Source organism: Cyanistes caeruleus, chromosome 7 (genome assembly GCF_971803275.1).
Source record: "Cyanistes caeruleus chromosome 7, bCyaCae1.hap1.1, whole genome shotgun sequence".
Classification (NCBI taxonomy): Eukaryota; Metazoa; Chordata; class Aves; order Passeriformes; family Paridae; genus Cyanistes; species Cyanistes caeruleus.
This window is the reverse complement of record NC_141707.1, coordinates 11,257,102-11,748,328: the sequence shown is the minus strand read 5'-3', so window position 1 is coordinate 11,748,328 and position 491,227 is coordinate 11,257,102. Positions and strand designations below refer to the sequence as shown.

The 491,227-nt window shown below is 42.4% G+C and overlaps 9 protein-coding genes and 7 long non-coding RNA genes across 73 annotated transcripts; 8 read left to right on the top strand and 8 right to left on the bottom strand.

Annotated features, from left to right (window-relative positions):
* The first annotated feature begins 15,068 nt into the window (after positions 1 to 15,068).
* On the top strand, positions 15,069 to 25,608 carry CAVIN2 (caveolae associated protein 2). Its single transcript, XM_023930746.2, has 2 exons — positions 15,069 to 15,496; positions 23,023 to 25,608. The coding sequence occupies exons 1-2, from the start codon at positions 15,104 to 15,106 to the stop codon at positions 23,815 to 23,817; spliced, it is 1,188 nt and encodes a 395-aa protein (XP_023786514.2). The 5' UTR covers positions 15,069 to 15,103; the 3' UTR covers positions 23,818 to 25,608.
* A 5,573-nt stretch (positions 25,609 to 31,181) lies between these two features.
* Positions 31,182 to 60,107, bottom strand: LOC111931939 (uncharacterized). The gene is made up of 3 exons (XR_015289392.1): positions 59,761 to 60,107; positions 34,499 to 34,556; positions 31,182 to 33,812 (listed from the first exon to the last, which is right to left on the bottom strand). It is a non-coding gene; the product is annotated as an uncharacterized LOC111931939 (long non-coding RNA).
* Positions 60,108 to 61,083: 976 nt separating this feature from the next.
* On the bottom strand, positions 61,084 to 63,203 carry LOC147652185 (uncharacterized). The gene is made up of 2 exons (XR_015289395.1): positions 63,106 to 63,203; positions 61,084 to 62,681 (listed from the first exon to the last, which is right to left on the bottom strand). It is a non-coding gene; the product is annotated as an uncharacterized LOC147652185 (long non-coding RNA).
* LOC147652184 (uncharacterized) lies at positions 63,184 to 66,134 on the top strand. The gene is made up of 2 exons (XR_015289394.1): positions 63,184 to 63,394; positions 63,479 to 66,134. It is a non-coding gene; the product is annotated as an uncharacterized LOC147652184 (long non-coding RNA).
* Positions 66,135 to 67,624: 1,490 nt separating this feature from the next.
* On the bottom strand, positions 67,625 to 76,245 carry NABP1 (nucleic acid binding protein 1). The gene is made up of 6 exons (XM_086898256.1): positions 75,918 to 76,245; positions 75,673 to 75,811; positions 72,581 to 72,652; positions 71,166 to 71,238; positions 70,817 to 70,877; positions 67,625 to 69,977 (listed from the first exon to the last, which is right to left on the bottom strand). Exons 1-6 carry the CDS (start codon positions 76,006 to 76,008, stop codon positions 69,790 to 69,792), a joined length of 624 nt encoding a protein of 207 aa, XP_086754382.1. The 5' UTR covers positions 76,009 to 76,245; the 3' UTR covers positions 67,625 to 69,789.
* Positions 76,246 to 88,880: 12,635 nt separating this feature from the next.
* LOC111931936 (uncharacterized) lies at positions 88,881 to 96,904 on the top strand. Its single transcript, XR_002865834.2, has 2 exons — positions 88,881 to 88,963; positions 89,989 to 96,904. It is a non-coding gene; the product is annotated as an uncharacterized LOC111931936 (long non-coding RNA).
* A 14,055-nt stretch (positions 96,905 to 110,959) lies between these two features.
* On the top strand, positions 110,960 to 116,075 carry TSSK6 (testis specific serine kinase 6). Its single transcript, XM_023930745.2, has one exon. The coding sequence runs from the start codon at positions 115,099 to 115,101 to the stop codon at positions 116,005 to 116,007; it is 909 nt and encodes a 302-aa protein (XP_023786513.1). The 5' UTR covers positions 110,960 to 115,098; the 3' UTR covers positions 116,008 to 116,075.
* Positions 116,076 to 131,772: 15,697 nt separating this feature from the next.
* Positions 131,773 to 268,153, bottom strand: MYO1B (myosin IB). Of its 38 annotated transcripts, XM_086898477.1 has the most exons (40): positions 267,813 to 267,956; positions 265,357 to 265,525; positions 250,702 to 250,752; positions 249,979 to 250,140; positions 248,718 to 248,893; positions 246,488 to 246,641; positions 246,014 to 246,222; positions 238,811 to 238,961; positions 238,027 to 238,102; positions 237,244 to 237,323; positions 221,462 to 221,602; positions 208,201 to 208,316; positions 189,931 to 190,025; positions 186,859 to 186,963; positions 183,862 to 183,908; positions 181,156 to 181,219; positions 173,529 to 173,627; positions 173,060 to 173,163; positions 172,033 to 172,180; positions 171,242 to 171,360; positions 170,436 to 170,522; positions 170,036 to 170,101; positions 159,743 to 159,847; positions 158,184 to 158,246; positions 157,214 to 157,414; positions 154,711 to 154,937; positions 154,339 to 154,539; positions 153,236 to 153,329; positions 152,656 to 152,805; positions 150,530 to 150,598; positions 148,876 to 148,962; positions 148,484 to 148,570; positions 145,802 to 145,888; positions 142,574 to 142,648; positions 142,043 to 142,177; positions 141,092 to 141,198; positions 138,657 to 138,789; positions 136,995 to 137,147; positions 135,988 to 136,115; positions 132,149 to 133,411 (listed from the first exon to the last, which is right to left on the bottom strand). In XM_086898477.1, the coding sequence occupies exons 11-40, from the start codon at positions 221,594 to 221,596 to the stop codon at positions 133,288 to 133,290; spliced, it is 3,411 nt and encodes a 1,136-aa protein (XP_086754603.1). In that variant the 5' UTR covers positions 221,597 to 221,602; positions 237,244 to 237,323; positions 238,027 to 238,102; positions 238,811 to 238,961; positions 246,014 to 246,222; positions 246,488 to 246,641; positions 248,718 to 248,893; positions 249,979 to 250,140; positions 250,702 to 250,752; positions 265,357 to 265,525; positions 267,813 to 267,956; the 3' UTR covers positions 132,149 to 133,287. The 38 variants fall into 38 exon arrangements, with proteins under 38 accessions (XP_086754627.1, XP_086754626.1, XP_086754629.1 ...); XM_086898476.1 differs by lacking the exon at positions 238,027 to 238,102; XM_086898478.1 differs by lacking the exons at positions 238,027 to 238,102; positions 265,357 to 265,525 and having other exon boundaries at positions 267,813 to 268,153.
* Positions 267,918 to 309,668, top strand: STAT4 (signal transducer and activator of transcription 4). Of its 4 annotated transcripts, none has more exons than XM_086898514.1 (24): positions 267,918 to 268,045; positions 270,386 to 270,514; positions 272,064 to 272,208; positions 284,670 to 284,768; positions 285,605 to 285,697; positions 287,567 to 287,645; positions 289,215 to 289,300; positions 289,922 to 290,073; positions 291,246 to 291,404; positions 292,341 to 292,433; positions 293,272 to 293,331; positions 294,122 to 294,139; positions 294,220 to 294,313; positions 295,198 to 295,242; positions 297,739 to 297,822; positions 298,090 to 298,188; positions 299,437 to 299,572; positions 300,996 to 301,048; positions 301,840 to 301,934; positions 302,499 to 302,635; positions 303,048 to 303,239; positions 304,455 to 304,521; positions 305,020 to 305,128; positions 307,248 to 309,668. In XM_086898514.1, exons 2-24 carry the CDS (start codon positions 270,387 to 270,389, stop codon positions 307,272 to 307,274), a joined length of 2,250 nt encoding a protein of 749 aa, XP_086754640.1. In that variant the 5' UTR covers positions 267,918 to 268,045; position 270,386; the 3' UTR covers positions 307,275 to 309,668. The 4 variants fall into 4 exon arrangements, with proteins under 4 accessions (XP_086754640.1, XP_086754641.1, XP_023786500.1 ...); XM_023930732.2 differs by lacking the exon at positions 267,918 to 268,045 and adding an exon at positions 269,275 to 269,409; XM_086898515.1 differs by lacking the exon at positions 294,122 to 294,139.
* LOC147652183 (uncharacterized) lies at positions 288,944 to 329,470 on the bottom strand. The gene is made up of 2 exons (XR_015289518.1): positions 329,276 to 329,470; positions 288,944 to 291,087 (listed from the first exon to the last, which is right to left on the bottom strand). It is a non-coding gene; the product is annotated as an uncharacterized LOC147652183 (long non-coding RNA).
* On the top strand, positions 309,662 to 333,973 carry STAT1 (signal transducer and activator of transcription 1). Of its 5 annotated transcripts, none has more exons than XM_086898512.1 (26): positions 310,233 to 310,315; positions 310,438 to 310,496; positions 310,596 to 310,730; positions 312,899 to 313,027; positions 313,635 to 313,779; positions 314,456 to 314,554; positions 315,872 to 315,967; positions 316,614 to 316,692; positions 317,299 to 317,390; positions 317,614 to 317,765; positions 318,024 to 318,182; positions 319,054 to 319,146; positions 319,584 to 319,643; positions 320,802 to 320,831; positions 320,920 to 321,013; positions 321,903 to 321,944; positions 322,397 to 322,480; positions 323,041 to 323,139; positions 323,588 to 323,723; positions 325,506 to 325,561; positions 326,710 to 326,804; positions 328,838 to 328,977; positions 330,093 to 330,278; positions 330,814 to 330,889; positions 331,324 to 331,426; positions 331,964 to 333,973. In XM_086898512.1, exons 1-26 carry the CDS (start codon positions 310,250 to 310,252, stop codon positions 331,985 to 331,987), a joined length of 2,529 nt encoding a protein of 842 aa, XP_086754638.1. In that variant the 5' UTR covers positions 310,233 to 310,249; the 3' UTR covers positions 331,988 to 333,973. The 5 variants fall into 5 exon arrangements, with proteins under 5 accessions (XP_086754636.1, XP_086754638.1, XP_086754637.1 ...); XM_086898511.1 differs by having other exon boundaries at positions 310,575 to 310,730; XM_086898510.1 differs by lacking the exon at positions 310,438 to 310,496 and having other exon boundaries at positions 309,662 to 310,315.
* A 430-nt stretch (positions 333,974 to 334,403) lies between these two features.
* Positions 334,404 to 394,612, bottom strand: GLS (glutaminase). Of its 8 annotated transcripts, XM_086898520.1 has the most exons (19): positions 394,251 to 394,459; positions 386,477 to 386,573; positions 385,877 to 385,998; positions 381,672 to 381,801; positions 381,041 to 381,120; positions 379,281 to 379,444; positions 373,284 to 373,342; positions 367,333 to 367,382; positions 365,782 to 365,814; positions 365,468 to 365,526; positions 364,353 to 364,419; positions 363,747 to 363,797; positions 361,168 to 361,344; positions 359,943 to 360,074; positions 358,387 to 358,479; positions 339,222 to 339,283; positions 338,218 to 338,294; positions 338,004 to 338,067; positions 334,404 to 337,645 (listed from the first exon to the last, which is right to left on the bottom strand). In XM_086898520.1, exons 8-19 carry the CDS (start codon positions 367,369 to 367,371, stop codon positions 337,489 to 337,491), a joined length of 1,011 nt encoding a protein of 336 aa, XP_086754646.1. In that variant the 5' UTR covers positions 367,372 to 367,382; positions 373,284 to 373,342; positions 379,281 to 379,444; positions 381,041 to 381,120; positions 381,672 to 381,801; positions 385,877 to 385,998; positions 386,477 to 386,573; positions 394,251 to 394,459; the 3' UTR covers positions 334,404 to 337,488. The 8 variants fall into 8 exon arrangements, with proteins under 8 accessions (XP_086754646.1, XP_086754642.1, XP_086754644.1 ...); XM_086898516.1 differs by lacking the exon at positions 367,333 to 367,382 and having other exon boundaries at positions 394,251 to 394,612; XM_086898518.1 differs by lacking the exons at positions 367,333 to 367,382; positions 394,251 to 394,459 and adding an exon at positions 387,115 to 387,192.
* A 40,518-nt stretch (positions 394,613 to 435,130) lies between these two features.
* On the bottom strand, positions 435,131 to 441,032 carry LOC111931784 (uncharacterized). Its single transcript, XR_015289516.1, has 4 exons — positions 440,809 to 441,032; positions 440,642 to 440,711; positions 438,866 to 438,971; positions 435,131 to 437,307 (listed from the first exon to the last, which is right to left on the bottom strand). It is a non-coding gene; the product is annotated as an uncharacterized LOC111931784 (long non-coding RNA).
* A 1,988-nt stretch (positions 441,033 to 443,020) lies between these two features.
* On the bottom strand, positions 443,021 to 469,319 carry NAB1 (NGFI-A binding protein 1). Of its 7 annotated transcripts, XM_086898460.1 has the most exons (10): positions 468,908 to 469,173; positions 467,486 to 467,576; positions 466,386 to 466,559; positions 462,895 to 463,725; positions 457,304 to 457,437; positions 456,308 to 456,359; positions 450,661 to 450,771; positions 448,208 to 448,349; positions 446,825 to 446,974; positions 443,021 to 445,712 (listed from the first exon to the last, which is right to left on the bottom strand). In XM_086898460.1, the coding sequence occupies exons 4-10, from the start codon at positions 463,708 to 463,710 to the stop codon at positions 445,621 to 445,623; spliced, it is 1,497 nt and encodes a 498-aa protein (XP_086754586.1). In that variant the 5' UTR covers positions 463,711 to 463,725; positions 466,386 to 466,559; positions 467,486 to 467,576; positions 468,908 to 469,173; the 3' UTR covers positions 443,021 to 445,620. The 7 variants fall into 7 exon arrangements, with proteins under 7 accessions (XP_086754586.1, XP_086754587.1, XP_086754585.1 ...); XM_086898461.1 differs by lacking the exon at positions 467,486 to 467,576 and having other exon boundaries at positions 469,114 to 469,319; XM_086898459.1 differs by lacking the exon at positions 467,486 to 467,576 and having other exon boundaries at positions 468,908 to 469,297.
* LOC111931929 (uncharacterized) lies at positions 453,137 to 461,974 on the top strand. Its single transcript, XR_002865831.2, has 3 exons — positions 453,137 to 453,406; positions 459,642 to 459,878; positions 459,982 to 461,974. It is a non-coding gene; the product is annotated as an uncharacterized LOC111931929 (long non-coding RNA).
* On the top strand, positions 468,251 to 487,193 carry LOC147652182 (uncharacterized). The gene is made up of 4 exons (XM_086898019.1): positions 468,251 to 468,683; positions 469,304 to 469,685; positions 471,519 to 471,598; positions 483,720 to 487,193. The coding sequence occupies exons 1-4, from the start codon at positions 468,251 to 468,253 to the stop codon at positions 483,779 to 483,781; spliced, it is 957 nt and encodes a 318-aa protein (XP_086754145.1). The 3' UTR covers positions 483,782 to 487,193.
* The last annotated feature ends 4,034 nt before the right edge of the window (positions 487,194 to 491,227 follow it).

Sequence of the window (491,227 nt, the reverse complement as noted above, 5' to 3'; positions counted from 1 at the left end):
GCCACTTGCCTAATTAGCCCAATCATAGAACCATAGAATGGTCTGAGTTGGAGGGGACCTGTCAAAGTTGAACCCCCCTCCAATGAGCAGGAACATGCTCAAGTAGACCAGACTCCTCAGAAGCCAGTCCAGCCTGGCCTTGAATGTTTTCAGGGATTTCTGCTGGACCTTAGAAACCTTTCCTTCTAGCAAATAGAAAAACCAAAGGGTGAAGCCTAGGTGCTTTCTCCAAATCCCTTAAAAAAATACAACATTTTTAAGAAAGACTGTGCAGGAACACCTCCAGGGGCTAGCCCAAGACTCCTGCCCAGGCTGGATCCCTGCAAATGGTGATTTTGGAAAGAAAAACTCTATTCTATCAAAACTGCCCCGTTTTCCTCTGCACCAAAAATAGTCCCTCTTTCAGCAGAGCCAACTGAGGCAAAAATGTTTATTAGATAGGAGAACTATAAGAGAGAAGTGCCTGAATCAGAACAAAATGTAAAAGAGGGGAAACAAATGTAAAAAGCTCTATAAAAATTTTAATGGATCCTTTCAGATGTGGAGTGGCATTTTAATGTGATACTTAAAATTATTTCTCATTTTTTTTCTCTTCAGCTTTTAGGCAGACCATTAATCTGAGGGGCTTTTTCTGCCTGCAGAGGAGTAACTCTTCAAAGCAGGTACCTACCAGATGCTGGCTGGTGGGCAAAGCACAGATGGGGTGGAAAAAGTCAGGGCCCTGGGCTTTGCAGCATGGGGATGATGGTCTCCCACATGCCACACACCCAGTGAGAACTGAGCCCATGGGAGCTTTGCTGCAGGTTTGGTGTGGAGGGACAAACAGCCGGCAGAAAATGGGGTGGGAACGTCTCCTGCTGCTTACAAATGCACAGAGATACAGCAAGGCAACCCTTGCTAGAAGCTTCTTCTTTCATTATGCTTTTAGGATTTGGCTCCAGCCACTGCATTTCCAACACCCTAAAAGTCTCAAACTCTGTGCTTAAATATCTTTGGCCTATTGCTGACCTTTCCGAATCCCAGCAACAGCCATTTCTTCTTGCTGATGCAGATGCAGGAAATTCTTAACTAAATCCTAACTGGAAGCCAGAAAAGCAGATAAGCAGGCTAATCCCATCAGACCCCAGGCTCCCTGGGACTGTAGGTCGAGCCCTTGCTCTGCATCCCAGCTCAGCAGTTCCCTCACCCCTCTCCTGGCTGTGCCTCGTGTGCCTCTCCAGGGCTGGGAAGCAAAGCATCCCCACTTTCCAAGGCAGGAAATATTTTGCTGCCCTAAATTGATTTCCAGACATTTGTGGTGCATGAGGCCAGTCTCTGCCTACTGCTCCCTTCTCAACAGACCTTGCAGAAGTCTGTGGAAAATGTGTTCAGAGAAACCCTCGTGGTTCGGGTGGTGGGGTTTGTGTGCATGTTTCAGGTTCTGGGTCCATAACGCCCTCCTCTCCTCAAAATCTGAATTCTCACTAGAAACATGGGATAATACTGAATCAGGAACGGCCATGACTTTTAAAGATATGTTTATGTTAGTTCATAGGGGCAAATACTTTCAAATGCAGTAGCTCTGTATTCAAAAAGTATCCATTTTGATGCCTTCAGAGACTCTGCTCTGGCTTAAAGGAAATCCAAAAGAAAAAGATGGAAGTAATTTAATCTAGAAATCTGTCGCTTTTGCCTGAATTCAGTCTGCTTTCTCAAGAAGGGGTCTGGAAAGCCAGTGCAGGGGGAAAATGAAATCCCAGCCATTCACTCATTAATGGAACAGCAACAAACTCATTAAGAGCAGCGGCTGCTGCGGAGGGCGCCCGGTCTGTGCCAGCTGCTGCGAGCAGCAGAGCCCTGCCGGCAGCCCCAGCCCGGCTGGTGGGGCTGGCAGGGGCCAGCCTGCCCAGCAGTTTGGGGGGCTGGGCCCATGAGGAGCTGTCCCAAAGGCAGAGACCCCCCTGGTGTTAAATACAGCGCTGGCATTCAGGGCTGCTGCAGAGGACACCCTCACAGGGGAATGGACAGCGTGCCCTGTGCTTGTCTGCAGAGCTTCTGCAAAGCTCTCACACACCCAGCCCTGTCCCCTCCACCACCAAAGGCTGGAGGTCTCTCATCTCCTCTTTTTGCCTTTTTTTCATGCCCCCTCTGCTAATGCTTCCTGAGCAATTCTCCCTGAGCCTGCAAGCGGCAGCATTACAGTCACAGGCAGCGTGAAGAGGGTGAGAAAACAATGAAGCTGGTTGGAAATAGCATTAATAAACTAACTCCCCTGGAGGTTAGTTTTGTTCCCTTGCCTTTCAGGCTTCTGTAGCACCACTCTTACCGAGCCTGCTCACCAAGAAGAGACCTGTGGTCTCTGCAAGCCCCAGCCATCGCTTGGTTTGCCTGTGCTGCAGTTGCTGGAGCCCAGCCCTAACCCGAAGGACAGCCTGGCACGAGATCAGAAGACAAGTGGGCAGCCTTTCAGCCTGGAGTTGTCTACAGCCCATGTCCCAGGAGCTGACAAGTCTTGTACTGGAGGTGGAAGCCTGAAGGTCAAAAAACATTCCCATGCCTAAAAGTGAAAAAGTGATTTCAGAAGAGAGTGAGTGACATTGTGGATGTGCTGCGCAGAGAGCACAAGGGCTGGAGTCATGCCTGCAGGACAGCCTGGTGGTTGGCCCTGCTCTCCTCAAAGCTGGGTGAAAAATGATCCTTGGAGGACAAGAATGCAATATCTACAGCGCTGCTGTTTCAAAAATACTATTTTTTAAATGTATTTGCTCTACCGAGTGCCACTTGAAAGACTGGCTACAAGTGATCAATGTCATTTCTCCCTCAGGGAGCCGAATTTCTTCACCCCAACACACACCACCTCCTGAGGCAGTCACAGCTGTTGTGCCAGAGGCTACACAAGGAGCACAGGGCCCCCCACACCGGGGCATACCAAAGGTCCAGCCAGCCCAGCTCCTCACCCTTGGCCTCAGTCAGCAGCAGAGGAAGGTTGTGTCCCTCAGCACGCTGTGTCCCTCAGCAGGGCTGCCCTGATGAACACGAACTGCTGCTGCCTTCTAGCAGTCACCTGCAGGCCCTCTTCCATCAATGCCAATGGATCAACACTGGGGAAGGGCAGCCTGGGGACTTTGGGGTGGACAAACACTGCACTGGATGGCCCACCCTGCTTTGTGCAGTAATAGCAAGGGGGACCTCACCTTCCCTCTCTCTTCCTCCCAGGTCTTCACAAATGGTACATGTTTGCTTGGTATTAAAATTGGTGTGTACTGATTGTTGTCCTAATTAGTACTTGAATAAGGTAAGAAATAAAACAGAATACAAAGAAACATTAAGCTCAAAACCAGGAGTTCAGCAGCACAGCTGAAGTACTTCCAACCCTCTCCTATCAAAAATAGACAGAGAATGAAGGAACCTCTTGGCCGTGTCCTTATCTCACCCTTGTGACTCCAGGGACTGGAGGGCTGGGGGAAGAGTTGTGTGCTCCACACAGCAGATTATTAAAGGTTGGTCTAATAGATACAGAATGCATTTGTATATCACATATTACACAGGTACTCTGTGTTACACATCTCCCACATCTCCAGATTCACCCACGTCCTTCATGCAGTCCTTCCCTGAAGGGAGTGGCACAAAGGCAGCAGCTCAGAAGAGCAAACATGTCAGAAGGTCTTTTGTGACTGCAACGATGCTCTGGCCATCAGCCAGGGTTTGGTGTCCTGCCCCTAGCTGAGCACCTACTGACTGCACCACACCGCTCCCCTCTGCTCCTGGTACAAAGAAAATGAATAATCCTGACACTGCAGGGCAAGGATTTGCAGCAGAAGAACACATCACCGCCCCTGATTTTGCTGGACCATAGCCAGCAGAATTTGGGGATACCAAATAGCCTTTGGTGACACTTAAGATCTGGTCAACTGGCAACATCATGCTGAACTTGGTTAATACTTGTAATGAGGAAAGAAAACCCTGAATATGAAATAAATATTTTGAAAAAGGCCTTGACATTTTCTCAAACTTTGTTTTCTCACCTTGAATTTTTCTAGAAGGGCACACACAATAGATTGTAGACATTTTGTCCCTACCTCTCCCTACCCTACCTTTATAACTAAAGGAGAGATTTATTTAAGATGCTCTTAAAATTAGCTGCTAAAAAGCCTCTGCAGAACAACCATCTTCTTCCACAAAGAAAGTGTCAAGGGACACCAGCTAGCACTTCCAGACACTGCTGATGGTGAAACTTCTCCTCCCACTGTGTTTGGAAATTCCCACGTGTCTTAATGCACCTGGAAAGACTGCTGAAAAGTGTTGTTTGCCCTTTAAAAGCAAAAACCTTTCAAACCTAAGAAATAATTACATGGATTTCACATGAAGTGACACCGGTAATGCGCTGTTAAATAGAGATGTGCGAGGCAAGAGACAAAAATGTCAAGATCAGAAATGGACTAATCCTAAAAAGCCAGTCTTACAGGAGAGACAGAGGAAAGAGGGGGGAAGGGAACAGAACCATGGTCTGAATAATATTGGAGAGTAAGCACTGGAAGGCGCAGAATTAACCTTTTCCTAATTAATTACGAGTCTCAAAGCAAAGGAAATCAGCCATTTGAGGGGGAGATGGGGATTTCAGCCCTGGCAGTACTTTGGCTGTCCTTTGGAAGCAGCAGGAGAGGAGGGGAAGTGGCTCCTGTCAGGAGAGGGGGTGAGATGGAGCAGGCACAGCTCACCAGGCCTGGGAGCACCGCGAGGCAGCGGGAAGGGCCCACCGCAGGATGTGAGCCCGCGAGACAGCGGTGGGCAAACGCATCCTGAACGGGGTCCTTCGAGAGGCAGCCAAAGGTCTGTGAGAGGAAAAATTATCCGGGAAGTTGGACTCCAAAAGACTTCTTTAACCTCCCACAAACTTCCATTTCATATGCTCCTACCATCAACTCTTAATTCTTTAAATATTACCACATTTAGAACAGGAGAAGATGTGAAATTATTTGCTGAAGGTATAAAGTGAAGAAAATTTGATTATTATTATTTATTTTTTTTTTAGTCTGGATCTGCAGTTCTCAAATCATCCAACGACTCACTGCAAACCTCCTGCATCATTCCTGTGGCACATACCTTGAGTGCAACTTGGCCAGAAGCGGGGGTTTTTTTCCCTCTTTTTTTATTTTTAAACCACTTCATTTTTATTAACACCCACACTCTTACATCTCAAGATGGAGAGCTCTCATGGACACTGGACTCTCACAAATGAAGATCTGGCAAATGACATAGAGAGGATTCAGGTGGAGAGCGACACTCTGTTCTGTGTGCCTGGTCCTCTCAAAGCTCATTAGAGCAGCAGAAGGTGCAGACCTGCTGTCTGGCACAATAATGTTGAAACTGGGAAAATACACAGCTTTAAAGAATTCTGCTTGTTTCCTTGAATTATGTGCTGTCTCACTACACAAAGCCGTCGACTGATGTGATGATAAACAGGGGGAAAATATTTATCAGCATTAAAATGAAAGAGGAAGAGAGAGGATGGAAAGAATCCTTGTTTTAATGCAGCATTTAGCCTGCCTTTTTTTTTTTCCCTTGCACCTCCCATTCAGCTGGGTGTTGTCCAAGAGGACAAGATATTTTTCTGAATCCCTTAAATGGTATTTTTCAACTCAAGTCAGCTAAAGAAACCAGGACTTCCATTCATATTAGTCCTTGGATTTACATGGAGCTCATTTAGAGCAGCCAGCTTTTTTCTATCTGTGCATGAAGGTTAAAAGCACCTTGCTTGCCTTAACCCAGTGTGGTATCCTCAGATGCCTGGAAATCACTCAGAAACAAACAAACAAACCAACCCACTGCCGCACTGTACACTGCAGAACAGTTGCTATGATGTCTAGTGCTAAGAAACAGAGTTATTAGTGAAGCTCTGAAGTTGGGCAAATATGTTTAGCAGTGAAGAACCAGGCTTGTTTTGTTCTTCTGTACTTTTTAGGACAAACTTTACTAAAGCAAAATGCCAATGGAAAAAAAAAAAAATGTTTCTTTTTGGGGCCTATAGGTTTTATGAAAGGGAGTTTGTCTAAGGAAAAGAAAAAACCCAAAAGCAAAAACATGCTGCTCTATTTCTTCAATTACAACTTTCCCCTGCAATGGCCTTCCTTGCTCCCATTCAGTATTGGATTTTTGGTTACTGCTCCTGGTAAGCAATGAAATATCTGGAAAGGGTGATTCTGTGGAGAAAACATGCTGGGACAAAAAGCCCTTCCCAAATGAAGATTGATTTTCCCAACCCCCGTTTCAGCAATCTGCAATGCTGTCAGAAGATTCAGAGGGAAAAACACTTTGGTGTTTGTGTTGGATTGTGTTTTTTTGAGGGATGCGGTCCCTTTACGATAGGTCTGCACTACCAAAAATCAAAATCCTATACTGAGGAAATCTCTCAGGTGTGTGAGATGCCCATGTACTCCTCCTGTGCCCTAAATCCCTGAGCTCCCCCTGTCCTCCCCTCCTGAGCAATGAAGAGCAGAGAGATGAATCTCTGCTCTCAGGGGAAGCTGTGGGACCTGGAGACCTGCCTGCAGCTGGCATGGTGCAGACAGGGACAGGTACAGTTGCCACGGATTTATGCGTCACTTGTGAGAATTTTTAGTGAAACGATTCAAGCAGCACCACGTGAGTATGAGATCAGGGTGAGAGCCAGTTGAAAAAGCAATGGCCCAGCAGCTGCTTGGTTTGGAGGACTGATTATGGGACAGAGTCTTACACATCTGGGTCATGGCTTCACATCCATATCAGCTGCATACTAGCAACAAGGTCATTACTCTTTGGTAGCCCCTTGGTGGCCGACAGGAAATGCTCTGCAGGTCCAGAACGGGTTGTAGGGCACTGGGCTGCTCCTCAGGGCACCCCACATGGCAGGGACTAATTGATCTTTGCGTTGGCAGCCTAAACAGAGATCTCAAGGCTGATTTGATGCACAGCAAGAAGCCAGCCTGGAAGATTGGCCACCCTACCAGCTTCCCTGTCATCCAGAGAACAGAACGCTCTCCGCGAGCTTGCTCAAACACATTCGACACTGCCGAACAAAATGGACTTTGGCAAAGGATCAAGAGTAGCAGAGCACACCCAGTGCAAGCCCTTCACCATCCTTTCTCACAGCAGGAGTAACCTTTATGTGGCTGCAACCCTGAATAGTCTGAGAGATCCCAGGAAGCATGGCAAGACAGCCTGGAGCCTGCGGACAGAGTCGGGTTTTAGCAGTTAAAGATCCACGAGCTAAAATAAAACCAGGGTATGCATGGTGCACCCATGCAAGGGCAGCCCCTCGGTGCAGGCAATGGCAGAGTGTCTGGGATGGCAGAGGAGGAGGCTCAGGGCTCTAGGGTGGGTTACAGGCTGCTGCAGGGCACCAGCAAGCATCCATGTGAAACCCTGAGCGGCAGCACGGGTTCAGTCCTGCAGCCAGCACATGTAAATAACTCCTGGTGAACTGTGCTGGGGTTAAAAACCAAGTTCAGCTCGCTCATGGCTGTGATTTGAATGTGGGTTCACCACCTGTAACCCAGAGCACGACAGCACACAAGAGAGCAAGCCTGAAACCCTCAGTGCTTGCTGCATAAACAGACTAATTTGCAGCCTGACATTTTAGCCGTGTCCTATGTAGATTACTTTCTGCTTATTCAATACTTCTGAATAAAAATGCTTAATGCCTGTGAAGTAATAAATAAGCTATTAATACTGTGCACCATGGATGCTCAGTACCTGATTTAACCTTCTTTTTCTTCTTCTAACCTCAACAGGGGCTCTGAAAAATATGCAATTTTTTTATAACTAAGTTAATAAGTGTATTGAATCACTGAAAATAATTACTCTCAAGAACAGACAGCAGTATGCATAGGGCATATAAAAGCCAGCAAGGGGAGATTGCAGGTGAGAGACAGGGAAAATGAGAGAAAATACTGTCAAATACCCCAGGCTCTTCCAGCCTAGATTTCTGATTTTCACATATGAGAATAAACAGTTTCCAAAATATTCCTCTGTGAAGAGGAAATAACTCTGGAGGTCCAGGATGTACCCCACTTTTGGAGGCTCTCTGACACTGTCTCTCCTGGGGGCTGAGCTGGCTTCTCCCTGGAGCCCCGTCAGATTACACAGATGCAGTTTGCATGACAAACTAGCTGGGCAAGATTTACATCCAACTTTAGGTTTTAATAATTTGATTTCAGTTCCTCATTTAACCAGCTCACACAATTTTCCATATTTTTGGGGAGTCACTTTTTCTACTTTCACTGCCTTAATGCAGGCATGCTATTGGTGACCTCTGTGAAAGGATAAATTAAACCCTGAAGTGCTGTGGTGGGCAGCTGGCCTGTGACAGATCCTGTTTGACTATTTCTCACACTGTTGTCATGCCCAGCCCCATGAACCCAGCCCTGACCAGGTACTCAGCAATGAGCTCTGGGATGTGCACCCGGAGCCTGCTGCCCTTTCATCCTTTTCATGCCATCATGTCCCATCAGCGCTGCTCATCACAAACAGTAACTCAGGTTGACATCATTCCTACCAGAGATGGGAGCTATTGAATTATCTAAGGACAAACCTAAATACTAGCTTTTAAAGGATAACTGATCTACTAAAAGCAAGTATTGTTTTGGACGTGCCATGTCCTATTTATCACGCTTGGCTTTGCATTGCACTGTTATCTTCTGCCATGTCATCAGAACAACATGAAGTCGCATGGCACAACATGACAGATGCCTCAGCAATGAAGGAAAGACACTCTCTAGATTCCAAGTCCATTACAGCTCATCTCAAATGAAAGATTCAAAGGATATGAATGATGGTGTGTCTGCAGGCCAAAAGTGACTCAAGTCTCCTCAATTATCTGCAGAAAACAGATCTCAATTCACCTGCTTTTCACATAATTAATGCCCTACTTGCTTCCATTAAATGTTATTTCATTATCATCTTATTCCAAACAACCTGATTACAAAGTAGGAAAATCTCTTCTTTCAGCTTTGTAGCAACAATAAAAATTCTGGACAAAGGCACAATTCCTTTTAAGTACAATACTCAGCATAATCCCTTATTTACTGCTAGAAAAATCTCCCCTCTGTTATGAAGAGGCATCACCTCAAGTAATCTCCACAACAACACAAGAACACTCTGTCAGTCTCCACAGGAGCAGCCCATCCTTGGATTTTCCAAGAGGGTTGATTTCTTAAATGTTCCTCGAGAAAGTTCAGAAGACAATAAATCATTGAGAACGTTTTGCAATAAAAAGTATCCTAGAAGAAAGCATCCATGTGTATTCAGCTTCAAGTTACTAAAAGCTTTCTAATTTTTACTCTCTTTTATTGAAGAGGGAAAGAAAAAGCAGACAGGTTACCCTGCCTTTCACTGAAAATTACATCCTCTTTTTCCAGAAATACCCAAAAGTGAAAGGGAAAAGTAGCTCTGTTTCCATATATAGCTTCTGATCTGAAACTGGGAAAAACAAACAGCATTTTCTTCCTAAGAACACAGCACTTTTGAAGGAAGTTAAAACAGTGGTGAGCATATCAATCACACTTCCTAAAAGCCCAGCCTCCATTTGGAAAGGATTTTTACCAGAAACAACAAAACCCCCTCCTTGAAGCTCCAGCTGCCTGGTCCCTGTGACCTTGCAGATCCTCAGGGCCACCACAAAGGCTTGGCTGCGGGAGCAGGTGTCGAGGACGAAGCTGGTCCTCTGCTCCAAAGGCAGAGCTTGTTCCCTGTAGGTAATCATGGCCCAACCTGCAGATCCTGCCATTTCTCACGTCCTTTTAATATCACCTCTGTATCATTTTTGAATGGAGCTGCTCCTCCTGCTCCGTGCCCCACATATCTGCTAGAGGAATACAATGCACTGGCAGGTCCGGGCTGACCGGCCATATGCTGTTCAATTTGTAACTGCTGGTGTCCTGACCTCGCTTTTGTCCGAGCTGCAGAAAACTCCAACTGAGCAGCTGAAATATTCTCTTTTATCTGAAGCTAAGGAAACTATTTTTCCCTCTTCACAAAACTTAATTTGCTTTTCAATGGAAAAAAAAGGAGAAAAAAAAAAAAGCGCATAGTTTATTATTATGCTCCTCGAATGTCTGAGGAAATACACAGAAAATGCCTGGCACATATGGTATTTTTATGTGGCTTATTTTTTTTCCCTTGTCTGCAAGTCTGCACAGAATCATTACTATTTGGCACACAGCAAAAGGAAGTCTCCTGTGCACGACATGATTTAGTCTGGCCGATAAAGTGGAAGTGGATTTCTTCATTGCATATTAAGTTCTGCTGGATACCATTTGCACAAGAGAGTAAAATTGCAGTTTCATGTTCTTCTACGCTGATACATTTCCTGTCAGACAGTCACATCTCTCTCTTTTCCCAAATATTAAAATTTCTCCTAGCAGCCACTCTCCACATTTCCCATTCTCACGGATGGGCTCTCCAAATACAGTTACTCTTGTGAGCACAGAGGTGCCAGCTGGGAGCCAGGCACTGGGGTTCCCTCCTGCGGGGAGCAGGCTGGGTGGCTCTGGGACAAACACAGCCCTGGCAGGGAGGGCCCTGCTCCCCTGCACACCCCAGGACACGGTGCTGCAGGAGGAGTGGTGTCTTCCTGGAGCCTCTTCCAGCCACTGCCCCACCCACAGTCTCTCTCTGCTTCTCAAAGGATCACGCTGCCAGTGTGCTGAGGATGCTGCTGCATCCTCCTTCTACAGCCCCCATTCCACCAACCTACCTCTCCTCCAGGGGAAGCCCCAGAGCCCACATGCTGCCCAGATCCTGATCCACCTTGTGCATGGGTGCTGGGTTTTCCCCTTGCTCCCCTCATCCTAAATATTCCGTGGACCTGCCAGGCTGTGAGCAGCTTCCTGGGCTGAATCCCTCACCTCGGGAGTTGAGGAGCTGTAAGAGGTTTCCCCTCTCCAGCTCAAGCTCCTCTACACAAAACACTACATCACATCTGAGATACCGACACCTTCCCAAAATGTGAGGGCTAGTAACTACTGCTAGAGGAGAGCCAGTCCACAATCCACTGCAGTTACTGGCATCCATCAGCAGGCTTGGGTGGGTTGTACTGGTCCAGACTGGCTGCTCAGTGCCAAGGACAGCGCAGGAAATCAGTCTCTGCTTCTCTAACCCATCACATTTCTTCTCTAATGCTTTCAGAGCACAACAAACAGGGTGCTTCCAGTGAGACTGACTCTTTACAGACATACTGCTTTCTTTTAAAAAAACATCAAAAAGACAGAGTTAGGGGTTCATGGATTAATTTCTCTGGGCTGTGTCCCTGGAAGAAGCAACCTGTGCTGAGAGGAGAAATGCCTTCAACTGGAATAAGTCCGATCGGCATTGTTAGCCTCACTGCCTAATAACATAAACCTCACTCAATCATCACACGCTTAAGGAAGCAGCCAGTCCAGCCTCCGTTTCCCCAGAAGCTTCTGACCAGTGTCAAACAGCCCTGGCTGAGCGGCAGAGGTGCCAGCAGCATGACAAGCGTCACTGTGACAGATGGAGCAGGCTGACAGGAGGGAAATGGCACTGTGACCCAGCCCTCAGAGAAGCCCTTCAGCAGCAGGCAACCAGATTTCATGTCTTCAGCCCTTGCTGGGTGCAGACACTGCTGGCTCTGGTGCATGAGATGCAGCATCACTTCTTCCCAGCCCATGTCCCATCCATACCCCCTTTTCTCCCTTGTCCAAGCATAGCAGACATCAGCCCCTCAAGGCACCAGCCCTCCCATGCTGGGGTGTCCTGCCACACCTTCCACAGCTCTTGCCATCAGGCAGCCCTTCACCTCAGCAGTTAGATGGCCTCACACCATCTCTTTAAAGTCACTGGTAGCTTGGATGTGAAATTCAATACGATGACGATGACCTGTATGGTCCCTGCCATTCTTCCCTCCCCTACTTATTCCCTTCTCCATCCTTTCCTGTCATTTTGCTTTACCTATTACTCCACGCCTAATAAATTATCAGTAATGCTCAAGCATCAAACATTTATTATCCCGAGAACCACGTGAGTAATGAGTGAGTTAACCTCCAATTTTTGTCCGTATAATTCACACATATTGATTTTACATGAAAAGAACTCTTGACTTACATTGGATGACCCTGATAAATTTAATCTCTTTAATGCTTCTTCTTTCTAAATAAATGTAAAATGTTTTCCTCTAGAAAGTTTCTCACCAGTAAAATCTGTATTGAATCTTGGCATAAAACCTCCTCCACTACTCTGCCAAATTAATCGATACAATTAAAAACCCCAAACCTGCATAAAAATTGTCCAATTCCTCCAAGCACTGGCAGCCCAGCAGCCTGACAGTGTTGTTACAAAAGTGACAGGTAATCAGAGCTGACAGCTGGTGTCAGAACCCACAGCTGGAATTTAGCAGCAGGATGGGACAGGTACCAGTTTGGGGCCATCTTTTCTCCTGTTCTCATCACAGGTACCAGTTTGGGGCCGTCTTTTCTCCTGTTCTCCTTACCGCTCCTTTCCCCACAGCGTTGCCTCAGGGCTGGTGGCCCAAGCAGCATTCTGGGCAGGGAGCGTAGGGACAACACAGCACCTCTTCCCAAGCCATGGGGACCCTGAGGAATCCTCTGCCACGGGCATCCATGGCCCTTGTAGCTCCATCAGCGCTGCTGTCCCTGGCTCTGCTTTGCTGGGTCAGAAGACTGACCAGGAAACCAAACTTTGTGTTTTGTGCTGGTTCCCGTGGCGTGTCACAATTTTTTCATAGGATGCACACAGGGCTGGGAGTTTTAAACACTCAAAAACTTGCAGAGCCTTTCCAGAAGGCTCACAGCAGGAGTCAGGAGAGTATTTCTTTAGATTCTATAGACAGGGCAGCTCTCCCCTCCATCATCCATCTGTGCCAGGTACAGCAGAAGGTTGATGCAAAAAGGCTGGAGGAGACAGGCTCCAGAGACGGGCTGGGAAGCCAGCTTGGCCAGCAGCTGGGACCACAGCCAGGCCAGGGCTTTGCCACAGCCCAACAAAACTGAAGAAAAAAATTAATTTGGAAAATTAAAAAGATATTTTGCCACAGGAAAGATACGTGGCTGGGCAGAGACACACAGGCTGCTCCCTGCCAGAGCAAGGTAAGCTACTGCTCTCTGCAAAAATTCCTCCTCTTTGCCTCGGCTCCAGGTCCCAGCCAAAATGAAGGGAGGGAGGAGGAAGAGAGATGGGCAGGATCCTGTGCTGAGAGGGGCTGACACCAGCAGCCCTCTGGAGACACAAACACGTCCTTCCTAGGGAAGGGCGTATCAGGTAGTGCTGCCAGGCAGAGCTCGTGGAAACAGAAGAGTTTTGTTTAGGTTGTGCCTTTAAAATATGTCCACTCCCCTCTCAGCCTGCATATTTTACAGTCTCAGCATAGTTTCCCCTGTGGACAGCTCTGGCAGGCTCAGTGATTTTTTTTTTTCCAAAGTGCACTCACTCACAAATGCATTTTTCAAGCTCCCACAACTTGAAGAATAGAAGGTGAAGCCTGAGGAGGAAAAAAAAAGAAAAAAAAAGCAAGGCCCAAAGAAGGTACTGTTGCAGAACATTCAGGGGCTCAAGCACACAGTGTTTGAAATGGGTAACTCATTTGTATAGTTCTTCAGTCATTAGTTTCTATTCCTTTTCATTTTTTTTCTTCTGTGTACAAAGGAAAGGGCAGGGATCATAGTCATTTGGACTCCAAATAGATGTTACACCTGCAGGATGTAGGGAAGTCATGAAGTATATTTGGCCAAATATTAGAAAATTTTATATGTCAGCTACCCAAATATTAGAATCCTATATACCCAAGCACTGGAAACATCTGTGCTGCAGCAAGAAGTCCTGTTTCAAAGCAAATGTAAAAGGGAGAAGACAGATAAAGACTGCTTGAGAACATCAGTACAGGATGAGCCACCCGAGTCCATGGAATTTTGCAACATTTTCCCTGGTGATAACACCTTTGGGTTCATCCTGGGAAGAGTTATGCACTATTCTAAATAAACAGCTTGGTATTTCTTCATGCCAAATAGCTCCTTTTGGTGCTTGGGAACACAGTGCCTCTGCCACCACACCCAGTTTATCTCTATTCCCCCAAAACAGCCACACTGAACCTTATGATTCTTACTGAAGAAACCCTGAAGAATACAGGCAGGACAACCAGTGTGCCCAGCTAATCTCCACATCCCAAGCAGGGACTACAAGCTCCTGGCACTCCCTCCAACCAGTAAGCGCCCCATGCAACACCTCACTTTTTTGTTTTGGATTTTTGTACTAACAAGAATAGAATAGAATAGAATAGAATAGAATAGAATAGAATAGAATAGAATAGAATAGAATAGAATAGAATAGAATAGAATAGAATAGAATAGAATAGAATAGAATAGAATAGAATAGAATAGAATAGAATAGAATAGAATAGAATAGAATAGGTCATCACCTAAATTATTTTTCAAAGCCCTGTAATAATAACTATGAGGAGATAAAAATATTTCCATTATTATTTTTAAAAGCCTCAAAACCCAGTCTGGTGTTGCACAGGGTGGAAGGAATTATGTGAGATTTGACTCACCATGAGTGAATGCTTTATAAGTTTGTTAATTACTATGACAATTACTACACATGATCATTAGGATGCTGATATAAGAATAAATATAACGATACCATATTTTTTTTTGTATATTTCCAGAGCACATTAATATGTGATTAATGTAATGATTGATGCGTTTATTACAGTAGTGATTTACTTCTTTAAAAGCATGTCGATATACGATTATTGTAATAATTGCGATATTGACTAGAGCAATAATTTAAACACAAAGGAGAGGTTTGAACTCCTCTCTAGCCCTCAGTCTCTCCCCCGGACCATCACCAGCAGCACGTTTTCCGTGTTCCCCCGGGCCGGCGAGTGGCAGGGCTGCATTCCGCGGTATCTCCTGCCATCTACTGATGCTCGGAGGAGCGGCGGCCCGGGAGCGCAGCTCGGCCGGCCCGGGGGAGGCCCCGCGCTCCGGGGCGGTCACAGCCCGCTGCCCGGGGCGGGCCGGGGCCGGGCTCGGCCCCAAACCTCACCCGGGGGAGGGCGAAGGCGCTGCCCTTAATAGCGGCGGCGGTAGCGCGGTGCCGGGCCGGGGCAGCCATGGGGGAGGCGGCGGCGGGCAGCGCCGTGCCCCCGCTGCCGGCAGCCGAGGCGGGCGGCGGGCAGGTGAACGCGCTGACCGTGCTGGCCCTGCTGGAGAAGCTGGTCTCCATGCTGGAGGCGGTGGAAGGCCACCAGCGGCAGATGGAGCAGAGGCAGCGGGGCTTGGAAGGGGCGGTGCGGGGTATCCAGGGGGACCTGGTGAAGCTGTGCCGCAGCCACGGCGCCACGGGCGAGGCGGTGGAGAAGCTGCTGGAGAAGTCGCGGAAGGTGTGCGCTCACACCCGCGCCGTGCGGGAGCGCCTGGACAGGCAGTGCCACCAGGTGCGGCGCCTGGAGCAGCACCACGCCCAGCTGCTCCGCAGGGACCGCTTCAAAGTGCTCATCTTCCAGGTGAGAGCCCTGCTCCCGAGCGGGGAACAGCCCCGGCCACACGCATCACCGCCTGCTGACTCCTGGCCAGCTCGGAAACCAGAGCTGGCCTTGTGCTAGCCCGGCAAATCTGCACCAGAAACCTATTCGCCTTAGCAAACTCGGGGAAAGAGTAGCCTTTTGTTAAGTCTTAAACTTGGGGAAAAGCAAAACTTTCGCTCTTTTATTCTTAGCAAATTCAGGAGAAACGCCCGCTTTTCCTCTCTGTGGACTTGGGGAAGGAATGTTTTCCTCTCTTAGGAAACCTGGGAAAAGAGCTGTCTTTCTTTCTTACTCTAGCAAACTTGAGGGAAAAGCACTTTATTTATTTTTTCGTTTATTTTTTTTTTTTTTTTTTTTGTTAACTTTTAGCAAACTTTGGGAAAGAGCCCTCTTTAAAACTCTTGCAGTCTCGGAGAGAAAGTTGTCTTTTACTAACTCCTAGCAAACATGAGAAAAGAGACCTTGTTTCACTAACTCTCAGCATGTGTGAGAAATCCGCCACCTTCATTCTCTGCAAATGAAGGGAAAGAGCCATATTTTACTAACTCCAAGTGTATATGGGGAAAAGTTAAGTTTTATCCTGTGTTTTGGGGTTTAAGTAAACCTGAGAGGTCCTTACGTTTTTCCAAACTCTGGGCAAACTTGAGGAAAGAGCCCATTTTGCAAACCTGAGGTAGAAATGCCCCTAAAACTGCCTCTGTGTCTGCCCTGGGAAGCAGGAGAGGGGCAGGGCTGTATCTCCCTGTCTCCTCGTGCCCCGCTTCACTCTGCAGGACTGATCTGGCCCATTCAGGGATGAGGTAAAAATTCAGCTTAAAAACTCAGCTTCCTGGGAGTCCATCCAGTGATAGCAGCAGTTTGCATATTTTCCCCTTTTAAAGCAATGGTCTGGGTAGAAGACGCCGTGAGCTTTAACTAAACACGGGACGTGACTTTCACATATTCAAAAAAAAATAAAGACAGGCCTCCACAAATCACTGAGGGAGGGCAGGAGAGCAAATGCTGGGCTGAGAGCAAATGCTGGGCTGGGGTAGTCACAGCTTGGGCACTTCACCAGCACTTCATACCGAACCTGCCAGCTGGGCGTTACCTCTGCCGGCCACTGACTCTGCTCCTTGGGTTGTCGGGGTGTTTCTCTAAACAATCCCAAAATAAGAGAGCGGTGCTTGATTGTAAAAAGCTGGCAGGCCTGGTTAGTGCACAGGCAATTCCTCCAGAAAGGAAGCCCCCACCTCCCTGCTTTATTGTTCTCCCAAATTACAGTCCAGGCTTGTCAGGCCAGAGGAGGAGGAGCTGCGGCATGTTTCCACCCCAGAAGGAATGTGGAAATTATTCCAGAGACTGGGTAAATTAAATGACACATGTTCTCTGCAGTTCTGCAAGTAATTTAGGATCCATTACTGTATGTCAGAGCACTGCCATCTCCCAGGCCCCGTTAGCTAATGACTGGCTCCCACCTTCAGGTTCAGACCACGTCCTGTGTGGTGGGTGCATCAGCAGGGCCTGGGGGAAGGTCATTTCTAACATTTCTCATACCTCTGAGAGTGAGAGTTATGGCCTTGCTGTTGCAAGGAGTGTCTTCCTCCAGAGAAGTCAGTATTTACTGTTTTAAGATGACATAATGCAGAGAGGAAAGACAAACAGAGCTCTGTGTGTGCAGGACAGCTGACATTTCCTCGGGTGGGGATCTTCCACTGGCAGTGGTTTGCAGGGACTGGGTGAAGGGAACAGCACAAAGCACCAAGAAGGGTTTGAGGGGTAAAACAGTGTCCTGCTGGCTCGTTCCTGACACTGAATGATGTTAGAAAGCTAAGGCCTGTTTAAAACTCTGAACCTTTCCTTAATACTGCACAAACCTAAGGCAAACAAAACACAGGCCCATGTCCCAGTACAGCAGATAAAGAAAATCCCCTGCCTGTCTCTGGGCTGGTGCCTTTGGACAGCAGGTCTCTTCTCCACAGCTTTTACAGGGATTTAGGGGACTCTGTCTCCATCTCTCACCAGAAAACGTGTCACCACAGTGCAAGATGATGAATTTACCTAATCCCAAGCCAATGCAGATCAGGAACACAAGACTTAAAAACAGAAAAACTACACTTAAATTTACTGTTTTTAAAACAAAAAAAAATCAGCTGTGAGCTGGGAACTGTTCCTGGCAGTGGTCTGCAGTTAAATGGCAGCGTGGCTGCCTGGAAAGCTGGGGTGGTCAGCAGAGCTCCTCAGGGGCAGGAGAGGGTGACTGGGGTGGGCAGCATCCAGGGCTTTCTCCAGTGGAGTCTGGGAGGAGCTGGGATTTTCCTCTGAGAACTGGCTGCAGCCACAGGGGTGGCCAGGCCGTGCCCATACTGGCTGTGCCCAGGATGTAGCTGCATGCCCACCTCCCTGAAATCTCCCTGCAGGATCTCCTTTCAGGCTGGAGGAGGGACAGTCTGATAGTCAGCAGGGCCACTGCCTTGCTAGGATAATTGTACAGGGGAGAAAACAGCAGGCTGCCTGGGTTTCTGTCCTGCCTTGCACAGGAATCCATGGAAAAACAATTGCAGGAAGGAGAAGTCACAGTAATGAAGCCATATTGACGCCAGATTTCTGCGAAAACAAAGGGGAATCTGGATGTACGAGACTCCTCTTCAGCTGGGGGATCCTTCTTTTCCACCGAAAAAAACAATGCCAAACTTCACAGAGCATGCTTCTCATTAGAACCAGCTTCTCCAGCTTGGGGAGACAGCTCAATATCAAAATAATAATTCACATTTGCAATTCAGCTCTGCATTCACCATGTACCCTAAACTCCCTAATACTTGGTGGGAGCACTGAGCAGAGCCAAAACACACGACTGAGCTCCAGCTCTGCATTTTATGAAGTTGTGCTGCCATGCGCCAGCATCAGCTTTCCCTCTGCATATGCACTGAGAATGAACTGTGTTTAGAAAAGTTCACCTATTTACATATTTTCCATTAAAATGCTCTTAGTTTTCTCTCCCTAGAACGTCTGCATATATTTCTTTAATTGGTGGCATATTTTAAGGGAGCTCCATTCCAGGAATTTGAGGATGCAAATGTTATTATAAATGACACAGCAATTCAGAAAAACACTGAAGTGACTGTTTTAAAAATCCTTGTTAAGCTTTGGCATTGTTCCCCTCTATTTTGTTCTCGCCACATGACCAGCTTTTTGGTTCTGGTTTGGTGGGGGTTTTGTTTGCTTTTTTAGCTGCAAAAGCAAAATGGAAGATAAAAAAGGGCTCATGCTTAATTTTTCAATTAAATGTCATGTTTACTGGTTAAATGTCATGGAAATAGGACAGATAAGTCAAAATTGCAGCTTGGGGTCAAGCACACTAATATTCAAGTCCTTTCCAGATCCTGCTGTTGGTAAACCCTTCAGCCTAAAATGAAGCAAGAGAGGGGCACTACAAATTAGCCATTTTATTGAATCTTCTTGTACGGATCACTGCAATAATCTCTCACAGAGGCAACTTCAAACTCAAAAATGAGCAGGTGAGGGAACCAGAAGATTTACAAGCTGTATTTCCCTTGCAGGGCAAATACTCTTACATTGATTAATGGCAGAAATACCTCCCATGGCTCTTGGGGCTTGGCCCAGCTCTGCTGTGGGAGGACAGGGGGACAGGACGTGCAAATGGGCAGGTGGCACTTTCCTCCTGCCCTCCCTCCCCACCCTGACATCCAAGTCTGAAGAGCTCTATTTGTCCAGAGGAAAGTAGGTGGAGCCTGGAGCTGTTTTCAGGAGGATTTGTCATGTTTTGACCTATTTTGTGTAGCAAAACAAGTTTTAGGCTTGTGATCATCTGGGGATATAGCAGCAGCATACAGAGGAACCTGGACTGGGGAAGTGCCATCTCTCCTTCTTGTAGGTCATGGCCTCATACAGTAAATGTAACAAAAAAAAACCAACCAAAACACAACAAACCAAAGTAGAGCAGATTGATTTACCTCATGCAGCATCAGAGAATCAACACTTGTGAGTAAATTAACTCCCTGTTCACTCAGGCCTCCCAGCTTTGCAGTACACTGTTATGGATCTCATTCCTTTTCATAAAAGGTAGGGATGAAATTATGATTTGCAGGAAGTTCCCAAGGATTGCTGATCAAAGCCACAAGGAAGGCACTGGTTTTAACTATGCAAGTATTACTAGTGTTAGCAAGACTTGTTTTATGCAGAGAACTTCCACTATTCTATTCATCTCCTGCATGGAAAAACAAAATTCAGAGGAGCTAGCTACCTACAGTCAAGCCCATCTGAGGAAAAAATGCAAGGGCTGTTTTTGAACTCAGATGTGGAAAATACAAAGATGTATTGCTTTCTTAGAATTTTAGATTAGATCAAGAAGAAAAGATCAAAGTTCTACTTCTTTTGGCATGGAAAACAGTTATGCAGTTTGTAACAGCTGGCATTTTTCAGTGTATTGTTCTAGTCTTCCTAAATGAAATAGCAGACTGCTTAAAAAACGTATCAAAACAAAATATAGCTGTCACATAAACTTGTTAGACCAAACAGTTATCAATAGCCCGCTTACAACTTGTTATCAGTAACCATGTTTGAAATAGAAATGTCTGTTCCACCTCAGAGAGTTCCTGCTATACCACCCTTGTGTTTTCAAAGCATTTTACCTAATTTATTTTCATTTGCATTTTAATAGTTCCTGTAATCCTAAGGTCTTTCGGAAGCATGGCATAGGAAAGCGTGTCATTCCCGTTTTACAAGCACACAAATAGATGCCCAGAGGCTGATGTTTTCCAGAGCCATGCAAGAAGCTTAGACAGAGGGGTGATCACTTGAATTCCAGTACTGCCTGATAGCCAGAGACCACCTAGGATCTGCTTTTAGTTGAATCATTAGCTCATTATTATGTGGTATATTTTTGTTTGCTTTTTTATTTCCACTTTGTAAACAAGGGTAGTTTGACAGTCTCTCTTCTACTCTGAAATTGGATAAAAATGATAATCAAATTTGTGTCCATATTCTTCTAGAGACTGCATGCAGTACTTCAGTTTAACATGAATACTGTAGACAGAGTTAAACTGACCTTGAGAAGGACCTTACAGACCCATCTCTGGCTCAGGCTGCACTGTGATTAAACTCATATGACACCGCTTTCCTAGATAAAATACTTTAAAAGTACAACCCACCTCTCTACTCATTGAAATCAGAGTTTTCTATAAGATTCAGGCACTTACACCTGAATGTTCAGATGTCTAAAACTGCACATGATTACCTAGGTTTGGAAAGAATGCACTAGACATGAAAATTATGTTTTATACTGAGTTCTCGTGCTCTGGGGAATAATTCAACACTGCACCCACTCATGTAATCCACATTTCATTAACTGCAGTGGAGAGAAAATATAAATATTTGTACAGCAGTTAACAGCTGGTTTCACTTAAAGCTGGTGCAGGTTCCCTTTGTTTTGTTATTTTGGTCACTGTTGCTGATAGTTGCATCAACATAATAGGTGTCAGGAGAAGAGTGTGGCCTTCATTAGATGTTCCACTGCAGGCAGAGGGTTTGTAAAGCTGTGTGCCAGTGTGTGACTGAGGCCACTGGCCCAGAGAGGTGTGCAGGAGCTGTAGGAAAGGAGCATGTGCAAACTGTCAAACCAGCATCCATTTCTTTGATACCTTCCATTTTTATATCCACAAGGGATATTAACCAGCATACCTGAATCACTGTGCATATGTGTGTATATATATATATGGTATAAAATGATTCTGCCCATCTGCATTGCATATTCTTGAGTTCCAGAAGGGCTACAAAGTAGTCCTAGTTTTTAACAGAATCACAGAATAACAGAAACAGGTTGGAAATGAGATCATTGAGTCCAGCCTGTCACCTAACACCACCTTGTCAAACAGACCATGCTGTACAAGCTGTCACATCCAGTCTTCTCTTACACATCTCCAGGGACAGTGACTCCACCACCTTCCTGGGCAGCACATTCCAGTGTCTAATCACTCTTTCTGTGAAGAAATTCTTCCTAATGTCCAGCCTAACCCTCCCTGACACACAGTTTGAGTGTCCTCTTTTCCTAACACTGGTTGCCTGGGAGAAGAGCCTGACCCCCACCTGGCCACAGCCTCCTTTCAGGGAGTTGTAGAGAGCAATAAGGTCACTCCTGAGCCTCTTCTTCTCCAGACTAAACAACAGCCTGTACAACAGCCTTGACAGCAAATTTAACCCAAGACACTGTTGTCCGCAGTGATCACAACTGTATGCTCAGTCCTGAAATAATGAGCATGAACTTGGAAGTGTATGTGGCCTTTTTTCCCCTTAACTGTACACTCAGGCCCACTAGGGACAGATCTGAGACTATTACAACCATTTCACTCTGCACTTACTGCTTTTTTGTATCTAAAGATAAATGTGGAGGGAGGAGGGAAAAGAAAATCCCTCCAATGCATGTGAGGAAGTGAAATTGCATGCACTCTGAAAATGATAAAAAAGGTAATGAATAGAGACTATGCAAATCCAAGGCTCAAAGCACTGAGAGGAGAAGGGAGTGTGCAAGGAGCCTCATTTTCTTTGCATGGGTAGATGCTTGCAAAGCCCCCACAGAACAGAGTGTTCATTGTGCTGCCTGAACTGCTCGGGGTTTAGAGCTTCTGCACTGGGTGGGCACAGACATCCCTCGTCACGACCTGCAGCTTCTGCCCTTGCTCAGCCTGTTTTGTTTTTAGATTCTGTGTCTTTTCTTGGTTTTGTTTCTAAAAAGCAATACTTTTCTCGTTAGCTAGAAACTTCTGTTTTCTATGTGGTACAGCATCTTTTCATTTTTGTATACCGTATTTGTATCCTTACATTTCAAGGAGCTGTCCTGTCCACATTATCATATTTACCAACAAAATTTATTAGTTTGGGTTTTTTTGGGTTTTTTTTCTGTAAATAGCTATAAAATAGGATATACTCTAAACATCATGAACTTCATGGTTTCTCTGTATTAGCAATCCATTTTTTAACAGCACCATACATTTTCCAGAAATATGGCAAAAGTTTTAAGTGCATTTGCCGTTTGAGATATTTCCCAGATGCAACCAGCACCTCTGTAGGGATATTCTCAGTCTTTGGCTCAAGAAACTGAGAGCTCTGTGGGGTTATGTGACTTCTGGAGTTCTGCACAGGGGTCTGCAGGACAACCTCCCTCCCCACCATACCCTCCCATCTCCCCAGGGACAGGTGTACAACTTGACAGCTAAACTCTCATTAAAGGGTATCTAATATAAATTAAAAGAACAGGATTTCCATTCTGCATATGTTCCAAGTCACTTTGAAAGAGTACAGCTGACAGCTCATAAGTCTTAAACTTTACCAGACAGTGGTTCAGGGGGCTTTGAGTGGTTTGTTACTGGTTAAGTGTATTGAAAAAACCGATAAATGTTCAGCATTCGCCTCAACATCATGGTGGGGGGGGAAATTGTTCAGGGTTGTGCTTTCTTTATTAAATTTGTGTCCTGTGAACCATGAAACTCAAGTATTGTCAATTCTTTCAGGAGGAAAATGAGATCCCTGCCAGTGTTTTTGCCAAAGAGCCCATTCCTAGCATTACGGAAGGAAAAGAGGAGCCTGTTGATGAGAACAAAACACTGGAAGAAACACTGCACACAGTGGAGCTGGGTTCAGATGATGAAATGTTTCACGAGGGAGATGATTTGGATGACAGTGCAGAGGAGAAAACAGAAGAATCAAGAGCTGAGAAACTTAAAAGATCCAGCCTCAAGAAGGTGGACAGCCTCAAGAAAGCGTTCTCCCGCCAAAACATTGAGAAGAAGATGAACAAAATCAGCACAAAGATTGTGTCACCTGAACGGAGAGAAAAGATCAAGAAATCACTTACTGTGCATCACCAGAAATCCTCCTCTTCAAAGGGCTCCGGTTTCAAAGTGTCTCCCCTCACATTCAGCACCAAGAAAGGCCGTGAAGGAGAGAGCCCCACAGAAGCTGAGGACAGACCATCAGAAACCGCAAGCAACGAGCAGGCTGAGAACGAGGATGAAATGTCCTTCGCCGACATGCACTCGGATATGACACCCACCACCTCCCTGGCCGAGGAGGCCAAAGCAGCCGTCGACTCCCTGGAGAAGGAGGCCAGAGTGGAGGGGAAGGCTGCGATGAACAACAACATCGAGCTGTCCATTGTGGAAGATGATGAAGAGTACGGGGTGCCCCTAGAAGTTTCTAGCCAGAAACTGTTCGACGAGAGAAACAGCCCAGTTGGCGGGGAAATGGAACAATCTGATGAAGAAACCACCCAAGCAGCCGTCCTGCAGGTGGACCAAACAGCGTAAGCAGCCCAAGCCCCCTGTCGCCTGCCAGACACACACAGGTTTTCCCAGGTGAGGAACTGGTTTCAGCTGCACAGGCAGGAGAAGCAACTCTTCCATCCTTTTCTCTGCAGTGATAATTTATTGCTTTGTGTTGGAATGCAGAGTGGACAAGGTCAATGACTTAAGCCGCAACGTGCTCAGTTTGAGGCCGAGTCACTGGTGTTCATGAACTTAGAGATGCTGCCAACAGCTGGTGTCGGAGACCAGAAGGAAGAGAGGATGTCTGGTAGAAGCAAGCTGATCTGCTGGCTTTCTTAGAGTTAGGTCCGGGGAACGCGTGGAGTAGTCAAGACCCAAGCATTTCTGTTCTTTTTTCTTCCCCCAGTACTTCCCAGCACTGTGAGCAGTTTTGTATGTAAATGTAGGAATACCAATGAGAACATTTGATTTCAGTTGCCTTGCCATGCTCCACGAGTACTAACAGCCTCAGTAGCTGTGCATACACGTATAGTTTGTTTGGGGCTTTGCTCCACAGCACCGTGGGACTAAAAGAGCAGAGTATTTGGAGGGCAAAGCTGAAAACCGGTTCCATCCATTTCGTTGGGGGAAAGATTTTTGCCAGTAGTCACTCACTATTCATTTAGAAGAAATCACTGTTTAGGTGGGGGGAAAAAAAAGAAAAAAAAAGTATTTTTCAATCTAACAGAGTTATGGAAATACATTAACGACAAGCATGAATGTGTGACCAGTTACTGTACCTTTAAGGGTTCAGAAATTGAAAAGAAAGAAATAGGTGTTTGATATGAAGGTAGCCCGAAGAAAATATGAAGTGCTATGAAATGTAAAAAAAGCAAAAAAAACCCCCACAGTATTCAATCTATACTCCCAGCTTAAAGTATATATACTCAGATAACACTAATTAATTCATAGTCTTTCTAGTAATATACTATCAAACTTTGCACCTGCACCACTTTGTATCTCAGAGTATTTTGAAAATAGCATAATTTATCTTTTTACAGATTATTTCATATATAGAGCTATATCTACACAGGAGAGTTAGGTAATTACAGGGATGTAAGGACAATTTCTTCAAAAAGGTGAAGTACTCTTTCAGACATTGTCCAAAGGGAACAATGTGTTATGGATTGAACTTCATGGCAGGGATGAGTTTGTGTAAGTATGAGCCTGCACAGCCACAGGATTTGGTTCTCTGCTAGTAACTTTGATCAAAGTCACCCACCTGCTCTCAAAATTACTAGTCTAATTTTTCAAAATTGATTGAAAATGAAAGGCTACAAGGTAGTTTGTTCACTATGAATGTTCATTCCTGTCTTACTTAAAGGTAAGGGGCAAGGGAGGAAAGGGAAGCACAATACCCACAACTGTTCCCTTACATCCTTGGTCGTTTATGCAGTGGGTTATTTTTATTTTTTTATATACATAAAAAATTGTACTGGTAGTTAACATTGCACTAAAAGGTTGCTTCCTTTTGTGTTTAGAATTACAAATTACAGGGGAAATAAAAGCTACAGCAGAAGTACCATTATGAAATAATTAACAGGTATTACTCCACAGGGATAATACCTGTAACCAGTAAATCACACTGGAAGTTAGTTAGTCAGAGTAGGCGAGTACTATTAAGAGTTAAGCTCTTAAGTGCATGGTATCATATAGAAGGTTCTGTTTCTAAGAAAAATCATGGCATAACTCGTGCAGCTATATTTTTATTTTGTATTAACTACAATGGATTTCAATAATTTTTACTTGTAACTAACTATGAATATGACAAATAAAAGCATAATATAAAACACAGCCATGTCGGTCTTTGGGAGAAGCAGTCTGAGAAGGTGGCAAAGATGAAATTCAAAGGTCAAGTATTTATTACTTCAGTTCATGTTGCTCTTGTATCTATACCATTTTCTTTCTCATCCTATGCTGTTGTTTAGCAATGCAAACACCAGTGCTTTGCTTTCTAGACACTTGTCAGACTTTTAGCCCATGTAAACGTACTCAGGCACTTTCCAAAATCTCCTGGCTCAATCTGCATCTTTGTATTGGACTGCAGCATACTCTTAACACACTAAATAGTCTGAAAGCATATTTATATTGAAGCCTATGTTCCGTTTATGCACACAGATAAACTCTTGTCTTCTAGAGTGCCACATAGTCTTTAGCGGGCTTAATTTTACTGACAGACTAAAGAAAGCACTTTTAACCTTTATGCAGCAGCTGTCAACCTCCCACAGCCACCAAGTGCTAACCAGGAGCCCCAGCATCATGTTTACATTTTGCTTCCAGATATGCTGGTTTGTTTGTGCTGCTAAGCTTTAATTCAAACAATACCCCTGGCCATGCTTTATCCAGTTTTAGAGATGCTGAAATGAATCCCACACGCAGTGTTCTAAGAGCATTACAGTGCTGTCCAGTAAAGCCATTGGAAATGCAGATACTGAGCATCTGGGAGAATTAACTCAAATACATACCCACTTCAGAATACAGCACACACACAGCCATCAGTTGCAGGACTAGAATTAAATGTTTTCTCCATCACAATTACACATTTACAAGGACAGGTGGGTCTGTAATCTTAACAAACAAAAGAAAGCATGCTTTGCGAGAGAGAAAAATGTTTACTCAACCCGTGAATGTCTGCTTTCATGCTGTCATATAAACCAGAGGAAGCAAGCTCAGGCTCTCAAGATGTCCCCCAAGCTGTTTCTTCCCCTTGCCTTCCATTCTCAAGGCCTGACTGAAAACATCAGCCTGCAGAACGCGCAGTTTGAGGGAGGAGACAGACTGTGGGGCCAGCAGCAGTATTCTTTCGAGTATCTCAAGTATGTGCCTGGATCTTGTCAGGCTGGCAGGTGTCAGGCATGTGCACGAGTATTCCATGATTGTGCTGACAGGTTTGCCTACATAATTACTTACTTTAAAAAACTGCTTGTTTACGCTTCCTGACACCGTAACAGTGAGCTCCACTTGTATCATTATTCCTTGGAAGACCTGACCTGTGAGCTGCTGCACAGATTCAGAGCCTGACCTCCACCGGAATCGGCGGCAGCTTTGCACAAAGAAAAAAGGGTGTGATAAAGCCCTTATGGTATAAATATTTAAACTAGCAGCACTCAGCAGCTGCTGATACTTCCATTTTCAATGACACAAAACCAGCTGACATTTCTGTCCCCTTTTAGGGGAAAGAGCAAAGAGCATCCCGTTGGCCCCCACGTGCTAATCCACGAGCCAGCTCCTCTGTGAAAAGGCACAGATATGGGTTTTCTGGACCATTTCACTGTCAAATAAAAATGTGCAGTGAAAGCCATCATACAGGCCTGACAGAAGCATATTCTGTCTCTTCAACAGACAGAAGAAAGGGGAGAAGAAAAGGATCAGATGGTAAAATACACCTGGATAGCCCTTTACACCGATACAATGGAAATCCTTTGTTGTTGTAGGCTGTAATGCCAAACAGCTGCACAACTGATGACTGATAGTCACACACTTAAAAAAGAGGCAAGCTCAGAAGAATTAGTGAAGTAATGGCAACTTGTTCGAGGTCAAACTCTTCACCAGGGGCCAGTCCAGCCCTGAAAGTCAGTGCAAAGCCTTCAGCTGGCTCAAAAGATGCCATACAATGGTTTTGGGCTACACATACAGCTCCTGTGCGCGTCAAAAAGCTGTGTGCACAGACACAGGACACGAGATCCATGTGTCTCCCCAATCCAATCTGCTTAGCTCATCAGCCAAACAAAAAGTTTTCCTGCCATCAGCAGGGCAGATGCAGCGGTGTGGCAGAAAGGAAGGCTCTGCCCTGCTTTGCAGGGTGCACCGTGAGCAGAATTTCAAGCTATGCCCTGGCTGCAAGGTCTGTGGGGTCGGGAGCTGCCTGTGATGGAGCGAGCAACCCCTGAAAACAGCGTCAGCTAGGCAGGGGTCAAACTTTTACTGGGACCCACTGGGACACACACCCACTCAGGGTGTCAAGGGGAAGCTGTCAGGCAGTCTTTCCTGCGGGCAAAGAAAAAGGTTCACCCTTAGCAAAGCGAAGCCAGCAGGCAGCTGTTTGGGCACGGTCTTGGTCAAGGTTTTGCCTCGGCAATGAAAGAAGGGCAGGAAACAACTGGCAGAGCCCCGGAGGTGCTGACTCAGCACCCAGGAATCCACCGCTCCCTGACTCACGGCCCTGCCTTTCCCAAATAAATGGAAAAAGGCTGAGAGCCACTTTCCACCGCTGCAGACTGCCAGGGTTTTGGTTCAGGATTTGCACTGAACCAGCATCCACCCCGGGCTGAGTCTAACTGCATGAATAAAGAAATTTTAATCAGCATACTTGCAGCTGTCAGCGGTGGCTGATCTTTCCTGCCTTCCTTTTGATCCAGCTGCCTTTTTTCCCTTTCTCTCACTCCACCAAGCCATTTGTGGGAGTCTGAAGCGCACGCTAATTCAAATAAGGAGCTCTCCCTAATTGCATGTTGAGAACTGATAATCAATGTCATCTTTAATTTTTCTTACGTGGTTATCCCCTTTAATGGAGTGTGCTGCAGTAACTGAGAATAAATCTGCTTTGGGTTAAGCTAGAGATTGTTATTTATTTTTCTTTCAGATCAGAGATTAATATTGCTGTATGACCATTGGCACTAACCTCTTTTTCCATAGCAACACCAAAGAGAACATAAACTATGACTCATAATTTCTCTCTGGAGGACTTTTTTGTAATTATGATCATTCCACAGTTCCTAAAATACGTTAGCTGATATATAGCTCCAGTATAACAGCTTTGATTTTCCTTCATTTGAACACCCAGGCAGAAAGAAGAGACTTCCATTATTTTCTCTCTCTGAGTCTGAGCTGAACACTACACAAAGTATCATATATTCATTACTCACTGTAACTGTGTGGCTCCTAAAAACTCCACAGCAATGTTTTCTTCATAAAGGTGGAACAGGTTTACTCACATTCAATAACCTTAAATAATGCTGACCTTCTAAAAGAAAACTGGTGTCCTTCCCACCATGGTTAGTAAATTGGGGTCTGAGCTGGAATTAATCCAAACTGGGAACTGTGTTGTACTGGGTGGCAGCAAGGTTGCACACTAGCACTGCTCCTCTGCCAGTCAATGGCTTTAAACTCTCCCACATTTCCTCTCCCTCAGAGCACAGCTGCAAAATGCTGTCCGAATTCCATAATAATGGTGATGCTCTTTACTCCCTTCAGTGAAAATCTGGCCTTGGAACAACTTGTCCATACAGCTCCCTGGAATATCTCAGCAGATAATCACATTGGATCATCACAAGAGATTACATGACTTTATGTGTGTGTGTGCCTGTCCTACATTTCCCTCACAACACAGTCTGCTGTGTACTGCTGCAAAGTGCTCAGAAAACCTGTAGTGCCTCTTGCCAGAGAATAACTAGAAAAATGCAATTAGCAAATTCAAGGACGCACACGTTCAGCCAACAGCCATAATCCAAAACGGAGAGACAGAACAAGCTTGCATCTCGCTCTGCTCTGCAGGGTGATCCCCAGCAGCTTAACCAAGCCCAGATTGCTCCAACACAAGGGACACGTGGTTTGCTCTTGGCCTCTCCAGTATGGAGCTGCCCCTACAGGCTCAGGCTCGTGCAGGCACACTGTGAAAGAGCAGAACATGCACCAACATAGCATCAATCACACAACAGGCTTCTCTACTCCTCCCTGAAGGCTTGTGGAAAAACACCCTGAACCTTCAAATTCCTGAACGTAGGGAGCACGAAGTCACTGTAACCCCTGTGCCACTATCTGCAGTGAGGAGACTCTGGCTTTGCCTTCTTTACTCCCTCCCACGAGGCTTAAGCTGTGTAGAAGTGCAGGTGATGTGAACTGTGACGGATACTGGAAATGTGCAAGACTGTGTTAGGAACAAATAGCACACCAGGGATGACTACACTGCACACCACATACACATACTCATTTAGATCAAGTACCAGGCACAGCTTAACTACAGAAACACAACACTGTGCAGGAAAATTTATCTTATTCCTCAGCTTCTTAGCTCCTGATGTCCTACACTATCCATATTTAAAGGGAGTTTCAGCATCTTTTCAGTAGGCTGCCAGCTACAGTTATATATGCCCTTATTTTACTTGTTCCTTCTGACATGCCTGTAGGCAAACGAGCCCCGTGAGGGTGACAACATGAGCTGCATTAACCAGCTGCCTGGTCCCTGAATCACTGCAGCTCAACACTGCCCTGCCAGAGACACGGAAAAAGGGACACTGAAAACACCTGACTAGTGGTAAACAAATTATGAACACACACGGAAGTTGCCTGCGTTTGCAGAGTCAATTGCCACTTCCACATGGCCACAGTGAAAGCTGATTCCCTTAAATAAACTTTGTTTTTCTGCAAGGTTCACCATTCCACCATTGGCAATAGCTGGAGATCAGCGGTCAGAGAGCAGGTTGTGACTGAAAGCTGAAGGGTGACACGTCATGTAAGACCTGTGTAAATATGTCCTGAGAAAAACTGAAAAGAAGGAGGTTTCTCCTGGCATAAGCTCTTCAGAAGAATACCTGTGTCCTCTGCGTGCCACTGCACAGCCCTTCAAAGGAAAAGCAAGCTGCAGGACATGGAAATACACATCCCTGGGTTAGGCTCAACAGCACAGAGATCTCAGCTGAGAAACAAAATTGTGTCATGCTGTAGCTATTAAACACTATGTATGTCATAGATATGTAATGTATATACCATGCAGCTTCAAGTAAGGTGAGAACCTGGAAAGGTTTTAATGGATTTTGAAGTGGCTGTAAATTCTTTTGCCAAAAAGGAAATAGACTTTTAGGATCCTACAAATCTAGTCCTAAAAAACAATGCATTGGGGATATTTTTTTAAAAAAAATTAGTTCTCAGTACTTCTTAATGTGCAATAGTTGACATGCAGACAGAGGTGGAGGGAGGCATTAAACAAGAAGTGTGTAGGAGGAGAAAAAAGTAGGAAAATGTGGATAAGGAATGGAACAGTGGGGTGTGCATGAGAGAAGGGAATGTGTGAGGGAAGGAGTCACTAGGAAGGGTGGGGAACTGGAGGAAGGAGCTGAAAGGCTACTGGGAAACACCGGCAGAGTGCCCAGAACAAAGGCTGGGACAGAACCAAGAGGCACCAACAAAAATGGGAAAACGGAAAAACAAGGGTCAATAAGGTCTACAGTTCAAAAATATGGGAACAGGAGTAGAGAATCAGAAATTACTGTGGGACACCTGCCATGTAAGAGACCGCAACAGTGAGCAAAGAGCTCAATATTTATCATCTGTCTACCTGCCAAAATGTATTGCTGAAGCAATGCCCAGGATTAGGTCTAGAAGTGATTTTTACTGTGCAGTGTAGTCAATCATTTTTATTTTGCTTATAGTTTTTGTTTGTTTGTTTTGTATGAGAAAAGTTGGTCCAGAACAGGCAAAAGCAACATCTTACATCAAAGCAGCTCAGCCTGAGCCTGCAGAAACCCATGATGGTGACAGCACCTTGCCAGGTGTGCAGGGCAGACTCACAGATCACGTCTACCATGTCTGCTTGCTTCCAAGGCTTGGGGCAGAGAGGTCAGGGGGAAGAGGAGACGTGCTGTGAACAGCAGGATGGATTCTCCTCCTGTCCAGACATTCAGGTAATTATTCCCCACTGAGTACAGACCTCCTGCAGACAAGGGGCAGGCAGGATGTGCTGGGAGCACTGAGGAGTGCACCTCCAACAGCTGGATTTCACTGGCAGATCACTGAATGCTGTGCTTGGCAGTAACAGAGCCAGCAGGATTTCTTTCTATGGCAAACAGGTTTTGGGGAAAGCAAACCCAGCTCTCCTCCTCCACTGAGCCTCACTCCCTTGCTCTGCCAAGAAGCTGGGCTATATTAAGATATGAGGCAGCCATGCTGGCTGGGCCATTTCTCCTTCATGCTTGGCCTCCCGTGGGAGTTGCTCCATTCTCAAGTATCCGTTGAGAAACAGATTCTTGTTCTTTCTGGCTTTCCTCAGTCTCTTTATTTAGTGGTGCCACTTCACACAGTGGAAGCCAGGTTCTGCTGTAACTCCGGAACAGACCTGCCCAAGCCCCCTTCCCACCATTCATTCTTCAAAAAATAAAGCAGCAGCTCTCTCCTGCTCCACCCCTAACATCTCCTAGTTGTTGCCTGTCATTTTATTTACTTTTTCAGAAACTCTCTGTTAGCTACATAACGCTCTCATAAAGTGGAGGGCTGTACTATGAATTCTTGTTAATGACTTACAGGATGCAGGTTAATAGATACAGGGGTTTTCATAACTACCATACTTGGATCATTTCCTGTGCAGAAGACATGGGGAGAAAATGATGGCAAGCTTTAGAAATGACGGAAGGAAAAGAAGGAAAAACCTGGATTAAGGTTCTAATCTTTAAATGGAAAATGTCTCCTCACCTATTTTTTTGCTGCTTTGTTTGTCAGGGCCTGAAAAGAAAGTCTCCTTTTACAGAAGGGAGGAAGGGGAAGGTGCACTGAGAGGTAGAAATGTATCTCATATGTGTGTACATCTATATGCTGCTCACCTTCATATCCATCCTTGCTATTAAATATAAGGACTAACGTGCTAAACCCTAAAAAGAGAAATATTTGGCATCCAAGGCTCCTTGATTTTGAAGGCATCTGCACACTTATACCTCATTCTATAAACTGATAAAACAAAGTTCCTCCAAAGTTTTCCTCCTGGTATTTTTTACAGTGCCTATGTTATCACAGCATTCAGCATCCAGCCTGAAAACTAAACAATTTCAGACAGTTCCCTTTTGCAAGATGTGACACTAGTCAAAATCTATGCCAGCAGTGGGAGACTACAAAAATCAGTGTTTATAGAAAATCAGGGACAAGAGAACTTGAATTGGTGCTTCTTGATCATACATAACCTACTCAAGCTGCAGCTCTAATAGGGGTAATTTGATATTACTGAGAGTGTTTCACTTTATAACAATTTCACAAAATCACTTTGCAAGTCTTTCACGCACAGTTTTGCGCAATATCGTTCAGGCGGAGGCAATGTTCACACTGAGACAGACACCAGGCTCATTCTGCCCGTGCTTCAAGCCAACTGGAAGACATGGTAAATGTCAGATGTTGCCCCAAGCTGATATGCCACGTCTCTCACTAGGGCACAGCAGTAACTGCATCCATATGGTGCCTGGTCAGCTCAAAATGCAGACAGGGTGAGATCATCCCTGCCCCGACAATGCTCTCAGGCAATGCAGACAGGGAGGTTTGCCTGCATGGACAATTGCAGGGGATGTTAATCCATTGGTGCTCCATTAATGCCTAATCTACCCCAAGTATTGGACTAAAATAAATGCCTAGACTGTAATTTAAAACAGAACAAAAGTCTGGTGATCGTTTTACTTGTAGCAAGTACTGAAGCCAGAGGTAAAACGTCTAATCAGAACTCAGCTGATTTGCTTGTTGTAGCTGAAAGTGTGGCAAAAATCCTTTTCTGATGCCATCCTAGTGGAGCAACCTGAAAGATTATTTTGGTTCTGTGGCTCCTAACCATCACACTGCAATACAGAGCTTGGTGTCTGCTCTCATTTTCTTTGTACAAGGCTCAATATGAGAGTTAAGGAGGGATCAATTAAACTGGAGGGGTTTTCTTCTAGGCTAAATCCTCCAGGGAAGGTCACATGAAATATTGCCTGTGGACTCAGCAGCAAGGCATGTGCCTGCCCCTCCGTGGCACACAGCTCCACCCTCTGGGGCCCTGGGTAAAGCTCAAGTCACTTTTATCACCTCCTGCCATGGCTGTGCATCCACATGAACACAGAGGTCTGAGGTGGAAGAACGGGAAAGATGCTTTTCTGACATTCCCAAGAGCCACAAAATAATTACTTTATATAGGTAATGAAGAGACTTTAGCCAACTCCTGTGTCCCCACAGGGGTTGGAGACAATTTATTCTTGAAGGTCGTGTATTCAGTGTGTTCTGCCATCTTTCTCCAAATATTATTTTCACACAACAGTGCAGCTGGCCAAAAACTGAAAAAAAAATAAAAATTAAAAAGCAAAAAAAGCTGAAAAAGTTATTTGTCAGGAAACAAGGTTTCCCCTTCTCCACCTAATGCACTCCAGCAAGTTCCAGCTACATTGCTTCCTCCCAGCCTTTAGAGCTTGACAAAACATGTGGTGAACCTGGCAAGAATCTGAAAACCTCAAATGCTCATGATTATCAGCATTAACAGTCGCTATTGTTCATATCTCAATAGTTAAAGCTTGCCCTTAGCATGAAATGCTATTTTTCCTCATTACTACAGATTTATCTTTGCACAATAATCCTCTTTTTATAGCTTCATGATATTTTCAGGTTTTCCTGTTCAGCTCTGAATGCTACATGAATACTGCCTGGTGAGGAAAGACATACTACATATTATTTTAATACAGTGATCATCTGTTTTTGTTCCTTTCCCCAGTTGCATTGCTGTGACTCTGCCTTCTACGTTCCTTACCTTTTTTTCCCCCATGCACGTTTCACACTACCATTACCACCAGGATTTACAGTACCAGATTGTTTTTCACAGGCTTCTACAAAGCTGTGTTAAACTTTGCAGCCACCCAGCTGTACTGTTTTGGTTTTTTTTGAGGGGGTGGTGACGGGGAAGGTGGAGTCCTGACATGCATCAGCAATGGCATGCAGAAATCATTTCTTTTACCATCCATTTATTTACCTTTATCCTGACCAGTCAGCAAGAGTCCTCATGTTGCTGCTTGTCTTCCAATCTGTGTCTGTATGGGGGGAATAATTCTGCTTTCAGCAGTTTTGGGATGAGTGCACTGAAGCAAGGGGGCTGTGTAAGCTCTGCCTGTGCTGTGTAGCAGAGGAGATGGATGTGAACCACGCTCCACAGCCAGGCTGGGGTTGCAGAGCTCCTCTTTGCAGGAATGCAGAAGTCCTGTATGAGTTTCTTCAAAATACTGTCTCTTCACTACCTTCAGGACCAAAAGCTTGACCTGAAATGTGGTTGATGGATTCAAAGCAACTCCAGAATGCTTTGCATTTGATGAAAACCAAGATCTCCCTCTTTCCTATAACCTCCCCAAATGCTTTAACTACCTAAACTAGCTTTAAAGAGAGCGTGCTCTGAACAGAGTGAACACACAACCGCAAGACATTTCTTTGGATTCAAAGTACCCAGATACAGTTCTGAGGAGTATGATACACAATATCTTAATTCTCACTCAAACAGCTCCTGTTTACCTTTATAGAGGACTAACGCAAATATTAGCTTTGGGATTTGATAAGGGACACATTAAACAAACACTGCTGCCTGGATCATAAAAAACTGGCTCTCAGCCAGATAAGTGAAGCTCTGCCTACAAATTAAGTATTACTCTATTCAGGGTGTGCCTGCAGTGGTATATTCTTCCACTGCCTGCATTTTTTTTTCAGCAGTGCATAAGCATATCTAATAGAGTAGCTTGCAGGGAGATTTCAATCACCCCCAGCACACAAGAAATGAGACATTTCTGCTGCCAGCTCAGCTGCACACAGTACTCATCTCCCTCCCAAGAACTCTGCTAAGACCTGCGGGTCTGAGGCGCTGTTTTGTTGCTCCATTATCATGCAGTCGTGAAGGAAACAACACTTTAATTGTTTTCTATCCGCAAGATAATGAATTACTCCTCTCTCTAAAACAGAGAGGCAGCAAAAGAAGGAACATGAATACTCATTTCCTTTTCCAGTATACAATTACGACTCTTGTCAAAAAATATGACAGTTGGAAAAATCAATGTAAAATTTGGTAATAGCTTGGCACTTTCAATATTGCACAAACTCTCACCTAATAATCTCAACTAATAGCCTTACTAAAGCTGATTGGTTCCTTGAAATTAATGGTGATTCCTGTGGGCTCACTGCAGGAATTAGACAAGCAAAACACCCAATGTCTTACAAACAAATCCTGAAGATGATCTACAGTAATTCCCAGGGAGTTCTTTTGGTTAAAGAAGTAAAAAAGAAAAGCAAAACCAAGCTTAGCCAGCAAAATAAAAGAGAAAAAGGAGGGTAAGAGAAGGTCACACTTAACAGAAAACAATGAAAGTTTCCAGAGGTATTTACCAACTTTATCCTGCACCATGCAAATGTTTAAACACATTCTTACTAGATCTTCCAACACACAGCAAACAGTTTCCCCCTTGAAAATGACTTACACATCTTCTCAAGCTTGTTTTTTTACCTCAGATTTTCCTGAAAACACAGGAAACTGCCTAAAAATGCCAGAATTTGCCACCAAAATGTGCCACCCGAATTCAATACCACCTTTGGAACTTGGCTTACAAACTTGGCCTTTTGCCAGTCCTCAGCCTTCCACTGCTCACATTGTGAAGAAAAATGCTGAAAGGGGCTTTACTGCTCAGGTTGGCCATAAATACCACCAGCTCCAACACTCATTTAAGACCAAATTTATTTTTTTTCCATAAAACTTGAGAAAAATACCAAACCTCAGGCAGTCCCTGAGGAACTGTCACCTTTCATCCCAATCCTGCTCGTGATCAATTCCCTGCACAGGGGGGCTCTGATCCGTGCCTGTGGCTCTCAGATACAGCCACAATGAAGTGTAAGCAGAGGAAACACCACCAGCAGGTTTCCCCCGGGAGGATTGCATCCAGGCACTTGCCTTGCAGCAATAAATGAGCATCCAAACAATCAGAGGTGCAGATGGTGCTGCTCCCAGAGCAGTTCCTGTGTTCCCCAGTCTCATGAGAGGGAAAGGAGATTTTCCTCTCAGGAACCACTTCTAGGCCCACATACTTCCCCAGGCCCTGGCTCACCCCCGGCCCTCGTTGCTCAGTCTGCCCTGCCCTCAATCAATTCAAAGGAGAAAACACCAGAATAGGAAACAGCACAGCTCCCTCTGTGTGCACTGTTTGCCACAGATTTAATGTGCTTTCCTTCTCTCTAACCAGCCCCAGTTTCAGCAGTGTTGGCTGTACCTGGACACTGCTGTCTGCTCAGGGAGAAGGGCTGATACAGGCCCTTGCTGAGGAGGGGCCCCTCTCAGGGGCAAGCAAAACTCTGTTCCAGAGAAACTGGCTCTAACTGGAGAAGTTAGAGTTTCTTTTAGTTTCATTAAAGCAGTGAGAAAGCAAGGATGAGTACAGGCTTTTCCCCAGGCGGGCAAGATTCCTTTAGAAAGCTATTTCCAAAGGTTTAGGACAGACTGTGATACCTGCCAGGTGATGTAAAGCCCCGAGCATCCTCAGCAGATCTTGTTCCACAAGCAGGTAAATAAGCTTCCTGCAGCTGAAGCAACCCAGCTTTCGGCTCCCATCGAGCAGAATCACCCAGGAAGCAAGATCTATTTTGCTGAAGGGTACAGAAGGTCTGTTCCCACAGGAGAGCCTCCCTTCCCGCTCTGGGAAAACTAAATAGGTTGATTATGTCTGCTACAGGCTCATAAATCCACATCAGCTGCTGCCTCAGGGACAGCCATTACTCCTCTGGGTGATTTTCTCCCCCACTTAGAGAAGATGAACAGCTGGTTACGTATATCACAGCTCCAGCAACACACTTACCCATGGCCTTATGCCACTGAAGGAACAGGTTTCTGTCACTGAGACCACAGGAAAGCAGGAGGCAAAGCAGAGGCAGCTTATTTTCTTTTACACCAGCTTTTTCAGGTGAGAAGACAAAACAGTAGTCAGGGTGGGTGTTGGTAGCTGGCTTCCCAAATGGAGCTCGAAGCAGACCAAAGAACCCAAATTTTAAGCCTGCTTATATAACTTTAATTTGTAAAATTGTGATTCGTACACACAGTAAAATAAACTTAAGTACTAAAAACCAGCGTGAGCCTAGATCAGCCAGATTCTGGACTGTGGAGAGAGGGCTGGTGCAGAAGTGGGCCTCACAACACAGTAGTGAGTTACAGCTCCAGGAACTATGCAGCTCTGAATTTTTCTCTAAAAACACATACAGCTCCATTGATACCAACAGGGACACATCAGCTCATACCCACTGAAAATCAAGCACTAAATGAATTGGGGTAACACTGGCATTTAGTGGCTTGGTGCTCCCCGGAATTTTAAGACACGCTGCTCTGCATACATATGGCAAGTTTCCAAGGAACATAAAGTTCCTTTGTACCGGGGCAGAAGCATTATCACACGAGTTGTCAGCAGTCTGTTTTTCCTTTCATAGCTGGACGTGTCAAACAGACTACAGCCAGCAGATAAGAAATGCCTGCAGAATCAAAGAGCAGATTAGAGAGGCAGTGCCAGCAGCTGAGAGAACCATCTACCACAGCTGTGAGACAGATCAAGGGAGCCGAGAAGAGCTAAGTGCAGATTCAAACTTTACATGACATTCAATCTATTACATAAATAAATAGGCCATTACAAGGCTGTGAAAACACTGGTTTTTCTTTCCTGCTTGTTAGCTGTGCACTCTGTGACATCAGTTGTGGCCAGCACTGCTGATTGTGATGCCAAAAGGCACGAACACAAAGCAAAAGGGAATTGGCCCCTTTCCTCAGCTTAGAGGGGAGTTTTCAGGTATCAGTGTTTGTGAGGATATAGGCATCTGTTTTCAGCAAATTGTCACAGCAGTGGTAAAACCTGAAACTGTTAATGTTCTGTGCTGTTCTGGGGTGCTCTGTGACTGAAAGATATCTCTGATGTGTAAATCCCTCCCTGCAATATGCACATTACCCAGAACTAACACAAGTACGGAGTTTGCATACCCAGGAGCAACTTTATGTCATGAGTATCCATGCAGGGAATGCCATAAACAGTGCATGGACAAGGTGCAGTCCTTCCCAGTGCTTTAGAGTTCCCAGTAAGCTCCCATCAGGAATCCTGTCCTAGCACTTTGCCTAAAGGAAGCTATGCAGGATGGAAGGGGTCCCTAGCAGAGACCCAAGAAAGGCCAGGAGATCATGAATTTCCCTAGTTTGGACAAATGGGGGTCTGATCAGGCATCCTTTGCCCATGTTGGTGAGCACCTGAGGCAGCAGCATCTCCCACCAGATGAGGATCAGCATTTATGGGTAGCCTGGGGGCTTCAGGCAAGCAAAAATGCTGTATCTATGGGAAAACCAAAGACAAACATCTGCTGTCTGGGGTAATACAGGCAGAAAGCAGCACCAGCTAGGGGAGCTTAATTCCCTTTAATAATGTATTGCTAGTTAAGCCACTTAATGTTTGCAAGTGTGGAAAATTAACTTATTAGGCACCAGGTAGTTCAATTTAATTGTCCTGAATTTCCAGGTGGGAACTCCAACCAGCATTTAAAAACAAATTCCTCTCTATTTTAGCTGGGTCCATGCAGCTGGATGCCAGCCAAATTCTGACAGGTGCTTATCACATCTATGACAATGAGAAGATCACCTAACAACGCTCTGTAACCCCAGCTAACACTGAAGAAACTTGTGACAGCCATTGAGATTTCTTAGCTGCTCCCCAGAAGGCAGGGCACAGAACCTTGCTATTTTATCTTGGCTTTGTTCTGTTTAGGGACAAGAGCACCCTGAATACAAATGGAAGAAATCAGACTATGCAATTTTTTTACTTTAGTGTCAAAAAGAATGTTTAACCACAAAAAAAAAAATAAAAATTAAACCATCTTCCTCTTTTTCCACATCATTGTCCTTTGATCTACAACAATCCCACGCTCTGAAATTCTGAAATTCACCATTTCAAAAACACATCTTTTTTCTTGGTATGAGAATATGAATTCAAAATGAAAACATCACATGAATGCAACTGTGCCCCTGATGTCAAAACACGAACAGAATCCAAGAATAAACACACAAGACGTACATGTCATTTGTCCTTTCCTGGAAAAGAGTGGTATGATGCTCTGAAGTCCACAGTGTTCCTTTCAGCACAGCATCTTTTTGTATGGCTTGAACCACTCTCAAAGGCTATATTTACCCACTCTCAATAAACCAAATCAAATGGTTTGAAATGAAATTGCCAAACTTAACAAAAAACCCATTGTGGCAGCTTCAAACCTCCACCCTGTTTCCTGCTCCATCTCCATGTGGCCACAGATGCGTTTATGCTGTGATGATGAAATTCCTACAATGCACAGACAGTACAAGAGCTAAGACAAACATCCAGGGTGCTATTGAATTTCAATTGAAAATCTTACAGCACTTAAAGTATCCAGTTATTTTTACCTGGGGTTCTGGTGATTAACAAGCTGTGAATGTCAGATCCATCTAACTCACCCTGAAAGCACAGGAGAGGGAACCAAGGAGCAGGTCCTTAGCACCACTTACTGAAGCAATACAAAAGGAAGAATTATTATTATTGCTAGCTCCACTATTGCACTTCAATTCAGCTGAAAATCTCTCCTCCCAAAACACAAAGGTAACTCGGGTGCCTCAGGAGATGAAACAACCAGCATTTTCTCCAGCTTAGCTTATATCCTACCTCACAAGATGCAACTATGAGAAATCAACTTGCTCTGTATGCCTTACATACACAGGTGCTTTTAATTCACAGCTCTGTCTTCTCTTCCCCTCCCCACGAAAGTGTCAGTGTTATGAATATCAATTAAGAGATGACTGTGGTACTAAAGGCTTAACATGCCTCACTACCTAATATCTGCATGCCTGCGTGGCTAAGCATCAGGCCAAAGCAGGAGACGGTGCCTGCTTCAGGAAAAAGTGTGTAGCTGGGAATTACCTTCCAGTGGAAAATATTTAACCAGATGGGAATGCTATTTATCTGTGGTGCTTCCCATTAGCAGTGACTAACATTTATGCTATGAAATATCTCCTTATTACAGCACTAGAGTTATGACGTGCTTTTAATATTTAGCACTGGTTGGCTTTTTTTCCTTCCCCAGCCCATACTTTCAAGTCATCTATGCAAGAATCACTGAACTATTATGGTCTGGTGACCTGCTTAGCACAAAGCAAGGCAGCAGCCAGAAGATAAGGAAGGGAAGAGAGGTAGTGGCAGGGACTGGAGTTCGTCACTGAGTTATGATTCATCACTAATTTATGTGGGATGCTGCGTAGCACAGGCAAAATCCAAGGACACACAGACGCATTTTCTTTTCTGCATATAGGTGGGGCTCAGTTCACAGGATTTCCCCTTCCTCTGACATTATAGGTCTTCAAGGTTGCTTATCCAAGAGGGAACATGAGTTGGAAACGCTCTGGGAAAACTCCCAGTTCACCCCAGCTGAGGGCAGGTCAGCGCAATCTCCTCAGGACAGCTCAGGCTGCAAATGCCTCAGGACAGGAATTTTTTGGACCTGCGAAATTTTGCATGAGTCAGTGTGTGCTCATGTAAAGGCTGTATTTTCCTTCTACAAGATCTTGTGCTTAAAGTTACGGTATGTCCAGTGCATGTATATTTTAAAAGGATATTTATTGATTGTCCAGCTGAAGTGGTGCAGCCATTTTGCAGGTGGGCAGAGCCCAGCTCCTACACCTGGGACAGCCTGGGGGTTACCAAAGCCTGAGAAGAAGGCTGTTCCCTTGATAGGGCACACAAAGAAAGCAGAATTTACAGGCCACAAGGACATTTGGCAGAACCACCAAGGTAAGGATAAAACTAATAAAGCCACCACAGCAACTGTGCTGAATCAGCTCCAGCTGTGTAAAAAGTAGCTCTGCTTGGGACAGATCACAATCTCCAACTCATGGCAACCCACCCAAAAAATGCCTCAACCCAAAAGAAGAGAGTGACTGAGCAAATGAACTAATTAGCATGGGAAGAAAGAGATTCATTAACCAGTGGAAGATACAATACTAATTAATAAGACAGCTAGGTAACTTCTAGCCAATGAACATTGATACCTTTGTTTGCTGAAGTATATAAACAGTGAAAAGTTTTGGTAATCTTTGCGGTGGCTTTGGGGATTTGCCTCCCTGCTCTCCTTTCTGTGCAGAACTGTAAATTAATATCAAATATCTCAAATCTCTGTGTAGGTTTCTCACCAGGTGAAAGAACCTAATTTGGGACAACATCTCCGCAGCAGCAGGCTGCTTGCTCCCATTGCCCTCTCCAGCAACAGCTGCCCTACAGGCTGCACAGCCCCAGAGAGGGGCCAGGGCACATCACCTGGCTGCCTTCCACTCAGGATCTCTTCCTCAGCCCTCCCTGTGTCCCTCAGGCTGCAGGCTGGCAGGGCAGGAGCCCCTCTTACCATGGCAGGCACTAAAAGGGCAAAACCCCAGCTCTCTGAGAGCAGGATTGCACTGGAGGAACCCCGGGAATGGACTCCCTGACCGTGTATTCTTCTGTCTAAGCTTGGGTCATCCAAACCCCACAGAGCTCAGAGGAAAATAAATATGGAAAGGAAATTCCCCCATGCCCATTTCTTTCTCCTTGGCCTGTCCATCAAGTTTGTCCCTGTTTTAACAAGATCATATGATAGGACTGGACAAAACTTGCATGAGTATCCATGATCATCTTGTGCTTCCCTTCTTTTTAAAATAGGAGCCATGATACATGTTTTGCCTCCAGGAAGGCTTTTCTTGCAGACATAATCATTAAAAAAGGATACATGACCTAGACTACAGAAGAAACTGCTTTCAGAAAGAATTATCAGTGGTTCACTGTCAAATTGAAAGGATATTTTCCATGATGATCTGTCTTGGGTGACTTGAACACTTACATAAATAATCTGGATGATGGAAAAGAACATGCTTACTAATCCTGCAGATGACAAAAGCTTAAAGGAAGTTTGACAACAGAGCTAGAATGAACATGATTTTGATAAGGCAGAAGAACAAACTGTTTTAAAAACGTAACCCAGTGAAATAAAAATACAGTGGTCTACATTTAGTAAAGATAAGCACCTGTATGAAACAGGCACAGGCATGGCATGGCACAGGAAATCCTCTGGGATGTTTCTGAGGAATCTTAAAATTAATATGTGTCAGTCATATTGATGCAAAAAGACTTAGATCATAAAATGTAGTACCTGTAAGAAATCCCTGTGGAGCAAAACTAACAGAAGAGCCAAGAGTCCTTAGACCTTGGCTGAAATACTGCCCTCACAGCTACAGGCCAGCGTGAGAGAGCCAGGAGTGTCAAAGGAACAGAAATTAGGACATGATGCATTTGTCATAATTCTTTCAACCATCCTGCAAAAAGCAAAGGTTGAATGAAAACATAAAGAACCGTCAGGTGCAAGGAGGACTTTACAAAACTAGGAAGGAATCCTCTAGGTATTACCTCCCTAAAGGAAGGGGAAAGGCAATGACTTAAGATGTCAGTAGCGAGGGTCAGAGTGAACTTGAGAAGGGGTGAGGGGATGGTCTTTAACAGCAGCCACCAGAGAGATTGCTCAGGTCGGCTGAGGAGCAGTCATCAGCCACTGGTTAAAGCAGGCTGGACAAACCTCTGCCAGGAATGACACACTTGGAGGTGGTGGGAGCAGACCCTTACAGCACTGAGGCTCCAGGTCTGTTCACTGGCAAGGGGGGGAAGCGAGTGCGTTGCTGAGTCAGCCCTCCCCAAGTCACATCAAGCATCCTCTCAGCTTTTTGCTACCCTCTGCCTGCAGGAATGCAAACACCAGGCAGTTTTGTGAGACTGACCAGTCCTTCGAATAGCACTGCTCAAAATACCTCCCTCCCTCCTGGGAGTGCTGTAAACAATCTCAGCATATGAAATGCAAAACTGGAGTTAAGTCTCTGGCTGGCCACAGGAAATACAAAATTGTATACTCTGACTTGAAGGGTTTATGTGAATCCAGTCAGAACCTTCTGAAGTGGATGCCTCAGATCAGCCCATTAAGTCCCTCCACAGAAGCCTAAACCAGTGGCCTCATTTTCAAATACACAGCGAGCACTCAGCAGCTCCTGGCGTGTCTGAGAGGAGATGGTGATTGCTTGTCACATCTGAGAACTCGTGCCACTTTGGCTCTGAAATGTCTACCTGAAAGCAATTTCCTATGCAATTTTTCACACTCCTAATCTTGCTGTTTTGTGAACACCTTCCCTAGGCTTTTTTTCTTCCTAGGCCATTATTTTCTTTCTATTGTAAAAATAAATATTTCACATTAAAGCAACTCCAAAGCTCTAACTTTAGAAATCTTCAATAGGTGCAAAACTTCAGGCTGAGAACTACAGCACGCCAAAGATTTTACCATATCAAACAGAGTTTGCACTCCCACATCCCCTCCTGCATTCATAATTACATTCTGACTCACATTGTAATCACATTTGGGTCCCAGTCCTGCTTTGGAAATTCCACGGTTGCAGGCAGGGACGAATCCTCCGATGCACAGCACCCATCTCCAGGTAAGGCATGTGGAATCATTATTGCCACAGCCAAGGGACAGATTCCTGACCACTTGAATGTTCCTGCACCTGGGCTTCTGGCTGCAAAAGCCTGTGGTGCAGAATCCTCAACAGCCTCTTTAATAAATGGAGGTGCAAAAAGGAACGCTGTTCTAGCATCAAATGGAGAGATTTTGCTACTGTCCCTCTGAAAGAATGCTGGATTTTTCAGATCTTAGGGATGGAACAACTGTGCTCTAAGAGGGATAAGAATTGGTTACCTACTCTTCTAGCAAAACAGGAAAAATCAATTTCACTCCCAAACTCTAGATTTTTTTTTGATGCAAAATGCATCAAACATATGCTTCAAACTGGAATTCCCAATTTTTCCCAGAGTTTGTCCTCCACAAACTCTAAGAACACATTTCAGGAATTTAGCTGGGAAGACACACAGCCAATAAGAGATGCTTGGAACACTAATTAAGGCTCAAAAATAGGAGAAAGGAGAAATCCACTTAAAATGCTACACTTACTATGGAGCACATGTTGGGCCAGCTTACCCAGGGTAGCAGCATGTCCACAGCAGGGAAAGGAAGAGCTCCTGCTTGCTTTAATGACTGGTTTTCCTTGGATTATCAGCTGGCTTTCCTTAGTCTACTGCATTTATGTCAGGTGGTTTATTTTAGAGTGTTGCAATTCATACAGCATCAAGTTTGCTCTCCTTTCCTCCACTCCTCTTCAGAAACCTTACAAACAGTTAAGGGATTTACAGGAAACCACACACACACCAGAGAATGAGAACGCTTACCTGACCTAAACTCCTCAGATTTCAGCTATTTTAAATGGAGTACAAGACAATTACAAATCCATTTATAGTATACTAAGGACATATTTCTTAAGAAAGCTTTATTTTGTGTGTATATATGCTGTCCTCTCATTTCTCCACCTAGAAATCAAGATATCCATGAACCATGCTGGAACTGGAAACACAGCCAGCAAGTACCTGCTGAGCCCTCTTAGATCAGATGCAAACATGAACAGCTTCCCTTTTTTCAGTAATTTCCACTTCACAACTATTAAAATGTGACTTTTTCTTTTTTTTATCTTCACATTAAAAAACCCACCTGCCAATGAAAAAATCCCCTACCACTTCCAGTAAGTCACCCCAACATGCAGCTGCTATAAATCTGGAAGCCGTTTCCCACAGCCACACACCTCCAATTTCTGAGGATGAAGTGAAACACCACCCTGCAGCCCCAGCTGCCCCACCAGAGGCAGGAGATGGCCCCCCATGCCTGTGAAGACAGATGGGGCAGTCACATTCCAGCAGTGAGGGGGCCAGGTGAGGTTCCACACACCTGCCCAGGCCACCCTGACACAGCTTGCCCCTGCAGCATCCGAGAAGGCAAGAGCACAGAGCCAGGAAACATTTCCCCAGGCTTATCCCTCCCTATACATATTTTAGTACCTTCTGGAAACAAATGGACAGCTGGAAATCAGAGGAATCAACATCAACAGGCTGAAGCAGCCACAGATCTGAAGATGCAACAGTTCTGCAGGAGGCTAGCAATATGAACATTATTTTAAATTATTATTAATTATAGATTTTAAGGACTGATTTTAAATGCTTCATCTCTTAACAAAAAAAGTCTTTGTTACCATGAGTTATTTTGGGTGAAGTTATAATTATTTGGCTTCAGAGAAAGAAGAACCAGCAGTGGGCTTCTCCTCTTAAAAATTTGGTTATATTTCAGGGTGAATAAATAAATCCTGAATCAGTCATATCTATTAGCTGTTCCAGTCAGAGATGTTCAGAACAATATAGGCAATGATAAGACATTTGAGCTTGCACGTAAAAGCAAATCCTGAACACTGAGCACCATCACCAAGGAGCTGCTTTGAGCAGAAGGGCTGGGTTCGATGTCAGGGCTCAGTCTGGCCGGAGCAGGCACCTCTCCAACATCTGCTGTCAGCCACAGGAGGGCAAAGCGAGCCCAACCAAACTGCAGGGAGCGCAGGAAAGCAGCCAGCCCGGGGCAGGATCACACGGGGAAAAGGGGAGAAGGTGGCAGGACTGACTGAAGGAAACACAGGTTATTCCTACACATCCTCCAGACCAAAGGTTTTTTTTCCCCACTTCTCATTAGCAGCAAGGAAGGGCCATCAGACAGCCCAGAGAGGAGCAGCCAGTCACCAGCAAAGGGGTTTGGGGACCAGACTCCCTCTGTGCAGGCCCAGTCCCAATTGGCACACCACAAAAACAGGCCCAGAAACCTCAATAGCTGCAGAGCCATTTGGCAATCAGAGCCCCGAGCACTGATTTCCGAGTAAACTTATTTGGCTGTGGCACACACAGCGGCTATTCATAATTCAGCCCCAATCAAAACCAATTTTGTGATTTGAAAGAATACTGGTTTTTCATAAAGGCTGGCATCTCCCCAGCAATCAGTGAACTCCCTGGCAGCCAGCCAGGCACATCCACCGGTGGCAGCAGTAATTCCTCCTCATTACAATGTTTATATGTGCATAGATGTGAGCCAGGTGAAGTCACAATATGCATTAGAAAGACAAATGGATCACACACAGCCAAGGGTTGAGAAGGTGACTCTGAAGATTTTGTCACTAGATTAAAGCATGATCCAAATACATAGTTCTCAAGATTTTGGAGCTCCCAAATTTATTGCCAGAGTTCTCCTAGACCTTAGCCTTTTACTTTGGCCACAGATGTCCTTCAGTTTTCATTAAGTAGATGATAAAGGTAACCAGCATATGATTTGTTCTGTAACTTGGTCAATTCTTATTTTTTTCTTTTTAATTTAAACACTCAAGAAAGTTTTTAGAAGTAAATCTTATTTTTACCTTAGCAAGATAAAGCAGATCATTCCCATCTTTGCTGCATGACCTGAGGGAAATAAAGGGTGCTTATTCTATGCATTTTTCATCCTAGCTTAGAGCTGTTATATACAGGTTTATTTTTCCCCTCTTGGACACATTCTCTTCTCTCACTATCAAAAATCAAGTCTTGGGGGGACCCAACAAAGCACAAAGGATGCTGTTCCTTTAATTTGTTTAATTTGTTCCTTGTGTGCTTATATCATCCAAAGGAAAAATTATTTCAGCACAGACACATGACCAGAAAAACAAAAGGCTGCCTCCACCTGTGCTGGTACTGCACTTTAACCAAGGTGAACTTTTCTCAATGTGCACATCTCAACAGCCATGGCCAAAACAACTTGGCTAAAAATCCATATCTTCTAGTCTAAAAAAGCCTGGTATTTCAAATGTAAAAGTCATACAGAACAGAAAGACTTTTCAGAATGATCCTTTTTGCCCTGAGCTATATCTCGAAGAGGCAGATCCAGGGGAAAACATTCCTTCATGTGCTACCTTAAAAATAAAAGACAGCTGGGAATAGCTGCCAATAACACTCCAGTATTATCACCCTGGTTTCTTCCTAAGAAATCATGGCCTCTAAAGCCAAAAAGCTTTCTAATGAAAGGTTGTGTATCTTTGCTTTGTGGTTTTCAAGCCAGATGCACACACCTGCTGAACACCCCCATGCTTTCAGGCCAATTTTATTTGATGAAAGCAGTCTGATCACAAGACTGGAACCTTGAGGCCTTAGGAAAATACTGGCCATCATGAGACTGCCCTGCAATAGAACAAGGGTGAATTGTGGAGGGGAGAGGTCTTTAAACACAGAGACAGTGTTTCCTACCCTTGTATCCTGCTTGTGGAGGAAGCACATGCCTGGCTTCTCCCCTCAGGTGGCAGGCAGTTCAGCTTTCCATCCGAGAACTGAATTTGCAATTTCCAGGTGTATTTCAAAAGGAATTTGAAAGATCCTCTGCTTGTCTGCAGGTATTTCAGCCCCATCACTCAGACAGGAGCTGAACAGCTGCTACATTAAAGGGAAAGCCCCCGCACCAGAAGCAGAAAGGAGGAAGATGTTACAAGCAGACCTGAGCAAAAGGCAAGCTTATGATTTAGTCATGAGAAGGTAATTAGGGGTGTAAGAGCACTGGAATACCCTAACAGATACTTTCTTTGAGGCTTCCACCTTGGGAAGGGAAGAGGCTCTGCTGCAAGTGTGTGCAGGATCTATGTCAGCTCTTCTTGTCACAGATCCCTGCTATCTTCCAGGGCTCCCACACTGAGACAGGCTGAGGTAGGACCTCGTGAAGGAAACCGGTGCCTCCACACTTGTGTCAAACTGAATCTGAAGAACAGATAAAGTAATAGGGACAACTGGCTTTTACAACACCTGGGAAAAGGTATTGAGCTTGAGGTAGCCAGTCCTGCTGCATTCAGGCCTGCTATTAAATTGCCCCAGCTACATCTTCCTGGGTGAGGATTTTTAGCTCACAGTGCAATGGGGTTGCAGACAGGCAGGAGAAACGCCTCAGGCAAAAATGGAAAGGATGGATGAGGCAGCAGCTGAGGAACCAAGGAAGTACTACTGGACTGTGGGACGCAAGAACATGCACACAGGCAGAACAAAAGAGTATTATTTCAAAATGATGGGAGGGACAGGAACGTCTGAGCCAGAGATAACAGGAGTCAGCAGGGGAAGGAGCTCAGGTCAGACAGACACAGGAGGACTTCACCACTGGAAAGTTTAAGTGACAAAGAGAGATACTGGGGGTTAGCAAATACGGGAAAAGAAGGGAAAGTCAGAGTCTTTCTATACAAGGCTGCTTTGAGAAAGGTCAAGCTCCTTGCATTTGGTGGGCGGGGGGTAGTTAAGAAATACTTTTTAAATCCTTGAGCTGCTTTATGATCTTTTGAGTTACCTCGGGTTGAGTTTAATTCACTATTTGCATATAATTAGTTTTTGCTGCTAGGCGGTCATATTTGCCATTTTGAGTTTAATTAATCATTAAGGCACCTGGAGTCTTTGTGCTGACATTTGAGAGATTCAATATATAAAGGCAGGTTTGCTTTGGCTCTTTGGTTTGTGTCTTTGCTGAAAACAAAACCAGGGGCAGATCTAACGCCATCCTAACGCTGCATGCACATAACCTTCAAACCTTGACAATCAGATACCTTTATAAGCAGCTCATGTGGGCACTTCTAAGCCAAACTCTATACTCAGAATGTCTTTCACTGCAACCACTCATCTATTTGGTGCAGAAATAGATTTTAAAAAGCCAAATACACTACAAAGGATGTGAGGGAGTAAAAACACTTTCCTGTCTGTATACGCTTATTCAGGGAGCCTTCTCAGTCACTCACAGCCAGTGAGATGGGCCACTTCACACAGGGGTTCAGCATCATCAGGGTAAGTTTTCTGAACATCTAGGACAGCAAACACACTCTGGGAAATGGCACAGCTCAGAGACTGTGGATAGAAATCCTGGGCTGTGGGTTCAGTTCAGCCCAGTTTTACATGGAGCAGAATGTAGCGTCTGCTAAAACGAGGTGCTCCCAAGGGGACAGGATGCAGCTGGTACAAGGGGGAGGAGGAGAAGGAGCAGGAGTCTCAAACCCAGCTGGACTCAGCCCAGCAGAAACCTCGAGGCCATACCTTTCACAATCTTTAGGCAAGTCATTAAGTATTTTGAGTAAACATTTGTCGGCCATCTGAGCAGAAAACAGGAATTAAAAGGGAAAAAATTGTAACAGAAAGTCTATGAATATCAAAACTCACAAAAATTTCAGTTCTCCCTTAGTGAATCAGACAGAAGAAATAAGGCACATTCCTAACACTGATTTACTAGAGCTGCACTTTGCATTTTTGCCATTACCATTATAGTAATAGTTCTGATTGACAGAAGCTCATTTTTAATTAGCCAGATCAACCAAGGCACAACATCAGCATTTCTGAATTCATCTGAAAAAGAAGCCTACTTCTGCAAGAAAAGCTTATTTTCATTTGAAGATTAAAGGTTCTAGACAGCAGTAATATGTTTCTATCTGCCATTTCAAAAGGAAGACTTGAAAACATCAGGCAGTAGCATATAAGAGATTAAAAGATACAAGAAGATAACTCACAACCAATCCTGCTTCTCATAGGTCTTTCTTCCTTAATCCTGTCCAGCGACAGCCTTTAATAAGAACAGCATAACTGCATTAATCAAGGATTATTAACAAGAGATCCTAATGCAGTTTTCCCCCATCCATCTCGGATGCACTCTGTGTTTCACTGGGAAGTGCCATCATGCCCACAATCAGCAACAAGAGAATCCCACAATATGAAGTGAAGAGACCCCTCCTGTTTGGCAGAGCAGGTTGTGTGCTGGGCCAGAGCCAGCAGAGGAGCTGGGACCAGGCAAGGTCTGCTCCTTGGCTACAGGGACTGGAGACCACTTTTTTCTGTGGCTTGGCTACAGCACTGTGCTGTGCGAGGAGGGCAGCTAGAAAGGGAGAGAACAAATGGCAGAAATAACAGATCTACCTTAACTTTTCTCTTCCAACCTGTCTCAGGAAGGCCTTGATTAATCCACAAATGTGGCAAAGTGACAACAGAGTAGAAAGGCTATCCCAACCCCATTATCTCCACTGCCTCTATCTCAAGTAACGCTCTTGCTGTATGACCTGTTTAACCAAGTAACATATTCCTGAAGCACACTGCTTTTCCAGACAGCACTTCTGCTTGCAGGTATGGTGCTTTCAATTAAATCTGCTCAGGAGAGCAGGCATGGAGGCTGGGCAGGGGACACACAGGCACACATACACACACATATTGTGGCTTCAGCAAATCAGCACCACAGTGACCATGGGGGAAGAGAGGGGTTGCACCTGATGCTCTTGCAGAACAGGACAAGCAGAAGCAAAATGTGCTCTGCTTTGAGAACACGCCCAGCTATTTTTACACCCAAACCAGATGTTTCCACTTCGATGAAAGCAGTCCAAAAGATTTTTTTTTCTGTTTCAGTGTGAAACAGACATAGCTAAAAGCCTTGAAAGCTGCAGCAAAGGGAAATCGTCATTCCCCGGACAGCTGGGACAGGGTGAGTGCCAGCTACAGGGCATGAAAACAAACCTTGTAGAAAATATTCTTGCAGCCAGACTGAACCACTTCAGTGTCTCACTCCTCAGCTTCATAGTCTCCTTACACCGGAGTGTCCATGAACACTAATTTCTTCTGTTGAGGGGACCTGCTAAGAGCTGTTCATGGGGATCTCTTCTGAAGAAAAAGCTAAACCAAATATTTCCCTATAATAAGTTTAGACTCTATAACCCCATAGTTAACCACTGGAAACTCCAGAGTTCCTCTGGCAGTGGAAGTCCTGATGGCCTCGTGCTCCTGCACGCAGTTAACTCTGTCTCTGATTTAGACCAGATTTCCCTACTGGCAACACGACCATCTGCAAACCTTACAGGACACTTTTACAGCCTGATTGACAAACTATGCAATTGTACATTCAGCGTGAAAGGACTTGTTAGACACCCAGCTTTGCTTTAAATCCTCTTTTTCCTTTATTTTTAGCAGCCATAGCTGCTTTAGCTGAAACCGGGGGCTTTGTCACTTCTGCTCAGCATCAGCAAGGTTTTCACTTTCCATCGTAGCCATTTAATGGCACGCAGAACATGGAGACCGACAGTCTGATTGCTTTGCTGTCCTCCCGTTTTCTCCAGAGCTCATTTTGGGCGAGCACAGCTCACCCCTCCTGCAGCAAAGCCGGGGCTCTCACTGCCCTGGGCACTGCTCGGGGGTGTCCCTGTGCTGCACAGCCCAAGTGCCACCTCCTGGCATCGGGGAGTGGCACACACGACACGACACTGCCTCTGCTGTTGTGCTCCCGGATAGCTATTGAGAGGGGCTACATTTAAGAGTCAGCTTTTCCTTCTCCGATCCCTGTAGCCTAAACGCGTACTGCAATCTTCGAGCAGCTGCTCCAGCTTTCCAGAAGCCGTAGCCAACTTGCACCACCTATCGACACACGAGAGCCTGGTTTGGGGCCAGGGAGGCAGCACAGCAACGCGGGAGCGCTCGGCAGGACGGGAACTCATCACCTTGGAATGGGCTGCAAAGAGCAGCGCTCCACCCTAGCGGCTGCCTGCCACACACAGGGAGCTCCAGATGTGACTGCATCCCTGCCACCCATCCCAGGGCAGGGGCTGCTCTGGAGGCCAGGTGTGCTGCTGCCCCTTTGTCACCAGCCCTGCTTTGCAGAGGATGTCCTGTGCCTCCTCATCTCTGGCTCATGCATTTCTGGATTCATAGTCACAAACAGCCCTGGACTACCTCCACTTGAAATTAACCTTTTTTCCTCCTTCCCATCTATTCCATGAACTCGAAGGCAACATCTTCTCCAATTTAATTTATTTCTACCGTACAGCAAGCTCAGTTTACTGCACTGCCCCTGCAAGGAAGGGGTGCCCATCCCTTGTGCAGGTTGCAGGCATCCCTGGCACCTCCGCACCACTGAGCCTCTCCTGCACAGCAGACACTGACACATTGCTATTATCCGAAATACTACCTTATATAAATGTCTCTCTCGGCATCATCTCTCCTCTGTGCGCAGCAGGAAGCTACAGATACTTTGGGAGGCTGTCCCAGGTGATGACATCTGTGGTGACTTCTCTTAATACCAGTCACAGCTACGAGCACTGAACACAATAGCCACACAATACCTGCCAGCAACCAAAGGATGCTATTTCTTCCTCACCTTTGACCAGCACTCGGTGCCCTCAGGTCAGGGTCTCTGCAGAGGAGGGATCTCAGTGACCTGAGAACACAGCAGCCCCTCAAACAACAGAGCTGGCACGACCAAGAGGGACATCAGTCCTGCCCAGGGCGCAGGAGCTGGGAAGCTTTTCTTCTGCTGTTCCTTGGAGCCGGAAGGAGAAAGTCAAACACCCTCAGAACAAGAGCTCCACAGGAATACAGGGAGTCTGGCCAGGCTCTTCCCAGACAATTTAGCTGCTATTCAGCATGCCCCACATTTCGACCACAGAAATGGTACATTAATTCCACCATAATGCACTGAGCTTCCTACTGTGGATATTGTGGATTTGCTTCGTATTAGAATTTTAACTTGCAGGCTACAGCATTATCAGTGCACATTACACTTTTACTCTATCAAAGCCATGTACTTGCTGGGAAAAGCTGGTTTTATTTATCCCATTTTTCCCTGTGTGTTTGGCCCATGCTCGGCTTTTTACCTGCTCTGAATTCTTTTTGAAGAATCAAATCAAAGCAATGGGGTCAGCATTTTCAGATTAGGTCTTTAGATGGCATTAGATTTAGGTCATTAGATGTCTATGACCCTCAGGGATTAATTTCACCTTATTCATAATAGGAACATGGGGAAAACGTTACCATATGAATGCCAGGGATTTGATCAGCACGTCCACACCATCTCCCTCATAATAAATCCTTTTCTCAGACACAAATTAAGTCACATCAGTTCCTCTGGAGCTGAAGAAAGAAAGGCAATACCCATCAGATGAGAATTTGGTCAATAATGATAGAACAAAGCCCAGCTGCTGTTTGCTCCTTTTGGTGGTGACTCCACTCTCCACCCTCTGCAGTAATCGGGGGTTCCTGCAGCCCCTTCCAGGACTCTCCTTCTCTCCCACCCCTGCAGCATGGACCTGCTTTGATCTCCTTGCCAACGAGCCCTTTGGCTCCCAAGCCTTTTCCAGCCTCACTAACAACATCCTGAAGCACACATAGCTGATGGAGGATAAATGCCCGAGTGGCTCCTGTCAGCTCAGCCCACAGGCTCACAGCAGGCAGGATCCAAACCCCCAGCCCAGGAGGACAAAGCTCTGGCCACAGGTACCAAATCTGCAGCCAGCCCAAAAGTGATGAGGAAGATGAAAGGACAAGTCTTTTGTCTGAGTGCTGTACCAGAGTATTCACCTCTCCAAGAGCCACAAAACATGCACAGCAAACCTCAGAGATAGCCAGAGAGGGGTTCCAGGTGGCTTCAGAGTTGAGATGTGATTGGTGCCATCAGAGATCCTTCAGTGGCCTCGAGCTCAGAAATTCTATGTTTTAGGGCATTTGGGCACTTAATTAGGTGGAAAATTCATTTCTGACTGAAATAACACACAAATTCCAGGACAACCAACACCTGGGGAAAAAACACAAACATTGACTTGGGAAAGTTTGGGAGCTTGAGATTTCAAAGTTTAAGTTTGAAGTTTTTTAAGGTGTAAAACTGCTTCAAACCTGTATCAAGTAGGAGGCAGTTTGCTGAAGAAAGCCAGAAGTACAATCCAGTTCTACTCAACACAATGTTCAATTGCCTCTTTAATATAACCGAGACTATTTCAGTGTTTATGTTATACTGATTCATCACATTAAACTACGATACAAGAGATGCAAAATTTGGAAACTGCTTTTTCTGGCAGTCTTCAAAGACAGAAGGAGAAACCCCCTTTCAAAGGAGATTGTTTGAATTAATAAATGATTAAATAAAAAGCTATTTCGACCCTACTGGCCTGATCCATCAAATCTGTGAGACCCCAAGCACCTGATTTGTGTGTTTTATACACTTACACCCAGAGTATATCAGTCTTGGAAGAGGAACTGGTGGCATCCAGAAGCAAATTTATTTCTTTCTGCAAAAGACTCAGCTACATACCAGTTTTGATGCCCAGTTTTACATAGTGCAGCATCTGCCAAACGACAGCAGTCTCCAAGCAGAGGTAAGAACCTCATGCCAAGAAAATACAGCAGAAAATTTCATCAACAGTTCTGAACAAAGATGTCTTAGCTTTCCAACATATCTGCTTGTATTACCCAATCCACTACTCTGCATGAGCTCTACAGCTTGAAAGGTCTGTCAGATCTGAGGTATGTCAATCCATATTTTTCCAACTCTCTTTCTGATATTTGGAAAAAGTTACACTGTTGTCTTTCCTCATATATCACTAGTTAACTGCAGAATAGCCTACTGTAACCTAGAAAACATTATTATTAGTATTATTATTATGGACTCCTTCTCAAATGTTCCTTTCCCAGGTCACTCCCTTCACTAGGATAAAGCAAGCACCAAGAAGCTGCAGTGATCCAGAAAGTGCTCACCAACTCACATGAGGGCCAGATCCTCATCTTTATTATAATATTGTTTCTTTCCAGAAATTATGTATGAGACAAGTCTTTTGATATTCAATAACCTGTTTACGGGAAATGACTTTACACAAAACATCAAATGACTTGACAGCAGATTGAATTTAAAATATGATTTTTTAAAATGCTCATGAAATTCATATTGCTTTAAATATAAATTAGCAAGAGTGCCAGAAGGGATGAATGTATTTCACTTCTTGACTGCAAATAATTTAAATGTACAGTTTTACCTATATTACATCTATTCATTGTTCCTTCCTATTAAGGGATGAAGGAGCTTTCCTAGCTGCTTTGCTGCCTGGTCACATAGACTTCCTGGGCATGTCAAGAGGTGAAAGGATGAAAGGAGAAGCCTGTAGACAGGCCCACTGCCATAGCAGTGTCAGATCAAACATGGCTATCCTCGGGATCCCAGGAGGAAAACAACAGCTTCACAGCATGAGGGGTGGCATCACTTTGCTTTTCCAACCAAATTGTCACCTGGGTTCCCATAACATTACCTGCACTACTGTGATGTGCCACCCTTAAGGGGAAGGCAGCACCCAAGATTCACAGATGCTCATGGTTGGGAAGAAGGACAAAAATCAGAAGGTCAGCAAAAGCTTACGAAGTTTTATTAACAAATTACTCGACATTGTAGATGGAAATCGCTACAACAGTCCCTGAGCTGCTCTGTAGGTACACAGCAGTGGGGTTTGGATGAAGAGGGAAGGTGAAAGGGAAGAGAGAAAGAAAGGAAGAAAAGGAGAAAAAGAGATCACCAGCCCTGATTCCAGCATAGATGCAGCTGATGGAGTGCCCAGGGTCCTTGGGGTACCCATGCAGATGGGCTTGGTGGGGGTAAATTCTCATAAGCTTTCCCTGCCAAGGAAAGTTTCTCATTTTTTATGCAAATTAGTTATCACGCACAGCCCATTCTTTCAGACCTTTCTGGAAACAGGCCAGAGAGTTTTGGTGTTCTTGATCCCTCGACACCCATACCCACTTCTCAGCCTCATTCCTGTGTTTGTGCTGTGTTGTACTTTTCTCCAGGAGCCAGAACAGGGGTGTTTGTCCCAGTAAAGTGCTGTCCTACCCCATAAGGCTCCTTCTCCAGCCACATGCTATTCTTTCTCACAGTGTGTTATTACCAACAACCCTTGGCTGTTACTACCAACCATCTTTGATTTTGTGGAATTTCAGTGAATTGTGGAATCTTTGATTCCACAGCTATCTGGCTATCAGTGTTTGAGACATGCACATTGGCCTCTTATCTCTTGGGCTTCTGCAACTACTGAATGTGCATGCATCCAAATTAAAAGTGAAACCAGGCCCTTATATCCTCTGACCAGTGCTCACCCAATGGCAGCATCCCTCACCTAAAGCCGTATTGTGTTTCACAGGACAAAATCCAAATCTAATAATTATATTATTCTGATGTGAATTCTTCCCACAGCTTTAAATAGAGTCAATATTCTTTATTTTCTGCCCATAAATACTGTGTTTTAAAGATTTGCTGCCTACTACCCCCAAGTGAAGCTAATGGGATACATGCAAATTATTTTGAAAACCTCTGAGCTCCTAAGGGGAAATATGCTCAACTTCAAAATCTACAATCATTAACAAATTCATACAGGAAGTAACAATAATACACACTTGATGGTTCATACTACTTTCACAAAGACCTTAATTCTCACACTCACACAGATATACCGGATTGTATAAAAGCATATCCAAAATTTCACTTAATATTTGAATTCAACCTCATACATGAGAAATAACCATACCATTGGTTGCTTGCTTGCCATGCCCTCAACCAGACACCTCTGGAGTTCTATTTTTGCAGTGGAAGTAAAGCAGGAGGCAGCCAACATGATCAATCAAGAATAAACCTAATTGATCTCCACAGTCAGAATCCACACTTGAGACAGAGTCCTCAAAATCCCAGTACCTGCACAGCCGTGTGCTTTCTATACATTGGTTCCTGATTCACTCTAAGCACAAAGTATTTAGATACCTGGTAAAGTGTTCAAAGTTTAAGAGTGCTTCAACAGAGAGTGACAATTAAAATAAACCTTTCTGCATAAAATCAGCTCTGTGTATTTTTCCACCCTGTATCAAATTACAGCATCCCCAAATTATGTTAAGAGAAGCCCTGTCTAAAATGCGAGGTGCTTTATTTCATCAGCTATCTGAGATGACTCAGGATTACAAGTACTGAAATAAAATGGACATCCTGTTCCAGTTTCTGTAACTAAATTTTCTCCCTCCAATAGCATCAACAAGTGACTCAGTACAATGTCATAACAAACAGTACTTGTGCTGCAGCAATGTACTTGGCAAACAGCAACTCTCACAAATAAATCAGACACATTTTACTGTAGTCGCTAATCAAAAGATCTTCATTTTATCTTGGGGGGAAAAAAAAAATCATGTATAATAACCAGATGGCAAGTAAACAAATTATTTTCGTAACAGCGGGAAAACTATTTGCCTGCATTTGGATGAACCCATAAACAACAACCCATAAACAATGTCTAGGACTAAATTTGGCTCCAAATTGTGCCAGCAATTTTATAGTGAGAATGTACTGCTCTTCAGTCTCACTGAGACCAGCAAAAGGGACATACTTTTCTCTCTCACATTTTGGTTGGAGTATTCCAAGCACCAGTGCCAGCTAGGCCAGGGAGGAAATGGTTTATGGCACAGCAGGAGCAGCCTCAGAATCACTTGTACAGGGAATGAGCATCATTTGGGGCTGCCTACGAGCTGCACCTGTGCACTATTCTGGGGGGTCTCTGACGCACTAGAGAGACACAGTGTGTCTCTCCTGCTTGCCCAGCTTCCAAGCAGTGACTTTATTGCCATACCACTGCTATCAAAGCATCAATGTCTCTACACTAGTGTCTGCACTGCAAGTTTCTTACATTTGGGAATCCTGGTACAACACTGAAAGCCTCTTCTTAAACAGCATTCTTTACTCCTGAGCAGTCAGCCAAGTTACCACACGTTACATTTTGCATTATGTTTGGAAAAAATACCAAAAAACAACAAAACAAACCACCACCTACATCACTAGACTAACCAGTTCTCGGTAAAAAGTTCTGTATGTAAGCATATGACATTTGGAGAATCCACTCATTCCCATCAAACAAAAATCTCATTAAAAATAAACTTCTCACCTGTAGCTAGCTCAGTAATTAGGTGCAGCTATAGTCATTAGTTATAATTCAGAGATTACATGGGATAATAGTATGCTCTAATAAGGAAAAACAACACTTGGCTTATGAACATGCGGGTTTGTGTCAATTTCCTTAAAGAGGAGCCTTCTTTATTAAAAACCATGGATACAAAGTAGCAAATTTAATTGTTTACTGTGAGAAGTGAATTCTAAAACAGTTCTCAGAAGCCCAGGAAACCAATCTTGCTGTTTCTTCAGAACATCAAGTAGTCATTCTGAAGCTTGCTTTTTTTTATTATTATTATTATTATTTTTGAGCAATGGGAGCCCCAGGAGATCTGTGCTGCCCCAGCCCAGCCTGGAGAGAGGCTGCAGCCCCTGGAGAGAGAGCAGGGCACCTGCTGAGGCAGAGCCTCAATAGCACACAGGTGAGACCCGGGGCAGCCAGCTCTCTCTGGCAAATTGTGGGCTCCTTTTCTCATCAGAGGTGCTGCAGCCAAGCAACAGGGCTATGACTGGGTGAAGGTTTCTTCTCTTGCTGCAGACTAGATGAATCAAAACCCATTAGCTTGTGTTTGCCTTCTCTGCAGCCCTTAATAACCTCCCATTGACAGCCTTTAGCTGACCCTTGCCGGTCAGTTCATCTTCCTGATCTGCATGTTGGGGTCAGCCCAGTCACACACGCAAAATTCAAGCAATACACAAAGTCTCCCGTTATTGAACACTCTGTTCCACCCTGACAAACAAAAGCAACATCAGTACTGCTTCCCCAAGTCACCTGCCAGTTTTTTGGTACATTTTTCAGCATCAGTTTCACCCTCTGAGAAAGACTGCACAGCAGCCTTCCTCAAAAATTAAACAGGTAGCAGAGCTTTGGATTTCATCACAAAACATATAAGTGCTAGCAGTGAAAATCAAGCACAGATTTTGGGGAGGGTGAAGCCACATTTGAAGTGAATGGAGCTGCCTTTGTTATTTTAAGTAATAACCTATCCTTATGTGGCAGTGAAAAGCATATTGCCCCCTAGATTCAAAACACTTCTTTGTATCTAAAATCACATAATTCAGACAGTCTCATGGAGAACTAGGTAAGTTTCAACCCAAGAAACAAAGCTGTAGTCTTCCAAATAGTTCTACAGTGACATCATCTTTAACTTGCTGCCCAGCAGGTCAGAGAGATTTTGGTCACCCCTAATACACCTACTCATGTGGTGGAGATAAGACCATATAAAATATTAAAACAAAGGCAGCAATTGTAGAATACCTTCCTTAAGTCACATGAAAGTTAGGTTTTTTTATCTCAAAGGAAATATTTGTTCAAACCCTCACAAACTTTATGCTATGGAACTACACCAAACAATTTATTCTGCCACGATGCTACCAAAGTTAGGTGTTTTCTTAAGCAATTGTAGAAAGCCAAATGTGTAGGTAAAAAAACCCAAACAGGTCTTTGTCTTGTAGAATTAAACATTTTTCTGTTTGGAGAGAGAAAGAAATAACATTTAAAACATGGATCTGTTATGAAAACAACACAGCTGTTGCTCATTCACTTACCCCACTTCTGCCATTGTCTCCAACAGCTGCAAATCCAGACTGTCTTGGAACACTCAGATTTTGATTGTGACCCTTGACTGGGAACCCCCTTGAAGGGGGTACTGCTGCCAGTGCAGTTAGCAACACACTGAGATGCCACTATATTGCCTAAAACTTCCGCATCAAATGTGCAGCCCAACTTTTTGACAGTTCAGATGTTTCAAGCTACCCTAAAGTGGCATTTGAGGGCCTAAATGCTGCTGTCAGCCCAATGTGCTATTTCTGAGGTCTTACCCATGCCTGGGAGAACCCAGGAAAAATTCCCTGCTCCACTGTCTGCTGGAGTCATGCTTTTAATGAGTCTCTGCAATAGCTCCTTCTGCTGAGTAGATAAAAAAGATCACCTGAGATTAATTACAGCAATAATTAACAGCTGACCTTCTGGCAGTTAAGCCACCTTGCCTTCCTAACAGCCCATCTCACAGGTGCAGGATGATGGTAGAGCTCTTCAACGTAAATTACTCTTCACCTGTTTAGAGAGGTGCAATTTGCACATAGATCACAGCCTCAAAACAACCCAAACCACTCTCTTTTCCACTTTCAGGACTCAGTTCTTTTTCAGAAGTAGAAAAATATTCCTTACCACAGTCAAGGGAGAGCAGACTTTGTTTCCTCCAGTAAAAATGACTTCTGTCCTTGCAAAGAAAGATACAAATCTAGATGCTAGCAATAACGGCGAGAGGCAAAACTTACCCACTCTAGATTTAATTATTTTACAGCACAGATTAAAAAAAGATGCTGGAGTTGAAACAAGCCTGATATCTCCACTTCCCAGCAGAGATGCCTGGTGCCCTGGGCACGGTGAGAAGGAAGAAGAGCAGGTGACCTGACCTGCTGCCTCCTCTGCCCTGGCCACACACTACTTTCTTCACAGGGCCTCACATACCACATGAATATCTAAAAACCTTCTGAGTATCCAGGACCAGAGCACTACATGGATTTTGGGATGGCAAACAGCCACCAGCACAAGCCTCCCTATCCATCACTTCCCTCAAAAATGGCTGCAGGAATAGGTATTTCCAAACGCAGCTAGCCTGGTGAGGCAGACTCCAGCCTTTGGTATTTATTCAGAACAGCTCAGCCTCGGTTTAAGCAGATATTTTGTTGTTTGTTCAGCTCTTTTCCCCCATATCTTGGCACCTCATTGAAATGAGCTTTACTAGGCACTTACATAGCAGAGCTGTAAAGAAACCAGCTGGTTAATTTAAAAGAGTGCAGTCCTTACAGCTTTCCCCTCTGGGAATTTCTTGAAGCACACACACAAAAAAATTTATATTGTAACACTTTTTCTACCACATCATGAGTTTTATTTCCAAATCTGTACTCTGAGGGAAAGAAAAGTCGCACTATCATTCTATCACTCCTTTTGCAGGGGCAAAAGGAGATGCTAAATTAAAACTAAAAAACCATGTAAGAGCAGGATTATGGTCTCACCTCCCATCCAAAGCCACAAAGAAATGACTGTCTCTGCCAAGAGTACATTTTGTCACTAAAATAGCTGCTACTGCAGGCCAGCATTACCCTAGATCGACCACATATCAATAGAGACATCTGACATTTGGCTGTACGGGCCTAGGCTGCAGCCCCCTGCAAGGGACAGCTTATGTCCCCTTTATGACAAGGGACAAGCTTGGAGAGGGCAAGGCAGGGAGCTGATATGGGAGAGAACAGACAGACAGGCAGGGCCCTGAAAACTCTTGGAAGTGGCAGAGTAACAAACTGCTGAACTCCTGGAACCACAGGAGTTCAGACAAGCCACAGAGCAAGGCTGGAGGCAAAGGAAGGCAAAAATAATCCATAAACCTATTTAAGCTGAAGACACAGCAGCAAGAAGAATTTGAAGGAAGAAAGGGGAGTATTGCCCTGTGGGAAGGATGCATATTTAGGCATACAGCTATTTTAGTGTTGCCTTTTAGTAGGAGCAGATCTTGTTAGTTGGACAGCAAATCCTTCCAAGGCCATGAAGCCAACCAAGAAATCCTTACACAACCCTCACTCCCAGAAATTATCCATTAAAAAGCTACTCAGCAGTTCTCCCTGGCTGTTCTGCACCCCATTGCCCAGTGCAAGGCATGACGGTGACATTCCAAAGAAATCCAGCTCCACACAGGGCCAACCTGCCAGATGCCAGAGACACAGAGCTACCCCAGCAAGTCTGCAGAGTATTTACAAAGCAGTCTTCTAAATTATACAAAGGGAATAATTTGCAACGTAGTGGTGTGTTTGCATTCTGAATATCTGATTTCCTGTTCAACAAATAACCTAAACACTCCCAACCAAATGAAATGTAGACAAGACTTAAAATGTTTGAAGAAAAGCACTCATCCAGAAAATTAAGGTCAACACAAAACAGATGGTGCCTCTGAAAAATGTGGCTTCAACATTTATCTTTATGTAAAATAAAAATCTTTTTAAAACCTCCGGCTGTTTGGTGACAGTCCTACTTGAAATATTGGACCTCGTACTCCATGGATAATAAAGAAGCACTAAAAAATGACTTCAAAATACTAAATCTAAATAAAGTTCTCTCAACTAGTGTGCAATAAGATTTTTGTGGGCACGTAAATACATATCAATAAAATATAGATTCAAGCGCTTCTGTAACTGCCATAAATATTGCAACTGCTCTCCCCATTTCCATAAATATGACCCACAACTCCCAAGCGAGAAGCTTTTTCATTTGCAGCAGTCAGGGCAAAAAAAGGTCCTTTCTTCTTTATCAAAGTCTTCTGAAAGGCTGAATTTGAAGCCCAGCACATGGGGAGCTGTGAACAACCTGTTACAGTGATGCACAAAACGCCTTCGCCAGCCTCAGCGGATTCCATCGATGGGATTGCAGGAAGATCATGGTTGTTCTTGAGGGCAGGCAATGTCACACCCGGCTGGGGAGGGAAACAGGGGCTCTAATTGGGCAGGGCTGTAAATTACTTTGGTAATACAGAAAGGAGCTGGAAGAAGAAGAAATAATGAGACAGACCTGTCAAACACCTGAGGAGTAATAACACGTTAGAGACAAACGAGAACAGGCCAAGCACTGGCACATGCAGCAGTGCAAGTGCTCACAAGGCAAGGTAAGCAAGAGGCAGGGGAAAGCTCGGCAGGACACCAGGTGAGCACCTCCACTGAGAAGATTTTCTCAGGACAGGTAAAAGAAAAGGTAGTCAAAGAAACCACAGAGCTGCACAGCAGGCAGCTCTCAACTTTACAAGAAACAAACGGGGAAAAAAACAACCAAAAACAAACCCAAAGCCCTCCTATCCTAAGTGAACCAAGTATTTTTGGAAGATGAGGCAACACCTGCAGTACCTAAAAATACTGTCCTGTGGAGACCTCCTCCTGTGCATGACCCTGCTGACAGCTGGGGCCCTCTGACAGGCTGTTCCTTCTGATCACAGGCTGCACACAGCACCTGAAGCTAATCCCTTAAGCTAATTCCTCAGGGACCACCTGTGTGCCTGCACTGAAGAAGCCTCACCAGCTTTGGCCATCAAAGCAGCCACAGCCATGGAAGGAGCCATTTGCTCATACCAACCAAACTCAATCACAATTAGCCTGGTGACAACAGGCTGCTGAAGCAAATCCCCAAAACCACAAGGTAATTACAGATCTACTATCAGTTCTTGTTTCCCAGTCACCAGACATCCAACAGAAATATGACCAATGCACCTCTTTTTTTCAGTGTGGCTTCAGACATTTAAATCTACTGGAAAGACCCAGACTTTTCCAACTCATGCCTTCAGGTCCACCACTGATGAAGTTGCACAAAAAGCTTCTGCAAATCCACCTGGCTAAAAAAAAAACTACAGGAAGCTTATTGCAGCAATTTTCCTGAGCTGACCTATCCTTTTAACTGGCTTCATAATACTGACTTACTGATGTTTTAGGTCCCACTTCCTCTAGAAATTACCTCTGACTCCCCATACTACTGGGGAAAATAAGCTTAGCAAGAATATTTAGACTCACTGTCCCTAGCAGTGGGCCCTGCCATCAGTAAAGCACAGCCAAAATGAAACCACACTGGGCATTCCAGGGAAACACTTGCAAGAAGAGCTTTTGCACATAAGTTTCTTGTTCAAGGTCATCCCAACCCACATCACAGACAGTTCTGATAAGCACAACAGCTCACCAGAGACTTATAAATAGTAGAGTTTATTAAGTTCTCTTTCTCACCCTACCTAAGGCTTTTTTAAACTAAAATAGATATTTTGTTCTAAAAGAAGGTTGTGTTGATTTTGTTGGTCCTATTGCATAGCCAAGTGCTGCTGCTGCTCACAGAAATGTCTATCTGCATCAGGCCTCAACTCACTACTTCTAAAAATAAAGTAAGTAATATTAATTTGTTCCTCCAGCACCTGGTGCTTAAAGTTATTTCTTGGCAACTTCTGTTCTCGGCATTTAAACATTTTTCATATTCACCTTAAGTCTGGCAGCACTATTGGTTATCCTTCCCTGCCTCACTAATAATTTGGTTGATGGCATGCAGGTGGGTCTCTCATAATTAAAAAACCCATTTGCAAAGTTTGCATTAGGTGATCTGAAAAAATAGAGCACTCCTTTCAAAGGTTAAATACAAGTAGGCTGCAGAGCTCCATGAAAATATTGCATCATTTAAGGATAAAAATAGTTTTGCTTTATTCAAGCTAGGCTGGATAGGTAGATTTTTACTGCAATCAGCCTAAACCTCATCTCTTCAAGTTACATGCTCAAGTTGATTATAGAAAATTAAATTTAGTATTAATCAAGCTAGGAAGAAGGAAATTACAAAAATTAAGCCAATGCATAAATCATAGAAAAGAATGGTGGAGCCAGCTAGAGATCATTGAATGCATCTTCATGTTTGTCCTACACCAGAACCCATTCTCCCCCTCCCCAAGCCAGTCCTGACAGTTATTTGTCCAACCCTTTCAGAAAAAACAGCAAACACAATATATTTGGTTTTATAGAAAGCCCAATTACCTAACTATAAAGGATCCAGGCTTGGAAATATATATTTGTAAAAGTTTCCTGATTTATAAAGGAAGAACTCTACATACTGGCTGTGGCTTTCAGCTTGTCCATAACATCCACATGATAAATTATGAATTTAGCATCTGACAGATCTGCACTACCACTTTATCCCAGTTTTCAGATGAGAAAGTACTACCTGCACAGGACATGATCCAAATTATCCTTGAAGTCAGTAGGATCTCCCAATGAGCCCCATGGGACACAGGGTGGACAAACATGGTTCCAAATTTTCCAAATAGCTGTCCAGTACTTTGCAAAGCCATTTTATCCTCCGGACATGAACCCAAGAAAAGCTTGGTAGAAGGCTCTGCTGACACACTACAACCAACACACAACTATGATCCCATGGAGCCACAGTTGATGGTGTATAAGCCAATTTTCTCTTCTATATGCAAATTTATCAAACATGGAGCAGCCAGTCAGTCCGACAATCCACTCTACATAGCTGAAACCATTCCATTTAAACTTGGATAAGGAAACATTTGGCTTTGAAGGTACATTTAGAGCACCAGAGTTTTCTTCTCTGAGCTACATCCTGATGTTTTATTTCTTCCCTAATCTTACTTCCTAGAACATGAACAATTCCAGACAGTCTTTATCAGCTGGAGGTGTGGGAGGGCAGTTTTAGATGAAGCTCTTACAACTGCACTGTTTTATGAGAAAAAAAATATCAGCAACTTAGAGAAATTAAAAACCTCAGTGAAGTCCTTAAGAGCTCCCTTTAGTCACTTCCAAACTTTTTTCTTAATCCCTTTGAAGCCCAGTAGTTTAATCAACAGCTTGTTTAGCATTAATTTTCTCATCCCAGTTACTCCACACACACACACAAATGTCCGTCACAAAATAAATTAAAAAGCAAAATCCCCATAAAGAGCCATAACAATTTCACATTCTCTGCAAGCAAGAATAAAGGACTCAGAAGAATGATGAAGGCTGAAGACAGAAAGAGCACCTCTAAATGAATTCCTGGGATGCCTGGGGCCCCTGTGCTCCTCAGCAGGGAGGGCCAGGCTGACCCTGCAGCACTGCTCAGTCAGCAGAGCACTCGGCTGGGGCACAGCCAACTCATTAACAGAGCTCATCAAGTCCGAGCTGGGCAGTCCCAGCCCTGCACATCCTCAGGAGCATGCACAGGTGCTGCACTGCAGGGCAATTCCCCAAACTGACTGACTGCAGCTCCTAAGCCCGCTGCCAGCAAGGGCTGCAGAGACAGCAAAGCACCTCCCGGGATCCTGTGGGAAAGCGCCGCTGCACACCACACACGCAGTGCAAATAACTGCTTGGCTCAGGGGTTAAGGACAAACAGCATGTTTGATTGGGCAAATCTACAAGCATTTGAGAAACAAGGGAATAACCTGGCAGGTGAAAACATACAGGCCATGAAGGAGCCCAGGAGACTTCCCCAGAAGCACTCCAAACCCCATTGCTTTTACTACTTCCTAGTCCTGTAAAAGCACTGCAGGAGCTTCTGAAGAAAATTGCCTTCGAGCAGGGAAAAGATCCCTTGTTTTAGGAGTACGTACACAAGCTGCAGAAGATGGCCATAGCAGCCAGCTCATTACAAAACACAAGGTTCAGTGCCTGTGAAAAAACATAGGGGGTTTCAGGGAATAGCACCCATCTCCTGAGCACTGCCCTGTCCAGAGAACATGATGGACAGCCCATGAACACTAAGGGGGTCTTCTGTGCAGACACAGCACTGAGGTAGAAAAGGTGTTTTGTACCACCCCTCCAGCTTTGCAAGTAACACTCACTGCAGACACCCCTCCTGGGATTTGTGATGCTGAAGAGCAGCATTATTTGGAGAGCACAGGACTGCAACCTGCCAGTTTCAAGGTATTGGCCAAAGCTCATATAACAAGTTGTGAAGGCAGATTACATTTCAGGTCCTGCATTTTGGTCCAGTATTTGTATTTGTTCTTACAGTACTTTCCCATTTTCACTGTGGACATGGGGTGTTCTGACTTTCCCCTGTATCCAAAGTTAGGACAGTATTTCACAGTACAGGACTGCTTTGCCACTTTTAAATCAAGGTGACTCATGCAGAGGACAGACAGAAAAAGCAGATGGCAGCACTAACACAGCACAACTCTTTCCACTGCCATTCTGCCATCAGTCCTTGTGCTGGGCCAGTAGGAGAGGGGGAGCTGTTGTAAGGTGATGAGAACAGGGCATCTTGTGATTTAAGTGTATGGGGACTACTCAGCAGCACTTCAGCACCATGCAGCTTGTGTCTGGGTACATGAACACCTTCCAGTGTCTTTTTTCCTTTGGAAATCTGTATTATGAGGAATGAGACTACCCTAAGTGCAGCCTAACCATTAAGGAGGAAGGCATCTGTAAAGAGACTCCCTGACCCAACCACTGAGCACTGATGAAGTGCCTTAGCATGTCACAGCAATTCACTGCCTGTTTGCACAGAGAGATGTGTGTCTGTGTCTGTGAACTGAGGTGGTATGATCCCAACAGCTCTAAGGAAGGCTCCCAGATTCCTCTGCAAGCTGAGAGCTTACTATCTTGACACTGATAGCTCTGAGGGAAACAACTTTTCAGTGGAAGATCAGAGGACCTTGAAAAATTATACTGAAGTCCATGTCCATCTCAGGGCACAAGATTTCCCCTGCAAAGAAGTAAAAACTTATTAGTAAATTGCAATAGTTTCATGTAAGAAACAGGAAAGCAGGAATGCTACTAACCTTGAGAACATGAAGACCTGTCTCTTCCTTTTTTTCTCCCAACTGCACATCAATCACCCACTTGACGGCACGGTTTTAATCTTATGCCACTTAGCATTAATCATATCACTTTTTACTTGGAATATGTGAAGTATTGTCTGTTTATTAGCTTAATAAAGGCTCAGATGCAGAGCTACAAACATCAGGCACCTCAGCACACACTAACACAGGGTTGCCCTTGATTTTAACTTCTTTGTGCCACAGAGAAGATCCCCAGGACTTGAGATCCACACTGGAGGTAACTCCAATGAGTACAAAGTCCCCACCATGCCACCACCTGCACTGTTCACTAGCTGACTTTACAGCTACTACTGACTGTGCAGCACGGCTCTCACCATACTTACATCTTATGTACCTCTGGAACACAGCACAGGTACTTCCTGCCTTTAGAAGTCCTCCTGGCTTCCTTCTCACAAGCATATCAAATGTCTTAAAGCAACACTGCAGAAGAGGCTGTCCATTCATCTAGACTATACATCACATCTATTTAAACATGCGAGCAATTTGAAGTCCCTGAGTTACAGGTGGCCTCTTTACACCATTTCCCCAGGAATTACTGCTTTCTGCTTCACCAGTGAGCAGTATTCTTCCACAGCAGCACCCAGAGGGAATCTCCTGAGGCATGCCACCCTCTTGTGTCCAAAACAAGTTTCACTAGTTCCACCTGCAAGTACCAGGAAAGCACTTCACCAGAGTAGAAACAAACAGCCCTCAGGTGTCTGGGCACACAGGTCTCTCAACCTCCCTTCAGCGCTCTGTTCTTGCTGAAGCTTCCATTTCAAACGAGGTTCAGTATTTCACACCAAGCAGGGAACTTGCACCAATTAGAAGCAATTTTCAGCATATCATGAAAGAGTACCAAAAGCAAGAAGTATCAAATGTAAACAACTTGTAAACATTAGTAACACATCGGTAGATCCAAAGAACATGAATGACCACAGAGACAACTCACAATTCAGAAACAACCTTTTGTCATGAAGTCTTTATGGCTTGACAGAAAGAAAGTTAGATTTGTTTTTGATGTGGTTAGTGCAATTTTTTTTATTTGAGAGGTCAGTTAAGAAGAGTTAAACAGATGAATCCAGTATGACACCTCAGTTTCCGAGTTGTTTTTGAACCTGATCTGAAATATGGCACTGGACTCTGTTCTAGAGTCAAGGCATTTGTGATCTCAGAAATAAAACCAGCTATTTACCCCCCAGGATATGGAGGGGGCTCTTCATGGGATAATTCCTATTTCATATAAAACAGAGGAAGGAAAGCTTAACAGCATCAGAAGTGCCGCTGTGTGCTTGGCCAGTACCTCTGCAATCCACATATACAGCTTCATCTAATACATAATTTATTCGGAAAAGTGAATGAAGGAAGGGGGAGTAGGCAGACTCATTGAAGAGATGGGTAATGCAGCATTTGAGAACAGTCCACTCCTGGAAATTCAGGCTCCTGCAAAGTAACCTTGGGCTTTTACGCATGGGAAGGTTACAAAAAGCATATTCCCCAACACTGTCTGAATTTAGATCCTCCTGTTCTGCTATCTCATGCAAAGCAAGAACAAATATCCAAGCTTCTATCCAAAGCAAAAATCAGTGTCACTTTCCTTGACAGTGATAATGGTGCTTAGAGAGAATTTTTCAAGTAGTGCACACCTTTCTGGAATCAGAATCAAGCTTCAAGACACTCACCATAGCTTTGATCGGAGCTATCCACTCTCTGATTCCAGAGACACCACTAAGTCTGGCACCACCACTTCCTTCCACTTATTGCTTTCACAAGCCATGCTCATTCCCAGGACACCAAGCTCACCAGAGCATTTTTGCTCTTCCCCTTCATTTCTCTTCCAACTGGAAGAGCTCCCATTATCCCTAGCGGAAGTCAACGCATGCGTGCACAGGACAGAGTAGACCTATTAAGGCTACATGGTTGACCAACAGAAATACGTGTATGTAACCGAAATTTTCTTCTGGTTAGCAAAGGGCACAGAGTTTTCATTGAGACACTTCCACCTGTGACCCTTACTTCCTTGTATCCACCTTCTCCCCCTACCCCCTTTACATACGGGGAAGACTCACTGTGCTTCCCTGATGCAAAACAAGAAATAGATCACATCAAGTTTGCTCCATACACCAAAAGGTGAAAAAAAACAAAACCAAAGGACAAACTGGTTCACAGTTAACTATAAATAAAAGTGCAGTAAGTGTTCAAGTAGAGTGTAGAGTTTAAGCAAGCTGTACAACCACATTTGGCATAGTCATCTTTTAAAGGCCCTGCGTGGGTCCCTCCCGTTACTGACAGCAGGGGGAAGAGGCTGAACACTATTAGCTGGTGCTGGATTTACAGGTCCTCGTCCATTGCCTCTCCCACTACCTGCATAAATGTGGCCGTGGTTATACGTGAATGGAAATCCACTTGCTTCAGGTCCAGTTTGTAAACCATTTCCTAAGAAGACAAAAAACGTTATCACAAGTTCCATGGGTTGAAATCACTGATTCCTTACATAAATTTACCAACAAGGAATACATGGAGTTTGCAGTAACCACCAAATCCTGAAGACCAGAAGGAAAAGCCGCTCTGGCACTGCAAGACCCCAAATCACAGCTGACCTTTCCCCTCCCAAACTCCCTTCCCTCCATCCCTAACTCCCCTTTCTCAGCTAAAGCAAGAAAGGTCACAATAACAGCTTTATAACACCACCTACTGAGTATGGGCATTGTGTAGGCAGGCCAGAATTAAAGTTCCCTCTCAGCTTATACCTGCTCAAAGCCTTGAAGCATTTTCATGCTTCATTCTTAAATCATTCTTAAATCTGCATTTAAGAGTCTATGTTTAAATGCAGCACAAAATTATCTGGATAACTAAAGTACTGGAATTCAGATTACCACTACTTCCGTTTTCAGGAGCAAATCAGGGAGGAAAGTCATGGTGTCTAGCAAGACTGAAGTAATTTTTAAAGCCAATGTCTCAGGAAGTTTGAAAAAGCAGAATTTCAAGTGCTGCAACAACTTTTCAAAAGCACCACAACAATTTAAGATTAGTCAAGACCCCTTATGTGATATAAGCACCCCAAATATTCTGATCTCCTCTTCTACAGAAGAAACCCTGAAAACAGTTTCAGGAAATGTTCATGATTACATGCATGAGGTTCAGGCCCCAGTCTGAATGATTTTTTAGAGCCTAGTGCACTTTTTTATCACAAGAATGGAGAACCTTTGAAATAAATTTCTATTCCCATTAAGTGTTTCTCATGTCTTCACTTCTACAAACTGAAAAAAACTTACCCAGTGGCCCAAAAGTACAAGTACCCATACCACTTGGTGCAGAAATATTATTCTGTTCACCCTGTGTATTTAGAGAAAGGTTAAAAAAAAAAAAGGAAAAAAAAAAAGACATGGATCAGAGAAAGAACATTCACACTTTCACAGAAAGGGGCTGGTTTTTTTCCCCCCCATCTATGTTCTAACAGTGGGTCCACATGGAATTTATCTGCTACTTCAATTATTGGTTCATTTTTAGCTATATATCACTAAGTCCATTTTTCCAGAAGAGTCACATCTGATCACAGCCTAGTGTGAAATAGTCAGAACACAGAGCACTTTAGGCCAGAAGCCTCACACAAGTTTAACATACCAATTTGTTCTGCCCGATGTGTTCCGAGTTGGGTTCGCTGTAGTTTGGCACTTCAGAGTAAACCATGCAGAACCTGGGAAGAAATTAGGATTATTAGAAAGTTCTAAAGCCATTTTAACAGAGTTCTCAACTCCACAATTCACAGAGCATATGTTCTAGACACATCCCATCACCTAGAAGTAATTAATCCAGACCCCAGTGTTTAGAGAATATCCATAGGTACCAAAAGGCTCTTTGATCCCTTTATAGTCTTGTGGTGAGGCTGCCACATCTTCCTGGTGAGAGCATTTCAATTAAGCAGACTCAAGTATTCATTTACTCAAGGAGGTAAACTAGCCTAAATAAAACTAAAGGTGATGAAAGGGCTCCCTCTGTCTCTCTTCCAGTTGGGACAATCTCATCCAGCACCCACCCAAAAGGTCACTGAGTCACCCAGCCTGCTCCCAGACAGGGATTGCATTACGCCTCTAGAGAAAACTCACTCCCACCCACATGCTCCCATACTGTGCAGTGCCCCATTAACAGCACAGAGGAGCCCAAAACAGGCAATGAAATTCAAAGCATCCTTTTCCACTCAAGGGGACTGTGGCAGAATAGGCCCATCAACTCACTACATGGAAATTACAGCAGAGAGGGAAGATTTGGATCATTACACTGCCTGGAATGGTAAAACACAAGTGGAGCTCCCACCTGCTGCTGGGAGGCACAACCCAGTGAAGGGCTCTCATCACTCCAGCCTGCTGGAGACTAAGTCAGCTGGGTGACACTTCTGAGCTCATGGATTTTGTACAAGACAATCTGTACATTCTTTTCATGTAAATCCATCTGAACACCGGGCATTTTGGAACCATACAGGAAGATATGTGGCAACCCCAGAGCCCCACTTCCCTGATGACTGCAAGGTTTCCCACACCACTTTGTGCAATAGTGGAAAAATACTCTTCTGGTTAGAAAATGTTGCTGTTGTTTCTATTGGTCAATTATGTTACTCATGTTTGTTCTTAGGCAGGAGCTGTTGCCCCAGTCTGCGGGCAGTTTAAAGCAGGTTTAATGAGGTTTGCTTCTGCTTGGGTATGATTCACTGGAGTTACCTTCTCTGCATTGCCTGTCCTTCAAGGATGACACACATACAAAAGGCTTCCACCAAAACGAAGTGGTTAATCAAGGTAAGGCCTAGGTAAGCAATGCAGATTAAGGTCCCTTGTCATTTATACATTTTCTCCTCCTAGACCTGTGCCAGTGATGGAGGCTGATTTTCTTCAAATGACCTACAGCCCAGAAAGGGTCAGAGCTCATTACATCCATGACCAACTGAGAACACGCTTTTTGCTGCCCTAAATTCCATTTCCCAAGAGCTACCAGGTCTCATACTTACCATGACACTCTGCTGAGAAGTATGAATACACAATACTTACTCCCCAATTTTATGCAGCTCCCCTCCTCGTCCCGTGTAAAGTGTCAGGCATCCTTTCCACAGAGACGCGTACCTGGCCAAAGGAAGGAGAAGTGAAGCAGCTTCTTAGTGAATGAGCTGACAGAGAAAGCAGAAGCATGCTATCTTTCAGGAAGTTAACAAGTCTTACACACCAGCATGGACTAAAAAAATTCCCAGGGACCCCAGTGTCATCAACACCAATGGTTTATAGATCCCCATGTACCACTTCTAGCAAAAGGTACCGGAAGCTCAGCAGACTCCTTTGACAATCCCAGGAAAGCAGCCAATTATTTTGAGATTGGATGCTCTTTTGTTGACTGGAGCAACCCTTATGACTTATCCTGCAGAGAAAAAGGCATTTTGCCAAAAGCAGTATCTGTGTTTTATTTGGTGACAACTCTCAGTTCTGCTTTCAGCAGGAGCTAGGAAGAATCACCTTTGCATGCTGGAGAACAGCTACTGCTACTGAACATGCATGATCAAAAGTGCTTACATTCTTAATACAGGTCCTTACCAGACTGGATTTTTTAAAGGATTAAGTTTGGCCATCAAATTCTAAGTGATGTGTAGAAGCACACTGAAATATTTTTTTGATTGCAGGAACATTCCGTTACAAAGACAGTGTGAATGCATTCTATTCTTTATGGTGGCACTTGACTTCAAGCACTGAAATTTGAGCCATACAAAATTTTGTGTAACTGTTCCCTTCAGTGAGGGGCATCACATATGTGTAGAGAATGAGGAAAATGCAGACCAGAAACACAGGCACAGTGCAAGGGAGTTAAAAAGAATACGTGTATTTTCTAGCACAGGAACAGAGAGCCTCAGCAACTGCACTCACAGAGTCACCACTTGGGACAAGTCACCACGTCCTTACGTTCCAGGTATATCTCTGGAACAGAGATAACAAACCTTCCTCTTGCCCTTTGCCTTATCTGCTGAGACTGGGAGACATCCGGCCAAATGCAGGGCCCTGAAGAGGCACCAGGGAGGAGTCAGGTTGTCAGGAGAGGACAGCACTGCCAGTGATAACCTTCTCCATACATCAGCACCAGCAGGAAAGCACAGGCACTGTAACTGCACGTGCTAGCTTGGGAACTTTCCATCCAGAACAAGGATTAGTGTTCTTCACGTCATAGATTCACTTTAAAGATTGCCTCACTGCTTAACCTTTAATAAACAGCTAATCAGGCAGTCTTGTGGCAGAAAACAAAGGAGAAGAGCTACCAAACAACAAGTCTAAGTCAAACATACATTTACTGGGAAAAGACCCAGCAAATCATGGGATTAACAACCTCCAGTACTAAGTTATTCCACATAAGCAAGCATTTGTTTTGATCTCAAAAAGAGCTGACCATTAAGCACTAAACTCCAGCACTAATTTCAAATTTAGAAATATTAAGTGCAACAGCTTCCTGTAAATGGGTTCGCCACCCAGTGACAAAAGTAAGCAAAACAGTGTCTGCTTTTGCAGAGGAATGAATCTGCAGCTTGAAATTCAGCAAGGGGAAAAAAAGGCATGTTTACCCATGGTGCCTGTGTAAGCTTTTCTGCTTGTATCAGAGGGCATCCTGCACTATGAAGTCAGCTTACCCTACAGAGCTGAAATTTACCTGCCTTGCAATGGCAACATCACACACTCAGTTCTATTTAAATATGAAATTGTGTTTGGAGAACTCCATATGCCAGCATGAGACCAATTTTCTGAATATGAGAGACAAACCAGGATGGATTTTGCTTTTGCCATTTCACTCCCTCCACAGTCTTAAGGGAGCATCCAATTCACGTAAATGAAGGCATGACTTTGCCACCCACCAGAAACAGTGATGTCAGCTCATAAATTTAATACATACAAGCCAAGCTCAGTTTTTTTACATTCAAGGATGCCATGACTCTCCCATTTGTTGCACAGAAATACCAGAGCAGTTAAAGTAAGCCAGTCACAGAAGGGAGTGCAGTAAAGCTGCTGAACAGTATCGCTCTCAATTTATTTCAATGTCATCTACACACACAGGGCTTTGTGCTGGCCCAGAGCTCTGGTTTAGTTCTGCCCATCCCTGCGCTCCACGTGCTCTCCACGCAAGCAGCCTTCCCCAGAACCACCTCTGCTGAGGAGTCAGCCCATTTTGTGTAAAAGGATATTTGCATAGGAGGAAGCAGCTGTAGTTTTGGTGGCAAGGGTCATGCAATTTCAGTCCAGAACTGAGAATTACACTCAAATGAACTTAAGAACAGCTCAGTTAGCAGCCTGAGTCACCTTTCACCTATTTTTTCATAAAAACAAATTAACAGGACCTTACACACACTGCAGATCCTGGCCTGCCATAGGCCAAAGGATCACTGTAATGGATTTCTGAAAGTGTAACCTAACTGGCAGGAAGAATTAAAATGAAGCTTACTATGACTTCACTAGTGACAATTTAAGTGACACGTAAAAGGATTTTCATATTGACTCTAGCATTCTTTCTCACAGTAAGTTTGGGGGTTGGGTTTGTTTCTTTCTTTAATTAAACCACCTCTGAGAAATTATTCGCACCTAACCAAATTAACACATTCTACAGTGTAGCCCTACAATGAATTTTTACAGTGAAACTTAAAAGGTTCTCATCTGCCTGTCATTTTTGTTATATCATTCCCACGAAAAGCAACTTTTCTGCGTGACATGTAACCATCCCCTTCTTTCATTAAGGGGCTGACTGCCAGAGTAAAGAACTAGCTGTGAAAATAAGAACATGCTTTGGACTTCCCCTGCTTGATTTACAGACCAGGACTGACTGTTGCTTTCCCCCCTGCCCCAGAAGTATTTCCCTAGGGAGCTTTCTAAAGCCAACCCGAATCTCTTCACCACCACCTCCTTATTACAAACCCAAGCCCCTCCTAGCCTGTACACTCACGCTAGGCATGTTCTGGCCTGGGAAAGGTGGGTTTAATTTGGCAAGTGACCTTAGGGCGCTGGCTCGGTAACACGGAGCGGGTCGGAGGCGGCGGCCGTGTCCCCCGTGGCCCTGGAGGGGCCCCGCGGGTGACAAAGGGCTGCGCGGCCCGGCGGGCGCGGGGCGGCCCCGTACGCACCCTTTGGTCAGGCGGATGATGTCCCCCGGCTGGATGAGGCCGCCGATCTCGTCCCACACGCAGATGGTGATGCTGCCCGTCTTGTCCGCCACCTTGCAGGACCTCACCTCGTGCCCGTCCTTCGTCTTGGTGACTCGCCCTGCGGGGAGAAGCGCGGCTCAGGGGGGGCACGGCGCCGCCGGCCCCCCCGCCCGCCGTGACACGCGTGGGCGGCCCGGGGGTGGGGCGTGCCGGGCGCCACTTACCGATCTCCAGCACAATAAAGATGACATTTAAGTTTTTCAGTCCGGGTTTTATGTCTTTTATAAGGAAATACGTGTCGCTCGCCGCGCTCATGCTGCGGCCGGCGCGGGGGTGAGGGCTAGCGGGGCGGGCCGAGCCCGCATCCCGCGGGGGAGCAGAAGCAGCGCGGGGCCGGGCAGGGGGGCACCGGCGACCCTCACAGTGGACGGGGACACGAGCACCGAGGGGCTGTGCGGTGACTGTGCGGCACGCCCGACCCCCACCGCTCCCTCTCCACACCGACACCACCAGCACACCGCCCACCCCGCCTCCCTCTCCCGCCGGCACTGAGGAGCACACGTGCGCCGCGCTCCGCTTTATACCGGCCGGGCGCCACCAACCCGAGCACCGGGAGGGGGCGTTTGGGGCGAATGGAACCGTCCGGGGCACGCGGAGCGCCGGGACTGGGTAACGGGCGGGCGCGAGCCGGGGCCGCGCGCTGATTGGTCAATGCTGCCGCCGCCATCTTCTCCTTCTCGGGGCGCTGCCGCTGCTGGGTGCGGGTTGCTGTGTCGGGTGTCCTCCGTCAGCTCGCCCTGCCTCCCCTCACCCTTTCTGCCTCCCTTCACCCTTCCTGCCTCCCGACTCCCCTCCGGGCAACAGCCCTGCGGCGCCCCGAGAGCGGCTGGTGCGGCTGGTGCGGTACAGCGGAGTAAGGGAGCGGTTCGCTGCCCTTCCGCGCCATTTTAAGCTCCGGCTCTTAGGCTCAGAGGAGCGTTGGCACAGGTTTCCCAGAGGGCGATTTCCCGGCAGTTCCGGGCTCCTTCAATGGGAAAAAAGAAATAAAGATTTGTGAGTTAGGTGTGTTCTTTTTCGGGAGAGATTTGATGCTGGTCTCCACCAAGGAGAAAAGGCTGTTTTCGGGGCCGCGGACGCCTCAGGGCTTGGCAGGGCTACCCCACATCATTCTGCTCCTGGGACAGAATGCTCAGGGCATGTAGGGAAAGCCGGGGGTTGTGCAGTAACCTGCTTTGAGCCTTCCTCTGCTTAAAATGGGAGCCTAAATCCTGATGAGCACTAAAAAGGATCTCAAAGCATCTGAATTCTGCCAGCAGCTCCTTGAGGAGGTGCGTTACTGCCTTGAGCTTGGCTATAGACAGGGTGTAAAATACAAGAGAAGGGACGGCTTCACTGGGCAGAATGCCATCGAGGTGGTGGAGAAATCCTCACAAGCGTTGTGACATCCTTGGCCGGCTGGTCCCGAGGAAATAGCTGCATGCCATGGAACAGCCCAAAGACTTGCAGGTGGTCCTGTAATTGAGCTCTCCCCCTTAGGAAGGGCAGCAGAGCGGTGTATGTGCACCGCTGCTCCTTGTCAGAGCTAAACCCAGCTAGCTGGGCTTTCCCTTTCTATTTGTGTGAGCAGAAATCCATAGATGACAGCAGTTGTGAAGTGCCTGGCTGCACATTCTGCCTTGCAGGATCTCTGGCCCAAGGAATTTTGAGCAATATTTATGTGTAGGCAGCAGAGCAGCCTTGCTGGGTGCCACTCAGGGCTCGGAATGAAAGACACTGCCTGCAGGAATCTGAGAGTTTGCTTAAAGCCCCCCAAGAGCTTAATCCACTTCTGTCCTGAATCCTTCAGTGAGTGCAGATGAGGGAATTGACAGACTCCTCAAGGGCCTGTCTCCTGGTGGAATCTATAATACAGTAGCACTAAAACTTTCAGTCATCAATTGTATTTCAGTACATGAATGGCCTTAATTTAGTCACTTGGGAAGGATTTCAAGCCAAACTCCTGGAATGGCAGTGTCTTTGGCAAAAGCTGGACAAAAATACTTCTACTTTTATTTAGAACTGGCAATATTTTTTCATACATAGCTGGTTTTTCTTCATTTCTTCCTTTTGTCTGCCACATCTATTTAGAGACCTTGCAAAGAATGAATTTGTATCCTGTGTTTTCAGCCCCAAGTACAATAGATTTGAGGAGAACCCTTCTATTTTTCAAGGAAAAAAAACCAAACAAAATAACCGGTTAAGAAAGTTTCTTCACATTATGGCAAGCGTTGAGCAGAAAGGAAGTCACAAGTGCGGTTAGCTGAACAGCAGAAAGCACTGAAACGCTTCACCAAGAGCACTTGTGTGGTGTGTCACTGCTGAGATGGTTTCAGGTGAACATCTGTCCAGGAAGGCAAGTGCTGGTGCTCCAGAGCAGCTGGAGAGGTGCAGGGGACACCAGATGTGGGTTCCAAGCCACCTTGCAGCCAGTACACCTGGAAATGCTGCACCAGGCCTGCAGCAGGGAGCACAGGGACCAGCAGCGAGCATGGAGGGAGGTGGATTTATTTTATAGCAAGGTTTCTTTTGAAGCTGGTAGGAAGAGGTTTGAACTAGAAATGACAATGCGGAGGGAGAGGCCCAAGCAATCTAGGCAAGTTCAAGAGCACACTGACAGCTCCCTGGCGTGTCTGATAAAGGAACTAATAAGCAAGGGTGCTCTGCTGGACCTCAGAATCAAGGAAGCACTGCTTGGAAACGTGGAGGTGGATCAATATCCAGTGCAGTGCCTGTGAGACAGTGGAGTTCAACATCCTGAGAGGGGACAGTAGCACAAAAGGCAAGACCACTCTGATTTTGAAGAGCAGACTGGCCTCTTCAGGGATCTGCTTGTGAGATGGTCGTGGAGATCACAGCATCCAGAAAAGCTGCCTGGCTTTCAGACATCACCTGCAAGTGCTGCAAAGGTCCATCCCAAGCACACAGAACAAGAGGGAGGCAGACTGTTCTCTGTAGTGCTCATTGACAGGTTAAGAGACACAAGCTGAAACAGCAGATTCCACCTGAACACAAAATATTTTATTTTTTATTTTTTCTGTGAGAGTGCTCAAAAACAAGTCAGTTGTGCAGAAAGGTGGTGGAATCTCACTCCATGGAGATACCCAAAACCCAGCTGGACACAGTCCTGGGCAACCTACGCTAGCTTACCAGCCAATTTCATTGATTTTGTGATTCTGTGAAATATTTCCTGTTTTCTCAAATGCAAAAAGAGACTGCAGAAAGCTTGATGTGTGGGATTGAAAGGCAAGGTCAAACTCCTTCTATAAGGGACTGGGACTGTGCTGGAAAGACACAGCTGGTCATCTGCTCCCGTACAAGATCCTTCCAGATTCATTAAATACATTGTTTACAGTGTCTGTTTCACCACTGATGAACAATTTTGCTCTGTTTGTTTCTCAAAGAGACACTTAAAATCTTGCTCATATTTTTTTAATCATTCCAATTGCCAGCCTCTCAGAGTGCCCTTGGTATTATCCAGCAATGACTGAATGATTCCTGTTTGCTGTGAAGGTGACCTGCAAAGCAAAGCAGTTTCCCCCATCCTGCTTCTTTGTAATGTATAAAGAGACCAGAATTATTATTTTTATTTTTCTAGCACTTTTTTTTACTGTTTCATTTTTGTCCTCAGAACCACAACGTTATCAAGTCACAGCTGTGGGTGATGGAAGCACCAGCTCTCTGACCTTGCTGTAGCCTTGCATAAACAGGAATGCAAGGACTTTGATGCAGGTGTGTCTTCCTCCTCAAGAGCTTCCAGCAAATACTCTGGAACAATGGATAGGCCTGGAAGAGGAGCCAGGGTGCCATGACAACAATATACACTGTAAAGAGAAGAGATACATCATCAATATCTGGGGTTCCTAGACTTAAAAGTTGGTGAGCACTGACTGTGTGAATGAGTCACACTGAGAGCACCAAAGCTTTGCTCCTGCCATTCACAGGAGTAACAGGGAGCACGTCCAATAAAGTGTGACTGCAGCCAGAGCAGGAGCCCTTCCATCTCTGAGGGAGATGAGTGTCTCTGAGCCTCTCAGCGTCTTACCACACAACCCAAATTTAGTCTGCAGTGAATGTCTACAGCAGGGGTTCCACTGATGAAGTTTAAATCATTTCCAAGCTCATTTGCTTGCTGCAGAACATTTTTCTTCTGTGTGAAAGATGCAAGTGTTTCTAGGCTGAGATCCACTGGGAGGTTTCAGTCCAAAAGCAAAATCAAGGTTGAGTTGCTGAAAGAGTTCTCAGCAGTTGAAGCCTGGCACAAGTCCCGTGCATCCCAACAGGGCTGGGATTTCACCCTCTGGCTGCAATGGAGTTATGCCAGCAGAGACACTGCTCCAAACTCCCTATTTCTGTCAGTTGCTCAGTATTCAGTGCTACTGGAGTCCCAAAGTAGATCTTCCCACAAGAAATCTGCCAACAAGAGCAAAAGCTAATGTGTAATATTTTATTGTATAGAGATTAAAAATGTACAGATGCCTGCAAATGCCACCTTTCACCAAGCCTTACCAGCCCATTACCATATGTCAGACAAGCCCTTAAATTAAGCTACAGGTTCAGCTTTATAACACTGATGACACTTCAGCTCCCTAATGGCACATCAGTGTGTGTTTAACAAGCTGGCAGCCAGTCTGGCAGTCTGGAGACCCCAGCAAACAGCAGTTTAGTGTCTTCAGCATCTTGAACACACCATATTCTGCCATCAGGGTCAGTATTTCCCCAGGGAAATAGGAGTGATGCCTGGGAATGCCACACAGGTTTGAGAGGAACTTCACCAGAAGTCAGTGGGGCAGGTGCATTGGGGAATCCCTGCTCTGCTGGGGTCTTATTCCCAGCACAGGAACACATCCAAGCTGCCCTCCTGCAAGGTACTTGCAGGATGCCTGAAGCAGGAAGGTACCTGTTGTGTCTGATGCCAGGATTCCAGGCAGCTCCATCTACCTCCCTAGCTGTTAGCTAGGAAAGCTCAGTGAGTACCAGGGCACTGTAAATACCACAGGGGGAAAAAAAAAAATGAGCAAGCAAGCAAAGCAAACAATCAGAATTTGCAGCATTCTTATTCTTTCCAGAGGAGCCATGTGCTTGTGTGGCTGCACTAATGTAGCCTTTCCTTCCTGGGTTCCACACATTTTAGCGGACATTTTCATCTGAGAACCCAGTCCTGCAAGGTGTTTTTGGCAGTTACTCATTTCCCTCTTTTGGTGGATCCCTCACACATCAGTCTGGTGACTTACATGAAATCACTTACGTGGGGCAGTTCTAGATCAGCTTTCCTGCTCAGCTGTGAATCAGCTTGAACCAGAGGAATTTGGGTCTAACTTTGCCCTATACAGATGGAGAGCATAGGAGTTGTTGCCTCTTCATCTTTTCCAGTAGAGCTCCAAAGGACTAGTCTCAAAGCCCACTACCACTCACAACTGCTGTTTCTTGGGTCTCTGGTGAGTACTCTGGCAAAACCCTGACCTCTCAGCCTTGCACCTTCATCAAAGTGATCTTTAATTAAAAGATTTAACAAGTGCAGATGAGGGGATGAGCACTTTCCCACTGTAGCTGTGCCAGAAATAACCCACACTCTGTTCACAGGAACTCCAGTCACAGTCACCTAAACCAGTTCAGTAACTCCAGCTTACATAGGGAAAATAGATACCAGCTTTATGCCAACAAAAATGAGGAGTGTTCCCTTAAACTGCCCCACTGCTGAGGCTGATAGAAGAGACTAGCACTTCACATTGGAGGATGAGGGCAGTTCCAGTGGGACACCAGGCTCTGACAAACCTCTGCCTTCCTGACTGAGCCAAGTTCCTTGTTTCACACACACGAGGCTCACACGGGACAGTCGGCACTGGGGAGTGCCCTTCAGATAGCAGTAAGCTGAGCCCTTGCCTATCAGTTTTAGCCAGGGGAGGCAACATTTCAGAAGCCTTTGGAAATGCCTTCTCCTTTTGCCAGCCCAGTCTTCTAGGAGTGATTCCCACAGTCCATGAGCTCATCCCACGACACCCCTGTGGCAGAAGTGTGTTCCCTTGGAGATGAGAAGGGTCTTGTAACTCCTTCCACTTCAGGAAGGGTTTTGCATCTCACTTCTTCTCCAGTGCCTGGGGGAGGTATGCAGACACAGCACATCACCCTGTCTGCTGCCTGGCTCCACAGAGCCTAATGGGCTGGAAGTTCAGCCTTCTTCTTGCATCATCTAATGCTGACCTTCAAAGGAAAAATAGGGGATTTATATCCAGGAAAGAGGCTTTGAAATTTTAATTTGGTTTGGATTTACTTTTTGAGATAGGGATTTGTGTTTCTTTTCTATATTCTTGTTTCTTTTTTTTTCTTTTTTTTTCCCCAGTAGCAGTGTCAGCATCTTTCCAAAAATTTGGTGGTCTTAACAATATGGACTTCTACCTTTTTCAAATCTTAATAAGCAATAGGGTGTGTTAAAGATGGAAAAAAACCCCAGCCTTCCCACAGATGTGTTCCCTAGGCAGAGGAACCACTTTGTTCACACAGGTGCCATGACCCCCACCCTGCCCAAGGCTGTCACCAGTCCTCCCCCCAAGCCTGCCAGCAGTGCCCCGTGTGTGAGGGCTGGGTTCCTGTGCTGCAGATAGCGTGCCTGCCCTGTGCTGGCAAGGCAGAGGCAGCTCCAGCACCTGGTGGAGGAAGGGGGTGCGGTGCTGGGATGAGTAACTGGGAATATTAGCCCTCCCCTCGGTGCTGTGCAAACAAGGCAGCCGTGCTGCCGGGGATGTGGCTCACTGCTGACAGGCACCAGGCACGGAGCAAGCTCCTATCTGCAGAAGAGCATGTAGACACAGCCTCGCTTGTTTAGCTCTGTGTTAACAGCAAAAAACAAATCCTAAGTGGACTAAACAAATCTCATCGTGGCAAAGTGCTTCATCAATTACTAATTCAGCCTCTGGCAGACTAATAGGGAATAAAGCTGTTTACCTCAGAGTATGACACATTTTTCTTCCTTGTCTTCTCCCTGTGGCACCTGTAGATAGATTCTGCTGTGCAAAGCTTTGTGTCAGTGACTAATGAGCAACAATTGCTGCAGAATTCTATAGGCTGCATATCATCACTGCTATTAAAAACATTAAGAAAAGCCCTAAGAATCATCCACCTGGGCCAAAAAGTAAAAAAAAAATCTTCTTTCAGAGCCTCAAACCTGATGATGCAGCACATTTCAAGTGCCACTGGCAACAAGAAGAGGTTTTGTACCACAGCTTTTGTATTTTCACTTCCATTTTCTGGCAATATATAACAACAGCATTCAGATAACAAAAGAAATTGTTCCTTCTGAAAGCCATGAATCTATGTGAAGTAAAACGGGTACTCCAAGCAGTCCTCTGAAATAAGCACCCTGGGAAGGTACTGTTTGCAACCAAGTTATAGTTTGGGATCTTTTAAAAGAGGAATTAAAATGCCTTACAGTGATGTTTGCAAGAACCATTTGACTGCATCCTGTGTTGTTGCCCCATGTTGTGTGAGGTGTGGGAGGGAATGGAAAAATAAATGGAGTACAATGAAAGCTTCCTAGGGTTTCCCAGCTCTTGGGCTCGCTGATAGCAGACATTTCAGGAACACAGGTTCCCAGATATTCCTGAGTAATCCAGACAGGGCAGCACAGAATGGGACCGTGCAGACAGTGAGTTACTGGGAAACAGGCGTTGCACATGGCATTCAAACACAACTGCAAGGCATGGGCTCAGGAGGGGCAGCACAGCACAGTGGTGTGGGCATGGCACACCAGGGCCAGAGCTGCTGTGGGCATGGCACTCGCAGGAATACAGCCAGCCAGCTCTGTATGATCCCACAGCAACCCCAGGCACAAAAGCTGTGCAACAGGCTCTCGGGTTACCAGTGCACGTCATCAGCCTCGGACCAGCTGGGTGAACATTCCCTCCTAGCATCCTACGCCTACCCCCAGGTTAACCTTTAGAGGCCTCATTTAGGTCTCCAGGAAATCCTACAAGAAAACAGTGGAGTAGGCACCACGTACTCAAAGGGGATTTTACCCACAGGAATCAATCTGTATCCATTGTCTCGTTGAATGCAGCTTCATTTTAGGAAAGAGGAGCGTGGTTCCTCACTGGCACTGCTGGGGATATAGTTAATCCCAAGCCATCAGATGCCTTCACTGCTTTCATTTAAAGGGGTTTGCCAGCTGGGTGCATTTCCACTGTTGTAGAACTTGTACTACAGGAAATAATTATTGTTTCTGTTCCTCTGGGTCTCCTTGACCAACAAAAGGCTTTAGTAATAGTAAAATATAAGGTAATGTCTTCATGTAACAAGTCACTCCATTCCCTTCCAGTTATTATTAGACATGTACAAAGGAGAGCTAAAGATTTGGTTCTTGCATGGACTAATTTTTTGTGGTTTTAACCATTAATATACTGGTGCTGCCCAGAATACTTCTTGATGAGATTAAATTTAAAGCTTTTCTAAGGGTCTCATCTTTGCTGCAGAGTGGTATTAGAATATAGAATGTATTTTCTGAAAAAGAATGATTAATTATTGCAATTTAGCTTAATAAGCAAACACAAATGAAGTCTTATATAGCCAGAGGACCAAAAACTCCAGTTAATTCACTTGCACTATTGGTGCCATAGTTTCATTATGTTCTTCAGCCGAGCCAGATTAAAATACTGAAATCTTAGCACACAAGAAAGTTATTCTGTATTGCAGATATTTCATTACTGGTAAAATGAATAGTATCTTATACCCATTTAGCATCTTCCATAGATGCTTCCACAGGAGGCACATCATCTGTGTGTTGTCATTTAGTCATCCATCTCTTACGACAAAGCTTCAGCTGCTGTGATGCAGAATTGAGAGACATCAACACTTCGATAACACAGTTCAGTAACCCCCTAAGTTACATCCTGATTCATGTCAGATGCCATGTAAAAGATACATAGTGACACATATCATGAATATTTTTGTACAGATTTTCCATATTCAGGTTCATTTTTATCTTATGTTATATCAAGAGTTTTTAAAAAGTTTCTGTAAGCCAGGCTTTAACCAGATGTTAATTTCAGAAGTTTGATGGCACCATTCTGGTTTTGAAATCCAGCCCTATACTGGAACTAAGATGAAACTCTTGAGTGTATATGTTACGTTAAGAAACCTCCCCATGGCACTTGTCAGCCCAGGTACCAAGGAGAAGTCATGGCCAGAGGTGTGCATCTGACCATCCCTGTACATCTGCAATGCACAGGGACCATGGTGCAGTACCAAGATCCCATTGCTGACTGGACTTTGCTTGTTTATTCTGTCAGAGACCTTCTCAGCACAGCCTCTACCATGGATGCTCAGCCCCAGGAAACACATCTGAATTCCCAGCAGTGGGAGCCACCCCTGCAGTTCCCCTCAGCCTTCTCTGAAGCCTGCAGGGCAAGGGAGCTCCCTTCTGATGGCCTCCCTGCACGCCTGTGGAACCACAGCGTCATTTCCCTTCCTGCTATTTAATTTTCCAAAATGTGTCTGTGCCAACACAACTGGGTTTCTTTTCCAGCCAGATAAGAAGTGGCTTTTCCAATGTGTTCACTTCTCTTGAGTTAGGAATTGTGATCTTTCCATATATTTATTTATCCCAGCCATGTTGCTGTATTTCTGAACAGGAATGTCAGTAAATCCTGAAGAAGGTTAAAAAATCAAGCCAACCACTACTGTATTACCCATTCCAGGTTTCTCTCCCAAGTTTTTATCCTTCACCTCTGCAGTCACTGATTCTGGTGGTCACTACCCTAGAGAACTCATCTCAGCTTTGCAGCCTCCCTTAATTAGCAGGTAGCAGAGCAACACGTAATTAGCCATGAGTGTTGTCTGTTTTCAGCCAAATGATGCACCTGTGGAGGGTGCAGGGAATTCACGTGGAGCATATGTCACACAAGCCACTCCATGCTGGCATTACGACCATGCAGGCTCTTCCTGGGAGAGCCCACCAGGTTACCCAACACCTCAGCAGAGAGGTGTAAGACACTCAGAGCCCTCTAATTTCATGGGCTGGATCTGGCACGGAGGTGCCTGGGCTGCAAATCACAGACCAGGTGAAGGGCCATATCAGAACACTTAGGCTTTTTATCAACCATCACCTCCCTGAGCCCAGTAGCAACACTCATTGGCAAGAAACCCATTGCTAAGGGTTCATCCTGCAGCTGAAATCAGCAGTGGTGGCTGATACAAAACACTTGCTTTCTTTCATGACAAGACTGGGAAATATTAACTTTTACCACAGCTTGGGCAGAGATATGTCAAAACAAAACTGTTTCAGGTCCATGGTAATTTAATCATATTCCTTCAGTTTGTCAAATGGAATAAAAAAACTCCTCAAAACAGTTGATTTTGGTTCAGCCTGGAATGAGCAGGTACCTACCCAAGCTGCCAGAATACTTCATAGGAACTACATTTAAATTATTATTAAGTCCCTGTTCTCCTACATGTACCGTGTTCCCCCATTTAATTTTCCATCCCACTGTCCTCCCTCACCAGCTACAGGGCCTCCCATGGTTTCCTGGGCTGTGACACAGCACAGGAGTCACTGCCCTGCTGGAAGTCTCAGCCACAGAGGAAAATTGAGAACACAAGGTATCCAAGCCACCAGTTCCCATGGACACTGCCACTGCTCAGGCAGGGGACTTCTCTTCCTGGCTGACCTGGCAAACACAGCCTCAGCATTGCAGAGCCATGATCTTTTTCAGCAAGGAAAACACCTCACCTGGGGGAAAATAAGTGTCAGAGTACCATAGTTCTCCGTGGGACAAAATTTGTTGTTAGCAGCTCTCCTGCCAAAAGCCCACTCAGAGAAGGTCAGCAGGGAATGAAGGCTGCCCTACACGTGCCCTGTCAGCAGCAAAGGGGACAGGCATCAGCAGTGACCAGGAAAGCAAGGTAAAAACAAAACCCCTAAATACAGTTTGACATTGAATGCCATTACACCATCAGTGGAGCTTTCCTGGCCTTCCTGATCAGGCCTGACAGTTTTGCACAAGCGCTGTCAGTCTTTGCACTGCATGACAGTGTCCCCAGGACTGCCTGTCCCCCACTACAGCTCTGCTGGCCCAGCAACCAAAGGGTTCCTTCTGCTCACAGGGGTATCACTTGTTTGAAGAATCAGTCACTAGACACCAGGTAGTTTCCACAGCTGGTAATTAAACTGATTTGGACATCCAAAGGGCAGTTCTCTTGCCAAAGTGCAGCAGCTCCTGGCAGCCAGCCCTCCCAGCTCTCCTGCATCCTGCTGTTGCCATGGCAGCACGCAGGATGTGCACCTCAGTGCTTATTAGGCTCCAAGAAGCATTTCCCATGTGAGTTGGGCTGCACAATCACAGGCACAGAACTGTTAAGCCATCATGGTATGAAAATTAGCCACAGCCACAATTACACAAAACTTGAAAAGCTGGAAGAGCGCTCATCTTTGTGCATTGGCTGTCCTCATTTGAGGCTTTATATCTTGACTTGCAAAACACTCCAATAAGCAGTGTCTGCTGCAGGTAAACAGACATCCTTTATGTTTGACAAAGGAGCCCTCTCCTCTCCTCTCCTCTCCTCTCCTCTCCTCTCCTCTCCTCTCCTCTCCTCTCCTCTCCTCTCCTCTCCTCTCCTCTCCTCTCCTCTCCTCTCCTCTCCTCTCCTCTCCTCTCCTCTCCTCTCCTCTCCTCTCCTCTCCTCTCCTCTCCTCTCCTCTCCTCTCCTCTCCTCTCCTCTCCTCTCCTCTCCCTGTAATTCCTTTAATATTTACCCCACATGCAGTGTTTATTCTGCAGTTAGAAAGAAAATTCATCTGCTATGGCTGTTCTAGCAAACCCTTGGAATTTCCAGCAGCAAATGTAAACTCCAGTGTGACCTCCTGGGTCTGTAAAGCCTGTTGCCCTCAATTGTATTCTGCTGCTTTAGTGTTTTAGGATTCCACAGATGCCAAAAGTAATCTTAGTTTACATTATGTACAGGCAGGTCAAAGACACTGCTGAAGCCAAGAGCACTACTTGGACAAGTAGGGCCTACTTGCAGAGAAAGGATTACTGGTAGAAATAGGGATTAAAAGACTGAAGCTGTCTGACTGTAAGTCTCTCTTTTGCTGTGTCAGATCTTGATTATGTAAACTGGCCAGTGGAGCTGAAAGACTCCCAGGATGATCACAGCCCCATCTACATTCACCCGGGGTAACACTTGGGACTTTTAAAGTTTGTCATTTTGGAGGACACCCAAGCCTAATTAGAGTAGGGACTGGGTGCTGCCAAAAGCACAGAAGCAGCTCAAAATGTCTTCATACTGTAATATTGCAAAAATGGCCCACTGAAGCTGAGCAGTTGGTCCAGGCTCTGGCTCCCTGCAGAGGGGAGTATTAAGGAGTGAGGCAGTGACAGGCGGTGACAAAGCACATATGGCAGTGACCCTTTCAGGGCTGTCACAACACCTGCAGCAGGATAGAGTGTGCTGGCTGACACAAGGGTCCTCCAAAACACACAGGGGACAAGGTCACTAACAGATGCAGGGTGACCCAGGATGTTAATCTGAGACATTTGCAGCAGAGGGGGAACACTGCGATGTTGAGTCATGTCACACAGCAACTGCTTTGACCCAATGACTTGGCTACAGTGTGGGATGCTGCCCTGCCTCCTGCTTGCTAGCTGGGGCACAGGGAGTTTTGCCCAGATCACAGCCTGAGAGTGTGAGATAGAGTGGCTCTGACTTCTTTCTTTGTTTCTTTCTTTCCTAGTTTCAACTACAAGCAAGTCTGTCTTTTACAGTGCATCAGTCACCAGTGAACTCTGGTCTTCTGTGTAGTGGTGGACACCAGAGCCCTGATGTTTGTGCTGGATGGGGGCCACCTCTGGGTAGGACTGTCCTGCACACATTACCTCAGTCCTGGTTTCTCTCTGGCAGTGCACAATGCTCCTAGGGAGCACCTGCAGCCTGCTAAAAACTGCTGTGCTGGCAGGAGCCACAACCTGTGTGGGATGGGGAAAAGGTCCACACAGGGACAAAGCTGAGACCCTTTTCCTAGGAGCCTCCAGCAGCAGCAGCGTTTCTAACCCCCACATATGAAAGCCGATATTTCAATGCCTGCAGGTTGCTATGGACAACCAAAGATTTCTAAACTGCAGAGCCCTGACTCTCTGTACACTGCAGTAGCACTTGGCATTTCTGTTACCAAGAGCTCCATGCTGGAAGGGAAGGAATACTCTCATCACTTTTCAACTGAAGATGTGGAAGGTCTGATCACAATGAGGTGAGAGTGATCCCTCAGGTAACCCCCAGCCATTTAAATGCTCTAACACCTGAAGCCACCTCCTCAAATATGCAGCCCCTTCAGGCAGGGACAAACTGTGTGGAAGCAAGTCACTGGGAGAAGAGCATGTTCTAGAGAATGACAGGGGAGTTAATGCGGGGAAAGGTCCGTGGACTCAAGTTTCCCCAAGTATGTAATCCTGGCTGCAGAAATTGCATGTCTGAGCTGACTGCACACACAGAGTGCACAGCAGACCTGCAGGTGGGATCTCTCCTTTGCAAAGGGCCTGCCACAGCATGTCCCGAGGCTTGTGTTCCCTGGCCACCGTTCCCTTGGGAAGAGGAGTGTCCTTCCCAGCTGAACAGAGGCGTAACACAGCATACACAGCAAGGGCTGTTCACAGAGCCAAGGAAGCCAGGGACAGGATGCAGAGCCTCTAGGACCCCCCAGCCATGCAGCTGACATCCACCATGTGCAGCCCGTCCTCACACGGTTTCAGGGATGAAGAAAACACACCCCGATGTTTTTTCTTTGGATCTATCTCATGAACAATAACTTGGTGTTATTAAGGCTGTGCCTTCTGGATGCAGGGCTGCTGTTGCCTGCAGTAAGAGTAGGGGAAACAAGGCAGAGCAAAATGATCTGTCGACATCATGCAGGAGGTCTGTGGCAGAGCTATGGCAGACCTGGGTCTCCAGAGCCTGCTGACAGCATTGCAGTTTCTTCCAGGACCAAGATAACTATGAAATGTAGTTTTTCCCCCATTTTAAGAGGGTGAAAATGCCTGTATAGTCTGCAGTCACAGAAGCTCACCCCCTACAACTCCTTGGCATAAGCACAGAAATGAACCTTCATTTGGTCTGAAATGAAAACTGTGATACAGAAGTATGCAGAATAGTTAGTAAAAATACAACCTGAACCATTATTTGGCTTGGCACAGGGAAGATGTCAAGGAAGAAGATCTAGGAGTAGGTTTTGCTTATCCTGCTCCATCTATACTCACAGCATGTCCTCCTCTCTTTCAGCAGATCTGCAAAGTGCCACCTAATTTATTTTCCCACCGACACAGGCACAGAGAGCACACCTCCATGATTAATGGACTTTTGCACTCAAGGAGTTGGTTACACTGCAGCAGACAATGAGAAATCTGATTACCACTAATATGATATTGACACAAATGTCAATGCTCTAAGATACACAATATCATTTTGAATCAAGGATCCCTTTCATCACTGTTATTTTTGTTTGCTTCTTCCATTTTAATAAACTGTTGTTCTGTGTATTACCCAAATACTCCAGACTAAAACTACCTGGGGACAATTTAGTTTTTATGTAACACTTCATTAAGTAGAAGGCACCTTTAACAAAAAGGTGTTTGTGCTCACATAGCTGGGTTATCATTTAAATACACAATGCTTCAGCTGAAAACTGTGGTCAGCTGATGCCTTTACCTTAGTGATAACTAATCTGCTGTTTTATCAAAGTCAAATATAGCAGGAAGTGGGAATAATGGCTTTTTCTTTTTTGTCTCTGGAGAATTGTACTGATCAAATCAGCCAAATCTTGACCAGTCAAAAATTAAATTAAGCTTGGCAATTGTGTTCTGTAGCCAAACAACCGAGGCAGTCAGATCCACAGGTGGGATCTCTCCTTGCAAAAGGCCCACACAGCATGAGCAGAGGCTGCAGCTGGCCAAGGCCTCTGTTTCCCTGGCCACCTTCCTTCCCAGCTGGGCAGAGGCACAACAGCGCTACCCTGCTGGGTTGTCTGTGGGAGCAGTGGTTCTAAGAGAGGCTGAAGGGCTTTGGACTCATAAATGTCTTTACTGGTTCTGGATCTCCTTGGCCAGGCTTCTGGTTTTGGACTTTGGGGCCTGACCTGGGCCTTACCTCTTGGTTCTGGTTTGGCTGATGGAAGTGGATCCATGGAGAAACCCAGTTACCCCTCACAGAGCAGTTGTTAAATTTCTATGTCTTCAAGAAGGAATTAGCTTAGTTCCTGACACAAAATTTCAATAAAGACTGGAGAAATAGGCAGGGTGGGAGAAGAAGCAGTATTTCTGGAGATGAGAGCTCTTAGTAAAACCCATGCAACCAATTAAAGTCCTTAAATTCTGCATGAAGACTACATAAGAAGGTATACCAAGCCTTGAAGCAGATCTCACTTCTCTCCAGAACCTAGAGCAGAGGAAGAGGAGCAGGAGGCAGGGAAGAGTCAAACCTTATGACCAAGTGGCAAAGTTCACTCATCACTTTGAATTCTAAAGCTGTGCTTCAAGAAATGAAAGCCCGAGCAAAATAAACACAACAGAGCTTACCTGGGAAAAACCCAACTGGAAATTGACAAAACCAAAACACTTTAAGAGCTAAAGAAATTTAAAAGTAAACTCTTTGTACTTTTTATTAATACATTACAAGTTCAAAGTCTGCAAAACCATTTGTAACCACCTGAAAGGAGCAAAGTATGAGATAGAAATGTACTGTGAGGCTGCTAAATAATCTCCTTGTCTCTGTACTGCTGCAGGATGCAATAGGGTGGCGTCTGCATCCAGCCTCTCTGGAGCAATGGACTGAGGCACTGTCCAGAGGGAGTGCAAAGGAGGACACAGAAGCTCAAACTGATAAATGCAACAGAAAAAAACTTCCCACAGGACACTGAAATTATGTTTCTGCTGCTCATGCTGCTAGTATCAACCCCATTAAAAAAAACCCAGATATTTTCTTTTCTCCTTCATACATTATGGCCTCTGACTTGTTTCATCTGACCAACACATTACACCTTCTAGACATCAATTACTTACATGGCCATTTCTTTCTTCTTCAACACCTAGAAGTTCTCACAACCCAGTGTTATCATAGATTTACTATTTACTGGTAACAGCATATTTAAAATCCAAAAAGAAGGAACTGGGTCACAAAGAAGAGCAATTTGGTACTACCTTCAGGCTTGGGAGAGAGTCAATTCTATAAATCAGGAATACAGTGCAAAAGAATATAGAGGAAAAGGTTGATTCTGAGTCTGCCCAGCTGCTCTCTGGCCATGAAAAGTCACAGGACAGCTCTGCTCTTCACCACCTCCTAAGGATTCCCAGATCACATTCCAACTCCCAGAATATTAAAAGGGAGGCAACAAAGACCACTGCATGAATAGCTGGTCATCAGTTCAATCTATCAAACAACCAGAGACAAGAATTACAATTACAGCAGTGAATATAAAAACTATGGAAATACCATCCTTTTCACACCGCAGGCTATGAAACAGGCAACAGCTGTGACAAGGAAAAACATTCCCTTCCTGTTCACTGGAGATTTAAAACACAGAGTTAGACAAGAACCTGCCTGGTGAAGGCAAAGCAAGTCCTGCCCTGGGGCAAAAGGGTAGCCTGAATGACTTAGAAAATGTTATCCAAGCCCTGTTTGCTACAGTCATGCATGTGCAGCACTTCCCTGCTTCAGTCCTGACTGCCCAGCAGTCCGTGTCTGCTGGCAGATGAGATCACGGTTACTGCAGTAACCACAGTGGCTTTCTTTTCAAAGGGAGAGACAGAGGAGGGGTTTTTTCCCCAAACTGTAAGTATGTTCAACTCACATGTTGGCAAGCCTGCTGCTGCCAGGCTCTGCAGACTAGCCCTGAACCAGACAGTAACAGCAAAGTTTGGTCCTTGTGTGGGCACTGGTGGCATCCTCAGTACAGAGCTGAGCACTGCTCTCACAAGAGCTTTGGGGGGAAAATATATTTCAAAAATGCCCCCACAAATCTCCTCCCTCCAGATTTTAAGCCTCCAGGTTTTAAAAATAGCAAATCAACACCTAAGTGAAATAGGTACAGAGACAACCAGAATAACCAAGGGCATAAAGGGTTTTCCTTGGCAGGCTGGGAACAAGCTTGGTGTGAGACTGGGACTTGCTGTGCACTCTCTAAATCAGACTTGTGGACTGCCCTCTGCAGTGTGTGTTGGGCTGTGTGTGGGTGACACGTTCCTAAGTCACTGGGGCTGCTTTGCAATTCAAGCTGCACGTGTAACTAACCCTCCCACTTTGAATCTAAGTGTGAGAGCTTGATCTGACACACTTATCCTTATTTTCTTTAAACATTTCTCCCTTGCTTTACATTTGCTTTCTGTAACAGAGAAATAAATGTAATTTTTCCTTTGGTAACCTATGAGCCCTCCATTGGTACTCATGTTGGTGACAGGGATAGTCTCTAATGCTCCTAATCCTCCAGTCCTTATTTGGGGAGTCATTACTTGGGAAAAATTAATTTTGAATCATCAGACTTGGCCTGAAATTGAACTGATGGAGGATTTATTCACCCCAGATGAGCATTAAATGCTCACCAGTAAGAGCAAAGGCTTTGTAAACTGGCCCTTACTATGCAAGCGGGACTTCACACTTCCCATCCCAGTGCTGATCAGCTGCAGAGATCATCCCAAGGACATTTCTATTGCCAAGTCTGAATTTTTTATGAATTTATTGATGCCTGGTTTTATGCCTTGTATCCCATTTTCAATGCTATATGTAAAACTTGGGGATTTTCCCCCTCGCCCCCTCTGTGAGTCTTCCACAGGAATGTGCTTCTTAGTGCTGGGCACATCTAAAAGGAACACAGTCCCCTTTTCCCCAGCACATAGTTTCTCATCCTATTATATTTATGTCTTTTCTTGACTTTCTCTGCCAGCACATTTGTTGTGAGAATAACAGCCCTTGGGGGCAGATAGTTCTTATATTTTCATCATGCCTAAAATAATTGTACCTACTTATTAAAAACCTCACTGACAGTATGATACAATAACCTTTGTGATTTATTTATCTTTCAGTGAGCTTTAGAGAGAGCTACAGCCTCTTTTCCAACTTTGTGCTGTATAGTCCATCATCAAATGCAGTGCTGCACTCTGATGTTTGCAACATCCTACAACAAGAAATTGGTCTTTGAATTACATTTATTCTACCCTTATCTAGTTGATTTACTGGTTCCTCAAATATTTGCTTCCTTGTACTATCTTAATTGAAGATTCCTCCTGCCTATATTTCCTTTCACTGCTATTCTACAGAGGGCAACACTCTCCAAACAGCACGTTTATGCTGTCTTCCCCATCTTCTGTGTACACCACCATTCCTACTTTTTTTCCATCACTTTAGCCTTTTAAAAAAACTCCAAGCAAAAGATTTCAAGGGTACCAGCTGGGTTCTATGATGCATTTTTCCTTTTCCACAAGGAAGGCCTGCCTTCTGAAGGGACAAGCAAAGCATTTACAGGCAGTAAAGGAACCTCCTTAAGATGCCTTGTCCTTGCCTTGTTCTTGCCCAGTATTTTTCTGATAACTTGGCATGCAAGGCAGAAGAATTTGAATTCCAGACCTCTGCCCTGCAGGGTCTCAGCTCTCACAGAGCCTAGCTTGGAAAGCAGGAGGAGCCCCCACAGACTGGGACAGCAGAAATGAGGTTTTTCCAGAAAAACAATGAGGTTTTTGCTAGCTCAGCCCCGCTATCAGCTGGATCTGTACCTGCGAATGAAAAGCAGATGAGAAGATGTACAAATTTAATCTGTTGGCTGGTGTTTGTTTTTTCAGTCAGGTAACTGGAGTATGGGATCTCGCATCACAGAGCACACTAACAACCCAAGAGTGTAAGTAAGCAGTAGCAAAAAGCAAAACAGAAGAGGAACAGGTTCTTCCAGAAAAATACCAAACAGAAAAGGCAATTCTTAAATATATTAGAGGCAGACACACTTGGGGCTGGTACAACTCAAGGGCAATGACTAAGGACTTCATTTTATGATCTCTCCTGTGCCACACCAGCCTCTTACATAAAGTAGAATTTATTGGCAAGGATTTCCACAAATTAATTCTAGGCATTCCTTTGATTGGTTTAACCCTTCTAGGTTTTTTGATCTTTCACTGTCTTCTGTTTATCTGCAAAAGAGAGAAGGGCCATGGAGCACCTCATTATCTCCTCACAATATCACAGTGTGTGGCATGGCACATGATGGCACTCCTTATTCTTTTCTAGTATCTGTTAAAGTTTCCCAGGACTACTAACACATTTGCAGACAAATTTTGAAGCCTCCTTAAAAAAAAAAAATTTAAAAAATCAACCAGAACTATGTCTTGTTGGATTTTTTTTTTAATTATATCCAAAGAAGGCAACTAATAATGACCACAAATAAGAAAGATTTGCCTGAAGTTGCTAATAATATTCTATCATCTTATCTTTAAATTCTTTTTTGTGGATTAGAGATGCTAATAATTATGAATCCCCCCAGCTTCATTTTATCTAGTACAGTAACATAATCAAAATCATCCTGCTCTAAACTCTCTATAGCAAATCCTCTTTCTAAAGCCCTTGTTCAACGTTCTCCCTCATTTTAATTTCCTTTGGTGCTGCTTATTATGCTAAAGCCTGGCATCTGAAAACTGAACAGTAGCATTAACTATTTTTTCAGCACAGACCATACCTATTCTTTCTGGATACTATTGCTGTAAGTATATTTTTAAACACCAGGCTGCCTGCAGTGAAATACCTAGCATTCCCATTGTGTTACTGTAAATACCATTATTATGAAGAAATTATTGACTTTGTTTAACACACTGTTCAAATAGTCTGCAGAGATGTCTGTGGTGCCAGTGTCATTCTCTTGCTTTAATTATAATTTTAATCATCCGTGATCTTCCATTTGTTTGTGCAGTAAGATAATTATTTTTTTCTATCACAAAGCACTGAAACGATGTCTTAGTATTATTATTTTTTATTATTGATTTGCACTACACTCCTGCTCACTCATTCCACTAGATCCTCTGTTTCCAGCTCTGCTCCTAAAAACCCACCATCTAATGGTACATCCTAAAATGGCCTGCTGCATCCTAAACACCATCTATTTTCTTCTGCCTCCTGCCCTGTGCTCATTAGCAGGGTATTTGCTGTCTCATTTAGGCTTGGGCTTGCTATGCCCACCTGTAGGGCAGCAGAACAGTTCAGTACAACCACAGCTCTGGGACCTCTCAAAGCCCTTTCTGTGCCCTGTGGCAAATAACCTACATCAGCTGTCCTTCCCAGCTTGTGGCAGGCTACACACTTTCCTTTCAGGTCCACAAATTCCCACAAGAAGGGAGATGTAAGAGGGAGGAGCCCAATCCCATGTGACATGTCTGCCTTTAGCACTGTTCCATGCTATCTTTGGCAGGCAGATCCAGGGGAACTCGCTCTGCTCTGCCAGCCGGACACCCTGCGGTCCCACGGCGTGACACCAGTCCTGAGACAGCAGACTGCAGCACAGCACACAAAGCTCGGATGTGAAGGACCAACGTGAGGTCACTTCAAGCCCACTGGGAGCTCTGAGTCTCACCCTGCCCACAGGCACAGCAAGACATCAGTCACCCAGGTGACTGTCACTGCCTTGCAGCAGCTAGGGGGGCTGCCTTCTTAGGCAAGCGTCTTGGGTTGTCATGCAAGATGTAACCAAAGGTAAGTATTCTATTAGCAGCTGTTAAAACCAGGTGTGGTAGTGTTATTTATCTCTTCCACAACCCATCCCTCATAACTCCAGGGGATGGATGGGCCATTGGGTCTCACTGCATGACTGATAAAATCCATCATCCCAGTGTGAGATGCTCCACACAGGGGGAGGAGCCAAGCGTTCCCACCTGGATAGAATCTGAGATTTGGAACACCACAGTCAGCCTTTCTCCACTGGATTTCCGGAGGAAGACTGGATCCATCTACATCACTACTGGACCTTCAGAGGAAAACTACACCCTGCTACAGGATCATTGCTTCAACAGAACCACATCTGTCACTGCAGGAGGATTGCAGCCACCATTTAATCAGACTGCTACCAACAGGGTGTCAGGTTGTATTCTGACTCTCTTAGTGTTGTTTTTTTTTTTTTGTACTACTGCAATTTTATTTTAATTTTACTAGTAAAGAACCATTATTCCTATTCCCATATCTTTGCCTGAGACCACCTTGATTTCAAAATTATAATAATTTGGGGGGGAGGGATTTACATTTTTCCATTTCAAAGGAGGCTCCTGCCTTTCTTAGCAGACACCTGTCTTTCAAACCAAGACAGCAAGCCTATCCTAACACAGTGTATAGCTTTATTTCTAATTGAATACCCAGGCATGCAAGGGGAAGCACTGAAGCCCTATTAGCAGCTTCACAGCTCCTCTGTGAAGCAGAAGACCCTGTAGCAGCATATTGTCCGTAATTATAAGCCACTGAACTACGGAATGTCAGAAATAGCAGAAAACACGGGATTTGTAGGATTTGCTGTATTAGTTCCTCAGAAAGAGATTCACTGATAGGTTTTGACAAAAGCTGTCTTCCCCTGAATATAAATGTCAGGCTGCAGTCAGCAGGCCCCTGCTAGCGCAGACGTACGGGGGCAGGCAGACATCTGCCGAGGTTCACTGCAGAGGCACAGCAAAGGAGCCTGCAGCACCTCTGGGCTGGGGCTGGGGCTCCCAGTCTGCACGTGCCACACACAAACAGCTGTGTGCTCATCCCAGACTTTGAGAGCACCTTCGGGCAGGTTAAAAATCAGCCTGATAAGAACATGTCTCAAGTCTGAATGCAGAAAATCCGGAAAACCCCTTAAAACTCATGCTGGGCTGACTGAGCCTACTGCTCCCCACAGCCTTAACTCAAGAAGGGACATGAAGGACTCCCTGGCCATTTTCCAAATCTCTGCTGTAGCAGACTTCCTGGCAGGCTGCACCTGGGCAAGAGAAACATGACTGACTGTAGGGAGCAGTACCAGGGCTGCAGAACCTGACCCCTGTGTCTGCTCAGCCACCTGCAAGAAGTACCAGCTCACCTGCCTGTGTTCATCTGGGAAGTCAGGAAAAAATTTATCTGATTAGTTTTTGTATGCCTGTGAGCCTAGAGAGCCTGCAGGTCATCTCCAGGAGCCAGAAAAGAAATATTACTTAGAAACAATTAAAGAGAGATTTAGGCTATGATGCTGCATTCATTTTTTAAACAATCCTCAAGCATGGCAGGTATTTGAGTATTGATTGTTAGTTCATGACCACACCTGGAAATGCAGCAAATTTCTGACACTTTTCTGCTCCTGTAATTTCAATGAACAGGTGTTAAATGTCACTTGATATTCTGCTTTTCTGCTTTTATCTATGTGTTTCTTAGCTCAGTGTGAAGGGTTTCTCATCTTCCAGCGGGCTGCTGGCATCTGCCTGCCCTCTCCTGGCAGCCTGGGGCTGCAGAGAAGGGACTTGCCCATTGGGAGCCGGTTTCCTGCAGAGCCAGGGACCCAAAGCAGATCCACACAAAGGTTGTCACAGGCTGAGTGCGTGCTGGAGTTTTCCAGGGATGGATTAATCTCATGATGTGAACTGTACCAGAATACTGCGCTTTCAAATGTAACTGAAATAACATAAATATTACAGCAGCTGTAAAGCACAGAAAGGTAGAATCAGAGCAAAGGGAGAGGGGCTTTTCTGGTCAGTAGCTCTTGTACTTTACATCCAACAGCAAATAACACATCTATTTCCAGAGCAGCTGTACCACTGATGTAAATACAGCAAGTCAAATACAGCCACCAGAGGTAAATGTGCTCCCCAGGCAGCTACAAAGAAAGCATTAAGCTAGGGCTAAACACACTGAGCATGTCTTCACCTGTCTGGCATGAGGAGCAGGCACCAGAGCAAGCTGAAAAAAAGAAGAAGCTGGAGATGGAAGAAAGATCTCACCACCATCAAAACCTGGGGCAAGGTCATGGGGTGTGTGGAGCCTCAATCTGCCCTCTTTTAGTTTTGAGCCACAACCCCTTATCTTGTCACAACAGGCTCTGCTAAAATTTTTGTTCTCATTCTTGTTGCAGGCCCTCTTTATATACTGGAATGCTGCAACAAGGTCTCCCCAGAGTATTCTCTTCTCCATGCTGAACAATCCCAGCTCTCTTACCCTGTCCTCATTGGAGAGGTGCTCCATACTTCAGACTCCCTAAGTGTCTCTCTCTAGCTTTCAAGCTTTCCTTGGAAAGGAAATGCTGTTCTCTAGCATTCCTTCCAAGTGACAGCAAAGCTGAATCAGATGTGACTTAGAGAGATGACTATTAGCTTCCTAACAGTCCCTTTTAAAGGCCACCCAGAACAATCATCTCCTTTTCTTTGCCTAGGTGGAAGACTAATTAGCACCCAAACCACCAAGGCGTAGGCTGAGAGCAATGCTGTGGTTCTGAGAGCCACGCACTCCTCAGCTTCCATTTCACACTGCCTAGCCAAAGAGATGAAATCATTCTCACTGCATGCTGGAATTCACATATCATCCTCATCAGTTTGACTTCACATGGCTATTGCCAGCCTGTGCATCCTAACTCTGACATTAAGGCCACAGCAAAAAGAAGCTGATATAGAACAGCCCTTGTCTATCTTTTGCATTGTACAGTCTTTGTTTTGATGGCATGGCTTGGGTTGAGAGGGCCCTAAACATCACGTGGTTCCAACCTCCCTGTTATGGGCAGGACACCTTCCACTAGACCAGGTTGCTCAAAGCCCCATCCAACCTGACCTTGAACACTTTCAGGGATGGGGCAACCACAGCTTCTCTGGGCAGCCTGTGCCAGGGCCTCACCCTCACAGGAAAGAATTTCTTTCTGATATCTAAGTTAAACCTACTCCCTTTTCTGCAGAGGCTGTGCTTTTGCACAAATAAAAAGGAAGAAATGTCTTCCTTTTAACGTTGCTCAGCTGGATTTAGCACTATATAAAAATGATTATTGCTTTAAAAACAATTGTACAAAAAGCAGCAGCAGCCAGCGCTTAGGAGCGATACACCATCATCCTCTCTTGCCTCCTGCAAGACATGAATTAAAAGCCAATTCAGGCACAGGTAAAAGGTTAACCCAAATTCCCCAGCAGGGGGAGGAGGGAATGCTCACCTGGAACTAGGGGAGGACAGGGGCAGTTGTGGGGCTGGAGCAGAGCACCACTTACACACCCTCACTGCGCATTCTGCATTTTACCTACTTCAGCCCAACAGCGTCATCCCCTCACCCACTCCTGTTCTAGGGGCTGACACCTGAGGAAACAGTGATGATCAGCTCCTCCTACTGCTGCCAAGCCACTTGGCTTCACATGATCTCATTTACCAGCTCCCCACAGGGGTCCAGCACAGGCTGAGGGGCAGGCATGAATGTCTGGAGCCAGCACTGCCATTCCTGCAGCCCCACTCTGCTCTGAGCCTCCACACTCTCCAGGGAGCAGACTCAGCCTCAAGTCCCTGAGCGCTTTCTTTCATGTAAGACTGTCCACAGCCTCAGGAAACAAGAAACCTAAATGAAATATTATGCCTCAGAACCTGAATAAGGTTCAGCTGGCTGAGGACAAGCCTCAGTGCCTGACCCAAAGTCTGTGAAGCTGATGGCAATGCAGAGACTCTCCCTGACTCCAGGGAGATGAAGTCCCAAGGGAAGAGCAGGTTGATCACTGACCTGCTTGCTGTGCAGCACAGGCTGAGAAAGGGAGCTGTTGCATAAATCTCTTTGGTGCATCAAGTTACAGGTGAGTCCCCTGATGCTGCAGATGCTACAGGAAAGGTGCACATGAGGTCTGGGTCTCCCAGGGTTGTTTGTTGTTTGGGTTTTGCTGGAAGCTGATGTTACACAGAGACTTCTTTGCTGATCTGCTTTTGCCCAAGTGTTTGTGCTTCAGAGTCACTTAATTCAGTTAAAAAACAAATTCCAAACTCACACAAACTCTTGGCATTTCAGAGCATTCCCATGCTCATCTGTATCCTTGCTAATATTTGCCCATTTCTTTCCCTCTGTCCCCAGCCATTTCACTGCTATCAAAGCTTTCTCATCACATTCTTTCCTTAGGCTTTAGGCTCACAAACAAGCAGCATCCTTTCTTGTTGCCCCCACAGAATACCAAGACATAAAGGACAAACTGCAGTGCCGATACAAATATCAAATTAGCAACAACAAGCAGGAGCAGAACCCTTCATATAGAAGTTTTCATGGGAAGGCCCAGGGACAAAACACCACCGTGTGTTTCTCACCACACACAGCTCCCCAGGCTTTGTTAGCAGTCCCTGTTTTTCCAGTCCCTGACTGAAGAACCAGGCCATGAGCACTCTGATTCTCAGTTGTACATCGAGGGCAGAGAACAGCAAAGCAGATCACACAGCATCGAGACACAGGCTGGGCAGGGCAAGGATTTCCATTATCCAAATTTCAATAATTATGTAAGTGGAGGCTCTCCTCCACTGCTGGGGTGGGCTAAGGAGGTACACAAAATGAAAAACAACCCTGTTCACAGAATATTATTCGTACTAGCCTAACATCTGTTACTTTTTAAGTAGGTGCTTAAAGAAGGTTGTCAGGCCACACAGTTACTCTTTATTAAAATCCTGCAGGTCAATAGGGGAATAACTACCCTTTATTGAACAGATAAATTATACCTACTAACAAAAATTCATCATAACTGAAAAGTGAGGGGCTCTTTTCTCCAGCTCTTGCAGTATCTTTTAGCATACTGTGTAATACAGAATGCGTGTGGTTTCCATTATGGAAAAAATGGTTTGTTGACTGTGACAGGCTGCAATTAGACTCTAATACAAAGCAGGGCCAGTGTAACACTTGGTGTTCATGCACTGTGCATCACAATGGGATCTCAGTCTTGTTGCCTGTTCCTTCTGCCTCCCATAATGACCATCATTAAGAACAAGAGTGGGTAAAAGCCTTTTCTTTGCATGTAGTCAGCCTACGTATTCCACAGAAAGGAAGTGATGTTACACTGACCCTACCAAACATGAATGCAGCTAAGAAATGAGCTTCTCTCTCACATTGTATCTGATCATGACCTGGGCCATGCAGCAATTCAAAAGAGGGGAGAAATTACAAGGTCAGACTGGAGAAAACCCAGCCTGGCTGTGTATTTCCTGGGCTGGAGGGAGCTATTTGCATACTCGGGTGCAAGAGGCTGCAGCAGCCAACACAGAAGATGTTAAAAGCGACCTGCATGTGGAAGGAAGCACAGACACACTGGGTGTCATCTGAGCAGGGCTATTCTAATTTCTTCTGAAGATGTGGTGAGGAAGCTGGCAAGGAAGGGACTCTGAGGGGCTGTCACAGTGGCTGTGCTACTGAGTAGTCCTGGGTGACAGAGCCACGTGGCAGCAGGGTCAAAGCTCTGGAAGGTCGTTTCCCATCCCTGGCTTTCTTCGCTTTCCTCTGCAAGCAGCTCCCATTCAGATGCAGTGATAAAGCAGGTTTCTCATTTGCATTTTCCAAAACAGTCTGATGGTTTGTTTGCTTTTATAAAATTCTTTCCTATGACCTTGGCTGGAGAGATCTCTCAAACTACTTCTGCTATTTGACGTGAGCACTCTTAAGAGGACATTTTGGCAGTTCTCAGCCCTTGCCAGTCAGTGGCAGATACCCCATGGCTCCTGGATTTCAGGTCCAGGAACTCAGCCTTTCAAGCAAGCCAGTTTGATATAAAAAACCCCACAGCATAGGTAGGAAATAGAAGAGTGCATGTGTCTAATTACCATTCCTCTGCTGCCCCAACAATTAGGAGCAATGCTAAACAATCCCTGGGCTGTCACCCTCATGTCCTGACTGTGTGTTCTGAAGGGTTGATTTCACACTCAGGGGGGCACATGGCACAGGAAGAAACAAGGACCCCTATTTTTTTCCAAGGCAGTGACTGACTGCCTGTGAAAGCCTATGCAACAGCTTGTTACAGCCTCTGTCAGTGACAATGCCGCCAGACATCCAAAAGAGACAAGCAAACATCTGAAAGATCTGCAGAAAATAAAGCCAATCTCCAGGGCTACGATTTTCCAAGGGAGATTAAGTGGGACAACCTTACTGAAGAGTGGACCAAAAATACTGTGAATATTGCTGCCTTGCTGTGACCATATTAACTTAAATGTGACTTAGAACAGACCTGACAACCCCATATGTGATCCAGAATAGCTTTGTACAATGCAAGACGCTTTTATTCCCTTCCATTAAGAAGATTTCCTGCCTCACACAGCCTGACCTCAGGCAAGGTACAGTGTTAACTAGAGGGGGGCTTGAGTGAAGGGCAGCAGCTCCTGAGCACAAACGTCGGGAGAGAAGGAGCAGAGCTGGGTGTCACAGGTACAGAGCCTTGTAGGAGGACGTAGGAGATGCATTTTCTATTGAAAAACCTGCCCTCTTTGTTCGAGGAAATCTTAAGTGGTTTCATTTCTCTGCTGCAAACAATTCACTTCCTCCTCCTTCTAGCACAGGGGAGATGTGGGGATTTCAGGCAGAGCAGTAACCCCAGAGAGAGGCCACCTCTGAAACACCTACATACACCAGTCCTCCTGGCTGCCCCAGAAACGCTGGTTTGCTGCTTGACCTATTTCTGGCTTCAGCAAAGGAGAAGAAAAACAACCCAGCATTGATTCTGCAAGTAGTTGTTCTGCAAAATAAACCAGTCCAAACCCCATGTTTGTTTTGCTTCCTGGGCACATGTCAGAGAAGTCACTGGAGAAGTTACAGAGATTTTGAACAGGAGATAAAGAGAACTTGTTTTCAGTTCAAGAGGTTGATGCTCCCTAAAGCTACCTACCTGCCCCAGATTCCCACTTCCTACAAGAATTTGGTAGAAAAATAAAGCTTATAGATGCCAAACCCTGTGAATTACTAAGTGGCTCTGATTCCCCAAAGGAAGGGTGTAGAGCAGGCTCTTAAAGACAGATGATAAATGATAACCCTCCACACAGGCTGCCAGCATGAAACATGGCCACAATCATCCTTTCTCAACAGCCCCTTCCCCTGCCCTCGCTGCCACCCCAGCCCAGCCAGCTTTTCTCTCTGTGGCCAAGGAGGAGGGGTCCTCCCTTTGCCCATCCTGCAGCAGCTGGGATGTCCTCCACTGGAAAGCTGCTCTTTGCTAACTAGAGAAAAGCTGGGTCCCTGGGTAGGCAGTCTAATGGAAACCTGCAGCAGCAGCAGCTGTTTTGCCCACAGGTGACCCTGTGCAGGGAGAAATGCGGCACAGGAGGCGGGTGGGCGCCCTGACCTCTGCAGAGCCCCTCTGCAGACTCCCACCCACACTGCATGCAGGTCTCCAGCGAGGGCTCAGGCAGGGAGCAGACATCATTTCTGGCAGGTTTCAATCAAAGGCTCTAACTTTTGATGCTCAGGTTTGTGATGGGTAGAGACAGCAGAGCAGAGGCTGCCTAAGGTGCAGTTTCCCAGGCAGGGGCAGCGCTACAGGGGATTGCTTTTACAGTAAGTGTCACTTGTTGGGGTCTCAGGCATTAGCTGAGATCACAGCACTGGCAGCAGTCACCTTAGAAATTAAACAGAAATTAAACAGGTGACATCTGCCCACGCAGAGCAACGTGAAATGCGAAGCAGGAGGCAACACCATGACAACACCCAGCGGCTGATTTTTTTTCAGCGCAGCATGAACATGAGAATAAACAGGCTGGGAAAAAGATTTTTCCAGTGCCCTTCCCTGTCCTTTGCAGTAGCCTCATGGAATCACAGAATATCCTGAGCTGGAAGGGACCCACAGGGTTCATTAAGTCCAACTCCTGGTTCTCCACAGAGAGACAACTCCAAAAATCATGTCATGGGTCTCACAGACTGAGAGAGTATGCAGCAAAGTTTCCCCAGAACATTTTATCTGAGGGTTTGAGGAACTGAAGTCTCCTTCCAGCACTTATGGCAGAGGGCTGGAAATGCCAATGTGCCCACGCAAGTCCTGTGCTAGGAAGCATGGAAGTGAAATGCCCTTTGAGGCTGCTCCAAGAAGAAAATCTGGGGTTTGCAGCTACAAGGAAGCCTTGTGAAATGTCCCTGTGACAAGAAGTGCCTTTGGGAGGTGTGCAGGAGAGGCAGGCACCAGGATAAGGGTAATCTGCCCACCCAGAGCCCTGCCCTGCAAATCTCCTGGCTCAGCAGATGCAGATGAGAGGGTGTCTCAGGCAGGCACAGGAGTGGGAGCTGCAGGACGCACTGCTCCCGTTCCCACATCTGCCTCAGGAACCACCAGCCACCATCATCTGCCCACGGTGAACACAAAAAGCCTCGAAAGAAGCAGGAAAAAGCTGCTCAGTTTGTGATGAAGGAGGCTGTAAATCGTGCATGCAAGGGACATGGGGACAATCAGCTGTCGTTAATGAAGTCCTGAGAGATGAGGAAGCAAGACACTGCACTCTCACCTGGCTCCTGCAATTATGCACCCAGGAGAAGTAAGCATAATTAATTAAACAGAGACACCTATTTTTGGAGTCAGGAAGATACAGCAACAGTGCCTAAAAATCAGATGCTCCTCAAAGAGAGTGGGGAAAGGGGCTACAGAAAACAAATGCCCTGCCTGGAAAGCACCAGCAACAGCTTGCTATGCTCCCCTGACCACTACCAGGAGAACATCTCCTATCTGAGGGTCACAGCAGCACAGGGAGAATCAACAAACTCTGTCAGCAGAATAATTGAAGATTTCATAATCCAGGGCCTTTTCCCATGCCTGAGGACAAACTGCTTGATCAGCACCTTGCAGCCAAGCCTGAGTTATCAGATATGTTTGGTATTCTGAGAGGTGAGAAGGAATTTCAGAGGGGCTGGAGAAACAGCAGCTTCTCCCTTGCCAGAGGCTGTGTCTGCCAGTAAGGGACAAAAGAACATACAAACTGAAAACAAGGCAGCTAGGTGGGAAATTCTCCTCATTATAAGTATTAAGAGTCTTTTCCTAGTGGGAAAAGTCAGGAAAAGAGATACAAAAAGTCCTCATCTCCTAAACAGACTTTTTTCCCTTCAGCAATTCAGACCCTTCGAATATTCCTCATCAGAAACCGAGCCTGTAAAATCTGCAAAGGGATGCTTCACTGAGGAATGCAAAAAACCAACCACAAGGGATGCTAGAAGGAAAGAGAGCCACCACCAGGTGCCTGGTGCACATAATCCCAGCCTGGCCACATCCTCTGGGGAGGTTTTAGTCAGTGGTGGTGCTTCCTTGCTCAGTGGCCCTCAGGGGCTTTCTCAGCCGGTGTCACACCAATTTCTCACACATCTCACACAGAAAAGTAATCTGTCTGTGACAGCACTCCAGTTTTGTCATTGCTGCTGTGCAACATGCATGGGAAGCCACTTGAGGAACTGGTAAATGACAAAGACCTGAAGCATCTCTGGATGACTGCAGCCATATCTCCCTTGGGACCAGGCAGCTTGTGGGAGCACAGTCAGACCCAGAGGTGCCCCACAGGTGATGGGCTGTGCCCACAAGTGTGTAGGGTAATAGTGATTCCTCTGTTACCTGGGTGAAATGAAACAGGGGTACCTGGGGACCCCTCCTGCAGTGGGGGGAAGTTACCCCACATGCCAGCCCTGACAGACCCCAGACAGCTCTCAATCCACCCCTCCTTCCCCCATACAGCCTCATCCATCAGCCACATCTTACACAGTGAGTAAGACAAGCAGTTTCTCAAGCTGTGCCAGGCCAGTTGCTGCAGTTCCCATGTAGGGCAGGAGGACCCTAGAGACCCTTTCATGTCTGCATCCTATAGCAAAAAAAAAAATAAAAAAATAAAATCTGTGAAGTGATAAGATGAGAAAGTTGTTATCAGTCGTTTCTCTGGCTGCAGACACCGCCTGCCCAGGGCTGTGGTTGCTTTTCCTCTGGTGCTGACAAAGGCTCCAAGGCTACTTTTTTTTTCCTTAGGATTGGAAATAAATCACTCCAATCAGTTGCTTTTCTTGAGGCACTACAAAACAAACTACAGTGGAAATGTTATCACTGGTAACAGATTTAGCCTGCAGGACCGTGTGCTCATTTAAATTTTAACATTTGAAAATAGTTTCTGGTGGTACCATGTAAATACAAGGTATGGCCAACACAAGCAGATAGAAATTGAGTGACTGGACGTTATTTATTTCTGCCTCTGACAGTCACTGATGAAACCCTGCCTCATCAGTCCTGCTGAGCATTCAGGACACTGGAGTGGCTGGGAGAAGGAAGAGCACAGGAGACAATGCCACCTTAATGATCACTCAGCTGCCTCTCTCTATCACACCTACCTGTCAGACAGATATCTGGGAGAAACAAAACATTTTCTGTCTTGACAAACAGGCTGTGCCTGATTCCCACCACTGCCAGAATTCCAGCAGTGCCTAAGAGCCCAGAGGTGTCATCTTTGCACTTCTGCTTAGCTTGCTACCATTGCAACCTGGTGATACAGGCTTGGTGGGACAGCAAAGGAGGGGGGAAATGAGGGAAGGTGTTGAACACATTTCCTTCTCAAAAAGAAATTGAAAAAAAAAAAAAAAAGCAGTTGTTTTCTCTGAAATCTATATTAAGAAACCCACTGGGAGGTGGGAAGATAGACGCACAAGAGAGGTTTTTCTCTGCTCAAAATTCAAAGCCTGCTCCTGAGGCAGAGCCTGCATGCTGGAGGCAGAGGCAATGCTGTTTTTCTCTCCAAGTGCCCTGGCAGCAGCTGCAGGAGGAGACCCTGCCACGCTCACCCAGTGCCCGTGCCCAGACACATCGCCTGCAGGGCATGGCTCAGCTTTGCTCCCCACACACTCTCCAGGCTCACAGGCTGGCCAGAACCGAGCAGATTTAAGCCATGTCCCTAGCAGCAGCTATCCTTCCTCCAGGTGCCAAGACCTCGCCCTGAAAGACCACCACAGCCTCTCAAAACATAGGTTTTCTCTCCTCTTGTCCACAAAAGCGTTGCTTCTTTCCTAAAATACAGGTGCTTTTCTAAAATACTCAGCTGTAGTCCAGCTCAGGCCACACAGTTCAATCTTGCTGAATTTACAACAATCTGAGAGCAGGAGCCAGTAAGTGGCAATCAAACAACTTGTCCCCTTAAAACAGAGCCACTGAGCAGCAAAACGAAAGCAGGCAAAGCCTTTATACAGGCTGAGGCCAAGCAAGAGCCAAGGAAACAAAGGCAACACAGGAGAGATGCTGTGTCAGAGCTTACAAAAAAACGTGGGGATTTGGGGAAACCAGTTGTTTTTGCAAGCTAAAAGGTTTCAGCACACACAGCAAGGTGTGCTCAGAAATACAAGGTTTTCTCCCCCATCCCAGATAACTAAGAGTGCAGACCCAGGAAAACCGAAGGAGATCTGTCCCAGCATTTCCCAACTGCACCTAGTGGGACAAACATTGCTCACACCATGATGTTTTTGCCCCCTGCTCCATCTTCCCTGCTGCCTGTGCTGTCTGGTGTAGCTGGATGATGTCCAAGGGCTGCCCTGGGAAGCCTTGTCTTTAGGGACATAATGACGTGAGAAAAGCAGCAACATGAAAGACTGACTGGCAGAGCCCAGAACAAGATTTTAGGCCTGGCATTTAGGAAAACACTGTTTTTGATGTGAAGCCACCTAGATCTAGAAAGGAAAAAAAAAACAAAAGCTGAGGGAGCCCTCAGCATCAATCTTGGAGTCTGGCTTTTTTAGAAAACTCAGCTTTTAGGGTCATGGACTCATCTGCCAGGTGGCACATCTTTTTCAGTTGAATCCTCACCACAGACAGGCTTTTAGCCAAATTTTTTAAACAAAAGTCAAACAAAACAAACCAAAACCAACCCCCAAAACCACTCATGCAGGAAAACCTGTCACAAATGCAAAGGCTTGTCATTTCATATCTTTCTTAAAACAGAGGTCCTTTCATAACCCCACAAACATAAGGAATAAGAGAAATTATAGGTCTGTATTCCAAAAAACAAGTCAGTTTGTTCCATAGAATCATTAAGGTTGGAAAAGATCACTCCAAGAGCATCAGGCCCAACCTTTGACCAAATGCCACCATGCCCACTAAGCTGCATTGTGAGGTGCCACGTCTGCTCAGTGTTTGAACGCTCCCAGGGATGGTGGCTCCACCACTTCCCAAGGGAGCCTGTTCCAATACCTAGCCACTCTTGCAGTGAAGAAATTCTTGCTAACATCCAGCCTGAATTGAACTAAGTCAAGAGTGGCCACTATACAGGCAAAGTATTTGGACTTAAGAGTCCTGCACTGAGAGCATTAAGGACAACAGTAGGGCATCGAGAGCCAGCTGTGGTATAGCTACAGTTCCGTAGGATCATCCCAAATACTTGCTGGAAGTTCTGTTTTTATTCACATTTTATTTCTTTTTCATGTTTGACAAAAGATGGCACTGCAAAATCTGAAGAGGAAGAGAGACTGGCTGCAGTCTCCCCTCTCCAGGCTGTTCTGGCAGCCAGCAGGGAATTGCCACACTTATCCACGTCCTTATTTCACGCTTCACTCCTTCTTCACACTCCTGTCCACCAGATGCAAGGGCTTGCAGACAGGTCTAGCAGCAGGACTCGAGTGCTCTGTGAAGGAATACAAACACCAGCTAATTAAATCTATTGTTAAAACAATTTGATTCTTGCTGGGGCCGAGTGATCTGACGGTGTTTAAACAAGACAGGTTTCATTTCTGAGGGCAGACTGCCATCCTCACTCAGGAACTCCTCACCCCAGTCACTTTAGATTCAAAGCGCTGATCAGCCACAGAGAAATAGCAATAAAATAAAAACCCAAGGCCAAACTCTGAACTCTTCTCCAGGAGGAGTATGTGGGAGTACGCAGGACTTCAGTGGGAAATTCCATGATTTAGCCAAGCAGCAGGAGCTGCTAGAATCAACAACAGTGGCAATCAGTGAGATCTCCAGCATAGTAATCACAAAGGTCTATTTCCAAGGAACACCTGCCCCCAAGAGGGCACTGTGATATTGTGTATTCCTCCTGGCTTGGGCACTGGGAGATTACAAATATATATGTCATGTCATGGGAGCAAACAGTGGGGTGAAGGAATGCCATCCCTCCAGCCCAGCCCCACAGCCACTGCCCACAGCCAGGGGGAACACCTGGCTTCTTCCTTCGATGGATTCGCTTCCCTTTGAGGGAAATCCACAGGCAGGAAAGCAGCAAAAAGTCCCAGTGTGCTGGAAAGCAAAGCAGCCAGTGTAATGCAAGATCTGCTGGTGTGAGCAGAGCTGTGCTCTCTCCCCACCCAAACCACCCATCCCTTGGCAGCTGGGTGTGATAAGCCTCGGTTTCCTTGGCAGTTTTCCTCCCAGGGTCATGGATAGTTTCTTGCTTGATTTCTCAGGCAGTTTCAGCTTCAAGTACCGTAAAGGCCTGTGCAGTGAGATGCTGGATGGAGTAAACAGATGGTGTCTGCTCAGCAAACAGACCTCCAGACCCTGTCAGCTGCCACCAGCCTCGTTCCCAAAGTGCCTGCTTGTCTCCCTCCCTCTTTGATATGCGCACACCAACTACCTGGTCCAAGATCACCTCCTTCTGCCACTTAAGTGGGCCTTTAGAATCTGGCCTTGCTATCTTCAGATCTCAGTCTGAACTCTCTCATCACTCTTGACAGCTCTGAAGCTCTCTTCATGGTGAAGGTTTGCATGTCTAGTCTGTCCCCTCCTTCATTCCTCCCTGACTGGCTCATCCAGGGCTAACCAGACCTGTGGGAGAAGCCACTTCAGGGATTTGTGGAGCACCTTCCGGAATGGTTTTACCACAGGACTCCACAGTATCTCATTAAATCAGCCCCTGATAACATTCATACCACTTAAAAACATTTGAACATCTGCTTCAGAGCTCTAAAGCTTTGCCATCGGCTTTCCAACCCTGTGCACCATGGCTGCTGTAGCCAAATTCTGCAATCCCTAAGTGGCCACAAATTGCTTACAATAGGTGCCAGACAACTAAATCTCTTTCTGAGCACATCATGCTCTCCATAGGCAGGTAAGTAAATCAGTGTAAGGAGGAAAGTGTTGTTCTCTTGGGATAGTTAAACACAAAATGATTATCTGTTTTTCTAGATTATATTTGGATTTAACAGACATAAACTTGATGTGGTGAGAAAAGTTGGGAGCTGAGAAGTTTTCCTCTTGACCTTCATTGCCACCCACTTCCAACTCCATTTCCACTAACCCAAGAGGCCCTTGCTGTGGCTTTTGAAAGCTGTGCCTTACTTAAATCCTCACCTGAAGCCCTCTCCCTCCTGCTGGACAGCCAGCCATGAGGGAGCACGGGCTGACTCTGCCTGGGGACAGACAGCAGCACACAAACACAGATAAGCAAGTCACCAGCTGTGGGAGGCATTTAATCTTTCAGCTATGAAAGAGGTTTTTTGTGGATCCTGAAGCAAGAAGGAGAGCAGAGACATGTTCCTTGCCTTCAGGTGTGTGCAGTGTGGAGCCCCAGTTGGTGCCCACGGCTTTGTCACCAGCTGCCAGCCCCAAAGGGGACCTCAGCAGGCTGACTGAGCTCTCTCCCTGGCCTTGAAGAGGGGCAGGAAAAGCAGGCTTAGCGCTTCCCTTGACCCAGCAGGCTGTCGGTGCTGCACAGCCCTTCCCTTGGCCTGTGTTTGCAGGATCCCCTGGTAAGCGCTCAGGAATCGGCCACTTGAAGGCCGAGCCAAGTGTCTGCAGCAAGGGCCAAGAGAGCAGCAGCTTCCCAGCTTTTGGAAAGGAGGCACTGGGACCAGAGACACAGGGGGATCCACACCTCAGCCAGAAAGGGTGTGGGGAGCTCCGAGGCTGAGTACCCCATCTGCTCCCCTCTCTCTGCAGCCATGCCCACCCCTCCTGCAGGCATTCCAGCACTAACAAGGAAAGATTGCTTCCCCGTGCAGCTGGTTTTCCTTTGCTCTGACAAGCCAGGCATGACTTTCCACTTACTGCAAGGATGGAGGCATATGATCTCACTGTGCTTCCTCTTTCCATAAGAATTTTGGTTCAAAGCCTCCCAGAGACAGACTTGCCAAGAGAGTCTTCCTGCTCCTCCAGCAACTCACTTGTCACTGCCTGCTTAACCCATTGTGTCTCCCTCTCCGCTCAAGTTTTTTGCCTTCAGGTTTGAGACTCCTGGCAGGTGCAGCCTGATCATGCCAGCTGCAAAATCCTCTTTGCAGAGCAGCCCATTAGTCCTTCTATCTTTCATCTCCTTTGGCACCTACTGAGGCACTCACAAGTGTCTCTTCCCTCTGATGGCTTACAAACCTATTTAATTAACCTTTAACCTATTTAACTGTGTGTCCCTCACACAGTTTAAATTCTTATTTCCATGAAGAGATGTTTCTGGCCTAAGAGTGCGGCCTCAGGTGCATGAGGCCAGAGACCTTCAGCTGCTTTAGCTTCCCAGCAAGGCTGACTTACCCAGTGGTCCTTCAGGAGCTGATCTGCCCTTTGGAAGAGGGATGGTCCTTCAGGAGCTGATCAGCCCTTTGGAAGAGGGATGGTCCTTCAGGAGCTGATCAGCCTTTTGGAAGAGGGATGGTCCTTCAGGAGCTGATCAGCCCCTTGACAGAGGGACTAACTACATGCCAGACTGATGCACAAACGTGCCACCAGAGTCAGAAACATCCCATCACAAAATCCCTGACAGTGAGCTCCAGTAATTTATACCTCTGCAGACCAGCTCTTTCTGCTCACATGCCACACTTAACAAAACAGCAATTGCTGCCTGATTTCTGATTGCTCTCATTAATGAGAGCAATGGAACACATCAGTTCTACAAGCACAGCTTTGATGCAAAAAACGCTCTAGAGAGCACAGAAGGTGAGGGGTTTTTTTGTATATGTTGGTAGTGAGTAAACTACTAAAGTATATCAGTGTGACCTAAATATTTATACCACAAGTAGCAGTACTTGAGGTGCAGGGATTGAAAGCAAAAGAGATTTTTGGGTGCGTTTTTATACCAATAAATGTTGAGCCAGCGTACAGCCGAGCAAAAATCTGTTTCTCTGAGATCTCAGGACAGCACAGAAAGCTGAGCTCAGCTGTCATTCCTCCTCCTCTGCCTGGCAGTGCCCTGCCAAACCACAGCCTCTCATCCCAGCCTCCTGCTGCCTGCCTTTGGAGCTGTTAGCAGCGGTCGCAGGCCATGCTGCTGGCAGTGGGGCAGGAGCGCAGGGATGCACAGCAGTGATGCCTGCAGCCAAGGCAGCTCCAAGAGCTGCAGCCTGGAGCGTACAGGAGGGGGAGTGTTTGCTTCGACAGCTGATAGATAGCTGCTTCCTCCCTGGGAAACCAGGGCTTGCTTCCCTTTCTCCTTCCAGCCCTCCCACCCCCAGGATGCTCCAGCACCATCTGACTGCACAAGGCTTTTTCTGGGCTCCCAGGAGGGCTTACTGAGACTGAAACTGCCCATTTCAGCCAAATCTGCAGAAAACTTTCCCAAAGCAACCTGCTTCCTCAAGCAGATGAAGAATTATCAGCAGCACAGGACTCCTCCACATTACTCCTTACCACTGAAGTCTGATTTGGAGCTGCCACTTCGGTTTTTCCACACCAGAGTGGACACTCCCTCTTCTGGTTATGCTGTTGTAGGGGCTTCAAAGGGGCTTCCCATTAGTGAGGATTTACCTGTGGGCTTTGGGAAGGTGCCTGTGATGTGACAGCTCATTCCTGTTTTAAAATACATTCTGAGCATCAGCCAAGCCCCTGTAGATGTCTGCACATGTCCTTCTATTCCCAGGAGCAGCAGCAGTGTTTTACAGAGCTGCTCTGGTAGTAAGTGAGGGAGGGAAGCCTGGCCTAAGCACTTTCCCCTCATGAAAAGTGCCCATGTTGGTTCAGTTGTGTTTGGCCATCTCGAAGTTCCCAGCTCCTCTGAAAAGGCCAGCTCAGACCTCTGCTGAAGTCACTGTGGTTATGACTCAAGGGCTAAACTTGTCAGGAAATCGTGCATATCCAGCAAAATGGGTGTCTGCATCTGGCCTGCTGACTGCTAGGTGGGAATTTTTTGTGTTTAGTAACGCCAGTTTTGGAACAGGGACTTCTGGAAATGGCTTCTTGCTGATCCACTTCAGAAATAAGAAACCTGGGGGCATTTATTTGAAGGCCCAGACATGCCCCATGGCACTCCAGGTGGTATATGCCTGGCAGCCACTTTTCCGTGGCACGTTGAATTCCCATACTTCCAACTGGCCTGTAGAAATAATTTCTGAAGTGGGAAAGTGCCTTGGTTTGGACCCACAACCTCTAAGCAGATAAAACTCAACATGGTGACTGCTTTTCTTGCTCTTAGCTCAGAGTAAATCTCCCCTGCAGCACATACGTTTGCAGCTTTGAGCTATTTTAATTTCCTCAAAGGGACTTCACAATACTGACAAGATGGACTTACAAGAAATTTTTTTTTTTCATCTTCAGCTGATCACCATTTTCCTTTATAACTGACTTGCAAAATGAAACATGTATTCAAAAATTAAAAATAGCATTTGGGTTGGTGTTTTGGAAGATGGGGTTTTGTGGTCCTAGGCTTCTTTGTACAGCTGGAAAGGGAATGTGGGCTCCACAGGGAGGACAGGATACTCGAGCAGCTTAAAAAACCCAGCACAAATCAGAAACAACTGTTTGTGAAACCAAGGATGCAGCACCTGGAAGAAGGAGCCAACACTGACACAGTGTGTGATAGAAAGGATGCCTTGCTCTAGAGTGGGTGCTGTGGCCCAGCCCAGCTGCCCTCTGCTCAGTTTGACTGCCACATTATGGCAACTAAAACTGACTAAAACCTTTTAAAAGCCAAGTTTCAGAAGGTCTCTGAAGGATCTCAGACCTCACTTCTCTGTAAGTCTCCAAAATATCATTGTGATCAAAATGGATAAAGAGCAATTCCAAGCTCCAGAAACCAAAAAGCTGGGGTTTTTTCTGAAAGATGCATTTAAAGTTCCCCATCCACCCCACAAAAGGTCAGAAAGCCTCCCTAGTAATATAATATCTCTGTGCACCATCACCAAAGGAGTCAATATTTATAGCCAGCCAAGGTGGGTCACAGTGCCAGTAGAAGTCACTCCTGTGTAGTTTGGATTTTAATGTAACTAATACCCTGCAGAAAACTGGTATAGATCCCCAAATGGTCACCAAATTTCCCTGGCCCCAGAAAGCCGACATTTAAACTTCCATCCACACGGCGCTATGTTGAGAGCTCAAGTGAAGAGGCAGAAAGGGTAAAAATACTCCAAAATATCCAGCCCCAGCAGAGTTGTTCCCTGTGTGTGTGCAGGCATGCCAGGGGCACCCCTGAGCAGAGGGGTCCCCCCAGGTGCCCATGTCACATCCCGAAGGAGCCGTCACACACAACATTCCACCCATCACAATGCCCAGGTGGGGCGTAGAAGCAAAGGGTTGCCATAGATGAAGGAGAGCAGCAGCAGCCATGCACCAGACATTACAGTTTCCCGATCCTGGAGCGGAACATCAGCTCCAACCAAGCCCATCGGAATCACAGATCATGCCAAAATCTGATGGAGGAGAGAAGTTACTTAATGAGCTGGGATACAGGCTGGGTCAGACGCTGGGGGAGGGCAGCTTCTCCAAGGTGAAAGCGGCCACCTCCAGCAAGCACAAGGGGCCCCTGGCCGTCAAGGTGGTGGACCGGCAGCGAGCGTCCCGAGCCGTGGTGTTCAAGTTTCTGCCTCGGGAGCTCTCCATCGTGCGCAGGATCCAGCACCCCAACATCGTGCGCGTCTTCGAGCTCATCGAGGTCTGCAACAGGAAGCTCTACATCGTGATGGAGGCCATGGACACTACCCTGCTGCAGATGCTGGAGAACCTGGGAAAGCTGCCCTGTGCCCCCAACGCCCGGGACATCTTTGTGCAGGTGGTGAGGGCCGTGCGCTACCTGCACGACCGCAACCTGGTGCACCGGGACCTCAAGTGCGAGAACGTGCTGCTCTCTGCCGACGGCCGCCGCGCCAAGATCAGCGACTTCGGCTTCAGCAAGGAGCTCAAGGGGTATCCGGACCTGAGCACCACCTTCTGCGGGACCGCGGCCTTCGCTTCCCCGGAGGTGCTCATGGGCATCCCCTATGATGCCAAGAAGTACGACATATGGAGCCTGGGGGTGATGCTCTACATGATGGTGGTCGGCAACGTTCCCTTCGATGACACCAACGTCCAGAGCATGCCCCAGCTGCAGAAGAAGGGGGTGATGTACCCAGAGGGGCTGCCCCCGCTGCCGGAGCCCTGCCAAGCCCTCATCACCCAGCTGCTGCAGTACACCCCAGCCTCCCGGCCCGGCGCAGGGCAGATAGCCAAGAACCGCTGGCTGAATGGGGACATCTGAAGGAGACAGCCCTCCCTGAAGATTCTGGAAGAGCACTTTGGTGCAATAAACACTGTCATGAAAAAGCACTTCCGTGGCTTGTTGATTACTTTGAGGCCCAGGGGTGCCTGTGTGTGGAGCTGGTTGAACTTGAGGCACCAGCAAGGCCTCGTGTGTGCTCTCGGGAGGTGGTCAGATCCCAAAAGAGCAGCAGGAGCCTGCTGCAGGCCGTGTTTGGAGACACAACAGCCATGCAGAGCTGCCAGGGCAGGCTGGTGAGGTGCAGCAGCACAGCCCATCACGGTGCCTGCTCTCTAGAACACCAAAACTCCGTCACAGACACCCAGTCTGCTCCTCCCCACCCTCTGCTGCTGCATGCACAGGGACTGTGGGAGGAGAGCTGCTCTCACAGGGGTCTTGGTTTCCCCTCAGCCTTGTTCATCACCAAACTCTATTTGAGCAGGTGGCAGGGGTGAATCAGTGGTCCTACAAATCACTGCTGCACAGAAAATGTCACTTTTTTTGTATTTCAAGCTCACAGTGATACAGCCCAAAATCACACTAGGCTTTCTGCAGGCAGCTGGACAGCATTACCCAGCCAGAAGTTTTGGTGTGGCTTTGAGATCCACACCTGACATGGAACATCTTTCAGATACTTATTCTCAGCAATATATGAAATGTCTGCCAAAAGACACTTGAGAAATGCCACTGGCCAAGGAGAACCTGAAAGGGAAAAGTGATAAAGGTATAAAAGAGAATAGCTTTGCTAACTCCTGCTGACCAGCTTCAAGTGTGGAAAATTACCAATTACTCTTAATGCAACCCCCACAATCTTCTGTGGGTCCTTATGGGCAAATCCATTGGTTTAATTGAAGATAGGAGCTGTCATCTGAAATGTACTTTCATGAGACATTTCAACCCACTCTAAACAACCTGCAGCTTCCACTGGAACCGAAGTCTCAGCGGGAATGTCCAGTTGTGTGGTTTGATGGGGATGGTGCCTCGTGAGCTGACGCAGCACAGCCCCAGCAGCACGGCCCACGGCCAGGCCGTGTCTGACATAGCAAACCAGTGCACGTGGCTCTGCTGGAGGAGCTGGATGCACCTTTCCCAAAGCAAACATTTTGGGTCTATTAAAAGCAGTGGTTTAAGTAGAACAGGATGTGGCAGCAGAGACAGCCCAAGGCTTTTCAGCATGCAGGCTACAGGGAATTTTTCCACCCCCAGAATGATGTGTTTTGTTCTTCTCGCAGCTGCAAAATAAAACTTGCAGCAGCAAAGTCCAAAGTGGACAGAGTAATGGTATACAAAGGGTGTCTTGAGGCCATCCAGGGCTGTGGAAGCAGGCTTGGGAAGGGTCAGGAAGGGGATGGAAAAGAAGGGGAGAAGTCATAAGGACGTGGGATGTAAGGAGGTGGACTTCCAGGTAGTGAAATTTTCAGCAAGCCTCAATTCTTCTTTTTCTACTCCGGCCTCCCTGAGCCTTCTTGTCAGTCTCATCCCAAAATCCATGCCCCAGGACATCCAAGTGCCTGTCCATATCCATCTACTGCCTCCCTCCAGCCCTTGCTTGACCCCAGGTACCTCCCTACAACCTGGGAAGCACAAACCTGGTGCTGCTGTATGTATTGCCTCTCCTTTTGCTCTATCTTAATCTTCTTCCCTTAAAGACAAAGCTAACACAGTGGGAGTCGTTCTAAAACCAGACCCTATTAACCTCCCCTCAGCACCACATTCTCCTAAACGGTTGCATCTGTTGAGGATGCAAGCTGGGAGGGATGACTAATGTTTTTTGAGGCTGTACCCCCTTGGGTGGCTTGGGAAAGCAGCTGGGGTTCAAGTGGGGAGAGGTTTGAGCGAGCCACAGGAGGCTCGTCAGGCTGCCCGCGGCCCTCGCCCTCTGCAGACAGATGGTGATCTCCCAGGGCCAGCACTAACGACCTCAGAGCAGTCCCCAGGCTGCAAAAAATAGTCCATTACACGTCTAATTATGCAAATTAAAAATAAAAATCACAATTAAAGACCCTGAGCCAATTCTTATCTAATTTGCACCAGTGGGATATCAGTTTTGAAGGAGGGCAGGAGCAGAGGATGAGGCAGAGGCTCACGGCTCTGCCAGCACCCCTCCCCTCCAGAGGCCTCTGGTGTGCTAAGCCTGCTGCTTCCCTAAGTTTATTTCCTCCTCAGGAGGGTAGAAATTTTTAACATTTAACTTCTTTAACCTTCCTGGGAGGTGCACAGTCGATGGAAGTGCCCCTTCCCTGACTCCTGTCCTGGCCACGGAGCACAGTGCCCTGTATGTGTTGGAGGCACACTGGGTTCCCAATATCCTGATCAGTCCCACCAGACTCATCCTGCAGTGTGACTGTCCTCCCCAGGCTGTGTGGAACGTACTGGTGCAGTGCAATCTGGAAATGAAAGGTCCTGTGTCATACCAGCACCGAATAAATAACTTTCCACGGGGGACCTGACCACCAAGCAACCTACACAAATAACTATGTGCTTTTTAATCCTTCTCCAGGGGCAAGAAGGTAAGTGTTCAGGGCCTGCATGAGGCAGCTGAGTGCTGTGCCAGCCCCTGGCACACTGCATGGTGTGAGCACAGCCCCATCCCCAGCCCTCCTGCTGGCTGTCATGGTGCCCTGTGTCACCGACAGGCTCACTGGAAGATCTTTCAGATTTTTAGATGTGTGTCTTGAAATCAGTTAGAGGGACTCTTGACAGGACATTCAGCAGAACAGTGTTTAGCGTTTTCTTGAGATCATCTTGAAGCAATTTTACCCCATTTAATCTTAAAAGAGCATTATAAATTTCAAAGACGTCTTCCAGACCTTTAGTATAGCTCTCCTCCCGCTGCTCTTTTGTCCATATTCTGCCTCACTTTGCCTGAAATACAGCCTTTATTTCAGGCAAATGAAAGGAAGGGAGGTAATTCACTGCACACTGACATTAAAGCTCCCTTTTCAGCTATGCAAAATTTGCTTTCAAGATTTTAGGCCATGGCTGATGTGTCTGATAAGCTTCAGGACTCAGCTGCTTAAAAGTCCCCGCGTTACCAGACTCGGGAGATAAGTACATGCATGAGTTGTGGGAAAGCACTGCCAGGTAATCAAACACTGGTGTATTCCAGACTCAGGGCTGGCTCTGCCAGGGCTCTCCATCTCTGCCTGCAGCCAAGCCAGGCTCCTGGTGACCTGCCCCAGTTGCCCTGGGCCCAGGCAGCAGCCGCAGCTCGGGCGGGAGCTGTACCTGCATGACCCGGCCTCGCTGCAGAGGCAACGCTTCCAACAGGCCACTGAGCCAGTTCAGCCCTGCCTGAGTACATCAGCCTTTCCATAATTGCTGCCTTCGGTGCCAGAAGCCTTTTCTCCAGTGACCTGGAATCCTCCTGGCTCTTTTCTAGACCCCGCTGCACCACGTTAAGGGTCTCCGTGACTTTGTGTCAACTCTTCTTCAGCTGAAAATCTCCTCATCCTCTCTTCATCGTCTCTACAGGTCTCTACACTTAATTGTCTGCCTGAAGAGATATGGAGGAAGAATGGGGACAAACATTTTCCTGTCTTGAACCTTTTGGTTATATTGTGCATAATAAAAAAAAGCTAACAAGAGGTTCTCACCAAAGAACAGGATCCACACCTAACTTTCCTTGCAAGCTTTCTGTGAATAATATTTTCATTTTCACAGCACCTTGCTCTTGGCACCAAGTGGTAAATATTATTCTCCCTGTGTTAAAGTGCACAGGCTAAGGGGCTTACCTCTGGCCAAAGGGATTTCATTTTACATTACAGTTCAAAACTTCCCTGGCCACTCGTCCTCTGGCCAGATCACGGCTCTGTCTTCAAGCAATAGTAAACTCAATGATATTTGATGTTCTGGAAAGACATATGATTTTCTTCTCCAAAACTGCTTCCAGATCAACTTCGTTTTACCTTGTAAAAGAATGAAAGGAAATAGACTACAAACACAGATGGGTGGAGCTTCTTTTCCACATTCTGAATAAGGGATCCAAATTTCCTAACTGCATTTAACAGCTCTTTTTAAGAGCCCAGGTGGCACTCACAGCACAGGATGTGTCCCTGGTCTGATCTCAGGGCTGGCCCTGCCTTGAGCAGCACGCTGGGCTGGAGATCTCCAGCCTGCCCTCCTGCATGAATTACCCACAAACACAGTTTTTTGTGCTAGAAGGTGACAACTGTTCTTTGTTTCGGAGAGACACAGACTTCTCCATGAGTTTGACTGCAAGGCTGATAAATACCTATATTTTCTAGAACCATTAAAAAGTGTGACAGCAAGCAGTGCCTCCATCTGCCAATTACATTTTGGATATTATTGCTTACAGGAGGCAGCATGACATAGGGGCCCGAGCATGGCTGTTAGGTGTTTCTCTTTGAAGTTAAACAGCCATGCAAGGGTGGGTGGGGTGTCTGTGCTCCTTCATTCCTTTTCACACTTTTATCAGCCACAGCAGCAATCAGCATATTCCCTGAAAGACATTCGTGGTGTTATTTCTTCCTCTCAGCTGGCAGATGTTCATTATATTCAGGTGGCACCTAAACGTCACAGGTACCCTTTTGGGACAGATCCTGAGTACAGGTGTCATGCTTTTTATTGGTCATCTCTTCCTCAGAAGATCTCACTTCATAAATGAGAGGCACCTTGGTAACAGGAGGGAACCTTTTCTTGGACTGTGCAATCTGTAGGTGTCTGGTGTGCTCACAAAGAGCAGAGAGTGAGGCACCACTCTGAGGAATGTTTGCCTCATGTATTACCAAGAATCAGAGAAGCATTTCTCAGCAGCACAGCTCAGTGTGCTTTACAATACAAGTGATTCTTGAGGGGAAAAAGGAAAAAAAAATAAAAGGAAACGAATTAAATGCCTCTTAGCAGAGCCATTTAACACCAACCATGTGACAAGGTCAGTGGCCACAGCGTCAGCAGAGTCACCTGGCCAGCAGCAGGGTCACAGACCACCTTGTACCCTCATAGGAATATATTTACAGAGAAGCCAGATCTCACCAAACACTGAGAGTTCTCAAGTTCCACTAAACTATTTTAAAGTAAATAGTAGCTGAGGGAACAGAGCACCTCCAGACAAGCCCTTCAGAAATCCCTGACCATTCCTTCTTCATACAGTCACTTTGCTTACCCTCCCTGTACTGCAGCAAGCTGCTGGAATCATTTCATCAGAATACTCTGCACAGCTCTGTCATGTCATTACATTCTCTAGAGAAACATTTCCACTGAAACCTTCATTAAAAATACTCGTGGAGCATTCATGGCAGCTGGCTTGGCTTTAGTGCTACCTGGGACCTCGGCATGCCCAGCCTTCAGGCTGGTGAGATGTTGGAGTTCCTCCACAAGTACAAGGCAGGATTTGGTGGGTGGAGGCAAACTGGAGTTTCCCAGGAGGAGAGGCAGGATTTGTGCTACCTCCTTCTGGCAGAGCAACAGCCCAGGGGACACCAATAGACTAGACAACATTCTCATTAATTACAACCAAAAAAACCCCCAAAATATGCATTATTGTCTCAAAAATAATGATAATCCTTGGTTTCTTGTTTGCATGTTCATTAGCATGTTAATAGGATACCTGCTATGGAAGAGCTAAACCACGCAGTCATGCACATATGCACCCAGTCATTTATTACAACAATAATAGCTTCCCTTCTATTTGACATATTTCTCCCTGTCCAGAAAATGGTCCAAGCTGCACCAGCCAGGGCAAGCTGTAATTGATGAATAAATCTGGAGGAAAGCAATTTTGCTTTCTGTGCATTACACAGGCAATTATCTTTTCCAATGTCGAGAGTTCTATTTATTTGCTAGTGGTGGAGCCAGGGAATCACTGGAAGAAGGACCCACAGGAGGGTTGCACCTACAAGCAAGCTTCACATAAAACCACACCAGTCTTCAAATGAACACACAGGAGTTCGGATAAATAGGGGGAGAAATGTCAAAAGTGAATCCCAACGAACAACAGATCCACAAATCACTGTGTCCATGTGGAAGAAAACTACTGCTGGTGAAGGAAGCAGCCAGGGGTGGCCCAGAGCCAGGCCCAAGAAGGGAGGGTGGGGAATGATGGTGGGACAGCAGAGGGCATGCAGGGCTCAGCCAGCCTGGGAAAGCAGCACAGTCACTTCGGCACTTCTTGAGCTGATCACACCATCGTTTCTGACTTGGCAGCACGGTTAACTATGAAGATGTGAGTACAAGACTTAGGGCAGGTCACTATCTAGGAGGAAACTACAGTGGAGACTGTAGCCTTTCCTGCAGCCATCATCTTCTGCATTTCATCTTCACAGCATGAAAAGCACAGCCAGTTTTCTGTCTTTTGTCAGACTATTTCAGGCAGTGCCTGGTGGGAGACAGTCGTGGAGAGAGCTGTGCTGGTGGTTTTGGGACAGAGCACCAGTCTGTCAGCAGATTAAATCTTTTGCAAATGCTATTCTCAACACATCATGCAGGATCTAAACTTCAGACCAACAGCTCAGCACAAACTTAATTTCATTACAAAACTGGAGCCTTTCACATTTTGGCTATAACACTCCTAAAACATTTGTGTTTTTCATTGCACCCTGCTCCATTCCTTTGGTTTTATTCTACCCCTGAATTTTCTGCACGGCTCATATTTTTATGTGGGGGAGGAATAGTTGCACTGCTTCGCTTACAAAGCTCCACAGCCCCACAGCAGTCAGGGAGGACACAAAAATGAGCATCAGCTGGTGACCTGCCTGACAACAGGGGAGCAGCAGAGGTCTGGGTGAGCAGGTTGGTGGGTGAGTGGAATATTCCTTTGAGCAAAAAGTGTCAGAGAAGACTTTGGCACGTAGGGTCAGGACTTCTTAGAGTGCACGTGTTAAAACGTGGATGACCTCAGTTATGAGCTCTGCTGGAAGTCCAAACATTGCCAGTCTTCAGAATGAATGGTCAGATAAATCATTATGTTGAGCTGCGGTCAAAATCATCACCCAAAGGATCATCACAATGCATCACTTTGGTGAGCCCATATTTGCAAGACCTTCCCCTAAATCTATTGGCACAAAAATTTTAACTGTACGTGCCTGCAGATCTGCAATTCATGCCAGAACAGGACAGGATCTATAGCTAACTCCAGTATCAGAGAAATAAAGAAATCAGCACACAGAAGGGTAGTTTTTTTTTGATAGTGACATTTTTCCAGTAGTAGACAGACTTGGGTCACTTGTATGCATTTAGCATCCATCAGATGATAAGGACTGCTGTTGGCTAGCAAAGCACACCCTGAGCACTCCAAACATTTCCACATCTTGTCATTACCCATGGCTTTTACCACCTCTGCCACCAGGAATGGAATTCACTACTGCAGCGTAAGCAGCCTGTAGCCAATCTCCTCTCACCACCAAAAACACCGCTTCCACTAATGAAACTACAAAGTTCTCAGCAGGGACCTGCCCTCAGCAAGCACTCCTGGGGCTGACCTCAAGCCTTCTGCTGCAGGGGGAACACACAGAGCACCAAACCCCGGCATGGTGCACCAAATCCCTGCCTGCACTGAGGATGGACGGTCAGGATTGCGCCTCGCGGTGCCACAAATGGACTAATGGAAAAGGAATCAACGATGGCATAGGCCAGGCATGGCCAGGAGAGGACTGCTGCTGGCCAGGATGGGCTGTCGTGGTGAAGATTCCAGCAACTGGTGTCCTATGAGCTGCTGGCTTTCCCAGCAGCTTAAGAAAAACGCCTTACAAAGAGAAACCCACAACAACCTACAACACCAGGTAAACTATGAGGCTTGTGGAGAGCAGGACACTGCTCTTCACAGTGGAGGCTGGTGATGAGTTCAGCTGCTGCTGGGGAGGCTGGAAGCGTGGCTGCCTCAAGCTTGTAAGAAGAGGAAGGGTCATAAGGAAAAAGCCCGGAGACCCACGGAAGGTTGAAGAACATGCACACACAGAAAAAGAGCACATTGTGTCCAAAGAAAGTTCAACAACTTTCCCAGCTCATTGGATTGTGGGAACTTTGCTTTTCCAGGGAATAACTATGCTATTTTCAGCATTTTTATTATTCAATTTGTCACAGGCTGTCTCAGGAGACTATCAGCAATCAGTTTCAAGCAGCATCTGACCACAAACACTTCTCCACATGTGATTTAGAACATCTGGAACGAAGGAGTCAGCTTTCAAAGCATGCCAGCACTGCGCTGACTCTCCACATTTCTTCTCCGTCCTTCCATCTTCACACCATTGTCAGGCTGTGCCTGACAGGCTGGAGAAGCCGAGTTTGGAGCCCTGACGGTGCATCATTGCTTGTGTTTGCCATGAGCACCTGGGGAGAGCGGGCACCGCCTGCTTTGAAGAGGGGCACGGTCAGGGACTGCTGGTGGCACATTCCCCGCATTGCTGAGCCGCAGTGATTTAAACTCGCATTCCCTGGGGACAGGAGATGCGATCCTTGGCCTGGAGGCCGGCCAGCCTGAGCCTGTGCCAAAGCTTGCACACTGGATATTGCATCCAGGGAGCCAAAAAGGAGGCGCGTGCTTTGCTCCGTGCCAGCCGTACGCACCAGCTCTCTGATTAGCACAGTAATTTCCTCGGAAACCCAGAGCAACCTTTCCACCAGAGCTGTCTGGCAGGTAAATTGTAAATTAGCAAAGCAGCTCTTCAGCAAGCCTGAAGAGGGAATGGGAACATATGAAAAACCAATCCAGGCAAATAGCAGAGGAAATGACATTATGATCCCAGCTGGAAGCTCTGTAATGAACTGCTCGGTGTCTGCACAGAAAACCTACATGAGAACGGGGAGAGGTTCTGGCCCCCACAAAGCCGATGAGAATTTTGTCATCATCTGGGAGGGGGAAGGTTTCATACAGTCAATAATTTTGCATTCATCCCTAATTTCCCTGAGTGACCAGTGACACAGTAGGCTGTGTTCACACTGCCTGCTGCCCTGCACGTCTGGTTTCCCTGCGTGGCTGCCAAGTGCTGGGCTCATTAGCACATGTGCCGTGCTGCTCCAGCCCAGCGCTCTACAAACCCAGCTCTGGTTTGTAACACAGGCAGCACCAGGGCACAGAGAGACTTTGAAGATGGTGACATTGCAGCAGGATCTGTATCCTCTGCTTCCTCTCCTTTCCATGTTTCCAAAGAATGGCTGGAAAAATTCAGGGACGTGTGTCTGACTTAAGTTACAAGACCTGGGATTTTGACATGCAGTGTCTCCTAGGAGAGCTTATGAAGCCCCTGACACCTGCCATGGCTGCAGAAAGCACAGCTGCTATCCCAGTGCATGGCTGTGCATGATGCCCAAGCCAGAGTCACAGATCCCCATGTCCTGTCCCACCCTACGGGGCTGCACAAGGACCTGTGTCCCCCAGGGAGCTCCTGTCACAGGGTGACTTCTCAGCCCTTGGTCCTGGCTCACTGAAGGGTCCAGGAAGGACCAGACCATGGTGCTGCAGTGACAGGGAACGTGGCAGTTCAGCTCATGCTGAAATGTGAAACCACAGCCTCACTCTTTTACTTTTCCAGCCATTTCTAGGAAAGAAATAGCTGTAAATACAAGTCTTATTTCTAGTTGCTAGGATCCATTTTGTTTCTTCTTTTTCCCCAAGACTGAGAATGGTTTTCAATTCCATTAGTAGCTAGCTCAGAAAGAAACAAAAATGTGTAAAATTACCTTTTCTTCACGGGAAGAAAGATGCATCCTTAAAGCCACAGTGACCTTTATGCCATATTGCAAGTGCAACAAACCAAGAGAATAAGAACAAAGAAACTCAAAATATGGTTTCCACAAGAACCAAGGCACAATCTTCAAGGAACAAGATGACAATATCCCTTAGATGTTGAGAAGTTGCATCCAGTGGATGTGCCAGGTGGAAGATGTCCTCATTCCCTGCACACTTTCATTTCTTTGAAGCATGTATGTTCACACACTCCAGCTGAGGACACCAAAAGCAGTTTCCCAGGAACAGTAGGGACAGTGTTTCCTCGGTGCTGCCCTGCCATCAAACACCTTTCCCACTGACTCAGGATGCTGTTGGCATTGAGCTGAGCAGTGTCACACTCCAAAAGCTGCCTGTCAGAGCTCACGAGCTCCCTGTGAGGCACCACTAGGATGGCTGCTGTCCTGATACGTGGGTTTTGGAGCCCAGGTCTTCAAGATTGAAAAGCCAAAGCAACTAAACCCTGGTGGCTGCAGTTCAGCAGTCACTGAAAGCTCCTGATGCCTGGCAGCTCAGGCACCTTTTCCAAGTGCCTCTTACCCATACCCTGCTTTGGATTTGCATTTCTTTCTGAGAGAATTTCATGACCCTCCTTAGATTCCAGAAAATTCCATGCAAGTACGACCAGGACCCTGGAGAGACAGGCAGACATCTCGAGCACACTGGGGCAACGTGAGGGAAGGGAGTATCTGAGAGTGCACAATGTGAGGAGAAAGCCACAAAGACAAGGGAAGCCTCCAAATAGCACCATGAATCAGGACTAGCACAGCAGCCAAAGATAGGTCAAATCTGGTTTTGTTCTACCCTGGCTGGATGTAGCCCCCAGCCATGGCATCCCAGGGTCTGACAGCTGGAAAAGATGCACTCCTCTCTTTGAAAATGTTTTCCTTGCCCTCTCTGTGCAGAAAAACCTGAAGATGGTCACACTGGACAGGGCTCTGAGCAATCTCATGTAGTTCAAGTCCTGCTCATCAAAGGGGGATTGGAGTAGAGATGTTTAATGGTCCTTCCAAATCAGACTGCTCCATGACTCTGTGGGACTGAAACTTGAAGCATGGAATGGCTCACATTTTTCTTTTCCGGTTTGTTCTCTTGTTGGTTGGTTTGTTTTACCCTGAGAAATCCTGCCTCCTCACCAGCAGGAAGAAAAGGACCCAGGTAGGATCAAGCCCCACATCCCTGGAGGCAATCACATGCAGGAGAGCAGGTCACATCAACACAACAGCTTCTAAATGGTGTCCAAATAAAGGGTCAAGGAGAACATCTCTGTACCAGTAATGGGCTGGCTATGAGCTGGAAACATTCCTACACTTGTGTTGCTATAGGTGTGCTGTTTGTTCAGAACAAATGCCCTTTTTATTTATCAAAAATAGCTGTTTTGCCTTTTTAAAATCATCCCCAGAACAGTTCATGAAAGCTCAGGAACCTGCCATCACAAGGCCACAATCCCTATATGATATTACGAAGTTTGTGATGTAATGAAAATTTAGGTTCTTCCACTGAAAGCTCAGCCACAACTTTTGGACTTTATTTTTAATTTTTAATAACTATCAATAGCTTATGGGGAATTAAATCAGACAGAATCAGACCTCCAGTCTGAGTCTTCACATTTAAACTTTTGCCAAGATCCCTTCCCACAGCTATACAGCATATTGGCAAGTGAAGATATACCTGAGTGTATTCACAGCTATTTAATGCTCCTTTGCATCAGTTAAAAATGAGTTCCCTCCTTTTGGCATCACAGTTTGAAACTGCCTGTTTGATATTCTGATGGATTAATTTTTTCTGGCTGCGAGAAGCACGCACAGCAACCTTGAAGGCTTCGTGCAGTGAATCAAACCAGCAGAGACTCATCACAGCCTCACTTCGAGGAGATCTCTCCTTTAACAGGAAGAGACAGAGCACATAGCAACAGCAGCTTTTCATGTTTCAGGCTTCAGGTTTGCTTTTTGTCAAGAGCTTTGGGGAACATTGGCAATACCATACAGCTAACAAGGTAACTTGAAAGGGAACAAAGCATCTTTCATTAAAAACAGCTCTTGGTTAGAAAGGAAATAAAACATTTCCTGTATGTTCAACTGCAACCAAGGTGCCAAGATGCAGCGGTAGATAATGGAACAATCTGAAAGAATACATTGTTGCTGTATCCTGGAGATATTTGCCTCGCTTTATCACTGCAGGGAACAAAAAGGCAGGAGGGAACAGGGGCAGGAGGAAATCAGAATGTGATGTGAGCCAGAGCAGGAAACGTCATCCAGCAATTCCAAGACCACCCAATATCAAGATACTGGTGGAGAAAGAATTCATAATGTTCAGAAGGGACATTGCCAGGCCAGTAAAAATCCCATTCATTGTGGCAAAACCCACCATGTCCCACTTTGCAAGGGCAGCCTAAAGGCATTTGATGTTTCAGAGGGTAAATGTGAAAGCGGGCAGTGAAGTCCCAGGCCCCTACAGAAGGACTCACTGCAGATCCCCAGCACTTTGCCGTGTTTCCAAGGAAGAAGATTCCCTGGCCACAAGAATACTGAGTTTTTGGGGGGGTTTGGTTTTGTTTGACTTTTTTCATTTTTGTTTTGTTGTTTTTTGTTTTTTTTTTGGTTTTGGGTTTTTGTTTTGTTTTAATAATTGGATACGACAAACAGTAAAACGTGACACAGCAAACAGATCGTTTCATTGGGCTAAGTGCAGGGTGCAGCCTTGAAAAAACTGAATTATTAAGAGATTCAGATCTTTTTGGGTTTTCTTTTTTCACATATAAAGCGTTTTGTGCCTCACCCTTCATAATTTTGCCTAATCACTTCACAGCCAGATGTCAGTGGTTTAAAGGTTTAGAATGAAGGAGAGAGCCAATCTGTTTCTTAACAGTTTTAGCACTCAGTTTCATCAATTGCTTATAAGCAAAGTTAACTCCACAGTGCCACAGTGTCCTAACTCTCATTTTGAAAGTCTGAATACTCATCTCAAGGGAAGGGAACAGAAGCAGAGTGGATTCTAGCTGATAAGAAGCTGATATCAGAATCCCAATTCTTTAAATAGCACTAGTTTACTGTAGACAAACACAGCCAGACATAAAGCAGCGATGCACTTACTTAAAACCAACACAGGACTCATAGGAGAACTTTTTTCCTCTTTGCATTCCAGCTAACTTTTCAGGACTGCCCAACTCGAATCTGGCCCAACCTATGTGAACACACATTTCCACAATTACTAACAGCAACTGCAAATTCACCACAATCCTCTCTGCACTCTGCTTCAGAAGCACAGGGAAAGGGAGAGATCTGCTGGGAGTGCAGTGGGCAGAGCCACCCTGTGAGACAGAACGTGGCACTTCTGGCCAGGTCTGGACAGTCTGTGCTTAAAGCAGCCCCTGCTCACACCTACTGCTCAATATTTCAGCAGAAGCAAGTTCTGCTCTGCCAATTAACTTTTTTTTTCCGTGCACTAAACCTCCCTTTACCTCCAAATCCAGGAGGAAACACTCCAGTGAGTGAGAACATGGAAAGTCTCACTTTAAGTGGGACTGGCACATGAATGGTGTTCTCTTTCAGGAGGATGCCACTGCCTCAGTCAAATTTCCTGAAACTCCTGAGCAGATCACAGCACTGCAGACAGACAGGTCTGCAGTGCAAATCCCCAGAACTTGTGCTGCAATGGCTGCAAGATCACACTATGTGACAACAACCTTTAGCTACATTTCAGCTGGAAGGTCGTGGGACAGTGACACACCAAGCACATACTTTAAACCACTTGATAAAAAGCAGTATATCCAGAAAATTTTGATCACTTTGAGGGGTTTTGCAAAAATTGGCAAACAATTGTCCCTCCCACTAATAATCATATGTTTGTGTAAGCTAAAAAATAGTACAGTAAGGAGGGAAGTTAGACAGGAGGAGAGTCAGAACTTCTTTGTTGGTCATAGTAGAGATTCCCTCAAAGTCACACTGCTCTGTACTGGTGTAAGTTGTCAGCATCCCCAGAGCCCTCTCCAGTTCTGTCTTTGGAACATGTTTGTTGGGAAGTTCTAGTGCCCAAAGCAGCAGAGGTGTGTGCATCTACCATCACTATCACACTACAGAGCAATCTTTTAAAAATAACCACAACCATTTCATGTAGAATAAGGAAAATATGCTGTTCTTCAACATTAAGCATCTAAAAGCTTAAGAATGAACAGTGACATTTGCACAGACTGGGGAAAATTTTCTCATTTCATACAAAAATTTTGAATTTAGTCTTCATTTTTTTCCTCACAGAAATGTATATAAAAAAAAGGCTTTTATTTTGGCAAGGAAAAGAAACATGAATTAAAACTGAATATGCTTTTCCTGATTTTACATTTTAGTTTCTTTTCTTCCATAATTTGTAGGGTGAACAAAAATATATTAAAAAAAAATCAGGATATAATTGTTAAGCACAGAAAGAGAGAAACAGATCACAGGACATGTGGGATATGATAGCTTTGGGGCACAAAGCCTTTTTCAGAAATCAGCTTTAACTGGTATAACATTATTCTCATGCAATTGGTCTAAAACCTAATGTTAGAAAAGTTCAGTTTATAGAATTTTCAGCACAAATTATGACAAGGAGAGGACTGAAAAATGTTACCATGGATCACTGAGGATGCCTCTTAAAGAACCACATACAAAATAAAAATTTCTCCTTTCTTCAAGTCACACACCAGTGTAGTGTATAATTAAAAACCAGTCACCTGCTTGTTTTGCAGCAAGAAAGATACAGATATAGAGAAATTATAGGTCTAGGAACAGAATTTCATTTGATTCTAGAAAGCATCATGCATTAAATTTTTTTCTTAATGATCCTTGCAGCCAGCTTTGAGATGAAAGAATAGCATTAACAAAGTAAAAGGATGCAAAAGTAAGGTTAGCACCATAGAAGTAACTCTTCTCTTTACAACTCCATTTGATAGACAGTGATAAACGAGAACAGAGGAAAAGAAAAAAGAAATCTAGATGGCTAGGTGGCCTTGCATTTTTATTTTCAACATCCAAGATACTTAAATGTAAACATCAAGATACCATGGCTCTCCTAGTAATATCTAGTAATTCACGTTCAGCAAAACTTGCTCTGTACACTGAGAAAGTATTCAAAAGATAACTGTCACAAAGTACCAGCTAATGTGCAAGGTAGAAATTGTAGAAGTACAGAAAAAGAAAGGAAACAAGAGAAACCAAGGGCAGGAATTTGTTCCTCTTCCAGTCTTTTGCAGGTATGGCTCTTATGACTTGCTGCAAAGGTCAAAAAAATAGAAGGGATGTGTCCTGGAACTGGCTGGGATGGGACAAATATCTTAATATTAGCCTGTGATACCCTAGTTTCATGGGCCAAATATCCAGATGTTCTTAATCCAAACTCTCCCATTTCTTACCTGCAAGCAACTACAGAATTATATCAGATTTCAAATGTTCGCTTTCCTTATTTTTTTATTAATTTTCAAAATTTTCCCTGTGTGGTTCTCACTGTAAGGTTTCCAAGAGAGTGAAGAGTTTTATGAACTCTCCAATCTTCCCCAAGCAGAAATTCTAATGCAGGATTTAGGAGTTGTAAATGCCACACTGTCATTGTTATGTGCTGTCTCTTAAGGCAATGGAATAATTTCTTTCAAGTACCATAATTTTGCATCACAAATTGATTCTAAAATTTCCTGTGCAAGCATCTATAATTACAATACATGTAAAATTATTTAAATTTTATTAAACTATTAACCTGACTCTCTTATTAGAAGAAGGGTTTGAACTGCAATTATGAGGAAGAGGCAGCTTTTTGTCAGTTTGGTAAATACATCTTTTGATTATTCCCACCTTTCAAGGTCCCGTGTATGGACTTTTAACAGCAACATAGAAGCAGCCTGTTAAAACAACTGCTTTGCATCCAAATCACAGAAAAACCATTTAATCCCAAAGCAGAGTGTGGTGTAACCCAAACCAGTTGTATTTTTCAGACTAATAACCTTCAGCACTTGAACACCTATTGTAGTAAACACTGTTTTAACGTTGAGCTACCCAGGGCAGCCTTCACAGCTGCGAACGCTACATCACCACCGGGAGAGGAAGCAGACTCTCAACTTTTCTTTCTCTTTCTTTTATTTATGCTTGGACTTCCAGCACTGCACATCAGATAGCCAGGGTCTTAATCTGTCCTATATCAGACTGTAAAAATACAACGCGCTTTCTCCGCTGTCCTCGCGTCGACAAATCACAGTCACATCCCACAAACCCTTCACGTGAGCAGTTCCTTCCCTCTGGAAAAGCATCTCTCCTCTCAAGGATTTCAGCTAATGCTTCTGGCTTATAAAAGATTAAGTGCAATCAGTTACACTGAAGGTTTATAATGCGGCCCTTGATTGTGTTTTCTGTGCACGCATTTACATCAGGCACACGAGTTATATAAAATAGTTTGGAGTACAAAAATATGGTTATAACATAGGAGTACCAAACAGCACAGAATTAGAACAGTTTTATTACTGTGATACCAATTTATATACAGACCCCAAATTAAGGATTTTTTTTTTATTTTTTTAATTCTAAGTATTCTTCCCAAATTGACAACTGTAGTGTACACTCTAAAAATTGCAAATTAACAACACAGATCTATTTTAACCCCTACATTGTCTATGCAGTCTGCACCAATCCTCTCTCTTCCACACAAAAGTGTATTATAAATAATCTCACAAAATGTCACGTATGTTTTATTGCACATTGTACATGCCAATATTTAAAAGAAAGGCTCAAACCTTTCACTTGATTACTACCTGTTTAAATAACTAGCATTTACTTGTGTTATGAATATTATTGCATTTTTCAGGTTCTAATCTTAACTCATAATTTAAAAGCAGAACAGAAAATATGACTTGAACTTTATAGCTTCCATGAAAAAAAGAAAAAGCTTCTTTAATTCCTCTGATCTCTACTTTATAAAGTCATTAACAACATATGACCTAATTAACAACGCTGTTTCGAAATTTCTGCATGTTTTACTATAAAATTATGCATGTAGCTGCTTGTGCAATCATCTATTCCTTCTATTTTGCAGAATTAGATGTCTCTGTGCTGTACTGATGGGAAGGTTGAGTTACATAGGTCCTAGTGTGAGCTGCAGGAGTTGTTTTATCAGGCTCTGCTCTGCACAGGGGCAGGACAGGAGGAGCCTGTCAGACACCTTGGACAGCTTGGGATAAAAGGACACCGGGCACAAATGGCCACCCAGCATCAAGGCCGTGTATAATTCCTGTTAAGCAGATCTCTAGACTAAGGAATACGAGTAAGTTATCATTAATATGTGGGTTTATGATATGCTGCACTAAAATATGGCTGCTAAACAAAGAGGATGATTGGTTGTATGACAGATATGTGCCAGCTGGTAAAAATGCCTCACTGGATAAAAATCTGAAGTTTTGAAGGTTAAAACTCTGGCATGAACGAAAAGATGTCAAAGTCGATCGATCAAATGTTTTGCCAAGGGTTTCTAAAGCTATTAGCCATCAACAGCTCCAGAAAGGGATAAAAATAGCAAAACCAAACCACTAAAATTGCACAATTACAAAGAAACAAGTCCATGAAAGGGAGAGTCACCAGCTGCAGTTAAGGGACGGCCACTTCGAGAAGCCGATTGTTTTTTCGCTTGCAAGTTGGGATGTTGCCGTTTTTCTGGCTGCCTTGTATGAACTTCACACACACTTTGTCTTGTTTGAACTGGACCAGGAACCTAAGAGAGAGAGCAGTGAAAATTTTAGTTAAGTGTGGAGAGCAGGAAAAAAAGAAAAAGAAAAAAAAAAAAGAGACACATGAGAAGCAGAAGTCTTTTCCTGTTGGTTCTATGCATCATGCATCACTCCAAAAGATGTCATTTTTTAGCTCTCTATTAATAATAGAGAGTTGGGGAATAAATAAAAAAAGCCATAGGTTATGGTATGACTAGAATGTCCTTCAGGTTGTATCTCTTAATTATTGCTTTTTACCTATAACTGTGGACATTTTACAAGTTAGCTTGCTATCCCTTTAGGATAAAAAGCAGATTGAAACAGAATTTGTCATGTAGCAGAAATGCAGCAAAGACTATTTCCAACTACTTCACTGTCAGCTGAAAGGAGTTTTCTGGTTTCTTGGGAGTTCAATTCTTCTGTAGCAACATCAGGAGTTCTCTTCTTCTGATTTATGCTTAATTTAGTACATCTGGTATTTTAGCAGCTCTCATATGTCTAATCCTTAGTTAGCCTTTATAGCCCCCTGCTCGTCAACTGGGAAAATTCACTTCCTGCCCAGCAATCTCCAAATTTAGACATTTTCTACAGTTCAGGGTAAATGAATCTGGATTTGACTCTTTGCTTTTTACTGGAAGGGAAATTTCACTGTGGAGAATTGCTTTTAAAAAAAACAAACACCACAAGAAACCAACATGCTCCTGTGGAGCTTCAAACCTCTCACGGATCTGGATAGCGAGATTAAAAACAAAAAAAAAGGCAGTGCTGCCTCTTGGCTCACATGCAGTGGCTGCTGACCTAAAAAGTCCTTTGTAATACAGCCGATTTTCCCTTTTAGCATCCTTAAAAAGTCCTCCAGCAGAGGCCAAAAACTTCAAAGAATTTGCTCTGCAGCCGGAAACCACAAATCAAGCTGACGGCAGAGCTCAGGGGAGGAAGTGGCCTCTGCTGCGCCAAGCTGCCCTTCGGTCCTGCTTTCCTGCTGCACAGCCCAGGCTCTCAGAGCTTGCTCAGCACTCCCAGCCATGCAGGCACCCCAAAAATGTGTGCAGCTCCTACAGCCATTGTCTCAGCAACGCTGCATTTTCCTACAGCCACTGTTCCAGTATTATGCATGTGAACGGTGCTTCTCTTCCTAAACACAGCCCTTGAATGCGCCAACAGCATTCTTGTATCAGCTCTCTTCCCAAAAAACAGAGCAGTCAAAATAAGGCCACAGTTTCTCCTCAATCCCCAGTTGTGCTTGTGTCAAAACTCTAGCAGGGAGAAGACTCCTGCTGCTTCACCATCAACAGAGATGGGACTGCAAACAGCTTAAAATTATTTAGTCTGGATAAACTCAATAGCAATGCACACATGAATGTTTTTAATCTGCAAGAGAAGAAACAAAAACCACATCCCAAAAAGCAAGACTCCCTGAAAGCAGGCTGTTTTCCAGACCTAAGGCAAGCAGGCAGTCCAGACTAGTGCAATGCAAGCTTTAACTTTGTTTTAGTAGTTTATTCCTTTGTAGCCCCCCCCTGCCCCCTTAAACTAGAAACTTACTGGGGATAGCCACACTCTTTTAGAGACTAAAGAACACACACTCTTGAGCAAATTAAATGACATCTGGTAACAGAACAAAGGAATATGGCAGATTTTATTTTCAAGGGAAGAGCAAAATTAGCCTTTTAATAAATCCTCAAATCTGAACAGGTACAAACTGTACTAGCATGACTCTAGAACACATGCAGTATGGTACAGCCAGATTAAAAGGTTCAATTTTTTGCCTACGGGAAATTTACTTCACCATTGTTAAAGGGTTCCAAATTTTCTTCTTTATTCCAAGTGAATAAATCCCCCAAATCAACATTACTGAAAAGAGGGGCCACTTCACAGAACAAAAGTGACACATGACAATGGTGGACTAAGTGGGAGACTCTTGCCCAGCAAACTTTAGTTCTCACACACACACAAACACCTTTATTCCATAGCTAAAAACACCACAAGGGCAGTCCTTATTTAAGGCCAAAATATGAAACTGTACCAAGCAGAAAGAAATACTATTTTGAGATGCAAACTTTTTATCAAAGAAAGCTTTTTAACAACCAAAACCCCCCAAACAACAATAGGCGGTTACACCTTCCAAAAGAGAAGATACAGCTTCATAAAGCTACATTGGACTGGGGAGGGGTTTTGTATTCTTATTTTGGGTTGTTTTCAGAAGAACTTGGCACCTAGTGTCCACTCCAATCTATAAATATCTCATAGCAATCTGTGAACTTTTCAGTCACATGCAAAATTGTTCTCTCAAATGTAGTAGCTCTTGATTATTTCTACAGCAGCAATTCTGCTTCATAGCCCTTTTTTAAACTACTTTAACAAAAGCATATATTCTGTAATGATTTTCAGGGACATAAAAGCCAAAATTAATGTTTTAAATGAGTACACACTGAAAACTGGATCCTTTTTTGCAAGTATTCTGTCAAGAGAAAAGAAGCATTAGCTACACAACAGTGTTTTGTTATTCTGACACTAGATACTTGACTTTTTAGCATGCTGCATTGGAGCAAATGTACTCTTAAGCAAAAAAGAAACATACTCATCAGATATCTCAATGTTGAGCTTCTGTTTGGTCTGGCTGAGAGTAGTGCGGTAAAGTTTAGTGGCCATTTCAATAAGGTGATCACTGCTGAGCAGGAAATCTCCTTTACTGGCGGCTTCTGAACCCTGAAACAGGAAGGAAAGCAGTTAGGACTACCAAAACCTTGAGTATGATTAAATGGCAGCCAAGCAGGAGGGTTTACAAGGAGTCTTCTCTTCCCAGTTTCAGGAAACAACAATCTTTTGTCTTGTAAATTAAATAGGGATTCCAGTGCAGAGTATAGGATAAAAATAGCATTTGCACCCAAATAATCTACAAATCAGGTGAAAAAGGTGAAAGAAAATCCCTTCTGGCCCTAAAGGAGGGTCATCTTCATTTTCCTACAAATCTGTAGTGTTTCTGTATCCCTTGTCTGGATACACCACAGCAAGCTTCCAACACTCGCGGAAGGGAACGAAAGCAAATTACCAACACCAGGATTAGGATGATGGCAGTGAGTATGAAAAGACACTGTATATAACAGTCTTCAAATTCATTTAGGCTAGAGTACAGCTTAATGATTTTAGCAGAGCAATGGTTACAGTGCACTGAGGCTAATGTAGCACTAAGTTCTTTAGAACTGAGTGACAAATTAACTGTCTCAACGTGGACTTCTTGGTATCCCATAAAGGAGAGAGAAATATTCTACCAGTATATGTAAGGAGAACACTGGCACAAGATACCTGATCCATATTACAAGTGGAAAACTCTGATCCTGAAGAGAGTGCAGTGAAACATGAAGTCTGATTTTCACAGTTAAATGATCATTCATAATGCAATAAATGGTTCTCATTTGGCTTCAGTAGCTTTAAATCAAAGTTTTTTTCAGCTATGGCAAAGTTCAATAAATTTCCAAGCCTACAAGCTCACCCATATGGGTTAATGCTACGAGATAATTAACAAATAGGTTTTACATCACTGCACGTAAAACAGTCATATTATTGTGTGATGGAGTGGTAACCAACCTCCTTGAGGTGCACTGCAAAGAATCCATCATTCTGGGAGCTCATGGACACTTTGGTAACATCTCCCAGTGGAACCTCTGACTTGATAGTCCCAGACTTTTGATCCGCAAGAAGAACATTATTTTTGGTTAATAAGAAAATCCTGGATGCAGCCTGTGAAAATGCAAAAACGCAGATCATTGTCTACCTGAGGAGAGAGCTGGTTTCCATCAAGCACCTACTAAAAACTCCAGGGAGTTCACAGAGTTAAAAAGCTTGGCCCACATTAGCAAATTGATGTTCAGTAAGTAAAAGCTGCAGATCAGTTAAAATCAGGTCAAATTTATTTATGTGTCTAATTATAGACTGAGAAGCTTAGCTCATTTTGCCACATATGCTTAGGTATAAACAGCTCCTTTAATTACTGGCTTACAGCTGTAAAATTCAGAAAGTGAAACTCTGAAACTATGCAAATCAGGATAACCTCATTTCTCATGCTCTTTAAATCTGCAGGAAAATCGTCACACACTTAAGTTTCTATATAGATCATTATTCATCAAAACTATGATGCAGAGCAACACAAATCACATAAGTAGTTTTCAGAATTATGTTCTCCTCCCTTTATCTATTGGAATTACCCTTTAGGAGGATAGCATTCATATTTTCAAAAGACAAATATTTTTAAAGCATGAAATGGGTGTTCTTAAATTTGTCTTCAAAAATAGTAAGAAAGAGAAATGACAACTTAATCCACATACAGATTTTTTTTTTCTGTAAACTTTTAAAGAGTAAAATCTTTATTAGAATTCAGTAGTAGCTGCCTTAAAGCACATAAAACCATAGTTCATTAATTTTTTTATTTTTTTTTTAATCTTGAGAGCTGTAGTCTGTGCAAGTACAGGAAAGATATTGTCTTCATTTAATTAGTTTCTTCTAAACCAGAAAATTAACTTGGCATCAACAACGGGCAACCTAATTTCACTCCTACAAATGCATAAATGACATCTACATCTGAGAAGTTGAGATCTACTACTCCTAATATTTAGACAGATATGGTGAAAGCAATTAAATTTACTAAGGCAGAATAATACTTCCTGTTTTAATAAGTATAATTTAAATGCAAAATATGTTCTGTGTTGGCAGAATAAAGAGGTACCCACCATATTTAACGACTTTATTCAAATGATACAAGAAACTTGCCTCTTCATTCCAAAGAGCTTTGGAAGACAGGCAAAGCTAGCAGAGTATGCCACTCATAATTTTAAAAGATAATATAATGTGATAATCAGAAGCTTGACTGACAGTGTGAACTTTGAGAAGTTTTCTAAATACTTGAATAAAATATTCTCTAAATGTCTGTTTTCTTTAATTGGCAAATAGAAGATCTTAGCTGAGTACAGAGACTACATTTAGTTGTGACACAATACAGTCTGTTACCAGTTGATGAGATACCTTTTTTGTTTGGAAAAGTCACTGGAAACTACAAAACAAGATTTTAGTAATCTTTATGTAAACTTAAAAGAGGTGTTTAAAATCACCAAGTTATATAAAACCAACATTCCAGTCTTGACCCTAAAAATACGCATTATTTTAAAAGTCCTCAGACTATTACGAGCCCCACTTTCAATGTATTTATAACAAAAATGATCTACCCTTCTGGATAAATCAAATCCATGTGATTACCTTCCCATTGGCTCTATTGATCTTATTCACAACTTCTGCAATGATGATCTTTTCATCCACGGCATCTTTGAGTTTTTTGTACTTGGGGTTCTCGCTGATCTCCAAGTAAGCCCCTTGGAATGGCTGCCCAACACTGCCCCAAGGAAAGGCAAAGGAAACACCAGTTAAACATGAGCCTCAGGGAAGAAGCCAACCTGACACTGTCACAGGCTTCATGAGGAGATGCACCAAATATCATTTTTAGTGATGGTGAATGAAGATGAAGTTATCACCAAAGACAGAATAGGACGGGGTTTTTCCTTGCTCTGGAAGCATTTTCCAGTTAAAAGGGCCAAATTGCTTTGGATATCAGACACATGAACATCTTTGCACATGCAGTCAGCTGTGATTTGAAATCACCCAGTAAGAGTCTCTGTGAAAACAGAAAATAAGGCCTCAGTAGGACTGACATGCTAGGCATGACACCTCATGACAGACATGAACTTGCCTTCAAGATCTGCTGTTGTTTGTGAACTATGTAGAAGCTCCTTGTCAAGATCTGCTGCACTTGCAAATTCCCCCATCTTTACACACCTCAGGGTGTTAAAATAAGGGCTTCACTGCAGGCCAAGAACTGATGAACAGTCTCTGCTTGCTTTTTTGGAAGTCACTTTAAAAATGATTTAACTATAGTCAAAGCATTAATTCAAAGCTTTGCCAAGACTGGAGCCCAAGAGAAACCAACACATTTATGTGGAACAGCACTGCTTTTGCAATTGCATCTCTGGCACACAGAGAGATGGGAAAGAAGAGGAAGGGTACTGGGATTTTAATAACCACAAGTCCCTCTCTCTCCTTAAATAATTATACTACAGACAGAAAATTAGCCACATCCTATGAAGCATTATCATACTAATTAATCAGAAACTTTATACAGTAATTTTCTCTACCCTTAGGCCAATTAAAAAAAAAAAACAGCAAACAGAGCTAATCAGCTCTGAATACCAGACAAAAAGAGATGGAAATGTCTGTAAATGAATGCAGGGTAAGGAAAGCATTCCAACTTTCCACCATATCGAAGCTTTGGGGTTTTTATTAATTAGTATTATGAAACAATGGTCATCAAAACCCTGTGGATTTCATCCCTGGTCAAACAATGCCAAGTTACACCTAAAACTGAAATGAATCAACAGTTCCTCTCTCACATATACCACTTTAAGAATGTCTTGGATATAAATGACTCATATGTATATATGTGTATATATTTTTCTGTATGTTATTTCATTGTTCAGCCTTGGTGTAAAAAGTCCCAAACCAGGGATATAAGCAGAATTCCTTCCTTTCCAAGGAGCTCTAGGCTGAGCAGAAGCATACTGACTAAAACCTAAAAAAACCTGCTTGCTCATAGGAAAGTCCAAAGGCACCATCATTTTTTTTCCCCCCCAGCAGCATAAAAAGACATCCCAAATAAAATAAGGAACAAACCACAAGCCAGCATATATAGCCATTAAGTAAGTGATGTAGTGAAGGGAAAAAAAGAGAAATGTATACTGAGACCATTACAGGAAATGTCTCAATAAAAAAATGACACAAAGCAAAACCAAGGAAACACACAAACAACAGGCAGAGCTTTTCCATGCATGGAACTGTTCCCATAAACTCTTGCAGATTCCTGTTCTTCCCTCTGCTGAACCTTGCTTCTCATTCTGTTTGTTCCTGCTCAGCTCAAACTACAGCTTCTAAGAGAAAACTCTCTCGAGATGGACGAGATGGTTGTTTTCAAGAGAAAACACAATTTATAAGCTCACATTCACATAAAAAATGTAAGCCAATTTACTTCAAATCCATCATATCTCTCTTTTGTCAGTTTTATTGAATACCAGAAGTGTATTCCTTAAATAAAATTAGATACTACCACACTTTCTTGAATAATGCTGGCTCTATAGATAGCAATGACAAGAATCTGTCAGTTTTAAAGAACTCAATAATCTGAGCAATCTGAGAAACTGAAAAACTTATTTGCAGAGATTTCACATTATTAAAGGAAAAAAAAGAAACAAATATAACAAATATAAGAAATAGAAATTTCTATCAAGTATCTTTGCAGGAAACAGCCTGATGGGAATGAGGGGAAAGGGTGAAAGTTGTTCCCCTCTGCAAGCTCCCCAAACTTGTATGGGGTGGGCAGGCTGTGGAGGGTTAGAACAACAAACCACCATGGATTCTGGACAGAAGTTCTTGCTGTCACAGCACTGGAGGCTGTAGCAACATCTAGTTTGCTTCTAACTGAGGTCTATTTCCAGGACAGGAAAGGCAAATAATGGAGGGATGTTGTCAAACAAGAAAAATGGACTTTCCTGCTTAAGATAAAAAAGCAAAATCTTGCTTGTTTTCCCAAATCTATGTAAGGATATTGGATTTCTTGGAACACTAAAAGCAGCAGTATCAGTCATTACCTGGCTGGATATAAAGCCTTCTTGTCCTTGAAAAGTTCACTTGCTTCCAGTTTCTCTTCATATATAAGCTTCTGCTGATCTGTGAACTGATCTCTGTACTTTTTACACTACAAAACAGAGTATATTAAACAAACCATAAAATTATCTTTCCCAATCTCACAGCACCACAGACTAATGTTTGCTCATTGCTCAAGATGCACATTCTTTGTATGCTTCTGAAGTGATTCAGCTCCATCCTACGTGCCACTGATAACAAACAGGAGATGTGTTTTGCTCCTCACCCATTCTAGATACTTTTGAATTACACCAGAAACAATATATAAAACATCTCCTGTAAGCATGTTGCACTCAAAATGAGCTTAATCTATGAGATACCATTCATTGGAAGAGTGTGCTAAAAGGGTTGACAGAAACATAAATACACTTCCACAATTTTGGAAGTTAATGTAGGCAGAGAGAAAGAAAAAAACCGCAGCTGAGAGGGTGAGTTTTGCAGGCTCAGAAAGAAAAACTGTTCCTTGACAATCCCCAGAAAACACAGCCCACAAGATCAGTAAAATGTCCCATCAGCACTTGTACAGATTCTCGCCGTTCTCTCCGTCCAAAGATCCAAAACAAATTTCAGCTAACCACAGCTCATAAGTAAAAAATTCCACCCAGCACTTCCAGTGTTGTTCTGAGTCCTGGCCATGGACACAAGTATTACAAGCTATTAATTAACAGGCTGATGGCAAGAAGCAAACCTCTCTCCCTAGCCCCAGAAAGGAGTAGCCAGAATAGTTATATCCCTTGCAGGCCAAAGGCAATGATCGAAAAACATACTCCTTCCAAAGAAATAAAATTATCCTGGCTGGAATCAAAAGTAATACATCCTAAAAATAGACCCTTTGTGAACAAAACTGTTGAAAATCATGGGAAGTTCTGCACAGACTGGACCAGAATGTGTCCTACCCTCCACAAATGGAAAATCCTCTTTAGTTCCTTGTGAGTTGAATCCAAGAAAAGGTAAGGCCTCGCTGGCCAGTTTTTATCTATTGGTGATAAAGAAGGCATCTTATTCTTCATTTCCAAGAAGTATTTTTGCATCTGTGATAAAATTGAAGCAAGATGTTTTATTAATGTTCAAATATCAGAGTTATTGAAGTATGCAAGGAAAAGCAGATGCTCTGTGATTAAAAAGCACAGTTACCAAACTGCAACTCTCAGCTCTCATAAACCAGAATATGGATTTTTAAAGCCAGGTATATTGAGAAATGCAGATTTAGGTATCACAGAAATGTGCCCAATACCTCATACCATTCCTCTACCTTCAAACATTATCACTATCCTTTCTTTATAATATCAGAATATTAATTTGTCACTTCTCCGTGTGCTTGGACATTTCCTTACAAAGACTGTCATAACACAACTGTTACATTTGATAGAAAATAAAAACTTAAAACACAGAAAGTGTGCATGTGCTTTGGACAGATATATACATACGAGTCTCTGAAGGGTAAATTCATAAATTTTCCTTCCAGCATTGGCTCTGAAGAATTTCCTGTATTCTCTACGGACCTGGAAAGTTAAACAAACCCACAAAATGAATATAAAGAATGAATTTGTTTGCACAGGTATTTTTTTAACAAGCTCTGTGGTAGGAAACATTAAAACAAGCATATGTACATGCAAAGGGTTCCCTGAAACAGGAACATCACCTGGTCACACTTAAATTACGTGAAGCAGACCATGGACCACGATGTCTGAAAGATATCTCGGCTGACCTGAGTGCAGTTATTTGCAAACTTATCAAGGAGTTTGAAATACTTCCCTCCAAAAAATGCAAATTATTCAAATATTGTCAAATTCACAGCATGAATCTATTTTCAACAGGCTTTTGCATAAAGCTGGACTGGAAAAAGTGAGGCATCAGCAGTGATGATACAATTTTCTTGTGTCTGAAGTGACACTGATTTGATGTTAATTACAGAGTTAACTGGTGAAATTTTCAGATTTTTCTCCTTTAAAATTCTTAATACATGGAGTTTGATATAATAAAAAGGGGATTTTTTTTTTTTTCAGAGCAGTCTTCTGCATGAAAAAATTCTTTTCACACAGGCAGCCCTCATTCCAAAAGAAAAATAACATTTTGGTGCTTGGTAAGAATAGAGAATCAACACAAAGGTTGCTTAATATCAGCAAGCTTGATATTTGCTCCCAAAATTTATTTGAATCCCAGTAAAATAAAAAAATCAAGGAAGTGATCAAAACAATTTTTGCAGGTGATATTTTTAATACATACTTGGAAGTGCAAGTTCTAGAGTACTTGTTTTGCCTTTTGTATTTCTATCAGTGCTAATTAGCATAGATCAAAATTCAGAAAAGGCAATTAGGGAGACCACAACTGGTTTGCAGTTTTATGTGACACCCAGGCTCACCTCAAGTCAGCTGAAACATCCCCCAAATTTTTTTTGCAAACTCTGGCACAGCCTGCAACACACCTGTTATGGGTTTTGGGCAAAACCCAGGGAAAACATCGTGGCTTTGCATGATTTACCCCAGAGCAAAATTTAGTGGTTTTAGCTAATTCACTGTGTGTTGCTGGCTTCTCTGTAACCAGAATATGAAGGAAAATCCATAGAATAAAATCCCCTTCAACTTACAGAAAAAAAATTACCCTGGCACCACCTTCTGCCTCATAGTGATTCATGCATTTTAAGATAAACCAGCATTTGGGAAGCAAGAATCTGTCACCATTTGGGGACAAAAAACACCCCACAGGTAAACAGATTTTGCTTAATCACACATTAAGATGCATCAAGACAACTGTCAGCATTCAGCTGTTGTCATTCCATGCAAATTCAGCGCGCATTTTTTCCCTTCTCACTTAATAAGAAAAAAATATCAGTGTTCTTATTCACTCATTTTCTGCAAGGCTTAGTGCTCCATAATTAGAGTACATCCTTTATTAATTATTCAGAGATAGTAATTAACACACTCAAAGTCACTCCAACCACAATCATCCCAAAATCTCACCATAGACTCTCCTTAATGATCTTGCTTTATATTATTCTTTGCGAGCTGCAAGGTGTGCAAATTAATTTGGAAGGAAGGGACTAATAGGCACCCACGCATCCTATTGCTGCTGCAGGGAAGCTGCAAAGCAAGCACTGAGAAATGCAAGCTGCTCCAGAAAAGCCTAAATCCAGGAAGTACCACAAGTGCTATTAAAATCTACTTGGTATACAATTAAAATAAAACCTCAAAAACTAAACAACAAAATCCTCACAACTTAATGGTTTGATCTCCATCGTTTTTATCAGCTTTAATTTTTCAGCCTCACATGTCTTGGGTGAAAACACTTTGCCTTCAAACAACCTGTGGTAACGGTGAAATATTGGAATGGCAGACTATATTCTTATTCAGAAAAATCTGTGTATTTCAGGTGAGATGGAAATTGGAAGAGTAGCTTACACTATTTTATGAACTCACTGAAAACCACACCACAGACTGCAGAAATGTATTCCTGCTGTAATGTGCATTAAAGCTTTTGGAGTCATCAGCTTGCATTTAAATGCTGCTGTTTGATATAAAACGGCCTCTGAGTTCTCAGGAAGGACATATCCTTGTTTTAAAATCATAAAAACAGACCTACTTTGGCAGTAGTACCTAAAGTGTGATTCTGATCTGCAGAATGACTTCTTAAAATGGCTCCTTTGTATTTTCCAGCTCTGGTTTCCCTGTATGCATTGTAATGGATTTTTTTTTTTTTCTTTTTAATACAAATGAACATGTATTATATATAACTTTATGTTTTCTAACTGTTTTTCCCATTTCATCACTGTCAGGATAAGAACAAGAATAAGAGAGCTGAACTTTACTCTGCATTATCGAGTGAATTGTTCCTTTCATACCTCTGTATTCTACAATAATTACAACTATTAGCAGAAGTCACTCCCAGCCAAACCAAACAGATTCAGATTTCCGCAGTTATTCGGGACTGCGTCTGTAAAACTGTGTTGTGTAAATCGTTTGGGCACAGACCTGAAACATCTGAAGATGCCATTTTCATAGTCTATTTACAGAGCAGAACTCCATTTTTCCAGATTACAGATGTGTTTTCTTTTGCCAACCAGTCCTTGAAAGCAAGGGACGGAAAACAAAACACTTTTGCGCATCTCAATTTTTCTAGGAATTCTTGGCTGTCACGAGCCACAGGTAGCTGTGTGCAATGCCAGGCCCTAAAAAGGCTGCTGGATGCAACAGGACATGACCACTGGCTTGACACCGTGCCCTCCTCGACACTGGGATCAGGGGTCTACTGTGAGCAGCAGCGAGAGTCAGACACTTCCACCCTACTTCCCATTCTAACAAGCAGAGGTCACAACAAGAAAATACATCCTTGTAATCTTTCCAGATAGGACCTTTGCCAAGGTAGGTCAGTTTTTAAAGTCAACAACTGTAACAGAGACCCTTTAATCTGATTTTTGTCTTTCTCTTGAAAGCTGCAATTCCTGATATGACAAAAATCCCCCAATGCCTCAACATTGCTGTAAGCGAGGCAATTTCACCTTCTGACTTTTCCAGCCAAGCCCATGACAAAGTTAAACAATGTGTAAAAAAAACATCCCTTCCAGTGAGCCCACACAACTGCTTGTTTATTAAGTGTTAGTAAGGTGTGCCACGCTTTACTGAGGTCATGTTGACAGACGGGAGTGTTGGAGAAAGTACCTTCAGTCCAAGCCAGTAAGCCCAAATGACTGCCACAGCATGCTTACGCCTAGCCTCCTCCTTCAAGCGTTTCAACTCCCTCCGAGCCTAGAAGGTTCAGAGAGTGAACAAAAGAGACAGCCCGATGCAGACAGCACGATGATGAGCGGGGAAACGCCTGTCCCACACCGAACAGCCAGGAGGGAAAAGGGTGGAGGACCTTCGGCGCCCAGCGCGCCCTGTGAGCTGGTGTGAAGCCACACAGGAGGGCAAAAAAGCCCCCACTGCTGCTGGTGTGGCATGTACAGGTGGGAATTTTGTCAGCCCTTCCTCTTCCTCTGTTCACACATCCCATAATTTGGTTCTAATGGGAGAGCTTTGCTGGCAGTTTCACGATCAAAATGAAAATCACGTGAAAATCAAGGCTTGCTAAAATCTCACTATGTACTCACTTCTTCCACTGGCAACTGCCTGGGTAGGACAGAATCAACTCTTTTATTTTGATCTTTATGTATTTAAAAAAAAAAAATAACAAAATTCCCCAGCCTGTTAAAAGATGTCTGTCTGTGGAATTAAGAGGTAAAGCCATCAAACCTAGCACATTCCTCATGCACAAAGAGATAGGCACCTTCCTACCTTTCATCAATCATTCCATTTTAGGAAAGCAATTTGAGGCATGTGTGGGCAACTTAACAGAATGTCGCATTTTAGGAGATACCAGCACATTTTTTATTCAGTTATCTGACGACAACACTCAAGGAAGAATTCCAGTATTACAGGCTCAGTCAGAGCAGCTGTAGCCCTGTTCCTGCACTTGTCAAGCTGTAAGTTACCAGACTTGTGCAGCAGCAGTTCCAGCCTGTGCCAGTTGTGCTCTTCTGGTGCAGCTGGAAAGGTTAATGTGCAGTAGATGTCGACTCAGAGATTGTGTTTTCACTCATCTGCTTGGCAGAAAAGCTCCTACTGCACAGCAATGTAAAAGCAAGAATTATGCAAAGCTAAGTATTTGTCTATCTTGTGAAAAGGAAGGAAACTGAGTACTTGAGGCTCACTCTTGTTTAATTGTTTTTGTTAGCTTGTTCGTGGGTTTCTTTGATAAAGCAAGAAACTTTTGATGGTAACTTTTAAAAATTTTTGTTCTAAATATTTCCCCAGGAAAGATAAAAGATCACACCAATAACAAGTTGTCTCTCTTATCAGAGACTGTAATTATTTTTATAATCTTAATTCAATTTAGATTATTATCTTTATATACATATATATCATTATATTTAGATTATTTCTATTTAAGGAATAAGGAGACAATTTTTCACTAAATTCCTGTGAGCCAGTTCATAAAAATAACTACTAAACCATGTTAAAAAATATTCAAATCTACTAAATATTTAAATGAGGAGCTTCAACATGGTTAACACTATTGCATCCACTGGATGTACCTTTTAATTCAAAAGAACATCTTAAAACTATGAAAACAAATATCTCTTCTGCAATACTGAGCAATTTTTTGGTGAAAGGAACTCTGGTTAAAAATAAAATATATTCTCAATGTGTTGTGCTTAATCAAATGTAGAGAAAACAGTGTGTCTGTCAAATTAGAGCATTACCTAAATATCAAGCTAGAAATGAAAAGTTCCAAAGACTCTCTAGTATGAAGGAAATTCTGTACATGTTTGTTTGGATTCCCAGGGCTGCCATTTTGCTGGAAATCTAATAGATTTTTACCAAAATAGCAAAGGTCAAACACAGCATTATACTCCAAATGTAATTTGAGCACATTTCTCCATCCACTTGGCAAGGTGTTCTAACAACACACCCACTACATAAATAGCAACTGAAAAATGTTTTAAATCGACCATATTTATGGTTTTCAACTAAATTAGGAATTTATTAATTGAAACCAATATATTTTTGACCTCTAGTGAACAGCATTTCAAATGTTCACATATCCCACAACGACAGGCTGGGGATTAGCAAGAATCTTTCAGTGGGACTTTGCTTCTGAAAACAAACAGCTGATGCTGAAATTCCTGGGATTTTTCTAGAGCTGTAAGTTTAGAATTGCAAACTAACATCATTTTCTGCTAAAAGATCAGCTCATAAAATTTTGCTTTACTTGTACTTATTTAATTTATTTTTTTTTTTACTGTTTCAAATCACAGCCAGAAAATTAAACCAATCATAGCTAGAATTTAATGAAACTTAACAATGTTGGTTTGAACTTGTAGGTGAAGACTGTCCAGGGTACAGATTACAACATATGGTGAAAATCTCATCTGGATCACTAACCCAGTGTCACTGAAAGCACTTGTTGGGGGCATGGGGAGGAACACACCAAAAATCCCAGACCTTCTCTCCCCCCTCCACAAACCATGCTTTGCATATTTACATGTAGTTAAATGCATTTCCTAATTTGATATTACTGTAGTCCAGTCATTTTTAATCTAGTCTAATGCCTTGTTAGTGCAAATCTGTACTTGGTTGCCATGCAAAGAATTTCCTACTCTACAAAAAACTGGCACACACAGTGCCATCAGATTTATTAGGTGTGGCATGAATGGAAATGTAAGGAATTGATGATCATGCTATATTATTTAAGAGTGAATTGTATTAGTCATTAATTGTCACTATGAAATAGTGATTAAATGCTGATATTGTTGAGTAATGAAAGGGGGAGGGAGGGCATGTGATATGTGCATGAAGTACCTTATATCCAAGCCAGAAAGCCCAAATAACAGCAATAGCATGTTTATTTCTAGCCTCGTCTTTCAGTCGTCTCAGTTCCCTTCGTGCCTGTGATGCATTTGAAAAGGGGATATAGAAAAGCTTAGGAAAGAAAAGGTTACTGCAAGTTCCCATTGGTGCAAGAAAGAAAGCAAGGAACCAGTCACTTCAAACAGCAAATATTAAAGCGTGTCCCAGCTTCCCAGATTGCACCAGCTATGACATGTTAGCAGCAAAGAGAAACCAAAATAACAATTGAAGCAGTCAAAGCGGTTTAAGCCACTGACAATATTCCCAGATAACTATCCTGAGGGATATCCTTCTTCATTCTATGTAGGGACACACAGCTGCACAGTCTGCTGCCATTTTCTTACCTGGGTACCATGCCAATAAGCAGCAATTACTGTGGCAGCCTCATTACAACGCTTCAGATGCTTGAGTTCCCGAAGAACTTTCCGAGCCTGTAAAAAAATTTAATTTTTTTTTTTTAATAGCTAGCTTTTTTATATTTTTGAGGTAGGACACTGCAACTTGTAAATCTAGGCAAAACAAAAAGAACACCACCTCCAAATCCCCAAGCAAATACATTCACAAATTCTGCCCAGCCTAATATTTGCTGCTCCAGGGAGGATTCTGTGCTGCAAGACTTTGGGACTGGCAGGTTAGGGGATCTTAGTTCAATGCTCAGTTTTCTCCCAGATTTGTTGCATTACCTAAGATATCTATATGTCTGTTTGCACAATGGCAACAATATTTTTTTTCTCCATACAGTAAATGTATAATCCATTTAGAGTGTAATAGAGAATAAATCACAAGTAAATTGCCTGGCTTTAGGTCACACTAAAGGCTGCTGTCATAGCAGGCTTTCATGCACAGTAATGCTACTGCAAAAGAGCTTGTTCTCCAATGGCAAACAGAAAACCATAACTCAAGATGATGCTTTTAACCCAGTTTTCTTCAAATAATGCTCATGGGAAAAGACAGCACATCAATAGTTGGACTGAAAGGATATTTTTAACCCATTTAAACAAAATAATAAAGACAAAGTAAAAAGCCAGAGAAACAGCAAAATCTGATGATGTTACCTTATTGCTGGCAAACTTTAAAGCCTTCTGGGCAGGAGAGATTATTTATACCAGTAGCTGCTAACTGCAGCCCCTTCCTTCCCTGTCTGACAGAAAGGGAACTGACTCTGGAACGAAAGGCAGTTCTCTCTTCCCTAACTGGCAGGGAAAGACATCTTTAGCAGGATGAAGAAAGGTTAATAAGAAAACAGAGAAGCCCAGGTTTGTTTTTTCTGAAGCTGGACAGCAGTAGTTGCTTTAAGCATCATGCCTGCTTTCATACGAGCTGTTAATCTCATTTTTACCTTCTACTAAAGCATCTTTCCTTAAATATCTACTAGGATGCCTGATTATCCCTTCACAAAGTACAACCCTCTCATAAAAGAAGTTGTGGCAAACTGAGGCACAGCAATAAACTACTTTCTTAACACAAGTACACTTTCACTCCTCTGCTTAGCAGACAGAGGTGAATTGAGGATTTCACCCAAGTAACAAACTGCCCAGGCAACCCAAACTCTTTATTTTAATCCTGCTTTCAATTGGATTCATTCTTTGGGAATCCTGTAAAGCATAAAATAACTGTCAACCACAACTTGTTTTTTCCAAATCAGTCCAGCACTACATTTTTCCTAAGGTCAGTAGCAGAGCCCCAGAGCATCCTTCTCTGGAGCTGTTGGCCTTCTCAGTTCCTTGGCAGAAGATGCTTCAAGGATAACCCAGAGGTTTAGTGTGGTCCCAGCATCCCACCTGCACCGTTTGCAGGGATTTATAGCCCAGGCAGCACATGCAGATAGCCTGAACTCACCTCTTCTACAGCAAACACAAGTGTTTAATGATGGCTGTGGCACAGCCACAGCTCCAAGGAGAGGTGTGAAAGGCAGGAGGCTCAGGGCACTTGGAAAGCGTTGTCTGACCTGCTCCTTACCTCACCAAACAGAGACAGCCTCAGTAGCAGGAAACTCACCTTCCACCCTCTGATGTACGACTGTACTGTAATAGCCGAACTCTTTATCTTCTGGTATTTTTTTTGTTGCTGTATTGAAAATAAGTATGTGATGCTTAGAACAGAATATTATGTCTGTTAAACACTACATAATAAACCTTTCATTACTAACATTTGACAATATGCTTGAGGAGACAAGCACTAAATGTAAAAAATGAACAATTTCTGACTGAGCAGATTAGAGTGTAGATTCTGTGTTCAGCTCGAGGGGAAACAAAGCACATCAACAATGCTGCATGGACAATGTCACTCTGTTTACAGAAACACTAAGTTCATGGTCAGCAGCACAAATGCAGATTAAATGCTAACAGTAACAGCTTTATTTGTCTTTCCCACCACCAGAGTAGAACACAAGCTGTCACAAATGCTCAGGTTTGTTGGCTAAGCTTTTTACCTCCTTTTCATAAGACATGAGCTGTTCCTATTACCCACACTGCCTTTATTATGGCTGATGATAACTTAGGAAGAGGGAAAAAACCAAAAGCATGGATTCCTGAATGAGATGCTGGAGTACTATTTAAGTATGCCAGGTTGAAAAATAGATTTCCTGACAGCTGAGCACTTTCCTCCTGAAAAGCTCAGTTCTCCAGTAGCCCAGCATTTAGTGTAACACTAAATTGACAGACTTCACAACAGGGCTTTTAGGCTTGACATTCAGCCCACTCAGTGACAGTGAAAATCTCTGTGAGCAAGCTGGAGAGGGTCCCCTCTGGGCCACACTCGTGCCACGGCTGCTGTCTATCATGCCCTGCAAGGCAACAGACAGATAAGTGCCTGCAGATCCTTAAGTCAAGCCTCCAGCACAAGGAATTGCTCAATAAAAACTTTATTCATTCCAAGGACTTCCCATGAAACCTTCCAAAGCGCAGTGCCTACCAGTCATTGGGTTAGGAGAACACTGCCTTCCATCCACGTGAAGAGGCTGAGGAAACGTCTCTATCATCAGCAATAAAACAACTGCTGCCACATTTCACCAGCCACCCAATAAAGGTCTACAGTTAAGAAATCAGCAGTTCTTGGTGGAGTATTTGTTTTCATTTCTTTATATTTAAAGTTGTGCCAATGTAGCTGAAGTCCATTTTAAATTCATTAAGATTGCGTGAGATCGTAACGAAGCCTTATGGACACAATGATGCTGTTTGTAGGAACGGGGCTTCCAGTCACACAAAGTCAGAGAGAAGAGTTTTTACAGTAAAAAAGTATGCTTCAGTCATACTTTTTCCAAATGAGCTACACTTCCCTCTAATTACCCAAGAGAAGTGAACCAAACACTGATGGCTTTCAAGAGTCAACCGAAAAACAGGGATTTGTCAGCTCTATAGTTTAAGAAGACTTTCTTTCCATATTTTATCAAGGTTTCTGATATGCTTGTGCTATTCTCTAGCAATAACAAAATGCAGCTGAGAAGTTCAAGAGTGGTTTTAAAAACAAATAAATCTTTTTTTATCATGTAAGTCAGCATTGTTTACTAACTGCCAAGAAGATGTGAAAGAGTTGTGTAACAGTGCTGTTCTGTTCGTGGCACAGAACACCCAGTCCACACACAGAACTGAAATTGCTTTAGCATGAACTGGATCAATAATGATACCAAATTATGAGTCTTAAGAGTTACAATTAAAATAAACCCCTAGAGGCAGCATTCTTGAGTCTAAGGCAAATGTTCCAAATAAGGCAAAAACACAAAAAGGCTTAGGAATGACTGAATTCCACAGAAGCGCACATATGTGTATTACTGAACATTTTTTACACATTAACCATATGTTCTGAGAGCACTGTAAGCATTGGAAAGCACAGCATTTTAGCTGAATGAAAAAGACTCTTCCCAGCTGAGCCACAGAATCCTGCTCTCCCAGAGTGAAAGGACTCTGGTGAGGTTTTTAATTTTATAAAAACAAGCACAGTGTAAGCACTTAACAGTAGTCTATAGAAACTAAATCTTCTTTATTCCCGCTATTGGTACTTAAGTATTAACATAAAATTGAATTCTTTCAACAGCTCCCTGTACATATTGAGGAAAAATATTCCACAAAGGTTACATGTATTAAACAATGAAGAGAGCCCCCCATGTAGTGAGGATGGTATCTTACTGCATATCTCCTGTACGAGGAAGCGATCACAATCTGGCATTTTTTCATCAACAAGAAGCGAGTACGGCACTTCCAGCCTCTGTAAATCTTTTCAATTAGAGTAGCCAAGTCCTCCAAACGCTGCTTTCTCAGGTCTTCTAGTTTGAAGAGCTGGGTGTAGGGGTTTTTAGGGTTTTGTTTGACATTGGAAGAAAAACAGCAGGAGAGAAGAGACAATGAAAAAACCCATAAGCACAGCTCTTGTAAGAGAAATCTCTTCTTTACTCAAGTCCCTCTTCAGTCACACATTGTTTTATTCATCTCCAGAGCTACAGGCAGGTGCACCAACAAGATTTGTGGCAGATAAAATGTCACATGTCAGTGCTCAAAAATTTTATTATATTAAAGCTGACAACTGCTGTAGAATCTTGATTCACATTGATTTTAATGGGTCTAACATTAAAAAGTGGGTTTTTTTAATATTACATTCATGGCAATATATCAAAGCACAGCATGCAGAAAAATCTGTAGGAACCAGGTAGTGAATGATGCTGTCCTCATGAGAGAGGGCTTGATTTTGCAGAAGGCATTTTTCACTTACTGTTCTTGGGTTGCGGATGAATATCTTTGATCTACCGAATGAAAATTCATCTTCAGGGATTCCCAATTCATTAAACAGCACCTCTACTCCAGCCCTAAGAAGGAGTAAATGAGCATCACAAACATGACCCCCAGCTCTAAAACTTCTTAGTTTACATATTCACAGTTTAATTTATGGAAAGTATATGAAAGCCTATTTTAAACTTTTAAATAGTGCTTGGCATAAGATTGAAAATATAACTCGTTTACCCAGTGTTTTACTCAGCTAAAGGCAAGAATAATCACTGTAAAGATTCAGAATAATTTGATGAAAGAAAGAGCAAATTTTATTTTACAGCATCTGCAACAGCCTATTTTTTCCTCTTACATCTATAATTATTTTACTTAAAAACAGAAGAAAGGAAAAAAGAAGGGCTCACACTAATGTCAAAATGTGAAACAAAGACTGACGAGTTTGACAAATGTCCGTGTTCCACTCTATTCAAATACATTTTATGAACACCAACAGAAAAAAAGGAAAGTGGAACTGTGCAGATCTTTGTGAGGATTATTGTAATGCTATTGCTACCAATACTGCACTGCTACCATTATCTTGAAAACCTAAAGACTTAAATTGTAGCTAAACTATGTTAATCAATTATGAAAGATATTTAAATCATGCTTTTGGTGGCCACATGTAAAAAGAAATAATATAAGCTTATTTGCCCATCCCAGACATTATTTTCAAAAATACACATAAATACTATGCAATTTAAAAGTGTATTTAATATGATAGATTTGCAAGAGTCATTATCTCATAATCATTCCCCAATCATTATTTCAAGTTATTCCTGAAAGGACAGAGGAACATTATAAGACTGTCTCGAAAAAATTAGTGTTCTTACACTTTGAAAGTTGGTTTTTATAGATAAATGCCCTCCTGATCATTCCAGACCTCCCAGTTATTTTGAATCCACTGTAGAATCTCTCTCTTACACCCTTTCTTTCAGACTCAAATCAGTAAGGCCTGCACTATATTCCTTTTGCAATGTATGCACAACAACTAAAAACATGTGGAAATGGGAATTTCACTCAGGAGAGGTAGGAATATTGCTGTTTGCCTACCTGGCTGGCCCTCTCCAGTGGGGCCAGGTCTGCTTGCAGAGCATTTTGTACCTCTCCAGGCAGGGCTCGTAGGGCTGCCGGAAGGCGTAGCCCGCTCTCCTGACCCGCACGTTCTCCAGGAGCCCGAGGTACCGGATCTGGTGGCACACCAGGGCTTCGTTGAAAATGTGTGCAGCCTTTTTGTCATTGGGCTTGATACACCTGCAAAGGAAAACCAAAAGGGACATCTCTTTGCGCTGTGCACGCCAACAATTATTACGGTGAGTTTAAACCATACGTCTCAATAGTTCATCCTTGGACATCAAGATTTGTTTTGGTTTTTCATAACCTTGTCAAACAAATTCACCAAATCTTTGGTGCTGGGGAATTTACCTGATGTAGTTTGGATTTTTTGTCTGGAGATTTTTCATCAGGGTAGCAACTGAAGCCTTGAACTGTGAACCTGCCGTTGGTGGTCTCTTCAGATTGATCTTAGCAGGGTTTCCTTCTGGAAACAGTGCTTTGATAAGGGAGTGGTTGGCCTTCCACATGGCCTGGGAGAGGTCACGGTACAGAAGATCATTATTTTTGTCAACAAATCCTTCCACCTGGTACATAACCTGAACAACAGAGAAGAGTCTCATCAGTGCAGGTTTTGAACATAGACCAGTTCAAAACTGACCCAAGAAATTGATTTCTCCTTCTTATGCACTGTCCAAAAGAAACAAAACATACTTCAGCTTTGATTTTAAGTCTGACATTTGGACAACTTTTTGTTGGATAAAATGTCTGTGAACATGCTACCTGAGAAAGATGCATTTTCTCATACTGCCAACAGTTCCCTGTGTCAATCAATTCTGGCTTCTGAAGTGGAAGAAACCTTTTTTCCATGATAACTCTGACACACCACCACCTGCCAAGACTCCAAAACAATATATTTATTTTTGTCTGACGAGGTTTTTCTCCCTCTCTTTTGAGCCAAAACAACAAACATACCCTTTACTTTCAAAGTACTTATGCTTACATTATTTGCCTAACTAAAACAAGATATTCCATATCACCTCTTGCTATCGCAGTGCAAGCATCAAGCTGGGCAGCCCCCAGGGGACTGCTGTTTTAAAGGACTTTTACCAGGAAAGCAGTCCAATAACAACAAGGATGAGTACAAAGCTCTGACCTGCAGCTGGGTACCCAGGAGGCAGCCAGAGGAACCTCATGCAGATCTCAGATTGCTACTGGCTTCTTTAATATTTGAGGGTAGGAAATGTATTTGATTAATTGTGACAAGTCATCTGGCTGGTAATACAGATTCTTCTTCAGATCCATTATTTCTCAGCTCTGCATAGGTATGTACTATGTACACAGAATACTGAATGAAAATAATACTGACATGTATTTTACACAACAGCAAGTTACTGGGAGCTCAGGCAGCATTTTATTTTGGAGAACATGTTTCTGGTTCTGACAGGTGCAGTAAATGCCACTACTGGAAAAAAAACAAACCAAAACAACTTCACATGAAATTACTTATATTTCTTAAAAGGAGGGTCAAACTTTTGTTGACTAGCGACAAGATCAAAATGTTCTCAGCTGAAGATGGAAAAACAACATTCCTCCCAAAATAGGAGGAATTCACTCTGCTGGGTAAGTAAATGCCTGTAAAAATCAAAGACCCTCACTGCCTGCTAAGACACAATCTGTGCACAGCCCTTCTTAAAGTACTGGGGTGTTTTCAATTCACTTACATTTTTGACAACCAAAGAAAGGTATTAGGTAAAAGGTTACCTTTAGGTAAAAGGTAAAACCTTTAAGGCATTAACCCCTGACAGATTATATGCAGTTACAAACTCTTTTTGGCAAATAATGCTAATGAATGGCTGCCTGAAAGGCTGAAAGTCTGATATTTCCAGGATTTTGAGTGAGAAAATTATCGAGCTATTCAAAATTGTAAGATTGATAAAATTTCAGAAAGCATTAAGCAGTCCTAGGGAAATTAAACACTTTCCAAATATTCTTTACTGCATGACATTATCATTTCAGCAGATTCAGACAAGGTATAATTTACATTTACAACCTTACCTTTACTTTTAGTTTTGTTTTTTAATCAATTGTCATCAGTCTACAAATTTAATTATTTTGATTTTTCTTAATAAAAAGTCATAATGGATTACACCCTGAAAGCTGTTAGACCTGTATTTATTCATACTGCTTATACTGTAAAATGCAAATACATTTGCAAGCCCTCTGTATAGCTTTCTATTCCCTCTGTTTAAACACAGAGTATCATTTCCTTCACAGGTACAAAAACTGCATTTCCTCAACAATGTGACAAAGAACTGCAGCTAGCTCAGTGACAAAGAGCATGTTTTCCAAAATATGTCTCCAACAAATGTGCATGAATTTTTGTCACTGTGAGCAATGATTTATTTCCAGAGACCTAATGCAGCACCAAATGACAAGGGGCACCTTTCTCCTTTGATGGAAGGAGAACTGCTTTGAGTTCAGCCAGAGCAGCAGGACTTTATAAAAGGCCATGTAGTGACAGGATAAGGGGTAGGGGCTTCAGCCTGACAGAGGGCAGGTTTAGGTGAGATATTAGGAAGGAATTGTTCCCTGTGAGGGTGATGGGGCCCTGGCACAGGCTGCCCACAGAAGCTGTGGCTGCCCCATCCCTGGAAGTGTTCAAGACCAGGCTGGATGGGGCTGCAGTGAAAGGTGGTTTGGAACTAGGAGATATTTAAGATCCCTTTCAAGCAAAACCATTCCAAGATCTCTTAAAGCCTTCCAGCCCAAATCAGAGATTTTAGGCTTAAGACAGAAAAGATGAAGAGAGGTCTGGATTTTTTAATCAGCTACACCAGCCCCCCACACACGACGTGCTCCCTTCAGCAGGTACCTTGCCAGCGTAATGCTGAATCCTGAAGCAGCTGTGAGGCAGGGAGGTGTCATTGAGGAACCGGGAGCACTTGCTCATCCTGCTCTCAAAATGCTGGTGAGTGGCACAGACCTGGTTCAGTTTTTCTAAAAAGGTGTCATCGGTAACAGTTCCCGGTCTCAGGCATTCTTCATCCAGCATGGCCAGGATTCCAGTTTGGTTCTGAAGTTTCAAAACAAGAGCTCTAGTACTTGTTTCCATCACAGCACAAAAAAGAGGCCATTCACTTGTTTGATTTCTTCTACCCAGAAAAACATTCTTTGAGCCATCTCAAAGTTTGGATCTTTTTACCTCATGACCATTTCCAATTGATTTTTAGCACTTGCATTTTTGAAAGACTTTTTATGAGATCTGAATCCTGAAATTCACATTGAAACTTCTTGTCAGTTGTTCTGACAACAAAATTCTGACAAGCAACTCTGACTGGATACTGAAAGTATCCAGTGTATGGTAAAATCATCATGTATTTTATGTTAATGGTCAAAAACTGTTCTTTTCTGATTGTTAAGGAATTTTATCTTTCTTGCATTTGAAGTCTTCTCAGTATATACAAGTACTTTGAGTACCTCAAACACTCAATAACAAGTAATTGAGTTTTTTGATTTCCATATGAAAAGAAATATTAATTACAATGCAGCATGTGATATTTGCTATGGAAAACAGCCCTAAATGTAAACATTTAAGAGCTGTTTAATCTGGGTTTGTTGGGGGCTCTTTTGTGTAGGTACAGCTGAATATTTCTACAAAAGTAACATAGTTCATAAAAAAGAACCTTTGTAGTAAAATAAACTTCTACCACACAAAGTAAGATGAATAATACAATGAAGGGCATGTTTCACAAAATTTAGTGCATGAGGATGCATACAATGTTACAGCCAAATTAAATCCACGCATTAAAAATTATCCAGAGATGTTCTTGAATTCAACTTACGTTTTCTATTAGGTCACAAATGATAGCATTGTTGAAATATTCAATATGAGTCCATTCAATCCCCTATAAAAAATATAAATACATGTGTGAACAGCAAGACAATGAAGGGAGCTTTTCCTCTAGGCAATTAAAATACTATTCCAGTTAACCATGGTGCTACTTTCAAATTTAATCCTTCATGCTTACCAACAATTCATTTATTAAGGAAAAAATAAATGGCAATCATCTACTACTAACATTATCTGCACAAAATGAGTGTCCTTGAGCGGCTGCCAAAGTCGCTCTCCATTCCTTTCCCCCACCCATGTCAGCTTCCCATGCACTCCCTGGCTCCAGGCCAGGCTCCTCCCGTGCTGCCCACGCTTCCCACTGGCCAGAAGGAAATCAGCCCATGTCACTGCAAGCTCCTGAGATCAAAATTTCTAACTTCTTCGTTGTTGGGTTTTTTTTGTTTTGTTTTGTTTTCTTTTTTTTAATGGGAGGAAGAAAGAGGGCTAAATTTAGATAAGACCATTTGAAAAATCCAGAGTATGACTGTTGTTCAGATGTTCTTAATATCTCAATTTTTTTTCGAACATCAGTGATAACATTTACAGCATGAGATGCCAAGGCATCACGAGGTAGCACTGGTAGGGCAAAGGACTGAAAGAAGGAAAATATTAATTTCATTCTTAATTTGCACTCTGTGGTACTTCTTACAGTTTACTTTTCTCAGAGCATTTGAAATATCATTCAAGAACCAAATTGCAGTAATGATGGTTCACCACTGAATGCAAAATTAAAGAGATGCTGAAATTTCATGCTATCCTCATGATCATAAGGCAGAAACTTTATGTAATTTTTAAAAATGTTTATACAGCAAAGTGGTATCATCCAGTTTGAGCACAGACAGTGTGTGCCAGTTTTTACAGCTGGCAGCTGCTGTTTTGTCTGAGCTCTGTGTATCTGTGGAGTGTGGAGCACTGCTAAAACCTATTAAAACTTTAGGTTGATGATCACTCACAGAATAACATCAAAAACCAGAGGCTGGGCTCCACAGGACACCTTAAATTTATCCATGAAGCTCACAGGGCTCCCTTCAATACAAACCTGAAAGAACACTAGAACCAAAACCTCATTTGCAGTTTCTTTTGTGTGTTATTACCTTTGCCACCCAGTTCCCTCTGAGGAAGGACTGGCTGTGGCTATTCTTGGGGTGCATCCCAGACACTGCTGTATAATCCAAAACACAGGCTGCAGGGTAATGGCACTAGCACCAGAAAGTGGCATTAGTGCTCTAATAAACCAATTAGCCCTTGCTCAGAACTCCCAGTCATTGTTGCCAATGAATGAATCAGAGCTGGGTCTTGTTTTCTGGAGAACTCATAATGTGAAACAAATGCCAAACCAACATTTTTTGCTTGATGTAACTACCACACAGCCCCACACAAACATGCTCCATGTCAGTCCTGTGGTCAAAAATTGCCTCTGTTGCCTGAAAAATGGTTCCAGCCTGCATGTCTGTGTATCTTTACAGGGACAGTGGGAGGAGGATAAGGAAAGATCCAGTCAAGTATTACCTCTCGGATGTATTCCTCCTGCTCTTCTTTGAGGGTAAGTTCAATGAAGATCTGCTGCAACTTCTCATTACAGTAGTTGATAATGAATTGCTCAAAGCTGTTGTCCTGTCAGATGAAACATGTTTGAGTTTGCTTTGTGTAAACAGCCTGGAACCCAGCTGGAGTGAGTTACTGCAGCAGCTGCAGGTCGACAAGCTGCTGCATTAACTACTCCTTCCAGTTTTGTGATGTGATGGTTGGAGTAATATTTGATTGAGATCACAATTAGTTTAGAAATTTTAGACCAAATCCTTCCCTGAGGCTTTGTCCATTGGGAAGGACAAAAACCTCTGTAGGTTTTATTCATGATGCCTCCACACTGATTCCTTTTAACAAGTCATAAGGACACCTGTGGTGTCAGGGAATAAACAAACAAAGTTTTGCCTGCACTAATCTGTCCCCATATGTAAAATGTAGTCTCCTGCGGGGTCTGATAAATAAAATCATGACAGTAGCATTAGCTCTTTTCCACTCAGCAGCCAATAAAGCATCCTATTTCCCTACAGAACAAGGCTCAAGCTGCTATTCCAGTTGCAGCTGAGCCTGGGTTAAGAGATTATTGGCTCCAGAGGTCAACCCACCTCCTCCCTGCCAACAAACTGCCCCTTGAAATGATGGGAAACAAAAGAGCTTCATTGACTAAAATTCCTCTAACAGGCTAATTCATCTAAAACTGGGTTAGGGAGCAAGCAGATGTGTGACCCTTTGCAGAAGGGACCAGGGAGTGGAGCAAACCCCAGCAGGAGGGGTGGGCACAGGAAGGAGGCTTGGTGACTGCCCCATCACAGGCTGTGACGTGACACTGCCTTTTTAAACTACCAAATAATCTGCTGTACAGTACATCTGAAGCTTAAATTATGCTGATAGAATTTTTATCATTGAAGGGCAATCATTTGAATGTTTGAATTAAGGATCTGGTTGCTAAATGAGATTAAGAACACACAAGCAGATTAGAAAATATTGAGGTAGCACAGATTACTTTTATCATTTTAGTTTTAAATGAAGCAAAATCATAGCTGATCACCAAAATTCCTCAGCCACAAATTCTGCCCCTCTCACCAACTGCAATTATCACTCAGAGATTGCAAAACTTGCATAGCTCTAGATGAGAGTTAAAATTTGGCATGCAGCAAAATCAGCACTGCAAACAAGTCATACTTACTGCATTCTGTTGAAAAAGAAATTACATAAACTGCAGTCAGTACTTATTCTACTTCCATAACAACAAAGAATATATCTATTAGCATTTATTTAGCATAACAAGTAGATCAATCTCTGTATCACTGAAAATGCAAAGTACTACATAAATGTTATGTATCACATCTTGCTCATATATGTAGGTGAGTCTATCTTTAGGTACTGTCTAAATATTATAAAATAAACCAAGAGGTTGAGACACATCAGAGTCTAACACAGAACAGCATTTTTGCATTGCCCTGTCTCTAAATCACCAGTTAATTTTTCCTCTAAAAGTCATTTTTATAACCTTGGGCATACAAATGTCTGCAAAAGAAGAAGAGAATGTGGAAGGGAATAGAGAATACTGGAGGAAGAATGAGTGTAAATTTATTTGACACATCCAGATAAGGCCATCACTTCAGATATACTTGAGTGTGAAGGAAAAGGACCCCAACTGTCACATCACCCAGACAAAGAGAAAGGGTAAAACACACTCTGCATCCTCCTGCCAGGCATGTGCCACCCACCTCTGAGAGACTGCTTCTCCAAAAGACCAGGTTATTCTGATTAAAGGGGCTGCAGGACTATTCACTCACAAATTATACAGGCTTGGTCATCAAGAGAGGATGGAAACTGAACAGAAAATCTAGCTAAACCATCTAACTGAAAGGTCATTAACAATACATTAAAGTAATTGCTAGATGTTTTCCTGATTTGCTGTGTATCTGTGATATTTATGGCCTGCCAAAAAAAAAAAAAAAAGGCAAACCAAAATCCATAGAGTTCACAAATCGCTCACTTTGAGCTCTGAAATTCTATTTGACATTGCCAAGCCACTGAAAATTGCTATTCCAGGAAAAAAGTTATTGAAGAGCAGCAGCAATGTTGTTCTTTATGAATAACACAGAGCAAAAGGCAAAGACAGTTAATTTTGGCAAAGAAAATGAGGGAAAACGTATGAAATTACTGAACTTCTCAAAACACTTAACTCTGAGCAGACCAGAAGACATTTGGTAAATTAAATACGCTTCAGAAAAGTGTAAAAAACCCTGAATGAAACAAAACAGAGTGTTTGTCTCTAAGCAATTCTAAGGTAGGCAACAGAGGTTGTGCATTTATCCTCATTCATAATGATGAATATCTCTGATTTTTAATCATGTGAGGGCTCCACAAAGCATATACAAACATTCACAAGTGAGAATAACCTATATCATAGTGATAGCACATCACTAAACCCACTCAGGAGACAGGGGCTGGAGGGACCCAGACTCCTCATGTTGACCACTTGTATGAAGTGACACAGAGGGGCAGCCAGACCCAAAAATTGAGGAAAAGCTACCAAATATTCTTAGGAAATTTTAAGGTGGGAAAAGAATAAAAATTAAGACCATATCTTCTCAAGGTGTCAGCTTCTCTTCCAGGCTGTAATTCTGCTACTTTTAATGTCGAGGGCATCACTTCAATCCCTGCATTTTAATAGCAGCTTTCTAACTATGCCTTTGAAACAACTGTGGAATACAAAATAAAACCTTCAGGGAATGTAAAAGTACACAGTCTCTCAAATGAAATAAAGGTGCTGGGAAAACAGAATTTCACCTGAGATAGGCTTAAAGTCATGTTGAATTTATAGATTTACAGCTCAACCAACCACCCTCAGCTTATCCTCTGAATCTTTTATCAGATGCAACACTAAATTTAGAGGAGTAGAAAAATTCACTGACAAAAATCAAAGCATACTTCACCATGGTTCTCACTTCACAAATAACGGTGTCTTGCTCATCAGCTTAATTCTTTATCAACCTTCATGGTTGGGATTTCATGAATAACAAGTTTGGAACTCTAAAAAAATTATTCTCCATGCAAAAATAAAGTGATCATATATACTAGCTATAAAGTTCTATCTGTGAGCCACAGCTATTACATACAGGTGCTTGAAATTCCTACAGAAAATATTCTTTTGTCCTTAATATTTTACCTAACTTCTTCAAAGATTCCTGTGTACCATGGAATCATCTGAAAAAAACATACATGGTTTGTTGCTGACTTTATACATTTTTATACCACTAAAATACCAATGTGAAACAGACAAAAATATTTCTCTAGAAAAAAGAAAAAAAAAAAAAAAAAAAAGAAGCTAAAAATCTCTTACTGGTTTCAGGCAGAAATATCTACATTAGATTTATGAACACAAAATATCTAAAACAGGGCCTTTTCCTCTCAACATTAGATACTTTCTAACCTTCTCTCCCCACACAGAATTCAAATTCACTTTTAAGTGCCCAGCTTCCAACAATTTCCAAAGATAAGGCAACTAAGATACCTGCTTAAAACTGAAAACTGGGTACCTTACCATTAGGCAGAAATAAATTCTTTACTTCCACCTGCCTAATAAAGTCTAACTTTAAGCATTCCATTTTTTGTGTCTTCTCTACTGTTTTCCCCAAATTAAGCAGATGATGTTGATCCACACCTACAGACTCAGGTTTATCACACTTTCACAGGTGTTTCTCAATGTCTCCTCTTCCTTCTTAATCTTTCACCACACCATTCTTGTTCAGAGGCAGAGAAATCTTGTTCAGATTCAAAAATCTCTACATTGCTCAAGTCTGCAGCACACTGACAAAAAGGTGTCCAGCAACACTTTTTCAAATACATTATGTGAACACAATACAGCTAAAGTAATACATGAGATATATTTAATGGAAAAGCATCTTTTAAAAGAAAACACTAAACATTTCAAGCCATGAGACTGTTGAAGTACAGAGAACTGATGTCACTAAAATGAACTTTTACATCAGTGTGAGAGGGGAAAAAGACATACAGAGACTGGTACTTCTGCTCTATCACAAATAGCCCCAGAAAGTCAGGTTTTTAAAATATCAACACAGTTCCAGGCATCAGAAGTCTCTGACTGCCTCCTAACATAAGCAGGTGACCCCAAGTAGCTCCATCAAGCCCCTAGAGAAAATACCAGATGGCAAAAGTAATGATGATAAAAGACCAACATACTCACTTCACTGAGATGAATGGTGGAATGAAGAGTGAAACCAACCAGCAAATTCAATTTATATGCTACTGTGGTGTCTGGGGATAGGGGGTTTTATGTATGACCACACAAGCATACGAGTTTATGAGATGAAACTAAGGAATATAAATGCTCGGAAGTTAAAATCAGCAAAATGGGAAAATTGCATTTAAAGAAAATGAAAAAAGATTCTATTTTAATCTCAGAAAGCAATGACCCAGTTATAACATGACTCACTTATAATTTTTCAAAATTTTTTGCCAATTCAGTAAAGGCATGTTATCAATATTTATCCCTTTCTTTTCTGTTTACATATAAAAACATTTAAGCAATCAAGCTTATTTCCTGTAAACTAGACTGCTCTGGGCTTTTGTGTAAATATCTCTATAGGCAAAGAACCAGAGAGGCACATCTTCTAATTATAAATATTCCAGTATATGCAATCAAGCCACGTTTCAGTGTACCTCAGGGAAGCTGCAGGGATTATCCATTTTTCATATTTGTGTAGCTCAACCAACTTCAGCCCTCTTTGTGTGCCAGGTAGAGAACCAGGAGCTCTAAAATCCAGCTTGCTCCCAGCTGTGCTGTCCAGGCACACAGCTCTGAACCAAATTTGGACTTAAAAGGGCAAGAAACTACAGTGAATCCAGTGCAGGTGTGATTCGTGGGAAAATGCAGGTACTATCACTTCAACAAACTCAACCTGATAAATTAAAGTCCTGGAACAACAGGAATTACAAAAAGGAAAGAACCTCCTGCATAATCAGAACCACTCCTCTGCTGAGACAGAAATAGCTGCTGTAGGGCAAAACATTATTCTCACAACCTGAAGCAGAACATTTGTGTATTTTTTGCTCAGCATTTCAAGTATTTCCTTTGTTGCAAACAGCCAGCCAATGGGATTTACTTCATAAAATTGCATGTTGTGAAATAAGACTCTCTAAATACTTCTGGTATAATAAGATTAATTAAATGGTCGTTAACTTCCTGGGATGCACCTCTGTTTTGAGCATCCCATCACTTAAGGAAATTATTGCTTTACAGTATTTTAAAACCTCCCTGGCACCTAGGAGTCCAACCAAGGTGCTGCCAACCAAGGTCTCTGTAAAGCTCCTCTCTCACATAACACTTGCCAGCAGAGGTAATTGATCAATTATAGATTAAAAATTCAGTTCTCCTCTTTCCCACTAGACTGGGGTTGCCAGAAGAAGCAGAGGGCTGGGTACACACATTTTGGCAATGCCACTTGCCAGCATATGATAAACTCCTGGGCATCAGCAAAGGGTTGAACAACTTCAAAAAGAAAATCTGTTGCAAGGTAGAGTAGAAAAAGCAGCTGGAAATTATGGTCTGGAGAACAGGGCAACTAACAAAACAGATATCCATGGATGAGTTAAAGCCAAAGTCGAGACATGAAGAATGGGTTGCCAGATTCTTAAAAAAAAAGAAGGAAAAAAAAATACATCCTGATAAGTCTATTTCCTCCTTGGATTTATTTATTTATTTATATCTAATATGTCATCCTGCTAGCAAATAACTATATCCTTCTCCCATAAAATAATCCTTTGGGGTGTTAGAGGAAGACCCTGATCCAGGAGCACTCTCTCAGAGCTCAGTATGCTCTGAAACTGCAATGTCCTTCATGTAATCAACAGGACAGAAAAAGGCAAAGCAACCAGTCAGCAACTGGACCAAGTTGTTGAACAGGTTTAGGGTGAAGTTGGAAATATCTCCCCCATTTTTTCATGACTTAAACACCTCAGAAAGACATTTTCAATGATTACTTCTTATTTGGTTACCTCTCTCTAAAAACAGACAACACAATTATGAACTTGTTAATATGAAGAAAACATTCTTCATATTTCTAGCATATTCCCTCAATAGAGATACTATCATTTTCTTCTTGTCCAGATAACAGCTTACATAGTACATGCAGCAGGACCAATCTTTTTTCTGTCACCTCAAGGGACTTCTATGCACAAGAACCAAGCTAATTGCTTTAAATAAAAAGAAGTGCTATCAAAATGCACCACAGACTGTGAGAAATGGACCTGGTTTTACTGCTGGGTGGCTCGTTTGGCTGGCTTACTGGTGACATTTTTATTTACCGGTGGGTTTTACACAGAATGTGGTGGGTTCTGCCATGTCTTTGCATGTTCCTGTCTACCTGGAGCAAGAGGAGTTGGTCAGATGCTGTCCCAAAAGACAAGGCAGTCACATCACCTCTGGTCAACCAAATGGAACTGGTTGCTCTCTGCAACCCTATCACCAGTGCCTCTCAGGCTCCTGTCAGGCTGAAAAATGTGGAACAAACTGCTCCACCAAGGGACTGAGCAGAAAGTACTCACACTCTCAAACTGTCTTCTCAAGGCCTGGCAAATTTCAACAAGCCTTGTTTGGCAGCGTTAACTTCCATAAAACTGAACTCCAAATCATTAACTTCATCATATGGACCAGCTGCAGAGTGGCGCCTGGATATTCAGAACAAAGCCCTTCAGCCAACTAGCACAGACAGACATTTCTATCTCTGAAGGGCTGGGCGGGATGAAATGCTCACACTTGCTCCAGGACATTCATTTTTACATACCCTACTTCTTGTCTCCACAGGAAATGCACACAACAGGAAACTCAAGACCCAAAGCAACTGGAGAGAGCCTTCTGCTCATCTCTGCCGAGCGCTGCCAGGCCCCCATCATCTGCCTCCTACAGCCTTCGCTTCTTGATCACAAACCCACCCTTCCGCCCCACCCCCACACTCTGCAGAGATGCAGAAACAGCTTTCTGCCCAAAAACACACAATCAAACATGGAATAAAACAGGAACAGCCCCAAACAGACCCCAGGAAGCCTGGAACCAAACTGATTCTAAAACTCCCGGTGCCACCAGCCGTCATTCCTGCCCCATCTCAAATCACACTGACTACGCACGCAGCCGCTCAAAAATGTGGATAAACATACTTGGAGCAATTAGTGTCAGGCTTCAGGCCACTGCCCAAAACTCCAGCAGCACAGTTACACAACCAGCCCAGCCCTCCAGCCTGCATTTTCACGCTAATCCTAGTCCCTAAAGCCTTGCCCACAGACAATTCACACAGAGCCACCCAAAATTTCAGCCTTTCGTTTTGCAAACATTCAGTCCCAGCACTTGGCTTACCACAAAAGGCATGGCAGGATTCAAAAATAAACACAGCTTTACAGCACCTATTTTGTGGATTGCGTAGCCAAGCTTGCTGCTGACATCTGCCAAACCCACAGAGGCTGAGGATTATTGATAGATTTAAATTCCATAATCTGAATTTTTAGACAGCCAAGTCCTTATATCTACTTTCTTGGATGGCTTTTGTGTTTGTCTGAAAAATGGGGTTTGTGTTTGATAAATAATACTAGCAAAACCCAAATCCTAAAGAGTATGTGCCAGCGGAATCAATACTTTAGTTATTGTTTCTCTGCTAATTTCCAAGAAACCTCCAGTTACCCTTATAAATTAACTTCAGTTTAAATTGCAGAAAATTGCAGAAACCAGAGTGAACCGTAAATAAATGAATCTTTCAAAAATGGATGAAAAAAAATTTCTCATTTAAAGGCTTCAATTTGCATAAAATAGAACAAGACTGCTATTGTCATCAAGAAGGTGAAATGTATAATCTTTCAGAATGGAAAATCTGTATTTCTTTATTCACTCTTCTTACACAAGGAACTGTAGGATGATCCAAAGAATCATCCTGAACAGAAAAAAAGGCCAGAGAAATATTGTGCTCTGCCCATTAGGAAACAAAAACCTCAAAAACACAGGGGAAAAAAAATTTTATGTAAAAATCACCCTTCAGTAAGCATATTCCTTGTTGCTTATTCCAATGGTATTGAGCTTCCTGCGTAAATATTTTGCATATATATAAAACACTCCTGCTACACCTCCTGTGGGTTTTGATACATTCTGTCTCCAGGGTACAAGGCCATTTCAGGTCAAAGACCACGCACTAACAATAAACTTACCTGATTCCCCAGTAGAAACATGATTCATGTAGGCCTTTCTAGCCTCAGCACATCAAACAGCTTGCATGTTTAAAAGGCTCAAATTTAGAGATGAAGCCTTTCAAGTGCACCTTTGCCAACAAATATTCTTTGTAGAGCTGACACTAGTTCTAACTCTCAGGAAAAGATGTGAAAATCAAAATATGACTAAAGAATTGGGTTCAAGAGGGAACTGCACATTTTTAGTCATAGATTTTAACTGATTTATAATTAGATGGATATGTTACTGTCATTAGCTACACCTCAGCTAATATTCTTGAATGTTATAAATGTATCACACAGCAAAACACTCTAAATTCCACTGTATTTGTTATGCTATAAATCTTAATACAGTATTAAATTTTCCTTGCCTTATGTGGCTGCATAGTATCAAAATTTTATTTATTGATTAGTTGCTTTAATATAAATAAATTTAAACAATAATTCAATTATTTCTGTGATGCTGAACACCAAGCTGCTTGGCTACTATGCTTACCACAGGTCTTAACTCATGAGAGAGAGTCGCACCTTGTATGAATATACTGATGGATTTGGTCCTCAAGTCACAAGGCAAGACCCTCCCCACCTTTTCCAGGAAAACCAACACTTGGCATTTAAAGGAGTGAACAGTAACTACCCTCATTATTTTTAAGTTTTCAAGAAAGCCACGCTGTAATTCAATGTGACAGATAAGTGAAAAGAGCCCTGGGGTTTTTTTTCATTTTTCTCCTGCACTCAGCCACTTACTTATGACCTTCTAAGATGCTGAATGTAGAAAAGATGAAAATTACGTGTGAGAAACAGCCTGGTCTCTGGACAAACACAGCCCTTCAGCTGGCTCATGTGCTGGTGCAAGCTTCTGTCTCCCACCTCCCTGTGCATGTCGAACCTAACCAAACACAGGGCAGCCAGAATAAACAAGCCCTGCCTGAGGAGGATGCCAGCAGCACCATCCCAGTGCCAGCTTCCTACAAGCTGCTCCAAGGAGCGCCTCTCAACAGATGTGGCACCAAGATGCCCGCTCAGCCACCTGACCTCCTGCACGGTATTTTCATAAATATGCTCTTGTGTTTAATGCAAACAACACAAGGGCTCAGCAAGCCCTTGGGGCAACTCTCAGCCTTCCTTGTCCTCTTCACAGAGCTACTCTGATTTGCACATGGTTGGATGCTTTGCTTCTGCAATGAAACTTACACCACCCTCACATAAACAATTACTCTTTTCTGGATTATTCCCATTTTCCACACAGCTTAAACACCCTCCCCAGATTTCTAAGAGGGATGTAGGGAAGTGGGTCAGGACTGCATGTTTTCTACTGATTTTTTTTTTCTCCTCAGATGAGTTTCTAGTTTAAACACATACAGATTCCAACCAAGATCTATAAATCTCTTAACAAAAACTGTCAGAACAAGATTTATGAAAATGCTCTACCCCTGGTGCTCTCTAACCCAATTAAAAACTCCTCACAGATTGTTTTGTTTCAAGATACCACCAGTCTAAAAATACTATTGTAAACAAACAGCAGTGAGACACAGATCTTTAGCTAGGAATAGGTACAGAGTATTTATCTAAGTGAATTGAGATGAAATGCAATATAAGTCCTTGTTTAATTTCGACAGGAAAAAAAATGTATAGTTTTTGTTGGGTGGTTGATTTTTTCCTTCCCCTCTCAGGATACACAGCTTGTTCAAAGACATCCACAAAATGCCTCAGGGCAGAAATGACAGTGCCAGAGTTTCTCCTATGCTCAGAATGTATGTCACAACAAAATATATTTAGTTTATCCATCATAAATATTTATTTATCTATGGTGCAAAAGCACAAGTTTGACTTTCATAATTTTTTGTTTCAATTGCCAGACATGTTAAGCCATCTCTCTCTGGCTTACTCTTCTAGTGTGTTTTTTGTTTTGTTCTGTTTTTATCAGGCATGACACACTTGAGTCAAATCACATATATTCCGATTACAAATTTATGAACAACTCTGTTAAGCTTTAATAACAGTTCTCTCACTAAATGGTTGCCATTATAAAGGTCTTACCTCAAAAATTTCAAAGCCATAGATGTCCAACACCCCCATTACCTTCTTTCTCACTTTTGTTTGTGCCTTAAACAAAATTAAACATTGAATCATTCATCTGCACATTGCATACTTGGGATGCAAGAAAATGCATGTATCTCATAAGTAGACTGTCAAATACTGTAAAACTAAAATATCAAGTATGATTTCCCAAAATACACTTAATGTGAATATATTTATAAGCTTAAAGAGCAGAGAGCAATTTGTTGAGCTGTGATATGGTTATTTGTGTGTAACAGTGTACAGCCGGGAGAAATTAAATTTGCAAATACAGTTTTACTGTCCACTTTAATTTAAAGGATTTCTATAGATTTATTTTTTTTTTTTATGATTTTTTTTTCCAAGCACAAAACAACAATACCTTAATGCTCTCATTAATCCTGGTAACAAGCCAGGAGAACAGCCGACTGTATAAATTCTTAGCCAGAGCATCACGGGCATAATAAGCCTAAAGAGAAGAAAGAAGAAAAACGTTATAAACTTTTTATAAATGTTTTATAAAAAAACATTTTCCTGCTGCTGGCATGTCTTAAAGGTGCTATGAACTGAGTAAAACCAGCACAGGGAGCACTTGCTCTGCCGTCTTGGCCACAGGCTGGTTGGAAGAGCATCCACAACCAGGGCACTCCAGCTGGATTCCTGCTCTTCCAGCTGCCCACTGAAGACTCACATCCCCCCCATCCCAATCCCAGGCAAAGGGACAGGAGCAGCTGCAGCTGCAGAAGCCACGTTCCTGCTAGCCTGAGCTGATGAGACACAGGTGGCAACCAGCCTGGCTCTGCAGCATTACGGGGAGATGAATTCACACTGGCAGAAAAGGTTTTTCAGCAGCCCGGGGCCTACAACTCACATAGAATTACATTTCCTAAATGGAAACAGTCTGCCACAGCACTTGCAACGTGTGCTTTGTGCAGGACTGCTTGGTTTTTCATTCTCTGCAACATTTGCCTATCCCTCATCTTTTGGAGGTAATTCACACACAAAACCCAAGCACCCCGTATCTCTTAACATTTAGAAACCACAGAACAAAAAACACACTTATGCTTGTGATTTATTCAGTGCAGCCTTTTAGCTGTAGTTTTTATCAGGGTAGTTATGATTCAGTCATGCAGAATAAAATTGCTATTTAAAATTATTCTTGCCTTTTAAATCAGGACCTCTTTTTACCTGAGCCACATTTAGTGTTGTTGAAACTTTCTCTTGTTTGGCCTCAACTGTTCGGAAGCTGAAAGCTCTCTCCAGTACAGATTGGTCTATACCTGTCAACTCACAGATTTCCTTGAGTTCTAGCAAGAAAAAGCAAAGTGTAAATACAATGAACCCTTTCTTATTATTGCCTCTTCTTCCCCAAAACTACCAGCTTTTAAAAAGTGTGATATTCCCCCAAAATGCTCTGGAACAGAAGTGTTCCCCTTTCGCACTCTCTCCCCACCACCCCTGCCAAGCAAAGTTTTTAAAAATATGCAGAAAGCAAGGAAACAGAGCTACTGGTTTTGAAAGCACTTTATATCCACTTATTTTTGAGAAGAAACTTTCCCTCCATTTATGGCAGACTATTTTTCATAATGAAAATCTTTCAGATGAAAATGAACTTTCAAAATACATCAGCTGCAAAAATATCACCAAATGAATCTGACACTAAAGACAGAGATACTGCAAAAGAACAAAAATCCTACACTGCAGAAAAAAGAAGCAGCCACATAAAGGCACGGGACCATTTAACATTATAGAATAAAGTGCTAATAAAGTGGGGGAAAAAAAAAAATAATAATTTTTGGAATTTCAAACAGAATGATTGAAATTGCCCAGAATGCAGCCCATAGCTGCCTGAGGGTGAGCTCTGGAAACAAGCTAATTTAATTCATATGTAAGGATATTGTATGTCTGCAGAAACAACAAAATTAATAATGACTTCAGACAAATTAGTGGCTTTCCTCCCATCACTAATCTCATCTTACCATTTTTATCTTTGATTTTACTTTCATCTAGGCCATTTGCACGAGATTCAGGCTTAAATTCGATATTTCCCAATTTCAGAACGGCTGCCACTACTTCAAAAACCGACTGTGTTTCATGATCCATAAACCCAACAATCTGCATTGCATTCTGGAAAGGGGACAAATAAAATTATAAGATAAAAGCATCTACATTTAAACAGATCATACTTGAAAAATTCCCCATTTATCTGCCTTAATTACAAATGGTTTATGAACACTTCTGCTACTGAAAGTACATGCTATAATTAGTGTGCTAAGTAAGGTTTTTAATACACAGGAGGTGTGAAAATGGAGCTGGCATTCAGTCCAGTCCATTCCTAGGACTCATTCAATATTTGGGTTTCTGAAACGCTGTACTCTTTTTAGCCACTTAATTTCGTTTGTAACCCAGCCCAATTTTTCCCAGTCAAATGAACAGGTACTCCTGTCTTTTAAGAGCAGTCACTTTTAGAATCCATATTTGCATACACTGGGTAACAAGGTCCTGTATTCATCTTGTTCCTGAGTACAACCAAACAAAAACATGACAGCAAATCATCTTGAGAATCATCCCAGTCCTCTTTCTCTTTCCTCTTGGACAGCATCACCTAGTCCCTAGGGCTCAGTCACTGTTGTCCTAAGCCACTACAAAATATAACTTCTCCCAGGATCTGACCAAAGCATCTGGGCCTTTTTTTACCTCTTCTTTTGCTTTCTTTTTGCTTGTTTGTTTGAGGGAGGTTTTTTTGGGTTTTTTTTAATTCTTTTTTTTTTTTTTTTGTCCTTTTTGTATTCCTATAAGAATAAGAATTCCTACTCCAGAAACTTGACCCTATTTCCTAGCTGTATCTATGTTTCCCTGTGCAAACACACTCTATCCAAGCATAAAGAGTGCTAGCACTCAGAAAAGATGGCCCTCCCAGCCCAGCCCTGCATGAGCAGACAGACCAAGGGCCATAAGAATCTTGCAGTGCTGTTGAGTGCACAACCAGCCCCTGCTCCTTCTTACCCTGACTGTTCTGAAGTTTGAAGCATCATCCACTCCATTCACTCTGGCAGAATCAAGGCCCAGGTAGTTGTATCTGCTGAAGTCCCTCTCCAGCTTGAGTTTGCCTAACAAATCAAATAAAAATGTCATTAGTAATAGCACTCTTGTTGGTAGCAATTTTATCCCAGAATCAGTATTGTCAGGAATAGTTTGTTATTACTGGATGTTCTTCAAGGATCTTCTAATTGTTGGCCTTCTGAATCAGAACAGGTTTTTAAATTTGTTTAAAATACATTGCTAAGCCAATTCTGACTCAGGTATCTGGATAATATCAAAGCATATGTGGACTTCGCATATTACCAATGACATTACCATCAATAATTTGAAAAATGAGGCCATATCACACTTCCCACAAAAGATTATGTATGTGGAATAGTCATTAAATACAAAGAAAACTCATATCTGAACATGGCACAAGAGCAATACTTACAGAGAAACTCTTCTGATGCACCAGACAGGATCTGATAGAAAATGTGGAAGTTTCTTTCACCCCTTGGCTGCTTCACAACACGAGACTTCTCTAGCAGATCTAAACAAACAAATAAAAATCTCACAGGTCAGGGGCAGACTGCTGGAGCAGAACCCTTTAAAATGTATATAACCCTCCATCATTTCCTACTTCATTGCTTTATGTCACCATCAGCAAACCAGAAGATGGTTGGTATGAACCTTATCCTAGTATATCATGCACCTGAAGTATTTCTTTGAGCTAGGGGCAAGCCCAGTGCTCTGGTAAAGGCTGCAGTCTATGAGTGGCAAAGAGAATTCAGGTCAAGGAGGCAATGTGCTCCAAAAATGTTAACTGATTTACAGTACCACGACCAAATTAAGATTTGGAGAGGATAACTCTGTGGGTGAAAGTTTGAAGAGAGGCAAAATGTTACCAGGCTAAGTGCATGAATGATGGGTAAATGAAAAGGAGAGACCTAATAAAGAAAGCATTTAAACCAAACAATCTTGAAGCATTTTGTGATCCTCAGGTGTATCAGACTATGAAATAATTCCCAGTGGGGCTGACAGAAGCTGGTATACTTAAAGCAAAAAGGAAAAGCAGCACTTTGAAAAGCATCACTGCACTGATGGAGTAGCTTGACAGGAAGACTGCTCTCAGTGACAGACACATTCCTAAGCCTTGCCCACGAGGGCAGGAATCCAGGCAGGCAGCATAAGCAGACTGACTTGTAACACCTTTCAACCACTTCAGACTCAACATCATATTTACCACAGAGGTGATAATTCAAAGCTTGTTCAGCCTGCACTGCACTGGAAGGCTGTGGTTCACAGCACTCCAGAAGGAAGAGGAATGCAATAAGAGAACAATGTAGACAGGTATCAGTGTGACCTGCTGGTTTTGTACAAAACTTATGGGTTTTTTCTTCTTTTCTCACTAGCACAACTACATTTTTCCAGATAGCAAACACATAATTCCCATGTGCTTCTCTTAAGCTACATATATTCAGTGACATGGAGACAGGGACATTCAATGCCTCATTCCAAGCACACAGCAAAGGAGCTTGTGTAATTTTGTGGGTTGAAGTTACTTTAGAGCCTTCAGAAGGGTCTTTATTTCCTATTCCATGAGAAGGGAGGTAATTGCAGTGGGCAGCACAGGCACTGTATTTCTGCCTGTAGCCAGCAGAAATAGGAATGCATCTGCACTCCTCTGTTCATGGAGGGATCCCTGGGACAGATCCACCCTGCTCTGGCTAAGACCTACACAAGTCTTCCCAGTCCCTCCTCCTAAACCTCCCTTGCTAAACTGCAGCAAGTCAGGTTCAAAATTTACTTTCTGCTCCAATAATTAGCCAGTGACACCACTGACAAAATTCAGACAGTATTATTAATCTTGATTGGCTAATAGTAGGACAAGTTCCAAATATTTATAGGCTGAGAGAGGCTGATCCCCCCATCCAGGTGTTAATATTTGGGCTGGGAAAGGCAAGGTGAGCAGCAGGCAGTTCAGAGCTGTGCTGGCTGTGACGGTTCTCCAGGCAAGTGTTGGAACAGATCGCAGCCAAATTTAATCTCAAAAAAATAAACAACTTCAGCTCCCACAGTGGCTACACACACTCCAGGAAATGGCTGTATTCTCAAAGGATATTGAAGCAATGTGGTTTGGCTTATTTGGGTTTAAAAATATTCTACCTATAAATTTACTCAAATGCTGTCATAAAAGCCCAGCTACACATCCTGGCAAAATGTTGTATGTAAGCCTTCTAATTATATGCATGCCTTCAGCAGATTTAAAAAACAGGTTCCTGAATGTATGTAAAATTAGTTATGTTTAGGAGGATAATTGTTTTTTTCACCAGTTTTTCTTATTTATGTACTTTTAGAAGCAGCAAAGTTATGCAATTCACAGTTTTCAAAAGACCTAACTTTGCCTATTCTGTCAGCCTTCATAATGGAGGAAAAAAGCAGTCACTGTCAGAAAATCAGGTATTTTCCCTAACAAAGCAGCTGCTGCCAATTCTTTTTCAAATCTGTGTTCATTGGGGTTTTTTTCCCTTTTCTTTCTGTTCACATGCAGAGTGAAATCAGACTTGTAGGACAGATCCAGACCATCTGCCCACTTCTTCAGAAAATTTCTTCCCTCTGTTTGCCCTAATTAGCATTTTAATGAATCGACCACATATATTTTTCTTATTGCACCCACTCACTGCACTGCCAGTAGCTTTTGTGTTAACCCCAGCCCAATTGCCAGGTCTGTGGCTCCAGCACTCAGAAGAAAGACAAAGCTGCACCTCCAACTGCTGCACGTGGCCCCTCGGTGATGGTGTTGACAGTGGAATGTGTGCACAGATGGTGCTCATCTATGTGAAAATCCACAGAACCAAAGACCCCCAAACTCTCTCTGCATTGCATTTTGCTACATGGTCAATGTGAATTATGTATAGGGACTGCCCAGAATTGTCAGGAGAGCACATACAGAACTACGTATGGTGTGCTTATGGGTTAGGAATTGTTACTGCATTATCCAACAGTGCTTCTGCTGCAACGGGAGTGTTTCACTTGTTGCATGCACCAAAGCAACAGGAAAAATTAAATTGCCTTGGAAAAGTTCAACCTTGGAAACATTTCTGTCAGAACACCCATCAATTCAGATAACTCAAAATCTAGCTACAGGCCTCAGGTCCTGAAGATTTTTTTATTATTCCTAGATATCATGGTTTAAATACAAGAGATCTGTGTAAGCACTCTGCTAAACAATTTGACTTAACATAAAAGGAAGAAAAAATAAAAGATTCTGAATACTTCTGCAAAGTAACGCATAACTTTACACAATTTATTTTGGTTACTTGACCCATGAACTCGAGTGATGCAGAAAAATTTAGGATATTTGTATTTCTCTAAATATACTAGAAATGAAATCAACATTCAAGAAAGGAGTAAGTAACCAGTAAAACAAAAAAAAAATGGCACTACCTTGGTACATTCTAAATCATCCAGAAGTTTATTTTAGTCATACTCTCTTCAGCTGGCCATGACCAAGGAGCCTTTTAGCTGCTCAGCCAAAGTTACATGTTCTAGTCACATCAGCTTATTTCTACAGCCATGTTACATTTTCTCTTTTCCTACCTTGATTATCTAGCTCTCATCAAAAAAAAGTCACTGAATTAAAAAGTCACTGATTAAAAAGTTTCTCCTTAACTTTTCCCTATTATTCCCACCAAGTTCATAGTAATGTTCTCTTGGATAAACTGATCCATAATTGTGTCAGAAACTACTAAATGGGCAGTATGAGCATTGACAATGACTACATAATTTTAAGTGTTAAATCCTCATTGCTCAAGTGAAGAATGATGTTGAAAAATGAGCTAATCAAAATGTTTAATACAGTTTGTAGTTTGTTTTCTCAAACTCTTCCTAGTTTAGGCAAAACCATTGCCTAAATGGTAGCAAACGTGCTAAGAGGAACACCAAGGGAGATGTTGCAACAAGTGAAGATTTAAAACAGAAACAAAAAGAAAATCAACAAGAATGGGTATCTCTTCCCATAATGTCTAATTGTCCAGCTTGTGCAATATTTCCCTAAGCAAAGGAGCTTTCCAACAGCTCATAACATAACAACTCAGGCCGTAGATTTCTCAGTAAGTGAGTAATTACTTTTGATTTTTAAAATGAACAAACAAGCTGTAAAAAAGAATAAATTGCAAAGTTATCACTTTTCTAGCTTTAAAAAAAAATTGTTGCCTTAGATAAACATCATAGATTTCTTTCATACTGTTGTTGGAAAAGATGGCAAAACAGGGCCCTTTTTTAATCTCCTGTTATTTGGATTTTAAAGATACTTTGATGATTGAAAATGGCTTTTCCAGATCAGGCATTGCATATCCTTTACTTCCCAACCTGCACCAATGTTGTCTCCTAGTTAATCATTACATCACTGAAGGGCTTTGGCAGACTAGGAAAGATCATCTAATGCTAAAATCCAGGTACTTTTCAGCAGGAAATTCCAGGTGAAACATGAAAATTTAAGACTTACAGAAATTCTGGGAAAGATATTGGAAGATCCATGCTTTTCAAAAGGTCTAAATTATTTTAAGTGTGAAACATTTTGAGTGTGAAACATTTTGTACTGTGCAAAACCCCTTCAGCCATCAAATTTAGTGTACACAAAACTAATGAATCAAGTGTGCACACAAACACTGCCTTAAGTATGAAATAGATGCAACATCTGTGGACAAAGAGTCATATTTTAGAGCTGAAAAAAGCTGTTGCAATTAGCACCTATTACTTCAAAACCAAATGCACCTATTTTTATATATGTGTTAGTCTGTAATTACAGGTGGAAAAGAAACTACCATTCTCTTCTCTCTCACCCTCACTAAAAAAGTAGTTATAATAAATGGAAAACTAAGAAGAGTATTGACCTTTTCTGTAATTTATTTCCACAATATTACACCCAACTGAAAGCAACACTCCAACACTGACTTTACTCATAAGTGCTCTGGGAAAAAAAAGCCCTCTGAGTGCACAAGTGCTGACAGGACTGTCCACTGCAACAGAGCAAATATACCTCAGACCCGATTCAGAGAGAGAAAATGAAAATGCCATTTTCCTGTTTGCAGGTGCCCTGTAAAGCAGCAGCACACCTTTAAGCAGGGACTGATGTTTGCTGCTCAGCAGTGATGGGATGCCTACAGTCCCAGGTGCCAACACACCAAGGGTCTCAGGTTCAGCAATGCCCACAGGAGTAGTTTGGGTTTCCTAAGCCCAGGCACATGAAACAGGTCACCTGTGAATGGATGTGCTGGCTGGCAGCTGGCACCAGGACCCAGCACCTTACGTGGGCTCCAGCATCTCCCACCCATTAGGAAAACGAGCTGGGATCTTCACAGAAAGCTTACAAAAAGGCAGGACAAACAGCTCGGGCTTACAGCACACCTCAGCCAGCCTTCTTCACCCTCCTACTCACCCCCACACCTGCAACAAATGTTGCCTTGAACTCTAAGGGGAAAAAAAATCCTGACTGAAGAAAATACTTAAAGTTTGCATAAATCACAATCATTTCAAATTCTCTATTCCTAATTTCTTTTCATGACTGTTCATGATGATGTAGCAGTATATCAATTTCCTTGGAGACCAGCACAGTTGGAAGATCTGAGCTGCCATGCAATGTAGATGAAATGAGACTGCACAGATTTTACACTGTTCAAACACAACATTATCTTCACTTTGGGTACATAGCAGTTCTGAATTTATAGATGCCACAAATCCCTTCCAGTTCATTATTTCCATTTTGATTTTACTCAAAAGGTTTACCCTTCTGTTTATGGCACATTAAACATTTAGGATCTGTCAGCTGGACATTCCCACTGTCTGCAAACTGCACAGGCAGAAAAGCAGTGTGCTCTGTCATGATAATTTCACCCTCTAACTCCATCCTATGCCAGGTTCTCTCCTCGGTTAACCCCTCTCATTAAGAAGCAGGAGCTCACTGAAGGGCAGCAGGATGTTTGGAAATGTTTGGAAATCGAGCTTGTCAGAAAACTACTGACATTTAACTAAAGAATTATGATGTCATCCTCACATCACAGACAGTCAGAAATCAAAGAATATTTATTAACATTTTCATAATCATACCTTCCCTTTTAAGGATAGGAAACTTCAGCACTACTTGACTTCATGTTTGATGATTTAGGAAGACATATCCTGATTTTGATTTAAACCACAGTAAATTCTGAGGGGTGTAGAAGAATTTAGGCCCCCAATATCTTCAGAATGATGATGCCTCTCAGAAGAAGAAATGTTTGTGTTGCAATGCAATGCTGCAGATTTGTGGAAAAGATCTAAGGCAGCACAACCAAATTGCTTTGAAAATGCAGAGAACTTAAAATCTCTTTTAAAGAGAGATGGATGCACTACCAAATTTTGCAAACATTTAATCAAAGATGAGCTATATTAACGTGCTGCTACAGGAACTCAATATTTGCCTGTGACAGACCCTGCCAAGGATGAGGCATTTCATAGTTCAAAAAGTAACATCTTTTCCAGAACAGGGCTTACACATCAGGTCTTTATTCTTAAATTGACATTAATCTCCTTGCTATTAGATATTTATTACATGTGACAAGACAGAAAGAATGCCTAAAATAGGCATATTTTAGATAGGTCCAAAAATATGTCTGCCCTTTGATACATATGTCATCACATCATTACAATTACATGTAATGTTATAATTACACCATGCAGAGATTTATGGGGCAGATAAACTACAGAGCAACTATTTGGATCATCTTTTGATATGACACAATATTTTAATTACATGACTCAGTGCTGTACTTTCAAAGACAGACTGTTAAATGTCCACTCTCACAAAGGAGGGTTCATTTTTATGTATCTATTTTGAATGTGAAATAAAAAGAAACAAATAACAGCCATTTAGAACCTTTTTCTTCATATTTAATTATTATTAATATATTATGTTTGTCCTGTAATTTTGTCAACTGCCAAATGTCAAAGCTCATTGATAGCCATAAACACTTATATAAAGACTAATTTGAGTTTCAAGATCTACTCTGTCACAAAAATCGGGCTCTTCAGGCACAGTTCCAAAAGGTGACCTGGTCCAGAAAAAATGTCTGCCCTCTGAAAAAAGCCAAAACCTACATTTATGTGCAACATTCCTTACAGTGTTTTTAAAATGTTTATGTTATATATGGTGAGTACAATTCACCTTGGGTGAGTCTCAATATTTCACAACCAGTAAAATGCCAGTGGTGTCAAAAGTCACATCTTTAGAAGCAGCAATGAATTTGGCTGAGTGGAGAAGTCAAGGCTAGGTCAGTGACACCTAGTATAGTCACTCACTGCCCTCTTCCTCCCCTTTTAAAAATAAGAAAACCAAACAAATATGGCTTTATATAGCACTGAGGAGGAATTTATTTCAAAAGCTGCACTTAAACCCTCAAAAGAAAAGCAAGTCAAAGCATTCTGGGCTGCCATTCTGTTCCCAGCCTTTTCCTTCCCAACAGAGAGCTGGCCAGAATTCCTGAATTGCTACAGGTATCATAAAACAAGCTCCAAGGCCACCTTTGCCTCGCTAAGCTCAACAGCTGTTCATCCTCTCTCAGTATAAACCTTTTCCTACACTGTGAGGTGGATAAATTCATGCAGATGGCTTTGGTTCCAAGTAAACATACTCATCTCATGGTAATCTCCAGCACACCCTTGCCAATTACAGGACAGCATCTACCATAAATACATGACCCATCAAACCCAGTAACACAACAGATTCCAGGGATTCAAGAATCAAAAATACCCTCAGATATTCATATGCATCTGCCACCAGCCTCACACACACATCTCAGTGCCTTTGAAACAACACAGTAAATTCAATATTCACGCTTACTTCTTCAAGTCTGTTTTCACTTACTCTAAGGTACATTATTCAGCACCACAACAGCTATAAAATTAAAAAGCAGAATTTATCACACGATGGAGAGAGATTCTATTAAACTAACATAGCTGATCTTTTCAATAATTTAACCCTCTTCCTTTCTATACAAAACATTTTAATCTGTGAATATGCTGATACCAAAAGTAATACTCACAGTTGCTTATAACTCCCCCAAGTGGGTCACCCTTGAAATCAAACTCGATATCCATGTATTTTCCCTGTGAAAGCAATAGATTTTAAGATTAACACTTCTGTTTTAGAAAAACCGCTCAAGACATTAAGTTAGTTGGTTGGAAGGTTAGAAGAGTGTTCTGACAAACTCCTGACATATTTTTGAAAAACAGAAAATTATTCAAATCTTCTGAGACATTATCACAGCCAGGGATTTTTATGAAAACAGCTTTAATTGGGTCTGTAAAGCAGCCCAGTAACTTGCTCAGTTTCTGAGGTTCTATGAAGAAAACGCACATTATACAAACTTCCATCAGAGCGCCAGGAACACCAAACAATCCCTGTAGCCATTTAGGTATCGCCATGCTTATTTCCTGAAGGATGCAGGAAGAAATTATCTTGTAGGCAGCCTTCTTTTCTCACTGGGAGCTCTCAGAGCGCGAACCAAGGCAGCTGAAGGAGAGCCGCTCAGTCTGGCCCGAAGCAGCGGCTGGCAGCGAGCGCTGCTCGTAATCGCGGGACGTCTGTCCCTGAGCGCGTGCCTGCCTTGTAAAAGTGATGGATTCTTCCCGCTGAACTCTTTCCCTTGTAACTCAGGAGACCAGAGGCAACAATTAACGGGCAGCACAAGCGATTTCAATCCCAGCCGCGCTGGCGCACCGCGTTTCCTTGACTTCTGCTTGACTTTTCCACATCACAGGAGATCACTCCGGTCTTTGGATCGTTTTAATTTATTTGACAAGTGCTTAATGTAGTAACAGCTACATTTAACTGTGACAAAAAGGACAGACTGTGCAGGAAAGGCAAAAGCAGTGCTGCTCATACTGGCAAGGGAGTTAAGAAAGATAAAAGCTGCTGGTAGTAATTCAGCCAAATTCCACCCTCTGGCACAAACTTAACAGAGGACACTGCTCACCGTCAGGGAGGTGAGGCACTGCAACAGGCTACCCAGAGAAGCAGGGCAGGCTCAGGGCTCTGAGCAACCTGGTCCAGTGGAAGGTGTCCCTGCCCATGGCAGGGGTTGGAATGATATGGTCTTTAATGCCCTTTCAAACCCAAACCTAAGATTCTAAGACAAAAACAGCACCTTGAAAAGCCTTATATTTATACTTATTCACCACATTTAGGAAGAGATTGGGTTTTCTTTATTTTTCTATTTTACTTTTTATTACAGAACATAAAAACCAAGCACTTTACACTGACTCACTTTAAGATACTTTCTAATTTACTGTGTATTTTGTCAAGATTGGCTTGACTCTACCTAAACTCTATTTTCCTTCCTGTATTGCCTTGTTCATGGTTAATTCTGAGCAGATTCAAATTTCAGAAATAAAAAAATTAAATCAGATAATTAAATTTTCATTTCCCAAGGACTGGGACAGCTGAGGGTTTCCAAAAGTATTTTTAACTCAGTGTTTATAAGCAAGGACTTGAAAGGCAAAATAGCTGTTAGTTCTACTTTGGCCTGGAAAGACTTATGGGCTGTCTGCTCATCATTTCTGTAATGTCATGTCTGATAATTGCAGTCTTCCTATCCTTTCTATTAAAAAAATAAATTAAAAAAACCTCTACAGGTGTCCCAAATTTTGGTCTTGCCCTTGTGATGAAGATTTGCTCTGTTCACAATCAGAGGCAATGAGCTGCAGAAGGAACATTCACAGCCACGTGGAACATCATCAACTCTTGAGAATTAGAAGGGGAGGAAATCTCTCAAGTGGAAAAAAAAGCCGCTCTCCAGTCTCACAATGTCCAGCACTTCTACCCATTTGCCTGAACTCACAACACACCATTCTCCCACTGTATTGATTTCCCTACTCTTGTCAACTTCACACATCTCAGAAGAGTATTACTCTTCTGGACACAAGTGTGCAAACAACAGAGTTGTATTCAGCTTTCTGATTTTAGCAGGAGAAACTATGATAAGCACTCACACTTCTGAACCTCTCAACTCTAGCATCAACTTTTCTGGTTTTCCAGCTGTCAGTTCTGATAATTTCTCATTCAGATTCATGCCCAAAAAAAGGTTAAATTCAACCAGTTGATTATAAAGAATTTAAGCAAAAAAACCCACAAAACATTATAAATGTTCATATTAAAATTAAAATTGAAAACACATTTTGAAACATTACTGAAAGCAAATGGGAATCTAAAGTAGTAATCTTAACCAAAAAAAAATACATATGAATGGAAAACAAGATCACATGGAAAGCTCGACTTGCTAAGCAGACCAGTTGCTGGACACATGGTCTCTGACACTAAAGCCACCAGTGCCAGAAAATTAAAGAATCCAGCTGCACTGTAATTATGTTTTCATCCAATCACAGGCTGCCACATCCTAATTTTGTTTTTCTTTTTTAGCCTCTGCTTCAATATTCAATTGAACTCTATGCCCATATCAGAAACCAACAAGATTTCTGGCAAGGAGCTGAAATATCTTTTAAGAGGTATCTCTAATAGTGCCCCACTAAAATACTGGAGAGGGAGAACACGCTCCTGTGTACAAAATGAAATACTGATTGCTGCTGAAGCTGGTTACCTTCTTCAAGCACCACGGTCCTCAGACCGAGACAACAAAGCTCCCCAAATAATTCCTTCCCTCTTTATGGATGCCTTGATGGTTGACACATGGTAAAACAGAAAGAGCCAAGAGACAGCACACTCCTCAAAAACGACTGAAGAAAATACTTACAAATCTAGAGGAGTTGTCATTCCGCACAGTTTTGGCATTTCCAAAAGCTGGTGAAAGAGAAAAACAAATACAACAAGCAAATCTATCAGTAAAAAAAAAAATCTTTAAATGCTAAAATATCTAGGTCTGCTTATATATTTAAAGGAACTACAGACTTCTGAGAAACAATGCCCTGTTCATTGTATGGGCATCAGTCACTGGGGACAGAATGTGACAGACATGATCACAAATTACAAGAACCTACAGAAGTCCAAAGAAGTGTTTTCTCAATACTTGTCTTGTTTAAAAAAGCTAAAGAAAAACAAGAGGAAATGGTTCCACAACAAAACTGTACCCACATTAAGCATGTATCTTTGGGGTTTCAATCAACAAGTTCATAATTTTATTATCCAGATAATTTTAAATCTAGGAAATACTTCTTCCTCTTAATTTCAGAAAAATGAGTCCTAGTTCCCAGAATATGTTAAAAGCTGGAGGCCAGAAGTGAGGAAATTACAGAATGATACTTAAAAATTATCTGCATAGGACAGCCTAATCAATGCTTTGAAATTGATTTATTTACCCCATTTCAACTCATTAATCCTACCTCAAGCTGAATATCAATCAGCTGAAATCAGTCAGATTTACAGTGAAAGTCTGTCTTCAGCTTGACCTAAACTAGCTTTCTGAAAAGCTTGGTTCAAATTTCTTTAGCTCAAGTTCTATGACAATGAAAATTCTCTGAGAAAGGACTTCCCAGGGCTGCATTCAGATGGACAGACACCATCTTAGAGCATGGACAAGAACTTGGACTGGAGGATAATTCAAGCTCTAAAACTCACACATTGTCCAAGCACATGGAGTCAAACAGGAGTGTCCCCTCCATCATTAAGCACAGCACTTCTACTTCCAACAAGAGACTTTGTTTATCCCAGTATTTATTTAAATAGCATATATATATATATATATTCGAAGTTCAAGTCAAGTCAATGTTTTTTGGACAGAAATAAATACATGCCTTTAGGCTTCCACAAACTTGCATGAGTGGACTTATTCTTGACCAAAGAACTACAGCCAAAATGAAAAGTTTGTTGATCCTAAAGGCCAGGATAAGTGAAAGAATTGTTTTTAAAATCTTTATGCCCTGCAATAAATCATCTTTTCAACAACCAAATCTCTGAACTGCATTTTCTTAAACACAGTGCTGAACAGTAAAGTCATTTATAACTGCATGGAGTCAAGCACAAATGTTCCATTATAAAGCATGAGACACATTCCTTGGTTTTCCTAAAGTTCATTGTTTCTAAAAGTTAATTTACAGTAGCAACTGTAGTTTAATAAAAATAATCCCATAAAATAAATTATGCATATGTAACATTTATGTCATTTTCTTGCACTGCAATTTGACTGAAACAGAACTACATAACCAAAGAAAAATAAATCTAACCACAAATGCTTCATTTGTCTAAAACCTGTATAAGCAGCCACGCTTGCTCAGATTTTATTCCTTATGGAACAAGCCAGTGTCCAACCTTCCAAAAAAGCTAAACAGGCATTACCAGCAGATCAAGTAGAACAAACAGTACCTTAAAATGATAAGGCAACCTTCAGTAAGCTTAGCTGATTCCTCTTGCATTAAAACAAAGCTTCACAAACCAACAAGAAATCAAACCCATTTGGCAGCCCCTCAGGAACAATAGAGCTTTGGCAAGAAAAGCCTCCATACCCCCCATGCCATCTCTGTCTAGATCTGAAATCTGCTTCCAGAACAGTGATAAAACAGCACAGCTCTTCTCTGTGAACCCAAAACAATAGCAGGTTGCAATCCCCCCCATTCAGCTTTAAGGGGAACACACAGCTGACTGTCAAAGAAAGGCTTATCCAGCACTTCTATTATTCTTAAATGTCAACATTTCATCTCCTTTCTTTAAAGTCTTTGCTTACAATTTCTGTTTTGTGGACAAAGATCATGTTTTAACCATCCAGTTCCCCACTGCTCTCTGCTCAGTTTCTTGCATTTCCTGTCCTTTTTTTTTTTAAACTTTTCCCTCTGTCCTCACTTGCAGAGTCTTTGTCTCCTATAGGCTCCAATTCATCACATATAAGCAAGGCAATAAACATAATGTTGACACTCGACAGTCTTTGCAAACACCACATATGATCTGGCCATAATGCAAAATTGCCTTTTGACAACTGACTTTGTCTCAGCACCACAACAGCTTTGTAAATTCTGGGAAAGACTGAGCCAGGAGTCGACAAAATAGATCTAAATAAGTCAATGCTAACCAAGGAACTTGTGAAGGCAGTTATTAGATAATGGGACAGAACTGCGAGCTTTGAGGATCATCTATCCTATCTCCAGAAAAAAAAAAAAAAAAACCAACAAAAAGGGAAGATCCTGTTTCTGGCAATGAACATCTTTAAATTAAAATTACTAATTAAAAAAATAAAAGTCTTTAATGGGAGAGCAGGAATGGCAGCTGTCAGGAAGAACAGGCCAATAGTCACCAGACCCAAGAAACAATAAGTCTCAGGGAACAACAGGCATGCATACAGATTGGCTTCATTTTTTCTAAGATCATTTCTTCACCCTTTTTCTTTCCTAAAAGAGAAATAATGCCTTACAGAACTTGTTTGTTTACTTGAGACTATAACAATATGATTTGGAAGGAAATGAATCAGAGGGATTGAACTGAAGTCAAGTCTTTTGATACAGACAAGCATCATCAAGGCAGGGTTAAGAGAGGGTAAGCCCACTGAGAGCAGCAGGAGGAGGCTGGGAAGTGTGACCTAACTTCCTGAGCTCTTCCTTCATGAGGGAAACCATCTTCCTCCCGATGAAACCTACACACAACTGAAGAAAATCTTGCAGGTGTATTGACATGAAGCATCTCCTATTGTTTTGGACACCAAATAACAATGAAACATCATCAGACACAGTTTTCCAAACCAGCTCAGCTGGAACACCAGCACACCCACACAGCTAATATGCTGGCGCATACTCTGTGAGATTCTTACCTTCAAGGACTGGATTAGACTGCAAAAGTTGTTCTTTTACTTGATTAACCTCTGCCCCTTTTCCACACACAGCAGCTACATATGACATGACAAGTTTGCTTGCCTCTGTGGGGGAGAGACAAATAAAACAGTGATAAGCATTGGCAAAAAGACTGTAATATGATTTTACAGACTAAATCTCCATCACATTTTCTCAATGCCAGACAGGAACTGTGAGCACACTCATTTCAGTTTTCACCTCCATTGTTGTACCATCTGGAAATGCAGAAGGAGCATACCCTGCTCTGAGACCCATGCCACTACACCAGCTAATTCTCTTGATTTAAATACCGAGAGCCTCTACCCAAGCTACAAAAAAAACCACCACTGAAGATACAGCACATTACCTGCTCCTTTTCCATTTAGCCTCAGTAAGAAGTATTCTTCAAGGGAAGAACATTATCCCCTGCTGACACATTGGAAATGTTTTAATCTAGCCTGAAATTAAACAGGCTCAGGAAGTTTCAAGGCATAAAATTCAATCAGTTTATATCAGCAGATACACAGTAAGTGCAAACACACAACACTTTTACGTGTAATTACAACTCTAATCTACAAGCAACTGAGTAACTGCAACATCACATAATGTGCTGCAGTCTGGAAGTAAAGCCAACAGAGAAAGTGAAGCATTCATTTAAACAATAAAATTAATTTGGAGATGCTTTTAAGAAAGTCTGGAATAATTTTTGGACTCTTGAAGCTGGGTTTATATGAGTGACAATCACCCATGATAGAAACAAAAATTATGTAATCCATCCAAGCCTTAAGTTTTTGCTGGTCAGGAAAAAGCAGCTGGAAAACGATTTTGTTTATAAAGAGTCTGTGATGGCTACTATGATGCAAGACAGTGAAATTTGAGGCAATATCGGCTGATACACAGTGTAATTACTAACAGCTGGAAACCCTATCAATTCAAGACTGTGGTCATAAAACGAAATCATTATATTTGTAACAGATCTTCAGAGATCTGTTACAAATTTAAGGGGCTCATTTCGGAAAGAACTGACAAATGAGATGTTATCCCTTGGATTTTGATTTTTTCCTATTTAACCAAATTTGTTTGTTAGCATTATATCACTATCCCATGCTGTAGAGGAAACTGAGCAAACCTGCCACACAGGAAGCAAGCAAGGAGCAAAAACTATAGGTGTGTTCAGAAGGCTCCCATCTGCTTTATTTGTGTCTCAAACCCAGCTCTCATTTTTGACTCTGTTCCCTTCAGAGCTTGGAATTACCAAATTATTTGAAATATTTCCTAAAACAGTCAACATCTTTAAGCACAGGCACTCAATCACTGAGAGAAACATTTATCAAAGCAGAAAAAAAGCTATTATAATAGATTACACACAATGACTTCAATATAGGCTTTGAACATCAGTAAAAGAAAATAAAGGCCCTTTCTCTTATTAAGAACTCTGTTTGGCCCAAGAAAGACATCAGTAAGAGAGTTATCACCCTAATATTTCAAAACATTTAAATATTGTTCTGGTGATGTACCATGTTTTCTTATCCAATATTACTATCAGTTAACATTAAAAACACACAGAGAAACAAGGACAAAATTGGAAGTAAATAAAAAGAGCCAACTGATGACAGTTCAGTTTCAGTTCTTCCAGGACAAAAAAATGACAAATATTCTGGTTACCAAAAATTTAAAACACAGTTATATAGTGTATCTATACTAAGAAGCTTGTTTCCTTCACTCCAGAAACTTCCTACCCTCTCCTCCTCCTACTTTGTACTTACCTTTATAAAAAAGGAATAATCCATATTATTTCCCATATGGCTATAAAAATTACAGAACAGTCAAAATCTCTACACAAATTTAAATCTATTATTTACACATAGAGAAGTTCAACAGCTCAACCTCTGATTCACCTTTCAAATGAATAAATCAATAATAAGTGTACCCCAGTTGTATGAGGTACTTGATAATTCACAGTTTGTGAGGAAATCGAGACATTAAACACCAGCAGCACAGGACTCTTTGCTAAAGTCTGAACTTCTAGACAGACCCTCAAATAGTCATATTAATAAGAACTTGGGTTTTTCAATCTACACTTCTTCTGAATATATTTTCCTGTCATCAAACAGTAAATAAGGATTATATTAGACGACTTCCAGATCTCTCAATTGGATGCCACTAATCAAAGAGCACCAAAGATGATGCCTACACTTTATATGTACACAAAAGCCTTTGAAAGCAACTTCCTGTTACCTACTTTGAGTCTTGCCCAGAATAAGCACACAAAGCCCCACATATTCTGAGATGCAAAGGCAAAATCTCTCAAATTACTTGGAAACAGATGTACGCCTTCCTACCCGCTGTCTCTTTTGCAAGTCACCTCTGTTTTAAATTGCTGTCTTTGAAAATAACTGGCTTCTTTCTTTTTTAAGGTCTACCTAAAATGTACTGCAGTTACACAATCCTCACTTGGTTTCTAACCTTCCAGTTTAAAAACTAGCAGTCATTTTCAAGGAAATGTCAGCTTTGCCTCAGAAACTCAGTGTTCTGGCACACAAGCCAATCTTAGCGCTGCAGCTGAGCACAGTGTGCAAAAGGCTGATAAAATTTCCAAAGTAATCAGCTACAGTTATTTATTTTCCTTAGATAAATAGCATAATCCAGTTTTTAAAGGCATATATTTATTGAGAGACAAGTGGAAGCATCAAGTCTAGAAAACTCAAGAGCATTCAGTTTTCCATGTCTTCAAGTTTCCCACCAGGACAACCTAGATGTTTTTTGGCCCTTGCAATACTCTGGGACAAGTCAGCATTGCTTTGGTACAACTCTGGATACTGATGAGGACACTGTACTAACATGACGTGGGACTTCAATGTGGTGACAGTGTGGAAAAACACTATTTTACACGAGTCCATAGCTGCAGAAGCAAGTGTGGCAGCACTGACTTTCTGCAATGACCAGACACAAAGAGTTACTGACATCTCTAAACTCCTACCCACTCCAGCTTCCCTCTGCAAGACTCTGAACAACCCTGAATGGTTTTTAATCTGATCCTCATTGCTCCTTACCTGTTTTCCCAGCTCCACTCTCTCCTGTGATAAGGATGCATTGGTCTTTGTCTTGGTCCCTTAAAGACCTGTAAGCTTCATCAGCCAGAGCAAAGCTGCAAAGAAAGAAAGAGACAATTGAGAATTAGGAAAACAAAACAAAACAAAACCTTACCAAACACCGACAGTAATTAAAATCTGACCTTCACACACCTAGGAAGAAGGAAAAAAAACAACAAAAACCAAAGCTCTCCAAGTGTTAGTGTTCCATAAGTGGTGAAGCATTCACTTTTCTGAATATAAAGACCCTCTGAAGCAAGTGGATACTATTTCTCAGAGGCTTACTTAGACCTCCTTCAGAAACAAGCAAAGATAATCTTGAAGTTTTCCTAAAGACAGCCAAGTCAAAACAAAATAATAGAATTTAATGGAAGTGTAGCTATCCTTCTTCATTGAACAAAATGTCATATTCTCCACTGAAAAAAAAGTCAATGCAACATCAGGGCATGGCTTGTCTGAAGGTATCTCTAAGATAAAGGAAAGAGAACCCTGAGTAATAATTACACCATAAGCCACAATTTCTACTCAGTAAGAATAAATCTCACAACCTGAGCATTTTAAGCTTTTGGGTATAGCTGGACTTGTGCATGAATATGAAGAATTATTTCCTACTAACTGTGTTCTTAATCCAATAAGTGTGATGTCATGTAAGGAACCTAAAGAATATAATAAGAACCAACAGATTTCCTGTATCAAAAATGTATTTTCCTGGAGCTCAGGATATCATGACCCTGAAAGTCTTGGGCTGCAATTTGAATCCAGATGTGCTTAGCTGCCATGTAATAACATATACTTTGGAGAAATGCAGATGTTTTACTTATATTTAGCTTTCTTTAGTAGTAATTTTGAGACATAATAAAGATTTTCTTTCAACTGCACTTTTCAATTAATGGAATGAGGTACTCTGGAAACTAAGCATTTTCCCTTGGAAAAACTTAAACAAGCAGTATCTGAAAAAGGACATGAAAACAAAATCCAAATAAAAAGGCACACGTGCATAACCCAATTAAAGAAAAAATATGATATCCAAACACGGCATATTTTTACATGAAATAAACAGATGTTCAACAGACCAAGAGCTTTGTTAGATTACTGCATCTAGTCAGATATTTAGTGTTTATATATACATATCCAAAAGTGGATATTGTTTATTATTTACAACAAACAAACCACGTATAAAAAAAAGAAATGAACTCTCAGGTCAACATAAGATGCAGAATCATTGCAGGTTCAATGCACTTTTTAGAAACTTGATTCTTTATTTTATAACAGTTCAGGGGCTTTGCATTCAGCTGATAACAGCAAACAGATCACGTATTTGTTTGGGACAACATAGGTATATGGTGCTTTTTATTTTCCCACAGGCATCCACAGCTCCTTTACAAGCAAGAAAAGAGCAAGCTCTGTCATGACAGCAGTTATGGGGAGCAGGAACCTCGCAATGCAAGCAGTGGGAGACACACAGGCCCTCTTCTAGAGGCTCCTACTGCTGCCATTTGAAAGCTTCAAATATCAAACCTACAAATACTAAAATTAGTCCAAACTTAGAGCTACCATTGTCTCTTAGCTTCAGGCTTCTCTCCCCAAAGGGTTCATGAAGAGCATGACATGTCTCCAATTTATCACCAGATGCATGTGCAACACCATTTTTTCTACTTCCTCATCCCTCACCTGCATCAGACTCATCTCACATTTGCTTATTTGGGTTTTGGTTTTGTTTGCCTCTTTGGCTTTATGGTCACATCATGTTACCAGCCCAGCCACCCTGCAAGGGACCCAGGTAACCAAAGGAGGGGCATTCTGAAAGATTTGGAAAACAGGGAAATGAAATACCTTGCAGCTCCTTTGCTCCTAAGCAATAACACCCTCCCCTCCCTCTCCAGGGCCTGCCAAGGATGCTCTCGCCATGGTTTCCACCCTCTTTGTGTCACTCCCATCCTCTCTCCTGCTGCACACCTGCCTGCCCAGCACCATGAGCCGCCCAGGGCTCCACCTCTCTCACTGCTTTTCTCCAGCCTGCTTTGTCCAAGGCACTAAATTACAATTCTCCCCTCTGCACAGATGGCTGGACCATCCACTTAACACCCGTGATCAAAGGTCATTAACTCCTTTTGATACGCATCCCACCGAACCCGGAGCAAGGCTGATCTCTCAAACCCTAACACCGCTGCGCTGATTGAAGCACTTGAACTCAGTAGTTCAGCTGGAGGTGAAAATGTGTTTACGAGAGAGTAGCAGGCTGTAATGTTTTTAGCATTGCAACAAAGTCACATTGTGATGTGGCCAACATGCTGGAGAGCTAGCAAAAAAAATATAAAATATTCTGCTGCTGCTGCTGAGAGACCATGACACAATTTCTGGCACCCATTTTACTGTTTGGAATCCAAACTACAGTAGCAATAACACTTTACCAGACGCTGTTACGGGACACATTTAGGAAATTAATAATATTTGCTGAAAGTTGCTGCAGATATACTTGCAATTTGAAAAGTACAACAACACTCAGAAAAACTTATTCCAGCACAGATTACCTTCCTTTTTGCGAGGAAAAAAATTAAAAATTACAGGATGAAGATGAAAGAAATAAACTGCACTGAGTATTCATGGGCCACATGAGACAAACTTTAACAATAATGCTGTGATTTCCACATGTTTGACTGAGGGAAACTGTCTTTCAGCAAGAAGATAATACTCTGAGAACCCTTTCAAATTTACAGACTAGATGGCTCATTCTGTGCCTCTTGTCCTTCAAACAATCATGGCCATCAACTAGTTTTTCACTTTTGAAACAATTTTCTTGGCAGTAGTTTCACACTTGAAATCAGCATCAAGCACAGAGGAAGTATTCTCTGTTGATATACTGAGTTACGAGTTAATCAGCTTAGTACCCATTCATCTTTTCTAATACACTGAATTTAAGTTTCTCAACAGCCCCTGTCAAAATGTATTTAACTGTGTGATGTATTTATTAACTCTGCCTGCACTGCATAGTTAAAGACACAAATTCATGCTTTTTCTCCTTCCTCCACAGAAAAACTGAGAGCCTAACACTGAAAAGAGTTTTCTGAAGTTGGAGGAAAGAGGGGGATTTCATCCAGTTCTGGTTTAATCCAATCTAGTCAGAGATTTTGTGCCATTTTATCCAATCTACACAACCCACAAAGCCTAATATTCCACCAGGGTATCAAATATTATCTACTACAGACAAGAGAAAAAATAAGTCAACTCATTTCAAAAGCAGTTTTGCATAAGTACTTATCAAAAGTGACCCAGTAGAAGTGTTGCAAAATCTACCATTGATGTTTCAACCACAGTTCCAACAATCCAGTTGGAGAAGGAATAACCAAGAGTCCATTTAAACAACTAAGACCCATCTGTCTGGCACTGCGAAAGAGCAATAGCACATTTCTGTCAGTCTGAACAAAGATCTTTATCTCAAAGAAAAAGACAGATCTATTCAGATGCCATGCTGACTGTCATGGCTCAACATTACACCTCACAGTCCTTCCTATCTATTATCAACATCTATCTTTACAGTAACAGAAAACCCAAACAAAACCAAATTTGAGTCTTTTAGTTCAAATTCTGGTTAAAAAACCAGAATTTCATGCTCTTCCTTATTTGTTAAAAAAATAATTTCATTTAAGGTCATTTAAGTTGAACACATATTAATGGTCTATAGACCACAAGGAATCTTAGCCTTTTCCTTTTAGCAACATGAAGAGACATGGCTCTGTGCAGTCAACATTTGCAACCATGAATTTAAACCACATACCACTCTTCAAGCCACCTCACAATTACAGAGCCTAAGTAAAATTTTAGAATAGTTTAAAAAGCAGTTATAAACCATGTGTTTCGAATTAGCTGATGAGTGCGTCAGCAGCATCAGTTACCATACCTTATAATAAGCTCTCCTTTGATTTTTAGGTTTTCATGGAGGAAGATGACATTCTCTTACCACAACAAACACAGAAATATTTACTGGAGTTCTCTTTTAGCTAAGACTTAAGTATAGAAGCAATTTGAAATCGAAATGCCGCCCACACCTAGCTCAGTAAGAAGGCTCTGCCTCTTTATGGAAAGTTCAGCCACGGGCTCCAGATGGCCAGATCCCTCGCAAAGTCCTAACCCAAAAATTTAACCAAGGGAAGCAGCATAGCCCTCCAAGGGAGATTTCCAAAAGGCTCTGGCAATTTTCAGCATCTCAACAGCATCTCTGTGCTCAAACAGTACACTGGGGTCAGGAAGAGACAGGAGCAAGGTTCCCACCTGCTCATCCTGAAACAAGCAGTAAGTGCTGCATTTGAACACTCCAGATTGTACCCACAATTACAAAAGCCATAAAAATCTCACTCTTATAGTCAGAAATTCACTTCCCAGGAGCAGCTTTTCCACCATCTTTTTCCTATAAGCCAAACTCCCCAGGATCAGTATTTGCCAGATACTGGTACTCTGTGCTATCATTTTCATTCTCCCTTTCATTTTTCCTAGCATTCTCAATTAAAAGTAACTAGTAAACACTATTTTAAATTCTCTCTCTTTTAAATTCTCTCCAATTGCTCTTCTCATGCACTAATAGAGTGATTTCACTTCTTCACCAGCTGTTGCTTTGATTCAGAGATCCTTGGTTCCCATTTCAGAACATCTATTGCTTAATCTTGGCTATTGGCTGACAACTTGTTTGCTGCTTTCAAAGGAAATGAGGAAAATCTCTTTTCTTGACTGCTCCAATTCCTCATGAGGCAGAGTCCTGGTACCAGGTCTCAACTGCTCAGGTACCAGGGTTCATTTCTGCCCAAACATGTCTAAACACACTGGCAGGATGCTACAGGCCAGGATGCTTACCAAAAACTATAAACCATGCTAGACTAAAAAGAACAGCAGTAATACTTAAATTGTGCATGGACTATTAATATAAACTTTACATAAAATGTAATTTAATTATTTAAAGTTTACTTAGGATCATCATTTAATTTCCTTCCTTCTCTTTCTGAATGCACAAAAGTGCTCAGTAGCAGGGTAAAGGCAAAGAAATTATTTCTTTCTCTCATGACATGCAGTGGGAAAATATCAGAATGAGAGTTTGTTTCAGTATGAAAATCCTAACAACCTGAGTTAGGAAGAGTCTAAGCAGATTTTATAAAGTGCTTTGAGGCTTTACGTTGTAAATCATCACTATTTGCAATATATATTCCCCCACCCATTGAAGCTCAGTGGAAAATTCACCATTCAGGAAAAACAACTGTAAGAGATTATTTATAGTATTAGCTCATAGTGCAGAATCATTTAATTGCCCTAAGGATAAAAAAGTGTACTCCCATTTTCCATAATTACAAACTGTCTCATGTTCAGCACTTTGACACACTTGAAAAGAAAAGGTTGATTAGCCTGCCACTGGAGTGAATAAAGTAACAGCTGAATTGATGGAGCATCAGCTAGGATAGACCTTCACAGGCAAGCAGCTGCTCTTTCAGAAACACCAATTGGGGGAAAAAAATGCAACAAATTTAAACACCAGGATAAAGAGGTGTACTAAGACAGATGGAAAGCCTTTGCTCCTATTCATATATTCATTTTTATTTTCCTGGTGAGCACAGACACCTGTTTTATCAACAGACACTGTGTGGTAATACACACAGCAGAAGGGTACCTCCTGCACAGGCCTCCCCACTTGGTTATTCACGTGAGCCACTCTGACATTATTAAATGCAGAATAAAACCCAAAGCTGTGCAAATCAGCCCATTTGATTTGTAAGAAGCAGCCGTCATTTACAGAAGGGAAAGGACAGAGAAAAAGGAAGGGGGAAGAGGACAAAGCCACTCAATTTTCATGAGTAAAACACTTCAGTACACAGGCTATTATTAATAACATTAAGCCAGAAAGATTTATTTTCTAGTAGACTGGGAATATCATATAACCTCTGATACTCATACACACACTGCAGATTTAGCAGAAGACTTGTTTCAGACCAATAATCTAAGGTCTAGACAAAAAAAAGAAAGTTCTTGCTGAAAATCTTGTCTTTCTCAGACTGAAGCAGATTTAAGATGTGTTCAATGAACTTCAACTCCAAAACCTCCCTACAGAGAGGTTCAGACAATGATTCTTCCCAAAATACTGTGCCTGCAGAACCTCCCAGCTCACCAAGACTGGTCCTTTTCCCTCTTAAAGGATGGTACACATTTCCACTCTAAGGGATGCTTTATCAGTTTTGATAAATTTCCTTTCACTGTAAGTAAAAAAAAAAAAAAAAAAAAAATTTAAACAAAGAGTGATCTTTCCCCAGCACTGTAGAGAAAAGGCAAAAATGCAGCCATTGATTTTCTGCCTATTTCAACAACATCTAAGACATCTTGTTAGAGCTCACATTAATAGGATGGAAAACAAGAAGTGCCTTTTACCAAGAGCCTGTGACCCAGCTGTTGCCTTACTTTCCTTCAACCACTGCAAAAGAGGATCTCTGTAACCGAGGATGGCCATGTCACTTGCCAATCCAGACTACAAAATTAGGTCTCTCTCTGAGTTTTAGCAAGCCTGATACACATGGCCACATTCCAGCAGCTCAGCCCTGTCAGCTACAGTGAAATACACCCAGCAGACCGCGAGGAGAGCGCACTGGGCATGGGCCCAAGGTTGGGTCCCCCAAGGAATGCAGGCTGATGGCAGAGGGGAGCAGCAGGCAGAACCCTGCAGATCCCTGGTGCTGCAGATAGCCAAGGCAACAGGCCCATCCACTGTCCTCTGACACATTTCCATGGAACACCAGGCTGAGCTGGGCACACCAAACTGAGCTGTCATGGACCAAGCTGTACACACCACAAACACCTGCAGCTGCACACAAACATGACTCGTGACTTTGCCTAAAGAAGGGAACCAAAATAGCAAACTCCTGTTTGGAGCAGGTTCACACTGCCAGAATGAAGATACACATAATTCAAGGTGGGGCAGGGAAGCAAGTATCTCCTTGCTTTTCAGAAGAGCAGCTTGGCTTGGATTCCCTCTTGATTAGTCTCCTTTTCCTTGAAATTACACCAGCCAGCTGGATGGAACATAACCATCACTTCCTCACCCATACTAACACGCTGTGGGTTCAGTCCAGCAGGAACCAGTAAGTCCCAGTCCCACAGCATTAACCAGGTGAGTCTGTCACCCAAACACTCTCTCACCCCAAACACCAGGCTGTGTTAGCCAAGGCAGATGCCAGCTCCTACACAGTCACACAGGAGATACTGACAGGCCTCCCACACACCCACTCCAAGTCAGTCTGCTGTCACGTGCACTGCAAAGATGTCAGGTTTCTTGAGGGAAAAGGCATTCCTGTTTACAAAGTCAGTAGTTTTACTGGGCTAGGATATCCTTGAAGGGAAATACAGGAAGTGTTTTCTATTGTTTAATCAAAAATCAGATTTAATTACATGTTTATTTGCTAGGATGAATCAGCAATTGCATGCCTGATGTAATTACTGCCTAAACCAGCCAAGTCCTTACATTCTGTGTTCTTACTGCAAAACTATAGGCTGAAGCTTCCTGGTGCCCTATTCTGCATCAGAAGCTGCAGGTTTTTTCCCTGAACTGCCACCCTAAATGCACTACAGGAACCTGCAGACACCAGGGGAGAAGCAGCTTCATGGCACAGCAGAAACACTGATGGCAAGCTCCTCATTTTTATCCACAGACCTTTTGAAGCTTCCCAGTCCCTGAGGATGGGCTTGAAAACTTTGGGATTTATTCCACTTCCCTGGTTCAAATGCAGCAGCAAGGGGTCAGGCAGCTAACAGTAAGGGAAGAGAGAGGCAAACTGATTTGCCATGCTTGGCTTCTGACAGAGTTTACCTAGAGGGCACAAAATTATTTAAGATCCCAGTTTACTGTTTCATCTACACAGAAGCAGATTTAAATTGCATCTCTGAGCTTTTGCATATCTGTGGAAATGAATGGCTGGTGGGACAGAGAGGAGAAAAGGAGCAGGAGAAAAGTCATTCCCTTTCTGCATTGAAATGTAGAGATTCTCAATATTTTTACAGAAAACTGAATTAATTTCTGTACCTAATACAGCATGTGTCTGAAACACAGGGAAGTTCACTTGCCAAACACACGTGTTCACTTCAGCTTTGAACAAATTTTACATAAACAAAATCTTTTTCTGCAGAACAAGAAATGCTTTGGTTATGCTGCTACACCATGAGAATAGCATGCTATCAGTAAACTCCCTCCCAAAAAAAAGTAATTCATCTTGTCTTAGCTGGCTACAAAGAATAAAATTTCAATCAAAATAAAACAATGCAAACCAATTATTCCTCATTTTAAAAACACAGATAGTGCTTAAAAGGGGGAGTCCATAAAATTATTCACTCTCATATTCAGAAATAACAAGCCCAGACTACAGGTTAAGTAGGATACTTAGAAGACAAGACTCTATAATCCTATATAATCCTATAGATTATATAGGAACAATGATCATTATAACTTGTTTCTTCCTATATAGACAATGTATCACTTTTCTCCTTTCTTTTTAATTTACAAGTAGGATGTATCTTTGGGACTTACAGTGTGAACTGTTGCCAGACTGTGGCAGAGCACCGATTTGCTCTGTTCAAAAGTTCCAGTGACTTCTTCATCTCACAAATGAAACCGCAATAGGTTTTCACAGTTTCACTGCTTGTGGAGTTTTCCTGGGGCATTGAAGGGCAGAGCACTGCTCTTATGATTTCACATGAAAAAATGTTTAGCAAATAGTGTTCCACGTCTCTGCCTCAAAAAAAAACGTTCTCCTGCTTAGCAAATAGTAAACCCTGCTTTTCTCTCCTGCAGCCCCAGGAAGCATCCTAAAGCCAAAAGGCAGAAATAAGTAATTTCCTCCTGATGCAGTGACAGCAGAGATACAGCAAGTTTTGGAACCATGCAGGGTTTATAGATACCATGTGTTCATGCAGGGACTTCTCTCACTGCAAATAATTTTATTGCAGAACTATCAGTGCTTTCCAAACAAATTCGTTCTACTTTGCTAACTCAAGAGAGAAAAATAAATTTATTCCTTTATTCTAAATTAAAGAAACATATTTGTAAGCTAAACTAAGTTGCTAACCACCAGATTTGAAATCTAGGCTCTGTTATAAAGGCTAGAACGCAGCTGCCCACAAGTTTATCAGAGACAACAGTGACAGAACTGCAAATAAAAGTAATTCACTTATCTGGAAAACATCTGAAAGGCAATGTCAACACTATGTAATTACATAGTTATGCTGCTACTCTGCTCAGAGGTGTTACTGAATACTTTTTGATTTTGAAAGTAACTCCTAAGCTCTCTTAACAAACCAAGTAGTTTGTTAAGAAGTTAAGAAGCCTGACACAACTTAATTTCTGCCTCCTAGCTCTCTTTTCCAAATAAAGTCCCTGCCATGAACCCCTGGGCAAAGTAGGCACTAAAGCTTATCTGAGCTTCTGAGAGTTTGTTAGCTCAGGTACAACATTGAGCTAACATGTCTGTCTAGTCTATTAAATGGCATTTGCTCAAGTTTGTGAATGAGATTTGTGGACATATGTCCAAAATTATCTTTCTATGAATGGCCAAAGCAAGAAATGAAAAGCCTCCTTCAGACTGCTCACACACATCAATTCAGCCCATGTGGACTATTTCCAGCAACAATCTACTGCATCTACATCCTTGGCTGGAATGCTGGTGCTCAAAGAGGATGTCAACTGCGCATATTTGTTTTCATCCTCACTAAGAATCATCTTGGAGTAATTAAGACCAGTTGCAGCTTGAACTCCATAAGGTTTAGCAACTAAAAATCATTTCTTCATTATGTAAAGCGGAAACTATATGGAAGAAAAATGCAGATTTAAACTAATTTACTGAAATGACCACAATTAAACTGTCTTTGTAGTTCAGACCTTTGTTTGTAAACCTGAGTCCCAGCACTCTTATCTATTCAAAACATAAGTACAAGATTATTCAGCGTGCTAGACTGTAAATATTAAGACTGTATTTCCTGATTCCTAACATGAAAAAGTTTATCCTTAATAACCCAAACTACATTAACCATGCTGTACCCAGAGTTGAATAAAACAGTCTTTTGCATAATGGTGCCGACAAAAAGAGATTGAATGGGAAATGATCTGCTGTTAACAGTGGTACAATATCTGAAATTTGACTAGCATTTTTTTAAGGCTTTTAACATCAATCTTGTTTATGCTGCATCGAAAATCATGACAAAGGCTCCTAGCAGAGCAGATGGGCATTTTCTGGTGCACTCTAAATTGCTTAAAGGGAAAAAAAAAAAATAAGAAGAAGAAAAAAAGACAGCCATTAAACACAATGAGACACTTCCAATGAAAGAACAACAGCTGTTCTTACTTGCCATTTGAAATCCCAGATCTTAAAGAGAGTACCAGGCTGCCAGTGCAGGAAAGGCATAATGAGAAATCTGGTCCATGTACACAAAGTGCATAAAATGGGATTTTGTCTCCTTTCTGACAGGGTCTCTACCTGTCCTCACTTTTCAGACTGCATTTAAGAAAGGAAACACAGCAGTGTCTCCTTTTTAAGTACAATTCATTATTTTCAGTGTGCAAAAATTCCCACAATTCTAATGAAAGGAAAAATGAAGCCATTGAACATTCTACTTCATGTGACAATGTGAAGTAGTTTTAAAAAAAATCTCATTATTTTATGTCCTAAAAATATCAATGGCATAATATGAACGATAGACTGAACAATCCAGTTCCAAGAAAATGAGAGAAATGGGACCTGGCAAAAAAAGTTACCATTACTTTAAACTACTGAAGAATTTACACACATCCCCAACATATATTCAGGCACTTTTTTTTTTTTGCTTTTTTTCTTAATTATCTTCAGTCTAATAATCTAGCCAAGTTCCAAATTTTTCTGTGCTTACAAATAAACACAGACTATAACAAATACACTCATATGCAGAAAAAAAAAAAAAGAGAGAGAGAGATTGTCACAGATAACCAAAAACATTTGACTCTCCATCCCCAACATGACTGAAGTCAAATGTGAAATATGTTGTGTACAGGGGTATGAGTAAATATTTGAAAACAGTTCTGAAAACAAAGTTATTTTGTTGCGGCTCTAAGCCAGAAGTTAATTCATGAAGGATGCTCCAAGATTATTTTCCTTTGCACACCATGACAACAATTATAGAGTTACAGAAGCATCTGGAACAGATCTCAAGTTAAGTGCTTCCCTTACAAACTCACTATGTTTTAAAGGTACCCAAATCCTTGCATTCCTCTTCCTCTAGAAGCCCACTGGGCAGGTGAGTGTTGGCTAGGACCACACACAGCTCTCCAAAGGAGACACTGATGGATGAGCAGGCTCTCCTGCAGCCAAGCGAGTCCCGCCCAAAGAGGGGCCCTCTGGCAGTGGGACCTCAGGAGCTGTGACTGACAGCACTGCCAGCTGCTGTGGCTGTGGACACTCAAACAGTTTGTGAGCCAGCAGAACTGGTGCTTTTGAAAACTTTTGTCATGGCAGAATACACTGCTGCAGCTTCTGAGAGACCAAGAGATGGGGGAGGGTGGGACCAGAGGCAGTCAGCACTCTCCATTTTCTGGGGTATTTTGGGAGGCAGTTTTGCCTTGATGTTTTTTATATCCCCTGAGGTCTCTATATATACTCCTTCCTAGGCTAGGAAGTGTTTAAATGCCACAAGAGCACAGAAATCCAGCCTGGCTCCACACAGCCTGTGTGCAAGCAGTGCTGTCAGCCCCAGCCCACCTGTGCAAAGCTCTGCTGCTACCCGGCATCGACTGCTCTCATCTTGGACATCCCATGTCCTGGACAGCAGTGGCAGAATGACAGCACCAGCACCAGGCAAAAAGAATTTAAAGCTCCTTTTCATTTCTTAATTTAGGCTGAGCTACTTAGAGGACCAAGAGAAAGGCTCATTCCACCAAACTTTGGAATCCAGTCTAAATGTCACTCCAGAATGTTCTGAAAATTGAAATAAAGCACAACATTCATATGTACACTGCTTTCTCAGGCTGTTTATACTTTCTGGCCGTTGGATGCATTTTTGGAGCTTCCTTACAACCACACATCCTGCCGTAAATCAGGTCCTGTGTTATTCTGCATTATTAGAAAATTTCATGCAATCTAAAACCAGCAGCAGACAAGCAACTACTGTTCTTGTCAATAAGACTGTACCCAACTCTGGAGCACAGGGACGAGCTGGCTGTGTTATGTACTGTCCAAACCCACTAAAACAGCCCTGCTCAAACTTCAGGAAAAAGCTACATTTGTTGTTGTATTTGGGAGAAACCCTGCTTTATACCCTAAGCCCTCAAGATGGCAAAATGCTCTTCAGAGGTCATTCACTTCCATATGGCCACATCACAACTACCTTCCTCAAAACTCCTGAGGTCTCCAGCCAAGTGTAAAACGTAGGAAACTGTGCATGCCATGATTGGTGTGAGAGAACACGGCAATAGAAGAAGCTCTTCTCAGGCATGAAGTCCTTCTGGCTCTTGAAGCAAGTGCGATGCTTCATCCCCTTTTTGCCTCTATGCCTGAGGGACTTGCATTCATGGGCATGCCACACCCAGCTCTGCCTCTCTACAGAGGTTAAGAAAATAACAAGTCTGACCCCTACCAAAATAAGACTTCAAGGTTCTCTGTAGGGCTCCACCCCCCTCCTCTTTCAATTCACTCCAAGCATGGGTTTAACAATTAGGTACTGACACTTCTCCCTAGCTGCTATTTAAGATTTCCACCAGTCACAGATGTTCCCTCCCTGCCCAGTGGTCAATTCTGCCAGCTAACCTCTGAAGTGACCATCTTCCCTCAGCCATAAATCTCTTCTGAGAGCAGAACTCTGCTGAGCCACATGAACAAGTCCAAAGACCAAGTCCCTGGAGAAGTTGGGAATTATAAAGAATAAGAACAAAATGTCTGTAAAATCAGATACTGCAAGGTGAAGAAAGCCATAGAGGGTGGTAAAAAACAAAAAGAAAAAAAGAAAGAAAATTAAGATTAGGAAAGTACAAACTGAAAAGGAAATGTTAAGATAAACATACTGGGGCAACAAAAGATACTTAACTATGTCACAGGCTCTCATCCCACCATCATCTTCAGCAAATAAAGACAGCTACTATGCATCTTACCACTCTGCTACCTATGGATAAAAACTTAGTAAAACTTAGTTTTACATACAGGTAAAAACTATCCTTCACAGCTGGAAGGATATCACACCCTTCTGACAAAAATATTTGCTTCACATCATAGAGGAAAAAGAGCTACTGAAACCTTGGTGTTCCTGAAGAAATCCAATCCTTTAACACAAGCAAAAAAAAAAAAAAAAAAAAAAAAAGAAAAAGAGCCAGAAGCAAAAATAAAACTTCTATATTCAGCATTTACATTGGCTCAAAAGTTGAAAAGGAAACACCAAATTGTATCCATTGTCAGAGTAACTGCAGACATCCACAGGATAATGACTTATCCCAATAATTATCTACATGACAATACCTGAAATGAGGAACATTAATAAGTTCCTCATTATTGCATGTTAACAGGTATCACATTGATATATATGTGCTTGTATCCCCTATAAAGGCAAGCTAGTTTTCTGGAGTTGCCTGCATAAATTTAGGTCTAAATTTGAAAGTTTTACATGCAAAATTATTTGGAAAACTTCAGAAATGTCCATTTAAAATATTTAACAATACGTAAATAAAATATACTGCAAATTGCCTAAGTGGAATTCAATAAGCGTCTGATAAAAGTCACCTCCAGATTTCTAATTTCACCCTAAAAACTTCAGTGCATAGCCCAAAAAAATGCACAGACACTGAATTCTTACTTGAATGTAGCTGGCCATTAGCAGTACAGCTGCCAATTTGACTTTGTCCCTCAACTTAAAATAATCTGTAATTCTTCTAGAGCAGGCAGGTAGGGTATCTCAAACCATAAAGGGGAGCAAAAAGCCATGTGCCACCTTTCCTGCCAGGGACAGAGAGCTGCTAGTAGCCAGGAGACAAGGTTAAAACAGGAAATTCAAGAAAGCACCTACTCTCCAACCCCTCAATGCAAATCTGTTACTGGTAGGAAAGTGATACAGCTTGATGGTTTACAAATATGTGGGATGATAATCTACTTGATTTCCCATTGCATTCACTTCAAAGATGGCAGCAGCTGCCTTTGTCACCAGTGACAATCCACGTAAAACAGCAAGACAGACAGCTTGGTTCGCTCCCATGACTAGCTCAGCCACAAGGTAAGCAAAGCAGTAATTATATCAACTGAAAGAGTAATTACATTGACTGAGAGGGCAGAACAGAAGTGTAAGAGCTGCACAAATCAAGCAGCAAACTGAACACCGAAATGTCTCTGACTTGGCAGGGCAGAGTATGACAAGTTTGATCCTGCCTTGCAGATAACGACAAAACCAGCAAGATTACCAACATTAAAACAAAAACAAGCCAGCAATTAAAAAGCCTGGTAAACTTCCTATTACACCTATGCAAATAGCCACAGACTATAAAAACCTAGAAAAATAACACTTTTATTACACAGTGCCACAACAACAGTGGCGCAGTAGTGCACTCAGGGAGGAATGAACTATCAAAATAAAACCTCTTGGATCAAATTTTATCAGCTATAACGCTATCCAAAATCACGTGACCAGAAACTTTCCCTCAGCAATTCAGTTTGGCTGTCCATTCAAAGTGTGACTGTGGCCCTACTCTAGTTTCCAGAGATCATTAAAAAAAAAAAAAAAAAAAAAAGAAAGAAAGAAGAAACCAGAAAAACAAACCCTGTCCAAGCCCTGCAATTAAGTATTAACTGGCGTCACTGAAAGCATCAGTCACTCTCACAGACACTCTTGAGGAAACACAGAACAGAGGACGAGGTGTTCCCTCCCTCCTCTTTCAGATTAGGGCTAAGAAAACACCTGAACAGACTTCTCACTCCCTAAAGTGTTTTTCCTCCAGTGACCATACATGGCAGGAAATCCACAGGTACGGATTTCCTTCCTGTCATTATAAACTTCTCTCTCTTTTTCCTTCTGTTTTCCTGTGCTGGCCAAGCCTGCTCTTTAACTGGGACATCTGACATTCTCAAGCACAGCCTCCCTACCCATCACACTGAGGCACACACAAGTAGCTCCAGCCTAGACAGAGGCTCACATAAAACCTCTGGAAAATAAATAAAACGCGATTTTGGTTCTCCAGGAGCTCCTACCCAGAGCTGTATCTTTGGGAACATCCCATGGCAGATTGCTCTAGCGATGCTGACACTTAAATCCTGGGCTCCCCAAACCTGAATGTTCTCTCCAAAACTGCAGAGAACTTGAGCTGTTACACCAACAGGAGATGGAAGAGCTTTGGTGCCATACTGACCTGGTTTCTATAGCAATCTCTAATCAAACCACTGCCAGAAATTTTGTTTTAGTTAATTGCTTGCATTGTTCTAGCTAGCACTAGTACCAAAATTATATTATTTATACAAAAGAGATGTTGAAATAAGAAACACACTAGCTTACTTTATTTCTAGATACACTTTCTAGGTTGGATGCATTAGTTTCCTTCTAAACAGTCAAGAATTTTACTTTGCTCAGGATCACACAATGGGAGCCAAAAGTCTTTCCCGAGGCACACCTAAATGGTGCCGTGGACTTACCCACAATCAATTCCTCTGAAGAGCCCATGGCTCAACAGAGATTTGCACATCAAAGAGAAACAAGTATGTACATTTCCACAAATCAATGGGGGGTTTTACCCCCTTGGCAGAACAAACATCACAAATTGCAATTTGTCTCACAGCATCTCCTCATTAAAGTTCCTGAGCAGCTAAAAAAAAAACAACAGCTTGAAGATTGCAAGGTCTCTGTGGAAGTGCAACAATCTCCCTAGACATGCCTGAACCCTGCTTTTAGCAGTGGCCTACTGCTGCCAGAGCAGTCAACCCTAGAATTAGCTGCAAGCTCTAAGGACGGGATGATGCCAGCTCTACCCCAAAGTCTGTCAGTCCTCAGTCTGTCCTGACCAGCAGGGTAGGCAATCACAGCACTGGTGAAGAGCCCAGGCCTGGCCCCAAGCTCCCCTGCAAGCTCAACTCATGATCTATTAACCAGCATCCAAGGACCAGCTCCACATTTGCAGAGTGGACAACTGGACTGGCACAAATCCTTAGATACAGTATGAGGCATGCCACATTAGAGGGGCTGAAAAGTGTTTTAAGCTTGCCAGAGATGCCATAAGGCCTCCTACATAGCTCTTATTTTATACACCTACAGTACCATCCAAATATCTCTAAAAGATGGTGAGAAGTTTACCAATTTTAGCAGAGCCAAAAGTGACTCTCTTGATTCTGCAATTCTCATAAGCATCTAGAGACAGGTGGTAAGGGAAGCAAGGTCACCATAAATTTCCATTTTTTAATCACCATTTTATATTTCTACAGTTTGGAAATTATGTGTCTGTAATAGAAACCATGACAAAGATGATTTCCTAATCCTTTATTATTGAAGATATTTTGTCCACTTAGCACGTGTCAAAAGACAAAACTTTCACACAGAAGCAACACAAAATAAAGAAAATTTGTAAAGAGATTTTATCTGTCCAAAACAAATTAGGCTTACACTTTTCTTGACTTGGGACTCTATCCAAAATTGCAAGGAAAATCCATTATTATCAAGCAATTGAGATATCCTGACAAGAATTAAGTCAATATTTTCTCACTTCAGTCACCTGCTCTAAAAGTAGATTTCTAGTGTTTGGGCTCCAGAAGTCCTTGCTGTGAAGTAGGAACTTGACCAAACCATTAGTGTAATTAGTGATGAATGATGTTTATGAAATACTTTTCTACCAAGTTCAGACTCTCATAATACACACAAGAATGACTCTTGACCATTTCTATTCCAGAAAACCGTCTTCCAAGAAAGACAGAAAAATGCGGAGATCAATATATTACTACGAACTTGATTCAAGGTGGAAGCAAGTACACATACTGACTTCCAGAATGTCAGACAAACTTTAACTTACAAGTTTAATTTTTAAAATACTCCATCATTTGACAGCAAATTTTATGCAGCTGAACAAAATTAGCAGAGCAGAAAGTTCTTCAGCAAGGAACTGTGTCAATTTAGCAAGCTATTGGGCTTGCTAAACAAAACTGTCAAGAAAGAAAACCTGAATTTAGCCAGAGTTCAAAACCAAGAGGTCCAAGAATTACCAGAAGCTTATTTGATCTGATTATTGGTCTGATTGCATTTCAGACGATGCATCTGGGAGGATGACAGATAAGTGTTAAGGCAAAAAATTAATCAGAACCAAATAACTTCCAGAACACTTTCTACACATAATTTCCATTTAACCTAAAAGTTAACACTGAAGGATGATGCATAAATGTATGGCCCTGTTTAGACACTTATCCAGCCACTGATTGCTCAAGTCAGCCTCCTGAATTTGTGGCTGAAGAGTCAGGTGCAACCTCACAACCAGCTGGAAACACTTCTCCTTCCCAGTGTCACACTGAGGGGAGGAACAGCTGGCTTCAGCCTGACCCCTACTAAAGATAAAATGATTACTGCAACATGCTGACCTTGAAGACCTCGTACCTTACTCTCAGCCACACTACCCACACCTGCAAACAGCACCTTGTCCTATTATTCATCCTATTTTAGTCCTAAAGTTTGCATTATGCATTTATGGTGCTCTGGCTTTTCTTTATGAATGGGTTTATTTCCACTCAGCACAGAGAAGACCAAGCTTTAATTTTCCTACAGTTACCATTCAGACATATCCAACATGTTCCTGCATTCATCATTAGAGGGGTTTTGTTTTTTTTTTCTGTGTTGCACAAAGATAAATAAAGAGTTTCAGATATCAAAAGTAACACTATATGATTCAAATATATTTAACACCTCGAGGCTTCCAGGAAGCAGTCTGGACTTTGAAAGAAACAGATTTCCTTGAAAACAGATTGCTTACTTTACAGCGCTGTAATGCTGGCTACTGCTAACAGTTAGAGGGGTGGGAAATGTTCTGAAATGCACATACCAGGGCCTAAGTGCATGAAAGAAAAAGAGTAACTCATTTTAACTTCACTTTAAAATACGGCTGAGCTAATAAAAATTCATTTTGGGGGAGTGGTGGTGTGATTTTCATTTTGGTTGCTTTAATCAACAGATCCTTTGAGGAGAGAGACAGCTGGTACCATCTGTTCCCGGACAGAATGAAAACTAAAATTTCTTTGCTGTACTTACATGTGAGGACTGAGTTCATAAAAGTTTCGGTTTCTGTATTCTTCCACTTTCTCTGGATTATAAATGGGTAGAGATCTGTAGGGGTTTATTGATATCACCACGCTGCCAATGTATGTCTGTTGAAGGAAAAGAGAAAATTATTGCAGGTTTTTCTTTTTAACATACTTTTGCTGCTTATATATTAGTTGCCTATTTAATACTTTCATGGAAACAAACAAACAACAACAACAAAAAGGGCCTAATTGTAGCAATGAATAAATATTATTTTAAATTGTGAAACACCTTTTAGATATTCTCTCTGTTGGGTACCAAGTAGCTGCTACTGCATAACTGAAGGCCTCTTATGAACATTTTCTAAAAGTACTATATTTCTGTGACTAATTCGTTTGGGGGAGGTAAAGGCAAAAGGACACAGATGTTCACGAAGAACTGACTCCATCTGCATGGCAAATGTCACAGGAGCTCTGCTGCAGCCCTTGGGCACTCACACCAAACCCCATAAGGCAAGGCTGGCATCAGACTGGGCCCTTCCTCCCAAGGAGGAACTTTATGTCACCTTGTCAAAGCCTCAGGCACAGAAGAAACCTGAAGGGGAACAGCCTCGGACAGGTTTCTGCCAAAGGAGAGATTTGCTGTCAGGGCTCAAACCAGACAAAGTCCTGCCACGGTTCCTCAGCAGACATAAAGTGCAATTTTTATTTCCAGTTTCTAAATGTACTCACCACCACCCTTGGAAAGCAAAGGGAAAAATGTGTTGTTTCACTCTGTTAGATCCCATGCACTGCTGGCCTGAAGGAAGACCAGAGTTCTGTACACCATGACTCCCATGTCTGCTCATGACACAATTAACCTGAATCCTTAAACCTACTGTCAGATATCCCACAGCTTTCTGCGCCTCCCTCCAGCTCCAATCAAATACACTGAGTGGCAAAAAAATGCCAAAACTCCATTCCATCCTGCCTGCAGATACTGACCAAAGATTAATAAAACCCCAAGTGTTTGGTATCTCTTTCCACAACTGTGAAACAAATAAATAACACCTGATGAAACATGGTTTTCCAGTAACCAGTGCTCCCTGGGAGATGTATGTGCTCTACACAAAAGCCACAGGTTCCCACTGGATTATATTTGCAATAACTACAGAAGAAAGGAAAAACAAAACAATTGTTTTTCAAATGTGCTATGATTCTAAAGGGCTTTTGTGCAGTGGTATCTCAGCACCTGACAGTCACTATTTGGATTTTTCCCCATGCCATTTCTTAGAGAAAATACTGTATTCTGTACTTTTAAGTGGCAAGATCGGCATGAGGAGCCCAAGCTACTGATCAGCAGATTCAGTGGAGCCAAATTACAGACATGGCTGCAATGAAAAAATGAAAAATATTGTTGGAACCCTTCCAGATCTAACTTCCATGCCTAAAGCAATTTCCTGCTAAATGCTACTAAATCTGGTCCTGAGCAGAAAGCAAGGAGAAGAATATTTCCTATTTTCCATTGCACACATATGCACAGGCAAACTGTGAACTCACACGGCATTTTCTGTCCCAAACTGAATGGAATAAGCCAGCCTGCAGTGCTAAAACAAGTGGCCATGAGGCCCCCAGAGACTCTTGCAGCTCATCCTTGTAGTGTTTCCTACTCCTGGGATGGCTCAGAAACAACCAAATTGCTTTTGCTTCTGTCAAGCACACTCCGCAGTGTGTGCTTATGAAAATGTTCTTCAAATAAAGAAAAAAATTGTTCCAGTTTTGTGGTCATCCTCCCCCTATAGAGGAAATAATTTTCCAACTATGTCTAATCTCTTTGGCTGAACAAGATGGAAATGCTAAAATTGCCTTTCTACAATGTTTACTTTGCTCTGTCTCAACACATACGGCCTTGGCAATTTGGAAATCTACAGATTCCTGGCAAGAGTAACAAATGCCCAAGAGTAAGAAGCTTTCTGGTCTTCCCAAGTGCACGGATACCCCAATTAGGACTCTTCTTTGATAAAACATTAATAAATAAATTGTTTCCTCCTAAGTCTTAGGAATTTGTGAGCTTGGCCTGTTGTGAAACCAGTGTTGCAAAGTATCAAGCAGAAGAGAGATGAAGGCCAAATCTTGAACATTATCTTTTGAAACATGAATTCTTTGGAACACAAAGACTTGTCCCTATTCTGCTGCCATAATAGCATACAATTTAATTGCCAAACTCCTCAAAGTACCCTGGGACATCAAGACAAAGAAAGATGGCTGAAAGTGAAAACCTTGATTTTCAATTTTGAATAGAGGCATTTAAATGAGATTTATTTAGAACCATGTCTTCATAGCTAAGTGCTGCTTAGACAACATATTTTAAGAATTCAAGTCAGCTCTTTACTGCCAGATACGAACAAATTCGAGCCATTTCCTAAAATACTAATATTTCAAAAGGTCAAATGGATGTTTTGAAACAAAGACATACTCCAATCCATTTTAAACACCAAGCCAAAGTGTGCCAAGAAGTCATTTGGTTTGTTGCAAAGCTGCTTATAAGAACTAATACATTTCCTCTTCTGAAAATGCCAATCTCTCAAAGCTGATGCCTAATAGCTACTTGCTACTGGTGGTCTGTGAGATTCCACATAACAGGGATAAACAGATCCGGAAAATAGCTTTCCCACATAACATCTGTCTTCCCACCAGAACTCTATTATAAACAAACAAAATAAATGGTTTAAATCCTTGAGCGAGCGACAAGCACAGAAACATTCCAGTGCTGAAAGCAGAACGCCCAAGAGTAGTGGGAGACCATACCACAGCACCCCAGGGACAAAAGAGGTTCTTGAATTTCCCTGCTTAAGGACAAAACTGAAAGAAGAGTGGCCTCGTGATGATGGATGCACAGACTACAAGTCAGGAGATTTGATTTCTTTCTTGGTTTGACGTGGTCTCATTATGCAAGTTAGGATGAGATCTGCTGTATCCTCAGGTTTTGCTAACTAGACTCTTGATAATACTCCTTCCTCCCAACTTTACTTTACTTTATTGTAACTCACAAAGACAAATTCTGTGTGAGAAATTCAGTTTCTCTGTGCATCTCTCATGTGGCAACCCTGCAAGGGGCTAAAACATCAGCTTCAAAACAGAGCATTCAAATTTCTGTCAGCTTAAATGACAACACATTCTGCATTCTCCACCAAAACAACACGTATAACTCATTCCTGTTCAGATAAGGGGTTGACACCTTAAGCAGGAAGAAAATTCCGAATTCAAATTCAGCTGGAAAAGCTGTTAATGTTAATACTGGTCCAGATGCAATGACCAAGACTCTTTGATGCCCCACTTTCTCCCCCTGTGACTGGAAGCCAATGTAACCACTTGGGGCAAGATATTGGGGCGTCTTCAAGTTTACAGGCACCAGGCAAGGCCTTCTGAGCCTTTCTCACCCAATCAGACTGGCTTAAGAAAAAGCCTCAAATAGCAAGATGGTAACAAGGCTCTTGCTGCTTGTGAGGAACGTGCAGGCAGCAGCCTCTTCCCAGTCAAGGGCTAGGGAAAGTTATTGCTATAAACTGGACATTTCCAGCTGGAAGGCTGCAGAAACATTACAGTGAGCCCAGTGAAAGGCCCCCAGACACCTCTGCAGCCAGGCAGTGAAATCTGCACAAGCAGTGAAATCTGATAGACAGGATAGTGACAATGCAGGCCAACCCAAAAAGGGGATCCTTCAGAAGAGCACTAGTACAACTTTTTGGAGAATATTTCACACCCTGGGATACAGTATGTTAATAAAGCTATTTTTCCTCCTGTCAAGGTTAGACTTGCAATGCCTCAAGGGCCAGAAGAGAGGAGATTGCATCTGCAGAAGCCAGGGAACACTACTGACACCAGTTGAGGCTGTAGCACAGAAGTTGTACAGCTGGGGCTATTGTAAAAGCCCACTCCGTATCCTTAAAAGCTTTTCTGGATCTGCAGCAATCTCTGCAAATCAACCCTCTGCAGAGGTTAAAATCATTAAACACCTACATGGATTTGTTGCAAGCCTTTTGGAATTGTACCTTACATCCCTTTTGTCAGCTCTGCTAAAAAACAAACTCACTGCTTCTTACCTCTTGTAGCCTGTAACAGCCCAGAGAAATTGCTGCTGCACACAAGTCAGTCCTGCTGTAAAATGCCCCAAGTGCTAATGTACCTGGCAAGTGCACTAAATTCAGAGGGGGCAACAAGGTTTCTCTCTATTTATTTAATTTGTTAAACTTTGGAGCACAGAAATAGAAAACAAATTCTAGTAAAATAAGGTTGCTAGTTTAGATTCTTCCATTTATTCAGGCCAGTTTTAATACTCCATATGTATATAATGCACATTCCTTTAGTAATGGCTATAATCACTTGGTTCATACAACTTTGAAGAGTTTCAGATCATGCTATGAATTCATTGAAATAGGAGACAATAAAGAAGGATCAAAGAAAAATGTGACTAGGTTTTATTAGAATTAATCCAAAACCAAGACTTGCCCAGCACTGTTTTTATTGTGATAAACATGGCTGTGTTTTGGTTTTGTGGGTTTTTTTTTTTAATGTGACACATGAAAATTATATTTCTAATATAATACTCATTTTCCTTTGTATTTGCCTGACCTACTGCAGTTCTGGATCTTGCCAACTCATAAGCACATGTGCTGCTGCATGTTCAGAACAGCTGAGGCCAAGGAGATGGCAGAGGAAGCCTGTACTTACACGCCCTAAGTTTATTGAGCTGTCTCAATCTCAAACAGAGCCCAGCAAATTTAAAACTACTACTTTATAATGGAAGGTCCCATTTTACCAGCCAGATCAGTACTGTATTAAAATATCACCTATTACTTGAACAATCATGTTGTGAGATCAAATTTGTTTTACACTGTGGTTGGCCACAACAAAATAGTTAAATGCACTGTGCTTCTGGTCCATTGTGTTTTTTCAGGTTGGAAACACAAAGTTGCAAGAGACTATGTTTGAAAAGAGTAAGGAAAAGAGCAACATCAATGCTAAAAGCAAAACCAGCTGAGCCCATTGATGTTTCTGGGGCTTTGATTTACTGTATTCCTGTGTATGTCAGTGGAGGTGTTTGCATTGCTTGGTGGAGAGGGATGGGCTGGGTACTTGAAAAAGACAAACAAACAAACAGACATGGATTTCATCCTGTAACACTCCAGGGTTTGCCAGCACGGCTTCACAGCGGCACATACAAAATAAACTCTACCTGTGATCCAAGCTGAGCAGCTGTACTTCAGGCTGAGGCAATGCTGAGCTAACACTGCTTGTGCTTCAGTGAGCTGGGAGCTTGAGCAGAGAAATATATCACTGGATTTCTGAACAAACACAGACTATTCTCCTCTTGCTCAAGCCCACCTTCCCAGAAACAGCATTTTAGTACCAGAAGTATAGTGGACAAAGTCTGTATGTTGTAAGAGAAAAAACCCCAGTGCTGGTAAGCTACTCTATGTGCTCAATGCATTTATTAACCAGGACAGGCAGCCCTGTAAAACCTGGACAGGACAGTAAAGGCTGTAAAAAAAAACTACCCAGAAGAGCAGTGGATGAGGTCCTGAAGTGATGAGAAGGGAAAAACTATCAAGGAAAATAAGAAACTGAGGAGACAAAATAATAGTCCTGTACAAAGTACATTAATGGCTGATATAATGACTCAAGAAAGAAAGCTCAAAGAGGTCACACAAAGGCAGAAGCCTATATCTGTATCCCAGAGCAAACAATCACAACACAGGCAACCTAAGTCAAAAAGAATAACCACACTACTAAAATATTCTTCAATATGGGCTTGATCCTGCAAGCCACCGTGCAAGCAGCAGCAGCCTGGACAAGCTGTGGGCAGCCCACACTGGCCAGGACCAAGCCCTTAACCACACTGCAGCCTGTTTGAGATCCAAGCCCTGAAGTAAGAGCAGATCGTTTGCCAGGGAAAGACACCCACACTGCAAGTCGGAGCGAGTACGTGAAGTGGATGCATAAGCACAGATTATTGAGTTTCTCTTCTGAGCTTCTTGAGGGCACAGAAATCTCTGCCCTGCTCAGGGAACATTGCTGCCAACCTCAATATCGTTATGATGGACTTGAGTGTTGTTATTAATGAAACAGACTAATCCTCTCTGCTGGTCTCCTCTCTGGCTACATTGGGATGATTTATACAAACAGAAAGAGTTCCTACACAGGATACAAATATTGGTAAAACCTGAAAATAAGCAATGAAGAAGTCGACCCGAAGGTGACATGAGGAATTTTCAAGACTGTGTTCAAACACCCCCGAAAATCAGTGCTTGCCCACCTTTCAAAAGAGAAAGACTTGTTTTCACAAGCAAACAGTAGCTGTAGATTGGATTTGTTTGTGCCAAGAAACCACTGGTGAAAACATTAAGTGAGAGCATTCATTCCAAAATGTTCCATTATTTCTGTATGAGTGAAATGTGAGGGGAGAGAAGGGGAACCTTCTGTGATGTTGCAGCCAAGGCTACCCTATTCTCTTCAGGGTGAAATCCACATTTTTACAGTCCTTGGACACTCTTGCTTCTACTTTTCATTCGTCTATCTTCCATTAATCTTCCTTTAGTGTTTTGGTTTCATATAATGCACAGAAACCATCAATAAATGCCCCAAATGACATCATCACCTTAGTGAAGAAATATACAGTGTTTTGAGGCAAAGCTAACACTACCACTGGAGGCATTTCCTACACTTTTTCCTCTCTTTTTTCAAAGTATCACATCAGAGGCAAAAATAAAAGTGTGTAGGGGAGGAGACCCCTACACACAGCCCACCAAATGCATTCAGTTTTCTCTGATCCTTATTACTGTTTTGTTACTCCTTTATGCAAATACTGCATGGAGCCCTACAAACAGTGCCTCAAACACGAGGCTCAGAACCGTGGGAGCTGTACAAAAAGGAAAGGAAACAAAGCACTGCCTTGAGATAAATAACTCTCCTCCCACAAAGCACTTCAAGGTAGAAAGCAGCCAACCTGCTGTGAAAATCTTTACTCCTGACTCTGGGCAAGTTATACAGTTTGTTTTGCCGGAGCAGGCTGATGTGGAGGGCCAGAGGACCCACAGGATTTTTATCCAGATAACAAAGCAAAGCAAGATTTGCAGGGAGGCAGAATACTTAGGCCACAAGCTATCACAGCAAAAGATGTGCCTTGGGCACACAAGCCTTTCTTCACATATGAAGAAGCAGCAGGCTTCAAGGTCCTAGCCTGCGGCAGCTGCAACAATATTATTACTACAACTCAGTAGCTTCCCTCAAAGGGCAAAACTGTTGAGGCAGTGATGGGAAAATTGCTCAAATTGACACAGGCATTCCCCAAGGGAGGAAGAGAAGGAGATGGGAGGAAACTCAGGTCCCCTGGGCTCCCATCACAGGCGGATGGATGGCTGCTCCGATCCAGCTCTCAAACCCTCCTGCCTTTAAGAAACTGGTCAGCCACCACACCTGCCACTCCTCAAACTCCCAGAGGAAGGTCAGCAGCCCAGGCTCGACTCGCTGGATAAACACAAGTAAACACATGAAAGTACAAGAGAGCAGGGTCAGACGTGGCAGGAGGAAAGACTCCTGCAAAGCACAGTAATGCTACCAGCCAGCACACACGCAGATAGGATGTACCCAAAAACCACAGGGTATAGCAACCCTTGTCAAAACCCAACAAACGACCCCACCTGGCCTCAACAACAACATTCTGAAGGTGAACATGATCATGCTGGCATCAGAAGGAAATGAAACTGAGAATAAAATTGAACTTCAACAGTCACTTAGCTATTACTACAACACAGAACTTCCCAGTAAGCTGCATTTGTGTTTTCTAATACCAAAAGTCTCTCTTCTTCACAGCATCAACAGGATGGTCACACAAGGCTGATGCAGACCAGGACAATTGGTCTCATTCACATAATTCAGTTCCCTACCCTGTTCTTGCAAATGTAGCATCTGGAATACCAGGTACAAGTACAGCAGGAACAAAGCCACTGTGCTTGACAGCAATTCAGTGAAGTACTAAACAATCTAAGATAGCTGCAAATGGGATGAATCAATAGTATAGACAGACACAGAGTGGAGTAAAGGCAGGTTAAAAAAAAAAAAGTCTAACCCTAAAATATTAAAGCATATTAAAACAATTGAGATCAAGAGGAAACAGTTCAGTCTATGAAAAAAGCACACCACAACAGCCATGCCAGCAGAAGGCAGCCACAAGGATGGTACCTCAAACAGATAAAACAGAGTTATTACCCTGGAATGCCAAATATTTAATGTTTCAGTGATAAAACAACAAATGTTCAGTAACATAAGACTGCTGCTGCCCAAAGCAGCCCACAAACTCCACGTACCAGAAAATACAAATTTAACGCTGACATCAGAGAAAGATTCTGTTTTGTTGTAAGAACAAAAAGCAAACAAACATTTTCTTGTAAGGAACAAAATGTTGACCTCTGCAAATTTGGGAAGACTTCAAGAAACAACATAACTGTGGGGAAAAATGTGCAGGGCAGCAGAATAAAGCCATATCTGACCTCTAAAGTCTGACTCCTGTGAGCCTACACAGCTCCATCCCCCTCCAGACTCCTCACACCTCCCTTGACACTTACACATATCTCACAAACCAACAAACCCAACAACATAAAAATAAGTATCAGACCAATACAAATACTATATTTTATCCAAAATCTCTACCATTCATGAGTCACTGTAAATGCATATGCCCCCTCACATTTGTCAGCATGCCAAACTGCAAAGGAAAAGTAATTGCTGAACTGGATTGGGTGAGCACATTTCAGCCAACTTAAAAAAAAAAAACAACAAAAAAAACCTTAAGAGAGAGAGTTCAACAGAACAAGTCAAAAATTCATCAATCACACACAAACTGAACTTTATGAATGTATTTAAAGTTTTCCATGCGGTCTGCAGGTCACACATTTTAACCACACAAACTGCTCCCTGAAACCTTCAAATAATCAACATTGTGGATTCTTTCCTATGTGCTAATGCATTGCCCATGAGCCACATTTTACTTCGTAAAGTTAACGAAAGACTCCCACGGGCTTTTGTTACCAACAGTTACAGAAAAGAACTTTTGTGGAACAGCAATGCAAATTTTATCAATGTAAAGTTTAAGAGTTGCAAAAACAATATAATAAACAATTACAGCTTTCTAATGAGATTTTTCATGGTCAGACATACCTCAGACATTTCCAGACATGACTAAACTCTAAGATTCCCATTTCCAATTAACACATGCGTGTTACCCCAACAAACCCTTCCCCCTGCACAAAGCCACTCAGCATGAGATTACTGCAGAATCTGATGGTCTTTAGTAGAATATTTGGCTTAACTCCAGCTCCACCAGCCTTCATGCTTATTTTTATAGGCACAGCCTCCAGCTTTGCACTCTAGTATGTAACACAACACCCAAGTCTATTAAACTTTCCACCAAATACACATAAAATTGAACAACAGGTCAATGAAGCCACAGTCTGTTCCCTCCTCTTAGAAGGGAACTCATTGACCTGTTTGTACCATGGCATGAAACTTTGCCAATGTTTTTGAAGGGTTTACAGCAAACGTGCCTGGGATGATACAAAAGGAGCATCAGAGGCTGCAGATCTAAATGCTTTTGTAAAGGGAGCTCTTATGGAGTAGATCTAGAGTTTCAAAGGGGCAAATGGAGCTGGCACTGAGATCTCCAACATCAAACATAACAACTGTGAAAGAGACTAGAAAAGGCAAAAAATCTTCTAGTGGAATGAGCCCAACTATCTTGTCATCTTTGGCTGTGGGGAGGGCAGAGATTTGGCATTGTTCACTGATGGCTCAATCTGACTCTCACATTTCATAGAATCACAGAAGAGTTTGGGTTGGAATGAATATTTAAAGGTCTGTAGTCCAACCCCCTCTGCAGTGAGCAGGGACATCTAGCTCAACTAAATCAGGTTGCTCAGAGTCCATCTCCATGGTGACCTTGAATGTTTCCAGGGATGGGGCATCTCCCTGGACAGCCTGTTACTATGTTTTACTATCCACATCATAAAAACAAAAATAATCTTGCTTATTATCTAGTCTAAATCTACACTCTTTGAGCTTAAAACCAATATTCCTCACCCTGTCACAACAGGATTTACTGAAGAGCTTGTGCTCATCTCTCTACTGGGTGCCCTCTGTGCGTTTACCTACACCAAGACTGGCTGACACGACCGCACAGCATCTGGCCAACCTCACAGCCTATTCAAAGCTATCCACGTTACAGGTCTCATTCCTCACAACAAACCCTTCTGAAGGATACAACTGCAACTCCCTTTTAAAACTAACATATGCAGCACAGACAGAGCCTTCAGTCTGCAGGAAACAGTTTAGAAAACCATGTTGGGTAAGCCTGGTTTGCTGCAGTTTGACTTCGTTCTTTAAACTTGGACACAGCTTCTGGCAATGCCTGCAGTGGAACACTGACATGAGGGCTGAACTTAAGCCCACAGCTGAGCCACTGAAGGACAAATCCATTCCTACTGCCCTCTGAAAGGATCCTGAGAGGCCAATTTCTCTGTGTAGCTTGTTGGAGCAGCAGAAATCTGCAGTCTTGGTTAAGCACCAGCAGCAGCTCTTGAATAGCCCAATTTTGTTTCCCCAGGATGCAAACTACAGATTTTACATGGTAAAACAAGCCCTACTTCCAGGTGTAACAGAGGCTCCATTGTCCTCATCAGAGTCTAAAACCAGAAATGCAAAGTGTAGCTGCCATGAGTGGTGGCAACAAGGAGAAGGTAGAGAAGAGCTTGTACTTGAAAATTAACATGGTTGTTACAGTGAGCACTATTCCAACTGTTACTGTTTTACAAGTTTTCTAAAATATGCAACAGAGGCGTGAAAATTTGCAAGACAGCAAAACTCGGCTGATATGGAGAGAAGACAATATTCCTCAAGTGGTTTGGTAAATAATCACAAGATAAGTGCCTTGCATTCTTGGTAGCAGCATGTGGCACAGGCATGAACATCTCTTTTTCTCCACCACTGTATGTAGTGAAAGTTCTAATACTTGCAAAGATCTGCAACATTTGGCCTTCATACTGTGGATTCACACACAGAGCTTGTAAGACCTTGAAAAAACAGGTTTTCCCACCTGCAAGCCAAAGGATCCTACATTGCTAGGGTAATGTGCCACCTGGTATCAACTACCAAAGCACATAATACAGACAATTTCATTGCCCATCAGGTGCAGCATAATCAGAAACTGGTAGAAATACAAACTTCTCTGTCACCATCTCAAAGAACTGTGTGTTTGAACACACATTGCCAGCTAGCTCAGAGCAGCAGACAATTACAAAACAAAACACTCATTTGCCATTAAAACATCCCATTTTCTTTCCAGAAAAAACTATCCAGTCTGAATTAAGCAGAAAGATGTAGTTGACAGGAAGAAAAAAAAAAAAAAGAAACCAAAAAGCCCCCTTGAGAAATCCACTCCCATAAGATTTATGGCAATCCTTCATAAGAAGCTGCACAGTCCAGGGTGCCCTCACACAACAGGTTTGCATCCTTAATGCTTTAAATAAAACTTTCAAGTATGACCCAAAGATTGGGCTGGGTGCTACTGCCTCCTTTAATCTCCAGGCAAATAGCTCTCTTTCCTTTTCTTTCTCTTTATATTTTCTTAAGTTAAATGGAATGAGGTGATTCAGTATCACCCACTGTTACTGTAGGCATCAGGAATAGAATATTAACCCTAAAATTTATGTGGATCATGTTAAGTATACAAGCCACTGACTGGAAAAAAAAACCCTGAATCTCAGAAGAGGCAGCCACTGCAATTGTTGACAATGTCGGATTTACCAGAAGCAAGATGAAAGAGCAGAAAAGAGAAGTCTGATATCTACTTGCCTCTATCAACATCCAAGGGTTATCCATAGGGAACAGAACCCATCTTCAAGGAACGAGAAAAATTTAAGACACAAAGATTTGCAAATGTAACGCTCAAAGGTATAACAGAAGTTTAAAAACAACAACAAAAAACAAAAGAGTTAACTTTTTTAACCATTGAGGAAGAAATGTTTCCACAAATATACATTGTTTAGGTTTCATCTTCAACAAGGTTTTCATGGATACTGAGAGCCTTTTCTTAAACTAATTTTATTGTTTAATTTGTCAGTACAACCTGAAGGAACAAATTGATGGAGATGATACAATAGCAGTTAGGAGCAACAGTGTGTTACCTACATAATGTCTCCAGAAAAGGGAGCAAGCATGGATGAACGAGAAAATTGTTTGAGATGTGGCAGACAATAGATAGCAGAGGTACAAAAGCACAGACTATAACTAAGAGACAGAAGAAGCAAACAAAAATAGCACAGATCCTCCCATACCTTCTCCTTTCTGTTTAATGAAACCATGATGGTTCAAATGCTTAGCAAGAATGAAAAATAGAATGCTAAATTATAATTAAGTACAGAACACCTATTTGATTTTAGTAAGCTGCAGACACGATTGCTTGCAGATCATAGATATACTTTGGCTTAAATATTTAGGCTTGCCAGCAGCCTTGGAAAATCTCTACAAACCATTAAATTCACACAGCCTAAGCAGTATAACAGATACAATACCGTGCACATTTTAGCAAAAGTGGAACAAAGAGATGAAGCAGGAAATGAAAGGTTTAACTGGAATCACCATTTGCCTCTTCATTCCCTGCCTGTGTTTCAACTGCCAGTTCACAACATCTCTCCTACTGATCATCACTCAGAGATTAATATGCCTGAAGACTTGGATTGCTTCCACATATATCCAAGCTCACTGTATTTAGTTTAAAATCCAACCATTTAATAAACACAACCTTTTTGCAAATCAAAGATAGTAGACAATATTTAAGTTACCCTTAGCATATTCCAAGCATGCATTGTTTCTGCTTCAGCAGAAACATCCTGAAAGTGCCTCCCCTGTAACTGAATTATTTATAACTGCAATGCCCTCTAACAACAGGAGCATCAAAGTTACTGTCAGCAGCAGTTCTGGAACTGTTCTTTATGATAATCAGAGGTCCCCCATGTCGTGCAATGGGAAAAAAGAAAAAAGGAAAAATATCCCAGATGGGAAAGATCAAATGCAAAGAATGCAGTACAGGAAAGACTACAGCACAAGTAAGGTTTAAAACATCCCTAATACAATAGATAATGTTCAGGCACTGAGTCTGTGTGTATCCTTAAAAATAAACACATATCTTAAGAATGACAGCACAGCTCCCCATAGGATGTTATTACTTAACATATACTCACATAAACCTCATTGTGATCAAAGCGCTTCTTCAGGTTATTGATGAAGGAATCTTCATTAAGTGGCTCTAGGAGAACCATATCTCCCACCCCTATCATGTCGTCTAAAAGCGATGTCTTGACCTCCATTTTGGCCATTTTGTCCTGGGAAAAACAAAATAAACAAGATTATAACAAACACCAAAGGTTAGCCCAAGGTTTTTAGAATTATTCACAGGCATTATCTCGTAACACTACTTCAGGAATAAAAGTTAAAAGAACACCACATTAAAATTGTGTTTTCAAGGAACATTCTCAGTCATTGCATCTATCCAGGTAGTCCACATGATTCTGAAATTTAACTTAAAATAGTCAACAATGCCTTCTGGTCCACTATACATGAAACTCCTAGAAACAGGAACGAAGATTCCAGTGGGCATCCCAACCAGAGTATTTGGATAACTTCAACACAATGTTTGAGTGCATGCAAGTCTGTGTTTTATCAAAAGCCTCATCAGGATCTCCAAACTAGGGTTTAAATTTGTCAATAACCCTAATCTCAATTTCTTTTTCACCTTTACTTGCATTTTTTCAACTCCATTAATACTGAAATGGAAACCAACTTGTTGAACCCACTCAGAGACAAAAAACACAGTATTTGATCTTAGTTCATGAACCCTGGGCTCTGAAGTGCCTGTATTCCAGTACAGTGCTGGTATTGGCTACATGAAGCTACCAAATTTCTTCATTTACCTGTAATTTTGTTGCTTGAGAGAATATTTTCATGGGGCAGCAACAATCCAGCTGACAACTGGAGACACTGAATCAATATAACCAAAGTGGCAAAAGCCAGAAGCTGGGCTTGAACAGGGGATCAGGATCAAACAAAACGAAGTAAGCAAGTCTGATAAAGGAAGTCATTTAGACAAAGAAGCCAAGGTCAGGCTAAAACTTGGCACTTATTTGATCCTCCCAGCCTTTTGTCCCTCCAATTCAAACGCTGGAGATTACTGAGCTCCTCAAGAACTCTGGGCACACAGTTACTGCTTTCAGCTTTCGTGAGGAGGCTGAAAACTGGACAGACTCGCAGCGGCAGCCGGCAAATAGAGCCAGGAACCAGAGGTGAGAGAACGTCTTTGCTGACCACACAAACCAAGGACCAGCTACTGCACAGCTACACAAAGCACAGCTCAACTTCACCAGTCAGCTGTCACCTCCCAGCTACAGAATGCTATCAGGCTGTCCTTGGTCCCGCCTACCACTGCTGCACATTTTAGTTCTAAATACTTTTCCTTGTTTCCCAAAATGCCATTGAGCAGCTACTACTTATGTAATCAGTGCTACCTTGCCGTGGTACCTCTCCATCAGATGACTAATTTAAAACAAGCAAAGCCTTTTACCTCTCCCTTCTGCCTACTTTACAAAAATTTATTTGATGTTTTTCATCAGTGAGTGACGTTTGAGGGATTTCAGATCAAGACTTAAGACTGGCTTGATGTTTTTCCAAATTCAACGAAGAGAAGCACAGCTCCACAGGCAGCTAACAAAGCGATACAAAAAGATCCCCAAAACCTGAACCAAGCCTGGGAATTACTAGAAATTCACATGGAAATGCAAAAACAGTGCTGAACTATGGTAACCAACCAAAGCTGAGTCAACTCTGCTAAACAAACAAAAGCGCATTTATTTTAAACAGAAACACTGGACAAATATTTTTGTAGAGAAAGAGACTTTCATTCTTAAAAGTTCACCTCTCTGAATCACCAAAAAAATTTTAAACATTTGTAGAATCTTTTCAGAGGTATCACTTCAACTTCTGCATCCTATTAAGACAAATTCTTTAAACTACCAATCTTGTTTCAGTGACCTAATTACTTCCCATACATCAACTAATGCTCAAATAATGTTTGAAGGCTGAAAAAATAAAGCCTTTCTAAAGTATGGAACTTATTAAATAATGGGTTTGTGGCCAAATATATTAAAAAAGGCAACACAAAAATTCTAAAAAGGGCAATTTAAACCTAGAATTTAAGTTCTAAGTACAATACCTCATTTACCATTGTGAAATTACATACCACCTACCACACTTCATGCATCACTGCTTGGGAATTTTGAGAGCAAGAGCAGCCAAACCTATCAAAAACATCCATGTATTCCCAAAGTGGCATGTTTTGCAGAAGAGGGATAGGAAGACACTATACTTTTATAAGCTGGATCAAAGCGTTGTATACATATATTGACTTATAAATATATTGGAAAAGTTCAATTTTATGGTCAAAGGCAAATTTTCAGCTTGTTCTTTTCCACAAAAATTTACAGCATTCCATGACTGAAATATTTTTCATTAACTTGTGAGTTAGAAAATACTAGAAACCCTAGTTTTGGTGAAAAAATTGAACAGGCTGAGACAAATTATTTAACACTGATTGCTCAAAGCCATTTTCAATAGTCTAGCCTTTGCAACAATTCATCAAAGATCACCTCCTGCACTTACATACGATTCAAGATTATTCTGCCATACGAGCATTGTTAGCCTTTGCTTTGGTGGAATCCAATCATAATCCCTGCTCTGGTTTAGCTAACAAAGGAAAATCCAGCCTGTGGGAAAATTTGGTTGTCTATCTGAGGTAAAAAATGGAGGAAAAAAACACTGCTAAGAGAAAACAACCATGTTTAAACATAGAGTAATCAATTAAATAGGACTTAATAACTGAAATTAATCTACTAGAAGAATACAGTAGATGATCAATATATAGCACTTTCAAAATACCAAATGCTAATTTTAGAAGTAGCTTTATAAAAAATGTCAAAAATCAGCACACTACACAGGAAAAAAAAAATCAAACCCTTGCAACATTACATGGCTAAACATCAGAAAAAACCCAGAAACTCAATCCAAATCCATGTCCAAGTATTTACCATATACTCAGATGCCTTGCAGCTGTTAATATTTCCCATCAGCATTCCCATTCCCATGCTGACAGCGTGCTCACCACAGTTTGGAGAGCACTACATAAAAGCAAGTGGCTTCTACTTTAGCTGTATTTGTATACCTTTAAAAAGATGAATGATTCTCAAGAACCATTTTCAAGAACCAGATCTATGAGAAGGATGGGACCAGAACCTGCTCCCACTGCCCAAGGAATCAGGAGGATCAGATTCTTCCTTCAACATTCCTTGGTCTCATCCATACCCATTTACCACTTTAGGCTTCTCCTAAATTTACCCTCTTGTCCCTAAAGGAAAGATCAGCAGCACTTCAAAACACCTCCTTTTTCTGTAGGCAGTTGTCAAATCTGTTCTTCCTCCCTTTGGTCTTATATCTAAGCCTTAATTCAATGGAGTGAGAACATTTGCAACGTGTTTCAATACTCAGGAAAAAAATAATTTAAACGCCTATTCAGTAATCCTTCACAGTTTGATCTGTTTTATGTTGGACAACATGCTTGGGAGGAGAAGTGCTGGGCAGGCTATGTCTTTAAAATGCTTTTATCCACAAACTCCCACGCCACACAGAGCCTTTTAAAATACAGACTGTTGTATCCACTGCTTGCAGTGCCTGGGATTGCCATCCAGCCAGGCCAGTTGAATCTAAAACCCTCTTGCCCCTTTTGGGCACAAGGACGGCAAATTAAAAACCACAGTGTCCCACAGCCACAGCAACCCTATCACTGGCCATTCTGAAACAAGGGTTAATGACAGCTATAAATAGAAGAGAATGCAGAGAATAGGCAAAACCCCCAAAGCCTTGCACATTTAAATGCACACATTCTCTACGGGGGAAATGAAGTAATGCCCTGTTATTGGCATACAGCACGGTACGGAATTGTCCAAGGTTTTCCACATCACCCTCCAACAGCAGAACAGCAACAATTGTCAGCAGCTTCCTACAGCTGTGCAGTCCTTAGGTCACTCTTAAAGAGTTTGGTGCTCTGGAACTATCACTGTCTGCAGAGGTGGCTTGTTTTTTTCTTTCCAGGCATTGTAGCAAGAGGACAATTTCCCTACTATCAAAACAGACACGGATGTACTCATGTATGCTTCAAGCTCTGATAATTTAAAAATTAAAAACAAAATTTTAAAAAATTTAGAAAAAATAATTTAAAAAACACCAAGCCATTGGTTTCACGGCAACCACTGTAGATTTTTCTTTTATAAGTCTTAACAGGGAGAATGTGCAACATCAGTAATTCAGTAGTGGAGTTCAAACTGATTTCATGTGCCAGGTCTGATCCTGAGCCCCTGTCAGGCTGTAATTATGCCTGCCCACCCCTTCCCAGTTTTCTCTGTCCAGGAGCAATCATCAGCCCACACAGAGTGGGGACACTGACAGGCCACTGCAAAAAGCAGCCAGGGATACAATGTCATTACTCGAACAAAACAAAACCAAGAGGGGCCGCAACCATCATCTCCTGCTGCTGCTCATGACAAGCCTAAGCACTAATTTAGCAAGAGGCAGGATTTAAATTCATCCTGTTCTGCTGCCCAGCAAACCTTGTGACTCACCAGCCTCTGACTGATGCCCCAAAGGTGCAAGTTCATTGGAAACACCCTGTGCTGGCTCTCCAGGCAAACCCAAGCAGACTGCAGCTGAACTGTTACAATGCCCTTTTCACTCAGAGCTGCATTTCCCGACATCAGCATGTGTGAAAAAACGTTGAGATCATCCAGAGGAAACCCTTGCTTTCCCTCCAGACCCCTCCCATCTGCTGCCTGGCCACGGTCTGCCAGGAACACCTGCACCCTCCTTCCCAGCTGTGACTGCTCCCAGTTGTTGCTCTGACACATCCATGCCCTGTGGAAAGGCACATGCAGAAAACAGGTCCATGCTGCAGCCCACCACTTTGTCCTGCAAGAAGATGGACTTGAGGAATGTGATGGACAGATTGCAGGATTGGAATGTTAATAGATATTGCAACATCAGTAAAAGCATTCAGAGAACTAAAATGCTTCCTCTGACTATCTTTCCCTTTGGTTTTGCCAGTGTCTGAATAGCTTCTGAATTCCTTTCTTTCTCGCGGTCCTACTGAACAAATCAGTATTTTCCAAACTGAAAAAGTTTATCATTCAGACCTTTTGAGTTAGCTAATGTTTCTCTCATCTTACCTACCAAGCAAGAGCTGTTATTTGAAGCCTTGTGCAACATCTCTTAAATTTCCGTGGGCACTGAACATTACACACGTGTGCCGGATTCCTTGAGCACTTAACAAGAAACAGCTCTGGTGAATTACAAAAGTAAAATGCGGCATTACGGGGTGTATTTGTATTGGGACCACAAGAATGTTTGCATTCAGCATCAGCTAACAGGGAACAGCCCTTCAGCAACATCAGATTAGGGCAGTTTCGCACCACTGACTGCAATTTAGATGACAGAAGATCTGACCAGAGAATTCCATAGGAGAAACAAATGTTCCGCTGGCCTCTGCTACCAAACACCACGCATTTATCTAAAGATTGGGTAATTTTCAAGAAATAATAAGGCCAATTAAGGTACTGTTGAACAAACAGCTGAACCACGTGAGGCAATATCATCTTTTAATAGTTTAACAATGGAGACTTAACTGCAGCTTAGAAAAACTGATAGTGTGATAATCAGACTGCATTATGACATGTACAAAATGTTTGCTGGGACATTATCTCCTCGTGACCTTAACAGTGGATGAAACTTTCTTCATGACCAGGACTCAGGCTCCTCATAAATGCAGAACTGAGAGGTTTTGTTGTTGCTGAAGTTCTTTGGGGCTTCTTGGAAGGGTATTGGGGTTTTTGTTTTGGTGTGGGGGTGGGGTGTTTTTTATTTTTACATCAGCTTTACAACCCACACTAAGCAGTAATCTCCCCTAAAGTGAGAGAGATGCCTCTCTCATGATTCTGTTCATATTATGATGAGAGTATGAACAACACTGGTATCACTGAAAAGGTGCACAGTACCTTACCACAAAACCAAAATCAAATGAGCCATGTATGCAGAAGATACAGCTTTGCCGTCCTTCTCTTCCTTTAAAAAAAAATACTAATTCAGCAGCCTGAGGGGGCTGTGTTTGCATTTCTCTAAGGCTACTTTCTGTTATTTTTTTTTCCCAGTAGTTTGAATAACATTAGCATGGATATTACCTGCTCTACGAGACCGTGGGGTATATCTATTCTATTATTCCTCCTTTACAGTCCCAGCAGTACATGTCTTCAAATTACTTCTGATAATTATTTTGCAACCACAACACAATAACTGCCACCAGTAATCGCACTCTGGGGTTGATCTATTTCCTAAGTCAACTTTCTGCCTTGCTTTAACTCATCTGGGTCAGTCACACAGTCACACCAGGTTTTGGGAAAAACATTTGGGTCTTTCAACGTTGCTAAGGCACTCTTCTTTAGCAGCTGTGAAAATACAGTCAAAATATGTCTGCTACTCCATTTTTATCCTGCAAATGTTCCTTTACATCTTGGATTATATCGAGAGGCTTCAAAGATTATAGGTGTGAAGTGGCCTTTTCTGTAAATGGTTATTCTGGAGTCCTTTTTTTTTTTTTTTTTTTCTTTTAATGGGGAAAACACCTTGGGCATTTTCAATGCATCTAGGTCTTCATTTCCAAGGCTATTTACCATCCAAAATTCTGGTTAAATTCCCACTGAGTTCAGCAGAAACAGGATCCATGGCGGTTTCTTATATTTAGGCTTTTCTTAGTCATTGCCTAGCCACAGAGTTTTATAATCATTCCAGGTCCACATCTACAGAAAGGGATAAAGTACTCAGTAACAAAGGGGGTCCATTTTTGGCACATACACCTTACTAAGATTTCCTTAAGACTTTTTCAAAATAAGGAACAAAATGTGACTGCAAAGCCAAAAGTTGTCAAAGGTCCTGCCTTCTCCCCCTAAACCAAAGACCAGATTTCAGACTGGCAGTGTTCTTTGGACAGCACAACTTTCAAAAAATTGTCAGTACAGGATATGAGCACATAGAAAACACATTCTTTCAGAAAAAAAATAAATTAAAATCTTTTACTACTGGATAGCCAAACTCCACTAAGCAGTGGGTGCCCTTTTAAACTGATTATCTTAACCTTTCAAGCTGCCGCTTAAGGTTTTCTGCCAATTTTGGGGGATCCTGCCCAATACAAAGGTTACGTTTGCAGAACAGGGGCATGAAAACCAAGGTAACATTTATTTATATTAGGGGATCTTCTTTGTTTGCTGTATGTCACACACCAGTAGCTTGCCACCACACCACACCAGAGCTAGGATTCAAAAGAGCTCTCAGTGGCAGATCCCCACAAAACACTTTTGCAATCAATCAGCCCTCACAAAGTCAAATCACTTCTTTCAACTGAGGTTTCAGTGCCTTGGGAACAATCCAGCAATCAGCTGTAATCGAGATCTTTGACTAAAACAGGATTTTTACTTTCTATTCCACACAAGCACACAGGCAGAAAGCAAGCCTTGCTTTCCTGCAGTGAGCATGGGAACCACACATCCCTGATCCAGGCAAAAGGACTGCTCAGGGTGGAGCAACTGGAGTGAACACTAACGTACATCCTTGGTAAGGCAGGTACTAAGAGATGTCCTAATACTACAGGGTTAAAATACCAGAGCACTAATCTGCTGCTGAAATGCTTTGTTGCCTGTTAAGCAGTCGGTGATAAGCCCTGCAGATATGCAGAAAACGAAATAACAGGCCAGGTAACACCACAGCTTCACTCAGCTGCCAACAGCAGATGGAAAAGCAGCCACAGAAAGTCGTCACAACAGTCACTGAACCAGGCTTAAAACCGGTCACAGATGAACACAAACCTAATCAGGAGCTTCAGGAAATCCAGATCCCAGAAGAGGCATTGGTGCCTGTATCTACCCAGCATCAAGTCAGCCACAATAACTGAGCATACCCTAACTCCTAAAGCAGTCAGCACTCACAGTTTCCACAGCTTTCATGCACTCACATCGCCTTCCAAGCAGTAAAAGTCTGGGTAAAGCAAAAATTTCCCTGTCCTTTTCCATTTAAAACAGGAGGAAAAGAAGTTGCCCAAATACCACCCCATAGATGATCTTCTAGTGCACAGCAATTTCCCCTCCTGAAAACCTCACCATCAGGGTCCTTGGAATATTTGTAAATAAAGTTTGGAATGTTTTTAGCCTAGTATTTTATGAAAATAAGACAAATTATGCCAGCTGTACATCACTTGGTCTATGCATCTACTCTCTCAGACATGTTTAATGTTGAATTTTATTTGAAAATAAATTAAAGGACAACAGAACAGCTGATTTTCCACACAAAAGCAGGCAGGAGAGATTTGAGCACAAGCACTTCATCAGAGACATGGGTTGCAAGGAGAACAAACCCCTTATTAAGTACCACAGAGCAGAAAAATTGCTCTGCAAAATTCCCTAGCTGCAGAAAAAGCTTCAAGTGGAAATTATTACTTCTTTGCAAGTCAATCCATCACAAGAGAAAAACCTGCAGGAAGTCAGACCCGACTAGTCCCATTTCTCCCAGGAGTAGCTGCCAAGGTAAGACAGAAGTGCAAGGTTTTACCCTACCACTTGCCATCACTGTCTATTCTGCACATCAGTTTCTGTTCAGCAAGACACTGCTATTTTTTAATGAAGGAAGGGAACAAAGGAATTTGGATGCAAGTGTTGCAGGAACAGGAAACATTATTTGCCCTAAGATAAAAAAGAATCTAATTAAGGGAAGACGAGGCTTAAATAAATTACATGTTCTGTTTGTCTCAAGCAGTTGACCTATATCCACAATTTTGTCATTTTCATCCTCAACACTAATTTTCAGATAGACACCTGAAATCAGAGGATAAAAGTCATCAATTTCTAAATCAATGTATCTCCAGCTCTTCCTGTGTACTGTATCAAGAGATATTTCAGACAATGGGAGGTGTTCATGAAGTTGCATTTCAACACATGGTAATCACCCTTGCCCAGATGTCCATGAAGTTAACAAAGGGGTGTTTTCATTAACAACTAGCACAATAAACAGAGATTTTCCAAATAGAATATAACACTTCACAGACTTAGAGAGGGACACCTTCTTAAAACATCAATAGAAAGCAATTCCCTTCCACAGACAGAAAACAGCCGGTCCCACAGCAGGCAAACTCAGCACACACTCACAGCTAAGTCTCCCCTCGCTGTGTTTCAGTGAGAACTATCATCTGGCAGCTTCTGGGAAGCAAAAGGTTCTATTCACAGGAGATACACACAAGCTCCCCGTGTTCCAGAAACCTGTTACAAGGCACAACGAGGTCCAGCTCTAACCTTGCTTGCCAAAATATTTTCCAGGGTTTCTCCTGGCGTGAACTTTGTTTCAACAGAGCCCTGCACTCTTTGATCACTGAAGGTAATCTCCAGAGCCCTTTTAACTCGGGCAGCCTGACAGCCTGTGAGCTGAACAATGGCAATTGTAGCTGTATCTGTTCTGTTCAAACCCACCACATCCTACAGCCATGACTACTACATTGCACTGCTCCAGAGAGCCACTTTTCATTTCATTTCCATTTTTAATTTATAATTTAATTTTCATGCCTTCTCCATGAGAAATGCTTCTTATGGTGTGCCTTATTTCTAGACTAAATTTATTCCTGATCAGCTAATACCCACTTTTTGCTTTTGCTAATGCTGCTGAGGGTTGGTTTTGTTTTTAAATTTAAATGTGTTTTCTTCCTCACAGGGAAGTATTGATAGAGGTTCAATGGACTTCATTCCAAAGAATGCATAGCGAGTATTGCCTATTTCCCTCTCAGTGGCTTTTCCATCCCCCTTGACCATCCCAATCACCCTTTTCTGCTCCCTCTCCTATTTGAGCCCATCTTGGCTGAGCAGGGTTTAAACTAGGCTGTACAGAGGATTCCTGGTACATCATAACAGCAATATTTCCTCATCACTACAGGAATATTCCTTCATAGAGAAAGGGATTCATTTTCTCCCCCTCCACAAGTCTCTTTCCTTCTCCAAAGGTTCACAGGGAATTCCCTACTTACTCTGTACAACAAACTTGAAGTTCTCCATCAGTCACACTTACTCACACACATAAAAGTTAGCAAGGGTCTCCAGACACTCAAGCAACCACGTGTTTATCTTGTAGGCTTAATTATTCCCAAAAATAATCTGCCTTTCAACCTCTACCACCTTTCTGCTGCCCTGTCTCCAAGACTCTCTTGATGAAAAGGAAGAGCAGCTGCTATTTTGCTGGAAGTTAGATATGCCAGGTATCCCTTCTTTCACATCAGGTAAGCATGAGCTCTGCTAGGAGAAGCTTTTTTTCTCAGCCCTCAGACATGAAGATCTAGCCAAGCTATTAAGTGGACAGTGAACTGGTTCCTAGAGACCCAGAAAAAATGGCATTTCATCTCTTCATCAGTGTCTCTATGTTAAGTTGTTTATTTGCTTCCATAGAGGAACAGTGGAGAGGATTAATAGCAACTCACTCCCTTTAACAGCTCTCCTAAAAGCAGGGCTGACTTCCCATTGCAGTCCTTATGCAATAAGGACTTTAAGGATACCTCTTTGATCTGAAAGGATACCATTAATTGTGCTTCAAATTGTTTTAACACAAAGGCATTAAAACACAGAGAGTAAGTGTAACTTTCTTTGCTAGTGCTTTCCCCAAGATACAGAATTCAACACTTCATCACCCAGCAGTTTCCTCATTTCTGAGGTTGCTGGTGAGGATTTAAGCACAGTATCAGGACACTGCATAAGCTCCACTGTGCATAAAAACTGATGGTTACCTTAAGGCCCAATCTTTTTAAAGATCTTCAAACACCAGTACACACTTGTAGACAAAAGGAGAACAGACTCCATCAAGAAAATGCATATAAAAGAGTAGAAACTTCTCAGGGTGTGACAAAACATTTCAGGATGTCATGGGTTGCTATTTCTTTTTTCCCATTGTGGCAAAACCTACAGTTTAACTATTCTTATTTGTAATTTTATATTTGTACTCTTATTGCAATTCAAAGTACCCCCAGTAGCACTTTAGAGTGTACAAGCTATAAAAATTATAGAATATTACAGAAAAGGAAGCATAAAGCAAACAGCAATAGAGCTGACATACAACACATATTTGTGGGCCCAGGAAACTTGTACCAGTGTTGACCAGGCTGTGGTCACAGACTTTCAAAAACTGGTTTCTGCTTACAGTAGGAAAAAAGGAGTCTTTCCTTGCTGCCTCCATTTAGAAAATAAAGAAATCCACAACAAGCACTTCTGATAGGACAACACCCACCAACACTTCCGTTACTCAGCACCTATTCCTCACAACCTATTCCTCTTTTTCTCCTTGATATATGCTCTTACTTTTCTCCTGGAGTCTTCTGCTCTCATGGTCCCCCTGCCCAACAACATAAAGGCTTCTGCCAATATAAGACCCTTGGAAGGGCTGCTGCCTCTCCAAGACAGGGAGAACAAGGAAAAGTTTACTAGTACACCCACACCGAAGAAGCAATTCCAGGGCAGCACTTCACAAAGCCAGAGACAAGGCAGTTACCTAAGCCAAAGATACACCCACTCCCCACCCCTGCAAAGGAAAGAAAATCTTAGTGACAGTAAACATTTCTCACCCTCACTCCTTGGGACTCTGGATATTTGGATTCCTTATCTTGAGCCTTCAGCTTGTCTGCTGAAGTGTTAAATTTGGTCACTTAGGCTGGAGACCACCTCTTGATTGCTTACCTCTCAAAAGCTGGAGCACTGGAAAAAAGATGTTGTTCTGGCCTCTGGAGTCTGTAACTCCTGCTTTACAGTCTACATAGGAGAATTCCCCAACCAGTTTGCATCTGGAAAGAGGACTTGATAATTCTTCTTCGCCTCTGAAACTGTATTTTTAAGTATTAGTCTTTCTCACTGAAACTGTCTCAACCCCACAGTGACTTCACTATCAGACTTAAAATATATATATCAAGAAATGGATAGAAGCTTAATTGGTGATACCAAATGGGAAATTTCCAAGTAAAATGGAGTTGGGAGAGACAAAAATATTAACTTTCTGTACAGTCTTCTCTAAAAGTTATGCCGCTATCAGGAAACAAAAAATCAAAACAAACCAAACAAAAAAGATCCTGATTTCCACACTGTTTAGAACTGAAATCTAGAGTAATACACACCAAAAGACCCAAGCTTTCCCAAACCACAAGCAAACTGGGGCACAACTGCAAAGGATCAATGTTTTGAGACTAATGCTCAAATAGACCAGGAAAGATTCACAAAAAGACCCTTGTTGCAGTTCCAGTATCCTCTTTAACAGCTGCTTCACAGCATATGACAAAGAGTTGCAGAGATTTCCACTATCCCATCAGTGCAAAATCAAAATATTTAACTTTTGAACGCGTTGTGAGTTTGGGGGATTTTTTTTCATTCTGGGAACTGCAAAACAGAAGAAAAATAATGTTATTCTTTACTGTTTCTTTATGACAAAGCATGCCTTGATGTTAGCTTATACACCAGAAATCAAACTCTGGTTTCCTTCTTTTTTGGAGGATATGAATGGAGAGGTTACATAAGGGTGTAACAAGAGCTGTTACTTCCTTTCCCAGTTGAAGAGAAAAAGCTGTAGATCAAGTTACAGACTCCAGGGCTGGTCATTGCTACTTCAGCCTTCCTAAAATTTTTGCCAGTAGTCTCACAACAAACAGAAGAGGCTACTTAGAAGGCTCTGAGAATTTAATAGACTAAGTACATAGCTATAAGGGAGGGAAAAACCCTTTATTTTTGTCTTTAATCAAACTCAGGAAATTCCCCAAGCTTGATGCATACAGTCACTACTTTCCATTTCAGTTTGCTGTTCATTAGTACAGTAAAAAAAGATGAATGAAATATAAGATTTATAGGACAGTCTCATACATGGGCTGTGCTAAGTAAGCTCAGCAGTCTGAAAGGGCACTGAACTTCAGTGGATATGTCAGCATTTATCCCAGCTCTGACCACACAACGCAAATGAAAGGAGGAAACAGTGTCCAAGCTTGGCCTACACCAGAACTAAACTTTTCTCCAAACTGTCCCACTGGCACTTTCTTCACCTTCCTCTCCAATTCCCAAGCTGCTGCTACTACTGCTGCCGGAGGAAGATGAGATCAGACTCCAACATGAGGAATTTCTGTTCCCACAGAGCTCAGGGAAGCCAGATGATCTCAGAGAATCATGTGAAGCAAGTCCCTGACACTTCCATGAGGCAGAGTATCTCCAGTATGTTGCCAGCAGTTTCTTAAGACTGCACAGTGGGAAAAATTAATGGCTTATGTTTCCAATTGCTCTCTCCCACTTCCTCTCCTCATTCGCCAGACTTTTATTTTCCCTTCCCCCAGAAGCACTAGTAGGCTTGCAATGTACATTTGCCCTTCTAAATGCAAATTAGATCAAGTCTTGCACAATGTGTGAAAGGGCTAACACAACAGAGCTAAACTACTGGCCCCTGTCATCATTTCCACACAAGAGTTCCTCCCCACAGGTGTGATTTAACCAAGTGTATAACCAAAAAAAATTAAGGAAAAAAAAAAACAACCAAAACCAAAAACAATAAACCCCCAGGCAGATAAAAAGACAAGCTTCTGTGATTTAAGATACTTTCATGAGTCCTTTCACCTTCACATCAATCTGACTATGGTGCTCATAAGGAGCACCAGAAGCCTTTTAGATATCCAACACCACATATGTGTTTCAGAAACATCCTAAGGACATGGAGGAACTTGTGGCAACCTAACATGCCAGTAACTGCTACAAGCCAACATAAGCAGTGACCACTTTATTTTACTTTGGGAAGAATGGGAATGCTCCAACCCTTACACCTTCACACAAAATTAAGCCAGAGGCAGCACATTGCATTAAGCACTAAATTGAAGACATTCTTAAACTCAGGCCTGGGACAACTGGAAATAGAAGCACGTGATGAGAAGAATGTCATTACTTTTCATATGTTTAAAATCAGCCAGGGACTCAACTTTACTTTAACAGATGGGTTGGACTATTTCTGCTCTCTAACACTGCACACTTTTGGGGAATGCCTTGTTTTTGACACAGAGCTTGACAAAGTGATGATTCATCCAGGGAAGGATGGGCAGCTTGTTGCCAGCCTTAATTCACAATTAACAATAGGACAGACGGATATGGAAGGCTCATGATTCGACACAAAAATCGCAAAGTCAGGAGTTTTACCTGACCTTTAAGCCAGTGATCATTTCCAACTGGATATAGTTTAAATAGTTTCTCTGACATAAATTTCAAGAGTAGTTAGCTTTTTTTTCGTTACTGTTACATTTGTCCCCTAGAATAGCTGTCCTAAATACACAGCAAGTGATTCAATGACATGGTCTGAAATTTCAAAGCTTTAAATTACCGGCAAAAGCAAACAGCACGTGTGAGCACGGACGCGTGAGCACAGAGGTACCGTGGGCAAGGCAAGCACTGGACCACTTGGTAACTGCGCCGCCAGCCCCGCTCCCTGTGGCTCTGCTAAGGAAGGCCATTGTTTTCCAGCAGGGAGTCTGGCCACTTCGAGGAACAAAGGGATGCCCTTCCCAAAACACAGCGACAGCAGATGTCCCACACCGAATCCCAGCAGCCTCCATGGGCGCACACAGGCGATCTTCCTTGGGAGGCTCAACCATGCCGTCCTCTCAGGGAAGTTCTCTGGGACAATGACCCTGCCCTGGAGAGCCCTTCCTCAAGTCTCCTCTCCAAGTGTTACCCGACAGCAGAATCCATCATCCTGCTCCAAGTTACCAAGCACTCTTCCCACGGTTTCCCCTAGCCCCACAGCCGAGCCCGCTCTTTTGAATTCAGCAAAGCCGCGCACACAGGGTAATTATTTTAAACAAGAAGAAACAGATGCCACCCTCTCTTCCCAGAAAGAGCACGCATACATACACACACACACTCTCACATTTGAGGGAGCGAGCCCCGGACCATCCCTGCGTGTGTGCGCACCGTGTTCATGCCTCAGTGAAGCTGTCCCAAGCCCGCTGCCATCCGCCAGGCGCTTCTCGCAGCCTCACGCTCGCAGAGCGTCCCGAAGCCGCAGTTTAGAGCGGGGAAGGGGAGCGCAGGAGGCGCCGGGGCTGCCGCGCTCGGCACCCGCACCCAGCACCGCCCGCACCTCCTCACAGGAGAGCCGGCTCCGAGCCGCCACACCACCGCCCCAAGCCGCTGCAGCGCCCACTCCATCCCTTTCCCCATCCCCTTCCCCATCCCCGTGGCTGCCGGAGCCCCCGGTGCCGCGGAACAAAAGGAGCCGGGGAGTCTCTGGGGTAGCTGTACCTCTGCCACCGAAGGGCGCTGCCCGCCGTCCCGAGACCGCCCGCCGCCTCCCGCCCCGAGCCGCCGGCGGACGCTGCCCTGCCGAGGAGCCGGCGGAGCGGAGAGGAGCGGAGCGGAGCGAGCGGGGCTCAGCCCCGGCCCCTCCCCGCCCGCCCGACAGGGGCGGAGGCGCCGCCGCCCGCCCGCACCGGGCCCGCAGCGCCGCCCGGCGGGCACCGCTCCGTGCGGGGTCCGGGCTGCACCCGCTCCCGGGGCTGTATCGCACCCCGGCCCGCACCGAGACACCGGGCTGCTCCGGGACACCGGGCTGCTCCGGGACACCGGGCTGCTCCGGGACACCGCGCTGCTCCCGGACACCGGGCTGCTCCGGGACACCGCGCTGCTCCGGGACACCGGGCTGCTCCGGGACACCGGGCTGCTCCGGGACACCGCGCTGCTCCGGGACACCGGGCTGCTCCGGGACACCGCGCTGCTCCGGGACACCGCGCTGCTCCAGGACACCGCGCTGCACGGAGCCCCCGCGACCCCGGTGCCGCCGCCCTCCTCACCTGGTCTCCCGCGCTTCAGACTCGCCTGCTCTGCAGTTCTCCAGTTCATTTCTTCCACCCTCACCTTAAGCCGTCAAAAACTAAGCAGAAAGAGAAATTGGCCTGTTTTGGTGTGAAACCAAACATCTCCCACACGGTTTCTGCAATAATGTTTTCAGTATTTCCTCAGTTGAGTGTAAGCGCCCGAAAGTATTTACAGCAAGCTTTGACATAACATAGCTTATCTGCCCGGTCCTGCCACGATAAGCGCAGGAGCCATCAACAATGGAGAGCGACTGCCCCATCGTATGAAAAGAGAGGCGGGGGTGGGAAGAAAAAGCCCTAGAGGGGCTCATACTGTGTTTGAAGGGACCGAGGGCAAGGGACAGAGGTTTCTCCCCACCCCCGTGAAAACTCCCCATTCACAGATGATGCGGAGAGTGTAGGTTTGTGTATTACACTGACACACTTCCTGGCAAAATACTCCGTGTGAAAAGTTTCACTGCTGGTGCTTTTTTCCTAAGAAACCAATTAGCACATTTTGTTACTTTCTCATGTTTGCAAGCAGGCTTTTCCCAAGCTGGGCTGTTTTTAGACAGCAATAAGCTTCCATTCAACCCGAAGCTAAACCTACAGTGAGAAGACGACCCGAACTGCAGATACACAACCAGAACTCTTTAGCATGTGGAAGAAATCCAGCTTGTATCACCAGATTCAACGTGATTAGAACCAAACAGTGAAGATGTCATATGCATTCTAAAAGCCTTCCTCATTAAAACACTTCAGATATTTCAAAGTCGACACATTTTCAGATACACATCTCCTTGGTAGTCCTTCTGTTTATAGAGATTGTGTTCTCACATAATTTTCAAATCTGTAACTGTACAAGTGTTGGAGAGCTCTCAGGTGAATCCCAGGAACTAGAGCCTTGAAGCCCTGCTGATCTATAGACTCAGCACTATTTTATTATTTTCAGCACAGATGCTTAGCTCCTAAGTTTTGTCTTGCCATTAATTTTTTGTATCTGTGAAATTAATTACTGCTTTCATTAGAAGTGGTACAAAACTACTTCAACAAAATATTTTTCCTGATGAAGAGCTGAGGGTCTGGTCAAAAGTCAGTTGTATGTACAGCCCGATGCAGGTATTCTCAGGAGGATAATTTAGCTTTTAGCTTAATTTTTCTTTAGGAAAAAGGCACAGGCAAGAACCATTCCTGAGCAGCACCATGACCCTGTCTTTTCACCTCATTCTTGCTTCAGGTAAGTGGTTTGCTCATGACTCAACTTATTTTCTGGGAGATAGTTATTGCATTCTTTCCCAAATAACAAAGGGAAACAATATTAATATATTAAAAAAAAAAAAAGCAATTTCCTTTTACTCCAAAGCTAAATGAAAACTAAATTCAAGTTTATAAGGAAAGCAATTACTGCCCAGTCAACACTATTTATCTACAACACACACGGAACAAAAAGGAACATCATGAGACAGTGACTGCAAGCATTTCACTCAGAATGTACATATTTCAACTTTACACATTGAAATTATCATAAGTCATGGCGTTGGCATGAAAATGCAAAATTTTCTACCTCAGAGGTTAAAATTCTCTGTTTGATCCAAGGGTCACACAGGAATAAAGCAGTGCAGTTTTCCTTCCATGATCCTACCACTGTGCTCCAAAAGGGGTAACACTGGTTACTTCTCAGGTGCACTCTTCATATCCATTTGATGCTTAGATTCCTGTAAATAGAACTTCCATCCATGACAGCTGGTGATGTTTGCTAGCATTTGTAACACAGATAATATTAAGCACCTTTGTGAAGTTGCCTTGTCCTCCAGGAAACAAAACAAAAATTATCCAGAGTTTTCCCCAGCCTTCCAGCACTCCATTTCCCACCTTATTTCAGGTTTGCATGAAAGAAGATATTATCCATCTCTAAGCGCAGACAATTTTCCAATTTCAGTATAAAATGTGAATTAGCAGCCTATCAGTGTATCTCACATTCTTTGCTTTTTAGAGCAAGCAAAGGAAGAAACAGGTCCCAAAACCTGTGTTCTTTCCCTAAAGCAAATTAGTGCAATGCAAAGAGTATTCAATTCCATCTAGAATATTTTTCATTTTACTACATCTACTGGACTACATAATTACCACTGAAACAATCTGCAGTAAATAATTAAAAAAAAAAAAAAATCTAAAATAGACTATAAGACATGCCTGGTCACAGATGATCAGTTAGACCAAAAATTATTTTCTGTAAGATATGACTCATTTCTCATAGCCAGGTAGTAAATCCTGAGCCATGTAAGAGATCAGGAATAATCAGTATTCAGCACATATTCGGGTCTCTCTCAAATACAAGGTATAACCTGGAGGATATTTAAGGGGAATTTCCAACTACTGAATCATTAAATATGCTTTCTTTAGCACACAGATGTCACCCTGAAGGGGCAGAGGCAAAGGCTTTGTTCACCACCCGCCTACAGCCATGTCAGAGGGAAAATGGGAATGTGTTTTGCTTCCCTTTTTTGCAGGTCCTATATCACAATTTACCAAAAGCTGTGGCAGACATCCATGTACGTCAGAACAATTTAAGAGCTGCTTATTTACAATTTTTTTTTTTTTTTCTTTTCTTTTTCTGGTTGTCTCCACAGGATGATTACTTCTTGATTGCAGCCGTAAAGTCTACAGCTTCACAAGGCGAGAAGCTGGGTATAAAACCCACTGTGAAACTGCCTGATGCTGAGACTGAAAGGGCCAAACTGGAGATTTAAGGTATGGTTTAGCGTGACAAACCATGAACCAAACACACAACAGCCCTTGGAGTGGCTTCTGACAGTCCCTGGCAATCAGAAAAGCACTAGTCAGTGTCTGAAAGCACCTCCAAGCCAACCTTGACAGGAAGAGAGGCAAAGAACAGCTGACCCAGCCACCTCAGAGAACAAAATGACAGTGACCTGCAATTTGCACAGTCTGTCAGGATTTGCAGCAAGGCAGGAGGGGAACCTAGTCCCAGTTCATGGTGCTAGGATGAGGATAGCTCACCAGAAACACAGTGATGGTAATTAAAACTGGATGGGAGGTTTCTCAAATGCATTGAGTTGATTGAACTATGAATTTAAATACCAGAATTAACAAATCAGTACTTAAGATAGGTATTACTATTTATAAATCAAAATTAGTTTGCAATAGCTAAAAAGAAAAGAAAAATATATCAACCCTTGTTTTTCTTAATCTTTCTTTCATACAAAAGGATATTTACTGATTGACATGCTTTTATTATTTCATATTTCTTTGGATATACAATTTTCATATATGGAGAGATTAGGCAAGGTCAATTTTTTTCCTATTCATAAATGAAGAAATTGAGTCAGCAAGAATAACTCAACAAAAAAATAAAACATAAATACAGCAGTTTAGATATCCATGTTTCTAATCCCATTCTTAGCCACAAGAGCATGCTTAGCCATTTTTCCTATAGTCAGTGAAAAAAATTTTCATGTTCATAAAATGTATGGCATTTACATTACAGAGGCAGCTACACCTCTGTTCTAAGTGTACCAGGACTGGTGGGAATATACTTTACAGTAGTTAGAACACTTTTCTCCTTCAGGCAAAAAAAAAACCCGGTACTCATAAAACAACAGAAAATTTTACTCTAAGACTGAGCAGGAGATTTAACAACAGTCTCTGGCTTCTTTGTCATGGAAAATGGCCACAGGTTTGAGCTCTGCCTGTACACAAGTGAATGATTCAACAAACAAGCTGCCAGTGCTCCAGAGAATTCCAGGTTTTGGACTAAAAAACCGAGAAAGCACAGCTCATCCTTCACCCACCTTTGGCAAATTAAACTGCACACAATTAGGAGAACAAGCAGTGGACACTCACTGGAATGCTCCTCAGATGCTTTGGAAAACATCCATTCATTCAGAACTGAGGCAGATCATCTGCCTTCCCTGAGATGGATCTCATACAGGATTTGTATTTTCACCTGTCAAAACACTGTCAGCTTCCCATTTTGCCATAATATCTCCTCATTTTGCCAAGGAGGGACTTTGGCTTTTTGTCCACAGGCAGCAATATGCCTCCTATTAGCAGAGTATTTTTCTCCTTTGCAGCAAAGACCTGCATACAACAGTGTGAAGATCTAGAACTAAAATTTAAGAGAAGAGGTCACCCCAGGGATGATTTTACCTTGCGTGTTAGAATTAAGCACAGGATCCAAGAAGCAGTGTTCACTTAGTAATTCTGCTTCTCAGTTCAAGAGTAAGTACACCCAGTAAAATTATGAAAACTAAAAAAAATAAAGAATTACAAACATGAGAGCTGCAAGAACCTTCTGAACTGCCATCTTGCTAATTCTGCAAACTTGGAACATATTTCAAGAGTTCAAGGAAGAGTTTGATCAGAGGTAATTCTTGAAATTGCAGACTTCCTAAGTAATATTTCCCCACTCTCTCAAAGGATTTTATCATTGATGTTACAGAAGAGGAGAAAGTCCCATTTTTCCTAGTAGAACAAATTAATCTTTCCTCCCTCTGCAAAAGAAATATTTCTGAGACATAGTTGCATTCATCCATTCGCAAGTATCTCCTCAAGCAAGTCATAGAAACTGTAATTAGGAAAGGAAAAGACCCAGTGTCCTGTGAGATCCAAAAGTTCACAGCAGATCACTCAGCAAGTTAAGTGGCAAGAGAAAGATCTTCAGTTTGAATCCACAGAGCATCAGGGAAATGTCTCTTCTTGCAAACAAAATTACCCAACACAAAGACATTAAAATTGAACTGTAGGTATATGCAAACTTACTTTCAGAATAAACCCAAGTATATTTTATAATACTACATCTACCATGCCACATACTGAGGTGTAACAAGTTGCTAGTGTCTGGGAATGACCATCCCTGTGTGGTAGCGTGAAATGATGTGAAACTCTGTTGAGGAGTTACGCTTTATTATTATTTTTCCCACTATTTAAAACTGGTCTGCAATTTCCACTAGAAATTTTTAAATGCACACCCACTCCTTACATAAGTAATTGACAGAAGGGGGTGTTAGAAAAGGAGTTGCAGTACTTGAGCCAACAGAAGCTGAAAAGAGAATGACTTTTTAAGAGGTCTCATCCTAAATACTAATACTGAGTAGTGTCCAGGAAGTTTACAGACAAAGAATTATGATGCACGTGTTTTCTTTAATGCATGATTCCCTCACCTGTGTGATTTTCCTAAAGAAGGGTTTAAAAGGGAACTGACTGCAAGTTTTAAGCTGTGGATCCAAACCCTTTTGAGTCCAAGCAAAAGTGTAGACAGATGGACAATTCAGCCAGGCTCCTTGCTGGCTATGCACCAGTCTATAAATGGCAGCAATGATGGAAACAGTAGGAATAAGAAAGAGAATCACAGCATGGAAAAATCGACGGCTAAAGAACTTCAAAATTAGATGCTTCTGGAAGTCCCTGCTTACTAATTCTGTAAACCTGAGAGCCATCCACTTCCCCTGCCAGCTAAAGAAAAGAGATCAACTTATCTAGGACACGTAAGAACAATTATTTCTTCCAGTTTCATTGCAAGAAATGCCCATGAAAGGTAACTCAGCTGTGAAGGATGTGACTGCACATGCCAGGCAGATGTTGCCAGCAGCAGAGCTCCTCCTGTGCTCCCCAAATGTTAACTCCTCACTGGGGACTACGCATGTCTTATATGCGTCAAAGAGCAATTTCTTTGTTCTCCAGCTTTATTGCAACATGGTGAACTCTTTAGGAGTGCAAATTTTTGCCAAGAAGCAGCAAATTCATAACATATGTATGTGTTTCTGCTTCCATCACAGGTGAATGCAGTGCTTGTAAGAGAAGATATTTAGAGCTTTCTTGAAGCAAGGATCTTGAGCCCAGCCCAGTCAGGCCAGTGGGAACTAACTGCAGCTCTGCTGAAAGAAGCAAGACAACAGAGATGAAACTGCGTCCTCATCAATGCTGCTACTGAGCTGTTCCATAGCCTGCTTGATTCCAAGAATACACTTTATTAAATGTCACCAGATTAAACAGTCTCTCTCTGTAAAAAGTGTAATTTATAGGAACATTTCCATTGATTCACTGATTGTGTATGATTTAGCTATTCTGTGATTATTATTCTGTGAAATATATAGATTCTCATTCTCACATTATTATCAAATTCTATGTATTTATGGTGTTTAGTCCTATGCATGTCTTGTCCTTTAATATGTATTACAAACCATTTGTTTTCATAGATCACCTCAATATATTATTACAGCCTGTCTTTTCTTCAATACATTCACTTTATTTCATATTCACTTATTAAGAAACAACTTTATCGTGCGAATAATAAACCACATTTACTTCCAATACTGGTTTAACTAAAAAGGCCCTGCTACTTCTCCCTGTTGGAGAATTTCTTTCAGCCAGTGAAGATCCTAAACCATGTTCATGTTTAAGTGCTATTCCTAAATGCCTGCTCATTTGAAGAACAAAAATTGGCCTGAGCCAGGCTTTGAACTGAAAATACTCTCTGTAAAATCCATAACTGCTTAACACAGATTACTGTTTTTTTTTCCCTCAAACAGATGCACAGGTTCTGGGCTGACAGTCACACAAAAGCCCCAGGTATTGTGCCCACTTCCAATATGGGATAAAAAAGGTGAAGAGAGAACATAAATTAAAACCCCATGCCAACACATGTTGGGGGTATTACCCTGCAGACTACAACAGGTCTGAAGGTCACATTTCATGTGCATATATAGAGATATTTCTAACTAACCCCTACAAAACAATCAGACTGGCTACTTGCTTTAGACAGCCCTGAACGAGTATTAATTGAAACCATCTGTAGGACACACTATCTCTGAAGTAACTAGAGATGTTCAGCTGACTTTGGACTAAATTACCCAACAGCTTCCACACAGAAAAAGCTCACTCATGAGAGTGATTTACTGTTTTAATATAACACACACAACTATAAAGGGCTCAACCATGACCTTATGGTTTCTATGATTATTCTCTTTTGGAAAGCACAGATGAGAGGGAAGACAGCTAAAAGATGCTTGTTCTTCTGCATAATTTGTCCATGAGCTCTGAAGTGGCTGCTTAAGGGATGAATTAGTTTTTTGCCTTGAAAAAAATAATGGCAGTGGGGGTCCTGAGGGAATGAGAGAAAAAACCTCCCGCACATCACACATCCCAGTGAGAGTTAGATGATCTGTACAGAGAGCACAGAGATTGTTCCTGACATACATTTTATAAATATTGGGAAACTGATGAGGGAAACTGCCTTTTCCTCTTACCCAACCCATTTACTTAACACAAAAATAATAAGAGTCCAGACTAGTCAAAATTCTTTGCTGTACTGCTCCATATCTAGCAAGGAAGATTCTGTGATCTGGTGAAAGGATGGCTAAAACACATTTTCCTCATTGGAAGCATTAGGGTTGGTATCTATATCAAGACAGCATAGCAGAAAAGATATCAAAGTCTCTAAAAGGCTGGAATCTTTACTGCAAACAAAGCTGGTAGACTTCAGTAAAGCTACGTAGGCTATAATGAATGTTCTTGACTGCAGAGAGAAAAATGAATGGCTCGAGTCCAGGGACTGTCTCAGCCTACATACAGAACTAGGTCTGTAGGAGATCCTTATTCAGCACGTTTCCTACAAGACATTAATTTACATTTTCTTGTTTAAAGAGCAGATAACTTCTCCATGTGAGAAATTCCAGGAGACAGGGGCTCAGAGGAACAAATGAGCACTGCAGAGACCACTGCACATTTCATACAAACACTCACCAACTGTTGCCACTGTGAGATTTCAAAGCTCATAAAGAAAATGTTTTTTTTCCCCCAGAGCAGAAACTAGGATATCAGCCCTGATTACTTTACATTTGCTCACCCTTAGACAGTGCAGTGTGAGAGGCAAGAGGCCTTAATCAAGCTTAGACACAAGGAAGGATTTCTTTTAAAGGCTATCAATGTTAATGAACAACTCAGTCTTCTTTAAACATCCACACTGTGATATGGGCAAGCATCTGAGTTTATCATGTCCTCAATCTTTTGAACAGCCAGATTTTATTTGCTAAGCATTGATTAGGCCAGAAGGAATGAGCTTACCCTGAGTGGCAGTGGCTGGACTTGAATTCTGGACTTTTGATTGCAAAATGTTCAGGATTTGATGCAATTTTGCCTCAGCCAGCTATGCTGAGCTTTGTCATTGTAAACCCAGAGACTAAAGGAAGCTGTCCTCAACTCTTACTGGAAAACAGAAAGGCACATCCTCACTCTAAAAGGCTTGTATATTTAAAGATAAAAAGAGATGCTGAAGATTTGTGCCAAAGGTAACAAGTCAAACACAACTGGAGGTACTGATTTGCTATTGTTCATGCTAGGAGAGAGGATTCCAAATTAGAAGCCATACTGAAAGCCAGAATCAAATATCACATCAGTTTTAAAAACAAACCCTTCAGAAAATTAGTCCGCTCACCTCATTTATGAGGTGAATTTATACAGCTTCTTTTTATCCTTTGATTAGTTATTTTATTGTCTTTTGATTATGCCAGCTGCAATATTGTTACAAAAAGCATACAGGTGTTTAATTTAAAATAAAAAGACTTTTGTGCAATTTTTTAATGATGAAACTATTTCTACTAGCATTAGATTTTTATGAATCCTTTTGAGCTTATGCTTTTCATATCTACTGGTTTAGCTGATACAGTGAAATATCTCCTGTAAAATTATAATAGCCCTGAATAATTATCAGTCTGCTAAAGGAAGGCTATTCAAATGCTTACTCACTGACCTGTTCAGTGTCCTGTTGCACAACAGCCCCTCATGAACGAATTAATCGTGGACACATCGCTTGAAACATTCAATATGTTACACTGGAGCTCCCCACTCCTCCCCTCAGGGCAGAATCCTTTCTTACTGCACCGGCCCGCTCAGCATCTGTATTATTCACTTTTGCAGTAATACTACTGCAGTTTAATCTTTGAAGCTTTTCAAAAAGGGCTGCAACAGAAAAATGTGCGTGGAAAGGGGTATGAAATAGTAATTAATATGTTCAGCAATCTGCAGAAACAAAGCCTTATACTCTGCAAGCAAGATTCAACTAATTAGGGGGCAAGTGCACTCTTACTTGCCAGTGATACTCAAGCTGTTTCTGCAGCCTGTTATCCTGTTTGCTTCTTCAGTCTTCACTCAAAACAAACTTTTAGGAAATTTGGTAGAATTCCTACTCAGCAAATAAACTGCTTTCTGCAAATCATGCACTTACCCTGGGGCTTTGCAGGTATCAGGTGATGAAGGACACTGCCTTTTAGCTTGATCCTGTGGCTGATTTAACACTTCCTCAGGAAAGCCTGGGGATTTTTCTGATGCTCTTCTTATCTGCCATCACTCCAAATAAAACACATCACGAAGATTCCAAGCTGCTTACAGAAAGATGTGATGGAAACGATAATCATCCCTTTTACACATTACATGGATATTTTAAAGCAGACACACATTTCAGAGCATTCTGTTTAGAACTATTTTATCGCTGTACTTCAGGAGAAGCATATAGCAAGGCCAACTTCCTGAAGCCCAAGCCCAAGTGCAAGACCATGCCCCTGCTTCATACAGGATTAAATTCACCACCACACTGTTATCCAACAGAAGAACACCCAGGTATCACTGAAACAGCAAATTTTTCCTTTAGAACACACAGCTCAGCTGTCCTCTTTAGCAGAAGACCATGGCATGGCTGCGAAACCTGCTCTTCTCAACTTGTAGTTTCCTGTTTTATTCACAGAAAGGAAGGGGAAGGGGAAGGGGAAGGGGAAGGGGAAGGGGAAGGGGAAGGGGAAGGGGAAGGGGAAGGGGAAGGGGAAGGGGAAGGGGAAGGGGAAGGGGAAGGGGAAGGGGAAGGGGAAGGGGAAGGGGAAGGGGAAGGGGAAGGGGAAGGGGAAGGGCATCCCTTTTTCCAGATGCCAGCTAAACTTGTAAACTTGGAAGAATACCAGCTACAGCAGCTGGAACTCCGGCTGGGAGCCCAAGAATGACTCTTGAACCACCTTTGACATGGCCAAGACAAACCAGGGTAGAATGGAGCATAACAAGGACTCCTACTACAAGCTGAAATCATCTTTTAATGCTCACTTCAGGTGTTCCCTTAAGAGTTGGTGTTTTGAGACATAATCACCCATTTAATTTAACATTACAACAGTTGTAATTTAACTAGGGACACCATACATACCTACAGTCTTGCTCTTTGCTCTTTTTTTTTTTTTTTTTTAAGTAAAGCTGATGACTGATCTTAGATATCACATTTTTTCAGTTCAGGCTTTTAAAAAGTAAACCAAAAAACAAGCTTGTTTGGTTGGTTTCTTGTTTGTTTAAAAAATAAAAACCTTGCTCATTTGCTTGTTCTCTTCCAGTATCTGTGTTAAGAAATCCTGAGCAGCATTTCCTTCCTCTGCCCCTTCCCTTGTTAATCACTTATCTATAGCTGCTTTCTAACACAACACTAATGTATAGTAACTCATTTTATTGGCACAAAGGCTGTGCTATACATTGTCTTGTTCTCTTCCTTCAGTGTATGCTTCCTAGCAAATGAAAAAAGCATTACGTATTCCCACTCTGCAGGATGCCAAACACAGACATCTCCTGAGCAAACAGAATAAGTTATTCCACGTAATAACTACAAAGGCAAGAATGAGATTACAAGAAAACATCCTCTACAGCTGTAAACACTATCTGCAAGGCTTACTATTCACAACCATTACATTTCCATGCTGAGCCAATTCAAATCCCTTCTATTCTCATCACTAAAGCAAGCACTGTTTCTTTTTTTCCATTATTTTGGGTCTCTTCTGTACTATTTTTGCTTAGAGGAAGAAAGATGTGTTGATAAATGAGTCTGAAAGTCAATCAAAGCCAACACTGAATCATGCATCTCTTGTTTTAAGGTTTGATACCCCCCAAAATACTTTAAAAAAAAACCAGGAGTGAATAGCCTAGGGAATTTCTGCTTTGGCAGAACTAGAGTAAAGCAGTAGCCAAACACATTGCTACTGGCATTCAGTCTTGGGTATTTTAAGCCAGTAAAAGCTTGATTCAGTATAATTAAAAGAGATGCTCAAAGGGGGCACTGTAAGGCTAAGTGGAGAAATTATACAAAATGTATTTTAACAATCAAAATTACTTGGGCAATGAAATGGCTGGGGAAATGGTGTTTTCTATGCTTTGAAACTAAATCAGGAAAATTGAAAAAAAGATATGCATAGTAGTAATTAGATGTGAATTCTCCCCAGTTCCCTAAAACAGTTTGTTTGGAACAGTGCTATGTATTAAATTTTGCATGCTCCAGGCCTGCATTTTTACAAGCCCTGAATCTTTTGCAAACAGTCAAAGATTGTACAAAGAATTGCAATCCACTTACCAAGGTCTGCCTAAAGGCAGGTGTTGCCCTTTGCTTTAGAACAATGTTGAACATTTTGCTGTCATTGCAAAATGGACAAACTTACATGCACATGGGAAGTCTTTCCTGGAGTTATCCACTGCAGTGTTTCACTGCAGCTGCTTTATCTTGATTATGGTGGGGGGAAAAAGCCATTAACCAATTTGATGATTGGCTGAAGAAAGCTCGTGTCTAAAACTGTTAGTCTCATCTCAGCTATTCTTGTCAAGCTCCATATGGTCCCTATAACAAACAATTATCACTCTATAAGAAAATGTGAATTTCTGTCCAGTTTGCCCAGTTTCTAATGGAGTTTGGACACGTTCTGCTCATTCTGCTATTTTGAAGTCACTCTTCTCATTTTTTAATGACTTTGTAAACAGAGCAATGAACAGGGCTATTGTGCTTTGCTGCATCTGATTTACATCTGCATTAAATACTCCTTATGGCTCCCTCCACAGTGCAGAGCACTTTCAAGGAACCATATGAAACTCAGCCTGAGGCCCAGGGACAATGCCAGAATGAAATCAAAGGGTCTCATTACCAAGGAAGAAGCTGGGGTCTCATTACCAAGGAAGAAGTCAGGCTCCTTAGCACTTAAAGAGAGAAGAAAAGATAACTACAAGCTATACACACTGATTTTATTTTTTGCATGCACAACAGTGATCGATATGGTGACATTTCATCAATAAATTTATTAGCAACATTAAGTAACAGCTTTCTAGTCTTGTGTTCAGAACTGAAGCCCACTGTACTCAAAATGCTGTAGTGGACTTGTGGCAGGGAAGTTTTAAGAATCTTTTACTCCAAGCCTTCATCACTGGAAATTTAGTGGCAGAATAAAGCTAATTCAGACTGCAGCATTTTTATAATCAGGCTGTGTAAAGCCACATGGGTAAGATACAGGTATGGCATACAAGATACAGTTTCTTTTTCAAAAGAAACCCCTTTTTGTCCAGCCTACAACATAGTCCCGGTAACCCTCAAGATACATGGTAAAGGAAGCTTCCTACAGCTTCTCCTTAGAGAAATCTGATGTGGATCATAAATCAGGTCAGTATATTAAAGCTGTTAAAAGAATGACTAGAAATATTAACTTCTTTCCGATTCAGCTTAGTCTAAATTGCTTTACTGAAACACAGTGGCTGCAGAGGTCACAAACTGCTCATGGCCAAGACCATGCTCTGTCCTACCCTTCCAGCCATTTTTTACATCACCTTTCAGTGCACTGAGCAGTCTGGCTCCAGGCTTCACCCAGAGCAATTGTTCCACATGTTAAGAGATAACCTACATGTCACAGGCAGATGTAACTGGTCTTCTGACCTTACCTTCAAATAAACAGATGATTATTTTACTTTGATGGTGTTTCTTGAATGTATTTCTAGGCACATTTTTATCATCAGTTGGGAATGAATGTGAATCCAGAGAGTACATGCGGTGTGAAATGACATTTTAGAGTGGCTTCACTTTTTCAGAAAAAAGGATAGAATCTGTAATTAAATTTAAGATTAATTCTGCATTTGTCAAAGCTGTTTTGATTAGCCTTATCATGTATCTTATACAGTGTAACAAAAAAAAAAAAAAAAGGGGAACACAAAACCACCATTTATTTACCAGGTAATTTTTCAAATGCATGGAAAAACTTTACTCAATAAAATAGAGGACCACTTATATACCCAGCCTAAAAATCTGGTAGTCAGGCTATCCATAGTGATCTCATGGTTCTGCTATGATTCAGGAACACAGAAATCCATTAAAATGCTTTCATTAATCCCTGATGCTTTTACTGTATGCAAAAGGCACGCAGCTTAAATACGGAGTTGTACAACAGGTTTTAACCTTCTGCCATGACTCCTTTCTGAATCTCACTGGCTTGGGGAGGGAAACAAATTATGAATCTGAACTGCAACAATGAAAAATTTAGATACAAGTTAGGGCAGAATGTTTTGCAAGACATGACTACCATGACCAACACATTTGAGTGAATAAATGGTATTCTGAAGGCCATGGTTAATCACCTTCTACATGAACAGGAAAACATTCAGCTTTACCTTGCTGGAAATAAGTTGTGCAACTCCCATACAAACTGGTGCAGACAGGAGCTGAAAAATAAAAAGAAGTTAAGGGAGAGTAAGAGCCTTTTTTACTGAAAACAAGCAATTTGTCTGTATTTCACCTCAAAGTTCATTTATGCTCATTTACATGCAATGATACATGATTGCTTTTGGTGTTGCTTTGAAGACAGTAAGGTGGTGAAAAATTTGGTTCCATTCCTTGTGTTTTCATTAAGCTAACAGCCAAAAAAACCAGCAACAAAAATAAAAATAATTGATCATGATAATTATAATGATAATGATACAACAATAATAAAAATCTCATAAGCACATGCAAAAGGTACACACTAACTCATCAGCTCTATATTCCCACTGAAAAGAGGTGATGAACGCTGTCCTGCACAGCTGCTTCCAGAGCCATTGGAACTTATCCTACTCACAGGAATCAAAAGAAATAATAACTGTGGCCTTAACAAAATCAAGCACTTCCATGAACACAAGAATATGGCTTTTTATCTCTCAATCTTTCTGGCAGCTCCTTTTCACAGGGCAGCACTCAGGCGACGGCAGACAAAGGCAAGCTGCAGAGCCAGCCTTACCAGCCAGACAGCTGCCACCATCTTCAGGCTGTTTGAAGGATTTAGTTTAGTTTTAATTTAGATCTTGTAGCTCTTTGTCACTTCAACACTGTTAATTTTTTCCTGATGAATTGCACTGGTGCTGGGTCTCTGCCATTTTCCCCTCAGCCCCACACAAGCAGCATCCCTTTTAGCAGAGGTAAACGCCTCTGCTTTGTCTCCACTGCAATATTGAGGCACCGTGTCTGGGATTTTACAAGGAGTTGTCTCCCTGCGGACACCTCATGTGCCCAGCTCCCCTGTCTTGATCAAGTAACTTCAGTTTTGTTACCGATGCCTAGAAAACACCCACCACACCCATCTTTTAAAGTTCAATGCAGCAACTTTAAATTAGTCAGATCAAGGGGAAGAAAAAAAAAAAGCCAGAACTAAGGAAGCAGTATTTGCGTCAGTGGACATTTGCTTGCAAGCTTCTTTCAAATCTAAATCAGGACCCAACATCTTTTTGTCTGCCAATTTTTTTTCCAAGCTCTGCTAAAACTTTAAGCAGCACAATCACAATAGAAGGTCCTATAGCATTTAGTGATAAACATTTACCAGAGCAAAGACAACATAAATTTCTTAATTTAAAAAATCAACCAAGAAAAATAATTTTTCCTTTAGTAAGATAAAAATTAAAACTGTCTTTCTTTATTTCCTTTTTTTTTTTTAAGATAAATTTAAAATTAACTACTATGCTGGAAATACATCAGGGGAATTCATTTTTCTGTTTCAGATTTGAAGGATTAACTCTTCAATTATTAAGTTGTACCAACAGCTGATCACTTGCTGTGCAGTCTATTTTTAAAAGTCCATGAAAGATTAGTGTAACCAGAATACCTAGAATAAGAACATTTAGCAAGACCCTGCCATGCAGAAATCTGAAATTAGTGTTTGAGACCTGGTATATCAATTTACAGTTAATGCCAGGCTTGCTCTCAGGGGGGCTCAGGTCACTTTTTAATGGCCTTCAACAGCTGCACACACACACAACCCTCCTCCCTCCCCAAACCACCACCCAACATACAAGTATTGTTTCCAACTGTGGGGGCAATTCAAATCCTTACTGAAAACATTTGATGTCTGCTTTACATTCAAAATTACATATTGATTCACAAAAGGAAGGACATCACAATTTTCTCTTTTTTAAAAAAAAAAAAGGTTGGGATGGGAGTGGGCTATTTTAAACCGGGAATGATGCATTTCTCTAGAGCTGCCAGCACATCCCTTTGAGGTCCTGATAAAATCCTGGTGGCCATATTCCAGAGGATTTGTACTTCTCAGAGTTCCAGGGTGAGAAGAAGAGAGAGAGGAACCAAAAATCCCTCTAAAGCATCGTTCTCTGCTTACTGCTACTCTTTCCAAGTCCCTCTGACTGAGGTGTTGGTCCTCCAGGAACTGCAGGCAGGTTAAGAAACAGGTCACTGTCATGCAGGTCACTGTCTCCTGTGAGGGTCACCTGAATGAGGGTCACCCTGCCTATAAAATGCAGTGATTTCTCAGATAAGCTCCTCAGTATGCACCTCTCTGCATCTGTTTCCTTAAAATATTCAGCATGTCTAAACCCACCAGAGTGTATCTTTCTATTTAAAGGAACACCTCACTTTGCAAGAACTCACATTTTCAGGATCTGTCCCCAGACAGAAAGTCTAGTAAAAATTGTCCAAATGAATGATGTTTTTCAGCATATCCTTCTGAAAATTACACCCCATGAAGGGTTTACTGCTGTACAGTGACCTGCTAGCTCCAGGTTACAAGGACCTGGCAAGTACAGATATCAGACACAAGTTACCTTTAGAACTCCTTTAGCTTAAATAAAGTATTATCTCAGAACTCACTCCATAGATCTGAAGCTGAGACAAGAAGTGACATGAAATAAATGAAGTCTTAATAAATTTATGTGACCCCCTTGAGTACAAGCTTTATTTCTCCAGTAACTTCTGTACTATGCAAGCCAAAGCAGCAGAGAACTCAGGCACATCAGCAGCCAGATGAGAGGGTACACAGTGACTGATCAGCTTTGAAACAAGAATTACAACTCTAGCAGGCATTAGCAAAGCATCAGCACAGCAAGAGTTAAGAGTGTGGCCTGTACTTTACTGGTGGGAAGAGTTTGGGAAACAGAAATAGTAGGAATAGGATCCTTTAAAATTACTTCAGCTTTTATTAACATATTTTTACAGGACATCCCAGTTAAGCCAGGCAGCATGTTTACAATAGGGTCCTGTCTAAGGACAGCTTAAAACTATTACACAGTACATACAGAAGGACAATACAGTCCCAGTACAAGCTACCAACAGGCAGTAAATCACGTCAAAACCTCATGTTACACCTGATTAACTGCTTGGCTCCAGTACTGCAACCTGCTCCAAGAATGCTTGCTTCAGTGTAGTTAGGAGTTGTCAGAGAATTTATGTCATCTGATGGCAAGTTACATAAAATGGTGCCCCAGTGTCTCATTTAAGAAGCATTACTTGGCATGAGCTACAGGAGTGTGTGGCTTCACACCTGCAGTATCCTCTGGTGCTATGTGTTCCTTAAAAGTGGACTCCATTTAGATGTCTCATTTACTAGAAGAAATCACATCACCTCTGTCCCAGTGGGATCATATGAGCCTGGATTACAACTCTATATGAATTACAAACACATCCAAAATTTTATCACTCATGAGTCAGTCTACCCTCAACTCAGCAAAGCAATGAAATTAAATTTCCCAAAAAATTTTCCTTGATTCTAAGAATGGCTTAAAAATAGACACCTTTGCAAATATGAAGACCTTACATTTTTCACTAAATGTACAAACCCAAGAGTGAACCAAACAGTAAAATCTGTCCATCACCTCCACACAAAGGAAACCTTGTTTCTCCAAAGTCAACCCAAGTTACTAGAGAGACAAATTTTGAGAGAATCCCAAAGTCTGTAGATTAGATGTTTGTAAAACACACAAGGTACTATGAAAACCAAGCAATAATCCTTATGAAGTCTGTGTTTATCTGACAGTCAATCAGCAAGACATCTGGCATTATCTGAAATGCTGTGCATCTTGATCAAGAGTTAGAATCCTGTAAATCAGCAAAGGTGTTTAATTGTACAGTCTGCTAGCCCTGACTCTGTGCACAGCTTTTTTCCAGAGTTGTGAAGGAATTTAGCAGAAAGCTGAATGTCAATTTTAGCAGTAATATCATCTACACCACACACAATCAAATCAAATATTTCTATGGAGTTCCCCATGCTTGACCAGCAGGAGACTTGTTTGTATTCTTCTGTAAGATTAAGTAATCATAGCATATTTTTAAAGTGCAGTCTTATTATCTCTTTCCTCAGGCAAAGCAGTGATACTTCAGCTTTATCCTGGATAAACTGTTGAGGTAGTCTGTGGGACTCACCACTCACTTCAAGTGTCTGCAGGAAATGTAAACCCAGTAAAGAGGACAATTTCTTGCATTTAGCATGTTGCAATACACATGGGAGGCTAAGCCCCTGAATTCCTGCTCTTACTTATTGATTGAGGCAATTTTGTATTCTAACAATTAGATCACAGAAAACCATTTTCTTCTAAAATTAAACAAGGAGTTTAATTAAAGTCAGAACAAGTCTACTAAAATAACAGCAGAACAACAGAGCACAGATGTCTGGACTGCAAATGCATTTACCTACTTTTTTTGCTCAGTCATAACAGCATTTCCACAGCAATCACAAGAAGAGCTTTAATAAATGAAAAGCCTGATGTTAAATCACTTTTCCCTGGCAGAAGATGAAAAAAGTTCTTCTGGTTTTAGTAAGGGGTAAGACCCAAGCTAAATGCTGAGGCCATGGTGAAACAGATACAAAAAATCCATTAGAAATCCTGATATGGAAATGCAGATCAATGCATCCACCAGCTGTAGTGACATTTAAGGGAGGGGAGAGCATCTGAATGGTACCACCATGGTGGCCTTTAGACACAAGCACTTGAGTAATTGAGAAGAAAGAAAGAAACCAGCACCTGTTCCCTAACAAGGTGTGACATGAGATGTAAGCACCAAGCACCAGGAGCTTCAATCTGAAATGGAAATGCACACAACAGCATGGGGGGAAGGGTTTTGGTTAAGCAGTTAACACCGGGAAAAATAAAATGGTAAGATGCTCTCCTTTGGTGAGAGCTGCAGTTCAGATGACTTCTCTCTCTGAACCCAGAATGGCACAGGACTTGTCCTTACAGATGGCAAAGCTTCAAGAGACAGTAGCTGTGGCAGGAACACCAATAATGATGCCACATTTTCAGATTCAGAGCTTGTAGCTGGGAAAGGAGGAAATGTAGGTGGGAGGGAAGCAGCTCAGCCATCATGATCTCAGCAGTTGTAAGAGTCAGCAAGTACTCCCAGGATTTAGGGAATTGCTCTCCAAGCCTTTGGTGAGATGTGGCCATGGAGCTGTGCTGCTGTGACACAAGCCACTGGGCACAGTCCAGGACCTTTGTCACAACCAGTCACACTGCAGGGCACAGTGAGGTCCAGGAGGGTGCTCACCAGTTGTCACTGCCATCAAGTTGCCATTTACAGAGCTCAGCACACTGCACAGCCTTGACCTTTGCAGATCTGAGGTGACCACTTCAACTGGCTCTGGTTTGGAAAATACAAAATTAGTAAATTAGCCTTTACCCAGCTTCCTAATCTCCAGGTGCTTTTATTTAATGGCAAGAAAAATCAGAGGTTCAGTCTTAACCAAAGTTTCAGTGAACTTAACAGCTGAAAATGTGACAAAGGCTGGCTGTGCTCATTGCCTTGCTCAATCACCTGCAAATGCATGAAGTGGAAGCAGCGGTATCTGCCTATACAGACCCAATGACTAAGTGCAGGTACTTGTACGTGATTTTCTTTTCCTGGTCTTGCAATTCTTCACCTGGAGCATCAAATACCAGAGCTGTGATGTGTTAACACCACCTTTCCTGTGGGGCTGTGCTCTACTGCTCCACAGCAGACTTCCAAGAAGCCATGTGCCTCTGGAAATTCAGACTGCTAGAGACACCCATAAGGCAAAATGAATGGAAACTGCTGTATTCCTTCCAAATAGATCCATGCAATTTTTAAATCGACTTTCAAAAATGCACCAAACATACCCAGGGGAAATAAGCTAACAATGAGGATTGCTGCCTGAAATAATTATACAGATAGCTCAGGGCGTTTAGCATAGTGATGAAAGAAAAGAATCAAGAAAAAGCGATTACCAGGCTTCACAGCAATAATGTGATTTAGCAAATCCCGCACTTTCTGTTCCACAACAGAAACTTTGACATTGCCTAGATTTATAAATACCGTTCTGTATGTGGTGGTTTTCCCAGTTTAGGAGTCCCTGCTGAGAAGCTCAATATTATACTGGAAACACTCCCGTAGCAGAGGGCTACCACTCTCATTTTGACATGCTTGCAGATTTGTGACTTCATTGTTATTTCACTACACGGCTTTGTAAGAAGTGATTTTACTGCAAATAAAACTACCTGCTCATATAAAAGCTTGTACATTCAAGTGCAGTACTGAAAGACAAAGCTGTGCTTTGCCAGGGTACCAGGCTAGATCAATTCTTGCTGAGAAGAAGCACAAAGATGGGTAATGGACTTCAGGATGTCTCCAAGCCAGAGCTGTGAGCTGAGCTGTCTAAATACATTGCAAGCCTCAAAATCCTGACAAGCTTTCTCTTATTGAACTTCAAGAGAATTTAAAGGGAACTCAGGCACAATTTCTAGGTGAGTATAGTTTGGTGAAGATCAGAAAAATAAGCCTTTGGAGTTTTTTAATATTTCCTTTAAATTAAATAGTCATCTGATAGCAGTTAAACAATATAGTGGCAAGTTCTAACGTGTGCAATGAAATGGTATTTCACTACCTTCAAATAACCAGCAGGATGAGATATCAGAGACATTAGACCTGACTGTGTTATTCCTCCCTTGAAACTACACCTACAGTATTTCAGCATTACAACAATTTGCACTTGCATCATCTTTTCCCTTATTAAAAAACCCCCAACACAACACAACCAGTGTTTCTACAAGCAACTCTTGCTCAATTAAAATACTATATCCAAACAGATTTACGCTACACCCTGTTTTGTCATGAAAGTACTAAATTCCAGATGATGAGCATATGTGGGTGTCTGCTCCTGACTCTAAATCCTGTTTTAAATATATATTTCAAAGAAACCTTCCATATAGTCAAGGTCAGTGGGGAGGAAGCAGGAAAAACTGAATTGTTAAAATTGCACAGAAGGATTAAGAAAGTTACGCACAAGGAGTTTGTTTCTATGCTATTTTAGCAGGATTCAAATCTGTATTTTTTTTGGTATGTCTTAGTTTGTTGAGGCTTGAAATCTTGGAATACATGAGAGACAATCACTGAGTAGAAACTACAGTGTGAACACAAACAATAATAAAAAACCTAGTTTAAAAGAATGCCTGTAAACATTTCTAGTACTAAACCTGCCAAATTACACCTATAGTCAGTTGTTAATCTCATCTCACCAGTATTTCCTTGGTTTGTTAGATATCACATCCTAGAATGTGAACTTCAATAGAAACCCAGGCTTGGGATCCATGTGTCAGGGGCATAGCACACCTCCCCAAAATCCCAAAAAGAGTAACAGGGATACAAACAAAAAAAAAATAAAGAAGGAAAGAACACAAGTTAACAGATAAAGAAAGAGGTGTTCTTTAAAATTACCTATGCTGTACCCAAATATCCTTATTTATTTATATTAGGATGATTTTAATAACACAGTCTCCCTGGAAAAAAAAAAGTTGGGTGCGACAGTTCTAATCATACTATAAGCCCCTATTAACAAAAATAATGCCAGTGCCATCACAATGGCATTCTTATGCAAAACCAAGAACTTTGCAAGGAAACACACTTTCCAGATGGATACAGCTATATGCAATTTACAGATAGGGAAATAGAGCCACTGAAAGGCAAAAGCTCTTCCTTAAGGGGCTTTGCCTCAAAGTTTGGGATTCAGCTGAGCAACATGACTACTGCTTCAAATGCTGATCATTGCTCAGCTTTCACCTTCTACTCCCCTGTCTGCATTTCTAGTGTTTATTCAACTGCACACCCATTTACCTCTGAATAGTGCACACTTGGGTTGAGACATGCATACAACATTTAGCAAAATGCAGTCAGGGCCTCTAAGCATCATCACTACACACACATTATCAGAGTGGCGACAGTCCTAAAACTGGCTATAGGATGGATGGGAAAGAATGACTGCAAGAAGGAAGTTTTTATGGAATAAAGCTCATTACATATTAATCTAATACTTCTATTTTGCAAAACTTATGGACAACTTCTCTACTTTGAAGCACATGTGTTGTTGTGAACATGTTTTTTTTTCCTGCAGGTCAAACAAGAGTATTTACTAGAGATTAAGATATAAACGCTAAAAAAGAACAAAAAATGAGCTACAATTAGAAAATTCTCCTTTCAAACAATACCAAAATAGTAAGTCATGTACTAGAATGAGTGAAATATTTTATTACAGTGGAGAAGTGCTTACTTCATGCTATGGCATATACCATGACATAGACAAACCTGACTGCTGATGAAAGAAATGGGCTTCTACAATTTGAATCTTGCCTTTGCTCCTGGACTGCTTGAAAATCCTTTTCCAAACAGCTTTCTCTTTAACCAATTTTCCATATTCAGAAAGGCTACTTGCAACTGATGAAGAAATACTGATCTCATGTCTTCACGGATAACAACTCCTTGGACAGTCTGAATCTCAGTGCGAGACACAACTTGCTTTACAATGTGCTGGAATTAAACACACCTCCTAACACCCGCTACTTTGGCTTCATTTCAAGAGATCCTCCATGTCCTACCCACCTGGCAGAGGATAAAGTCAAGCCAAGCCAGTGTTTAGGCAAGTAGAAGTAGCTATGGGAGGAAAATCTGGTTTGGAAAAAAGCTATGTCAAATAGGTCCAGAGGAGTGCCTCGAAGATGATCAGGGGGCTGGAGCATTTTCTCTATGAGGACAGGCAGAGAGAGTTGGGGTTGTTTAGTCTAGAGAAGAAAAGGCTCCAGGCAGAGCCTATAGCAACCTGCCAGCACTTTTGGGGGGCCTACAGAATAGATGGGGAGGGATTCTTTATAGGGGAGTGTAGTTTTAGGATGAGGGGTAACAGTTTTAAACAGAAAGAGGGCAGATTTAGGTGAGATAGTAGGAAGAAATTCTTTACTGTGAGGGCAATGAGACACTGGAACAGGCTGCCCAGAGAAGCTGTGAATGCCCCATCCCTGGCAGAGTTCAAGGCCAGGTTGGCTGAAGCTCTGAGTTATTCTCTGAGGAATAATGCAAGTTGTCCCTGCCCATGGCAGGGTATTGGAACTAGATGGTCTTCAATGTCCCTTGCAATACAAACCATTCTGTGATTCAGTATCTCACTATTTTCTTTCCATAGCAGGAGGTAGAACCTAATTTTAGGTACTGTCTTTCTCAACATGATCTTTTTGAATGGCAACACAGTTCTTTTAATTTTGGTAATTATATTAGGATAACTCTTTACAGCTGCCTCCCTGCTAATTATTCCTTACCTTGCACAACACTAGGTTTTGGTAAAGAAAGCCACATGGAAAACATAGTGTTTATCTTGGTGAACTCAGCAAAATAACCACACTCCTTGAAAACAAATGCATTCATGAAAACGCTGCCACCTCTGAGTCACCACACAAGTCCCACATCAGCACACAACCTCCTGTAATTTCAGATCCTCATTAAACTTATCAGCACACATATCTTTTCAGACTGATGAAACAGGAAAACTTTCAAGACAGCAGCAGCAGGCTTTGCTGTCCTCTAGCTATAATCTGCTGAATTTGGGAATTCCCTTCAGAGTTGTTTCCCCTCTTAATGCTAATGGGCATGGCACAAAGACCATAGATTCTGCATTTATTCAGAAAAAATTATTCTCCTATTGAGAAAAAAACATGGAGTCCACAAAGCAATGTGAAGATACTTGTTCTCAGCAGAACTGCAAAACAACAAATCTTCAAATAAGCAAAAAAAACCTCTGATTTTTCAAAAAACCCACTTTAATTACTGTGTGGTTTGTTCAGTTTTCTTTTGAAGATGCCTAACATATGGTATGATTTACACAACTCTGGCAGTGAGCTTGAGACAGAAGATTCAAATCCAACTGCAGAAGTATGCAAAACTTAACACTATGCATCAAGATTGTCCTTCTCATCAGCTGACTATGGCCATTTAAGTTTGCATTGATAATTAATTCCTATTTCCAAATATTCTTTAAATACTTGGAAATGTCATTTTTAAATTTTTTGTATGTACAGCTTGTTCTCATAGCTGGTGACATCAGAGCCACCAAGGGGCAGAGATCACTGGCTTCCTTGAACAAGGCAGTCCCCTTGTTACTGGAGTGCACTGACAGTCTTGGCTTCAACAATCTCAATCTATAGAAAAAATATTTGTACACAAAGGAAACGGCACTTTATAAGACACAGCCTTCAAAGTGTGCAGCCCACAGACTCCAGCTGTGCCTCCCTCCCTCGAGGGTTTATGCAGGTCCCTTCTGAGCTGCCACCATAGCTGTGCCACGGAGCCACTAGGCAGCCACCTCTCCCAGCAATGGCAAGCAGGCTGGGAAAAACCCCTCAGCTGCCTGTTTTATTTCTAGGGTTTTATTACAAGGGAAGAAGCTGAAAGCAGGGCCATGTACTACAAAATATTTCAATAATATCTCTCCTTTTTTCCTCATTCAGTGCCCTGCACCTCCCAGCACTGTGACTGCACCATGTGTTCATATACAGCATTAGGTTATTTCCCTCACTGTAAAAGCACCTTAAAAAACAGCAACAGAAGGTTTGTAAAACAAAGCTTGAAAAAAACTACACCACAGGAGTTTAACCAAGAACCTCTTGCTCGTTTCTCAGGAGTTCAGAGAACCCAGTGGTTTCTTTTTTGGCAAAAGATAGTTTTTAGTGGTATAAGTTATCTGCACTGCTGTAGTGTTGGTGCAGCACTTCTCAGGCTCTGGGTCACAAGTGGGTCATAAACCTTCATGCAGCAGATTGCAAAACAACTCTGCTCAGAGTAAGATGCTTTTAGAAGATATCTGTACCTTCCTTGGTATGGAAAGAACTAAACAAAATCAGCACTGGAAAAAATGATAATAATTCAAAAGCTTTGCCTCATTATTTTGATTGCAAATGATAACTGCTGTGGCAGCACTCCACAATGCATTTGTGATTAATTTTTTCCACCAAGGTTAGGCAATTCTCACATTTTTTCCAACAAGTTTAGAAGGCCATAAAAAACCTTGAAAACCACTGGTCTAGATGGCTTCACCATCAAGGTCGTCTGTCTAAAAATCTCACTTGCAGATTCTCACCAGGTTAATGCCGGGGACCCTGAACTATAGGAGAGGAGGAAAATTGAGATCACAGATTTCCACTCATGTTGGTTTTGGAACCAATTATATAAATGATACAAAAAGGAATTCTTTATTCTGTGTTCAAAGTATTGAGAATTGTGATAAATACATGTCATTAAGTATTAGAAATGATAAAAGATTCAAAGGACATCGGGAAATAAGGGATTAATGGTTTCTATTTTAACATAGTAACTACATGGTACCACCACTTTCATGTTTTGGCTGTATTTACATTACTAGACACTTGGGGTGGAAGAGGAAAAGCCCTGTTCAATTCCTTTTAACCATTGGGAATCTAACACCAGACTGCTTGCTGGGATGCTCCCTTGCACACAAAGGCCTGACAAGGACAGATGCAGAAATACTTGAGCAGTTCCTTCCTGTGACCCATCTACCCAACACAGCCACATGCACAGAACAGCAGCAAGGCAGGATTTGGTTGTCTACCACAAGGCAGTATAGCAACACAAACCTCAGCCTCATTTTTAATTCAAGACAAGATCCCAAATGCACTTAAAACTAAACTGGGCAGTATTTAGGAGCTGAGTTGAGGAACGCATCCTCAGAATTTCTGTGCAGTCTTTTACATATCCAGAATTTGTGGGTGTCCAAGTGATGCCACTCAAGTTGTGCTGCCTGTCCCCAGCTTTGTTCAGAGCCTGCTGCCCACTTCAGCCCCAACCCCGTTCTGATTTGCAACTCCCCAGTTTGGGAGTCTCAGCATGCTCTAACCCAGTGCACATCTCAAACACATGACACTCTCCAGTCTCAGGGAGGATTTCTTGCTGCAAACGTCACCCTTCCCTCCAAATTCATGCACTGCATTGCAAATAAATCATTAAGTCAGTATATAAAGCACTCAGCAGGACTCAAAGGCCTGCTGTAATTTCCTAGGCTGACTGAGGGAACCCAGACATATTCTCTTTTCCTCTCCCTGCAGACTCCTGCAGCCCTGAAACTGGAGTCTGCTTCAGAGTCCTACAAAGGGAGGATGTGCTTCTCTACAGCTGAAGCTATGCCACTTCACCCAGACCAGGAATGAAAGTGTCATTATGCCCAAAGACAAAGACCCTCAGCTTTTCCTAGGATGATAACTGGGCTTTGATTCCTTCTGCTTGTATCAGACTTCATAACTTCTTCCAGTTAAGGACAAAATCCTTGGATTCTGACGCTGGACTGCCTGAGTGGCCAGACTGCAGTGAATAAGCAAATGGTCTCCCTGAATCTCAAACCTGTTTCTCCAGGGAAAATAGAACACCCATCCCACTCTGTGGGAGCATTGTGACCAGAGCAGTTTCAGGGACAGTGCAATACATCAACTTGATAACCCCACACTGACAAAAGAATTGAGAATTGACTCATGTCCTTTTGTGGCCACAAGCTGCTTTATGTACTGGCATTTTACCTCATGTTAGCCAGCCCTAGAAATCACTTTTCTTTCTCCTTGTGAAGACAAGAGAATGATATGAGTATTGTTTGCATCAATAGAACAACTTCCAACATTACATTTCTACACAGAGTCTCAGTAATTTTTGTCATCCTAATTGTCTCCCAGTGAAAACAAACCCATTTTTATTTCTGGTATGAAATAATTTTACTTTAAAATTGCTTCACCTGAAAATGTTGAAACATCCTATAAAAAGACACTAGGAAATTCAGAAATTTTCAATATCAGTAAAGAACGGCTACACACATCCATAATGCTCCTCCTTCCCTGCTGCCATGGGAATTGCACTGAACAGAGAATATGCCAGCTTGCAGCTAAATTTCCTACCACAAGGGTCCTTATCTACAGCATGCTGAGAGGCTGAGATCCAGAAAAAAAGCAGGTTTACAGAAATGAAATAAAATAAAATCTCATCTGACCTGCGTTTTTTTTATAGGAGGCTGGAAAAGAATAGAAGAATCCAATCAAATTGCACGTCTTGTGCAACCCAGAAGGAAGACAATGAGTCCATAACAGGTGTGGGATTGCCAGCCTGCTTGTGATATCCAAGAATACAATTACCATCAACTGTACAACTGCTTCAGATTTGTGGGTGTCTTATTGCTCAGCCAAGCAAAAAGCTGACATTACTTCTGAAGGTGTGTGCTTTGTTATACAAAGAATACCAGAATAAGGAGTTTCAGAGAATAACATAAATCAAGAAGTCCTCTTGGTGCCATCAGAGTTAAAACCTGTAACTTCAGTATATAGTATTTCAGGTGTTATCAAGCAGAGATGATCAGATTTCAGTTTAATTGCTCCCTTTGTGAAAATACTTTATTAAATTAATTAACCAAGTTATCTTCTCTGTCCACAATACATTACCAATTCTAAAATTATTGAACTTTGCATTTGGAAGTTACTGTTTGGCATCAAATTGGTTTTTGCAATTAGCATACGCTAGCAGGCTTAATAAAATTCAAGGACTCCTCTAAGAGACCCCAAAATGAAAATATCCCTAAGTATGCTCAGAAATTACCATTATGCATGGTCATCTTGACCCTGGGCAAGGAAGGCAGTAAGAACTCCAGCAACCATTGACAGCACAAATCCCAAGTGAGCTAACTATGAAATAATTCTCTTTTCTCTTGTCCAGCCAACACTGACCTATTTTCTAACCAAGTTGCACCTGCAAAGGTCTTCATTTTGTCCTCCAAGTTCTACCTCACAGCTACAGATATAAAAACCCACAACATTCACCAACTAACACTGATTGTGTATTCCTTTCTCACACTCTACTTTGGAAACCACTCATCTTAAAGTCTTCAAGATCTGCACAAACAAAAAGTGATCATTACCAATTGTTAGGGAAGCTGTTGTATAAGAGAAAAGCTTCCTGAGCTCCCACAGACTATACTGAGTGAAAAAGCCTGTTAAAATAACACTACTGCATTCCTAACAATTTACATAATCACAACCAAAAAAGGAAACCTGACTCTAGAGTAATTCAGGAAAAGTAAACCTCAAATTTGCATTATTTCATTCAGGAAGTGGACAGGTTAAATCAATCACGCATTTCAAGAGCTGAAAACTGCTGAAAAAATGATGACTGGGGCAGACATACAAGGCAAAGTTTATTTACAGTGGTGCTCTACATAGCAATTTTTCATTTATACTACATGGTAATTAATACAAGGCCCCCAGAATTTCTCTCCTTCTCCTGCCTCTTCTAAACTGCTCTCTTTACCCTCACTTCTTTCCATGCTTCCTTCATTTCTCTGCATGTGTCCTTTCCATAAACAATGACAGATTGGCACTCTGGTGGAACTGAGTCCTTTCATGTAATTTCTCCCTACCTTAATTTTGTCAGTGTAGAAGTTTGCATGGTGACTGTAGGACCCCATGGTCCCACAAAAAAGTGGCATTGGCCTTAACTTCTATAAGATGCACAGGCTTCCTTCTCCTTAAGGAAAAAAATCTCACCAGAACTATACAAATCTTTTCTTTAGAGAATAAAAACCTCCAAGTTTTCCCAGGATACACACTGAAGCACCCAGTGCAAAACTGCAAATAAGACATCAAGAGGTAAAGTGATGAAAAAGGCACACATCAAAACAACCCAGTTGTTGTTCAAAGATAATAGACAATAAAAGATGAAAATTCCTACTGTCCCAGCTCAACAGAACCTCTCACCTTGACTTTGCTGTGAACTGGTGTAGAAGATCTTTTCCCCCATAGTAAGGATGGGATCCCCATGGACTCTCCATTAGGGCCTGGGCAGCAAAAATGACAGAAGTCATCTATCTACAGGTCACTCATTCTGTCTTGCTCATGCACTGCCAAGTGGTCACTCTACCTGCACCTACAAAAAAAAGTAAAGCCAGAGACTGCAGTATCAAAAGGACAAACCACCTGAAAGCAGAGACCTGAATGCAAGTCAGCAGAAGAAAACTTTATTTTATATAATTCCTTATTTCTCATTATTCTCCATGTGGCAAGTTAATTTTTTTATTATTGATATCACGCTGAATTTGGGCAAGATATGTATCTTTATATGGATTTATATATCTGCATACATTTCACTCATTACTGGAAGGGGGAAAGCAGTAAGTATTTCAGCAGTTAAGAACCACCAAACAGCCAAAAACCTCTGTTTCTAGGCATAATGACCATTCTTTTGGCAACATACAAACACAGAAATAAGAGTTCTCTCCAACATTCATAAATAGATTATTATCACATGTAACTTTAGGTCAACATTGCTCTTCTTTTTTTCTTCAAACAGAGGACAGTAAGGGATGTGACCTGCACACAAAACTACTGATTTATGCTGTACGGCCTAGAAGGAACCACACTGTCAGCAAGAAAACTTCTCACAATTACAATGTTTGCTCGCCTCACTGAGACCAGAAGTCCATGTTCTGAATGCACAAAAAAACCCTATGAACAGTTCAGTTACAAGACATAACACATGTAGAGCATGTGCAAGCTGAATATCTCCTTTATGTAAAAGACAGATGACACATACTCTAATTAAAGGTTAGTCAAGGAGTATAATGACTAGAGGCCAAACATGAGAGATGGTAATCTTGATTACAGGTTGGTCAGAGAGATCAAAGTAATAAATTGGCTCAGTGTTCCTAGAAAAAATTTTGTGAACTTTTGATGAGAAGATTACTATGTCCTGAATTCCTTCTCCATCGCTTGAGACCTTTTATTCCCTTAAACAGCCCACACAATGCAGACACTTGCTTCTTGCTCTCCTGCTCTGACCAGTGCTGAAACAACGATGAAGTGGAATGAAGCGTTACACAGTGAAGATTAACTTTGACCCATCAAACCCAGTGGTGGTTTTAACCTTTCCTGGCCTGTCCTATCTTGCTGAACTCCACTGAACGTGAGCCACAACTCCTGGCTCCTAAACTTCTTTCAGCCCAGGCACTGTCTCCTTCGCAGCCTCCTCCTGTGCTAGACCGGCAGTACCCACCACTTGCCTTGAGCCATCTCTTTCTCAGTCCTACCCACACTGATCTCTAGAGCTTCCCTGAACTGACCCAGACCATCTCTTTCCAGTCCTGCTCCACTTTCCCTCACATCTCCAATCACCATCACATCCTTTGCAGTGTGCTAACACATAACTGATCTCCAAATCTCAGACAAAGAATGACCTCTGATTACCCTGGATTTTGAGATCACCTAGCTGAACTTCTGGCTTACGGCCTCCTGAAGCAAGCCTGAACAGATACTTCCATCAGATAATAGGAAGCATTGTGTTGTCTTAATATCAACCACTCCACCAATATAGATTTTTTTCTAGGTTTAGCAGAGAAACAGCAAGCAAAAGGGGGATTGAAAACCTGTTACTATCTTGTTTTGTTGCAATGGTATGAACTACCTGTCTTCTCATCATTACAGACAGCTGTTGCTTAAGGATGCTTAGAAAATGAGTGCTTAATGTAATAGAGAAAGAAATAGTTACCGATAGTTATTTAAAAGAAATACAGTGCAATAGTTCCCCCTACTGACAGCACAAAATCGCATTGCTAATCAATGTTATTTCCTGGGTGGTCCTGAAATTACTAATTCACTATCCTGATACGATCCACATAAGCTAACCAGGCTCTTATGCTTGCTGAAACCTAAAGGACAGAGGGTAGGTCTGAGCACACACTTAAGCTGAGCCAGGGGAAGTTCAGGTTGAACAAAAGGGAAAAAAAGGAAAAGGTGGGAGAAAAAAAGAAAAGAAAAGTGTGGAAATGGTGGCTAAGCATTCAAATGGACTGCCCAGGGAAGTGGTGGAGCCACCATTCCTGGAGGTGTCGAAAAAACAAATTGACTGTGGGTCTTATGTTGATATGGTGATGTTTAGTCAAATGTTAGACTCGATGTTCTTGGAGGGGCTGTCCACCCTCTATGATTCTAAGGCACAAGACGCTTTGTTCGCTGCCCAACTCCTCCTAGAAGTGCCCTTTGCCCTGATCATTTCCACTGGCCTTCACTGAGCAGAGCTCGGGCAGCGAGGACTCCGCTGCCTCCGCGGCTTTTGGGGGAACGGCGGAACCCTGAGCCCTCAGGGATGCCATCCATCCCCCAGCGCGGCGGGGCCCAGGCCTCTGCCCCCACAGCACGAATGGGAAAGATTTCTGTACTTCTCAGCGTCCTGAAGTCGATCAGCTCCCCCCGCGCTCTGAGCCTCACGCAGGTCGCTGTGGTGACGGCTGCTGCTGTGACAGTGGCAGGGCCGGGCCGGCAGGGCCGGGCCCCGCGGGGCTGACGCACAGGAAGGCGCTGCCGTGGGCCGGGGGCGGGCACGGCCGCTTAAACCCGCGGGGCGAGGGCAGCCGGCGGCAGCAGCGGCGGAGCTCGGCCGGGCCCGGCACAGGCGAGTGGGGCGGCGGGACGGGACGGGCCGGGATGGGCCAGGACGGGCCGGGCCGGGCCGGGCCGGGCCGGGGCGCGCACCGACCCCCGGCACAGGCGGGGCCGGTGGGAACGGGCTCCAGGCAGAGCCGGCAGCCGGGAGAGCAGCTGGGCAGCCGAAAAGCGGGGCTGGCTGCGCTGCCCCGAGTGAGGCCGGACACAGCTCCATTCCAGCGCAGCACCCGCTCCTTTGCCAGCCGCCTGACAATAAATAACAGGGTGGTTTGGGGTGGAAAGGACCCTAAAGATCATGTAATTGCACTAGAGACCAGGCTGCTCAGAGCCCCGTCCAACGTGGCCTCGAGCACCTCCTGAGATGGGGAGCCCACATCTCTGGGCAACCTGTTCCCACCCTCACAGTAAAGAAATTTCATGTCTAATCGCAACCTACTCTCTTTCAATTTGAGCCCGTTCCCCCTGTCCTCTCACTCCGTGCTCTTGTACACAGTGTTGCCGCATCTTTCCTGAAAACTTTATTTCAGTTTCCTTCAGGGGGCATTCAGAATGAGCTCCAAGTGCCCGACCTTCTCAGCTGTCCCTGCAAAACTTTTTGTGCAAGGGGAGCATGGGTTGTACCGAGCATGTCACAGAGATCTCGGGGACAAACCCTACCCGTGTGCTTTGAAAGTTTCTGCATGTGAGCATCCCTGCAATTTACACGGCAGGCTGGACAAAATCCTTCTTTTCTGGGGTTTTCTTGTTGTTGTTTTTGTTTTCTTGTGGGTTTGCTTTTTGGTTTTTGGGGTTTTTGGTGGTTTTTTTGTTTGTTTGTTTGTTTGGGTTTTTTTGTTTGGTTTGGTTTTTGTTTAGATAAAAATATTAACTTTTCTTGCTAAAATCTTGTTATGATGTCATGATCACCAGAATTCACTAGTATTTACAATAAACACTCCCACTGAAATTGAACAGACTTAAAAATCGGGGCGGGGGGGTTTCCTGAGTGTGAGTTCAGAAAAAAGTTACAGCCAGACTCAGTGATCCTGCAGATCCCTTCCAAAACTTAACAATTCTCTGATTTTATCCTATAAATTATTTATGCATTACTGTTTGATTCCTTGTATGTATCACCAGAAATAAGGTTTGAGATTCCTTGTAACTGTCAATACAGCAACACAGACAGTGAAACACTCCTGTGCCTAACTCCTCATCAGCAATTTCAAGAAACAAAGTAAATATTCTTTTTCCTCTCAGAATGGAAGTAATAAAGAGGAGAGAAATGTCACTATGCATATTTCCACTGATGTTATATACGGTGTCCTTGATACCACACACAGAATCATCCTATCAGCCTCTGTTGAGAAACTAAAACCTGTCACTTTTGCATGAGTAAGTGCTCAGGACTCTATTAAACCTTGAGATACTACATTTTATATTTTTCTTCTGACTTTAAAAAAATGCAAAATGAAAGACTACAGTATTAAAAATATGATGTCTTTATTTGAAACTGTTGACATTCTGAAACTACGATTCAGAACTGGAAATAGAAAAGCTGCATATAAAAAGGTCAACTTTCTACAAAAATGTCCATTTTGATGAAATCTTGTCTTTTTCTTCAGGAAAAGTTTCTATCAAAAATGTTCCAACAGATCCATAATTTGTTGGCCCACTTCATCTTTAAGCCCCTGAGCATATTTTGTGTCTTCTGTTAAGATGAAATGGAAGAACACCTCTAGTATGGGATCAGGGTGCTGGCAAAGCCCAGTGATCCCAGCCCTAGGTCTGAGATCCCAGGGCACATCAAATATAATTCTATGGCAATTTAAATTATACAAGATGTACTAGATTTAGGCTGCAAAGCAGTACTCTCCAAAGAGAAAATGTGGGGCTTTAGGAACAAGCACAGTAACACACAACCATGATGACTTTAGGAAAAATTTGGGTGGTATGAGTTCACTCATAGAAGAAGAGAACAAAATCATTGCTATCCACTCCTCTTCAATAATAATAGATCTACCTGGGTTTGAAGAGTACAATCCTAAACTTCTCTTGATGAGAGATGGTGTCTAAATTTTGCCAATTTATAAGCATCATAAAGTATCTCAAAAAATTTATATAAAGGAGGGGAATTGACAGACGTGCCCATTAAAGTGTAAGAGCCAAAACTTCTTTAATGGCCTTGCTCACTTTTCTCCCTCATCCCTTTAACTGACTAAATTTATTCAAGTACCACCCATTTTGAAAGACAGAATAAAGTGTCGAAGTATATAAGAGCTACAGTGAAAATAACGGATTTATCCAGTTTGGATTAGTAATTCATATTCATTTTTCAATTGCAAACATGTTTAATTCCTTTCTTTTATAGTATGTCCCAGTGGAGTCAAGTTCAACAACTGGAAATAAAGTTTCTGGAGCAGGTAGAGCAGTTCTACGATGATAACTTCCCCATGGAAATCCGACATCTTCTAGCACAATGGATAGAAAGCCAGGACTGGTAGGATTTCATTCATTCTGTCTCCTATTATTTCAATCACCAACAATTGTTTTGTTTGCTGGCAGGCTTTAGGGTGCTCTTTTACAAACTGTGCAGGTATCTACACTCCAGTAATACTATTTCACTAGTTATGGATTTAGTCATTTAAACTTAGGTAATACTAGGAGGTGAAGATTCACATTTGAACTTACTGCTAAACAAAATCCAATAAAAATGGATTAAAAAAAATAATGCAAGTTAATTTTCAATGGAAATGTTATACATTTACCTCTTGCAGCATAAAATTATTCACTTGTCCAAAATTGCACTTAAAGCTGGATAATTCTGGGGAACAAGCCAGTTGTTTACAGGAACTGTTCTCTAGGGGGTCAATTTATGCACAAATTTGAGAGTTCACTTGAGAGTTATCTGAAGGAAATTCCAAACTAAATGAAAAAAAAAAAAAAAAACACCAAAAAAACCAACAAAAAATTAGTCATACCAGAAAGAGACATCTCAGTTTTTCATGCCAAATCCACAGGACTATTGTGAAGGGGGGGAAAAAGTAATATATAAGTATATATATTAATAATTACTTATAATAGTATAAATAATATAATCTTTTTTTACGGTTTATAAATCCTTATTTATGAGGCTGTGACAACACAGCTAACATTAAAATCTCCTTTCTGCCAGATGTGGAGTTAGCAGGTGTATCTCAAACCTGCTATTTGTGAGGCAAGGAGAGAGACTGTCCCAAGGACAAGGATGCCACTCTGTCCAAACTTTTTTCTCCTCAATTTTGCTCACTAATGCTACTGCCCTGCACATACCAAGCTGTACCATGAACAGCAGAACCAGTAAAGCCTGGCTTTGTTGGTGTTTGCATCCTGTGTCCCCTATATACCCTTCACCAGCAGCCTCAGAGTCTTCTGTATCCCCAAATAGTTTGGCTGGGGGAAGGCTCATCTGGTGCCTGGTGTGAAGAGATGTATCTGCTGCCTGGCCATCTGGCTGTTGCCTCCTGGAGCAGGTTATTGCTGCCGTTTTCCTCAGTGGAGGCGCTAATTTGGATTCCTTTCTTCTACCAACCTGCCAGATTGCCATGAGATTTGTAAGAACATTCTATCTTTTGGACTTCAAGCCTGTTGCCAACTTTGTCTGAAACTGGGCAGCAATTTCAGAAATTATATCTGTGTGACTGAGTGAGAGGGACAGTTTGCATAAGCCCCATTTCATCTGACAAGTGAGGTGGAAGTATTTAAATATTCACTGGACCACAGACTAGAAAACCCTGGTTGTCTCCTCTGGCTGACTCTACTCTCTGTGCTAACACCTCACCCTCTTATTATAGGTGCATATCTATAGGAATATAAAAAAAAAACAAACTCAAATCACAAAATCATAAAAATAATTATTCACTACCTCTAACTATATGCAAGTCACCATATACTTAAAGTCTTTTTTTTGCTGCCTAGATTTCTGAATAGATTATAATTTTCTGTACTGCTAGACTGACACATCACTCAACATTTTAAATATGCATGGTTGTTGTTCATTGATTCTTTAGGGAGGCTGCAGCCAACAATGAAGCAATGGCAATGATCCTTTTACAGAATTTAGTAATACAAGTGGATGAACAGCTGGACCGAGTTTCACAGGAGAAGAATCTGCTCTTGATCCACAACCTGAAAAGAGTCAGGAAGCTCCTGCAGGTGGGTCATTTCTTCAAATGATAAATTGCACTGCACACTCTTTCTGGTGTCTGGAGGCAAGCTCTGTCAAATGCAGTTTGTTCCAATGCCCAGCTCAGAGCTGCCTCGAGTGCCATAGACTCCGAGTAGCTATGGGAAGACTGAGCCTTCAGCAAGATAATTCAAAATAACAATTCCAATGTCTTTCTGTGGAGCAATAATTCCTGTTTCAGTGCATGCAGCTTGGATACAAATGCTGTGACTTCTTAGCTCTTAGCTTGGTGCATATCTGTGTTTCACTGAGCTCTTACAAATAACACTGTACAGTGCTTATAGATGCTCATGTTTATTACAAATGTAATTACCACCTTTCAGACACCTCCAGATATTTAACTATGGAATAAAAAACATGCTTGGGGCTTAAGGCAGCACCATGAAAAAGGAACCCCTGTAAATCATTAGCATGCTTGCTGTTTTATGCTTTTCTGGGATTATTTGTTATGAATAACTTAAAGGATTTACCATTAGGCTTCTGCAAAATGGTATTTATTTTGATTGTCTGACTGTTTCTCTAATAATTGTTTATCTAAGGCAAGGATTCTCAAAGTTCCACTTCATTAGTCACCTACTTCCTGACATCTATCTGTCTTCTGCATAAAGCAGATATGCCACTGAGTTTAATGAAAGTTTGGGGGTTTTTCTTTTCTTTGATGGTGTTTTCCATAAGTACCTAAATGATAATTATATTGCTTGCCAAACATTTTCTTTATTTGAGACATATGTACATACACTCACACTGGCCTGGAAAATCTTAGCATGACTTCATCAATTACTTTGTTCTCTTTACAGCTCTGTCTTTCTTCTTTTTATCCCTAGTGGTGATCTCTTAAAAATATGACACTATTTCCATTGCTACTGCTTTTTCATCCTATGTTATGCAAGCAGCCTCCTGTAATTTAAAAATAAAATAACTTTTTGTTTCTTTTCTGGTTTTTGGAGCAGCACTTTTCATAATTTCAGTACTCATTAAACACCAAATTTACTCAACTGCAGAAATCTTGTTCTTTCTGTAATGATCTTGGCACATTTTACCACAAAGCTATATCACCTTAGTAAAGGATTCTTCCATGGGGCAGATGTGTGGAAAGATCATTTCAGGCCAAGCAGTTGCACTGGTATGTTCCACTGGTGGCTTAAATGACAATACATTTCTGACTGTATCATCACAATGTGCACAGGCAGAAGGACTAGAACATATTTAAATACAAGTTCTGCAAAATTAAAGCCTCTCATTGTTCCTTCAGCTCTTTGCACCGTTTATTTTATTCTAAATTTTTTACCAACACTTGAATCATCAGCTCTGTGTGCTCTGCCAAACTGGGCACACCAAGCCAAGCAATCAGGCATTGAGTGAACTCATTTGAGTTCATGTAATAATCTGTGAAAATGGCCTGAATGAAAACCTGAATTTCTTTTAAATCCTGTCACATTTGTAAATTATATCATGATGTGCTTCAGGAGGAGCACAAAGCAAAGGAGGCTTATTCTAGAAAGGCAAGAGGAGGGGAGTTTTAAGTGATATGTGATTAAATGGTTTCTCAGGTGCTAGGGTCTAAGTCACAGTTCCAGAACAAGCCAAAATGTTCAGTCATCCCATCATTACAGCTGAACAGTGTTATGAACTCCTTGAGAGGACATGTGTGATACTGGAATTTTACTGCTTATAAACCAGGGTCTGAATCTTGAGCATTGCAGTAGAATGTTTCTAGGTGAGAAAAAAAAAGAAAACCAGCAGCTCTGCCCATCATTATCAATGTTGACCTTTCTTCATTGCATCAGGACAACACATAACCTATGCTATCCATTTGCTTTCAAAATACACATATAAACCACCAAAAACTGGATGGCACTTTCTCTGGTGGAGCTTTTCCTGATCTTGAACACTATCACCCACAGTCTACTTTCTGATTTCCAAAATAATTGGAATAGGCTGGAGTAGGACCAGGTTCTTGCAATGTTTGATAACCTATTATTGGATAAGAAAAATAATTTATACTGTCCTAATAATTCCATGACACCAGAATTTTTGACTTTTGTATAAAACACTGTGTTACAACTTTTAAGGTATGGAACATAGAGGATAAATGCATTTTCAGCCAAAGTATGGGCTGCATGTCCTGTAGAGATGCACAGGCAGTCTCCTGCTGCAGCTGTTAAAATTATTTCTTCACTGATTAGGTAAGTACATCAGTAAAGAACTGCTGTAGTAGCTGAAATCAGCTGACAGCCTATCCTTGTTATCAGCTGTCAAGTGTTATTAATGGACTTAACATGACACATAGCATGGACAGTATGTTCTGTAATATTATTAACTTTGAGGATGCAAATTATCTAATTATGGGTCTAATCTTTTGCATTGCTGCTTGCATTTTATTGCTGAATATATGAGAAGATTGGAAAGGGGCATTTGGCTTTCCACCCACAGCTGGAAGCCCTTGCAGATACCTAACTCTTGCAGTTTGAGCTAGTTTGTGACAGGTTCATGAGACAGCACCAGAAATATGTGACAGATGTACAGAGTAGAATGCCATGGTCCTTTCTGTCCCAACACACCACCTAGGGAAAGGGAGGCTGGAATGGTATGCTCTAAAACTAATGAGATCTTTCACTGACTGGTGAAAGAAAGACTGGATTCCTAAACAGAGGAGGAAACTGCTTTTGTAAACACCTTTTCCTATCTGGTGACTCTGTGAACAGCATTGGTTTGACTTTCTCTGAAAGTTAGTTACCATGAGCCCACTTTTCTCTGCTTCGCTCTCTAGTGCAAGCACTTCTTTGAAATTTCACAGTTCCCTCCTCTTCCTTCCCCTCTGAACCACACACAGATGCACAGATCCGTGTGCATCGTGCACACACACAGAGCTGTCCAACCTCAATACATGATGTGAGCACAACATTTGAATTGTGCTGCCCTATTGAGTAATACGTGACAAAATAGATAGTGCTGGAAACCAACACGTATCGCTATGTACACGGCATAGTATGTTGAGCTGTGGTAAAGGTTCCTAAATGCTATGGCAATAGCAATAATAAAGAAAAATTCAGTTAGAGAACACACAAAAGCTATTCAACAGCAACCTGCAGTTCTTGACAAAACACAGATTGAGAGACTAATGTTCAATCAGAAACACAACTGGATGGTTAGTGAAAGGCAGCCTTGGAAGAGGAAGCAATGCACACTTCATAAGTGGCCTGTGCAGCTGTTTTCTAGATTGACAAGGATCACTTAGGATCAAGGTTCCTGGTGCTGTTACTGAGTCAGGAGAGCATTATTTCTAGGAGTCTACAGCACCACAGCCAAGCACACCTCGCCTAAAAGATCTCCCTGAGATTTTTGTTATAAAATTGAGAAAATCTTCTATTCTCACTGTTTACTGAAACATCTTTACATAAATATGTTTACTTGTTCTGTGAAAGTAAGAATGGAAATAGTGAAAGGAGAAAATTTGCCTGCCTCAGTTGCAAATAGTTTATTTATTAGTTTGCCAGTACAGTTTTGGGCAATCTTGGTGGTTGTGAACGGCAAAGGGTAGAAGTCCAAGCAGGAAGGTGGGTCTGCCTGGCACCCCTGCTTTTGGAACACAGGGACCATCCCTATTCTCTCACTATTAGAGAAATAACTATGGAATGTGGCATTCCTGCTTAGACTGCTTACATTTCCAAAATTATCTGCAGGCTAAAAGAGACACTGACCAGGAAATATGTAATTTGAAAAACTTATAAGCACTTGAAAATAGTGTTAAGAAACTTAGCTAAGCATCTGTGGTCACTGCTAGGTCTCTGTAATTTGCTTCTCTATTTCTTGCTTTCATTGAAACATCTCTTCTTCTTGACATTAATCTGGTATAAATGCACATGCTGTATTAAAATCAGGGTTAGCATTTTAGGTTAAAATCCTTCATATTTGTTTCCTACATCATTATTCTTCAGTCAGTAAATTGGATTCATTTTTATAGCAGAGCAGCCTTTTGTTGCTGTGCTTTTCGGTGGGAGACAGAACAGCACAGTCACTTTCTAAGGTTAAATTCTCTGTCAATCTTCTAGAGAGCTCCTGCTCCCCCCAGCAGCAGTTTTGGAAAGGGAAGAAGCATAAAATGTTCAGAGGCAGTGGGGGAAGGAGCAGGGAAACTATGCTTAGAGTTCTTTCTCCTTCTTAAAATCTAGATGGAGAAAAGCAAAGCAGATTAGTCACAAGGAGATGGTTTGTGCTGTTGTTATGACGACAAAATATAAAGGGCAAATGTTAAGCTTTGAAGAGCTGCCTAGCACTTCTAGGAGCCAAATTGCAGATGTAAGAGTCTGCATGACCTTGGCCCATGGACAATTACATCCTAGTTTTCAGAAGGAACATTTTTACGTGACAGCATACCTGTCCCTGATGTAAGCCCCTGTGCAATACACAAATGGATTTAGTGCACAGAGACTCTTATGGAAGGTAGGCACTGTCCACATTCCTGACTCACATGCCAAAATCCTGGGTTGGGGGAGAGCAGCCAGGCTGCAGTGCAGCCGGGGTCCAGGGCAGGGGAGGCTCAAAGGAGCCTGGGAATCAGAGATGGACACTGTGTCCCAGTGTCCCACCGTTGCATTTAGGAATGATGCTGGTGGGCAGCTGCCCGTTCAGCTCTGGGATATCCTTCCCCCCACACATTCCAGCTGGAAACTTGGAGCACCCCTCAGGTGCTTGCTAGACAAGAAGTAACTCTGTGGCATGCAGCCTGGGCCAAGTGTGGGTTCAGATGAGCTCTCAGGAGGAGCCACTGTCTGTGCTGTGCTCTGTGACAGGGCAGGACAACCCCATCAGGACAAAAGCAGACATTCCCAGAATCATCCTATTCATAACTGAAGCCCTTATTTATGCTCTAGTCTCAAGATAACTTCTGAAAGCAATCCCTTCTCATTAATGGCAACATTAATGACATTAATAACATGTCACTTCTCTGTTTATGGTATTCAGGGTGAAATCTGATTACATAAATCTTCCTTTATAAAAGTGAAATAACAGATTACAGGAATAAGAAAGACTGCTCTGCTCATTTACCATTGAAACCCAAGTTAATGAGTATACTTGTGTGCTCTGGGAAACAATTTGCTGTAAATTATGTATATTCATGAAATTAATTTAATTTTCACAGCAGATTCTCCAGTATTGGTGAACTTTACCAGCTCCCCAGCCCTGCTAGAGCCTAAAATGATGGGAGGGAGGGTAATGGAATTATGCCTGAATGAGCAGGTCTGTGGGCACACACACCATTAACACCTTGGGGTCTGTTTACAAAGGGAGAGGTCAGGCAGAAGCACACCAACCAGTTATATAAAAACAGGCTTTTGGAAGTTATAGTAAGGAGTTGGGAAATAGTTCTTTAGTTACGTTACTTTATCCTACACATCTCTTGCTGTTTTTATGGAAAGGCCTGGAATAGCTTCTGAAGGTATCTTGTGTCTTCTAAAACAACATATATTAAAGCTTTTTTTTTCCATGTAAAATTCACTGTTTCTATGTAGTACAAACAAATACATCTTTACATGATGCTGCTTAAAACAGTAACACAGCAGTTCATTCCTGATTCTGTGTCATGTTCCTGGTTATACTGCCCAGTTTGTTTCCATCTGCCATGAGCACTGAATATCCCTATGCTTCTCCAGATAGAACCAAATGAACATATAAAGGCTCCATACTTCAAGTGACTGTTTACAAAAGCCTCCATACCAGAAAGGAACATGCATGAGGAATTTTAAGATTATTTATTTTGGTACATCAAAGAAAGGGGACAAAATAGTATTGATCCGAAACAGGACATTCCAGTTGATGCTCGACAAACAATTCTAATAAGCCCGGTGCTGAGAAACAGTTGCAAAGAGTGGAAACAGCCATTGATGTTTAAGTTGCAGTTTCCTGTTAAAGCTTACAAAAGGGTGAGAATGGAACAAAATAGAGAAAGTTCCTAATAAACCACAGAAGATCCATTTCAAAATGTTATTTACAGATATTTAGCACTCGTGTAGCCTGCCAGATCAACAGCTCAACACGGTAACGTAGGACATGTGTTTTGAACCAGTGTGTCCTGCTGTCTAATACAATTCAGATTGTATTAGACTGCTCCCAGTGAGTTTTTCAGTACAACCATTAAAGCTGTTTACAGAAAATTTTGGCATGCAAATGGGAAACCCCACACAGAAGTCTGTTTGCTAAGGCAGCTAGGTGTCTGCTCCTAGCAACTGCAGCCTGGTGACTGCTTGTCAGCTAATAAAGGTTTTTTAAAATGGTTGGTACAAGAATGAAAAAGGTTACATGTTACAACTAAAATACTTTGGGGTTTCTAGTTTTTATTTAAAGAGTGCAACTCTAACATTTTATAAATGTTTCAGTTTGTTTTTGTAAAATGAAAAATAGTTAACTTGCAGACAGAAGTAAAAATACAAGCAAACTAAATAACCTCTTGTGGGCTTTGATCATTCTGAAGTATTAAGAACCCAGTTGCAGTTGAACATCTGCCTGAGAGATTAGTTAGTAATACTCAGGTCTTTGTGCCCAGAGGAGGAGGGGGATGTGGGGATCAGCCCTATCTAACCTCTGATGTTTTACCCTTTTCTAAGTAACATGGTATTGTTATTTACTTTCAAATAAATCTTGTTTAAGCAAGAAGTTATTTATTATCAAATAAATATCAAATAAGAAGCATCACTACATTATTCACCCCTCCCTGTCTGTACAGTTCTATTGTCTGATGATGATGTCTGCAGAAATGTATTTTCTGTAGTTTTATCACATCCTACCTGCTCTGAAATCTGCTGTTTCTGTAAATTACTCCTTGAGTGGTTTTAGTTATTGCTGGGAGGGACTCAGAAGTGGAATTTGAGGGGTAAAGAAAAAGACCTCTGCCCTCACAGCTCATTTGCTGTGATTTTACAGCTTTGCCTATTGCAATTTAGATGCACATGCCCTAAAAAAATTATGATCATCTGGAAGTTATGCATCATACGCTCTGAGAAAACTACAAGACTACATAGCTGTGTATTAGGACTTCCCACACATGATAGGAGTTTTCTAAAACAATGAGGTTGTCTTTAAGTTCTCTCACATATTTTGAGAGGGGAAAGGGGAAATCTAAAAATAAAAGTACAACAAGAGCAGTCTAAATAGATAGTGCCGCAGGTACTTCCTCCTAAAGACCTAGATAAAACAGAGACATATTTCTAGTAGAAGATTTTTTATTAAGAATACTGCCTGTTTAAGTACAAGCTTTCAAAAATCTCCCAAGCATTTAACCTTTATCAGGCTAACACAGAGACCGACTCCTTCTTTGTATTCTGCTGTTGTCTTCATTAGACTTTGTGCCTGGATGCATAAACAAAAGTAGAAAACAAATCAAGGCGAAGTGTTATTTGTCATATTTGAAGGTGAAAACGGGAAATATGTATGTACAGCTATGCCTTCCCACCCACACATTCGAGATGCACAACTAAACCAAATCTTTCGTTCTTTCCAAAAAATAAAATGACAGACAAAAGGGGTTTTACTCTCTGTTTTTGAGTTTATGAATGATGAAATATTTGCTTATCCAGAAAGATGCTGAGTATCAGACTTAGTAAAATAATCATATCACAAGGGAGCAATAGGGAAGGAAATATATTTTTGTTTGACTTTGTCTTGCTGTATCCTATCTCTCCTCCCTTCCATCAGCTTCTTTAAATATTCATTCAGTATGAACAAACATTTCAATGGTCATACTAAATAACCCATCCACACCTCCAAGCAAAGCTCCTATTGTATACAATTAAAAGTCTCAATAAGGGCTTTTTCAGGCAGAAATGAGAAGAAATACAGCTGATGGTTTTGAGAGTTAAAAAAAAATAAAGAAAAATAAAATAGAAAAGAGAAAAAAAGAGTAAGCATGACCAAATTCTGAAGCAAATTTCAGAACTGGAAAGCACCAAAACCTACTCCAGTCTTTTTTTAAGGTCACCTTGAAAACACACAGATAATCAGGCAAACCCCTGATGAGTTTCTAAAGGTTTCATAGCACATCCTTCTACATTACAAGCTGAGACCAGCTAACACCTAATCCCCTGCTTTAACCACTGAAAACAGAGCCAGTTGCTCATGCAGTGCACATCCAGTATTCACAGACAGGAGTGTACAGAGTACAGAACCTTTGATACAGGAGGAGCAGCCAGTGTTAGTGTGGCTGGCAGGGTTCCACTTTGTGATGGAGCTGCCCATAGGAAAATCAGCTAAAATTTTGAAACTTTAAAAATGGGAAGAAGAATAAGAGAATCACTCTGGTCTAGATTTCTTCATTTCTGTCACAGTAAGCAGTAAATTTCAGATACTAAACCGACAGTTGTTTGGTGTTCTTTTTGAAAGCACATATATTTTAAAATGTCATAATATGTATTTTAAAGTTTCTCCATGACCTTGAAGCTTAGAGAATCAAGCCTTGCATTTCCCCAGACACTGTTTCATGTACCTTTAACATACTCCATAGAGTTCAAGCTGTTTTAAAATTTGGCTAAAGGGCATAAACTCTGCATGCTATAACATACAAACTGTTTTTGCAGAAATGCCTCTTTGTTTTTCTCCACGATCTAGTAAGATATTGTCACAACAGATGTCCCTGCATTAGAAAGAGTGCATGGCGGGTGGCAGTAGGAAGCTTTTCTCCAAGGAAATGTCATCAGCATTCACAGAAAGTTGTCACCTGTTCAGAATGAAAGTTCAAGTTCCCCCTGTTTGCTTATATTTAGCATCATGCTGGTAGTTCTTGAGAATTATCCAGTCCAAATAAGATCATTTGTTGTAACTCATGGCATGGAAAGACCTCACTGGAACAGAAGATAGAAGAAAACTTCTAAGAAAACAAAATTACAGTAATATTACCAGATATTTTTATTTGAAAGAAGAAAAGCAAAATCCTCAGTTCCTCTGTGTTGGTATTTGTCGAAAGACAAATATAAATTTTCTCCTTACATGTTTAAACTTATTCATTCAATTTTGCATATCTAAAGAATCCACACTTTTCTTCCTCTTCTGGCTGCTAGTGTCCAAGTTAGGATTCCCCCATCTCAAGACATTTTTGGTTTAAATTCCTTAATTTTCCAACTTATACTATTCTTTTGCTGATAAGAGATAATTTTCAATTATTCATTAAGGAATCAAGGTCATGTTGGGCAATTTCTGCCCTCAGCCAAGGACAAAATGGAAGTACAGAGCAACAAGAGCTGGTAGTAGGTGATTAATAAGGGAATACCGAGCAGTACATTCCAAAGTGTAATTACAGCTGAGAAATATAAAACACAGGCAGAAAAATTTTAGTGTTATTATTTTTCCAGAGTCAGAAACATGGTTATTGTGACTTTTAATAACTATTGTTATTCAATAAGTTGCAATTCTTGAGATATTTAGTGTTACAATTAATTTATCATTTTATTAGTGGTGAGTTGCAATCCATCTGCTCCCTTACTGCAAAAGGGGCTGCTCCAGGGGCACAGGTTACAATTCTCTGTTGACCTTCCTGGCATCTACTCAAACTGAATCAAGTTGAAGAAGCACCAGCCTGGGTGTCACCAGGGACCCAGCATGGGAATCACTAGGGACCCAGCTTGTTTCTACAGCTTTATGAGTTAGAGAAGAAAGAAAAGTGGAGGGGGGAAAGTGAATTTCCACTCCATCTCTTGATTCAGGTGGTTTTCTCTTAATGAAACAAAGAAAAGGAGAGAAAGAAAGAGTTTTTGAAAGTTTTGCATATGAATCGTGTCTAGAAACACTAGGAAAGTCCCCAATAACTGGCATCCTTTGTGGGGAATTTTAACACGTCCCACTGTCAGAATTTTTTTTAAGAGCCTCTTCTGTATAAATGCATTTTTCCAGCTCCAAGAGAGGATATTTACTTCTTCTCGACTTGATTAAATAGCTTTTGTGTGACCCCTTTAAACCCTTGCAGTGCTGGAATTCTGTTGGGCAGAGGTAAGTCAGCACTAAGGTAAGCCTCAAAGGTACCAATGTATGGCATGGCCACTTACTGGCCATCTAGGGGGAAGGTGAAACCCTGTTATACTACCAAAAAGAAGTAACAGCCACAAGCAGAAATTAACAGAGGAATTAATCTGCCCATCAGTGGACTTACACCAGTGGCAGATTTCTCCCCAGCTTTTATCCCAAGCCTTATTAGTAACAGGACTTTTTCCCCTTCACATGTGCTTGTCCTTAACAATAAACTGATCCTTTGCTGAGCAGTTTCAGTCTACCAAGGAGCAGAAAACCCAGTCATTAAAAAAAGCATGAGTCATTTCCATCCCAGTTAGCAACCTGGATTGGCTCCCTAAGGAGTCAGGCACTGGGCTGGAGCATAGCCTGGAGCACAACCACTCTCTGCAGCAGTTAATTTGCCCTGGCTGTTGCTGTTGGACCTCAGTTCCACATGACACCCCACTCAATCCTTTGCAGGAAGATCACAGCCATTTCCCACATTTCTGTATTCCCTTCCCAAAGCTACATCCGGACACTAGGGAGAGAGAGATTTGGAACATGCCCAATAAAGGGGACTGTGAATTTATTACTGGACCTGAAGTGCAGTGGTGTTGAAGGAAACGTGCAGCAACATGGTAGTTACTGTCCTTACAGCCATGGAGCTGTCAAGGAGAAATATGTAGTGACAGATCTTTGGCACTGTTATTTGACATGGAAATGAGCAGTGTATCCTTAATCAAGTCTCCTCTCACTGCCCAGGAAAGAGCAGGCAGGGAGGGGAGTGCTTGGTGTTTCAGCTGAGGCATAGCGTGTCCTGGGGTAGTATTACTCACCACTTCTTGTTTACAGAGAAGCTCCTAAAAACCAGTCAGGTTCATAACTCTGCTTCCTCAGGGTAATTGATACAGATGGTTGCTGGAGCGAAGTACCATCCTGAATTGCTTTAAGGAAAAGGAGGCAGTGGTTGCTACTCTGGGTGTGCACTGCTTGCACTGTAGGACATGTACTTTTCCTGTCCTGAAAAGACTTCAGAAACAAAGTTTCATTTCATTGCTAACAGTGCCAGGCGAGTCAAAGCTTCCTTGGAAGGGAACATTTGGTACCTTGGTTATTTAGTTTTAAGAGCCCTATATCTTCCACCTTAGTCCATACCTGGAACCACAGTACACATGTTATTTAATACCAAGCAGCTCAAAGTTGCTACAATCAAAACTACCATTTTTAATATGGTATTTCTTTACTTTGCAATTGAAGTCAAAACATATTTCAGATTCCACATTTCATGCAAGAGCTCACAGGAAATGTTTAGTGAAAAGCACTAGAAAGGTATATTTAATGCCATGGTACTTGTTGCCTACAGTAGCAATGTGTTCACGTTTCTGTCAGATGCATTCACACCCTTGTATCAAACATAACAATTGGTATGAGATATCAAAGGAAGATATGGCATCAATTAAAGTATGCATAAACTTATTGTGCCACGTTCAGAGACAGCTAGAATAAAAGAGGTTCTGAGTGGCAGGGAGATATGATGAAAATAAAGAGTAATGATAAGGAGGAGAAAATAGAGTAAGTCCAGAAATGGAAACTGCACAGGAAAAGAAATTAAATGGATTAACTCTGATGAATGGACCATCACTATGAGCACTGAATGAAGGGTATCTGAATGAATGATACTGAATGAAAGGCACGTAGGATACTGGGAAACACTGAATGAATACATCACAGTAAAGGAAGCTGCTTGAGAGTCCTTGATCATTCCAATTTTATAAATACAGCATAAACCAATATTAGTTCAAATTGTGCCCAGTCCTCAGTCACACATCAGTGATTCAGCACTTTATTTGGTGTGGTGTAAAAATATAGATTTGTTTGTTTGTTTGTTTGTTTGTTTGTTTGTTTTTTGTTCTTTGGCTTGAGACAAAAGTTACTAATTCCTTCATCTCAGACATGGTTTTTTTGAAAGAGAATTGTTCATAGACATTAAAATTTAAGTCTTCTGCTTTATGCTGAGGAAGCTTTCCTGCTTGCATCATTACTGTATTGATATGCTTACAAACTTTTTCGTTGGCAGAAGTGCTACATGCTAAGCAGCAACATCCTATTGAAAATCAAAGATGTGATAAAATCATGCCCAGAATAGGCTGACAGGAAAGCCCTTTCAAAACAGCTGTGCTAGCAGGGGAGCAATTTGATCTTCAAATGATATACATCTCGGAATTGTGTCTTTATAATCTCGGTGGAACATTGTTAGAATATTTTATAACAGTGACACTAACTGTTGCTGCCCTAAAAGGCTGAAGCAGCGCATAAAAAGGGGAGTCTTTTCCACCCACACCAATCTGTAGCTCATGGACACTCGTACATCATGTTGCTTGTGATTTCCAGAGGGACACCCTGTATTCTGGAATTTTTTTGAGTTGTACTGAGCTGTATTTACTTGTGCTTGCAGGGCAAATATCACGGTAATCCCATGCATATAGCGGTGATCATCTCAAACTGCTTAAGAGAAGAAAGAAGAATATTGGCTGCAGCCAGCATGCCTGTACAGGTAATGAATTACATTTCATTAATCTGCTCCATGTTAATCTGCTCACATGCTTTTCAAATCCTGTCCCCTCATTCCACTGAAGTGATTTGTGTGCTCTAGGGGTTGCCAAATGTTGCCCTTTCAACTCACATTTGAACTTCATTAGTAGCTTTCTGCTGGAAACATTTCTATGAGAGACTTCCCTGTCACATCTAAGCTTCAAAGACTTTAATCTGTAGGAAAGGTTTTAAAGAGATTATTCTTTGCAAAGCAGATGTGTGTATTTTAAATTATGCAATGCATTAATTCATATTAACTATGGAATGCAAAAGACATTCCATCCAATATTTTATAGAGTTATTGATGATTTTTATGCTGTTTGGAGAAAAAAATAATTCAAATTACCAAATTAAACTTACTTTGGGAAAACTGTTACATGATTAAATGCGAGAGAGAATTTTTAAAACAAATGTGGTTTTGTTAATCACTTATGGATATAATATGTATTCCTGTATGAGTCTTGTGCTGTGGATCTTTTTTAAAAATCTGATAATCTATATTTAATATACTAGATGTTTAATGTCTGCAGTATACTCACACCTTTTCATATCTTGGATTTCAAAGTTAAAGGTGCATATTTTTCAAATGTGGAGAACTAAACATTTCTGTCTCTTTACAGCATGTCTGTCTGTTTACAGCAGTCTCCAGACAGTTAAACACCAGCTTCAGAATTCCCTCTCTGTGCTGGAACTTGCAGTACAGTTTCTATCAATTATTATTATTATTATTATTATTATTATTATTATTATTATTATTATTATTACTTGCCCACCAATTTGCTGTTCAATGTGTTCCAGGGGCCACTGGAAAAGTCTCTGCAGAACTCAGTGGTTTCAGAACGTCAAAGAAATGTAGAACACAAAGTATCAGCGATCAAGAACAGTGCTCAGGTACCTTTTTTGTCCTGTGTGCTGTCTCTGCCCGCATGATTTTCACACAGACTGAACTGTTTTTAAGCTGGGTAGCACAATGACTTCTGCCAGCAGACACACTATCCATTTTCCATTATTCCAAGGACATCTGCCCAGACTAACAACTCAGGACACACCTGGATCCTCGGGTGTTAGCAGCTGTCTGGGTTCAGTGTGAGAGCTCCCTATTTTAAAGCTCATCACACTCCCAAGTGTGAGTTGCAGGCAGACCACTGAGTGCAGTAAAAGCATATCTACAGTCTCTAAAAAGATGCAGAAAAGGTATTTTTGCAACTTCACCTGCTTTAGCTGGGTCAGCAGTAGCTTAATCTTCACGATCTCTGAGTCATGTAGCGAGACCTTTGTCGAGCCGAAGGCTACGTGACATAATTATGTGGTTTGGAGACGTGAGGGGACAACTGGGAGCTGATGGTGACCACTCTCCAGAAGTTTCTCATGCCACTGCAGGGCAGGGCTGGGCTGTGTCAAACCTGTAGCTATGTCCCAGAGACCTTGAAAGCTCAGAGAATACCTGCCCATTCAGTTGAAGGCAGGAGAAGGGTTCAGAATTTCCACAGCTTTTCTGCTCTCCCAGCCCCACTTTCAGCTTTGCAGCAGTCTTAGTATAGAAACTATATTTGAAATACCTGTCCATATGTTGTTGAGGAGTAGTACTTCTGGTATACTGGAAAGAGATCCTAGGAGCATTCTCTCATCAGTGTCTCCTTTCACACAGAAGAAGGGTTAGAGAGATCAAACCCGTAGAAGGATGAAGTACTTTCAGAAGAATGTAATACTATGTCTCTGTCTACACATAAAGTTATAAGAGAAGAGTTGCAGAGCAGACAAAGCAGCAGCCTGTCATGCTGCTCCTTCTGTCTGTGTGAGGAAGCACAGCCACCCCTGAAGGACCAGTGAAAATGATAACATTTTCTAGATAGCAGGGATTTTTTTTAAGTAGGTAATTAAGTTGAACACAGAAATTAGCAAGCTCCTCATGCATGTAATTTCATACTTTACACATATAATTTAAAACTTTAATTTTCAGAATAAAGAGTAAACCAAAATGGCTAATTGTGTGTGGGCTCATTTAGCAAACAAGTTTCTGTATTTTCAAAGACAGTTAATGTGCACATCTTAGGGAAATAAAAAGGATTGTTTACGAGTTATTGGCAAAATCAAGGCTTCCTATAAACAGCACAGAAATAGACCTTCGAAGTACAACAGATAATTTCCTGCAGTTTTATTTTCCTTCTTTTGATGGGGTTTTTTGAATTATCATTGATTGGTTCCTAGAGAATATCTTCAATATTTTTTTACAGCACATATGAAAAGAAAGCTGCAAAATGACAAAGCAGCAAAAATATTTCATTTCTTTATCCAAATTCTTAAGACATTCTGTAAATAAATTCTGTGAGCTCTACTCCTGTGTCTGACTCCACCTTTTTTGGCTTTGTACACCCCAACTCAATTTCCATTTAAATAAATGCAAAATTATCCCTTTGCCCTGCTTTAAAGTTTCAAGAAGAGAGTAATATTATTGGCATAACAATTTTGGTTTAGCTCAGGCTAACACAATCATTCCTACTTTCCACTATGTCATTGCACTAGTAAACAAGAAGGGATAAAGCTGAATCAACCACTGCCAACTGCAGGATAAAAGATAATATTTGACTTTCTAAACAAGTAAAATAAATCTGTAGCTATGAATGTGTATTTATCATTCAATCATACTTCTTAAAGTTTACACGATAGTAAACAAGGGTTCCAAGAACTGTTCAGGGGTTTTCAAATGGTGAGAAAGGAAAATACTAATTTATGCATTTGTTCATTTATTTTTTGGGAAAGATGACTGACCAAGATGTGAAATACTTGGAAGACTTGCAAGAGGAGTTTGACTTCAGGTATAAAACAATACAGAGCTTAGGTAAGAGTTTTTAAATTTTAGATTTCCTAGGAAAGGGCTGGTTCTGCAGCTAGACTCCAGCGTCAGGAGGTTTTGCACATTACTTAAATAATAATTGTAAACATAAAAATGGATCTTGGGTTTATATAAAGTTATAGTCCTGGAACATGATGACTCTTTTGGGGTTAAGAGGGTAAAGAGGATCACATTAAGAAAGTTCAGTAATTTCCTATGGATAAGCTGCCTAATGGCACATGAAGTAGTACATTTCTTAATTTAAAGAGCTTATTTTTCAATATCCACACCTTTTACATGGCCCTTCTTTGGGAGAATGTGTCTTATTTCCCAGAGTTGTGCAAAACTGATTTTTCTTACCTCTAATTTGGCTTTCTGTTCTTTTTTGACCACAGTGGTGATAACCAGCTGGTAAGCACTCTGAATGCATGTTTGACCAGCCTGTGATGGTTGAGATCTGCACGTGGCAACAGTCCTTGCATGATCTCTTTCAGAAAAGAAATTGGGGTCTGCTTGTGTCTGCTCAGATATCTTCATATTGCTTTCCTTTGAACAAGCAAAGTTACTGGGCTTGAAACGTCCAAGTCCTCAAGCATATCGATCCTAAATGTTGAAGGCTGGATACGATCCAGCAATCAGAAGAGTTGCCACAGTTTAATGAGTTGCTAGTTATCAGGCCAGTCATAATTACTGACCATACAGATAGCTGAAAGCTGCCCCATCTGCAAAATAAAACATGCTGACAAATAAATGGCTTTCAGGGCTTAAAATATCGCTGCTCTGCTCCAGCACAGCCAGCTTACAGTGTGTGGGAGCAATTGCTGTGGCTGAGCTGGTGCTGGCTATTTGTCTGCCTCTACTGAAACATCTACCCTAACTCAATAGGAAGGCATCAATCCAGAGCTTAGCAGGCACATGGTTGGCACCAATTTCTTTTTTGAATGTAGCATAGAACATGCAAAAGGTCGGGGAAAGTGAGGGTAGGAAAGAGCTGCATGTGAAAGAGCATGGGTGAGCCTGGGGACTCTTGAATCTAGTGCATGATCCAGGGAAAAATAAAATGTTAGAGAGAGGGGGAAATGCCCAATGATCAGTGCTCCTGGCTGCTGAAATTCCCCTGGTGATGAACACTTTATCTCTGTTTCAAATGCCTCATAGCCAGACACTGTAATTCACATCGAGTGTCCAAAGAGCTTTAACCTAACTGCTGACACCACGAGCATATTTGTGTATACAGATCAATCATTGATCCAAGTCAGATGTACACAATACACAGGAGTACGCACAGGGATGAGGAATTTAGAGAACTCTGGATCTACTCTATATGTTTTCTGCCTTTTTCTGCCCCACATACACATCTACAGACAGGATCCATAAAACCTTATGTTAAACTTTTACTAAAACCAGTCCTTTCAAGTTAAATATGCTGTTACATAATCTTCTGATGTCCACAGTTTATTTTTTCACTAGTTAGTGCTGCAGTCTGGTGGTGGTTTTTTTTCCTCTTCTCCCCTTGTAAACAGGCACATGCACCCACACATGTATTTATACTGATTTTTTTTCAACCCCCTGCAGAGCAGAATGACAAAAACAGTGCCCTCATTAAACAGGAAATGTTAGCGTTGCAGGCGATGCTCAATACTTTAGACTACAAGAGAAAGGTTGGTGACGACGTTTTGTCCTTTGTGGTTAATCTGCTTTCTCCCCTTATTCCCACACCAAATACTCAAATGTGTACGTGTGCCTTCCTAAATCTTCATCTCAGAAGGACAGATGAATAGATGAATTTCACAGGAGTTAAAAATTTGCAAAATGTTTGAGTGGGTCTGGTGATTTTGACTAGAAGTTAAAAAATTGGCAGTTAAGTAACAGTTCAGTCAAGGATATGCTTCACCTTAAGAGTGAAACAATTTGTTTTAGTTTATGGGGGGATGGTTATGATTAAATCAAGAAAACAAAAAAACAATGCATTTTATATGATGCAAAACAAAAGCAGAACTTTTTGAACTTGACAGAGCTTGCAAGTGTCAAAATCTTAGAGATACTATGCCCACAAAGAATGCAATACTCTTCCCTCCTACCCTCCCAAAAAAAAACAAAACGGAAGAAGAGTTTATAGAGATTTAGGATTAATATACAATGGGTGATGAATCCTATCACTAAATCAATAGGATCTACACATGGTTACTTTGAGAATAATTGAAAAAAATAAAAGTGCTTCATGATGGTGAATTTTGCAGCTGTTACTTGTGGTCAGTTGTGACACCTTTCCTATTTTCCAGGAAGTGCTCAGTAAAATAGGGCGTGTGATCCATGAGATCGATATGCTGATGAGCAACATGCTGACTGAGGAGCTGCTGGACTGGAAGAGGCGGCAGCAGATCGCCTGCATCGGGGGGCCCCTCCACGGGGGGCTTGATCAGCTCCAGAACTGGTAAACCTGCCCTGACCTCGCATTTCCACTGAAAACCACAGGAAGTCTGCTGCACTTGAAATGATCATTCCTTTAGATCAGCTGCAACAGCAGCAAATTCACCAGCAGCTAAGAAAGTGAATAACTAAAAGCTGCTAACTAAAAGCAACATTCACTATTCAGAATTAACATTACGGTGAACTGCTGAGCCTGACTTGTGGCAGTCACTAATTTTTGGGTTTGGCAGTTCTTCCAGATCCAGTAGACATACTCTCTTGGGAGTTTTGCTTGAGTAAGAATGGTGCTGACTGAGTTTGTCATTGAAGGCAGTAGGAGTTGTGTCTAGGCAGGAGCTGGGTAGAGGCTTTATGCTTTGACTCACTCCTCCAGACTTCACACTGTGAAGGGATTGAATGGCAGTAGTCTCTGTGGTGGCACCTCTGAAGTGATTGCAAATAAAAAGAAAATAGGATTATAATTGGAAGACAGGATACCCAGAGAATGTCAACACAACATCATGGTCATTACTCTCCCATCAAAACTCTCATATGGAAGAGGTGAAGTAAAAAGTAAGAAGTAAAAAGGAAGGAAAATTACCAAGAAAATTTTAGGACTGTAAACAAAAAACAAGGGGGAGGGGAATTTTCCTTCTTTTTTTGTGTGTAGGTTTCTTTTTCAATTAACAACTTTTTTTTCCCAATGAAGATGCTAAAAATAGCTTCAAAATGTAATTTTATACACACATACTGTAAACCGTTAGCAAGTGTGTTTGGATTTATTTTTCCTTACTGCTTTTACACTTCTTCAGTGTTGTTAACTTGCTCTTTCTATATAAATATTATCCTTTTAAAGAGTACATTTTGCAAAACTCCCAAGCTGTAGGAAATAATTAATGTTGGCACAAGTGCTCTGCATGTACAACATCAGGACCATGTATATATTTCTTCCAAATTGTCACAGACGGAGTTGCGTTGTTGTGAAAATATTTATCTTTGAAGATAAAACAGGTGATTTGCCCAATGTATTTATATATTCCTGTAAACAAAAGATGAATGGATGTGAGTTTGGGCAAAGCTGGAAAGCACCATTCAATACAGATTCTGATTTTCCCCGAGCAAGAACTTCAGTAGTTCTTGTGTTCTAAGAAACTGTTTACAAGAAAGATTGCAAATGAATTCTTTGTCTTGCTGTAGCTTTACACTATTGGCAGAGAGTCTCTTTCAAGTCAGAAGGCAACTAGAAAAGCTGGATGAACTCTTGACCAGGCTGACTTACGATGGGGACCCTATTCCTGTGCAAAGACCTCAGCTGCTGGAAAAAGTCAACTTTCTGCTCTACAACCTTTTCCGGAAGTGCGTAAACCACTGCCAAAGTACAGAACTTTGCCTCAACTGGTACAACAATGAGAACACACTGTTAAGAAAAAGGAAAAGAGTTTGAATGTCTGAGGATTTTAAGGACCAGGTTCCTAATATAAGAAGTATACACAACTTTCATCAAAACTCGTAGAAACTGAAGGTTCCAGGCAGCTTCTCATGGGTAGCATTTAAGGGTTTGTCATCAAGTTCTGACTCTTAAATTAATGCCAGAAATCCCCTTATTCTAGGAGGAGTTATGTACATTCTGCTGAGAAAAGTTATGAGGTTTTGTGTTTGCGATTTTGCCTTTTTTTTTAAGTAAAAGTTCCTTTTATTTCCTCTGTCCTCTCCAAACTACACTTCCTGCTGCCCTCCCCACTCACCCTTCTATTACTAGCTAAAAGTAGATTTCTCTTGCCTTTTGTACAGGCTGTACTAGAGATACACCACAAGTGAGTTTCTGAAAGCAAAGTGGGCTCAATTGTTTGCTATATATATATTTATATGTATATATAAATTGAACTTATAGTTTAATAGTTATAATTTAATTTCATTGGAGACATGCTCAGTGTATTTTCATACTCTGTTTTATGGCTGTGATAAAATTTTGGAAGACCAAGGCTACTTTTACCATCATTGTAATTTAGAACAGTAGAATTCAGTGTGATTTCCCATATCTGTTTCCAAATATCCAAGAATCCAAATATCTGTTTCTTATGGGAACAATTTTAGAGAAAGTTAGACCACTGGATCATCTTGAGAACTGAGAGTTGGAATGCATAGCTCCCACTTCAGCATCTGTAGAGAAATAAGCCTTTAAAGAGATACCAGCCCCTTTCCCTTCCCATCCCCCCCCCCAAAAAACCCCCAACGATCTGTTTGTTCATACATAGTCCTAAAAATCTATTTGTTTCACTTCTTCTCACACAGCTCCTTTGTGGTTGAAAGGCAGCCCTGCATGCCAACACACCCCCAGAGGCCAATGGTTCTCAAAACTTTAATACAGTTCACTGTTAAATTAAGGTAAGGGAAAAAAAATCTGATATAAACTCCTTCATTTGTGTACATATTTTATCCTAGGAGAATCTAGAAAGTAAAGCAGACCAACTTGCATTAGGGATTCGTTCAACTGCAGGGAAATTTTCTGGAATGGGGATATAAAGTCCACAGAATCTGTCATGCAGAACAAGTGGCAGTAAAGAGCAAAACATGAGGAAGAAAGGCAGATTGTGGCTAAAGGCAGCACCTTCAGGGTTCTGTATGCATCAAATTCTTGTTTTAATTACTTTACAAACTGAGTAAATAATGATCCTTATCATACAAGCCAAAATCAGAATACTCAGAGCCATTTCTGCACAGAGGAAAGAGAAGCTGCCGCATTTTGGGGATCCCGGGTGAATCACAGACAAGTTATTTCTCTCACAGAAGCTCCTTGCCTGGCTTTGTGAAAGAGCAAAAGAGAGAGGAACTCTCATTTCATTTCCACCTTGCAGCAAAAAGTTAATGGGGGGCTGAGGGTGAGGAAGGGTACAAGAAGGAAAGCACACACATCTCTGGTATAGTCAGAGATTATACAAATCTGTTTCCTACTTAGTACTACTTCAGTGTCTCTCCAGCCATTCCCTCAAACACATGCTTGCATTTCCACACATTCAGAGGGAGAGTAGGGCACCCACCACTGGAACAGCCCAGCTCCTCTTTCTGACTATTCAACCCTGTAAATTGTGTTACAATCCTAGATGCCTAATCTGTTTTCACTTTATAATAATTTCTGATACTTTAATCTGGAGTAACCAGTCTAGATTTTCCTGGTGAGACATTTATTCTGTCAATATTCACTCTCTCATTTTCTGTTTTGAAGGTTGCTAATTAAATTGCCAGAGCTGAACTACCAGATAAGAGTGAAAGCAACTATTGACAAGTAAGAAACTTAAAAGTGAAGATATTCTCTTGCTCCCTAAAGAGACAACACAAGTTTTTTCAGTGGCTACCCTATCTGATTTTAAAACTGATTTAAAAAGGAAAAGAAAAAAAATATAAGGAAAAAAACCCCACCAGTTAAAAGATCAGAGTAACACTTCTTTTTTATGTGGAAGATTTCTTCTTTTTAAACAAAGCTGCTTAAGTCTAATTGATGTTTTCAAATTGGAAACAAAAAGTCTATTTAAGATTTATCTCAAGACTTAGAAAAAATTCATCAGACCAATACAGCAGCATCACGCAAAAACTTGAAATCAGACTGTATTGCATTTATGGGATAGTTAGGTTTTAAATAGCTCTGAGCTCTCACCATGCACCATCCCCAGCCCTAGGTACCAGCTACCTCCCTCCATCTGCTTGTTGTGCTTCTGCAAGCTCCTTAAAAACACCTTGACTGCATGGACAGATGCTGGCTCACAAGGAAGAGGAAAAACACTTAGTGAGGCAGGAGCAAGAGAGAAGCCAGGGCTGTTTCTCTCAGAAGCTGTGTACTGTCTAGTAATAAATAGCAAGATAAAAAATACTACCTATATATGGCCAGATGCAAAGGTCAAAGTGGACAGTATGAATTTCAGTTCTTCAGTTTAAAAATTGTAGTTATAGGGTCAATACAAACCAACTTTGAGCAGGCAAAATCTATCATCTCAGATATGCTTCTCAGTTCAAGTTCTGTCTTCTACATTTACTGATTCACAATCCATTTCCTCTCCCCCACCCCTCTTCTCTTTTAGGAATGTTTCAACTGTAAGGTAAGACAATAAAATATCATATTTATTAAATTTTTCCAATACAATGGTATTTGAGTACATGACTGTCATGTTCTCCACAGTAACCGTAGATTTGTGCTGTGTGGAACACACGTGAAAGCCATGAACATGGATGAGTCTGCAAATGGAAGCTTGTCAGTAGAATTTCGACATTTGGTAGGTTTGACACTTTTTTTACTGTTCTGTACTTCTGGTGGAGAAATAAAAGATTCTTTAGAAACTCTGGAGGGAGAACTGTATTACTGTCAAGGCCACACTCATTTTCTTTCTGCTTGTATAAAAAGATTACTCCTAGAACCTCTTTATGCCATTCCATACCTCACCCATTCCATAAAATAAGACTATATATTTTTACAGAAATGACAAAGCAAATCCTAATTACTACCAAAAAAGGAAAGATTAATCATGCTGAATTAAAAAGCTTCACAGAAACTGAGTTTGGTTAAAAAAACCCTGAAACACCAAACCAGCAATAACAGCAATGAAAAAACCAAGCAGAAAAACCCAACGCACAGAACAAACAAACAAAAAACCTAAACCACACCACAATTTTCTAGGGGAGATAGAATTGAATGCATGAAATCTATCGGAAATTAATGCCTGTGATAAGGCCTTGTGGGAGACTAGAGCACTGCTTGTGTAATTTCTGAGAGCCCAGTGAGTCCTGCTTTCTGACTAACACTCTCTTGCCTGTGGTATTTTTGGGGCTTAACCACTGATGCAGTGCATCAGTGTAGTTTTGCAAAAGGAGATTGAGATCGATGGTTTTTTGCACTATTTTTGTGGTATATACTTGGAAAGCACCCAAATTAATGATTTATTACATTAACTTAGTTTCCTAAAAATTCTTTAAAAATATCAAAAGGCTCCTCACTGAATAGAATTTTCAAGGTGCAGTGTCAGTCTTCATTAGACTTCATTTGTATATTGCAAATAAAATCTTAATATAACTAAGAATATTTTGGTTAAAAATTATGTTCTATATAGGTACTTCTGCCTATAGTTTCTCTGACACATAAATATTGCTTTGATTTATACAGCAACCCAAAGAAATGAAAACAAGTGCTGGAAGCAAAGGAAATGAGGTTTGTGCATTTATTTTACATGTTGTTTTGCTTATTCTCACAAGTATTTCATATTTGATTTTATTTAAATCAAAGAGTTGTTAGATTTTGAAATATATACTAAGTACAGGATCCAATTATTATGTTAGTATAAATATAATGAGAACTGTTTGGAATGACTCAAATTGTAATTGCCTGCCTGAAGTCTGTATATTGAAAAAGTTACAATAGAAGGTAGAGAGTAATAATCCAAATGTGTGCATTCCATTCAAAGGCTACCTTTTTGGTCATTTACATTTTCAAAACAAAACAATAAACAAAAAACAACAATGCTAGCTTTTAAAGATGTTTTGGGGTTTTTTTTTGTTAAGATAATTGTTTCCTATGGAAAAGGTCCTTTAAATATATGTTCTGCTGGTCAAGTTCACAGCTGAAGTCAGGGTGTCATTATATTTGCATCAAAAGGGTTTGCTGCCTCAGCCAGGACCAAAAGTGTGCTTCATCTATTTACGCTTGTCCCAGCCTGGTCGTTGGTTCCCCTCTCGTGGTTATTCTGTGTATGGCATGACAGCACTGAAAACAGCATAAATAAGGGTAAAGTTGTATTAACAAGTTAAAAAAAATAAAATAAAATAAAATAAAATAAAAAATAAAGTAAAAAAATAAAATCACTCATATGACATCCCAAATAGCTGTTGTTATACAAGCACAAGAATTATTTTAAGTATTCTTTAAGCATAAAGCAAAAGGTGTGATCAGCATGAAGGATTTGACCAAAACCTAAAGCAGAAGATGCGTGTGCCCATTTCACACACATTTCTGAGCAGAACTCACAACCCAATCAGCAAGACTGAAACTCAAGGCTCATCTCCCAGTTACTTTTCTGCTTACAAAATCACTGACACCACAACAAGCAAATGCAAAAATGTAAGTTATATTGGCACTCCAGTTTTGGCAGCATTTTCTTACCACTTCTACACATTATGCCTTTAAAACTATATAAAGCTATCGTAGGGCTGTGGAGAATTAGGACAGCTGAACTGTGACCTGGTTCACTAGTGTTTTCCTCAAATAGAGCCTCTTCTTGGTCAAGTCAGTCTGTGAGAGTGGTTGTTAGCAGAACAAGAGTTAAGATTTTCTTTGTTAACAGCAACTATAATGCTTTCAGAACTTGATTTGTTATAGGATGTTCAGTATGCTAAAAGTGTAGTTAAATATAACTGGCCCTGCTAAAAGAAAAAGTGGAAGTTCTCCATTTTAGATTTGTCCTTTCATGCAGATGTACCACTTTGCCTAGATAATTTTTCCATGAGAAAAAATTGCTTCTGCAAAATCATAATGGGGGGATGTAGGATTGTTTCATCAACCGTTTTCAACTTTGTGTCAGCAATACAGGTTGAGCTGGATTGATTCAACCTGTATTAAAACATTTGAGCTCATTTGATGGATGGCTATTTCATGTAAAAGCCTTCAGGTCAAAGATGGATTTTCCCTTTGCAAGGCAGATTTATTATTCAGATGCCCTAGGATTTCCTGAGGTCCTAATTCCACATTTATTCAGTATCTTTTATTGCAATGGCCTGTACATCTCCTGGAGGAGATGCTCCATTGCAAAGGCCACGAGGTCTGCCAATAAATACTTTTATTTTACATTGACTGAGAGCAGATATTTCAGTAAGGGAAAGCATTTTAGTTTGCAATTTTTTATTTCTTTTTTTTGAAAGAAAGTCTGACAAAACAAGTGCGCAATGGGGAGAGAAAGACCAACAACAAAGGAAACAGGAAAAGAACAAATATATTTTTATTCTTTGAGTTCTGGGGATGGAAATGTATTTCAAGAGATCTGGTTCCTAAGGGGCAGAGATTTGGATCTTTACAGAGCTATGCTGGTTTGTAATCAAAACAAATGCTTATACGACAAACTTTAATCAACGATGACAAACAGATTTTATTTTTTTTCCATCCAAGAAAAGCTTGAGGTTTTAATACCAGATTTGCTTTGGATTAATGATTTAGGCCTCTAGTCCTTCAACTAGTACCCACAGCAAACCTGGATGAAGGCCTATTTGTCATTAAAGCTGTGGCTATTTGCTTTGTTTCTAGTTTGTTTCTCCTTAAACATCCCTGTTCAAAGTCAAATTGTCAATCAGTAAGGAAACTTTCGGAAAAGGAAAGTCAGAGACAACCTTCATCAGACACACAAAATTATCTGTTAACTTCTTGTGTGCAAATCTGTGTTTAAAAGTGCCATTTTAGAAAAAAATTTAAGTTTAGAAGTATTACTTTAACAATATTAAAGGGTTATTTTATATTTTTTACAAAAAATACCAAACTTTTGGACTAATTCCGTGTCAGAGTTGAACAAACAAATTGTTTCCTTCACTTCCTTCTTTCCTGTTTTGCTTATATATTTGATAGGAGTTTTCTTTCCAAGTGTAACCTCAACAGCTGGATCACTAAAACAGTTTTAAATGTCAGCTGTGCACTCACAGCTTTATAACCTCGTTGTTCCCTCAGGGCCCTCACATGGTGACCGAGGAACTGCACTCCATCAGCTTTGAAACACAGGTCTGCCTGTATGGATTGACCATAAATTTGGAGGTGAGTATTTGGGACAGATTCTCTGGGGCAGGAGTAAAAGGCATTTTTCAGCAGTTTATAGAAGTGCAGCTGTGCTGGCCACACCACAGGTCTGCCTACCCTTGGTGAGGCTCTCAGCAGTAACCACAAGCAGACACAAGATTTCCAGACCTTCTGGAAAAGAAGTCAATGCTTTGGGAAGAAAGAGAGGCTAAAAAACCAAAGCACAGCACAGCACTAATACTTTCCTCAGCAGCACTTACACATAGCATTCATTCTCTCCACCAGACCAGCTCTTTGCCTGTGGTGATGATTTCCAATGTCAGCCAACTGCCCAACGCATGGGCCTCTATTATTTGGTACAATCTGTCAACCAATGATCCTCAGGTAGGTCCTCAGTATGCAAATACTGACTTCCTGCATTTTTGCATTTGTATTATTTGGTTATTGAATACATTAAGTACAAAAAAGATGTATTTCCCTCTTGAACTGGATTTATTTTTGTCATGTATACTGTTATCAACATTGCACTTTATTGTTGTTCTCTTTATCTTTCTTTCCCTGCCCAGATATAAAACCACATGCACCCTTAGCTTTTCTTTTTGTAGCCTAAAGTAGTAGTTCTTGAACTAAGGAAAGGTGGCAGGCCTTCTCCACAACTTCTCTAACTTCTCTGGTTTAAATTTATCTTTCTTGGGTGTGACTGACTAAAACTAGACCTGTTAGAAAATAATTCTACCAGTACAACTCCAAACCATGAAAGCGGGCATACAGGTAAATCCATAATGTATTTAAGTGCTTTTTTCCCCCATGGATTTTACAGGAACTTGTGCTTTTTGTAGAGAAGCTTATACATGCTAAGCAGCAACTTCTAGTGGCTCTAACCCTGAGCAAAGGCACAATCATTCTTTCTAAGGCTCCAGCTGTATCAGCACATATTTTAGATTCAATCACTGTTACTGTATTTGCAGACTGTGGAATAATGCTGTCAGTGGCTCTCTGGCTTTCAGCTGGAGATTAATGCAGTCACACAGATGCTCAGAGGAGGGAAAGCTGTGGTGGCCAGCTGACCAGCAGGCTGGACTGCATCATCACTCTGTGATACTCCAAAGAGGTTTTGCACAATCTTCAGTATGCCCATTGTGTATACAATAAAAAAATAATAAAAATTAAAAAAAACAAACACAAAAAAAAAAAAAAAACTAAGATAAGCCAAATGATTCAACGGCACATCATCATTTCAGTATGTAATGTTTTAAAGATTCCATACACTTAACATTAAAATATAGTGATAATATCTAGGGTTTTTTTGGACAGGATTTAAGCATATTTTCACTGTTTTTACACAGGACACTACCAGAGGCATAGCAAGGTATTTTAGCATCCAAGATGCACACAGGGAGTTTAGCTCTCTCTAGGAGTGTCACCCTACGACCCTGCTTGGGCACCCCACCACACCTTGCTGGGTGCTTGCATGTTTGCCCTGATGCTACCCCACACACAAAGCTCACTTTCAACACTTCCAGATTCTGCTCAAGTACTTGCAGCCTCCTCTTACAGCCTGATATGTATTTCATATGTATTTCACATGTATTTCATGGTTGCTATCTAAACAAAGCATTAATTCTGTTGCAGAATTTGTCTTTCTTCAACAACCCCCCTGCTGCCACTTTAAGCCAGCTCTTAGAAGTACTGAGCTGGCAGTTTTCATCATACGTTGGTCGTGGGCTCAATTCTGAACAGCTCAACATGCTGGCAGAGAAACTTACGGGTATGTGTGTAGAAATATACAGGTTTTATTTACTTTGGGATTATTCTACTTGGTAGCTATGGGTAGGGGCCTTAAGCACACATTTGTGGTTTAGCAACAGCTGGCAGCTAAGCCCCACACAGCCACCAGAGTGAGATGGGGAGAGAACTGGAAGGGTAAAGTGAGAAAACTCATGGATCAAGATAAAGACAGTTTGACAGATAAAGCAAAAGCCACATGTGCATACCAGGCAAACAAGGAATTAATTCACTTCCTCCCATCTGCAGGCAGGTGTTCAGCCTGGAAATCAGGGCTGGATTCATCACACAAAGGAGTTACTTGGGAAGACAGATGCCATCACCCCAAACATCCCCTCCTTCCTCCTTCTTACCCCTAAGTTTACATGCTGAGCATGTCACCATACAGTGCAGAATATCCTTTTTGGCCAGTTAGGATCAACTGTCCTGGTTGTGTCCTCTCCCAGCTTCTCAGCACTCCCAGTCCCTTTGCTCATGGGGTGGGTTGAGAGTAAGAAAAGACCTTCACTGTGTTTAAGCCCTGCTCCACAAGAACTAAAACATCCCTGTATTACCAGCACTGTTTCCAGCACAAATCCAAAACACACTGGCTACTGTGAAAAAAAATGAACTCTACCCCAGCCAAAACCAGCATGGCATGACCTCCACTTCCAGAGCTGGTGTCAAAAATGTCACAATGACATTTTTTTTCTTTAAAGAAAAGCAGGCGTCAGCTTATTCTTATCACAAACTAATTCAACTTTCGAACTTCCAGGCTGCTCAACTGAAGAAAGAGGGCATCAAAGTCACACTGAACTGTGATGTTATTTTGCTTCCTTAACAATTATCTCATACATCTGAAATCAAAAGGAAGTATTTTTGCTTGCTTATGAGGTTTGGTTTGGGGTTTGTTTCATTTTAAGTACCTGTCCTTGTGGGTCTGTTCATTTCTGGGTCCTCAGCAGATATGCTTCACTGGTGTCAACACAGGAAAGAAGCCCTGTTACCTCACCAACATGAACTACTATTGACTACTCTGAGATACAAGTGTGCCCCAGAAGGGAGAAGCCCTGCGGAACGCTGAGAAGTAATATTTAAGCTAAAAACTGAAACTGAGCACGTAGTGTTGCAAACACCAAGTCACAGGCTACTTTAGGCAAATATTTCCAAAACTATTATCACCTGCCTCAAAAGAATACAGAAAACCAGATCTGCAGTCTCTTAGCATGTCCCTATGCCCTCCCTCCCCAAGTCTGGATGTACTGTACTTCTCCCATCATGCCCCCACCCAACTATACAGATATCAAGCAATATTTATTTCATAACTTCAGAATAATATGTGCACCATTTGTTTCTTCTTCTTTTTCTTTTTTCTTCTTTTTCTTTTTTTTTTTTCTTTTTTTTTTTCTTTTTTTTTTTTCTTTCAGGACAGCAAGTCAGTTACAATGATTATCAACTATCCTGGGCAAAGTTCTGCAAGGTACTTGTTCCAAAAATAAAACTAAACTCTCATTTCTCATAACACCCACAGCCATGCCTATCTCTGTTTCTCTGATGCTGCTGATAAGATCCCCACTTGCTCTATGTGGGACTTTCAGCTCAGCACAATCACATCCCTTGTAAAAAATTAACTAGGAGAAAAACACTTCCAGAAGCATAAAGCTTGCAATTAGGGATTACTTAGTTATATTGCTACAGATATCAGAAAGTGCCATTATAGTGTACCTTATATATTTCTTCAAATGATCACTTGAAAGTCTCACCAAAGCATGCAATACATTTTTCATAGAGCATAAGTAAGATTTTTCATATGTTTAGTTTTGACCTGAATTATTTCAAGACAGTAAATATATGCAGTAACTTTGATGAGGAACAGAGAATGTATTAATAAAGAAAGGTAAGCTCATTTAATTCATATTAACTACATTATTTAAACAAGTACAAAACCTTGGAAGGAAGTTCAACTTTCTCATATTCTTTTCACTCAAAATATAAACTTATAACTAGGAGGAAACCACAGATGGGATTTTTATTCTCCTTGAAAAATGAGGTGATTCCAATGCATACCTTAAAAATCAGTTGGCTTTATGTTATGTTGAAAGAGAGATGTTACTCATAACTGCACGTCAAACTGTCATTCTCACTTGAGCAAAGTGGCTTATTCTTCAGAAACTAAGAAACTGTCATGTGAACATTGGGTAACATCACTTTTACAATTCTTTCGTGTGTGTTGTTTCTGTTTGTGTTTTGTGGTTGTTTTTTAACTGTTAGGAACATTTGCCAGGGAAGTCTTTTACCTTTTGGGTTTGGCTTGAAGCAATCCTGGACTTGATTAAAAAACACATTCTTCCTCTTTGGATTGATGGGTGAGCAACAAGAGAACTGCTGTATATTGATCTCTCACCACATTTTCTCTATCCTTTACTCATCTCAGTTTTAGCCATGCAGAGGAGAACTTGCATTGAGTTTAACACTTCCCTCTCCCTTCTCCCATTCATAACATTTGGAAATTGCTGCCAGAGGGGAACAACATGGGATCTCTTAGAAATGCAGGTTTAGATCCATTCTTCAGTTCTGCCTATGCAATCAAGTACTGGGATAAATTTCACCAGGATTCACAGTACTTTGAGCTCTATGCCATACTCCACATGTAAATCACACAAAGCTTTGGCCATAGTGCCCAAGCCTTATAAAGCGTTGTAACCAGGTTTTGAACACCTCTATGAAGTCTGGCCAGATCAAGGCCAGGCTGGTTAGCTCAGAGCAACTTGGTCTGGTGAAAGATGTCCCTGTCCACAGCAGAGAGTTTGGAACCAGGTGAACTTTAAGGTCCCTTCCAACCCAAGCCCTTCTATGATTCTACACATTGCACAGATCAAAGCCTGTAATTTTTTCCAAAAGTAAACCCATCATTTCCTGTTATACCCCAGGTACGTAATGGGATTTGTAAGCAAAGAAAAGGAACGAATTCTGCTGAAAGACAAGACACCAGGAACATTTTTATTAAGGTTTAGTGAGAGCAATCTGGGTGGAATTACCTTTACTTGGGTGGATCAGCTAGAAAATGGTAAGTATAATGAAAAGAAAAATAACTAAACCAAAACCAACCCAAACTCTGCAGTATACTTGCAATACAGGAGTCAAGTTTTGTTTGCTTTGAAAGTAAAATTCACATGTATCATGTCACAGTGTCACAGTGTGGTTTTGGACAAGATACAAGTATAATAATTTTTCAAACAAACCAAAACTGACATTCTACCTCTGAGCTCCTTTTATTAACCAAGCTCTCTATGAGGTGTGCCTGCTAACTGCAGGCTTTAGATTTGTTTCCAAATATGCAGAAATTCAATATTGAAAGATACTAACATAGGTAAGAACAGGTAAAGCCTACGCAAGTGTAAACTTCAAAAGAAAGGCAAAAATGCATTCCAGCTGCAGTTGCTCACCTACAGGTTTATGGTGCCTTTGTGTTTTTGCAGGAGATGTAACATTTCATTCAGTGGAACCCTATAACAAAGGTCGCTTAGCTGCCCTGCCTTTTGCTGACATACTGCGCGATTACAAAGTGATCATGGCAGACAACGTTCCTGAAAACCCCCTGAAGTACCTGTATCCAGATATCCCCAAAGATAAGGCCTTTGGCAAACACTACAGCTGTCAGCCAAACGAAGGTTAGGCTCCACTTGTCTATTTACCCTTTCTGCACAGCAGCTGCAAAGTCAAGAAGCAATTTGAAGAATGTAGGGAGAGGAGGGAGAGAACAGATTAAGATGCCTCCTTTAATAGTCATCTTCAAGAGAACTGTTTTAACATGTGCCCGTCATTTAGACAGCTTCATTTTGCAAATACATCCCTGGTCTTAGAGCTTACAGTAGAGGTGATGACAATATTTAAAAGAAGCTAAGAAATTTGACTGATGCATCAGTGCTTGGGTGTTCAAAGGAGAGGAAACTGAAAAGACATCCTGCTTATTAGCTTCACATTGTGTTACACTGTAGCATGCTGTCTCTTTAATTTCAAGTAAACTCAGTATTTCTACTTTGGAAATACTTGGAAGCCCTACTTTGTTTCATTTCATGCAGTGGAACCCTAAAACAAAGGCTGTCTATCTGCACCACCTTTTCCCAATATACTGCACAATTGCAAAGTTATTATGGCAGACAACTTTCCTGAAAACCCCTGGCAAGTGCACTGGAAAATGCAAAACGGCTAAATAAGGATGGTTCCAAATATTTTCAGGCCCACATTCTTTTTTGTCCAAGTTAAAAGTCATCTCATTTTTAGATCAAATTCATTCTTGCTTAAAGAAAGCCCTCAAAGCCTTATTTTTTTAATAGATAAAACACATTTTTCTAGACTTTCGGTATCAAAGGTTACAGTTCCATTTGAACTCAAATTCCTACACAACTCAAAAATATTTGGAGGCTACAGTATTTTTCTCCCTCTTCATTTTAACTCAGTGGATTTTGCCTAATGCTCCAATCCTCTAAAATCTTACATATATGCTTAATTTCATGCAAAAGACATTGCTGAAGTTGTATTTGTAGAGCCAGAGCTCCAAGCATTTGCAGAACTGAAATCTGCAGGCTTAGAGTACCAAATTTAAAGAACTGTATACTTGCTTTGAAGGTCTAACAAAACCTCTTTCATCAGCTGTGGTATTATATTGTGATTCATATCAAGAGAGCACAGACAATTCTATAACTAAGACCTGAACTCAAGGATCTGAACTCAAGGACTAATCTTAGGAATTCCCCTCACTTCTATGGCTATTTATTTATGCACTGACTTTTCAATTTATTATTGTCTGCTGCACTTCAAGCAGATAATCTATTTCAAATAGATAATGACTAGACAATGTTTAATTTCTCTGCTATTTATTCTAGTGTCAAAGCCCTCAGATGGAGGAGTGAAAGGTTATGTTCCTTCTGTATTTATCCCAGTCTCCAAAATGTAAGTATCCTCACAGGTGTATCACACTTCAGCTGTTATTTTTATTTAATTTACATCCCATTTCAGAGTTTCCCCTGCCTCCTTTCCCCAAACTATTTGAAAATAGTTTGGCAAGGACTTCTAAAAATAAGTAAGGGAAGTAAAGGACTTCACCTGTACAGTGCTTTTCCCATTCATGGGGCAAACCATTTGTAAAAAATGAATGCAGATTTTATGGTATTCTGGATCTACTTATCTTTCACTGTCTCCTTTTTATCTCCAGTGGCTGATATTAGGGCCAAGGAAAGAGAGGATAAATCTAACTGTATCTCCTACATTTTTAAGTGTATACCAGGTTGTTGGCACAAGCTTATAGGGCCACCAGTAAGCCTGAGTACAGGGTTAACAAACTCAAAAAACATTCACCATACTCCACTGATATGCATAAAGTTGGAGGATTTAAGTTTTTTCTAAGTTCATTTTTGTATATTTTTTGTTTGCTTTGTTTTTTCTTTTTAGCTTAAATGACTCTACAGAACCACCTTCTCCATCAGATCTTCTTCCAATGTCTCCAAGCGTTTATGCTGTGCTGAGAGAACACCTGAGTCCCACAGCCATTGAAACTGCTGTAAGTTGTAAACCTTCCCATTCTTAAGTAAATATTAGGCAAACAGAATACAGCACAAATGCTGGTGAATAAAAGGCTGCTTGTACAGCTATGAAAGAATCAGAGCTCTTTCATCACTTGCTGCATTACATTCTGAAACAATGGTGCAGATATTTTCTATTCTAAATGGTGCAGGATGCTGCAAGCATCTTGAAAGCACTGGAATTGCCTGACATGCTGGCCAATGAATCATAAATGTCAGAACACAAAGATCCCAGAGTTCTTGCACAAACGAAGGCTTTACATTAACAAATACATGTCACTTATACTAATTCTCTAGACTGCACAAAGGCCTGGACTTGCTATGGGGAGTTGCCCAAGGAACATAATAATTTCCAATTCAGTAAACTTGCACAACTTTTTCACACTGCAAGATTTTACATGAGGTTTCAAAGTGCAAAATTAAAAGTCAACTAAAACACTTTCAGCAAATTTTAACTTAGTAAAGATTAGGAAAATACTCTACAAACATCATATTTAACAAAAAATTCCTCTTTTCTTTATTGAATTTATAGAAATTATGTTCTGAATCATCATGGGTTAGAGTCCTTATAGCAATGATGTAAAGCCAGGTGGGGATTTGTCCAGCAGACTTTTCTCAGGAAACACAGCAGTGGTTTGGCTCTAGCAGCTTTAGAAGAAAATCTCATTTTTTTTAATACTAGCCCTTAACTTTCTGTATGTTCAATGATTTATGATCTTAAAATGGTTATGTATTTAAAAGCCTGCCAACTCCCCTTCAAATGCCTCTCTGCAAAAACACTTCTCCTTACCCTCAAACAGAACAAAACTAAACCAGAATCCTGATTGTCAGTGATTAGAAGTACAGTTAAACTTTATATACAAATAGATGAGTTCTTTAATAAGTCAACCTGAAGATCCACTCAAGAGCAAAATACCTTTTTTATTCTTAACTTTTTTCTCCAATTGCACTCGTAACAAACTAGGTCTTTAGCTGAAAACAAAACTACCAGCCTGAATTAAAAGTCTGCATTAAAACCTACCCCACCCAATTCAAGACATGTCCCCACTCATTTCTGTTTTGGTTTATAGCATGTGGAAATGGTTCTGACCTCCTCAACTGCACTTGAGAACTATGCACGCATTTGCTTTCCTGAAGTTTCATCAGAATAAATAGTTGGATTCACTTTCATTTAACATCAGCTTCCAAATATTTTTGGTTTCTTCTTGCAAGCACAGTAAATCTCAAACCAGCTCTATTCAGAGCTTCAAAATAAGCTGTGACCATGGCCATTGTGCAGGGTCATAATGGCACAAAAGGAATGTGCCTGGTAGCAAACTGTAAGTGTTAAATACAATTTTAACGGTACCAAGATGAGTGGGTCAGTGCTGTTAGATGGTAACAGACTTTTAACAGATGGTTAGTGATATTTCTGTAGGCTCTTACTAGAAATGTTTTCAAGTTCTGCGAGAAATTGCATGAGAAAAATAGTTTTACAAGATTTTTAAAGAATTACTTCCCTTTTCCATTCGATTTACCTTGCTAAATGGAAAGGAGGAATATATGGAGATTTTTTCTTTATCAAATTCACACAGCAATCTACCCTGCTCTAGAGCTGGCTTAGTACAGCAAGCAGACAATCTCCACTAAATGCCAATAAAAAAGCACTGTGTGAGATACAAAAAACAAGAGCGAAATCTGCAGCATGACTAAATATCTTACAACTCAGTAACTCAGTCTTAGCAAGATATACTTTCTGCATTCTTGCTGAACTCCTTTCTATTCCCCCTCACCCAATCCAGCTTCCCTTACCCACCAAAAAAACAAGACTCCAGGGAGAACCCTGCAATATGTATCCACAGGCTGCAAGAACTACAGCAGTTCATACAAAAATAAATACCATGCTTATTCTTATTGCAACAGTTTCCTACAGTGTCTTCTAAAGAGCATTTCTCTATGTTAGAAATAACTACAAACAGGACTTTCAGATCCTTAGTAGTTTGTATGATATTGAGAGTCAAAGTGACTCTGTAGTTACCTTGAGCCAGAGAAGCTTTCATCTGCAGTTTCTTTTAAATGAACAGCCATGAGACTAATCTTTTCTTTCTTTTCTTTTAGCTGAGTTCTCCTTACTCAACTGACTGAAGTGCACATACTGGAAAAATTAGTAATCATGTGAGCATTGGATGGGTTAAAGAAGTCATGATTTTTTTTCCCTGTCGCCTCTGAAAGTCACCTTTTCCAGGAAACCATTACATTATTCTTAGGGCTCCTTCTGTTATCAATAACACATAGACAAGGAATTTCCTCCCTATGGATTCAAACAGCCTTTTGCAAGTCATATTTGCTGTTATTACTGAAAAACAACCAAATCCTTTCCAGCTTGGGAGTTATTTGACTTCAGTGGCGTCCCAGGAAAGATAAATTTTACTTGCTAATTTAACTAATTTCCACAGAATTGCTGTAAATATGAGAGCATGAGAACAAAATGTTTTGCTTCTGAAGATAGCATATAAAGATAACTAAAGACATTAATGTGTTTGGAGAAATTAGGATTTATTATGGTAAATACTTTCTGCTTAATCATAATCTTGTACACCACTGATTTAGCTACTATTTCAAAGCAAAGATTTGTGTTCCCCTGACTTTGAACCTTCCAGAGGTATCAGGGTTTGCTTTTCTCCAAAAAATGAATTGCCTTCAGCAAAGATTTTTATCTGACACCACAGAAGAAGTTGTGGAAGGCAGGTAGGCAAGGCTGGGGGGAGAAGAGTGTTCCAGAAAGGAAGCAGACATAAAACTTGTGGTGTTAGAAAGGTTGTCTCCATTTTGCCACTGAAAGAGTGAGTTAGTAGAACTTCCCCCTCTCACAAAATAGTTGCAGAAATAAATCTGTTTGGGCAGGAAGCATTTGGAAACTCCAGCAAGTACTGTCAGAAAGTCTACAAATAAAAAAATCCCAATCTGACACAGACTGGATGCTAACTGGTCTATGCCAACAGGGAAGCAGTTTTAAAAAACAGTTACTGAAGAGCTGCAGCTAACCACCTGGAAACTTGTGCTGCATGACAGGATATTACATGCCTGCCACAGGCTCATTTAATAAGCAGAACAACTAGTTTTTGTAAAAATGGTAAATTGCCCTCTTTAAATACTCTTTTTGTTCTTTCAAGCATGTTTAGTGCAGAGTTTGGGTTGTTTAATTTTGTTGGTTTTATTTCCCCCAGTGTTATGCCTAAAATCTCTGTTAACAGAATAATGAACAGGCAATTCCAAGGCCACTGTATTTCACAAATGCAGGCACAATCACAATGCAAGTCTTGCACGCAGAATACATGGTTAATGCATGCAAAGTTCTTAAAACACAAACCCTTGAACATTTACACCTTACTGCTTTCTAAAGCAGGTATAAATGAGACTTCTGCGATGAAAACGTAACCTCCTTGAATCAGTAAAACACGGATTTTACTTTCTCTTTTCATCCATGCTATTTATGTTAGTTGAAAGCAAGTGAGCAGAAACAAAGTAACGAGATATTTTTGTGATACATGGAAGTGGATTTCAAAGAAACAAACACATCTCTGTTCATTACACTGAGTGATTCAAAGCAAGCTCCACATAAGTTCAGCAAGCATCACACATAAAATAAAAAACAACAAGGGCAGTTCTGCATATAGCTTGGTAATATCTGTAATTTATATAACCAGCAAGAATAAAATCAGATTTTGGCTTCAAGTTGCATACCCAGACCTCGGTGGCTTTTTTACAAGGCACAACAAAAATAATCTTGCTGCCTTTTGGTTGACCTTAAACTGAGCTACAAACAGTAACACAAACTTCTGAAGCAGGAAACATAACCTCCCCTCACATCAGCTTTGCATGCCTTTTCATTGTAATCTCTTCTCACAATCTCAATACAAACAAAATGGGGGATACCTTTTATTTTTGACTACCTGAAGTTCATGAGAAATACTGTAAGAAAAGAACAGCCATGGCATGAAAAACAGTCTCCTTTTTCCTTCTTCCCTGCTCTCTATGCAAGGCAACCATTCAAGACTCTTAAGTATTAACTTCAGCCCAATATAACTGGTATTTCTGAACAGCATCGTGGATCAGGTTTTGGCATGACAGTCCCTGCTGTTGCTTCAGAACAAATTTTTGCAGAGGGTAGGATAAACATTTTATTGAAAAGATGTGTCTTGAGATGATTTCACTGCTTTAAAGGAAAAATAGAATAATTATCTGTAGGATGAATATATACAGCCCAGGCCTCCTTCCATTAAAAAAGTAAGAATTTTGTCCTTATGCCACGATGAGAGAACACAGCTCTCCAGTGAAATGATGGTGTGGAGGAAAAACACAAAGGGGAGCCCAGATACTACCAGAAAAAACCAGAACATCTGCTTTTAAGTACTTCTACTAATTGTGCTTGTGCTTTCACTGTGTTTTGCAACAGCAAAGTAAAAAAATGTGATTGTTTTGTGCTTTGTCTTAATGCATCACTGTAACGATCCTAATTAAAAAACATTGAAACTGTCAGTTATCTTCTTCCATAGCTTTTATTCATAGCCATATTTATAGATCTACTACTCCCTAGTATTTCATGCTAAGTTTACCAAGCAGACCTCCTATTTCTTTCTTTCATGGAGTAAGACCTGCCTCCTCCATCTGAGGAGAGAGGGGGCACAGAGTACCCTGGAGACCCGCAACAAAGCCTGGACTTTAATATCCCGGCCTTGTCGGCTTCAAACACCGGACAAAACCCAAAAAGGCTGTGCTGGGACAAGAGACAGCGACACTGGCCCTGAGAGCAAAGCTTGCAAGAAATGGGAAGGGAAGGGAGACAACGCTCAGCCGCCTGCAATTGGCGCCTAGACAGGCAAAGCGGGCATGAGTGGCGGAGGCCGGAGCCAGGAACCGGAGCCCAGAGCCAGGAACCGGAGCCGGAGCCAGGAACCGGAGCCGGAGCCAGGAACCGGATCCAGCAGCCGCAGCCCCCACACTGCCCCCAAGGCCCCGCTGGTTTCGCTTTCGCCTTCGCCTCCCCGGCCCCGCTGCCTTTCCCAGAAGTCACGTGACGCGCCCGCTGCCCTGGGCCCGCCCCGGGCCCGCCCCCGCGCATGCGCAGCTGTGCGCGCGGCTCCCCGAGGGCAGCCGGCACCGCGGCAGCGCCGAGCGGACCCGAGGTGAGGGGAGCGGGCTTGAAGGGCTGGGGGACGGCGCCGGGAGCGGCAGGGCGGGGCGCTGCCCGCACCTCGGGGCATGGCGGGGTGAATGCCCGGTGTAACTAAAGCTGTCGCCTCCTCAGACTGCCACTGCCCGCGGGAGCTTTGCGCTTCGGTGTCTTTGCAGCTGGGGAAACAGGAGGTATTTCCTGGCGGTCTTCATTTCTGGCAGGGACACCCCTACCCTTCTGTCGCCTGTTGCATCCGCTCCCAAATCCAGCTCTTGGCTCATTCTCCACAGCTCACGCTCTCCGACGCCTCTCCAGACCTGCCCTGTCCGGGAGCGCTCGAAGCGGACCCCTGTCCCCGGCACGGCGCTGCCGCTCATCCCGCTGATCCTGTGCCTCCAGCGTCGCTGGGCAGCTCCTCTCAGCAGGTGGGAGGGAGGGATAGGGATGCTGCCACCCGCGGGGCTGAGCCGGCCGGGAGCGGGGGGAGCGCGGGCAGCGAGCCGGCCGAGGGCAGGGACTGCTGCCCGCGCCCTTTGCTCCTGAGCCCCGCCGCGTGGATGGGCCGCGATGCCCCGGGAATGGCAGGAGAGGAGGTGGAGAAGAGCCGGGAAGGGGTCCTGGGGTGCATCGGAAGGTTGAGAAGGGCCAGGAACGAGTCCTGGGGTGCATCGGGTGGCCAGCAGGTCGAGAAAGGGGATCAGCCACCTCTGCCCAGCCTCAGTGAGGCACATCTGGAGGGCTGTGTCCGGGTCTGGGCTCCTCGATACACCAGGAGCTCCTGGAGAGGGTCCAGCAGAGGTCACAAAGATGTTGAGGAATCTGGAGCACTCTCTGACAAGGAGAGACTGCGGGAGCCGGGCCTGTTTAGTCTGGAGCAGAGAAGACTGAGAGGGGATCTCATTACTGCATATAAATATCTCAAAGGCAGGTGCTAAGAGGATGGTGCCAGATTCTTTTCAGTGGTGCCCAGCGACAGGATGAGGAGCAATGGCCACAAACTAAAACACAACAAGTTCCACCTCAACACGAGGAAGAACTACTTTACACTGAGGATGGCAGAGTACTAGAACAGGCTGCCCTGGAAGGTTGTGGAGCCTCCCTCTTTGGGACTGCTGCAGCATACTCAAACGCTGTGTTAGCTGTAATCTGAAAAGCGCATACATCAAAAGCCTCAAAGCCCTCACTTTAAGCATAACATTTTTAACTCCTTTGCTTCTCACACCTAGCACACGCCACTTAGCAGCCAAGGGCACTGGCATATAGAAACTAAAGGGTTTGGTAGGAAGGGGCATAGAAGATAGTCCTTCACCCTGATGCTGCCCTGTTCTTTTGGATGGGTCTTATAGGCAGCCATTAAAAGACAATGATGTGAGTGGATTTGCATCTCACCACCCATATTCTCAGCCTGGGTTTTTCTTTGGAGATATCTTTATATGCCATTTCCACTACAAGGTGATAACCTGCAGCTTAGAAGGCTAAGTGATCTGCTTCTAAAGATGACACGTCAGAGCTAAACCACTCTCACAAAGTGTCAGGACTGAGAGAAACCATTCTGTACTGTCTTAGTACATTTAAGCACCCTGTATCTGCTGCATAGGTTACTTGAATTTAGCCTGAAAATATGATAATGAGAACTAAAACACATAGAAAAAACCATCTTTCCAGTACTTCTGCATTTAAAGTGACTTGTCCATTTTCAGAGCAGGCAAGTGTGGACACAAATAGCAACTGAAAATGGGCGCTTAGAGGGATCTCTAATTTTTCATGCACACTCTTGGGGATGGGGACTACGTCTGTACAAACAAAAGGTGATACTCCACATTCAGGATCTCAATTATGCAGAGTACAGGTGTCAAACACACAGGTCCTCATTCCCGTATCTCTGCTAAGCAAGAGAGCAGTAACACTAGCAGTACCCTAAATGCTATGAAAATGGGTTCAGAGGAAAAGAAAAAAAAAAGTACCACACAGCTACTCACTTCCCCTCCTCTTCACATGGTGGGATGGAGAGAGAATTGGAAGGGTAAAGCGAGGAACATGATGGGCTGAGATAAAGACAGTTTTAACAGGTAAAGCAAAAGCCATGCACGCAAGCAAAGCAAAAGGCAGGTGTTCAGCCATCCCAGGAAAACCAGGCTGCATCACACCTAACAGTGGCTTCCCTAACATGCAAAAAGTTCCCCTTTCCTCCTCCTCCTTCCCCCAGCTCTATGTGCTGAGCTTGATGCCACATGGTCTGGAATGTCCCTTTGGTCAGCTGGGGTCAGCTGCCCAGCTGTGTCCCCTCCCAACTCCTTGTGCACCCCCAGCCTCCTCACTGGTGGGGTGGGGTGAGGAGCAGAAAGGACCTTCATGCTGTGTTAGCCCTGCTCAGCTGCAACAAAAACTCCCTGTATTACCAACACTGTTGCTGCACAAATCCAAAACAGCCCCATATTAACTGCTGTGAACAAAATAAACTCTATCCCAGCCAAAATCAGCATCCAATTTTGTCAATGTTCATGAGAACTTTAAATTAGTTATTTTTCACTAGTTCAGTTTAAGATACTACTTAAACATTTACACTGACTTTTTTTTTTCATCCCTTCCTCAGAATGACTCAGTGGTATCAGCTACAGCAACTTGATTCCAAGTTTTTGGAGCAAGTTCACCAGCTATATGATGACAGCTTTCCTATGGAGATCAGGCAGTACCTGGCACAGTGGCTGGAAAACCAGGATTGGTAAGCCCAGAAATTAATTAGGCTTTGTGTTATGTGATAAACAGTGCCCTCAACCATGCAGAATGCTGGAGAAGCAAGCTGCTAGGTGCTTCAGTAACTGTGTGGGTGCTCCAGCCTGTGTTCCTGCCCCTCTTCAGGGCTTTCTAGAGGGGCCTGATACTTGGAGTAAGTGTCCTTCCTCATAATGCTCTCAGTAGCCTAGAACAAAAGTGGCTGTTTTAAGACCAGTTAGTTACTACCTTGGTAACATCTGTCTCTCACTCTTCAGAGACTCTGAACTGCCAGACTTTCTGTGGAGTGTCTTCTCTTTGAGGAATGGTACAGCATGCACATGCATCAGGGTCACTTTTAGGTTCCTGATGTGCATGGAATGAGCAAATGAATTTTAACAGAATATGGCAAAAATAATGGAGAAACAACATTTCTCTATCGAGGAAAGTAAAGTCAAAGTTAAGAGAATGAAATTGGCTTACATTTGGAGGTAATTTGCAGTGCTTGCATATTCTACAAACGGAGTTGGGGATTAAAAATCAAGTACACCTGTATGTATTTCTTGGCTCTTGTATTGGAAATATATTTAACCCAAGCATGCTTTAAATGATTCTAGGGAACATGCGGCCAACAATGTATCATTTGCTACACTGTTATTCCATGACCTGCTGTCACAGCTTGATGATCAATTTAGTAGATTCTTGATAGAAAACAACTTTTTGCTGCAGCACAACATAAGGAAAAGCAAACGTAATCTTCAGGTACGCCTGGGTTCTGTATCTATACATTTGCTTGATTTGCTTCAGTGCAATTGGAGGCCTCTAAGCAGCTACCCTGCTGTGAGGGATTTTCACAGAGGATGTGTGAGAATCCCAATTTAAAAGCCAGAATTCACATGTTGCTTCTTTTTTGTTTTGATTTGCTACACTTAGAAAGTTGCAGTTTAATTATCAGTACAGTTACAGTTTGAGAACTCTAGGAAAAATAAAGCCCCCAGGGTAGCACTATCCTGAGCAGAGCAGGGCAGTACTCAATCCACAGCATGTTTCAGGTTTGTGTGCAGGTAAAACAATAAGGCTGAATTTGCATCCAGCCTGGACTGTGTGTTAAACCAGCAGCCATACCAAGGTGTGGGAGGGTGGCTCTTGAGGGATGAGCTCTATCTAGGACTGTAGGGCGCCTAGTAATGTCTCTGACCCTTTCCTGTTGCTTTGTGCCAGTCCTGTCTCCCTGTATGCCAATGAACTACAATGGTAACTCGCTCTTGGAGCTGGTTGTGGCCGTCACACCCTGTAATCCTGAAGCAGGCAATGACCAGTGCCTTCCCTGAGGCTCATACATGGGTCATTCCCTAATTTTTTTCACAGTCTGAAAGTTACTGAAGGACAAGAAATTATGTGTATGGACTTTAAAAATAGACTGTGTCTCTAATGCTAGGATAACTTCCAAGAAGACCCAATACACATGGCAATGATCATCCACAACTGTCTGAAAGAAGAGAGGAAAATACTGAGCAATGCCCAGGTGTCCAATGAGGTAACATTCTTGAAATGTCTGCTGCAGTTGTATCCTCCCTCTCCTATTATTTGGGACAAGGGAAGTAGATGAAGGCCTGCAGGGGAAACAGGCTATCCTCTCTCTGTCCAATAAGAGGTTCCTTAAAAAAATAGAGGAGCGAGCCCTGATATGTACCAGCTGGAGAATGCTAATTTGTGCCAGCTGGACAGCATGGCTTTTTTCTGCTGAATGAAGCATTTGAAAGATAAATGGCCAGGAAATAGTTTTTATTCTTTGAGTGATGTAAAAGCTGTGCTGGTTGTTTTAATGCTTCTGTAGTATGAGGTAGCCTGATGTGTTAATTGGACTTTATTTTAATAATTAGTGTTTAACTCATATATCCAGCAAGATTTTAGGTTTGTTCTTCTGCTTTTTACTCCCCAATTTACTCTCTATTAAGCAGCTGAGCATGCTTCTTTGGACTATCTCTGAAAAAATTAGGCATCATTCTCCTTCCCAGTCGTCTCCAAGTATTTCTGTCTATTTCTGGTGTTGTTTTGGGGTGTTTTTTTTAGTGAAGCTCTTTTCTTTCTTCTGAATTATAGGTAAAGCCATATATTCTCCTTCACCTGTTCTCCAGCTTCTCACCTTTTTTTTTTTCCCTTGCAAGAACTGTTTTGCAATAAAAATTCTGCAGTTGGGAAAGGCATGCAAAATGTATAGATAGCTGTAATCCACTTATGTAGAAATAAAGTGATGACTGGCCAAGCATGTTAATTTCCAGTACTGAAATACCTCAGTTTATAGCAAGGCTTTGAATGTGCAGTGTGGGAAGAGCACTTGGGCACAGGCTGAATTTCAACAAGGGGCCCTTTGCAACAGTGTCCAAAGCAGCTGCTCTAAGAGTGTAGCTCTGACAGAGCCCCTGTAGCTGCAGCACAGCTGTTCAGTCCTGGCATGTGACATAAAGCACTTACTGCTGCCTTTCCAGTATGCAATAAATGTGGGTCATCAGAAAGGGAAAGGGAATTACAGAGTGGTTTGGATTGGAAGGGACTTCAGAGATTATCTACCTTCCTCTAGACTGGGTTCCTCAAAGCCCAATCCAGCTTGCCCATCACTTCCACCACTGACTTAAATCCAGGATGGGGGACCTTTGGCAGTTTACCAAAATAAAGACTTTGTTTCTTTCAAATTCACCTGAATTTGATTTTTTTTTGTACTAAAAAAATTTGGTATGATTCATCTGAACAAGCCATGCTTCCTTAGGTTGTTTGTCAACAAATGTCACTAATTTACATTAATGAAAAAACTTATGGGTCACTCTGTTTTGACTTGTTCTGCTTCTTCCCTCAGATGGAAGTAGGCAGTGTACAGAACACAGCAACTGGGATGCCAGACAAACACAAGGAGCTTGATGCCAAAGTGAGGGCTGTGAAAAGCAGTGTTACAGTAAGTATAATATAACTTTTCTCAGTAGTGTTTGTTGATTTGCAGATGTTGAAAACTAGACTTGATAAAATGACAAATAAAAGTGAGGTAGGGTTTTCAAGTCTATAAACCAGGGATTGCCTGAACATAGGTAGTACCTTTTGCCTAAACTTTAGCAACAAAAGCATTTTACCCATCTTAAATACTAACAACTGAGGAGAAAAGAACCTCTTAAATCATAACTGACCAGTTTGTTGCTAACTAGAAGATGTACCTTTTTTAGCATACAGATGTTTGTCATAATGCAGTCACAACAGGAAGCTTTTCTCCAAACAGTATGTAAGAATTTGAAAGTTTAAAATGCTACATGCTGTTCCAAGTTTTTCCACTATAGCCTAGATTCTCCTAAACTCTGTGGACTTACATGGCTGGACCACAAGGGCATTTCCATACTTTATAATTAACAGATTTCAGTTAGCTGAGAAGGAAGTAGGGTGAATAGAAGGTGATGAAATCTAGGAATTTCTCCTGTTAGAGAGTTCCAGGAAAAAGCATTGCTACAAAACTGGACTTCATGTCTGTCAGGGCTGGTACCAGGCAGATCCTAATCAGATGTTTTGCATTACTTGAAAATATTAAATAATTGTGTCTTACTCGTGTCTTACAGGATGTGGAGCAGGACATCAAGACATTAGAGGATATGCAGGATGAATATGACTTCAAATGTAAAACCCTGCAGAACAGAGGTGAGTCATTTTTCAAGGACATCCCCTATTGTGTATGGTTTGTCAGAGTAAACTGCTCTTTATGTCAGGGCACTGAGCCTAATGATACACAGCCAGACTTACTGGTAATGTCCCTTGTTGATTAACTCTGCTTCACACAGAACCCTAAATTTCTGTATCTGTCTTTTGTTCCAAGTAAGAGAGCTTCCTTGTTAACACAGCATTCCTTTGCCCTTTACATCCCTTTGCCACTAGAGGTAGCAAACCCTGTAGGTTCTGTGACCATTCAGCTATACACTTAATTAGTGATGTTTCACAAATGGCAAACCAGCTTTAGGCTTTGTAGGCTCTTGTGTACCACGGGAAACACACAGAGTCCACACTGGTTTCATTATACAGCTCTGTCTCTGTTGTCAAATTCTTTGTTCTAGAAAAGGCTTTGGTTTCCAACACAGCTTGGCAGAGCTGACTATCCCTTAGAACAGGGATATGTTCAGAAGGTACTAAGGGAAGCGGTGAGCCATGATCATACTTTCTGTATTTGTCCCCTTCTTGCCTCAGCATTTCACCCAGCCATTCTTCTGCACTCCTTCAGCTTCACATTCACAATTTGGACTTATTTTACAGAACACGAGTCTAATAATATGTCTCAGGAGGAATACAAGAAAGAACAGCTGAATCTCAAGCACATGTTTTTATCACTGGACTGCAAGAGAAAGGTAGTGTTCAAGTTTTCTTTCAGAAGTCAGCAGCTCTTCATCTTAAAGACACATTAATTTTCATTGAATTCACATAAATTAGCAGTAGGAAAGGTTTTTTAATGTCAGTTGAACTGAGGTCTTTGCAGAGTTTTGCAAAACAGATGAGCACTAGCTAAAAGAGTACTTAGTTCTCCTGTATGAAGTATTTCTAATAAACAGGGTAATCTCATATCCTCTGTAGGAAGTGGTGAATAAGATAGTGCAGCTGCTGCAGAGCACAGAGCACACACAGGCTGCCCTTATTAATGATGAGCTGGTGGAGTGGAAGCACAGGCAACAGACAGCATGCATTGGTGGGCCACCCAATGCCTGCCTCGACCAGCTGCAGAACTGGTAAGTCTTCTGTAAGACCACATTTAAACTGGGTTGTGAAGGAATATCACATCTAGGAAATAGACTGATTATTTATATTATCCGTTTTCTTTCTGTCTTGGCATAACTACATACATTTTATTACTTCACCACATTTCCATTGAGCACAAAGTGTACTCCAGGCACTGCCACATCCTCAGGGACAGTCACCTGGCTGGTGCCTGTGCATTAGTACAATATAAAAATGTGCTAAAAGTAATAAGATCGTGTCAATTGTAGGTTCACCATTGTTGCTGAAAGTCTGCAGCAAGTTCGTCAGCAGCTCAAGAAGCTTGAGGAACTGGAACAGAAGTTTACCTACGACCCTGATCCCATCACAAAAAATAAACAATTTCTGCAGGACCTAACACACAAGCTTTTCCAACAACTCATCCAAAGGTAATAGACCATAAGGATCTTCTGATGTTACCATTAATAAATAGATGACGAGCACCTTCCCTACTGTTCCCTCAGTATTTCCTGGATGTTATCTTTTCATTTTCCAAGGTTTTCCTAAATTTGTCAAACATTAAATTGAATTACCCCATCTAGGGTTTCCACAGGTTCAGGCCTATGGAAAGGGCTCAGTCATTATTGAAGTTAGCAGGAGCTTTGCTGCAGTACACATTGATTACAGAGTCAAACTCCCAGTCTGTTAGTCCACTTCTCCCTTCCAAGCTTCAACCCTGCAAAGTTCAAGTGAAGAGAGGCAAGAAACAATCTGCATCAAGCTGTGCCTAAGATATATACACACTAGATTCTCCAATCTTTTGTCACTGGACACATCAATTTGAGGTGTATCAAAACAGGATAGCCCCAGAAGTTTGTTTCATTGGGTTAGCTGTCCCTCATCAAATCCCCTGCTAGTGTATCCATCCCTTGGGCATGTGTTGTTACACAGCACTGTCACTGTAAGAATGCAAGAAGTCCTGAGAAAGGCAAACAAAGCAACACTCCTCACTTGCACCATGCTAATTACAGCACAGCGTTTCCTTGCTGTTTGATTTCAAGGAAGTGTGATGTAGTAATCTTCTTCCTCAAGCCATCAGTGTATTCCAAAAAACCCAACACTTACAAAATCACCGTTTCTAGTCCCATTGAAACTCTTGAAAGGAACTGATTCACACACCTCTCTGTAGAATGAAACTGAGTGAATAAAGTCTACAGTATTACCGGTAAATCAACATTCTTTCAAAGTTCACTTTTAAGTGGTTTCTTATTTAAGAACAGCACAGATAAATCTAGTGTCTCTAATCTGTTCTTCCCATAGCTCCTTTGTGGTAGAGAGGCAGCCTTGCATGCCAACACACCCTCAGAGGCCACTAGTCTTGAAGACAGGAGTGCAGTTTACTGTGAAGCTGAGGTATGTTTTCCTCTTTCCCTGTTTCTGTTTTGTAGTAAGGCTCTCCTGTCACTGGCTTCCTGCAGCCAAGAGGTTGCACAGCCTGTCCTGCAGCCCAGGGGCTGAGATCAGGAGGAGGGGCATGGGCCATGGGCAGGGGCTTCCTTCTGGCAGAGCTTAACTCACAATCAGTTTTTACCCTTTCCCAGAAGTGGGGTGTACTGAGTGTGTAATAAAGACAACCAAATGGCAAGAAGACACATGCAGAGCACTTTGTCATGCCAAAGAGTAACTCATTTGCCCATTTAGTTTTATCTCTAAATGCTGTCTTGTATGGAGCAAGCTTGGAACCTGAATATGGCCCCAAGCGTGCTTAAATATCTGTGGTAAACAACACAATCCAAGAGAACCCATATTTTTCAATTGCTGACATTAAAAAAAAAACCTTCTCTTTCCAGATTGCTGGTGAAACTGCAGGAACTGAACTACAACTTGAAAGTGAAAGTTTTATTTGATAAGTATGTTGCATTTATTTCACCCTTCTTCTGTAATGGTAAGCAGTCCCCACACTTAGGAACCCAAGAGCAGTCATAAGTGTTGAGTAGGCCAGCAGCAAGCTGTTTTCTCTGTGGCAGCAGGTACATCCTTCCCTTTTCCTTACACCCCCTTGCTCTAAATCTTTCTCTGCCACCAGAGACATGTCACAAAGTGCAGATGGTCTCAGCTTCTCACCATCATCTCCACAGAGGAGAGCTCACTACTGCTAAATCAGGCAGGGGGCAGCACCTGGGCAGCAGCCAGCCTGCTGTGGTGTTTCACCTGGATTAGCATGAGGTGACAGTGTAGAATTGGACTCCACCATTTCTAGTCACATAATTCAGTCACATCTCTAGAATCCCTTACTTTTTGGGTAAGTGTCTAGTAAGGAATATAGTTATCCTCAAGCTGCCTTTGTATTAGGGGTATAATCTGCCTACCTGTAGCATAGGACATGTTCTTAATCAGAGAAAAAAATCACAGCAGTTCAAACAGATTAATACCAATCTTTTGTATTTTGTAAGCAGTTTGGTTGAGTTTTGCACTTACTTCAAGGGCAGGGAAATAAATTTGACAAGGCTGTCCAAAATAATGACAGGGACCGTGCTTTCAAGAAAGAAAGTGGGTTTTTGTCTTCCCAGACAAGTAATCTCGTTCACTTGAAATGACTCTAGGGTCCAGAAACATGCACAGAATAGCAAAAAAGTAAAAAGGATTCTTATGTGGTTGTGGAAGGTGAGTCTTTGAGATGTGCACTAGATAGAATGCAACTCCATGAAACCCCAAGTGCTGGGAAAACCAATTCAAGTGATGCAGCAATTTATTCATCAAGTTGAAAAGCAGGTTTGCAGTGGCAGAACTACATTTTTTTTCCTCAGAGCAAGTGTTAAAATCTATACAGTAAAAGAATGCACTTTTGATTCTGAAGCCCCCATAGCAGTATCATGCCTCAGTAAAATACAGCAAACAATATTTATTTTGACTGCTTGAACCAATTGCCTGATCTTTTGCACAAGAATTTCACAAAAGCCTTTTACCAGTTCTCAGTCAGCTCTGTCAGCTACTAAAACATGCACATTTTCTTTGTCTGTGACAGAATCTTCAAAAGATTATTTTGTCTTTTTCTTTTTTCTTGACAGAGATGTAACTGAGAAGAACTCAGTCAAAGGGTATGTGGCATCAGAGTTTGATATATTAACATTAGGTTCCTTCAATGAATGTGAGATTTAATTACATTTTCCCTCTCTCTTTGTGTAGGTTCAGGAAATTTAATATTTTGGGAACAAACACAAAAGTAATGAACATGGAAGAATCTACTAATGGAAGCCTAGCAGCAGAATTCAGGCACTTGGTAGGGAGTTGGTTTTTTCTTTCTGTTACCGATACAGCCACTTAATTTTGTAGTAGAGCGTGGTAGGAAGGAAATAAATTCCTTTTGTTATTGAAGTCATCATTCCTTTTTGTGTAAAGAGGAACTGTGATTATCTCTCCTTTTTCTTTGTTCTGTCCTTTTTAAAATATTTTGCCTGTTTCAATCAAAATGCAATTGCTTGTCACTGAAAAAGGGACAGGAATGCAAACAAGAGTATTTGCTGCCATACAGCTTACGCTGCAATGGTTTCTTTAGAGAAGGAAGTTAAAAAAAGCCTAGAAAGGCTGCTTTGGGTCTTTCAGAGGAAGGCCCCTAGATAGGGAAGTCTGGAATAGTTTAAAGAGCTTTGAGGCTGGAAGATGAAAATTGTCAGAGTGCGCAGCTGCGAGAAAGCGCCTTGGGCAGGCTCTGCAGCACTTCTGATCCACAGATTCTGAGGGAACGGGTTGGTTCCATCGCTACAACAGGAAAGGAAAAGTGCAAGTCCAGAACCAGGGAATGTGGAACTCTGCCTTCATTGTCCAGAACTGAGACTGTCTAGAGTTTATCACCCAATTCAGAGGGGTACTTTGATAAACCAGTAGTCCATCTATCCTGATTTCATACTGCTTCTGTTCTTAAAAGGCCTCTTGCATAAAGGCATTGCATCATAACTGTGCAATATCTTTTTTCACAAATGAACAGCTTATAAAAGGGTAGTAGTTACCTACAGTTTAATCCTTTGGCTCCCACAGCTTAGAACCAAATAGAATCAGACACTAGTGCAGCAAGTTTGCATGCACTTGAGCAAGTGGAGCATGCAGACCTCCTCTACCACTTCCATTTGTGGCTGCCATAAACGAGTGACAGGTTTTTTGTTCATTTGCAGCAACTGAAAGAACAGAAAAACACAGGGAGCAGAACAAATGAGGTAAGCAGCACTAAGCTTTCCTTTGTAAAGTTTTAGCATAATACTAACAAGGTATTCATTTAAGACAATGCCCTCTGACCCATGACATCGGATAAGAGATCATAGGAGTTCGGTATTTCTACAAAGCGATCCACGTAGGAAGAGTCTGCAAGGAAAACTACTGCCAGAGTGGCAGTGAGGGACTCTCCCACACTGGCATCTGCCTTTAACAGGGTTTCCTGGCAAGCACAGATTTTTCTATGGCTTATAGATAGTAGCCACAAAAAAAACCAAAAAATGTGCCTGGAGAGGCAGTTTCAGAAAGTCATCACTGTCACTTGATTTTGACCTGTAAGCTTTTACTGAGGCCTAGAGCATGTGACCATGGGCAAAAAAGGGTTTTCCCCATGATAAAGCCCCATTACTTCACCCTAGGAGTTTTCAATCCCTGAAAAGTTTTATTTTCTTTGAAGGGTCCTCTCATTGTAACAGAAGAGCTTCACTCTCTGAGTTTTGAGACACAGCTGTGCCAGCCTGGTTTGGTAATAGACCTAGAGGTAAGTCTTAGATTAAACAGATGGAGTTCAATTCCTGTGTGTCACTTATGCTGACAATCTTAACTTTTTTCTCTTCTTTTTTATCTTTTTTTTTTTTTAAGTACTGGGATATCAAGTACTTTCAGTTATTTCAAATCATGGGAATGACACTTCACAACAACTCTATATAGACACAGAGAGAGAATTCTGTCAGATCTCTGGGTAAACAAGAATAGATGTGCTTTGCAAAGTGTCTGATACCTAGAGGGCTTAAGCCACAGGGTTGGTTATCAGTTTACATCTATTTCAGAAGCAGTCTGCTATGAACTATACTGTTGCTATCAATGCTGTCATAACTGACACTAAATAAAAGTCTTTATTAGACAAAAATCACCCAAGTCTTTCCAGTATTTAATCATACTTTCTCCCCTACATACAAACTTCTATTGAAAATGTCAAGATATTATGCAAGCATGGAATTAAAACAGAAATGGGTTTGTGGATAATTGCAAGGAGGTTTGTGGCAAAAGTGACAAAAACAGTGACAAAAACTGTCACGTTTACTTTTGTGCCTCTTTCAGACCACATCCCTTCCCATTGTTGTGATCTCAAACGTGAGCCAGCTTCCCAGTGGATGGGCTTCTATCTTGTGGTTCAACATGCTGTCTACTGATCCCAAGGTATTTGCAAGAAAAAAATGTTTTATCAGGTATTATGTCTAATTTTCAAGCATTGTTTGCAAGTGGCTGTTGCATTTTAGCTCTGCAGATGACTCTTAGTGAGTTTCAGGTGTAGAGAGGAGCAGTGACTTCCCTGACCTGAACAGAGCAATGTTTGAAACCCACATAAGGGTAGTATACATGTATTTAGGATATACAGCACACAGTGAGAAGCCAAATGAACATTCAAGGACTCTGTTATGGTGCACTTGAAGACATATCCAGAGCCCCAGAGATTGCTTTTCCTAGTGAAGAGTGCCTGGAAGAATAGCTGCTTGCTTCTGCAGGGTTGTCTCAAGCTGACATCCATTCTTAAATCTGGAGTTTGTTTTGGCAATACAAATACTCAAGTGGCATTCTAAAATTAACGTTTGTTAACTATAGTTTGTATTTTTCTCTTCCATTCTAGAACCTGTCCTTCTTTCTGAATCCACCTTGTGCGAAGTGGTCTAAGCTTTCTGACGTTCTGAGCTGGCAGTTTTCTTCTGTAACAAAGAGAGGACTTAATGCAGATCAGCTGAGCATGCTGGGAGAGAAGCTCCTTGGTAAGGTCTGCTTTCAGTACAGACGGCCTGTTTGAATTGAAGCTAGTTCTGCACCTTTTCCTGCAATCCATTTTAAGTTTTCCTTTCCTCTCACAGCTTTCCCCTTTCTACAATATAACTTTGTAGCAATGAAGCATTTTCCACTTTTCAGTATGGCAGAGTTTGTAAATGAGATCACGTCACGAAAAAAGCCTGTAGTTCTAACTTGGGAGTTTTATGCATTAGAGCAGCACAGACTGGGCCTAACTCTGCCTTTTGAAGTTACACTCATGTTTAGTCACTCTTTGAAGTGTATGTTTCTTGGCATCTCTTGGGTTTTGTTTTTAAATCCACCTCCATTCATTTTAACTTCATGCATGCCCCCAGCTACAGTGGGGGTTCACTCTGCATAAACACAGTTGCAGTATCAGCACACAAACACTATGAGACTGCTAAAGGATATCAAACTGAATTATCTCCCACATGAGTGTCCTTAATAAAAGCCCCATCAGCCATGGGTTTTGTTTCCAAACTCCTTGCAGTTTGCCTGAATAGGCAGGGCACTTGACACTGCTACTGATTTTGCACAGTAGACTCTCAATGAAAAGTACTGTTGATTCAGTATATTTCATCAACCTTAAGTTTCAGGAAAAAATTATATTTAAAGGTATTTCAGATTAGTGTATCTAGGTGGCAAATACAGCATTCCACTATCTAATTCCCCCAAGACATAAGATCTGACAAAAACCTGTTAATTTTTTAGATTACTTTTTGAATTTCTACAAGGAGAATATTTTTTGTTGTTGTTTAATTAATCAACATAAAGAGACCAGTGATATATTTCTGTGGCAAATTTGCATTTCAGAAGGACAGGGATTTTGTTGAGCTCTGGTAGGATTGCTACTTCAGTCTTATCTTATAGATAAAAATATCACCCAGCTGAAAAAAAATCCTGGTTGCTGAACACTGTATATTCAGGATTCCTCAGTGGAAGGAGACAGAACCAGCAGGGTGCCACGGTACAACCTGGCTGCAGTGTGAAAACTGACATACTCTTGATCTCTTAACAGCAGCACTATCAGTAACAAGCTCCCTAACCCAGTTTACTTTTAGAAAAATGACAGAGAAAAGAAGATTTATTGGAAGCCATAGCATGATGTTTAATGGGAAGAGTTTGGCTCTGACTACAGTCAGGGTTTGCAAAGCTCCAGCTACTATAGGCCCAGCATAGGACTTTTCTTTGTGGTTCAGATATGGTTATGAAACACTGCAGACATAAAAACAAAGCTGATGGAAACAATTGCAACAGGAGTAAGATGAGTCTGTGGCTGGGGTAGATCTAGGAGTCAAGAGTTTTTGGGGCAAAGGCCTGCTAATCACCAGAATCAAGGTAGGAAAGTGCTTAATCTCAGAGAGATGCTGCAGGGTCTGCTGAGCCTGCAGAGGAGACTGTGGGCTGCAGTCTTGTTGTGCTGGCAAGAACTGTGCAAGGATTCAGGTTCCTTCCTGGAAGCATTTTGAAGCTGGCACGTGTTAGGTGCAGCACAGCAGGGAAAGTGTGAGGATGGATTGGTTCCCATTCCCCAAGGGCTCACACAGGTTTGGTTATTGTAAAACCTCCCAGAGGGGAACTTTGCAACCTCCCCTGCAGTAGCTGGGAAAGCACAGCAGTCTGCCCTTTCTTTTCTTTCTCAGTCCAACAGCTGACTTCCAAATAAACACTCAGAACTTGGTTTTCTAAGTACTTTTAGCCTTAGTAAGTAACTTACGGAACATGACTGAAGTCAAATTTATTGTATGCAGGGTCAGCAAATGGGGGATCTCAGGATGGCCTTATTCCTTGGACAAGATTCTGCAAGGTATGCACAGTTTTAAAAACTGAGATGGAAGAGGGATCTCATTTTATTCTGGGTTTTGTTTGGGCTTTTTCTGTTTGTTTTCCTCCCCAAGATGCCTACTTTTCTAGTAGCATCCCCTAATTATTCTAGACTTTACATGGTCATGGTAGGCTTTGATGGTGAGGTTAAAGTAGCAGCAGGAGGAAAAAGAGCTTGCAATGGCAAGGAGATGATTTTGAGACTGTTTTTGATACATGTAAACTCCATAGGGAAAAAAAAAAAAGTATCTTTCAAACACAGCATCTCCATTATTATTAATATAGCTGCTATTAATATAGTAGTTCTCCATTTTGACTGTTGCAAAAAAAAAAATAGAAACAAAACAACCAGCAAGATGAACAATTCTTCCGTATCTTAGTGAAGGACATTTCCCAGACCAGGGGAGACTGGATCAGGGTGAGGACTAACACGGGGTGGCCAGGAGGGGTCAGTATGATGACAGAAAGCCGCATCATGGAATGTCACAACCCTGGCTGAAGGAAGACAGGACTCTTCACATTTATTTTTTTTTTTTGGCTTTAGACCCTGAGCTGGTATATCTAATTAGGAGACCACAGCAACCAGGAGCAGACTCCAGGGGAAGAGTAAGGCTCTGGTGACCTACAAGCACTCAAATTCTTTGATACAGATGCCTCTTGAGACACTGAGATCCAGGTCTCAACAGAAAGTGTCTCTAAGGTCTTCTGCTCACCAGCCCGGTCAAAAACCCCAGTGGCATGGGTCTGCATGCCCAACAACTCCAGTAGGGATAGCACCCAGGCAGGAGCAAGAGCCTTTTTTCTTCTCTTAGACCAGTGCTCTTGCCTGTGAGAGGTGATGGATCACATATTTTTGGGTACTGGAGGCTCAGACAGGCATTTTTCTCATACTGCCTCTTGCCTTAAGATTGAGTACATGATTCATTACCAATAGTTCCTGTCCTTCTGGAATGGAGAGACACAAAAAGAGAGTCAGAATATGGGGAGGGAGGGGAAAAAAGAAAAAGGGAAAAAAACACAAGAAGACAGTGTCAGGATCGAAACCTTGTTTTCCTTTCTGCTTAACAAAATTCATGTCTCATCCCTGTTCTCCCCCCTCCCATCCCTGCCTTTCTATATTCTGAATTTCAGGAAAATATAAATGATAAAAATTTTCCCTTTTGGCTGTGGATTGAGGGAATCCTGGAGCTTATTAAGAAACATCTCCTCTGTCTCTGGAATGATGGGTAAGACCTGAGTGAATTTAAAGATGTGGTCATTGCCTCTGACCTCACTTTTAGGCTGGCAGTTGCACCCTAAGGTTGGGAGGTTGGTTGTGCAGAGGGTGGATCTTGAAACCAGAAAAATCTGAAGCAAATGAATTCTAGGAGTGAGGAATCCTCTGATGAGGTAAGAACATCAGATGACTGAATTGTCCCATTTCAGTCACAGAGCAGGGCTTTGAATGTTAGATTAAATTTTGTTTTGCCTATGCTCCCACTGTAAGTCGGTTCTTTCCACATCCTAGAACACAGCCAAGAAAAACTGAAGCACAAGAAAGTGTAAGTCCTAGTGATACCCATTTAAAAAACCCCAAACCCAACTCCCTGCCCGAAGAGTTACTGTGAGCTGCCTGGAGGTGGCAGCAGCCAGACTCGGAATGCCTGTGTGCACCGTGGGCCCAGAACCCGGCAGTCTTCACTGACTCGATTTAAGAGTATTACTAAGTAGAAGGACTCTGCCAGATGGGAACACAGTTCCATTTGCCCTTTAATACTGGTTTAGTAAACTTTTCATTCTGGGATTTCAAATTTCGGAAGTAATTCTGCCCAAACTAGGCTTATCCAAAGTCACAATCCTACGTTTTAGCTTTAGCCACATTATGAAACCTTATCAAACAGCACACTCACAGTGAAGCATCCTAGTATCCCACACTTCTGCAGGATCTACAGCAGCAGGATTGCTTTGCCTTGCTACATTCAGCAGTGGGCTTCACATTTTTACCCCCCACAGCTCCAGAAGGGTTCTGTCAAAGCCGTGTGCAGTACAAGCCTTGTTTCCCTGCCCCAAACCTCCCCCTTTCTTTGCTGAGGGGGCTGCAGTGCAGTGGGAATATTTGTCACCATTACTGAAGCAGAGTGGCAGTTCTGGGATTGGGATTACATGTGGATTTGGTACAGGCTTGAATAGCAGAGATTCCCCTTGTCTACAAAGGAGTAAGTAATACAATCTCAGGAGCACTTGCCTTTCTTCATACTTGAAAGATCGGAAGGCAGAAGACTTCCCTTATACACAGGATATTGACTACTGAATACATTTGTTACCTAAAGCATTTAAACCCACCAGAACACAAAACTCACCAATCAAACCCCCAAACCCCACAAAACAGGGCAGCTTACATCATCTGAAATTCTAAGCTAATTTATTTAGAGGTTTTTCTGTGCAAAATCCATTTTCCCTAACTTAATGCACACAAGGACAGTCAGTACTCAAAAGATCATTATTGATGAAGTAGTTTGAGGAAGAAGCAGCAGAGGAGAGAAAAACAAACCCAAAATAACAACCAAAAAAAAAAGCAAAAACCCCCAAAGCAAAATACCAACCAACAAAAAACAAACAGCTGTGGCTTGGCCAGGGTTATACCCTAGTACTGACTTGAACAACTCCTTCCCCAGTACCTGTCAAGATCAATCAGTCTCTTACAATTACCACACTAGCCTCCTTGTCCATGCAGTAACATTTGCTGAGCACAGTGAATAGGTCACAGAAGTTTAACAGCTCCTGTTAACCTTCCATGCTCAAGGCCCAAAGCAAACAACCCCACACCTGTAGGAGTGTAATCTGGCAGCTAGCAAAGTTTGTTTCATCAGCCAAAAAGGAGGAACAACTCTTCTTTAGCACACTTTTGATGTTAAAACTAACTGCTAGCTGGGATCTGACCCAGTCACATTCATGTAACTTCACTTCTGCTCCCGCAGCCCGCTTTGACAGCAAAATGGACAATCTCTTTAGTTCCAAGTTCAGAAAAACGTTTGTGTAAGCCCCCAGGCCCAAGTGAGAGCACTGAGGGAAGCTGTGGTGATTCAGCTGCCACGAGGCATGAATCACCACCTGACTGCAGCCAGCCAGTCCTGCTGCCAGCTGTTCACAAGACAAAGCCTTCTGTGAGGCTTTCACCAGTACTTCAGCTCTTTTAAGTGAGGAAAGCTTTTTAGTTTTCCTAGCACAGCTTATGTTTTATGCTGGGGAGTAACTCAGCTCTTTCTTTTCAACATTACAGCTGCATTGTGGGCTTCATCAGCAAAGAGAAAGAGCGTGCTCTGCTGAAGGACCAGAGCCCAGGAACATTTTTATTGAGATTCAGTGAAAGCAGCAGGGAGGGAGCAATCACCTTTACCTGGGTAGAGGAATCTCAGAACGGTAAGTCAGTAACAGAGAACGCTTGTTGATCTGCTTGCATTAGAACAAGAACTCTTTATGCCCTTCTCCTCCACTCTGAGGACCAGCACCTGGCAGGAGCAGGGCACAGGCAATAGCAGGGACATACCACACTTAAGGTAACTCAAACCACACACAATTAATTGATCAAGATTTCAGCTAGGACAAGTAGCACTTCCCAGGTCCTGCTTCTGGCCTGGAAGTGGGGTAAGAAAAACTGCCTGGATCTCTATCTTCTCTGCCTCCTTAGGTTCTGTCCCAGCCTTTAGCATATACATACCTGCATCTCCTTCTGAGCCCAAGTGCAGCTTTTGTTCCTTCCTTCCACACTCCCCCGAGGTAAATTACATACTCTCATTTTCCAAGTAGTTCTCCTTCCTCCCCTTACTCAAAAGAATCAGTGAAGAGCTTGTTTCTCGTGCTCTCTTAAGAAAGCCTGAAGGCATCACAGCTACAAAAAGTTAGAACCTCCCTTGTAGCCAGTCAGGGCTCCCCCCTTACCACCCTCACAGCCCCACAGCATGGGGCAGCTGTTGGCACTCCACTTTGATGAGCCCCAAACCAGCAGCATGTGGAAGAGAAACTGCTGAATGTATTTAGGTGACTTCTTTCCCTTTGCTGCCTTCATACCTGAGACATCCAAAAGTTAAGGAAAAGAAGGCTGGTAGTAAATGGAGCATTCAGGAAGGCTTCTGTGTCTCTCTTGATGATTCATAAAATTCTCAAGTGCTGTATTTGGATCCAACTGCCTAATAGGCAGCAGAGTTTGAATTACATAATTTGGAAGAAGGTTAAAAAGGCAGCTCAACCTAAATTACTTAATGAAATACTGCAGTTAATTTCCATGGACAAGTCACACCAGTCATTCTGAATGCAAAACACATCAAGAGCCATCACTGTGTGCTATCCCCCCTGTGCACACAGAACAATTATGCTCCTTTGACAGGCATTAAACACTTCCTGCAGCACTGTAGGTGTTGTCCAGGCAAGACTTTTGCTCATGCGAATCTGAATTTGTGGAAGTGGCTGCAGCTTTTCTGGAATGACTTTCAGAAAAAAAAACACACTTTAAGAACTGCTGTTTCTCTCCTCTGCAGAGCTGCAGTTCCACTCAGTAGAACCCTACACCAAAAAGGAGCTCTCTGCCGTGACTTTCCCTGACATCATCCGCAATTACAAAGTGATGGCAGCCGAAAACATTCCTGAGAACCCACTGCGATTCCTGTACCCAAATATACCCAAAGACAATGCCTTTGGCAAGTACTACTCCAGGCCTAAGGAGGGTGAGTGTTATGTGTGGCTTGTACCTTTTAGCTTGTCTGGTTGTACCTGAGCTGCTGAGGCACTGCACAGTTTCTGTGGCATGGAAAAAAAGGGAGCAGTTGGCCTGAATGCCTTGGCAGCCTGACCCATGTTTATAGGTTAAGAAAAGATCCATGATCCATATTTATAGGTTAAGAAAAGGTCTGTTTTTCAAACAAGCACAACATGAGACCTAATCAGACCAAAAACTGAACCCCCAATTGTTGCTGGCCCTCCAGCTCAGCTGACACGTGAGCCTGTGAGCTGTTCCAGAAATGTAGGTTCCCACTAACAGCCCAGACCATAACTGGCTGGGGGAGGAGTTTCTTTGCCATTTTCTGTAGGAAAACAGGAAAAACTGACTAAAAATGGAATACATTAACCAAAGTGCTGTAAAATGACAGAGATTTGCACATTATCTGGGTCATAGGCTGTATTTTTGGTACAATAAAGATGAAAATGTGACGTAAACTTGCTGGAAAAAAACCCACAAGCTTTTTTTTTCTCTCCTTGAAGCACCAGAGCCAATGGATTTGGATGGTCCCAAGGGAAATGGCTACATCAAGACTGAGCTAATCTCTGTATCTGAAGTGTAAGTTCTCACAAAAATGCTGGATTTTTAAGAACTGATCATAATATTTTAGCTGTAGTTCATGTCTTTTCATCTCTTTAAGCTGTAAGTGCCCCTGTCAAGTCTTTCCTCTTTGAGAATCTGATCACAACACATTAATGCACTGCTGTGTTCAAAACACCATTTTTAGGGAAAAACCCAAGAAACTTGCAGGGAGTTGTACTGGCAAGTAATTTCTTGAAAAGCACATTCTCAAAGACTTATTTGACCTCTTTGGTTAGGATGTGCCCTCCTGAGTAGTCTGAGTTTTCATTTAAAGCCAGGCTGGCTTTGCAAAGCCTGCTCTTTGTCACAAGAGGCCTGGTTAGTGGCCCTTCAGGCCCTGGAGCCAAGCAGGGCAGCCCAGCTGTGCCTCATTTCTTCAGTAACTGTTAATCCCTGCTCTCCTCCATCAGCCACCCTTCCAGGCTGCAGTCCCCAGAAAACCTGCTCCCCATGTCTCCCGAGGAGTTTGATGAGGTGTCTCGGATGGTGGGCCCCGCAGAGATCGACACTGTGGTACGTATCATGAACCAGCCTGGAGCAGGAGGGTTGAGCCAGAACCGGCTTTTTCTTGTTTTTTCCCCCTCTCAGACATGCCTCAGACACTTAAGCAAACACTTGAGAACACCTCTCTTCACAAGCATAGGAAAAGCTGGGGGTCCAGAGTTAGACTGGGATTGCCAGCAGTTGTCTGTTCCAGGTGTCTGCAGGGAGAGGGGTGAAGAACAGGAGAGCAAAGCTTCCTGTGAATGCCTTGCAGGTGCAGGGGAGCTGGAAGGAGGAAGGAGTATCCCTGTAGTGCCTCTGGTGGGGTCTGTGTGGGGAGGGCCCGAGCAGGAGTGCAGCTTGGAGGTACTGCCAATGCAGTGTTGTCCTTGCAGGCTGTGCTTCACAAAAAAGAACAAATTGAAGTTATCCCACCCCCCCCCACCCTGAGCAGCTGAATTCTGAGGTGTGAATCAGGTGTGATTGGGGCAGAACTTGGTCATACTCTGGTTAGCAAAGGCTTGAGGGCTGGGCCTGTGTAATGGAGGTTTCCTTTTCTCCCTGCAGATGTGTACACATATTCAGCTCTGAGCTTTGGCTGAGCTTTCCCCGTGTCGTTAGCACGGCCGATTCACTTCACGCATCCTGTGCTGCAGTCAGTGTCTTGGTAACAACACTTCACTTCTTTGGTTTCTCAGCCTGATGGTCCAGCAGCAATTTTAGCTGATGGGAGTATCAACAGCAGCAGCCTGAGCAGCCTCCTTACGTGCATGTCTTTGTTTAATTAGCAAGATGCCAGAGTGGAGGAAGAGGAAGGTGGGAATGTGAGCTTCTCAATGACAGTGATGGGAAAAACATGCATTCATTGTTTGAAGGAATTAGTTAAACGTTTAAAACAGTTGACTGTACATAGATGTTACATTACACGTTGTTTTTTTGTCTGCATCACAAAAGGGAAACACTCTACAGGTAACATGCCACACCAAATCTATGTTCTGCTGAAGTTTGTTGTGCTTTTAGCTCTTCTGGGCATGGCCCACTGAGAGAGCAGAAGCCCAAAATGTTACCTGCATTTCATTTTTGCAGTTTTCACAAGGCATAATCTTGTTTAGGATGTTTAGCACAGTCTGTCAAAAAAGAGCATTTCTTAGGACACCACTTTGAAGCTGCATTGGCAAATGCTGAGCTTGCAACCCAAGGTGTATAATCAAGACTAAAGCCTCTGCAGACTGCAGTCATCAGACAAAATCAGAACCTCCTCTTAGAAGACTGCAAAAGGCATTGAAAAGTATGTTTTTATTTACTGTGCCTAATCTGCCAAGGTGAGGATCTGGTCACTGCTATCCTTTGCAATAATACAGACCCCATATAGGTTATAACAGGTGGAATGGAACTCCATTTTCTCATGCATTATGAACCAGGGCATTTATTTAACTGTTCATTTCAATAGCTAAAAGATTTTACAGGCTTTGATACTGAAGTGGTTTTGTAATTAGGAGTAAGGCACAGAAAAGTGAAGAATTTAGTTTATCCAGAGCAATGGCTGCAGGATATGCAGTCTGCAGTGCTTGAAGGATGAAGCTGTGCTTCCACAGAGGAGGAACAGGTTTGTTTCACAGCACGTTTGAAGGCAATTAACAGCTCTCAGTTAAGAGGCAAGGCTGTTCTAGGCAGCTGGTCTCTCTCTAAGGGTACCTATTAGCACAGGCTGCTAATTAGCCCGGAGCTGAGCAGAGGGGCTGCAGAGCACCTGTGCTGCACCCCATCTGCCCAGGTACGGGAACAGGGCAGCCACTGTGGGGGGCCCTGCCTGAGCAGGGGGTTGGACAAGGTGACCTCCAGACCCAGCAGCTGCTGTTTGGGAGGAAAAGGACTGCTTCGGTTTGGTGTGTTGTGCCCAAGACATCTGATGCTTCCCTGCAAAAGCTTCAAAGAAAAAGGACCTAGAGCTTGTAACACACGAATTTAAATGAAAGCAATACGAACTGACCTACTTTTGGTGCCCTGGGTTACTGAGATTAACAGTGCTACAGGAAATGACTTAGTGCTTTTTTCTTACTGTAACTAGCTGAAGTATCTGTTGCTAATACAAAAATCAAGTTACCTGTTTTTTGAGCTATGCTTTTTATTCATGTTCTACATGTTATTACCTTTTTGCTTCAGTTTTGTGGAACTTAAAGCAGTGGCCTTACTCACAGGTATTCACAGCCAGTAGTTCTAGAACCAGTGATTTTTCCTCAGTGGAATATTCTTTTATATATTTTAAATAAATGGAACTGTCAGTTGCCACTTCTGTTCTGTCTCTCCTGTTTTGGCTACTCCTATTATAAAGTGGATGAGTCAGTAAGTATTTTGCTACTCTGTATCTCATTTTAAACTTGTTTGCACAAGTTAAGAGTTACAGCTCTGAAGCCCAAGGCAGTATTGATGCTTTTAATTCTCTGCATTGTTGCAGGTGTCTGCACTGGAGTTCTTAGAAGGCGGCTGTTCACATTTTTTTATTACTGCTTGTATCACTTCATTCATTTGTTTCCATCCCCACACAAACTTCAATAAACTGAACTTGACTTTCTATAATTTGAGTCCTCAGTAGCTGATCTTTGTCTCATCTTTGTGGGCTACCAAGCTGGACCACTGCTGTTTTTCTCTGGGACTAGTGACAAAATCCCTCATCTCACACTTGTCAGGCTTCTATATGAACTGTACAGCCAGAAGAATAATAAAGGAAATAAATTTGGTGTGATGAAGGATAGCAGGAGTAAGGCAAGAGAAAGCTAGACCTCTTCACCTGGCCAGAATTCCAGCATTAACAAAAAGCAACCAGTGAAAGGACACAGCTCTGGCAGGGTAGGTTTCAAAATAAACACCAACAAAAATCAGAAAAATGTTACATTACAGAAATTCATTCTGATTTCCTGTATGCTTTGCACAATGGAAATGACCAGAGTAGGTTTTCTAGGACAGCCTTCCCACAGGTAACCAATAAAACCCACCAGCACCACCATCATCTTGGTATTTCCATTTATTATGCTGTAAAAAGCAACACTATCTGGATTTTATTTCTTAAAATAAATAACTTTCATTTTCAGAACCAGTACAGCTCAAGTTTAGATTCATTCATGGGAAACTGCTAGAAATACATTCATCACTGTCTAGTCCCCACAATACAGAATCTAAAAGTCAAGATCAGCCCAGTCAGTTACAATGACCAGAAGTACACCGCCAGTAAGTATAGTCACGGATAGTCCAGCTCTGAAGCAAAAAGAAATCTGGTACAATACAGTTTGTTCACAAAGATAGGCTAATTAATGCTAAGACTACCACAATATTTCTGAGTACAAAGCATTAAGTTAGCTGAACAATTTTAGGTTGTGATACAGAAGAAACATATATGACATAAAAACAAAGGAGAGAGGGAATCTTCTTTGGAGCATAAGGAAGTCAGCGTTGGATAAGATAACCAAAAGCTATTTACTGTAAAATCTACATGTCAAGTGTCATGAATGATAAACAGCCAAACCAATGTACTGCATATATTTATATTTATAAATAACGCCATGTCTAAGTAGCTGCATCGCTGAACTGGACATTACAAAATAATCCATCTTCTCACAATGAGAAAATACTAAAACTAACCAGCAAAAATGCACTGAAGCTAAGACCGGCTAAAAGCACTCGGTATGAAAGCATTAAGTTTAGGGACAGCTATGATCTTCAATGTTAGCTCAGTTAAAATCCTTTTGGTTTTGGTTTGTTTATATCATGTGTACTATATAATATACCTATGTTTTAAAATGCCAGTTTGAACAAAGCAATGTCAGTTAAATAAAGCTAAATCAGGTATTTTTCTGAGAAGCTATAGCATGTGTTGTAATAGGGGCAAAATAGGGAACATTAGCACTGACATTCCTAATTCTGAACTAGGATCCATCTGAAAATATTCCTTTACACTGAAGCCCATAAATCTGTTGTCTTGTGCTATCCAGTGACTGATGTGGCTCAACAAAGAGACAGATGCCATTTTATTTAGTTCTTATAGCAGGGGTGGCCGTGACACAGGATGTGAAGAGAACGGGTTAAAAGCCTTCAGAAAAATAGCTGATCTTCAGAAGAAAAAAAAAACAAAAAACCCAAAAAAAAAAACAACCAAAAAACAAACCCAACCAGCTTAAGAACAGGAGGATTCTTGAGAAAAAGTGTTTGATAACCATGCCAGCCAGCTTCGAGATGCTATTTGAGGGCTTTAGACTATCAGACTCTTTCAGGATTTCATCACGATGAAGACAGTCACTGCTAGTGATGAGTACCAAGCACTTTTCCACGTGGCTTGTCCTCCCTGCAGGGAGGCAGTATGGCATTTCGACAAGAGACTGTACAGGAACTTGAAAGGATTTATTCTCAACTATACTGACCTGCTGGGTCGCTCTGGAGAAGTCACTTCTCTCCAAGCCTTAGCATACTCATTGCTAAGGGAGGGTAATGTGGTTCAGATCATCTTTATAAAGTGCTTGGGCCATTCTAGGAAGGAACTGGGAATTATTTCAGGAGATTTTGGTGCCAGAACACAGAAAATTTGAACTCTGAGATCTACTAATGGTGTGTACACTACGTGCTAGGATAAAAACCACCATATACACAACTCTCAAGCACAATCTCCTTTTCCATGTGCTAAATGATTCCTGCCTAAAACTCTTGTGCTAAAATCCTTGCCTACGTCCAACAACTGTAGTGTTTTGTGAATGTCTTAAGTGACTGCTCACTTCTGAGGTTTTATGCCACACTACTGGCAGAAGCAAATGTACATGGGACAGGGAGCTGTGGCAATATTTGACTCCTGCAAACTACAAATACCTGCATTTACATTTTCCACGACAGGGCACGTGCCATGCTGGCTTCAGTGGCGAGACAATGAACGGCACCGTTCATCACAAAAGGCATTTACTTACTTGTGTTCCTGGTGCTGAACTCCTGTCCTACACCAGGGGAATCCCAGTGATGCAATATCCTGCTCCCTGGTTGATGGCAGTGCAAGAAGAGAACATACCCCAAAACCTGGCTTATCTCCTGCTCTGCTCCCGTTTTGATTGGCTCTATGCTCCTTAAAGCTGTTTCACTCCATCCGTGTTCCTTGCTACAAGCCTAAATGAGCTCAGATTGACGTTTGGTTTGGTTCTTTGCCTTTCAAGCACTTCCATTGCCCTCGCTGGCTCCTGGTGCAGCCACCAGGAGCAGCACCTGTCAGCCCCCCCAGGGGTAGTGCAAATATACCTGCAAGGAACACCTGCACGGAGTGGAAGCACCCGCTTTCCCCGGCCACAGGGAAGTACTTTAGCAGCTGAACATGGAGAGAGAGGAGGGAGGCAAGACAAAGGGAACTGAGAGAAACGCTCCCAAGACAAAAATCCCACTACACACCGGTGCTACAAGTCACACTCCCCTACGCCATTTGGTCAAACAAACCTTAAAACACATTCCCTGACAAGACTATTTCTAAGGACAAGCCTAGACCATTGACAAGTGTCACCTATATACTCTGTGATATTTATATTATGTAAACAAGGTTGTGTGGAATTCTTTTTTCTATTTTTTTCCAAAGATAAGTGCAGATCCTTACTTAACACACCCAGCCTAAATCTACATCAGCATCCTCAGCTTTCAAAAAACCTCACTGACGCTCATACCTGACAGTACTCTGGCTCATCCTGGCCATACTGGCAACAGAGGGTTAAAGAAACAAAAATTCAGCAGAAAAGTTCCTGACCACAGACTAGAGTTCACATAGAACACAAAAATAAATTAAGTAGTGCACAGTAAAGCCAACAACAGCTAAATATTTTTATACATCAATTATATGCAGCATGAGGTAATATTGCTCACATTATGGAGGGAGATTCTTAGTTGGTTTTGTTTCTTTTGAAGAGATTGGATTTGTCCTGTGCGTATAGAAACTCCTGTAACGTAACACTGAAGTAACAGAGACTTCTGTAAAATATATACCACTATCAGATAGAAACACACACGCTCTTCATTACTTATGCATATCACAATTAAATAGGTAAGTGATTTGATTCTTAGGATCTAGCTGAAGATGATTATAGTAAGCCATCCAGATTTTTATGAACCGTTCGGTTCTCTTTCCCATCGTTGTTATCCTCTGATGGCGTGTACTGGACCTGATACTCTTGAAGAATTTTAAAAACATCATGGTGTCCAAAATGTAAAGCTTCATCCATAGGAGTGTTATTCCACCTACAAAAAAACAGCACAGTATTTTTAGGATCAGCACATTAAGCAAAGAGCCAAAAAGCACCACAAATCCAGCTCTTTACATACTGCACTATTAGTTCAGCACACAGACCACACTAAGTTCAGTAACTTTGGAACTTCATTAAGCTGAGCATAACCTTTGAAACAGCAAGTTTAGTGGTTCATTTTTCATGCTTGCTCAGTCTGCAGAACCTACAGAGAACCAGCAGGATCCCATTCCCCCACTTCAGCGGACTGGCTCAATACACTCCACTCTTATTTCACAGGTGCCTCTCCTCACGGGGACCAGGGAAGTGTTACTGGAGCATCTTTCCTCCAAACCAGCACTAAAAACACTCACCTGTCTTTGGGGAAAGGATTCACCTTGCACGCTTCCAGCAGAAATTTAACAACATCCACGTGTCCTACAGGAGAAGCAGCTTTGTGAGTGCATGTATTTCTATACATCCATTTATGTACAGACAAAAGCAGGTACGCACACAGACAGCAAGGATGTTCTAAAGCAGCCAACAGACAGACAGACAGACAGCAAATGCTGTGTGAGGAGACAGTACCTTCTGCAGCTGCCACATGCAGGGCTGTCCGTGAGTCATAGTCTCTTTGCTCCATATCCATTCCTGACAGAGCAAACCTTAAAAAAAAAAACCCAACAAAATAAAAGAGATTGCAGAGGCAAGTCTTACGTAATTTAAAGCAGGTTACAAAACTAGCATGGAACGACATTGCTCTTCAACAGGAGGATGTAAGCAGCACCACGAGCACATGGTATCTTTGCTGATAATGAAAGGGGCTTTGGCTTTAAAAAACAGCTTAGTGCCTTAACTTTCTTTCTGCTCTTTAGTTGCCATACACAAAAATAAAATATCTTTGCCGAAAACGTAACAGTCAACACACCTGATTTAAAATTGTACATGGACAAACTAAGCCACATGAGGCAAAGTAAATTTATACTAGGTGAGAAAATCCCAGGAAGTCTCACAAGGCTGGAAATCCTGAGAAGCATTAAGGGATTGGGAGAGTTCTTGCTTCACACTCTGATGCCCTGGGACAACAGAGTTAAACCATACGCTTCTTTCCACCCACTAATTATATTTAGATAAATTCTAGCCAAATTAATGCTTATTTGGTCTCCCCTACCATTATTACTGTAAATTTTGCCAGATTCTCCTCCAGATTTAAAAAGCAAAGCTAGATGTCCCTAACCTGTCCAACAACAATGTACCTTTTCCAACCTGAATTTTTGTGGCACTTTCAGAATTGAATATTAAAGCAGGTGAGAGTACAGACAGGGTTTTTTGCCAAAAAACTGTTTCATATATTGCTTTACTGTGACCCAAAGAAATGGAATACAACGGGACCCAGGATAGTGTGAGGGTACCTTTTTGATGGTTAGATTTGGGTCTTTTGGTTGGGTTTTGGGTGAACATATTCAATCTCTAGCTCATGCAGCTCAGTGTCCCTAACACAGACACAGTGCACGTGTGTGCTCCTAAATAAACAGCAACAGCAGGAACCAAAGAAGCAGCTTTCCTATTCCCAAACGCCCACTGATTTTTACCTCCGGAGTGCAGACACGTCCCCTGTGTAGGCAGCAAACAGCAGATTTATCACAGACTTCACCTACAAAGAGAGATTAAGTTCCAGTTTACTGATCTTCTTTCCTCAAAAAGAAAATCCAGTGGGGTGAGTTGGTCCAGTGCTTATGAACTTGTTAATTGCATCCCCTTGCCTGACCACATTCTGCAGTACAGATTGCTTTGCTACCGGTACTGCAAGGTCTGTCTTTCCAAGGCTGAAGTCATTAAGGACAGTAAAGAACTCAAACCAATGAATTTCTGCTCTGTTGTGGTAAAAAATAGGAGCATTGCTCTATGGGCAAACCATATTTCTCTCTTCAGCTGCCCAACGACACCAAGTATTGAATTGCACACACAGCATCACTCTGCACAATTTATAAAACCATGAAATCCTCAGAATGCAAACTCACTATGGAAAAGTAAGATGTTTATTTTTTTTTTTGTTAACTGCAAAGATTACTAGTGCCAGGAGAAATCTATGTCAGCAGAAGAGAAGAAACTATACCCCTTTTCCAGTGTATTACAGGTTATCCTTGTATATATCCAACATACAGACTTTCCTCAAATAAACCATTCTGAGCAGTTCTGTTATGTAATAAGCAAGGTTTCCAGGCAGATAAAGTTGGATCTTTTTAGATAAATATTAAATATTGTATTAAATATTATAGCACATTTAGATAAATATTAAAACATGACACAGGTGAAGTCTCTGGCAAGCAGCACTTTTTCTCAGCTTTTCTAGAAAGAAATGATACTGTCAGGGTACACCAACCTTGTCCCATGCATATTTTTAATACATCCTAGCTATAACAACTCAAAGCAGGTTTTAACAAGAGCCAAAAATGACAAGCTAGTTGGTTTTAAGTTTCCAGATCAGCTTCTTTCATTAACTGACATAGCCACTTCAATCCACAGTAATTTCCAGTAAACTTTCTAAGTGCTGCTTTGCTTTCTGAGTCTACAAAACTCTGTTGCTGCCACCAGCCAAGCACCAGAGATAAAAGAGGGAGCTGATGCTGCACTGACCTTCTACAACAAGAAGGAGAAACAAACAAAATGAAAAATCCCCACCCACAAGCAAGTCTCCCACAGACTTCTGCGGGAACACTGGCGTATTTTCACAGGGCCACAGACGAGCCAACATCTGCGCCTCCCCTAAACCAAAGCCGTGGAACTGCTTGTTGTTTTTCACACCTCAAATATGCACTGACGCAAAGAGAGACCGAAGGATAAGGAGAAGGAGGCACAAAGGCCAGGATGGAAACACAAAGGGGACGCAGAGCCACCCTCACTCCAGCACCCACAAACTCCTGCAGCTCCTTCCCAGTTTGCATTGTGAGGGCTGTAAGATTCAGATCTGTAGGACTCCCTCCCTTCTCAGGGAGCTCTGCCCTGCTGGGCTGTCCCTAACCCTGTCTGGTTCCAAAGGCTGGGCCCCTGGTCATGCTCTCTGAGCTCTGACCCCACATCACCTTGAACTGTGACAAACCTGACATTACAGCCAGACTCTCCTGACCACTGCTAGAGAGGACTGGCACTGATTCCACTCCTCCCACAAAGGTATTTCTGTTCAGAGCTCCTGCCACAAGCCAAACCAGTGACCAAGACTCCTAAGCAGGTCAGTGGGGCCCTGCTGGGGAGGCAGCTGAGCCCCCCCACCCCGCAGGCAGCCCCCCACAGCTGGGCTCAGCACCAGGGCTGCAGGAGCAGGGGGAAGAGCTGCAGGGTCACTGCAGTGGCAGGGACACACGGACTCAGCAAGGCCAGCTTGGGGCAGCAACCCCGCACCCACATTCCCTGGGCTTTCCATAGGGAGCACCGCAGCCACACCGCAATGCCAAAGCCTTTAACAGACAGCATCTGCCACAGGCACAGGGCTGCAGACTCAATGCAGGTGTGGAAGGGGAATTCAGCTTGATAATCTCTGCATTTCATCGAGATGATTCAGCCTTCTCCTCGGGGAGAGGGAACCCGCTGGGGCCCCGCAGGCAGACCGGGCTGGCGGCACTCCCGTGTTTCAGGTCCTACAGGTGATGAACGCTCTCCCTCTTCAGGATCTGGGATGTGCAAAGGACACTCTGTCTTTCATAAAAAACATTTCAGAGGTAACTGACGATTTTGGCTGGGCTTCTTGATGCTTCTGGGAAATGTAAATATATATTAAAGTAATAAAATAAAAATAGCGCACATTCCTTTCTTCAAAAAACAACTTTCCGAGTGCAGTCAGAGCCCAGAATCCTGGATTCAGCTGAACGTTTTGCTAAAAAGCGACTTTTGTTTTCCATAATGATGTAACAAAATGAAATTTGAAGATGCCTGAGGCTTTGCAGCACAATCACCTTAGAGCACATCTCTCAGCAATCTGGGAGAGGTCAAAGCTGCTCCTTCCTTAAGGTAAATCAAGTAAAATCAAAGTCTACTTTACTAAAAAACTGAACTTCTTGAGAGATCAAAACAAAAACAAACAGAAGTCCAGACAAAAAGAGCTCTGCTTGCTTACCTCAGAAGGAAATTTGCTCTGTGTCCAATACTACAAGTAATGGGATACAAAAAGCAGGAGAAGCCCAACAAATTCAGGACAACTATTAGCAGAGTAATTATCCAAAGCTGGTCAAAGATGAACTTAAGCTAAAACAAGTCAAGTGTGGCCATCATAGCCAGAAAAATCCTTTTGGGACAACTTCCTCCTGCTTCTAGAGAGACTTCAATAATTTTATGGGAGAATTAGACAGGATTTGCTACCAACAAAACACACCTTGACCCCATAACTATACCCTACCATAACAGCAGCACAGACCAGGCAAAAAAATTAACAAACTTTATAAGGTATGAAACAAAACTTCTCAGAAGGCAGCCATAAACAACAGAAGTTTTATTGAGGTCAAGTAAAAAGTGAATTCAACAAAAAATTTAGGAATCTGCAAATACAAAAGACATTTTGAACCCAAAGTAAGACTATACCATCTCCACAAGCATCTTATGGGCCTTCCTTCATTTTTAAGAGAATATTAATCAAAGCAGTGTATATACTAAATCATTATGTAAGAGGTTGACATTTACAGTGAGAAAAGCTTACTATGTGAACAGCACTTGCTGCCATAAGCTTTGTATCTGTGCAGAATCTCACTTAGGCTGCCACAAAGTCAAGTACAAATTCTCTACCCAAAACTCACAGTGCACTAGCTTGAAATAACAGGTTCATGGCAAAGAAAAAAAAAACAAAACCCAAAAGGCAAAAGGAACTCTAAAGTGGCAGCAGCAAACATACGATTTGGGGATTTTTAATCATAGGGGAGAAAAAAATCGTGAACATGATTTATCAGCTCTATCCATTCAAACTAAGTAGGGCACAAGGCAACTAATTTAAGTGTTTAGAGACTGTCAGTGAGTTTCTCACCAAGCGGCTCATGAACATTCAGTGTTGGTGTTTTGATAACTGCACTGGTGAACACAAGCTTCCCTAATGTTTAGAAACACAAAGTTCACCTTCAACCCATCAGCCATGAATTACCTTCTCATACTGCATGTACTTCCCTAACTATGAAAATTTAGTAAAAGGAGAAGGGATGGAGTCCCTTGGCTTTATATGAGCTGGATAGATCACACACTGCCACACAGCTGCATGGCAGGACCAAACCCAGAGCAGAAACTGTTGCACTTTTTGTGCAGCAAGACAAGGAGAAAACCTGCATGCACTGAAGCACAGAGACTTGGCAGCTCTTTTCTCACCACACCAACAACACAGAGCTCACTCAGCTACAATGAGACCCTCTCTGTACAGCACTCTTTCCTGAGCACTGGGTATAATCCTCATTAACCAGGCAGTGAAAACAGCACAGAAAGGTTCCTCAGAAATACTCATGCACTCAAAGGTAGAAATCAGAAACACAGTTTCACCACCAGGTTAGTAGGTGTAAGAGGTCCTGGTCTCAGCTGGACAGAGTTATGAAGGATCCAAGCTCTGCTTCACTTCAGAGGTGGCCAAAAGACCAACGCCTCCAGAGGTACCTCTCCAATTAATGATTCTGTGAGTCTGTGGGTCAGGATGTGAGCAGCTCAAGAAAGAAAAATCAAGGCTGTTGTTGCTCAAGAACTGTACTGAGGTCAAGTTAAAGCAAGGAAACAGTCGGAGTTCAGAGTGGCAGGAAGTCACAGCGCTGCAGCAGATATTTCAGATAAACACAGCGGACAAAAAGGCAAAAAATGATAGAAAAAACACCATTCCAAAACCCCAAATGGCCAAACTGAGTGAGCTACAGCACTGCCAGTTACGAAGAGATACTCCGGGTCAAAGTGACTCCTAGCCCAAAGCTTTCCTATCACAGTTATTTTAAACACCTCCTGAGCCTGGTTATGCTGGAAGTTTCAAAGGAGTCTCCTTCAAGCAGCAGTGCTGACGTGAGCGGGTGTGCAGGAACAGAGGAACTGCAGCGGGGAGCACGTGGCCCAGCACATGGCTGCATCCCCCTTCTCTGCAAACACAAAGGACTTGGGCTTTAGGGCTGGTTTTCAATTTCTCAGTGTACCAACTGGAAAAACTTAATAAAAACAAAGTTTAACTTCAGTATTAACACGCTGAAGTTACTGGAAGTGAAATTTCAACATCGTCTAACTGATCTGAACGGCTTGGCTGGAATGTGGGCATTGCCTTGGTGGAGTGTTTGTAACAAAACAGCCTTTCCTACCTGAGCTGCACACCCAAATCCAGACTTATTTAAATCATCTCATGATGGCTAATAGCAAATGCCCACACAAGACTGAGATGGAATCACTTCTCTCTTAACAGAGACCAGTTCAGAGGATTTTTTTTTAACTGATGAAAAGGGTGTCTACCACTGCCCGGCTCTAATGCCATCCATAGAATTCCTCTCCAAACACTTCAGAAACAGCACACTGACACTGTTAGCAGCACTAAAACAGGAAATTGAGGCCCAGAGAAGGACATGGACTGCTATGATCTCGTGGTGAAGGGACAGTGGCCTGACACCTTCTGCCCACTGCCTTTGTTGTTAATGCAGAACACCCAAACCTGGAGCAGGAGCTAAGCCCAAGCAGCTGAGCACTCCAGCACCGTGTTCTGCCTGTCACCACAGGGTTTGTCCCACTCTGCTATCGCTGCAATGCCTCTGGCACGGCAGGGAGAGCCTCTGCCCTGCACTTGGGTCAGGAGAGAAAAGCCAAACAGCTGTGCGTGTACAAAAAGAAAATCCTTCAAAAAAATTAATTTACTTCAAAGCTGGATTAATTCCATGAGAAGATCTTTGCTAAAAAGGTCAGTGAATCTGGATTTTAATTTCCTACTGTGCCCTGCTTCCTGAGAACGCCCCGCCCTCTCTTAATTTCTTTGAAAACATTACAGAATTAACATTCTGAAAAAAAATTATTACTTCCAACTTTATGTTTCTCCAGGTGGCTGAGCAATACAGTCAAGCCCTATAGTTCATAATAGCGCTGCTCAAGGCAAGCCAAACAAGGATAAGTAAACAACTCCTCTAAACTTTCCAATGCTCTTTCCATGATATTTAGGGATAATGCCACAGGTTAGCTTTCTGAAGAGATGTTCAAAATATCGAGGAAAAAAGGTTTGAATGGATAGTGTTTCTCAGGAACTTTGCTGTATCTGAACTTTACTGTACACCAGACCAAGTGTGCTGACAGGAGACTTTCAAATACAAGAGGAGGAGTTAAAAAGAGAGAGTAGAGCTAGCTGAAAGAACATGTGCACCATGCCCCTCTCACATCCAATTTTTTGTGCTCAAAATGGGACACAACGTTTCCTTTCAGGGAACCCTGCCCTTCTGCCTTGAAGAACAGAGTTTTTAAATGTTACCCTGCATGGCACAGAGATGTAGAGATACACTGGGACTTAAAATTTCAGCGCCTGACTTCTCTAATGACAGGTGACAGTCACACCAGCCCCAGGGCCTAATGCACTGGGACCTCAGAATGGGCTCCAGGTAAGCAGGGCTCTGAGTCATGTTCCCCCCAGGTAAGCAGGCTCTGGGTTATGTTCCCCCAGGCTCCTGACGAGGCTCCCAGCCCTAGCAGTGCTGCACAGCAGCCAGAATGCAGTCCTGCAGCTCTTCACCAGGGAAATGAGCCCAGCTCATTGGGAAGTGTCCCCGAAGCACATTTCCCCCGTCACTAATCGCCACCGGCGCTGAGCACAGCTAAGCTGCACCTCTGGCACCGGGGTAGGAGGGTGGCACGGAGGGTGGCACAGCACAGCTCCACAGCTCCCCAGCCACAGGAAGATCCATCAGGTGGCATTTCCCAGGAGCACATCCCAGCTGCTCCAGCCAGGAGGCTCCGTGCTGTCCCGCACTGGAGGCCACCCAGCCGGCCTGGCAGGGGACACAGGAGCCCCGCACACGCCCGGCTCTCCATCCATTGTTCCCAGCACACGGCACAGCTAATCCGGCTCAGCGTGGCATTAGCTCCAAACGCAGAAAATAGATTGTTAAGCTGCCCAAGGTGAGCACCCATCGAGTGAACGGGGATTAATGACCCAGGCAGAACTCTGCGTATCCCCATGGCCACTGCAAACGCCCAGGGCCTGGCAAGGAAGACAGCAGCAAGGAGTTTACATGAGTCACGAGCGATTCCACAAAGTAAAAAAGCTCCAAAATCAACAGGAATTCCCTTTCACAGTAGCAGTGTTCAGCTGCTCTTCCTAAAGCTGATCCCCTGATGAGGGTCACCAGGGTATGCAGCAAAAAGCAATCCCTCCTCCTGCTCTTCGGAAGAACTGCGGGCTTCTGGATGCTTATTTTATCAAAGGGAAACAATTCCTGAAACCCACGATGCCAATATAAACTCTGAAACAGCAGTGCTAACCTACAGATACCACAAAAAGTTAACCCAGAGCACAAAGCAAACCATTTAGTCACCCAGTTTTTACACACTGAACTTGTAACTCACCTAAGCTGAAGCACAGCCTTTAGATGGCTTTTTCCCAGCATGTAAGGTTTCAAAGTAAAGTAAAAGCAAACAGGAAAAACCCCTCAAATCGGTACAAAATGAATTTTGGTGCTTCAACTCTGAAACTAGAATGCAAGTAGTCCCTGAAAGGACAAAAATAAACCAGGGATGGATCTGAGTGTGGAACACTAGACAGGATCACTCATTTTACAAATAGGCAGGTTTCACATTTACATTTAGTCTTCAATAACCTGGATTCTACTCTCCAGTGTCCACGTAAAAGGCCTAAAAGAGACAGCCATAGTTTTCCTTTAAAATACCACTGTTCAATGTGAAGGTAAATTGTACTTCAGAGGGAAAGAAATGCAAGCACTTGATTCCCACTATACTATAAATGACTAGAAGATGTGTGAACAAATTAATGCATATACCTACACACATTTAAATATTGATATATTTGAAAATACAGATGAGGCTAGTTGTTCCATAAAGCTTTCATTTCTTCTTGACGACTTCCACCACCTCCTTAGGCTATTTTCTGCACTACTGATCCTTGTTTTCTCATGTAATGTGAAAGAAGTGCAAAAATAACTTCAGAATCTGCGAATATCTACACTGCCATATTTTAAAACCAACACAGGAAATGAGATTTTGTTAAGTCTTATCCACAGTTCCTTTTCTAACACTTTGCCTATCCTTTCTTTTCCTCTAGATGGTGCAAGGCCCTCCCTCTTCACAGCTGGGGACAGAGGATGATACCCAGCTCCATCAGTTTTACGAGCCGTGGGTGCAGCGTTTATTTTTGGACTCAAAGCTGCCACAAGTGACTTTCAAAGCTGCTACCACCGAGTTTATTTCTGGAGTCTCCCTGGTGGAATTAACTTGAAATGCCCTTTGCACAGCAATTATCCATACAGTTTGTGCTGTTGATATCAAACTAACAGACTAACAAAACGCTTATTTATTCCTCACTCCGGTTTCCAGCAGCCCTGCTCAAACACAACCCATGCATGTACTGAAATTCTGAAAGCTGCTTCTCCCATGAGTGATGTCTAGACTGCAGCCACACAAGAGGCTGTATTTTCATGTATCCAAACACAAAGCAGCTCTAAACCAACTGTGCTGCCAGAGCTGCAAAGCCCTCAGGCAAGCCAGCACACTGGTTAGTTAATACTTTTATTTAAAGCTGGAAAAAAAATCCCAGTAGGCATTTAAATATCTTCTTGCAATTCAACTGCTCACACTGTTCCAAATCCAAAGCCAATCTTTTAGAATAAAGCCAGTAATTTTCTCCTGCTGACTTCTTACATTTTTAAACTGGCTGGTAGACACGGACAAAAAAAAAATTTTCAATGGTCCTAAAAAAGTGTCTGTTTAAAATCCAAAAACAGAGCAAGGAGTTTTGACTAGGTTCAGTTCAGACACAGGAGAACAAACATTCAAACAAGCCTGCACCAGCAGCTCAGTCTTGGAACTTGTGACAGCAGCTGTGCGTGCAGCTGAATGTAAGAAATAATTAAAGCAAATATCTGAACACCAAAGGTTTGTCCTTACACCAGGAGCCTTTCTTCAACCTAAGAAGAACTGCCAGTCTGCTTTGCTGGCAATCAGACAGGCTAAGGTGGCTAAAGGAGAGGTGCAGCTTTCCAAATGGATTTCCATCATTCATATTTCCCTTTGATTCAAGCCTTTTTGAAATAAGATAATAATAAATAAGTACTGGATTATGCCACCCAAAACTGCAAATAACTAAGAGTATTAATACCACATGTTATAGTAAACTGCAATTCTTCATCCATCTCTGCCTGAAGACCTTTTTTTTTGGTCAAAATATCATAAATTAATGGATATATTCAAAAGCATCTAAAAATGGTATTTACTAAAAATGAGCACAATACCGTAAGATTTTGTCCCTTTTCTTCTCTGTTACTGTACTAGTTCACATAAAATTTAAAAAGCTTAAGGACAGAGAAAGCAGTAACTGCAAAGCAGAAGGCACTTTTCCTCCAATCACATTTGGAGTCATGAAAGACAGAATTCATCTCTTCCAGCACCAACCTCGTGCTGGTAAGATGGCCATCAAGTGGACACAAATTTCTGGAAAGAGTTTGTATCACCTGTATTCCTCAAAACAGTATCTCTCTACCTGTGAATTCACCCTAAAATACTATCACAGGCAGAAGATGGAAGTTCTTCAAGTGACCAAATATATTCTTTGACTCATACAGAATAAAGCAGGAGTCACGGATAGGAATGAGCTCAGTTCTACAATTAATTCACCCAGTGCATGCTCAGAGATTATTACATTTACTTATTCTAATTTTTAAATGCTAAATAAGATTTAGAATCTTGTAAATGAAATTTGAAATAATCTAATTGATTACACAGGCATAGTCTGCTTCATGCTATGTTTGGTTTTACCCAAGTGCCTGAAATACAGAACAGCCCTTGATGACAGCAAGTGGCAGAAGCAGAAACCCTGTTTCATGGCAACACACACTGGGAATTTGTAATGCCTTGTTATTTACAGTTCTGACTATTGATTAATTCTAAAGTATTAGCAAACTGATGGTGTTTAAATTACAGATAAGACTATTTAATTATGATGAATTAAGAGTTAAGTAATTAAATGAAATGTTTACTAGAGTAAGTGAAACATCTACTTACCTTCTGCAACTGAGATTGCTTCAGAAAGATCATGCCCATCTATTTTACTCCTGAGATGTGCAAACCCCACAGGGTAAGACAAGCTGTTTTGGCCAGCCATGTTCCTGAACTGCCCCACTCCCACCTCTGCCTCTCCTGATGGAGGCAGAAGAAACAGCCATTCACTAATTCTGACTGCAGAACCTGATATCCAGAGGTGGAGAGTGGGACACACAAGAAAAATGTAATTGGATCCTTGCACACAAGCCTCTCCCTGAGGAAACAGGGAATAGCAACTCAATTTTACTAGAAAATATTACATAGTATTATAAGAATGTCCAGGGCATGTGGATGGGGCAGTTTCTCCTTTACAATGCCATGATCAGGAGCAGGACAGCAGGAAATGTGGGAAGCAGACTGGGTTTGTCTTTCCCCTTTCTGAAGTTTTCAACACAGAAGGCCCTAGAGTACCTAATGCTGAAGCTTCAGCAGTGCTCAGATGATAATGTTGTGACTGCAGATGATAATGTTGTGACTTCCCTGCCCCTTCACGTGTGTGCCTGGACAGATGAGCCTGGCAGAAGAGGAGCTCATCTCAAGAGCTACTCACTAACAATTTCTCATTATGTCTTACTCTTTGCTTACTACCCATGTTGGTATGGGTATATCTGTCCCATCCCTTTATTTTGAGGATGATTATTTATTATTTATTTTGAGGTTGATTTCAGAAGGTACAAATACTGGGAAGAAGAGTGAACTGAGTACCAAAGCTGCCTTCACTAGATCACAGTAAGCATGGCCATGCTTGTTTCCAACTGCTGTTTCAAATTTTTTTGGAAACTATTGAATTAACACTTTTTGCTTTTGGAAAGAACAGAATTAAACACATCACTGAAAAGACCCCTAAAATATCAAGTGAAAATTTAATCATCCTTCATTAGACTTAAGTGCTAAAGTTGGCTGATTCCACTTTTTTGTTTCCATTTTTTTTTTTAAAAAGACCTTTCATGGACATCCATAAGTTGTGCTAGCAAGAAAAGTCCCCTGTACACCTAATAAAGAAAACCGAATTAGAATAGCAGTAGTGAGGAATAGTGAACCAAGCAGTTCCACAGACTGTCAATTAACAAGTGAGTCTTGTCCTGGCTGGTCTGAATCACCAAAGGTGTTACTGCTGCATTGCTGGCCATGAAGAGCATGACAAAGGAATGGTAGGTTGATTAATCCTTTCAAGAAAAGGTTTACTAGATCAAGTGAAAGGTTTTAAAGCATGAAGACTTCCACCCTTTAAGATAAAGACCAGGCAACTTTTCATTCCTAGGTGTCATGCATTTTCCATCAGCAGCTTGGATGGAAATAGCTCAATGATGCTGCCATGTCCAAAGCATCCAAGTTTTTTAAGAAAACTACCCGCTCAAAGAGTTTAACTTACTCCAATGTAAGTAATGTTTAACTTACTCAAACTGTTTGGGCATTTCTCATCAGCAATGAAACTATTTGTCAGTAAATTATGATGGCTGGAAATTCAAAAATGGTAAAGTAATTCTTGCTCAGTAAACTATCACAGAAACATCATACCTATTTTGGAAGCTCCTTTTCAGCCTTTTCAAAGGCTAAATCCCTGCTAACAGTTCTGCAAAAAGAGCATAAGAGACTATACAGAGAAGCCTTAAAAAGGGGAATGAATACTAAGCCACTGATCATGGATGCAGGGAAAAAAACCACAACAATAAGAGCCTTTGAAGCAATGGATATAGACATCACTAACGGTGCAAGATTTGGGACCAAAGGACTGGGATCAACGACAGTCACATGAATCAAGTGGAATGCTGATGGGTGCTTTAGTGACAGGAGCTGTGTTAGACAGGACAAAAGGATGTCTGCCTTTTCAAGGACCTATTGACACCACTGACACCCACACAACAGAGTAGAGTGGGACCACGTCCTGCTCCCCAGCCTGCAGTCACTTCACAATTTGTGGGTGACAGTTTACCCTTAAATACAGGACTTGGAACTGGAATTATAGCCAAAAGAAGGACTTTGCTCTAACAGGAAGTAGGGCACCTGCACTACAGACTGACTCCACCCTAAAGGTTGAAAGAAAAATGGGGAAATCTCACCAGACACTTGCACTCTACTCTTGTTGTGAAGTTTCTTTCTAAATGCTAGGATCAAGTTCCTATAAATCTTATTCTTATTTTTAGGCTATGTGTTCCATACCTGTTTTCCTTGTACTGGAAATATTAGCTTAAATAAATCATTTGCCCTCCTGCTTTTATCTTTAAACACTGCAAACAGTCATATTATTCCCCAGCAGCCTTGGTATATGGGATAAAACATAGCTGTTTTAGCCTGCTTCTCTGTGTTCTCAATCATAATTCTTAGTCCTGCTCTGCAATGGCATGAGTGGGGATTATTAAAAATATGCTTCATCAAAACAGTTTACTCTCAGATCAAGATTACATTTTAATTATTTGACTTGCAGTAATTACAGGCTGGAGAATTTTAAGAGAGAGGTCCTTTAAAAGAAGTGTGAAATGTACTTTCCATTCAGAAAGTAAAAGCTACACATATAACCAGGTCTATGAGTCCAAAAAACCCCTGATTATTGCATGAGTAATTCCTGAACAAACAATAAAGTTGCCTGCCTTAAGGAAAAAAGCTGGGCTAGTGAATGACATCAACAGGAAACAGTAACTTTATCTCTTCCTATCACTCCACTGTGTTCTCAGTTCATTGTTTTGGCAAGTGCTCTGATCACAAGGGGTCCTAACAGTAATGTGCCATCCCTCAGCAAATAACACACTTCCACACTTGCATTCAGCCTGCTGGCCTTCAATAGAAAAATAAAGGGAATAAATATGGCCTTTTCAAATCCCTAAATCACTTCATTTTCAATGACATAATGAAAAAAATACTTAGAATCCAGCAGGAAAAATACAGCAGGAAGTGGAAATACTAAGTATTGCAAACCAAAAGCCATTTTTACCTATGCCACTTCTAGGACTCCTTAAAAGCCAACAGATTACAGTATGATGGGAAGATCAAGTTCAGTGAAAACCAAAAGTCACCATCACAAGCTACAGAAAGGGAAAATTCCAATTCTAGGTTAGGAAAAATTCTTTAACTTTAAAGAAGTTAAAGCACTTTAAAGTGCATTAAAGCACTGGGATAACTTACCCAGCCAGATGAAAAAACCTTACCACTGGAGGTTTTCAACACTTGACTGGCAAAGCCCCTGAGCAACACAATCCAAGTGACACTAGATGGCTCTTTGAACAGGAGGATGGACTAAGATCTCCAGAGATCCCTCCCAGCTCCCTTGACCTGGTGGTCTCCTTCTCAGGTTGCTGACAGTCACTAGTGCCTCCTGAACCTCATACAGATAGGTTACAATAACTGCACCCAGCTAAGGAAATGTGACCTGATTTAAGGAAAGATAAAATATAAATTTCCAATTCATAGTGTGTACGTGAGTTTTGTTCAACCACATCAAGGCACAGCTATGTGCCAGCTGAGTCAGAATCAGAGCGGAGCAGCAGCTAGAACAGGAAGCAGCACCTCAGAGCAGATAGACTGCCTCACATGCCTGCTTAGCATACAAAATACATGGTTGGCTGGAACATTTTTGAGAATAGGAAGACGTTCTAGAATTACTTCCTTTTCCTCTTGTCCTTCCTTCAACCCCATTTCCTCATCAACCTTAGTCCTGAGGTGTCGAAGTGTCTATTATTCTCCAAACATCCACCTGCCTCGCCCTCAGTCAAGCACCCATGCCAGCTTTATTGCCTCAATTAAGTCCTGTTCAAACTAAACAGGTAAAAAAAACAAAATAACAAACAAAATACCCAACAAACTTGCCCCCCACCACACATATGCCACTCAACTCCATTCTAGGCTTTATTCAGCTAAGCTGCAGCCTCAGATGTGACCATTATGTACCCCTGCTATGCACAGAAGAAACGCACGTGGCATTTTCAGGAGTAGCTGAACCGCGTCCAGAGTGGCGCCACTCAACCCTTGCAAAAACGTTTAAATGTTCAATGTCCAAGTGATACCAAAAGTCTGCACAAAGCAAGATTAGATGCCAGTAATAAAATTAACTCCTACATGTATGAAAACCAGAAGACAAGAGGGTATTTTTATTTTGCACACAATATTCTCTAGGAGTAAATGGCAAATTAGAAACCATGCTTGATTCAAGGTAGGTAGTTTAATAATTTACACTATTTAAATTATTCAACATACTAGGACATGAATTCCTGAAAGAAAATGGGACTGTGCATGACTCAACCATGTCTTTACATATATTAGTTAGTCATGTGCTTTCCAGACTAGACAAATGTGGAACAGACAAGATGCCAGCATAACAAAAAATAACAAAAAAGCTTTAGTTAAGATTTCTACCCAATTTAAAGCCTCTTGCCAACTCTCCAACCACTGCAGACATATGTGAACTCAAATCCTCAATGAGACTGCACTGGAGGCAAATTATTAGGTGCATTTAAGTAATTCTAATAAGAATTCTGCAGAAACAAGTATATTCTTGTTTCATTGCAATAACTGACTCTGAACCTTCAAAAAATACTAGAAATATTTTTAAAATTAAAAAAAGAAAAAACAGTACAAGCCTACAACGTCTAGGATACTAAAACATCATACATAAATTATGCTCATAAGTAATTCCTTTGTTCACAAATTACTGTGCATCAATGACATGTATGTATCAAGACCAAGAGATAGATATATATATATATATATATGTGAGCAATAAAAAACCCAACATAATCCATCCCCCCTCCACCCTCCTCTGAATCCATTGCCTTTTTATTCATCTACCCACCCACTGGTCTTCTGACACAAATATATGCTGAAAACCAAAATGCAAGAGGCAAAATAATTCTACAGTAAATTATCTGTGGCTTTTTTTTTCTACCTACTATTCCTTTTCCTTCCATCATCCTTATGACTTTTAGAAAATAAACTCTTTTGATATGCAATGTTTTTAAGTATAATGAACATCCAGCTAATTTTACAGCCATAGAACACATAACTTCAGTTTATAAAGCAGTCTACAGAAAAGCTAAATTAACAATTCTGACCATCCTCAGTATAGGCAGGCCCCACCATCACTACCAAAACAATGTGGGGTTTGGGCCACCTCCCTTGCTACATATGATTTATTACAAGCTGTATTTTTCCCTTCATAATGCTCAGGAACAGCAGTTGCTATACTAGCACTGGCACCATTAATCATATATTTTCCATGTGACAGAACCAGTATCTTCAAAACCAGACAAATACACAGTGATGTTAAAATTCTACTGCACCAGGACTTCTTTATTTAAAAAGTCACGGTGACAAAGTTCTGCCACTTTGATTTTTGTTTTCAACTTTCTAAGACAACAGTTCAATGAGAAAAATAATTAAATTATTGTATAAAGTGTTTACAAAATCTTAGAAGTTTTCAGTGACTGATTTAACTAAATCTGCTTATTCCACCTACTTTTCCAGAATCTTTTTTAGAACAGAGTGCTCACTATCTCAACTTCAGTCTAAAAAACGTGTTTGAACAAATCTGTTCTCCATTGAGAGAAAAAAAAAAAATACAATAAAAAATCAGCTTAAAATAAATTTATTAAACAATACAAAAATAAGCATGCTGGAAATCAAGATACATAAATAACATACAATGCAAATGAAAAATGGAAAACGAGACAGGTAACTTAACAACTGAGCCAAAAGGTACAACACAAATGCTAAAATAAATCTTTAAAAAGCATTTACATTTCTAATGAAATGTTAATGATGCTGACAAGGAAAAACAAACAAACAGCTAAAATGCTTGAATATCAAGAATTGCTATTACTGTAGCACAGGTGAACACTAAAACCGTTGCAGACTTCACACATGGAATGACTAAAAAACTGCGGCCCCGGCCTCCCGCACCTGCCCGTGGTGGGTGACACATCCCAGCACACCCAGCCCTGGCCTCGGCCACCAGCAGGAGCCATCTGCACACGTGGCAGCCAGGGCAAGAAACTACAGGTGTGGGCAAGTTACAGAACAGTTGGTTCAGAGGAGTCTCTGCCTGACCCTTCCTAGCTAGGAGCTGCCTTCAATTCTGAGGCAGGCTTCAAAAGCATATATTACAGAACTGTAATATATATATATATATTTAAAGATTGTTTAAGCTGTACCCTAAATATCCTTATTATGCATATTAAAGACCTAGTAGTTTTCTTGTTTTTGTATTTCCCATGCAGGATTTGACTCTACCACAAGTTTTGCAAATGGAAAAATCGTCCATCTTCAACCACATCTTTGGAAGTGGCTTCAAACAGTACTAAAAATCAAGGTGGGTAGAATCAGATCAAGCAAATCCTGCATCATGCCTTTTCCATTTTTAATTAAATCAGCAAGTCATCCAGCAACATGTCACCACTGTAAATTCTTTCCATTAGCAGCACAGACATAGTATGTTCCCTCTTGCAGCTGAGGATATTTCAGGTAAAGTAGCTCTGCAGGACCTGAATACTTGTTATGTCTCTGGAGCTACTAGTTTACTGCAAAATCCTCAAACAAGCCATTTTTGTAATTCAAGACTTTACCTTTATTTTGGGGAATAAGCACTAACAAACTTAACCTTATCTTCAGAGATATTATTCAGCAATTCATGACTGACACTTATTACTGACATCTGCACCACAGATTTACCTCTTCATCCCACTAGGGCATCAAATTCACTGAAAATTGATGTTCTGTATTGTTTTGCTTAAATATTTTCATCCTAGGCTTCAAAGACAGGAAGCCCATTCTTTTACAATACTCTGCTAAATGAAGATTATTCAAGGTTTAGTCAGAGCTTTTTCAAATGTTTATGCAAAACTAACAATACCTAAACAGAGTAATTGAGAGCAGCTTGCTTTCTCAGAGAACATCAGTTCTGTTTTATGCATCTTCCTAAACTCATGAACATCCAGATGGGTCAAAAAAGGGGCAGGAGAAAACTAATTCTACTATTAGGCAAAACTCACATATCAACATTTTTGAGTTTTAGATGAACAAAAAAGGGAGAGGGACTGGGAAAGGGAGCAGGGAGAAGAGGTGAAAGTGTTATTACAGAATTGTTTGTCACTGTCTATTAAAATCTCTACCAACAAATACCATTTATCATTGCTTGGACAAGTTTCCCCAGTTTGATAAACCAGTACTCTGTGTGATGTCTCTAGGGATGGGACGTAGCAGATTATCTGCAAATTTAGAGAGGAGAAAATTCTATAGAGAGTGCTTTTCTGAGATTTTTGGCATTATTAAGAATCAAATTCCTGCAAGTGTTAAGAATTTAGCAAGTCTTCGACCTCTCTCCCTAACTGCTTATTGAACCTATCTGAAGCTTAAATGCATCGTTTGGAGCTACACCCTACTCAAGATACTCAAATTATCAAATTATTCAGCTTAAGAGATGCAGCTGCATGTAGAAAAATGCAAGTCCTCTTTCTCAGCAAGCTGACAGAGCTGCAAACTCAAAATCATTTCCAAAAAATAGCAATTAATGATAACTTAAGAATTTGCTTATGTTTAAGTAAGTAAAACCTCTGATCTTCAAATATGAACATATGCACACATTAACGGCTGAAAAATAAGTTAACTGTAAACAGTTCTAGTAAGATCTACCTATCTGCTTCCCTGTGAACATATTTCCTGCTCACTGCTCAGTTGGTTCCCACTCTAAACCCCAGATTGCTTACATTCCTTTCCAGGGTGGAGCACAGCACTATTAGTAAGGCAGACTTCTGAGTCACAACTACCAGCTGGCAGCACAAGCAGCAAGAGAGATACTCCAAATAGTTGGGCCAGAAATCTTTCTGCTGCATTAGTTAACTTGCAAACAAGACAGGTTTTTTTCCTTCTCCTCCCCCACTCCTCCTGCCCAGGCACTTTTGCTCTCTTTATTACAACATTAGCATTCATATTAATGGCTTGATTAAAAGAAAAAATAAACTTCACTAGCACGGCATAAGCAAAGGGTCCGTTTTGGTTCAAATTTGAAAGCTTACATTAAAATAACCCTGATATGGTAATAATGTGACTCAGAACCTATCTCCATTTAATATACAATTATTTAGAAATTCAGGAATTTTCTGTATTTTGTCAAACACTACTTTATATTTTAATTAATATTACATCTTTACATGCTGACCCTGCTCAGTGGACACAAGATCTTGCTCAGCCTCGGAAGTTCATATACTTAAAATTCTCAGATATAAACAAAAATAAACAGATAGATACCACTTTTGTGGTATATCTTTGAAACCACTAAGATTTAGCTTTCCTGTTTTGTTTTTTTTTTTTAACTATATGTGTTATAAGTAACTACAAAAGTCAGTTTACAGCTTTGGGTTTGTTTGCACATGCTTTTTCCCCACATACCCTTGAACTTTGACAATCTTTTTGGTATAGCATACAGAATTTACACAAAATGTATATATAAATGAAACACCAGGTAAACAATATTCAAATCAAAGTTAAATCTAGAGATGCTTGAGGGTTTTTAAAATGAAGAATTTAATGAAACTAGAACCCATTCGTTTAGTTCTGCTCTCCCCGACCTTCCATTCTATACACTACGGTTCTGGAGATGTCCTCGTTTGATTCGGGTGACACTTTTTTCCATACTGTTTCTTTTAAAGCAAGTTCTTGCTGGAGATTCTCATAGTCCATTGGTCCAAAGGAATGCTAGTTGTTCAAGCAACATACATTATTTATTAGTGTACTTGAAGGAAAAAAAAAAATCTACACTTGCAGTCATTGCTAACAGACTCAAGTTTTTCAGCTCTTCACATAAAATGTTAGTTTCTCTTTTCCACTTATAAAAAATTCAAATTCAAAACTGGGTATTTTTCAGATGTATACATGCAAATAGAAGCACTTTGAAAATCATTCTACTGTATCTTCACCTATTGAAATTTTCATGCCTTAGTCAAAACATTAATGGTATTGAAAACAAAGAGGTTTTCCTTATCTCAACACCCTCAAGCTTGTATCTTTTGTAAATGTAGCTGGAGTGGATTCAGTTCATTCCCAGACACTGGTTACGCTGCTCCCTAAGTAGCAGGCTCTTGTCTGCAACACTATTCATGCCTGAATTCACTGCCTGTGCAACTCTCAGCGGGTCATGTGGTGTCAGAGATCTCCTCATGAAAATACAGCTAAACACAGACCTTGTGCATTGCAGCACACAACAGAAAGGCTAAGCCCACCAGCTGGTCAAGTCTTTATTAAAGGCAACCAGTACAGTAAAACTCTTTGCAACTTCTATCAGATACCATCTACCTAATCTAGCAGGGGAGATGAACTGCATGAAATGGAGCTATAAATCTAGTAATAAGTTCTCCTACACAAGATCCTGTGATACCGTGGTCCACCCAGTAAGTGTCCACTAATAATGTACACTAACTAGATTATCTGAAAGCTTTGATGCAATACATGTCATTGAGCAGTTTGGCATTTAGAGAAGAACTTTCCATATTTCTTCTGAAGTTTAGGAGCAAATACTCAAAACAGACAGTAACTTACCCGCTGATCACCGCCTTCTCTGCGAGGATCAAGCTTTTTTGCAAAGTGTCTCAAATTATCGTAGTTATGGAAATTGCACAAAGAAACCAGATCCTGCAAGTATTTAGAGAACATGCATTATTATCTGCATAGGATAGCCAAATACATCTAAGTTAATAACACTACTACCACCTACATTTTGCATCATATCCTAGTAACTTAAACCAGCGAGAAGTTTCTTTAATAAATCAATACCCATGTCCATAAGGCACTTTGAACATAACACACCTATAGGATAAAGTTCTAATAATACCTTTAAACTCCTTCTTACAGAAGAATGAAACAGGGAACAATTTGCAAAATATCTATTTTAATAAGTTCCTACTCCAGCTATACGGAACACATCAGGAACAGAAAAAATAGCCTGGGCTAGGTCCAGTACATCAAACTTCAACCAAAAGGATGGAACAAAGAAATGAGTGACATAATGTCTTCTCAATCAGTTTGAATTACAACATGAAAGGCTATAATTAGAAAACTCAGTAATGCTGTTCTATTTTTAAAAGTGAATGTTACATTCATGTTACTTGTATGCCACAATCATGTATCAGTTTAAAGGTCTCGCTGCAATGCAGAACTGATGCAAGTAAATCCTTCACCTACCCCTCTATTCCAGGATTTAGAGTTAAATTACCAGGACTATTTCATATGAAACTTTAAAGTACTTAAACTAGAATTAGTAACATCTTGATTTGAAGATGTGTAAACGTTCAATAAATAGAAGTATGAGAAGTTTTGACTGCCGCTCAACCTCCCATTTATAATTAAGCAATCATCATTACAAGGTAGTTGTGGGCAGAAAAAATGAAGATATTTTTTACATTCTCCCCTCCCACAAAACACCTTCATTAATCATTACAAAGTCCTCCCCAAAATCTCTTCTGCTTCTAATGCTCCTATCAGCAGACTATACATAGCTGTTTCACTGGCACAACATGAAGCTAGGAAGAATTTGCCCAACATCTGGCTAGCATCTATGAGGACATCTTTAATGTCAGATGGTTTACAAAAATCAGTTTAAAAATATACCAGAATGGCAGTATTTCTCTACAGTCTTTTTCTTTTATTGCAATGAAATAAGAGTTGCATTTCCAGTGTTTTGAAAACTGCACTTTATGACAAGAGAGGGAAAAAAGTCTATAAACAGATCTCTACGGTTTTTAATGCAATATACTGGAGTCCAGCACTTCCACTGCATGAAATGCTCCTTTTCAAAGCTTTTCCACAACAGATTTCTCCAGTGTTTCTGGCATCATATTTTAATGCGCACTGAATTCAAGTGCTATTTGCTACTAAAAAGAAAACATCTATTCTGAGACTGTGTTCACCCTTGAATCAGATGAAACTTGCTATGTAGGGAACAATCACAAATCACTATTTAATTCACTTAGATCTCAGCTATGCCAACTGAAACTCAATAAATATCAGCTGCAAAAGCCAAAAAAAAAACAAACAAAAAACCACACACACACAAAAAATCCAAACAACCAAAAGACCCCAAGGGCAGTGCTGCTTACATGACAAAAGTGAATTCCTTTAACACTGTTCCCCATCTTGTCCAAAGGAGGTGACCAGCACATCAAGCCCATGACATTAGGAACAACCAGAAGAATCCCACCAGCAACTCCAGATTTTGCAGGAAGACCAACCTGCAGAATAATCAGAGAATTACTGGCCTCTGCAATTGTTCCTCAGGATTGTAACTCAATGCATCAGCGTTTTCCTGAAGATTATTGTGTAGCATTTATAAAACATGTATCTGGAAGGCACTTGAAGCTGGGAAAGCATTATTACTTATCTCTTTTTAGATAAACAATAACCTGATGCAATTTGTGACAATGCAAGGTTCACAGTCATAAAACTATTTGCTCTCAGGAATACAATGAGTCAATAATACTGTGAAAGAAGATAATTTAAATCTATTAGGAAAAAAGTAATTATGACTAAGCAGTAGTACACAAGTGTATGTCTCATGAACAGCTTGCAACAAGGCGGTAAAATGAAGCTGTAAAAATCTTGACTGGAAAAGGTAAAAAACAAAACCACAAGAAAATTAGAAAGTGTCTATGAAATCATATAATAATCTCCTTATTTGCAATCTGAATAAAAGTATTACTTTTCTTCCAGTAGTAACTAACATGTCACATGTCCTCGTGGCTCTCCAAGCACCAACTTTCATGTCACACAATGCACCATAATCAATTTTACACGTATGCAGTAAGGAAAAACTAAAAATGATCCAAAAAAATTACTGAAAGCATAAATATGATGCAGTCCATCTTGAATTACACACATGTAAGGAACACACTGCTAGAAAACAGGAGCAACAGTACATGTGCTGTGTATGACAGCCATTTTCACACATATAAGGACAATTTCTGAGTCTGAGTTACTGAAGAAAAAAACAACCGTCTGCAAAGGCTTTCTGCTATCCTTGACTCCCAACCAGCAGGATTTCAGCTCCTGTTTCTCTCATGAACAGCCTTTCCTAAAGAACAGTACTTATGTTTTGATATGAAAAAGATTCCCAGATGTGAAGGCAGAGTGCTGTAAGGTATGTAACACAGCAGTGCCATGAATCCCAGGTGAGATTTTCCCTTACAGTGTACTCAATTTCTAAACAATTCATGCAACGCTCTCTCCTCTGCCTCAAAAACAGGGAAGCAACCCCTAGAACATGGAAAATAATAGCACAGACTAGCCTTCCTGGTCAGCTCTAATTAATATCCATAAAATACTTACATGGAAGGCAAACTGCCCTGAAAAGTCATACATGCCACAGGAATGCATCAAACTCAAGGTATTCCGGACTGCTTCAGGGCTCAGGACTCTCTCACCAGTGATTGGGCAAAAGCCACCATTAGCCAGAGTTGCTGCCATCACACTTGCTGACTCACATGTTACTTCTATTGAGCAAAGCTTATGGAAAAGAAATAGAGATTATAAGCACTGGTACTTCTAGCACACTAAGGCCAACTACAGCAGGATCAACAAAATATTGAAATATTAAAATAACATCTCAAAATCACCTGTAGCATAACAGATGTTACAGATGACACTAGTAGCATCAATTAATACAGTCTGAATCTTTCTACTATAAAGATCCCAGTGACAGTGTTTGCAAGCCCTCTTAAAAGCTGGGGACAGTAGTTTAATGGGTTAGTGTCTCTGCTCGATTCCTCCCCCCCACCCCCCTTATGTTCCTTTGAGAGGAAGAGGTCTGTAAAACAATCTCAGTATTTTGCATCTATTTAAATGGCAAAGCCACAGAATGACTGTTTTTGTTCAATTTGAGCTTGTTTTGTGTGGTAGGTTCTTTTTATTTTAAAGCCTTAGAAAATCCCACACATTACTAGAAGTACAATTTAAAGCTGCAGATTCTAGCACATGCAAGTCTTAATGCCAGCACTTCCTGCTGATGCAGCCTTATTTCACCTTTCTTGTATTTAATTTCTTAAATAGTAATGATACAACCACAACATAGTTTTTCCCAGGATCCCTGCTTCAGTCCAGACTATACATACTTTGGTGACACATCAGGAAATGTGATATGATGCCATCACCTGATGCTGCCTCATTTCTGCAGAAACCAAAAGATAAGTTGGTTTCAACCTGAAGCTGAAATGCTGCTCCAAAATGTAAACAAACTAGTGCTCGTATTCTTGCTTTTGCCAAACAGTCATTACATGATACTTCATGAAGTTACCTAAGCCACGTTTACATGAGTAGTTACTACCTGGAATTCTTATTTTCCGGGTGCCAAACTCAATACATCCTAGTCCAATGAACTGGAGTTGCAAATCAAGAGATTGTCAGAGACGCATCTAAAATGGCAACTGTGTTTTAAACATATGAAGTATTACATAATATCACCTACTTTCAAAAAAAAAAAACTTGTTTCTAGGTTCTCAGTTTAAGCACCTGCATTTTGTACCTCGTTTGTCTAAACTGAGAATAATCCATCCTCAATTTACAGAGATCAAAGGCAAAAACGTTTATTCCTTCTCAGAAAGTTCCCAGTTACAAAAGGGAGGAAGGAGCATTACAGAAATCCCAAAGAAAAGGAAAAAACTAGACTTTTAAGAATAATCTGAGTGTTGGAAAGGTAAGCATTGTACCCTAACAAGAAACCAGAAATGCTGCTCGTGTATGAGCTACCCTTTTCCTGAGCATGGAGTGAAAAGGGATTTTTTCAAGGGAAAAAAGAAAGAATGACACATGGTCATTAAATCAGAGATAAGAATGCACAAAAATGAGGCCAAATTAAAATACATCAGAAAAGTAAGCTTTAACATTTCTTAATTTATGAATAGCTTCCACTTAGAAAAACATACTCAGGCAGTGGGACACAAGGCATTTAAAAAGCGTGTTTACACCATAAATTCAAATAAATTACATGTTCTCTTCTGTCACAAGTTCAGAGTAGACTACTAGCTTGTACCTAGTTTCTAACACAACAAGAGGTTAACTACAGCTAATTACATATACCTTACTTCACAAGCCCTCCTCTGATCTAAAGATAAGAGAGCAGGTGCATCCCAACACAAAAAACTCAAATAAAATTGGCATTCTGAAAATAATGGCTTATAATTTGCATAAGTAACAGCAAGTCTCCAAGTCAAAAACAGATTCTGAGAACTCAGCTCTGTAGGATTTTTTTAACTCTCCCAGATGAAACGAATCAGTAGCACAACTTGAACTGCCTCTTGAGAACGCTACACAGCAGGGCTGACTTGTGAACATTTAAACCTTAGGAAACCCTTACTGAGGAAATACCTCACACTTGTCAAGTTCTCATTTTGTGACAGCTGCAAATAACTTGCAAATAAATAACTTGTAAATAAAGTGAAAAAGAAAAAAAAAGGGGGGGGAAGAAAATATATATATATATATATATTCTCAAAATCATTGAATTAAACCAAATGGAGGAGATATTCCCATTCCTCCCCTCGAGCCTACAACACAGCATGCATTCTCCAGTTACACAGAGGTTAAACTACTCCACAGCACAATAAGCAGCAGCAACCCAAAGAAGTGTTTTGTCAAACTCACTGAAGTAATACAAGACATCCCAAGCTTCTAACTTCTAGTGGTTTAAAGATTATTGCTAGTTTCTAATAGCAATAAAGACACTCGAGTAGATCACCTAAACAAAAGCAAATCTGGATACATCAAACATACATCTGTCATTTCCAGAGTTAAAAAGAAGCTGACATTTAACTGCAAGTAATTAAAGCCTCCATGTCTAGGCACAAATCAGCTTCTGCTGCTTATAATAGCAATTCTAAGCCTATAGTGAGTCTCAATTTTAAAGCAGTTACCTGAAAATAGAAGTCTAGTATAGCGACCATATCCGTGCCTTCAGGAAAGCACTGAGGAAAAAAAATAAAGCATCTTTAGGTAGAACCTATTACTATTCTTTTTAAAGTATCACTTTTGGAAAGACATGAATTAAGCTATATTTTTGTCAGCATACTAAGCATTAGGCATATTTTAATATAAACATTTAAATGTAGTAAGTAGAAATACTTAATGATTTCAAATTTAAAAGTAACAGTGCAGCAGTATCAAACTAGGTACTAAAATACTTTTCAGTATAGTTTTCAACAACTTGAAATAAGCAAACTGAAAAATGCATCCAGGAGTTTTATGAAGTCATCTCTACAGCGTATTTATACATTTTACAACAAATAAAACAAATTACCATGGCTACAACACAGAAAAATATTTAGATTATTATTAAATATTTATTAGAATAGCATAAATAAGACACTTTTAAAATTACAGCATTTAAATAACATTGATAAGACATATCCAGTAATAATTCGTGCCATACTGTACATAAAATAAACTGAAAGTCTTCACGGACTCTGAATAAAATCCAGCACACCATCTTCAAAATACATTTAAGAAGAAAATAAATTGACCTTTTTTTCTTTCAAGTAATATCCAATTGCAAAGTTCCTATCTCCACTCTCTCTTTCAGACTGGAACCTAAAAGAGGAGAAAAAAAAAAAAAAAAAAGGCAATATGTCAAACTTTCCAAAAAAACCCCCAAAAATCGCTGAACTCAAAATATATAATGTAATTCAGAAAAATTCCATGTGAAGGATACATTCACTCCTGAACACAAATATTCTGTTCAGGGAAGTGGCCACAGCAGCTCATCTCAGTTCACCCAGTTAGAGTGAATCAGCACTGACATCCAAATACACACATTACTGGTTACCTACACAACAGAAGCTGATTTGGAGAGAAGGCAGAGGGTAAAATCCTAATCCTGGGTGCAGACAGGCCAGAGTGGAATGGAACATCCCACACTGAGGCAGTGTGGATCACACAGTAGGTCAGACAATGACCAGACTGACAGCTGCCTTCCTCACTGTGATGATTAAACTAAGGATGAAACCTAAAGGAGGAACATCTGTCTTGTTCCTTCTACAGTTACACACCTTTTACTGTAACAAAGCTCAGGAAAAACACCTCTGTGAGTGCATTGCAGCTGGCAACCTGGAAGCAACTCTGCTAAAAGAAATCTTCATGATTACCCCCATGCTGCCTGAAAGAGCTCTCAAGAGTTTTAGAATCCTATACACTAAGTCTATGAGGGGAACTGTTTGTTTGAGAAAATGATTTAAATATGCAAAATAAAAACGCAGAAGGAGTCCCAGTTGTGTGAACTATGCCTTCTAAACATTTGCTATGCAGCCACCAACATGCAGAGTTTAATTTTTAATATGATTGCTGGGAAGAGAAGAGTTGCACTTACAGCTCTCATTGCCATAGCACCAACAGAGCACTAAGATAGAATAATGAAATTTTCAAAGAGGTAACCAACACTTTTAGGTGAAATTCAGCCACACTGATGCCAGAGACATACACAACTTTAGTTGTAAATTGTAACACAAAGACACCATCCAGGTATAAGGGATGAAATGCCAGTTGAAATGTAAAAAACTGAACTTTGTCATAAGCTCAATATGCCAGTTAGCAATTGAAACACTTTCCAGCTAATCTAATTAAGTGAATGAAAAATACTTACGTAGCATTACTGAATCCAACATACTCATTACCAGCCATTTTATTCATGAACTGCATCACCTGTCAGAGACAAAGACAAGGAAAAGTATTATTTTTACACATAAAAAGGTTATGAACTTTCAACCCAGCCTTACTCTAAATCTTGGAACTCCATTTTATAAATGCAATTCAAATCACTAAATATTTAAACAACCAAGGACATCCACAAAGACAAAAAACAGTGTATTACTAAAATTTCACTTTCAATTCCCTTGCCATCTTGAAACTTTTACCACTGAGTTTAGTTTAAAAAGAGAAGTTAAAACATTAACTTACGTAGTCAAATTTTTCTGCATTATTTGCTCCTTGCTGCAAGAAAAGAAAAAATAATTAACAAAAATTGTTAACAAAGGAACAAAGTTAGTTTACTTAACAGTATTAGGATTCTAATGCATATAACTAAGATATGAGGCTAATTAAGAATAAGGTACTACAATCACTTCATATATTAATGAAAAAATTAAAGTGTTAGATAAGTAAATTTTTGATTATCATTTAAATAATCCTATGCATCTTAAACACCTGTATGCTGGAGATTAATTTAAACTGAAAAAGGTATGCTTTAAGTGCTCTCTATTCAACTTTACATGCTTAGCATAAGCAAATGCAGTAGCTAAGGCAAAAAAATAAAAAAGTAACTACAAACAGGATAATTACAGTAAAAACACTAACTTTTTATAGATTAGTAAGGCAAATGTATTCTCATATTACCAACAGAGCTGAGCATAGGGAGGTTCAGGCTACTGAAGTTAAAATATTTCCATGGCCAGTGCTCATACTAAGAATTTAGACTGAAGACTTAATATGAAGCATTACCCCTTACTATGAAAATAAATGCAATTAATTAAAAAATATCAGATTTATGTCCTACCTATTAAAAATTGTTAAACAGCTAGAAAAGTAGAATTTCACATCATAGGGCATATCATTTTGCTAACACTGTACAGAAAAATTTAAATCCAACTTAATATGGATGATAGTGAAACTTAACTCTTAGGGTGGGCTTGGTTTGGGTTTTTCAGGGAGGATGAGGGTTGTTATTCTGAGGAATTTTTTTTTCCTCCCTTATTCAAGAAGATTCTCGAATTTAGTAGCAGCCAGTTAGAGACATTAATTTTTTAGAGGTCTCTGATGGGTGACCTATCACAAATTCCTATCGAAAGAGATTCAAAGAGGAGTGGGAGGTAAAAAATAGCACATGGTCCACTGGGGGGAATTTTAATTTTTTTTTTAAGTAGCCAAGTAGAATTTTGAAAGTTTAAAAAACAGTGGCATTGCATACACAAGTGGAAACAATGTATCTGAAGAAGATATTCAAATACAAAATTTTAATATTAAAGACACTTTATTTAGAAATAACAAGACTAACAAATCTCAAACAATTGAAGACACTACTTGCACTGTGTTCAGTCTGGGGATGGGGAAGAAAGTGGAAAAAACGAAAGCTTTATATTAACCAGTATTTTACTTAATGAAATGCATAAAGCCAGTCTCATTTCCCACTCTGTATGTGGATTAGGGTGTTGCAGATAATCTTGGAAGCCCATGCTTCAGCTCATCTACAAGAGGATGTGCAGACACACACGTACAATCACTGGTGAAAGGAACACCACACTGTTCTCTCAAAATTATGCGCCAGTGGTTACCTTATGTTTAAAGGCTAATAACCTTACTCCTAAAGGCAGTAATTTCTAGCTAATTTTCAATTAGATAAAAAAATGCATGATACATTTAATCAAAATGTTCCTGTATAATATACCAGAACACAAATCTTAAAAATTTAACTCCAAATCTGTTCAATGAAAAATAATTAAAAGAAGAAATTACCAACTTCATTGAACTGTTGCAGTTGTCAAAATATTCCATAGATCCTAATGCTGTAAAATATGTAACAACATTTAAACCACAAAAACCTTTTTAACCTTTCAAATGCACAATGAACATCTTTTTCTGGGAAAGTGGGTCAGCATTAGTTATGGGATGCTGCATTGATAATTGTATGGTTAGACACGTATAATAAATTGAAACAGGTTCTTTTGTTAAAAAAAAAAGACAAGAGGGAGAAAGGGATCATGCTTTCTGCAAAAATATAAATACATAATACTTCACTTTTTTGCTCTGCCCAGTGGAAAAAAATATTCCCTTCAACAAAAACATGGCTTTACCAGCAGCACATAAAGTTGGTGGGCAAAAGACTCAACGCAAACTTTTTCCACATCGACTTTGTATTAAAAAAAAAGCTTTCCTCTTTAAAGTTCACGACTAAACTCATATTTTGGGAAGAAAATCTTCAGCATACTAAGCCAGATGATGAGTTTCTAGTCCTTGATGTTCCATACACTTGTGGAGGAATTTTGTATCACACACAAAAGCATTGTTACTGAAACCAGACTGCTCATACACCTGAACTGTTTGCTTAAGCAATCACACGAGCAAGACCTCAGTAGGGATTTAATACCAACATATTACTGAAACAAGAAATTCTGCTTCCATACACATGATGACTAAAAACCCCAAGAGATTAGTTTCCCTCTTTCAGCAGCTGACAGAGGTGTCCTGCTCCTTCTGAAAAGCTGGAGAGACACAGTGGCAACACACATTCTATGATTAGAATTCAATTGCAAATGTAAAATCCTATCATTCAGAGTACCGAGCAGCTTTTCCATAATTTAAACAAGGGACAAGGAAACTTCTGATCTTCTGCAAGTGCTTCTTATTTTTAGCTTGACTGTATAAACCTAAGAGTTTGGGGGCACAGTGACAATATTTCTTAAAAAGCGTTTTTAAAGGTCAGATGCAATTCAACCTGCCTAGAACATAAAAAACCAAAACATTCCATGCACTAAACTCCACAAACACTTTGTACATTTATGGGAACATGTCCATATACACACTTATACATGCTTGTGTGTATATGCATATGAGAAAAGACTTCTAAATGAATAAAAAATTAAATTTATAATGTTAAGACTGAAGCAGTTTGATAGGCAGAAAATTCAAATTTGCAGAAGACAGCTTGATACAATTTTGTAAACACTTAAAACCCCGATGGACACTATGGCTGTCAATCAAATTTGAATTTTTTGACTGCATCAGATTCTAGTGATTTTTTTTTTTTTTTAAATAAGGTACTTGTACTATATTACTTGTTTTTCTACTAAAAAATATAAAAGTTACAAAGGCTACATGCCTACATAGGAAAGAGACCCATGGATACTTACCAGAGCTTGCAACAACAAAATTAGGCAAGATTTATTAGCAAAGCAGTTAATATTAGCCACTTTTCATTGATCAGCACTGTTCCTATGATTAGACCAGATAAGTTCTTAGCACATGTCTCTCATTAAAGCTTTTTCTCAATTTTGAATCTAAGCAAAGCTAATAAAAACACCTGGATCATGAGATGTTTATAATCCTCTAATATTAGAAGATAATTTTTATAAAATAATTTCTGGAATATTTAAAGCCAGATATATAATAATCTAACACTATACTGTGATAAAAATATCCATTAACAAAAAAAAAAATCGTAATTCTGTCAGAGTGCAAGAAAATTTTTTTAAGTTAACTACTGTATTTTAGCTTTCTCTACTTACACACGTTTTATATTTTATTTGTTAAGATGGTCCTGTTCTGTGAGAACTGGTGTCTTCAGTTTAGTGCACCATTTCAGCTCTGAAACACTTGTGACACAGTATTTGACCTAAGATCAACACTACCAAAATTTCAAATCCCTGTAAGGTTCTTTTTTTGCATCCTTCACTCCTGTGCACGTGTGACCACTTAACATGTTATTTCACAGAATCTACTAAATATTCTATGTCAGATAACATCCAGTATACTTGAGTTTTAATAAAAAGTAGAGAAAAACATGGATGTAAAATCTATTACAAATTAGTTACCACATGAAATTTAATAACCTAGGAAGAGAGGTAACATCACCAAAGTAAAGACAAGTATCTGGCAGAGAAGATCACAACACCAACACGTTGCAAAGTGGTTTGTATGCACCATTTACACATCAGTCTGTGAGGAAGGATAACTCAAGTGACAGCATAGAGCAATTAAGTTAAATCAGTACTATTTATTGCAGCTGTATTGTCAAAAATACCATGCATTTTCCCACCTCTCTAGTATTGAACTGTAACTGCATAGATTTCCTAATAACTGAACACTGACAGCAAACAGATCCATGGCACAGCTAGACAGGTTTTTTCTACCACTCTTTGCCTCATTTATTTTGTGATTTATCAGCATATTTAGAAAGTTCTTAAATATATCACAATCCTCTCCATGTTTCATACAATAAAATAAAAAAAGCTTCCATTGAACTAAGGTCTTTTTAGGGTCAGCAAGATCAGTTTTCATTTTCTTGTACACCAAATATTTTACAACAACTATAAATTTTGCTATTGCCAACATGTCTAAATACTTCCCAAATAACACCTCCCTTCAGTGAGCATTCGATTCCACACTGTCTAAGGTCCTGCATGTGGCTGCCAGCACTTAGAGGATCTAAAAATGCTGTATTTGCCTGAACCTTTGCTGTTAGGTTAGATTAGAACTTTTATTTACAAGATGGAATGTTAAAGCATACAATAAAAATCACTTAAGATTAATCCCTTGTCCTCTGGTGATTCCATCCACAGCCATCTGCTTTCTTCCACATATTTCTCTCTGAACCCTTCCTCTTCCTCTCACCTGCACTTCTAATGTGACAGTCAGTAAAGGAAATGTGGAAGTGGGAAGTCCCTGACAAAATCACTGATATTCCTGGAACTGACAAGCTTTGAGAATTGAGTTTAAGAAAACTTAACAGATCAAAGCAGTAAAATCTATCCATACTGCAGACATTAAAGACTTTTCCCAGCCAATGTGATGTACAGGAAGCTGCACTGAATCTGTACTAAATCCGTACAAGAGTTGGATCACCTTCCTTCAAGCACCTGTATTTCCTTGGAGACATGATAAAAATTACTGTTTTATCTCATACCACCTTTCCACAAATTCCTGTAATCGCCACTACAATTTTCCTTTGATAAAAATTATTTGAAAATTGTTGTAACTATGTAATTTATATAACTAGCAATACAGGCAAATGGCTGTACAATTATCAACAAGGGAAAAGGGCCTTAGTGGGTTTTTTTAAATTTTATTTCTTTAAAAGTGATCTGTAGGATGTCCTTTTACCAATGCATTTTTATTGCAGATAAATGCTTTAAACTGCTGGAACAATCTGTGGAGTGTAATGCAAGTACAATTAGAACAGAGACAGGGGTTAAGGCACCAAAATATAAATACACTGTAGTCCCAAACACAGGGCAGCTGGAAAATCACTTAGGATGGCAGGAGTACGATACAACCACGTCTAAGTAACTCAAACAAACATAAAACTTAACATGCACATACCCCTAATTATTTATTATTATGGATTGCAAAGACAATGTAGCATTACAGTTTAGGTCCTTGCTCTGTTCCGAGGCAGGAACACCAAATTCTGACAGCACTCAGAACTGGGTATGTGATGCTAAGAGCCTTTTTTACCCTTGAAATGTTAACATATTACATGTTAACATATTCTGACAGAGACTACTCCAAGCATCATCTCTCCTCCACAATCATAATCTGTGCCAGGGTCTAAGGACAGCTGGGTGCACAATCACGTCTTTTAACAGCTGCTAAACTCAGTACAACACATGGGAACACTGAAGGAGTTCTTGGATCCATTTCTCAGAAAGAGATAATGAATCTCAAAGAGGATAAAAGCATTCTTAACCATGAAAAACAGCAACAATCTCTCCATAGTTATTAACATGCTATCATTAGATAAATCTGCAATACATAGTGAATTTAATTTTCTTGTACTTTAAGAGCCATACACTGTCTTCAACACATATAAGTAACACCTTAAATAAAAAGAATAAATGCAGAGGAACTGAGGGCAAAACATGAGTTAATGAAGCCACCTTTTTCAGAACAAAGGTATGTTTGATATTAGATCAAATACAAATGTGAATTATGTCATTCAGTGGTTAGTAGGAATAACGTTAAGTTGCAAATTGTAAAGAAGTTACCTCACAAAAAGTACAGCTATTAAGTAGTTTTGTACCTGTGACCCTCTACATAATTGTCTTCAGAATATATTTAGCTTGGTTAGTTATTCAAATGATAAATGGTATCTTAGTGAAAGCAGTACAGAAAAGAATCTACATTTTAATCACACTGAAAACAAATAATGGTGTGATAAGTAAGATACGTGTCCACTAGACGTGCAGTTACCACATGCAGAAATGTTAGTGCAATGCAATACTCATTGTAAGAACATTACAGAAAAAAAAAAACAAATAAAAGTTAAAAAAAGCCACCCAGCAAAACCAATCCCCCATCCTTCTAACAAATACCACAGCTGCATGCATTAAACTAATCCATGTTATCTATTCAGGAGTACACCATTTATCAAGAACTACGTGCCTTCTGCAAGAGGCACATGCTTTTGTTTTGCCTTATGATCAGTAGGGCATGTTGTAGTTGGACTAACATTTTGACATTTCAGACAAATGTGTTAAATCAGATTTTAAAATTCACTATTATCCAAGTGAATTTCAATGCTCAGTCAACCTTTAAAAAATATTAAATGTGAATAAATTTACCTGTCATACTTAAGGCCATTTTCTTTCACCTACAGCTATCAAAGATAAATGTCTTTAAGCAGGAGTTCTTACACCTTCTTTAAATATAAAATAACAGAAAATCATGATCTAAGTAATTGTAAAATCAACGTTTTGGAAATAGGGGGTAGGAAACACACTGGACTTTGAATGCAACCAAAAAACAGGTCGTAAACAAGACTTTTAGACCTCTGAAGTAACAATATCAAGTTTACTACTCAAAAATTCCAGAGGACTGACATGTTCCCCAGAATTGTATGCAGGTACCCTTAGAAGAAAATATTATTATTTTTTGTACCTGTGGCTACTGAAACTAGCAGAAAATACAAGTCAAGTATCTGGCAAGCATTAGCATTACATGGAGTTTATAGCATTAACAACTTCAAGACATTTATACAGTTTTTCTACTAAATAAATAAAATACTGTTTTCCACAAGTCTCAAGATCATGGACTAAAGATGTAAAGTCATTATTCAGATGTGGTGTGCTTGGGAAAATACGTAACTGTTTTCAAACACTCTTATTTATGAAAGCACACTTACATCCCAACAGCAACTATGTACCATAGAAGCTCAACATAATTTAGTGGTGCAGGATGTTAACAGCACACAAATTCAACATAAAACTAACATTCAGATATAGCAGCATTGCTCCTGTACAAATTACAGTATCTTCCATTTCTTCTGCATTGCAAGAAATACTCTTGTAACTTTATGCTCTTTAAGTGCACTAGACACTCAGAAATGTACTTCTGAGTGCTATAAAGTATATTCCTGAGAAATATACTTCCTCAGCAATTAACAAATAGAAGCCGACACTCTCAAGAGAATATCAAGTGTTGTGCAGCTCAAGAAGGAAACAAATCTAATGCCATCAAGGAAAAAAGAGTTTTTCAGATGCACTGATACTTGTTAGAAACTGCTATTCTAACACTGCATTCGTTTGGAAGGGTTACAATTCCAAAAATATCAGAGCTTGTCTACCTGCCAATGAGTAAAGTGCCATCAGATATCACAAACAAAAATCAAATACAGCTTACAATCTGCACATGACATTTTCTCTACATTCTACTGAAATACTTGGGAGAGAAACTAAAAATTAATTTTTTACCTTGATTAAAGATGTGATCACAATTGCTCCAGCATTCACCATAGGGTTATGAGGCCGGTCTGTGAAATAAAGTTTTTAATTACAAATATATTCCAAGACATGTTGTCAAACTAAAACAGTCAAGTGCCTTAAGTGAAAAATTATTCTAGATCTATTGGTGACTGAAAAGCTACTATTACAGAATAGCTATCATACAATCTTAAACTTTTAAAAAATACTGTAATACAACACTATATGCAATATTTTATAATTCTGAGCACAGTATTTTACAGCTTACAACACACTCAGCCTTATCCTACTTAACAAACCAGTAATTGTAATCCAGTACATTTTTTGGTTTGGTATTATTTATTTTCTTCAAAGTTAGGAAACCTCTTCATTTAAGAATTTAACTTACTTCATAGCTGACTTGCACATACCTGCTACACTTACATTTTCCTTTTTGCCCACTGATCTCCATACTAACAGTATCTTTGCACTCCTAAGTCATTCTTGGCTGCTGAATCAATCACCTTTTGTAACTCCTTTTTCTAAAAAAACCTCTTCATCAGCCATGTAATTTTTCCCAAATAATCTATCTTCCACAAATTACCCTCTCGTTTTTTAACTAACATTTTTGCTGTGCCTTTCAACTACAATGTTGACTTCTGAGCATTCTGGTGTCTGAAAACCTCAAACAATTCTCAGTACATTAATATCATGACAGGTTTGAATTCTTTATTTGCTGTTTCTTTATCTCCAAATTTGAAAAAATACTGATTTAAAAACTGCACAAAAATATGTACATCATACATAAAAATACTGGAAAAACGTGGACCCTAAAAGAAATTTGAGATTATTTGGGTTTTGGAGATGAGTCTTGTATTTGCAGCATACACATATTTTTCCCCTGAAAATTACACTGGTTGTGGTCAGTGGCACTTACCCATCTATGATTACCAGTTTATCTTCAAAAACTAATCTTCAAGTTTTATTAGTCTTTTTCAGAAAGTCAATATTAAAAGCAAAAAAACATTATATTACTGGAAAAATAAGGCCCATACCTTCCAAAAAAGTGAAGCTCCCCTAAAATACTTTTTTACAACTCTAGACAACTTATTATCTAGATAATATTTTAAAGTTGTTACTGCCATTCCATATCTCTCTGAAAGTGACTCACAAATTGCTCAGATTTCATTTGATTGTACTTAAGAGCCACATACATCAAATATCCTGTTATTATCTACTAATGCAAGCAACGAGGGTCAAATATATTTGACTTTTGATTAGCACCAGATCCTGGATAAGAAAACATAGCATTTTCATAGCTCCTCAGGGACCACACAAGTGAACACAAGTCAAATGACCACTCACAGCAACATAGCCTGCAGGTCAGAAGGGGCATCTGGAGGTCATCTCCTCCAGCCTCCCACTCAATGCAGTGCTCTTGCCACAGTTCCATTAACTGAGTCTTGAAAAACCCCGAATGGGGCAAATCCTCTACCTCTCCAGCAATCCTGTTCATCCTAGACAATAAATTTACCCCAATATCTGATCTGCAGCTCCCAAGCCACAGCATGGGGCCACTTGACCATGTACCACCACGTGCCACTACCAAGAAGAGTGATGGAACTCTCCACTGGCAATTGCTCCCCTAGAATTTGAAGAGGTTTCCAGGGAAGCCCCTAGACTCCCCCATCCATCTGCTCCTTGGGAGTTACAAGTGCCCTGGGCTGCACAGCATCCTGGCAGCCCTATGCTGCAGCCCTGCCCAGTTTTTCATTCCTGGAGCTGGGGATCCCAACTCTGGACACACAGTCCAAGACAGCATGGCTCTCATGTATGGTCAGAACACACTGTCCCCTCATTTCTCACTCTAGCTACACTTCTCTTCTTTACAACTTCCTCTCACCAACATCAGGTATCACTCCAGCTCGTAGACATGCTCGTCAATTTATCATACACAGCCCATTCTAAAAATATTTTCAGAAATATTTTGCTCTTGATTCTCCTGTGCATCTCTATCGTTTCAATCTGCCACACAGTACAAAGAAAAAAACACAACCAGATTCCATATCACATGTATGTTTGAATAAAAAGGATGTGCAATATTTAGTTAGCATTCAGCAACTCAAAGGTTTATCAATGTGGTACGTCCACACAGAATATACCATCAAAAATGCTATTGCTTCTCATTTCTTTGAAGATGTCACCACTTACCTTCAAAGTCAAGGCATTCTTGGTTCCTCTACTCTCAAGATTCCTATCTCTCACTGCTTAACATCTCAACCTACCTGTACTTGTTCTGGCCACTTCACAACTAACACATTTCCATGTGCTGCCCGCACATGAAGAAGGGAAGAACCTTCTGATAAAACAAAACAAGGACTTTCTTGAATGTGCATCTGAAATGCAGCTGTGTGTTGCTCTCCACACCACAAGTCAGCAAGAACATCACTGTGGGAGCCTTACCAGCTAAGGGGAGGTACAGCAGCCTGGTTCACCACACACTAACAGCTGTCCTTTGAGGCTCTTTCCTACTGCTGCCAACTCCAGCGTGTCACAGCGCTGAGCACAACATTGCCATTAACTCACTGCTGCCTCTTCTCAGCAGAACAAACCCTGCCAGGGTATCCAGGTCCCAGGTAAGCAGTTTTCACCACTGTCTGCACAGCACCAGGGAATACCAGCAAAACACTTCCCATACACAGCTGTCTGTCACAGACAGAAATCCTATCTTGCCAAAACAGCTACAAGCTTCCTAGAGGTGGCCCATGCCCCAGGCTGGTCAGTAATTAAGAGGCATTTGCACAATGCCCTTAATAGATGATTGTTGTAGGTCCCTTCCAGTGAAAATACTCCATTCTACAGTGGAGAACCTCTCCCCAAACTTAAGCTATACTGGCCTCTTTGAAGGGCTAGGATGCCTAGATAAAAACTTACATTTTGAAAGATTTCTACAGATTTCAAAGAAGAGATTTCTTCCATTCCCAGGCAATTTTTCACTGAGGGGGGATATACAGGTTCTGACACTACATTAATTTTTAAAGAAGTTCATACACAGGTCTACTTCTAAAGCAGCAGCCACTACTGATCTACCTCACAGTGGGTGTCATCAGCAAAGGGATTCCACCCTGAACAACAACTAACCATGAAGACGGATACTGTAATTTCAAGTTTGCCAGAGGTGAAGAAATCAATCCTTTAATCTTTAGGAAGAGGTATCAAACCGTGCAAACCTAATTGATACATATTACTGAAACCAAACACACACACACTACTCTCTATAATCAAATAATAAAGGCAGTGATCTGCTCAGACTGATAAAAAAATAAAATCTTTTATGCAGCTTCTCTGCAAATCACGTGTATTGCTATATCATCTCCTTATATTCCAAGTTCATGTTTTTATTCTTAATGAAATATAAGCAGAATAAACAATTTCCTAGCAATCCCTCATTCAATTACAATGCAACTTTTATTACTGGTCTAAGTTCTACAAATTATTTTATTACTGGACTAACTCTCCAAATAATTATCACCAAGAGGAGGCTGTACATATGGATAAGAGATACTAACTGTTCATAAATATAGGTATTGTTAGACTTGTTGCATCATGAACTCAATAGACATGAAAAAGCCTGTAGCTGCTTAATGACCGTGGCCAGGAAAATTACTCCTAATAATGCCTGTTTCAGACATTTTAATATGTACAATTTCTGATCAATCAATCAGAATATTTTTTAAATTAGCATTGAGATTTTTTAATTCCTTCAAAATTCTGAACTGGATTGGCGATATAGTCCCTTTGATAAAACAAGTTTTAAAAATTAATATTCATAAGCCTGCAGAAGTTGCCAAATTTCAATTGCACAGCACAGTTGATACTCAAAACACAGCAACAGCTTTTTGTTGTAAGCTGGCATTTTTAGCAATAATTTAAAACTGTCTTCAAATATTCTTCATTCTTTCCAGCTTGAATCTCAGGACTAGTAAACAATGAAATGGAAGAATATTCTGTTTTAGGAATCTTCCATATAGTAAGTATAGAAAAAATACCTTCAGATTCCTGTCTAAACAGTTTTCAAACATCTGTCTGTCACTTCACAAAATCAGGATTACGAACATGAAATTCAATTATGTCTGAATATTTAGAAAGTAAATAGATTAAATATCTATTTTTTTTAAGTTTTCAAATCTGCTCTTCAAAGTATTTACGGATGCTCAAACTGACAAATACCCCTCATAGCTGAAGCTCATACAGCAGTTTAAATCTTCAAGCAAAGTGTAGATTTAATCTTTTAAATCCTTCTCTTCCCTCTTCCTTTACTTGGAGAAACTCCCTTTCTCTCACTATAACTGAAATGTTTCTATTTATTAGACTTCTACTTTCTGTTTTAGTCTTTTCTTAAGGAGGATAAGAGGCCATCCAAGTCAGTTCCAGCACTTTTTTTCCCATGTCTATCAGCCACAGAAGCATATCCTTAAAAATTCAATTTTATATCATGTGTCTTTCTTATTAATTTTATGTTCATTGGTCAAAATTTCATTTGTCCAAATTCTCTTATGCATAACAGCCTTGAAGTATAACAGTATAACAGTAATGTAAAAGACCCACCAATTCATCTTCTCCAATAGTTCAATTTTAAAAGTAGCAACAAAAAGAAGAAAATAATTACTACACTTTGTCATGTTATTAAAAAGAGAAAATATAGAACATCTATATTAGTTCAAAGGAATTTACTGGCAATTTTCAGCACCAGCAAAGCTTTTTTTATAGTAAAGGTTTTGTAGGATATGAAAGACACGTCTTCACACTGTTACAACACTGTATTTGGAAAAACAAGGAAAGAAAAAAAAAAAAAAAGCATGACTTGACAAAATGCTTAATCCTTTCTTAGCAATATATTCTCACACTGGTAGGAATATACAATATTGAAATATTGAATAATATTGAAAATATACAATATGAAATACCAATACATTGGTATTTTATCACCACTTACTAACATAATAAATGAAAAGAAATAAATTGCAAAGATGTATTTTAAGTATGGAAAGATTATTTTATTGTATAAATAAATGAAATAATTTTATATAAATAATTTGCATGAATTTATAAATCTAATAAATACCATTAGGTATCATTAATATATTAATAATACAAATATTTAAGTCAGAACTCAATACAGTCCTTGACAAAAATGTCCTCAACGCCTTATGATGGTAATTAAATATTAATTGCAATACCATGGCAACGGAAACATTGTCTGTTCTTTTACTAAGACAAATCTGCTAGAAGAAACATTTGTGTTTCACAGATAACATCCAGTATTTCCTCTAAGGCTACATGAGTCATCTTTCTCAGATTTTTGCCATAAAGTTTTTTAAATACCATTTCTATGCTTCAGAATTAATATAATATGAAAAAGAAATAATCTAGGTAAGTGCTGTATGAGAAATTCTTGCTAAAACAGTCCTGCCACAGGGGAAAAAAAAATAAAAACATTGTTTTGAATCAGTAGCCAAATCCCATTTAGAATAAACTGTGGGAAGATTTTGCCTTCTGGAAACTAGTCAGTGCTGGCCTTTGGCACCAGCACCTGCTTCTCAGAAGGCTGAGAAGTAATATGTCTTTTAAAATCAATTTAACATCTTTGATTCTTTCACCACCATTTTATAAAAGCCATGATTAAGGAACACTTGCTACCAACTCAATTAAATAAAAAATAGTTTTCAAATACCTGCACTATTAAAATTCTTTGGGTTTTCCTACAGCTCAGTAACTAGCAAACGGAATGGAAGCAATAAAACATCTTTCACTAGCATTCTAAATTAGGCAAAAGTGACTAACCAAGACTAAGTCTACCTTGTTGATGGCAAAATATTCTGGGACACTACCTAGTAGTAAGACTTAAGAGGATACAGTAAAATGACAAGACTGACAAAACTGTGGAGGTTTGCCTCATAATTTTCTAAAGCTGAGTATTTGCATTATTAAGTATAATTTATCTCTTACCATCTTCATTCAGGAACAATTTGTTGAACCTTAATCCACTAGGCTCTTTACCAACATATCTGTGCACATACTCTGTACCAAGATCATTGACAGCAATCGCGTATTTCAAAGGCTTTACACAGGACTGGAGACAAAATGGAACTTTGGTATCACCCACAGAATGCCTGGGAAAAACACAGAGGAAGAGGCTTGAAACTTCCTGTTTCTCAGCTGTGGCAGTAGAGTGTTAAATGCCTCATCTATCCTTCAACATACAAGGACTATTAACAAAAACACCCTAAAAAGCAAAAGCATATTATTACTAAGTCTCATTTTAAAGAACATAACAATGAGATTTAGAGGTTTTAGCAACTTGACTCCATAAGCCAAGCATTACAAAGTCAGTTGCTGACTACTGCAGAGGTAACAAAGCAAAAACAAGTTCAGAAAGGGGTTTGGACAAGAGCAAAAAAATCACCTCAGACCTCTAGTCTTACACTTATCCTACTCAATGGCAAACTACACACTCAGCAGGGTACAGCTGAGCCACGCAGAGCCACTATATTGATTTATGCATATATAAACAAAGATGAGATACAACCTGGTTTTGCAATTTGAGAACAATAATCAAATAGCTGTATTTACATTTCCTTTAATAATGGCAAAGATATAACACTTATTACATGTTATCTTTTGGAAAGTTTACTTTCAGCAGCTATGTCAGACTGCACCAAAGAGTGACTCATGCAAGCAGCATATGCCACATCTAGAAACAGCAAAAGGCTTGAAGCAGCCCCCTTGTCTGATGGCAAAATCAGGAGTGTATTTGCTTCTGTTCTTTGCAGAAAACACAAAGCTTCATGGAAAATCACAATACCATTTTGGTATTATAAAAGTTAACATTACACTACATTAAGCATTACAAAAATTAACATTATAAGAACTTTCATTAGCACATAATATCCAAAACAAAGCAAAACGCCAATTTAAAGTATAAGGTTTTTTTACTATTAATAGATTATAATTCAGACACTTAAACAGGGAGATGAAAAAAATATTTCTGTTCACTTGTACAGCTCCTCCCCTGAGATTACAGAACATATGGCTAATTAGAAGCAAACATACGGATCTCAACAGATCATGGCAAAATGAACTCCAAGCCACAGTCACGAGAAGCAAGTCTGATGCTCTCAGGAATGCCCCATTCACAAACACAACACCTAAAAATGGCAGTTTCCAGAACCTGCAATAGGACCACAGCAAACTGCAGGTGAGCAGAGCTATTGAGCACTTTGCATTGTGTACTCACAAAGGAAGACACAGAGCTCATGTTACTTCTCAGCTTGATGGTGCAAGGTATCCCTTTACATCTAGGCTCCTAACTGTCTCTGCTACTCTGAGCTACTGAGAAAAATAAAATCACTCTGACTAGATCTAGGATCTACATACACCCTCTTACAGGGGAAAGCTTGATAAACCTGAGAAAAAAAAATGTACTTGCTCTGTCCAGTTTTCACTTCTTCATTTTCTTTTTAAAGATCATGAATCTGCATTTTTTCAGTGACACACAGATTATGTAACAATGCCACAGTGAAAACATTAAAATGCAGAGGAGGAGCTGACATTTAAGTACATTGTGACCTACACAGAAAGTTATATAGCTTGATGAACAGGTACTATTAGACAAAGCTTTTCAACTTCCAGATATTAATATTACAGAAGCATTGCCTCTATCTTTCCTTCAACTACTTCAAGAACAAAATGTAGAAGTTACAATATACCTCTGTCCATCAACGGTGCAGAGTGACACCCCCCACAAATCGGGGCTGAACTTGGCCAATTGTGGAATATAATCAGCAACCTATCACAGCATGAAAGAGAGAGACATATTACAAAATAATTAACTCTACATTAATTTAAGAAAGTATCAATGGAAAGAATACACAAGGAACAACTGAATTATTCTACAAATAATCATCTGGTGTATCTAAAACATCATCAGAAATTATTATACTCACTAGATCATTAGCAAATAAAACATTTTTTTTTTCAAAGTAGAATTTTCAGCACATTCAGAGAGATATCTGTGTTCTGTATCACAGAATTTCCAGCATTTTCAAATAATATAGAATTTTTACCTTGTAGCACAATCCGGGATTTTTCAACTAATTTATTGAAAATAAGCACCACAATAAATTTTATTTACTAACGAAGCTATAGTATTAACAATTACCTTTGTCACACAATCCAGACAGATGTGTAGAGCTGCATAATTTTCTATAGCCTAAGTGTAGCCTGACAAATTACACAGCAAATTATACAGACAGAAAAATCACTCTACTTAACAAATAATGCATTTGGTTAATACTGAAAATCTACAGAAGTTTGAAGTTGCATATACAAAGAGGTTACCTTTCCTCCAGATTGTTTTTTAGCACTTTCATATAGCTCATCAATATGGGAAGTAAACGACATAAAATCTGGAATGACAAACTTCCTTCTGAAAGCTTGAGTAAGCAACACAATATTACTCTGTACACACCTGCAAAAAGTTAAAAACATTTATTAGTACTTTGACAATGTACTGTCACCAAGCCTACGTAAGTAGCAATTACATGTTATTAATTAGGACCTTTAGTCCCTTGAAGCTACATGCCTAGAAGAGCAAGTCTTTATTACTTTTCCAATTTGCAACTCTATTTTTTAAAATTAGTTAAAACAGTTTTATTGCATTAATTTTTATTTCTTTCTACTTGAAGTTCTCTTTTGAAGTTTCAACTGTGAAGCTGTACTGCAAGGTATTATCAATCTGCCTTCAAGCAGCACCTCAGCTTGCAAAAGGGATCAAAACCACACAGTTCTTAGAAGCAAACCATCTGAAGTTTGTCTAAGCCAGTCCTTGTCGAAAGAAGTGCTGATTTCAGAGTTAGATCAGACTTGGGAGGTTCAGGATTGCTCTCTCACTTTACTGTTTCACCAGGAACTGAGGTGAGAATGCTGCCAACAGACCAAACTGGAAAGTGATTCCATTCTAATAAGAAAATAAAACCCTGTGGAAAAACTTGATAACATCTCCTGAACTAAGCAAAAGTTAACAGTGAGCCGTATGGCGAGTTTCTTACTTCAAACCACCAGCACCCAAGGAATCTCTGTTGCCTTTTAGCCCAGAACCAGTTACACTATCGGCCACACCCTGTGAACGTCAGCCCATCTGGGACAGTCAGAAAACGGATGAGGTAGAAAGGAAAAGACTTATCTAGGACAAACAGAAGGAAGGATGAAAACACAAACTGAGACATGCTGAAAGTGGTGTGTCTGTGGGTGAGAGAGGAGAGCAATAACAGGGTGGGAATTGGGAGCCATTATCAAGTCAGGTGAAATGACCTGATAAAGAGTATTAACAGCCCTATCCTAGTGGAAGGAGGACAAAGTGAGGTATAACAGCAAAAAAACAGTTAACACCTTCATACCGTGCCTTCTGGCAGTGTTGACAGAAGCAGACATGCTATTCATGCAGGCAAATGGAAAGTTAAGAACATCTAGGCACATGCTACCAGGCAGAACTTCCAATTAAAACTTACTGAGAAAAAAAATGATTTTTAGGGAAATGTTTTCACTTAAAATAGATATTTCAATAATTCTACTATGAAAAGTCATCATCAGTTCAAATGAAGGTGTATGAAGGTAAGTGAAGAGACAGAATTATCCCTTTGAATCACCCTCTCTTTTTCTAAGCTTTTAAACTCCTGCGTACTTCCACGGCTTTATCTTAAACTCAACTGACAGCAATTTCAAATGCTGACAGGGACTGCTATCCCAAAGTGAAAGAGAAACTAAAGTTTCTGATGTACGCAGTCACCTTACAAACTGCTGTCTGTAATAGGCTAAGAAAGCATCATATCTTAAAACTGCAGTTGAGTTGGTTTTGTTGCAATCTGTAATATTTTTTTTTCTGTATCTTGCAAAAAAATCCTGTTTGCTTTTTTTTCCCCAGCAGCTTCCAATTACAGTCACCTACTCCAGGTACAAAACCCCTTTTCAAAAATAATTAGTAACATTGCTGGCAGCTATGTGTGCAGAAGGAGTAACATAACATGCACTAGATTCAAACTTCAGATGCACTTCTAAATGTAGAAGTACTGTACTACCTGGACAGCATTAAGCACTCCTCTGAGAAAAAAAAAAAAGATATCTGAAGTTCACCCTAACTTACTATAACAATTCAGTACAAAGTCTGGAAATCTAGAAAGCAGTATGCACTGAAATACAGTACTCTTTAAGATCATATTATGTTTCTGAAACATGAAGGGCATTTATACACTTAAAATTTACACCAAGCCTATGATGTTCGCTTGAGCAGTTCAATCATTTTAATGCAGGGATTAAAACTCACTGCAGAAATAGCTGTGCTGATGAAGGACATTACTTATTGCTACCAATTTTTCTCAGACTCTGCCAAGGTCATTGTCTGGGTATTTATCCTGGTACTCCTTAACCCAAGCAAATCATATGAATTCACTGACTAAATTAAATATAAGGGTTGAAGTAATCTAGATGGGTATTGAGAACAATAGGTGCATGGACAAAATTACAGACGTCTTAGGTCTCCCTTTAACAGGACTGACAGTTTTCAGTCAGCCAGGACATGAGCCATGACAGCCTCTAAAATTCTGCAGCTGACATCTCCTCCCCACTGAAGTAATTAACTAATTATGTTCCAGGTAACACTCTGGAGATGGCTGGCCTCAGGCTCCAAAGAAGTGGAGCAGTAGGAAAAGATCACAGGGCAAAATTTAAGTTAATAATTATATTGATAAATAAAAACCTTTCTATGGTAGTTTCATCTTGGTTCTCTAGCATAAAGTTAGGATCACTTTGTTTCCTTTACCACACTGTTAGGTTTATCCATTATTTTTCAAGTTCTGACTCAGATTGCTTATTCCTACTTCCCTACACAAAGCAGCCCAAGTTTCATCTAACAATAGACAGGTACTATTATATTAAGCAGTACCAAAAAGGAAAAAAGGGAAACAAAAAGGTTCTCATTGCAAGCTAAGCAGCATGTTGCAATGCTTTCAGTAGCAGCCCGGTCTCAGCCTGCAAAGACCACATTATGATACACAAATGCAACATGATAACAATTTACAAAAAAAGATTGCAAAGGAACCTTCTGCTGCTGCAAAGAAAAACTTGCTATGTTAAAAAAGATTCACTTCTCCACCTCTGTATAATCTTTACATTCAAAACTCTTCCTACACAAGAAGCAACCATGTAAGTTTCCCACAAACTCTTCTAGTAATGACTACAGTCCTCACACAGAGGATCAAATCCCAGAGATGTGACACAGAACATAAAATAATCCTGCTAATTAGCAATCAATTGTTTTTCAAATGCAGAGCCCTTGCCTAAAACATCATTCAGTTTACTGTGACAAATAAGCCTTTTAGTATAAATGTAACACATGATAGCAAATGCATTTCCTTTCTAATCCCTCCATACACGAAGGAAGGTTTCTGAATATAACAATCTGGAGTTTTTACTCTGCTGACAATAAAAACAGTGAAGACCTGGTCCAGAACTTAACATGGGAATAAAATTAGTCCATGCTGCACCTTTACAAAGCATCTCACATCTTCTTAAGGAGTTAACTGGTTTTTTGTCGCACACACAGACATTCACTTTTTCTCAATCTTTTTCCAAAAATGTTTATATATATTTTAATATATATACACAGACAATTTATGTTTATATGTTTATACTTACATAACCTATGTAAACATATAGTATAGCATAAGCATATACTGTATATATTTTATATACCTATATGTAAATAAAATATATGTATTATTTATATACACTTAAAAAACTGTATGTGCAAATAAATTTTAGGTATTATGACTTACCCTGAAAATAGAATAAAAATGCAAACAAAAAAATAGTCTAAACATTTCATTTCAAAATTTAAGAGCATCTAAATTTCCCATTTTTTGGAACACAAAAGCTGTAAGCAGAGGAGCAAAGGAACGTGCTTGAAATGAACAGCAGACAACCTGAACAGTGCTTATACTATTCAGCTGACTACAGACTTTATAAAAAACCAAAAACATCACTAAAATACGGCACACAGATCTTTGCAAAACAGACCAGTGTCTGCAATCCTAACCCTTCTCATCTGCCCTTATCTTGAAATTTAAGGTCACTGTTTTCCACACATTCCCTTTTGGAGTTACATACATGCTCTGAACATCTCGCCATACAGAAGCAGCATCCTGAACTACAGATTAAAAACTGACAATGCAGTGAGAGTGCAGTTTTATGTAATCATAATAAACACTTACACTGCATCAGTTAATTTTGTTTGGCATCTGACCAAGAACTGCAGTATGGGGTCAGACATACATGCAAACAACATTGACACATTAAACTCCTGTGGAGATCACACAGTCTGTTTTGCTGCCTGAAATCTGAGAACAAACTTTCATCAAAATAGCATCAGGAGTATGTTTGACTCCCTTTCTAATCAATTTATGTACCTTACGTCTCTCTTAAAGACAGCATTCAGTAACACACAGCATTCATTCAAAACTATACAGTTACATAATTGACAGAAAGTTTACTTTTTAAAAAGGTCTTTGTCCAGCATAACACCATCTGAAGTAGTCTGAAGAGTCAGTCTTAGCATATCCATGCACTCTTTCAATCGAGGATCAGATGTACGTAATCCTGTAGATTTGAGTGCCTATTACAATAAAACAATAATTACTAAGTGAAAAGATATGCTATTACAATGAAGTTATCTACTGCTCAGAGTTTATCACTGTAAGAGATCTACATCAACAGACATTGTGACACTTTACTGATTTTTTAGCAATTTCCTTTGGCCATTTTGGCTGCATTTTATGTCAAAGCATTAATGTTATTTGAAATCCAGTGGTCCAACTACATTGTACACAAGTACAAATACTACCGAGCCCTGCCAAAGGCACAGCTGCTTTCAGGCACTCTTTAGCACATCAAAGAAGTGAATAACAACATTAATACACTCATTCTCTTATTTAACTACAGAAACAGCACTGGGGGGAAAACAATAGTTACATTCCTTCTTGAAGCTAAACATGTACAACAGAAATTCTCTGCTTTGCATTCTTGCATTCAGAATGTTAAAATAACCATGCAGTAGTTAGCTTTCATATAGTACTTTGGAACAGTAAACTTACAGTTATGAATTTATGAACTGGTATTTTTTCTTGTCCTTCTGCAATAGTATAGAAAAGTAGATCTTCTAAGCTGGGAAGGAGACCTTGTTTTATTTTACTGGAAAACAGAAAAAAAAAGCATAAATTATTTTAGTGCCTATTTTTATTTCTACACATTTTTGCATTATTCTCAGGGAAACACATTTTCACTACTACTGCTAATTTCAAAGAACATTTTCATCAGTGAACACAAAGCTTAGTCAGACTAAGTAGAAAAAAAATGGTAATATTACAATCAGCATACCTAGATTTTAAAGTAGCAAACATTCTTAACTGCAACTCAGTCATATTTTTACTGTCATACATTTACTGCTAGGATTATATTTAGATTTTTTTGGGAGCAGATTAATCACATATCCCTCTTTTTGATGTTACCAAGGATAGGTATGTCACCTGCAGAGATAATTACTTGTAAGATTCCAGGATGTACATGCCTCATAAGGAAGCCGTAAAGCATACTGACCCAACTGCTCTACAGGCAAGAGAAGGAGATGATACATGTGTAATATTTTTTTCAAATCAGTCCTGTTTTCAGGACTCCACAGAGGACTCCTAAAGCCCTTATCCTTCTAGAAGCTTATGTAAGCCCCATCAGTTACCATGAAACAAGCAAAGCCATCTGCAGCATAATAGGGAACCTGAAGCAGAAGGAGTGACTCTGTCACACCTACTTAGCTAAGTAAACCCAGTGTAGATGCACCTTTAATGGTCACTGTGCTTATCAGTGTAAACACACCGGCTCTCCAAGGATCCCAGGCGTTATCTATTTCACTCACAGATATGCTTACCCCTATGCCTGCGGTTTTTCCTTACCTGTATCTCCATTTTATGTGAAATCTGAAGGAAACCTACCAAAATAAGCACTCGGATTCCTTCTAAGACAGAAAGCAGTAGTACTGACAGCTTTCCCTCAAAGCCTTTGGAAGTTTACAGATTTAACCTATAGAAAGTATAAAAATATTCCTTGATATTCCTCCAAAGCACCCTGTTGCAGGGCAGGAGCCCAAGTCTTTACACTTGCCCTGTAAGCGGTGCCCACTACACTTCAAACTGGGATGGACAATAACAGCAAAGGGATTCTGATTCTTCGGTCCCCTGAAGTGCCCAGGTTTGTTTCCAGACAAAAAAGCCAATGTTCTGATGTTTGACAAACAAAAATACATAAAACCAAAGGAAAAAAAAAAAGTGTAGATAGTAACTAAAATGCAGAGTATGCCATCTTACATTATTTTAGCCATCAATTTTAAAGGTCTCTCTTATAATCTATTAATAGTGGCAATACTTTGTTACTATACACTAATAAACTACTGCCTGAAACTAGACTGCTCAGTCGCAATTTATGTATTTTTATACATTTATGCATGTGCTTACAAAAAGCAGGTCCAAATTCTAGTCACTCAAGTTTTCAAGAGACTAGTAATTCTCTGAATAACAGAGCTCAGGGTTATAACTGCAAAAATAAAATGCTACAGCTAAGCACAAACCCTAGATAGGCCAATGCAATCTTACTGACGTTTAATCCTCTCCTCTCCCAATACTTACACAAGTCAGATTTATGATTATTTTTAATAAAAATCTGATTATATCCAAATGCCCTTATAAGTTTTAGACAACCTCTAGATTGCCCTTGCCTCCCTTCTTTCCTCATAACTAGCTGTGAAAACCAGTAGTAAAAAATATCACCTCTCATTTTCCAATTTAAAACACTGTACTTACACACTAAGAACAGAAGACAGCTTTGTAAGCCAACAGAACTTTCCTTGTCTCACAGTCTAGATTTTTTTTTTTTTAATCTAAATTATGCTGGCTGACTAATGCACAGACAGGCAGGCAATTCAACCAAGACAAACGCTTGCAACTACCTCAAGCAAATTACTGAACAGCCCTTTTTCTAAAGAAAATTCAGGTCTTCCAGGCAGCATGCTTCACTTTCAATCCTTTGGGGACAGTATATCCAGAACTACCAACACAGCGGCTAAAGCTTCACCCTGCGTCTTCATCCTCATTCTGAAAGGAACTAATTTTAAAAGTTATACTAAGTTACATTGTCTACATCCCTACATCTCCATCATTTACACAAAGCATTCAGCTGAGCTCCCCAAAATGTCAAGATTTCATGTTTTAAGGAATGTCTCTTCTACAGGAGTCATTCCTGTACTGCTGAAGGTCTGGCAGAGGAAACTTGCCTATTTCACTTTGGCAAAACTCGCCAGCAAACACACTGAGAAATCTTAACTGATAACCTATTTAATTACACATTTCTGAGCAATTACTCATAATTTTACAGCTGTTCCAAGTACAGAATTACTGTCTGGAAAGGTGAAGAAAAATACTTCAGCCATTTAACCAAGATTTTACCTGCCTTTTAAGATTTTAATCTATTAAAGAGACGTGCACCTTTCACAGCACAAAACCTCTCAACATGGTTTTTGTATCTTTCACATCTGCTGTTGTTCAATATTGGGTCACTCAGCCTAACTAAACAATGGAACTGCACAGATGACCAAAACAAAGAGGATGACTTTCAATATATTTACAGAAAATTGCTCCTTGTCAAATAGTCCATCTTTTGGTAAAGTTTATCAGCTAAATAGGGGTGAAAAGGCTTGCTCTGCAGTTTATCAGACCAGTGATGTCAGTAACTAATGTTTGCTTAACCTAAAAGATGTACTTTCGCGCTGCGAACACATTTAGCAAGGTAATTCAGTTCCACACATGTTAAAAAGCTGTTTTTCAGGTCAGGGAACTTGCAATTGTCACAGTCAAATTAAGTGGAAATTCTAGTTTACCTGATTTCATGAATTATGACTTTTGATACTTACTTACCACCTTCTTTGAAAAAATAAATAAGCACCAGACTATTAAACAACTAGACTTCTTTGGTAGTATACTAATATGCGGACTACAATACTGGTGGACTGTTTTTCAAATACAAAGGAAAAACAACATAGAAATTCCAAGCACAAGCACTTCGCAGTCCTTCCTTCAGCTCTTCCTTTTGTATCAGTACAATGCCTACACCAGATCCTGGGGAGGACTTCATTTTAACAAATGCTGAATTTTTAGAGCAGAAACAAGATTAAATTTCAAATAATGTGGAAGATTCTTACTCTGTACTTCAGGATAGAACTGCCAAAATGCAGAACAAGATTTACAGAACGAATGATAGGTGACAAGTCTGAGGCATGGGCTACTACCCAGAGAAACCTGGACAAACTCAAGAAGCTTGTCCAGGTGTGAACCTCATGACGGTCAGCAAGGTAAAGTGCAGGGTTCTACACCTGGGCCATGGTAACTCCTGAAATCAACGTAGCCTGGGGGAAGAACAGATCAAGAGCAGCCCTGCTGAGAAGGACTTGTGGGTGCTGGTGGAGGAGTGGCTGGACATGATCCAGGCATGGGCACTCAGAGCCAAGTGTCCTGAGCTGCATCCAGAGCAGGGTGGGCAGCAGGTCAAGGGAGGGGATTTTCCCTTTTACTCTGCTCTGGTGAGACTCCACACAGAGGTGGGCCACACATTCAGCTCTGGGGCCCTCAGCACAGGAATGACACTGGCCCATTGGAGCAGGTCTGGAGGAAGCCACCAAGATGGTCAGAGGGATGAGTACCTCCACATATGAGGCTCAAGGAACTAGGGTTGCTCATCCTGGAGGAGAGGAGGGTCCTGGGAGACCTCACTCAAGCCTTTCAGTACCTACAGTGAGTCTATAAAAAAAATGGGGACAGGCATTTTAGCAGGGTCTGTCGCAACAGGATGAGGCATAATGGTTTATCACTAAAAGGCAGCTTTGTATTAGATATAATGAAGAAATTTTATGGTGAGGGTGGTGAAATGCTGGAACAGGCTGTCCAGAGAGGTGGTAAATGCCCCATCCCTAGAAACATTCAGGGTCAGACTGCATGAGGCTCTCAGCAGCCTGATCTGGTTGAAGATGTCCCTGCTCATTGCAGAAGGGTTTGGACTAAATGGCATTTAAATGGTCTCTTCCAATCCAAACTATTCTGGGATTCCACAAAAGCTGCAAGTCACAGTCAGTAGCCACTCTATCTAAGACAGGCACCTTGAAGAAGTTGTCACCATACTACAGATGTTGTGTATCTTGATTGTACCTCCAACATTTAAGTCACCAACATTAGTCAAGTCACTAAGTCACTACTCTCTGTCCACTCCTATAGTGAGATACTGGTCCAATAACAGGTGGGTAGCTCCTTACCCAACAACTACCAAGAACAAACTACATATTTATAAACTAAGACCAAAGGTAGACATGTTTAGTAGCTAACAAAGTGCTTATGGCAAAACAAAAAACTCTAGCTTCAAAACCTTGGTCTGTACAGAAGTTATGAAAGGTCTAATAAAAGTAGACTTCTGTTTCTTGCATCTCTGAGTATTGTAACCACACTCCATCAGAAGTATCAGCAAAATTAAACACTATCTGGTTACCAAATACTCCTCTGTAAACTGGCCTGCAAAAGCAAATTTGCTTTTAAAAGTATCTCCATAATTCATCTCTGTCCTTAAAAAGCACATTACCACTCCCTTGTCATTAAAAAACAAAAACACTTCCTTTAACCATTTTGTGATGTTCTATTTACTAGTGTCCAGCACTATTGCAATTTAGCTGTAGAAAGTGAGCAATTTAGCTTTCCAAAGTTAGGGTCACTCACGTTTTGCTCCTCCCTCTCACCTTAAACAAGGACTTTTTAATTTAGAAATAGCTTCTACTAATATAAATTGTTTCAACCCTTTACTGTCAGCACAAGATGCAAGATGAACACTTAAATTGAAAGTAAAAGCAAACGGAGAACAGTCATATTGAAAGTAGGAGTAAAGGGTATTAACTATTATACATGCCTGTAACTGAGGAGTGCATTAGGCTATTGTGTTTTACTAAGTAACTAAGGCAGGAGCATAGATACTATTGTGTTTTAATCCATAGTTCCTATTAATTAAATTTACCTGTCTGTGACCACTCTAAGTTTAAGCTCAATTATTTTTCCTGTCCAAAATACATTAACTTTCAGTTGGATACACAGTGTGAAGGTTGGATAGCAAGGATAAGGAGGTGGTGGAAGATGTTATGGAAAAAATGCACCAGGGGATCTGGTTATGCAATGGGATACTAGTTATTTCATCAGCCACAGACCTCATAATTTATTCTCACTATGAGGATTTAAACTGCTCTAAATTTCTGTATAGTCTTTGCACAGAACATTTTAGGCTTTTACTTGCAACTCCTACTCTGCATGCAAGGATTGTTAGAGAAGCAAATAAACAGGAAAACCTTACTGCTGTCATTTGACATCATGGGTTATTTCAGTATCCCAGAACCATGATCTTATAACCAAATAGTAAAAAAAACACTGAAAAAAAACTGAGCCCAGTTGTCAATGCAGTTCAGACACCCGTCTTTTGAAGAACCTCACTTTTCCTCTTATCCCTGTACTCTGTCTTAATATAGCAATGATTTCCACATGGAATGTATCATTTACAAATGCTTGAAGGAAGATTTTCATAGTTCTGCTTTAAGAAAAATAAGAATGAAAGTATCCAGCAACCTGACTAATGTGCCACCAGGAATTCCTGCACAACCTGAAATTAAAAGTTTCTAGCTTTTTCTGTGTAACTATATGCCAGATGTTTTATAGAATTTTTCCCTGTTCATTTTGCAGTAAGACTCAAAGAACTAACATCTGACTTTCAAATACATCCTTTTGTCAAAAGCCAAAAATTATTTAAAGTGTTTAACTGGTTAATAATTACATAGCTTTACCACACATGTTAGAAATTAAAGAATTTCCCTAATTGATGCTAGCTGTAAGAAGCTAATAACAGCTCTGTTTAAGAAAATGTTACCTCTTTAATAAATCACCTTTGTAATATCCTCAAAAACTTGCCACAGCTGGCATGCTAGTTTTCTCCAAAGTATTTAATGTCTGTATTTCTGCTTGAAAACAGAAGTGCAGTCTTTATAAACCACACCTATTCAAGCCACAGAAGAATTTTTTTTGTTCCAAAACATTATATATAGAGTTAATTCAAAGAAGAGACTTCATATTTGCTGAATGGCATAAATTTAAAAATAATACCCGCACGATTGTGTATTATATTGTATAGGGTTACATAACCTGACATGCATGCATTTTTTAAGACATCTGACAGCGGAAGTAACTGGTGATGCCTTTAAAGTAGGCTATACCCCACTGAACCAGGCTGAGCATCTGGGAGGAAAAGGCAGAGAAGAACAAGGCCATAGCCTCTCTCCCCACCTGCCATATTGAAGTTCATGCTAAAAAAACACCCACAAACCACAACTCAAAAGCAGAACTACCAACAAGCTAAGGGCTGAAGCCTTCCTGACTGGCCTTGTGGAATCTTTTCCAGACTTCTTCTTAGCACTAGACTAACAGAGACTTTGTTCAGTGTCAAAACAAGGTACTCCTTTCTCGGCCCTGTTTCTTCTGTCATTTGCTCTTTTCATCTAGGTAATAAGCATAGCAAAGCCTGGGAAAGCAGCTTGGGTTTAATTTTAATTATGCTACCCCACAATCATCGAACAGGGTGCCTACAGGAGTGCCACAGGGCATATTTCAAACACTCACAAAGGAGAAGTCTTCATGGGGCTTTGCAGTCAGGCTGTCAAACTTCTTGTAAAAGGTTATCTGAGATTCTAAATGTACCCATGTTCAAACAGCCAATGCAGCCTGTCAGACGGGGGTAGTAGGAAATGAACACTCAAGACTTGCATAATGCTGAGGACTAACAGAAAAGACTGTTCTGCCAATCAATTTACCTCACCACTATACCCTACCCCTGGTATCCACTACTAGTCTTTACCACGTACAAAATCTGGAACTGATACACCTGTCTCAGCTCAATTTTTTTTTTTGGAGGAGCATTGCAGGTTCTGAATGAAGGAATATTAACTTCATAAAAATATACAGCCTTATCATTCTAATACATGCACGCACCTTTGTCACTAAGGGACAAATAAGGACCTCCTGGCACAGGCACACATCCTGCAGCACCTATAAACATCTGTCCTTAGCACGTACGGAGGGCAGTATCTGTCCCCGGCTGCACCCGACCACAGAATTGTTAGGGCTGGAAGGGATCTCCGGAGATCACCCAGCCCACTGCCCCTGACAAGGCTGGGTCACCCTAGGGCAGCTTACACAGGAACGCATCCAGGTGGATACGGACGTGGAGAAGACAGTGCTGCTAAACTTCCAAGGCAGCACTACGCACCATGCACATCGCCTTTAATAATTAATGCGAGATGACACAGCTTTCGCTTCTCTTGAAAAATATTTTTAGCCGAGTGGAAGCGCTACCAAAGCCACCCAACCGGCACGTTGCCTGTCCCGGGCCTCCCCACGGACGGCACACAGGCGGGAGGGACCCCCGGGCCGGGGGAAGCCTGAGGCACTGCCTGGGTTCCACGCGGCGGGGAGCGGAGCCCCGAGTGGGGCACACGCCCCTCGCCACGCGTGTGCGCTTCCCTCCCGCTCCGAGCCGCCGGCCGCGACCCGCGGGACCCGCCGGCAGCCGGGCCCGCACCACCCGGAGAGCGGCCGGGATGGCCCCCGGCACGCCCGGGACCCCCGCACCTGCCGGGGAAGCGCCCGCCCGGCCCGGCCTCTTCCGCAGGCACCACGCGTGCGAGGGGGAGGCGGCGCTCACACATGGCGCCTCCGCATCATCCCCCGCACCCGCCGCCCCCTCCACACTCACTTCTCCCCGCCGCCGCCTACGGCCACCTCCTTGCCGCCGCCGCCGTGGTTATTGTTGTGGCCGCTATCGGCGGGGGGCTCGCCGGGACTCGGCGACGGCGCCTGCGCCCCCTTCCCCGGCTCCTCCAAGGCTCCCTCGGAGCGGGTGCACAGACTTCGCGCTGACGGCAGCGCCGCCGGGCCGCGACGGGCGGCGGGCGGGCTGGCGCCGAGGGCGGCGAACGGCGGCGGAAGGCGCCTGGTCGCGGCGGCGGGTCCCGGGACCGGGGCCCCGCCGCCGGCCGCCCCCGGTGGGCCGAGCAGCAGCAGCTCCCGGAGCAGCGCCGACCGCCACAGCCGCATCATCCTGCGCCACCGCGCCGACTGCCCGCCGCGCCGCCCGGCCGCGCCTCTCGCGCCGCGCCGCACCCGCCCCTCGCCGCGCGCCATTGGCCGAGCACGCCTAAATGTCAGGCGCGTGGCGCGCCCATTGGCCGACAGGGACGTCACTCAGAGCCGTTGCCACGCCCCCGGCGCGGGCCGAGTCTCCCCGCGGGGCCGCTGGTGTCGCGCGCGGCCGGCGGGGCGGGAGCAGCAGCGCCCCAAGCGGGCGCACGCGGAGCGCTGAGGGGGGCCCCGGGGCGCCGCCTCCCTCCCTCATTCCTTTCCTCCCTCCTTCCTTCCCTCCCTCCCTCCTTCCCTCCCTCGCTCTGCGACGTGTAAAGGCGTTGGGAGCGGGCTGGGCTGCGGCGGTGTCGGGTTCAGGTTGCCATGGATATGGCCATTTTTTAAACTGTATGTTTTTTGATTACGAAGTACACCGCCTCTGCCGTGCCGGCAGGATCACAGAATATGCTGATTTGGAAGGGACCCACATGGATCACTGAATCCAGCTCCTGACCCTGCACAGGACACACCAAGAACTTCACCCTGTGGCTGAGAGCCTTGTCCGAACTTCTGAACTCTTTGTCAGGCTGGTGCTGTGACCACTTCCCTGGCCAGGCTGTTCCATCCTCTGGGCAAAAAACATTCTCCTAATATCCAACCTAAACCTCTGCTGACAAAGCTTCAGGCCGTTCCCTCAGTCCTGTCAGTGGTCACCACAGAGAAAAGAGAAGGATGCACAGGGCCTGTGTCCGTCACCCACCAGGCACCCAGGAAAGCCCTCAGGGAACAGGAGCCTGTTGGAAATACCCTCAGCAGGAAAGGTTATTCCCACATTCTTTGAGTCAAATGCTTCTGGAAAGGAGCAGAGCCACGAAGGGGTTTCCATGTGCTTTCAATAAAAGGGTAACTGCATTGCTCATTGCCAAAACTTACGGTGGAAGCTGTAAGGCTTGGTCAAATGCCTGAAGGTTTTGGGTTTTAAGAAAAATAAATAAAACAAACACAAACCCACAAAAATCAACAGCCTGGATGCCTAGGTGAACTGGGTGCGGCCATTCTTCATGTTCACATCATCAAACATTAAATCAGAGTGTGGAAATGTTGCTGCTGCTCAGCTACAGGTCCTAGCTTGGGAATCACCGACCCATGGTTGTGAAGTCCTAAAGGCAAAAGTGTAGCAGAGTAGCAGAAAATAACTGCAGGGCTTCAGTACAAGGTGTAAATGTCACTCTTTATATACACTTCAGCTTCTGTCACAGCTGTCAGGATATAGCATTTTGGAACTCACAGATTTTGCAGTTACGTGGTGAAACTTCGCTCACATCACCAACTGCTAAATTTGTCCTAGATGAGTATAAATCTATATTAGCAAATTGTATCCATTATGGGTTACAGTAGAAGAGGAGATTTCTTTCATTTTACTTCCTCAGCAATGGCAGTGTTTTAATTGTTCTTTGTCTTCTCAGTTTAGGAATCTTAATTTTCAGAGCAAAAATGTAAATACTTGTGGAGCTTATGAGTTTATAACTGCTAAATTTCCTTGTGAACAATTTCCCCATGCATTGAGGTTTATTTCATCTGATATGTTTGGCAGAGGTGGGGGCTGAAAAGCTGCAATTCTGAGTTAAAATGATCTTGCTACACACTTTATTGGGAGTGTTTTACTCTGAAGATACTGATATTTTGTTTTCCACCACCCCCCAGACTGAAAGTTTCAGCTGACTAGGCATAATAAATTGCTCTTAAAGACCCCCATAAAACAGAGATGGTTCTGTTACCTGTTTCTAGTGCACTCTGAGGTAACTACAAATAGCCATGGAGAATAGTCTTGCCTTGTGCTTCTACTTATCTGACAGCACAAATACCCACAGGAGTTCCCTATGTTAATAAATTGTCACAACTGCCATGAGGGTTTTTGGAAGAAAATATAAAGAGAGCTGATAATCTATGCCTATAAGATGAGCCTCCAGACACCAATGGTTTTTCTTCCCACTGATCAAGGAAACTTGAAATACCAGTGTGGGATGTGTAATCCTGCGCTGCTGTAACTTCACATACAAAAATGCAAAGTACCTGCAGTTCTCACATACTTATTACATTACCTATTATATTTCCTGGAACTAATTTTGGATTTCCATTTGCTAAGACCTTTTTGGCAAGCCAGTACTGCGCCTTTTATCCTGCCACCCAATAATAATATTTCTCATTTTTAAAATTCTGTTATGTAAAATACTCTAAAGATAGAAATCTCTCAAGCACCTTTTCCATTCTTTCTACAGAGTGAGCGCTGTCTCTTCCAGAATGTGCGTTTGGTCACTAATCGAACACACAGTTCTGCAGACACTACAAGATTCTGAATTTTAGTGCCAAGGTGATCTGCCAGTGTGACAGCTGCACTCCTTTCTAAGCCAGCTGTTTAGCCACAACCTGGTGCAAAAACGTTTTTCATTCATCTCTTATGCTGTAGGGGGAAAAGAAGCGGAAGAATGAAAAATGTAATGATCTGGATCTTTCCTTTTGGTACTCTGGTTTCTGTTCAGAACATTGTAGATAAGGTAGTAGAAAAAAAAAAAAAAGCTACTACATTCACAAAAATATTTGCCTCTCAAAACAGTACCCCATGATACTTGACTCTACAGGAACTCTTTAATTTTACTCACTTCCTTTTTTTTTTTATTTTTTTTATTTTTTTTTACTTTGTACATTATTGCCTTATTCCTTTATTTAACATTTAAATAAAGCATTGCCTTTTAGCATTGCCTTCACACTAGTACATTAGTTGTCTCCCACTGCAGTTATTCTTCATTAAAGCTTTTCTTAAAACTCACCAAAAGAAATTGATCCTCCACTTCTCTCCCTGGAAATTCCCCTGTCTGTGTTTTAGCTCGTGAGGGCAGAAAATGCAAGTTGCTCTATGTGTGGGACTACAAATACAGAGCTTGGGAACAATGCAAAATGATAAATATAGTTTCTGATCCAGAAAGTTCAAGGGCAATAGTGACTCATTCGCTATTCTGAGAAGTTTTGCTGCATAATTCAGGCCATCACTCCTTGCTCCTACTATGACTAAGCCTGAGACGTTTCACCCACTGATTCTCTCCCCTCCTCCCTCTGGCACAGGTATAACAGAGAGTCATAATCTAAAGACAGATTTTTTTATTTTTTTTTTAACAATTTAAAATAAGCCATAAAAAATGTAGTAAAAATAGCATCAAACCTACCACCATTTTCTTGGCTAAAACATTATACATTGAACCTGTTAAACTGACACTGATTTTTGTATTGATCCAGATGTTAGACTGGGCTTTCCCATATCCCAGTGAAACCCCCTTTAAACTTCTCCTTTGAACAGAGTGATATTACTCGTCTCTTTGGAAAGAGAAGACATGCCATCTGCTCTGCCATTCTGTGTTTCACACAGTATCCCAAGAGAAACAGAAAATTACAAAATGGTTTCCACACAGAGCAAAGAAATTTGAAATTAAAATTCCCCATTGCTTTTATTTTGAGTTGGTTACACAACCAGCAGTAACCATAAGCCAATTATTCTCTTTTTAATTTCCACAACTATATGTGTTCTTTTGTAAGACAAAAATTATTTGAATTTAAGACAGCAAGGTTCTTCAGGAAAGAAAAAAAAGAGGATCTTATAAATAGGCATTATTTTTTAAGTATTTCCTTTAAGCTGTATTGTAGCAAAATATTCCTAGTATAGCTCTCTAAAAATAATCCATATTTCAGAGGTTTTCCTTTCTAAAAGGGGCATAGCAGCATTAATCTCCTAGGAGAAAGGGCTCTGAAAAGCAGGTGGAAAGAGGTCTTCCCAGTTCAAGCACATACACTGATAACAGCTTTCAGGAAGGTTAAATCCTCCCATCAGATCAGCAGGCAGATCTCAGATAAGCAGCAGAAATTAAGGATTATCTTGACTACGACATGAACTGTTTACTTTGCTATTTTAAATGGTTATGCTGGCTCCATTTCATTTGTTGCAGGGTAATGCTTTTCAAAAGAGAACAAAGGACCACAGACAACTATTATCTATTCAAGTATTTCTACCCATTCTAGCAGCACTTCCTAAGAACACTCTTTTCTTTTGTGAGGCTAACTTGCTGCAACCTTTGGGTAACATTTTTATATTGATACAAGGGAAAGGTGCTCAGTCACAAGAAACATTCCCTGTTGGATTGTTCAGAGGATACAGAACAGCTTCCTCTGATCATAGGAGCATAAGCAGTAAATAGTTACTATTTAATCTAAGAAAATGAGTGTTCAAATGTTTGGGCATCATAGCTCAGAAATCCAACAAGGAGGAAAACATTCAGAGGATTTATTTAACTGGAAAGTAATGGTTGAGGAAATGGCCTCAAGTGAGAAGCAATAAAAATAAAATAAAAAATGCCCTCCCTGCATAGCGCATTGATGAGTCAATAGCTCAGTTCATATCACTCACATTCCAGGCAAACAGAGGCAGTGAGGAATTAATTCAAGGAGATGAATATTTGGAGGATTTTCTGAGACTGACATGAAAAAAGACTACAAGGGCCTAGGACATGCCTAGCATGGTTGACAGCATATGATGTGTTCTAGCATATATTATAAGAGCAAGCAAATCGCAGTAAGCAGAGGTTTTGAGGATGACCTGCAAAGACTGTCACAATTTTTTCCTACTATTCTATTTGTTAACCTGCTTCCTTTCATCTTATCTTGGGTGTGAGACAGCACCATCGTTCCTCATGCTCATTATCAGTCATAGCATTTTTCAGATGTAAAATTCTTCACACGTCAGAGCATCACCTTCAGAAGCTAACAAAGAAGCATTCCTTGCTGCATCCAGCACACTGCATCAAAGAAGCATTCCTTGCTGCATCCAGCACACTGCATGTTATTTGCACTACAATATACCTAAATCATATTGTTACATACCCCATGCCTTCCACCCACAATCACATTTAATGCTTAATTCTGATAACATCTCTTAAACTGCAGTCTTGATATTACAGGAGGCCAGGGAGCGGGAGCAAATTTGCATCTTCTGTTTGTATTCCCAGTTCTCAAATATTAGCCTTGGTAACGTTGTGCAAGCAAAAAGAAACGAGAGACAACATCATCCAACTGACCCATCATATGCCTGAGATGAGCATGCATGAGGGAGCTTGGGGGAACCCATGGGTTCATGTCTCACTGCTCTTCAGAACAGACATGGAAAATTTGTGCCAGTATTTGGTGGAGGTTGGAGCACTTGGGCTGCCCACAAGCTGGCTTGTCATGTACAAAGCTCCACAGCACTGGACAGTCACTGGCTGATCATTAACACCTTAGTTATTAGGCCCCTAAAGGGCCCTAAAGAAAGATGGGGAGGGATTTTTGGCAAGGGAATGCAGCACGAGGGGAATGGACAAACTGACAGAGAGCAGGTTTAGATTAAATATTAGGAAGAAATTCATCATTTGTGAGGCTGCTGAGGCCCTGGCACAGGTTGCCAGAGAAGCTGTGGCTGCAGCAACCCTGCAAGTGTTCAAGGCCAAGCTGGAGAGTGCTTGGAATAACCTGGTCTAGTGAAACATGGCCCTCTCCATAGAAGGGGTTTGGAATGAGATGAGCTTTAAATTCCCTTCCAACCCAAACCCATTCCATGATCTGCCTGTGCCACCTCTGAAGCTCTGAAGTGATGAAGCAGCCAGTGTGTGCTGCATCCTCCTCTTGTCCTAAGCTGGTTGCTTTCAGCTCTGAATTTCAGCCCATTAAAAAGATGGAGAGATGCAAGCTTTCAGGCCAAAGCATAAAAGCACATCCCATTAAATTGTCTCATGAAGGAAAAGCCCCGGTTTTACCCTTTCACAAATACCTGTGTCCATGTAGAAGCTTAAGCTTGACAAAACACCCAGTTTTAAGAGGAGGGTTCCCATCTACTGAGAAACAAAACAAAATAAGGTAAAATGAAGCAAGTAAAACAAGCAGCCACACTGTAATGGAAACTGTCTCATCATAAGTGGTAGTCCAAATAGTTTAAAAATCTTCCAATTCCAGAAGGCTGCTCTGGAGTACATAGAAACCACTCTAGGTAGAGGGTATAATGCCAGCATCAACAAAATCCCACTACCTCTGAAATGGCAAACTAATCAGCAAAACCATATGCTTTTTTCTGCCCTGATATTTTTGGCACCTCTCATTTCTGTTGCTGCACTGAGGAAAGAGGAATGTACACTTCAGGTGATTGAGTCCTCAGCCTCCTTTTGCAACTGCCGTGAGTTGCCAGTCTCTTTCCAAGCTCCAAGAGTGTTTAAATCTTCTGTTTACTTAAAAACAAAAGGTCCCATAAAGTCTAATGAGAAAACAGACAAGTTTTTTAGTTCTTGAAGGATGTAACCTTGAAAGACTTCCCTCCTTCCCCCCACATCTCTCTTTAGAAACATGTAACTTTCCTAGGGAGGTGAAAGGGAGAAAGACCAGCAGCACTTCCAGTGGCACACGGTGTACCATCACACTCCAAGGGTATTTAATGTTTATCCAAGGACTTTTGAACAGTTCCACAACAATAGGCCAGGGGACTGAAGATCTACAAAACTGAATTCCAAGATTCAAAAAGCAGAGCGATCAAGGTTGCAAAATAGCCTGGATTAAGTACATGTTTTTGCTAATAACTAGCCAGCTGCTTAAACATGTGTATGTTCATCTTAAATTCCAACAATAAAAACATTCAAAAGTTTTGTATGGTATTTTTGGTGCATTTGAAACACTTACGGAAGCCAAAGATTTGTGCTTTGGTAACGTTAACTTCTGTCACAGAACTTCTTCACATCATCTTTAACTGCTTCATAATTCTCCATCTTTTCAGGTAGGGCTTGAAACAACTCCTGCTGAAGTCAGGAGCTGATGGGAAAACATACAAGATAAGAAACTCTACCTTTTAAACAGTATTTTTAGCCCTCAGCATAGTTTTCATTGCAGTATTAGACCAAAATATTTTGGCTTTTACCTCATCTGACTGGGTTGTGATGTGGAAATTGGTGTGTTTCTAATGCTACATGAACTCTGGTGGCAACATCACTCATTCCCACGCACATGCCATGGCTTGTCATTCCCTCACAGCTGTCCTGAGACAGCTATTGAACTGGGTCCTGCTGTAAAACAGAAGTGAAACAAGCTGGGTTACAAATTGACAGGTCATCATTCTTTGCTTTGAGAAAGAGGAATTTCACATAACAAGGCTGTGAAACGTGTCTTGAGGTGCTTTGAATTAACATGCTGTAGAAGGGCTCAAAGGAAGAGCAGTTGCCAAGAAATGCTGATAATTTGTTTCTCTCTGTATACTTGGCCTTGTACTACAGGAAAGAGATGTTGTCAGATAACAGACTTCACAGCCTTCCTGTCACAGGCAGCTTCTAAACGATGACCACGTGCTTTGATATTTGGAATCTTTAGATAAAGTTTCATCTGGTTCCTTGATCAACAAACAGAGTTTTGGCCAATTAGCCAAGGTTTGGCCAATACCCCTATAGTAAGGCATAAAGCCAAACCAGTTGCATATCTGAATAATGTGATTATATTAATTTTAGGAAACATAAATCCTGGCATTACCAGAACATATCTTATTCTGCCATATACTTGCACAGAAAGCAACCTTGTAGTAGGCCACACTAATCACCCAAGACATCATGGGCCTAATTTGAGAACAAATCTAATAGGCCCTACTGTGGCCCATTCAATAGGAATTTTTGTTTTGTCTTCAGGCTGTTTGCTATATGTGCTGTGTTTGACTAAAGTCTCACTGGATACTTGAGGATTGGCTCTGCTGAAACAGAGAACAGAGTGGCATAGTTGAGTAACCCAGCTGTAGTCGGGAGGATATTTTCAGCTCAATATACTTTAAGACAATCAATAAAAAATTAACTATATTGATTATTTTGGGCCAGAAGGCATGTAGAACAGATGCATGTAATAATTAATGTATTTATGGTTAGGAAAACATTCTCCAGCCACCTTTCTGCTTCCTCCCCAGCTTTGTCACACTGTATCATGACTGCAGCAGTTACAAACTCTCAAGATAGCAAGACACGGGTCCTCTGTCTAATCAAGAAGTTACAGTTGTTTAGTTTCTTGCACTTTCATTATGTGTATTTTTATGTAATTCTTTTATCCAATTTACCTCACCTTGCATATTTCTGCAAGTTTTTTCTTCTGGTTATCTACCTTTTAAGTTGTATTTCTGTCTTTTGATTGATATATTCTATCAGGGGAAGCATAATCTAAAAGGAAAAAAAAATAGCCTAAATAGTGACTCATTTTGTTCTGCTTTGCCTGTTAGTTACATTGTTTGATATGTCAACATGTTTTCTTAACAGTAAAGGTGAAATTCAAAGTTGAAAAAGCACAAGCAGTAGGCTGTATTGCCTTTTTGCACAGAAGTATGATTGAAGAGAAAGGTAACTGCTTAGCAGGGCTTACTGAACCTGCCTTGGTGTGAAGCCAAATAAATTCCACCCTTGGAAATAAGAAGTAATTCTTAAACTACCAGTAGTTGTTAATGATTGCTAGAACTGGAACAAATCAATCAAACCACATGCTAGTGAGTAATAATCTTCTAGAAACATCCCGAATATAGTTTATACCCTTTATTTAACAGATAAGAGGGAAAAGGTTAATTTACATCTCAGTACCAATTTGAGTAAAAAGAACCATTAACTTATGAAGGTAATGAGCTGAAACATCCACCAGCTCAGTCCAATGACCCTGTACTTCAGGACAAACAGAAGCATTTGTATGATGGAATGCTGCTGATCAGTTCCTGAGGATTGGCCAGGCTCTGGATGCCTGGCACACCCCACCTGAATGTCTTTCAGTCTGACTCAGGATGAGTGCTTGTATGAGAAAGAAAACTGTGAGGAACAGTGCTCTTCCCACATTGTAGTTCTGAAAAAAGGTTGGTAGCCTTTTTTTGTATCCCCAAATAGATTGCACAGGATTGGCTCCAAAACTGCCAAATAAACATTACAAAGAGGAGAAAAAGAATGAGCACCTTTATTAGCATTACAGCTGTGCTTCTCTGCCAGCTTATTTCTGTCTCTTGCATACTTCTCATGTCTAGGCCACATTTAATGGCACACTGAGACCTCCATCTTAGAAACTGGAAGAATGTTCCGTGCATGAGATGAAGGCAGGAGCAGTACAGACACCAGGTGGCTGTCACACAGACAGACAGTCACAGACCAATTTTGAAGCTGAATACTGCTGAAACTCCATGTTGGGAATGCTGAGCTCCGAAGAGAGCAGCAGCAGAGCAGACTGGCTTCAGCCTGCCCATAGCAGGACAGAGCTGGTTTGGCCATACTTCTGCTACCTCCTGGTCTTCTCAGTTCAAGGGCATGAGTAAGAGGCAGCTGTGCCATGAAGCTACAAAGGTGTAACCTGTGAGTGCCTATTTCAGAGTTCATGTAGAAAGTCAGCTGTGTCTTCCAGCTAGAACTTGAACTGCTTAACCTTCAGTCCTAGAGGCCTTCAGATCAGAGGTGAAAGTGGATGGAGAAGATTATTCCCAAAAGGTCTGGCAGTCTTACACACTACCTCGAAGCAGCGTAGGCAGAAGGATGTCAGGGCACTCTTTTTGGAGCAGAAAGGGATCTCCTGGGAACAGTCAGTCCACTGGGTCATGCCTGCCTGTGTGCAAAGGCCATGCCATGGCCCAACAGAGAGGTCATTTATATAAATGCCTTCCTCACAGGTGTCACAAGGCTGTCCACTGAAGACACTAACAGCTCAGAGCTTGAAATGCTTTAAAATTTGGCTCCATGAGAATAAAATTATTCTTAACTGCTTCACTTTTCCTTCCTAAAGAATTACACTTTTTTAACCCTATAATAATAAGATTACATGAAGAGAAAAGCAATGAGGAATGATGCTACAGGTAATCATGAGGTAAGCATTTTTAACAAAGCTAATTAGTTTTGGGTTTATGAAAAGGAAAAAAAAAAGAATTAAAAAATTTTCTAAGATCCCTAAGTGATCCTATAGAGATTAATTATGCCACATTCCACTAAAAAAAATCCAGAACTCTGAGCAGAGGCTTACACATGCAAGCAGACATTTAAAGAGGTGGTTTTTACTAAGAAAATAATCTGTTTATTATCACTGTTGTGAGTCTTTTTGATTTTTTAACTCCTATTAGTGCAGCAGATTGAGCATACCTTTGCATTTTGTGAATCCTCAGCAGAATGGGCTATAGCACAGTATGTTGTAGAGGCACTGCCAATCTGTCCAGCATTTGTGTGACACGAGGCAGCACACGGGAGCAGGGCTGCTGGCACAGACACAGCCACCTGCGCTCTGCCTGCTGCCCTGAACAGCAGGAAGAGGGGCATTTGGAGCTCCCTGGACAGCGGGAAGAAGGGCATTTGGAGCTGGTGTCATGAGCAAGTCAGAGCAGAAACTGTTTAGCAAAAAGCCAAATGCAGAGGCTGGGCAAGGGTATCATTTCTACAATTATCCTTTAGAGATAAACCTCTCTTGAAATCACTGCTCTGAGAACAAAACCAGAAAAAAAAAAAGAAAAAGACAAAACAACTTCTAAAAGCCTTTTCTGCCATAATGAAGTTCATCTTTGATGAGACCTGGAGGAACAGATGTTACTGAGTTCCCAGGCAAGTAAAATCTGGAAAGAAATGAGCACTATTATCCAGGAAATGGAAGTGATGGGAAGCAGCTGTGACCTGGAGCCTGCCGGCTCTGCCTGGCAAGTTCTGTGGCTGTTGCACATCCCCGCAAAGAGGAGCTTTGGTGTCCCTTTAATTCCCTTTACACTGTCAGGGACATCCCCGTGGAGGCTGGCTGCCCCAGCCCCACCAGCATTCTTGAAGATTAGTTTAGGGAAAGTGTGGATGTTGTCCTAATCCTGTGTTGAAGCCATGATAGATTGCGAGCCCTTTGTTACACAACAGGATCCCTCCTCTGACTCAGTGGAAAGGATTTCCTGGATGCCCAGGGCGGTGTGGATCAGACACAGGGAGGATATGCAAGGGAGCAGGCGTGCTGCTCAGTCAGTCACAGCACAGCCATGACCTATCTGAGCACTTGAAATAAGAGTTGCTGGCACATCTCCACACTTCTGGGCAGCTTTCCCATGTGCAGGACTGATACACTCACTGTGAACCCACGCAGATATTCAGATATTTGTCTCTAGACCCTAGTGATTAAAACAGACACATGCAAGCTTTCTCCTCCGTGTTCTCAGGTGTGCACAGCCAAGGCCTGTATACCTGTGCTGTGTGCCCAGCTCACAAAAACATCCTCCCCAGCTGCTGCTGGAAGGGACTGCCCTGATCACTTGCACCTCGCAGCCTGGCTGGCAGCCCTTGGCACTTCCAAGGAGTTGAAGATAAATGAAGCAAGGGCTTTCAGCAACCTGATAGTGCCACAACTGCACAAAGCAAGCTTTTCCTGTCCTGACAAGGGTGCGGGGTAAAAGAGGCCATAATACCACCATATTCTTATATAAATACTTACACAAATGCAATATCTTCTGTCTGGAAAGCATTTGCAATAATATGGGTAGTGTGTGTAACCACTTGCACTTTTTTATATACTAAATCATCCCAGGAGCTCTTACACAGGGCAAGTGGAAGAGATCTTCTTCATTCATCTAAAGGTGAATCCTGTCCCTACCCCATGACATTCATTTCAATACTCAAGCTTTGCTAGAGGACTGAGAGGACTACCAGCAAGCATCAGCTGATTTGGGACATGCAGATGGCAGCAGCCATGGCACTGAAGAGACTGCATGACAGTAACAAAGCATGAGTTATCTTGAGGGAGCTGGCCAGTGGTCTCCAGCTGGCTCCAGGCCCCAGCTCAGAAGGTCACACAGCTGACATATCATCCTGTGAGTCACCCTCTGATACTGCCTGTGTCCAGCATAACTCATGTGGTTTGGCAGCACTGAGGGAACTTCCTCCTCCTCCTCCTCGCTTGCTGCCCAGAGTCAATGTTGCTCTACAGAACACACGAGACAGCAAAGCCACCAAGAGACAGATGGCAACTCGACCATCTTGTTAGTCATCATCGCCTCCTTGAGTGGCAGCACCAGACAAGATTCATACCACAAATGCCACTTACAAACTGTCTAGATGATGTATCAGCACAGCCAAAATACATCTACCTACATCAAAAATAAAGCTTTGCAGCCCAAGTCAACTAATTGACCTATATTTTTTGAAGTCTCTGCTTAAATAACAGAATGTGTTCATATCTTAGCCAGGCTGAAACAACAAACATCTTCACAAAACACTGAGATAGATACTTGGTCTCCACAGTTCTGTGCAAAGTACTTTCCCAAGGCCCATCAGGTAATACAGGTTTCATTCAGGGTCTGCACTGCTACACCCTCTGAGTTTACTCCCTAACCAGAGACTTGACTGGCACCCTGACAGCACTAGGATATGGCAGTGTCACGCCATCAAACAGGTGCTCAGTCAAAACCACACTGTAATGTGGAAATTGCAGTCACCAGACTAAAGGCACGTCTGAGTTCCCTGAATTTTGGAGAAACTTAAAAATGAAAAAAACCCACATACACCAGAGGGAAGACATGTTGTTTCAGGAAAAGAAAGTGGAACCTATAAATGAAAGCACAGATGTGTGGTGAGACAAGACACCCCTGGCTTGCAAGGTATGACTCCATCCCTTCCAGGCAAGGCCTGTCAGTCATCCTGGAGGAGCAGGTGCCATGAATGGAAGGAAAAGTGCCTTCCTGGAGTGTGCAACAGCACCCAGCATGTAATTTGTCAATGTAATGACAATGAAAGGATTATGTTAATAGGCAGGTAGCTGTAATGAGAAAACAATGACACAGACCATGTCCTGTACATCTTTCCAGATGCAAGAAGGGATGGTCATGATGGTTGAGCTGTCTGTTGACTGTACAGACAAGTGTTAGAGATGGGTGCTCAAACACAGTGTCTTTCACAAAGAGCAGAGCAATAGCCTTACAGGTTATTTCTGTTAGGGTGAGGTGATGTTCCTTCCACAGCATTAGGTTCTGGTGACCACCACCTTGAGGAAAGCTGGGATTTTCACATGGCATACAAGTCAACATTTAGCTGTCATCCTGTGGTGCTGAACAAAGCGCTGCAAACTGCCAAGGCTGCTCCAGACCCAGCAACAGCAGAGCCTCAGATGAACCTATGAGTCAAACAGAAATCATACTGTACACCTGAAACAGCACATCTCTGTGACTGTCCATTTCAAAAAGCTACATTGTGCATTTAGGGATAGACACCAGGTAGGGAAAAGTGGTTAGGGAAAGCACAGGTCAGAAAAACGATGGTCAAGAATATTTCTTTAGATGCTGCAGTGTTTTCAAAGGCAAAGACGAGAGTTTTAACAAAGAAGGATTTTAAACAGAAGAGCTTTTACCTGTTTCCTGAACTAGACTTTAAATTTACTCATTAGCAGTTTGAATTCAGGCACAGGGATGTTTGTTTGGGGCAGGAATGTATGTTTGTTTTTTATTTCCTCAGAAGCAGGTAGCTTGTATCTGAGGGATATCAATTATTAACTCCAGCCCTAGATGAAAGTGTACAGGTTTAACTTCCCTGAGAGACAGGTACCGCCCTGTGTTTCTAGATCTGACAGATTCTGGTGTGCCTTGCTCCCACACAGGAAGTAAAATACCAATTCACATTGAAGTGATCCCTCTGGGAGAAAGGACCCTGCACTAAATGCTGATTGGGATATGGGAGGGATTTATGCAATTTAAATTCAAATTTTTACAGTGCTAATAGAAAAAAATGTTGTGAAAAAGATATTTATTGTTCCTAATTATCCTTAGGCCTCAGGTTTTGGTAAAATCTGTCAAGAGTTTTTGACAAGGTGCCACGTTCCTGCACCTGCACTCAGATGATGTTTCAGACCTCTACAGAGCCACTTACATGTGTATGTAATTAATGTGGGGAAACAACTTTGCACTTCTGAAGCTGCTCTTGAAGTGTGACTTCAGACTCCTTCACAAGATCTAATTGAGCTCTTGGGTATCAGATGTTTCTGCACAAACATGTTTTGTTTTCCATGCACAGCACTATATACATACATATATATTAATTTTTTAATCTATTTTTACTGTTCATCCTTTAGTGAGGGGATCTGAAGCTTTCTTAGCATCACCATCTTATCATAATTTCCACCTAAAATCTGCCCAGCTTTACAGCTACCCATACGCAGTAACAGCAGCGGATGGTTCACCTGAGCACTGTCACAAGCAGGTTTCGTGTGTCACATTGCCCTCAAGGTATGTTCTAGAGCAGAACTGATCCCACAGAAGTCATCACAGCATCCCTGACAGTCAGCACTGAACTTCCTCAGAGGTATCCCTCTCCTGCAGGGAGGATCCACGTACCTCCAAAGCAGGGGGCTGCCCAAACTCAGTTCCCAAGGTGTCGGAGGTCACTGCCCTGTGCTGAGCTCTTCAGAGCTGGGCCCAGCACCAGGTGGGACCAGGTGAATCTCTCCTGTTGGATAACAGTCCGTGCACATGCACAGCAAGCTGGTGGGGATTTCCCAATTTTGGCCCTTGTTTTCTAAAACGAGGAAGGGAAGTTCCCCACATCTGCTCGCTTGCAAATTCCATTTCTGTCTGACAGCAGACTGTAGGGCCCGCACCAGAGGCAGCGCAAGCAGAGCCGGGGGCTGGAGCATTGCCACGGTGCTCTGCTTTGGGAGGCTGCTCCCGTACAAAGCAGAGCTTGTGCTCTTCCCACCAGGGCCCTGCTTCATCCTGCCCTGCTCCAGCAGGCGAGCGCTGCCCCGCAGCCGGGATGCCAAAGGCAGGGGAGTCACACGGCTGCGTGGCAGACACCAGCAGATCTATTTAAATTGATTATGCTCCAAACAAAACTGGTTCGATGTCTACTTGCGTTCCGGTTTCAGGAACATTTCATAACCACTAAGCCTTTTAATTAAGAAATGTACGACCTTCGTTGCTGAGCCAGGAGTCTTTGCAAAGCATCTTTGCAAACAGCACGTGAGCTCAGGAAGGGACCTGGGGCACGAGAGGAGAATCCATTGGCCCGGTTCCCTCTCTCAGAACCCTTGAGCTGCCTGGGCACATCTGCAATAGGTGAGGCTCTTACAGACCGCAGCGTGAATTATCTGCCCCAGCAATCAGAGAGGACAGCTCAGACTGCTGCCTGGGGTGACAACCAGGAGCATTTCCTAAACCAGGGGGAAGAGCTCTCCCCGTCCAGCTGAAAGTGCTTTTAGTCAGAAAGTGTTTGTAGCTTCCAGCTGAGAAGTCAGCTAAAGTACCAGCCTGCAGCAGAGACTCCGCACAAAGGAGACTCCTGTTCAGGCAAACTTGTTGCTGTTTCTTTGCTGTGACTGCACACACCGCTCCTCCCAAGAAAGCTGGTTGCCTCCTTCACGCTGAAGTTTTGCAGAGTTATTTAAAGGAGTGTTGTTTTCCTGGCCATCCTGCAAGCTCCGGTGTGACACATCAGCACGGCTCTGCTTTCTGGATTTCTGTCCCGAGGAGAGGCTTGCCGGAGATCTGAGCTTTCGGGCACTTCCCTTATAAGGCGAAGCTTTGGGCTCAGCTGGGTTTAGCTATTCCCTCAGTCCTTAGGGAAAAAAAAAATAAAAATAAAAAAAAAAAATAGTCCGGCGCTCAGATAAGCCATTGTACCAGTGTCAAGCCAGAAAGAAGAAAACAGAATTCATCTTCTTGCTTTGCTAAAAGCCAGCTGACTTCGCCCTTTGAAAAAGCCACCCCCCCACACACACTCCAAACAATCAGCTCAGAGAATGTGTAATGTTTGTACCATGAGCTTTGCCCACCAACAATAGCTGCAAACTCTTCAGCACTTGTCTCTTCATCATGTGTTCATCCAGCGCTTAACTCGGCAGAGCTCTGCCACTCATCCTGGGCAGCACAGTCATGTAAGCACTACAGAAAATAGGGAAAACCCCATCAAACAACGACTTGAGCTACAAGGAGACTGGGCTGGGCCCTGACTCATCCGTCCCAAGAGCCCTCTCACAAAGTGCACCAGAGAATCGGTAATAACAAACATGCCAGCCCAGCTAATTCCCGTTTGAGCTCTTAGCCAGAAAAAAACGCTATTGTCTCAAATCCAGGGAGTGTAAAGCAGTTTGGAGATGACAAGCAGTTCAGTTACTGCAGTAGCAATCCTGAGAAACAGAAGAGACAAAAAATATTCAGACTGTGGTATATATACTTATACCACACTCAAGCTGGAAGCCAGGTTTAAGCCTGACCGTGTTTGTGGTTGAACTGGTAATGCTCAGATCTCAAGTCCTAAATCTTCAAAGGAGCTGCAGAGATGCAAGTTTGAACCTAGTTCTTGCATGATTGTGGTGCCCTGGATAAAGATATCCTGTGTCAACCATCCTAACACATGAAATCTTAGCAATTAACACCTCGCTGCTGTGTAAGGATTACAGATTTGCCTTAAAATGTGCTTTTCATAAAGAAAACCCATTGCTCAGATGCCAATTCAGGCACAGGTTCAACGAACTATTGAAATAAGGTGACAAGATGTTATCCTTGGCTGCCCTGTCTGCTGTGCATTATTAAGCCAGTGGCTAAGAGTATCTTTAGCTGTCAATCCCCTCTTCCTAAGCAGGAGCAATTACTTTGGTATAGCATAAAGCAGAATTTATTCTTTCTTAGTAAAGGATTAGCAGTGTCCCCATTGATTTTCCTATATGCCTGCCATGGCCCTGCTTGTAGGGCGATAACTGGATCTGGAAATGCAAGTCACCCTGCTCTTAAAAGCTATTGAAAGGCATCATTGTGTGCTCCTCAGCTTGGAGATGACTCACTTTCAAAACTGAAATGCCAGTAGTTATGTGGTCGTTTCTCAAATCCCAAGAGCATTCTGTTGGAATAATGTCACTGGAAAAACTCAGTCAGCTGAAGGGAGAAGCTGAAATTTGTCACCTTGCAGCTGCTGCCCAGTTTATTTGTTACCTGCCTGGTGGAACATCACCTCACCAAGTGTTTCCTCTTGGAAGGACGAGCACTTTGCAAAAACAGCACGTACCAGTCTCTCCCTCTGAGACCCCACCATCCCTTCTCCTCTCCCATGGGGAGAGGGGGCCTGCCACCCTGCACTCCAGCAGCAGCAGCAGCAGCACGTGAGCCCTGCTGAATGGGTGCTGAGCCATGTGCAGAGTCAATGGGGATTTACTGCTCCACCCAAAATTAATCTCATCATAATCCAAGGTATTTGTACACCAGTGTGTGGCTCGCAGTAGATAACCAGGGCTACTGTGTCACAGGAGGTTTGTCTGTCAGGCAGGGCACGTAGTGTCTACCACTGCTTTCATGGCTTATCTTACAAATCTGTTGCAGCAATCAGAACGAAGGCGGGGAGATCATAAAAGTTACCAGAGAGCAACAAAAATCTTTTAGATCGGTAGGTTTGCAGTGCAAGAGGAAGAGTTGTGGTGCACTTTGTTTTGTTTACTTCCTTGAGTAGTACCACCATGCATACCACAGCGATGGCTTAATCCAAAATAACATCTTTTTTTATGTGTGAGAGGAGGAGGAGAGCTGAGAAAGGAACACGCTGTAAAAACAATGCAAACTGGATATGCAGAAACAAGGGATATTTTTGTTTCTTCTACAAAGTCATTAAGCAAAACAAAATGAAACCTAACTGAGTCCAACTTGTTCTGAGCCAAGCTGCCTGTTTCCTCCTGCGTCTGCCATATCCAAGCCACTTCTCCATTTAGCAGCCCTTTCATACTGTAACAGCAAAATCAGTACAGGATTTTCACTGCATTTCACAAAGTTGGAGGAGTGGCACGTTATCAGGTGTTGTCAGCAACAGAGGAATTTAATCATGAACAGAAAGAATTCAACATAAAAAAAACCCCTCGACCATAGAAAACACATCAGCCCCAGCATTTTCCTCACGCCACTGACATTAATCACTCAATGACATCGCTGCTCCAACATCCCAACCAGACAAGGCCCTTCCTCATTGCCCTTCCCCTGAACTGCTTTTGCTCCAGGAGTGCTGTGGGGCAAAGATCTGTCTCCCAAGGCTTTGAAGTGCTTAGCACACTGCTGGCATCGTATGAAAGCATCATAAAATATACACAAGCAAGTGTCTGCATAGGTGATTATTATTATTACCAAGGCTGCTGCTACATTTGTTGGTTATTTTACCGTGCAGCGGCTATCTCACTCTGATTTATTATAAGCTCATGATAGGTTTATACAGATGCAAAGGTAATCTAGCAAATGCGAGTGATTAATAATTTCCCCAAGATAATCCGCGAGCAGTAAGACAGAAACTGCGTCATTTTCCGGGCCGGGTCTCGGAGAGCATTTGGAGCTGATGGGAAAAGCTATCCAGAGGCACAACCTACAGGTACAGGCGGATACTGCACCTCGGGCTGAAGGCTCCAGCAAGGCTCAGGGCTGTGGAAAAGCACTTTGTCCACCAGGGAGAAGTCCTCCTGAGAGGATAAATGGATGCAAAAAGGGATACAAGCTCCACAGCTCCCCGTGCAGAGCATCCATGCGTTCCCTGTCCAGAGCAAGGACCTGTGCTTACCCCTTCTGGGCAAGGGGCTGGAGGAGGATTTCCAAACCTGACAGGAACAAAAGCACTGGGTACTGAGTGAAATGGTGAGTGAAGGTTGAATCATCATATTAATGATGGTTTTACCTCGAAGTTCTTCTGTCCTTGGAGCGAATTAATCACTGTAATTTGTAATATCACCTCCTCCAACAAATCAGGAACACTTGGAGTCCTTGAAAGCATTATGTACACTGGATACAGAAAGAAGAAATAGCAAAAGGGAAGGGGGGTGCCTCCAGGGAAGGCTCCTTTTCTTCAGGGAGCTTCCTGAGCAGCTGTGAATGCAGCCTGCTCACCCTGCTGGATACCTCTTCTGCCTCCATCCCCTTTCCTGCAGTGATTTCACAGGGAAATAGTCCAAACTCCATATTTCTGCTTCTCCTGGACATTTCCTTTGTCACCAGGCAAAGTTTTTTTCCAGTCTCACCAACACACCTGGATCCAGTGAGCTGGAGCACAACCCCAGGAGGCTGCTGCAGCCAGGGGATGGGGTCTGGAGGGCACTCATCACAGGCAGAGCTATGCTGGTAGCAGGGTTACCCAAGTCATGGATGAGGGAAGGAGAGCCCTGACTGCTAATGCTCATCAGCTGTGCCCCCTTGAGGGTCACGCTCCAGAAGTGAGGGGTCTTGTCAATCCCCCCTCCCCAGGCAGCTCTGTCCCCAACCATCTCACCACTCCCAAATATATGAGCATTGTAATTTGTGTCTTGAAAAATGCAGGTATTCAGCCACTCCAGAGCTAAACAAGGTTTGTTCAGGGCTGACGCCTCTAAAATGCCTGGCTTTCAGCTGCACAGCAATTTTTCTAAATTGGCTCCACTTGAGAGGATTCAAATGGGGTGGCCAACCATCACCTATGACTCTTCAAAATATCAGTCTTCATACATGCCCTGTGAAGGCCAGATACAATCTGAAGACCTTTACTGCTCTCAGCTCACTAGTCACGCTGTTAACTGCAGCAGGTCTGCGTGTGGAAATCAGCTGGAATAACTATTTCCAAATCACTGCAGACATTTTGTTCAGGGATAAAGGGAGCACTATTTATTTGGGTTTTTTTTTCCTTTTTGTTTAGGGTTTTTTTTGTTTTTTGGTGTGGGTTTTTTTTTTTTTTTGTTTTTTTTTGGGTTTTTTTTTTTGTGGAAAGTCATATGGAGGCAATCATCACATGGGCATCTGGGAGAGATTCCAGAGCAGAATCAAAGAACAGGGATTTTTTTTTTTTTTTTTTTTTTTCTCTGTGTTGCTATTCTGGTAATTTTATTCATTTGGAAAAATCCCAAAAACAGTCAAGCTCACAGTGTTGTTTACCTCTCCTACAGCATGGAGAGGTGTCTTATCCACCTACTTTAGATGTTAGCAGTTTCAACTACATGATGAAGTCGTTCTGTCATGGATCTGGTAGAAGTTTCCAAGAGCACTGGAATCTGCTGTGGGAGCAGTCCTGGCCAGGCAACCTCCCTGACTTCTACAGGTCCCTCCTTAGCAGCTTGCACATTGCTGCTCGTGTTTTCAGAAATGCAAACTGAGAGACACCGTGGCAAAAAAGTTAATTAAAAATATAAAAAGACAGGAATGATGTCTCTTTAAAAAAACGTGTAGTCATGAGTTTCCTTTGCACTCTCACTAAAAGACAGCAGGGTGTGCCAGTGGACCAGCTTTCCAATACACAACTCATTTTTTTTCTTGTCTTAAATGATGCAAACTCTCCTCTTCATGCATCATAGCTTTCTTAAAAGAAAAAAAAAAAAAAGAAAAAAGAAAGAAAGGCCATGGCTCGATTAAACTAACAAGAGCAGATCATCCTTGCTGATGCTGCACCACCTTTCTGTAGTTTCTCACTAAAATACAGCAAAACTTCAGCAGTACATAGAACGAGCAGGAGGCTGAGGATCAGAATCACCTGCGTTTCTCTAATGAACATAAAACACTCTCAAACTCCTTTTTATGCTGCCTGCTCTTGGGCAGATCAGCTTGGCAGCCTTCCCAGCAGCACCTCTGAAAACAGGATTCCTGGGAAGGCACACAGGGGCTCGGCAGCTCCCTCTTCCCTCCAGCACCATGGAATGCTGTGAGTTCTCCAGATCCCAGGGCTGGGAAGGGACCTTGTCCCTAGGAAGTGCCCCACCAGCTGCACTGCTGCCTCCAAGAGCTGGATGCAAACCCTGGATTGCACCACCCTAAAGCTACGGCTGCACAGAATAACTCTGTTACAGCACCAGGCAGTTCAGTTCACTGCTGAGTGAGATGCGCTTGGGATTGAGCTGTGCAAAAAACACATGAGAAACAGCAGTTTAAGACACTCAAAAGCACTTTGTGCTCCTGAAAGGAACACCTGATTTTTCCCTATTCTGTTGCAATATTGTGCACATCACTCTGTGATTTCACCTCCACTGACCCAAAAGAGCTACAGCTGGCACTTGCTCTATTTTTGACACTAATGCAAAAAAGCTGTCCTGGATCACTAGCGAGTACCATCTGCTCTTTGCAACTGAAATGTCATCAATTCACACACCAGGGCCAGGAGCTTCAAAAATAGCTAGTCTGAAGTGAGCTGCCTCAATCTGTATTTAGGCACCTGACTGACTTTCAGGGAGAGCTGGGCCTGCTGCAGTTCCCGTTAACCTGAATTTGGGATGCCCTGCCATTTCAGCCTTAGCAGTGTCCTCTGGGTTTCTCCAGCCTGAGACAAGTAAAAAGGGACTGGTTTGTACTGAATGCTGATTTCGCAGTCTCTCAGAAGAGTGAAATTCTCCAAAGCATCCAAAGCCTGAAGTGACCAGATTGCTACTTACTTTCAATTTCTTAAGCCAGAACTACCTTTTAATTTGAGATTTGTTGTTGTTTTTTTTAGTTAAGTTAGAGTGACAATTTTTACCTTACAGAAATAATAAAACACAAACTCCAATTTTTAGTGTTTACAAGGTGGAAAACAGCTTTCAGAAGTGATGGGAATGCTATGCTGAAGCTGTGGCTATAATCCATTGCACCCTATTTACATAAAGGACTCTCAGGAATGCCCTTGTTCCTACCACACTGACATATTCATTTTCTTCTGAAAGGGACCACAGGTTCACAGTTTCATACCTACTGTGTAGGTCCAGGAAGACATTTCCATACCAGTGGAGATCCACCATTTATACAATGTAACATAAAAATCCTGAAAGCGTTGAAAGATGTTTTCACTGTATTAGTGACGATCATTTTGATGTGAAACCTGATTTAATGAATACCTGACAACTAAAACTCTTAAAGGAATGATTTCACTTGACATGAATGCATTCAACTACTGTTTGTTGAATGATATTCATCTTAAACAGCCATCCAAAGAATATGGTGATGCCGTAAATCAGGGATTCACAACCTTAGCAGCACTCCAGGCCACGTTTGAAACCTGCCAGTGCTCTCAGGGTGATGCTGGATTTCAGGATAAGCTCAGGGGGATTTGCATAAGCAGAGAGAGGCCTTCAGGAAGTCAGTATTTGCTCTGTAACCAGGGAGCAGTCCTCACCACAAACATTGACAAGGACTGCACACAGAACATCTCTTTTGCAGCCAGCATATTTATTTTTTCCTCATAAAATGGGGGCTGATGTAATGCCAGCCCCTGTGGGCCAGGCACTCACTGCTTTCAGGTCATTGCACTGGCTCACGTTTACAGCAGCTTCTGTTGCCACTGAAATAATTCGAAGTTTAATGAGTTTAGGGGTGGGGCTTTTTGAAAGCCCCTTTTCTGCAGAAAAACAATTAAAAAAATTAAAAAAAATAAAAATCAGACACCTAAAGAGATACATCCTGTCTGCATAAGTGCCCCGGAAAAAAAGTACTTTCCAACCTGCCAAAATGAGTCAGAGTGCTGAGAATACCAACCAGGAGCACCAATAAAGACCGCAGAGGACGGGTGTAAGAAATGAGTGCTTTTTTGACAAATAAAAAGGCACGAGCAGGTCTCGTTTCCCAGGGCCAGCCGTGCCTTTTCTTACCAGCAGGTGTCACATGGAAGTCACTTGTCACTTCAGCTGACACCGCATCCCCTGCCCGGGGCAGCCAGCCTGGCCCCAGATAAGGTGCCTGGGAAGGTGATGCTGACCAGGAGATAAATGGAGCTCTCCTCCACCTGGACAAGGAGCAGAATTACCCACAGATACCTGACATGCCACACTGGCTGGCGTTTCAGGAGCCACCTCTCACTGGGCACTTCTCTAACAGGACACATGACCCTCACGCAGGGCAAGGATGCCTGACAAGTGACCCTTCGCTGCTTCCTTAGGGGCACTAACAACACCGATGCTTCACAATTTATTTAACTTATTTTCAGGAAATATGACTATTTTGTGCCACTTCAGCCTGCATTGCTCTTCCCACCAGGTCACAGCTTGGTCCTCCAAGCTGCCAGAGTCCAGCCCACAGTAACATGGATGGGGGATTTTAGCAGGATGTGAAAGAACAAGGCTTTGAGTGGTTTTGAGGCTTTTCAGAAGCATTGGGATTCCCAGTGTCCCAATCCAAGATGTGAGTTGTGAACAGTATGTGAAAAAACACGGGCAAATAGCAATTTCTCATCTCACAGCAATTTCTGAGCTTGAGGTAAACACTATACAGGTCATTTTTAAAACACTTCAGCAACTGCTTTCACTCAATGGGATCCTCTGGAGCTCAAATCTCTTCTCAATCAGTTCACCAGAAACACTGTGGGTTTCATCTATGTTGCACAGCAGCTGCACTAATCAGCCCAGCACTGAGTGTACCATCTCCTAGATGGAAACTCTCGTGGAACCACCAGGAACCCACCCAAACCTCTGCCACCACTGGCACTGTAGACTCCCTGGCCCCACAGGACTTTGCACAGCCTGCAAAAGGAGTCTCTGGATGCCCCATGGGCTGGGAAACCATCAGGTGGATAGCAGCCCCCAGGATAACAGGAATTACACCCTGGGTGAGTGTCTTTGGCTGTGCTGGACCACTGCTAAGAGGGAGTGACAACCATTGCTTTGCCCAAAAGGAGAGGCCTGAGCTTCAGGTCTGTCACACCCAGAAAGGAGGGAGGCATCACCTGGGGGGATCCTCCACGTAAGCAGCTGCTGAGTGACCAGCAGTGGAGCAAATCAAATTATAGCTATTAAATATAAACATTGATCAGTACGGTTCGTAAAGTCAGGGGTCCAGGGGTCATGCAATGTTCTCTTGCTTTGGTTTTGCTCCTAAATGCTTCCATGAATATGGGTATCTTTTCCAGGATCTGTAGAGCCTTGTATTTTGTTCCCCTCCTGGAACAAATACAAAGGGGAGGATGGATGCTTCACAGAAACCCATTTTCAACAGCCCTGTGAAAGTGTGGGAGTACAAATGTCTGACATCCCCCTGCACAGCTTCAAATACCCTCAGGCCCGTCTCCTGCTTACAGGCTCCATCAGCCTATGCTAACCTGAAATACCTTGAAATAGAGATGAGTCACTTGTAAGGACTGATGGCTAATGTTGCTTCCATCACCCTTCTTTGTGCAAGAGACTTTCAATGAAATTTTAAAAGACCAAGAAAAGCATGAGTTTTACGGAAATTAAATGCTTCAGCAAAGCTTTAAAACTAAAGAATAAAATAATAGGGTCACCAATATGGTCTCTACAGTTCGGAGAAATATAAGAGATATTGAAAGCAGGAGAGCAAAATATAAGAGATTTGCTTTGCTGGCTTTGAGCAAACAGCTCAGCTTGAGTAGCACAAGTGGCACAGAAACACCTGTGGCCCAGCACTGCTCCACAGTACTGGAATTGAAATGACCCATGCTTATTCATGCCAGGAAACAATAAAGCTCACAACTGAAGTCATCATCTCAGGATGGAGATGCTCCATCAGGGGAGCAGGGTGGCATTTCCCATGCACACATGCAGCAGGGAGAGGAGTAGACCAAAAACACACAGGAAGAAATGCTTGTGTGGCCTGAGTGCTGCACAGCCCCATCATTCCCATCACCTCACCATCCCTCTACTTCCCCACCAAGTGTTTCCAGCTTTCATTTTCCTCCTTCATCCTGGAGCTCTGGGAGGCTCATGGCAGGGAATGTGCCCTCATGCACTTCTGCTGTAGTGGCTGACAGCAACAAACAAAAACCCAGCTGTTCCCATCTCCCTCTCCAGAGTATAGCTGGCTCTGGCACCCCAGCATCTACCAATGTTCAAGTCAGGAGAAAACACAAAAGTTATTTAAATAAACAAATTCACTCTGTAAATGCTATGTGTGGCCAAACTGGATCTCCCAAAGCACATAGAGCTGCTCCTCAGCTGGTACAAAGTGTATCAGCAAAGGATATTTGCTCAGAGATTACAGCCTTGGGGAGCAAAAGCCAAGCCTTGTGACAGGGCAGAGATAAAAGAAACTGGAACTGAGAAAAAGAGAAGGAGGGAAAAGGAAAAATCAGAAGATAATTAAATGTCATCCTTCAATTGCACATTAATAACCTCTTATTCAGATGGTGAGGGGTGGGAAAGGGAGCAGAGAAGGGGCCAGCTGGGCCAGGGCAGCTCAGCTGTCCTTGGTCTGAAGGTAGGGCAGCAGAGCTGGCTTGCCCTGGGAAGATGCTACATCAGATGAACTCTATCCCAGACATCCTTGTGAATTGCCACTGGGAAGGTACTGGGAAGAGCACAGTTGTGGTTTGCTGATCAAATTTTCCTTCTCTCACAGAAAGACCAAACTACAAGCACAGAGATCATGCTTTTCTCTGTAAGAGTCTTTCCTGACCAAAGTCCAAACTGCCAGAAATGTCTCCCAGGCTGCTGCATATAAAATGACTTAGCCCTTTCTCCCTTATAGGTAGGGAGCTGCCATCATTAAAAAAAACATTTTTTATATATTTACATGAAAAAAACTATTACTCTTATGGTTTTATCCTTTTCATACACTCAGTGTCTGCTGCGAGCCCAGTGCAGCCGCAGCCAAATTGCTTGGTTGTGTCAGAACTCTGATGGGGCAGGAACAGTGACTGGTGGGAATTTATTATCCCCCTGCATCCACAGCGTGTCTCCCACCCTGTTTCTTCCCTTCCTCATCTCAGTGCTCCTTTCAGCTTTCAAATTGGAGCTGTTTTTTCCCTCAGCCCAAGCCCCCTTGCCTGTGGGGCACAGGCTGTGAAGGGGGATCAGAGCTCTGCCACCACCAGGCCCTGCTGCAGCTACTGACAGGGAAGCACCAGGGCAACCTTCTGTGATCCAGAAGAAGAAATGAGAGAGATGGTTTGGTATCAATGATTCCCAAAACATTAAAAGTTCAACACTGCAGTTCTGGCATTTAGCAGAAGTAGTTTAAAAATGACACTTGTTATGCTCCTACCTGGAATCCCACCACCAGGAAAACAAAAGCCAAGAGAAGTGCTCATCCAGCAGGGTTGTGAGACCCAGATCTAAGGGGGAGCAAAGTTTTAAAGATCTCAGGGACCTTTGCACCATCCTCTGAAACGCCTGGACAGCTTCACAAGCTGGTTGATATCTTGACTGAGCCACGGAGGGTATGAGGTGACAAACAATCATGGCAAGAGGCTGCCATTCACTGCCATTCTCAGTGGACTAGGGGAATGGCAAGAAAATTTGGGTTTGATTTTTAAGTTCTTCACAAGGCTTTTAAAAAATGAAAGAAAAAAGAAAACAGAAAGAAGAGGGAGTGATGGAGGGAGTGGTGAAGCAGCAACAGCAGCGTGTGAGGGTGTGGTGGGGCAGGAGGATGAGTCAGTGTGAGTGGGTTGGGGTGAGGGCCATGAGCAGGACTGGGGAGTGGGGATGTGGGAGGCGTGGAGCTCCTGCTCGGGGTCCTTGCAGAGCACATGGGCTCCAATTGCCACAGGGAAAAAGCAAAAAACACTAAAGACCTGGTTTTACACAAAACAAGAAAGCGGGAAACTAATGGTTAATGGCTCCAGGCTCCCTCCTGCATCCTGCACATCCAGCAGCTTCGCAGTCCCCTGATCCTGGTTTTAAGACTAAAATGGCTTCTCCCACGAGATGCAAAGCCCTGCTGGGCACAGCTTTGTGAAGCAACCCTGGCTCCAGGAGAGCCTTCAAGCAGGAGGGGCTCAAAGAACCCAGCCCTCAGCCCCCTTGAAACAGCTTTCCATATTGAGTGATCATCATAATTGAAGCAGAGCCAAGTGTCATGGCAGAGCAGCAGCTAAAGGACAGGGCTGGGAGATGGGGAAGGCAGGGGTCTGACTGCCTGGCAATCAAAGAGGGCAAAGGAAACCTGAGCTCTGACGTGCTGTAATTGCACACCAATCTGAGAACAGGCAGGAACAGAAATGTGCCTCCAAAAAAGAAAAATCATGTTGCAATTAAATTTCTCTCCCTTTCTAATCCATAATTTGAAATGTATTTTAAATTGTGATGGGTAATACCTGTGTAGACCAGAGAGTACTGTAAATTAAAAACCACCTAATATGCAAACCTAAGCTATCTCCAGTAATTTATATTCCATGAAACTGCTTGCAGGCTATGTCCCAGGAAGTGCAGCAAGTGAGGTGAGCAGCAGGGTGGCTGGCAGTGACAGAATTTCATCTCACCTTTGTACAGTTCCTCACCTCTGTACAGGACACCCACCACCAGCCCCAAAGTCTCTGAGCTCATTACCAGGTGCCTTTCCTCCCTCCTGGCAGGGATAACCAGCAGTGAAGGCACCACACTGGGCAGCTGTTCCAGTATGACCTCCTGTAGCCACAAAAAGCAAAACTGTTGCACCCACAGCTTGGTGCAGCCCTGAGGTAGTTTCTGAGGTTTAGAAACCAGGTGAGATTTGGGCACTGGAGCTGGCGGTGGCCCTGCTCAGCTCTGACAACAGAGACAGGGCTGCTCATACATGCTGGGAAATGCTGCAACTGCGTGGGCAGGGTATGATACAGTGGACACATTTAGAAGCACTTACACTGACTTTTAAAAATACATTAATTCTACACATCTACTACTTCAAGAGGTAGGGTTTTTTGGGGTGGGTTGCTTTAATTATTCAAAATAACACCCTTTCTCCCTGCTAAAATTTGTTCTGCATATCAATCAGAGTGCAGAGCAATCCTTTGGACCCCTCTCTGTGCATAACACCAAAAAAAAAAAAAAATTTAAAAAAATCAATAAATTATAAAGCCTTTTTTCCATAGCCATCTGTGTGGAGAAGGAAATCCCCAGCATACATGTCTCCTGGCAGAACCGCTTTATCAAAATACCACTAAAAACACACACGGTTTCCACAGGAAGTTAAGAGGTTTTCTGAAGCAATCCTGGACTGGCAGACCTGGGAACGTGCAGGGCCCCATCTGTAGGACCTGGGAGGACATCTCTTCTGGGAGCTGTGCTTCAGCACACAACATCCTCATGGCACATGAGATGCCTGAGCCAATGGCACTTGCTGGCAGCAATTCTAATTACAATTCATCATTAAAAGTGGCAGGAAAACACATAGGGAATTATTTATCTCTCATCTTGTAACAGAATGGCAAAGGTGGCCTTGGAGAATGACTTTTTAAATTTTTTCACCTCAAAACACATAAAAATTTTTAACAGACTCAAGCAAATTAATACTATTAATTAAGTCAACAGTGCTGCTGCATAAAAGTGAAGCCTGAACACCAAAAGCCTAGGTATTGGCCCAAAGCAGGTGCCATCCCACTGGTTATGCAGGTTTGTGGCCACAAGATTTGAGTTTCCTTCATCCCTTACTGAATGAGGGGTATATTGATTGATTTAATTTAATCAGATTTCTCTCATGTCACTCACACTCATCAAATCTGATTGTCAGGCCATGAAATAGCAATACCTAAAAATAGAAGCAAGGAAGAGCCTCGTTCCACTTCCACCCTCCTCCCAAAAATCTGCCACACAGGGCTGCAGCAGGGTGGGGTCCCATGGGATGGAGTTGGCCAGAAGGTGGAATATGGATGCTGTTCCCATTGCAGGGGCACCAAGGCAAACAGCAAAGGAGCCAAACCCACGTCCTTTGGAGGCTCTCAAGGGATTTGCATTGACTGCAAAGGCAGCAGTACTGCCCAAGATTTTTCTGGGCTGGAGCACCGGGGTCGTGTCACAAGTGGGATCTAGCACCCGTCCCTAGAAGTGATAGTGATGGGCAACATAAAAAAAAACCCCACCAGCTCAAGCTTTTCTGTGAGCTCTGGGCATGATCCTAGTCCCACAGAAGTGTGTGGGCGTTTTGCAACTATTCCCAGTAAATGTAGATCTGTTCTCCTCTCCTTGTTCCCTTGCTGTCTCTGCTTGGCATTCCTCCCTCGCCTCAGTTCTCCTTCCCTCTGCCGGGGTCAGCACCTGCGGCCCCAGGCGGGGATCCACCACCCATCCTGTGCCATCCTGGAGGTGTGCCCAGCACTGGAAACCGGCCCATTGCCAAGCAGCAGCCACCAGAGTTAGCTCCCACATCAGCAGGGATAACTGGCTCCAGGAGCGCAGCATCCAACGGGAAACGCCCGCCAGCCCCCGAGCTGCCGGGAAGCAGCTAGCTGGGAAACGCCGCCTTTGCAACCTGCGCCTTTAAATTCATTTTTACTATTACAGTCATTTCACTAACTACTTAATTGCAGCCATCTCTCTGCGTCTGTCTCGGTCCGACACCCACAGCTGCGGCCGCCCACGCCGCCACCCACGCCGGCCCACGCTGTGACTCATGCTCCGAGCCGTGCTCGAAAAGCCCCGCTCCCTTCAAATGTGTGCTGCTACTTTGATCTATTTCCATAGATTCCTGTGAGTCATCTGATCCGTCTCTGATCTAAACCCAGTAGACTAGAGCCTACATGTATGGTGTTTTGCATGAATTTGACTTGCACAGCGGGCTGACCCCGCTGAGATGCAGAGGCATGCGAGAGCACAAAATTCCTGGGAACTTCTTCCAGGAGGGAATTGCTTACTTATCCAAAAAAGTATCCAATTATTTCCTATTAAAAAGCCCCATTTTGCTCTAAAAAATATTACATATATATGTATATATGTATAGGTAGCTGGGACAGCATCATTCTGGGATATAAGGCCACAGTGACGCTCAGAATCCCATTCCACCAAATGCCTTCCCAGCCTTTTCCCACCTCCACCAGCTTGTTACCCTCTCCTCACTTTGCAGATGGCAGCACTGTGGTGCCAAAGCTCAGAGTGCACCCCGGCAGGAGGGGAGCCAGCCTGCCACTGGCAGCACCTTAATGAAAGCACGGGGGATGATGGGCACCTCGAGGCACTGCAATTTGGCTGCTGTCACAGGGAAAGGCAGTAATGACACCCAGGCTACCACCAAGGCTTCACGCCCACTAGCTGGCAGATCTGTGGTCCCTCGTTATCCCAAACCCGAGAGCTGTGCCCCAGGGATACCCAAACTCTCCCCGGCTGGGTATTTTCTCCTGGTGATCTATCCAGCACTTGTGGGTGGATCCACAAAAGCCATGGGGGAACATTTCTGAGCCTGCCATCCCTTCGAGCCATTCTGTGGTTTGTGGAGGATGCTGTCGTGGCTGAGTGAGTGCGGATAGTCAGAGATGCTCGTTCCCACCCGGAGGCTGTTGGCCAGGTCGTGCCAGCCTGCACCCGAGCTACCCCTCCCCTCCCACAGCCAGCACCGCTGCCTCTGTCTGCACTCCACCTTGCAGATGTACCTTCCCCAAGCCTCGCAGCCACCGGCATTATTCCCATTCCACAGCCTCCCTGCGCACGGCAGGCAGGCAGCATTCCTCCCTGAGTGCTTCACAGGCAAGTGGCAGATGGTGCCTGTCACTAAAAGCAAATAAATGCTTTGGTGCCCTGATTTATCTGCGCAAACACCACCTGAATTATCAAGGACAGGAGGCCCCGTTGGAAACGCCTTTCTTAGTGGATTTGCACTGTTATCGTTGATAACATGCTCCAAGCATATAGAGTTCACACTTTACAGGGTGTATAGCACTAATGGCTTCTTTAGGTTTGCACAGATGCATTTGAAACACAATTAAAACTGAAAAAAGAAAGAAAGGAAAAGGAAAAAGAGAGAAGCCAGATGGGTTTCATGAAGTTGCCACAAGGATCATTCCAAGACATGCCTAAAATGCTAAATATTAAGAAAAAAAAAAATAATAAAAGATGTGAAACTTAAAGCTTACACCTGAGCTTCCTGAAGTCAGTGGCAAAGCTCCTGTCACCTCCCTGCGAGGAGAGAGCTGCAGGCATGCGATTAGAGATGGGAAACCCAGGGCCAAATTGCTTCCCTTTGCTCCCTGGGTATAAAACCAATTAACTCCCTTCTGCACAGCAGATGAGTAACAGAAAGGCAGATCTTCAAAGCTTCCCCGTGGCTGATGTTTAGGCTCACCCTTTTATATTCCCCATCCATCCTCCTAAAGGGTCTCAGCACTGCCATCATGCCTGGCACCAGGGGAGAGGGGGGAACCTGTGGCCATCCATCTCCCCCTGCAAAATGCAGCCCAGTTGTAAAGGAGCTCTGGGAGCCAGAGGTTTATTTAAACCGAGTCGGTGGAGCTGCCCCCCTCCCCCCTGCACTGTGCACAGCTGGTCTCAGCTCTCCCTGGGAGTGCTGTATCTTCCAGCAATTCATCCTGGTGTGCACTGCAGGGTGTGGCACAGGGAATGCTCTGCCAGCCTGGAGGGGGGCTCCTTATTAATTTAAATGTCTTGGACTAGGGAAGCATGAATCTCAATCTGGTAATTTGTCACAGGAATAACATCTGCATCAAGAGGGTGACCAACCCTTACTGCAAAATACAGGTGTGCTCCGCTCCTGGACACCCCAAAAAGTGCCAAAAATAGCCCAAGTGTCCCAGGGAGCACAGCAAGGATCACCAGCAAGGGGTAATGCTCCCTGGGTGTTTTTTTCCAGAAAACCTACAATGATGTAGCACTGAACAACCTCTTCTCCCTCTTTTCCCCTGGTTGTTTTTGTTCGTTTTCTTTCATTTTGTTTTTGTTTGTTTTCAGGAGAACTGGGGGAGGAGGAAGAGAAAGGGGTAGAAAAAACATTGTGTGATTTGATTTGAATTGCACTGCACTTTCCCTGTGCTTTTTTTATTCTCGATGGGAATGATGCATGCAAGTCTGGGAAAACAGCACATTTCACCAGCCTGAAAAACATTGCCTTGGGCCTAACCCAAATTTTCACCAGTTTTCACTGGAAGTTGAATAACGTTTTTTGAATAGCCGGTGTGGCAACCTGTGATACCTGGAGTTCTAAGAAAATAGATATTATATGGGAATTGAAGCCTGAAGAGTCTCAAATATTTTTAGGGTGTTGGTGGCCATCAGCAGTACTGAGCATCACGCTCAGAAAGTGGCACTCAGCCCTTGCCAACCCTTGCAGCGCTTCTGAGTGGGAAGCAGCAAGGCAATCAAGTCACTAGAGGGAGAATTTCTGTCTTCCAGGTCCATAAAGGATATGCAACACATAAGCAGAATCAAAACGAGTCACAAAACCACATGGAAACTGCCTGATTTCCCCTATTATTCCTAACACATCAGCTCTAAACGATACACCCCAGAAGAGCTGCAGTTAAAATATGGCTGTTTATTCAGTTATTTCCATACGCGTCTTATTTATTTAGGATCAAGCCAAATACTACTCGCTGGCATTAATCATCTCCTGCATCCTGGGATGCAGGAGGTGGGAGGAACATGACAGCCATGTGCGTGGGCAGGCACAGAGGTGGGTGTTTGCCTGTTGGAGCAGAGGTTTGGAGCAAGCCAGGGTGAACGTTCAAATTCAGATCCTTCCCAGAGTCTCGCACAACATTCCACGCTTATTTATTAATTTTTTGGTTTAAATGTCTTTTCTTTGAGAATTTTCTTTGTGATCAAGGGGTGGGGTTAGCCGCTTTGGGATGAGATGGGGTATTTGCTTCCCTTTGGCGGAGGCTCACACCTCTTTGGCCTTTGAATACAGATTTTCAGCCTTGCCTCTCCGCTGCATCTTGGCACTCAGCCGCTCTCCCCACGAGCCCTCCCTCTCCATTCAGAGCTGCTGAAAGCACCTTGGCTGTGCCTGAATGGGGGAACATTTGTTCCCGCTCTCTCGGGCACAGGGAGGGAGCTGTGTGTCAAGAAGTGACGTTGGTAGAGCGCGGGTGCCTTCCCCAGCGCGGGTGCCAAGGCGCGGGCGCTGCTGGCTCCGTCGCAGCAGGAATCGCGTCCTTTCGGAGGAGCAAAGCCACTCTCATTGGGGAGCCCAGGCCGTGGGAGCCACGGCATCGCTCTGTGGAGGGAAGGCAGCCACAGACACCCAACACAGGGATGGGCCTTATGGCTGTCCCCCCACCACCAGTGCTCTGCACCTGCCCAGCCGCTGGCTCCTTAACCAACCCAAACTCTTTCGGAACATTTATTTAGCTTAAGAAAATGGTCAATTTCCCTTGGAATGTGGTCCTAGTCTATTTAATTAAAAATCGATTCATCCCGTATCTAAACAAAGACAAAAGAAAGGCTTTTGCACCAAGTCTGGTAAACCTGATTAGAGGGAGCCTGATCAAACACTCCCAAGTTAAACACCTCAATCCATCTGTGCACAACCACACTGAGTCAGTCCTTCAGGGTAAACCCCACTGGCAGTGTACACCATTTGGGATATTAACAATATATTTAATATCTGAATGTCCCCTCTTATTTACCTCAGAATTAGGTTGAAAAAGACTTGCAGTCACTGAGTGCAGCCATAAACTTAACACTGCCACATCCACCAGTATATCCACCATGTAAAACCAGCACAACCATGAAACCATGTCCCTAAAGTGCCACATACCTTTTTATTTCCCACCTACTTACAACAGCAAAAAACCCCATAACATCTCCTGTTGATGTGGTTCACGACCCAGCTGTGCCTACAATGAATTAAGTGATTTTTCAGCTTGGACAGGAGAACAACTCCCTTTTTTGGGAGCCCTCTGCCATGAACAGAGCCTGAGTTGGCATTACAGGAGTGCTGATGTCCAGCTGACCTGAAGATCAGACTTGCAGACAAATTTCATGCAAACAGCAAAGCAAAAGCCTGTGTCACCCACCTTTACTTTCTGCTACCAACTTCCACTGACCACAAGGTAGGGTTTTTAATCTGACCAAAGCCTGAGGCACTGTGGTAACATCCATCCTCTTACATCCTCCCTCCTTCATCCTTTCCAAGAAAAGTCCTCAGCACAGCAAAAAAAAAGGAGACAGGTTAAAATGTAGTATCTGCTTAAATATTCTTTCTGCCTTCTTTTTAGAAGAGAAATTGTAGTAAAGACCCTGGTGGGGGAGCCTGAGGAGAGACAGGTTGCATCCCATCCTGCCCAGAGGAAACGTAACAGCACAGTCCCTGGGGAACAGGGGTCAGCTGCTGCCCCTCTCCAAGCTGCACCAGGACCACTTTGATTTCAGCTGGGAAGATAAATGTGAAAAAAAAAAAACAACAAACCAAAAAGTAAAAAGTCGCTGTATTTTGGTTCCTCTTACCTAGGACCAAGAGAGTGGTGTGGGAATGGAGAATGAGAATTCAAGATGATCTGCAGAGCAAAATGGACCTCATGCTTTTTCTTCCTTCTTTGAAATACACAAAAAAGTAACTTTAAAGGATAATTCTTCTGACTTCTCTAAAACAATGGAAAGAAAAATACAAACTTGGCATTTTTGGCCTCAACTACAAAGACTGTAAATTTATTTTGGGAGAAAGCAAAATGGCATCTCAGAACCTAACACATTCAAGACACTGAGCGCTCCAAAAATAAAGCTGAGCATCACAAGGCAGACAGCCCTGTCAGCAGGCTCTGTGCAGGGATCGCCTGCCCCTGTCAGAGCAGATTTCATGAGGCTTGATAGCAAAGGCAGCTGGTGAGGGCTCTGCTGTCTAATCCTCAAAGCACACCTGATATTGCAGGAAGAAATCTTGGATGTACTCAATAGTCACATTGTCACACTGGGGCTCCGTTTAGCACCAGGAGCTGTTTCTAGAGAGCTTGAGAAAAAGTGAGTGAGGAAAGAAGGAAGAAAAAAAGGGAATAAAATACAGGATGACACTTATCTAGATGTAATGGCTAACAAATGGCTTATTTTCTACCTATAGAAACATTCCTGTTGAAAAATACTGTATTAGTTGTCTCCTAGTATTGGAGGCTCTATAGGACACCTTGATTTTACACAAAGCACAAGGTAAACATGGTCCTTACCATGGAAAATTGGTGGGGTTTTGTTCCAGCAATGGGAATGGATCATTTCTGGAATTAGTACCCAAAGTCATCACAATCTTTAAAGCATCACAGGCTTTACAATATGCATGGGGTTTTCCTTAGTAAATCAGCATTTACACTGTGAGAGCACAGGGGGAAATCCTCTAGACACCACTGAGGAATTTGTTCCTTTGTTGTTACTGAGTTTTGATAAACGCTCCTAAATGTGTTTCCTGCACTCCTGGAAGTTGCCATCGTTTTACAGGGCCTGGGTGTGCCCCAGCCCCAGGAGAGATGTCTTGTAGCAGGCAGCCCCAGCAAAGAGCTGTCTTACCTGTGGGTAACAGTCAGAGCATCCTGTTCCCTCCTCCTCCTCCTCACAGCCCAGTCATCAGCACAACATCCCCAGCATGCCAGAAACAGAGGCAAGGTTTGTTTCCACTGCATCCCAGTGTGAGGATGAACCATGGAGCATCCTGACCCTCATGTTTTACTCCCTTTGCACTACTGAAGAAAAGGAGAGCATTTTGGGGATGCAGAGCCTGGCTCTGCCACAGCAGCTGGCTCACAAACCAGGCAGTTCTTACTGCAGGGAGCCGCTGCAATTTCTCTGTTGAAGTAATTTGTGTAGGAATGATGACACTGCCATTAAGGGTAGATGTTAATAGTGATATCTACACAAAGAGTGTAATTTCAGCTGCTCTGTTCAGGCTGTAGCCCACAAACATCAATAAGCAGGGTGAATAAATACGCACATGTCCCTGTGGGATCAATCCCCTGACTCGCTTTTCATCCTAAACCCTGGTGAACTAAAAGCTACAGTCACCTCCACTGCAACTCGGTATTTAGGCTTCATGGAAAAACAATAAATCTTTACACTCAGAGAAACGGCTTGGGGTTTTATCCAGCATTCCCTGACCCCAGGCACAGCCTCTGCTCCCATCCTCTTTGTGGCGAGGAGCCCAGGGTTCCCCAGCCAGCCATGCCAAACCTGCCGGGCACTGCAAGGGCACCTGGGGCTGTCAGCGTTCCTGCTTTTCACCCGAGCTTCTCTCCTCGGGAGCTCTGTAACACCCATTAATTACTACTCTGAGCAGTGTGATGGATTGGGATGGGTTTGGGCTTCGGAGGGAGCGTGGGGGACAGCAGTTCAGTGGGATCCAGCTTTCTCCATGCCTGCATCTCTTCCCCTCGCTCAGGCGGAAAACAACAGCTGTGACAAGCAGGGGAGCAGCATCACCCACTCCCTACTCCCACTCACGCCGGGAAGAAAACAGCCTGCTCTCCGTTCCTCCTCACTTCTGTCGGCTTCCAGCAGTGCCGGGCTGCCAGCGAGGCAAGGAGTCGTGTCAGCAGAGAGGGTGCAACTCTAGAGATAGGGGGAGGTCACTGATTAAACATCTCATTGATTCTTTTCCAAGGACGGGAATTACAGAGTGCCTGGAGCGCTTGTAAATTGTCATTGTCACTGGATGAAGTCCACCTATAGTAGCCAGCCACGAGCAGAGACTTTGTGAGACTCAATGATTAGTTACTTATTTCCCTGGATTTCTACAATACTAAGGTGGCACCCATCCAAAAAGCTCTGGGCTCAGTGCCATGATTTAAAACACGCACTTCTGAAGTTTTCCGCCCCCTGCCAGCCTCACCCCCCAAGCAGCACCCAGCTGCGAGCCTTGGGTGGGGGGAAAGAGAAGGAGGAAAAAAAAAACGAGGAGAAAAGCAAGAAGCAATCCCCTTGGCCAGCCCTGGGAAGAGCAGGACTTCCCTCTAATGCCCTGTATTCTCTCCATCTGCAAGTCAGGACACAGGGCAACCCCCAAAGCCTGGGGTCAGCTACCAGCACTGCCACAGCCCTGCCCTTGCTTGGCTAGGACCTCCTCACATCCCTGCAGGGATGCAGGTGGTGAGGCCAAGAACTCTAAATCCTGGTTTGTGAGCAGTTAAACCTGGATGGGAGACAGTCTGCAAGGCAAGGGAGAGCTTTTTCTTAAGCCAGGAATGGGAACAGTACCTCTTAATATAGCAAGGGGAGTAATATAAAAAGAGTCTTTCCTATCTCCCACCTCCCATCCCTCCTACATCCTGACTTATTTTAGTGCCTGGCTACACCCCGGCATGCAGAAAACCATTAGGGTTGCCAAATGCTTGTTTCAGGAGACAATTTACATACACAAAATAATATAGTTTTTGCTTGCTGCTCCTCACTTGGAGCACCTGTGGCTAAGGCTGGCTAGCAACCCTGCTGACAGCTCCTGAAGTTCCGAAAGCAAACTTCCCCTGCTGGCTGGGAGCAGGCTGGGCCTCCTGGCCCCAAATCCCAGGAAGCTTCTCAGGTCCTGGCCATGCCTCCAGGCGTGCTGCAGGGCCATGGGGAAAGGCTCTATGGGCACCTGCCAGGGAACCAGGGACGTTCAATGGGTTGTGGCCACATGACACCATTTCTGGCAGCAACGCAGAGTCTTTGCTTTTGGAGTGAGGACAGCGAGACCCCAGCTGTGGTGGGCTGAGGAAACCTCCCCTCCCACAGCAGCTCTCTGCATCCCAGGGAGAGACATTAGTCAGAGCCACAAGGTGAGGTCACAAAGTCACATACCGAGACCACAAGGGCTGTTTACGTGCAGCCTCAGAAAAAGCAAGTAAGTCTTTTTGGAAGAAATTCTGCAGCTTCCCCACGTTTCAGTGGCGGTCAGCATCCCCCTCCTAGTCCCAGCAGAGCAAAGCTGTTGACCTGTCCTCTGGTACAGGGCACATCTGCCAGAGCATCCCTGCATCCCAGGAGGCTGAGCACTGAGGACCCCAAGCTAGTGACAGCTGTTCCTTAATTTTTGGTCAGAAGTAGTGTTTTCTGTCACAAAGGCACTCGCAACAGAATTCAGCTATTGGTGAAACACGCATACTGAAGAAAGCTGCCACTTTATAAATGAAGGCTCCTCCATTAAAAAAAAAGAATCCTTATTTTATGGAGTTTCATTCTAATAAAATTATTTTTACCCATTAAATTACATGTCAGACGTAGTTACTCTATCATGTCATATTATGACAGGAGTAATAGTTGAAATATTCTCCTTGTACTTGCCATTACAATCACAAAGAGCAGCTGTTATCTGGTGCTGTTCAAGACATCTTTTCTTTGTTCTAGATCAAAGTGGCTCCTGTTTTTGCCCCAGCAACGTTGTCAAACCATTTTGTTACAACATGAACATGAGCCACTTTGATCTAGAAACAAAGGCAAGGGAGATTAATCACTATTAGCCAAACCACTCTTAATTAAAAAATTAAAAATAAAAATAGCTGAAGCTCTTACATCATACTATGATGTGTAGGTAATTGTAAGGCATGTAATGCACTGCTTTACAGGGATGACACAAGAAGTTGGAATGGGAAAACATCCACACACACTAACCAGATTTTCCTCAAGCATTCTGAAATTAAAAGAGAAAATTAAAAATAAAATAAAATAAATCTAACAATAATAATTAGTATAATATTTTCCCAAAATTCTAGTTTATTAAAAACTGAAAATATTTGGGTTTTCTCTAAATCAGAAGCTACACATTATTTTCCTCTGTGACATTTTATAAGAATCCTGAAACCCAATCCTGAACTTTATCTCTCTGTCATATGCTGGGTTTATAAAGCATCGTCTTCAAATATTGTCTGCTGAAGACTGATTTGGTTAGTGACGCATTCTCACAGAAGTTTGCTGAATTCTTTCTGAACCAGGTGATCTCCAAGGACAAAAAAAAATATCAGATTTAGTGAATCCAGAATGTTTCGAAGGCATGTTTCTGCCTCATCAAGAAAGTCCTAGAATAATCTAAGATTTGTGCATTCATTGTATAAATTTTTTAGAAGGTCAAAAGACATTCCTAATTCTCAGTTTCTAGACTGAAAGATTGCAGGTTTAGGATGAAGTAATATTCCTTTGTTTTTCTCATCAGCTGTACCGACCACCTCTTTTGCTGAGTAGAGGAGGGAAAAGCCCCAGCAGTTCCACAGTGCAGAAGCCTTGCTGGAGGTGCAGGGGCAGCAGGGGAGGACTGAAGGACCAGGAGTTTGTGTTCTCTTCTGGTGGTCCTTAACAAACTCTGCCTGCTGCCCTTCTACTGCAGAGCATCTCTGCTTTCCCTTTGATTTGCAGTCCCTCAGCCTTGATCATTGGTTTTATTTATGCAAACCCAAAGCTGCATATTTTAAAGGACTGTCTCAGCACTCCAGCAGATGCAAAGCACAACAGCTGGATATTAATGCAGCTTGGCATCACAACCATTTGGGGCCTTTTTTTTTCCTTAATTAATGCTCTACCGTATTACAACAAGGAAACAGTTTCTCTTCTTTTATTACCATCCTATCCCTGAGCCAAGTATTAAATAAGACTTAATTTAATTAGTTCTTATATTTTCTCCCCTTGCAAGATTATTCAGTAACACAAGGCTCCTACCCAGCTCCCTTTCTTGCAGGCAGATAGAAATCCTGCTGATGGTGGTGGGAACACTTCAGACATCTAATTTACATGCAAGACGGATTACCGGGTTATGAAAAGTAGAGATATTTTCAACCAGTCCTGTGGTTCACCTTTTGCTTTGCTACACATTCCCAAGCTGCTCCACTCTCCCTGCCCTTCTGCAGTGTGTGGGGATGCCACCAGCTTCAGACCTCACTCCCAGGCTTGTCCCACCTTTGGGCTGCTCCACAAAAATGAAAGCTGTGAACCATAGGTTTGAGAGTTGTATCCTGGCATCCCTTTATCCTGCTGGCATTGCTTTTTCCCTTCACCCCCAGCTTTTCTCTGCAGACTAGGTGAGCTGGTTTTCCTCACCCTGGTGTTTTGAAGGGAAGAAATGCCTCTGGCCTCCAATCTTAAGCACACTCCTATTTGGAGTGGACCTCTGGGGTTCTCAGACTCCCTGGACATTTGGATGCAGATGACACCCTGCTAGCTCCTCCATGAGTCTGCCTACCAAAAGCCTGGCTGGAGACCAGGACTGTAGCATCTACTGCATTCCCACCACTGAAATGCCCAATTAACTGGGCTGCTGCCCCAGCAGATCCACTCTCATTCCATCAAGGGGAGGCTTCTGCTGGGATTTGAAGTCAGAGCTACTGCTGTGTGTGCCCAAGGTAGAACCTGATCAAGGGGAACCTTGAGGGATGGGGCTGCTGGAGCAGAGCTCTCCAAAGCACACAAGATGCATTAACATGGGTTGGAGAAAGCCTGAGTGTCATCCCAAATCTCATCCTGAGTGGGAACAGCAGTGAAACCCTGGTGCTCGCTCTGGGCAGTGAGCCGTAACAGCAGCTGCCGAGGATGCTGCTGAAGGGTTTGACACCACTGAGATCTGGGCACTGCTAACCATGGCTCACTACCTTGATGCAGCCCTTGGGTGACCAGGAGCAGCAACACATGCCTGGCAGCCCAGAGTAGATCTGGCTTTAGAAATCCTGCAGATGTTTTGACTTAGGAGTGGGCATCTCATCCTTTTGATGCACAATAAATAACCAATGTGTTGTGATCAGTCACTCAATATCAACTGACATCAACAGCCACAGCTTGGATAGAGCACAGAGAAGAAAGCCCTTGCAAAGTGCCTTTGGGGAGGGGATGCACAGTGTCATGTTATGCAGATCATCTTTAATGAAGAAAAAACCTGTCCCAGGCTTGTTAGCTAGGCAGTGCCTTCTCCATGCTTCCAGCCCAAAATGGGGAACATCACCTTGAAGCAACAAATTACAGCAAAACCCAGAGCCTCGGGACAAATGCAGCCAAGAGAACGAGCAGGACCCAGCTCTGAGGGTTTCATTCAGTCCAGAGCAGAGAACCCATGGGCTGAGTCAGGCTGCTGGGTTCTGAGTCACATCCATCGATTTCCCAGCACTCCTGCCAGCAGGCTTGCCCAAGCAGGGGCTCCAGCCTGCCTGCTGCTGGCTCTGCCCTCAGCACCCACCTCAGCTCTGCCTCCAAGCACTCTGCCTGCAGAAAACTGGGAATGGTGCTTGTAGAGAAGAGCAGGGAGAATTCTGGCCACGAGCAGTGTCAGGAGGAGACATCAAACAGCAGCAGCACTACAGGGGGAAGGGAGGATTGATGGGAAGGGTGAAGAGTGAGAAGCAGCCTGGGCAGGAGTGGGTGTCTGGTCCAGGTACTGGTGACAGCGCACCAGGAGGCTTTGGAGTCTGAGAAAAGCACTCTGCAAAAGGAAAAACACATTCGAGCAGCGAGGTGAAAGGTCTGGAAAAAGCGGCGAGCGAGAGAGAAGGAGTAGGAGGAAACGTGGGCGCAGAAGTAGGTGGTGCCACATAGCAAGTTTCTGATGTAGCCGGGAAAGGCATCCAGAGCTCCCAATTTCCAGGCCCACACCTTCACCAGGAGACCATCTGTGCTCTCCCAGGGGGAAGGAGCCCCCAGGTCAGGCAAGAGTGTTTTCCTCATTCTGTAAAAATAGCAGGCGGTGCCGAGGCGCGGAACAGCACCGCTTCCCAGGGCTCCTGCGCTGGCAGTGACGCTCCAGGCTGGGTCTGTGCCTGCAGTACCCACTCTGTGGGAGAGCTGCATCACTGCTCTGGGACCTGCCATACTCACCTGCCTCCTAAAATGGTGTCTCAGCCGAGGTTTCAAAAGCATCAGATGATAGCTTGGGGTTTTTCTTCCTGGTGTGCAGCCATAGGTAATCCAATTCCACCCTTTGGAACATTTTAATGAGGGTTTTGATTTCTTTTCTGATTAAAGGTTGTCTTTCAGGAAGACAGTTATTCCCCCAGATTCTGTTGAATGCAGACTAGAGCAAAGCAACCAAACAGAACAGCGGTGGGTCTCTTCGTTTTTAGTTTTTCCTCCCAGCCTTAATTAAAAGGAAAATTCTGGCAATTCTGAATAGGGATTCTTTTTGCTGGTATAATTTGTGTTTGTGAGAGCAGGCAGAACACTCACCTGTTTCCTCAGGTGCTGATGCTGAGGCACAACGGTGAGGACTCACAGGCAGTGTCAGGAATGCTTTCAGGAATGCAGTGAGGGCACATCCCCATTGCACCAGCCTCATCCCCTGCAGGGCCCCATGCAGCACAGTCTTGAAAGCTTCCAGGGATGGGACACTCACAGCTTCTCCAGGCAGCCTGTGCCAGGGCCTCATCACCCTCACAGGGAACAATTCCTTCCTAATAACTAATCTAAACCCGCCCTCTGTCAGTTTGAAGCTGTTACCCCTTGTCCTGTCACTACATGCCCTTGCCAACAGTCCCTCTTTAGCTCTCTTGCAGGCCTTCTTTAGGCACTGAAAGGCTGCTATGAAGTCTTCTCAATGCTTCATCTTTTCCAGGCTCAACTGGCTCAGCCCATCTTCACTGGCGATGTGGTCCAGCCTTTTGACCACATTTGTAGCTCTCCTCTGGACTCATTCCATCAGGTGAATGTCCTGAGATTTAGGAGATTAGGAGTCTGAAATATGGTGCAAGGGTTCTGAAAGCCAAGGTGTAGCTCATCCACAGAAAACAAGGCACCTCTGGCAGGCACTTCAGTCGAACCTCATGGGGGTTGTGTCAGCAGCAGGTGACACATCCAGCCCCCTCCCCAGCATGGCTGCCCATGTTTATTATTTATTTGCAAATACCACAGCCCAGGAGGAGCAAAACATGTCCTGTTAATTTAACAAAGAGGGTGTAGAGCAGGGGGAGTGATGGCTGTGCCAGCCTTGCTGCCAGACAGGGGCAGGACACAAGGAAAACAAGCAGTGTCGGTCCCTCAGTGTCCCCTGCCAGCAGCACACACCTCCTCGGTGCACGGGCTGCAAAAAGCTCCAGCACAGCCACAGCCAACCAAATCAGCCTCTTGCCATCCCATGGGAACACAAACTTTTGACGCCATTGGAGAGGCCCTGTCGGTGTGAGCTGTGCATTTACATGTCTCTGCTCTCTCCCTGTGAAGCGCAGGGGCCAGTTTTGCTGTGTTACCTGTAATAAACATTTAATGCCACGCATTCAGGATCCCTCGTTTGCCCTGTAGAAAGTTTCTCTTCATGCATCAGACTCAGAGAACAAAGCCTGGACTGTTTAGCCGCAGGATTTAACCACCTGTTGTAATACCTTGTTGATCTAATCTTTTGTTTTAATTAAAAGCCTTTCAGTTGGGTTTACAGGTTCTTTTCTTCCCTGCACCCAATGCCAGCTTGCCACCTGCTTCACTGGCTCTGTCTCTGTGGGAATTCCAAGCAAAGAAAATCCTCAAAGTCCTGTGCATGGAGGCTTAAACACAGACATGAAGACAGGATTCAACCTGAGACCTTGGAAAAGGCTTCTGCCTTTAGATCCAGAAGGATTTAGAAACCATGGGCAAGAATGTGGGTTTGTAGTTTAGACAGAAAGACATTAAGCTAGGTAGTAGAAAGTTTTAAAGTGAAGACATAGAAGTAGTTATAAAGGTAATAAGAAGTCTTAAAGTGTAGCAAATAGTTTTGTGTATCATTATATGACTGGCTAAGAAAATCCGCACTGCGGCGAAGAGGTGTAAAACAAAATAATGAACTATTGGTGTGAAAGTAAAAACATTCTTTTGTGGCAGAAGTTTATTGGCTAATTAACCTTTAAAAGACCTTCTAACCTGTGGTCTTGTGACCACTGACCACGAACACCTGGCAAACACGGTGAAGGTGTTCTCACACCTTCATGAGACTGTAGAAGAATAATAAATCATGCTTTTATTTTCTCCTAGTGGTCCTGTCTCTCTTAAAATCCCAATATGTCTTGTCAGTGGAGCTCACATCAATCCTCTTCATTGCCTCCAAAGGCATGGAAATGGATAGAAAACAAACAAATCCACCTCAGCAAGTGTCCAGTCTGAGACACAGTGCTGTCTGGCCACTGCTGGGCACAACAAAGGGTGAGATGAAAGAGCTGCCACGAGTGGGGAGCCAACAAAGCAATTCACAATGTCACCTGCCCTCCAGGCCAGCTCATCTCTACTTGAGGGAATAAACCAACTGCCTTTGGGGCCCCAGTCCACTGACACCCAGGTGGGTGCTTTGGAAACCAAGAGAAAGATGCTTGCATGAGGTTGAGATGTAAGCTTGGTTTCAAGTGCTGACATGAATTCTCCTCTGTCTCATAATTAAAACATACACAGCTTACATCAGGGATCTCCTGCACTGGATGCATACTTCAAGATGGCTACTTTGAATATCAATCTTTTTTCATCCACAGATTTAAATAAAACCCAGACTCCACCAGCCAGCAGAATTAGTTTTATGCTTTTGATTAGGTCACTTCAGAAGAGGAAAATCAGCAAATCAAAAAGCAAGATTTGAGAAAATGCAGCCGTGCAGCAGTGCTGCCTTCCCCAGCCACTCACAGCAGCTCCTTGGTAAGATACGCTCCATTCTCCTTCCCATTCGCAATTCTTTGTTCCTACCAAGCTTCAAAAGCTTTTCTTATCCTTCTGAGGAGAACAGTGACAAGCCCTTCAAAACTGGCCACATGCCTAACACACAAAATCATTTGAAAACTCTGTACTCACACTGTTTCTGGCACTTCACCTGCCAGTGCTACCAAAGCAGGAGGGAATCCAGCACAGCCCCAGCCAGCCCTGTGGAGCCACCTTCAGCTAACACAGCCACCACCACCTGTGAGAATGAAGGGCCAAAACATCATCCAAGAAGAGAGCAGGCAAGGCTTTGGGAATATCGAGCGGCTGGGTTTTTCCTTGCCTTTCCCCTGCTTTGGCAAAGAGGCAGGTTAAAAGCCAAGACACCTTTGGTGCCATCACCACCCATAGCATCCAACCCTCCCCTCTGCTGCTACAGGGAACCAGTCGGTCCTGCCACAGGGAAAACAGGACACAGCTGATGGAGATGGCAGCTCCAAGCCGAGCGTGCCGTGCCGCCGAGACCTGTCAGGCTGTGTCACAACACGCAGCGTGTCGTGCCTCGCCGCTCTGAAGAGCAACAAGCCGGAAAAAAAAAAGGGAACAGGAAAAAAAAAAAAAAAGGATTCGGATCTAATACATGAGTGGGCCGGTATGTGCAAGAGAGATGAATATGAAGTAAAACATGCTGGATGCTACAGTAATAACCGGGCGCACGCGGAGAGGCTGGAAGTGAGCCAGGGAGGGGAGATACGAGAAGGATGCTCTGAGCTCAGTCTGTGCGTGGCGGAGAAGCTGCAGCTCCTGAATGAGCGCGAGGCGGATCCCGAGGCTGCCACGTGGGCGTCGGGCTGACACTGCTCCACCAAAACCAGTGGGAACCCACGTCACCTCCAGGCCAAGGGTGGTGACCAGGCTCACCCCCTGCCGGGCTCAGCAGACACCCAGTGTGTAGGGGAAAAGCTGGATTTTGTCCTGTAAAAATAAGGTGGCTCCTATCCACGTGTCAAGTCCAGCAAACTGTGGCACCAAGCACAGAGATGGGTGACTTCAACTGGTCCCCACCAAACACAAGAATGTCTCCCCCAGTATTTCTGTATTAAGGGTGGCACCAGCTCACACCTCTTTGTATGGCAATGCCGAACCTAAGGGCCCCTCTGGCTGTGGCTTCGTGTCCATGCAAATCCCATTTTGGGGACCAGTGGGAGGAGAATGGAGGTCTCAGGCAGGCACCCACTGCCGAGCAGCATCCCTGCCTCCATTCCCTGCCCGCCGGAGGCGGCGGGAGGAAGGGCTGCCTTCCCCAGGTCCTGTGGGCGTTCACATGGCCCCTTCACAGCAGCCAAACACACATTTACCAAGAGCAAGCTTCTAACGGCATGGGGATGAGTCATTACGGGGTTTCAAAATGCGTAAATATGATCGCATCCTAATTCAGTGTGTCACAACGAGCTACCCTGCATCTGCGGGGTTACTCGGCTCCGCAGAAACCTCGGAAATTCCTGCCCAACCTTGTGATGCAAAAATTCATCTGTATTCGTGTCACTGCACGCAGAGAGTTAATGTGTTTTTTAGTTTTTTTTTTTTTTTTAATTTTGGCACTGGGTTTCAATGGAGGCTTATGTGCAGTGTTACAACCCAGTACTGCTATGTTTTGCATCACAAATTTACAACCGAGTAATAAGTAAACACAAGATCTTTTGGCTTGGATTTTCCAAGGTGATTAAATAATTTTCTAAATAGCTTTGAGAATGAAGCTGTCTGAAATCCCCAAGGTAATAGGAAATTAACTGCATCCCCATACGCTCCATAGACATAGGAGGAATTCAAATTTACTGAGACGTAATAGAAAATACTTAAGAAAGCAAATAGAATTGAATAAAACCTCTTGCAATGTAAATTAATTCTGCCCAAACCAGCAGTGATTACCTTTGCTGCCATGGCTTCTCCAGAGACAGTATGTGCCCCAGGCTCCACATGGCCCCTGCCTCACCAGCACCTGTCACAGACAGTGCGTACCTCAAACAAATATCATTTGAAGGCCTCCAAATATTTTTCTTTTAAATGGTCAAAAGCAGTATTTGTTGCGCACTTACCCAAAGAACAGGGAGACAGGAGCATCAGCAATCAGGCTGAGTGGTGGTTTTGGAGACAGCAGGTGTCTAGAGCACCATCTGATGACCCAAAGATTTGGTAGTAGCCTACTTGAGGGCTTCCCAAGCTTTCCCACAGTGGGAAGCACCTCCTCCATCCCCCTCAGCCCTGAAGCACTGCCAGCTCACCCAGGCACGGCCAGTGAGCTGGAGCCCTGTCCTGGGGTGAGCGCCACAGCCCAAAAACACATTTGAAGGGGCCTCGCCCTTGCCCAGGGCTGCAGCTGCAGGTGATGGGCAGGGCAAGCAGCCCCACCTGGGGCCTTCATCCCGGTACAGCCAGGCAGGGGGAGCCAAGAGCCACCGGGGGAAGGGCTCTGGAAAGCCATCCCTCCTGAGCAGCTCGAGGAAATTCATATTTCATGTTCTGCTCCTTCTCTGCCCACGGAGTTCTTTCTCGTGGTGGTGCGTAGGTGTATGTGAGGGATTTATCCTTTCCCCACTGAATCACTGCAGCACAACATCTTTTCAACCCTTCTGTACAGCACAAAAGAGCCTCATGGCATTTCTCCTCATTTTCCTGCTTAAGGAGACAGCCAGCAAGTTCCACAGTGCGACCCAGTTGCACCCCAGCTCAGGGCTGAGAACAGCACGAGCCCTGCTAGCCCTGGTTGGGAGCATGTTTGGAGGGGCAGACACCCCCCCCTTCTGCCAGCTGGCACCCCAAAAACACATCCTGATGCCAGCACGAAGGGGTCTGGAATAACGCTGCTTGTTCAGCTGGCAAATGGCTCCAGACTCAAGAGAATGAGCAGAGCAGGGTGCACTGAGCGTGCTGTGCTCTCCTCAGGGCCTGGGGAGCCCTGCTCCAAGCCAGAGTTACCAAATCCCAAGTGCCACAGCACTCAACCTTCCCACTTTAATGAGGGGCTGCTGATATGCTTCCCTCAGGTCTGATGCTGGTGGTGTGTATGAGTTCTCTGTATATTCTGACAGGAAAATGGGGAGGAAATTGAGCTCTGCAGCTGTTATTGTGGGCAAAGTCATTGCATCACCGTGAGTGAAGGCCCAGCCACAGGCAAAGGCCCTCCTGGCTGACCCTCATATCAACTGCTCATTTAGAAAAAGACACAGGAGCTTTAGGCAGGTAGCAGGAAAAATTTAAATTTTGGCTGTATGTGAAATCTCCTGAAGCTTCAAATGAATGTTAATGACCCTTGTGTAAGTTGTTCTATCCAACAGTGCTTTCCAACCAAGGATGTCACAGCTTGATGAGACAGACTCGGGCCGGCCTAAAGCAAACCTGTGGGCTCCAGCAGCACAGTGCTCTTACTGAACTTTGGGCAGCCACAGCAAGTTAGAAAAAATAGACATCTAAAGGTTTTCTGGTTATACTTGTGTGCAGCCTGCCAATAATGTGGCTGTTCTCCCCCGTCCTTGCACCTTCAACACAAGAGAGTGCAGCTGCTCTCTTCTCCTCTTTCCCAGAATAGGGCAAGATTGCATTGAAGTGCAAGGTAAAAGCCAGCAAACACTGAGCCACTAGTTCAGAATTCCCATGTTTACTCTCCTCTGGACTGGGAGAAGGCAGAGGGACTGCACCTACTCTGACTCCATCTCTGCTTCAAACCACCCCTGACTTCCATGCCATCTCACCAATCTGTTTTGGAGGTTTATGGAGGGGTTCTATCTCCTGTCCCCCTGACTGCTCTTTGATGCTTTTACTCCCTTGTCTGCTTTTCCCTCTTTATACTCCATCTCCCATCCAGTTTCTGCACCCTAACAACCTCCCAGCAGAGATGTGGGCTGCTGCTTGGAAAGCAAGCTGGAACAGGGTGGGGCACCAAGGCTGCCCCATTCCCTACGAGCACTTACACCGGCCTGGCATCCCACCCGAGCAGCCCTGCGCTGTTTGCAGCCCTGTGTAAACTGTGAACAAAAGCAGGAGATGGGAAGGGAATTCAGCGCTGCAGACCCTGCCTGGGTTTTAGTTCCTCCCTCCTGCCTGGGGCCTCTGAGCCCTGCAGGCTGTGCACATAATGAGGCCACCCTTAAATGAGGATTCAACCGCAAGAGGAGGAAAAGGCTTCCTCCACACTGAGAGCTGCAGTTCGAGGTACTCCCTCCTCCCCTATCCCCTCCTCCCAAATTAACATCTTCTTTTAGAAAACACAATTATAAAAAACCAAAAAGGACAAACCCTGGGGAAACTAAAGAGTTCTCACGGTGAATTTTATTTTGTAAGCAACAATATAAACATGTGAATAAAACAGGCATCATTTGCAGGGCTGGCCTTTGATCCGGAGTACCCTGGATCTAGCAACCCTTCCCGAGCTGACGAGGGCAAGCCTTTACCTGCGACTCCAGAGGCTGGCCAGGGTGCAGTCCACCAAGACCTTTGTCATGGAAAGACCAATGCTTGAGTGTTTGCTATTACCAAGCATATGTGCAATCTTGGAATGTACCTCCCACCTCCCCCACCCCAGGATAAAAAAACAAAAAAACAAACAAAAAAAACCCCATACAGCTGCAAACCGGTAAAAAAAATTGCTTCCAGCTTATTGAGACTGAAATGGCCTGTTGGACTTGAAACTGAAATATCATTCTGGAGATAACCAACTGATCGTGACACAAAGTACTGTATTTACAACTCAAAAATATAACTGTTATAGACTTTAATTTATAGCAAATTTAATACATTAGTGTTTACAAAATAAATTCTGGACTCAACTGAAACAGCGTGCTGCTTAGCATGTTCTTTTTCCTTCCTCTCACTTCAACTGAAGAGACCAGCAAGCTTAAGAGCTTCTTCTGTGACCCACACACAATTTTTGATGGTGTCAGATGTTGGATAAAACCAAATGTTTCCTGCATCTCTAAAGGTTTGCTGCTTGGTACCTTGTATTGCTCAAGCTGTACAGTTCAAACCTTAAGCTGTCCTTTAACAAGTTCCATACACATCTCATGAAAGCTACTCAGCTACTAACCAGGGCACTGGTTAATGTTACAAACTGAAGAAACATCCGTGCTACTAACTCACACAACAGGAAAGAGGAAATATAACTACACATTCAATCTCTTATGCCTAAACAGCAAAGCTGTGAACTCCATTGCTTAAAGTAAGATACTTCAGTAAGTGAAACAGTACCATACAGTTCAAGAAACATTTTTTTTTAAAAAAACCAAACATTTTAATAGTATAAAAAGTTGTTTTACTGGTGTTTCTACTATAAAGCTTTGTTCCACAAATCAAGTGATAAAATAATTAGATATGTTTACAGTGATAAGAGACTGCAGTGTAGACATTTCAGCTCACATTTTGCTGAGTGTTTCAGTACAACAGAGACTGACTGATTCATTAATACACACCTAGGACACAGAGCAAACTGCAGACATGAAGTGCACACCTGAATAAGGAAGTTTACCCTCTGACATGGTAACTCACTTTCTTCAGCTCTCCCTTTCCTCTCCAGAACACGTTGTAAGTAAAAACTGTATTTGGAAATGGAGGCATATAACTGTCCTGACTGCAGAGCAGCACAGAGGAAAGATGGATGCACACAAACACACCATGGTAAATTCCAAAGTTATATGCCAACGACTCCTCCTTAGATAAAATGACATCTTCAAAAGTGAACATGTACAAAAAATAAAAACTGTCAAATAAATAAAGAATACAGATGTTAATTAATCACATACATAAAGAAACATATTGGCATACTGTATGCAGTATACAGTATATTCATAGAATCATGTGGGCTGGACAGCACTTACTAAGGAGTTACGTGCTGAAGAGAACTCCTTGTCTCTCTCCTCCAAAAAATCTTATGGTTTCTGGATATATCAAGTGCAACCTTTTACACCGATGCATAAATCCTGCACCATATCTCATCTTCTCTGCCACACTTGGGATGCCTTTTTTTTTTTTTTTTTTAATTACAGATCCACAGAGAAGTCCAAGAAGTTATAACTGTCTGAATGACAACTTCTGCAGCCCTGTCCATACTACTTGGTCTCTTGAGTTTCCTACCAAATGAAATTTAGTAATTGTATGGTACATCAATCCCCAGTTTTTCCTGAGGAAATGGGAGCCAACCATATGGACTCTTCCATCCTCCAACTGGCATTTCCCACACTCCTGACCTGTATGTAGGTATTATGCTGTGTGTTACACAAAGGCTGCTGAAACCATTGGAAGTGATGTAGCAATAGTTAAGTGTCAAGTACATCTGCTATAATACAGAATCAGGGTCTAGGTCTATCAAATGCTATATCCACATAACATTTTAAACCATGAAAATATTGTAAGCATTTTCCTTTTTCTACAAATATTGTTGCAAACTTGCTGTTAATTGTGTCACGAGGTTTGCATTCCTAATTCTCCAATGATTTTTAATTCAAATGTTTAACAACCATATCTACGCTAGGTACACTGAAAGAAGACATTGAAATTTCAAGTAAAATGAACTGTAGCCACATCTACTGGACTCAATACACGTCCCGACATCTAGATTTACTTTGATAAGTTATACAAATACATAATACATTCTTAAATAATGAAGACCCACAATATTAATTTGTGAATCTTCCCACTTTATAAAACCACTTTTACAGGAATGTTTATCCACCTGTATTACTGTTTTAGTTGCAGTGTCTCTTGCTTTCCTGTTTCCAAGGATTACTGTACCAGTTCTTAGGCTTTGGCTATTGAAATCTCTTATTTGAATGAGGCAACACTGGTTATTAAGGCTGTTTTTTTTTTTCTCTTGTGAAGTTTCATTCTTTACTATGACACTGTTTTCCAGAGCAGAATGACTATCTTGTGTCTTCAGGTTCTGTTTTTATGACCTTCCTTTCAATGTTGTTAAAAGCGGAATGAGGAAAATCCTTTAAAATACCAAGGCCTTCTGCATTGAGAAAAGAAAGAAAGAAAGAAAGAAGTTAAAATACTGCTTGGAAACAAATATATTTTGTTCTTAGATCAAAAAAATGTCCAAGAACCATATGAATACCAACAGTTGAAGAAATAAATCCTGCCTCCCCCTCTGGGCTTTAACCCAGCTAGGTTAGAACCACCTCAGTCACACTGCATGATAACAGAGGAAGCATCACAGATACATTTCAAACCCCTCTGGCAGCAGGGGCTAATGGAGATGCACTCTGCACCTGCATTTTGAGAGGGAATGGGTAAAAATCCCTTACTAGAGATTTCACTAAGTGAATTAGCACTGGGATTTTGGGTCAATCTGCAAAAGAGATGAGCCAAGATTGCAGTACCCCAAAGTGCAAAAGACAAGATTCTGCCTGGTCTTCAAAACAACTACTTTTGTACCTTGCCTTTCTTTTTGTATCTTTCCCACTGCAACTTTTGAACTCAGGTGGGATTTTATTATTACTCCTGAAGTTGCAAGAGTCTCAAGAGCCCCTGGTTTTATCTCAGTGCACTGAGTATTAAACTGAAACCACCCACGGAGATTTCACAAAGGTTTCTTGCTCTCTTTTATTGAACTTAGAGTGGGTTTCTCCCAGTGCCAGAGGTAAATGACAAGACTGGCAGTAAGCAGAGGTCAGTGAATGAGAAACCCAGGTAGGATAAACTTACTGCATGACATGCAGCTCACAGCAGAGAAACAGTGCTAGGTCCTTATAAATCAGAATAAAGACATCTTTTTTACTAAAAAGCCTGATTTTATTACACAGAATGAAGCCATGTCATAATCATGTTGCTGTCACTGTGATGCAGTTTAAGTATTTAACAGCAGTAATCCGGGTCACTACCAAGTAAAGAAACACGCCAGAACTTGGTTATCTGATTCCAGCTACTGCATCCCCTAAACTTTTCTCAAATAATATTCAATCTGACTCCAGATTAGCAAGTAACACTCCTTTTGGGGTTTTCTCCAAAACTTCTATGGCATGGTTATATGCAATGCATGCCAGCCCGTCTTCCTGGCTGCTGCACTCAGAGACATGACAGAAAATAAGAAATGCTGGGTGATTTCTCAGGGGCAGCACTAACCCGAGGACTGAGACTTTGCCTCACCACTGGGGTAAAGCCGGATCAAATCACTGCACAGAGATTTCCCAACGTGCTGCTCTCCATCAAGTGAAATGTGCTGCATCTGTCTGCTTGGCAGGTTGGACATTCGGAGGTTCAGTGGTCTTTCACCTGCAAGTTGTTCACAGCAAAACATCGATGCATTAGAAAAAAAGCAGTATTAAAAAGCAGATAGAGAGTTAAACACATATTAATTCTATCAGCAAAAGTGCATTCTAGATTCCATTCCAGCTGCTCAGTGATGTTTTCCAGTAAAACAAGGCTTATGTAAATGTACTGCTTTGCAGACTACTTCACTGACACAGTTAGAAAGGGACACTCAGCCAGACAAAACAAAATTAATTATTTTTTAGAGACCCACTTTATTCTGCTCAAAAATCCTCTTGAGATACAAAAATTTTCTTCTCCCACTGCACAATCCCTTTGAGATCCTGAAATTTTCAGTTCCCCTGCACAATGGCTAAATGGTATAAAGCAGCTTGCTGGGCCAAGGAAAGCTGGATCCACACACCTATTCTTCATGATTACTTCTGTATCTCATTGCTTGACCAATACACACAAGTGAAAATCTGGATTTTAATGCTTACTTGTATTGATTCCCTTAGCAGTCCCCCTACTGCTTCTTTTCAACCCCCTTAAAAAACCAAAACCTAGCACTTAAAAAACAGACACAAGAACTTCTGGTTGTATTTCTTTTGTTTGTAACATTTTGTCTCATTTCAAAACAGTAAAAAAAGTGATCCAAACAGAAATGCTCAAACAAAACAAACACTCCAAAAATTAATTCAAGACAAGGAATAGCCAGTTGGTAAATCAAAGAGAACCACAGAACTGTAAGCTTTTTGAAGAATAACAGAGTACTAAGAACATCATTAGAATCTGCTTAGCGCTAAGTAATTTACATAGCCAGCTCCTCAGGTTTTGTTCCTAGACTGCACAAACAGGTAAACAAAAAGGGGTACCAATCATATTGCTTGTTTAATTTTCAATTTCCACAAAACAAGAAAACAAATGAAATGCAATACTCTCATATATTTTCAAAACTGAGGATAAAGCTAGAGCAAAGTCCTGCTCTCAAGAACAGCAGCTGTGCCCAGCCTCCTTCCCTCCCCACGTTATTGCTGGGGAAATCAGTTTGCCCAGATGCACAGGAGCAAGAGAACAGAACCTGAGTGTACATCTGATTGCATTATTTACACCATAAGCACTTCAGGGCAGAGAGAGATCTTGTCTTGTCCGTTCAGTGCTCAGGGTTCTGTATGAGATAAACACCGCCACCGACAGAGGTTGCATAACATCAAATGTCTTTGCTGGCAGCAATGCCGTGCCTGGGAGCTACCATACCTTGTCCATCAGCATTATCTAATGACATGCCATTGGGGCTGTGCTCTTCTGAGTTCTGCCTGTAACACCCTGTGGAAAGACGTCTCTCTAACGCTGCCTGGTTGCAAAGAAACTCCATCTGTTTTGCCATCACCTTTTCCGACTGCAATTAAAACAAAAAAAGATTTCTCTCTATATACATACATAGAGCAAGTCAAAACACAGGGGGAAGAACAGTATCAGATGAAAAGACTAACAGCCTAGAAAGTGGCTTTTGTTGACTCATATGTACAGATGTGTGCTTTACGGTTTCTTCAAAACTATGAAGCAAACAAAATATTTTTGCATCCATACAGCTTTTCATAATGTACATCTGAGTCACTCAAGAATACTTAAAATGCAAGCTGTTGTAGTTCATCTACACAGAAATGCAACATTAAATTCTGTTCTTCAAAAACACACAAAAATCACTTCCTGCACTTTATGACTGCAGGTTACGTGAAGAGAATCTCAAGAAAAGCAAAAAAGAATGTCTTAATTATCCAGTTAGCTCTGTTCAAATATATACCTTCACAAAGTATTCCAAAAAGTATTCCAAGAGCAATGGCAACATCTGCTAAAAACTTATGCCAAGATTTCACCAGACATCTTGGAACCTTTATTTTAGGAAACAGCGCTACACAAGCTTAAAAATCTGCCATTCTGAAAGTGTAGGATGACAGTATGTTTGTGGGGGATAAAGGTGTGAAATGTCTGTCTAGAGAAGAACAGGACCTATACACCTCTAGAGAGTGGAGCTAAACAATCCAGAGCAACGTGGGAGGAAATGGCGTCTGAATGTTTGTCATTGACTTGAATGCCAAGAGAATTCTAACTTTCACTATAATCTTGTTCTTGAGAGAATGTAAATAAGCATCTTGCAAAAATAAGAAGAAAATCACAAGTCAAGAAAGTTGATTTAGAAGAGCCACAATGAACGTAAGAACAGAAAGTGTACAAACTTAACATGTACAATTGATAGGAAAAAATTATTTCTCTTTCAGGTAATGCCATAATTGCTTCAACTGCTACAGAGGTCTATTCATTGCAGAGCATTTCACTTTTCATGGGAGATGCTGAAAGCCCTGATTTCCCACAAAAGGCTGCTTGCTCAGCATAGTTCAACAATTTACACTACAATGAAAGCCTAACAGACCAGCACAACCTGGGCTTCTCCAGCACAGTGGTGACCCTGACAACAGGGTAATGGCATGGCCAGTGTTTACATACTCTGGCTCAGAGCTCATCAGGATCTGCAGAAGAACACTGATAGCTACAGCTTAGACTTGGGAGGAAGGTAAAAAGAGAAACTATTTTCAGTTTACTTTCAGGCGTGCTTTAACTTCGCTATTCTGCCAATCCCATTACCAACTTTCAAACTATACAGTAATTTTTAAAAAGAATAAAAATATTTCTCATTCATGATATCTTTTTCTTGTTTACTTGGGACAAAACTAGAATTTCAACAATGCTTCTGATCACCACAGCAAAATCTGTAGAGTTGTATATCTGTTCAAGCTTGACTTAAATCTGTAGTCTGTTGTTACGTGGCAGTGACCAACAAAAACTTTAAACTTTAAAGCATATACAAAATTAGCCCATGTAATTATTCTGTGACATGTGGCATAATTGCATTTGATGTATCACACATTTGTACAACCAAGCACTACTTTGCAATAGAAGAAATTATAGGGTAACACATCCATTCTCAGAAAACAGGAAGGTAATTCCTGAACATCATCTTACGTGCAAATTTGGTGATTACATTTGCCCAAATCAGCTATACAAAACAAATTTGTTGCAACTTAGCATGAAATCCCTCCTTGGCAAGAACTGTCAGTAGGAGATGGGTATTTTGCCTCGAGGCTGGGATACACTACAGGAAAGACAAAGAAAGAATTGGCAACCTGTCTTCATTTATACAAAGCTTTCTGTCTGCTCAAGAACACTGTGCTTCCACCAGGCTAGGTGTTGTTTAGGAAGCCAATTTATCCTCTCAGATCCAGAGGTTCACTTTTTTCCTAAACATATTGGTCTTTCTTCTTGTAAGACATGTCAGAAGTGAGGACTCCAAGATCGCCTACTCTATTCCTCTCGACTCAGTAACTTGAGCTTTCCATTTATAGCAGATAACGCAAGTAACACAGCACAGACTGTACCAATACTACCCTACTTGCTCCCAACAGGCAACCACAGATTTTCAAGCCTACTATGCTGCATCTTATCTCCTTGGAACTAACAAGGGCAAAGCTGTAGTACTGTGACAGAACAGATTCGGGAGGTAAACCCAAATTAAGAGTGATGCAATCACAGCTAAACTAGGTAACCTTTTAAAATTGATGGGAATTCATTTAATCATCAAAACAACAACATATCAAATCCAATGTACAAAGACACAAGCCTGTATTATTCACAATGCAGTGTAGTTGGTTTACCTGGGAATTAAGAGCTGTTGGGTCTTCACTCTTTCCTTTAGCCAAAGCAAGCGGCATTTTGTCCTGTTGATAGAGTGTCTGGACTGTGTCCTGGAAGTCAGGATACCCATCCTATTTGGCATAAAAAGAAACCAAACCAAGAGGGACATATTACTATTTTTTCTTCACCTTCTTTGTACACACAGAAGGAAAAAAAAGCTAAAAATCATACTCCTGAACTTCTGTGAAAATTCTGGACTGCAATTTACATGTTTGTGTTATCCACTTTACTTAAGTTTGTGCATAAAACACAAACAGCCTCTCCACAGCAACTGCTATATACCTAAAATGGCACAGAAAATCTCATCTCCCTGTTTCAGGTGAATCCAAACTACCCTTGTTACTGCCATTAAACTAGTTTATATTCAGCCTTGATGGGCAGATTTAGGCCTATGGTTTCTGTAATTTTTCAGAAATCAAGTTTATATGTAGTTAAGGATATATACTAACCTTGTGAAACTGAAAAAAGCCTCTTGAAATTCAACATGTTTCACACAGAACCTACACTAGTATCACAAAATGAAATATCACCATTTCAGAAGAACAGTGGAAAACTTATAGACTATGGGAAAGCATGATTCCATAACTCTTCCAGTCTGAAGTTCTTATGACATGCAAATCTCTTCTGCAGCTGGCATATGTATCAGTAAAGCAAATAAAGTTCCTGTGAAAGCCTGCCAGACTCCATTAAAATAATCATTGAAGCAAAGGTTCAAGATGAGGGGTTTATCCAGCTTGGTATTATTAAAGGAAAGCTCATGTACACTAGAGGAACATCCAGAAATGTTTACAAAAGCACAGTATTAGGTAACTGTCAAAATGTGAGAGGAAGCCAGAGATCTTAAGACAGACCCAAATCTGAGAACAATGACATCTGTCACTGAGGTTCTGCAGACCTTGGTCTCAAAAATACACCGAATTAGGTATACTTGCCTTGTAGATTCCAAAGACACATACACATCAATAACTACATTTTTGACGATAGATGGACAAAAGGGCTACAACCCAAGAGAAATAGAAGTGGTCTTCCAGAAAAAACACAGGGGAAGGACTACAAGGTTCCCTCCACTGGCAGGCTGCCCACTGACCTGCAGAGCAGTGATCTGACCCAAGGCTGATGGCCAGGACCTCAGTGCAATGTAATGCCATTAAACCTTTTCTTTACGCTCAGGAAAAAAACCTTAAAATCTGTCAGAACGCTGCATATTGCTTTTAAACACCCAACATACTCCCTCACGGAACAAATAAACACAATAGCTATGCAAAAACCTCATAGCCAGGTTAACTGCCACAAAGCCTCTGGCCTAAGCTAGAAACAAAGGCTTTGCAGCACATTTCCTTGAGTACTGACCACTTCCATAGTTAGGATCCGAATTTGTTTGGGAGCAGAGAATGATTATACGTAGGAAGATGAGAAGCTGAACACACAAAACCCTATTGTTCAGCATCCTATTTTTGCAACAAAACAGGTAACACAGTCCTTCACAACACATTTGTGATCACCTGCCTATACAAAACTGCAGGCTATTTCCCACAGGTGGGTCTGGCTGCCTGCTGCTGAGTCAGTCCCCCCTCAGTCAGGCAGACAGCTCCCGCAGGATGACGTGTTCTGGATCACCCTCCCAGAGCCCCTTCTCACTGCTGGCTGTCCCCAGTGCCCCGTGGGACGAGAACCACGCTGCACCAAGCACCAACCTGCACCAAGCACCAACCTGCACCAAGCACCAACCTGCTCTGCCCCATGGTTGCCCGCAGGTCCTGCTGCATGCACTGCAGCATTTTTGTTTTGCCATGCTGCTGCTCAGTTGTTTTCCAAGCAGTTTCGTGCAGCAGATGTTCCCAGTCCCACATGTGCTTTATCGCTCCCTCTAATGACATTTTTCCTATGAAAACAGTAGCTTCAACTGCTTTTGCTGTTTTTGTGAAAAAAACAAATCCTACACTTTGGTTTTCTTTACAGACTTCTCAGAAATAGTGGAGGTGGGGCTTTTCTCTCCTCGTCCTCCACCCATACTGGTAGCAAGGGAAGACGCTTCCTTGGAGCCTCTACTCAGGTCTCCCTGCCTGTGCCCCCTGACTCCCACCGAGCTGTGGGAAATGAATTTTTGAAAGCTCTTCCCACCCCACTTGCTGAGATGAATGAAGACACAGATACACAAAATAACTTCTTTAGACCACAGACAGCAAGAACATTTTTAAAAACTCTCCTTTTTTCCTCTCTTGGCTGTTCATGCAGACTCTGAAGGGGAACTTTGTCAGCCCCAACAGTGATGAGAGCAGCCTCTTCCTCACTTCTGCCTGATGTACCTGTGACTTGTTTTGCTTCCCAAGCTGGGACCACAACAGCTAACTGCTTTGAGTGGTGCTGGCACTGAGTCACAGGAGATGACAAAATAAGGGGTGCCCTCACCACACAACACCTGAACAGGAGAGATCCGTGCTCTGCAGGAGGATGTGCAATTTCCATCCCTATTCACCTGTCCCGCTCTTTGTCCAGAGTGGATTTAGAACTACAACTCCTGTTTTATAATCTGCTCCCAAATACCAGTTCACTCCACCCCTTTTTTCACTCCCTCCACACCTTTAGTCTGTCATTTGCCTGGAATTTTTTCCCCTTCTCCTCTTTACACTTCACTCCCACAGCTCACCCACCCACCCGACGAATAAGAGGGGGAGAGCTCACAGGGGAAGAGAAAGGCTTTTACAGGTAATTTGATGTAATTCATGGCACATTGTTTCTTTGTAATGCTTGTGTAAGTTTCATGTTCATGAAAAGGATAAATTTACAATGTGGCTGCAGATTGACAATGCTGCAGCTTGCACACAGCTCTGCTGGCTCTGCTCAAGGATGACCTTCAGAGCCTCTCTGGAGGCTTTTTTAAGTGTTATTATATTTCAGGAAATTAACTCATCTTTTTTTTAAGTAATCTTTTACACTATGCAAACAGGCTGTGAAGTCTTTCCAGTCTGAAGCCCTAGTAATTCTAGGCCATGCTTCACAGAGACATTAATGACTACTAGTTAAAGGAATGGTGAATCAAAATACAGAGTTCAGCCTTAAAACAGAAAGGCAAAATGACTCTTCTCACAAAAAATTAAAAAAAAGGGAAAAAGAAAAACATGAAAGAGCTAGTTATAACAACAAAAAATAGGCCTCATGTTCAGGTCCTTTCTGTATTTTCATGATAGTGTGCGAACAGATCCACAAAGAAGCATTACAACTTCAAAAACAGTGTAACGAATTCTTACCCAGAACAGAAGGAAAAATCTGCATTTGCTACCATTTTCATTTTTACTTTCACCTTTCCATAAAAAACCAAAACAAAACCAAAAAAATCCCTAAGCATATTACTAAAAAAGGGACTTTTTACATTTTTTTTAAATGCAAGAACCAGAGACCCAAAACAGCAGTGATCTACTATGTCATACTGTATCTTTTTTACATTTCATTGAAGTAAAGCCCAAAAATTTACAGTGTATGTCAAATTTAAAATGCACTGAAGTAATGCTTTACTGCTCCTGAGAAGACTCTCAAAGTTGGGGGGGGAAAAGACATTTCTACTGATAACAATATGGGTAACTTGAAATTAATAATACTATGCTATCAGACTAAAGATTTAATTTAATTTAATTTTCAATTTCTTATTTTGGAAAAATGACCTATTCCTGAAATGGTCATTTGCACAAGAATTGTCATTAGGACAATAAGTTTTCCCAAGCGTTTTAAAATGTAACTGGTAATTTTAGATAAAACAAGAACCAAGTGAATATCCTTTCTCAGAATTATTGAGCTATAAAGGGTATGAAAGAAGCAGGCCTTCCAGACTGTTTAAAATTTCACCATGCAGAAAATAGGAGAATACACATCCCCTAAAGGCTGTCCAGATTTCCTACTCTCCAGAAAGCCTTGAATTTCAGCTTGTGTTTTTCAGGGTTTTAATTTTACACTTTCTTTCAATGAAGATCCTGTAAAAAACAGCACCTCCCTTGCAGTGTGTATTTTAGACACTTGCTTATCATCACTTATTACTAAATGAAGGAAAAACTTCCTAATGCTGAAATCTAAGTCATTGAAATACTGTTTCAAGCAGAGAAGTGGCAGCTTCCCACCAGCTCTTACAAATTAGGGCTGGACTGAACAAAAGAGAGGCGATTCAAACAAGCATCTTGCAACATGTTGGTCAAGGCTGATAATGGTGAAGCTGGATAAAATCATTTAATGCAGCTTTTCCCTGGTCTTTTTTGCGGATCAAAGAACAAGCATAGGTCAAAAGCAAATCCTGACACACATAAATGACATTAAACGACATTACTGACTTATCAAAGCTACCAGTGAATCCTCATTGCACTACATAAACTCAAAACTACAATTGCATATGGACTGATGGAACTTAGTAAGTAAAATGAACTCTTCTATACCTATGCAAGACTGCCTTTTCAAAACTAACTGCTCTTACCAGGGTTTGCCTCACAGGAAAAGCCTCTGTACAGGTGAAAGCATTGCAGTACCGAAAAAAATTTAAAGCCTTACTTAATATATAGTGCATCATTTATCACAGAACGTACTGCATATGAGAAACACATTTCAGAATGTGCTGCAATTTTCCTCTACAGTTAGAGAATACATCACCTATCTGTGCCACATACAAATCTAGCTCAGGTTTAGCTCATATTCTAAAACAAATTTAACCTTTTTGAGTAGACAGTACCATAAAAACCACCCACAATGCTAAGGATAAATTAGATAGCCACATAACATTGAAACAATAATTTAAAATACATATTAAAAAGAAAGCTGCTATTCTCATGAGGTACATAGGTGTATATATATGCACATTTTACTTCTTTCCTTTTTTTTGGTTAAAAGTAACTTTAAAAAGGCCTCAAATTTACCTTCCAGTAGTGGTAACTGAAGAAAAAGGTAAACTACATACATGCTGCTCCTGTACTCTTAACAAGCAATTCTCAGCATCTCCCTAAGCAACATCTTGTGCAAGTGTATACATTTGCCATGTATACATGCATTTGACACAAAACTCATTAAGAAACCTGTAAATTAATATCTCCAGGCACAACCTTTTATCTTGAGACATACAGCTTTTAGTTCGTTCTTGACTCTTCAATATGATCGGTGTCAATTTATGGCACAGTCAGAAATGGTTAATATTCTGCCATCAATCCTTATCCAGAACTCTGCATTTTAGACATGATCAACAGCTGACTCCAGTGAATTAGGCAAACCCCACCTCATGCTGACTGAAAAGCAGCAGGCCTTATGGGAAGACATTTCCTACAGTGCTCGAGCTTATTCCACCACAGGAAGTCAGTCAGTCCCATTCCTCCCCTCCCACTCACTCTGAGTGCAAAACACTGAGAGTAGCTTTACCATTAAACAAATCCTACTCCTTACCCCTGCTCCTACAGGTTTCTCCATCAAGCACTTAAATCTACAAAGACAGTGGTGATGTTCTCCCACCCTCTCTCGCTCTCATACCCATCAACTGTCTATCAAATATTTTTCTGACAAATTTCCTTAAGACAGATCCCTTCAAAACAAAACTGTATTTTAGCACGCACAGGTCAAAATACAGGAGTCACATTACTGTACCTCTATCTTGATTCTCTTTGGTGACAGCTCATCCCTTTCTCCACATTTAGATCTACAAGAGAAGACACATATATGATCAGTAAACAGCATATTAACCCCAGCTATCAATAATAATGAAAAGGAGTTGAGGAAAAAAAAACAGACCAGGGAGGAACAAGTGAGATGCACAAAAAAAGCCTCCAGTTCACTTTGACATGGTAGTGAAATTCATTCAAGTACAGAGGAACACAAGCATTTTGTGTTGTTTTCAGAAGCATGAATAGATTCTTCCTTCCAAAGAGGAAGAAAAGCACAGAGAATTACAGAAATGCCCTTGGCTTATCCAGGATAGATGTATATTTATATGAATCTCTATGGAAGAAAGGGGAGCAAAAGAAAACTTTCTAGAAGGGTAGCAAAATGTACTTTTAAAGGACTGGCAAGGTAATCAACATTTAAAAATCTAAGGAAAATATCAAGACAATCATACTTACTAATGCTAAGGTTTTAATTGTATTTAAAAGCTGTTAAGCCTTTGTCACCATTTCATAACAGCACTTCATTTGACAGAACAGTAAAAACTGAAATTAGGACTCAGCTTCAGTTCCTTTAAAGCAAGCTTGTAAGCCACTCCCTGTGACCTTATCTTTTTGGCAAACAAGCCAAATCTGTATATGGAAAAAAGGAAACTGATGCATTGAGCATCTCTGACTACTCTGCCAATTTACATTAACCTCAAAACACACTAAAGCTTTAAATACCAGCCTCTCAAATGCCTCTTAATATGCACTATACTCAAAATACTTCGAAAACTAAAGAGCAAGTAAAAAGGTAATTCAAGACAGCTGAATTTATCAGTTTAAAAGCTTCAGGACTCAAACAGCATTTCCCTCCTTTCCTCAGAAGAGCACTTTGCTAACTGAAGAGCAAGCAGAAAGTGTCTCCAGTGCTTCAGAAGAAATGCTATCAGCCCGCTTAGCTCCCTGAAAGTTCCCTCTGAGCTAATGAAAGCCTTACTTGGTGGTCCTGTAGGTGTATTTGTAGGTGACCTCCCGAGAGATTTGCCGGGCCAGCGCGAAGAGCTCGTCCCTCCTGGTCAACAAGGCGTTATCTTTCACACACAGCTGGGCAGCTGCTTCGTTAACTGTAAGCTGCAAATCAAACAAACAGGCACTCAGGATTTTGCATACTTTCACCTGCTGTACTTGTAAAAGTGCCTCTTCTGAAATAATAAAGAATTTTGATGGCAAGTAAAATTACCTATAATCATACACTAAACCCTGGAGGGTTTCTTCAGTTTATTTATATCCCTCACTAAACCAGGTAAGCCTTTGGGAAGAGGAAAGATATGAATGTAGTTGGTGCATAAAGTAAAACACAATTGTAAGACTGTCTCAATGTGCGCTGCCTTTGCTTCATCCCAGCATTAATTAAATCTCGGTATAAAACAGTAGCTCTGAACGTTCACAGTGTTTGGCTCCCAAAGCCTGGCTTACAGGGAATACTATTTTTATAAATGCAATATGCCCAGGACTTGGGGAAAAAAAAAAACAACCACCCTGACAGTGTGGGTACAGATGGCTTTCCCTGGTGAATACAGAATAAATTCTGTAGAAGGTGATGGTTTAAGAAACGATTATAAACTTTTTTTAGCTATGTTTCTCACCCTCGTGTTTGTGAAGACTATCTTCAGACATGAATCAAATGTAACTTGTTTCAAGGATGTTTTCCTGAGCCTGCCAGGACACATTTCTAGTGCCTCTGCTGCTGGCAAAAGATTCATAAAGAAGTGAGAGGGAAAAAAAGCCTGAAATTTAGGCTCGAAATGGTTTTGCAATGCTCTTCAGAAGCCTACAGGAAGTGATGATATTGTCATGAATTGTATCACCTTAAAAACACTGTTGTCTAAGAAGCCTATGGACAGCAGTATGGACACAACATTATTAATGCCGTGAGAGACACAAATCAAGATGCTGGACAGGCTTTTCCAAGCTCCTTCCACAGGAAGCAGGGCTTGAAGAGGCTTTCTCACTTTTTCCTCAGCTGAAGAACAGCCAGAACGTGTAATGAGGCATAACAGCAAGAGGCCAACAGAATACTACAGGTGTTTTGACCAAGTGCCCACAAATCTTTCTACTCTTTTACTTTTAGAAATTAAGCTGAACAGGCTTGGCTTCTGCCAAAGGAGCACAGCTGCTTTGGAGCTACTGTCAACAGTATGTTCTGTATCTGTCCCAGGCTAGTGAATACTGCAGAGCAGCTCCCACAGCACAGTCAGCAGATCCATGAAGAAGGGAGATGTGCCATCCCTGACCCTCCATCTGGCAGCCCCAGGAGCAGCTGAGCACAGCACACGTGCGACCTCAGACACCAAACCCGCTGCTCCCGCAGACCAGCAGCTCTGCAGTTACAGGGTGTCTCTTGGGAGGAGGCCAAGAACTCACCCCTTTGCCCTGCTGTCTGCCACACAGCAGGGTTACCTGTGAATTAAACCACACAGGCCAGCAGCTCATCCCAATGGCTGCACGCTCCGTCCCTGCAGGATGGAAGCCGACACATGACATGAACAATACACAACCACGCTGTCCTTCGCCATGGGGCTTGGTGGCATCCAAACTATCAAAAATTCATTTTGCCCAATGTGACAACTATTCTCCAGGAAGGTTGAAAAAACAAAAAAAACATGTATCAAGAAGAGCTGAGATTCTTCTCTCAGCGGCCTGTACAGGATTTCTAGTAAAACCTCACACAGAACTGCTGCTCCTAATATTTCAGAAGCAATTTTTCCTGTGTTTTGCCTAAAAGCCTCTGATCTCAGTTGGGCACTTCCTACTGTACCTAAATGTTAATCAGAGCACATATTTTTTAACAGGCAACTAGATATGCTGTCCAATCCTTTAGTCTCTGCACAGACAAAAACCCCGAATCTCACCGAGACCAGATGTACAAGGGCACTAACAGGTGACTATGTTCCTACACTACGAGATGTTAAAAAACTGAACTATTACCCCTTAGACCTTAGACAGGAACAGTTGTTCCACAACATCTGTCTTTTCAGAAAGAAACACAGAGGGGAAAAGGACACAATATAAGATTAATACAACACCAATTAAAAGAATTACCATCCAAAGCAGGCAGTAATTTCTGTAACACTGATAGCTATTACTTTGCCAAGGATGAATAATATGGCTTCCAAAATAATTTGAGATATTTTTTATCTCTCCAAGTGCTGAAAGGTTGCGAAGAACTGAAATGACTGAAAATGCTTTTGGTAGCTGTAGGCAAATGCTGTTTATCCTAATATGTGAGAAAAGCCAAATGTTTATTTGCTTGTTTTTCCTGGTTTCTCTTTCAGGTCACATTCAAACTTACTGAATTGAAGAGCATCATGGCTTCCTGCCTTTTCAGAAGGCATAATACTGCAGATACAAAGTGCTGCTTGCCTAAAAATAAAGACTCTGTTTGCTGGAAGCATGAAGGATATGGAGCAGCACAGAACATACAAGAGAAGGACGGGTATATTTCCATCTGATGGGGTTCACAGACTCCCCACTAGAAACCACATAATTAAATACCAAGCCCTACAGTTTTGGTGAGTCAGCAAAAGAAAAGGAAGAAACCAAGCTAGACAAAATTCATTACTTGTTTTTCTAATTCTACTGAACTGGATTTTTTTTTTTTTTCCTGTTTTTTAGGTACTGAGACAAGCAGTGAAATATTAAAATGCAAATTAGAAATCTGACTCAAACTTGCAGGGGTCACCAAGTTCAAGGGAATGCCTTGTACTCATCCCTCCTCCAGTCCAACTTTAAACATTAAGTGCTCTCTGTGTTTGAAAAGCTGTGTAATACTGAAAAAATGGGATGGATTAAGGACAGCATGTTCATTAGTTTTAGTATTAGTTTTGAAGGTTTCGAAAGATTTTGTCAGAATTATGCTTTGTGCAGATACTCCTACCAGGAGCACACACTTTCAAACCAGCCCAGTGTCTGCAGCTCTCACAGCCCTCTAATGGCTGCTCCAGCCCTATGAGACACTTCAGTGCTCACACTGAAACGAAATAGTCTCACTAATTCACCACTAATAATTCCACCAGGTTTGATTTTAATTTGCATGCAACTTCTCTGTGCTTGAGGAGCCAGAGATACCCCAATCATTACATTAAAAGGCTAACCACTACTTAAGCCTTTTTAATTCACAGTGAAGTTTATTCAGCTGTTCCTTTCCAGCTGCAAGGAGAGACCTTGAACTGTGAGGCAAAGTGACAGCTCTGGAATGTATTAACACGTGCAGAAAAACAGTCTCTGGACCTGCAGAAACTTACCTCCCCGGTTGTTTAAGGTCCTTCCATCTGAGCAGCCAATTGCCTAAGCTATCAGAACCAAACACACTGAGGCTGAGTTTACGAAAGGCAAACTCTGGTTTAGCAGATTTTGAACACAAGAAAATGGTCTCATTGCTGCTATTTATTTTCTGCCTCACACAGAAAATGAAGACAAAACTGTTCAAGACAAAACTTTGTGAAATCCATCCTCTTTAAGCCAGCAGTAAACTAATTACGAGCAAATTCTTCTTGCTTGCATGTGTGCAGTTCCCATCAAGTTCAGCAAGGCCCCACATGCGTAAGTGAGGCATAAGTCAACCATAGACTCCTTTGATCTTGTGCCCTTAATCACAATAGCGATAGAAATATTTCCTAACACCAAACCATGCTCTCATTCCATTTTTAAACGTGGTTTTACAGTGATGTAGTAAAGATCTGTAGTGCAATACTGAAGAAATGAACAAGGCAGAGCAGTTGTCCTTTCATCTAGTTCATTGCTATCCCGCTCCTTCAATTACTACCCCAGAGTTCATTCCCCTAGTTTTGCAGAGCCACTCCTGAGCCTACACAAAAGGTGCCCCGGGAGCACACCTTCCAGTACACTGCTGGATTCCAGAAAATTATCCTGCAAGTAGTCTGTCCAGATTTCAGAGCATTTTCTGCAGTCACTACCCGAGAGAGAGGCTGTGAAAGCCTGCACAGTGTTGTACACCTCGACTGCCTCCATCCTCAGCTGGGGAGAACCCCCTTACTCTGAATCTTGAATCTGCAGCCATGTACACAGGCCATCTACACAATTAATCCCTTCAAATCTTGCCTCCATCTCATACACAACTTGTTCTGTTACGAGGGAGACTTCCACAAAGTCAGGGGACTAAGATGAGATCTCGTCTTGTGCAGTGGATGAATTCATAGATTGTAAGTGTTTGACATAAAGCCTCAGAGCTTGTAAGTGCAAGCTGCACAACTAGAACTGTGTGGTAGGAATGTGGCTGACTACTGTGGAAGTGTCTCCCCAGTCTGCAGTAAAAGCCCTTGTCAAGTCACTGCCGGTGATGTGCAGTTGCCTTATAAATGTAAATAAGTAAACGAAAATGTAAAGAAATACGCCTTGTTTCCTTCTGCCCTTCTACTCAGAAACATAAAGAGAACTCAGTCTCATGCTATGGATCACACACCTACAAAACTTCTTCTTGAAGCGAAAAAAGGCTAAAGCCAGTACAGTTTTTTTGGCACTCCTGTAACATAAACACTGCCTTTCCTTTTGGGAGCTAAGCCTTACATGCCAAATTTTAAATCCAACTGAAATTTTGCAATCACTGTTAACTGTGAAAATGCTGATGCAGCATTCGTATCAACAGTGTTTTGGCACTGCTTTGAATTAATGTTTGTTCTCCTCTCATACAGTACTTTGGCACTAGGAAACTACTCCCCACACAAACACACCTATTGCGTTACAACACATGCAGCATGAGCCTCAGGAATGCCACAAGAGCAGCAAGGGAGGCCCACAGGCACTTTCAAAGACAAGAGGGAAGAGAAGCTACTCAGGGATTAAAAGACAAACATTCAGATTACAACCACCCATCAATACTGGAGACAGTCCTTTCCCTTCCTCCTCACACAGACTGCATGTCACTTGACAGGCTTGAGACCACTAAGCCCAAAAATTATCGCAGGTTGTATAATTGAGCTTCATTCCAATTCACACAACAACAACAAAAAAAATCCATGCCTCTGCATTTAGGGACCTCGTTGACGGAACCCTTTTTATCTCAAGTGTACAAGCTACAGAGCAGAGTCCTGAGGTGAAGGAAGACAGCAGAGGGTAGTAACCACATCAGACACAACCAATTTTACCTACTGATCTTCCAAACAAGTCTACTCTCAAAGATGCAAGGAAATACCCCAACAGGACATCTTTAAGAATGTACCAAATCCTTAGAATCCCCAAGGCCATGCTCAGTGCAATACTGATTGCTGCTGTGGTGCCAAACTTTCTAAACCTTCTGTCTGAAAGGCCACACCAGCGACCGAGCAGTCTGATGACACCAAGTCGAAATCACCACGCGCACACACCCACACCCACTCACAAAAGGAGACTCCCTGCACCTGAGATTTCCATGTCAGGCCAGGACTGCCTTCAGCACTCAACACACAATCTTCAGACACAACTCTCATCACTCAGCAAGAACTGCCCATACAAGAAGTGTACCCTGTAAACACATCTTGTCAAAGGTGTAGGAATAGGGGAGGAAGCCCAGTTCCACTCAAGCTGTTTTACCTCATGGAGGGTGAGATGCTTGCCATCCTTTCTTTTTGAGTCAAATCTGCCATATATTGCACTGTACTTCCTGATCTCCTCCTCTTTGTGAGGGTCATCGTCACTCATCTCAAAGATGTGACCAATCATCTTTGCCAGTTTCTTATTTGTTTTCAGTAACTCCTTGACTTCATTGGAGTCACTTTTGGGCAGGGAGGGAACCATACGTTCTACACACTCAGCAACTGACAGAGCAGCAGCAGCATCCAGGGTCTCGCTGTTTTCCTTTGGTGAGGCTGGAGAGCCAAGGTCAGCCGGGGAAAGGCTGTGCTCACTCTCTGTGGTGTGGTGTCCTTGCCAGAGTCTGGGCTCGCTGCTGCTCTGCAGTGATAAGCTCCCCACATCAGATTTGCTCGTGCCCACGCTCTGCACGCACGTCGTGGCAGCGCATTTCGGAATCTTCAGGTGAGGCTCTCTGGTGCTGCTGTTCCTCTCATAACTGCTGCAGGATATCCCCAGCCACGCAGGAGACCCTTCTGGCAGCTTATATATAGGGATGCTGCTGACTGGTAAGGAGGTGAGAGGCTGGTTAAAAAGGCCAGGGTTTGTGACCCAGTCCCTCAAAGCCTTCTGCAGCCGTCGGACGTGAAGTGGCTTGCTAGCCATGCCTACGAGAGCCATTATCTCCAAAAACTCCTCTTCACCTGCTTCACAGAGCTGCTGGACATCATCACCACCCTGCTGAATGAAGGCATCGAAGTAGAATAAGAGATTTGCTTTTTGTAGTATTCGATACAGCTGCAATTCTCCAAGGGTTCTGGGTAGAGCTGACGCCATCACGGTTGACAGAACCTGCGAACAGCAAAATCAGAGAGAAGATGAGCACCAAAGCCCAAACACCCAGCACTGTCCCACCACCCATCTTTCCACAAGGCTGTCAACTCAGTGAACAGCATCTCTTAACTCTCATTACAAGGACACCCAGAGACATGAATAAGGGACAAAAGATATTTTTTGACTTGTTAACTTAATGTAAATATTTTTGAAAAAAAACAAATCAGCAGATAGTTGTGATGCACCTAAAAAAAAGATTATTCAAACAGCCAGCTTGTTTTCAACATTCCTACTTCATGTTTGTTCCCAAGAATGTCAGTCAATATCCCTCACAGCTTCTACTCAATTCTCTTTTATATCTTAAGATCAAAACGATCACAAAACACATTTTGAAGAATTACGGAATATTCAATTCCCTGAAGAAAAAATCTCATCAGTTTCAACTCTTCTTAATTGCCGCATCATTTTTCCCCCCATAGAAAGTGTGGAGGACTGTAAAAGGAAAGCAAAGAAGGAAAGTGCTTCACAGAACCCCAGAGGACTAATGAAGCTGGGTGAGTGAAAGTATTTAAGAACTAAATATTTCTAGAGTTTTACCTGTTTCACATGAAAAGGCTCTAATGCCTCTGCTGATCCTAATTATGGCAGCAACAGCTGCAGACAAAGCAAAAATACTAATGGATTCCAACATAGATAGCTAAAAAACCTTAGTTTGAATTCACCTGCCTGTTTCATTTGCTAACAAGGCTGCCTGTCATTGACACCTGAGACATGAAACACTACTCAGTAATACAACAATTGTGCTTAAAGGCTCCCAACAGACAGATCGCTGCAGTGCTCAGCCCTTATGGAGGCAGGAAAAAACATTTGCACAAGTTCCAACTTCATAAACTACTTATCCAGTTATACCACAACTAATAAACTCCTCAGAGAATTCCAAGATCTCACACACACACACACTTCCTCACTCTATGGTGGCTTTCACAGCCACAAGCAGATAATTTCCAGTATTAGTGCATTACACTAAACCACCAATCGATAAAGTCTAAAGCATGTAATTTATAGCTGGTTGAGAAAGTGACAGAACTAAAACATTGAGTAGGTCTGCTAACATTGCTCTGGCTCTACTATCACAATGGACTTGAGAAAACACACAGTACTAACCTAAAAACCAGAAAGATTTGCACACACTGGGGAAAAAACATTTTAATACTGTGCAACTCCCCTTCCTCCAAAACTGCAATGCAAGCAAATATGTTTGCTATGGGGCACTGGGAGATTGGTTATAAGAAGTAAAACTCAGAGAGAAATTATTTTTGTGGTATGTCCTTTTGCACACTGTAAAACAAAAAAAATATTGTAAAAAAAAATTGTTTGGGTATTTTGATGGTTTCTTCTCAATATGAGCCTTTTCTTCAAGCAGTCGAACATACAGATAAAACAAGCAGAGCCCAACTTCTATTCAGGAGGCATCTGGAAGACCAGGCTTTTGCTGTGGAATTCTAATTTAACTCTACTACAGAAAAATAAAATAAGGAAGCCAGCAGAAACTTTCCAGAAACGTGGCAGCAACAGGATACCTACAGGCAATCTCTTCAGGAAGAGAGATGGAGCCCAGGAAAAAAAAAATAACCCAAATCATACAAAACCCCCAAACACCAGCTGAACATATCATTCCTGATATGTGTGCTAGTATGTGTAAAGCAGAAGGGACAGTAATTGCAGTTTAGATTTGAGCAGCTACCTCAAGGAGCTGCTGGTGAGCTTAAGAGCTAATAAACTACACACTTTGGAACACAGGGTGAAACTGTAAACATTTAAGAGCTACATATTTTAGAAGCACAGTTTGCTTTTCAGAAAGAATAGTTAATTGCAGAAAAATCAATCAAGTACTGTCTACACTCAAAGATACAAGAAGGAACATGGATAATGACAACAACCACTTAAAGGTAACCCTTTACAGGACACAGAATTCACTGTTTTAAAAAGTGGCATTATTTCACTGAATTTCTTAGAAAAATCCTCCCATTCTTGACAAACTTTGTCAAGAAAAACAAAATTAACAGCTTAGTGTCATTTCAGTAAACTGTTCCTTCCCTCCCATTTCAAATGATGCTGACTTTTCATCATCAGTGCCACAAATTAACTTATATAACTTTTTTAAAAAGGCCCATTTCCTCTGAAAGTTATTCATCTTAGCACAAAATCTACATAAATGGACTTGGTGCAGAGAGCTAAATTGAATCTTGGGAGAATGGTGGCAGTGAAATTACACACAGCCCAAGAGCTCCAGGCAAGCCATGGAACTGAACTCATTTTTCCAGCCCACAGGCTGGAAGAGCAGCACTAGTCCATGAGCAGCCTTTACCTAGAGGCTTCTAATCAACAAATCTCCTCATGACAGATAAAACTGGATTAATATGTACTATGGAGGCGTCAGCAGCGAGTCCACAGTTCAGACTGCGTTGAGATTTACATTTAAAGCAAGGCTGAAATCCCTTTGTTTTGTACTTTAAAGACCCGTTCTGTTTTTCAAATTCAGTACAGTAACTCCTGAGAGGGCCGAGCAATTTTTCCATGTACGACTGCTACCGATTTCTGCAGAGAAGGCATTTTCAAACACTCCTCCTTTTAACCTCTTTTCTCCTTGCATTAAACAGAGTTCCTCCAGCACTCACCTCAACGCCATCCCAAGTTATTTCTAAACTTTAACAAGGGGAAGGCCCCCTCCCCTTTCCGAGACGGCCTCTCCCGCCGCCAGCTACGCTGCTTCTCCAGACACGATCGGTGTGGTCCCTGGTTCGGCCCCGCTCACAGCCTACAAAGCCCGGGAAGCAGCTATGCTAGTCCACCTGCAGGAGTAAGATGAGGCTTAGGAAGAGGACAAGCAACAAGCAAGGACTGCTGAGAAAGCAGCACAGCACTGTCTGAACCCGAGGAGACTGTTAACCCAAAAGACACCTGGCGCTGCCGCTGGCTCTGCTCACCCGGCCGGCACACAAAGCCTTAGCACACCCACTCAAGTCTCAGCACCCCACATCTTTCAGGTGACCTTTAAGCTGTATCTAAAAGACCAGAAATACCGCTTTCCACCACTTTTCTCATTTTTTAGTGCATTAAGGACTGTGCTTTTGGGGTAAAGGGTGAGCACGAGAAGAGGTTACACAATGAGAAGACACAGGGAGGGCTCACAGCCAGGACACTTGTGTCTGCTCCTCACCAGGAAGAGCATCTTGGATAAGACCCTGGGGCACCATGTGTGATCCCCTTCTTCTGCAGCCTGCTCAATAAGTCTTAGGTTGTCTAATCTGTGATCCCAAGCCAACCTGGTTCAGGAGTAACAGCCTGGTCATGTCCTCTGGCAAATCCTAAGAAGCCAGCCAGAATGATCCGCTGCCTCAGAAGTGAGCAGGTCCATCTAACACAATTGTAAACCCTTTTTCCAGCAAGAGGCAGGAATGCAAAGCTGGCACAGGGAGGTCTACGGGAGTAAATGAACACAGCCACGGCACTTGAGCTGCTGCTTCTCCCCCTTCTTTGCTTGCTGCCCATACCAGTGAGAAGTGTCAGAACACACAGGGAAGAACAGCCGTCTCTAACATTTTTTCACATACAGAACAAACAAAGAAGCCAGAAAACTCCCCACAGCAGACAAAGCTGTTGAAAATACACGCAAGGCTGCATACAGTTATAGCCACGGGAGAACTAGGAAATCACAAGTTAGATTTTCACTCAGCCTTTGCAACCCACAACCATGCATTCTGATTTTCCACATTACCTCATTCACATCCACAGCCCATCACCCCACATGCCATGCCCTCCTCTCCAAACGCTGGCTGTCACCTTAACTCTGACCACAAGCATAACTCCTGGGAAAAAGGAAAACAAAAACCACAGAGACACCACAGAGCGCTCTTAAATATTTGTAAACAGCTAGCGTAGGAAACACAACCTAACTCCCTCTATCAAGACAGCGGCAGCACCGCTCAGCATCTTTAACCACGGGAAAACACCGGTCCCTTCCCCGCTGTGCCCGCTCCCCGCTCGGAGCCGCACACTTCCCGGAGGTGGCAGGAGGATGCTCGGCTGAAGCAGGCAGGTGGTGGATGTGGGTGAAGCACCGGGAGAAGGAAAACTCGGGAGCTGTGGGGCATGGGACAAGGGTTTCCCGAGCAGCTTTCCTGCTTTTCAAGGCTGCACTGGAAGTAAAAGCAACCGAGCAACTCTAAACGATTGTAGAGATTTTATTTCAGGTGAATTCTAATTGAGCTGTCACCAATTAAATTAGGAATACAAGGAGAAAGCGTGAAACATCACATCCCTGTATTTTAGGCAAAAGTGATTATTTCATAATGTATCTTGATCACTTTGGGCGTTTTGAAAAGTCTCTGAAGACAAACTGGGTTTGGGTTTGAGAGCTGGCTGCTTTGCATATTCATTACATTTCTGCAGCGTTTCCAAAGGACTTTTAGCAGGAGGAGAAAATTACATGTAGCTGCAGAAAAGAGACTTCGCAAATTAAATAGTCTTGTCTAGCTCTGAGATGTGCCAAAATACAGCCGATGAGCGAGCTCCGCGTTTCCGTACAAACCCGTACCTCGCCGCAACTAATGGGAAACTTGAAAGGCGCAAAAAGCACCCTCGCGTAAGGACGAGGCGAGCGCACAAATACCTGCGGAGCAGGGTCCCGCACCGCGGGACGGAGCCCACGGCAAGGAAAACCCACGCGGCGGGCACGGACGCGGGCCGCGGTCCCCACACAAAGTTCGCGGCCGCCGGGCCCGGTGTCAGGAACGTCCCCGGAGCGCCTTCGCCGTCGGGGCTGCCCCGCGGGGCGCCGGCGGCCGGACAACCCCTCGCTTCCGCGCCGGGGAGGGGCACGGCCCCGCAGAGCTCGGGGGAGGCCGGGGCCCCACCGCCCCTGCCCGGGACCCCGCCGGAGCGGCCGCCGCCGGGCGTCGCCTCCGCCCGGCCCGGCCCGGCCCGGCCGCGCCGTCCCGCCCGCCGCCCCCGCCGCGCGGCCCCCCCCGCCCCGCGGCGCACACGGCGGGGACGCTTCTGCACTTTCCTCCCACTCCCCCGTCCCCCCCGCGCCGGATTTCTCCGGGAATCACCCACGCACGACCCGCCCGCTCCTTCCGGCCGTGCCCCGCGGCGCCGGGGCCGCGCCGCCCGCGCCCCCCGGCCGCCCCGCACGTACTCTGCAGCTGGCCGCCGCCGCCGGCTGCCCGGGGCTCCCCTCGGTGCCGTCCCGGGGCCGCAGACTCAGCCCCGCCGAAGTTCCTGCCCGCGCCCCCCCCGCCCAGGCTCCTCCTTTCCCATCGACGGGGCGGGTGGGCGAGCCTGTCCCCGCCACCGCCTCGCTGCCGCCGCCGCCGGGGGGGGCGCGCGGCCGCCCCGCCGCACCTCGCCTCGTCGCGGCCGCGCCTTCGCCGTGCGCGGGGGCCGAGCGGGCGGCAGGGAGGGAAGCAAGGAGGGAGGGAGGGGAGGAGAGGAAAGGAGAGGAGGGGAGGGGAGGGGAGAGGAGAGGAGGGGAGGGAGGGAGCGGCCCCCGCCCCCCCGCACGCCGCCCCCTCCCGCGCGGTCACATGGGGAGAGCCCGCGCGCGCTCCGCCGCCCGCCCACGCGCGGCCGCCGCGTGACGCAGCGCCCGGCGGGGGCGGCACCGGCAGCGGCAGCGCCCCCCCGCGGCCGGAGCGCGCCGGGGCCGCGACTCCCCCCCCGCGCCGCCCCCGCGGGAATAACGCGGCTGCCGAGTGCCCGGCTGGGAATAAACGGCCCGGGAAACACGGAGGGACCCTGCCCGGCCGGGAACACCGCCCCCGCGGCGGCGGAGCGCGCAGAAAGGGCCGCGTGGGGTACGACACGCAACTGTGCAGAAACCGGTGCGAAAGTACCGGGTATCAATTCAGGCGGGATGAAATGAGAGCGTGTAATTGTTTTACTGATGGAGAATTGGTTAAACGACGAGTTTTGAAGTAAGTCATGTCTCGGTGATAAATTAAGTAATAAGTAATAAATTAAGTAACTCATATTTAGTGCAGATAACAATAGGAAAAAAGCATTACATGTGTGGAAAAAATTAGCGAGCGAGGGGAAAAAAAAAAGTCTGAATAAAGTACGCTTGTCTTGTAGGCAACGTCCAGCTCTGCCTAGAGCTGGGAATACCTTTCACACAGCGTTCCCTTTTTCCTTGCCTTCTGATCCATACCTTGCCCCCCATGGCTGTTGGAGCAGGGTCAGGCAGGAAGCAGAGTCATGGACTGGCTCCTTGGGAAGCGACTCCAAACAAAACCAAATTTCCCCTTCAGTTTTTCCAAGAGAAATCTGAGGCTTTGTGGCATCTATGTCCTCAATCACTGTCCTCAAGACTTCATAAAAACATCTAGAGATGAATGTACGATCTAGGAACAAAGTTTTTAGAAGTTCTAAGGATGCAGGACTGCATTCTGGAGCTGGTGATACGCAAGCACCCATTTTTTCATCATTTGTAACACCCAAACTCTGAAAACCTGCGTTCTCACACGGGGTATTTCGCTGTTTGGCAGTGAGTTGAGTCCCTGGGTTGCCCTAGGCCTGCTGGCAGTGGGGCAGGGAGGCACACAGGGCCCCTCTGTGTGTGCTGGCGCTGCCCACGCAGGCATGGCACGGATGGGTGGGCGGCCGCAGGGAGCTCTGTCTGCACTGCACACCCTGACCCGGGGCAGGCACGCCGCTCTCCAGCCTGCTGGCAAGTCCAGGCCCCAAATCAGCGCTTGCCCAATCCCAAAGTCACCCCGCAGGTGAAGCTGACTGCGCGGAAGGGATGTTGACTGAGGAAGAATACCTGTTGCCTGGAGGAACAGGCGGCACCTGCCCCTAGAGCCCCTCTGCAAGGCAGAGTGTTGGTCAGCCGACACTTTTCAGCTTTTCCCCAAAACTGGGCTGTCTCCTCATCTTTGGGGTGTGATCCAGTATCCCAACAGAGCAGATGAGGAGGCAGAGGCAGCTTTTCTCCATGGCATGCTGTGGTTCCCATGAGAAAACTCCATTGCACATTGCCCAGCAAAACCACAAAAATGTTCACAGCACTGCCTCCTCTCCACCCACTCAAAAAGTTTTTGCATACGCCTCTAGGCACTACAATCATGGTAATTAAAGCTGTAAAATATTATTAGTATCACACTTGTATAGACTTTTTGTCCTAAATGCTTTATACGCAACAGAAATTCAGCCACTCCCGCGGAAAAAAAGGAGCAGGAACAATGCACGTCAAGGTGGAAAGCCAGATTTTAACCAGGGGTGCCCAACACAAATCCCTTCTCCCAAAAGAAGCTCCTGGGACATAGCTGAAGTCCACCCAGGGCAAAGCTGGGACTCGGGCAGGGACACCGCATGCCTGGGACTGCCAGTGTGTTTCCCAGGGAAAGAGACTAACAACGCTGCTCCACGAGCATTCCAATGGATTTGTGGAGACTCTCACACCACTTAGCTGTGCTTCCAGGGGCTGCTAGTGAGAGAGGTGTAACTCAGCCCTGCCCTGGCCTACTGAAGATATCAAGGCAAGTTGAATATATCAAGGAAAGGGTCTCCACTGTAGTGTGTTCTTAGGAGCAGCAGCTTATCTGCTCCAGTTTGGCATCCCACTCTGGGGAAGAAGAATAGGACAAACGTGCTCTGCTGTCTCCCTTCACCAGCAGATCTGAGAATGCTGGGCAAAAAGCCAGTGGCAGCCAACAAATTGAGATTTCCCCAGCAAAAAGCAGGGAAGTGTTACTGAAGTGTTTTTTAGCACTGTCCTATCATTAACATTCAAACACTTTCCTGTCTAGGTACTGTTTCTGCTTACATCCCACAGAGGAGACACAAGCTCTGAGTCTGCTCCCTCTCCCACATGTCCTGACATCTGGAGGTAAGTGTCCTTCAGATCTTGCCCTGCACAGATGGAAAGGGAGAGATGGATAGAGTTCTGTTAATTTTATAGCTGTTATATTCTCTTACCTTTCGGTATTGAAATGGTTGTAGTGTACGGAGAGTAGGTAGGTAAAAGCAAAAAAATGTAACACTGAGTGAACAAAACACTAGAAAAAAGATGAAGGCAGAACTTCACCTCTATTTCAGATCTCCTTTCCTTCCTAAAATGCTTACAAGACAGGGAATAAATGCCAAAATTTAAGGCCCTTACCTAGTGTGGACTACCTGCTCTGATCTTCATGGCAGAGGCCCTGCAGAGTGCTGGAAAGCTTGTGATGAAATTCCAGTGTAACGTATAAAGAGCACACGCGCCTTTGCACCCACATAAACCCACCCCACCTTCTGCATATGCTTTTTCTACCACAGTGCTAAGGTACTTGGGTGGGAATCATTACAATTCTGGCCAATTCCACCAGGTGATTTGGTCCCTCGAGACCTCCAAATAGCAAGGAATGGGTTCCTCTGCGGCACACGCAGGTTTCCAGGCAGACGTGTTCTGCCACTCCTCAAGGACTCCCCGCAGCCAGTGCTGCTCCAGCAGCCGTGCCCCAGCGGGCTCGGCCAGGGGCAGAACATGCCCTGCCATGGAACATTTGCAAGGCTGAGCTGAGCAGGGTGGGGAGGTGGAAGGGTTAGGGAGGGGAAGCCAGAGATGTGCCCTCACCTCCAGGGAGCCTGGTGCACCTCCGCAGAAGCGGCTCCGTCCTTCCCCGCCCAGCACACAGACCTGGCTGGTGCAGTCTGACACGCTGATGTTCTGTCTGATTAAAGGAAAAAGAGATTGGAATCACACATGGCACAAGGACACTTTCATAATATACAGAAGAAGTCTGCAGATGATCAGTTCTCTATTTCCTCAGACTCCCCAGATTGCGAGATTGATGAGGAATCTGAGTAGGGTACGAGTGCTACAGAATCAAAGGGAAAGGAAAAAAAAAAATAAAAAAATCAGCAGTGAGCAATTATATTCAAGGAGACAAGACGGTAAGTCAGACCTAGAGGCAACTGCAAGGCTGCCAACACAGCAGCTGGTATTGCAGAACATCTCCGTGGTCAGTCCCCATCCTCCCCGACTGGCACTGGAGGAGCGGAGGGGTGCCAGAGCAGAGGAGCAGAGTGCAGGGCCATAGGTGCAGCCTTGCCCTGTTTGCCTCCTCCTAGCAGGTCACAGCTGCTGGCTGGGGCACAACACACACACAAGTACTGCTGAAAATGCATGTTGAAACATATTTCTCAGGGAGGCTATTAATACTTGTGAAGAAAACACTGGAATTGTTTGCTGTTAATAGAGAAGAATGCATTGCATAAAAGACAAATTTCATGAGCTGTCATTGCCATTGAGGAGGCTACAGGGTCTAGTGGCTGTACCGTGTAGCTGGGGACAGAGACAGCTGCATTCCCTTTCTAGCTCTCCTTTGCTGACATTTGACAAGTTATTTCACCTTGCAGCACCTCAGTTTCCCCATCTGCATATTAGGATAATGATTTGACTGCTTCCTCAGTGAAGCAATGCTAGATCTGCTGATGAAGAGGGTCAGAGGCAAGCATGATTATTTAGCATCATAAATATTCATACTATTGTGCAATGGGCAGGACTTGCTGAACAGACAACAGCCCTTGTTAGAGATTAGAAAGTTTACAGTCTCCAATACGCTGCACCTACAAATTCATCCAATGCAACAAAGAACAAATATGGAGCTACATATATTTTAGGCAACTACACCATCTCACTGAATGCATGATTGGGAAGAGAGTTTTGAAGAAGGGTTCACATGCTTGGAGCATATAAATCAGAAAGTGGCTTCAAATTACAAGTAGAGTACCCCATACACACAGAAGGGCTGTGCAGGATCAGGTGGAGCAGAGCTTCAAGGACAAAAAAAAAAAGAGGTATCCAAACTTGATAGGATGCTGAAAACTAGGAGAATAGGGTCAGGGCTGAGTAGCAGAAGAAATTATCTCATCAACATGGCAAGTGATATCTTTCTATTGATTTTCAAATGAATAGATTTTATGGCCAGGAGCAACTGTTTAAAATCGTAAATCATCATAATCTCACCTCTTGTACCTTGGAGATCAAAGAATTTCATCTAGTCATTTGAATTACATTAATCCTATGTAAATAAAACAGTGCACTAATTATAATCAGTTGGAAGATACAGCTGCATCACAAAGACCTATGTGAGCATACAGTTAATAAAAAAAGACTTTGCTAAAACTTAGCCTTTAATCTTCATCACAACAGGCACAAACCTGGAAATTACTCCATTTTAGGGTTGTGCCTGTGTGATATTTTGGTTATGCCCATTCTAGCAGCTTGGGAAGCACAGATCCCAATGTTTCCACAGCTGGAGGCAGTTCATGGGCACTCTGTGTGGCCACCACACAGCCCCACACCGTTTCTTGCGAGGGCCAGAAGGTGCTGGCATGCACTGTACTTTGGTGTCACCTGAGCACTTGGGAAGCAGAGCTGGGAAATGTGCTGAAACAAGGAGCTCCAGAACTGAACATCTTCACAGGTTCAGCCTGTGTCTGACAAAGAGCTTCGTCTGAAAAGCACAGGGAGGAGAAGGAGGAACAGCTCCTGAGAAGTCAAAATATACTGTTCCAAGGCTTTCAAAATAGCAGGGCTGAACTTTTTGCTTTGAAACAACCTGTTTCTGATAAAAAAAAAAAAAAAAGTCGAAAATATAAAAACAATATTTTAAAAAAACCTGGGGAAAAAATTGCTTTTGAGAGCTCAGCATGCTGAGCATTGCGGTGATGCTGGAATCATCATTTTGGCTCTGACTCACTGCTTTGGTCAAACAAAAATTACAGACAGAAACACAGTAATAGTGCTTTGTGACAGTTTGACTTCTGTGCCTTTCAGCCACAAATCCAAAAAGGCAATTACTTGTCCAGTCCTAATGAAGAGCAAGTGGGAGGGAAAAAATAAAAATAAATAGAAAATACACTGCCTATGAGCACACACCTAGTGGTAGTTTTGCTAGGGTGAGGCTTGTATGAGACCTCTAAGAAATGACCATCAAAGGACTCACGACCCTTCCTGTGTGGTTACCACGCTGCCACCCCTCCCTCTCCAGCCCCATCCCACATCCCAAGCAAAGCAATCCAGCCACCACAACACAAGCAAGCAAGGTGCCCAAAACTCAGGTGTGCAACGAGGGTAGCATGAAGCCACCCCCTGAGCCCTTGGGTATTGCCAAAGCTTCACTCACGACCTTCCTTCAGGGCTGGTATATTAAACTGGTTTATTTAACCATAAAAACTGGTTTATTATTTAATTCTTGGTCCCTAAAACCAGCGAGAGCCGTCAGCAGGAGAGGATGCGGGGAGCCAGCGGCTCCATCGTGAGCGACAGCACACACTGCTCTGCATCTCTGGAATGATAGTCTGGCCTCACAGCCAGGCACTCAGATCTCATCGGGAGCCCAAGGGGGTTTGCAGTTTGGGACTTGAATCTTTTAACCTGGCTCTCTTCTGGTGCTCATGGGTGTGGAGCACACAGTTCTGCGTGAACCCTCCGGTGCCTCTCCCTCACTTGCTGCACTCCACGTGGTGGATCCACATTTAGGACAAGAAGTGAAAACCAAGGCTGTGAGGTGGCAATGGGCCAAGGCATCACCCCAGGGAAAGGGCTTTCAGCACATAGGGTGATAAGGCAGCCCAGTTTTCCTGGAGACAAGTCAGGGCCAGCAAACAGAGGTCTCCCTTATGTGGAGGTGGAGACGTGAGCACCAGACAATAATTAAAAAACTGTAATCTGTAAATAAATAATACATAAGCGCAAATGGGGGTGTGTGCCTGCAGCTGAGACCAGGTAGCTGTCAGTGCCCTCTGAAATTCCTCTCCCCACTTCCAGAGCAACATTCTAAACTCCTCACAGGCGAGCCTACATGTTTGCTCTGCAGCTCAGTACAAGCCTCTCACCACTGACATTTAGAGCCAGAGGACAAAATCCTGACATTGCAGAGGTCAGGAAGTCATTCACCACTTATTTTGCCATGGCTAAGCAGGCATCTGAATCCCTACTGAAGTCTCTTAAAAAAGTAAGCTGGCTTTCAAATGTGCCATGCACTTGTACATACAGACCTGAGTACATAAATGTTGGATGCATGAATTTAAGTACTCTGTGCCTCCATTTATCCACTGGTGGCTGAGGGTTGTTCACATCTCAGCATTTTAGGAAGCCAAGCACTGACAAAGAAGCCCAAAGTCTACAGGTGAAAGCCTGCAGGAGAGGGGAGTGATGACTACCCTCTTTTCCAAGTAAGGAGAAGGCTTCTGCGCCTTCCAGCTCCTCTCTTGGCAGTGATCTGTGTGTAGGCAGTGGTCATAATCAGGAAGTGCCTCCTCCAATTTACAGCTGGTGGTACCACCTGTGCCTCTCCAATTCCAGCCAAAACAACCACCTCCTCAAACCCACTTGCAAGGAAGGGCAGAGGATCCAGCTATGACAGCTCAGAGGGAAAAGCAAGGCTCGGGTTTAAGTGCTGACATTTTCCCTAGATGTGTACCACTGCTTACCAGTGTTTTCCTTCTTCTTGTAAAAAACAATGACAGTGCCTGCTGAGACAAGGTGGTCCCACCATACCATAACAGCAACAGGTAAGTGATAGGGTAGACATGGGACAGCAAGAGAAGGGGAAGTCATTCAAATTTTGCTGGGTCAGTGTGGGACCAACGTGCGTGCCTGTGTGGCAGCTGGAATGGAAGAAAGTGCAGACATTACTCATCACTTCAAGTCTGTCAAGACTTTACTTTCTGGAAGCAAAACAGTGGCTTAGTAACTGCTGAGGAGGCAGGGAACATTTCTCTACGCTTGAGACAAAGCTGTGTACATGGGAGTGTTTATGTACACATACCTCATTGGTATTATCCTCCTGTCTCCTGTGCTGGTTTTTGTTTGCCAGGTCCCTCCTGGCCTTTCACCTCATTGTGGTTGAAGCCATCTCCCTACCAGTGCAGCATCTCAAGAACCGGCTCTGGTTTAGCACTCATTGCTTTAATCCACTCCAGACCTCAAATGGAGCTCTTTTACTTTGGAAACTGGAAACCCGAGGAGATTTTAAATAACAGAAATTTCTAAGAATTACAATTTGGCTGTGGTCAGCCAAAACTAATGCCAGAGAGGGAAGTCTTGCTGTTGCCACCAATGGAACTGACAGCAGGGTTTCCCAGACTTCCATGGATGAGATAGTCCATGATAGAAAAAGAATGGAGGCCACTACTTTAGGAGCTGGCATTCATTCTGTGGGGCTTAATTTTTCTAAAAATGTGTTCCTTTTGTGGAATATACTGTGTTCCTGCTCTAGTCCCACTCACAAAACTTCATTTGACTTCTCTGAAGTGCACAGGGCCAAGAGGCACTTATTTTCAGATTTACTAAATGCCTGCATTTCCAGTTAATCTGGAGCTGTGGGTGCCAAAACCTCAAGAGAGTCACTTACTCTCATTGCAAATATCATCTCAGACTCTCTAACGCCACTGGAAGAGTAATAACCTTTAGAGAAGACTTAAGGGCACTCCAAAAGCTATATACAGAAAAAACAAGAATATCAGAACGAAAGCAAACAGTTTCTGACATCAGATAAAACATTTCTTTTCCATGTCTTCTCCTTTTGATTAGCTATTTCTTTTCATTTACATCCCATAGCCTCAAAAAGTTATTTTTGAATGATCTGTTTGCTGCAGATTTCCTGTAGAGGCCCAACCATATACTCATTTTTGAGAAAAGATGACTTCCCTGCTGATGCTTGGTCCTACAGTTGCTTCCATATGAACCTAAGGCAGGCAGGTTCTCATCTTCCATTTAGATTTTTTTTTTTTTTAATGGATGATGAAAGCAGAAACAATTGAGCCATACAGCTCCCTAAAGCTTTTGATGTTCAGCTTCCCCAGTCCAGCACCATGGTGACACACCAGCACAGGGAACATCCACTGCACAGCAACAAAGAAACATTCACTTTGCATTTTAGAAAAGGTGCTCTTCACGTGGCAAAATATCTGCCCAAACCTATAAAGCAGGCAGTTTGCTGTATTCTAAGGCAGTTCTGATGCAATGCCCACAAGTCACTCTCCTTGGAAAAGGGGAATGTTATTTTTTCTGCTCAACTCTGTGTGTGTTCATCAAAACCCCTGTACAGGCCATGCACTGAAGAGTTGGTCTTGATGATCCTTGTGGGCCCCTTCCAGCTCACACAATTCTGTGATTCTGTAACCAGTCCCCTCCACCTGTCCCTGCTGAATTCACACTTTCACTCCCAATCTCCTGAAGCTGGGGTTGTCTTGTCACTGGGCTCCAGCACCAGGAGGTTCTGACCCATCCTTGGGATATCCTGGTGCTACTGACACATAAATAAACCATAAATTTTCTTCCTGTAATCCACCAGAACATGTGTGATCACCTCAGATCCTTGCATCAAAGCAACACTCCCTGGGACAGCTGGAAGCACACATCTCCAGCTCCAACAGCTGTCACCATCCCACCACAGCCACCTCCATGATCTAGAGTAAGGAGTCCCGCTGCTTTCTTCCTGAAGCTGCTTCCTTGAGGTAGACCAGCAAATTTTGCCTTTTCCTGATGTATAGCCTAGGTGGTGGTGCCTTAGGGAGAACCAGTGACAGCTGGATAAAAGGGAGCAAAGACCAGCCTTGTGATCTGTCAGAAAGTGACTGCTGGTCAACACAGACATGTGAGACCTGGGGTTTAGCAACAAGCAAGCAAAAAAAACACAAGCCTGCAGCTTTGCTTTCCTCTGTGCAAATTTGACATCACTGAGAAAGGTCACATACAAGTAAAAGCCCACTTTGAGATACACTGAAATACGGCTGAAATACACACAGAACAGAACCTCTTCCAAAGGGTTTGCTAAGAAAACTAAGCAAAAAAAAAAAATGGTCACCTTTGAATATTGTGTGGATGGCTGCAAAGTTGACTCCAATAATCACTTTAGAAGCCTTTCTCTTTCCAAAATTCACTGCCATCTTTTCAAAGACAGAACAACAGATGATCTGGTTAAGGTGCTGACCTATCCCAAGGTGATGAATACTATCGGAGACGGGAACTTAATTTCTTACCTAACATTTCCTATAATGAAACTTCCTGGCTCATCTTTGTCATGGAAAATTTCAATCCAAATAATTTGGCTGAGTTACCTTGAGTTGATGCATCTTCTTACCTGTTTTGAGGAGTCTTGTATCACCATCCTCACTATAGAAAATATTAAAATTGTTCACTATGCCCACCACCTTCAGGAGCAGGGGTAAGTAGGTTTGGTGTTACCCAAAAGAAACAGAGAGCTGGAGATCTTACATGATCAAGTGTTTTTGACAACAGATGATTTTTTTTTTTTTTTTGGTAATGAGCAAATTTGTAAGTCTTTTCTACACTGAGACTTATTTTTAGCACTGGCAAAACCTAGCTCATTAACATATACTAAAGATTTTACAGCAAATTAGTATCACTGTTCATTACGACGTGTGCAATTTCTGCAACCTTCTGAAATTAGGACAGGTTTAATTTTACCTTTTTCAAGGGTGTTACTGACCCTTCACATGTGCTGCTAGAGGGGAGATCAGATGGCAGATCCTACACCATGCTGGGAATAGGGAAGAAGCTGAATGCCCAAAGGTTGCTGCTGCATTTCTCTTTTCCATTGTCTTTTCTCCAGTGGGAACTGTTTAGAGAGAGGATGAAATGACTGTGGGAAAGAAAAAAATGTGTGAAAAAGGGAACCTGAAAGAGGTAACAATGAGAGATCATTAAAAATCTCTTGAACAGTGAGAATGTTTGAGGTTTGTTGAGAAGCAGAACTATTCATCTCTGTGCCACATGCAAAGCCGCTGAACTACACTATTTTCCCTCAGCTAAACACCAGCTTAATCATACAGATTTCAATCATGTAAGCAATTAAAAATAATTGTTTTCCCTCAGCAGGGTTGTGGGGTTTTTTTCCCCACAAAATACTGACAAAAATGGCACATGGTTCTCCTCTTATTTGAATTTACTTTGTTTGTGCCAAAATTAATTTCTGACCTCTAATATGTGCTCCAAAAAATGGTGACTGAAATAGAAAGCAAGACTTTCCATCTGATTAAATGTTTTTATGGTTTATGGTCAAACAAGACCCACTGCCTAGTGCTTTCCTGCAATTCCTTCTCAGCATTCAGAAATTCCTGATTGACGAGGAGCACATCTGGGAAACACAACCACAGCATTTCAGGGAAAAGAAACTAAAAGGAGGAGGATTTCAGAAGTGACAGTGGTATAAGAAATAAATATGAGGAAGAAAAGTTGAAAGGCCAGCCTAGCACTTACCCACAGATCCCAGCAGTAGTTCCAGGCAGGATTTATTCTAGTAATAAAAATACCTGGAGGACACAGGTATCCTAACACAACAGAAATGGCAGCACTGGTAGAGCTGAGTTATAAAAACACAGCGTCACCTTCCCCCTGCCTGCCTGGATCTCTCTGGGTACAGAGCAGGTTCTGTGGGATCACAAATGGGCAATTTTGTTAGCAGAAGACTTGGGAGCAGATGAAAGCTTGGGTCCACCATCCCCCAGCATACCTGCCAGAGGAGCTGAGCTGGTACAGGGTGGGGAAATTAACTGTGCTAGATAAAGGAGTGGTTTTAAAATCTCCTTTTGCCTGGAGCACAGAAGAAACCAAGAGAAGGAATAGCAGCTCTGCAAGGGATGCAGCTGCATGCCACTCCTTTTTGAGGGTGAGCTGTGATACTCCGCTTTTGCCTCTTGAATTCTTCCCCAGGGAATTAGAAGCTGGAGGAAAATTAGGGGCTTTTATTTATTTATTTTCAGCATCCCATTGTCTATGATCTAATAACTCTTTTAGCATTCGTAACTTCTGTGATTTCAACCAGAGGAAAAATGCGATAGGATTTTGCATGACTCATGGGTCTTGTGAAATGCTTTGAAACAGCTCATCTTTCAAGCTATTTACCCTGATTGAAGCAGGGTAAAAACCCAAGTTCTGTAAAATGGTCTGCACACCAAGTTTCTGCAAAGCATGCTGATTTTTAAAGGTGATTTTCTTCTGAAGACAAAAACTATTCTGGAAAATTTCACAAATATCTACCTGATTAAGCCCACAAAGGTGTGTTTCTACATTCTTGGGTACATTCTTACATACCTGCCCAGAGCTTCAGGCTTTTATCTTTTTTTTTTTTTTTTTTTTTTTTTCTTTCCTTCTTTAAAATCAAGGCCAAATTTTCAATTGGCAAAGTAGATCTGCAGATTGGGGTTTGCTAAGCCAATGGGAACCACTACCTGAAGCCTGCATAGTTACACTGCTCTCAGCTCTGCTGCCGCTCTCTTTCTGGGGCCAGGCTCTCAGTGGTGTGAACCCACACAGGGCCACCAGAAATCTGATTGCCAAGGATCACTCAGCTTTGTTTCTAGTGAACAACTGGCATATGGATTTCCCCCCCTCCCACTGAGCTCTGATGTGCCTGCATCCCTTCTCCTGCTCCCTTACCTCATTAGAGCTTATGACAGAAAGGCAAGTCACCGCCTGGAGCTCCTTGAGAAGCAAAGCACAGCTGCAAGCTCCTCATGCCTTCCTTTTTGTGGCACAGCAGCAATGCTCTCTGCATCACAGGCACTGTGCCTGACTGCTGTTTGCCTCCAAAGCCCACAGCACCCTCCCAAGTCGTGTGCCCTCTTCTTTGATCTTTCCATCCATCCCTTTGGTCATAAGAACAGGAGATTTGAGCTTTCAAGTAATGCCTGCGTTGTTCATGGCATTGCCGACCTCAGCCAAGGGCTTGGCAGCTTTCCCTGGGACAGAGAGGCACTGTGGGGAGGGCATGGCCTCGGGAGGCAGCAAGAGAGAGCAGAGACATGTCCCTGAAAGGCATCCTTCAGTGCAACTTGGAAAGCTGTGACCAACACACAGAGTGACAGGCTGCAAACAGTGACATCTGAAAACCCTGACCTTTCCCACGGTGGGGAGAGCTGTGCTGCTCTTCCAAGTAACTCCTCCTAAAAGGCTTACTAATAACAACAATTAGGAGTAGTAATAATAACAATAATAATGGTTCATGGAACAAATTTGGGGTTCTGACTATCATTCAACAGGGAGTGAAACATTACAACTGTCTCTTTTAGAAGTGCTGGGAAAACTTGTCATAGTTAAGGATTAAAGTACTGGGCAGATGTGACATTTAATATCTGAACTGCCATCAGACAGGAAATTGCACTTTAAATTGCATTGTTATCCAAGTTAATAGTAAAAGACATAAAGACAAAAAAAATGACAGATCTAACAGTGAAGACTGTGTGCTGTAGCCCCTGATACCCAGTGATGGTTCCTGTACCACAGCATCCCTTTGGAGCCAGCCCTGTGGCTGGGGATGTGAGCAGGCTTCATGTGGGCCTCCTGTACAACTGCATGAAACACACTGCAAGTTTCCAGGTCACACCATGAACCAAAGGAAAACTAAGATGCTTTCCAAAACGAATGAAAGCAATCTCTTCTTTTATTTCCCCTAAATGCTTGTCTCTGAAATGTCTTGCTGTGTTTGCCTCTGCCTTTCAATGCTGGAAAAGCAGTGGTACAACAGTGGCAAGCTGTGTGGACTGAGTTCTGGCAGAGCTGGATGGAGCAGGAAGGAAGTTAAAGGGGAAAAAGTTTCACATTTCAGTAGACAGAGACAAGTATTTCCTATAATAAGGAAAGAGGATTTGACAGGTTTTTTTTCTGTTTTAAGCTTTTTATGCCTCTCTTATTAAAAGCTAAACTCCTTTTCTCCTCCTGCCACAGTATATCCTGCCTCAGACAAAATCCTTTCGAAGAACAACATGCACACACAGTATAATCTGATATTATTCCAGTGCTACAGGGAACATCTTGAACATAATTGCACCACATGGAAGTTGACTTGCTATGAGAAAAACACACAAAAAAGCTTTCAAAACAAATCTGTAAACACATTTATGCTCCCAATAGCCATGATAAATCCAATTAAACAGCCAGGATTTGTGTTACAAACTGTCATTAAAGGAGTTAATGCAGTTTCTGTGGCAAGGAATATGCCATCTCCAAGCAAGAAATCCCAGTTCCAAACTGTCTGAGGTTCATGATTTTATAGTCAAGCCTCACTTGAGAGGACCAATAGCCAAACCAAGACCCTTTAAGCCCAGCTCACTTGTATCCCATCCATGCTGGCACTGCATTGCCTGACCCTCACTCTTCCTAGTCCCGGCATCACCTTCTCTCTGTGCCATTTAGGAATGTCAGGATCCCTACTTGCCTCTAATACAAAAAAGGTCCTGCAGATCCAGGTGCCATGCCCCACACAATACCACGTTCTGCTCCCAATACACTGAAAACATACAGCTGAGAACACTGGGGAAGAGTTCTTTCAGCCTGAAACTGAAGAATTTCTTTCCTGCAAATGCCAGTAGTGAACAAAGGAGGAACGCTGCCTTTGGACTGGGAAGGGCATGGTGTTTTGTGGCATCAGGGAACAAGAGACCCTGACTGAAGAACGTCTGCTTCTGAGGAGCATCAGACAATCCACAGCAAGGTTTCCACTGGCTACCTGTTAGCCACACTGGGAATATAAATCCTACTAAATCAGCGAAGAGCACAGTATCTGTAACACCATTGCTTTGCATCAGAACCATTTAAATCTCATTGATATTTCTCATGAGGGAGAAAACTCCATTTATGAGCGCTCAGAGCAGGAGCAGCAGCAGCTGGTCTGGTTCCCCACTGAAAGCTGGTCCCAGCTGCAGCACAACAGTGGAAACCCAGTGTGGAACATCTCAGTGCTCAGCCCCACTGCTGGGCATCCTAATCACACATTAGCCATGTAGGTGAGCCTTCAAAGCTCAACAGCTAACTGTTCTTCAAATAAAGGGAGTCATTGGACCCAAATGTGTTCCACCTTTCTCCTGGAAGGGGCTGAGGAGCACCCCAGCCATTGCTCCCCCACAGTTTCCCTCTTCCTGTTTCGCCCCCCTGTTTTTAAGGTCTGTGCACACAATGGGTCACCCCTCCACAACCTTCCCATTTTTCTTCTTCATAGGTTTGAAGATTCCATTTTCAGTGGATGTAGCAATGATCTCTCTCAGGGCTGTGGTGCTATGACTCACAGCAAAAGAAACTAATATAGCACCTGGCTTGGATGCACAGCTTGGAAGCAAAACCAACAACAGGGAACATTTGCAGAGCAATATGTGCCTACAGAACATTGGACAATGATTTTGAGCACGGCAAGTTTTGGCCACTTTGAGATGTTATAGAAGTTTCTTAATTCTCAGCAAGTGGCAATACTCTGTCTCAAGGCATCCTGTGGCCACACAAGATCAGCTTAATGAACATGAGTGTTTTGGGCTGGAAGATGCTGTTGCTGACAACAGGCAGTGTGGATTGGAAGGGCAAGAGCAGAGCTGTGCCACAGGCAGTGGCCACCTGCCTGTGGAGTAGGATGTTTCTCCTCTGGCCTGATGCCAGCAGGCACTGCTTTTTCCCCACTGTCTTTGAACACAACCACTAATATTTTTATCCCTGTCCTTTCTACACGTGAATACCTGGAAAAGCCAGCATCTTATCTCCCTACAAGGATTATAGACACTTAGATAACAACAAATTAAGAAATGGACAAGTGTTAGCTGCGTGATTCCAGCCTGCTGAGTTTATTTGGGCATACAAGATGCTGAAGCCACACCTGCCTGGCTCAGACACCATCTGAATGTTTGCAGAGCTGCTGGACACCTTGAGCAATAATGACGATGCCCAAGGGCTTTATGAGTATTTCCAGGTGTGTCTAAGTTGTTTCTGACCTCTTCAGACTGCAGCCTGTTTGGCTTATGGAGCTGGCAGGATGCCCTGGTGTGTTTGGTACTGGAACTCCTTTGAAGCAGGGAACAGTGTTTGCAAGCTCACCAGTTCTCTGGCATGTCTCCACACTGAGGAAGCGTGCTCGGAGCTGGGAAGTGCCAAAGGTCCAAGTTGGCTGGCAAATAACGTCTGCCTAGGGATGCTTTCCTTTGGACATACAGTTCTGGGAACAGACTTGAAGTTTAATGACACAGAAAAAAGCTCTTGTTTCCAGAGCATGCTGTTTTTGAAATTAACAGCTTAAAAAGGTTCTTTTTTCAGGAGTGAAAGAAAAAAATCCAAGCCAGAAGCTGTCTCCAGTTAACCTTAACCTTTTGACATAATATGGACAGACAGACATATTTTATATCCTTTTGCATTTATATCTATATTACAAAACTGGACAGGCTGCAGAAATGCTGTGCAGTTAAAAAAAGCTGGCAGTGCATGGAAAAGGAGTTTTGACTTTCAACCTGGAGTCAGTCTTGTGCCTGCATCTCTTGTGCATTTTCAGCATTGTGTACATACATAATCCGGCATCCTAATCCTGAGCCAGACTCCTCCAGGCCCCTGCGCCTCAGAGGAGCCTGGTACTGATGCTACAGCCTTTGGCAGATTTGTAACTACGCTGAACGTGGCTCCACATCCAGAGGAAACTGGAGGATGACACAAGGCTGGTCATGAGTGGATGGTAGGAACCACAGGGATCAGCCCAGCACCACCCCTCACTTTCAGAAGGTGCTCTCACTCCACACTGTGGTAAGCTGGACAGTAGATAAACCAGGCTGTCTCCCAGCTCAGCAGACGTGTCCTTCCCCAGTCCCAAACAGTCAAGCAGGAGTTACAGCTCTCACTAACGCCTTGCCCTGCTAATGGCATGAACTGGGCTCTCCTGCTCTTTCACACTCTGGAGATGTGCCCTGCCGTCAGGAGAAGCCAGATTTTCACACAGGCTCAGCACCAGAGGAATCCCACTGACTCCAACAGAATCAGAGCAGCAGGACACACAGAGAGAGGTGCAAAGCTGTAAAGCCCCTGGACAAGTCCTGCTGCAAGGGCATTTGGCAAGTACCTTTGTTGCACTTGGCACCAGATCAGAAAACTAAACCCTGCTACTACTTCGATGGGAAAGCCTCTCTCCTCACCTTGCCACACTGTTTCTTCAACTTATCCTTTCTTCCCCTGTCAGAATAGATGCCAGAGCTGGAAATACTCACTTTCTGAAGAGGATGAATCAGGGAAAAGTGCTTGTTTTCTCCTTTGACTTTCTTGAAGATTCTCTGGCCACTGTCAGAGGCAGGAGCCCAGGCTTGTTCAACCTTTCCTCTGAGTCAGCATAGCAAGTCTTTACCTTCACTTGCTGGCTGGCACGAAAGGAGAAGGAAAGCATTTGTACTCTGCTGCAGTCACCGTCACAAAAATCCTGTTGTTGTCAGCAAGAGCTAATACGGATGTCAGGAGAGGCTGAAATGACTCCATCAGGGAATATTTGTGAAGAGCTATTTGGGGCACATCCTGCATTCCTCAAGTACCTGCAGGAATGGCTGTGATTAGCAGGGGCAAAATGACTGTACATCCTATCCTGGCTCTCCCTGACTAGATGTCCATACATGCACTGAGTATGGCTCACTTTTATCAGCGTTTTACAAAAAATAGCCCTTTAAACAAGTCACCTTGTTTCAGAGAAAGACATTGGAAAGCTGCTTGTGAGTAATGTACAATGTAAATCCATTAATCAGGCAAAGCCACTGGCATATCTCTACCTAATCATTCCACAGCACTTATTTCTTTGTCTCTCCCATGTTTATATTTAAATCAAACAAATGCAGCAGTCAAAAAATTCTGAGATGGTGAGGGAAAAAAAAAAGTCATCAAGCAGCCTGTTCAGAAGTGCACAGAAAATGTGTAATGACAAAGAACTGTATCTGAAAGCAGGAAAATTAGGAATTTAAAAATGCCAGGCATATCCTGGGAAGGGAGGGGAAGCATGCCAAGCTGTCGTGCTCTGCCGGTAGCAGGAATTTTGCACCGTTGGATTCCATGTGGGTGCAGAGGTGCACCCATAAGGAACAACAAGCTGTGAAAAGAAACCATCAACAGCCCAACCCTGACCAGACAGGCTCTGAGACAGCAAGGAGATATTTTGGGTAGGTTGGAGGTGCCTGGTTATGGCCATGCCAATATGCCAATATGCCAGCACCTGCCTGAGCTGGACCTGGCAGAGCCCACACGTTGAAGAAAATAAGGAAGCAGCAAGACACTCAAAAACTTAACAGGTCAAACACCAGTGGAGAGCCACAGGTTGCCTTTGTGTTGTACCAAGAGCTGGAAAACATAATCAGAACCTTCTTAATACAAAACAGCCTCCTTTGATCTAAAAGGGCTTGACAGGCTCCTTCGACAATACAGAGATTAATCCTGAAGGTAGTTGAGCACACTGGGGCTAAAATTTAATTTCAAGAAACATTGGAAAGAGAGTAATTATTTTCATATTTGTTTAACAGTACTAGCAATTCATTCTTCCAAGAGTGCTTTGTCAAATCTCAGGACAATTACTAAAGGCTACTGTATAAATGTGGAAACAAGAAACAGCAGTCAGTATAAAGATAAATCTGAAGGCACAAAACAGACATGCACTTATCCATAAATAAAACATTGCTCCTATGGCCTCCTTACAAAACCATATCTCCTTCTGTGGCTTCTCATAGCAAACACAGGGGGTTGACTTCTGTTAGCTCTCTTTTCTTCCCAGACTCTCAAGGTTTGCTTTTAAATTAAATACAGAACGATGTTTTGAAGTTCATGACAGTGGGCAAGCCCTCTTTCTCCACAGGAGGGATGCAGCAATAAAACTGGTCCTGCCAGGTGCTGACCTGCCTGTCTGTATGGGCTGAGGGTTGTTCAGCTGCACTAAAGCCCAGGTGTCTGAGACTCAGTCAGGGCACCAACATCAGTGGTAGGACCACCAGTGTACTTACCACAAGCTATCTGGAATCAAAAAGAAACAACAGATTTAGGTAACTACTAAGCTAAGCCACGCATCAACCAGTGGCCCAAGAGCCAAAAGTGCTAATTTCTGAGTCAGCACATACTACTGGCATGCTCTCTTCTGGCATCTCCATCCACCAGCCTAGTTTAGCCCTCATGTTGCTTTCCAGAGGGAATGTCCCTCCCCACCACACTGGCACAGACACAGGCTCACTCACAGCAGCACGCCCATCCGCCCTCCCACATCCAGCAAAGCATTCCATAGGAGAATATGTTCTGTTCTGGGGTTTTCTGGGTAAGCAATGACCCACCATAAGTGTGTTTTCTCTTGGGACCTTTCCCCACGGATAAATCCATGTAAGGCATTAGTGCTGCACAGCAGCACAGGGCAATCTCACAGCTGCTTTTGGGCTGCATCAATGCTCCTTTACAGAGCTAACAAGATCCCTTGTGCTTGTAAGCAGGGGTTCAGAGGCTCTTGAAAAATGAAGCCTATAACCTATTAATCAAAGCAAATTTAACATAATAAATAAGAGCCTGTGGTCAAAAAACCCCAACTGCTTCTGTATTGCAGATCCAAAGCAAAGAAGGAATCCAGTCAGATTTGTATCACTGCTTCCTTGCTCCATAAATAGCTGCAACTGCCATTCTAAAAATAAACCAGATAAATATTTAAGGCCCACTTCTACTTAACTTACTGTTGTGCTTACATACTGGTTACTGTTGTGTAAATCAGGAGAAATATCAATGAGATCCATAAATTTACACCACATTGAAGTCAGAGGGAAGCGCTGTTTTCCCAGAGATCACGGACAAGTCCTCCCATGAGCTTCACCATCAGCTTTCCTTCCTCCTGACCCACAGATCCCTTTGACAACCATGGGAAAACAAGCATGGGGGGAAATGCCAAGAAAGCTGCTACAGTCCTTTTGCCTAATCCATAAAATGGATAAATAATTTTTTTAAAGGGTGCCTCTGTCCTATTTAATTTTTAAGCTTAGCCTGAACAAAGACTGCAGAAGATACCTGCTCCCTAGAGGAGTTTAGGAGAAAGTACTCTGCTGGAATTTTCTATCCAGCTTGGTATCTATACTTGTCAAATAAAACAACGATTACCATAAAACTACTGTAAAAATAAGCAGCTCTACTTTTCTTTTGTAGATAATTTGTCTGCCCCCAAAATAACTCAGTATTTTGCCCATGAAATACTTCAGACTAATGCACTTCTGAAAAAAAAAACCAGTTGGAGATGAACAAAATAGTCTCAAATAGCTCTTCTGTCTAATTTTAACTCAAAGACACCATTTTACATCAAATAAAAAGACAACATAATGTACCTGATAATGAATGGCATTATTTGTGAGGGCACTTACAGACCACAAGTTATTTGTATTACTGGAATAAACATTCAACAGAATTCACCAAAACATGTGAAACTATTTAAAGGAAAATACAGTAGTTCTCCATCCTGAATAAACCAAGGGGAAAAAAGCAACCCAACACAACCAAAACCAAGCAAACTGTGCTTGAGCACGCATAGGTATTGTGTTGTTCTGATTACATGGGAAGACTAAAGACACAAAGGCTGCCAGTTTTTCTATTTTTCCTTGCTTTTCCAGGAAACCAGATATTAAGTACCTGGCTTATAAACCTCCAGCAGTTGATCCCACTTCCTTTGACGTTCACCTCCTACAAATGACACAATCCAACACCCACATAGCAGCTCTAGGAAATCAAGAATGCTGTTGCTTCAACAAACCCCCATGCACTTGGGGCCAGCCAGAGAAAGATGAGACACTCTGGAACTCTGCAAACAAATTATACCCATTGCTGATGTAAGGAGCGGGAAGAGAGGGCAAAGGGGAAAAAAAAATAAATTATATAAACCAGAGGAAGCATCCTAGGTCATCCAGAGCTAGGATGAAAACCTCGTCCATGTGCTGAGGTTTTAACAGCACACCTGGAAATTGAAAGCCTCTATTAGCTCAAGCGAGAAAGTAAAGAGCAGGCTGCAAGTGGGCAATGAGCATCACTTTGTGGGGTAGAAATGGGACTTGAGTGCCATCTCCCCAGGCTGGCCTTGCAGGTGCTGCAGGGGAGAGGGGCTGCCTTGCATTGGAGCCCAAGGCAAGCAAGGCTTTGGGGGGCACTGAGAAGCTCCCTCCCAACCAGTGCCTTACACAGCTATTGCCCATTCCTGTGGCACAGCCCAAATAAATCATCAGCAGGGAGCACCTGGTGCCTTTGTGGAAAAACATGGATTCAGCAGCACTGAGAAGATTTGGTGTCACATCAAACACTGCAGAAAGCTTTTGCACAGCTAGATGAGGGCATTGTGGATGATTCTGAGTGTTTTAGGTATCAGAGTGTACAGGGTGGCAGGACTCCAAAAGCCTGGGAGGAAAATACATGCTGTGGACACTGCTCCCCTTCCTCCTTCCCCGTTACTAAAGTGGCAATTTGTCACATATGGAGCTCGAGAGCTCTGCATGCTGCATCCCAGGAATGTCACCCATCACTGGTACCAACAGCATTGCTGCCTGCCACAGCCAAGCCTTCCCTTGAGTGCTCCCAGCCAAAAGTCTTCTCAATTTTTCACAGCTTAAAAGACCTGGGAAGGGCAGAGGTGACCTGCACTTATAAGTGACCTCCCCCTTCTCCCCCTATTTTGAATTATATTTGTGAGCAAACAGGTAAAAATACTGCCTTTAAGCTCAGAGCTTTGGCCTAAGTACCACCACCATTTAGGAAATTAGACAAACAAACAGGAAACAAGGAAAATTCTGCATAATTACTCAGAGCCACCCTGAAAGGAGGGCTGTTACCAAAACCACTGAGTCTCTTTTTATTGAGGATTTCTTACTGCAGTAGAATGCTGCCTAATAGCTGCTATATCCTGCTTGAGCGAGTATATTCTCCTCGGAAATCAAGCAAAGGTTTCTAATAGTTCTTGACAGAGTGTGGTCCCCTAAAGCTACATTTTCTGTCTGATTCATGCTGACTAACTGTAACCCTACGACAGTTATTGAAAGTTAATTAGCAGTGAAGTGCTAAGAGCTCTAAAAATGAAAATACAAGCGAGAACAGAATGCAGAGTGTCTCCCTTCCCAGAAAAAATACTGTCAAGAAGGTTAACATAACCGAAAAAATATTGCAAGTTGAAAATGTGAGAGGGATTCCTCTAATAACTTGGCTGTGATGGTCCCTTGTTGTGTAGACACACAGCTGAGAGGTAACATATTCCTAAGAGTTTATCAGGGACCCAGTATTTATTTCTTTATTAAATTTGCTAGAGGAAGTGCCTGGAAAGCTACACAGAGACAACACCCAAGTTACATAAAGACAAAGATATAAATCAATTGCTGCTTCCTTTGGGGACTCAAGTTTGTCAGATGTTGCACACGCCATCAAATCCCAACTATTTTTGCCCTTATCCTTCACTTCCTCAGTATTTGCAAGGAAAAATCCACAGTTAGATGCGAGCCCAGCCAGCTCCAAGCAGGCGTAGGAGGTGAGGCGAGGAGAGCCACAGCCCTGCACCACCCACTCCCTGCAGATGTAAGCGCCGAGACAAGGTGCGAGGCAGTGGGCAGCACCCTTCAGGTGTTAAAAAAGCCCATCCTGGCACCTCCAGAAGTTGGATAGAGCCCTAAACAATCAAAAGTAAAACTAGAAGCAACCTTCACGCAGAGAAGGAGCATTGTTTCAAGAACAAGGTAGGGAACG

Bases quoted from the DNA above. Each gene is read 5' to 3' on its own strand.
- CAVIN2 (XM_023930746.2), top strand. From the start codon at position 15,104: ATGGGGGAGGCGGCGGCGGGCAGCGCCGTGCCCCCGCTGCCGGCAGCC. The intron at 15,497-23,022 runs GTGAGAGCCCTG...CAATTCTTTCAG, and splicing joins TCAAAGTGCTCATCTTCCAG to GAGGAAAATGAGATCCCTGC.
- NABP1 (XM_086898256.1), bottom strand. From the start codon at position 76,008: ATGAGCGCGGCGAGCGACACGTATTTCCTTATAAAAGACATAAAACCC. The intron at 70,878-71,165 runs GTATGTTAAACT...CTAAATACACAG, and splicing joins ACATCGGGCAGAACAAATTG to GGTGAACAGAATAATATTTC. The intron at 69,978-70,816 runs GTAAGTTTTTTT...TTGTCTTCTTAG, and splicing joins TTGTACTTTTGGGCCACTGG to GAAATGGTTTACAAACTGGA.
- TSSK6 (XM_023930745.2), top strand. From the start codon at position 115,099: ATGCACCAGACATTACAGTTTCCCGATCCTGGAGCGGAACATCAGCTC.
- MYO1B (XM_086898467.1), bottom strand. From the start codon at position 226,225: ATGTGTCAGAGCAACAACTGGGAGCAGTCACAGCTGGGAAGGAGGGTG. The intron at 173,164-173,528 runs GTAAGTATTGCT...TTGATTTGTTAG, and splicing joins TGCATCAGAAGAGTTTCTCT to GCAAACTCAAGCTGGAGAGG. The intron at 153,330-154,338 runs GTAGGCAAACAG...ACTCCTTCTTAG, and splicing joins CACTGGAGAGGGCCAGCCAG to GGCTGGAGTAGAGGTGCTGT.
- STAT4 (XM_086898514.1), top strand. From the start codon at position 270,387: ATGTCCCAGTGGAGTCAAGTTCAACAACTGGAAATAAAGTTTCTGGAG. The intron at 294,314-295,197 runs GTAGGTTTGACA...TGATTTATACAG, and splicing joins CAGTAGAATTTCGACATTTG to CAACCCAAAGAAATGAAAAC. The intron at 305,129-307,247 runs GTAAGTTGTAAA...CTTTTCTTTTAG, and splicing joins CCACAGCCATTGAAACTGCT to CTGAGTTCTCCTTACTCAAC.
- STAT1 (XM_086898510.1), top strand. From the start codon at position 310,020: ATGAGTGGCGGAGGCCGGAGCCAGGAACCGGAGCCCAGAGCCAGGAAC. The intron at 330,279-330,813 runs GTGAGTGTTATG...CTCTCCTTGAAG, and splicing joins CTACTCCAGGCCTAAGGAGG to CACCAGAGCCAATGGATTTG. The intron at 331,427-331,963 runs GTACGTATCATG...TTCTCCCTGCAG, and splicing joins CCGCAGAGATCGACACTGTG to ATGTGTACACATATTCAGCT.
- GLS (XM_086898516.1), bottom strand. From the start codon at position 394,594: ATGATGCGGCTGTGGCGGTCGGCGCTGCTCCGGGAGCTGCTGCTGCTC. The intron at 373,343-379,280 runs GTAAGAGATAAA...TTTATTTCACAG, and splicing joins ATTGTTCCTGAATGAAGATG to ACCGGCCTCATAACCCTATG. The intron at 337,646-338,003 runs GTGAGTGTTTTT...GTTTTTTTGTAG, and splicing joins AATCCTTTCCCCAAAGACAG to GTGGAATAACACTCCTATGG.
- NAB1 (XM_086898461.1), bottom strand. From the start codon at position 463,710: ATGGCGTCAGCTCTACCCAGAACCCTTGGAGAATTGCAGCTGTATCGA. The intron at 457,438-462,894 runs GTAAAACAGCTT...TTTGATTTGCAG, and splicing joins AGCATCTCACCCTCCATGAG to CTTACAGTTAACGAAGCAGC. The intron at 456,360-457,303 runs GTAAGGCTTTCA...CTTCTCTTGTAG, and splicing joins TACACCTACAGGACCACCAA to ATCTAAATGTGGAGAAAGGG.
- LOC147652182 (XM_086898019.1), top strand. From the start codon at position 468,251: ATGTGCCAAAATACAGCCGATGAGCGAGCTCCGCGTTTCCGTACAAAC. The intron at 468,684-469,303 runs GCCCGGCCCGGC...TCACATGGGGAG, and splicing joins CGTCGCCTCCGCCCGGCCCG to AGCCCGCGCGCGCTCCGCCG. The intron at 471,599-483,719 runs GTAAGTGTCCTT...TCTTCTTCATAG, and splicing joins ACATGTCCTGACATCTGGAG to GTTTGAAGATTCCATTTTCA.